Source organism: Pristiophorus japonicus, chromosome 1 (genome assembly GCF_044704955.1).
Source record: "Pristiophorus japonicus isolate sPriJap1 chromosome 1, sPriJap1.hap1, whole genome shotgun sequence".
Taxonomy (NCBI): Eukaryota; Metazoa; Chordata; class Chondrichthyes; family Pristiophoridae; genus Pristiophorus; species Pristiophorus japonicus.
In genome coordinates this window covers 65,527,693-66,045,218 of record NC_091977.1, presented here as the reverse complement: position 1 = coordinate 66,045,218, position 517,526 = coordinate 65,527,693, and the positions used below count along the sequence as shown (strand labels likewise).

General features: G+C 44.0%; 3 protein-coding genes and 1 non-coding gene across 7 annotated transcripts; 3 read left to right on the top strand and 1 right to left on the bottom strand.

Moving 5' to 3' along the window:
• Positions 1-37,341: 37,341 nt before the first annotated feature.
• On the top strand, positions 37,342-362,168 carry zcchc7 (zinc finger, CCHC domain containing 7). The gene is made up of 9 exons (XM_070880618.1): positions 37,342-37,405; positions 46,461-47,149; positions 240,946-240,989; positions 242,989-243,099; positions 257,468-257,638; positions 260,956-260,991; positions 359,204-359,299; positions 359,676-359,793; positions 361,079-362,168. Exons 2-9 carry the CDS (start codon positions 46,480-46,482, stop codon positions 361,645-361,647), a joined length of 1,815 nt encoding a protein of 604 aa, XP_070736719.1. The 5' UTR covers positions 37,342-37,405; positions 46,461-46,479; the 3' UTR covers positions 361,648-362,168.
• Positions 362,169-391,129: 28,961 nt separating this feature from the next.
• LOC139264309 (myoneurin-like) lies at positions 391,130-406,963 on the bottom strand. 3 transcript variants are annotated; one of them, XM_070880571.1, is made up of 6 exons: positions 406,620-406,963; positions 403,974-405,277; positions 401,671-401,840; positions 399,019-399,145; positions 394,680-394,788; positions 391,130-392,764 (listed from the first exon to the last, which is right to left on the bottom strand). In XM_070880571.1, the coding sequence occupies exons 2-6, from the start codon at positions 405,080-405,082 to the stop codon at positions 392,270-392,272; spliced, it is 2,010 nt and encodes a 669-aa protein (XP_070736672.1). In that variant the 5' UTR covers positions 405,083-405,277; positions 406,620-406,963; the 3' UTR covers positions 391,130-392,269. The 3 variants fall into 3 exon arrangements, with proteins under 3 accessions (XP_070736672.1, XP_070736687.1, XP_070736680.1); XM_070880586.1 differs by lacking the exon at positions 406,620-406,963 and adding an exon at positions 406,160-406,328; XM_070880579.1 differs by lacking the exon at positions 406,620-406,963 and adding an exon at positions 405,388-406,140.
• Positions 406,813-517,103, top strand: LOC139264324 (glyoxylate reductase/hydroxypyruvate reductase-like). 2 transcript variants are annotated; one of them, XM_070880608.1, is made up of 9 exons: positions 406,813-407,042; positions 468,690-468,820; positions 477,048-477,120; positions 479,629-479,745; positions 490,393-490,481; positions 505,855-505,959; positions 510,931-511,066; positions 516,499-516,629; positions 516,816-517,103. In XM_070880608.1, the coding sequence occupies exons 1-9, from the start codon at positions 407,038-407,040 to the stop codon at positions 516,935-516,937; spliced, it is 909 nt and encodes a 302-aa protein (XP_070736709.1). In that variant the 5' UTR covers positions 406,813-407,037; the 3' UTR covers positions 516,938-517,103. The 2 variants fall into 2 exon arrangements, with proteins under 2 accessions (XP_070736709.1, XP_070736699.1); XM_070880598.1 differs by lacking the exon at positions 406,813-407,042 and adding an exon at positions 456,154-456,219.
• LOC139279987 (U6 spliceosomal RNA) lies at positions 501,051-501,152 on the top strand. The gene has a single exon (XR_011596575.1). It is a non-coding gene; the product is annotated as a U6 spliceosomal RNA (small nuclear RNA).
• Positions 517,104-517,526: the final 423 nt, after the last annotated feature.

Genomic DNA, 517,526 nt, shown 5'->3' with positions numbered 1-517,526 from the left:
TCCCGTTTCCCCGGAGTGCGCTGGCCCCCTGCTCTGTATTCAGTCGCGCTCACTCTCCTCCATAGTGTTTAAATGTGGCTGAACCCGCGGTGATTCGGCGCTGATTCGCCCGAGGCTCAGCCCAGCGGGGATGGCGCACGGCCCCGACCGCTGTCAATCACACCACCACCAACCAATCAAGGAGCAGTCGCTATTGTCGATGACCAATCGCGCCCAGCAACCCAGCGTGCTGACCAATCCCCGAGCAAGCTACTGATTCATTCACCAATGACACCCCCGTCTAAGCGAACAGACCAATCGCAAGGACCTCGTTTTTAACTTTTACCAATTATGTGAAGATCCTTTAGATACAAGAGGCGGTCTCTTTGTTAATTGGTTAGCTTATACTGCATCCTGATTGGCTCACATTTCTAAACCTCGAGGTGGGCTTCTCTATTAAAGGGAATTCATTCACATGTTCAAAAATGAATTTAATTTTTCATTTGAATAACTTTAGACAATAATTTTCCACAGCAAATCCTTTGGCTTTTTTATATACTGCATGAAATTCTTGTTTCTGACTTTAGTACTAATACCAGTTTTATAGAAAGTGATGCATAAATTGACACTAACCAATGAGTAATGTTAGATGGTTAGAAAATACATTGCAATATCATAAAATTAATATATTTTTGGAAATTTTATTTACAAAACAGTTTTTGGGAAGGACTAAATGCAACGCTGTTAATAGTGAAGGGTCGATTTGTATGCCCGTTTCTTTGACTACACATAAAAGTCTTGCGGCTTTTACCTTATTTTAGGCGTGTCCACCTGCAGCGTTTAATAAACATGTAGACTGAGAACGGTCATCTTTTGGCCAGTTAACAGGTGTCATATGTTCACAGCTTGCTGGCCATTACATTTGATTTTAATCTTTAGTTAGCTGAACTGTAGGGGAAAATGCATTAAATAATATGCAAAATATTTTACACTAATTGCACTTAAAATATTTATCGTACTAAGGTACAAAGGGAATATGTTAACATTTCACCCCCGTAGATTAGAAAATAATGGAAAAAGTCTGCCCGCCGCGAGTTAATCTTCTACGCCAATGAATCTCTCCTTTTGAATTTTTCAAAAATCTTAGTGGTCAGTTACACAGGCTTAATTCTAATCGTGGTCAGTCCTATTTTGAAGGGCATGTCGTTTCGCCTCATGTTCATTGCTAAATCTCCACCTACTGTTGGAGACCACCTGGTGCTGAAAATTGTTCTTTTCTGTACGACTTCACAGTATTCGCACACAAATATACACCTGTATTTGCATACACACATATACACCTGAATTTTTACACACGCACGCATATACTTACATTTGCACACACACATAGATGTTTGTTTTTTGCACACATATATTTGCATCGGAACTACTTACCATTTTTTGTGGACAATCGTATTTTAATCAATAACTTCCACGACTACTTAACATTGGATAAGTATTATGTGTTATAGCCAAAATTTCAAATAAGATGACATCAATAACATGTCAATACATAGATAGCATACCGTTTAAATATGTAACTCCAGAATATCTTGCCTCCCAGAATTATAGAAACAAATCGCCTCACTGTTTTAGTCTGAAGATCAGTAAAGAATTGAAAAGGTATTTCAAAGTAAAAGTCACCGAATAGCACACAACACATTTGATATTGCAAATTAGAACTTAATTTGGATTTCAAATGCCACTAATTACAATTATACCTTCCCTTTTGGCGTACAACAGCATTAATACCTATATTGAAACGTCCACAGATACACGTTGATAGAGTTCAGCAATTGCTATATTTTATAAGTACGTTACAATATTAATGTAAGAGAAATAAAATGTTATCGTTATTTATAGTAACCTGTTTGAAATGTACTTTTTTCAATCAAATGTTTTCACCTTTCTAAGAAACCTGGGGTATTTATCTTTATAAACGAAAATCCAAATCCGTATTTTATTATTTCAACGCAAGGCTCGGGTTATAAAAAGTCTTCAAGGGGCAGATACTTGGTCAGAAGGCTGAATTTCGTGGCTTTAAAGTTCGATTTGGATTTTCGAAGCTGGGTGTTGCTGAACTGAGGACAAATGAGAGCTGGCCGCACTTTTTAAAATATGAATAAAATGCTTTTGATGAGATAGTAAGAGCAAGCACTCAGTAACTGCAGCCCTACTGGCACAATTCAGTATCTTTTCCTTACTCTAGCCCAGTTTTCGCGCGCCTAGGTCTTGAGAGATGGCAATACCCTGGTGCCGCCCTCCCCCCATTCCAGTGCTGTCACTGAACCGGGCTGTTTAGTTATCACCCGCGGTTGTGCCTAAATGATTTCCAAGATATGACTTTGTTTTCACATCAGCAAGGTCACAGTTTCCTATCTAGGATCTATCTGACTCTACAGACCATGCATGCGTTGCTGCACGGGGTAAAATATGTTGACAGTCTCTGATCATTTGAACTTCTCTAAAATTATACTATACGAAGGATTGCAGAATTCTTCTCTACCTGTGGGTATAGCTTTATGAAATTAAACAGTTGTTATTTCTAGTTGTGAAATGCGGTGTTCAAGTTCTTCCAACTGGCCCAAAATGGGACTTAAGACTAACTGAGGCTTAAACTGGGGCCTTACCCATTAAGCCAGTTCTTAAATGCACCAGATTGGGACTATTAAAGAGCACCCTTTCCATTTTTCTGACATTTACGTCCCGAGATGTTGCTAATATGTTGCAAACTCTTCATGCAAGGACACCGCAGAGATCTGCTCACTGCGACCCGTTCCTCAATAAAATGTATTCATGCTACAAGCCAAGCAATAGCAATGTATCTCCATCCACAATAAGCGGGCAATGTCTTCTGTAAAATCCTGCGTGGTAGCAAAAGCAAACAAGCAGGGCCTGCCTATTCCCTCCTAAGTTCCTTGGCTGATCGCTCCTACTCCATTGTGTAAAGAGGCAGTTCCTCCATTTCTGACTACACTTCAGCCCACCGCTCATGCTCTTTGGCCAGCCGATGCACAGGGGGTCGGGGCAGGATGGAGGATCTCCTCGAGGGGCTGCCCTTGCGTCTGGCCAAAACCGCCATCCATGTGTCCAGAATGCGTGAGATCCACCGGGAGGGTCGCTCTGACCCTTTGCCTCTTTTCCGCGGTCTTCATAAAATCATAGAAATTTGCCGCACGGAAGGAGACCATTTCGGCCCATCGTGTCCGTGCCGGCCGACAAACAGCTATCCAACCTAATCGCACTTCCCAGCTCTTAGTCCGTAGCCCTGCAGGTTACAGCACTTCAATTGCACATTTCTGCCTCTACCACCCTTTCAGACAGTGAGTTCCAGACCTCCACCACAGTCTGGTGAAGAAATTTCCCCTCATATCTCCTCTAAAATTCTTACAGATTACTTTAAATCTATGCCCCCTGGTTGTTGAACCCTCTGCCAAGGGAAATATGTCCTTCCTATCCACTCTATCCAGGCCTCTCATAATTCTATACACCGCAATAAGGTCACCCCTCAGCCTATTCTGTTCCATGGGGGGGGACAGCCTATTCAATCTTTCCTCATAGCTAAAATTTTCCAGACCAGGCAACATCCTGGTAAATATCCGCTGTACCTTCTCCAGTGCGGTCATATCTTTCCTGCAATGAGATGACCAGAACTGCACGCAGTACTCTAGCTGTGGCTTTAGTATAGATTTGAAGCATAACCTCGCTGCTCTTGTATTCTATGCCTCAACTAATAAAGGCAAGTATTCACTATGCGTTCTTTACCACCTTATCTACCTGGCCTGCTACCTTATGGGATCTGTGATGGCCCTGGAGAGGGACCGTGTGCTGTCAACCAGTAGCTCAAGTGTTTCACGGCCTGTGAGCACCATGGGACGTTAATTGTATAATTGATGGGGCAAACTAAATGATGATTTAGTCTTACTTATTATTTTTATTTCTCAGTTGGAATGGACCATGTGAGGATATTACATTAGTGGGCGATCGCTTTCTGAGGGGACACTTGCAATGATACTGCTGTTTTGATGACTCTGGAAAGTCATTGTCATTCTACTGGTCTATCTCAAAATATTCCTGGGCAGATTTCCTCTTGAAAAAAGGCAAGAACGTCTAAAATAATGTTTTTTTTCCTAAAATTCTTGACATGTTCACGCGTTCGAAAGCCCCTAAACAAATAATTTTCTAAAAATGCCAATTTAGTTAATCGAACTAAACTCCACATTTATTTTAGCAAACTGCCTGAAGTTTAGTTGTGACTCCTCTCACCTATCAAATGTAATGAACGCACCTTCTAAATTATACAGTAGTTATTAGTCAGAAACGCTAACTAAAGACTCAAACCTATAATTTCCGATGTAGAAGCATCTCGAGCAATAAGCCACGGGGTGTTAGATCATTGTGGGGTGCCATGTTTAAAGGCAAGAGATCATTCCACTTTTTATTGACACATCTTAGCCTCAACAGAAGAGAACGCTACTCTCCAACTCGAAGCTATTTGGGTTTTTTTCATCACCCGTCCTAAATCCTAATACAATATCTGACTCACTCTAAAACACGAACATCGCCTTTAATTTCACGAAGATCTTGCACAAAACTTAATTTATCGAAGAATCTTTAACTGCAAGGGACTCTTACCAACGAAACAGCAGCTAACAAGAGGCGTCTGCTGAAGCCGCACCAGCTATGGCGGCAGAAAGCGAGAGGTGGGGGTAATTCACGTGTGCACAAAAATCTGCGGGAGGGCATTTAACCCGCACCAGGCTACCGGTTTTGTGGCAGAATGTTGTGTGTGTGCACGAGATACCGTGAAGGATAGGTAAGAAGAAGTCAGCAGAAAACACAGCCAGGGCTGTCAGTGTAGAAACATTCTGGTCTATAAATATATGTGCTCAGGGCTTGGGATTAGATCTGCTCATGAAAGGTCAACGCATGAACCACATGCTAAGATATCCTTTGCTTTGGGGAAATTAGGTTTTCATTCATTTTCAAGATGTGGATGTTGCTGGCAAGGCCGGAACTTATTGCTCGTCCATAACACATGAGGGGCTTGCTAGGCCACTTCAGAGAGCAATTAAGAGTCAACCATGTTGGTGTGGGCCTGGAGTCACATATAGGCCTTACGGGTAAGGACGGTAAGTTTCTTTCTTTAAAGGACACTGGTGAACCAGTTGGGATTTTATGACAATCCGACAGCTTCTTGATCACTTTTACTGATTTTTATTTCCCGATGTTTTTTTAAACTGAATTCAAACTCTCAACTGCCATGGTTTCTGGATGATTAGTTCAGGCCTCTAGTTTACTAGTCCAGCAGCAGAACCACTACACTATCTACCCATAAACCCATTGCAACTCTTAACACTCACCATCAAAGGCTGCATTTATACAGTGCCTAACTAAAAATGTGTTTTTTTATGGTTTGGGCCCACAAATGTGGCAGTATAACTCAAAAAGCCAGCCCCAAAGAGACGGCGTCAGACCTTTGAGCTCCCAATGGTGCAGTATAAATTCAGCCGAGAGTTATTCTACTCTGCACAATTAACTGTGTTGGTTTAAGAAATGAATGGAACTATTTCAGTCAACTTGTACCTTAATGTCGTTCCATAGACGACTTAGTGCACGGACATCATCAGGTTAAAAATGAAATCGGAAGAATCCAAGGCCACAGTTATACTATCACTTTAGCATTGGCTGGAATGTTGTGTCAAATGTGCCTGGCATTAAAGTGTAGGATAATTCAGAAGTCAGATCAACAATCTGACTCCCAAAGGCACTACAGCAAGAGTTGCGAGACCCACTCAAGCAGATTAGGCACAGGGGAAGTATAACTTCAAGCCACATTTTAAAAGTGCTTGCGGTCAATTGGAGTCACTATGAACTGTACAAACTTATCATTGGCTTTTAGTGTTGCCATTCCCACGTTCTCTCTCGTGATATTAAAATGAGCTCCCTGGGGAGCAAAGACCAATGTATGTGTCCAAATACCCATAAACAGAGGCTCTCTGTTGCTAAACTCACCACCAGGAGCAGTGTGCAGTATAACTGGGGTCTGCCATCTGGAAATTGTAATGTAAACATACCGGTCTGCGAAGGTAGTATAACTGCAACCTCAAATTACACCGATTATAATCCATGCCATATAAACAGAATTTCTATGTGCGGGGCTTTAGAAACTTGTCCCAGTGTAGAAGGGAATTGCAGCCACTGCCCCCACTGAACTGGACCGGTTGCAGTCTAAGTGCACAGACGGTGTGGATGTGGCCATTGCACTAGTCTACAGAATGAGAGAGACAGTTCTTGCGCCACTTCCGCTTCCAGCTTGGATCCACGGATCGAACGGGTCTTCTTGGATTTTCCTTTAAAATCCCGCTTAATCGTCCACACTGGGGGAGGGAGCAGATCGTTGTGAAGATTAAAGCGTTTGTGCAGAGCTGTACATTGGAACCTTCGACAGAGGGCACCAACTCTCACCAACTACTGCTTGTCACTTTCTCCTTCTCCAGCACAATTTCCCCATCTCCCTGTTCCCCTGGACACCTCTCTATTCTTCGGAATGTAATCTCAACTAGTTTACTATTTCCATTTGCCTATTGTTTGTATAATTTCACATTTCCCCAATATATTCATCACCTCGCCTTTAAAAGTTGCTTTCATTAAATTTGCTTTTACTGTTTGTCTTTGAAATGTTGCTCGGCCGCGTTATTATATTGTGGCTGGCTTCTGAGCCCCTAATGAAGCAAAGCAATCGCTTCTTCCGCCTTCACTTTCCGGTCCGAGAATTGCTAACGGTAAAACTAGGACTAAATGGTCATAGCTGATGCCAACTGAATAGAAAAGCGATAATTTTGAAACAATTTACGTGTAAGAAAATGTTTAAATCCAATGATTGGGACGATTAGTAATCAAATGTAAATGCTAAATTTTTAAGTAATATATTACATTTCGTCAACTGATGTTGCTATATTCATTATTCACATAACCATCTAATGTCAACTGCTAAGTTTTAAGTGTAATGCCTGTTGTCATTTCTATATCAGCACATAGTGACACTGTAATCTAACCAGACTGTTTCACTAGTGTAATTCACCTTGCGGGTCGGACTGAGTCTCACTGGTCAATATGAGCAATACTGTTCATTGAGTGTGTGGCCTTCCTCCCTAAATTCTCCTTAACATTTTCTGTGAAATTAATCGAGAGGCTATATTTTCACTCAAAGAATCCCAATGTCAAAGTAGGGATCGACAGCTGCCGGTACAATCTACGCCAAAATAAAGCCGCTCTCGTAATCAGGTATTGCTGGCAATTCCAGAACTCGGGTCGGGGTTTGGACGATGCCGGTGAACATTGTTTTCACTTGTTATTTGTTTTCTGACACAATATTGTCTCCGAACAGACTCACAATGTTGCGTTGTAACGGGATCATCTTTAAGTAGTAAGTCTTCCAACTTTACCAGTGAAAATGACAAAAGTCCTTTTGTGAGTGACCGGTCACTCAGCTCTGACAGTGCAACTTAGCCCAGTAGTCCTATAACTCACTCAAATCTACACGAGATGCAAGAAGGGCAGGTTGTATCAATCACCAATGTGTATCTTTACATGTCGCTATAGGCACTGTACTATATGGGTCTGATGTTAGATCTCTGATCTACTGTGGTGTCAGCCACCCAGTATTTACAATATTTTATATTGGGATTCAGTGGAACGGTTACAGAGGATGAATTATGGAAAGAATTGTGACGGAAGATAATACATCTATCGATTCTCCCTGTATAATATACAGCGCACTTCCAAAGGTCTGGCTTACCCTCGTGTTTTCCTGCAGTCTGACAGGTGACTGACACTTGCGACCTGGCAAATCTAATCGTTCTACATCAAGAAACATATGAGGCCATTGATTTAAGGGAGACATTTTAGAAGGCGCTCGAAATTATCTGTGAGTGTGAAGGTGGATAAAAATGTGATTGTTGTCAAGTCAGGAAGAGCAGGGAGGCTGGGCTGTGCTGGAAACCCCAATTCCAACACTCAACACTATTGTCCATTCCACAAATCTGACTTTATCTTCTCACCTTCCCTCACCACAGTTCGTAATGTCTGAATCTTCCTATGATTAAAATTTAAATTAAAATGATAGAGAACAATTCATAATTTGCAGAATTTCCCCTCCCTTCCTCCCTCCGCCCTGCTTTGTGGTCTTATCTGTACAGGTACAGCACGTGAAATTGTGCTCTTCGATGGAGCGAGGGGTAGTTCGGTGCGCTTCTATCTTAAGCAACTGCTGCTAATTCCTTTGCTACTTTTTGGGGGGTTCCTGTGCGAGGCGGGCTGCACTTCGGTGAATGGCTTTTCTCCTTACAGCCCCTGGAGGAGATTCCTGCTGCAGATTTTCTGAACCGGAAACGTGCCAGTCGGAAGCCCAGTGAGTCTAGTCTGACAGAGATGTGAGGTGTGTGTTTTATTTCCCCAACCCCTCTATTAGGAATTGATCTCGAATGTGTCATGTGGGACTCTCAATCACACTTGTCCAGCATATTTAAAATGCATCATTGTAAAACGAGACTGGGTCCATTCAAAAGGCATTTGTCCTGTTAAGTGGACACTTTCAACAGCTGCTCCACCGGCGTGATTACAGCGTGTGTATTTATTTTTCAAAAAGGTCCTAAACGTTTTAAGTAAAGACCAGAATCCACCACCGGAATGCAATGACTGTACATTGTAACTATGCTAAATTGCTTTCAAAAGCTTTTACCTTTGGCCCAGGCAGTGCTGCTCTTGCTAATGTCTGCACCGTTTAAACAGTGTATGTGTGTGTAAATAGTGCGTGGCACATAGTCGGGAAGGCTTATTTAACACGAATATACACGCAGATGATGTAAAGTTCATCACCAGAAGGGCAACTAATTAACAAAGAGGCAGCATCTTAAAACAGGCCCGACCGTACCGAACAAGCGTGGCTCGCACGTGCTGATACAAAGGATTTCGACACTGTCATCTGTCAGCTCGGAAGCTGAAAGTAAACAATGATATAGATTATTTCACGGGTCACAGACAGGAAAAGCAGTTAATGTCCCAGAATGGCACAAATTCATTCTTGTGTCAAGCTCGGCAACTGGAGCCCTTTATGATCAATAACTGGGCAGGATCCTTTCGAAAGTTGAACTGGGGAAGGGTGGAGGGGTCAGTTAATCTGTCAGGGAGTGAAGAGCAGAAGAACCCACACCCTGTCTCTTTGTTTTCAGCGATTCCACGTGAACTATGTAACGGATTTCAAATTAATACGCTGAAGAATACTGGAGGCCAATATGCGGGATGTTTTTTCTTAAACTAAAACCGTTTGAGATCCTATTCTGAAAATCGTTTTTATGTTTCTTTTTATGTTTAACACGTTGTCATTGAAATGGACAACAAAACGCCCTGTTAAAAGAGCGCCCGGTAAAAACAACCGGGCTGCGGACGGTTTTCGGACGCTTGGGATTGAGTTTCATTGAATTATAAACCATTATCTATAGCCGGATTTAATTTTTAAAAGAGGTGGTGGGGTGGGAGGGGAGTGGGGAGAGAGTAGTGAGTAAGAAACGTTAAGGATAGTCCGCCGGTCTGAACCATGACAAGAGAAGCAACGGGCTTTTTAATTGGTATTGGTGTGCAGACTGCTGAACAGACCTGTTGAATTAATTTTTAAATAAGAAAATAACAGGCCCTTGAATTTCTCAGACAACACATGACATCCCCTGATATTCGCCATTCACTGTGCAACCTGTTTCTCTCCTGTTCTCAAAAGCAACATCTTAGCGCCTGGTTCCACCGTGTTCGGTGTATCACGGCGATTGGTGTGGTACAGTTTAAAATGGGCCGACGCTAATCAATGGAGATTGTGGGTGATTTTATAATCAGTTGGGTCCACAGGTAGACGATTGTGATTTGAAATGCAGGAGGATATAAAACAAAATGGAGCTACATTTCACACTGTAAGCACAGAAGGAAGAAATCACAATAAAAGTTTCTTATTTCATATTTTCAGACCTATGTCCCAGTCCTGAGACTATATCCGGACACCAGAGATTTGAAAAAGTACTTTGAAATCGCGCCCTACAAACCCATAGTGCGTCACCATTGCCTGTTGAATTCCATTTTTAATCTGAAATATCGACAAGCAAAATCGTGTGGATTTATGGGCGGGGGGGTGTTGACAAACTGATCAGAGGACCGTTCAGGAGCGTGTCTTGCTCCGTAGGTTCAGTGCATGTTGGTGTTGTGCCGAAAGTTAGCGACAAACCCAGCAGGAGACATTTCTGTTGCAGTTTAAAACACGGTTAAAAAAACCCGCGCTCACATCTACATTCAACTCGTATTCACAAATAAGTATGTGTAAAAATTGTTTCAACTTGCCGACGAAACGTGTTGTTCAATTATTTTATTGTCAGAATTAGTCAAACAGCAGGCGTTTACCAAAGAGAGTAAGGTCAAGTGAAAATGCAAAAGAGGTTTTAACTCAGTTCGATTTGACTACAGCGGCACTTGTCCCCTACAAAAAGGGCATAAAACGAAATGGTCAAAGTTTTTTTTAGCACTGTGTTCAGAGGAGCAGGGTCAACAGATCCCCAGAGCAGTCTGTAGAATCTGTAGGGTTTTTTTTTACTACTTCCCCTTTGTTTTTGCTTTTGAAGCTTCATTTGCAAGTTTGATATCAATGTTTATCAATAAAATTGAAGAGGGTGGATTAATTCCGGTCGTTACAGAGGCCCCAGGCCCTGATTTCACATTTAGTGTTTCAGAAGTAGCGGGAGACGGTTATTTTAAAACAGTTCTGGGGGAGTGGGGGAGATGTTCACCAACAGGTTAATCAGAGAAATTTTCTAATAATCTTCCAATCTGAGAACAGAATGCGCAGTGTCCAATATCGCCCATTCCTGCAGCGCGTTTATCGAAGTGCATACTTAAAAACCATTCGAGATGCACAAATAAATAAGTTACAGAGCACCGAAATCAGCCATTATACACATTTAGCTATTTTTATATTGTAAAACAGCAAAAAAATACAACCCTATAAACACCCCAATCAACTCACACACAAACACAACCAGGAACGATAATCAGCTTCACCACCTCGCACCTGAAAACGGGGGTTTGCGGAGAACTGCAGGTTTTTGCCGCCCCCTCCCCCCCACCCCCGCCCCAACACTTTCAGCTACAGACCTGATTTCAATAGTTTCCCGTTGTACAGTGTGACAAACGTCACGTTGTAAATATTAAATGGAAACCAAACGACTTTTGAACTTAAACATGAAATAATTGTACTTTTTAAATTATTTAACCGATTGAACCTCAGAAGTGCCAATTGATCCATCTTATAGGTCAGTGATCGCCAGCGGCGTTTTACTGCAATCGGAATTCGCCACAAAGTATGGAAAAGTTACCACGCTCAGTTCTGAGGGGGAAACTACACTGAAATCAACCAATCTATCAATCTGTTCATTTCAGGCAGGGCAAGCACCGAAATTCACGCACGGAGATACATTTCCGCTTTGTTTGTCTACGCTCAATATTCATATTAAGTTTACAAAGTGCATTACATTCGCTTTTTAATATTTCCCAAGACTTGAACAGCCATTACACTCCACTTGGTTATTTTAAATATCTTGTTTTTTAAACAAATTATCTGAACTCTTGATGGATTTTTACACTATTGAATACTATTTAATTCTACAAATAAACACGAGGCTGTCACCAATGCAGCCGCTTCATGCTTTCTGATTACTTGTATTTTTTTGCACAGAAATGTTTTTTAAACCTACCTGATCGGACACTCCTGAGCGCGCTGCCGTTTTTTTCCATAGCAGTTCTGGGATTTCGAGTCCTTTGTGAAAAAGATTGGAAGAAAAGTTTCCCTTTTTCGATGTGTGTGTGTCTGACTGTGTGTGTGTGTTTGTCGGCTCCGGATAATTTGACTCTTCCGCTACCCCGTCGCGTCTTTGGTGCTGCCCATTGATCCGAAACTAAACGTTTTAGGTGGAGAAAAGGCTCTGAACAAACCGTGAAATGATTAAGGAACTAAAAGAGCTCGCTACATGTGAGATCATGTCCTGTTCGTTTTTTTAAAATTCGCCAAGTCCCTCGACACAGCGAAAAGAAAGTAAAACTCTCACATCTGCCGGACAAATCACTCCCACCTATGGCTGGTGCTAACTTTGGCGTTGTCTCTCTCGTCTCCGATCCTCCTAATTCCAGCCTGTGAATCTGGCTGTTTACAATGCCTGGCATCTGCAAACACTTGCACCATAGGCTCAGTGTGAGGTTGGAGATTCTGAAACACTGCATCACACGCCGATCAAAGCATTGCCCTCTAACATTCTGAATAATTAAAGCCTTTTCTCATCGTTTCACTCTTTGTCCGCCCCACTCTCATCAATTTGCCTCAAGAAATGTACCAAATAGGTTTACCTACAGCCCAGGGGCAGTAATGGAAAACAAGGCAGCCCCCTCCCCGAAACCAGGAAGTTCGATGCACTTTTTGTCAGCTTTCGGTTTATTCCTTAAACACAGCGCGAAGGTTATTTACAAATCGTATCGAATTGCTCAACCCCTTTCTCACACAAATAGTGAAATATGAAAATCAGATACTTTTTAATATAAAATAATTCTTGTTCTGATCACATCCTATAAGAAACTGCTGACTGATTACTGTACCTACAGATAACAAGATAATTCATTTGCGGAGCAGGGGGAATCAGCCGTACTTCTGTCTTCAACCCTTTCAACGCTTTCTGAAATTGTGTCAATATTGGGGTACGGGGGATGTAAGAGTCTTGCAGTAGTTGCTCGTACAGGTAATTGCACTTATTCCACAGGCAGTTCGGATGTACAGCTCCCGCCGCACTTGACCGTTAACCGGTGACCGCCGTTCAACTTTAAGGAAGTTTTAAATACGAATGCATTCGAGTCAATGGGACGGTTTCAATACAACTCAAATACCAACAACAGTCCGTGCATTTTTACATATCCCCGTCTCTCGCTTATATAATAAATCTGGGTTTATTTGGGTATGTTTACATCGCCCTACAAAAGTACAAATGCCACTGGTCTGAGTTAAATATAAACTGAAGTTACTGATACCTGGATCACATTGACAGCGCTCGCTGTTTCCCTGTGTTTACTATATTTTACCTATTTAACCTCATACAACAACGCAAAAGCAAACTCACAATATACAGACAATAATCTCTGGGTATAATCTCCTGAGCAAGCTCAAAGCACGTTTTATAGGATAAATCCATACAACTTCGATTCATATTGCTCTGACAGTTTATCTCTACATTGTTTACTTTATGTTAAAAAGGCCAGACAACTCGCTAGGAATGTTTACGAACAAAAACGTTTATTTTTAAGTACACAAACCTAAAGGACTGTAGTTCATAGCATGGAATGTCCGTTTTGCAAAGATTTGCGGGTAGTCTATATCATCGATTCAACGAGTCTCTGAAGTGCAATCGGTTTACAGGTGAAATGTCAGGGACCCGCTCTGAAATTGCCTAGATCAAGAGTAACCTATAGAAAGGACCGTGTCGCCTACATTCGGTGTTTTATATATTATTATTCTAGCCTAAAATGCTTTCGTTGATGCGTCTTAATTGTGAATTTAAATGTTTGTATTCATCAGTAAACTGAAACAGTTGGGGTTAGACAGGATCGACGCTTAAATCCCGATCACCTAAAAAAACACTTTTTTGTTTAATTTACAGAAAATTATTACACTTAATCGAATAATCAAAAACTATTTTTAGACACTTATCACACAATCACAATGCTTAAAAGTTCGTGAAAAAATTAGATATTAACTGTAAAACATACATAACAGACCAAACCAAACACACAGATTCCGGTCACTGGTTGTTTTATAACAAGCAGTGATCAGGAAATGCTGTCAAATGAGAAGTGTGGCTAAACTTTATTAAACTGACGCTGTTAAAAGTTGAAAATAATCCTTCCTAAAAGATTTAAAAGGAGTTACATGCCCTTTGTTTTGAGGTCATTCACGTTTACCCAATGCTATTAATATTATAAAATCTGCATCACTGCTGAGTACAGTCGAGAGTTTACTTCCGGACAAGTGAAGAGGCGGTTTAAAGAAGGGAAAAAATAAAGTTGACGTACAAGTTGTATTGGAACCTTCGAAGCTAGCTCCCAACACAAGAAATAAACAATTATGCATGATGCCATTTTATCTAGCAATCAACTACAAATTGTTTCTCCACAGTTTGACATTCTCACAGAGTTCAGATCCTGGTCCCGAACGGCTTCTAGATTTTGGGTTCTACCCAAGATCCCAAAATACGGAAATTCACTCAATCAAGTGAACACATAGGAGATCTCTTTTAAAAAAAAACACAAGTCGTGTGAATATAGTTAATATTAGGGCTTTTAAAAGTTACTCAACTCCAAGATCTTCACAGTTAATTTGTATTTTGATATTCAATGAGCGAGTGCAATGTCTCCCACTATAAACTGTGATCACCTGTTTTAAACAAGTATTCAAAAATATATAATTGCTTTGTAATTATCTAGAATATGATTAGTAGTGAGTTGCGCATCATTAGCCCACACCACATTAAAATGTATTTGTGTTTACTTTCCTCACTCATATCAGCCCACAGTAATTACATGAACCCACTGCCCTCGCTGCTCATTTTTATTCATCAACAACAGGCAGTTGTATGAAGCGGGACAAAAGGGTCAACACACTTTTCTGTACCCAGAACTAATCTTTGCAATCATTATTTATCAGTGTATCAATGACACTTGAGTAAATCACACGTTGTCTCTGTCTCGCGTACCAGGTGTTCCGTTATCGATATATAAAAAAGACACTTTTTCTGCTTTTACTGAGCAGTGTTTCTCCTAAGCACCTCACGGTTTACAGCTTTCATACCCTTAAGGGTTTATTCAAAACTCTAAACGAGCATCGCTGAAAACAATGATCCAACTCACAACTTGGCTATATTAGAATTTTCACAAGTGGCCATATGATAATTATCATTTTCAATAAGCTGTTTAAATTTGTGAAGAACTTGGCACCCGTCAGGCCGTCGGTATTTATCAGCTGTCCAGGTTCTACTCTCAGTTCTGTGACCTTGGTCATTAGTTCCTCTATAATACCCCAGCTAACAGTACAGGGATATGGAAATGCACTTATCTGTCATTCCTTTTAAAAAGGTGGGTGTACTCACATTTTGCCCGTTGTGCAGTTGATAAAATTAAAGCCGAAATGTCAGCCCAAGTGTCACCAAATTTCACATTTAACCTGATGGAGTTCGTTGATTCCAAATGCTGACGATTGAATGGTCTCGTTGGGAGGTTTGGAAAAGCTAAGCGGAACTGAAAAATATCAGAACTGTTGGTCTAGATCCTAAGGGGCAATTGAAGGGGACATGTGGCCGATTTGTGCGAATTCACGAAGTACTAAATTTAAGAGTTGACATCCGATGAGGTTCACTTGGACTGTAACTGTCCCATTTGCCTCGAATGCGCACCTATCACCCAAACCTTCAGCTGTTTTCACAAGACTGCACCGATCTCTATCCCGCTAGCTTTGGTAGAGTTTCAGGAGAAAACTCCATTTATTAAAAAAATAACTGGACCACTGATTTAGGCGCTAATGTGACTTTTGATCTGCTGCCGTGTTTCCATCGGGGGTTTTCTTGACGGGGGACTAAGAACAGAACCAGAGGTGATGATGAGAAGTAAAATATATAGATTTACTTCGCCCTGCAAAAGAAGAGTAATGAACCGGAGTCACCTGGAGAGCACAGCTGGAATAACCTCTTGCACCTAGTCAATAAACAGCAAGGGAAACATGGCAATCGCATTCTTAATGGTGATTTGCAGTAAATGTAAGTGTAAAGGCAAAACTGCCGGGATACCCTGCTCAGTTTGTTTTCATGTCAGCACCCTACATTTGGAATGTCTCCATTTTACACTGTGAGCAAGTAGAGCAAAAAGGTGATATTTACAGACCTTAACGTTTCATTATCTTTGATTCACAATGAAATATATAGACACAACGAATATTAATAAATATGCAGCTGATGGGTTACATATTTTATTATGATGTGAAATATGTTAAAATCAATTTTCGCCATATGATGCATGGAACTTTACTTTCCGACAATATTTTCACCCACACTAAATGTTTCGGTGTGGTTACATCTCTACAGTAAGCGATGTTTCATTATGATCAGAACATTGGCCTGCGTCCTCTTTTGGACCAGAATTGAAACGGAGTTCTAAGACTAACAATATCTCTGTATTAAGCTCAGAACATCTCAGTGCTCTCTAATAAGCAGTAGGTCCACGATCAATTATAAATATTTATGATTTCATCAGCAGATGAATATATTTTCCAAAATAGAAAGTAAAATTATATTTTTTAAACTTTGGCCCTGTAGACATATTTTAAGTTACGTTCTCTCTATATCAAAATAGAGGCCATTTAGAAACCCCTGGCCTCTGGTGGTGAAGCTCTGGAGATGGCTTCGAGGAGATATACATCCTTCAGTTGGCCTAGCTGATGCTAATAATTCGGTACGTGGAAGTCAATAGAGAAGAGTCAAATCACATGTTTATGTTTGAATTCGTTGCTTTTCCATTATAACATTAATTAACACACATACAGCGACTAGCCACTGATTTGGTAGACATATCATGATGTAACAGTATGAAAGAGTGAAATGACCTTCCATAAATGGCTCTGAAATCTTGCACTCTGTAGTGAGACAACAAATGAAACTAATTTGTTCTCTGACAAGAACTATTAATTCAGATTTAAATACAATGTGTTTAAAAAAGATTTTGCCTGTCCATCACAATCAAAAAACAAAGCTACCTGACAGATCAAATATGCAAGAAACATAATTGTAGAATAAAATGTAGGGTAAAGGTCATTCACTCTTAGATGACATTTCTTCAAAAAATTAAAGGAAATGCCATATAGATAAATTTGATGGACAAATAATAAAATTAAACATAAATGTTAAATAAACAGACTAGCACAAGAACATTCAAATTAAGATTTTGGACGAGGAAATTACCCAGCAACTATGAAGGAACATAATGCCATAGAATAGAAAGAAAAACACGGCTTAGAAACATTAGATAGGATGATGGAAAATAAGTTGTAATTTTGTGATTTAAATCTGTGCATAGGAAAATGGACCTATCTAGTCAAAACATCAAGAAAAACATGAACACAAGAGGTTGAATCCCCCATCACTGTGGAAAGTAAGTCCATACCAAGGAGTTAACTGAAACTATCCTAAGGTGATCTTTTCTTTTATTTCCTCTCTCCTTATGCAGAATCAACTGACCTCTGCTTAGTATATTTTTGCAGTGGCATGGCTAAGATCAAGAATTCATTGTGAGAGCAAGCATGGGCTCTTCTCCCATTTCTGCAAGAGAAATGCAATAGGTATACAATCAAAACATCCTAAACCACTAATAGTCTTTTTCATTCTTGCTTTACTGACTGGGTTTCATAATGTGAGTCCCTGAAACTTTCTCTCTTGGAATGATCACCTTCCTGCTGAATTTATGATCATATCTATTAGATGTCCAGGTAATTCTGACATTACAGAAAAAGGTGCAAGATCTGGAAGTTGAAATAAACAGAGAACATAAGTTTGATCATTGTATAAAGCACACTGATTTTATTAGTCTTTCTTAGACACTATGGGCTAGAAATTGCATAGAGTCACACCTGAGATGCTAACTTTTCAGGGACCACAAAAGTATCGCCGGGCGAAAAAGATTTGCTGTTACTGGGAACTTCCGCTTTAGCACTTCAAGAGGGAAGTTGAGCACTAAATCAAGTGCTACTAGTTCCCTTAGTGCGCTAAAGTGTGTCAGAGGAGCGGTATCGGAAAAGTGCTGAGCAATGTTCCATGCAGCGCTGCCGTCTTTGGAGGCTCTTCCCTCGCTTAAACGGAAGGGCCAATGTTGGTTTGAATCAATCCTCATGCTGTCTGTGTTGGGCCACGGCACCTACGCTACGTGCATAGCAGCCCGAAGCACACTGAGAGTGTAGAGCTGAGCAATCGTGGGGGCAAAACCAATTAGGAGGAACCAGAATGGGGAGATAAATTAATTTTGCCCCACCTGACCGCCACTTCCTTTAAATATCGCACCCAAGCAGCCAGCCAAGGTGACAACGCCTCCTGAAGCTGCCATTGTTGACGCCCGGTGATGCTGCAGGAGGCGTGAGCAAATATTACATCCGGGGCGATAACAGAGTGCTGCGCATTGAATGACATCATCATTTACGGGGACGCAAGAGAGTGAATCAGTAAGTGTTAGCGCCAGCGCAAAACTGCCAGGGAAGTTGGCAGACGTCAGGGATTTTGCCGTGTCTGGTTGGTTACCCCCTTAGCACCCCTTTACCAACCTCCGCCCCCCCACCCCCGCAGGCGTTAAGAGGAGGCGTAAAGCAGGCCAATTTTTCCCCCTTAGTCTAAATTATATGTAATCAGCAATTTGTTGGAAAAATTACCAGTACAACATACAGTAATTCCTCACTAGAACAGTTTCTGATGTACATGATGATAAACACTGATGTAGAACAAAAGTTTATGGCTGCATCAGTAGCAAAAAAAAATTCATACAGTGCACCTTTACTATAACGTATTTTGTATAGATTCGCTGCACTATTAACGAGATGATGTATGCTGCACACAAGAACAGTATAAGGTTCACTATATCTATTATTTGATAATGGAGTCCATGTTTTTCAATTATTTTCTCTCCTTCCATGATTTCCTAACCAACCCATGGCTAAAAGGATGGGTAGGCAATTCGCTTTCTGGCAAATGCCAGTGTCATTCTGAACCAGCCACTAGGAGTTGGACAAGACTACCCAAAGTTGACTTTCCTCTGATTTCTCTCTCTTTTCATGTGTGGAAGTGCCTACCATCTCCAGTCTGTTGTGGCAAGTCAATGCATTGGTCTCAGACTGACAGACCACCACTTCATAGCATCGGCATTGGTGCTGCCTGCAGTTTCAGTATGATAACATCTTAATAAAAATTGTAACGTTAAATGGACAAAGGTAACATTTTCTTGAGTTCAGCAGTAAAGTCGTTAATATTCGCACATGTACGCACAAGATCATCCTGTATGACCAGTGTCTCTGCTCTTTACAAAAAGTCCAATAAATAAACATTTTGAAATCTTACCGACCAAGGAATTTCAGTGGAGTGTGCTATGAATTCATCCCAAGCCTATAAGCTTCAATGAGCACAGAAAGTATATTTCACAAATATTTATTATGTAACCAATTTGAATTTATTTTGGGGAAAAATATTTTGTTAAGTTCACAGCATATTCTGTACACGATTTGGTTTATGTCGCAATTGGCTGGAAAACTAAATCAAAATAGTTCCAGTGGTTGACTTTTGACCTGTGAGTGAAACACGTTTTTTTGCACTATACAGACAGCCATTTAAAAAACCTAATAGAAATATAACACTTCATTACTATTGACTGTTAACCAAATTGCCAACTAAGGATGATCATCCCTATTTTGAACATTGGAAGACAAGGAACAATTGATACCTGGTATGAAAAGAATGGAGTAATCTTATCAAAGGGGTTCATGTTGTTGTTTTCATATCTTCACACTCTTTCCTTGGAGAATAGAGTGATGCTGTGGAAGGATTCACAGGATGATTAACAGTCTGACAGGCCGCGACATGAATGCTCGTTTCATGGCCGTAACCATCTTTATACCAGTCAAGAGGTTGGTTAGTCCTATACGTGAGGAGGGTTGTATGGGCTCTCACAACACAATCAATGAAAGAAAGAAAAGAAAGACTTGTATTTATATAGCGCCTTTCATGACCACCGGATGTCCCATAGCGCTTTACAGCCAATAAAGTACTTTGTGAAATGTAGTCACTGAGGGTGGCCACCCACGCCTACCGGACACAAGTATCCCACCGGATGTCAATCCAGAATTCAGAGCCGGTGCTCCAGTCTCTGCTTATCGGGACTGTCTGCACCTTCTGACTCAGGGCAGAAATGGTACCACTAAGCTAAAAGGTCACTCCAGGGATCAGTTGATGTCACAAATAACAACAGCCAAGTTTTGAGCAGTTTACAAACACCATTTGTCACCTAAGGTGAGGTTGCATCCTTAAAATAGCTCTTGTGTATCCATTTTTAAATAATTATATACTGTGGGGTTAGTGGAGGAAGCTTTATTTAATTTTTGTTCCTTCATTGTTGATGATGAGGAACATGTGAGATGTTGTTGACCACAGAGTTCCATACAGTTCCATGAAGACATCTTCAATGAAGGATGAATAGCTGTAATATTATCCTCGCAAAGTTTGTCAAAGTACAACCCAGCTTCTAAGTATGGTAGAATTTATTATAGAAATTGGAGCCAAACATGAACACTTAATGTTAACTCTGCTGCCCGTATCCTAACTCACACCAATTTCCATCACTCCTATGCTCACTGACCTACATTGGCTCCCTGTCCAGCAGCCAGCCAGCACAGATTGGCAAAAAAAGTTGACAAATTTATTGGATTAAAAACAGAAAATGCTGGAAACAGTTAGCAGGTCAGGCAGCATTTGTGGAGCGTGAAACAGTTAACATTCCAGGACGATGGCCTTTCATCAAAACCCAAATTTATTGGAGTCCATTGAGGAAATAATGGAGTCTATTGATAAAGGAAATTAAGTTAAGGCTGTGCATATGGATTTTCAAAAGGCAGTTGATAAAGTGCCTTGTGGGAGACTTGTTGATAACATTAGGCACATGGTATTAAAGGGAATAAGACATCATATATTGGAAGTTGGCTAAAGGACAGAAAATAGAGAGTAGTCACTAATGGATGCATTTTGGACAGGATGGATGTAAACAATGGTGTCCTTTATAAATAGGGGCATGAAGAGGAACAGTAGAGTTAATGCAAAACCTAATATAAATCAATGCTTAGACCACAGATTTTTTAAAAATCATTCTTGGAACATGGGCATCAATAGCAAGGCCAGCATTTATTGGCCATCTCTAATTGTTCTTAACTGAGTGGCCTGCTAGCACACTTTAAAGAGAAGTTAGGAGTCAACCACATTGCTGTGGGTCTGGAGTCAATATAAGCCAGACCAGGTAAGGATGGTCGGCTTCCTTCCCCAAAGGATATTAATAAACCAGCTGTATTTTATGAAAATCTGACAGCTTCGATAAGGTTCCATATAAGAGACTGTTACCAAAAATGAGAGTACATAGAATTGGAGGCAACCTATTGACATGGGTAGGGATTTGGTTAGGAGGTAAGAGACAGAGGGTATGGATAATAGATATGTACTTAAGTTGGCAGGATGTGACTAGTGGTGTCGTCCACCAGGGATCTGTACTGGGGCCTCAGCTTTTCACTATATTTATAAATTACTTTGATAAAGGAATAGAGAACCGCATATCCAAGTTTACTGCCAACACTAAGTTAGATGTCACAGTTAGTAGTGCAGATGGGAGCAGAAAGTTGCAAAGGGACATTGATAGATTAAGTGAGTGGGCAAAACTGTGGCAGATGGAATTTAATGTGGGGAAGTGTGATGTCATCCACTTTGGGCCTAAGAAAGATAGATCAGAATAAATGGTGAGAAGCTAGCAACTGTGGAGGAGCTGAGACATTTAGAGGTCCAAGTCGAGAAATCACTAAAAGCAGGTACAAAAAATAATTTAAAAGGCTAATGGAATGTTGGCCTTTATCTCAAGGGGGCTGGAATACAAAGGGGGAAGTTATGTTACATTTATATAAATCCCACTTAGTGTTGTACGTTCAGTTCTGGGAACTATACCTCAGGAAGGATATATTGGCCTTGGAGAGGATGCAGCGCAGATTCATTAGAGTGATACCGGGGCTAAAAGTATTAAATTATGAGGACAGATTGCATAGACAAAGCTTGTATTCCCTTGACGTATAGCAAATTAAGGGGTGATCTATTGAGGTGTTTAAGTTTAAAGGAATTGATAGAGAGAAACTATTTCCGCTAGTGGGGGAGCCCAGAACAAAGGGGCATAATCTTAAAATTAGAGGTGGGCCATTCAGGCTTGATATCAGGAAGAACTTTTTTACATAAAGGGTAGCGGAAATATGGAACTCTCTCCCCCATAAAGCTGTTGAGGCTAGGTCAATTGAAAATTTCAAAACTGAGATTGATAGATTTTTGTTAGGCAAGGGTATTAAGCGTTACAAAACTAAAGCAGGTTGATGGAGTTAAGATACAGATCAGTCATGATCAAATTGAATGGCGGAACAAGTTCAAGGGGCTGAATGGCCTACTCCTGTTTCCTTGTTCATGGTCACTTTTATTGGTACCAGAATTTTAAAAAAACGGTATTCAATTTTAAAATTGCCATTGGTGGGATTTAAACTCACATTCACTGGATTACTTGCCCAATAACATAACCACTATGCTACCGTACCCATTGTAGTTGGAAAAGTGTGTCCAGTTTTGGGTGCCCTACTTTAGAAAGGATGCTAAGGACACGAGAGGGGGTAAAGAGATTTACTTACGCCCCAGCTGGAGTAGTGTGTCCAATTCTGGGCACCACAGTTTTGGAAGGATGTCAAGGCCTTAGAGAGTGTGCAGAAAAGATTTACTAGAATGGCACCAGAGATACAGGACTTCAGTTACATGGAGAGACTAGGGAAGTTGGGGTTGTTCTCCTTAGAAGAGAGAAGGTTAAAAGGAGATTTAATCGAGGTGTTCAAAATCAAGAACGGCCTGGATAGAGTAAATAAGGAGAAATTGCATCCAGTGGCAGAAGAACCAGTAATCAGAGTACACAGATTTACGGTAATTGGCAAAAGAACCAGAGGTGAGATGAGGAGAAACTTTCAAAAGGGAATTGGATAAATATTTTGAAGGGGAAAAATTTGCTGGGCTATTGGGGAAAGGGCAGGGCAATGGGACTAATTGGATAGCTCTTTCAAAAAGCTGGCACAGGCATGATGGACTGAATGACCTCCTTCAGTGCTGTATCATTCTATGATTCTATGGCCGCAAGGATGAAAAGCTTCAGTTATGAACATAGAGAAACTGGGGTTCTTATTACTAGACAGATGTTGGTGTAGAGGAAATTTACTAGAATGGTACCAGAGATGTGGGGTCAGCCATTTAGAATTGAGATGAGGAGCATTTTCTTCACTCAGAGGTTTGTGAATCTTTGGAATTCTCTACTCTAGAGGATTGTGCATGCTCAGTCTTTGAGTATATTCAAAGCTGAGCCGATAGATTTTTAGACTCTAAGGAAATCAAGAGATATGGGGATTGGACAGGAAAGTGGAGTTGAGGTCAAGGATCAACCATGACCTTATTGTATGGCGGAGTATGCTCAAGGGGCCGTATGCGCTATTCCTGCTCCCATTTCTTATGTTCTTATGTGTCAGCTGTGATGCAGTTGGTAGCACCTCTGAGTCAGAAATTTGTGGGTTCAAGTCCCACTTCAGAGACTTGAGCACAAAAATCTAAGTAGACACTCCAGTACAGTATGGAGGGACTGCTGCATTATTGGAGGTGCCGTCTTTCGGATGAGACATTAAACCAAGGCCACATCTGTTCTCTCAGGTGGATGTAAAAGATCCTATAACACGATTTCAAAGAAAAGCAGAGGAATTATCCTTGATGTCCTAGCTAATATTTACCCCTCAATCAACATAACAAAAAAAACCAGATTATCTGGTCATTATCTGTTTGTGGGAGCTTGCTGTGTGCAAGCTGGCTGTTGCATTTTCTATATTACAACAGTGACTGTACTTCAAAAAGTACTTAATTGGCTGTAAAGTGCTTGGGGATGTCCGGTGGTTGTGAAAGGCACTATATAAATTCAAGTCTCTCTCTCTTGTGCTTTTACAAGGAATTCTCTTTAACAGGATAGCGCTATTCAAAATTATGAGGGGCGGTGGGGGGGTTGCTGATAAAGTAAATAGGGAAAACTCTTTCAAAATTTGGTGAGTCAGTAATTAGGGTTAACACCAAAAGAAAGAAGAAATTTGTAGAATTTAATTTTTACAGGTGGTTGTTAGGCCATGGGGTGGGGTGAAATTGCCCCTTTTTAAAGACCCCGTCAGCGCCTCCAGTGATTACATCATCACCGTGTGTGCCGACGTCATCACCGTGCGCGTCGACCCCTCATCGCCCCGCACCAACCAGTTTATGCCCCACGGGGGAAATTGTCCCGTGGGCCATGAGGCTGGCGCGGAAGGATGTCAACGCCACCGGACGCCCCTTAAAGAGGAGGGCTTTTGCACCCCAGGCAGCCATCTTTATTTGTTGGCTAACTCTTGGGTCGGCCCGACAATGGCAGCCCTCGCGTCGTCCTGGACGCCATCGTGCAGCCCGGCACTCCGTTTTGGTTGCCAGGCTGCTGGCCCAGTGGCGGCCACCAAAGGGCCTGCACAGTGCGCAGCGGCCCTCCCCTTTAATGGAAGCGGTGACAACGCTCCGTTCCCTTTGAGGGGCATACGGCTCAATTCCGCATTGGGGTTGGGACTTCCCGGAAATCCCGGCCCCAGAAGGTTACCACTCTTAATCGGGGCGAGGGACAATTTCTAGCTCGGAATATCTTACCAGAACCAATGGTGGAATCAAAATCCATAATAATATGTTAAAATCCATAATAACTTTTAAAAAGAAAGTGGCTAAATACTTGAAAAATATTTTTTTTAAGTGTTTGAGGAAAGAACAGAGTTGATAGCTCTTTCAGAGAGGCAACATGGGTTGGATGGCCTCCTTCTGTGCCGTAAAATTCTGTGATCTTACATAGTGCCACTCATGGACGTCCCCTGACAACACAATGTGTTTCCGCTATTGGGAATCGGTACAAGGTTTCCTTAATGTTATTTTTGCTAATTTGTTATGACTGCCAATTAATAGTAATCCGAGTAGCATTTGATGGCCAGTTGCAAGCCTGTTGAGGACGATCAGAGCAGTATAAGTACCAGAATAATTTTTAAGTCTTTGCTGTTACCATGGCAATCGAACCGAATTGATTAAAATCAAAGACGGTGGTGAAAATACAAGGTCAGTACGACCTTTACAGTAAAAAAATTTTTCCAAGTGTTTTAGAAGTACAATCTTCTGATAAATTGAATCAATTATGACAGTTCCTACAAATTTGGGTCTGACAGTTTTGAACAACTTTTTACCTTGCTTCCTTCATACTCACTAGATTTAATCATAGAAACATAGAATCATAGAATAGTTACAGCACAGAAGGAGACCTTTGGGCCCGTCGAATCCGTGCCGACTCTTTGCAAGAGCACTTCAGCTAGTCTCACTCCCCCGCCCTTTCCCCATACGCCTGCAAATGATTTCCTTCAGGTACTTATACAAATTCCCATTTGAAAGCCAAAATTGAGTCTACCTCCACCACTCTTTCAGGAAGTGCATTCCAGATCCTAACCACTCGCTGCGTAAAAAGGTTTTTCCTCATGTCGCCTTTGGCTTTTGTCAATCATCTAAAATCTGTATCCTCTGATTCTCGACCCTTCCGCCAATGGGAAATGTTTCTCTCTATGTACTCTGTCCAGTGTGTGCGTGTGTGTGTCCCGTTAGTAGCAAAAAAACTGAAGTAAAAGTTATTTTTAGCGCTGCGCTAACCAGGGCAAGTTCTGGGGGTGGAGCTTGTAGTGTGTGCTGAAAAATCACTGCGCATGCACTGGAAAAAAAATCACTTACTTCGCATGCGTTGGGGAAAAAAAATCACTTTCTGCACATGACAGGTCTGCCTGGTCTGGATCACCAGTGAGAACCCATTGGTAGCAGAGGTGGATTTGCAGATTGAAAATACAGCTTCAAACAAAAGGTGGATGCAAGGGAAGGGGAAGAGACCAGTAAGGGGAAGGGGAAGCTGTAAGGGCCAAGAGATTTCTCACAGCAGAAATTGAGCCCCTGGTAGACATAATTGAGAGGAGATGGGATGTGCTTGAAAACAAAGGGAGGATGGGCCAAAAGAAACTTAAACCCTCTGAACTCACAAAAGTTTGGGACCAAGTTGCAGTAGAGTTTAATGCATTGTCCATTACCCCGAGAAGTGGCGCACAGCTCAAAAAGAAGTGGCAGGACCTCGGACAAGCAGTGACTGTAAGTAATATTTTGATTTAAATTTATTTAAATTTATATTTATATTTATCTTTATGCACTGCAATTACATTTGTAAATGTGACTAATGTGTGTGTGTGTGTGTGTGTGTGTGCAGAAGGTCCCTCTCTTAAAAAGTTCTATTTTCATCTTTGCAGAAAATGATGTCACAGATCAACCGAGAATGGTCAAAAACTGGAGGAGGTCCGGCAAGTAGGCTGCAACTAACAGCCGTGGAACAGAGGAGAGCTGATATGATTAAATCTCACAGGAGAAGATCAACCACCAATGTGAAAGCTGGGCCCAGTTTACCAAGAGAGGGTAAGCCCTGCAAATTGCACAGTCTAGGTAGGCTAAATGTTAAGTACTGCGTTTGCTGCTACGCTTCCTCTTTCTCACAGCTGCTAACCAAGCATCCCTGTTATGTTTTGCAGATGTTGCACATCAGGAAGAGACAGGCGATGCACCTGAAGTAGAAGAAGAGCATGTTCAGGAAGCTGTCAGTACAGATATTGTTCATCTACATCAGGAGAATGAAGGGCAGCAGGAAGACCCCGATACTGAGATGGTTATACTGGAATTGGAGATGGTGAACCCCTCAAGGATTCCAAGCCCTTTCCTGAGCGAATCAACCGATGCGAAATTTCAAGGTATGCGGCTGCGGGTCCCAGTGTGTCGCAGCAAGCCACACCTGGGAGATGGCAGTGGAGGATGGGAGGGAGAGCTGAACCAGAAACACAGAATGCAGTGAACATAGGACAGCTCGTGGGGAGAGCATCCAGCTAACAAGATCGCTCCTGGAAACCTTGGGTGGGGTGAGGGTAGAATTAGTTGAAGTAGCAACACTGGCTAGAGGAATGGGTGAGGTGAGGGGAGAAATTGCGGGACTGTCATTAGAGGTAGCAACACTGTCGGGACAGATGAGGGAGGGGATGTCAAAGGTAGTATCAGCAATAAGGGGGCATACCCAGGCTGCCATTGCTGCCACTAATATTCTAACCCCCAGACCAAAGTCAGGGGTTGATCCACAGGCTGAAGAAGAGTCCGACGATGAACTCAGGCCTTCCACAATTACGTCTCCTAGCTCTGTCCCTGTCAGAACCCACCAACAACAAACGCGCCGTCGGAAAGAAAACAGAAAAAACCTTGGGGGTGGGAGGGCGAGGAAGCAGAAGTCTGCAACAACGGGCACGGATAGGGGGAGAGGCAGCAACAGGGGCAGGAGTGGTACACAGCGCTAAGGGGGAGGAGAGATGGCTTGTTTGTTTGTTTGTTTTTTAATTGAAAAGTTTGATACAAAATTTGTTAAAGTTGTTAAAGTTATTAAAGTTAAAAGTTAAGTTAAGTACAACTGTATTGTACAAATGTTTAATAAACATATTTATTTTTTACATTTAACCAGAATCCTGCACATTAATTTTTGAATCCAGCACTAGAAAATCTTTCTAGATGATGTCATGGATTCGACAGGCCAAATGGCCTCCTTCTGTGTTACCAAACTGGGTAAATTCAGAAAACCAGTTCATGAACTTGAAAGTACGAGCACTAATGTTATGCCTTCATATAAAAAATTTAATAAAGGCATTAAAATACATAAAAGTTAATCCAGTGAATGCTGTTAACTTGATTATAAAATATGCAGTTTAAAAAAAAGTTTAAATGAAACAGGGGCAGGTTCTATAAGCTGTGATCTGCTCTGGTAGGTGACTCCTTTGGGGCAATGTTGAAAATTGCCCCCATCAGTCTTGCTTGTAAAATGAAGGCTCTTCTGCAAGACTATTTTTCAATGTGCCTGGAGTTTGTCGTTCAGTCTGGATGGAGGACCTTTGGCCAGGGATTGCAGCGGGTTGGGTGCGTGCAAAAGGCTCTTCTGGAAGTTTATTTTTCAATGTGCCTGGAGTTTGTTGTTCAGTCTGGTGTGGAGGACCTTCGGCCAAGGGATTGCAGCAAGCCAGCACTGATTTCATTAACTTAATGTAAGCTTTTTTTAAAACGAGATCTATGGTTGCTCTGCACCATTTTGAAAAAAATCGGTGCTGGGGAAAATGGCCTCAATGGGCAGAAACGGTGTATAATCACTTTACAAAGTAGACCAGCACCAAAATATCTGGCGGCAAAACCTCTGTGGTTGATAATCGGCGCCAGCGCCAAAACTTTGAGAAAAATTTAAACTGACCCATTACACTAAAAAAAAATCACCAGGCGCCAAAAAAAGGCTGCCCAATGATGGCGAAAATAGGGGCTATAGATACGCTAATTGAGTGGGCAAAAATTTTGCAGATGGAGTATAATGTGGGAAAATGTGAGGTTATCCACTTTAGTAGGAAAAATAAAAAAGCTAATTATTATGTAAATGGGAGAGATTACAAAATGCTGTGTTACAGAGAGATCAGGGGTCCTTGTACATGAAACACAAAAAGTTAAAATGAAGGCTATAGGGTCGAAATTCAGTACTGCCGTTTTTGAGGTGGTGGCAACATCTGAGTGCTGATTTTACCGTCAGGTGTTAGGTGCAAGCTCCAACTGCAAATTCAGTTTTTATGTCCAAAGATGAGAGAGCAGTGCTAAAAAGTGGCGTTGCACATTCATCCTTGGGCGGGAGCTCAGGATGCCCACTGAATTTCGCATCGGGAAGGTACCGCCATGCTAGCTGGATAACGGGAAGAAAAGGGAAGAACAAAAAGAAAACTCAAAACTGTCGAAGGTAGGCCTTTGCCTCCCGTTTTCCACCTCCCGTGTGTGGTAACAGCCGGCGTCCACAACCAAATTTTGACCCTATGACTATTAATTCATCAATGCTTTACAACACTCACTAAGGCTTTTTTCTCAAAGGAATTACAACTGATCCAGGTATCGTCAAATAACTACTAGTCAAATGTAGGATGAACATTTTAGAGGTATCTCTTACTCTGCCATAAAGCAGCAACCATAAGGTCACTGATAGAGGGGCACATTGCCTTCTATTGTGATTGGGTAATGCAATGCACTCTGTATGAATATTATACTCTATTTATTTATCGTGTATGGGAGGCGGCAAATGGGCGGCAAAGGCCTACCATCGACGGTAAGCAGCGTCGACGCCCCAGCTAAAATTCAGTAGGCTCTTTGGTATGAATGACGTCATCCAGCACACAACGCCTCTGTTGCAATATTTGCTTTGCCGTACCAACAGGTTGCCATACAGCCTGAAAAAAGTGGTGAGTGGAACTCGGGCAGAATCGGCCAGAGAGCAAGGTAAGCTTTTTTCTTTCTTTATTTCTTGACTTTTTCTTTCTTTATTTCTTCATTTTTTCTTTCTTTATTTCTTCATTTATTCATTAGTTGTTACAGTAGGAAAGTTTGTGTGTGGGTCGGAGAAGTTTGAGTTTTTTTTTCTTTCTTCACTTTTCTTCCCATTATCCAGCTAGCATGGCGGTAGTCTTCTAATGCAAAATTCAGTAGGCCTCCTGAGCTCCCGCCCGAGAATGAGTGTGCAATGCCACTTTTTAGTGCTACTCTCTCATCTTTGGATGTAAAAACTGAACTTGGCAGTTGGAGCCTGCACCTAACGCCTGGTGATAAAATTCAAATGGCCTGGCAACATTTTTCGCAATATTAGTAAATTAATTACTAATTTCAAATGCCAGTTAAAAGGAAGAACAAAGGGTCAGATCTTGAGGCAAAAATCCCTTCAGTTATATGGCATTAGGCCACAGATCAGCCATGATCTCACTGAATGGCGGAACAGGCTCGAGGGGCTAAATGGCCTACTCATGCTCCTATGTTATCTACATACAGTGGGTTGAGGCTACCACTCCAATTTGCACATTTCTTCTGCTATGTGACAATTTGAAAAATGATTTAACAGGTTTTCAGCCATAGCTTTGTGTAATGGAGTTGTCCGATTAATAGTGGGAAAGGCTGAGCCATACAAGAACCAATATCACCATACTTATTTATCTCTGTGTTGCCCATATGTAGGGGGAGAAATTCGGCTGCTTTGTGCCTCCCGTTAGTGCCTGCAGGCGGCGGTAATGGGGCACGAAGGGGTTACCAACTGGCTGCAGCAAATTCACCGACACTCGTGAACTTCCCTGCTGGTTTTGCGCTGGCGCTAACACTTACCACCCTTGTCTTTTGCGCCCCATAGATCATGACGTCATCCGGTGCGCAGTGCCCTGTTGCTGCTCCAGAAGTGATATTTGCTACCTCCTCCTGCTGCTTCGCCAGGCATCAACAGCAGCAGCAACAGGAGGCGTTGTTGCCTTGGCCGGCTGCTTGTGGAGCGATATTTAAAGGTAGTGGTAGAGTAGGGCAAGCTTTATTCTTTGCACCTGCTGATTGTTTTTGATGGCGCATTGCTGCGCAATTCCTCAGCCCTCCACTCTCTTAGAGTGCTTGGGGCTGTAATAGAAATCGCGCAGGCCCCATGGCCCCACAGACATAATAGGAAGAGTCTTGCAACCCAGCATTGGCCCTTCCCTTTAAGTGAGGGAAGAAGCCTGAAATGCCGGCAACACTGCACTGAACATTCTTCAGCACTCTGCCGCTACCACCCCCTCACACACTTGATTTAGTGCTCTACTTCCCTCTTGGAGTGCGAAAGCTGAAGGATGAAAAAAGAATTATCGCCTGCCGATACTTTTCTCACTTCTCAAAAGTTATCGCCCCAAATGGGGCGCAACAAAATTTCTAGCCTGTAGAGTTTTAACCAATTTTTTTCTCTCTTTAGCTCTTCTTCACACATTGTAAGAGCACCTTCAGCACATGGACTGAAGCAGTTCAAAAAGACCCACCACCATCTTCTCAAGGGCAACTAGGGATGGGCAATAAATGCCAACCTTGCTCGCGATACCCACATCCTGGGAATGAATTAAAAAAAACATGACTTCTTGGCCAACAGTACAGAGAGGACAAACTCTTTTAAGCCTTTGTCAATGCTGCTCTTGAGTTACTTGCTGGTAGATGTAGCAGAACTGTTCCTGATGGTTCCTTATACCATCAAGAAACAAGAATTTTTTTTTCCAAACAAGGTGGCTTTATTCATAATGGTGACCCTTGCTCTGACCAAGGTGCCAGCTGTGGCTCAGTGGTAGCACTCTAATTTATGAGTAAAGCCCCACTCCAGCACATAATCAAGGCTGATACTTCAGTGCAGTACTGAAAGTGTGTTGTACTGATTGGAGATGCCATCTTTCAGATGAGACATTAAACCAAGGCCTCTCTGCCAATGTTCCCTTTTTTGGGGGGGGGGGGGGGGTGCGGCCTCTTTAAGGGGCTGCCCGGCCCATTCACAGTTCTCAACACTGACAAAGCCAGTCTCAGGCTGCGCATGACTGGTAGAGAGCGGCGCAGCTTATAGGGAATGTTGCTGTCTGCCCTCTCAGATGGACATAAAGCATTCCATCGCAAAATTCGAAGAGGACTTATCCCTGGTGTCCTGTCAATATTTATCCCTCAAACAATACCACTAAAACAAATGTTCTGGTCATTTCTCTCATTGCTGTTTGTGGACCCTTGCAGTCTGCAAATTGGCTGCTACATTTCCCAACATTTCATAAGAACATACGATAAGAACATAAGAATTGGGAGCAGGAGTAGGCCATGCGGCCCCTCAAGCTTGCTCTGTCATTCAATAACATCATGGCTGATCTTCAACCTCAACTCCAGTTTCCCGCCTGATCTCCATATCCCTTGATTCTCCTAGAGTTCAAAAATCTATCTATCTCAGCTTTGAATATACTCAACGATCTAGCATCCATAACCCTTTGTAGTAGAGGATTCCAAATATTCACAACCCTTCTCATCTCAGTCTTAAATGGCCGATCCCTTATCCTGAGACTATCCCCTCTAGTCCTAGACTCTCCAGCCAGGGGAAACAACCACTCAGCATCTACCCTGTCAATCCCCCTCAAAATCTTGTATGTTTTAATGAGATCAACCCTCATTCTTCTAAACTCTGAAGAGTATAGGCCCAATCTACTCAACAGTGACTACTTCAAAACTACTTCATTAGCTCTAAAATGCTTTGCGACGTCCTGAGGTCTTGAAAGACAAGATCCGACTTTCTTATTCAAGAATGTATAAATGCAAGTCTTTCTTCTGATTTTCCCCTTTTGTTGCAGGGGAAGTGGCTGACCTTGCGGTAACTCATCCCGTGACTGACCAACTCTGCGCCCTCACTTTTACTATTTCACAAATTTATATTGTGATTTATCTTGCATTCATTTTTGATTTTCAAGTCATTTTAAGGCCATCATCAACAGATGCTCCTTAAAACCTACCTCTTTTACCAAGCTTTTGGGCATCCATCCTAATATCTCATTATGTGGCTTGGTGTCAAATTTTGTTTGATTATGCTCCTGTGAAGAGCCTTGGGATCTTTATATGTTAAACATTATATCAAGTTGTTGTTGTTGTGACTGGACTTGGGGAGAGAGTGACAGAGACTGGGGTTCATAGAAACATAGAAAATAGGTGCAGCAGTAGTCCATTCGGCCTTCGAGCCTGCACCACCATTCAATGAGATCATGGCTGATCATTCCTTCAGTACCCCTTTCCTGCTTTCTCTCTATATCCCTTGATCCCTTTAGCCGTAAGGGCCATATCTAACTCCCTCTTGAATATATCCAATGAACTAGCATCAACAACTCTCTGTGGCAGGGAATTCCACAGGTTAACAACTCTCTGAGTGAAGAAGTTTCTCCTCATCTCAGTCCTAAATGGCCTGCCCCTTATCCTAAGACTGTGTCCCCTGGTTCTGGACTTCCCCAACATCGGGAACATTCTTCCCGCATCCAACCTGTCCAGTCCCGTCAGAATCTTATATGTTTCTATGAGATCCCCTCTCATCCTTCTAAACTCCAGTGTATAAAGGCCCAGTTGATCCAGTCTCTCCTCATATGTCAGTCCAGCCATCCCTGGAATCAGTCTGGTGAACCTCCGCTGCACTCCCTCAATAACAAGAACATCGTTCCTCAGATTAGGAGACCAAAACTGAACACAATATTCCAGGTGAGGCCTCACCAAAGCCCTGTACAACTGCAGTAAGACTTCCCTGCTCCTATACTCAAATCCCCTTGCTATGAAGGCCAACATACTATTTGCTTTCTTCACCGCCCGCTGTACCTGCATGCCAACTTTCAATTACTGATGAACCATGACACCCAGGTTTCGCTGCACCTCCCCTTTTCCTAATCTGCTGCCATTCAGATAATATTCTGCCTTCGTGTTTTTGCCCCCAAAGTGGATAACCTCACATTTATCCACATTATACTGCATCTGCCATGTATTTGCCCACTTGCCGAACTTGTCCAAGTCACCCTGCAGCCTCTTAGCGTCCTCCTCACAGCTCACACCGCCACCCAGTTTAGTGTCATCTGCAAACTGGGAGATATTACACTCAATTCCATCATCTAAATCATTAATGTATATTGTAAAGAGCTGGGGTCCCAGCACTGAGCCCTGCGGCACTCCACTAGTCACTGCCTGCATTTATGAAAAGGACCCGTTTATCCCGACTCTCTGCTTCCTGTCTGCCAACCAATTCTCTATCGACGTCAGTACGTTACCCCCAATACCATGTGCTTTGATTTTGCACACCAATCTCTTGTGGGGGACCTTGTCAAAAGCCTTTGAAAGTCCAAATACACCACATCCACTGCTTCTCCCTTGTCCACTCCACTGGTTACATCCTCAAAAAATTCCAGAAGATTTGTCAAGCATGATTTCCCTTTCATAAATCCATGCTGACTTGGACCAATCCTGTCACTGCTTTCCAAATGCGCTGCTATTTCATCCTTAATGATTGATTCGAACATTTTCCCCCACTACTGATGTCAGGCTAACCGGTCTATAATTACCCGTTTTCTCTCTCCCTCCTTTTTTAAAAAGTGGTGCTACATTAGCTACCCTCCAGTCCATAGGAACTGATCCAGAGTCGATAGACTGTTGGAAAAGGATCACCAATGCATCCACTATTTCTAGGGCCACTTCCGTAAGTACTCTGGGATGTAGACTATCAGGCCCCAGGGATTTATCGGCCTTCAATCCCATCAATTTCCCTAACACAATTTCCCGCCTAATAAGGATATCCTTCAGTTCCTCCTTCTCATTAGATCCTCGATCCCCTAGTACATCCGGAAGGTTATTTGCATCCTCCTTCGTGAAGACAGAACCAAAGTATTTGTTCAATTGGTTTGCCATTTCTTTGTTTCCCATTATAAATTCACCCGAATCCCACTGCAAGGGACCTATGTTTGTCTTCACTAATCTTTTTCTCTTCATATATCTATAGAAGCTTTTGCAGTCAGTTTTTATGTTTCCGGCAAGCTTCCTCTCGTATTCTATTTTTCCCCTCTTAATTAAACCCTTTGCCCTCCTCTGCTGAATTCTAAATTTCTCCCAGTCCTCAGGTTTGCTGCTTTTTCTGGCTAATTTATATGCCTTTTCCTTGGATTTAACACTATCCTTAATTTCCCTTGCTAGCCACGGTTGAGCCACCTTCCCCGTTTTATTTTTACTCCAGACAGGGATGTACAAGTGTTGAAGTTCATCCATATGATCTTTAAAGGTTTGCCATTGCCTATCCACTGTCAACCCTTTAAGTATCATTTGCCAGTCTAATTTAGCCAATTCGCGCCTCATACCGTCAAAGTTACCTTTCCTTAAGTTCAGGACCCTAGTTTCTGAATTAACTTTGTCACTCTCCATCTTAATAAAGAATTCTACCATGTTATGGTCACTCTTCCCCAAGGGGCCTCGCACAACAAGTTGCTAATTAGTCCCTTCTCATTACACATCACCCACGGAGATGTAGGCTCAGTGGGAGGGAGAGAGTTTAAGGAATGGCTGTTGGGAGATCAGGGTGATTGGGGCTTGGGTGATTGAGGGGTATGGGGTGGGGTAGGTGTGGGGCATTTCCTGCGGAGTCAGGAGCAGCAGCAGCAGGTTGTGAATGGGAGCAGTGTAAGAGTGGAGCAGCCAGTAAAGGAGTGAGTGAAACCTGTGTATCTTATTGTAGGTAAATAGTGAAAGATTGATTCCACTGGTGGGCAAATGGCGAACAAGGGTATGGAGACTGAGGATTCTCACTGCATGCAGGGAGCTGGATGCCCTGATTTTACATGGCAAGCTCCAATGCATGAGGTCACCATCATCATAGGCGGTCCCTCGATGATTACTTGCTTCCATGCCAAAAAGGGATGAGTTCACAGGTGTTTCAATGAAGGACCTAATATTCCAGATCCCATATTGAAGGTGGAAGATGCCTGTGCGTGGATTTTTTTAACATGTGGTGCCTGTTGCACACCAGCCACCACACAGGTTTGACAGAGCTAGGTCTTGGTCCAGTGTCAAGGATTAACCAAGACTGGAGACCAGCTCTGCTGCACGGACCTAGTGCGCAGACATATTGCAGTGTGGGCTGGCCCATGCTGCCCCTGGGCCCACGCCTCTCCTGGGCCCCGATCACGTCCCTCTACGGACTCTCACCGCTCCTTCGCCCCAACCTTGCTGCTCCTGCTGTAGCTGCCCCCGCTCCGAATCAGCGACGTCAAATCCAGTCACCCTCTTCACAGCTGTCGCCCTCCTGCAGCAGCACGCGCTGCTCCCTGCAGTGGTATGTCGCCACATGTTGCTCCCTCTAATGGCCCCGGCCTGCTGAGCAACGTGCAGTGGCCCGGCCTGGAAATCGGCATGGTCCAGGCCTGCAAGACCATCAGTAAAAAGCACTTGCCTTCTCGAGCCCGCACTTCCCACCTCCCTTTCGCTGCTGGGTTTTCTGAGGCCCAGAAAACCCAGCCGGCAGCTCTTAAATGTAAATCAGGCTCCCAACTGCACTGTCAGAGCCTGATTTAAATATGACAATAAAGTGACCTGCCTCTCCAAGATTGGACACATGAATGCCTTGAAACCAATCAAATAACTACATTATATAACTTACATTACTTGAAGGGTAATAGATGAATCTTTCAACCCCCCTCATCAATTATAAGATTTTTACATTTACAATTTAGGGTTTCATGATGTCTAAATTATGCCACTTCAAATTGTCCTCTATAACATAAAGTGTTGAATATTGATTATATGTCAACACGATTACAACACTGAGTGAAGTGCAAATTATTTTTTTACCTGCTAGAGGCATCAAAGACTAAATCAGACACTTAGATGTCATACTAACACTAATTTATTTGACTACGACAATTGTAATATGATTAGCACCATCACAAAGTTCAGTGATGACGATTACAGTACAAGTAAACTGATAATCAAGGCCTCGCTATTAAGCCCTTCACGACAGGCAGAAGGGAGTCAGGTGGGGTTAAACCCTAAAAAATGAGGAATGCGCCCCCACACTGTACATTGCCACCTTTACGCTGATGGAATGCATAAGGTGTACGAACGCTGACTACGTGCTGGTACAATCCCACACTACTGTTGTGGGACTGGTGTGGAACCGCTCCCTACCATTTCTTCAGCAGCCTCCAGTGGTCCCTTTAAGGACTGATTTTAGGCCGCTGTAGAACTGGAAAAACTATTTGGAGCTTGCATGACACATGCTCCACCTTGTTTTAAACCCATTTTACAGAAAGGTCCTGAAACAGGTGCAAGGCCCTATTTTCTATATTTAAATTGATCCAATACTGATTTCAGGCAGCCTAAAAACAGTGAGGACCAATATATTTTTGTGCAAATGGAATTTAATTTGCTGCTGCACAGATTAGGTGCAGCACCTCGTGCCCAGAAATTGCTATACATTGTGCCCAAGAAAATGGGCAAAACAGATACTAATTTCTACCCCAGTATGTCCAAATAACATGCTGAATGTGACCTTTGCCAAGTGCCAAGATGTGGGGTCAGCCCCACCATGTAAATTGAGTTTGGCAATCCTGGTTAGATTATGCGCCTCTGGAGTGGAATTTGTACCCACAACCTACCGGCTCAGAGGTGATAATTCAAAAATGCCCTGTCGATTTGATACTTAAAAATAATTGAGATTTTGTCCTTTTCTAACCAGACGAAATAAAAAAATAATGTGCCACAGGGTAATTACACGTTTGAATTACAATATCGTTGTGTCACTGCCAGTTATTTTCATTAATATTTAATGCAGGGAACGTTCATAGTCGGCCAGTTACAGTAAAGGGTGGCGGAAGCTGTTTTTGCCGGCACAAACGCCGGGGAGGCCGCTGCTAGTTCTGGTCGGCCAGCTGTGATGGAAGAGTGAGTGACGGCAGAGCTGCTGAGACGCTTGTTCCCGGTGTAAACAGGTTGGTGTCTGCGGTATAAAACTCTCCTTTAACAAGCTTCGAAACACCGGAAACTCTTCGCCGAAGGCCGGAGTGACAACGCTGGATAAGATACGCGCGTGTCCTGGGTGCCGGGCCGCGTGTGGAGTCGGCACCGACATTGGCGTCCTGGGGCCTGGCGCCTACCTCAACTTTTTCAAACCCCCTGCCCGTCTCGAGGCGAACAGCGGCGCACGTGTTGACCGGCCGCGCGCGTGCGCGCACACGCACGTCGGCAGGCGCGCGGGAAGACCACCTGGGGAGTGCGGGAGACAATGGGCTGGTCACGTGCCGCTGAGTTGGCACTAATCCTGGAGTTGCTGTAACTCACAAATGGGTCCAGGTTAATGTCTACCTGGTCCAGTCACTGATCAGTTTTACCCAGAGGACTGGTTAGTTGGGCGTTTACTTTTCCCTGGCTCAACAGGGTGGACCACGAATACTTATTCAGGACTTTGCAGGCATTCCGGTCCCAGTTGCATTTTGTCATCCAGATCTGACCCTGTACGTTGCCGATCGCTGTCCGATTAAGGTTTAACAGATCTTTCGCTTTGGAAGAGGAGTGCGTTAGGGATGCCCTATGTTCGGTCAATTATATACCATTTGCGTGGAGTCTTTCCTGCACCTCTTGCGAAAGAGGTTGATGGGACTGGCTTTGCTGTGAGCCAGATGTGAAGGCCGTCCTTTTGGCTTATGCCAATGGGCTCCTCATGGCTCTGGATCCAATGGACTTGGGGAGGATGGGCGAGTGCCAGCAAGTTTACTCTGCCGCATCCTCTGTGAGGATCAATTCGGAAAAATGTTCTGGTCTCTTGATAGGTCAATGCTGGTTGGAACTTCTGCTGGAGGAGCACTGACCTTTTGCCTGGAGCACTAGCCACCTCCGGTACTTGGGAGTCTATCTCGGCCCCGCTGAGGAAACCTGGTCGGTGAACTGGGAAGATCTCGACACCAAAGTCACGGTTCGCATCGGGCGCTGGACAGGACTGCTCTGAGTGCTGTCCAACAGGGGTCGAATACCGGTCATGAACCAACTGGTGGTGGCTGTGCTACAGTACCGGTTGGCCACTTTGATTCCACCCTGATTTTTGTCACCAAAACTTGGAGGAAACTCGTTGACTTCTGGGACAAAAGGAAGCATTGGGTTTCTGCTGCAATTCTGAGTCTACCACTTAGGTAGGCGGCTTGTAGACGCTGGTGTGGCTTTACACCCAGACTGTGACTTTCTGCCTTCAGACCTGTACGTTGCGGAGCCTCCAGAATAGTGTGCTCTAGCCACTCTGCAATCAATACCTCTGCGTGGCTGGCTTGGGTGACAGGTGGCTGATGGAACGAGGGCCCAGGCTGTGAAGTTACCCAGCATCAGATGTACTAAATGGCGGCGAAGTGGGTTGGGTGTTGCCGGAGGCGTTGACGTGTCAGTTGTTCTGGGGTTGCGGCCAAAGCCATCCAGGCTTTGAAAATCACGCTTGGACCTGATGCCGTTTGGTGTATCATGGAGGTTTAGGCATATGGAGAGATCCCGTCTCATCTTTACCCCCATTTGAGTGGCATTTCTTATCCAAGTGAGGTCCTGAAACCTCCCTCAGGGACCTGCGGCTCACAACTTGAACCATCTCAAGGAAATTCCTTCTGTGATATTCCACACTGTGTGGTGGGGTTTCTTGTACAGGCTGTTCCTGCACACTCTCCACTTCCTCGCCCACGTCTCCCTTCCAGGGACCCTGGTGTGTCATCTTGCCATCCAGCGGAGGTGGGGGGCCCCAATGATTGGCTCTCTATGCGAGAGTCCTTCCCAGCATCATTGGGGATCTGGGATGGAGCGTGTTGCATGGAGCAATAATGTGCAACAGTTTTTTTTTTAAACACTTTCAACGACTCCCAGGCCGCATAAGGATTTTGCAGCTTAGAGAAGTCCATGGCCCATGTATATATTCAGTGAGAGAGGCTGCAGCCCCTGTATAGGTACTTGAAGGGCTGCTCTTGAACTTCAGCCCCCCTACGCTTCTGATCTTTGGCTGTCTGCTGCGGGGGGATGTGTGTAAGTCAGTGGAGCTTCTGGTGAGTGCATCTGGGCCTGGCTAAAGCAATTTGTGGGTCCAGAACGGCATGGGCCTTGGTGGGCATTTCTTCGGCTGCCTGACTGTCTTCCACAGTCTTGTCCGTGCCCAGGCGACCCTGGAGAGGGAGCTATATTAGATGCTTTGCACAATTGATGGGCACTGCAGGTTATACTCTGTCTTGTAAATGCTGATAACATTCTGATTTAGTTGGGAAGGTTTCTTTTGCCTTTGTTGGTACTTGTTTCTTATGTTGAGCTTATTTTAGTTTGACTGGACCATGTGTCTTTCCTATATTAGTGGGGCCCTAAAAAGGGAACCTATTGTGCTGATTCTTGTTTGGTGACCCCGGGGCAACCCAGTGTCATCCTTATTAGTCCATCAAAAGAGGCCCAGGTGGGTGCATTTTTATTTGGAAGGAATTAGGGAGAGAGGGGAAAAGGGGTTTTAAAGCCTCCACATCTCTGTTGGCCAATGCCACCAGAACAGGTATCTCTGCAAGTGTCTGATTCCCAAGTTTAGGCCATCGCTAAAACAAAAAAATTGATCCAGTGAACTAAAATATTATTCTCTCCCATTAGACGAGCCGCATCCTGCGATGTTGAGCTGGTGGGTCACCGTGTGATCATGCTCCCTGTCCTGTGTGAGAGCACCACCGCAGGTTGGGGCTGTAAATCGAGCTGGAGGGCCGGGCCCTGGAACATCGTGGGTGAATGGGGGTACGGGGCCCAGAAGAGCCGAGGGTCCAGAGGCAGCACGGGCCTGCCCACACTGCGATATGTGTGCGCACTAGGTCCGTGCAGCAGAGCAGGTCTCCAGTTGTCTTAGTTCAACCCTTGCCACTGGATAAAGGCCTAGCTCTGTCGGGCTCGTGTGGTGACTGATGTGCACGTTAAAAAAATCCATGCACAGGCATCTTCCACCCCCTCAATTGGAGTTCAGAACTGGAACATTGGGTCCTTCATTGAAACGTCTGTGAACTCTTGTGGAAGCAAGTCATCCTTGTTCGAGGGACCACCTATGATGATGATGATGCTCCACGATCACCTGGGTGGCTACTATGGCTTTGAAAAATGGCCAAGAACCTATCATTATAAAACAGCAATAAAAACAGAAAATGCTGGAAATCTCCGGGTCAGGCAGCATCTGTGGAGAGAAACAGAGTTAACTGACGAAGGGTCATCGACCTGAAACGTTAACTCTGTTTCTCTCCACAGATGCTGCCTGACCTGCTTGATTTCCAGCATTTTCTGTTTTTATTTCAGATTCTAGCATCTGCAGTATTTTGCTTTTGTATTATAAAACAGCATATCGGTCAGTTTATTGTGAGTAATGCCATAGGAGGCTCACTGATGTGTGTGTTTCTTGTGAATGTACGTATTTATATATGTTTCTCTATTTATTATTTCTGTGGCGTTCATGATGAGTTCTCTCTGTTTCTCATTCTGTTGCCCTGATCTGTGTCTCCCTCTTTTTTGATCTCTTTTTCTGTTACTCAATGTTTGTATCTCTTCTCCCTTCATGACTTTGTCCCATTTGATGTCTGCCACCCTGACTCCCTACCTGCTCATCTTTCTACTCTTCGGTTTGTGTCTTTTGCCCTGATCTATCCATTCCCCAGGCTTTTTTCCTCTATCTGTGAACTCCTCATCTTTGATTCTCCATTTTCTAGATGTCCTCTTTTTCTCTCTGCCCTGTTCTGTCTCTGTTCTCCGACCTCCATCTCTTTCTGGTGTGATGTGTGTCTCTTTTCCCTGTTCTGTCATTGTACCCCAGATTTCGCCTTATCTGTTGATGACTCTTTCCAATGTCTTGTCACCATCTTTTTCTCATCATCCTTCTGCTAGCAGAGCTTCCCACCCCGGGTCAGTCCCAACCTGCTCCTTTCTATCTCTCTCTATGCCACCTGAACTGTTCACTCCATGTCTCTCTCTGTCATCTCCAATGTTTCTCTTTGCTGACAGCAAGTGCTATAAGATGTAGTGGGGGATGGAGTCCCAAAAGCAAGAAAGCAGGGCCATGATGTTGCTGGGAAGGCTGCAAAGAAAGGTACTGGTTAAGGAGCAGCTATGGCAGTTACATAGAAAATAGGTGCAGGAGTAGGCCATTCGGCCCTTCGAGCTCGCACCACCATTCAATAAGATCATGGCTGATCATTCACCTCCGTACCCCTTTCCTGCTTTCTCTCCATACCCCTTGATCCCTTTAGCCTTAAGGGCCATATCTAACTCTCTTGAATATATCCAATGAACTGGCATCAACAACTCTCTGCGGAAGGGAATTCCACAGGTTAACAACTCTCTGAGTGAAGAAGTTTCTCCTCATCTCAGTCCTAAATGGCTTACCCCTTATCCTTAGACTATGTCCCCTGGTTCTGGACTTCCCCAACATCGGGAACATTCTTCCTGCATCTAACCTGTCCAGTCCCGTCAGAATTTTATATGTTTCTATGAGATCCCCTCTCATCCTTCTAAACTCCAGTGAATACAGGCCCAGTCAATCCAGTCTCTCCTCATATGACAGTCCTGCCATCCCGGGAATCAATCTGGTGAACCTTCGCTGCACTCTCTCAATAGCAAGAACATCCTTCCTCAGATTAGAAGACCAAAACTGAACACAATATTCCAGGTGAGGCCTCACCAAAGCCCTGTACAACTGCAGTAAGACCTCCCTGCTCCTATACTCAAATCCCCTAGCTATGAAGGCCAACATATCATTTGCCTTCTTCACCGCCTGCTGTACCTGCATGACAACTTTCAAGGACTGACGTACCATGACACCCAGCTCTCGTTGCACCTCCCCTTTTCCTAATCTGCCGCCAATCAGATAATATTCTGCCTTTGTGTTTTTGCCACTAAAGTGGATAACCTCACACTTATCCACATTATACTGCATCTGCCATGCGGTTGCCCACTCACCTAACCTATCCAAGTCACCCTGCAGCCTCTTAGCGTCCTCCTCACAGCTCACACCGCCACCCAGTTTAGTGTCATCTGCAAACTTGGAGATATTACACTCAATTCCTTCATCTAAATCATTAATGTATATTGTAAATAGCTGGGGTCCCAGCACTGAGCCCTGCGGCACCCCACTAGTCATTGCCTGCCATTCTGAAAAGGACCCGTTTATCCTGACTCTCTGCTTCCTGTCTGCCAACCAGTTCTCTATCCACGTCAGTACATTACTCCCAATACCATGTGCTTTAATTTTGCACACCAATCTCTTGTGTGGGACCTTGTCAAAAGCCTTTTGAAAGTCCAACTACACCACATCCACTGGTTCTCCCTTGTCCACTCTACCAGTTGCATCCTCAAAATTCTAGAAGATTTGTCAAGCATGATTTTCCTTTCATAAATCCATGCTGACTTGGACCGATCCTGTCACCGCTTTCCAAGTGCGCTGCTATTTCATCTTTAACAATTGATTCCAACATTTTCCCCACTACTGATGTCAGGCTAACCAGTCTATAATTACCTGTTTTCTCTCTCCCTCCTTTCTTAAAAAGTGGTGTTACACTAGCTACCCTCCAGTCCATAGGAACTGATCCAGAGTCTATAGACTGTTGGAAAATGATCACCAATGCACCCACTATTTCTAGGGCCACTTCCTTAAGTACCCTGGGATGCAGAATACCAGGCTCCGGGGACTTATCGGCCTTCAATCCCATCAATTTCCCGCCTAATAAGGATTTCCTTCAGTTCCTCATCCTCACTAGACCCTCGGTCCCCTCGTATTTCTGGAAGGTTATTTGTGTCTTCCTTTGTGAAGACAGAACCAAAGTATTTGTTCAACTGGTCTGCCATTTCTTTGTTCCCCATTATAAATACACCCTAAGAAAGAGCAGCAGGAAGCCAGAAGCAGCTGAGCAGGGAGGAAGGCAGGACGAGGAAAACTTGGAGGCCAGGATCAAACAAGTCTTGACTGTTGAAGATGCCTTGGGTGTACAAAATTTAAAAATAGCGGGACCAGGAAGAAGAAAATCTTTGTCCACGATTTTTTTCTCAGTAACTGAAATTTCTAATGTTCAAAATAAGGTGTTAAGCAAAATAAAAACACAATAATAGCCTATTTTGCAATAACATAGCATTTGTGTCTTTTAATTTCTGTTAACTTTTACTTAGAAGCTTCAGCCTCTCCCAAGAATCTGGGCTTGGACTTAATACCTGTACCAACAGAACTATAACTCTTGGCTGAAGACTAATTTCCTCAGTTTAGTAAGCCGAATGAATGCAAGGCTCCCAAGTTTTGTTGCTTCAAAATTATTTGAACAAAGCCTATTAGACAAATTTCAAAAGCTTTATTAAGTGAATTTTATTTGAATGTTTTCTAAAACAGAGAAGATGTGTGTGTGAGAGAGAGAGATTGGAAGAGACGAAAGAAGCCTTATTTCAAAGGCTACTGATTACAACATACCTGTCATTGGTTTATGTTTGAATTATAAACATTTTTATTTTTCTCTCTGAGGCAAGCATGCAGGAGCTCCCCAACTTTATCTTGGAGTGGAGTGGAATTCAGTTGGCAAATTTAATTGGCTAAAAATAATTTTATTTCATCACACTATGGGCCCAAGTTTCCACATGATTTGCACCTGATTTTTAGGAGCAACTGGTGGAGAACGGACTATCTTAGAAATCGCAATTCTCCACATTTTTTTTTCTGCAGTTCTAGTCAGGTAGAACAGTTCTACTTTGGAACAGAATTTTTTCTTCAAAAGGGGGCGTGTCCGGCCACTGACGCCTGATTTGAAAGTTTCCACAGTGAAAACATACTCCAAACTAAAGTAGAATGGAGCAAGTGAAGATTTTTGTAGAATTGAAAAAACCTGTTCTACACATTAAAAAATCAGGCGCAGGTTACAAATTAGGCGTCCAGAACGAGGTGGGGGGGAAGGGAAGTCATTAAATTCTATAATAAATCCTTATTTATACTTGTACAAATATTATACAAATAAATCCAACCTGAATAAACATTTATAAGCAAAGAAAAGATTAAATAAACCATCTTCCTACCTGTGTGAAAGTGCTTCAGGCAGGCCTTTCGGGACTGAAGGCTGAACCGGCCGGCCCGAGACTTCGGGCAGGGCCCGTCCCCAGCACCAGATTTACAGGTAGGTGGTGTTGGGTTGGGGAGGGGAGGTTCGGGGGGGGGGGGGGGGGGGGGGCGGGGAGGGAGGTCAGGTCGGATCCAGTCCGGGAGCGGGAGTCGGGTCGGATCCAGTGGGGGTGGGGGGTCGGGAGCGCGGTCAGGTCGAGTCGGGGCGGGGAGCGGGAACAGGAGCGCGGGGGGGGCGGGGAGCGGGAACAGGAGCACGGGTCGGGTCCAGTCGGGGAGGCGGGGAGCGGGAACAGGAGCGCGGGTCGGATCGGGTCCAGGCGGGGAGCGGGAACAGGAGGGCGAGTCGGGTCCAGTTGGGGGGGGGCGGGGAGCGGGAACAGGAGCACGGGTCGGGTCGGGTTCAGTCGGGGGGGGGCGGGCGCGGAGCGGGAACAGGAGCTCGGGTCGGGGAGCGGGAACAGGAGCGCGGGTCGGGTCCAGTCAGGGGGGGGAAAGGGGGGTTGGGGAGTGGGTGTCGGGTCTGGTCGGGGGTGGGGGGGGAAGCAAGAGCTGGCCGTGGGAGGAGCCTTATTCACGCAGCCCCAGTGAGGCCATAGGGCCAGGGGCTGCGTGTTATGGGCCCCTCCCACACAGTTCGGCACCTGGAGCTACTGCACTTGCGTGCCCACTGTAGCGCGCATCCCGGCACTGTTTTCAGCGCAGGGACCTGGCTCCGCCCCCCTACAGCTCGTGCTGCGCTGTGCCGAGGGCCAGAGGACCTGCAGGGAGGTGGAGAATACGGAGGATTTTTTTAGGCGCACTTTGTGGCACGAAAAACGGGCGCCCAGGTCGGGACTGCGCCGTTCTAGGCGCGTGTGGAAACTTGGGCCCTATAGGTGGACAGATGTCTTGCAGAGAAATGTAGCAGACCGTGACAACTCAGCATACTGACAAACTCAAACAGTATAAAGATAAAGCAGAAAATATTTTTATATCTGGACCTTTTCTAAAATTTATTTTTAACAATTGAACATGATCAAAGTAAAACAGGTTTTTATTTGCTTAAGATGAACTGACCTTGCAAAAGATTGAAAACAAGTCAGCCTTCCTCATTCATTCATCCTTCCTTATACAAATGAAAACATGGTAATTCAGAATAGGGGTCAGAACGATGGGGTTTCTATTTTAAAAGTTAGGCCAATTGTCGAGCTATGTTGCACCTGTCTTTCTTCACCCTTGCTTCACTCCTCACCCTTGTTTCTCACAGGCTTTTGTTTTGTGTGTATACATCAGTTATTTTTCTACCAGTATCTGCAACAGTTGTGGCCATAAAACCAGACAACTATCCAGACCTGGATGGTTTCCACCTAAGAGTATTAACTGAAATAGGTGCAGAAATTGGGAATGCATTGGTTATGATCTTCCAAAACTCACTATAGTTGTGGATAGTACTAGCAGATTGGAAGTAGGAAATGTTATGCCATTTTTCAAAAACAAGGCAGGATAAACCAGCGAACTACAGGCCAGAGCTTAATGCCAGTAGTGGGAAAATTTATGTGAACATTTGGAAAAGTACATGATTAGGAAGAGTCGGCTTGCTTTGTGAAGAGTAGGTTGTGCCGAACTAACCTAACAGAACAAAATCACTGAAGTGTTGCATCAGGAACTTATGAAGTTTCATGTTCAACATTTGCAACTGCAGTTTTAATTTTACCACTGCTAATTGCTGAAAGTAGGATAACAAATTTGCATTAGCATTTTTTGGAACAGCTCTTTTAAATTGAGATTATGGAAAGGTACTGCGGGTTAACTAAGGTAATTAAAAAAATCTTAAACTACAATATATTCTGAAAATTTTGCTGCCAAATGTGTGGTGAATTCAACCAGTCTTTTAATATTAAAATAATACTATTTGTTTAAAAATGTTTTATCTTTTTTTACAGGGTATTTTATTCTTTCACAATGTTTGGTGGTTATGAAGATCTCGAGGCTTATGAAGATGAGCTGTATCGTGAAGAGTCTTCCAGCGAGGCAGAGATAGATAGCGATGTGGAGTTCCAGTTATACAGTCAAGTGCACTATGCAAACAAGCTCGCTGATTTGAAGATGGGCAGAGAGAAGGGCCCAGCTGCTGTGTATCAAGAAACTGCTTCAGTTGAAGACAATGTAAAAAAGGCAGGAAGAACAGAAAAAACAGTTGTTACTTCTGATTGTGATGTCATTGTCATTTCTGATAGTCCTGATGTCATTATTTTGTCAGACACTGCAGATGACGATAGTGTATATACCTGCAAGGGTATAAAACCTTCTGAATGGGAGGTCAGTGAAAGAAAAGATCAATACATAGGGGAACTTGCACCAGGATCAGACAGACATACCCATCGTTCGGCACCAAGTGTGGGCAGACTGGCTGAACTGCGGAAGTTGTCTCAGTGTATGGGCACCTCCAGTCTGAGCAGAAAGTCTCCACAAATCCAAGGGACAATGATGATAAAAGAGAGTGTGAGTTCAGGAGCAGAGGAGGATGATAAAATAGAGAGTTGGATGATGCTGGGACACGATCAGGAAGAAGAAAATGATGACAACATCCAGCTCAACGTTGTCGGTTGTGGAACGTTGAGAAACCAAGAAGGTAGGAGTTTTGACAGTGTATTGGAATATATACCATAGTGTAACTATGAGAAATATTTCTGCATGGTGAAATAAGGTAACATTTCTCTGGTTTGACAAACCTAAAATCTCTTCTTCAGATGATAAGATGTTGGTAGATGAACTCTGTTGTCTGTTTGATTATCCCAAAACGCTGACTCCAGCCAGTTATACAATGAAGGCTGCAAATTACCTGCTCCATTTGCCAGAAAAAAGAATATAATGTTTTGCAGGTTCTAACAATAAGAAGTCAACAGCATTGAATGACAATTACAAATTAAATATAATGGGAAAACCCTAAGAATTTAAACTGTCTTCAAATCTGACATTTCAGAATAGATAAAGTCAACTACAATAAGCACATGAAATGTACAGGCTACAAAATATATTAAATGATCAAGAGGATTACTTGAGGTAACTGTTAATGCATTAAGTTGGACAATTCCATTAAAGATCATGTTTGTTGGTTCAATTGAGGTAATCAGCAGAGTGTATTTCTAATATGTTGATGTGTTGGTATTAGTTAAAAGCCCATTTTATTCACATGCACTAGATTTGAAAATGCCTCAACAAATTAAAATATTTGACACCTGGATACAGAGAGAAAATATTTCACACTCACCGGAGCCTTGGCTTAGTGTTATCCCTCTTGCCTCTGAACTAGAAGGTCATGGGGTCAAGCCCTACTCGAGGACTTGAGTATATAATATTGGCTAACATTTCAGTGCTTTACTGAAGGAATGCTTGCATTGTTAGGAGTACGGTAGTGCAGTGATTATGTTAATGGACTAGTAATCCAGAGGTCTGGACTAATCCAGTTTGAGAATTTGAATTCAGTTGTTTTTAAAAATCTGGAAATAAAAAACTGGGATAAGTAAAAGTGACCAGGAAGCTGTTGGATTGTCGTAAAATTCCAACTTTTTCACTAATATTCTATAGGGAAAGAAACCTGCTGTCCTTACTCAATCTGGTCTATATGATTCCAGTCCCTGGCTAGCGTGGCTGATTCTTAACTGCCCTCTGAAGTGGACCAGCAAGCCATTCAGTTGTATCAAACTACTATCAATGTTTCAAAAAGAAGGCCCATTACCACCTTCACAGGGCAACTAGGGGTGGGTAATAAATGTCCCGGCCTTGTCAGCGTTGCCCATAACCCAAGAATTACAAAAAAACACTTGCATCAGACATTAAAGAACAATATACATTTAATACTGCCGTTACACAACAACTGTAATGTCAGTATGAAATTATTTCATTTTGTACCAATGCTAAGAATTGTAGTACAGCTACCACAACTGTAGCATCAATGAGAAACTACTTTGCTACAGTTGTGCTATAAATGCAGCCTAAGAGTGATTAGAAGACATAAATCTCATTTGGTCTCTTCAGATGATGGAAGATAAATATTAATATGTATTTGTAGAAACTTTACATATGCTTGCACTTCACATCTGTCCAACTCTGACTCTGGCATCATATTTCCTATATCACATTTTTGCGCCACATCTGTATTATTCCAATTGGTATGTTACAAGTACCAAATTTTTTTCCAACTCAATTTAAATCTTCTGCTGGATTGGATAATCATATTTATTAATGGGTAATCATATTTATTAATAGGTAATCATAGTTATCACTTGGAGTAAAGCCATGTGCAGTTTTCTCAAAGGAAAAAGTAAACCAAAATGAACCAATCAAATTGCTCAAAATACATTTTGAAAAATAAATTCCTCCATCAGTCTGCTAACTTCAGGGCTCAAATAAAGTTTCAAATATGATAAATATTTTTAAAATTACTTATTTCACAATGATATTACACTTACCTATAAAATTGACTTGTGTTTTTAAATGCTTTTTTATGATTTTTACTTGAAGACATTCACTTCTCAGAAGCCGCCTTCTGTTCCTCCTTCTCACTAGAACCTCGGTCCCCTGGTACTTCCGGAAGGTTATTTGTGTCTTCCTTCGTGAAGACAGAACCAAAGTATTTGTTCAATTGGTCTGCCATTTCTTTGTTCCCCATTATAAATTCACCTGAATCCGACTGCAAGGGACCTACGTTTGTCTTTACTAATCTTTTTCTCTTCACATATCTATAAAAGCTTTTGCAGACAATTTTTATGTTCCTGGCAAGCTTCCTCTCGTACTCTCTTTTCCCCTCTTAATTAAACCCTTTGTCCTCCTCTGCTGAATTCTAAATTTCTCCCAGTCCTCAGGTTTGCTGCTTTTTCTGGTCATCACACGTTTTTTAAATAAAATCTAAGCACAGGCATCTTCCACCCTTCAAGATTTAGTTCAGACCTGGAATTTTAGGTCCATCATTGAAACACCTGTGAACTTTTTGATGTGGAAGCAAGTCATCCTCGATTCGAGGGACTGCCGATAATGATGATAAGACATGAGTGGATTACAATAGACAGACAAAAGGACGGTTGCATGTTTTTGATTGTTTGTTTATATATCAAACTGTAAAATAGCGACTTTTTAATATATATACATTTTTTTTTCCTCAGGGAAAAGTCAAATATGCCTTTGCTTATTGCTTCAGTTCGATTTCCCAAATGATTTTAAACTGGAAGGTGAATTTAAATTATTGTGTTGGACTTTGCTCACTGTTCTTTCTGTACATTTCTTTATCCTGACTGGCCCATGTTCATATCAATCATAATATACCTTACTATTCTTCTTTTTGCCTCAAAATAAATTCCAATGAATATTCACAGTACGAGCACTTGATGTTTATAAACCCTGTCCTCTTACAGTTGAATGAAAAATCTGGAAATGTGTGCAGTAACTGAATTTTTGTTTGAATGGATACCTAAAAACATCAACCATAAACTTTAGAACTCTTATCCAAGGTAAATTATTTTTTTCTGAGGTAAAATTTAGAAAAATTATGACTTGCACCAAGACTGTCCATTTACAGAGGACTTCCTGTTTATAAGTCAGCCCCAATCATTTTCCAAGTGATGCAAACATTGTTGGCTCGATAAAGTATTTTTGGGGCTTGAAAATAGAAATTTGAGATCATATGATCACTCATTGTAATCATGGGTAGTCCCTCGAAATCGAGGAAGACTTGCTTCCAGGTGACAGCCCAATGCGGGAATTACAGTCTCTGCCATAGGAGGGACAAACAGTTGTTGGAAGAAAGGGTGGGTAGGGAGCCTGGTTTGCCGCACGCGCCTTCCACTGTCTGCACTTGGTTTCTGCATGCTCTCGGCGACAAGACTCATGGTGCTCAGCGCCCTCCCCGGATGCTCTTCCTCCACTTTGGGTGGTCTTAGGCCAGGGATTCCCAGGTGCCGGTGGGGATGTTGCACTTTATCAAGGAGGCTTTGAGGGTGTCCTTGAAATGTTTCCTCTGCCCACCTGGGGCTCACTTGATGCGTAGGAGTTCCGAATAGAGCACTTACTTTGGGACTCACTGTCAACCGTGAGGGTCTATGGAGCGTCCTCCTCCGTTTCGGATGTCCCCAAAAGTTTGTCAACATCCTTCGCCTGCTTCACGATGACATGCAGGCCGTGATCCTTGCCAATGGATCCATTACAGACCCAATCCACGTCCGGATTCGGGTCAAACAGGGCTGCGTCATCACTCCAACCCTCTTCTCAATCTCCTCGCCTCCATGCTCCACCTCACTGGAGTGGAACTTAATTATAGAACCAATGTGAAGCTGTTTAACCTATGCCGCCTCTAGGCCAGGTCCAAGATCACCCCAACCTCTGTTGTTCAGTTGCAGTATGCAGACGACGCCTGCGTCTGCGCACATTCAGAGAGGCTGAACTCCAGGATATAGTCAATGTATTCACTGAGGCATATGAAAGCATGGATCTTACGCTTAACATCCGTAAGACAAAGGTCCTCCACCAGCCTGTCACCGCTGCTCAGCACTGCCTTCCAATCATCAAGATCCACGGTGCGGCCCTGGACAACGTGGACCATTTCCCATATCTCGGGAGCCTCTTATCAACAAAGGCAGACATTGGTGTGGAGATTCAACATCGCCGCCAGTGCAACGTTCGGCTGCCTGAGGAAAAGAGTGTTTGAAGACCAGGCCCTCAAATCTACCATCAAGATCATGGTCTACAGGGCGGTAGTAATACCCGCCCTCCTGTATGGATCTGAGGCATGGACAATGTATGGAAGGCACCTCAAGTCGCTGGAGATATATCACCAACGATGTCTCCGCAAGATCCTGCAAATCCCTGGGAGGACAGGTGCATCAACATCATTGTCCTCAACCAGGCTAACATCCCCAGTATTGAAGCACTGACCGCACTTGATCAGCTTCACTGGGCAGGCCACATAGTTCGCATGCCAGATACGAGACTTCCTAAGCAAATGCTTTATGCAGAGCTCCTTCATGGTAAACGAGCCAAAGGAGGACAGCGGAAACGTTATAAGGGCACCCTCAAAGCCTCCCTGGTAAAGTGCGACATCACCACTGACACCTGGGAGACCCTGGCCGAAGTCCGCCCGAGGTGGAGAAAGTCCATCCGGGAGGGCGTCGAGCTCTTCGAGTCCCAACGCAAAGAGCATGAAGAGGCCAAGCGGAAGGAGCGCGGGGCAAACCAGCCCCACCAACCCCTTCCCCCGACGAATGTCTGTCCCACTTGTAACAGGGTCTGTGGCTCTCGTATCGGACTGTTCAGCCATCAAAGGACTCACTTTGGGAGTGGAAGCAAGCCTTCCTTGATTCCGAGGGACTGCCTATGATGATGATGATGATGCTTAGGGAGTCTCGTGTTGGGGATGTGGCATGCCCAATGGAGCTGGTTGAGTGTGGTCAGTGCTTTGATGCTGGGAATGTTGGCCTGAGCGAGACCACTGACGTTGGTGCGTCTATCCTTCGTGGATTTGCAGAATCTTGCGGCGGCACTAGTAGGCTGAGGACGGTAACTTTTTTTTAAAAAAAGAGTCGCCAGGCCTGGGAGCACTAGTAAGAAGTGGCCAGCAAAATCAAGTGTTTGCCACTATCTTTAGGGAATTATTCAAAACGGGAATAGTGCCTGAGGAAGCTAAAAATCTGAGCTTTTAAGTGTGGGTAAAGTATAAGAAGGCATCCTGAAAGAGGGGATACCGAAACACCTAGACTGGTATGTTATAGTAGGAAGATGTTGGCATTGGTTTATGGGAAGGAGATTTTGTCTAACAAATTTATTGGCGTTTTAATAATAACTTTTATTTATATAGTGCCTTTAACGTAAAACGTCCCATTTTTATTTTATTTTATTTTACAATGAAATGTCTGCTCTCATCCACAATATGGATGTGATATATTTAGATTTCACATGGTAGGGAAGCAAGCCTCCAAGATGGATTGAAAATTGGTTAAACCAGCAAAGGCAGAGAGTAGTTGTGAATGGAACTATGTGGACATGGCAAGGCTGGTGCCACAGATCAGTGCTGGGGCCATTACTATTCACTGTGTAAATGATTTGGAGCTGAGGACAAAAAAACAAATTTGTCTATGTTTGCGGATAAATTGTTGGAGTTGTGGTTCAAACAAAAGTGATTAAGCAAACCAAATACAAAAGGAGCTGAATAGGTTGGCTGATGAATGGCAAATTATATTTAATGCGGATAAATGCAAGGTAATGAGACTAGGGAGTGGAAATAAACAGTGGGAATATAAACTATAATGGTTCTGGAGGTATTGGTGGATTTTGGGATATTACGAAGTATCTTACTGAAAACCAACAATTTGGCAGCAGTAAGAAAAGTTATACAGATCTTGGGATGTGTAGCCAGAGGGACGGAAATCAAAGTCCAGGAGGATATAAAGAATACCGACAAGGCATTGATTTGTACGGCCACCCCAGACCCCAGAGTACAGTGTAGATTTCTTTTTGCTGTAAAACAAGACATTGGAGGTACTGCAGAAAAGGACCACCAAACTGATTCCTAGATTAAGGCTCCTAAGCTAAGAGGAGAACATGAAGAGCCTGGGATTGTTTCCTCTGGAGTAGAAGGCTCAAGGGAGGTACTTAAGGGAAGCAATACATTGAACCCTGATCAATATTCTCAGGATTGCTGCAAACTCTTGAACCGATGGCCAGGCTGAAGCTTAGAAGAGCAAAGGTGTCCAGACAGTGTAGGTTTAACTTCCTCACACAAGTGGTGGTGAAAATGTGGAATGACTTAACAGGGAGGCAGTCACTGTTAAAATTGAATGGAGATTGGGCAGATATTTGAAGGCGGGGTGACTGGGGCGTTTTGGCTTTTGGGGCTGGCTAGATGCAGTCTTTTCAGAGAGTTTTTCATTTATGCAATTTGTTTATTAAAGGAGTCATGTATTTATTTACTGTTCCAAGGGCAGAGACAGAGTGGAAACGGTCTCTATATTTGTTCATCTTTTATCTCCTCCAAGTGCTGCCAGATGGGGACATCAGCGAATTGCCTATGGCCAGGAGTGACTGAGTACGAGGCCAAGAAGCATTGCAAAGTGTATCCCCTATTATTTTTTTATTCACGGGATGTAGGCATTGCTGGCAAGGCCAGCATTTATTTCCCATCCCTAATTGCCCTTGAGAAGGTGGTGGTGGCTTCTTGAACTTCTGTTTGTTGAAGGTACTTTCACAGTGCTGTTAGGGAGGGAGCTTCAGGATTTTGACCCAGTGACGATGAAGAGACGGCGATATATTTCCAAGTCAGTATGATGTCTGACTTTGAGGGGAACATGCAGGTGGTGGTGTTCCCATGCGCCTGATGTCCTTGTCCTAGATGGTAGAGGTCGTGGGTTTGAGAGGTGCTGTTGAAAGAGCCTTGGCGAGTTGCTGCAATGCAGTTTGTAGATGGTACGTACACACTGCAGCCACGGTGCGACAGTGGTGGAGGGAGTGAATGTTTAAGGTGGTGGATGGTGTGCCAGTCAAGCGAGCTGCTTTGTCCTGGATGGTGTCGAGCTTCTTGAGTGCTGTTGGAGATGCACTCATCCAGGCAAGTGGAGAGTATTCGTAGTACCATTGAATTTTTTCCTGCAGAATTAGGACTGAGCAATCTGGTTGGAGCTGGAGAAACGAGAAATATATTATGCTGTTGCAATAAACTTCTTAAATAATACAGAAATCTCACAGAAGGAGAAAAAGTGTCAGACTTCTATTAACCATGAAGTTTACTGTAAAAGCCATTTTATTTCTTGCACCTCTCTACTGCCATGCCTGACTACCACTGTTCTTGCTACTAAAATCAAGTGGACCTGATCTCCCTCCCTACCTTCTGCTGGTTATCTTGCTGGCTGGCTTCTAGTAATTCACTGGCTTTGGCTGGTTGCTGGATTTGTAAGGGCAGAAGGATTTCGAGATTTGGGAGCATTGGAAAGGTGGTCCTGGGATTTGGCAGACTGCAGGGATGTTTCTGGGTTTAGTAGCACTGGGAGTGGAATATAGGTTTTGATAGAACTTGGGGAGGAGTCCAGGGGGTTGGCACAATTGAGAAGGAGGGCCAGGGCCAGACAACACTACTGGAGGGAGGGGTCGAGTGCCAGACAACACAGGAAGAGGAGCAGCTCAGCCAGAGGGGTGTCGACACGTTGGAGCAGTCACTGCTACAATGGCAGCATTAAAAGTGATTAGAGTAAAAGTGCAAGAGTAGGTGTAGAAGAGAAATTGGATAGGTTAAAATAGATAAAGCAGAGGCACTTAAAAGATTGGCAGTCCTCAAAGTAGAAAAGTGGGATGTATCCTGGGTTGCTGAAGGAAGTAAGGGTGGAACTAGTGCTTTGGCCACAATCTTTCAATTGTCCTTGATATGGGAGGACTGGAGGATTGCAAATGTTACACCCCTGTTCAGAAAAGAGGAGAGACATAAACCAGGTAACTACAGGCCAGTCAGCCGAACATCGCTGGTGGTGACTCTTCTAGAGACAATAATCTGGGACAAAATTAATTGTCACTTAGAAAAACATGGATTAATAAATGACAACCAATGTGGATTTATTAAAGGCAAATTATGTCTGACAAGCTTTGACTGAGTTCTTTGATGAAGTAACAGAGAGGGTTGATGAGGGTAGTGCGGTGATGTTGTGCATATGGACGTTCAAAATGCATTTGATAAAGTACCACATAATAATTAGTAAGTTACTAGATTATTAGTAAGAAAATAGTGCTGGAGAAACTAGTGGGATTGAAGGCCGATAAATTCCCAGTGCCTGATGATCTACATCCCAGAGTACTAAAAGAGGTAGCCATGGAAATAGTAGATGCATTGGTTGTCATCTTCCAAAATTCTATAGATTATGGAACAGTTCCTGCAGATTGGAGGGTAGCAAATGTAACCCCACTATTTAAAAAAAAAAAGGAGCGAGAGAGAAAATGGGGAACTACAGACTGGTTAGTCTAACATCAGTAGTAGGGAAAATGCTGGAGTCTATTATAAAGGATGTGATAATGGCACATTTGGATAATATCAACGGATTAAACAAAGCCAACATGGATTTATGAAAGGAAAATCATGTTTGACAAACCCACTGGAGTTTTTTGAGGATGTAACTGATAGAATAGATAAGGGAGAACCAGTGGATGTAATGTATTTGGATTTCCAGAAGGTCTTTGATAAAGTCCCACAAGAGGTTAGTGTGCAAAATTAAAGCACATGGGATTGGGGGTAATGTATTGGCATGGATTGAAAATTGGTTAACTGACAGGAAACAGAGAGAAGGAATAAATGGGTCTTTTTCGGGTGGCGGGCAGTGACTAGTGGGGTACAACAGGGATCACTGCTTGGGCCCCAGCTATTCACTATATATAAAAATATATATATATAAATATATAAATGATTTGGATGAGGGAACCAAATGTAATATTTCCAAGTTTGCTGACGACACAAACTAGGTGGGGTTGTGAGGAAGATGCAAAGATGCTGCAAGGCGATTTAGATAGGTTGAGCGAGTGGGCAAACACATGGCAGGTGCAGTATAACGTGGATAAATGTGAAGTTATCCACTTTGGTAGGAAAAACATAAGGACAAAGTATTATTTAAATGGTGATGGCTTGGGAAGTGTCGCTGTACAGAGGGACCTGGGTATCCTAGTTCACCAGTCATTGAAAGCAAACATGCAGGTGGAGCAAGCAGTTAGGAAGGCAAATGGTATGTTGACCTCCATTGCAAGAGAATTTGAGTACAGGAGCAAGGAGCCTTACTACAGTTATACAAGGCCTTGGTGAGACCGCACCTGGAATATTGTGTGCAGTTTTGGTCTCCTTGCTATAGAGGGAGTGTAGCGAAGGTTCACCAGACTGATTCCTGGGATGGCAGGACTGTCGTATGAGGAGAGACTGGATCGACTAGGCCTGTATTCACTAGAGTTTAGAAGAATGAGAGGGGATCTCATTGAAATGTATAAAATTCTGACTGGTTTGGATAGACTGGATACAGGGAGGATGTTTCCCCTGGCTGGGAAGTCTAGAACAAGAGGTCACAGTCTCAGGATACGGGGTAGGAAATTTAGGATCAAGATGAGAAATTTTTTCACTGAGGCTGGTGTACCTGTGGAATTCTCTACCATAGAAGGCCGTGGAGGTCAAGTCACTGAATATATTTAAGAGGGAGATAGATAAATTTCTAGAAACAAAAGGGATATGGGAAAAAAGCAGGGATATGGGGAAAAAGCAGGAATATGGGGTTGAGATAGAGGATCAGCCATGATCATATTGCATGGCAGTGCGGACTTGAGGAGCTGAATGGCCTACTACTGCTCCTATTTTCTATGTTTCTATAGACTTGTTAGCAAAATTGAAGACAGTGGGATTAAAGGGGCAGTGGCAGCGTGGATATAAAATTTACGAAGAGACAGAAAGCAGAGAGAAGTGGTGAAAGGTTGTTTATCAGACTGGAACGAAGTATACAGTGGTTGGTATTAGGGCCGCAGCTCTTTTTGATATATATGAATGACCTGTACTTGGGTATAGGTGGCATAATTTCAAAGTTTGCAGTTGGCACGAAACTCGGAAATGTAGTGAGGAAAATAGTAACAGACTTCAGGAAGACATAGACAAACTGGTGAAATGGGCAGACACATGGCAGATGAAATTTAATGCAGAGAAGTGTGAATGATGCATTTTGGGAAGAAGAATGAGGAGGTGCAATTTTAAAGGAGTACAGGAACAGAGACCTCTGGGTGTACGTAAACAAGTATTTGTGTCAGGACAAGTTGATGAATCTGTTTAAATAAAAACATATGGGATCCTTGGCTTTATAAATAGAGACATAGAGTACAAAAGCAAGGAAGTGATGCTAAACCTTTATAAATCACTGGTTAAGCCTCAGCTGGAGTATTGTGCCCAATTCTGGGCACCAAACTTTAGGAAGGATGTCAAGGCATTGGCAAAGGTGCAGAAGAGATTTGCTGGAACGGTACCAGGGATAAGAGACTTTAGTTATGTGGAGAGATTAGACAAGCTGGGGTTGTTCTTCTTCGAGCAGAGAAAGTTAAGTAGAGATTTAATAGAGGTGTTCAAAATTATGAAGGGTTTTTGTCATGTATGTAACCACAATGTAACACCACTGTATTACTGTATACACTCAATCTCGATGCACACCTTGACCACAAGGGGTGAACTTGTGGGAGACACTCCTTACTTGATCACACAGGTATAAAAAGGGAGGTCCCACGCAGGGTCATCGTCTTTGGAGTCCTGTAAATAAAGAGTTAAGGCCACCGAGTGACCTTGTCCTCAGAATGTGCCCCGTGTGGTTTCATACTGTAGAGTAACGACTTTACAGTTTTGATTGCAGGGCTATGGGAAAGAGCAGGGGAGTGAGACTAATTGGAACTGGCAGAGACACGATGGGCTGAATGGCCTCCTTCTGTGCTGTATAGTTCTATTCTATGATTAAACACACTAGAAAAAGTTAGGACTTGTCCATTCAAATGTAAGTGAATTTCTAACTGCGTGATAAGTCTTAATTACTGCCAAACAACCTCTGGCACTGAAAATTAAGTTTTACAAGTGTGGAGTCTCATTCCTTCAGATTTTAATTATTGTTGGAGATTTTAAAATAATGTAAAAATTAAAATAAAACTTTCATTACTTTTTCTATCTGTCTCCCTTACCTCTCTCTTAATCCCATCTTTCCTTCCCTCTCTTTTGCTTTAATTACATGACTTTACATTGAATTAAATATTCTAATTTGCACTTCCTAGTTTAGACGCTGCGTGTCTTAGTGAGGATTCTTCAATCTGATTGATTGAGGTGACATGCCTTTGCTTGCTCTATTCACCCAGGCTCTAGATCCCCTGAAGATCATGGTTGATCTACCTCAACTCCACTTTCCTGCACTATCCCCATATCCCTTGATTCCCTTTATTCTAAAAATCTGTCGATCTTTGTCTTGAATATACTCAAAAGACTGAGCCTCCACAGCCCTCTGAGTGAAGATGTTTCTCCTTTTCTCAGTCCCAAATGACCGACCCCTTATTCTGAAACTGTGACCCCTGGTTCTAGATTCCCCAGCGAGAGTAAACATCGTCCCTGCATCTACCCTGTCAAACCCTGTAGGAATTTTGTATGTTTCAATGAGATCACCTCTCATGTTTCTAAACTCTAGAGAATATAGGCCTAGAGAATGAATGACGAACGCCGTTCCTTCGCCACCGACCACAAAATCCGGGCCAATATGTTTTGCTGCTGAGCACTATAAATATTTGGTCTGATTATTAGATTGTAACCTGTCTTCTAGCTGTTGTGAAAAGTCATTTTGCAGAGATACAAATAAATTTGCATGGTGCCAGCAGGTAGAAAGCTAAAGTCCAATTATGATGCAGGAACAGTATGTGTAAGAATAAAATTATATTCAGTCAACTATTGTGTAGATTATTAAAATAAAAATGCAGCAAACCATTTTAATTGTCAAAACTTCTATTTTGTAGAATGCAAAAGCTTTGAGATTGTGTATCTGTATATGTTTAACTTTATATATTGAGCTTTCTTTGTGCTCATCTAGGTCAGAGATGTTAGTACTGGCAAACAGTACACTTTCTGTTGGATATCCAGTGTCAGCATTTAACATTCCAAGATCAGATGTAAATTGGTCAGAGGCAATATGAAGCACTGTCTGCTTCCCTGAATAATTTACCTGACCCTGGAAGAGTATTCCCTTTTGCATCAGTATGAAATTTTGACTTCCTCCAGTAGCCATCTTCTTGGCCTTTCTTGCATGAGATTGCTCATTAAGTGCCAAATTAGAGCCATTTTGGCAATGTGGCCTGAACTTACTGGGTATCATAATTTTATGTATAAGACTTGGAGCTGACCGGGGAGACTAATTTGTCTGAGCATAAATTGGAACCCTGCGCTAAAGCTGAAGCTGGTTATGGTATAACCAATTGTCCAATCCATTTCCTCTATCCTGCAGAGTTATTTACATCACTCTGAATTGCCTGCTAGGTAGCTAAGATCGGCAAGTGTACTCATTTTGTAGTCACTACCTCATAGTTGCTAAATGTTCAAACATCAGTGTTTCCAGTCTCCGTTCGCATTGTCACTCTAAGAACAACTGCTTTAGGGATCACTTGAGTCACTATTTTCGACCATGATTCATCCTGATGTCCTTTCTATGGAGGGGCTGGCAAGATAGTTAGGTACGGGTGCAAGATGGACAGCTGTAACAAGGAGGTGCAGCTCCAGTGTCCATTTAGAATCATAAAATGGTGACAGCACAGAAGGAGGCCATTCAGCCTATCGAGCCTGTGCCGACTCTCTGCAATTTGTGAATTTTGTTTTCTCTTGTAAATTTATGCTGTTCGTCCAAGATGAATAGCTTATTTACTTCTGCCTCATTTATACATTTCATTATTTTGAAGACCTATATCATACATCCCAAGACCATGGCACCACGGGTGGCTCAGCTGTACAGGGGGGAGGAAGAAGATGGAAGAGTTATAGTGGTAGGGGAGCAGACAGGCGTTTCTGCAGCCGCAGACGTGACTCCAGGATGGTATGTTGCCTCCCTGATGCCAGGATCAAGGATGTCACTGAGCGGCTGCGGGGCATTCTGGGGGGAGAGGGTGAACAGCCAGAGGTCGTGGTCCATATCCGGACCAATGACCTAGGTAGAAAGAGGGATGAGGTCCTGCAGGCAGAGTTTAGGGAGTCGGGGAAGAGATTAAAAAGCAGGACCTCAAAGGTAGTAATCTCCGGATTACTCCCGGTACCACGAGCTAGTGAGTACAGAAATAGGAGGATTGAACAGATGAATGCGTGGCTGGAGGGATGGTGCAGGAGGCATTGGGACCGCTTCTAGGGGAGGTGGGATCTGTAGAAGTTAGACGGATTGCACCTCAACAGAGCCGGGACCAATATCCTCATGGGGGGGTTTGCTAGTGCTGTTGGGGAGGGTATAAACTAGCTTGGCAGGGGGATGGGAACCTGAGAATAGATTCAGTAGGGAGGGGAGTAAAACTGGAATTAGAAAGCAAAAAGGTAGAAAGTGAGTTTGAAGGACAGACTTGCAATATTGGTGAGGCCACACGTGGAATACTGCGTGCAGTTTTGGTTTCTATGGGCCCAAGTTTCGGGTGGAGTTGCTCCTAGTTTTTTGGAACAACTAGTTTAGTTTGGAGTATGTTAGAAATTGCAATTCTCGGATATTAGTTTGCTCCAGTTCTAGTGAGTTAATTTAGGTTGGCTTTAGGCAAGGTACTTTTATTTCAAAAGGGGGTGTGTCCAGCCACTCAGGCCTGTTTTGCAAGTTTCGGCAGTGAAAATTTACTACAAACTAACTTAGGATGGAGTAAGTGTCCACTTTTGTAAGTTCTGAAAAACCTTACCTAGAGTTAAGTTTAGTGCAGGCACAGCCAGAGACGGCGGGTGGGAAGCATTAAACACAAAGGACACATCAACATCACAACAGCGGGGGGTAAGGGAAGTGAGAGGATTTTCCATAAACACCTTCACAACAACATTAAAGAAGCAAAGTATATTTAAAGCACTAAGCACTAAACAAAGCAGTACATTTAAAGCACCAAGCACTAAATGAAGCACAAAAAGTAGTAAGCAATTAATTAATAAAAAATAGAAGGAACCCTGCACCTAAAGCACCAAGACCAAAGTAATAAATAATCAAACAATAAAAAATAGAAGTACTACCTTTATGTGAAAGGAAGGTGTCTCTGTCAGAGCCTCTCTCTGTAGTGTCTCTCTCTCTCTCTCCTATCTGACAGGGAGGGGTGCGGGTGTGTGTGTGTGTGGGAGTGGGGGGGGAGTGTGAGGCGGTGGGGGCGGTGGGCGGGGGGCGGAGTGGGCGGGGGGGCGGTGTGTGGGAGTGGGCGGGCGGTATGTGGGAGTGGGGGGGGCGGTGTGTGTGGGAGTGGGGAGGGGGCAGTGTGTGGGAGCGGTGTGGGAGTGGGCGGGGGGCGGTGTGTGGGAGTGGGGGGGCGGTGTGGGAGTGGGGGGGTGTTTGGGAGTGGGGGGGGTGTGGGAGTGGGGGAGGTGGGAGTCGGGGGGGGGGTGTGTGGGAGTGGGGGGGTGTGTGTGGGAGTGGGTGGGGGGTGTGTGTGGGAGTGGGTGGGGGGTGTGTGTGGGAGTGGGTGGGGGGTGTGTGTGGGAGTGGGTGGGGGGTGTGTGCGGGGGTGGGTGGGGGGTGTGTGCGGGGGTGGGTGGGGGTGCGTGTGGGAGTGGGTGGGGGGTGCGTGTGGGAGTGGGTGGGGGGTGTGTGTGGGAGTGGGTGGGGGGTGTGTGTGGGAGTGGGTGGGGGGTGTGTGTGGGAGTGGGTGGGGGGTGTGTGTGGGAGTGGGTGGGGGGTGTGTGTGGGAGTGGGTGGGGGGTGTGTGTGGGAGTGGGTGGGGGGTGTGTGTGGGAGTGGGTGGGGGGTGTGTGTGGGAGTGGGTGGGGGGTGTGTGTGGGAGTGGGTGGGGGGTGTGTGTGGGAGTGGGTGGGGGGTGTGTGTGGGAGTGGGTGGGGGGTGTGTGTGGGAGTGGGTGGGGGGTGTGTGTGGGAGTGGGTGGGGGGTGTGTGTGGGAGTGGGTGGGGGGTGTGTGTGGGAGTGGGTGGGGGGTGTGTGTGGGAGTGGGTGGGGGGTGTGTGTGGGAGTGGGTGGGGGGTGTGTGTGGGAGTGGGTGGGGGGTGTGTGTGGGAGTGGGTGGGGGGTGTGTGTGGGAGTGGGGGGGGTAGTGGGGGGGGGTGTGTGTGGGAGTGGGGGGGGGTGTGTGTGGGAGTGGGGGGGGGTGTGTGTGGGAGTGGGGGGGGGTGTGTGTGGGAGTGGGGGGGGGCGTGTGTGTGGGAGTGGGGGGGGGTGTGTGTGGGAGTGGGGGGGGGTGTGTGTGGGAGTGGGGGGGGTTGTGTGTGGGAGTGGGGGGGGGTGTGTGTGGGAGTGGGGGGGGGGTGTGTGTGGGAGTGGGAGGGGTGTGTGGGAGTGGGAGGGGTGTGTGTGTGTGTGAGTGGGGGGGGGTGTGTGGGAGTGGGGGGGGGTGTGTGGGAGTGCGGGGGGGGTGTGTGGGAGTGGGGGGAGTGTGTGGGAGTGTGGGGGGGGTGTGTGGGAGTGTGGGGGGTGTGTGTGGGAGTGGAGGGGGTGTGTGTGGGGGGGTGTGTGGGAGTGGGGGGGGGGTGTGTGGGAGTGGGGGGTTGGGGGGGTGTGTGGGAGTGGGGGGTGTGTGTGGGAGTGGGGGGGGGTGGGGGGTGTGTGGGGGGTGTGTGTGGGAGTGGGGGGAGTGGGGTGTGTGTGGGAGGGGGGTGTGTGGGGGGGGTGTGTGTGTGGGAGTAGCGTGGGGTGTGTGGGAGTGGGGGGGGGTGTGTGTGGGAGTGGGTGGGGGGGTGTGTGTGGGAGTGGGTGGGGGGGTGTGTGTGGGAGTGGGTGGGGGGTGTGGTGGGAGTGGGTGGGGGGTGTGTGTTGGAGTGGGTGGGGGGTGTGTGTGGGAATGGGTGGGGGGTGTGTGTGGGAGTGGGTGGGGGGTGTGTGTGGGAGTGGGTGGGGGGTATGTGTGGGAGTGGGTGGGGGGTATGTGTGGGAGTGGGTGGGGGGTGTGTGTGGGAGTGGGTGGGGGGTGTGTGTGTGGGAGTGGGTGGGGGGTGTGTGTGGGAGTGGGTGGGGGGTGTGTGTGGGAGTGGGTGGGGGGTGTGTGTGGGAGTGGGTGGGGGGTGTGTGTGGGAGTGGGTGGGGGGTGGGAGTGGGTGGGGGGTGTGTGTGTGTGGGAGTGGATGGGTGTGTGTGTGGGAGTGGGGGGGGGGTGCGTGTGTGGGAGTGGGGGGGGTGTGCGTGTGTGGGAGTGGGGGGGGTGTGTGTGGGAGTGGGGGGGGGGGTGTATGTGGGAGTGGGGGGTGTGTGTGTGGGAGTGGGGGGGGGTGTGTGTGGGAGTGGGGGGGGGTGTGTGTGGGAGTGGGGGGGGTGTGTGTGGGAGTGGGGGGGGTGTGTGTGGGAGTGGGGGGGGGGTGTGTGTGGGAGTGGGGGGGGGGTGTGTGTGGGAGTGGGGGGGGGGTGTGTGTGGGAGTGGGGGGGGGGGTGTGTGTGGGAGTGGGGGGGGGTGTGTGTGGGAGTGGGGGGGGGGGGTGTGTGTGGGAGTGGGGGGGGGGTGTGTGTGGGAGTGGGGGGGGGGTGTGTGTGGGAGTGGGGGGGGGGTGTGTGTGGGAGTGGGGGGGGGTGTGTGGGAGTGGGGGGGGTGTGTGTGGGAGTGGGGGGGGGGGGTGTGTGTGGGAGTGGGAGGGGTGTGTGTGGGAGTGGGGGGTGTGTGTGTGTGTGTGAGTGTGTGGGAGTGGGGGGGGGTGTGTGTGGGGGGGTGTGTGGGAGTGGGGGGTTGGGGGGGTGTGTGTGGGGGATGTGTGGGAGTGGGGTGTGTGTGTGGGAGTGGGGTGTGTGTGTGGGAGTGGGGGGGGGGGTGGGGGGTGTGTGTGGGAGTGGGGGGTGTGTGGGGGGGGGGTGTGTGTGGGAGTAGCGTGGTGTGTGTGGGAGTGGGGGGGGGTGTGGGAGAGGGGGGGGGTGTGTGGGAGTGGGGGGGGGTGTGGGAGTGGAGGGGGGTGCGGGAGGGAGTGTGTGTGTGTGGGGGGGGTGGGGGTTGTGTGGTGGGTGTGTGGGTGTGGGGGTGTGTGGGAGTGGGGGGGGGGATGTGTGGGAGTGGGGGGGGGGATGTGTGGGAGTGGGGGGGGGGGATGTGTGGGAGTGGGGGGGGGGGATGTGTGGGAGTGGGGGGGGGGATGTGTGGGAGTGGGGGGGGGATGTGTGGGAGTGGGGGGGGGATGTGTGGGAGTGGGGGGGGGGATGTGTGGGAGTGGGGGGGGGGATGTGTGGGAGTGGGGGGGGGGATGTGTGGGAGTGGGGGGGGGATGTGTGGGAGTGGGGGGGGTATGTGTGGGATTGGGGGGGGATGGGTGGGGGGATGTGGGGGTGTGTGGTAGTGGGGGGGTGGTGGTGTGTGGGAGTGGGAGGGTGGTGGTGTGGGGGGGTGGTGGTGGTGTGTGGGAGTGGGGGGGTGGTGGTGGTGTGTGGGAGTGGGGGGGTGGTGGTGGTGTGTGGGAGTGTTGGGGTGGTGGTGGTGTGTGGGAGTGGGGGGGTGGTGGTGTGGGGGGGTGGTGGTGTGTGTGAGTGGGGGGGTGGGGGTGTGGGGGTGTGGGAGTGGGGGGGTGTGTGGGAGTGGGAGGGCTGGGAGTAGGGGGGGTTGTGTGTGTGAGGGGGTGGGAGGGTTTGTGTGTGTGTGTGTGGGGGATGGGGGGGGGTGAGAGGGGGGGGGCGTTGTGGGAGGGGGGATGGGAGGGGGGGTGTGGGTGGGGTTAGTGGGGTGTGGCGGAGAGGCTGGAAGGAGGCACCCCTGCTGTTAGATCTCTTAATTTCCAATGAAATACGAACTCCGATGGTAGTTTTAACTTTTTAATACTGGCAGAGAGTAACAAACTGCTGGCTGATTGCCAGTTTCTTTGTCTTACTGAGACACATGGTCAAAATGGCTGTACTTTATACCTGGATCTATTTACAGAAAAGAACTTGCCTTCTTTGACCTTATTGGCTCAATTGAAAGTCTTTTAACGTTTTATTGGCTCGCTACCCAAGGTCCAAAAATGTTAAGTTGATTGATGAGTTAATGCAACATGCTGAGCAGCACATAGCAGCCTTGACTTGTGGGTCTGTGAATTTTCACAGTCTGTCTAAATGAGCCTGTTTGAATACTCTTATCAATCCCCCCTTTGATTCTTTCACAAACTGAATCATAAAACATCAGGTATCACTGGTTAAACATTCTACAAAATAATTTCATACATGTTAATAGAGTTTCCTTCTAAAATTTGTTGATGTGTTTCGCCACATGTCCGGACTAGTAGCTTCCACACAAATTTACACCAACCCGAGTTCCATCGTGGCCACAATGGAAGTCTGGTTTGAATAGGTTAATTAACCTTATTCCAATTTAATCCAAATCAATATCTTAATTCAACCAGTAAACCACCTATCCTTAAGCATAACATACCCCTGTGCCATGTACAGACGGTCTGCTGGGACCTGCAAGGTGTCTCACCTGCGGGACAGCAGCTACAGTCGCCTGGTCGCAACAACATTTAATCAACATAAACAAACAATATAAAAGTAAAAGGTATTTACATGTAATTCCCTTGGTACTCTACTATTTCCCTTTGGTGCAGAGGGTCGGCTCGTAAGAAGTAGGCCTAGGATTGTAGAATACCTACAATCAATACTACAGTAAATTTATACATTTTCGCAAAAAGTAATTGTCCTTATTAGATTTCAGCTTCAGTTACGGGTGCTCGTTTAACGTGTGAAGCGTGGATCCAAGCTTTCTTTCCTTGGACTTTAATAGCTGCCTGGGTGGTCAATAACACTTGATAAGGTCACTCCCACTTGGCACCCAAAGGTTCTTTATGCAACTTTTTCACATACACCCAGACTCCCGGGATGATGTCGTGTCCTCCTTCGGGTGGATTACCCCAAGCTGCCGATACCTGTCGGGAAACAGAACTAATAGCATTGGTTAAACTCTGACAGTATGATAACAAAGTGTCACTCATTAAGTGAACATCAGCTTTCCGTAAATCGATAGTTCCTGGCAGCGACATGGGTCTTCCTGTTATAATTTCAAATGGGCTTAGACCTGTAGTTTTGTTTGGGGTTGCCCTAATGCTGCACAGCACTATTGGTAGTGCCTGGGGCCATGGTGTTCCTTCTTGGTGATATTTGGCAAGCCGTTGTTTCAGAGTTCGATTCATTCGTTCTACTTGTCCTGATGATTGTGGATGATAAGGACAGCGTAAATCCCACGTAATGTTCAGTAACCTACAGACTTCTTGGCAGACAGCACCTGTGAAGTGTGTTCCCTGATCTGAGTCAATGCTACTCGGAACTCCCCATCAGGGAATGTAATCCTTACACAAGACCTTTGCAGTGTGATTGGCTGTGGCTCTTTTTGTTGGGACAGCTTCTACCCATCTAGAGAATCTGTCGACCATGAAAAGAATGTTAGTGTATCCTTGGCATGAAGGAAGAGATATATAATCAACCTGCAGATGCCGAAATGGTCCGACAGGGGCAGGGGGCCTCAGTTGGGGCATTACCGTGATGGGTCCAGAATTATTTTTCTGGCAGACCACACAGCGGTCTGTTACCAGCTGGGCATGTTTTTTAAATCCCCGACCCCACCAGCTTTTCTAGAACCGTGCCGTCATCTGTTGTGAGGCCAAGTGTTCCCACGAGTGGATCTGTTGGGCTAAAAAAGGCATAAGCGCTTGTGGTGCGACTGGCTTGTCGGTAACTCTTTGTCTCCAGACACCATCTTTGCATAGCTTAATTCCTGCCTCAATCCATGTCCATTTTTCCTCTCTGGAGCACTCGCCTTGCATTGTTTGAAGGTCTCGTGTCAGAGTCCTGAGTGCTTTCAATCTGCACATCTGTGTTGGTTCTTCTGGAGGAACGCCCTGTGAGGCGGCATCTTTAGCTGCCTGGTCGGCTAGGGCATTTCCCTGTGCTTCTGTGGTATTTTCCTTGGTATGGGCCTTACACTTCAGGATGGACACTTCCTGAGGTAATTGTATGGCCTCCAGTAAGTCTCGGACTTCTTTTCCATTTCGGATAGGTGTATCAGCAGCAGTGAGGAATCCTCTTTTCCGCCATAACATACCAAAGTCGTGAGCGACTCCAAAAGCATAAAGCGAATCTGTGTAGACATTAGCTGTCTGTCCTTCTGCTATTCGACATGCTTCTGACAGGGCCCGTAACTCGGCCTGTTGTGCTGACGTTCCTGAGGGTAAACATCCTTTTGCCACTACCTCATATAAGGTTGTAACTGCCCATCCTGCTTTTCTGGTACCATTGTCAACAAAGGAGGAACCATCTGTAAACAGGATGAGGTCTGGGTTGTGCAGAGGCTCCTCTGCTGCTAAGGCTGCTTCTTCTGTTTCTTTTAAAATCTCCACGCAGTCATGCTCTTCACATTCTCCCCCCTCTTGCTCCCTCGATTCTGACATCGGGAGCATAGTTGCGGGATTAACCGGGCTGGCCCAGACGATATGGAGATTAGGAGCTTCCAAAACTGCTGTCCAGCGGGTCCATCTTGCTGCTTTCACCTGAGACATTCTATTCATAGACAGCAAAGCATGTACGGTGTGGGGACACTTGACAATCAGCTTTTGGTCAAGGACTAGACCCGCAGTGATCATTACCGCTTGACATGTAGCTTCCATGGGCCTTAGGCAACTTCCCCATCCGAGGGCTACCGCATCCAGTTTTGCCGAATAATAACCAATAGGTCTTTGCCGATCCCCATGTTCTTGTGTCAGTATAGCTGTCATATATCCTTCTTTCTCATGAACAAACAGGGTAAATGGCTTACCACTGTCGGGGATTCCCAGAGCTGGTGCTGAACACAAAACCTTTTTCAAACTCAGGAAGGCCTCTTGCTGTTCTTTAGTGAGGGTGATGGCTTCTTTAGAGGCACGTTTCCCCTTTAAAATATCATTCAGTGGCTGAGCAAGCTGTGTGAAGGAGTCAATCCAATTTCTGTTAAAGTTACACAATCCCAAAAAAGACCTTAGTTCCTGAATAGTGGTGGGTTTTTTAGCAGCCCGAATGGCTGCAGTTCTATCCTGGGTAAGTTCTCTCTTTCCTTGTGAAATCTTTTGTCCCAGGTATACAACCTCTTCTTGGGATATTTGTGCTTTGTCGATGCTGGCTTTATGTCCTTTCAGCCGAAGGTGATCCAGCAAAGCTCGTAAATCTTGTTCATGCTGTTCTTCCGTGTTTGAAGCTAGCAGGATATCGTCTACATATTGGATGACTGTGGATGACAGGGGAGGTAATTCTCGCAAATGGCTTTGTAAAGCCATGTGGAATACCGTAGGGCTGTTGTGGAAACCCTGCGGTAACCGGGTCCAAGTATACTGTTGTCCTTGGACAGTGAAAGCAAACCACTGTCGAACCTCCGGTGCCAGAGGCACCGACCAAAATCCGTTGGCCATATCTATAACCGAGCAATATTTATGTTCCGGTTTGAGGGCATTAAAAATGGTGGAGGGATCTGCGACCAAAGGAGCTTTTTGATCAATACACTGGTTAGCTTTCCTATAATCGACAGTCAAACGCCAAGTCTCATTAGATTTCTGTACCGGCCACACGGGGCTATTGGAGGAGCTATGCGTTTTAATAAGCACCCGTTGTTTCTCCAATTGCTGAATAACCGGTAAGATTCCCACGATGGCAGTTGGACTGATGGGATACTGTTTAGTGCATGGAGGCTTGGTCCCTGTAAATGACGCAGGCTCCATCTGGAGTAGGCCACAATCGTTCTTATCTTTAGCCCATATCGGATGTTCCTTCAATTCTTCTTTCTTCAAAGTTCTAATTGACCATGTCACCCGACCATCCTCGAAATGCAACGATGAATCTATTTGGATTAGAAAGTCCATTCCCAAAAGGGGTTGATCTACTGGGCCTATCCAGACCGGCGTGGTTAGTTCATGTGGACCCAGCCCTATAAGTACCGGTGTTGTCCTTTTAATTTCCATTTTATGGCCCCCAACTCCATAGGCTGTACGTGCCCTACCATCCAACGGCAAAAAGTCTCCATATTGTAGGGGTAAGCATGTTAATTCCGCCCCTGTGTCTAAAAGACAGTCCACATCCTTATTGCCCACCCTCACAGTTATATATAGCCCATCTCCCCTTTGTTGTATTAGTGCGATGAGGGGGGCCAGGGTGGGCTCTAATCGTTTTTTGCTATCCCAAGTAACTCCTTCTGTTGTATTTTCAGTCGCTTAAATGCTTCTATGAGGTCGTTATCTTGTGACAAGCCTGGCTTGTTGGCTGAATTGTATCCCTGGCTGCGTCCTCTTCCCCAGCCACGACCTTTCTGTTTGGCCCTGCACGTCTTGGCCCAGTGACCACCTTTCCCACAATAATGTTATTTTCCGGGTAATTTTCCTAATGACTGTTTATCGGAATCCTGGAATTTCCATCCCATAGCCTGTACAGCTCGGACTTTAGCTCCCATATCCCAATCTAATTGGTTACATCGATCCACCAATGCTGCAAAGGTAGTTCCTCTACCTTCCCAGTCCGGTAACACTACCTTAAGCATTTTGGACAGTTCTGGCTTTAGACCTGCCACGAAAGCTGCTTTCAGGGGTCCAAACTCTTGTACATCCATTTCCTCATCCGTATTATTCATACCCGAATGTTCTAGCCACGTGCATCTAAACCGCTCGTTATACTCCAGGACCTCCTCTGTTCCTTTCTGTTGGCAGGCTGCAATTTTTCCCCAGTCTGTCTTAGCTGGACTGAAGGCTTGCAGCCAGTGTTTAATCGCCTCCCATCCTGCGTCTAATTCTTGCTCATTCTGCCCCAAAGCTTCATCTACCTTGTCGTGCAATTTTCTTCCCTGTGTTTTTGGCACCATTATGGTCAAAATTTGCACTCCGTCCCAGGGATGAAGTTGATATATATTTCTTAAGCGGTCCAATTGGTCCCACGTTTTTACTCCCCCTTTCTTTGGATTGGGCAATTCCTTGGACCATTTATCAATTTTCTCTGGGTCTGCCGGAACATGAACTAAGTATTCTGCATACACCCTTCTCTTTGTTTTTTTGGTTCCGCCCTCATCCGCAGTCTCTTCTGATTTGACTACAACTCGTCTTTTTTTAAAATGGGGCAAAGCGCACCCCTAATTCTTCATCATCCTCCGACACTGTATTGTCGGAGGATTCAGAAACCGTATCTATTCCTCGGTCGTGTCTTCGGGTTTGCGCTTTTAATTTATCCAAACATGGGTACCCTGGGAATTGATCAATACATTTTCCTTTTCCTATTACTGTCTCTTGACCTAATGATTTTTTCCATTCTTTAATTTCACCTTTAAGATCTTGAACTTCCGCTTCCAACTTTTCAAGTTCAAGCTTTTTCTGTGGCAGCTGTGCACAAACTGCTTGCAATTGATCCTTTGTACTGGTCAGTTCTCGATCATGTTGGGAACACATTATAATTTAATTCCAGTTTCGGATCTGGCCCATAACCGCTAGGGACCATCTAGTTCGCTCTTTATTTTTCATACGGGTCATTTTTCCCTAGACCCTTTTAATCTCGTCCAAGGACCATTGTCCTTTGGAGGTTCCGTACTTTTGTTCGATCTTAATACAGGTTTTAGATAAGTTGAATTGTTGCTCTATGTATTCTTTCAACTGTTCGAGAATTAAATCTAGTGAAACTTGAGGTGGTGCCTGCCCACCTTTAACAGTTGTAGACAATTCTTTGTTCTTGTCTCCTGCTGCCATTTCTTTACTGGGGTCTCGAGTCGTAGGCCTGCTAGCCGATCAATAGGTCGGTGATTAATTAACTAACACACCGCCAAAGTTTAGACATCTATGGGACCTCGAGCCGACTACCAACCGGAGGGTTCGCAAACCGGAGGCTTTCGGAATCGCGTAGAAGGAGAGGCGAATTTAGACTTTTGACTGAGGACTTTTTTTTAAAAAGAGGAGTCCTTACCTCAATATGTAGGTCCGATGTCCAAAATTCAGTTTCTTTCCTCAGCAATCCTGTTCGCAGCGCCAAAATTGTTAGATCTCTTAATTTCCAATGAAATACGAACTCCGATGGTAGTTTTAACTTTTTAATACTGGCAGAGAGTAACAAACTGCTGGCTGATTGCCAGTTTCTTTGTCTTACTGAGACACATGGTCAAAATGGCTGTACTTTATACCTGGATCAATTTACAGAAAAGAACTCGCCTTCTTTGACCTTATTGGCTCAATTGAAAGTCTTTTAACGTTTTATTGGCTCGCTACCCAAGGTCTGAAAATGTCAAGTTGATTGATGAGTTAATGCAACATGCTGAGCAGCACGTAGCAGCCTTGACTTGTGGGTCTGTGAATTTTCACAGTCTGTCTAAATGAGCCTGTTTGAATACTCTATCACCTGCTCTCCTCCGGCCCTTCGATTATTGAGTGCCCCCCAACCCACGCTCCTCCATCCCTTGGCACGCTCCCGCCTCCATACCTATTGCCCCCCCCCCCGGTTGCCACGCCCCCCCCCCCCCCCCGTTGCCACGCTCCCTTGCTCCGCCCCCCCCCCCACCCCCGGGTACCCACGCTCTCCTGAGCCATTGCGCAGGCGCGCATGCTCCAGCGCGCCTGCGCAACGCTGCCGGCTCTGTGAAGAAGGCATGATCCCTAGCCCCGCCCCCCTGCAGGCAGTCTCCTCCCCAGGAAGACTGCGCTGCGCCACGCCACTCCACGCCATGGTCCAGGAGGACCGGAGAATTGCAGCAGAATATTCCGTGCCCAGGCAGGTCACGTAAGTCTCGGATATGCGCCGTTTTCACCAGATGCCGAAACTTGGGCCCTATATTTAGGAAAGGATATACTTGCTTTGGAGGCTCACTAAGTTGATTCTGGGGATGAGGGGATTGACTTATGAGGAAAGGTTGAATTGGGCCTCGACTCATTCGAATTTAGAAGAATGAGAGGTTATCTTATCGAAATGTATAAGTTTATGAGGGGACTTGACAAGGTGGATGCAGAGAGGATGTTTCCACTGATAGGGGAGACTAGAACTAGAGGGCATGATCTTAGAATAAGGGGCCGCCCATTTAAAACAGAGATGAGGAGAAATTTCTTCTGAGGGTTGTAAATCTGTGGAATTCGCTTCCTCAGAGAGCTGTGGAAGCTGAGACATTGAATAAATTTAAGACAGAAATAGTCAGTTTCTTAAACGATAAGGGGATAAAGAGTAATGGGGAGCGGGCAGGGAAGTGGAGCTGAGTCGATGATCAGATCAACCATGATCTTATTGAATGGCGGAGCAGGCTCGAGGGGCCATATGGCCTACTCCAGTTCCTATTTCTTATATTCTTATGAAACAAGCGTGAAAAAAGGGTAAACAAACAAATTTAAAAGCTCTTTGTCTAAATGCACATAGCATTCATAACAAAATAGATGAGTTGACGGCACAAATAGATACAAATGGGTATGATCTGATAGCCATTACAGAGACTTGGTTGTAAGGTGACCAGGACTGGGAACTAAATATTCAGGGCTATTTGACAATTCGGAAGGAGACAGAAAGGAAAAGGAGGTGGTGTAACACTGTTAATAAAGGATGGGATCAGTGCATTAGTATATTGGCTCAGAGGATCAAGATGTTGAATCAATTTGGGTAGGGATAAGGGATAATAAAGGGAAAAAGTCGCTGGTAGGCGTAGTCAATAGGCCCCTTAACAGTAGCTACGCTGTTGGACGGAGTAGAAATCAAGAAATAATGGGGGCTTGTAATAGAGGAATGGCAATAATCATGGGTGATTTTAACCTTCATATTGATTGGATGAAGCAAATTGGCCAGGGTAGCTTTGAGGAGGAGTTCATAGAGTGTATCCGGGATTGTGTCCTTGAACAGTATGTTGCGGAACAGGTTATCTTGGATCTAGTACTGTTTAATGAGGCAGGATTAATAAATGATCTCGTAGTAAAAGATCCTCTAGGAATGAGTGACCATAATATGGTTGAATTTCAAATTCAGTTGGAGGGTGAGAAAGTTGGTTCCCAAACCAAGGTCCTAAGCTTAAATAAAGGAGACTACAAAGGTATGAGGGCAGAGTTGGCTAAAGTGGACTGGGAAAGTGGACTAAAGAATGGGACGGTTGATGAGCAGTGGCAGACATTTAAGGAGATATTTCATAACTCAACAAAAATATATCCAAATGAGAAGGAACGACTAAGAGAAGGGATAACCATTTGTGGCTAACTAAGGAAATAAGGGAGGGTATCAAATTGAGAACAAAGGCATACAATGTGGCCAAGACTAGTGGGAGGTCAGAGGATTCGGAAATTTTTAAAAGCCAGCAGAGAACGACTAAAAAAAATGATTGAGAGGGAAGATAGATTATGAAAGTAAACTAGCATGAAATATAGAAACAGATAGTAAGTGTTTCTACAGGTACATAAAAAGGAAAAGAGTGGCTAAAGTAAATGTTGGTTCCCTGGAGGATGAGACTGGGGAATTAATAATGGAGAACAGGGAAATGGCAGAGACGTTGAACAAATATTTTGTATCGGTCTTCATGGTAGAAGACACTAAAAACATTCCAATAGTGGATAATCAAGGGGCTATAGGTAGGGAGGAACTTAATACAATCACTATCACTAATGAGGAAATACTAGGTAAAATAATGGGACTAAAGGTGGACAAGTCCCCTGGACCTGATGGCTTACATCCTAGAGTCTTAAGAGAAGTGGCTGCAGAGATAGTGGACGCATTGGTTTTAATCTACCAAAATTCCCTGGATTCTGGGGCGGTCCCAGTGGATTTGAAAACCGTAAATGTAACGCCACTATTTAAAAAAGGAGGAAGACAAAAAGCAGGAAACTATAGACCAGTTAGCCTAACATCTGTCGTTGGGAAAATGCTGGAATCTATTATTTAGGAAGCAGTAGCGGGACATTTGGAAAAGCATAATTCAATCAAGCAGAGTCAGCATGGTTTTATGAAAGGGAAATCATGTTTGCCAAATTTGCTGGAGTTCTTTGAGGATGAAACGAGCAGGGGAACCAGTGGATGTGGTGTATTTGGACTTCCAGAAGGCATTTGATAAGGTGCCACAAGAGGTTACTGCACAAGATAAAAACTCACGCAGTTGGGGCTACTATATTAGCGTGGATAAAGGATTGGCTAACTAACAGGAAACAGAGAGTCGGGATAAATAGGTCATTTTCCAGTTGGCAAACTGACTAGTGGGGTGCCGCAGGGATCGGTGCTGGGTCCTCAACTATTTACAATCTATATTAATGACTTGGATGAAGGGACAGAGTGCAATGTAGCCAAGTTTGCCAATGATACAAAGATGGGTGGGAAAGCATTTAGTGATGAGGATACAAAAAAATGTGCAAAGGGATATAGACGGGCAAAAATTTGGCAGATGGAGTATATTTTGCAGAAATGATAGAAAAGCAAATTATAATTTAAATGGAGAAAAATTGCAAAGTGCTGCAGTACAGAGAGACCTGGGGGTCCTTGTGCATGAAACACAAAACGTTAGTATGCAGGTACAGCAAGTAATCAAGAAGGCAAATGGAATGTTGGCCTGTATTGCAACGGGGATGGAGTATAAAAGCAGAGAAGTCCTGCTACAACTGTACAGGGTATTGCCTGAAGTACTACGTGCAGTTTTGGTTTCCATATTTACGAAAGGATATACTTGCTTCGGAGGCAGTTCAGAGAAGGTTCACTAGGTTGATTTTGGAGATGAGGGGGTTGACTTATGAGGTAAGGTTGAGGAGGTTGGGCCTCTACTTATTGGAATTCAGAAGAATGAGAGGTGATCTTATCGAAACGTATAAGATTATGAGGGGGCTTGACAAGGTGGATGCAGAGAGGATGTTTCCACTGATGGGGGAGACTAGAACTTGGGGTATAATCTTAGAATAAGGGGCCGCCCATTTAAAACTGAGATGAGGAGGAATTTCTTCTCTGAGGGTTGTAAATCTGGAATTCGCTGCCTCAGAGAATTGTGGAAGCTGGGACATTGAATAAATTTAAGACGGAGATTGACAGTTTCTTAACCGATAAGGGGTTATGGGGAGCGGGCAGGGAAGTGGACCTGAGTCCATGATCGGATCAGCCATGATCTTATTGAATGGCGGAGCAGGCTCGAGGGGCCGTTTGGCCTACTCCTGCTCCTATTTCTTATGTTCTTATGTCGGACACCAGGAATAACTCCCCTGCTCTTTTTCGAAATAGTGCTGTGGGATCATATACGTCTACCTGAGAGAACAGACGGGAGCCTCGTTTTAATGTCCCATCCAAAAGACGACACCCCTGACAGTGCAGCACTTCCTCAGCACTGCAGTGGAGTGTCCTGAAGTCTCTGGCATGGGACTTGAACTCGCAAACTTCTGACTCAGGCTAGAGTGCAACCACTGAGCCAAGGTGAACACAGAGCGTTAGAGTGAACATGCTGGAATGACATAGACCAAGAAATTGATCTTGTAGCACAACTGTGTTGAATATTTACTGTATTGTAGCAAATATTCAATGGAGACTGAAAACAAACCGAATTGTACTGACACGAGTGCTCAAAACCAGATCCATGTGGATCCTGTTGGTTTATGTTGCATGTTAACCATTGAAAGGATATACATTATTGCATGGAGGAGTTCAGTAGATTAATTTATTTAATGTAATATATATCTTTTTATATCATAAAACGACTTGCCGCCTAGTCTAACATTGCCCTTAAATGAATTAAAAATGCCACGTTGAATAATGGGAAAAGAAAAATTGCAGTTGGCATTTGTCAAAGAGGTTAGATGGAAGAAATTATGGTGTGATGGACAATGGAGAGCTTTTTCAAATTAACACACCTTGTTTTTAAAATATTTGCATTGGTTTACAAGCCATTTACATGATTGTGCAGCCTCTGCATAAAACACCCTGAAGTTTCATATATGTAGGAATGCATGGCTTAAGGTCCGACTCACCTGTTTCGTCCTTTTCTATTTTAAAAAGTGGTGGAGGAGGAAGAGAAGGGAGCTTCGTATAGTGGATGAAGTGATGAAAATCGTTTCCATCAGGAAGAGATTCTTGGCTCGATGTAACAGCATTGTTGGTTTCTGTTGACCTGGTTGAACTGATCACAGATTCCCATTTGAAGTCGTTTCAACATACAAATTATGGAAAAGAAACAAATATGAGTGAATTACAAATTGACCTCTAGTTCCTCTAGTAAAATGTACATTAATAGGAATTGTGTTTATTGAGTATTTGACATCAGGAGTATAGCTACCTAGAAAACAAAATGTTGCCTGCTGCTGCTGTCCCCCTCCCATTGGGGAATTGCTGGTTTATTAATTCTGCAGATGTTGTATGGAGTATATTACAAATTGGAGAGGTGTCTCCACCCCATCGAAAATCACTTTAAATAATTCTCTGATTGGATAAGAAAGGCACTCCACCTTTTGTAGATTATTAAGTTCCAACTCTTTAATTGCTATTAATTAATATCGATAGCCATCCAAAAATCAATTAATCCTCTGCGTAGCTTCTGATGATGTCAAATTCGCAGATAGCACTTTAACCACACAACGTTTAATGTGCAACCAGCAGGATTGCTGAGGTTACAGGCTGGTGAGCGAGGAGCTGGCACAAAGCAGTCAATTGATCAATGAGGCTGATCTACCAGCTAGATTGCCTGAGGCACACCATGTTCTGCCGAAGGGTCAACATTTGAAATATTAACTTGTCTATTCACGACACAGATGCTGACTGACCTGCTGAGTGTTTGAAACATTTTATGTTTGTTACACCTTTGGTGCCACTTCTGTTCCACAGGGTGGACCTTCCCACGAATGCATCTGTTGTAGAATACCAATCTACAGCATGATATAGGTCTTGTTTGGCAAACAGATTGAAACAAAAAAATAATTGTCATCAAATCAATAGAAATCCATACATTGGTCAAAATTTATATCCATCATCATCATAGGCAGTCCCTTGGAATCGAGGAAGACTTGCTTCCATTCTTAAAATGAGTCCTTAGGTGGCTGAACAGTCCAATACGAGAGCCACAGTCCCTGTCACAGGTGGAACAGATAGCCGGTGATCGAAGGGGTGGGTGGGACAGGTTTGCCGCACGCTCTTCCCGCTGCCTGCGCTTGATTTCTGCATGCTCTCGGCAATGAGACTCGAGGTGCTCAGCGCCCTCCCGGCCGCAAAATTTATATGTACAACAAGCCACTGATCGAAAACCTACTTAAATCTGCGTTTATACACTTCTTGTAAGAAGAAATGGAACATTTTAGAATGCTCATGCCAGTACGTAAATGTTTACAAAATTAAATTTAAATTCCTTAACAAGAAAGGTAGCAAATTCTTAGGTTGTTGAAAATATTGATAAAATTTGATTTGTAAAGGCAGTTTTTTTTCTCAAAATGGGGATCTAGTATTCGGGAGGGTAAATGAGGAATTCAGTTCCTTATTTGCAAGGTAGCTACATATTGTATTTGCTAATCATTTTATAAATATATTAATGTAGAAAGGAAAAAGCTTCCAGCTTATGTGTTTGGTAACTGCCTTCATGATTGAACCTAATTTTCTGTGCTACATGCAGAAGTAGTACCAGACCTGCCTTCATAACTATCTGCCTGCAGCAAAATACTATCCACAGGAGAAACAAACAGAATAATTTGCACATAAATGTAACACACAGACAAAAAGTGACTCCAGCTAATCAGGATTCTGCTGCGTTCGTGCTACTGCAAGGAACTTCCGGAATGTACAGAAGAACATTTACACGCTTGGCCAGATATACAAAAGAGACACAATGCAACTGAACAAAAAGAGGAAATTATATTTTTCAGGGTTTAAAATGATTTGTAAATCTGATAAATATACTGTTAGCATGTTGGAAGGCTTGTTGGGACAGTTGTCACAAGCTGACATAACTGAAGTATTTTGGCTAAAGCTTTTTAAGAGGCGGTTGTCAGTAGCTGCTGCAATAGTACAGTTATTCTGCTATAAATCATTGTAGATCACAGGAGTTTTTCAAAGATAACACTGTAGATGAAAATAATTGAATTATGAATTCATATGCACAAGTGTCTCAGCAGCTTCATGTGTTAAAAAAAACATTGCAACTTCTGTTTTTAAAAAGTACATTTATGACTGCAATGTTAGTACCTTCAGTATGTACAATCCAGTCACATGGATACAAATACATTATCAGATTACAACAATGATTTTTCTGTCTCCACAAAGACGGATAGTTTACTGTTTTAAACGTACCAAAAAAATCTGCTGTGAATCCCTATATACTGTGACTCGTGGTCTATAAACAGTCATTTCTGTGTTAATTTAATAACTTTTGTAGTAAGAAAACTTCTAATATTGTATATTAAATTCTGGATTCTTGTTCATAGTGTAAAGCAACACTCTTTAATGTGAATATTTCAGTGACTACTGTCAACTGTATGAATGGCTGGTAATGCTCACATTAACATTGCAAGCACTAACTGTATAATCCCAACGCACTCACTGATGCTGTTACTTGTTAACACATCTCTGCATATTAAAACATATGGCAAAGTCTTCTCTGCAGCACAAATAAACTATAGGACAAGGATTAATTTTTAAATTGAATAGCTTATTGAAACAATTAATTGTACATTCCGAACAGGGTTTTTTGTTCAGCATAACGTTAGTCGTTTGCCGTGTAAGAGCATGAACCACTAGAATGGCAATCCTGGCTCCTCTTGGTTACACTTTTCAGCAAGTATATATTCCAGCTGCACAGTTAAAGAATAAATTCAGATTATTTCACTTATAATTATTATTGAGTTATTACAAGTCTTTTCTCTGGTGTTTGGTTTGAACAGTCTTGAATAAGTGAAATAATACAAGTAATGCTACATCTGTCAATGTTCAACATTCAGTTCACTGAGGAATTCGCTCTCAGCCAGACAGAAACTGTACGTTGTGCCACCACCAGGCGTTTTATTCTCAAATGCTACAGGGAGGGTGCAAAAAGTGACTAAAACCCACTGGCTTTGCTTGATTCGTGCCTCCTGCTGTCTGATTGTTATCGAGGCATGGAGAATTCAGCAGTCCAGACTGGTCCCACCTCCTGGTTGAAAGAGGATACATGGCAACAAGAGGTGCAGTGAAGGTTAACAGGGAAGAAAGGGTAATCAATGCAAAATGTCCTAGGATGTACCACTGTGGACTTTGAAGTGAGAATTTTACTGTAGTATGTGATCACACCATCGGTTAATTACATTAGTATTCAGATCTAGACAGTAATATAAAAATTGTTTTTTAATGGTAGTGTATTGATGCACACATTGAAGCTTGTACTCTTAATAAATTGTTTATTTCCTAGAGGAAAATAACCAAACTTTTTTATGCGACTTGTAAGTCACTAAACTTGCATTGATTACATCACAGCAGTTAACCTTTCAGTGAGGACATCACACATCAATTGCACAGAGTATTCTGGCTGTTGATATCTACGTAAACTGCCACAGCAGCCAGCAAAGCCAGGCAAAAATCAAACACTCTTACTTTCAAATATATATGTTGTTAAATTTTAAAACACAGTCACCTGGGGATGACATCACATGTTTTGTGATGTCATCTACACCATTTGATAAGATTACTCTTTTGTCATCACTCTAAGATATTCATTTGCTATTTAGCTGTTTGCAAACCATAATTGCAGACAAATTGATGATTTGAAAACTTGAAAATAGACTAGAATTTTTTTCTTAACCTTTCTCATTCATCCAAAATAATGTTAAATAGCAAATCTCTGTGGTATGTATTTAAAGAGTAAACTCGTAAACTGAGCTTCACCCCTATTAAATAGTTTTGATAAATTATTAATAAAGTCCCTTGGCAATTGTGGAAGAAATGCCCAAGATTTGGCTCAAACCTGCAGCTTCAGCAGCCTCTTTCATCTTTTTAAGATTCTTCAGCCCTTTGTGGAGTGGGTTTCTGTAATTAAATTCCCAATGGCTTTAGTTTGCCGACTAGTTTTCTGCAAGATTGCCCATGTTTACAAGGTCATATATGCTGTTTGGCTACTTGCATTCTTTTTCCCCTTTCTTGCTTTATTATCAGTGAGGGATTACAAAAGTTTTACTTGTTGCTGTTACATATGTCCGTGAAATTCAAGTAACCAGAAGCACATTTCCACACACATTTTGTGTTCCTTCTAACTAAAGTAAGGCTTTCTTGCAGTTTAATGTTATAATATGCAATCACTTCAAGATCTCTTATTCTGAAATCAAAAATGTGATTCTTTATTCAATTGCCAAGAAACTTTATGGTTAAGTTGGCATGGGAGGAGGGTCATCAGGTGAGCATAAAATTAGCATTCCCTTGATTACCCATCTGACATGTAAGGTGGTTAGCTCATTGCCACTGGTCCATTACATTGGCGCATTCACAATGACCCCTTTAAGTGTTACTGATAGCATCTGAGAGAAAATCTAAATTCCTTGCAGTTGTTTGAAACTGTTCTTTAAAAGATTGGCTCATTTATTTAGCTCAATAATAAAAGTTTTCAGTGTTCATAAAACCTGAAGAACACTTCAGAAAGTTAAAACAAACTAAACTGCTAATAAGGAACATAAATGGCTGTACTTCCTGACTTAGTGCACATGGACAATCATTTTGTTGTGGCAGATGTTTGAACATTGTGACAAAAAGCCCAATTTCACATGTAATATATAATGTTTTGTGCCTTCATTTGTGCTTTTTTTGTTTAAAAATAATTCCATCAACATAATGAGATTTGCTAATTTAGTTGAAAGTTAATTATTGACAGCTTAATGTATGGTTGTTGATTAGATTTTTCTTTTGGGGAAAAAAGATACTTTATGCTGATGTAATCCTTGCTGTTGCTCCCCCCCCCCGCCCTCGGCTCAAAGTTTCTTTCAAGTTTAGCTCACTGAAGTGAGCAGTGATTATGGATGAGTGTTCTCACTCTTTGCAGGGTGTTCTCAGCCAACTGTAAAACGCAAGTCATGACAACCACTTGGGTTTTTTTTGGGGGTCTGTCTTGAAAAACCTAAAGCTTCACCCAGATATTAATTAAGCGAGTGAGTCCTAAACCTCCTATTAGTTTCCTGACTTTTAATTGTATCCATTTCAGTTATCAAGGAGTGCTGTAAAGGTAAGGCACAAAAGTTTGCACAGATTGCTTCCACTGATTCAAGACAGTTCTGCTTAGTTTTATTAGTTGCCTTTTATTTCTTAACACTGGCGTGACCAATGCGAATGTCTTGAGATGGAACTGCTTGCCAGATTTCATGCAATTCTAGTCTAAGCTTAATTAAAATCCAAAGTTATATTAATAAATACTAATGTGATTTAAATGGCTGTATCTAAAACATAGTATCACATTGCTGTATATTGAGAAAAATTAACATACATGTTTTGTTGGACTGGTTTTTTCCCCTTTACCCTAAGCTTTGCTGGATGTTGCTGAATTCTGCATCAAATCGGCACTGATTATATTAGTACGCTCTCAATTTTTTTTTTGTTGCATTTTGTGCACTTCATTATATCTTTTCATATATTTCCTTTTAAAATGCAGTCCTGCAGAACAATTAAACATTTATTCAGTTCATGTCTTTGCCGAGCACCCTTATTGTCAAATGCAAACAACTTCTATAACATTGCATCTCATTTCCAAGCTATTTTTGTGTATAAGCCGCTCAGGAAGGTGAAGTGTGTTTTTTATAGGTTCAAATGTAAGATTGTAACTTGGTGTTCTGAATGTTTCTGCAAGTATGGGGGCGAGATGCGGAAAGATGCATTTCAGACATCTGTTCATCTTCAGTTATGCTCACTTATTTTTCTGATTTTCCAGATGTTGAAATGTGTTTATTTGAATTCCTTTTGGATGGAAATTTTCAAAGTACTATTTGTCCTCTTATTTGTCCTCTTAACCATTCTATGTTAAGCCACTGAAAGTTATATTTCAATTTTATTATTTAAACTTGATCTTGTTTAGGTTTGTAAAGTTGGCGGGGGGTGGGGGGCGGGCGGTGTTGGTGGGTGAGAGGTCTCGTTTTTGTTACTGTCACATTGTTACAATGTTATTTTAAGTGAATGGACACTTGATATGTGTTCAGTAGATTATTTTTTATTATTCCCTACAATTATCTGGATTGGCATTAAAACCTTCGAATAGCGGTAACATAATTGTACATAAAAAGTGTGCTGGTCTGCTTTTGACTGAAAGATTCCATATTTTATAAGACGTTTAAAAATCTTATTTTATTTTCAAAGACAGACCATAACTGTTGCAGAGAACTAACCAAATGTCTTAGATTGAGGAAATTGTTAAAATATGAAATGATTGCTGTTTCACGTGGTATAAAATGTCTCTTCAGTTTCAGATTTCAGGAATTTAAAATGGTACATTACCATTAATGTTTACATCTCTAATCAAAATTGACTGTTAATAGCTTTCTCAATTCAATAGTAATTTTTTTTGGCAGCAGAGTTGAGAAATTGTTTTAAAACCAAATTTCTTAAATGTAAGCCTTCCTTATTTTTTTTGATTTAGTGAAAAGCATTTGATTGGTAGCAGATGAGTATTAACTCTTAAGGAACTTTTAGTAAGCACTGTTCACAGAACAAAGCCTAATTCTACATGGATGTAGGATTAGTATGAGTTGTAGATGCACTTATTTTGAGAGTATTTTTAATGCAAGCTGTGGTGTGCACTACTGAAAATTAAAAAAGTTAATTTGCAGCTTAAGAAATGAACACCCAGTTTGTGGTAGAGTGTATATTATCAATCATAAATGTTATGTAGAATTCAGGAAACATTTTAATTTATTCCCCAGAGCATGGGCAAGCAACTATAAGCGTTGTTGATTCTGCTCTGTAGCTAGCTGGTAGGGTCATGTAACCAATTTTTTTTGGCCTACCCATCATCTAGGCACCTTGACTGTCCAGTTTTAAGATTGTCCGCTTCCTGTCCGCTGGCAGTTATAGACATTTTTCTGGTCTAAGCTTCTCATACAATTATTATTTTTTATTTGATTTTTTTCTATCCACTGACTGTAAAGAGAAAACTTTGAGACAGAGTTTAAAAGAAAATAATATAAATGGTATCCATTTAAAAAAATGTGGTTTTAAGAAATTGACACTGATAATAGGAGTGTGATATATTCTCCACCTTATCTAATAAATGGAAAACTGGACATACTGTACTGAATTAACAAAGAAAGTGTTTATAATCAGATCCATATTTAATGCAGTCTTAATTAAAATGGAGGGTGCAAAGGTACAGACAAGATTTATAATTTATTGAACCTTTGATTCATGGAAACAATACTGTAGCATTTTTATTCAGTTTTTAATAAACCCAACCTAAAAAAGTCATCTTTTAGAAAAATATTTAGAACAATGCAATTGACAAAAGGTTATGTGTATTAGTTCCTTTCATACTCAGACATTGTAACAGTTGTGCAAAATTAATGTTTTCACTTAGGTAAAACTCCTGTGACGGGATTTTTACAGGTAAAATTTATGCAGCTGGAGGATTATTTTGAGTAAAGTAGCTAGCAGTGTTGAGCATAAATGATTTCTGAGCCATATAAGTAAGATTATATGAAGAGAGATCAGGTCAGGTGAACTGGTTGCCATGTTTGAATCTGTCTTAATTTAGATTATGAAGGATAGGGGAAAAAAGAAAGATGTGTATTTATATAGTGTTTTTCATGATCACAGGATGTCACAAAGCGCATTACAACCAATAAAGTACTTTTGAAGTGTAGTCACTGTTGTAATGTAGCAAGCGTGGCAGCCAATTTGCGCACAAGCAAGCTCCTACAAACAGCAGTGTGATAATAACCAGATAATCTCTTTTTTGATATGTTGATTGAGGGATAAATATTGACCAGGACACCGGGGATATATAACTCCGCTGCTCTTCTTCGAAATAGTGCCATGGGATTTTTTACATCCACCTGAGAGCAGACGGGACCTCGGTTTATTGTCTCATTCGAAAGACAGCACCTCCGACAGTGCAGCGCTCCCTCAGCACTGCACTGGAGCGTCACCTAGATTTTTTTGTGCTCAAGTCCCTAGAATCCGCAACCTTCTGACTCCGAGGCTACCCACTGAGCCACAGCTGACACTGTTATTTCCTTTTTCTTTTTAGTTCAGATGACTTCAACAGAAGAAAAAAATACAATGTGTATAAATAATGGAAATTCGAAATATCAGATTGCGGCTAGAAAAGATGCTCAATAAGCAATAAAATCATTAAATCATCCATCATCATAAGCAGTCCCTCGAAATCAAGGAAGACTTGCTTCCACTCTAAAAGTGAATTCTCGGGTGACTGTACAGTCCAATGCGGGAATTACAGTCTCTGTCACGGGTGGGGCAGACAGTGGTTGAAGGAAAGGGTGAGTGAGGAGCCTGGTTTGCCGCACGCTCCTTCCGCTGTCTGCGCTTGATTTCTGCATGCTCTTGGCGACGAGACTCGAGGTGCTCAGCGCCCTCCCGGATGCTATTCATTAAAAATCATTAAAACCAAGCAAATTGCAGCAGAGAGGAGGAAGATACTCGGCCCCTTGTGCCGTATGCTGGTGTCGGCTCCAAAATTGTAGCTGACCTCTCTGATTCCCCATCTCTGTAACTTTTTATATTCATCCTTTTCAAATACTTAACCAGTTCCATTTTAAATAAAATTCTGGCACTGCCACAATAGCCACTGTGGTAAGGAATCCCACGTTCTTAAAAACCTGTGGGGAGGAAACAAATGGTCTTCTAACTTCCAGTCGGTGGATACTTAGAGATACCAGATATTTACAGTCACTGTAGGCTGTTCCAGAGAGAAAAGCATTCTATAGTAAAAAGGAAACATTTTAAAAAGTAGTAAAGATTTCAGCCAGACTTGTATTGAGAAAGAAACTCTTAAGAATAGTTTTGAGTAGAAGCTCTCTTGAAGGATTCCACATTGCCTCATCTTTGCTGGCTGTAGGAAGAGTTTTAACAAAATTGAATTGTTGCCAACAATAAAAATACCGATACAGTACTTTCAAACATACCCGGCAACAACATTTAAATAGTTTCTTACATTTCAGTCTAAATTGACATGTATTTACAAAACAAAAAATCAAACAATGCAGAGCAACATTCAAGCTGGTCTTTTAATGATACTTATTTCCAAGCCACTGCAAACCACAAATGCATAAAATTGAAATTTTGTTCATTTTAGATTTTAAAAAAAATCAAAACAATTTTTTTCTCGTCTTTGCTTCATGATTTTACCTGGAGAAGTAAATTAGAACAGTTAAATTCCACTGTTCAGTATTCTTATTTGCCACTTAGCTGCGTTCTATAGTCTGAGATATTTTGAGTAAATGGAATTATAGTTCTACCAGCAGTGCAAATATCAAAACCGGGCAGAATTTAAAAAAAAATAGTATTAAAATGAGTTCTCACAGCCTTACAAGATGCTTCTTCCAGCTACCACCCAAATGGCACATTTTAAGCCAACAGGGAGAGACGTTCATGCTGATCCCATTTTTTATGTTTTGCTTCATTTTCAAACCATGACCTCATTAAGTTGCAGTTATGTTCAGCGTTTTGACAGATTTTTCAGAAAGTTTCATTTCTTTTGTCTAGTTTGCTTCATGATTTCTCTTAAATCAGTAATGCTAGAAATTAAGCGATGCTGTAGTATGGAGAACAGTGATGCTTAGTGCTGGTAATGTTGATAGTAAATATAAGTTATAACACCTGTGGGTACAGTGCTACTGATTGTAATTCATGACTGTTAAAGAGGAATGTGACTGTCAACAACGTAATGAATTACTCATCCCTTTCAGTCAAGTTAATCAAGACCAATAATTTACCATGATGGGACCAATGTTGTTTTTATTCCATAGTTTCTGATTGCATTCCCATTTCCAGATTTATTGTTAAGTCAGCAAGGCACAGTATTTGCTTATTTTTGATAAAGCTGCAAGCCTATTTTTGCAGAGGAACTAATGGAAATTGTTCTGGAATTTACTGTGTAATTCTATCAGGTAGCTGATAAATTAGTTTACCTGTAGGCAGCTAACATGCAGTTGAGCAATGTAAATAGCACTACCACCTGTTCAATAAAGAATAAACAACAGTTGGCGCTAATTTACCACAAAATAAACTATCCTATAATATTTGAGCTGTAATTTTGTAGGTCACAAATTTGGTTGAACTAATTTTTGCAGTCGTTTAATGATATGGCATGGAATCCCATCCTTTTCTCTCAAGTCTTGTTTGCTCTCTCCATTGTATACTGTTTTTGACTGAAGGGAGACATTGCCAACTTGTGCTATAGCCTCTCCCTTTGATTTTGACATTTGAACCAGACACCAAGGGGCATGTAAAAGCACTGGGTAACAATGTTCCTCAAATCTCTCCTTTCCTTGTGAGGCATTGTTTTAGGACCTCTCAATAGCAGCATACTGAGATCAAAAATTCAGCAGGGGTTGCCACTGATGTGGTGCTGGATTGACTTTTGCAAGTTGTTAATTTGTTTATATTTGCATCTTGGTCTGGCAGATGGAGAAGTTGCTTGAGGAAGATACTAGTTGTGGGGAAAAGACAGGAGAAGACAGATACTCAATAATTACTCCAGCATGAAAGTGAGGAGAGTCAGTAGCCATAGATAATCGTGGCAAAGAGGTAAAGAATAGATATTATCTATAGAGGGGCAAAGAACAAACCTGCAATTCAGAGTGGTGTGAAAGGATGAGCTGGTACGTTGAACGGAGACTTATGTGAAAAGTGAAGCAATATTGAATGACAAGAGATTTTGAGCAGAATAATGAGGGAGAGTTAGCTGAAAGGAAGCCTGAGGTTGTGCAAGGTGCTTGGATTTTCCTTGGGTAATGTGCACAGGTGATCAGATATTAGTTCATATGGAAAAATAATCACTGCCCACATTTCTGTTCAAAATGACCATTATCATCATTATTTCCAGACTGGTCTGTTAGGCCCAGTGTTCATCACTTTCCGACCCCTGCACTTTAATCAGAACTTGCTCTGACTGCCTGGCCCTCTGCTGTAAATGTGCCAGTACAAGCAACATAATACTAATTTTATGATTCTTCTGAGGTGATTGCTCCTTTAATCCATTCGTGACAAAGTTATGAGTTGTATTGGTCTTCACGTTAGTGATGTACATGAATTAGTGTTGCATCTATTCAAATATCATCACGTTTTATTTTGTAGCACAGAATTATTTTACAATATTTTGTACGGTGTCACTGTTTTAAGGAAAAAGCAGGAGATTTCACCAATTAACCTGTAGTTTGATGATTATACCTGTATTTCCCTCAAATTTTAGCCAGTGAAAACATGTCGTTTAACTGACTTGACAACTCATTATTTATGACAAGAACTTGATATTTTGATCTATGATCTAAGCATTTTGCTTTCTCTCTAGTATTTTCAAATAATGAGGAAATTATAACCAAAATTAAAATAGTGCTCATAAAAGATCTTTATCAAAATAACTGAAAATAATTCAATGTAGATAATGTTTATACATACCCCGATAATCTTATGTCCCAGTTATACCATTACTACTGTCCAACTCTATTTTAATGGCAATGCAAGCATGCCATAGTTGAAATGTCACTTGTACTGTTGACTGGGAGAAGCTCCACTTACTGAAATGTATTCATGGTGTGCTGATTACTGGAGTTCAGCAGGATAGGCAACTCTTGTTGTTTAAAAATGAGCAGTATAGCTGAGTCTTTAAACTCTTAAAAGTTAATTTTAAGGAATAAACTTTCTGCTGGTTACAGAATAACTGCAGCTAATGCACGGTGCTAACACTGCTGGGTCACATTTTTCAGGCGGGCTTGCTACCAGGCCAGAATTTTATGAAATTGACGTACTGCATATTTTTTTTACTAGCGTAGCATAAAAGATCACAGCACATTGATGCTAATCATGAAGAATATAGAGGACATTAGGTCTTTGCAGAACAGTCACTTAGCTTTTTATCCACTTAGTTGGCCGCAACTCTGACATCCCATCTAGTGATACTGTACATTGTTATTGACTGAACAAAGCTGCTTCTTGGTTCTAATGGCTGTTCAGAAAGGCATAATTGGTGAATAATGAAATAACCGTGCCTTATTGCATATGGAAAGATGCCCATACTATAACAATCTACCTCTGATTCCGAACATGGTGCTAACCTTTCAAATTCAGCTTTCCAGGAAGTATTTTCTGTTTTTAACAGTATAACTGTAAATTAATATTCACATGTAACAGCACAATAAGTTACATTAGAATTGTTGTTCTTTGCAAATATTGAGATTTTTATTCAAGATGTAATGCTGTGTTAACTGTAGTATTAGCTACTCAGAATAGCAAAAAATATGAACATCTCAACGATCTTAGGTTGACTATTTTAAACAATCTCATCCTTTTTGATGGCCCTGCCCTAGATTAACTTAAAAAAACACAATTATTTTAATACATGTATTTCAGCCTTCATTTTAAACCTATGTGAAATTAAATCTAACTTGGTGACAACAGGTGGCGGGGGGGGGGGGGAAATAAACAGCCATAATTTTATTTAAAGATCCCTGTGTTTGTAATGCGGTGTGGAATGTTTTGTGGGAATTTCTTCCTTCCCACTCTTTTTGTCTTCCCCCCCCCCCCCCCCCCCCCCCCCACCACCCGCACGAGGAAAAGCTGGTGCCCTGGTGTTAATGAGGGCCGTTCGATGCGTCAGATTAATGTTTTGTTGGGCTGGAGCATTGAACGGATGCTGAACAGTCTGTGATTCCCCGCAGAGAGGGAAAGTCAATGAGCAAGTCAGCATGGCCGAGTTTTGTGCCCCTTCCAGTGTCTTGTCTTAAGCATTCATTGGCAGAGGCCAGGTAACAGGTCCTGTCTGCCCTGTTGGAAGGGGAATGGTATAGATGGAAACAAGGATATATATATTCTTTTAAAAATAACTGTTATTCGTAAAAAGCCTAGTTTGAACTGTTGATTTTTTTTAAAGTGAGTGCTGCGGACACTGCCTGAATGAAGTATCTCTGAAAGAGATCTTTTTGTAGACCAAGTATGTTTGTTTTTCCACAGTATAACAGCAAGCAGAAATTCGGAAAGAGAAGCGAGCATGCAAGTGAATTGCTGAGTTTAAAAAAAAATAGTAAATGTCGTGTTCGGTAACATTCAAATTTTCCAGCAAAATTTCTTGTCAATAAAATTATTTTAAATCAATGTTTTAAACAATATTTGGGCATTTGTTTTTTATCTTGCTGTTTATCACTATTTCCCAATGTTCGAAGTAAAAACGGTGAATCAGCTGAAAATCTTGGTTCATACTGGGAGAGGCATGGGGGGAAAAGGGCCAGATTTCTTCTTAGAACTAATTATTGTAATTTTAGTTACCCCAACATTTAGTTACCCAAACATAGCTTAGAATATTTATCTATGTTTAGAATGATTGGCCCCAAGTTTCCACATGATTTGCTCCTGATTTTTAGGAGCAACTGGTGTAGAACGGAGTATCTTAGAAATCGGAATTCTCCACATTTAGTTTGCTCCAGTTCTAGTCAGTTAGAACAGTTTCACTTTGGAACAGAATTTTGTTTTCAAAAGGGGGCGTGTCCGGCCACTTACGCCTGATTTCAAAGTTTCGTGAGTGAAAACTTACTCCAAACTAACTTAGAATGGAGTAAGTGAAGATTTTTGTACACTCGAAAAAACCTTGTCTACACTTTAGAAAATCAGGCATAGGTTACAAATTAGGCATAGGGAACGAGGTGGGGGGGAAGGGAAGTCATTAAATTCTACAATCAATCCTTAGTTATACTTATACAAATATTATACAAATAAATCCAACCTGAATAAAAATTTATAAGCAAAGAAAAGATTAAATAAACAATGTTCCTACCTGTGTGAAAGTGCTTCAGGCAGGCCTTTCATGTTGGAGACAGGCAGCGGTGTGGCGTCAGTGTCTCGACGGCAGCGGCAGCAAGCTTCGAGCTGAGCTGCAGTGCTTGTGGCAGGCCTTCATTCTCTTCGTGGCTGGCCGCGAAGAAGCAGCACCGGACGGACCCGAGGCCATTCGGCCATGAGATGTCAGTGGCTGGCCGGCAGCCGAAGAATCAACGCAGGACACACGCAGCTCATTATGGTGCTTGAGGCCATTCGGCCACGCTTTAGGGGCGGCGTCAGTGGCTCGACGGCAGCCGAAGATACAGCAGCAGCCTTCGAGCTGTGAGGGGGACTGAGGCCATTTGGACAGGGAGAGGCAGCCACATCGACAGTTTTATATTTAAATTTGCAGAATGGGTGCTGCATTGTCAACACCACGTATTATGCAATGGTTTGCCATCTTTGTTCTTGGTGGACGTTGATCCATTGCAAAGTTGAATTGGCACTCTTATTTCTCCAAACACACAGTCCTTAATTTGCATGCACCAATGCAGCACCGGTTCTGCAAGTTTAGCAGTGAAAAGCTGAACTCACTGATTCAGCAGGTGATTTATTCAGCAGTGCTGCTAAAAGCACTCCCTCACACACAGAAATATAAAAAAAAATTAAATTACAAGCCTTTGCAGGGGTCCAAGAAACAAATCTTCACTTTTTCTACAGTATTTTTAAAAATGGCCGAGTGCCAATGTTTGTGTGAGACTGCGCGCACGCTCCAACGCGCACGGGCAGGGTTGCCGGCACCACGAAGGCTAATTTAAATTGGACCCGCCCCCTGCTACTTAGAAAATCGGCGCGATTGTTAGGCTCCGCCCCCTGCTGCGAAGAGCGCGCCCGCGCCAAGCAGACATCGAGCTCCAAGGAGCTCGAGAATATCGGACTTTTTTTTAGGTGCAGTTTTCGGCGCGAAAAGCAGGCGCCCAGCTCGGAGGTGCGCCGTTTTCGCCGCGGCACGAAACTTGGGGCCAATGTTTCTATTGCAATTGGTGAATTATGATTTTATATTTATTCCAGGTAATCATGAGTAGGATTAAAACTCCCCCTAGGACAATTCGAAGACAAATTGAGGAGAATGCTACATTGTATATTTTATTTTTGAAAGATGCTGTTTGTTACCCTTGGCTCACCTCAGCTATACATTATATAACAGGTAGTTCTGGAGTTGTAGAATTCACCCAGAAATTGGAAGCATGGGATTCCAACAATTTACAACATGGCCATGTGTATGGAGAAGGCGTTGTAGTGTTAGAAATTCAAGCAGGAAAGACTGAAGTATCCTGGCCCACTGAGCTTGAATTTGCTTCTGGAGAACTGATATAATTAGGTGTTAGTGTGGTCAGAGTGGTGGATTGTGTACATTATATAGCGCAAACTGCAATAATTGTGTAAGTTTAATGATTCTTTCAATTTGTACTTTGCCATTGTGTGTTCATGAACAAAACACATTGCGAAACAATGCAGTGACAATTTCCTCATGTCAGTTTTTAATACATTTTTTGAATTGTGGTTATTGGGGATGTGAATGCTTTATTAATTGGCCAGACATTTATACTGCCCGTTAAATATTCGTGAAAAAAGTGTATTATGAGATTTCTATTTTTCACTATATGGAAACTAAAGCACTCGTGATCTTTCTGAAAGGCCAAAATAAAATAATTTAATTTTTCCCATTATTTTGGCAAAGAAGCTTAATTTTCAGCAAAGATCAAGATTAATGTACAAAAGCAAAATACAGCAGATGCTGGAATCATGATTAACGATGTGCATTCTGTTATATAAAGACCACAGATAGTGAGTTTATAAAAGTTGTTATATTGTGAGTTTTTTAAAGTTATAATGTATCTACTTGTTAAGTGGCTCCTGCAATCATTTTGAAAAACGGCATGCTGGGAGCTAGGAATTGATCTGCTATCTGTAAGTGAATGCCACCGTGTCACCTTGGTAACTCCAAAATGCTTTCTTTTGATTTTCACTGAACTTGATGGGCAACTTCCTTTCTTTCGACTTGAGTTGCTTTTGAAAATGGACATGCTGGGAACTGCCAGTCTGTCCAGCTAATCCATGAATAATAATTTATTACCTCAAAAAAATTCCCTTATTGCCAAGGCATTCTGTCTGGCTACCTGAGTGCTAAGTGGAGACTTACAAAGCCTTTTGGCTAGATCGGGTTAAAGTAGTTCCTTTTTTACAAATCTAACGATAAGCTTTGAATATGGGAAAAAATATTGTGCAAGATATTTGCACTTGAAAATTGCGTATTTAAAAAAAAATAGTTAAACTGATAAATCTATTGTATGTGTCCATAAATTGACCTGAATAATAAAATTATATTTGATTTGGACTGCTATCAGTACTTCATGATACAATGACCCAGAATTTGCTGGACTGCGGCATCCTGTGGTGATTGTCGTGAGTTGAATTTTTTTCCTCACCCTTCAGCTCCAATTATTTTTGCACTGGAAATGTGAATTGATAACGGTCAAAGGGACATCTGGGACCTTGGTGACGACGGGACAAATAGTCTATCTCTTTAACCAAAGGAAATTTAACCACAGAGAAAGAAACAGAGTGAACAACGGAGAAGGAACTAGGGTGAATTAGAGTAAAGTTAGATACAGAAAGAGAAGTACAAAGAAAGAAGACACGGTTGGATTAAGAGAGAGAGATAAAAGAGACAGAAAGAAAAAGTAAGAAAAATTGTTAAACTTTAAAACCCTTTAGGAACAATTTACCACCTGCAGGAGTGGAACTCTCAGTGAAAAGAAAAATAATTTAAATAAAATTAAATCTCTTGAACCTGAAACGATAATCGGTATGTAATTTTCTCATAGACCTCAAAATGCAATTACATTTTCTCTGATCTCTATGTTTAGTACAAATTACTTTTTTCAAGAAGCCTGCCTGTGTACAGGTTGCTTATTCAGTAATGGTTCCCAATCTTCAGCCAAACTTTGGAAAACTGGTGAACATGTACCTGAAGCTGTTTTGTGATTTAAAAAAAAATCATTGTCAGTATGTGGGTGTTGCTGGCAAGGCCATTATTTATTGGGCAATTCTTGTTGCCCTGATTTGATACAACTGAATGGCATGCGAGGCCCCTTCAGAAGGCAGTTAAGTCAACAATGTTGTGTGGGACTGGAATCGTATAGAGCCCTGATTGGGTAAGTACGGCAGATTTTCTTCCGTAAAGGGCATTAGTGACTCAGTTTGATTTTTACGACAATCCAACTGTCGTAATTCAATTCATGGTCATGGTTACAGATACCAGCTTTTTATTTCCAGATTTTTAAAAACTGAATTCAAATTCTCAAAGTGGTAGGATTTTAACTTGCATTCTCTGTATTATCAGTCCAGGCCTCTGGATTACTAGTTCAGTAACATTATCACTATACCCACAATAACACAATTATTATTTCCACTGGTTGATTGGTCTGTGTAAACAATCACAGTGCTGAAAATTTCCATTATGCAACAGTTGACACAACAGCTGATGGTTTGAAATTTGCAGTATTTAGGCGTACCATATGGAAACAGTTAATATCGTGACAAATTTTTAATTCCAATGAAGATGTGAAAGAGCAAAGAGGTGAACCTGTTAAGAAACCTGACTTTCACTTTTATTTTGGCTAATGAATTTCAGTGAATGGTGGAAATGTGATTGAGAGCAATGAACTGCTCCATAGTCATGGTGGAATGCAGGTTCGATTTACCTTACCCTGCTGAGTTGATGGGGTTCAGCTGTGTCACTGTAGAGGCTGTTGAATGGAAGCCAGGAGACTCCCCCGATGGTGGGAGAAGTGAAATTGGAAGGAAAGTCATCCCAAGTATTTTGAGTAGCATTTCAGAAGTCTGGAAGAAGATTGCCCTTTTGGCTGCAAATCATGCTTATCTTCGGGGAAGTGAGGAGAAAATAAAATGTTCGGGGGGGGTGGGGGGGGAAACAATTTCAGTTGGTGTGTATGTGTATTGTAAGTTTTTTTTTTTGGTAAAATTTTTGATCATCTAGATGATGTATTTCAGTACTGTGTTATGGAAATCATGGTATTGACATGTCAGGATTAAGCACTCCCACGGCCAGAGGAAGAATACAGCTCCCTCCCAACAGTATACCCAGAAGGATGTTACATTTGAGTATTCATGTTAAAAGTACACTAGTAAAAAAAATTTTTGAAATAAGCATAATTTAAAAAAAAAATTAACATGAAGCAGCTCTCCTCCTGATTGAGGCCACCATCTTTGTGTTGTTTCCAAGATTGTGTGTCAAAACTTAATGATCATTTAGTTGAAACTTAATTTGCCTCCAGTCATTGTTTTTAAGAAACAGGGAGTAAAATCTATATCAGCAAGGAAAAGCGACATTCTTTGTGCTCAAAGTGGATCTGTGGGTCCTCATGACAGTATTGGTAACACTGACCACTTCACAGTTCTCGTGGAGACAGGAAGTCCCGTCTTCACATTGAGGACACATTCCATCGTGTTGTGTGGCACTACCACCATGCTAAATGGGATAGATTCAGAACGGGTCCAGCAGCTCAAAACTGGGCCATCCATAAGGCGCTGTGGGCCATCAGCAGAAATATATTCCACCACAATCTAACCCCATGGCCTGAAATATCATCACACTACCATTAACATCCAGCCAGGGGACCAACCCTGGTTCAATGAAGAGTGTAGATGAACATGCCATGAATAGCACCAGGTGTATCTACAAATCAGGTACCAACCTGGTGAAGTTACAACACAGAATTACATGCAAGCTAAACAGTGAAAGCAGCATGCTATAGACTGAGCTAAGCAATCCCACTATCAATGGATCAGATCAAAGCTCTCCAGCCCTGCCACATCCAGTCGTGAATGGTGGTGGACAATTAAACAACTAACGGAAAGAGGAGGCTCCATCCCCATACTCAGTGATGGCGGAGCCCAGCACGTGAGTGCAAAAGACAAGGCTGAATCATTTGTAACGATCTTCAGCCAGAAGTGTCGAATGGATGATCCATCTCTGCCTATTCCTGGGGTCCCCACAATCACATAAGCCAGTTTTCAGCCAATTTGTTTCACTTCACGTGATGTCAAGAAAGGACTGAGCGCACTGGATACAGACAAAGGTTATGGGTCCCGACAACATTCCGGATGCAGTGCTGAAGACTTGTGCTCCAGAACTAGCTGCACCTTTATCCAAGCTATTCCAGTACAGCTACAACAGTGACATTTACCTGATCAAGTGGAAAATTGCCCAGGTATATCATGTCCACAAAGCAGGACAAATCCAATCCGGCTAATTACTGCCCAGCGGCTTACTCCCCTTCCATCACTTTGCTGATCATTGAATCGTTGACTGCTATTAGTCGGTACTTGCTCATCGATGCTCATATTGGGTTCCGCCTGGACCACTCTACTCCCGACCTCATTACAGCCTTGGCCCAAACATGGACAAAAGAGCTGAATTGTAGAGGTGTGAGGCAAAAGCTTCTACAGATACGTGAAGAGAAAAAGATTAGTGAAGAACATGTAGGTCCCTTACAGTCAGAATCAGGTGATGTGATAATGGGGAACAAAGAAATGGCAGACCAATTGAACAAATGCTTTGGTTCTGTCTTCACTAAGGAAGACACAAATAACCTTCTGGAAATACTAGGGGAACGAGGGTCTAGCGAGAAGGAGGAACTAAAGGAAATCCTTATTCGTCAGCAAATTGTGTTAGGGAAATTGATGGGATTGAAGGCCGATAAATCCCCAGGGCCTGATAGTCTGCATCCCAGAGTACTTCAGGAAGTGGCCCGAGAAATAGTGGATACATTGGTGGTCATTTTCCAACATTCGATTGACTCTGGATCAGTTCCTATGGACTGGAGGGTAGCTAATGTAACCCCACTTTTTAAAAAAGGAGGGAGAGAGAAAACAGGGAATTATAGACCAGTCAGCCTGACATCGGTGGTGGGGAAAATGTAGGAATTAATTATTAAAGATGTAATAGCAGCGCATTTGGAAAGCAGTGACAGGATCGGTCCAAGTCAGCATGAATGTATGAAAGGGAAATCATGCTTGACAAATCTTCTAGAATTTTTTGAGGATGTAACTAGTAGAGTGGACAAGGGGGAGCCAGTGGATGTGGTGTATTTAGACTTTCAAAAGGCTTTTGACAAGGTCCCACATAAGAGATTGGTGTGCAAAATTAAAGCACATGGTACTGGGAGTAATGTATTGACGTGGATAGAGAACTGGTTGGCAGACACGAAGCAGAGTGGGAATAAACAGGTCCTTTTCAGAATGGCAGGCAGTGACTAGTGGGGTACTGCAAGGTTCAGTGCTGGGACCCCAGCTATTTACAATATACATTAATGATTTAGACGAAGGAATTGAATGTAATATCTCCAAGTTTGCAGATGGCAGTGTGAGCTGTGAGGAGGATGCTAAGAGGCTGCAGGGTGACTTGGACAGTTTCAGTGAGTAGGCAAATACATGGCAGATGCGTTATAATGTGGATAAATATGAGGTTATCCACTTTGGTGGTGAAAAACAGGAGGGCCGATTATTATCTGAATGGTGACAGATTGGTAAAGGGGGAGGTGCAACGAGACCTGGGTGTCATGGTACATCACTCATTGAAGGTTGGTATTCAGGTGCAGCAGGCGGTGAAGAAGGCAAATGGCATGTTGGTCTTCATAGCGAGAGGATTCGAGTATAGGAGCAGGGAGGTCTTACTACAGTTGTACAGGGCCTTGGTAAGGCCACACCTTGAATATTATGTACAGTTTTGGTCTCCTAATCTGAGGAAGGATATTCTTGCTATTGAGGGAGTGCAGCGAAGGTTCGCCAGACTGATTCCCGGGATGACAGGACTGACATGTAAAGAAAGACTGTATCGACTAGGCTTTTATTCAATGGAATTTAGAAGAATGAGAGGGGATCTCATAGAAACATATAAAATTCTGACGGGATTGGATAGGTTAGATGCAGGAAGAATGTTCCTGATGTTGGGGAAGTCCAGAACCAGGGGTCACAGTCTAAGGATAAGGGGTAAGCCATTTAGGACCGAGATGAGGAGAAACTTCTTCACTGAGTTGTGGGCATGTGGAATTCTCTACCAAGTTGTTGGGGCCAGTTCGTTAGAGATATTCAACATAGAAACATAGAAAATAGGTGCAGGAGCAGGCCATTCAGCCCTTCTAGCCTGCACCGCCATTCAATGAGTTCATGGCTGAACATGAAACTTCAGTACCCCCTTCCTGCTTTCTCGCCATAACCCTTGATCCCCCGAGTAGTAAGGACTTCATCTAACTCCCTTTTGAATATATTTAGTGAATTGGCCTCAACTACTTTCTGTTGTAGAGAATTCCACAGGTTCACCACTCTCTGGGTTAAGAAGTTTCTCCTCATCTCGGTCCTAAATGGCTTACCCCTTATCCTTAGACTGTGACCCCTGGTTCTGGACTTCCCCAACATTGGGAACATTCTTCCTGCATCTAACCTGTCTAAACCCGTCAGAATTTTAAATGTTTCTATGAGGTCCCCTCTCATTCTTCTGAACTCCAGTGAATACAAGCCCAGTTGATCCAGTCTTTCTTGATAGGTCAGTCCCACCATCCCGGGAATCAGTCTGGTGAATCTTTGCTGCACTCCCTCAATAGCAAGAATGTCCTTCCTCAAGTTAGGAGACCAAAACTGTACACAATACTCAAGGTGTGGCCTCACCAAGGCCCTGTACAACTGTAGCAACACCTCCCTGCCCCTGTACTCAAATCCCCTCGCTATGAAGGCCAACATGCCATTTGCTTTCTTAACCGCCTGCTGTACCTGCATGCCAACCTTCAATGACTGATGTACCATGACACCCAGGTCTCGTTGCACCTTCCCTTTTCCTAATCTGTCACCTAATAGTCTGTCTCTCTGTTTTTACCACCAAAGTGGATAACCTCGCATTTATCCACATTATACTTCATCTGCCATGCATTTGCCCACTCACCTAACCTATCCAAGTCACTCTGCAACCTCATAGCATCCTCCTCGCAGCTCACACTGCCACCCAACTTAGTGTCATCCGCAAATTTGGAGATACTACATTTAATCCCCTCGTCTAAATCATTAATGTACAATGTAAACAGCTGGGGCCCCAGCACAGAACCTTACGGTACCCCACTAGTCACTGCCTGCCATTCTGAAAAGTACCCATTTACTCCTACTCTTTGCTTCCTGTCTGACAACCAGTTCTCAATCCACGTCAGCACACTACCCCCAATGCCATGTGCTTTAACTTTGCACATTAATCTCTTGTGTGGGACCTTGTCGAAAGCCTTCTGAAAGTCCAAATATACCACATCAACTGGTTCTCCTTTGTCCACTTTACTGGAAACACCCTCAAAAAAATTCCAGAAGATTTGTCAAGCATGATTTCCCTTTCACAAATCCATGCTGACTTGGACCTATCATGTCACCATTTTCCAAATGCGCTGCTATGACATCCTTAACAATTGATTCCATCATTTTACCCACTACTGAGGTCAGGCTGACCGGTCAATAATTCCCTGTTTTCTCTCCCTCCTTTTTTAAAAAGTGGGGTTACATTGGCTACCCTCCACTCGATAGGAACTGATACAGAGTCAATGGAATGTTGGAAAATGACTGTCAATGCATCCGCTATTTCCAAGGCCACCTCCTTAAGTTCTCTGGGATGCAGTCCATCAGGCCCTGGGGATTTATCGGCCTTCAATCTCATCAATTTCCCCAACACAATTTCCCGACTAATAAAGATTTCCCTCAGTTCCTCCTCCTTACTCAACCCTCTGACCCCTTTTATATCCGGAAGGTTGTTTGTGTCCTCCTTAGTGAATACCGAACCAAAGTACTTGTTCAATTGGTCTGCCATTTCTTTGTTCCCCGTTATGACTTCCCCTGATTCTGACTGCAGGGGACCTACGTTTGTCTTTACTAACCTTTTTCTCTTTACATACCTATAGAAACTTTTGCAATCTGCCTTAATGTTCCCTGCAAGCTGCTTCTCGTACTCCATTTTCCCTGCCCTAATCAAACCCTTTGTCCTCCTCTGCTGAGTTCTAAATTTCTCCCAGTCCCCGGGTTCGCTGCTATTTCTGGCCAATTTGTATGCCACTTCCTTGGCTTTAATACTATCCTTGATTTCCCTAGATAGCCACGGTTGAGCCACCTTCCCTTTTTTATTTTTACGCCAGACAGGAATGTACAATTGTTGTAATTCATCCATGCGGTCTCTAAATATCTGCCATTGCCCATCCACAGTCAACCCCTTCAGTATCATTCGCCAATCTATCCTAGCCAATTCACGCCTCATACCTTCAAAGTTAGCCTTCTTTAAGTTCTGGACCATGGTCTCTGAATTAACTGTTTCATTCTCCATCCTAATGCAGAATTCCACCATATTATGGTCACTCTTCCCCAAAGGGCCTCGCACAATGAGATTGCTAATTAATCCTCTCTCATTACACAACACCCAGTCTAAGATGGCCTCCCCTCTAGTTGGTTCCTCGACATATTGGTCTAAAAAACCATCCCTTATGCACTCCAGGAAATCCTCCTCCACCGTATTCCAGTTTGGCTAGCCCAATCTATGTGCATATTAAAGTCACCCATTATAACTGCTGCACCTTTATTGCATGCACCCCTAATTTCCTGTTTGATGCCCTCCCCAACATCACTACTACTGTTTGGAGGTCTGTACACAACTCCCACTAATGTTTTTTGCCCTTTGGTGTTGTGCAGCTCTACCCATATAGATTCCACATCATCCAAGCTAATGTCTTTCCTAACTATTGCATTAATCTCCTCTTTAACCAGCAATGCTTCCCCACCTCCTTTTCCTTTTATTCTATCCTTCCTGAATGTTGAATACCCCTGGATGTTGAGTTTCCAGCCCTGATCATCCTGGAGCCACGTCTCTGTAATCCCAATCACATCATATTTGTTAACATCTATTTGCACAGTTAATACATCCACCTTATTGCGGATACTCCTTGCATTAAGACACAAAGCCTTCAGGCTTGTTTTTTTAACACCCTTTGTCCTTTTAGAATTTTGCTGTACAGTGGCCCTTTTTGTTCTTTGCCTTGGGTTTCTCTGCCCTCCACTTTTCCTCATCTCCTTTCTGTCTTTTGCTTTTGCCTCCTTTTTGTCTCCCTGCATTGGGAGTTAGATGTGGCCCTTACAGCTAAAGGGATCACGGGGTATGGAGAGGAAGCAGGAATGGGGTACTGAAATGCATGAACTCCCTCTTGAATATATCCAATGAACTGGCATCAACAACTCTGCGGCAGGGAATTCCACAGGTTAACAACTCTCTGAGTGAAGAAGTTTCTCCTCATCTCAGTCCTAAATGGTTTACCCCTTATCCAAAGACTGTGTCCCCTGGTTCTGGACTTCCCCAACATCGGGAACAATCTACCCGCATCTAACCTGTCCCGTCCCGTCAGAATCTTGTATGTTTCTATGAGATCCCCTCTCATCTAAACTCCAATGTATAAAGGCCCAGTTGATCCAGTCTCTCCTCATATGTCAGTCCAGCCATCCCGGGAATCAGTCTGGTGAACCTTCGCTGCACTCCCTCAATAGCAAGAACGTCATCTTCAGATTAGGAGACCAAAACTAACACAATATTCCAGGTGAGGCCTCACCAGGTCCCTGTACAATTGCAGTAAGACCTCCCTGCTCCTATACTCAAATCCCCTAGCTATTAAGGCCAACATACAATTTAGATTCTTTACCATCTGTTGTACCTGTATGCCAACTTTCAATGACCAATGAACCATGACACCCAGGTCTCGTTGCACCTCCCCTTTTCCTAATCTGCCACCATTCAGATAATATTCTGTCTTTGCGTTTTTGCCCCCAAAGTGGATAACCTCTCAATTATCCACATTATACTGCATCTGCCATGCACTTGCCTACTCACCTAATCTGTCTAAGTCACCCTGCAGCCTCTTAGCGTCGCCCTCACAGCTCACACCGCCACCCAGTTTAGTGTCAACTGCAAACTTGGAGATATTACACTCAATTCCTTCATTCAAATCATTGATGTATATTGTGAAGAGCTGGGGTCCTAGCACTGAGCCCTGCTGCACTCCACTAGTCACTGCCTGCCATTCTGAAAAGGACCCGTTTATCCCGACTCTCTGCTTCCTGTCTGCCAACCAGTTCTCTATCCACGTCTGTATATTACCCCCAATACCATAAGCTTTGATTTTGCACACCAATCTCTTGTGTGGGACCTTGTCAAAAGCCTTTTGAAAGTTCAAATACACCACATCCACTGGTTCTCCCTTGTCCACTCTATTAGTTACATCTTCAAAAATTTCCAGATTTGTCAGGCATGATTTCCCCTTTATAAATCCGCGCTGATTTGGACGGATCCTGCCACTGCTTTCCAAATGCGCTGCTATTTCATCCTTAATAATTGATTCGAACATTTTCCCTACTACTGATGTCAGGCTAACCGGTCTATAATTGCCCGTTTTCTCTCTTTCTCGCCCTTTTTAAAAAGTGGTGTTACATTAGCTACCCTCCAGTCCATAGGAACTGATCACGAGTCGATAGACTGTTGGAAAATGATCACCAATGCATCCACTATTTCTAGGGCCAGTTCCTTAAGTACTCTGGGATGCAGACTATCAGGCCCCGGGGATTTATCGGCCTTCAATCCCATCAATTTCCCGCACACAGTTTCCCACCTAATAAGGATATCCTTCAGTTCCTCCTTCTCACTAGACCCTCTGTCCCCTAGTACTTCCGGAAGCTTATTTGTGTCTTCCTTCGTGAAGACAGAACCAAAGTATTTGTTCAATTGGTCTGCCATTTCTTTGTTCCCATTAAAAATTCACCTGAATCCGACGTTTGTCTTCACTGATCTTTTTCTCTTCACATATCTATAGAAGCTTTTGCAGTCAGTTTTTATGTTCCCGGCAAGCTTCTTCTCGTACTCTATTTTCCCCCTCTTAATTAAACCCTTTGTCCTCCTCTGCTAAATTCTAAATTTCTCCCAGTCCTCAGGTCTGCTACTTTTTCTGGCCAATTTATATGCATCTTCCTTAATTTCCCTTGTTAGCCACGGTTGAGCCACCTTCCCCGTTTTATTTTTACTCCAGACAGGGATGTACAATTGCTGGAGTTCATCCATGTGATCTTTAAATGTTTGCCATTGCCTATCCACCGTCAGCCCTTTAAATATAATTTGCCAGTCTATTCTAGCCAATTCACGCCTCAAACCATCGAAGTTACCTTTCCTTAAGTTCAGGACCCTAGTTTCTGAATTAACTTTGTCACTCTCCACCCTAATAAAGAATTCTACCATATTATAGTCACTCTTCCCCAAGAGGTCTCGCACAACAAGATTGCTAATTAGTCCTTTCTCATTACACATCACCCAGTGTAGGATGGCCAGCTCCCTGGTTGGTTCCTCAACATATTGGTCTAGAAAACCATCCCTAATACACTTCAGAAAATCCTCCTCCATCGCATTGCTACCAGTTTGGTTAGCCCAATCAATATGTAGATTAAAGTCACCCATGATAACTGCTGTACCTTTATTGCGTGCATCCCTAATTTCTTGTTTGCTGCTATTCCCAACCTTACTACTACTGTTTGGTGGTCTGTACACAACTCCCACTAGCGTTTTCTGCCCCTTGGTATTCCGCAGCTCCACCCATACCGATCCCACATCATCCAAGCTAATGTCCTTTCTTACTATTGCATTAATTTCCTCCTTAACCAGCAATGCCACCCCACCTTCTTTTCCTCTCTGCCTATCCTTCCTAAATGTTGAATACCCCTGGATGTTGAGTTCCCAGCCTTGGTCACCCTGGAGCCATGTCTCTGTGATGCCAATTACATCATACCCGTTAACTGCTATCTGCACAGTTAATTCGTCCACCTTATTCCGAATACACCTCGCATTGAGGCACAGAGCCTTCAGGCTTGTCTTTCTAACACACTTTGCCCCTTTAGAGTTTTGCTGCAATGTGGCCCTTTTTGCTTTTTGCCTTGGGTTTCTCTGCCCTCCACTTTTACTTTTCTTCTTTCTATCTTTTGCTTCTGCCCCCATTCTACTTCCTTCTGTCTCCCTGCATAGGTTCCCATCTCCCTGCCATATTAGTTTAACTCCTCCCCAACAGCACTAGCAAACACTCCCCCTAGGACATTGGTTCCGGTCCTGCCTAGGTGCAGACCGTCTGGTTTGTACTGATCCCACCTCCCCCAGAACCGGTTCCAATGTCCCAGGAATTTGAATCCCTCCCTGCTGCACCACTCCTCAAGCCACGTATTCATCTGAGCTATACTGCGATTCCTACTCTGACTAGCACGTGGCACTGGCAGCAATCCTGAGATTACTACTGTTGAGGTCCTACTTTTTAAATTTAGCTCCTAGCTCCCTAAATTCATCTTGTAGGACCTCATCCTTTTTTTTTTTACCTATATCGTTGGTACCTCTATGCACCACGACAACTGGCTGTTCACCCGCCCTTTTCAGAATGCCCTGCACCCGCTCCGAGATGTCCTTGACCCTTGCACCAGGGAGGCAACATACCATCCTGGAGTCTTGGTTGCGGCCGCAGAAATGCCTATCTATTCCCCTTACAATTGAATCCCCTATCACTATAGCTCTCCCACTCTTTCCTGCCCTCCTGTGCAGCAGAGCCACCCATGGACTTGGCTGCTGCTGCCCTCCCCTGATGATTCATCCCCCTCAACAGGACCCAAAGCGGTGTATCTGTTTTGCAGGGGGATGACCGCAGGGGACCCCTGCACTACCTTCCTTGTACTGCTCTTCCTGTTGGTCATCTATTCCCTATCTGACCCTGTACCCTTTTCCTGCGGTAAGACCAACTCACTAAATGTGCTATTCACGTCATTCTCAGCATCGTGGATGCTCCAGAGTGAATCCACCCACAGCTCCAGTGCCACAATGCGGTCCGTCAGGAGCTGCATCCGGACACACTCCCCGCACACTTAGTCGTCAGGGACACTGGAAGCGTCCCTGACTTCCCACATAGTACAGGAGGAGCATAACATGTGTCCGAGCTCTCCTGCCATGACTTAACCCCTAGATTAACTTAATTTGGCAACAACAATGCTAAAAGGTTGCTTACTGATAAAGAACCTCCCAAACCTGCAATCTCTACCACTTGGAAGGACAAGGATAGCAGGCACATGGGAACACCACCACCTGGAAGTTCTCCTCCAAGTCACACACCATTCTGACTTAGAAATATATCGCCATTCCTTCTTCGTCGCTGGGTAGCAATCATGATACTCCCTCCATAATAGCACTATGGGAGTACCTTCACCACAAGGACTGCAGCGGTTTAAGGAGGCAGCTCACCACCACCTTCTCTAGGGTAATTGGGAATGGGCAATAAATGCTGGCCTTGCCTGCGACGCCCACATCCCATGAATGAATTTTAAAAACTGCTATTATTGGTGACGGCATTTGTCTGGACTGTTCTCCGTGAAGATTACATTAGTCAATTCGGTTTGTGGTGAACAAAACAGTATAATTAAAGGAACACCTCATCAAGGTATAAAATAGTTGTGAGAGAACTGAAGGCTCTTTAGTTGTGTGTATGCTACAGAGAACGTTTTCAGAAGTTGAGATATTGAAACAGTTGCAAGGACTTGTTGATATTTGAGATGTTTACTTAAATCTAGGCCAATCATCAGCAGTTTATTTGTTGGTAGTGTTTTTGAGTTGATTCACTGGTCAAAACAGATGTTAAGCAATATAAATCAATATTTTTGCAAGAGCTATTTAGTAACAGTATTCTTTGAAGGTAAGAAATATCTACCCAAAATATTTGAAAAAGTTCAATAGAATACATGAGGCTAGAACTTGATCGGCCTGCCGCCGTTTCAGCGGTATTTCCTTGTTTTGGGCGGTCTTTCATTCATTGGGAATTTCATCAGGGCCTTACGCCAGCAATTTTGAAATACCGCTGGGGAGCGGACTGCTGGCGTGCAACACTGGGAAAACCGCTCCCGCCCGAGTTTGGTGTTAGCAGTGATCCATACTTCTGCAAAAATAACGCCCAGTAGGAGCAGCCTTTCGATGGACGGTAGGTATGAAACCCTGCAAAAAAAAAAGCTAAGTGAATGGAATGTTTTTCTTTAAATTTTTTTGCAGCGATTCAGTTAAAAAGGCTCCTTTGAATATTTTCCGATGTTTTATTTTTTATTTTTTGAAAAAGATATTTTTCGTGTTTTCCCCCCCTCCCTAGGCCGACTCTAGCCTCAGATTTAATTTGACCAGGCCCGTCGAGAATCCACATGCAATGCCCATTTTTCCCGCCAGGTGTTTTTTCCCCCTATGTTTTGATCAATTTTCCGCCGGCGTTAATTGCAGAATCTTAGCAGTTTTTTGGGCATTAAACGGGCGGTGGCGGCCTTTGATCAATTTGTAGCCCGAAGAGATTACAACACAGGGAACAGCAATCTATTTTTAAATGTTGACACGATCTCTGCTTCAATCACTAACTCTGATCGTATATCCCACAATCACGAAAGTTTCTCCTGCTCTCTGTCCTTAACCTCTTGCAAATAATCTTCTTATCAAATAATCTACCCCCCCCCTTCTTGACCCCTCAACCTGACTGACTTGACAGTTCCCCATGCCAAGTGAGAAAGCTAGGTATTAAACACTGTTTGTTTAATCGATAAAAAAGTATCTGGAATAGCAATATCTGAATTGTAATTGGTGCCAATCTTCTAATCCCTACTGATTTGCAACTCATTAATCTGTACATATTTAACAACTTTACAAACTAACTGCAAGTCTACTAAATTCTGCAAGTGTTCATAGTTGTGGAATCGCAAAATGTTGGAAGCTCTTAATAAAACGGAGGGATTAAGTTGAATTTACCATGAAATCTAAGCAATTCGTTTCACTATGAATTTTTCCACTATTTTAAAAACATTTTTTTTAAAAGAAAACAAAAAGTCGCTTCTGTTTAGTTTGGGGACATGAAATATATTTAGAGATGCACTCCACTATGGATTTTCTGGTATCTGCCTTTTATTGTTTGTATCTTGAATTTTAGTTCAAAGAAGTTGAATTTGATTGTTCACGACTTACCATGCCATGCCATAAGATAGACTCACGGGTAATGATCGTGAAATGGTAGAAATATTGAACAGTTACTTTGCCTCAGTTTTTACCAAGGAGACTAACGAGGTAGACATGACATTAATGGAACAAATCAAAAAGAATATCAAGACATTTAAGATGGGTGGGAGGGAGATAATTGATAAATTAGGCAAATTTAGGGAGGATAAAACCCAAGGTTTTCCAGATGGATTGCATCCGCGCTTACTCAAAAATAAACTAAGCACAATCTATGTTTCCTTCATTACGAACAAAAATGTTTTGAATGAAGTATATTTGTTATAATAGGCAGATGTCTTGGTCACCGGAGCTCATACGTGGCAACTGTAAATGTTAATATCTGGTGTGTTTACTTGTCAGCATTTGTTGTTGAAAATCGAAGCAAGATTTAAAAGCCCCATGCAGCCGCTCCCTTGCTCAAGGTCATCCCAGGATGCACCAGTACAGAACTTGTTTGCATATGTGACCAACTAATCAGTTGTCTTCCGTGTTAACAATGAAGGATGCATGGCACATACTTCAAACCTTTGGATAATTGTGTAAATTGTACTGGCAGGGATAATCAATGTAAATGTTATCCGGGAGATACAAAGCTAAGATTGATATCAAATATACTGGAGAGAGTGATGTAAAATGTAGTCAGGGAGACGATGCATACATGTGAACAATTAGCATTGACTGTTGCTGGAGATGAGAGAACAAGGGGATAACATTTTTCAACTGTTGACTCACCCTGGTGCTGCCTTTTCTGAGGTTAGTGACTAGAATTCTATGTGAAGCATGCATACTCTTAGGGCTAGACTTTTGGTATTTCATCACCCATTTAGCGCCCATATAAGCACTGAGATGCAGGCTATCGCCCATATTTGGTAAAAAGTGGAAACTAGCACCCGATTATAGCCCATTTATCGCCGGCGCAACTTTCAGCACACATGAATGAACTGCATCGCCCGGCCTATTTAAAAAAAAAAAAAATAAAATATGACGTCATCCCCATGCAAGACCGAGAATAGTGTTTATAATGGAAACTAGCACCCGATTATGGCCCAGATTATCGTTGAGCACTACTTTCGGTATTTCGCCCATAATTCGCCCAAATGATCGCTGGCCCAAAAGACCCTGAAGAAAAGCTGCCCTCACCTGACCTTAATTTGGCACTAAGGACACCATTTTGTAACTCTGAGGATCTTTAATAAAAGGCTGTTTGAAGTGCTTGTCAGGAGGAGCAATTTGAGAGTGATTTTAAGGGCCTTTTTGACTCTTGCCAATCATCTAATCACATTTGTATTTGTTGAGGACAAATTAAGGGCATTTATAGTGATGGGGCCTGTAATTTCTCAACCAGTATTGATGACTAATTACATGCTGCAGAATAGAGATGAGAGAAGGTATATTGAAGAGCATTATGTGCCCAAAGAGGTGGCAGACTGCTGGGGAGGAGGAGATGTTACACCCAATGCATTTACAGGGATAAGCAATCGTACCTGGACTTGTCCGATAACACATGCTTTAGAAGGCTGTGCTTCCGAAAGGAGGTCATTCCGAAAGGAGATATGCTAGCTAATTAAGGGAGATCTGCAGCTGACCAGCACCATCAGGACCGCACTGCCCATTGAGGCTAAGGTTATTGCGGCACTTTCTTCTACGCATTGGGCTCCTTTCAGGCCTCAGTTGGCGACATTTGCGGAATCTCTCAGCACGCCACACATTGATGCATTTGACAGGTGACTGAAGCCCTTTACGCACGCAGGATGGACTTTATAAACTTCCCTATGATCAGGGAGGTACAGATTTGGAGGACTTTGGGTTTCTTGAGAATAGCAAACTTCCCCAAGGTGCAGGGAGCAATAGATTGTACGCACATTGCCCTGCGAGCACCTTTACAGGATGCAGAGGTGTTTCGGAACCGAAAGGGATTGCACTCCCTGAATGTACAGTTCGTTGCAGTAAATGCAAATTTTCCAGGGAGCATCTATGATGCCACATCTTGCGTGAGAGCACTGTCTCTGGCCTGTTTAAGAGTCAGCCACAAGGTCACGGTTGGATGCTGGGGGATAAAGGATATGCCCTTGCCAGCTGGCTCATAACCCCCTGTGTAAGCCCCAGACGGAAGCGGAGAAGTGCTACAACGAAAGCCAAAATAGCAATATCGTTGAGCGTTGGAATGCTTAAGCAGCGCTTCAGATGCCTGGACTATTCAGGAGGCAACCTACAATACCACCCTGAGCAGGTCGCTGAGTTCATTGTGGTGTGCTGCATGTTGCATAACGTAGCTATCCGGAGAGAGGGGAGGCGGAGGAGGAGGACGAGGATCTCTGGGAGGACAATCAGCCTGATGATGAACCCATGCTACCAACCGCCCCCTCCCCCCCCCCCCCCCACACACACACACACACACACACACACACACACACACACACACACACACACCACAGGAGAAGCCCCGTGGTAGTTATCCAGCTGCAAAACTCTTGCGTCAGCAGCTCATAAATGAATGCTTTGCGTGAAGCTACACTTGCGATACGTTTCATCCTTGCCTGGCGTGGGCCATTGTTTCCAACCATTGTATTGATGTTTAACCTTATGTTATTGGAAGACACTTCGCAACAATTGTAAACTTAAATAAAAATGTTTAATAATTGAACACGTCACTTTTTAATTTTTTTTAAACAAACATATATAACACCCCAACAGGCAACAACATTTTTAACAGAACAATATAACACCTTATCACCATCCCCAACAGTGAACATTCAACAACATTTTTTTATAACGATAACAATATACACCACCCCACCCTCCCTACCTGTGGCCACGCTTCCCTCCTGCAGCTTGACTCCCTCTTGTCGTAACCCCCCGTTTCCCATGAATTCCTTGCGTAATGGGACCAAGATGTCTTGCAGCAGAGCACCTCGAGACCTGCTGCTGTGTGGTGTGGTGTGGGGGGGGGGTGGTGACGTTGGCAGAATGACCTCGGTGGCTGGAGGAGAAGACGTTTGCGAAGAAACGCCTTCCGAGTCAGAAGGAAGTTCTTCCTCCTGTCTCGCATCTGTCGTGGTGATTGGTGGTACGGCACCTTAGGGTGCAGTGCCGTCTCCTGAAACTATCACATGCCACAAGGCATCGACAGAGTCAGTCGTTCACCCCATTGCCGCAACTATCCGCTCCGTGCCCTCCGTTATTTCCGCGGACAGTGTGGCAATGTTGCCGGTCAACCCATCAAGCGCCTGGAGGAGCTCTCGACCGATGTCGATGCTCGCCCTTGACAGTGAGACCATGTCCTCATTTGCATCTGCCCAGCGCAGCGCGTGCCTAACTCGCCGACTGAACCTCCGCAGGGTCGACATGGGCATCTGTTGAGGATGACGTGGCCGCAGGTACTGCAGATGACAACTCTGGCTCATCTTCCTCCTCCTCAGATCCTCTTTGTCACCCATTGTGATGACGACCTGCAGCAGTAAATGTGTTGGTGCAGGGACCTCCCTTTGCACCTGGGGAGCTGCAAAACATAATTGAGGTTATTAGAAGAGAAGGGTAGACATGAGAATGCTTGCACTGCGCAGGAATATGTATGAGAAGCAACACTACTGCAATAAATGTGAACAAGAGACGTTACATATGATTAACATGAGAGTACAGAAGCTGCATGCATAACATTACATCATTCATATATTATAATGAAATGCCATTAAATGACTTTAAATTACCACAGATGTACCACTGCTCTATACATTACTCATGTGGCGCAACAACGGAAACTGCACCACCATGGGTGACAGAACGATTGTGGGTGCCCACTAGTGCTGTGGCACGTTCTTCTAAGTCGGTGAGCGGGTGGAGCACAGTAGGCACTCCTCTGATCAGCCTCTGCTCGGCGTGATTCTTGGATAGCTTCCTCTGCAAACGTGACAAGAGCATGGCATAAGCTAATTGACTAGGTACTATTACGGAAACACAACAGATATTGTAATCCAGAATTAGTCACCCCACATTCTAGTCATCCATATCTTTAACATTATATGCTAATACGGTTTGTATCCACAATGCATGCATGGTTATAACATCTACGTTCAGAGAAAATATTTAATAAGATCGTGTTTATGAACTAATGTTTGACACCAAACATCTCGCGTACAATCTCCAGGAAAGACCCCATCCATGGGCCGTTGCATTCGACGCCTGAGGGGAGGTAGGTAGTTTATTTGAATCGATGGAGGTCCCCCAGGGGGGGAGAATCGGGACCGCTAGTGAGCTCGGCAATGATGACTGTAATGGGAGGGGGCACCCTGTCCATGGGCTGCGCTCCGAGACCTCCGTGTGACTGGAGCTAATGTCCCAAAGTGTTCCAGGGCAGTCAGTGAGCCAGGGCAGCTCTCCCCCAGTCCAGGCTGGGTCACTGTGTGAGTGACAGCAGCCGGAGAGACACAGTCTGGGTAAAGGTGACCGGACCCCTCAGTGCTCAGTCGTGCCCCATCCACCAACGTAACCAAAAAGGAGACAGTGCCCAAGTTAAAGACTTGCTCACAGCACACAAAAATTCTCCTAAACTAAAGTGGTAGAAATGCCGAATGTTTGCGGTCTGTCTGTTTCCAGTCATTACTTTAAATAATAATAATTAATACTGTTGATTAAATGTCAGACTTAAAGGGCGCAGGTTCTGACCCCAGTCCAAATCTTAGCAGGGAAGCTACCCAAGATTACCCAGCTTAATTACAATCTGGCAGATTTACATTCTAATTAATTCAGTGCATCATTACAATTTAAAGTGTAATAATTTAATACGTACTCTTGCCGAAGCAACCAGGCTGTTCCACCTCTTGTGGCATTGGTCTGCCTCACACCTATCGTGTGCCACAGATGATCCAACGGCGGTGATAACGCCCCATATTTTTTGATATGTCAGGGGGGGAGGTTCCCCACGCCCACCCCGGGTTAATTGGCCCCACCTATTCTCCACCTCATTAGCGAGGGCCTCATTGGCTTCATTGGAGAAGGCTTTTCGCCCTCCTTCTCCCTGTCCGCTCCTGCTGCATACTACTATCACTAGACATGTTTCAACCCGAACAGACAGCTTCCCTTCTCTCTCCTCCTCTCTCTCCCTCTCTTTCACTCTTCTGAGCATGCGCAGATGACCCCTGAACTCCTGAATCGCAGGGAAACGTCTTTGCTAAAAAAAAACGCGCATGCGCAGAACAGTCGTTGCTATGGACGCCAGCCTTGCACGACTGAATACATCGCTAAGGCCCATTTCACATCGCTAAGGCTATCGCCCAAATGAAAAAGGCGAAACTCGCAGTTTTTAAAATGGGCGATATTCCAGCGATCTGAAAAATAAAAAAAGCACTAAGGCTGGAATTATCGCCCATTTTTGGACGATAGCGATCATAGTGGAAAGTGTAGCCCTTAGTGTTTCAGATTGAAGTTGTTTCTATCCACAAAACTACATAATGTTGGAAGATGCACCAAAAAAGTGTTAAAATTAAAATTTCCAGAGGGATGGACATGCCTCCATGGCACCCTAGAAAATAAATCTCCCGCCTTCAGTGCTCACATCACCCTTCAGAAGTTTCTAAATGCATATTTGTGTACTTAGTTTTCTATGCAGTACAAGAGAGAGAATATTGAATATGCCTGCAGGTTATGACACAACAAGCTAATATCCCACTGCATTTTCAGTTTGGCTACTTGTTTTCACATGTCAGGGGCAAGGCCATTGGGTTGTAATTTTTCACAGAAAAAGGGAATGAGTTATAGAATGTGATCCCAGAAACACAGGGAGGAATCTTAGAATCCCAGATATAATGCAAATTCCTTCCTTTAACTGCTCATCAGCTTTTCATAGTTTTCCAGGTTGGCATGAATGGGAGCTGTACTACAAAGTGTTCGTCAACTAGTGCAGGGTATCTATATCTGATTTACTAAAGGAATTTGATGCATTACTCAGTGTGTGTATGAAATCATGGACGCAGACTTGAAGCCTGCTGTTTTCATTTTTGCCTTTTGGTTTAATAGTATTGTGAGGTTTCTACAGTAATGCCTTTGGCAACTGAGCATGCCACTGATTTACAAATGAAATGACAGGAGTGATTTATTTATAAAGAACGTTAGAGAATAAAAGGAACAAGATGTTTCATCACGAAGAGAGAACATGCATATAACTCAATTCCAAGGCATTGTCCAACAATATTAAGGTTCAGTAATCAATTCTATGTAGTGATATATTGGTACATAGCTAATGTAAGTATTACTGCAGCTGGTATTGGACCTGAGCTAGCTCAACCCAGATATTATTGATCTGAATTCCATGGTGTGTAATAGTATTGAGATTTTCATTCAGGGTGTCAAGATTGTGTAAAATGTTTGATTGAAAGGGCCAGGTCAGTGAATTGTTATAACAGTCTAACCTTAGTCATAAGGTTGTGAAATATGATTTCCCGTATCTTATTTTTCTTGCCTGTGCAACGTATTGTTCCCGGCTGAAGACCTACTTCTCGGCTTGCCAATACTGCTGTAAAGCCATCCACCAGAAAGTCAGAGCTGTGTGAAATGATAGGTTTGCTGGTACTTGCTCTGTCTGTTGGGAAATAACTGGTCTTCATTCTTTATACTGGAAAAGTTTTTGCTAGAAAGCTCACCATATGGGGCATCTTAGACAAGAACCTGAGTCCAACGCTCTGTGTTTTATAATTGTATGTTGTACTATAAAAGGAAGTGTTGCAAAGAGCTCCATCAGTGTGTATGTGTGTGTATATATATATATATATATATATATATATATATATGCAAAGTTTATTATCTCCCTTTATTTTCTGAAATGGTATCAATGTAAACTACAGTGTGCAGGTTATTTTATTGTAATTTTGTACCTGTAACATGCCAACTGATTTTCATCACTGATGATCTCCTCATGATTTTTTACAAATAGAAACTAGTATCTTTTTTGTTCCTTGAAATGAAAGAATGATCAAGCATTAATTTATGATGCATAAGAGGGTCTTGTTGGCTTCTCATTGGTATGTAACTTCTTTATGGACTTGTTGCATCATTACTTATAGTTGTGTCAACACGCACACACATTTGTAATTCACCCTACCCATATTACGTTGCAGGTAGGGAGCAATGAAAGGCTATAATCCAATATCTGACCATGAGCTTTTCTTTCATGATTTAGGATGCCCTCTGAACCCTTCAATTGGATTACAACCTTGTAATTCCCTCCCCAATAGTCTATCTTATATGTACAGTATAATTGTACAATTTCCTACAACAAAACATCAGATTCCATCCCTTGTGGTGTCTGTACTTAAATCCTGTCCTTCCCAGTCGGTCCAAAAGCAAACAAGCAGTGTTTAAGCTTGCTGTACCCTACAGACACATTTATTCTGCTAAAATATTCTGACAGTACTTAACACTTGAATACATTTCCGTTCTCCTAAGCTCCTTTTGAAGATGCCCTTTTTAAACAAAAACAACTGTATCGGTCTTTTTCAGTGTGCATTGAAAATACAACCAGACCTAAGGAGGCCCATCAGTCAAGATGACTGACCCACGATTCATGCCTGCTCGAGTACGTTTGCCAGCTGTTTTCTTAATTTACAAAGTTAAGTGTTTGATCCCATTGTTATTCATTTTGTTGAGTTTTGGCACACGCTAAAAAGTTTTTTTAAAATCACATTACTGGAAGAAATTTGAACGGGTGTACATGTAATACTATATTGTGTGATTGTGACATACAGCAATGTAGAACTTGTTACAGTATTTTAATTTTACTGAATGTTATTTTGTTTTCCAAAGACTGAAAGGTGCAGGTTCTTTGCAGATAATTGAAGGAGAATATTGCTGTAGGAAAGCAGTTACTCATGCAAAGTTCCTCCAATGACTTCCCACCGACCCACCGACCCCCCCCCCCCCCCCCCACCTCCTATGGACTTCTATTTTTAACCTGGTTGTAATGAATAATCCTGTATGAAATGCCCGCTCTCCAGCTGCTGCAGGACCAATAATTTGAGCAGATGCACACTTACTGCTGGTGCCAGCAGCAGCCCCTGATGGGCAGCTCATTCACAGACCAGTGGAATTCCATGTCGTTTTCATTTCTCCATTCTGTTTGGGAGCTGCACTTCACTCTCTCTTCATAAAGTCAACTGCAAAACATGACATGTAATAGGTTAGTTGAGAACAAAGCAAAACCTATCCAGCACAATGTTTATTTTTAGCTCCCAAACTATACATAAGACTGAAAACTATGGTGAACTCCATTTTTCTTCCCAGGGGTTTATTGGTAAGGTAAGCAGAGCACATACTCTTGCTGAAAGGACTGTAGACCTGCTAATCACTATAGACCCGTTGTTTGGTACAAGAATATCCTCGGCAGCCAAAGGATTGATGGAACGTACAGAAAAGATGTTGACGTATTACATTGATAGCACACCTGTTGTTAAGGCTTTTAAAAAAAAAAGTTTTGAAATTCAGCAGAAAAGTTTGTATAAATTAGTTCATTCTAAAACGATTGAGCATTGTCAATGAGAAACACATTCTGCAAAGAATGGAGTACATGCAAAATGTTTTTGTTAATTATGCTTGCTCATGGATTATACTTTTGATGGGGGTGGTTGATAAAAAGTTTTAAGAACAACTTTGATGGAAGATTGGGTTTTGCAGTTTGGATATGTAGTAAACTTAGTTGAAATTGACATTTGAAATGCTGTGTCCCTTATTTTGTCATTATGCACCAGTATGGTAGAGAATCGAGCGATGAACTCGAACAATCTCGCATTGTAACTTTGTGGAGTTGGCTGAGAACCTGGAGCCCTCAACCATTCTCGCATCCCTGGTTTGGGTGGTGGTATTGGGGAATTATTCTCCCTCCTGAAGTAAACTCAGTTTGGATAGAGAAATCAGGAAATCTCTCCAATAACTTTATCTAGTATAGTTGCAACTGCCAAAATTTCACTCCCGTTTTTATATCCTTCCCATGTGGTTGGAGGTGTCAGAAATTCTACCTTCTAGTGATCGGTGAGGATCAACTTGTTGATGTGAGCTTAATATGCAGATATGAGTGCAGTAGAGCAGTAAACATAAGAGTTTTTCAGGAACTTTAAAAGGCTGTGTGCTGAAATATGGGGTCAGATTTTGCTGTAGCAGGATATCCAATGGCATCTGCTGTTAGTTCGACTTGCTCCTGCCCCTTCAGCTCAAAAAGATATTGTGCATAAAAGTTGCTAAAATGCAAGCTTATAATGGCGCTGTGAGGGATACGGTAGAAACCTGAATGAACCGGGGTAACCAAATGAGATTGAAGGATTGGGAAATAAACAGCAGAAGAACTGAGAAAGAAGGTAAATTAAAGGGGGTGAAGTCAAAGTCAAATCAGTTACAGAAAGAGAAATAAAAAGGAAAAAAATACTGGATTAAGAGAGCAAAATAAAGAAAGGACCTGTTGTTAAAAAAAAAATTAAATTTGACATTTAAAAAATTTCCAACAAGAATTCATACCTGAAGGAATGAGATGCCACTCTTGTAATGGTTAATTTTCAATGCCAGAGAGGTTGATTGTCAGTATAACAATTATCATGTTGTTAAAAGGGTACTTATACTTGTAATGGTGGGTCGTAACTATCTGTGGCGAGTTTAGTTCGTATTTATCGTGAAAATACAGCAACTTCATGATATTGAATGCAGAACAATGGTGAGGCAGAAAGCAAAATGCCTTTTTCGCAACTCAGACAGCAACTTTTGGATATTTGTATTTAACTGCACATCTGCTCACCTGAAGTTGCATAAAGGCGCATACCATTAGCCTCACTTTTTTATTTTGCCTGTCTCCCTCCCTTCAGCATTGTGACTTTCAGTGAAGCAGTGGAAATGTTGTGACTGGCTGAACATTTCAGTGCCCATCCTTGGAAATGGCTTATAAAATAGTGCCGTAAAATATTGCCCTGATTTGAACTGCAGCCAGCAAATGATGAAATTCAAAATAATTTTCCTTACATTAAAACAATGACTGCACCGCAAAAAAAAGTATATAGTTGGTTTAAAAGTGTTTTGGGACATCCCAAGGTTCTGAAAGGTACTATATAAATGTAAGTTCTTTCTCTAGCTTCTTAAAATTAAAACCTAGAAATGAAAACAAAAATTGGAGTAGCAAGGTGTTCATTTCAAGACAGCTCCTCGAGGATACCCGTTTGTAAGGCTTTACCCTGGAATATATTTCTTTCAATTCTGAATTTAGAACAGAGATCATTTTTGTAGAAAATATGTGTGGAATATGCACTAAATTTTGGAAAATATCATCTTGGGCCCAATTTAAATTTAAATGTAATTTTAAGGAATTTAGGCACAGCAGGCTCCAGAAAATGTGCCATTTTGTATTGCCGTTTGGTGTTTTTTTTAAACTGCTTTTTTTTGGATTCTCTGGTTCACTTGGTATTTCATGGGTGGTCCAGTAGCTTGTTCCAACTAAAGTATCAATAACGTTCTGGAGCTGTCTGCTAGGGAGTGCACAAGAGGGCCGTAGGTTGATTTAGTCTTGTATCTTGCACTGTGACGAAACTGCTTCCATAGACGGTCTGGCTGAGGCAGGAGCCGGCATTCTGCTGTATATGGTATATCAGTGTGTCAGGTTGTTGGTGCCTTTTTTATAGATAGTTTCTAATAAGTATTGAAAACCAATTATTAGTGAACACTTTGAAATACCATGTAAGACTCCATTTAAAAAAAATATTTAAAATAATTGGATCTGATGTTGAGTTCCACTAGTTTCACAATTAACTGCAAAATTATATTCCATCTGTGGGTATAAGAGCGCAGTTCTTAAAACTGAACTCCTGCTTTGGGGTTTTTTTAAGTTGTAAGCACCACTGGAAAAAAAAGTGATGGAATTCAAGTCCCCTCCATTCTTGTATGTTCTCTTCTCCCCCCCCCCCCCCCCCCCCATACTAAATGAAAACCATTTGTAAAGTGTATTACAACTATATATATATAAAACGCGATTTGAGTGGCATAAATGTTTTGGTTAACTAGAACATCTTTTTTTAATTTGTGCTCTTGAAAGTCCCACCATTTTGAGAAAGGTGCTGTTCCAAGGTGTCCATTGAGTAATCTTCATTTAAAAGTGAAATTGGCTTGAATTGGAGATTATCTCATGATTAGAAATAATAATAATATTTTTTAAAAGTGCTCTTAAATGGTTCAATTTGAGTTCAAAATATCCTTTGGAGTAATGACAAAAGCCATTCCCGACTGAATTTTATGTATATATTTAAAGAAATCATTTTGCAAAGCATTCTAAACAACATATAACAGGAAAAAGGAGGAAAGAATCTTGCCATCCATATTTTAATTAGAGTCTAGAAATTTATGCTATTCTTGGATCCTTAAGCCCATTTGCAGAGCCTCTCAAGTGCCGGGTTGTATCTTTCAGCTGCCGTCCAGTTGACTAACAAAAAGGTCCCTGCGGGATTAGAGGAGGAAACCGTAGCAGATGAATTTATCAACTGTGTAGGTGGTAGATGAAAAGTACTTGATTACCTACAGCAAAAATATTGACAGAGCATGGTGGCAGTGGGTGCCTCCAGTTAGAGAGTGTATGTTTGTGTATGGGAACATCTCTTGTGTTACAAAAGATGCTGCTTCAGATCTAACAACTATTGTTTGTTTTTATATGTGGGATATGTTACTCGGGAGTATTTCTTCAAGTAAAATTGAACAAAGAAAAAATTTCAATAAATACCTTCAAAAATGGTTTTGAACTATGATTTTTGCACCCGCTGAATCGACAATATGAATCTTAAGTTCAAAGCAGGGGGTTTATTAGTTTACAGTCAGTGGGAAGAACCAGTACGATTTCTTTCGCGGATATATAGAATCACTGGACCACTACGGAAATGGGTGGATCATACGGACAGCCCTGTAGACGTCCAGGAAAATGATGGTTAACCTCCCCCCACCTCCTGTCTGGCTGAGAATGGAAAGACAGTCTGGCCATATAGTGTAGTTGTGAAAATCAGATGAATGGGAAGCACAAATACAAGATATAAATAAAATGAAAGAACTACTTGCATAACCTTTAATCCCTTCCAGCAGCCAGTATAATAAGCCTACAAAACATGGATACACACAAATGTTTGCTGTGTTTATAAATGATGCACAAAATGGACAATAAACAGGAACCTGACCCACTGTGCATGGATGGCACCACTTTCTTAAAGGAAAAGCCTCGTGAGAATTGGACCAAATTTCATTCTCAAATAAATTTGAACCTTTTTTTTTCAACTAACTTTATTTGTCATTGAATTTAACAAAAAGTTGAAACATCTTAATTTGAGTGAATTCAGATACATATTGATATATGAAAAAGCATCTTTCATTATAGATGCTTCAACTGTCAGGAAGCACAATCTTCAGCACATAGTGCATATCAGATATTATGAAGCCTGCTGGTTGTGTTGCTGTATTATATCCATCTGAATCCATATGTCCACAAATATTTATTTTTGATCAATGTATCACTACAGATTTTGTCTGAAAGCCTAAGTGAAAATAATTAAAAGCCATGAAACAGATGTCTAATGATAATGTTTGAAATGTGGGTTAAAGATGGTCGCTACAACAGTAACGTTCTGTTTAAGTTCTGATGACAGATGTTCTCACTGAGGGGCTTTTGCCAGGAAGTAAGAGTGTGTTCATAAATAGCCACTCGTTTGCATGCTGGAAAACTGTTACATTCATACACAATTAACAGGTAATATTTTTGCAGAACTACTATAAATAGAAATTGAATAACAATTATTTCAAAAAGGCTGTTGCTAACAGTGTTTGGGCAACAGCAGAGCAGTAACAGTTTGATTTCAGTAGATTCTCACATGCACATTATTTTGCTAAGGAAAACTTCCAAACTGTATGATAGTTTGACTAATCTTTCAGCTATTTTACATTTGAACAGAACAAAGGGTACAGGCAGTAGTCAATGCCTAAAAAGAGACTAAACTATCACAATTGTGATGAGTGCCAGTAACTTCATTGGTATGAGGAGTTATGTACCTACTATTTTGGCGTTGCCAGTACAGTACTAGCTCCATATGTATTGCTGTGCTAGTTAGGAATGCTGCTCAACTATTTGGTGGGAAGGACTGGCCGACTATTTTATCCCTGAATTTATATTCATTCTTATACTACTACTTTCTTCTTTTCTGACTTAATAGAGCTGCAGTGACTATTGGCCCCAGATGGCATTACTTCTGAATCCCAAAAGTGAATAGGTTGTTAAGCTGAGAATTTCCTCTTAAAATGAAGGAGTTTTTTCAACTCATTACAAAGGTGCAAGATCTTGCTAGTCATATGGTTGGACTGAAAATCCATCAAATGTCTGGTGTCTCCAATCTGTGAATATGTGTATGTGTGGAGAGAGGGCTGCCAAGTTATCCACAATTGATTCCACACTGACACTGATCGCAACGCTTAACGTCAGTACCTGTTGGTTTGAAGAGGTGCTGAAAATTGTTCAGCAAGCTTGGGATGGGTACTTCAAAAGGACATGAGGAGATATACAAGTTACCCTCAACTGTAGTGTATTTCATTTGATCAGATTCTAAATTAGGCTGTTGCGTCTGAGGATCTGAGAGACTCTATTAGTCTGATGGATTCACCACCTACTTCCAGTTTTTTATGGTTTGTTCTCCCATCTCTGAACGCCATGAAGCAAATTATGCAGAATCTAGATCAAGTTTTCTTGGCTGCAGCTAGGGCTGAAAAATTGTAGAGTCAATGTAGCCATGGAGGGAATGCTATTTGCTTCACCTGTTGTAGAATTCGTCAGATTTTCCATGTATAGCCAAGTGATGACCTATTGCCTGTTCATGGCAACCCCAATACCTCATTTTCATCTCGGTTACAGGCATCGTCAATTTCAGGTTGCAGGTTACAAGAATGTAGAATTAAAAGCCTGGCTTAAAAAAAATGTTCTGTATCTGCAAAAAAAAGCATGATAGTCACATGCTAGTTACAAGCCTGTCTTTGTCTCTTTCTCAATCTATAATAAAAAAAACCATTAAGCTCCTCCTGTTATCATGTTTTTGTTACTTTTTTTGTCAACTTTTCTCTTCAGAAATTCCTATATTGACATTTATAATGAAATATGCCTAAGTAAATTTGTCACTCTTGCAATCAGACCACTGGTTACCACAATTCTCTCGAAATGCTTTCACTGCCATTTTTCTCTCATTAACTAAATTTGCTAATGTCCAAAATAAAAGAAACAATGTATATTTCACAATAACATCATTAAATTTGTATATTAAGTTATCTTTTGTATCTTTTAATGTCTCTGTTAACGTTTTTACTTGAAGGCTTCAGGGCTTGTAATTGCTAGTTGTGGCACAGCTGAACTTGGATTGTGCAGTCTGAGCATCTGCAGTGTAGCTTATTCACTAGGATGCGTCAGCCAAATGGAGGAATATCTTTTTCTTTAACTTCAAAATTATTTGAAGAAACGATAGAGGGCAAATTTTTTGAAGTTGTGGTGAGGTACCATGTGAGGTCTTTTTACTGATCTTTACTTGAATTTTACTGACCTTGAAATTTTTTGTCTCCAGCATGAATGTCCTCGGGCTCCTGAATCTGGCCAGTGAAACGGAGCCAAGATTTTGCTGCAGTTCTTGTGGGTATTTTAAAGTAGTGATTGTCCCATCAGAATAAAAGCTCAGTTATTACAGCTAATGTCTCCGTTCCCTTTGGCAAATATTTGGCATAGATTTTTTGTGTTGATGAAGCTTTTTCAAAACTTTGGAGCCTTTCAAACTGGGAGGTGCGTTGGATGTATTTGACAGCACATCAGAAGAGGAAGACCATCACCATCCACGGCAGCGAAGATGTGGTGTGGTGGGATCAGGAGGTGCACAGGAGAGCTGTCTAGGTTGCAGGAAGCACTACCCATGTAATGGGTAATGGTGCACAGACAGAGGCTCAGTTTCTTTGATCTCTCAGAAGAACAGTGGTGTTGTAGGCTGAGGTTGTCACGTCTGCAGCCTCATATAAGACGACCTGCTGAACCTGGTGTCTATGCATTACCTTTGGCTCTGAAAGTCACCACGGTCCTCAATTTCTTTGCCTCTGATTCCTTCCAGGGTGACACTGGCGATATATCCAGGGTCTCTCAGACTGCTGCACATAAATGCATAAGGCAGATGACCAATGGTTTGTTTGCCAGGGCTGGGAGCAATGTTTCCTCTAAGCTTCGTGGTCGCGCAGTAATTGCAGAGGTCCCACGCAGGCCGCTCACCGGCAAACTAATGGGACTAAAGGTGGACAAGTCCCCTGAACCTGATGGCCTGCATCCTAGGGTCTTAAACGAGGGGGCTGCAGAGATCGTGGATGCATTGGTTGTTATCTACCAAAATTCCCTGGATTCTGGAGAGGTCCTAGCTGATTGGAAAACTGCAAATGTAACCCCCCTGTTTAAGAAAGGAGGGAGACAGAAAGCAGGAAACTATAGACCAGTTAACCTAACATCTGTCATTGGGAAAATGCTGGAGTCCATTATTAAAGAAGTAGTTGCAGGTCATTTAGAAAATCATAATACAGTCAAGCAGAGTCAGCATGGTTTTATGAAAGGGAAATCATGTTTGACAAATTTGCTAGAGTTCTTTGAGGATGTAACAAGCAGGGTCGATAAAAGTAGATGTCGTGTATTTGGATTACCAGAAGGTATTTGATAAGGTGCTACATAAAAGGTTACTGCACAAGGTAAAAGCTCACGGGGTTGGGGGTAATATATTAGCATGGATAGAGGATTGGCTAACTAACAGAAAACAGAGAGTTGGGATAAATGGGTCATTTTCAGGTTGGCAAACTGTAACTAGTGAGATGCCACAGAGGTCCGTGCTGGGGCCTCAACTATTTACAATCTATATTAATGACTTGGATGATGGGACAGAGTAATGTAGCCAAATTTGCTGATGTGAAAATAGGTGGGAAAGCAAGTTGTGAGGAGGAATGTTGGCCTTTATTGCAAGGGGGATGGAGTATAAAAGTAGGGAAGACCTGCTACAACTGTACAGGGCATTGGTGAGATTACACCTGGAGTACTACATACAGTTTTGGTCTCTGTATTTAAGGAAGGATATACTTGCATTGGAGGCTATTCAGAGAAGGTTCACGAGGTTGATTCCTGAGATGAAGGGGTTGTCTTATGAAGAAAGGTTGAGGAGGTTGGGCCTATACTCATTGGAGTTTAGAAGAATGAGAGGTGATCTTATTGAAACGTATCGGATTCTGAGGGGGCTTGACAGGCTAGATGCAGAGAGGATGTTTCCCTTCGGGGAATCTAGAACGAGGGGGCATAGTTTTAGAATAAGGGGTCACCCATTTAATACAGAAATGAGAAGGAATTTCCTCTCTGAAGGTCATGAATCTTTGGAATTGTGGAGGCTGGGTCATTGAATATATTTAAGGTAGAGATAGACAGATTTTGGAGTCGAGGGTTATGGGGAACAGGCAGGGAAGTGGAGTTGAGGCCAAGATCAGATCAGCCATAAAATGGTGTTAGGGAAATTGAAGGGACTGAAGGCTGATAAATCCCCAGGGCCTGACAGACTGCATCCCAGAGTACTTAAGGAAGTGGCCCTAGAAATAGTAGATGCATTAGTGATCATTTTCCGACATTCCATGGACTCTGGTTCAGGTCCTTTGCATCGGAGGGTAGCTAATGTAACCCCACTTTTTAAAAGAGGGAGAGAAAACCGGGAATTATACCTGACATCGGTGGTGGGGGAAATGCTGGAATCAATTATTAAAGATGTAATAACAGCGCATTTGGAAAGCAGTGATAGGATCGGTCCAAGTCAGCATGGATTAATGAAAGGGAAATCATGCTTGACAAATCTTCTAGAATTTTTTGAGGATGTAACTAGTTGAGTGGATAAGGGAGAACCAATGGATGTGGTGCACTTGGACTTTCAAAAGGCTTTTGATAAGGTTCCACACAGGAAATTAGTGTGCAAAATTAAGGCACATGGTATTGGGGGTAATGTATTGACGTGGATAGAGAACTGGTTGGCAGACAGGAAGCCAAGAGTAGGAATAAATGGGTCCTTTTCAGAATGGCAGGCAGTGACTCGTGGGCTTCAGTGCTGAGTCCCCAGCTTATTTACAATATACATTAATGATTTAGACGAAGGAATTGAATGTAATATCTCCGAGTTTGCAGATGACACTAAGCTGGGTGGCGGTGTGAGCTGCGAGGAGGATGCTAGGAGGCTGCAGGGGGACTTGGACAGGTTAGGAGAATGAGCAAATGCATGGCAGATGCAGTATAATGCGGATAAGTGTGAGGTTATCCACTTTGGTGGCAAAAACAGGAAGGCAGAATATTATCTGAATGGTGACAGAACAGGAAAAGGGGAGGTGCAACGAGACCTGGGTATCATGGTACATCAGTTATTGAAAGTTGGCATGCAGGTACAACAGGCGGTGCAGAAGGCAAATGGTATGTTGGCCTTCATAGCTAGAGGATTTGAGTATAGGAGCAAGGAGGTCTTACTGCAGTTGTACAGAGCCTTCGTGAGGCCACACCTTGACTATTGTGTGCAGTTTTGGTCTCCTAATCAGAGGAAGGACATTCTTGCTATTGAGGGAGTGCAGCGAAGGTTCATAAGACTGATTCCCGGGATGGCAGGACTTGACATATGAAGAAAGACTGGATCGACTAGGCTTATATTCACTGGAATTTAGAAGAATGAGAGGGTATCTCATAGAAACATATAAAATTCTGACGGGATTGGACAGGTTAGATGCAGGAAGAATGTCCCGATGTTGTGGAAGTCCAGAACCAGGGGTCACTGTCTAAGGATAAGGGGTAAGCCATTTAGGACTGAGATGAGGAGAAACTTCTTCACTCAGAGAGTGGTGAACCTGTGGAATTCTCTACCACAGAAAGATGTTGAGGCCAGCTCGTTAGATACATTCAAAAGGGAGTTAGATGTGGCCCTTACAGCTAAAGGGATCAAGGGGTATGGAGAGAAAGCAGGAATGGGGTACTGAAGTTGCATGATCAGCCATGATCTTATTGAATGGTGGTGCAGGCTCGAAGGGCCGAATGGCCTACTCCTGCACCTATTTTCTATGTTTCTATAAGAGTGGGGATTGCGTCATCTGTGTACGCATCATGCCCGTTGTGCAGCTTGGAGCCGTGAAACCTGGAAGTCAAAATTTATTGCTTCAATTCATATGCGATTGCAGATTCCGACCCGCTGACTTTACTTCCGGGTTTCGCCCATTCAGTTCCAGTCCCGCTCCGCTCGGAAGCCGCTTCCAGATTCGTCTTTGTGTCTGTGTGAGAGAGAGACCGAGAAATGTTGTGTTCTATCGACTTTAGAAAGTGAAAGAAAGAGATGGGGGTGTAGGTGTGTGTTGCTGGAGGTTGGGGGATGTAATATTACTTAAATCTTCAAATTTAATTTTGAAACCAGCTGATTACCTCATCTGTGTTTTGTTGAGGTCAGAAAAGGTCAATGCTAATGGTGTATACCTGTGAGACGAAGAAAGAGACTTGAGAGTAAGACGCCAATAGAGAGAAAGGAAGGTGGGCAGTTTATTTACTCATTTTAATCTTACTACTTTAATAAACATTTTTGAAAGCAATAAAAGCCTCTTTGAGACAAACAGATACGAAGATAGGGTGATGCAGGGGAATGAAGGAGGGAAACTGGTGGTGAGCACCCTTACTGCACCAGTTTGTCACATTTCTGTGGAAGTTTTAAGTGAGATTACAATTGCAGCCCATGTAACTTCTGTTGCAGCCTGAGCCGCAAGCCTACCATTTCACCCATTGGACTACTATTGCTCCTGCTTGAAATTCACGATTTCCTTCCTGCATTTCAGCAATAAATTCTGGCATTGTGGCATTTACTTTCCCTGGCTGGAGAGGAAGAGAAAGCTACAGGGCACATCAGCATTCATAGCGACAGTGGAAGTCCCTTATCAAATCATAGGCCTATAGATTTAATAGAGGAGTTTCATGAGAACTATGGATTCTGGGAGTGTCCCATCTCCATAGTTTTTTTTCCAGCAAAATAATAGCACGTGTACAAGCAAGCAGGGTTCAAGGAAAAATACTAATGCATAAAAAGATTAAGATCAAAAGTTCAAAATGAGACAAAAATATGACAAAGACAGAGAAAAATAAAAATGGAGAGAAAAGAAAAAAGAATAGGATAAGAAAGAAAAAATTATAATGCCACATTTATGCTACAGCTCTTTTGTAGTGCAAGACTATTCTAAATGATTTTTGTTCAGTGATTACTAGAAAACAATTCTTTCTATAGTTACTGGAATATAAGATCTAGTTAATTGAATAATATCAGTGTCTTAGAACAGTTGAAAAAGAGACTGCAAAATACTTAATGTGCCCAATTTTGAAAGTGACTTATTCAGTAATGGGTGGTCCTAAGAACATAAGAATTAGGAGCAGGAGTAGGCCTATGGCCCCTTAAGCTTACTCTACCAATCAATAAGATCATGGTTGATCTTCAACCTCAACTCTACTTTCCTGTCCTATTTCCATATCCCTTAATTCCCCTAGAATCCAAAAATCTTATCTATCTCAGCCTTGAATATGATTGAGCATCCATAGTACTTTGGAGCAGAGAATTCCAAAGATTCACAACCCTCTGAGTGAAGAAATTCCTCCTCATCTCAGTCTTGGAATGCCGGCCCATATACTGAGACTATGCCCCCTAGTTCTGGACACTCCAGCCAGGGGAAACGATCCCTCAGCATCTACACAGACAATCTCCCTCAGAATCTTATGTTTCATTGGAGATCACCTCTCATTCTTCTGAACTCCAAAAAGTGTAACAACAACAACTTGCATTTATATCTTCTTCTTCTTAGGCAGTCCCCTGGAGTCGAGGATGACTTGCTTACTGTCCTGAGACCCCTGGGTTAGAGAGAGGGTAAATCAGCCAGGGTTCCTGCATCTGATCACTGCCCAGTGACCCCTGGGTTAGAGAGAGAAGAAATCAGCCAGAGTTCCTGCTCCTGATCACTGTCCAGTGACCCCTGGGTTACAGAGGGGATATCAGCCAGATATCAGTTGAGTGCGGGGGGAGTTTTCCCGGTGTTGGGTGGGTCCGGAGCCGGGGGGGTGGCGGGGGGGGGCAAGGTCTTGGGATGGGGGGTGGGCTATTTGGGGCTGGGATGGGGAGAGACTTCTTCACTCGGGGAGTTGTTGGCCTGTGGGGTTCCCTGCCGCGGAGAGTTGTTGTTGCCAGTTCATTGGATGTGTTCGGGAGGGAGTTGGATGTGGTCCTTGCGGCTGCGGGAGTCGGGGGTGTGGGGGAGGGGTGTGCTGGGGTGGGTGATCAACCATGATCTTGTTGAATGGCGGTGCAGGCTCGAAGGGCCGAATGGCCTTCTCCTGCACCTATTTTCTATATTTCTATGTTTCCACACTAAAATGAGTTCTAAGGTGACTGATGAGACCAATGCGGGATCTACAGCCTCTGTCACAGGTGGGGCAGACCGTGGTTGGAGGGACGGGTAGATGGGGTGCTTGATTTGTCGTACACTCCTTTTGCTGTTTGTACTTGGCTTCCGCGTGCTTCACGCGAAGAGGCTCAAAGTGGAGGAGGTGCATCCGAGAAGGCACAGCAGTGTTCTGTGCGTTCTCAGATGCACCTCCTCCACTTTGAGCGGTCTTGGGCCAGGGATTCCCAAGAGTTGGTGGGGATGTTGCATTTTTGTCAAGGAGGCTTTGAGGGTGCCTTTGAAGTGTTTTCTCTGCCCTCCTGGGGTTCGCCTGCTGTGACGCAGCTCAGAGTAGAGTGCTTGTTTTGGGAGTCTAGCATCGCGCATGCGGACAATGTGGCCAGCCCATCGCAGCTGATCGAGCGTGGTCAATGCCTCGATGCTGGGGATGTTGGCCTGAGAGAGAACACTGACGTTGGTGCGCCTATCCTGCCAATGAATTTGCAGAATTTTGTGGAGGCAGTGTTGGTGGTATTTCTCCAGTGCTTTGAGGTGTCTACTGTACATAGTCCATGTCTTTGAAGCATATAGGAAGGCGGGTATCACTATTGCCCTGTAGACCATGAGCTTGGTGCCGGGTTTTAGATCCTGGTTTTCGAACACACTTTTCCTCAGGCGGCTAAAGGCTGCATTAGCACACTGATGGTGGTGTTGGACTTCGTCATTGATGTCTGCCCTTGCTGATAGGCTCCCAAGATATGGGAAGTGGTCCACATTGTCCAAGGTTTCATTGTGGATCTTGATAACCGGAGAGCAGTACTGTGTGGCGGGGGCTGGTTGGTGGAGAACCTTTGTCTTAATGATGTTTAATGTGAGGCCCAGACCCTCGTACGCTTCAGTGAAGGTGTTAACAATGGTTTGGAGTTCGGACTCCGAGTGTACACAAACGCAAGCATCACCTGCATATTGTAATTCAATGACCGAGGTTGGAGCAACCTTGGATCTGGATTGGAAATGTCGGAGGTTGAACAATTTCCCGCTTGTCCTGTAGGTTAGCTCCACTCCAGCGGGGAGTTTAAGGGTGAGATGAAGTATTGCAACGAAGAAAATTGAGCAGAGTGTTGGTGTGATGACACAGCCTTACTTAATCCTGATCTGCACTTGTATTGGGTCTGTGGTGGATCCGTTGGTAAGAATCATGGCTTGCATGTCATTGTGAAGCAGGCGGCGGATGGTGCCGAATTTTTGAGGACAGTCGAATTTGAGAAGGACACTCCATAATCCCTCACGGTTAATAGAGTCGAAGGACTTTGTGAGGTCAAAGAAAGCCATGTTCACAGGTTGATGCTGCTGACTACATTTTTCTTGGATTTGTCGAGCAGTGAAGATCATTTGCATTGTACCCCAGAGTGGGCGGAATCCGCATTGCGACTCTGGGAGGAGCTCTTCAGCCACTGGGAAAATGTGAGTGAGGAGGATTCTTGCGATGATTTTCACTGCTGAAGACAGCAGAGAAATTCCTGTAATTACTGCAGTCGGATTTGTCCCCTTTCTTGAAGATGATCATGATTACGGTTTCTCTGAGATCCCTGGCATGCTCGCCTCGTTCCAGTTAAGAGAGATGAGGTCATGGATTTGCACCAAGAGTACTTCTCCGCCATGCTTTAGTACTTCTGCGGGGATTTCATCTGCTCCTGAGGCCTTGTTGTTTATCAGTTGTCGGATGGCCTCCCCTTTTCAACCTCATATCAGGCTAGGATTGTGCCGAGGTGGTGGCAGGTAGCATGCTATGGGATGGAGTCAAGGACACTCATGTCAAAGACAGAGTCTTGGTTGAGGAGAACCTCAGTGCTCCTTCCAGCGGGCACTGACTGCCTCTCTGTCCTTGATGAGCACCTCTCCATTCTTGGCTCTCGGTGGAATAGGACCTTGAATGCTTGGGCGGTAGGTGGACTAAAAAATCCACGCACTCCGAGCGATGGACTGCAAGGACGTCTGCATCACTCGTGCCATGACAGGAGCTGACGACTGCTGGACTGACCACCGTCTAATGACCTCCTTCTGTGCTGTAACCATTCTATAATTCTATGATTTAAATGGGAAAACTATATTATTTACCAGTTTAGTAATGCTGCGGTAAAAATTATAATCATTTTTAAAGTCACTGGAATAAATAAACACTACGAGAGAAATTGGGCCTTGTAGTGCCCGTTCTTTAGAAGCTACACGGCCTCCTATGCTGAAATGGCATCTGAGCTGCACACGCACACTTCCGGTGGGAAGAGTGCCAGACACTATCTTGAGATTTGCACCGAATGACTTTCAGCAGCATGGCGATTATGACCTCAATCAGTGTGCAACACTGTTTTGACACCAGCGCTGCCATTTTCGAACATCATGCTCCAGCCTACGCCCTGTCTCAACCTCGCACAGCTGAACATGACATTAAACAGCATGACGTTCTCCCCCCACCAATGCTACTTAAAGTGATCATGAACAATTTGTAGGTTAGTTGCTGGATTATTTTCTTCTGGTTGCTGGTGCAATTCTACATATTTTTGGAGCTTTCCTATACTTACCTAAAGTTTGAATAGTCTACAGGGAGCGGTCTGGCTGGTGCTAAAGTACCTTTCGGTTAACTTAAGAGCTTGTACTGAAACATGTTGCTTCCAGACATGGATGGCCTGGTAGGCCTTCCTCTTGGAATTGAGCATGACTGGGAGAATGAAGAGAGGCCACGCAGAGCAGGACATTGCCTTGCGTGCACCTTATGTGAACTCTGCCAGTTTCATGAACCGAAAGGGATTCCAGTCCCTCAATGTGCAGTTGGTGTGCGACCACAGACAGTGCATCATACAGGTGGATGCTCGTTATCCTGGCAGTAGTCACGATTCCTTCATTCTGTGGCAGTCCTCTGTTCTGCCTATATTAGAACTACCATGGCAAGTCAAAGGCTTATGACATGGCTCATGACTCCGGTCTGGAACCCACGCGCACAGCAGGCCTACAATGAGAGCCACGCTGCCACATTGAACATAGAAACATAGAAAATAGTTGCAGGAGTAGGCCATTCAGCCCTTCGAGCCTGCACCACCGTTCAGTAAGATCATGGCTGATCATTCCCCTCAGTACCCCTTTCCTGCTTTCTCTCCATACCCCTTGATCCCTTTAGGGCCATATCTAACTCCCTCTTGAATATATCCAATGAACTGGCATCAACAACTGTCTGCGGCAGGGAATTCCACAGGTTAACAACTCTCTGAATGAAGAAGTTTCTCCTCATCTCAGTCCACATGGCTTACCCCTTATCCTTAGACTGTGTCCCCTGCTTCTAGACTTCCCCAACATCGGGAACATTCTTCCTGCATCGAATCTGTCCAGTCCCGTCAGAATTTTATATGTTTCTATGAGATCCCCTCTCATCCTTCTAAACTCCAGTGAATACAGGCCCAGTCGATCCAGTCTCTCCTCATATGTCAGTCCAGCCATCCCGAATCAGTCTGGTGAACCTTCGCTGCACTCCCTCAATAGCAAGAACGTCCTTCCTCAGATTAGGAGACCAAAACTGAACACACTATTCCAGGTGAGGCCTCACCAAGGCTCTGTACAACTGCAGTAAGACCTCCCTGCTCCTATACTCAAATCCTCTAGCTATGAAGGCCAACATACCATTTGCCTTCTTCACCGCCTGCTGTACCTGCATGCCAACTTTCAATGACTAATGTACCATGACACCCAGGTCTCGTTGCACCTTCCCTTTTCCTAATCTGCCGCCATTCAGATAATCTGCCTTCGTGTTTTTGCCACCAAAGTGGATAACCTCACATTTATCTACATTATACTGCATCTGCCATGCATTTGCCCACTCACCTAACCTGTCCAAGTCAGCCTGCAGCCTCTTAGTATCCTCCTCACAGCTCACACTGCCACCCAGCTTAGTGTCATCTGCAAACTTGGAGATATTACATCCAATTCCTTCATCTAAATCATTGACATATGTTGTAAATAGCTGGGGTCCCAGCACTGAGCCCTGCGGCACCCCACTCGTCACTGCTTGCCATTCTGAAAAGGACCCGTTTATCCTGACTTTCTGCTTCCTGTCTGCCAACCAGTTCTCTATCCACGTCAGTACATTACCCCCAATACCATGTGTTTTAATTTTGCACACCAATTTCTTGTGTGGGACCTTGTCAAAAGTCTTTTGAAAGTCCAAATACACTACATCCACTGCTTCTCCCTTGTCCACTCTACTAGTTACATCCTCAAAAAATTCTAGAAGATTTGTCAAGCATGATTTCCCTTTCATAAATCAATGCTGACTCAGTCAGATCCTGTCACTGCTTTCCAAATGCGCTGCGATTTCATCTTTAATAATTGATTCCAACATTTTCCCCACTACTGATGTCAGGCTAACCGGTCTATAATTACCCGTTTTCTCTCTCCCTCCTTTTTTAAAAAGTGGTGTTACATTAGCTACCCTCCAGTCCATAGGAACTGATCCAGAGTTGATAGACTGTTGGAAAATGATCACCAATGCATCCACTATTTCTAGGGCCACTTCATTAAGTACTCTGGGATACAGACTATCAGGCCCTGGAGATTTATCGGCCTTCAATCCCATCAATTTCCCTAACACAATTTCCCGCCTAATAAGGATTTCCTTCAGTTCCTCCTTCTCACTAGACCCTCAGTCCCCTAGTAGTTCCGGAAGGTTATTTGTGTCTTCCTTCGTGAAGACAGAATCAAAGTATTTGTTCAACTGGTCTGCCATTTCTTTGTTCCCCATTATTAATTCACCTGATTCTGACTGCAAGGGACCTACGTTTGTCTTCACTAATCTTTTTCTCTTCACATTATCTATAGAAGCTTTTGCAGTCAGTTTTTATGTTCCCAGCAAGCTTCCTCTCATACTCTATTTTCCCCCTCCTAATTAAACCCTTTGTCCTCCTCTGCCGAATTCTAAATTTCTCCCAGTCCTCAGGCTTGCTGCTTTTTCTGGCCAATTTTATGCCTCTTCCTTGGATTTAACACTATTCTTAATTTCCCTTGTTCGCCACGGTTGAGCCAACTTCCCTGTTTTATTTTTACTCCAGACAGGGATGTACAATTGTTGAAGTTCATCCATGTGATCTTTAACTGTTTGCCGTTGCCTATCCACCGTCAACCCTTTAAGTATCATTCGCCAGTCTATTCTAGCCAATTCACGTCTCATACCATCGAAGTTACCTTTACTTAAGTTCAGGACCCTAGTCTCTGAATTAACTATGTCACTCTCCATCTTAATAAAGAATTCTACCATATTATGGGCACTCTTCCTCAAGGGGCCTCGCACAATAAGATTGTTAATTAGTCCTTTCTCATTGCACATCACCCAGTCTAGGATGGCCAGCCCTCTAGTTGGTTCCTCGACACATTGGTCTCGAAAACCATCCCTAATACACTCCAGGAAATCCTCCTCCTACCGTACTGCTACCAGTTTGGTTAGCCCAATCTGTATGTAGATTAAAGTCGCCCATGATAACTGCACACCATTAGTATCCTCAAGCAATGCTTCAGCTGCCTGGACCACTCTGGAGGAGCCCTGCAGTACTCAGCTGAGCGGCTATCAAGATTTGTGGTAGTATGCCGCACAATCCGACCATGAAGAGGGAACAGTCCTTTCCACCACCTATCGGGCGAGAAGCTGAGGCGGAAGAGGAGAGGAGAAAATACAACAACAACTTGTGTATATATATTACGCCGTTAACGTAGTAAAACATTCAAAGACGCTTCACAGGAATATTATGAGATACAAGTTTTGACACCGAGCCACATAAGGAGAAATTAGGGCAGGTGACCAAAAGCTTGGTCAAAGAGATAGGTTTTAAGGAACGATTTAAAGGAGGATAGAGAGATGGAGAGGTTTAGGCAGGGAATTCCAGAGCTTAGGGCATAGACAACAGAAGGCATGGCCACCAATGGTTGATAGATTATAATTAGGAATGCTCAAGAGGCCAGATTTAGAGGAGCATAGATATCTCGGGTGGGGGGGAGGTGCGGTGGTTTGTGAGGCCGAAGGATATTAGAGATAGGGAGGGGCGAGGCTATGGAGGGATTTGAAAACAAGGATGAAAATTTTAAAGTCGAAGCGTAGGTCAGCGAGCACAGGAGTGATGGGTGAGTGGGCCTTGGTGCTAGTTAGGATAGGGGTAGCTGAGTTTTGGATCACCAAGTTTACATAGGGTAGAATGTGGGAGGTCAGCCAGGAGTGCGTTGGAATAGTCCAGTCTAGAGGTAACAAAAGCATGTATGAGAGTTTCAGCAGCAGATGAGCTGAGGTAAGGGTGGAGGCGGGCGATGTTACGGAGGTGGAAATAAGCGATCTTAGTTATGCTGCGGAGATGTGGTTGAAAGCTCATTTCAGGGTCACATATGACACCAAGGTCGCGAACATTCTGGTTCAGCCTCAGACAGAAGTTGGGGAGAGGGATGGAGTCAGTGGCTAGGGAATGGAGTTTGTGGCGGGGACTGAAAACAATAACTTTGGTCTTCCCAATATTTAGTTGGAGAAAATTTCTGCTCATCCAGAACTGAATGTTGGACAAACAGTCTGACGATTTAGAGACCGTGGAGAGAAGTGGTGGTGAGGTAGAGCTGGGTGTCCTCAATGTAAATGTGGAAACTGACAGTGTTTTCGGATGATGTCAACAAGGGGCAGCATTTAGATGAGAAATAGAAGGGGGGGGGCTAAGGATAGATCCTTGGGGGACACCAAAGGTAATGATGCGAGAGGCGAAGCTGTTGCAGGTGAGTGGAAGAAGACGGAGGGAGGCTGCAACGTAGACAGCCCCTTTCTGCCCAGGCTGTACATCACCTCGTGAAGCAGTGGAAGGATTCAGATTCGCAGGCTGATTAACAGTCTGAATGGTCATGTTAATGCTTGTTTCATGGCCGTAACCGTCTTTATGCCAGCCAATAGGATGGTTAGTCCTATAAAGTGGGAGGATTTTATGGGCTCCCACAATGCATATGACGAGGGGCAGCCACCCACACCCACCGGATGCGAGTATCCCGCTGGATGTCCGCCCAGAATTTAAAGCCGGAGCTCCAACTCCACTTGTTGGGACAATCTGGAGTGGGGCTTGAACCCTGCACCTTCTAGCCCAGAGGCAGGAATGCTACCACTACACCAAAGGCTCACTCCAGGCTCTATATGATGAAATAATTAATGAGCGATTCCAGTAACTTCAAGCACACCTCCCCATTCACCAACAGTTCCATGGTCCTTACCTTTCCTATAGCACTGACCATCACATTTTCCTCTTTCTGACAAAACAAGAATTAAAACCACCAGTAAATGCACATTTCAATCCAAATTTATAAATTCAATAATGACATAATGCATACAAAAATAAACTCATCACCCTTGTGCATTCCCTTAGAGCCCATGTCCCTTTGCCTCTCCTAGTGCTCCTACGAGATGCTTCCCCAGTGGGTGCAGCACAGGTGGTTGAAGGCTTCTGATGGCCAATTGAGGAGATTGCAGATGGCCATGGAGGACGTCCTCGAGCAGCTCTGGGCCTAGAGGGCTTGGCTTCAGACTATTGCAGTCTGGGCTGGCTGGTTGAAGGGCAACAGCAAGGAAACTGGCGGAGTGGCAGGGGTGGGAGTATAAATGCTGTCATCCTGAGAGAGGAAAGCAGGTTTGTGCTGCATGGAGCCACTGCCACTTTCCCGGGGAGGTGCCACAGCAATCTTACTGATCTGTTGGAAAACAGCTTGATGGACTGCTGTGATGTCGTGGCAGCCTCATTGAACAGTGGTATCCAGAGCCATGGTGGCAGCAGTTTGAGCTTGCAAGTCAGCAGTCTGAGCTTCCACTGCAGCACTCCAACCTTTGATGGAAGCTGTTTGTGATGCAGTGGAAACTGTGATATCAGCCTTAGGATGCTACATCATGGTGGGTTTGAAAGATGTGCTGATGGAGGTGATCACTCATTTCATGATGGAAAAGGTGGGCACCAAGCTCTATGCAAAGCCCTGTGCCAAGTTGATGCTCTACTCCTCCATGCTCCTTCACATTGAGCGCAGGCTTTCCATTGCACCAAGTTCTTGGTTATGTACATCCATCATCTTTCTTCTGTAGCCTGGCTCATCGAAGTCCTCATCTGAGTCCCTGCAGCAGAAATAGTGCGTTACCTCGTCTTGTCCCCACCCCCCCCCACTTTGGCTCCTGAGCACTTGTGCCCTGGTGTCTCATCATGTGCAGATCCCTCCTCTATCATAGCCTCTAAAATAAGCGTAGTGTCAGTACCTAAGCTGGCGGCTGTGATTGTAAAATCGTGTGACAGTGTCTCTTCATCTGCACTGTCGTCGCCTTCATTCTGAACTGATTAGGAAGGCTCCAGTTTTTGGATATCTGAAATGAAAAAGGGACAAGGGTTGGGATGTGGTGAGGGAAGAGGAGAAAGTAACAAATGCGTGCTTACACCATCTGCAGCTTCTAAGTCAGAAGGGATTGTGAGATGAGGAAGAAGTGGGATGAGAGAAGGAGGATTAGGTATGAAGATACCTTCCCTTCCCCACCCCTCCCCATCATCGATCACTTCAGCTTCACCAGTTGGCCACGCCCTCAGCCTTCCCATGATGGCCAGCACTGTCTCCTCCATGGAGGTTAAAACACGCTGGCATGCTTGTCCTCCAGTTCTTTGCTGCTGACCACCTTTTCTTACAAGAAAGAGGGAAGTGTGTCAGTGAGTGTCCTGCAATATGTTTGGGTGATGTGGCTGTCATAGTTGAATAGCTGCCACTTTGTGTGAGCTGAGAGTTGTGGGTATGAGGCTGTGCAACAATGCTATGTGTGCATGGGTGAGTTTGAGCACTGATTGATAGAGATTGTTGCTAGAGATTGATGGGGATGTAGTAAATTGAGCAGTGGATGAGACTAGTGGTGCAGTTGGTGGGATGTGCCATTTGAAGATGAACTCACCTTGTCAACTTGTGTGAGATGTTTAATCTTCTCCCTGCACTGCATCCATGTTCTTGAAGCAACACTCCTGGCATTGACCTTCGCCGCTACTACTTCCCACTGGCTCCTGAATATATGGCTGAAGGGTCTCCTGCTCCGCTGCGGATACAGGAACACTTTCCTTCTTTCCACCTTTGCCACCAAGACCTCCAGTGCAGTGTCTGAAAACCTTGTTGGACGCTTTCTCGCATGTTCAGCCATTGCTCAAAGTATCAGAGCGCAGATTCACTTTCCAAATGACCCCCACCACTTCTTGCAGCCTCACAGCACCTCCCCTTTCAGAGATGCAGGCTGCTTTTTAAGTAGCACTACCCACTCGCGATACAGGCTCCCTGCTGATCTATGTAGTCAATTAATAACACTGGCTGCAAGCAGCAATCATGTAAAGCAGCAGGCAGCACGAATTTATCCTTCTGCCTGCAACGCAGTGAACGGGCGCAGATCAATCGCGTACTGCGATCCCAAGCCTGTTTTTGGGGTTAGCCAATTTCTCCCACACTATCTCCAATTTGGGAAACTACAAACCCTATTTATAAAAGGGCCTTTGAATAATGTGATTTGATTTATAATGCTACTTTTAATGGCTTATGTTTTCAAAAGTAGCATTGTATATAGGATTATATAGTGAACTGATCCCACTCTTCTCAGTTGTCGGTCTGTGATTGTATTGGATGGTACTGTAGCTTATTCTGGAGAAGCATAGTCACCTGCTCCTGGTTCATTTCCACTGCTCTCTATGTTCTGGATTCCCCCATACTGAGTTCCTGTTTTCCACCTCTTTTTCTGAGTCCTGATCTTGCATCATAGGTTGTGCTGATGGACAGCAGTGGCTGCACCTGGAAATTTGAGTACGAAACTGGAAGCTGAGAGAGGAGAACAGGAGATTGGAGCTGGAGAGACCAGATGAGGAGGACTGGGTCAGGAGCAGCTGATTTCACTTTTCCAGAGTAAGCTACAGTATCATCCATTGCAGTAGTAGAGCACAAGTCACCAATTTTGAGGGACGGTATTGAGACCACAGGGGCTGAACACTGGACACGAGTAGGGAGACCGAGGGGTCGAAAATCAGGTGCACCAGAAAGCTGGCGCACCTTTGATTTTTAGGGTGGTACTTACCACTAGAACTCTTGGTGCGGTAAGTAGCTCCATTTGCAGGACTTTGACATTTTTTTAACGTCCTACAGGAAATAGATTATCATAGGAGAGGGCCTTAGACTCAAAGCCAGGTTGACTGACTGAAAATGGGTCGATCGGGGCCTCCATCGCTGACAATCAGTGGTGGAGTCGTGGTGACGTCACAGCTCATGTGCGTCACCACGCTCTCTCCTCTCCGTTAAAGGGGAGAGATTCTTTTTTAACTTTGGCCACTGGACCACTAGGGAGGGTTTCGGCCGGGTCAGTGGCCTGGCACCCAAGAGGGGGTGCCAGGCTGCCTATTGGCGGCCTGGCCGAACCTGGGGGCAGTTTTTGCCGGCCGATCGGCAAGTCGGCCGGCAAAAAAAATTTCTATTGTGGCTACGGCAGTGGGCCTTCCCCTTTAAGAGCAGCCGTGCTGCTGGGCCGCACTCAGTGCAGAGATGGTGCACCGGCAGAAAAACCTGTCAGGGGCACTGCGTGGCAGGGAATCAACGGATTCAGGTGAGAATCGATGGGTAAGTATTTTTATTGCTTTTTTATTGTTTTCATTGGCGGTGCCACCACTCTGGTGGGATGGGGTTCAGGCCGAAAAATCCCTGACCTGAATTTAGTTTGGGTCGGCCTGTTGACTCCAAAGCGGCGGCCATTCAATTTTTAAGAATGGCCGCTGCAAACGGGCATTAACGGGCCTTTCGGCCCCAGAGTCTTGAGCAAAGCCATGATTGAGAATTGAGATGGGGCGAGTGGGAGACAGTGCTGGACCAGATGACCAATTTGGATTGCTGTAATGTGCTAATATCTCCAGTGTTTGTGCCACAGGTAAGGATTATAAAGGGGGTGTACTTTAATGATCGTCTTGATATTATCTACATGGTACAGTTAAATGTGTGTTATGATCCTGAGTGAGCCACACCAATGCAATCTTCCCTGTTTGGTACAGTAAATTTATTTAAGATGTCATTTTAAAAATCAAACTTTTTTTTGAAAAAGACCGTTTTTGTAACTCTTGATCATATTGGTTCTGGTGATATTTTCCTGTCAGCTCAGTAAATTAGAGCTTGTATCTTTGATAACTATATCAGGAGTTAATTATCTGAAGATTCAAAATAAAAGCCCTATGCTGACATTTTAAGATGCTATCTGTTTAAATTGATAATTAAACTTTCTGTTTTAACAATAAATTTATGTATTTTGGTCACCGAGGTGAGGGATTTTACTAAGTCATAGATAGATATCTTCACTTGTAATTTCTTAAAGAAAATCTCTTTTGACAAGGGATGATGAGTAAATAAATCCCCATATTAGAAAATAAAGCCACTCTTGTCACCCGTACAAAAATAACTAAGTGCATATAATAATGGCAATGCTGCACAGTTTATTAACGAGATGAAAAGGATTTTGGAGTAGCTTTATCCACAATATCTGCATTCTATTACACAAGTGAATCAAGGAAACTTTAACATATATGTTAGTACCTTTTTGTTAACATTATCTTGGATATAATTTGCAGATGAAATAGGATTTCCGACACTACAGTACATTTGCATGTTAAGCACTTTAAATATACATTCATGAAGTGCATTTTTGTTCAGTCTTTAAGAATTTGGTGTGCTTTTCTTTTTCTGAGTGGCATGTATTTCAAATCAGTGAGTTATTCCGAATAAGTCCTGGAGACATTCTTTCCAAGGATGTCGATTATTTTCTAGGGTCCATCGGTCCAGAGATGAAGATTCAGTATCTGAGCTATAATTTGCATGTTTACTGTATCCTGATATTCCTTTTCATAATCATTACAACTTGTGTTCCCAAATCATGATTGACGTTTCCAGTACACTTCTACAGCAACAGATTTTATGTACTTTGTATGAATTAAGGTTTGGGCTGGATTGTTGTAAGGACTTTTAGCACATTTTAGAGGTTCTCAGGATGATATTAGATCCTTACTAATGTATTTTCTGTAACTGTTGTATATTTTACTATCATTACAATTTATAGAGTGAGGTGCAGTCTGACAGCATAGTGTGAGGTAACGGAAATTATTTGAACAGTGCTGCAATGTTTCACATTTAAACTCCTGCAATTTAACTGTCAAGATGGTTGGGAGTATGTTGCATTTATTTTCTGAAAACCCATCTTAATATTTTTGGCTGAAATAATTTTGTTTGTAATGTTGCAAATTTGATAAGTTAGTTTAATTTTTACAAATTGATTCATAACAAAACCTGATGGTCCAGTCTTTAAATGAACCGCATTGATTTGGACATTGTACCTTATGGCCTGTTGGCTCTCAAAGGCACAGAGTGACAGAGTTGGTAGACTTTTTTATTACTTCATTAATCCAGGCAGAATACCCAGCCTCTGACCTGTTGTAGCAGCCATACATTTATGTAGCTGGTCTAGTTGTGATAATGGTCAATGATGATCCCCAGGATGGTGATGGTGGGGGATTCGGCGATGGTAATGCCATTCAATATCATGGGGAGGTAGTTAGTCTCTCTTATTAGAGATGGTCATTGCTTGCCGCTTGTGTGGCATGAATGTTACTTGACCAATAATGCACAGAGATGCAAACAAACTTTTACAATTATAACATTTTAAAATCCCTCAAAGAAAGTAATGAAGTTGTTATCAACAATATAAATCAGTACATCTGATAAGACAGAAGTTCCAGGAACAGCTGAATATTACTGGGTTACCTTTGAACTAGTCAGTGCTTCCTTGAATCCAACCGTGTTGCCCCTACCCCTAGAATTAACTAACTTCTGAGTTTACCCACCCCCAGGAACATTGGACCAGGAGTAGGCCATTCAGCCCCTCAAACATGTTCCAACATTCAGTCAGATCATAGTTGATCTGTACCTAAACTCCATTTACGCACCTTTGCCCCATATCCCTAATACCCTTCCTTACTTGATAAAAATGTGTCGATGTCAGTCTTGAAAATTTCAATTGTCCCAGCATCCACAGCCTTCGTTAGAAAATTCCAAATTTCTACCACCCTTTGTGTAAAAAATGTGCTTCCAGATTTCCCTCCTGTATGCCTTTGCTCTAATTTTATGATCATGTTCACTTGTTCTGGATTCACCCACCAAAGGAAATAATTTCTCTGGGCTCAAAATTGGCCCATCCCTTTTTTCGGCACACTCACCGGAGATGCGCTGCTTTTCTGCGTTGAAAAGTGCTCCGAAAAAATCGCTCCCCACTTTGGCCACTGTCTGGCCTCTCCCGGGACTTCGGCAGCGTGGCCAGTTGGGTCGGGGGCGGAGCCAGCGTCCCGCGCTGAAAGCAGTGCCGGGACGTCTGCACATGCGCGTTGGAGTGTGCGTGCATGCGCAGTAGTTCCTCGCCCCCAGCCCCTCAGTGTGTTGCTGCAGCGTGGGACCCAATCATCACCATCATCATCATCATTATCTTCATCATCATCATACTGGTTACTGGTGCGTCCCATCCCTATCCCAGGCCTACCGCATAGGCCGGCCCGCTGTCTTCCCGGGCTGAAGATGAAGGTAGGGTAGGACTGACTTCTATTTTTTATTTGGATATTTTGAAAAAATTATGTAAACATGTTTTGTCTGTTGTGAATAGTGGTGACCATTTGTCAAGCCTATTCACCTGGTGCTATTGTGAAAGAAGAACATAAGTGATGGAGGAACACTGAGAGAATATCTTATTTATTAAAGTAGACTTTATTTAGATAATATGGGCTCATTTTTTGGCCTAGTATAAACAAATAGTTGTTTAAATTAGTTGAGAGATTAGGGCAATTTAATTCAACTATTTTTTACTATTATTTTTGTAGTTTAAGCTTCCATGAATGCTTCTGTTGAAGAGTAAATTAACTTTGCGAAGTTTGTCATATGATGTCCTGTATAGCTGTTTGACCCTATTCACATTCTTTAGTCAAGTCATTAAGTTCTGCTGGCCTCCGATGTACCTACCTGCGCTGATTTCTTAACTCTCCAAGGGTTTTCTGAAGTGGCCACATCCGCTGGCCTAAGTAGATTTGGAGTAACTATTAGCTGGCCAAAGTGGCCTAAATGGCCAAAACTGGCATAGGTGGCTGGTAACACCCCCTTTTGAGAAAAACTAAACTAAACTAAAAAAAATCATAACTAACTCACTTACACTGGCGAAATTGAATGTGCAAAATGGGGATTTTTAAGTTGCTCCAAAAAAAACGGAGCAACTCCTGGCCAATTTTGAGCCCTCAGTATCTACCCTATCAAATCCTCAATTAAATCACCCCTCAATCTTCTTCACTCAAGAAAATACAAGCCAAGTTTAGTAACCTGTCCTCATAATTTAACCCTTTAAGCCCCGGTCTCATTCTGGTGAATCTGTACTATTCCCCCTTCAATGGGTGCCCAAAACTGAATGCAGTGCTCCAGGTGGGGTCTGGCCAAGGCTCTAACCAACTGAAGCATAACCTTTCCTTTGTATTCCAATCTCCTTGAGATAAACAGCAACATTCCATTAGCCTTTTTGATTGCTTTTTGTACCTGTCCACTAGCTTTTAGTGATTTCTGTACATGAACACCCAATTCTCTTTGCTCCTCCACAACTCTTTCTCACCATTTAGAAGATACTCCAATTTCTTCGATCCCACCTCCAGAAAGTGACTCTCTTTATTAACACTCCTACGGTGTAAATTGAATAGACATCAGGTATCCATTGAATATTATAAGGAGCAACCCAAGTCCCTTCAACTTGTATCAAGTTTATTTCTACTGATTATTTATTTTGTGATGGCATATAGAACAAAATCTATTGCATAAACAAGATGGAATTTTAAATTCTTGGAACAAATCAGGAAATTAAATATTTACATTGACAATCCATACTTGTAAGCATCATTCCAAAAAGTAAAAATTGCAAACCTTTATCAGTTGACATTCTTTGTTAAAAATACAAAATTATAAATAGCTGCCACCCTGTGATATGTTTGTAGTCCAGGTGGCTGCTGAAGTCCTATGGGAACTAATGTCCTGGAAAGAGCCTCTTATCTTTCAAGAACTGGTTGCTGTAAATGGACATCATAACAAGATGCATATGGGATTTTAGTTTCACTTCCTTTAAAACTGAGAAAGGGGAAGTCATTTTTGAAAAGTACAAAAATGTACTAACACCATGTAGTTATGCAGTTACTTGGGGCTCAATTTTTCCCAATGTCGTCTTTTGGCGTATTTCGAGAGTTACGCACGTTTTTTTTTTGGCCCCGGCGACTACAAAAAAAAACTTGAAAGTTTCCCCATTCTAATTTTTTGAATTGGCGCCGCGCAGCTTGTCCTTTAGCTTCGGGAGGTGGAGCCTAATGTTTGCGCCGAAAAAAGAATGCCCCCCCACCCCTGCGCATGAGCGGGGAAAAATACATTTTTTACGTGACTGCTATGGGCGCGCATGTCTAGTACACCTTCCGGTCTGCATTCGGCCAATTTTAAAGAGCCAGTTGTGTGTGAGAACTTTAATTCTCAGTGGAAAAAATCTGAGCTGCAATATGCAACGCGGCTCAAGGACCAAGAATTTCTCACGGGACGAAGTGGAGGCACTGGTTACTGTAATTGAGGCCAAATGGCACGAGCTGGACACCAGCAGAGGTCACATAAAAGTTTCACCCAAAGAAATGAAGAAATGCTAGAACCAACTTGCAGAAGATTACTGTGCAATGGTGACCACCACGAGATCTGGAGGCCAGTGTAAAAAGAAGTGGCAGGATCTTGGTCAAGTAGTTAGTGTAAGTAATATTTTCATTTATTCATTGGAATTGCAATTGTAAATATGACCATCTGTGTATCCCACCCAGCAGAAAGACACCCTCTCTTAAACAGTTATATTTTCATCTTTGCAGAGGAAGGTGGCACACAACAAAAGAGAGAGAACTCAAACAGGAGGAGGCCCGGCAAATCTTCACCCACTGGCACACTTGGAAGACAGGGTCGCTGCTTTGATGGGTCCTGCCTGGAGAAAAGCAACCACTACTGCACAAGCTGGGCCCACACTCGAGGGAAAGGTTAAGTCCTGCAGATTCCACATTCTGGCTTTGCTAAAAGTTAAGTACTGCGTGGGCTAGCCATGCTTCAGTTCATGGGGATGTCTCCTTCAGCTATGCTTCGGTTGATGCAATGTGCTATCATTCATCATGGTCCTTCAGATGAGCCTGCTGCTTGCGCTGTGTGAACCTACTCATACCACCCACCCTGACCCTCCTCTGCTGCTAACCATTTGTCTGTTCTGTTATATTTTGCAGAACTTGAGGCCAACACTCACGACGCTGAAGCTGATGCAGAAGAAGATTCAGATGTGGACGAGCCTGAAGAGGACAACGTCTTCCAATCCCACCTTCCAGACCAAGAGCATGGAGATGAGGGGGAGGATGCAGCCCCCAATGTTGTACTCGCTCTGGAGGAGGTGCTGGTGCCGCCCATTGAGGTGCCAGCCCCTTTCCTGAGTGGTACGAGTGTTGGAACATTCCATGGTTTCTCACAATCTGAGGCTGCGGGTCCCATGGGATGCAGCGAGCCATACCCAGGGTGAGGAGGGGAAGGAGAGCTCGACAGCACTCTCCTGGAGTGCAGGATGTAACAGATGTGGTTCAGATGATGGCAATGAGAGCAGAGAGCATTGACCTTATGCGATCACTCCTGGACACCATCAGTGGGGTGGGTGATGAGGTATCGGGACTGCTGGGAGAAGTAACAACACACTCACGAGAAATGGGAATACTGTCGGGGCACATTAGGGATGGAATGTCGCAGGGAGCTGATACACTATCGGTGAACATGAGGGAGGGAATGTCGCAGGTAGTTGAGATGCTGTCGGGGCACATGAGGGAGAGAATGTCGGAGGTAACTGCTGCAATAAGGGGACACGTCCAGACCCCACGGCCATTGACGGAATCAACTGCCACTCCCACTCCAATCCCCAGACCAGCCTCTAAAGAGGGCCAAGCCTGGCCTTCCTCATTACCACCTGCCCACGTCCCCCCATCAAGAAGTGTGCATGACCCAAATAAGCTTGGTACCAACCCAAGAAACGCTGTGCCACTGCCTATGGGCAGGGGTGGAGTCAACAAGACCAAGCACAGTGGGCGGTCTTAGAATAAGGTGGAGGAGAGATGGGTGCAGCCTTTCTTTGCTGCTGCTGTTGTTGTTATTATTGTTACTGTTGTAACTGTTGTCAAAGTAAAAGTTTTTTGTAAGTGATGTAAATTTGCAAGTTTAAAAGTTTGTAAGTGATTGTAACTGAAAACTTTAATACAAGAATATTTTTATTAAAGTTAAGTACAAACAAGTGTTAACCTTTTGAATAAAATATATCTTAAATTATAACTGAATCATTTCCATTATTAACACAACGTTTTGAAGTAAAGAAGAATCATTTCCATTATTTGTTCCATGAACACAACACAACATTACGGAACAGGTCCAAACAGTAGACATGGTCCATTTGGAATAGTTGCTGCTGAGTCTTCAGGCAGCAAAGCGATCACCGATGAGCTGCTGGTGCAAGGCTCGAACAATCGCTAAAGGGGCACGATGGCTCGCCCTCCTCCGCCGTTGTGCTCCGGCTTCAGGTAGTTGCACGGCTTTCTCATGCTCCTCCTCCTCCTCCTCCTCCTCATCATCTGCATCTTCCTCCTCATCAACAGCCACTCTCACTTCAGGTTGGTCTTCTACTACCAGCTGCCGCTGCCTCATGATGGCTAAGTTGTGCAGCATGCAGCAGACAACAGTGAACTGACCGACAATCTCGGGAGTATTGCAAGTAGCCTCCGGAATGGTCCAGGCATTAGAAACATTGCTTCAAGATGCCAATGGTCCTCTCTATTATGCTGCACGTCGCAATGTGCGACATGTTGTATTCCCGGTCAGCTTCTGTCTGGCTTACGCGTGGGGGTGTCATGAGCCAGGTGCCCTTCTGGCTGCTGCTGAAACATGGCAGATATAGCGCGCTCGTGTAGGATGAACGCATCATGGGTGCTCCCAGGGTCTATCGCATCAACTAACATGATGCGATGCATGTCGTCATAGATGAGCTGCACATTCATGGAGTGGAAGCCTTTTCTGTTCCTGTACATCTCAGAATCCTCCAAAGATGCTCGCAATGCGATATGGGTACAATCAATGCAGCCCTGTACCTTTGGGAAGCCAGCAATCCTGGAGAAGCTCACAGCCCTGTCATGCATTACCTGGGCGGTCATGAGGAACTTTATGTAGTCATTCCTCTGTGCATATAGTGCAGCAGTCACCTGCCGAATGCAGATATGTGTTGCATGTTGAGAAATGGCACACACATCCCCAGTTGTGGCCTGGAATGATCCAGGTGCATAAAATGAAAGTGCAACTGTAATCTTTGTCTCAACTGACAAAGCAGTCCTCCTGACACTTCTAGGGTGCAGGTCTGCTTTTATTAACTCCTAGATCTCAATGACAACTTATTTGCGGAAACGCAGCCTTCTGACACAGTTTGAATCACTTAGATGCAGGTATGAACGCCTGTCTTGATATACCCAATGTAGGTAAGGCCTCCTGCCCATCATCCTACGTGCTCTGAGGTTCCTCAGGTGATGATATCTAATCAATCGTCCTCCGCAGCACAATCATGCAGAAGCCTTGCAAGAGGTATGGCATGGTCAATATTGCCCCCATAATTTAATTGTAGCTTTGCAAGAAGCTCAAAACAGCAGGACAAAGCACTCTCGCCTTCTTTCCAGGGCTTGGTGTCCTGTCCCCCAGGACTTCTTTTGAAACCGAGCCCGTGTCCGAACAAGGGAGCGATTCTGACGGCCGACCCTCGAGCCCGGTGAGGAGACGTTCAGTGGTGGCGTGGTCCTTTGAAAAAAATTCAAGAATTGCATTATACTTCCATTTTCTCCCTTTTGACTTTGGAAAAAATTAAGCTTCATGATGCATATTCTTTGCCTTCTTGACTCTCTCCAAAACTTCGCCTAAAAACAATGGCGTCTTTCTGCGCTGATTTTTTAATGTGCGCTGGTTTTTCTTAAGTGACCAGAAGGTTTTTTGGGAGTGCTCACATACGCCGTCCTAGAAAAAATGTAAGTTGACCAAACTTGCTTAAATGTGAAAAACTGGCGCAGACATTAGGTTACGTCCCGTATGACGCAACAAAATCCTAACCTAAAAAAATTGTAACTAGCTGAATTACACTGGCGCAGAAATTTTGGGGAAACTTGGAGATTTACAATTACTCCAAAAAAATGGCGCAGATAACTAGAGAAAATTGAGCCATTAATTATTCAAAGTTAACTTTATTTGAAATGATATTTCCTAAAGGTAAATTGTTGTTGATCACATTTGCTCTGGGGCTTAATGCCGAAGTAGTAATAAACATCACCAACTTCTTTTTCTGTTGCACATATCAACATTAAAGATTTTGATGGTTGCTATAAATAACTTCCTCATGACTATTTATAACACAAGTTTAATTCTGCATGAAAAGAACTAATTTTACTCACTACACCTCAAAAGCAAAAGAGAACTTTCATTTATATAGCATGATATCACATTCTCAGTGCATTCCAAATTGCTTTACAACCAATGGACATTTGAAATTTGTACTCAGGATGTGGGCATCGCTGCCAAGGCCAGCATTTATTGCCCTTCCCTAGTAACCCTGATTTGATACAACTCAGTACCCACTTCAGAGGGTAGTTAAGAGTCAGCTACATTGGTATGGAACTGGAGTCACACAAATTGTGAATTTCAAACTGCTGCATAAGGTATTGAATGTATAGTATTAATCTGTTGCGGCCAGTGCTGTGGAATAAGGCCTACCCTGTAAATAGGGCAGATTCCTCTGCACCAGTAAGTCCTGGGTATTGTCAGGGTATTGTATGTGCTGTGGCTCAGTGGGTAGCACACTCTCCTCTGAGTCAGAAGGTTGTGGATTCAACACCCACTCCAGGGACTTGAGCACATATATCTAAGTTGACAGTGCTGAGGGTGTGCTACACTGTCGGAGGTGCCGTCTTTCGGATGAGACGTTAAATCGAGGCTCCGTCTGCTCTCTCGGGTGGATGTAAAAGATCCCATGGCACCATTTCAGAAAAAGAGTAGGGGAGTTCTCCCCAGTGTCCTGGCCAATATTTATCTCTCAATCAACATAACAAAAACAGATTACCTGGTCATTATCACATTGCTGTTTGTGGGAGCTTGCTGTGCACAAATTGGCTGGCACGTTTCCCACATTACAAAAGTGACTACACTCTAAAAGTACTTCATTGGCTGTAATGCATTTTGAGACATCCGGTGGTCATGAAAGGCGCTATATAAATGCAAGTTTTTTTGTTATTGCACAACTGTTCACAATTTATATTAATGATTTAGACTTTAGAATCAAAAACACAATTTCTAAATTTGCCGACGACACCAAATTGGCAGGGATAGTCAACACTGAGGTGGACTGCAACAAAGTTCAAGCAGACATTAATAAATTTGAAGAATAGGCATATAATTGGCCAATGAATTTCAGCATATATAAGTGTGAGGTAATACATTTTGGTAGGAAAGTAAGGAGGTCACAGATTATTTGGAAAGTAAGAATCTAAATAGGGTAGAGGAGCAAAGGGATCTGGGAGTACGAATACACAAATCACTAAAAGTTGTGACGCAGGTCAATAAGACCATAACAAAAGCAAATCAAGCACTAGGGTTTATTTCTAGCGGGATCAAATTTTAAAAAAAATATTCATTCCTGACGTGGGCATCACTGGCAAGACCTGCATTTATTGCTCATCCTAATTGCCCCTGAGAAGGTGGTGGTGAACCGCTGCAGTCCTTCTGGTGAAGGTACTCCCATAGTACTGTTGGGAAGGGAGTGCCAAGATTTTGATCCAGCAATGATGAAGGAACCGTGATATATTTCCATGTCAGGATGGTGTGTGACTTGGAGGGAAACTTGGAAGTAATGGTGTTCCTATGCGCTTGCTGCCCTTGGCATTCTAGATGGTAGAGTTTGCGGGCTTGGGAGGTGCTGTCGAAGAAGCCTTGGCGAGTTACCTGCAGATGGTATGCACTGCAGCCATGGTATGCCGATGGTGGAGGGAATAAATATTTAAGGTGGTGGATGGGAGCCAACAAAGCGGGCTGCTTTGTCCTGGATGGTGTCGAGCTTCTTAAGGATTGTTGGAGCTGCTTTCATCCAGGCAAGCGGAGAGTATTCCATCACATTCCTGACGTGCTTTGTAGATGGTGGAAAGGCTTTGGGGAGTCGGGAGGTGAGACTGCCCCCTGCTCCAGACTGAAAGGATCCCAACGCAAAGAAATTCAGGGTCATGTCAGCTTCACAGCTACTGGCTGCGCTGTCCTTGCCCTGCTATGAGGCTGTAAGTCTGGTTGCAACAGGTGGCAGAGCTCTGTGAGCACCTACTTCGTAAAGTGCAGATACCTCACACACTTCAACTAGTACAGAAATAAATACCGGTAGGTGCATTGTGCATCAAAGAGTGGATCGGGATGAACCAATATATATTCTTAAAAAATGAAAAATATGAGGATGCAACGATTATCATCTCCAAAACAGAAGAAACGGGTTAAGATTTTGTAAAGCATGCTCCTGGTGTCTGCAGTCCAGAGTGCATCACCTATGCTGAGACCAAATAGATCCTATTCATGCAGCAAATAGTTCATCTTGTTATGACTTTTGACTAGCAATGGATTAGGTATGTCTGTGTATCTCTCTCTGTCTGTCTGTCTCCCATTATATATTATATAGTATATTAAATTTAGTAAAAGGAACACATGTTTAATTGGAAACTCAAATTGAAACCTTGATCCAATGGATAGTACCAGTTATGCCAATAGATGGCTCTATGATGGGAGTTTTCAATGTTAAAGGGTATCGGTCACACATTCACCCATACTTGGTGTCACATGTAAGTGCTGCATGATACTGAGAAAACTTTATTTTATTCATTAGTAACTTGTAAAGAAATTTTCAAAATTAATTAAAAGTTTTTCCCCCTCCCCGAGGCCTCCTGGCCCCATTTTTCATCACCCTTCTGCCTCCCTCCTACCTCTGGACACTCGGGATATGTTGCAGTTAATGATTATTATTAAATGTTACATTTGTTTTATCTAACCTTTGGGCCTTTCTGCTCCCGATCCTCTGCCCCTCCCCATCCACCCTAAGAATATACCCAGTGTGCAACATCACAGGAGATCAGCTAGTGCTATAACAAAATCCATGAAGAAACAAAGGCATTCACTTGACACAAGTGCCAGAATCTCTGTAACCTTTGAGTGATTTTACACGTTATCTTTTTTTTTTAAAAAGAGAAAGGAAAGGTGGAGTTTTAACCTTAAGCTTTAATAACAATTAAACTTTGATCTCACCAAGTAGATGGAGAGCAACGTCCCCATCTCAATATGACTTGTGGATATTTACTTATCTAACTGCGGTATGTATTTTTTCTACCTGCAGTGGTTAGATTAGAATTATCCCCGCCCTCAGTAATCAATCCAAAAAGACACGGTTCTTTGTCTATGGGTGATCTCTTACGAACATCTATCTGAATTCTTTCACTGGATATTTTTACTCCTTTCACTTCTACATCCCAGTAATCATTTTGCAATGTCTGCCATGGCAGCTGTTTCACTTTCAATTTCCAATTCTTCACCCTTTCCACATATATTAATACCCTCACTTCCCAGGTAAATATCTTAACTATCTTGTAAACTCCTCTATTGATTTTGCATCCATGACCCTTTGAGGCAGTGCTTTCACAACTCTTTCTATGAAGATTTTTTTCTGGATTCGCTTTTAACTGGCTTAATTCAAATTTTAAGTGTATGTTTGTTATCCTGGATTCCCTTTCGAGTAGAATGAGTCACTTCCCACCTATCCTGGAATTCCCTTCATTATTTTAAACATTTCAATCAGATCACCCTTTAACTATTTATCTCCAGGGAATATAATTTTAGTTTACTTGGTCTCTCATTGTCCTTTCATCCCAGTGACCATCATGATGAATAGGCATTGGACTTTCTCCAAAGTCAATATATATTTTCCAAGATGAGTATCAAAAACTCAGTGTAATCTTCCAAATTAGATTTTACCAGCACTCTGTATAACTGCAGTACTACTTCCTTGTTTTTATATTTATGCCTCTTTTGATGAAGTCTAGCATCCCAATTTCCTTTTTGTTTGTTTTTTGTACCTGTAGCTTTCAAGGACCTGTACCTGGATACTTTTGTTAATTTATCCCCGTTTCCCCATTAACTATATTTCCCATCTTCCATTCTTGCATCACAGTTTTCTATTTAAAACTGCTTTTGTCATTATTTAGCCCATTTACTTAATCTAAGAAGGCAGAAATGTTCAAAAGGATATGGCTCGATAAATATGATCTGCAAATTTAGATCCAAAAGTTCATTTATTTAGAGAATGTAGAGCTGCAGCCTAGCACAGATTCATCAGAATGATACTGGGGCTAAAAGGGTTCAATTATGAGGACTGGTTGCCTAGACTAGTCTTGTATTCCCTTGCGTATGGAAGATTAAGGGTTGATCTAATTAAGGTGTTTAAGATGTTTAAAGGATTTGATAGGTAGATAGAGAGAAACTGGTTTCTCTGGCGGGGGAGTCCAGAACAAGGGGGCATAACCTTAAAATTAGAGTTCTGACGAAAGGTCATCGACCTGAAACATTAACTCTGTGTTCTCTCCACAAATGCTGCCTGACCTGAGTATTTACAGCATTTTCTGTTTTTATTATCTTAAAGTTAGAGCTAGGCCATTCGAGGTGATGTCAGGAATCGCTTAAATATGCAGCGGGTACTGGAAATGGCCTCCTTCCATGCTATAAATTTCTATGATTCTAAAAAGCTGTTGAGGTTAGGTCAATTGAAATTTTTAAAACTAAGATTGCTAGATTTTTGTAGGGTAACGATATTAAGGGGTATGAAACCAAGGCGGGTAAATGTAGTTAAGCTACAGATCAGCCATGAACTATTGAATGGCGGAACAGGCTCGAGGGGCTGAATGGCCTACTCTTGCTCCTATTTTTCTATGTTCCACAGATCCCTTGGGCACGCTACTTGTCACTGGCCACCAATCAAAGAATATCACTAGATCTGGAACGGTCCCAGTGGATTGGAAGGTAGTAAATATAACACTGTTATTCAAGAAAGGAGCGAGAGGAAAAAAACGAGAACTACAGGCCAGTTAGCCTAACATCAATCGTCAGGAAAATGCTGGAATCCATTATTAAGGAAGTGATAACAGGGCACTTAGAAAATCGTAATATGATTAGGCAGAGTCAACAAGGTTTAATGAAAGGGAAATCGTGTTTGACAAATTTATTAAAGTTTTTTGAGGATGTAACTAGCAAGATAGATAAAGGGAAACCAGTGGATGTAGTATATTTGGATTTCCAAAAGGCATTTGATAAGGTGCCACATAAAAGATTGTTAAGCAAGATAAGGGGACATGAGGTTTGGGGGTAAGACGTTAGTATGGATAAAGGTTTGGTTCGCTGTCAGAAAACAGAGAGTAGGGATAAATGGGTCATTTTCAGATTGGTAGGCTGTAACTAGTGGGGTGTCGCAAGGATCAGTGCTTGGGCCTCCACTATTTACAATCGATATTAATGACTTAGATGAAGGGACTGAGTGTAATGTATCCAAATTTGCTGACGATACAAAGCTAGGTGGGAAAGTAAGCTGTGAGGAGGATGCAAAGAGCCTACAAAGGGATGCAGATAGGTTAAGTGAGTGGGCAATAAGGTAACAGAAGGAATATAATGTGGGGAAATGTGAGGTCTTTGGTAGGGAGAATAGAAAAACAGAATTATTTTTAAATGGTGTGAAACTATTAAATGTTGATGTTCAGAGAGCTTTAGGTGTCCTCGTACAGGAAACACAGAGAATTAGCATGCAGCAAGCAATTAGGAAGGCAAATGGCATGTTTGCCTTTATTGCAAATGGATTGGAGTACAGGAGTAAGTAAGTCTTGCTACAATTGTACAGAGACTGCATCTGGAGTACTGTGCACAGTTTTGATCTCCTTATCTGAGGAAGGATATACTTGCTTTAGAGGCCGTGCAATGATTGATTCCTGGGATGAGAGGGCTGTCCTATGAGGAGAGATTGAGAAGATTGGGCCTATACTCTGGAGTTTAGAATGACAGGTGGTATCATTGAAACATAAGATTCTGAGGGGGTTTGACATGGTTGATGCTGAGAAGTTGTTTTTCCTGGCTAAGGAGTCCACAACTAGGGGGCATAGTCTTGGGATAAGGGTCAGGCATTTAAGATTGAGATGAGGAAGTATTTCTTCACTCAGAAGGTTGTGAATCTTTGGCATTCTCTACCCTGAAGTTCTGTGGATGCTGAATCATTGAGTATGTTCAAGGCTGAGCTAGATAGATTTTTTTTACTCTAGGGGAATCGAGGGATATGGAGATTGGGAGCGAAAGTGGAGTTCAGGTTAAAGATCAGCCATGAATGGCGGAGCAGGCTCAAGGGGCCATATGGCCTACTCCTGCTCCTCATTCTTATGTTCTTATGTCACTTTTATCCCAACTCTTTGCCTCCTGTATCCTTGTCAATTCTTTTATCGATGCCATGGGATTGCCTCCAATTCCAGGCACCTAATTTTTAATTAGTAATCTCTTGTGCAGAACCTTATTAAATACCTTCTGAAAGTCCATGTAAATGGTATCCATTGATCCGTCTCTATCCACCACTTCTGTTACTCCATCGAAGAACTCTTTATTAGGTTATTAAACGTGACCTAAAATCATGCCGACTGTCCAATCTGTTTACACTTTTCTATATGCTCACTGATGATGAATTTTGGCAATTTTTCCCCTGACCTATTTAATTATGTCTCTGAAGCACATTGGCATGTTTTTGTGTGTTGAGGAGTTACATCAATGCAAGTTGCTAATATTAGCTTTAAGAGGTTTGCAGAACTTTAGAAGTTTACAGCATAGAAAAGCGGCCATTTGCCCCATCACAAGATCATGGCTGATCTTCTATATCAACTCCACTTCTACTCCACTCCATTGAACATGGACTCTTTCATTTTCATTTTCATTTTCTATTTTCACATTGAATTTAATTACGTTGTAGTTTTTTTCCCCCCAATTGCTGTCTGTCTTCTCACATCAGTTATTTGTCCCTCTTCATTTCTCAGAACTAAATTGAGCAATGCTACTTTTCTTGTTGGACTAGAAATATACTGAACAAGTTCCGAATGCATTTAAGAAGCGATTCCCACTTTGACCGCATGCATTATCTTTATCCAAATCTATGTTAAGACAGTCAAAATCATCCAATCTTACTGCCCATTTGTTCCAACGTATCACTCTAAACTGTCTGCACATCTTCCCCTCTAACTCATTTCTGCTGTTTGATGGCCTTAATGGACACTGAGAATTGTATTACAGTATTTCCTTCCTACTGCTTAACCCTATCCATATGGATTATGTTGCAATGCAACCCTGTAGATTTAATTTAATCCAAGAGAATGAAAAATAATAGTAAACAAGTGCACTCCAAGTTAGGAGTCAGATTTGCAGCCATTAAAGTCTAATTTTGGGATAATTAGACCCCTTAACATTTCATATAAAATGGACTATCTGCTGGTCTGTTTTTGAAGCTGCTTCTATAGATGTGGACCCGAGTATTTGAAAAAGATTTATAATGCAAGGACGGATATTTATCTTAAGGACATTTGCTTTGCTCAACAACACTGAGGAAAGAAGAGCATAGAAGCACTGTGCTCGAGGGTAATGCAGAATAAAGGCATCATAACAGAGCAACAGACTACAACTCATCTGCCCCCCACTATATTTGAGACTGGAATTAATCCAATTAAACTGAAGAATTGGACAATTTTTCTGTTCTTCAGAGTTTACAGTGGCAGAGAACGGAATAGCTTTCCATTTTCTGCACTTGCTACACGTATAAAGCACTTCCGGGTCAGGAATGAGTACAAAGTAAATAGAGAATATATTAGGATGCACAGTATAAGATTGAATAGTTTACCATCAGATGCATATTGGGTCAACCACTCAGGAGTGACCTCTAGTGGTATATAAATCATAATTGTATCCCACAAATCTTTACAAAATATTTCTTTAACTTATAAAGATGTTCTTCAAAAAAACTGTAGTGTACTAGATTTTGATTCTATCATGCTGGTTTAAGGATGTTTTTTTGCCAAAAAGCCCTGCAAAGAGATGAGGATTTAAAAAAAATCCTTTAATTGACTTCCAGATTAGAATGACATTTGTGTGTTCTTTTTCTCTTCTTCATATTTGGATGGCTTGTTGAATGATTTTAGAAATCTAATTGGGTAAGTACTCAGTGGGTGGCATTTGTGTGTTTCTCAATGTTCACTTTTCTTCCTGTGGTTTTCAACCTTATTAACGGCATCAAGTTGAAAGAGCAACAACACATTAGTTGCCCAGTGTAGTACTTGGCAATCGACTGAAGCTGCGACAGTAATACATAAGAACATAAGAACATAAGAAATAAGAACATGAGTAGGCCATACAGCCCCTCGAGCCTGATCCGCCATTCAGTGAGATCATGGCTGATCTGATCATGGGCTCAGCCCCACTTCCCCGCCCGCTCCCCATAACCCCTTATTCCCTTATCATTTAAGTAACTGCCTATTTCTGTCTTAAATGTATTCAATGTCCCAGCTACCACAGCTCTCTGAGGCAGCGAATTCTACGGATTTACAACCCTCCGAGAGAAGAAATTTCTCCTCATCTCTGTTTTAAATGGGCGGCTCCTTATTCTAAGATCATGCCCTCTAGTTCTAGTCTCCCCCATCAGTGGAAACATCCTCTCTGCATCCACCTTGTCAAGCCCCCTCATAATCTTACACGTTTCGATAAGATCACACCTCATTCTTCTGAACTCCAATGAGTAGAGGCCCACCCTACTCAACCTTTCCTCATAAGTCAACCCCCTCATCCTAGTGAACCTTCTCTGAACTCACTCCAAAACAAGTATATCCTTTCATAAATGTGGAAACCAAAATTGCACACAGTATTCCAGGTGTGGCCTCACCAATACCTTATATAGCTGTAGCAAGACTTCCCTGTTTTTGTACTCCATCCCCTTTGCAATAAAGGCCAAGATACCATAGGCCTTCCTGATCACTTGCTGTACCTGCATACTATCCTTTTGTGTTTCATGCACAAGTACCCCCAGGTCCTGCTGTACTGCAGCACTTTGCAATTTTTCTCCATTTAAATAATAACTTGCTCTTTGATTTTTTTTTTATGCCAAAGTGCATGACCTCACACATTCCGACATTATACTCCATCTGCCAAATTATTGCCCAATCACTTAGCCGGTCTCTGTCCTTTTGCAGATTTTTTGTGTCCTCCTCACACATTGCTTTTCCTCCCATCTTTCGTCAGCAAACTTACGCATTACACTCGGTCCCTTCTTCCAAGTCATTAATATAAATTGTAAATAGTTGGGGTGCCAGCACTGATCCCTGCGGCACCCCACTAGTTACTGGTTGCCAACCAGAGAATGAACCATTTATTCCGACTCTGTTCTCTGTTAGTTAGCCAATCCTCTATCCATGCTAATATATTACCCCTAACCCCGTGAACTTTTATCTTGTGCAGTAACGTTTTATGTGGCACCTTATCAGATGCCTTCTGGAAGTCCAAATACACCACATCCACCGGTTCCCCTTTATCCACCCTGTTCGTTACATCCTCAAAGAACTCCAGCAAATTTGTCAAACATAACTTCCCCTTCATAAATCCATGCTGACTCTGCCTGACCGAATTTTGTTTTTCCAAATGTCCTGCTACTGCTTCTTTAATAATGGACTCCAACATTTTCCCAACCACAGATGTTAGGCTAACTGGTCTATAGTTTCCTGCTTTTAGTTTGCCTCCTTTTTTAAATAGGAGCGTTACATTTGCAGTTTTTCAATCTGCTGGGACCTCCCCAGAATCCAAGGAATTTTGGTAAATTACAACCAATGCATCCACAATCCCTGCCGCTACTTCTCTTAAGACCTTAGGATGCAAGCCATCAGGTCCAGGAGATTTATCTGCCTTTAGTCCCATTATCTTACCGAGTACCACTTCCTTAGTGATTGTGATTGTGTTAAGTTCCTTCCCCCCCCCCTCCCCATAGCCCCTTGACTATCCACTGTTGGAATATTGTTAGTGTCCTCTACCGTAAAGACTGATACAAAATATTTGTTCAGAGTTTCTGCCATCTCCCATGTTTCCCCATTACTAATTCCCCGGTCTCGTCCTCTAAGGGACCAACATTTACTTTAGCCACTCTTTTCCTTTTTATATACCTATAGAAACTCGTGCTATCTGTTTTTATATTTTGCGCAAGTTAACTTTCATAGTCTATCTTCCCTTTCTTAATCAATTTTTAGTTCTTTGCTGACTTTTAAAAACTTCCCAATCTTCTGTCCTTCCACCAGTTTTGGCCACTTTGTATGCCCTTGTTTTTAATTGGATACCATCCAATGGGCCCAAGTTTTGGGTGAAGTTGCTCCAATTTTCTTGGAGCAACTAGTTTAGTTTGGAGTATCTTAGAAATCGCAATTCTCAGCACTTAGTTTGCTCCAGTTCTAGTGAGTTAGTTTAGGTTCATTTTAGTTGAGGTATTTATTTTCAAAAAGGGGTGTATCCAGCCACTTAGGCCTGTTTTGCAAGTTTCGGCAGCGAAAACTTACTCCAAACTAACTTAGAATGGAGTAAGTGTCCACTTTTGTAAGTTCTGAAAAACCTTACCTAGAGTTAAGTTTAGTGCAGGCACAGCCAGAGACGGAGGGGTGGGAAGCATTAAACACAAAGGACACATCAACATCACAACAGGGGGTGGGGAAGGGAAGTTAGAGGATTTTCCATAAACACCTTTACAACAACATTAAAGAAGCAAAGTACATTTAAAGCAGTAAGCACAAAACAAAGCAGTACATTTAAAGCACCAAGCACTAAACTAAGCACAAAAAGTAATCAGCAACTAATTAATTAAAAAAATAGAAGGAACCCTGCACCTAAAGCACCAAGGCCAAAGTAATAAGCAACCAATCAATAAAAAAAATATAGAAGTCCTTTCTTTATGTGAAGGGAAGGTGTCTCTGTCAGTGTCTCTCTCTCTCTCTCTCTCTGTATCTGACAAAGAGTGTTGGGGGTGGGTGTGTGGGGGGGGGGGGGGGTGTTGCGGGTGTGTGTGGAGGTGTGCACGTGTGTGGGGGTGTGCGCATGTGGGGTGGGGGTGGGTGCGTGCGTGTGCGTGTGCTGGGGGGGTGGGGAGAGGGTGGACGGAGGCACCCCTGCTCTCTCCCCTGGCCCTTCGATCATTTCGAGTGCCCCCCAACTCACGCTGCTCCGTCCCTTGCCACGCTGCTCCATCCCTTGCCATGCTTCTCCTCCACCGATCACCTCCCCAGTGCGCCCTTCCCTCGCTCCTCCATCCCTCCCCGGTACCCAAACACAGACTGGGGGGAAAAAGGCCCTGCTGAGCCATTGCGCAGCGCATGCTCTAACGCGCCTGTGCAACGTTGCCGGCACTCAGTAGAACGCTGATCCCTAGCCCCGCCCCCCTGCTGGCTGTGATTGGCTTGCTCCGCCCTAAGGAGACTCCGCTGCGCCACGCCACGCTCCAGGACGACCGGAGAATTCCCCGGTAAGATTTTGGCGCACTTTTTTTCCCAGACAGGTTACTTAAATCACGGAGGTGCACCGTTTTCAGCAGTATCGGAAACTTGGGCCCTTTATTTCTTTAGTTACACCCTTTCCTCCTCACTGGAATATATTTTTCTTGAGAGTTGTGAAATAGCTCCTTAAATGTACACCACTGTTCATCAACCGTCTTACACTTTAATCTATTTTCCCAGTCCACTTTACCCAACTCTGCCCTCATGCCGCCATAGTCTCCTTTATTTATGCTTAGTACGCTGGTTAGAGATCCAACTTTCTCATCCTCCATCTGAATTTGAAATTCAATCAGGCTATGATGACTCATTCCGAGGGGATTCTTCAGTAGGAGATTGTTTATTAATCCTGTCTCATTACACAGGACCAGATCTAAGATAGCCTGCCCTCTGGTTGGTTCCATTACATACTGCTCAAGGAGTACACTCTTGGAGAATACTTCAACTAGGTAAATCCATATTGGTTCTTGAGGCCAACATTTGAATGAACAACTGGGGTATTTAAGATTCAACTTCATACCACCACAACCCTACATACCACCCCAATAAACCTATAGTCTATAAAACCACCTCCTGAGCACTCATGAAAATGTCGTCTGAGGTTACAAGTAGGAATTGCTGCATTTGGCCTCGCATTGCTGCCACATGTAAGACTCCAGGACCTCTTCCATTATACGAGTTCACTTTTCCCCAGCTAAAGGTTATCTGTTCTGTGTCAGACCTCACATTGCTAGAGCTTTTCTATAGAGTTTAGTTACATTGGACAATCATTAGCATATCAAACATTCTGTTAACTTTTCTAGTCTGCCTGGGTTTATTTGGGCTTCTGTGTAACCTAAGTTGGCAGCAGTGGGTGATAAAGCTCTATGAAATATTCTGTGTTTTTCAGGACAAACATAAATGAAGAAAAGCGCTCTCTGTTTTAAATCATATAACACTCATGACCAATCTTAAGATAAAATTAGTGTCCAATCCTATGATAATGCTGGTGCACAATCCAATAACACTAGTGACCAATGCATCATATGCTTCCCTGCTGTTGCTGGGACATGGTCATGCACTGACCCAATCAATACATGGTCTGCATCAGTACCTCCATGGCTGTGTCATTATATCTGCTCCAACAACTGCATAACTACAGTAGTTATATAAATGTTGATGCCTTTGACTTGGCAAACTTGTGGTAGATTCTCAAAATATACCTATAAGGAATAACTGCATTATGTTTTCCACATTATTCAAATAGAGATGGATGAGACCAATAAGGCACTGATTAGTAACTGGAAAATTCCAGTTGCAAAGATAAAGATGATTTGAGTTGACCTGAGGACTCATTGGCACCCTTCCGTGCTGAAAGTTTTCTGCCTTCCTAAGAATGTTGTCATTAACTCCCACCAACCGTAAATCTATGCAAATCATAATCAGGTAACAGTCAGTTTCCCCAAGGAGGTAACAATCGCTCCAGCAGACATGGGACTCTCTTCAGACAGGGATCCCTCAGATCAAAGTTACTGGCACCGTGTACCATTTGAGCCACTCTCCCTTAGCCAGACAAAGGGACTTTGGCAGGCTTGTCAAACCATAACTCGATACAGTATCTCTAAGTGAATTTGGCTTTGTATCGTTTCCTACTATGAAGATGGGTAACCCACCCCTGTCCACACAGCTATGGACCCCATCTGCAGCATTTTCATTCAGGGATGCTCCCTCTGGGGCATTAAAGACAGCTTCTGTGGCCAAAGAGTGACTCTAGGAAACAGATATGGCATCTTCTCCAGGACAAGAGCCGCAAGGCTGATTATCCTCCCTGAACAAAACCATCGGCAAACTGACAATCATTAAGAGCTGTGCTCCCTATCAGAACATTCTTAAGATAGAAAATAAAACACAGCCTGTGGCGACCCACAGGCCTGGTTTAGAATATCTACATCTAACTGAACACGCTAAAATAGACTGAGTGGACAGAGTTCACCAAAACTCAGCAGAAAACTTGTATAGTACACCTGTGACACACTTGATGCATGTGTATATAAAATTGCATTTTCTTATTAGTACGAATTCCTGGCATCTGGCATGGGAAACCACTTTGCAGGGCATAATTTCTGAGCTTCCTGTCTTACAGTCTGAGCAAATGGCCAACCATTTTACTAAGAAGAATCCAATCAGGATAGAATGATATGTCACAAGAATCACTGGGTAGGATTTGTCCGCCCAAGTACCAGGCTGTTGCTAATCAGATCGGGACATTTTCTGTACTCAGTTGGTGCTCTTCATCATCGATTAAATGCAGATGGCTGAATTGCAATGGAAAGCAACGGTTCACACCATTGTCTCAAGGATGAGATCCATGGCTGTTAGTATTACTGTGCAGATTGGCATGCCTGCATTTACCTATAAGCTACAGCTTTAGCCATTACAACTACACTTCGATGATTATTTTTGAGGGCCAAGTAGAGGAACTGCTTGAATATTTGGAAGAAAAAACAGTAATTGCATGCCAAGACAGGGATGACTGTGAAAAGCAGGATTGGGGTTGCAGTAAAAGCAAGCTCATCTGCAGTCTTTCCCATGGCACTATGAAAAGTCCCTGTGTGTCAGACCTTTACTTTGGGGCAACCTCCACATATAGGGGCTCCTGCTGGAGATCTCAGCCATCTTAGGCTTCAAAATAATGATGACTTAGTGGCTATTCTCCTCCCATCTGGGATGCCTGCAGGAATTTGTAACTGTATGGGAAAGTATTATGGATGCCAATTGTCAGTGTTACCTGCTTCATTTCACATGCACACTTCCAGGACTTCGGGGTGAACAGAGCGGAACGCCTGCAGAACCTTATCAAGGTAGCAGTAGTTGCAGCCAAGATATACAAACTGCTAGATTCATAGCAATAGACAGAATTCACCCCAATCGCAGCAGAGCAGGTGTTTTATAGTTGCACAGAAGGATTAGTAGACACAGCCCTATATTAGACCTTTTGTTCACAAAATCTGAAATCTGATGTAAAATCTGATTTGAAGTGGAACTGCAGTAAATAACATAATGTGAACTTTGAGCTGGTAACTAGTATGCCTTTCCATTGACTGGCAGAATCTAGGTTAATTTAATGAGTAGCCACTAATTGACATGACTATTTAGATTTTTAGACTGTTGTCCTGATGTTGCTTGATGTAAAAAAAAACAATTTCTGCTTGTGAGTGATTCCTTCTGAGGTTATATTATTTTCATGGGATCTGATTCTTTACCGGTGCAAATTTTGTTTGATGCAAATATTTAACATGCTATTGGTAAAAATAAATCCTAATCTGAAATAGTGGCAGCTGGTGGTGTAGAGTTAAGTTTTAAGCTTCAGCGAGGACTGTCGGTAGGACAGATACATGTCTTGATATTTATTACTTCCTGTGGCACCGAGGTCAGAGTATAAGAAGGTATAGCTGTGGTTGTTAAAGATTCTGTCAGGCAGAAGTTGAAAAATAATTGAAGGAGGGGAAGCATTAATGTTACAAAACATGCTATATTAGCTCTATTTTAAACATTGTCTAGCAAATAATTATTTTGAACTGCTGCCGAATTTAGATCTATTTGCACCACATAAAGAACAGCAAAATGCTGTATCCTGTGCTAGAGATTCCCAGGGGATCTGATCATGGTATAAAATCAAAAGTTTATTTCTATATTGCTCAATGCATCCCCATTGCTATTCAATGAGTAAACTAGGTTCAATATTGTGTTCAGTGGTTTGCATTCAGGTAGATTTGGTTGGAAAATGAATTGTATGTTTTTTAACAGCACTTTTGCATTTGACCTATCTGGGTAAATCTAGATTACCAGCAGTAAGAATTTGATGACTGCCAAGAAACAAATGTTTTTTTTTACATGGCTCGGTGTGGGGGAGCGGTGGAAATCACATTTATAGCATAATAAAGTGATTGACATCTCGGTTAACTTTGCACTTCTCTGCATCTGTGTTCTTGAACTAACTATGTGGAAGATAATTTTTGAAGAATTAAGAACCTGTAAGAGAGGTAATGTTTGCACTGTTTCCCAGTTTTAAAAATTTGTTTCAAAAGAGTGGCAGTAGTGGCACTTACCTTTTTCACAAGCAGCAGGAATATTTTGTAAGTTGTTTTCTCATGGTGTTATGATCAGTTAGACGTTGTGCCATTCCGAGGGGGAAGTGCAGAGCTGGAATATGGAAGTATCAGAGGCTTTTGCATATCGAGTGAAATAATTTCTTAAGTTTGTAAGAGATCTGCTCAGTGACATTGAAACAAGTGTTTTTTGATTGGTTCCTAGAAAATTAGATAGTAATATTTGTATTCCATTATGCAACATAATACATAATCTATTATTCTGTTAAATCGTAGGATTTACATTCTATTATGGCTACAATGTTTAATCTAGTTTGCTATCCTCACCCTAATTCCATACCCCTCAATTTTCTCTAATAATCTCTCATCTGGTACCGTAATAAAGATTTGTCTACAGTCCATATACTCTATATCCATTGCATTTCACCCATCTACATGTCTCTTACTTTCTATTAGGTTTGTAAAGCACACATTCGTCCCTTTTGAAATCTGTGCTGGCTACTTCCAACTATTTTCTCTCTATCTAGATTTGTGGTAATTTCATCTTTAATTAAAGACTCTAAAAATGTTCCTGACCACAGATGTTAAACTAACTGGCTTGTAATTACTCAAGGGATGCCATGGGAGATGTTAATATATGTAAATAAAAATCTCGCATCTAACGCATGTCCATCATGCCTCAGAGTCGTATTTCAAAGCTTAACACTTGAAATTGTGTACAGCACTCTTGCATCCGATTAGCTTAAATGTTCACAAAACACCAAAGCAAAATCACAATTGAAGAAGTTCAAAATTTACCAATCAGAATCAACAGTCAGCAAACAGCTATCAATCTAAGGGGGTCAGACCAATGAAATCACTCAAAATAGTTTTTCAAATCCTTTTGGCCACTCTTGTTTTCTCAATAAGTAGGGATGCAGTGTGGAGGCGTAGAATTTTAGAGCAGAGATGGCCCATTTGCCCCATTACCTCAACCTAGTGTTTTTCTCCACATAAGCCACATTGTCTAATCTCACTCTCCTGTTCGCTGCCCATTACCTTTTAATAATCTGTTTTTTTCAAGTACCTAGCCAATTCTTTTTTATATGATATTTTAGTATCTGCCTCAATAGCAGTTTGTGATAATAAAAATTCTGGCCGCGAAATTCAGCACCTTAACACTGTTAAGGCTGGTTTAATTTATTTTTAAAAAGCATCCTCCTCGCTTCTGCCCACTTCCGGCGCAGCCTGCATTGTTCTACATCTTGTTGAGGGCAATAGCATAGGCTGGACGTGCGTGCACTGGCAGAATGCAGAGTAGGCAGACCGGCATGGGCTCAACAGGCCGAATGGCCGCCTTCCGTGCTGTAACCATTCTATGATTCTATTGTGACATCAGTCAGCATGTGACCCATGACCTGCCATTTTTGTCGTCGCTGTTCCATTCAACACCCCCTTCTAAACACTTACAGCTGAATGTGTGTTCATCTGCACGAGGGACCCCCTACCATGCTATTTAAAGGGAACCATCCAACTTGCAGGTAAGTTGATTGTTTCTCTTGTACTGGCTCTTGCAGAGTTTGTATGCATACTGGGTTGCTGTTAAAAAGTTGTTAAACTGTGCAGGGAGTGCTGCTGGACATTGGGAAGTCTTTGGCCGTTACTGGAAGACCTCAGAGTATACCACTCACTCGCAGTCATGGGGGCTCTAGTTGCAGTCCTCCTTGCGCTGCAGCATGACCGGGACATGGAGCAGAGGTAGCAAAAAAAGACAAGCTGCTCTCAGAGGAAGAGGAGGAGGACTTTCAGCAGGAGTTCTCACCTACCTAGGAGCAGTGTGTCCATTGGCTCCACTTCAGCTCTGTGACCACTTGGAATCAGACCTGCAGCCTCAGAGCAAGGTGATGGCAGTTCTCCCAGTGGCCCGCAAGGTGACCGTGGCCCTGATTTTTTTGCCAGTGGATCCTTCCAGGCTGGAACTGGCGACATAGCGAACATCTTGCAGTTTGCCGTCCATCGCTGCAACCGGGAGGTCAGAGGCTCTGTACTCGAGGAGATGGGACCTCATTATCTTCTCTCAAAACAGAGAGAAGCAGGAGCAGCGCATTCGTGTCTTTGCCAGGATATCGTGCCGCCTTGAACTGCTGCAGTCCTTGTACTCCCATAGTGCTGTTAGGGAGAGAGTTCCAGGATTTTGACCCAGTGACGATGAAGGAACAGCATTATATTTCCAAGTCAGGATGGTGCATAACTTGGAGGTGATAGTGTCCCCATGCACATGCTGCCTTTGTCCTTCTAAGTAATGGAGGTCATGAGTTTGGGAGGTGCTGTCGAATAAGTCTTGATGAGTTGCTGCAGTGCATCTTGTAGATGGTACACACTGCAGCCACAGTGCGCCGCCGGTGGTGGAGGGAGTGAATGTTTAAGGTGGTGGATGGGCTGCCAATCAAGCAAACTGCTTTGTCCTGGATGGTATCAAGCTTACTTGAGTGTTGTTGGAGCTGCACTCATCCAGGAAAATGGAGAGTATTCCATCACACTCCTGACTTGCGACTTGTAGATTATGGAAAGGCTTTGGGGAGTCATCAGATGAGACACTTGCTGCAGAATACCCAGCCTCTGACCTCTTCTAGCTACAGTATTTATGTGGCTGGTCCAGTTATATTTCTGGTCAATGGTGACCCACAGAATGTTGATGTTGGGGGATTTGGCGATAGTACTGCCGTTGAATATCAAGGGGCGGTGGTTAGATGCTCTCTTGTTGGAGATAGTCATTGCCTGACACTTGTATAGTGTAAATATTACTTGCCACTTATCAGCCCAAGCCTGAATGTCGGCGAGGTCTTGCTGTATGTGGGCATAGACGGCTTTATTATCTGGCAAGTTGTGAATGGAACTGAACACTGTGCAATCATCAGCGAACATCCACATTTCTGACTTCATGATGGAGAGAAGGTCATTAATGAAGCAACTGAAGATGATTGGGCCTAGGACACTGCCATGAGGAACTCCTGCAGCGATGTCCTGAGGCTGAGCTGATTGGTCTCCAACAACCACAACAATCTTCTTTTCTGCTTGGTATGACTCCAGCCAGTGGAGAGTGTCTCCCTGATTCCCGTTGACTTCAATTTTACTAAGACTATTGATGCCTTACTCGGCTAAATGCTGCCTTTATGTCAAGAGCAGTCACTCTTGTCTCACCTCTGGAAATCAGCTCTTTTGTCCATGTTTGGACCAAGGCTGAAATGAAGTCTGGAGCCGAGTGAGCATTTATGAGCAGGTTACTGGTGAGCACTGTCGACGACACCTTCCATCATCATCATCATAGGCAGTCCCTCGGAATCGAGGTAGACTTGATTCCACTCTTAAAAATGAGTCCTTAGGTGGCTGAGCAGTCCAATACGAGAACCACAGTCCCTGTCACAGATGGGATAGACAATCATTGAGAGAAGGGGTGGGTGGGACTGGTTTGCCGCACACTCTTTCCGCTGCCTGCACTTGATTTCTGCATGCTCTCAGCGATGAGACTCAAGGTGCTTGGCACCCTCCCGGATGCACTTCCTCCATTTAGGGTGGTCTTTGGCCAGGGGTCAGTGGGGATGTTGCACTTTTTCAGGGAGGCTTTCAGGGTATCCCTATAACATTTCCTCTGCCCACCTTTGGCTTTTTTACCGTGAAGGAGTTCCGAGTAGAGCACTTGCTTTGGGCGTCTCGTGTCTGGCATGCGAATGATGTGGCTTGCCCAGCGGAGCTGATCAAGTGTGGTCAGTGCTTCAATGCTGGGGATGTTGGCCTGGCCGAGGACGCCAATGTTGGTGTGTCTGTCCTCCCAGGGAATTTGTAGGATCTTGCAGAGGCATCGTTAGTAGTTTTTTTCCAGCGACTTGGTGTATACAGTACATGGTCCATGTCTCTGAGCCATACAGGAGGGCAGGTATTACTACAGCCCTGCAGACCATGAGCTTGGCGGCAGTTTTGAGGGCCTGGTCTTCAAACACACTTTTCCTCAGGCAGCCGAAGGCTGCATTGGTGCACTGGAGGCAGTGTTGAATCTCGTCGTCAAAGTCTGCTCTTGTTAATAAGAGGCTCCCGAGGTATGGGAAATGGTCCATGTTGTCCAGGGCAGTGCCGTGGATCTTGATGACTGGGGGGCAGTGCTTTGTGGCGAGGACAGGCTGGTGGAGGGCCTTTGTCTTATGGATGTTTAGCGTAAGGCCCATGCTTTCGTATGCCTCAGTAAATACGTCGACTGTGTCCTGGAGTTCAGCCTCTATGTGCGCAGACGCAGGCGTCGTCCGCGTACTGTAGCTCGACGACAGAGGTTGTGGTGGTCTTGGACCTGGCCTAGAGACGGCGAAGTTTGAACAGGTTTCCACTGGTTCTGTAGTTTAGTTCCACTCCAGCGGGGAGCTTGTTGACTGTGAGGTGGAGCATGGCAGCGAGGACGATTGAGAAGAGGGTTGGGGCGATGACACAGCCCTGTTTGATCCCGGTCCGGACGTGGATTGGGTCTGTAATGGATCCGTTGGTAAGGATCACAGCCTGCATGTCGTTGTGGGGCAGGTGGAGGAGAGTGACGAACTTTTGGGGGCATCCGAAACTGAGGAGGACGCTCCATAGACTCTTGCGATTGACAGTGTCAAAGGCCTTTGTAAGGTTTGCTGATGATTGAGAGTAGACTGATGGGACCGTAATTGGCTGGATTGGATTTGTTCTGTTTTTTTATGGACAGGACATACCCGGGCAGTTTTCCATATTGTCGGGTAGTATTAGTGTTGTATTAGAAAAGCCTGGCTAGAGGCACGGCTCATAGAAACATAGAAACATAGAAAATAGGTGCAGGAGTAGGCCATTCGGCCCTTCTAGCCTGCACCGCCATTCAATGAGTTCATGGCTGAACATTCAACTTCAGTACCCCATTCCTGCTTTCTCGCCATACCCCTTGATCCCCCTAGTAGTAAGGACCTCATCTAACTCCTTTTTGAATATATTTAGTGAATTGGCCTCAACAACTTTCTGTGGTAGAGAATTCCACAGGTTCACCACTCTCTGGGTGAAGAAGTTCCTCCGCATCTCGGTCCTAAATGGCTTACCCCTTATCCTTAGACTGTGACCTCTGGTTCTGGACTTCCCCAACATTGGGAACATTCTTCCTGCATCTAACCTGTCTAACCCCGTCAGAATTTTAAATGTTTCTATGAGGTCCTGGAGCATAAGTCTTCAGCACGACAGCCGGGATGTTGTTGGGGCCCATAGTCTTTGCTGTATCAAGTGCACTCAGCCATTTCTTGATATCATGTGGAGTGAATTGAATTGGCTGAAGACTGACTGCTGTGATGGTGGGGACCTCAGGAGGAGGCTGATAAGGATCTTCCACTCGGCATTCTGGCTGAAGATGGTTGCAAACGCTTCAGCCTTGTCGTTTGCACTCGTGCGCTGTACGCAGATATCATTGAGGATGGGGATCTTCATGGAGCCTCCTGCTCCCGTTGTTTAATGGTCCACCGCCATTCACGACTAGATGTAGCAGGACTGCAGAGCTTTGATCTGATCCGTTGGTGTGGGGTCGCTCAGCTCGGTCTATAGCATGCTGCTTCTGTTGTTTAGCATGTACATAGTTCTGTACTGCAGCCTCCCCAGGTTGGTACCTCATTTTTAGGTACAACTCGTGCTGTTCCTGACATGCTCTTTTACACTCCTCATTGACCCTCTGTGGCTTGATGCTAATGGTAGAGTGAGGGATATGCCATACTCTGCCCTGGGCATGTCCTGCCAGTTCATCCATCATAGGCGGTCCCTCGAATGAGGATGACTTGCTTCCACAAGAGTTCACAGATGTTTCAATGAAGGACCCGATGTTCCAGTCCTGAACTCCAATTGAAAGGGTGGAAGATGCCTGTGCGTGGATTTTTTTAACGTGTGGTGACCGTTGCACACCAGTCACCACACGAGCTCGACAGAGTTAGGCCTTTATCCAGTGGCAAGGGTTGAACCAGGACGACTGGAGACCTGCTCTGTTGCACGGACCTACTGCGCACACATATCGCAGTGTGGGCTGGCCCGTGCTGCCCCTGGGCCTTCGGCTCTTCAGGGCCCTGTACCCTCGTTCAGGGCCCGTTACCCACGATGCTCAGGACCAGGTGCTCCAGCTCTGTTTATAGCCCCGACCTGCGATGGTGTTCTCACACGGATTGGGGCGGCCCATCGAAGCAACTGACCACGCTCAATCAGTAAAGCACTGACTCAGCCTCCGATGAACAAGCCACCTTTTCCGCATGCCCAATACTAGATCTCCGAAACAAGCACTCTACTCCCGAGCTACGTCACGGCAGGCGAGCCCCAGGAGGACAGAGAAAACGCTTTAAGGACACCCTCAAAGCCTCCTTCGAAAAAAATGTAACATCCCCACCCTTGGGAATCCCTGGTCCAAGACCGCTCAAAGTGGAGGGGAAGCATTCGAGAAGACACCGAACACCTAGAGTCTCTTCGCCGGGAGCGCGCGGAAGTCAAGTACAAACCACGGAAGGAGCGCATGGCAACCCAAGCACCGTCTGTCCCACCTGTGGCAGAGTTTGTCGATCCCCCATCATAAGAAATAGGAGCAGGAGTCGGCCATTTGGCCCCTCGAGTCTGCTCCGCCATTCAATACGATCATGGCTGATCTGATTTTGGAGTCGGCTCCACTTCCCTGCCTGTTCCCCATAACCCTTTACTCCCTTATCATTCAAAAATCTGTCTGTCTCCGCCTTAAATATATTCAAAGACTCAGCCTCCACCACTCTGTGGGGTAGAGAATTCCACAGATTTACAACCCTCTGAGAGAAGAAATTCCTCCTCATCTCAGTTTTAAATGTGTGACCCCTTATTATGAAACTCTGCCCCCTAGTTTTAGATTCCCCCACGAGGGGAAACATCCTCTCTGCATCTATCCTGTCAAGCCCTCTCATCTTTTATGTTTCAATAGGATCACCCCTCATTCTCCTAAACTCCAATGTCTACAGGCCCAACCTTTCCTCATAAAATAACCCCTTCATCTCAGGAATCAACCTCGTGAACCTTCTCTGAACAGCCTCCAATGCAAGTATATCCTTCCTTAAATAAGGAGACCAAAACTGTACGCAGTACTCCAGGTGTGGCCTCACCAGTACGCTGTACAGTTGTAGCAGGTCTTCACTGCTTTTATACTCTCTTCCCCCTTGCAATAAAGGCCGACTTCATTTGCCTTCCTGATTACTTGCTGTACTTGTATCAGTGTGGAAGCAAGTCATCCTCGACTCCGGGGGACTGCCTAAGAACACAGACCCGCCCCCCCCACCCTCTGACCTCTCACCTGTCCATTGCAGTCAACCTACCGGAGGAGTTTTAGGAAGTGAGGAACTTGCCGACAGTCTCGATGGCTCCCTCGATCTTCACTGCGAAGGTGAGCGCGTCCTTCAGGTACTGGACCAGAACCACCTACTTGGCCTGCTCGGATGGCCCCGGCGCGTTCTTGGCTGGCTCGGGAGGGTGGCAGGGGGGTCCTTGGCCGATGCCTCGCTGGGCTCGGCAGCCTGGGCCACCTCCTGGGCTCTGGGTTCAGATTCCGCCTCCTCTCCATCTTTGAAGCATGTTCAACAGGGATGGTGACTGGGACATTGGCTGAAAGGTATGATTCTGTGAGTATGACTGTGACAGGCTGTTGCTTGACTAGTCTGTGGGATAGCTCTCCCAATTTTGGCACATGTCCCCAGATGTTAGCGAGGAGAACTTTGCAAGGTCAACTGGGCCGGGTGTGCTGCTGTCGTGTCCAAAGCCGGTGCCGAGGTGATCCGTCTGTTTTTTTAATTCTTATTACAACTGAGTGGCTTGCTAGGCCAGTTCAGAGGGCAGTTAAGAGTCAACCACATTGCTGTGGGTCTGGAGTCACGTATAGGCCAAACCAGGTAAGGACGGCAAATTTGTGAATCAGATTATTAGTGAATCAGATTATTTTTTTACGACAATTTCATGGTTGCCATTACTGATACTAACTTTTTATTCCAGATTAACTTAATTAACTGAATTAAAATTCCCCCGCTGCTATGGTAGGATTTGAACTTCACGTCTCCGGATTATTAGGTCTCTGAATTACTAGTCCAGTAACATAACCATTGTGCTACCGTATCAATGGTGAGATATTTCATAACCACAAAGGTGATCACTCATTTAATGTGCAGTTTGTGTGCGACCAACCTCAGCACATTGGGCCCAAGTTTCGGCTGTCCCGCAGAACGGCGCAGCTCCGAGAGGCCCGTCTATTTTCTAGAATTAAAAGCGCGCCTAAAACTTGTCTCGCAATTCTCGGTGTTCAGCAGGCCTGTTCAGCAGTCGGTGCGGCGCAGCACAAGCATCTGGGGGTGGAGCTACAGCACTGCGCCGAAAGGAGTGCCGGCAACTGCGCGCGTGCACAGTAGCTCCTGGTCCTCCCAGCGCGTAACGTCTCCGGGAGACTCTATCCCTGGCTGAGGCGACGTCGCAATGTTCGCCGCCCCTATCCCGGGCCGAGTGGCCTGCCTGCCTCACCGTCCCTCGCCTCGTCGCCACTGCCCTTTCCTGGAGGCCTTCTCGCCGGTCCACTCGACCACCTCCCCGGTGGCGGGCCCCGCCCGACCAGCAGCTCTTCAGTGGTGGGGCCCACCTGACCAGCTCTTCGGCGGGCCCCACCCGACCACCGCCTCGGTGGCGGGTCCCGCTCAAACTCCTCCCCGGCGGCGGGTCCCACTCGAACTCTTCCCTGGCGGTGGGTCCCGCCTGATCACCTCCTCAGCAGTGGGGCCCGCCTGACCAGTTTTTCGGCAGGCAGGGCTGCTTGTGCTGTTGGTGCTCTGAAAGGATAGGTGCTGCAGTAGGTGAGTAGAAACTTTAAATTTTTTATTTATTGATTTGATTTTTTTATATTTTTTGATTTATTGGTTGATTTATTGATTTATTTATTATTGATCATGACTCTTTTTATTGTTAAAAGTGAAGTGTTTAATGCTTTGAAAAATCCCTTAACTTCCCTCTAACTTTCCTGCCCCCCCCCCCCCAAAAAACTCTGGCTACCTGTGCCTAATTTCTAAAGTGTACGCAAGGTTTTTCTGAGCGTACAAAAGTCGACACTTACTCCGTTCTAAGATAGTTTGGAGTAACCTTTCGCTGCCTAAATTTGCAAAACAGGCATAAGGGTAACGCCCCCTTTTGGGGGAAAAAAACTGAACTAAAGCAAAACTAAACTTACTCACTAGAACTGAAGCAAACTAAATGCCGATAATTGCGATTTCTAAGATATCTCAAACTAAACTAGTTGCTCCAAAAAAATAGGAGCAACTCCAGCCGAAACTTGGGGCCATTAAGATGGTGAATGCTCGGTATCCTGGCAGCAGTCATGATAAGAACATAACATAAGAAATAGGAGCAGCAGTAGGCCATTTGGCCCCTTGAGCCTGCTCTGCCATTTAATAAGATCATGGCTGATCTGATCATGGACTCGGCTCCACTTCCCTGCCCGCTCCCCATAACCCTTTATTCCCTCATCGCTCAAAAATCTGTCTATCTCCGCCTTAAATATATTCCATGACACAGCCTCCACAGCTCTCTGGGGCAGAGAATTCCACAGATCTACAATCCTTTGGAAGAAATTCCTCCTCATCTCAGTTTTAAATGGGCGGCCCTTTATTCTGAGACTATGCCCCCTAGTTTTAGTTTCCTCTATGAGTAGAAATATCCTCTCTGCATCCACCTTGTCGAGCTCCCTCATTACCTTATGTTTCGATAAGATCACCTCTCATTCTTCTGAACTCCAATGAGTATAGGCCCAACCTACTCAACCTATCTTCATAAGTCAACCTCCTCATCTCTGGAATCAACCAAGTGAACCTTCTTTGAACAGCCTCCAATGCAAGTACATCCTTCCTTAAATACGGAGACCAAAACTGTATGCATTACTCTAGGCCTCACCAATACCCTGTACAGTTGTAGCAGGACTTCTCTGCTTTTATACTCCATCCCCCTTGCAATAAAGACCAACATTCCATTTGCTTTCCTGATTACTTGCTGTACCTGCATACTCACTTTTTGTATTTCATGCACAAGGACCCCCCAGGTCTCTCTGTACTGCAATCTTTCCCCATTTAAATAATAATTTGCTTTTTTATTTTTCCTACCAAAGTGGATAACCTCACATTTTCCCACATTATACTCTATCTGCCAAATTTTTGCCCATTCACTTAGCCTGTCTATATCCCTTTGCAGATTATTTGCGCCCTCCTCACAATTTGCTTTCCAACCATCTTTGTATCATCAGCAAACTTGGCTACATTACACTCGGTCCCTTCATCTAAGTCATTAATATAGATTGTAAATAGTTGAGGCCCCAGCACCGATCCCTGCGGGACCGCACTAGTCACTGTTTGCCTTCATCCTGCACCAGACCGCTGTGCCAGCAATCTTCCAGCCACCGTATCGAATCCGAGAGTGGCTGCTAGGCGACAAGTTCTATGCGCTCTACACCTGACTGATGGCTTCCTTCCGTAACCCCACCACCTATGGCCAGCAAACATATGATGCCACGAGGATCGTCATCGAGCAGACCATTGGGATGCTGAAGCAATGGTTCCGCTGCCTTGACCACTCAGGAGGAGCCCCCCAGTACTCGCTGGAGCGGGTGTTCCAATTTGTGGTGGTCTGCTGCATGCTTCACATTTGGCCATCATTTGGGCGCAGTCATTGCCGCCATGGGTTACACGACCACCTTAGGAGGAAGGGAGAGGGCAGCTTGCAAATCCATGTTCTGGACGGGCTGTCCGTGAGCGCATTATCAGACTCAACTTCCCACGAATGAATCCCTAGATCCCCATTGCTCAACACTTCCCCGCCTTACCATCCCTCTGACAATGAACATCACAGCGTCCTCTTGGCCGCAATTCTGAAATGAAAGCCACCACAAAACAAACATTCCAAACATAATTTATAAATGATTCGTTCCAAAACAACGTAACAAAGTCAATTAATCACCTTTGTGCATTCCCTTAGTGCCTGTCTTTCACTGCGGGTAGAGGACCTGTCTCCTTTTTTCGACCCCCTGCTCTAAGGCTCCAGTTCTGTGTCTGAGAACCTAGTTGCCCTTTCTCTGTCCTTTCCTTTGCAACAATTACAATGAGATCCACTTTCCTTTGTAACAATTACAAATGAGGTGCTTTCCTCCAAGAAGTGTAAACTGCATTTCACACTGCAGGCTAGCTTTAAATAGAGATTACTTTCCAATCAAAAAACTCTCATTTTGCCGTGTCTGAGCACATCTCTCATAAAGGTGTTTCTGAATTCTTTCAGTGGCTGCATGCACCTCTAATTCACTCCAATACCTGCTTCTTCCCCCATGGGCAGAACTGCTGGTTCACTGTCAGTAACACCATAGGAGAGCCACTAATAGTTTTTTTTTAAATAAACCATGCCTTCTACCCATTCTGCAAGAGTTGATGAGGTAGAGGTACAAATTAAGTTCATCATAACATTTTCAGGCTAGTTTTGACTGCAGCATTGATGGTGTAAAGCTGCATGCTTTGTTAAATTTATTGATCTGCTTATGTAGTTAAAAATTAAAGGTATGCCGGTTTCCTTTGTAGCTTAAGCAGCAAGCACAGTAGTCTGCTCACTATATGCAAAAGAAACATTTGACATGCCAAGTGTGAGAGCATCAGAGATGCCGAATCAAACATTGCAACCTCATCTTTTATTAAGGATTAGAAAATTCTTTTTTTCAAAAAGCTTATGCAAGTTAGTCAAAGTTTCTTTCAGAATCCACTTCTATTGATCGTGTGCACATGAATTAATGCAGAAAGTCCAATCGTATTGAACTTTCAAAAATGTAATTAAACCTTTTTTTTGAAGTGTTGCGTCCGTTTTTTTGGGGCCCAAGTATGCCAAAAAAATGTTCTAAATTTCCCCGTTTGATTTTTTCATTTTGGCGCAGCCTAACCTGTCCTTTAGTTTTGGAGGTGGAGCCTTGATCTGCGCCAAAAAGATCGGATTGCCACGGTAACCAGGGACACAATGTGGGCTGAGGCTGGAAAGTGAAACATACAGCCAGCTCGCAGCAACCTGCACAAGCACCTTAAAAATACATTGCAGCAACTTAGCTCCATTAACTTATTAAAGTTCTCCTCCTCCGATGCCGATCCGCTCCCCCACTCCCATCCCAGGCTGAATGGCCTCCCTCCCTGTCCCTGCACCTAACTATACCTGAAAGGCTTCCCCCCCCCCACATCCCCCTCTCTCTTACCTCTCCTGCTGCTGCTGTCCGGGCATCTGCTGCACTTACCTGTGCCGATTTCTTTACCTGCGCCAATTTCATTAACTCTCCAGAAGATTTTTCTGCAGAGGCCACATACGCTGGCCTAAGAAGAACTGGAATAACTCCGAAATGGCCAGAATGGGCTCAGGTAGCAGCTTATGCCCCCTTTGGCAGCAACCTACCTCCATTAAATTATTAAAGTTCTCTTTTCCCCCCCCCCCCCCGATGCCCTCATCTCGATACTTACCTAAAAAAATTGTAACCAACTGAGTTACACTGGTGCAAATTGATCGGGGAAACACTTTTTTAAACCAAAAAAATGGCGCAAATCACGGGAAAATTGAGGCCATTGAGCTGATGTCAATGCTTTGCCCCTCATTGAGGTCTCTTGAGAGTTTTATTTATCTGTAGAAATTGCTTGGGAGCTCTAGGCATTTCTAGTTGTGTCCATTTCTGTAATTCATCAGTATTTACTTTTTTAATGGAGAATCATATCAATGTGACATGGTGACAGATTAGGAAAAGGGGAGGTGCAACGAGACCTGGGTGTCATGGTACATCAGTCATTGAAGGTAGGCATGTAGGTACAGCAGGCGGTGAAGAAGGCAAATGACATGTTGGCCTTCATAGCGAGAGGAATTGAGTATAGAAGCAGGGAGGTCTTACTGTAGTTGTACAGGGTCTTGGTGAGGCCACACCTTGACTATTGTGTATAGTTTTGGTTTCCTAATCTGAGGAAGGACATTCTTGCTATTGAGGGAGTGCAGCGAAGGTTCACCAGACTGATTCCCGGGATGGCAGGACTGACATATGAAGAAAGCCTGGATCGACTAGGCTTATATTCACTGGAATTTAGAAGGATGAGAGGGGATCTCATAGAAACATATAAAATTCTGATGGGATTGGACAGGTTAAATGCAGGAAGAATTTAACGATGCTGGGGAAGTCCAGAACCAGTGGTCACAGTCTAAGGATAAGGGGTAAGCCATTTAGGACCGAGATGAGGAGAAACTTCTTCACTCAAGAGAATTGTGAACCTGTGGAATTCTCTACCACAGAAAGTTGTTGAGGCTAGTTCGTTAGATATTCAAAAGGGAGTTAGAAACATAGAAACATAGAAAATAGGTGCAGGAGCAGGCCATTCGGCCCTTTGAGCCTGCACCGCCATTCAATGAGTTCATGGCTGAACATGCAACTTCAGTACCCCATTCCTGCTTTCTCGCCATACCCTTTGATCCCCCTAGTAGTAAGGACTACATCTAACTCCTTTTTGAATATATTTAGTGAATTGGCCTCAACAACTTTCTGTGGTAGAGAATTCCACAGGTTCACCACCCTCACCAAGGCCCTGTACAACTGTAGTAATACCTCCCTGCCCCTGTACTCAAATCCCCTCGCTATGAAGGCCAACATGCCATTTGCTTTCTTAACCGCCTGCTGTACCTGCATGCCAACCTTCAATGACTGATGTATCATGACACCCAGGTCTCGTTGCACCTCCCCTTTTCCTAATCTGTCACCATTCAGATAATAGTCTGTCTCTCTGTTTTTACCACCAAAGTGGATAACCTCACATTTATCCACATTATACTTCATCTGCCATGCATTTGCCCACTCACCTAACCTATCCAAGTCACTCTGCAGCCTCATAGCATCCTCCTCGCAGCTCACACTGCCACCCAACTTAGTGTCATCCGCAAATTTGGAGATACTACATTTAATCCCCTCGTCTAAATCATTAATGTACAATGTAAACAGCTGGGGCCCCAGCACAGAACCTTGCGGTTCCCCACTAGTCACTGCCTGCCATTCTGAAAAGTCCCCATTTACTCCTACTCTTTGCTTCCTGTCTGACAACCAGTTCTCAATCCACGCCAGCACACTACCCCCAATCCCATGTGCTTTAACTTTGCACATTAATCTCTTGTGTGGGACCTTGTCGAAAGCCTTCTGAAAGTCCAAATACACCACATCAACTGGTTCTCCCTTGTCCACTCTACTGGAAACATCCTCAAAAAATTCCAGAAGATTTGTCAAGCATGATTTCCCTTTCACAACTCCATGCTGACTTGGACCTATCATGTCACCTCTTTCCAAATGCGCTGCTATGACATCCTTAATAATTGATTCCATCATTTTACCCACTACCGATGTCAGGCTGACCGGTCTATAATTCCCTGTTTTCTCTCTCCCTCCTTTTTTAAAAAGTGGGGTTACATTGGCTAACCTCCACTCCATAGGAACTGATCCAGAGTCTATGGAATGTTGGAAAATGACTGTCAATGCATCCGCTATTTCCAAGGCCACCTCCTTAAGTACTCTGGGATGCAGTCCATCAGGCCCTGGGGATTTATCGGCCTTCAATCCCATCAATTTCCCCAACACAATTTCCCGACTAATAAGGATTTCCCTCAGTTCCTCCTTACTAGACCCTCTGACCCCTTTTATATCCGGAAGGTTGTTTGTGTCCTCCTTAGTGAATACCAAACCAAAGTACTTGTTCAATTGGTCTGCCATTTCTTTGTTCCCCGTTATGACTTCCCCTTATTCTGACTGCAGAGGACCTATGTTTGTCTTTACTAACCTTTTTCTCTTTACATATCTATAGAAACTTTTGCAGTCCGTCTTAATGTTCCCTGCAAGCTTCCTCTCGTACTCTATTTTCCCTGCCCTAATCAAACCCTTTGTCCTCCTCTGCTGAGTTCTAAATTTCTCCCAGTCCCTGGGTTCACTGCTATTTCTGGCCAATTTGTGTGCCACTTCCTTGGCTTTAATACTATCCCTGATTTCCCTTGATAGCCACAATTAAGCCACCTTCCCTTTTTTGTTTTTACGCCAGACAGGGATGCACAATTGTTGTAGTTCATCCATGCGGTCTCTAAATGTCTGCCATTGCCCATCCACTGTCAACGTAGCCCTTATGGCTAAAGGCATCAAGGGGTATGGAGAGAAAGCAGGAATGGGGTACTGAAGTTGCATGATTAGCCATGATCATATTGGATGGTGGTGCAGGCTCGAAGGGCCGAATGGCCTACTCCTGCACCTATTTTCTATGTTTCTATGAATTGCTGAATATTGTAAATATTCTAAAAGGAGATACCTGCTCATTTGTTGTTAGTCTTTCATTATTCCCATTTCTCTGCTTTAAAACCACTGATCAGAGACATTTGTTTAGAATGTATTGTGCGGTGCCAGAATTGGCATGTACTGTTTAGAATTGTAGATTGATACTAATATATTGATCACTAATTCTGGATCAAGTGATGAAATTCTATGAGCAATGTCATTGTTTGAAATAACAGCACTGGGCAAGCTCGGTTATGTGAGTTTTGCTTAAACACCCCATGGAATTTAATTATGTTTTAGAATTTTATGCATTATGTCAACAAAGGCAGCACCCAAAGATGCTTGGAAATGGTGATCTGAGATGCTTCAATCAGCAATCTAAAATATATTCAAATAAATCTACATCCAAATACTGTTCCTTCTCAAACTCATCATGTACTGATGATGAAATTAAAGGCAAAGTGTCTATTCTTTGATATCTCTGACCAGCAGTTTTTTACAGCATAAAATAAGAACTTGGGATTGAGACTCTCAAAGGTGTACAGATACCTATCATACTTCGGGAGCACTTTACTCCCGGAGGTGCTAACGAGGAGGGGGGCGCTACCACCTCCCGGGAAATTGCCCAGGAATTTGCGGAGATGCTGCCACAGCATCGGCGCGCCCCAGGCCACTGCGCAACTGGCAGTTAAGTCATCGTCGTGCGCGGTGACCTCGTAACGACACCACCCCACCCCGCAGGGGAAATTGCCCCGCGGGCCACGAACTTGACGGACATCCCCTCTCGGGACGCTCCTTAAAGGGGACGCCGCCATCATTTTTTTGTCTGTCGACTCTCTGGTTGGCTCAACGACGACGGCCCTAGAGGCCTTGCAGAGTGCACAGTGGCCCTCCCCTTTAATCGAAGAGGAGTGGCATTGAAGCGCGTCAGCGCTAGGCAGAGCATCTACGTAGCACTTCCTTCAGCGCCCCAGTTACCGCCCCCCCAGAGGAAGTGGAGCGCGCGAGATTGCACTCCACTTCCTTTGAGGAATGATAAGGGCAGTTCTGTAGTGGGGGCGGGATTTCTGCGCCGTGCGCAGAATGTCCCGACCCCAGAAGGTTACCGCCCCTAATCGGGGAACAGGGCAATTATATAACCCTGAGGGCTAGAAATTCAATATCAATTAAAGATGGAAAAAAAATTCTGTACTGCAACAAATAAATAAAAGCTGAAAAAGTGAAATTTCTGCACTTGCCTTGCACTCTGGACGATATCGCCCTGGGATCGTTGCTGGACTGACTGCTTTCCCCAGTTGGTTTTGGCGCCAGGCGCTACGGCAGGCAGAAGACTGAATTTCGCAAATGTGGTTTTACGGGGGCATTGCATACTCAGTAACGTCATCGAGTGGGCAGCGCTAGAGAGCGCAGCGTAAACTGTCAGCACCACCGCTAAACCTTCACTGAAGTTCACGGCAGGCACTTGGACAGGAGGTGCTCTCTGAGGCATTAACGAGTGGCACTAACCAACCAAATTTCTAGCCCTCCGGTGTTTTCTGAGAATTCAGATGAACACATTTTCCTTTTAAGTGGCTAAATGGAAACATAGAGTGCAGGATACAGTAAATGATTGGTAGATTATGTATTTGTTACTGTTTGATAATAAATTGAAAGCACACAAACATTATACAGGTTGAACCTCCCTTATCCGGCACACTCGGGACCTGGCATGTGCCGAATGAGGGATTTTGTCGGATAAAGGGAGGTCAGCCCGATGGGGGCAGGGGGGTGGTGGGGAGGAGGTTGGTGCCCCGGGCGGACCTAGTATCCGCGGGCCCCTGGCGGGCCGAGTGTTGGCCCAAAGTCAGGGTGGAGGTTGGCCACGTTCTGCGCATGCGCCTCTGGCCACCAGAATCATGCAGGTGGTGCCGGATAAGGGAGTCCCGGATATGGGAGATCCAACCTGTATTACTATTTCTAACCAAAGTAGAGTCTCGGGGTTGGATTTTTGGCTCCCTTGCGCCTCTGGTAGCGTCCCAGAAGGCCGGTAAAGGATGTATTTAGGCATAACGGCGGATGACCAGCTTTTAGCGCCCGGTCAGCAAATTCGGCTCCGAAGTCTTTGCGCCGCCGCAAATGAACGCCCCGCCCTCTAGCTTCACTGAGATCGTGGCGTCAATTGTCCTGCAATGCTCTGCTAGCGTCCCAGATGCAAAATTAGGCCCTAAAGCACCATTATACGCCCACCCCAGGAAACGCCTGAAAAACCATGCATTCCTCGGGTGCAGCAGGTGGTATTGGCGGCATATTTAAAATGAAGGCAGGGTGATCCTACATCGCCGGTCACATTGACTGCAGCGGTTGAGCACAGCACGCTGCGTGAAGCTCTGACTTGAAAGCGGCAGTTTTATCTGCCATTACAGTGACCTTACAGCTTCAGTGAGATATTGCTAGGCGACATCAAAATAGAAGAAGGGCTCTTGGCCATGTCTCGCCACGGATGAGGAGAGGCCGAAGACATCTAGGGAGGAGGGCTTACCCCCCCCCCCCCCCCCTCCACGGGTTTATAACCACCAACGCTCATACCTCCTGCTCTCTCAGGAGCAGTGTGTGAGAAGACTCCGCTTCCGAAAGGATCATGGAACCTCATTTTTTTGCCGAATTTTGCACACGAGGATGAAAACCTTATCCAGGCGGTATCAGAACCACCCCGCCACCATTACCGCCCCAATATCTCAAAAGCCGAAAATCCAGCCCTGGGTAGCAGGTTACAGATTCAAGCTTGAATTTTCAACATCATTTATGGAGTATCGAGTGCAGGTGGGATGCTTTCTTGGAGTGGGATGAAGAAGGAGAATTGGAGGATAAGTCAACTCGCACCTTTCAGATGTTTCTAACACAGTGGCCTGGAAATCCCGGCCTCCTCGGGTCCGTACTGAGTGTATACGGACCCGGGAAGGAATCACAAAAGCTGGTTTTCAGCGCACAATGCGCATGCACTGAAAACCAGCTTTCCCGATCTGTCAAGCCATCCTTCGTATCTTGGGAGCGAGGACATTTGCATGGGCAAGTTTGCGGTATTTACCCATACCTTGCCCAGCAAATGTCCTCAAAACTCTTGTGCCTGATAAAAGCAGGCATAAGTGTTTTAAAACATACAAAAACGTAATAAACTAAAATTTAAAAAGCACATTTTATTGTTAAAAACCCTGCCCACTACGGTAAGTAAAAACCCTGCCCACTACGGTAAGTTTATTTCAAACCATAATTAAAAAAACTTTTTTAAAAATCGGAATTTTTTTCTAAGACATTTATTAACTTTAATTTCAATTAATTTTAATTGTGAGGTGTGTTATTTTTTATTGTGTTTAGAATGTTTGTTTTTTCTCAATAGCAATGAGAATTTGTAGATACGGAGTTCTCATTGCTAGTAATGAGAATGCTGTGGAATACTGTACCTGATTGGTTGCGCATTCACACGTGACTGCACCTTCTGCGTCCGAACCTGGAGGACGGGAGCGCGCTTCGCAACACGGGAAGAGAAGGCCTCCCCACCGGAATCCCAGGCTCCTCCGGGACCACCAGGTAAATACGTAAAAATTCTCCGGTCGGAGGCATTCGTTCGAAAGAAGTCTCCCACTGGAATTTCAGGGCAATTATTAGCCGCACAAAAACAGGAAGTTCGTCCCAACAGGTCCATGCCTGTTTTAATGCTCCACATAAGCCTCCTCCCACCCTTCTTCATTTCACCCCATCAACATATCTTTCTATTCCTTTCTCCCTCATGTGATTACCTAGCTTCCCCTTAAATGCATCTATGCTAGTCGCCTGAACTACTCTGTTGGGGGTAATATATTAGCATGGATAGAGGATTGGCTAACGAACAGAAAACAGAAAGTCGGGATAAATGGTTCATTTTCGGGTTGGCAATCAGTAACTAGTGTGGTGCCGCAGGGATCAGTGTTGGGACCCCAACTATTTACAATCTTTATTAACGTCTTGGCAGAAGGGACCGAGTGTAACGTAGCCAAGTTTGCTGATGATACAAAGAATGGAGGAAAAGCAATGTGTGAGGAGGACACAAAAAAATCTGCAAAAGGACATAGACAGGCTAAGTGAGTGGGCAAAAAATGGCAGAGTATACTGTTGGAAAGTGTGAGGTCATGCACTTTGGCAGAAAAAAATCAAAGAGCAAGTTATTATTTAAATGGAGAAAGATTGCAAAGTGCTGCAGTACAGTCGGACCTGGGGCACAAAAGGTTAGTATGCAGGTACTGCAAGTGATCAGGAAGGCCAATGGAATCTTGGCCTTGATTGCAAAGGGGATGGAGTATAAAAGCAGAGAAATCTTGCTACAGTTATACAGGGTATTGATGAGGCCACACCTGGAATACTGCGTGCAGTTTTGGTTTCCATATTTACGAAAGGATATACTTGCTTTGGAGACAGTTCAGAGAAGGTTCACTAGGTTGATTCTGGAGATGAGGGGGTTGACTTATGAGGAAAGGTTGAGTAGGTTGGGCCTCTACTCATTGGAATTCAGAAGATTGAAAGGTGATCTTATCGAAACGTATAAGATTATGAGGGGGCTTGACAAGGTGGATGCAGAGAGGATGTTTCCACTGATGGGGGAGACAAGAACTAGAGGGCCATAATCTTAGAATAAGGGGCCGCCCATTTAAAACTGAGATGAGGAGAAATTTCTTTTCTCAGAAGGATGTAAATCTGTGGAATTCGCTGCCTCAGAGAGCTGTGGAAGCTGGGACATTGTCTATCTCTGTCTTAAATTTATTCAGTTTCTTAACCGATTAGGGATTGAGGGGAGCGGGCGGGAAAGTGGACCTGAGTCCATGGTCGGATCAGCCAAAATCGTATTAAATGGCGGAGCAGGCTCGAGGGGTTGTATGGCCTACTCCTGCTCCTATTTCTTGTGTTCTTATGTTCCGTGTGGTAGCGAATTCCACATTCTAACCACTCTATGGATAAAGAAATTTCTCCTGAATTCCCTATTGGATTTATTAGTGATTATCTTACATCTATGGCCCCTAGTTCTGGTCTCCCCTGTAAGTGGAAATATCTTCTCTGCATCTACCCTATCAAACTCTTTCATAATCTTAAAGACCTCTATCATGTCCCTCACTCTTCTCTTCTGGAAAGAAGAGCCCCAGCCTGTTCAGTTTTTCTGAATGGGCATAAACTTTCAGTTCTGGTATCATTCCAGTAAATCTTTTTTGCACTTTTTCCAGTGCTTCTATATCCTTTTTATAGTATTAGGCAGCCCCTCGCATTGAGGATGACTTGCTTCCACACTGAAAAGGGATGCGTTCACAGGTGTTTCAATGAGGGACCTGATATTCCAGGTCCCGAACTAAATATGGAAGGATGGAAGATGCCTGTGCGTGGATTCTTTTAACGTGTGGTGGCCGTTGCACACCAGGCACCACACGGGCTTGACAGAGCTAGGTCTTGGTCCAGTGGCAAGGGTTAACCAAGCTTTGCTGCACAGACCTGGCCCGTACACATACTCCTACTGTCCATAGATCGCAGTGTGGGCTGGCCCGTGCTGCCCTTGGGCCCACGCCTCTTCCGGGCCCCGAACTCTTGCCTCTCCTGTGCCCCGATCTCTCGCCGCTCCTCTCTTGCTGTACCTGAGCCGCTCTGATGGCCCTGCCCACGCTCCAATTGGCGACCTAGATTCTGGTGACGTCAATCCAGTCACCCTCCTCGAAGCCGTTACACTCCTGGACTAGCTCCAGCACCTCCTCTTATAGCCCAGACCTGAGGCGATGGTGCTCCCTCACAGGTCAGGGGCCACGCTGTTTCCTTTTTATAATATGGAGATCAGAACTGTACACAGTACACCAAGTGTAATCTAACCAGGTTCTATACAAGTTTGACATACTGCTTTTCAATTCTATCCTTCTAGAAATGAACCTCAGTGCTTGGTTTGCTTTTTTATGGCCTTATTAACCTCTGTCACTACTTTTAATGATTTGTGTATCTGTACCATCAAATTCCTTTGTTCCTCTACCCTATTTGGACACTTATTTTCCAAGGAGTTTATGGCTCCTTATTCTTCCTATCAAAATGTGCCACCTCACGTTTATCTTTATTGAAGTTAATTTTCCAATTACACACCCATTCTTCAAGTTTATTAATGTCTTCCTGTATTTTGTTGCAGTCCTCCTCTGTGTTAACTTTACCCCCCCCAATTTGGTGTTGTCTGCAAATGTAGAAATTGTACTTCTGATTCCCAAGTCCAATTTGTTTATGCATGCTAATTGAAAGCAGGGTATAAGGCACAGGACTATCCCTTCAGTCAGGGAATGACGCATGATGGAGGAGAGAAGGAATTTTACTAATGCTCCATTTACAGTTACATACTAGTTTGTAGGTTCAGATTAAATCCATTGAAGAAACAGCATGAATGTACTGGGCATTAACTGTTTCTCTCACCACGGATGCTGCCTGGCCTGCTGAGTGTTTCCAGCATTTTCTGGTTTTGTTTTGGATTCCAGGATCCGCAGTACTTTGCTATTGTGTTGGGCATTGGAGTGAGTAATCCAATCACTTTGTAACTTCTGTCCAAATTTAAACATTAACCATTCTTAAAAAGAATTTGAATATGACATTGACCCTTTCAGCATGTTTTGTACACCTGATTTAATTGGGCCTCATTCCTGGCTACCAGAATGAAACACACTGGAAGCTTCATGATTATATTACTATTAATAGTAATATAATTATCAAGGAACCTATTAGAAAACATTGAACCCTATCTTATTCAAATTAATATGGGGCGCCCGTTTTTCGCGCCTAAAACGGCGCCGGAAAAAAAACTCGCAATTCTGGAGAGCCCTGCAGCTCCTTGTCTGTTTGGCGCGGCGCCCAGGGGGGCGGAGCCTACACTCGCGCCGATTTTGTAAGTGGGAGGGGGCGGGTACTATTTAAATTAGTTTTTTTTTCCTGCCGGCAACCCTGCGCATGCGCGTTGGAGCGTTCGCGCACGCGCAGTGTGAAGGAAACATTGGCACTCGGCCATTTTTGTAGTTCTTTGTAGCTGTTTAATTTTTGAACATTTTTTAATAAAAGCACATTGCCATCAGCACTGAGGCTTCCTACAGCCTTCTCACTGTCTCCTTCCTGCCCGCCGTCTGGAACGGCTTCCTCCTCCTCCCCCCCCCCCCCCCCCCCCGCTGCATTCGGGCGGGCGGGCCCGCACTCCCTCCCTCCCGCCGCCGGGAACATCTTCCTCCCCCCCCCCCCCCCTCGCTGCGTTCGGGCGGGCGGGCCCGCACTCCCTCCCTCCCGCCGTCGGGAACGGCTTCCTCCAACCCCCCTGCCGTCGGGAACGAACGAACGAACTTGTGAGGCTGGCTGAAGCACTTTCACACAGGTAGGAAGATGGTTTATTTAATCTTTTCTTTGTTTATAAATGTTTATTCAGGTTGGATTTATTTGTATAATATTTGTATAAGATAAATAAGGATTTATTGTAGAATTTAATGACTTCCCCCCCCGCCCCCCCCCCCCACCTCGTTCTGGACGCCTAATTTGTAACCTGCGCCTGATTTTTTAATGTGTAGAACAGGTTTTTTCAGTTCTACAAAAATCTTCACTTGCTCCATTCTAAGTTAGTTTGGAGTACGTTTTCACTGTGAAAACTTTGAAATCAGGCGTCAATGGCCGGACATGCCCCCTTTTGAAGAAAAAATTCTGTTCCAAAGTAGAACTGTTCTACCTGACTAGAACTGCAGGAAAAAAAATGTGGAGAATTGCGATTTCTAAGATAGTCCGTTCTCCACCAGTTGCTCCTAAAAATCAGGCGCAAATCATGTGGAAACTTGGGCCCATAATGTTGGATTCTAAGAGGAACACAATTAAACCTGTCTTCTTCTTCTCAAGCCTGCAGACTAAAGGAGCTGAACCTGAGGTTTGGAGGTCCAAGGTTGTATATTTTGCTCTTCACATAGATAGCACTTTCCATGAGGTCAAATATCCACTAAAGAAACTAAACCATATTTTTTTAACATAAGAATGTGAGTTCCACAATTTCTTTAGACTGCTTGAGCTGCTGTTCATGTTAACGTCAACAGGATGCTCTTTTTAATACTAAATGTAATTGGGGTAGCTATAGAAAAAAGAAACCGATCCCTTTGAACTTGCATTTGATCGTTGATGAGCCAACTGTCTGATAGCCACATTGACATACCTTTTGAAGGGTTGTAACAGTTGAATAAGCTTGCCTGCAATGAGACTGTTTTCAATGAGGAATGCTATCTTTTAGTACCCACTTTCCCACACAAATCAGAAGGCCAAAGTTCGGTAATCTATGTAAAGCAGGGTGGTCATTAAATGGTACCTCACTGCAGTTATAATTTTTGTTACTGCATGTGTGATTAGGAAATTTATGGAATTTATAAATTCAATTCATGATTTGATTTTAGAAACTAGAAATTTGCTAATCTAGCTTAGATCTTGTAAATATTTCTACTACTACTCATATCTCACTTGTAACTTGGTCTCTTGTCAGCTTCACTTGATATATCATTAGTGGCTGTGCCACATCCTCTCTCTACTTTCACTGCCCAGAAAAGGATAACCAACGCTCATAATCTAGAATACTAGATACTTGGAAGCAATTATAAGGCAGCTATTTGAGCAAGGAACTTCGATTATATAAATTTTAGGTGCAAACCCTGAGCATTTTATAACCATCACTGGAATCTTGAGATTTGACAACCTTGAAATTTCTCCCCGGTATCGGTTGTTTATGTCTGTAAACTATTTTAATTTTAGGTGGTCCATTATATTTCTGGTTAGCTTTTGTGCAGCTGTGACTGTCAGTGCTCTCTGTTCCCTCGACAAGTGGCGATGATCACACAAAGGATTAATGATTACAGTGTCATTACTGCAGATTAATTGAGAAATTATCTGTCGTTGATTAGCTGGACATTCTGTAGTCAATATTTATTAACTGAGCCCTTTCATGTTTTTCAATTTTGTTTTGCTCCTTTTATGTTTTTACTAACTGATTTTAAAATGTATCCTGAAAACAAAGCTGTCAAAGCACAGAAAATGCTCAGTACCTCTTATTCCACGTAATCCGCGGAATTGAGGCTTTTAGGCACCCGAAACAGCTAACTTTTGATGTTTTAAGCATTGGATTTCAGCAGCTCGAGATGTCCCTACAAATGTGAGGGAAGAAAATGCATTTTAGAAATGTTATATAAAATCATTCAAGTGTTCATTTTTTTCATAATATCAAACCTAAATTTTGGTATAAAAATACTTTTCACTTGTGCCTTATATTAGCCTTAATGATATTAAAAGTTCTTTGTATACTTGGTCAGAACAAAGATCGTCACGTTCTGTTACACCATTTCTGAAGTGAGAGTTTAGCATGTGCTAGTGATTTGGAGTTTTGCATGGAGTAATTTGTCTGTTTTATCTGCTTGTATGAATGTTTACTCAATATTCTATTGAAGCAATTTTGTTTAGTATATTGTTACTGTTTATTGTTTTGCATACTTTTCACACATGGGTACTTACTACAACTTCAACTGGATTTGAGCAGGTTAAATATGTGATACTACAAACAAAGCAAAAATAGTCTTGTAGATTCTGGCTGTATTGGTTTCTCAGTCATTCAAAAAAAAACTTTACTGTTAAGTTATTTTATTATTATGAACGTCTCATTCAGGTTTTAATGAAAAGAGGAAAATGCTAAATTAAAACTTTAAATACCATCATTTAATTACCCAAATGGCTTCAAGTCTTGCGAAAAGTCGCCTGGATTATTCTATTTTTCAATTTGTTAACTCTGCCATGGTAAAAGCTGATGGATTCCCAGTCCTATTGCTGTCACTGATAAATTATATAAAGATAAATGACATGGTAAATTCTACTTAATGACAAATTTTTAATTTTCAGAACACGGTCATCTCTTGGTGGTGAATAAAGAGCTAATTACATGAAGATCTGCACAAAAATAACTCCTCATTTTGAAAGATAATAGAAAAGAAATGTTGCAGATTAATGACGCTATTTATCTTTAAAAAATTTCTATCTTTCTTTGTGATAGCAGTGCTCCCCAAGGAAAATATTCATAAAATGAAATTGAAGTTGCAACTTAATAGGTTATTAAAATTGTTGAGTGCATATTGCTTTGGTTTGCTCTAACTGTAAATTTAAATTGAAGGTTTGCAGTGTTTCTGAGCAGTGCATGTGGTTTTATGATGTTGAAATTGAGAGTGCACGTACATCTTTGTCAAAAGATAATTTTGAAATTGACTCTGATGGTGGTATTAAAAAGAATGAGATGAAAGGAGAGCGTTGACAGCAGACGCAGCATGTTTGCTCATTCTCATTAGAGTAGAGCTGTTCACAAGGTTCTCCTTTTGTCAAACCTCTGGCTACTTTGTTGTAATTCTTTTGGTCTGTGCCCTACAGTGATTCTTTGTTGACTTGTGCATCCGTATGATGGACCCTGGTGACCCTCACTTTCAGCCTCGTGGCATTAATTCAAATTTATGAAACCATAGTCTGGTGGTCTTTCCTGCCCATTTTTATCGAACAGTTCTTCAGAAAACAGGACCAAAACTATGCTGACTGCAAACTTTTTCTTTGTAAAGGTTTCCTATCTGCACTTTTTTGCCCTGCTTGAAGATAGTTTCTTTTAATGGTGAAAATTGAGAATTTTAAGCTATTGTTTTTAATAAGCATCTAAGTGGACTGCTAGTTTTTAAAAAATTGTTATTAGTTCTATAGCAAACCTGGTCTGGTTGCTGTGATAATTGCAGTCCAAATGGAATGAGAACAAGTGGCATCTTCAACAATATAAATTAGCAAATTAATCTGAAAAAATAGTTATTACATGTTGAAACTATGATCTGAATCAAGTGCACTGTAAATAACATTTAATCATTTGCTTATCAGCAGTTTGTTCTGGCTGTTTGGTCCTATTTGTTCCATTTTAGTAATGGTATAATGCAACATTTATTTTGAAACTTTTAGGAGAATGCATAACTAGAAGAAAGATGAACAGAAATTCAGCCACCTTTTTTAGGGTGACCACACACATAGCTAAGCAGCCTAGCAGATTTTTTTAGGGCACCTCCTAATTTTCTCAAGTCCTTAGCATTCACAAATGTCCAAAAATATTAGTTCAGTAAATGGTGAACCTTTGACTCAGTATTAATGTACAAAATTTGACCTTTATTTTATTAATACCTTTTGAAATACTTACTTATGCATTCAGATGGATTTGGACCTTATCTTTGTCACTCAACTCACGTATTGTGCTGAGACAGGAGGGCTGCAACAGCTACACACAAAGTGGAAGGGAACCGCTGGTGTTTGGAGTTTAATGAAGGGGCATTTACTAGTGTGATTTAAAATATCTATATACACCATTCTATTGCAGATACATCCTTAAATTTATAGTGGTTATATTCAGATCTTAAAAAAGAATGTCATATATATGGCAAGTCTGAATTCTATAAAGCTATTCAATCAGTAAGCATTAGTCGAATAGAATAGCCTCCTTCTGATACCTTCTATTTTGTATTTTTTCTTTTGGAAAAACATCTGGACGTTTTAGAAATAACCCTTGCTCATGGTAATCTGTAATCTGTCTCTTCTGGCAGTGCGTTTCCCATTAGTGATCTTCATCAGGGTTCACTAGTGGAGGTAAACCTGGAGCAGTACACTCTTTCCTGCTTTAGTGCTGGTCTGATTGCAGTTAACATGGTCTTGTACAACCCAGTCTAAATGCAGCATTAACTAATTACAGTATCCATAGTGTTGTTAGCTAACTTTGTTTCCTTGTCTGCTCTACTACATTTTGCGAGTGAACTTCCGTGGATCCCAAAATAATGAATTATCCATCAGTGTGATTCAAACACACATCTAACAATTCAAACGGGTGTTTTAGAGTTACTAATTACTGTTGTTTAGGATCATTTGGATGAAATCCATAGCAGATATTGCAGGGATTTAGCAAAATTAGATAGCGGCATAATTTGTTAATTTTCCTAGTGTTTGCATGTCCTCAAAATACCTATTTGCCTTAAAATATATGGATGCATTTTATATGTTCAATATGATTGTCTGTAGTTAAGTTTTTGGACCATCACCAGCCTTGAAATTGAGATTGTATTTTCTTCTACTGAAATGTGTAGTTCTCAAGCAAGTATTGTCCCTGATCCAAACTATTTAGTAAAGCTAAGCATATCTTGTGCTGACAAGCTCCCAGTATAACGATTGTTGATTCTAAGCTTATTCCTTTTCTAAATTCTTTAAATATTGTTTAAAAAAAAACTTATCTTGCAAATATAATTTTTTTTTAAACAAAGAGTTAAATTTGTAAGTGAGGTGATAAATTGATCTCTACTAGTGGATAATTATGTTGCTGTCTGGTACCCAGTCATATTAAAAGTTATGATACATTACTTGATCAGTCCAACTCTCTGCTGTACCATTAAAGGAAAATATAATTATGCTTACAGTAAGGATTTCAGCAATGTTAAGAGTCAGTTGTGCAGCTCTACAAATGAAGCTACTGCCATTATGAGAGCTGAAATTAAGCTATAGTACTATTTAATGTTATTTTACATTGTCATTCTTCATATTCAATTGTAGTATTTAAATATCTCCTAAGATGCTTCCAGAGGATTGGGTGGCAGTGTATTAGAGTACTCTTTCCACCTAGATTGTGGATTTGAATCCAGTCTAGACAGATGGGATAAGATGGGTCTGTTCTATCTGATGACAATTTGAAATAAATGTAAGCAGTCTCTGTTCAATTCCCAGTAGAATTTCTGCATGGACAAATTGACTCCAAATGCAGTGCAGTGTTACAGAAAATGGTGAAGTATGATCATTTCAATGTCTAAGTTGGGATTCAAAGCAACTTCTTAAAATCACTATTTATTTGTTGCCATTGTAGACTCCTGACCTGTTTGTCATTGCTTTACTTATTTCCCTTGGAGAGACTTAAAGTTAGTGTGGATATGAATACCCCAGTGGTGCAGCCCTAGGTGCTCCCCTGTAGTTAGTGATGAGGTATGTAATTGGCAGGTTATTGTAGGAGCTATACACTGAAACTGGCTCATGTTTGAGAGAACTTGGTTGATCTTGATCTTTGCACAGTGGAGAAGAGTTTCATTTTCTTGGATTGTCACTGCCGCCCCCCCCCCCCCCCCCCCATGATGAGATTGTCCCCCAACAACATTTTTTAAAGCATGTGTATTGTAAACCCATTTGAAGAATCTGTTCTCTTCATTATCTTCTCACCACTTTTCTCACCCGTGTAAAATCTAACCTGTGAATGAAATGGTTATCTATTTAGTTGGTCACACATATCAAGAGTGGAAGCCCTTTTTGTTGGGTCTAAGACTTGATTTGATGAAACAATAGGTGGCAATTTTCTTGGAGCTTCTCTCGATCTGCTGCTGTAACTTTGGTGCGGGAGAAGCTTGAAGGACGTTCACCTACCAATAAGGTTCTTGGGCATTTGCTAAAGGTTGGTGTAGCAATGCAATGCTGCAGTACAGGCCTCCTGGTGTTGGAGGCCCCCAGCAAGCTACTTAAATGGTACACTCCCTCTAGTGACAAAAAAATTGCATTTCATTTTAGTCAGCTCGTCTGGCTTTTGCATTAATATTTACATTCCTATAGCACACACACATCTCAATATTTCAAAGCGGGTCATACAACAAATTATCTTTGAAGCTCAGTGGCCATTGTCAATTATTCTGTACCAGCAATAAACAACAACGAGATGAATAAGCAACTGATCACTTTTTTATTGTAATGGTTGAAGAGGGATGTTGACAAGGACACTAAGAGAACTCCCTGCTCCTATTCAGATAGTTCCATGGAGCATTTAGCTTCCATCAGAATGGACAGCAGGACTTCTATTTTAATATCTCATCTGAAAGGCAACACCTTCACAATTCTTCGGCCCCTTAGCATTGCACTGGAATGCAAGCTCTGGTATGATGCTTGAACCCACAAACTTCTGACCCAGAGGCAGGATTGCTAACAACAGAATCCCCATCACACTAATATATTCTGTAGGTCCCAGGCTCAATATGTTTTGAATTTAACTGTTCTGCATTGTACCACAATCGTATGATCATGTTGATTTCCTTATTGAAAACGTGACTCTTTCATTTGCTCCATTCTGCTCATCGTTTTTAATGACTACATTTTGCTGTTGAATATGCACATAGCAATAGATTTTAATGAAATGTATATAAGTAGTTTATGAACCGAGAACCTGGTCCTTTGTTTGTATATTTTGCCTTCATGAGAAATTAAAAGTTGTTGATCTTATTTTGAATTTTGATCCGGTTATTTTATGTGGCAGGTTTATGATAACAATCTTTAAACATTTAGGAAATCATTGAGAGCATTCTGTATAAGCAAGTAGCAAAAAACCTTACTTAAACAAAAAAAATAAAGGAATTAATACTGGTATACCTTGTGCTTCAAATTTAAAATATCAATACGCACACTTCAGTGAACATTTGAAGAATTTAATGCCTCTATTCTCAAGGGTTAGTAGTAATTGAAAATTCTATTCAGTTTACTAAATGTTTCATTCTTGGAAGTGTTGGTCACCCCATTTGTTGTATTAGGTGTTTGGAGTTTATTCTGCAGGCAGGATAACTGCTAAAAAGTAGCCTAGTGCCCTTGAAGTGAAAGCAGTGATTCAAAATAGGGTAAAATTTATGATGGATTTTTAAAAGCTGCTTTAGGTAAACGCAATAATATGTAACGGTTTCTTGGCAGGGCAATTTGTAGAGTGCAATAACAGTTTATGCACTACTTGTTACAGAATTATTAAAAAAGGAAATTAAACAACTAAAGTGAAGACACATAAGAGCATTGAAACATCGAGTTTTTACTTTTATTTTTTCTATTCTGTTTAGCTTTTGTCTTGTTACTTTCTTGGCTTTTTCATTACTTTTTTCAAATAGTTCTGGAATCAACAGTGTGGAGCCCATTACTAAAGCAAAATACTGCGCATGCTGGAAATCTGAAATAAAAACACAAAATGCTAGAAATACTCAGCAGGTCAGGTAGCATCTGTGGAGAGAGAAACAGAGTTAACGTTTCAGGTTGATCCTGAAACATTAACTGTTTGTCTCTCCATAGATGGTGTCTGACCTGCTGAGTATTTCAAGCAATTTCTGTATATAACCCATTGTTAAAGTTTCTCTTGAATACTGTTGACACATTGCATTGTTTCTTCCTTGTTTTTGAAATTGTTTACTGCTTTTAACTTCTGCTTGCTGTGAAGTGGGGTTTAATAATTATACTTATTTTTAGTATAGGTCCTTCAGAAATTGGAGACATTAGTGCTCTGTTGGACCAATTTCCTTGGAGCTGCGTACATCTATATAGCATGTTTCATGGAGTGCTGGAGAGCATACTTCAGATCAAAGAAATATGATTTGTTAGAATATAGTTGCTACTAATATCTCCAATATTGACAGTTGGATCTTGTCCATTAACGGTAACCTCAATACTGACACTAGTAAAAGTGTTGGTACTCCCAAAACCAGTACGGCAAATAGATTTACAAGCATGGATTCCTGCAATGCAGAAATTACCATTGAATTCAGAATATACTTCCTGCATCATCTCTATTTGTCATTTTTAAATGAGTACGTATTATTCTTCCTTATTCATTCAGCATCACGTAAAAATTAATACAACATCATCCCACAGGATCTGGCCACAGGATTTAGGCTCACTGCCATACATGGATCCTTGGTCAACAGCAGTAGTTATGTTCATGATACTAGATGGAAGACTAGTTAATAGACCATTCCAACTAAATCTCCTTACACAATGATTCCTAAGGCACATGTTGGTGTACCACAAATTGAAACAAAAGAAAGAACTTGCATTTATATACAGCTGTAATGCCTTTCAAGACCTCAGGATGTCCAAACTCACTTCACAGCTGATGAAGTACCTTAATAAATCAAGAGTCAGATAGTTCTATGATAGTGGTCTCGAGTGACAAATGAGCCTATTGCTCTGTATGCTATATGAGCTCTGTTCTGATGAAAGGTCTGCGACCTGAAACGTTAACTCTGTTTCTCTCTCCACAGATGCTGCCTGACCAGCTGAGTAGCTTATTGTTGTTCCAAGCTCCGTAGTTGGCTCTCACTCCGTGACTAATTCTTCCATCATAGGGCAGCCATCTTCAGTGAGAATGTGCTTAAGGTGTGGACTCAACCATTAGTGGGCTTGAGTTTAGATAGCTCTACTTTTCAAAGAACAAGTCTGCAAAATGTTAGGATAGTCTGAATGCCTCCGTAGTGAAGTATATGAACAACAAGGGACTCATTGTTGACTCCGGTGCCTCAACATCTTGTAGTTTATGCTATGATTGTCATAGAAACATAGAAAATAGGTGCAGGAGTAGGCCATTCGGCCCTTCGAGCCTGCACCACCATTCAATAAAATCATGGATGATCATTCACTTCAGTACCCCTTTCTTGCTTTCTTGATCCCTTTAGCCGTCAGGGCCATATCTAACGCCCTCTTAAATACATCTAGCGAACTGGCATCAACAACTCTCTGCGGTAGAGAATTCCACATGTTCACAACTCTCCGAGTGAATCGTTCTTTCTGCTCAACACCTCACAGTAGGACAGAATGTTGCAGAGAACTCTTGACCACAAGAATAACTCTAAATCTCGATATGAACCTGATTCTCAATAGGTGAGGCTACTTGTTGATGGACTTCAAAGCAGTTTTTCAAAGAAAACAATTGCTGGAGGAACTAAGCTTTAGCATTGGATAGTTTGTCAATCTACTGGACAGTTTCTCTAAACTTTTTCACTTTTTATTAGTACCCAAGGTTACTCACCAGATCCAATTGGAGGAGGTGCCCGTAATCCTGCCAATACCATGTCAGCTGGAATGGAACCGAATATTGACTGACATTCAGCAAGGATTTGTTTTTGAAGATGGGGAGTCTAGTATAGGTATCAGTGCTTCTCAAGTGACTTAGCTCAAATTAGAGGGCTAGCTTAACTGCAAGAATTTCCCCCTACATTTGTTCATATTTTATTGGCATTCCAGGAAGCTTTAGAGGTAAAAGCTTAGCCGTGTCAGTGAAAAAGAGCATATCTGTTGGTGCGAGGCAAATGATTATAACCCTTGGGGCATAAAGTTCTGACCATCCTTGCTTATTTTTAGTGTTTATTAACTTGAGGTTTCTCACTTAGGTTGCAATGGCAGTCATGTTCGAAGGGGAAAGGCACATAAAGAACATTCATTGATATTCAGCTTTGTGAAATAATTGTGAAAAGTTAAACCTTTAATACGACCAGTAACACTTACTCGGGTTGAAAATTGTTTTGCATAAAGATCTATCGAGAAAAATGTAGTCGCAATTGTACCTGTTGACCCTGAAAATATGTGGCCATTCTGGCATACTCTTGTTGTAACTTCAGCGGGAGTCTGCCAGAACAACTGGAAACTAAGTCAGAACCCAGATAGCCCATGTCCTTGCCTAGTGCTGAAGTATCTCAATGATCATGTTGGTGGGGGAAGCTTCTGTCGCCTCAGCAATGCTATAAGGGGCATTGGCTGGGTGGGGACGCCCTACATCAGAGGTTCCCACATCCCGGGGCCTCGAAGGGATCAGATGTATGGTCAGCTGAAGAATACCGATGAGGTCTACCTCCAGACAGGGAAGGAATTGAGAACCACCTTGCGGCCAAGTCAGGATTCAAGAACTCATGAAGAGAAAAATGTCTTTTTAAACCATGTGGAATAACTGTTCTTTCCACGTGGGAATGGGGAAGGGTTGACACTGTTCCAAGCTGGGCCTTTCCAGCATGCTTCTGATGAGTGCCTTGGATGCATTGTTAGTGGCAGGGTCAGCGACGGAGATCTCTGGAAAAGGGTATCTCGGGGCTTAACCAAGATGCGACCCCACCATGGATTTTAGAGGCTGTTTATTACCTTTAAAAAAGAAACGTGAAATTTTCCGACTGATTGTGAACTGCCATTTTGAGACTCAATCGCTGCTTTTCTGACATCACTGGTGAAAATGCATCACTTTGCCCCAGAGTGATTCTGCTCATTTCTACAAAAGTATCAATGCAAGACTGGCCTGGAGCAAAATTTGGCTAAAATACATTAAATAAAGAATGATTTACATTTATATTTGCCTTTTGTGTCTCCTGCAGAGCTTTGCAGCCAATTCATTACTTTTGAAGTGTAGTTACTGTTCTTTTCTAAGCAGTTCGCATACAGCAAGGTCACACATCAGAAAAGCTATTAACGTAGAAACATAGGCCCCAAGTTTCACCATGATTTGCTCCTGATTTTTAGGAGCAACTGGTGTAGAACGGAGTATCCTAGAAATCGGAATTCTCGCTATTTAGTTTGCTCCAGATCTAGTCAGTTAGAACAGTTTCACTTTGGAACAGAATTTTTTTTTCAAAAGGGGGCATGTCCGGCCACTTATGCCTGTTTTCAAAGTTTCGTCAGTGAAAACTTACTCCAAGCTAACTTAGAATGGAATAAGTGAAGATTTTTGTACGCTCGAAAAAACCTTGTCTACACTTTAGAAAATCAGGCGTAGGTTACAAATTAGGCGTAGGGAACGAGGTGGGGGGGTGGAGGGGGGGAAGGGAAGTCATTAAATTCTACAATCAATCCTTAGTTATACTTATACAAATATTATACAAATAAATCAAACCTAAATAAAAATGAATAAGCAAAGAAAATATTAAATAAACCATCTTCCTACCTGTGTGAAACAGCAGCAGCATTCGAGCTGCTGTGCTTCAGGCAGGCCTTTCATGTTGGAGACAGGCAGGGGTGTGGCGTCAGTGTCTCGATGGCAGCGGTAGGCGGGAAGCAGCCTTCGAGCTGAGCTGCGGTGCTTGAGGCAGGCCTTCATTCCCCATGAAGATGCAGCACCCGGACGGACTTGAGGCCATTCAGCCATGGGATTGCAGCGGCGTCAGTGGCTGGCCAGGAGCCGAAGAATGAACACAGGACACACGCAGCTGATTTAAGATTCTTTAGGCCGTTCAGCCACGCTTATGGGACGGCGACAGTGGCTCGAAGGCAGCCGAAGAATCAGGAGCGGAAGGACCGATGTGAGGCCATTCGGCCATGAGATAGCAGCGGTGTCAGTGGCTGGCCAGGAGCCGAAGAAAGAACACAGGATACACGCAGCTGATTAAGATTCTTTAGGCCGTTCGGCCACGCTTATGGGGCAGCATCAGTGGGTCCAAGAAACAAATCTTCACTTTTTCTGCAGTCCTTTTAAAAATGGCCGAGTGCCAATGTTTTTTTGAGACTGCGCATGCGCGCACGCTCCAACGCACACGCGCAGGATTGCCGGCACCACGAAGGCTAATTTAAATTGTACCCGCCCCCTGCTACTTAGAAAATTGGCTCAAGTGTTAGGCTCCGCCATCTGCTGCAAAGAGCGCGCCGCGCCAAGCAGACATCGAGCTCCAAGAAGCTCGAGAATATCGGACTTTTCTTTTTTAAAGCGCAGTTTTCGGTGCGAAAAACAGGCGCCCAGCTCGGAGGTGCGCCGTTTTCGCCGTGGGACGAAACTTGGGGCCATAGAAATTTACAGCGCAGAAGGAGGCCATTTCGGCCCACTGTGCCCACGCCACACAGCCCTTGGTCAGCAGCTCTGAAGGTTACATATAAACCTATGAACAATGGCAGACAGGTAAAAAGCATACGGCCCAACCTGTCCGCCCCACACAACCACGATACCCCATGTATTGCAACATTTTACACTCCACCCCAACCGGAGCTGTGCGATCTGGGAGAGGCAAAAAAACATAAAAACCCAGGCCAATTGGGGAAAAAATCTGGGGAAATTCCTCTCCAATCCATCCAGGTGATCAAAACTAGTCCAGGAGATCACTCTGACCGTATTAGATTCCTTGAAGTACTTAACTGATTTAATCTGTTTTGTGATTTTGGTTGTGGGCTGAATGTTTTCTAGGACGCTCTTTGTTTTTAAAAATTGTTATGGGATCTTTTATATAAAATCAAAATACTGCGGATGCTGGAAATCTGAAATAAAAACAGAAAATGCTGGAAATACTCAGCAGGTCAGGCAGCATCTGTGGAGAGAGAAACAATTAATGTTTCAGGTCAATGACTTTTCAGCATAATTGGAAAAAGTTACAGATGTTACAGGCTTTAAGCAAGTGCAGGGGCAGGGATAGTGGGGAGGGATGGAAAGAATCAAAGGGAAGGTCTGTGATAGGGTGGAAGGCAGAAGTGATTAAATGAACAAAGGTGTGATAGTACAAAGCAAAGAGAGGTAGTAATGGGACAAGTAAAGAAACAAAAGATGGGTCTATAAGAGGTGTAAATGGGAATGACAGAATCATCAACAGCTGCCATATGAAAAAATAGGGGCAGCTGTTTGGACCTGCAATTGTTGAACTTGATGTTGAGTCCAGAAGGCTGTAAAGTGCTGAATCGAAAGATGAAGTGCTGTTCCTCAAGCTTGTGTTGAGCTTCGTTGGAACAGTGTAAGAGGCTGAAAACAGAGGTCAATGGGAGTGGAGCGGAGAATTAAAGTGACAGACGACCAGAAGCACGGGGTCAAGCTTACGGACTGAACAGAGGTGTTTCGTAAAGCGGTCACCCAATCTGCGTTTGCTCTCCCCAATGTAGAGGAGGTCGCATTGTGAGCAGCAAATACAGATTGCTAAATCGTAAAAAGTAAATCGCTGTTTCACTGGAAGGAGTGTTTGGGGCCCTGGACAGTGGGAAGGGAGGAGGTAAAAGGGCAGGTGTTGCATCTTCTGCGCTTGCGCGGGAAGGTGCGATGGGGAGGGGGTGTTGGGGATGATTTTGAAGAGTGGACCAGGGTGTCGCGGAGGGAGCGGTCCCTTTGGAATGCTGAGAGAGGAGGGAAGGGGAAGATGTGATTGGTGGTGAGATTACGCTGGAGGTGGCGGAAATGATGGAGAATGACCTATTGAATGTGGAGGCTGGTGGGGTGAAAGTTGAGGGCAAGGGGAACTCTATTGTGGTTCTGGGAGGGAGGGGAAAGGGTAAGAGCAGAAGTGCGGGAAATGGAACGGACGTGTTTGAGGGCCATGTTAACCACGACAGTGAGGAATTCTCGGTTGTGGATAAAGGAAGACATATGAGAAGCACTAGTATAGAAGGTGGCAACGTCAAAGCCGATGCGATGGGGACGGAAACTGGGAGAATGGAAAGTCTTTATAGAAAGCGGGATGGGAGGAAGTGTAGTCCAGGTAGCTGTGGGAGTCAATGGGTGTATGGGTACTTTTACGTCTACCTGAACAGGCACATAGGATGTATGTAATTCATAAATTGCTAGTGTCCTCGTGATTTTTCTCTCCTCCATTTGGATGGCAACCTGCTCATAGTTATGTGGAAGTTGAAAAATGTTCAAACTATCAGGACACAATTTGAATGGTTGTTAATCTAATATTCTGTATTGTGCAATGTGCTTAAAAAAACTGCGGCATATTATCTCATAACATTGAGCAGGTGATCCAAGCAGTCTCTTTATTTTCGCTCTTAAAATTTCTGTCAGTTTTTAGCCCATAAAGGGTGAGAGGAGAGATAATCTCTCTGAAATATGAATAAATTCCTTTATTCTCTTATTAAGGAAGTTGAAGGGAAAGAGACCAGCTTGCAACTTCCAGGAGGAATGCTTCTTACCTGTCAAAATACTATCTTTTTCCTCACCGTGTTGTCTTTACAAAATGCCCAACTGTGACAGCTGTGTAGCCAAGACTTCAAGATTTACAAGTTCACCCCAGTAATTGATATATTTAAACTAAACATGAGCTGATCTGCAAGGTGACTTGTCAAACTATGTGACTTGTCAGTTACCAAGAGTCCTAAGGAATGAGAGAGTTCATAACTGCTCTCTGTTATGCAGCCAGAATCCAAAACAAGATCAAGAAGAATCATCCTCCCAGAGGATGAATTGTAACATCTCGCAAAATTATTGAGTCTTCATATCAAGCAGCAGAGCACCGAGAACCTACCTCAGAAGTCAGAAACTGATAGTAGTAACCATGTTTATTATTCTCAATGACACATGATTTACATGATCCCCTGCAGCCTAACACAGTGGTGTCTGAAACACTCACTGTTGCACCACATCACCTGAACAAATGTGGTTGTTGTTAACACAAGCATCCTGCTAGTGAGGAATAGGAGGAACTTTGTAGCTGATGTACAGCTGGATTACCCTTATCCATTTCTATTACTCTCACAACTAATTGGTAAGGGTTGCCTATGTGGATGATGTATGGGACAAGAGATTTAGCCATTATATCAATCTGACTTGAATGTGAACAGATTGAATTTGAAAGTAGATTTTCTATAATTACAGCTTTGAAAGTCCTCCATTCCATTGTCTCCAAATTGTCAATTTTGATAGACAAACCTCAATATAGTCCAATTCCTTAATAAACAAGAAGTGCCGAGTGGATGATCCATATCTGCCTCCTCCTGAGGTCTCCACCATCACAGAAGCCAGTCTTCAGCCAGTTCAACTTACTCCATGTGATATGAAGAAACGGCTGAGCGCACTGGATACAGCAAAGGCTAAGGGTCCCGACAACATCCCGGCTGTCGTGCTGAAGACTTGTGCTCCAGAACTAGCTGTGCTTCTAGCCAACCTGTTCCAGTACTGCTACAACACTGGCATCTACCTGACAATGTGGAAAACTGCCCAGGTATGTCCTGTCCACAAAAAGCAGGATAAATCCAATCCGGCCAATTACCGCTCATCAGTCACGGCAATGTCCTAGGCCCAACCACCTTCAGCTGTTACATCAATGATCTTCCCTTCATCATACGGTCAGAAGTGGGGATGTTCGCTGATGATTGCACAGTGTTCAGTTCCATTTGTACTCCTCCAAAAATGAAGCAATCCATGCCCGCATGCAGCAAGACCTGGATAACTTTCTGACTTGGGCTTATAAATGGCAAGTAACATTCACGCCACACAAGTGCCAGGCAATGACCATCTCTAACAAGCGAGAGTATTCAACAGGATTAGCATCGCCGAATCCCCCACCATCATCATCCTGGGGTCACCATTGATCAGAAACTTAACTGGACCAGCCACATAAATACTGTGGCAACAAGAGGGGGTCAGAAGCTGGGTATTCTGCAGCGAGTGTCTCGCCTCCTGACTCCCCAAAGCCTTTACACCATCTACAAGGCACAAGTTAGGAGTGTGATGGAATACTCTCCACTTGCCTGGATGAGTACAACTCCAACAGCTCTCAAAAAGCTCGACACCATCCAGGACAAGGCAGTCTGCTTGATTGGCACCCCATCTACCACCTGGTCCATCTGAAGCTAGCTGCCTGAGTTTTGAATAGGGAGATAGTGTAGTAAAACGTTAAAATTAAAGATACTATATCTGAATGCATGAAACATTATAATAAAAGAGATGAATTAGTGGGATAAATAGGGTTTGATCTAGTAGCCATTAATGAGATGTGGTTGCAAGGTGACCAAGATTGGGAACTAAATATTTCAGGGTATTTGGCTTTTAGAAAAGATAGGCAAAATGGGAAAGGAGGTGGAGTAGCCCCGATAATAAAGGATGAGATAAAGCAATAGTGAGAAAAGATCGTAGCCCAGAAAATCAGGATGTAAACTTGGTAGAGTGGGTGGAGCTAAGAAATAACAAAGGGCCGGAAACACTGGTGGGAGTTGTTTATAGATCCTCTTACAGTAGCTATAGTGTTGTACAGAATATAAATTAGGAGCATGTAACAAGGGTAATTCAATAATTGTAGGGGAATTTAATCTTCAGAGACTGGGCAAACCAAATTGGCAAAAGTAGCTTGGAGGACCAGTTCATGGAATGCATTCAAGACAGTTTTCTAGAACAATATGTTAAGGAATCAACTAGGGAACAGGCTATTTTAGATCCAGTATTGTTCAATGAGGCAGGGTTAATTAGAAATCTTATAGTAAAGGATCCACTGGGGAAGAGTGACCATAATATGATAGAATTTCATATTGAGTTTGGGAGTGCTCTGGTTAAGTGCGAAACTAGGATCTTAAATTTAAACAAAGTCAATGATGGCGGTATGAGGGGCGAGTTGGCTAAGGTAGATAGGGAAATTAGATTTTAAAAAATGATAGTTAAGGAATGGCAAACATTTAAAAAAAAAATTCATAATTTTCAAAAAATATACATTCCCTTGAGGAATAAAATCTCCACTGGAAAAGTGGTACAACCATGGCTAACTAAAGAAGTTAAGGATAATATTAGATTAAAGGAAGGAGCTTACAATGTTGGCAATAAGCAGAGTAAGGCTGAAGATTGAGAGGGTTTTAAAAATCATTAAAGGACCACCCAGGAATTAATAAAGAGGGACAAAATAGAATATGAGAGTAAAATAGCAAGAATTATAAAAACAAATTGGAAGAGCTTTTGCAAGTATGTAAAAAGGAAGAAATTAGCAAAAGTAAACATGGGTCCCTTAGAGGCAGAGATAGGAGAAATTATGATGAGGAATAAGGAAATGGCAGAGACGTTAAATAAATATTTTGTATCTGTCTTCACAGTAGAAGACACAAAGAACGTACCAAAAATAGCGGGGAACTAAGTGTCTACTGAGAGTGAGGAACTTAAAATAATTAATATTAGCGAAGAAAAAGTTCAGGAGAAACTAATGGAACTAAAAACCAACAAATCCCCTGGACCTGGTAGCCTACATCCAAGGATTTTAAAAGAGGTGGCTGCAGAGATAGTAGCTGCATTGGTTTTAATTTTCCAGAATTCCCGAGATTCAAGAACAGTCCCTGTGGTTTGGAAGGTAGCAAATGTAATCCCGCTGTTCAAGAAGCTACAGGCCAGGTAGACTGACATTAGTGGTAGGGAATGCTAGAATCTATTACTAAGTACATGGTCATCGGGCACTTGGAAAATCACAATATGATTAGGCAGAGTCAACATGGTTTTATGGTAACTAGCAATGTAGATAAGGAGGAACTTGTGGAGGCAGTATACTGGATTTTCAGAAGGCATTCGATAAGGTGCCACAGAAGAGGTTGTTACACAAATTAGGGCTCATGGAATTGGCATAATATATTAGCATGGATTGAGGATTGGTTAAAGGACAGAAAGCAGGCCGTAGAAATAAACGCGTCATTTTTTGGAATGGCAGGGTTTAACTAGTGGAGTGCCGTAGGGATCAGTGTGCTTGGGCCTCAAATATTTACAATCTATGTTAATGACTTCGATGAGGAGATCCAGTGTAAAATATCCAAGTTTGCTGATGATACAAAACTAGGTGGGAAAGTAAGCTGTGAGGAGGACGCAAAGAGGCTGCAGAGAGATATAGATCAGTTAAGTGATGGGACAAGAAGATGGCAGAAGGAGTATAATGTGGGAAATTATCCACTTTGGTAGGAAGAATAGAAAAGCTGAATTTTTTTTAAAGGTGAGAGACTAGTAAGTGTTGGTAACCTTCTACCACTGGAAACAGTTCCTCCTTATTTACTCTATCAAAACCCTTCATGATGTGTAGAAGTTAGAGGGAAGCAGCTGATGAGAATATATACCAGTGTTATGATCCAACAGCTCAACTACTTGTAAACCCTGTAATAAATAGAATGGGATATATATTTCACTGACTTGGTGATTCCAGCATACCTCACTTTTCTGTAGAGCCTAAAGGAATCTGTATATAGATATTACAGGTAACCTGCAAGCAGTTCCTGTATTGCCACTAGTCTGCACCGAAAAGAGATCACCTGAATTTATTAACCAGTGTATAATTGCAAACAAACACTGGCAGACAGGAATTTATTTGTGGTTATACTGGGCTCAAATTTCCCCAACCCCTTTTTCTGGCACCCTCACCCGAGGTGCGCCGCTTTTGTCCGCCTCCAAGCGTGCCGAAAATCTTCCTCCCGATTCTGGCCGCTCCCCAGTCTCTCCTCAGTGATGGCGTAGCGTGGCCCAGTGGGTTGGGGGCGGAGCTAGGTCCCGGTGCTGAAAATAGTGCCGGGACCTCTGCACGTGCGCGCTAGAGTCTGCGCGCATGTGCAGTAGCTCCTGGCAGGCTGAATCTGTGAGTGCGCGCTGCAGGCTGTGTGAGAGGGGCCTGACGCACGCCGTCCCTAGCCCTGGCCGAATGGGCTAACTCATCGGCAGCCCGTTGCGTTCCCTAAGGTAGGACTTCTATTTTTTATTTGTTAATTAATTGCTTATTACTTTTTGTGCTTGGTGCAAATGTACTGCTTTGTTTAGTGCTTGGTGCTTTAAATGTATTTATGCTTCTTTAATGTTGTTGTGAAGGTGTTTAGTGCTTTGCAAGGTCCCCTCCCCCCACCCCTCGCTGCCTGTGCTGATTTCTTAAGTCACCGCATGGTTTTTCTGAACGTACAAGAGTGTCCACTTATGCTGGCCTAAGTTAGTTTGGAGTAACTTTTAGCTGGCTAAATTTGCTTAAATGGCTAAACCAGGTGTAAGTGGCTGGTAACGCCCCCTTTTAGAAAAAAAAACTAAACTTAAAAAAAAAACCTAACTAACTCACTTACACTGGCGCAAATTAAATGGCCAGATTTGCAATTAAAAAGACACTCCAGAAAAATCAAGTTGCTCCAAAAAAAACAGAGCAGCTCCTGGGGAAATTTGAGCCCACTGTGTGTATTTAATTTCTTTGTAATTTTTGATTCTGAAATACACAGTAAATCCTAATATCAAGTATAGAAAATTCCAGTAGTTGGTGGCTGGGCAACAGTGCAGTTAAATATACAACACTCCTCTTGATTTAGAATCGTTTACTCCAAATGATCTCATAATTCTGTTTTTTAGTGCTAAATTCCTACTTTGTTGTGTTATTTACATAGTTTTAATTAAGCAATAATTTCATTTAAGCAATGTTCTAATTTCATTTGTTCCTAAAATAAAGTGTAAACTTTTAAATATGCAGAGTTACAACTTCAGTATTGCATTTGGAGCATTCATGTATTTTGTTACTTGATGTTTAACAATAACTTGCATTTATATAGCACCTTTAACATAGTAAAACATTCCAAGGTGCTTTAAAGGAGCATCATGAAACAAAATTTGACACCGAGCCACATAAGGAGATATTAGGACAGAAGACCAAAAGCTTGGTCAAAGAGGTAGATTTTAAGGATTGTCTTAAAGGAAGAAGGAGAGGCAGAGAGTTTTAGGGAGGGAATTCGAGAGCTTGGGGCCTAGGCAGCTGATGCACGATTGCCAATGGTAGAGCAATGAAAATCAAGGATGTCTAAGAAGCCAGCCAATGGAGGAGTGCAAAGATCTTGGAGGGTTGATTGGCTGGTGGAGATTACAGAACTGGGTGGGGGGTGGGGCGCTGGTGGTGGTGGGGAGGCGAGGCCATGGAGGAATTTGAAAACAAGGATGAGCATTTTAAAATTGAGGCGTTGCCAGGTCTTCAAGTTAAGTTCAGGACCTCGGCTGCAGTTTTTTATGTTTACCCTATTCTCGCTGCAACCCAGAAGCAACAGTAGTTCACACATTGCTGTAATATAGCAAATTTACTGAAGCAGTGTATCACGATTGATGAGCTAAAGATAATCCACATCTTCCTGGTACTGAAGGGTACTGGGCCTCTCAGATATATTTGCAATGCTATTTACCTATCGCTTTATAAAATGTACTGAAGGTTCAATCAACTTTGGTTTGGAGTGAAAGAACATTCAATTCTTTGTTCTACCTCCCACAGTGCATTTGTGGCATTTGTCACAATAAGATTCAAATACTTAATTTGTTTATTCTTCCCTGCTCAAACCGTCTGTCTTTTTCTCATTTATTTGCCATAACCCAGATTTTCCTGTCAAACTAACGGTGAGGCTAACATTACTCACTGTTACTTTATGCGCAAATCGCACAACAACTTCAGACGAGAGCAGATGCGCAGTTAAACTTGAAAATCTATAAGTTCTTGTCAAAAATGCGCTGTTCTGCCATTAACTTCGCATAAATGGCATCTGGCTGTCTGACTCACTATTCAAATGCATTTAACATCGTGAAGTTCCTGTACATGTGTGGTAGATACGAACTAAACTCGCCGCATAGAGCTTGTCCATTTCAGTCATTGACATTGAATTCAATATTCTAACTTACACTTCCTGGTTCAGACCCTGTGCTGTATATTTAACAATCCTTCAATCTGTTTAACGAAATACACAGATTTTTGCCCCGTTCATGCAGATGCCAGATGTCCTGTAGGGGCCACCACACTTTTTCCATCTCCCACTTACAGCAACTCCCAGTGTAAGATTGCATGGAAATTAAATGGGTAAGGGCAAATCTAATTAATGGCGGATGCTCTTCATTCACCAGCTACAGTAAATTCAGGTGCAATGTCGTTGAAACGGATTCGACATTCTCAACTCGCTAATGGGTGCTTATTTGCCATGGTCCAGTACTGACTGACTAACTGACTGACTCTGGCTACCATGTCCATTGTCAGCAGCAAAATAGCTCATAAACATTCCTCTGTGACCTTGGCACAAGCATTTCTCCTCCTCAGCAATGCAAAAAAAAATGTGAAGTCCTGATGTGTGAAGAACGACAACAGCAGCAACAACTGTACATTTATATAATGCCTTTAATGTAGAAAAACATCCAAAAGGAGTAAAAATGGACACCAAACATAAGTTTGGGATGTTAGGAAAGGTGATCAAAGACATCATCAAATAAGTAGCTTTAAAAAAGTGTTAAAACATGAGGAAAGTACAAACTTGTTGCAAAGGTTTGGGAATGCGCTGGAAATTCTAGGTTGAGATGGCTAAAAGCTTTGCCACCTAATTTGGAATGGAGGGAGGTAGGACAGAGATAGCTGTAGAGTCGAAGAAAGTAGTGGAGATGTAGAATTTGGTGTCAAGAGCATACATATTAGATGAGATAAATATAGTGAGACAGGAAGTATTAAGGGGCTTAGCAGCTTTGAAAGTGGATAAATCCCCAGGCTCGGATGAAATGTATCCCAGGCTGTTAAGAGAAGCGAAAGAGGAAATAGCAGAGACTCTGACCATCATTTTCCAATCCTCTCTGGCTACAGGTGCGGTGCCAGAGGACTGGAGGACTGCTAATGTTGTACCTTTGTTTAAAAAGGGAGAAAGGGATAACGAGTAATTACAGGCCAGTCAGCCTAACCTCGGTGGTGGAAAAATTATTGGAAGAAATCTTGAGGGACAGGATAAATCTTCATTTGGGAAGACATGATTAATCCAGGACAGTTAGCATTGATTTGTCATGGGAAGGTTGTGTCTGACTAACTTGATTGAATTTTTCGAGGAGGTAACCAGGAGGATCGATTAGGGCAGTGCGTATGATGTAGTGTGCATGGATTTTAGCAAAGCTTATGATAAGGTCCCACATGGGAGACTGGTCACGAAAGTAATAGCCCATGGGATCCAGGGCAAAGTGACAAGTTGGATCCAAAATTGGCTCGGAGGCAGGAAGCAAAGGGTAATGGTTGATGGGTGTTTTTGTGACTGGAAGGCTGTATCCAGTGGGGTTCCGCAGGGCTCAGTGCTGGGTCCCTTGGACTTAAATGTTACGGATTTGATTAAGAGGTTTGCAGAGGACGCTAAACTAGGCTGTGTGGTTGATAATGAAGAAGAAAGCTGCAGACTGCAGGAAGATATCAATGTACTGGTCAGGTGGGCAGAACATTGGCAAATGGAATTCAATCCGGATAAGTGTGAGATAATGCATTTGAGGAGGTCTAACAAGGCAAGGGAATACACATTAAATGGTAGACACTGAAAAGTGTAGAGGAACAAAGGGACTTTGGAGTGCAGGTCCACAGATCCCTGAAGGTAGCAGACCAGTTGGATAAACGGCTAAGAAGGCATATGGAATACTTGCCTTTATAAGTCGAGGCATGGAATACAAGAGCAAGGAGGTTATGCTTGAACTGTATAAAACACTGGTTAGGCTGCAGCTGGAGTACTGTGTGCAGTTCTGGTCACCAAATCACAGGAAAGATGTGATTGCACTGGAAAGGGTATAGAAGAGATTTACAAGAATGTTGCCTGGACTGGAAAATTTTGGCTATGAGGAAAGGTTGGAAATGCTGGGTCTGTTTTCTTTGGAACAGAGGAGGCTTAAGGGGAGACCTTATTGAGGTGTATAAAATTGTGAGGTGCCTGGATAGAGTGGATAGGAAGGACCTGTTTCCCTTGGCAGAGAGGTCAACAACCAGGGGGCAAAGATTTAAAGCAATTAGGGGAAGGTTTAGAGGAGATATGAGGGGAAATTTCTTCACCCAGAGGGTGGTGGGGGTCTGGAACACACTGCCTGAAAGAATGGTAGAGGCAGAAACCCTCACCACATTTAAAAAATACTTGGATGTGCAGTTAAAGTGCCGTAACCTACAGAGCTATGGACCAAGAGCTGGAAAGTGGGTTTAGCCTGGATAGCTCTTGGTCGGCCAGTGAGGACACGATGGGCCAAAATGGCCTCCTTCCGTGTTGTAAATTTCTATGATTCTATATGGAAACTGACCCTACCTATGGATGATGTGGCTGAGGGAAACATGTAAATGTGGAAAAGAGGTCACTGAGTAACTTTTGGGTACACCAGAAGTGCCGAATGGCACTCGAAGGGCCGAATGGCCTACTCCTGCACCTATTTTCTATGACCATATGGAGCTGGAAGGAGAAGCCGTTGTTGATGTGCTGGCTGTCTTCGGACAGATAGGATTGGAGCCACAAGGACAGTGCCATGGAAGTGGACCTTGGAGCAGAGGTGGTGGAGGAAGAGGATGGTGTGATCAACACGGTTGAATGCCAAGTCGTGATTAAGGAGAATTTTGCATTACTGTCACAATTGCACAGATTAGAGACTTTATATAAGGCCATAAGAAATAGAAGCAGGAGTAGGCCATACAGCCCTCGAGTGATCAATAAGATCATGGCTGATCTTCAACTTTAACTCCACTTTTTCTCTCCCAATCCCCATATCCCTTCATTTCTTAGAGTTCAAAAATCTATCGATCGCCACCTTGAATATACTCAATAACTAAACATCTATGGCCATCTGGGGTAGAGAATTCAAAGATTCACAACGCTCTGAGCAATGTTTCCTGTAAGCTGCGCGGTCCCTTTACATTTATGTGCCTGCACGATACTTACAAGGGAAAAGCCGGTGAGCGGCCTGCGTGGCACCTTTCAGATTATTGCACAGCCGCACAGCTTAGAGTGAACATTGCCTCAGTAAAGACATTTCTCCTCCTCCTCAGTCTTAAATGGCCCACACCTTATCCTGAGATAACTATGCCCCCTAGTTCTAGACTGTCCAGCCAGGGAAAACAACTTCTCAGCATCTATCCTGGCAAACCCCCTCAGAATCTTATTTAGTTTAATGAGATCACCTCTCATTCTTTTAAACTCCAGAGAATATAGGCCCATTCTACTCAACGTCTCCTCATAGGACAACTCTCTCATCCCAGGAACCTTTGCAACCACTCTAAGGCAAGTATATCCTTCCTTGGATAAGGAGACCAAAACTGTACACCAGTGTTTTCTTGAAACTGCCGGGAAGGTATTGCGTAGGCGGCTCACAAGCTGTTCGCATTCAAGGTGCCACGTGTGCGTCGTCCTGCAGCAAATTTAAAGGTACCAGGCACAGAAACATTTAGATGGCACATTGCACATTACTCCAGGTGTGGTCTCACCAAAGCCCTGAACAATGGCAGTAAGACTTCCTTACTCTTGTATCCAACCCTTTGCAATAGAGGCCAACATGGCATTTGCCTTCCTAATTGTTTGCTGTACCTGCATGTTACCTTTCTGTGTTTCGTGTATAAGGATACCCAAATCCCTCTGAACACTCACATATAATATTTTTTAAATGGTGAAAGAAATGGTAAGTTTTTCTATTCTTCCTACCAAAGTGAATAACCTCAGATTTCCCCACATTATATTCTATCTCCCAGCTTCTTGCCCACGCTCTTAAAATGCCTATATCCCTTTGCAGACTCTTTGGGGGCAAAATGCCCCTTTTTATAGCCCCACTAGCGTCCCCCTTTTTGCCCAAGGAAGGGGGCACTACCGCCACCCGGTTAATTGCCCAGGACTCTGTGGAGGCGTGCCATGGGCGTGATGCGGCCCGTGGTTAGCACCTCGGACCACCGCACAACCACCGATGACATCATCACCATGCACGGCTGATCCCTTAACAGGCTGCGAGGCTGGTGCAAGTGGATGTCAACACCAGCTTCGCGGGTCGTGAAGCTGGCAGACATTTGCTTTCGGGGCACTCCGTAAAGGGGAGGGCCCCGGGCTGCCATCTTTTTTTGTCAGCTGACTCTCTGGTCAGCTCAATGATGGCGGCCCGAGCATGGCCCGGGCCACCATCTTGCAACCCGGCATTCCGTCTTTGGTACCGGGCTGCAGGCCCTGTCGCACTCTGCCCTGGTGGCCTAGTGGAGGCCATCAGAGGCATTGCAGAGTGCACAGCGGCCCTCCACTTTAATCGAAGGAGAGGGGCGTTGAAGCGCGTCAGTGCTGTGCGGAGCATGCTTCCTTCAAGGCCCTAGTAGCGCCCCAGTTACCGCCCCCAAAGCACGTGAGTGCGCGCTCCGCTTCCTTTGAGAGGTGGTAAGGGCAATTCTGCGGCGGGGCGGGACTTCTGCACTGAGCACTAAAATTCCTAGCCTCAGAAGGTTACCACCCCCAATCAGGGCGCAGGGCAATTTTTCCCGCTTTGTGTCTTCCTCACAGCTTACTTCCTCTAGCTTTGTATTATCAGCAAACATAGATGTATTACACTCTGGCCCTTCATCTAAGTTATTAATATAGATTGTAACTAGGTGAGGCCCCAGCACTGATCCTTGCGGCACCCAGCATAACAAAAACAGATTATCTCGTCATTATCACATTGCTGTCTATGGGAGTTTGCTGTGCGCAAGTTAGCCGTGTTGCTCACATTACAACACTACATGCCAAAAGTACAAAATTGGCTGTAAAGTGCTTTGAGACGTCTGGTGGTCGTGAAAGGCAGTATATAAATGCAAGTCTTTCTTTACCCCACTCGTAACAGCCTGCCAACCTAAAAATGATCCATTTATTCCTACTCTCTGTTTTCTGTCCTTTAACCAACCCTTTATCCATGGTGATATAGTATCCCCAATGTCATGTGCCCTTGTCTTGTGCAACAATCTTTCATGTCGCACCTTATTGAAAGCCTTTTGAAAATTACTTTTGGAAGGGAAGGAAGGAAAGAAGGTGGGGTGGCAGTATTGGTTAAGGAGACTGTTACAGTGCTGGAGAGAGAGGAAATCCTGGAGGGGTCAAGGACAGAATCTATTTGGTTAGTTAAGAAATAATAGAGGTACCATTACAATGCTATGTGTATTTTATAGGCTACCAACTAGTGGGAAGGATATACAGCAGCAAATTTCAGGGAAATTATAGGGAAAAAAGAAAGACTTGTATTTATATAGCGCATTTCATGGCCACTTGACGTCTCAGAGCACATTGCAGCCAATGAGAGATGCAAGAACTATAGAGGAGTGATAATGGAGGACTTCAACTATCCTAATATAGTCTCAGATAGTAATAGTGTAAAGGGCAGAGAGGGGGAAGAATTTCTGAATTTCTTAAGAGAACTTTCTTGATCAATATGTTTTCAGCCTAACGAGGAAGGAGGCATTGCTGGATCTGGTTCTGGGGAATGAGATGAAGCAAGTGTCAGTCGGGAACATTTAGGGAATAGTGATCATAGTATCATACAATTTAGATTACCTATGGATAAGGACAAGGAGCAATTTAAATTAAAAATATTTAATTGGAGGAAGGCCAATTTCATTGGGTTGAGAACGGATCTGGCTCAGGTAAATTGGAGTTGAAGATTGGCAGGCAAAACTGTAATTGAAAAATAGGCCGCCTTTAAAGAGGAGATGGTTCGGGTACAGTTGAGGTACATTCCCACGAGGGGAAAAGGCAGGGCAACCAAAGTCAGAGCTCCCTGGATGATGAAAGAGATAGAGCGTAAGATGAAGCAGAAAAAGAGCGCGTATGACAGATGTCAGGTTGAGAATACAAGTGAGAATCAGGCCAAATATAGAATTTTCAGAGGGGAAGTTAAAAAGAAAATAAGAGGGGCAAAGTGGAGAGTATGAGAATAGATTGGCAGCTAACATAAAAGGGAATTCAAAAGTCTTCCATCATACGGGTAGTAAGAGGATTGGTGAGGCCAATTAACGACCTAAAAGGAGACCTAGACCTAGACCTAGAGGCAGAGGGCATGGCTGAGGTACTAAATGAGTACTTTGCATTCATCAAGAAAGAAGATACTGCTAAAGTCATAATGAAAGAGGAAGTAATGGAGATACTGGATGGGAGAAAAATTGATAAAGCAAAGGTACTAGAAAGGCTGGCTGTACTTAAAGTAAATAAGTCACCAGGACTGGATAGGATGCATCCTAGGATGCTGAGGGAAATAAAGGTGGAAATCATGGAAGTATTGACCACAATCTCCCAATCCTCCTTAGATACAGGAGTGGTGCCAGAGGACTGGAGAATTGCAAATGTTACACACCTTTGTTCACAAAAGGGTGGAAGGATAAACTCAGCACAGACAGGCCAGTCAGTTTAACCTCGGTAGTGGGGAGGCTTTTAGAAACAGTAATCGGGGAGAAAATTAACAGTCACTTGGATAGGGGTGGATTAATTAAGGAAAGGCAGCACGGATTTGTTAAAGGCAAATCGTGTTTAGCCAACTTGAGCTTTTTGATGAGGTAGCAGAAAGGGTTGATGCGGGCAATGTGGTTGAAATGGTACACACGAGCATACAGAATGCTTGCCTTTATTAGCTGAGACATAGACTATAAGAGCAGGGAGGTTATGCTTAAATTGTAAATACTTTGGTTAGGCCACAGCTGGTGGAGTACTGCGTGCAGTTCTGGTCGCCGTATTATAGGAAGAACATGATTGCACTAGAGAGGGTGCAGAGGAGATTCATTGGGATGCTGCCTGGAATGGAGAATCTTAGTTATGAGGACAGATTGGATAGGCTTTGTTTGTTCTCATTGGAACAGAGGAGGTTAAGAGGAGACCTCATTGAGGTGTACAAAATATTGAGGGGCCTGGACATAGTGGATAGCAAGGGCCTATTTCCATTGGTGGAGGGGTCTATTATGAGGGGGCATAGTTTTAAGGTGGTTGGTGGAAGGTTTAGAGGGCATTTGAGGGGGGAGCTTCTTTACGCAGAGGGTTGTGAGGATCTGGAACTCGCTGCTTGGAAGAGTGGTGGATGCAGAAACCCTCGCCACTTTTCAGAGATGGTTGGATGGGCACTTAAAGTGCCGTAACTGCAGAGTTACTGACCTAGAGCTGGTAATTGGGATTAGACTAGATAACCTTTTGTTGGCCGTCGCAGATATAATGGTAAGTACTGCAGGGAATCGAATACAGCCAGGATGATGATCTGGACTAGTTTCGATCACTTGATGGGTCGCAAAGGAATTTCCCCAAATTTGTTTCTCCCTAAATTGGCCTGGGTTTTTATCTAGTTTATGCCTCTCCCAGGAGATCACATGGCTCCAGTTGGGGTGGATTGTAGAAGGTTTCAGTATAAGGGGTGTCACAATTGTGTGAGGTGGAATGGTTGGGCTGGGTGATCTTTGCCTTTCCACCATTGTTCATTGTTCGTAGGTTTATATGTAACCTTCAGGGCTGCTGACTGAGGGCAGTGCGACTGTTTGTCGGCCGGCGTGGACACGATGGGCCGAAATGGCCTCCTTCTGCGCTGTAAATTTCTATGGTTCTATGTTTCAAAATGGTTCGATAAAATGCCACATAATAGGCTTGTCAGCAAATTTGACGCCCATGGAAAAAAAGGGACAGTGGCCGAATGGATACGAAATTGGCTAAGTGACAAGAAACAGAGGGTGTGAAATTGTCATTCGCCCCGATTGGGAGGCGCGAAAGTCCCGCCCTGGCCGCTGAATTGGGCTTACCACCCCTCAAAGGATGTGGAGTGAATTTCGCGCAATTTCAGCACTCCACTTCCTTTCAGGGTGATTCCAGCAGCGTTTATAGGGCGAGTTGTGCAGCGCTACACGGATGCTCCCCATCACACTCTGCAAGGCCTCTGATGGCATCCGCTGGACCACCAGTGCAGCGTGGTACTGGACTTGCAGCCCAGCACCAAAATGGAGTGCCAGGCTGCATGATGGCGACCCGTACCACACAAAAAAAAGCTAAGTGAGCCGACCCTTTAGCCCTTTTAGCACCACCCGGAGGCGCTAACGGACCTCTCAAAAAGGGGCAATTTCGCCACCACAGAGTATAGGTGAATGCTTGTTTTTCGGACTGGAAGTAGGTGTACAGTGGTGTTCCCGAGGAGTCAGTACTAGGACCAGTACTGAACTTGATATAAAAGAATGACTTGGACTTGGGTGTACAGGGCACAATTTTAAAATTTGCAGATGACACAAAACTTGGAAGTATAGTGAACAGTGAGGAGGATAGTGATCGACTTCAAGAAGAAATGGGCATGCACGTGGCAGATGAAACTTAATGCATAAAAGAACGAAGTGATAAATTTTGGTAGGAAGAACAACGGGAGGCAATATAAATTAAAGGGTACAATTCTAAAGCGGGTACGTGAACAGAGAGATCTTAGGGGTATATGTGCACAAAGCGTTGAAGGTGCAGGGCAGGTTGAGAAAGCGTTTTTTTTTAAAAGCATACGGGATCCTGGGCTTCATAAATAGAGGCATAGAGTACAAAAGTAAGCAAACACTGGTTCAGCCTTAACTGGAGTATTATGTCCAATTCTGGACACTTTAGGAAGGATGTGAAGGCCTTCGAGAGGGTGTAGAAAAGATTGATGAGAATGGTTCCAGGGATGAGGGATAGACTAGAGAAGCTGGGATTGTTCTCCTTCGAGCAGAGAAGGTTTAGAGGAAATTTGATGGAGGTGTTCAATATCATGAGGGGTCTAGACAGAGTAGATAAAGACAAACTGTTCCCATTGGCAGAAGGGTCAAAAACCAGAGGACACAGATTTTGGGCGATTAGCAAAAGAACCAAAGGCGACATGAGAAAAAACATTTTTATGTAACGAGTGGTTAGGATCTGGAATGGGAATTGGATAAGTACCTGAAGGAAAAAAAATTGCAGGGCTACAGGGAAAGGGCAGGGGAGTGGGACTAGCTGAAGTGCTCTTGCAGAGAGCCAGCACGGGCCGAAAGGCCTCCTTCTGTGCTGTAACCATTCTTTGATTCTATCATGGCTGACCTGTGCCTCAACTCTATTACTTGCCTTTACTCAAGCAGAGTCAGCATGGTTTTATGACAAATTTGCTGGAGTTCTTTGAGGATGTAATGAGCAGGGTGGATAAGGGGGGACCAGTGGATGTGGTGTATTTGGATTTCCAGAAGGCGTTCGATAAGGTGCCACATAAAAGATTACTACATGAGATAAAAGTTCACGGTGTTGGGGGTAATATATTAGCATGGATAGTTGATTGGCTAACTAACAGAAAACAGAGTCGGGATAAACGGGTCATTTTCCAGTTGGCAAATAGTAACTAGTGGAGTGTTGCAGGGGTCGGTGCTGGGCCTCAACTACTTACAATCTTGGATGAAGGGGCCAAGTGTAATGTAGCCAAGCTTGCTGATGCAAAGATGGGTGGGAAAGCAAATTCTGAGGAGGATGCAAAAAATCTGCAAAGGGATAGAGACAGGCTAAGTGAGTGGGCAAAAATTTGGCAGATGGAGTATAATGTGGGAAAATGTGAAGTTAATCCTCTTTGGCAGAAAAAATCAAAAAGCAAATTACAATTTAAATGGAGAAAAATTGCAAAGTGCTGCAGTACAGAGGGACCTGGGTGTCCTTGTGCATGAAACACAAAAAAGTTAATATGCAGGTGCAGCAAGTAATCAGGAAGGCAAATGGAATGTTGGCCTTTATTGCAAGGGGGATAGAGTATAAAAGCAGAGAAGTCCTGTTACAACTGTACAGGGTATTGGTGAGGCCACACCTAGAGTACTGCATACAGTTTTGGTCTCCATATTTAAGGAAGGATGTATTTGCATTGAAGGCTGTTCATATAAGGTTCACGAGGTTGATTCTGGAGATGAGAGGGTTGACTTATGAAAAAAGGTTGAGTAGGTTGGGCTTGTATTCATTGGAATTCAGAAGAATGAGAGGTAATCTTATCGAAACATATGATAATGAGGGGGCTTAACAAGGTGGATGCAGAGAGGATATTTCCACTCATAGGGGAAACTAAAACAAGGGAGCATAGTCTCAGAATAAGGGGCCGCCCATTTAAAGCTGAGATGAGGAGGAATTTCTTCTCTCGGAGAGTTGTAAATCTGTGGAATTCTCTGCCCCAGAGAGCTCTGGAGGCTGGGTCATTGAATATATTTAAGGCGGAGATAGACATATTTTTGAGTGATAAGGGAATAAAGAGTTATGAGGAGCAGGCAGGGAAGTGGAGCTGAGTCCATGATCAGATCAGCCATGATCTTATTAAATGGCGGAGCAGGCTCGAGGGTTCAAATAGCCTATTCCTGCTCCTATTTCTTATGTTCTTACTCCATATCCTTTGATACCCTTATGTAACAAAATCTATCGATTTCAGTCTTGAATATTTCAGTAGACCCAGCATTCACAGCCGTTTGGGGGAGAGAATTCAACAGGCCGAATGGCCGCCTTCTGTGCTGTAACCATTCTGTGATTCTACAGTTGTATCCAAATATACTGCATCCACTGGTTCCCTTCATGTACACTGCTATTTGCATCCTCAAAAACTCAGTAAATTTGTAAAACATAATTTCCCTTTCCAAAAACCATGCTGACTCTGCCTAATCATATTATGATTTTCTAAGTGCCCAGTTACTACTTTACTATTAATGGATTCCAGCATTTTCTCGATGACTGATGTCAGTCTAACTGGCGTGTGGTCCTCTGTTTTCTCCCTCCCTTTTTTCTTGAATAGTGGTGCTAGATTTGCTACCTTCCAATCCACTGGGACTGTTCCAGAATCTAGGGAATTTTGGAAGATCACAACCAATGCATTGACTATCTCTGCAGCCATATCTTTTAGAATCCTAGGATGTAGGCCATCGGGTCATGGGGACTTGTCAGCTTTTAGTCCCATTAATTCAGCTTTTAGTCCCATTAACTTTGACCAGGGCTGCCTCAGAGCTGTAGGTGCGTCAAAAATGGACTAAAAGGAGTTCAACATGGAGCTGTAGGAGAGAGGAGCCTGGAGTTGGGAGGCAATAACACATTCAAGGACATTAGAGCGGAGATGGAGGCGAGGCTGCAGTCAGAGAGGACAAAAGGGTGGACATTTGAGTGGGGGTAATGCTTCAGATATGAAGAGATAGGGAATTGGTGTGAATTACGGGAGTTAGTTGCAAAACTTTTAATTATGTAGATTATTATTTAACCCGAATTTTAAAGTGAACATTCGGTTCTGTTGGTACACTGTGCTCAAAGGACTTTTTCAGTTAAAGCGCTACTTATTATTGAAGATGGTATTTTTAGAAAATTTAAAAATTACTATAATCTTTGAGATATAAATAAATGTCTACTTGTTTAATAAATATTTTAGGTTCGATTGGGATTTAAACCCCTTTTGGGGAGCTTCAATAATAAAATCCATCGGGGAGTGTGAGGGCTGTCTTTAAATATCTCCTTTTTTTTGCTTCTCAGGTCTCTAAGCTAAAAAATTGAGTGTGATTTTCTGTTTTCGACACTCCTGTTTCCTTTGGTCCAACACTCATCACCCAGTGCTGGTTTTTTTCTCCAACTGATTTCAGTCCAGCTGCAGTTTTGATCTTGAGCCATGGCTGATACTGTGAAGTTCCACTGTCTAATGCAGATGCAAAGCTTTGAAGTTGGGGGAAAACCACTTTGTTACAACCACCACCTCATTGCTCCCTCTGCCCCCAACCACATGCACATGCAGATACACACATAGAAACAGGCACTTCCAATGGAACATCCAGAAATATTTTGGGGGTGGGAGCGAGGGAAATAAAGGCAAAGTATCTTTACAATTTATTTAATCTTAACAGCATGCATTTAAAAAAATTAATTCAAGGGATGTGGATGTCACTGGCAAGTTCAGTATTTATTGTCCATTACTAATTTCCCTTGAGAAGATGATGGTGAGCTGCCTTCTTGAACTGCTGTAGTCCGAGTGGTGAAGATACTCCAACAGTACTGTTAGGTAGGGAGTTCCAGGATTTTGAGCCAGTGACAGTGAAGAAATAAGAACATAAGACAAGAACATAAGATAAGAACATAAGAAATAGGAACAGGAGTAGGCCATACGGCCCCTCGAGCCTGCTCTGCCATTCAATAAGATCAAGACTGATCTGATCATGGACTCGGCTCCACTTCCCTGCCTGCTCCCCATAACCCCTTATTCCCTTATCGTTTAAGAAACTATCTATTTCTGTCTTAAATTTATTCAATGTCCCAGCTTCCACAGCTCTCTGAGGCAGTGAATTCCACAGATTTACAACCCTCAGAGAAGAAATTTCTCCTCATCTCAGTTTTAAATGGGCGGCCCCTTATTCTAAGATCATGTCCTCTAGTTCTAGTCTCCCCCACCAGTGGAAACATCCTCCCTGCATCCACCTTGTCAAGCCCCCTCATAATCTTATACGTTTCGATAAGATCACCTCTCCTTCTTCTGAATTCCAATGAGTAGAGGCCCAACCTACTCAACCGTTCCTCATAAATCAACCCCTCATCCCCTAAATCAACCAAGTGAACCTTCTCTGAACTGCCTCCAAAACAACATTATCCTTTCGTAAATATGGAAACCAAAACTGCACGCAGTATTCCAGGTGTGGCCTCACCAGTGCCCTGTATAACTGTAGCAAGACTTCCCTGCTTTTATACTCCATCCCCTTTGCAACAAAGGCCAAGATTCCATTGACCTTCCTGATCACTTGCTGTACCTGCAAACTATCCTTTTGTACTTCATGCACAAGTACCCCCAGGTCCCGCTGTACTGCAGCACATTGTAATCTTTCTCCATTTAAATAATAACTTGCTCTTTGATTTTTTTTCTGCCAAAGTGCATGACTTCACACTTACCAACATTATACTCCAGGTGCCAAATATTTGCCCACTCACTTAGCCTGTCTATGTCCTCTTGCAAGTTTTTTGTGTCCTCCTCACACACTGCTTTTCCTCCTATCTTTGAATGATATACTTCCAAGTCAGGATAGTGTGTGACTTGGAGGTGATGGTGCTCCCTTTGTCCTTCTAGGTGGTAGAGGTCGCGGGTTTGGGAGGTGGTGTCGAAGAAGCCTTGACGAGTTGCTGCAGTGTATCCTGTCGATGGTACACACTGCAGCCATGGTACGGTGGTGATGGAGGGAGTGAATGTTTACGGTGGTGATAGGGTGCCAATCAAGTGGGCTGTTTTTTTCTTGATGGTGTCGAGCTTTTTTATTGTTTTTGGAGCAGAGAGTATTCCATAATGTGTATCTGTAAAGCATGCACTCCCATGTTCCGCCACCAGGAGTGCATCCCCTGAAGTCCAAAGGGATCCCAGCATCCCTTGGGAGCACTGTATATAAGCCGGCCCTTAAGGCCTGTTCCTCACTCTGGAATGTCTTAATAAAGACTGAGGTCACTGTTACTTTAACCTCCCTGTGTGCAGTCTCATCTGTGTTAGGAACACAATAACTGGCGACGAGTATACGAATCCAACACAAAGATGCAGCAAACTGTGGGCATCCTGGAGAAGTTCTTGGAGGGTGAGGACTGGGACACCTATGTCGAACGGCTAGAGCACTACTTTGTAGCAAACGAGTTGGATGGAAAAGGAAGTGCTGCAAAAAGGAGAGCGGTCCTCCTCATGTCTGCGGACCTACAGCCTCATGAAGAATCTTCTGGCTCCGGTAAAACCCACAGATAAGTCGTATGAGGAGCTGTGTCCACTGGTTCGGGAGAATCTTAACTCGAGGGAGAGCGTGCTGATGGCGAGATATCGGTTCTACAAGTGCCAGCGATCTGAAGGTCAGGAAGTGGCGAGCTACATCGCCAAGCTAAGGCAACTTGCAGGACAATGTGTGTTTGATGGCTATCTGTAGCAAATGCTCAGAGACTTTTTTTGTACTGGGCATTGGCCACAAGACCATCCCATGAAAACTTTTGACTGTAGAGACACCGACCCTCAGTAAGGCCATTGCGATAGCACAGGCGTTTATGTCCACCAGTGATAACACCAAACAAATCTCTCAGCACACAAGTGCTAGCAATGTTCATAAATTAACTGGAACTGTGTTTGCGAGCAGAAATGTACAGGGCAGAAGCCACGAGTCTGCAACTGCCAGCAGGCCTCAGGTGACTCCGAGTCCGCAACAAAGGATGAATGCAAGGCAATTCACACCTTGTTGGCGTTGTGGAGGCTTCCATTCAGCCGATTCATGCCGCTTCAACGGGTATGTTTGTAAGAGCTGTGGAACAATGGAGCACCTCCAACGAGCTTGCAAAACCTGCTAACCACCACGTGGCAGAGGAAGATCGGTCCATGGTGGATCAAAGCAACTTTGAGCCTCAGAGAGAGGAGGCAGATGCTGAAGTACACGGGGTGCACACATTTTCAACGAAATATCCACCTATAATGCTAAATGTAAAATTGAATGGCTTACCCGTAGCCATCGAACTGGACACTGGTGCTAGCCAATCCATCATGAGTAAAAAGATGTTTGAGAGACTGTGATGCAACAAGGCACTCAGACCAGGCCTGAGCCCCATCCACACGAAACTGAGAACGTACACCAAAGAGCTTATCACTGTCGTGGGCAGCGCCATGTTCAAGGTCACATATGAGGGCACAGTGCACAAACTGCCACTCTGGATTGTCCCGGGCGATGGCCCCACACTGCTTGGAAGGAGCTGGCTGGGCAAAATCGGCTGGAACTGGGATGACATCCGAGCGCTATCACATGTCGATGAGACCTCATGTACCCAGGTTCTTAACAAATTTCCTTCCCTTTTTGAGCCAGGCATTGGAAACTTTTTCGGGGCGAAGGTGCGGATCCACTTGGTCCCAGAGGCAAGACCCATTCACCACAAGGCGCGAGCGGTACCTCACATGATGAGGGAGAGAGTGGAAATCGAGCTGGACAGGCTGCAACGTGAAGGCATCATCTCCCCAGTGCAATTCAGCGAGTAGGCCAGCCCGATTGTTCCAGTACTCAAAAGTGATGGCACGGTCAGGATTTGCGGCGATTATAAAGTAACTATTAAATCGCTTCTCGCTACAAGACTAATACCCGCTACCTAAGGCAGATGACCTATTTGCAACACTGGCAGGAGGCAAGACGTTCACCAAGCTCGACCTGACTTCGGCCTACATGACGCAGGAGCTCGAGGAGCCTTCGAAGGGCCTCACCTGCATCAACACGCACAAGGGACTATTCATCTACAACACTGAGAACTGTGCGGATGCTCTCAGTCGGCTACCATTGCCCACCACAGGGGTGGAAATGGCGCAGCCTGCAAACTTGTTGATGGTGGCGCAGCCCGCAGACTTGTTGATGGTCATGGAAGCGTTTGAAAATGATAAATCACCTGTCACAGCCCGCCAGATTAGGACTTCGACCAGCCAAGATCCTCTGCTGTCCCTAGTAAAAAACTGTACTGCATGGGAGCTGGGCCAGCATCCCCGTTGAAATGCAAGAGCTAATCAAGCCGCTCCAGTGGCGAAAGGACGAGCTGTCCATTCAGGCAGACTGCATGTTGTGAGGTAACCGCGTAGTGCTACCCAAAAAGGACAGGGAGACGTTCATCTCGGATCTCCACAGCACACACCCGGGTATAGTAATGATGAAAGCGATAGCCAGATCTCACGTGTGGTGGCCCGGTATCGACTCTGACTTAGAGTCCTGTGTACGGCAATGCAGCGTGTGTGCTCAGTTGAGCAACGCGCCCAGAGAGGCACCACTAAGTTTGTGGTCCTGGCCCTCCAGACCATGGTCAAGGATCCATGTCGACTATGTGGGCCCGTTTCTCGGTAAAATGTTCCTGGTGGTGGTGGATGCTTTTTCAAAATGGATTGAATGTGAAATAATGTTGGGAAGCACTGCCACCGCAGCCATTGAAAGCCTGAGGGTCATATTTGCCACCCATGGCCTGCCTGACATATTGATCAGTGACAACGGGCCATGTTTCACCAGTGCCGAATTTAAAGAATTCATGACCCGCAATGGGATCAAACATGTCACCTCGGCCCCGTTTAAACCAGCCTCCAATGGGCAGGCAGAGCGGGCAGTACAAACCATCAAACAGAGCCTTAAACGAATCACAGAAGGCTCACTCCAAACCCGCCTGTCCCGAGTACTGCTCAGCTACCGCACGAGACCCCACTCGCTCACAGGGGTGCCCCCGGCTGAGCTACTCATGAAAAGGACACTTAAAAGCAGACTCTCGCTGGTTCACCCCAACCTGCATGATCAGGTAGAGAGCAGGCGGCAGCAACAAAATATAAACGATGGTCGTGCCACTGTGTCACGGGAAACTGATCTGAATGACCCTGTGTATGTGCTAAACTATGGACATGGTCCCAAATGGATCGTGGGCACGGTGGTAGCTAAAGAAGGGAATAGGGTGTTTGTAGTCAAACTAGACAATGGACAAATTTGCAGAAAGCACCTGGACCAAACGAGGCTGCGGTTCACAGACTGCCCTAAACAACCCACAACACACACCCAAAGGATCAACGACACCACTCCGGACCAGGAAATCGAACCCATCACGCCCAACAGCCCAGCAAGGCCAGGCTCACCCAGCAGCCCTGCAGGGCCAACAACACACCAGCCCAGCGGGGGCACAGCCAACACACCAGAACAGACATTTGTACCGAGGCAGTCCACCAGGGAAAGAAAGGCTCCCAACAGCCTCACCTTGTAAATAGTTTTCACTTTGACTTTGGATTGGGGTGGGGAGTGATGTGTATCTGTAAAGCATGCACTCCCATGTTTCGTCACCAGGGAGCGCATCCCCTGAAGTCGCATCCCTTGGGAGCACTGTATATAAGCCGGCCCCTAAGGTCTGTTACTCACTCTGGAGTGTCTTAAAGACTGAGGTCACTGTTACTTCAACCTCCCTGTGTGCAGTCTTGTCTGTGTTCGGAACACAATACATCACACCTCTGACTTATGTCTTGTAGATGGTGGAAAGGCTTTGGGGAGTCAGGAGGTGAATCACTTGCACAAAATTTGCAGCCTCTGACCTCTTGTAGCCACAGTATTTGTGTGGCTGGTCCAGTTAAGTTTCTGGTCAATGTTGATGCTCGGGATGTGTTGATGATCGGGAAATTTAACGATGGTAATGCTGTTGAATGTCAAGGGGATGTGGTTAAACTCTCTCTTGTTGGAGATGATCATTGCCTGGCATTTGTATGACGTGAATGTTATTGCCGCTTATCAACCCAAGCCTGAATATTGTCCAGGTCTTGCTGCATGTGGGCATGGACTGCTCCATTATGTGAGGAGTTGTGAATGGAACTGAACACTGCAATCATCAGCAAACATCACCACTTCTGACTTTGTGATGGAGGAAAAGTCATTGATGAAGCAGCTAAAGATGGTTGGACCTAGGAAACTGCAGCGATTTCCTGGGGCTGAGATGATGAGTCTATCATCTTTCTTTGTGCTAGGTATGACTGCAACCAGAGGCGAATTTTCCCCCGATTCCTATTGACTTCAATTTCACTAGGGCTCCTTGATGCCACATTCAGTCAAATGCTGCCTTGATATCAAGAGCAGTCACTCTCACCTCACCTCTGGAATTAAGCTTTTTTGTCCATTTTGGACCAAGGCTGTAATGAGATCTAGAGCCAAGTGGTCCTGGCGTATCCAAACTGAGCATTGGTGAGCAGGTTATGGGTGAGTAAATGGCACTTGATAGCACTGTCGACGACAGCTTCCATCATTTTGCTGATGATTGGGAGTAGACTGATGGGCATAATTGGCTGGATTAGATTATTCCTGCTTTTTGTGGTCAGGACATACCTGGGCAATTTTGGCACTTTGTCGGATTGATGACAGTGTTGTAGCTGTACTGGATCAGCTTGGCTAGAGGTGCAGCTAGTTCTGGAGAACAAGGCATCAACACTACAGCCGGGATGTTGTCGGGGCCCATAGCCTTTGCTGTATCCAGTGCGCTAGATATTTTCTATATATCACGTAGAGTGAATCAAATTGGCTGAAGACTAGCTTCTGTGATTGTGGGGACCTCCAGAGGAGGCCAAGATGGTCATCCACTCGGCACTTCTGGCTGAAGATGGTTGAAAACGCTTTAGCCTTGTCTCTTGCATTAGCGTTCTGTGCTTTGCCATCATTGAGCATGGGGAGCTTCATGGAAGATCCTGCTCCCGTTAGTTCTTTAATTATCCACCACCATTCACGACTGGATGTGGCAGCACTGCAGAGCTTTGATCTGATCCGTTGGTTGTGGGATTACTTAGCTCTGTCTATAACATGCTGCTTCCGCTGTGTAGCATGCATGTAGTCCTGTGCTGTAGCTTCACCAGGTTGGCTCCTCAATTTTAGGTATGCCTGGTGTTGATCCTGGCATGCTCTTCTCTACTCCTCATTGAACTAGGGTTAGTCCACTGGCTTGATTCTAATGGTCGGGTGAGCAATGTGCCGAAACATGAGGTTGCAGATTGTGATGGAATACAATTCTGCTGCTGCTGATGGCCCACAGCGCCTTATGGATGCTCAGTTTTGAGCTGCAAGATCTGATCTGAATCTATCCCATTTAGCATGGTGATAGTGCCTCACGATGGTGTATCCTCAGTGTGAAGACAGGAATTGTCTCCACAAGGACTGTGGTGGTCACTCCTACAAATCCTATCATGGACAAATGCATCTGTGACCTGTAGATTGGTGAGGACGAGGTCAAGTAGGTTTTTCCCTCGTGTTAGTTCTCTCACCACCTGCTGCAAGTCCAGTCCTTTAGGACTAGGCCAGCTCGGTCAGTAGTGGTGCTATCAAGCCACTCTTGGCGATGGACATTGAAGTCCTCCACCCAGAGTACATTCTGTGTTCTTGCTGCCGTGTGAAGTCCAGGATCGGTCCAAGTCAGTATGGATTTATGAAAGGGAAATCATGCTTGACAAATCTTCTGGAATTTTTTGAGAAGTAACTAGCAGAGTTGACGAGGGAGAACCAGTGGATGTGGTGTATTTGGACTTTCAAAAGGCTTTTGACAAGGTCCCACACGAGAGATTGGTGTGCAAAATTAAAGCACGTGGTATTGGGGGTAATGTACTGACGTGGATAGAGAACTGGTTGGCAGACTGGAAGCAGAGTCGGGATAAACGGGTCCTTTTCAGAATGGCAGGCAGTGACTAGTGGAGTGCCGCAGGGCTCAGTGCTGGGACCCCAGCTATTTACAATATACAATTAATGATTTAGATGAAGGAATTGAGTGTAATATCTCCAAGTTTGCAGTTGACACTAAGCTGGGTGGTGGTGTGAGCTGTGAGGAGGACGTTAAGAGGCTGCAGGGTGACTTGGACAGGTTAGGTGAGTGGGCAAATGCATGGCAGATGCAGTATAATGTGGATAAATGTGAGGTTATCCACTTTGGTGGCAAAAACAGGAAGGCAGATTATCTGAATGGCGGCAGATTAGGAAAAGGGGGGATGCAACGAGACCTGGGTGTCATGGTACATCAGTCATTGAAAGTTGGCATGCAGGTACAGCAGGCGGTGAAGAAGGCAAATGGTATGTTGGCCTTCATAGCTAGGGGATTTGAGTATAGGAGCAGGGAGGTCTTACTGCAGTTGTACAGGGCCTTGGTGAGGCCTCACCTGGAATATTGTGTTCAGTTTTGGTCTCCTAATCTGAGGAAGAACGTTCTTGCTATTGAGGGAGTGCAGCGAAAGTTCACCAGACTGATTCCTGGGATGGCAGGACTGACATATGAGGAGAGACTGGATCAGCTGGGCCTATATTCCCAGGAGATTAGAAGGATGAGAGGGGATCTCATAGAAACATATAAAATTCTGACGGGACTGGGCAGGTTAGATGTGGGAAGAATGTTCCCGATGTTGGGGAAGTCCAGAACCAGGGGACACAGTCTAAGAATAAGGGATAAGCCATTTAGGACCGAGATGAGGAGAAACTTCTTCACAGAGAGTTGTTAACCTGTGGAATTCCCTACCGCAGAGAGTTGTTGATGCCAGTTCATTGGATATATTCAAGAGGGAGTTAGACATGGTCCTTACGCTAACGGGATCAAGGGGTATGGAGAGTAAGCAGGAAAAGGGTACTGAGGTGAATGATCAGCCATGATCTTATTGAATGGTGGTACAGGCTTGAAGGGCCGAATGGCCTACTCCTGCACTTATTTTCTCTGTTTCTATGTTTCTAAACTTCCTCCTGCACTAGGTGTGAGCACAGTGCTGCCTGATATGTGGTGTACCACCTGCCTCGGCAGACTTGTGGCGAAGGCCTCCTGCCAGTTGGTACAGGTATGCCCGCCTTCTCTCCACCGTTAAAACCAGTGGCTCGAAAGCTTCCTCGGAAACCCCCCTGGGCTCTCTCCCTGTGGCAATGATTTACCTTTAGCATTTGTAAATAAGTGCTCCTTTTCTTTGTCCTTCTTCTGGTTATTGAGGCAGCTATACACCCAACAATGCTGGGAATGAGGTGATGTAGCATCAATGGAACACCTCTTTAAACTGTGTAAAAAGCCGCATGGCAATCATTACTTGCATTTAGACGATACCCGGTATTGGTCCATCTGTTCAGTGTAACACCAATGAACTTGGGTTTTTGGACTAGATTTATAGCTCCAATCATTTTAATAGGGAGTGAGGACGAATTTTGCATGCAGTCTAGATGCGCTAATTCACCATTTTTAGTCTAAACACAGCCCATTCCTTGGCTATGATGAATTTCTAGCCCCATAGATTCTAATAGTTGAATTACTGTTCCAAATCACCAGGTGCAATTGACACTACACATGGATACCTTAAAGAAAAATTATAAACTTCAACAATGTATTATTTAGCCACTTTGCCTGCAGGTGCTGACTGAAGATCAGTCTTGTATATTATACAAGCTACAAATAATTGTCTTCATTTTTAAACAATTCAAAATTAATGGCCCAGATTTTACAGTCAACGGTGAAGTAACGGCGCTCGCCACTGACCTCTAAGTAAGCTGCACACAAAGATCTAGTAATGTCTGTCGCGTGGATTGCACCTTTCCTGATAATTTCATTCAGGCGTCGCCTATAGGGGATCTTCAGTGTCCAGCAACAGTGATGTCATCGAGCAGGCTAAGCAGCCAAGCACATTGAAGAATTCCCACAGACAACAAGCCAAGAAGTAAAAAGCACTGATTATCCTTCACTTTTTAATAATTTTACAAAGAGCGAAATAAAGATTGGGACATATACATAGGATTAAGACAGAAGCTGAAATATCATAAACAAACTAAAAAAAATTTTTTTTTAATTATTTAAAAAATCTTTGCATTTTTATCATAATGGAGAAATTTGACATTGCATTCATATAAAATTATTTTTTCAGTGCCAGAGAGATTATTCAGCAGTAATTATGATTTAGTACACTTAAAAACTCAATTACACCTCATTCAGAAAGGCATAACTTTTTTAAGGGTTTTTACAATGTGCAAGAAATGGAAGTACAAGTCAATTCAGTCCATCTGCGAGGACTGCAACAGCACACCGTGTGGAGGAGTAGGGTATCACTGATAGCAATTTCAGGATTTCCGTGTGCGCATGTGCAGACTCCAGAAGTTGTTGTCAGTTTCACAGAGTAATGACGGCAGGCATTGACAGTTTCACCGTCATTACAACCGCAAATTCCGGGCCAGTAGGTTTTATATCACATTGCTTATATGTTCAGAATTTTTTGATTGCTAAAATCACTCTACAGTTTGCAAAGTTGTACATTTTATTGAAGCTTAAAGGTTCCTGGGATTCATTTTTGGGGAGAAATTATTTCAACAGGAACAATAATTAAATATGACACTAATAAAAGTAATCTTAACCTTTTCAGTAAGAGTAATCTCAATCCGGGTAATGTTGAGAGCCTTCATTGACCTCGGTTCATTTGAACTGGAAAAAAGTGAGCCAAGGTTCTCATTCCTCATTATTCTCACTCCTCCTTGCCTGACCAGTGGAGTTGGTGGCTAGGGAACGGAGTTTGTGGTAGGGAACAAAGACAGTGGTTGGAATCTTTATTTCGAGTGAGATCGTGTGCATGCGGGCTGCGTAGTGGGTTGGGAACTCATATTTGAACACGGCGTTTCTGCACTGTACTCAATAGCCCCAATTAAAACAGTCATGTGCGTTTCCTGGCCCAATTAAATGGAGCAGGTCTGATTACATCACTGATGACTCGTTTTCAGCGTGAATATTTAAAGCAGCCTTGCACACATCTCATTTGAAGGTTGATGTGGGAGTGTAGAAGGTGCCAAAAGGGCATGGCTACAGATCGCAGAGGAGGTCAGTAGCAGGGATGTAGTTCTCTCAGTGCTGCACGAGATTCAATTATCTCATGTGGTCAGGAAAGGTGAGTGCAATGCCACACTCGCCTACATCCTGATGTGCCTGTCACCCCAACTCCATCACAGTGCCTTCCTAAGTCTACTCCTGCACATCACTCCTCACACCAGCCTACCTTGCAGGTCCAACTATCCCTCTCTGTCTATGTACCTCTATTTATGTGTCAGCTGTGGCTCAATGGGCAGCACACTCGCCTCTCAGTCAGAAGGTTGTAGGTCAAGTCTCACTCCAGGGACTTCAATACAAAAAAATCTAGGCTGATACTCCAGTGTAGTGCTGAAGAAACGCAGAACTGTCGGAGGTGTCGTCTTTTGGATGAGATGTTAAACCGAGGTCCTGTCTGCTCTCTCAAGTGGAGGTACAAAATCCCATGGCACTATTTTGAAGAAGAGTAGGGGAGTTATCCCCGGTGTCCTGGCCAATATTTATTCCTCAATCAACATAACAAAAAACAGATTATCTGGTCATTATCACATTGCTGTTTGTGGGAGTTTGCTGTGCGCAAGTTGGTTGCCGCGTCTCCCACATTACAACGGTGACTATACTCCAAAAATACTTCATTGGCTGTAAGACGCTTTGAGATGTCCGGTGGTCATGAAATGCACTATATAAATGCAAGTCTTTCTTTCTTTATCTCGTGACCTCTGTTAGAAAGCATGCATATGTTGAAATTGGGGTGAAGGCTGGATTAGATTCAGCTGCAATAGTCCCCACAGTCAAATATGGTGCCACTTTTTAAAAAAAAATATGGTGCCACTTGATGTCTAAGCTCATGTATGAAGAAAGTTCACTTTGGCAAGAGACTAAAGGTTCCTTTGAAGTCATACCTGATCTTCAGTTAGCACCTGCAGCAGAGGTTTAGAATTTTTCTTCGAATTATCCATGTGTAGTGCCAATTGCACCTGGTGATCTGTAACAGTAATTTAACTATTGGAGTCCATGAGCTGAAATTTTTGTTAGTCTTAATTTGCTTAATTTTTTTCAAAAATCCAGTTGTTTCTTACACTTGTGCATGGCCACACTGATGCACAGTGCTGCTGTAAGTAAAAAATGGTACAATCCGAAATCCAGTGAAACCAAAGCGGTCAATCGATTGTGACTGGAATAAATAACAATCTAAAACAACATGAGATCTTATCATTGTTATCCTTTATGATGGATGGAAACAAGAATGAACTTTTAAAAAGTTGGTTAAAGCAATTATCATATTCAACCATGTAATTTCAGGTTTTGAATATACACAATTATGTCACCCAGGAATGTTTATTTAGAACTAATTGCAGAAAGAATCAGCATTTATATAGTGCTTTTCACATCCATAAGCATTTCACAGCCAGTGAATCACTTTCAAAGTGTAATCATTGTTATTCTGTAGGTAACCCCAGCAGCCAATTTTCACATAACTAGGCCCTGTAAACAGCAAAAAAGATAAATGACCAGTTAACCCGTATTCCTAGTTTTACTTGAGGGATGAATGTTGACCAGGACACCTGTTCTTTTGAATAGTGCCACTGAATCTTTTACATCCATCTCAACAGACAGATGGGACCTCAGTTTAACATTGCATCCAAAAGACAGCACCTTTGACATGTCCTGGATTGGGGCTTGGACTCACAAGCTTCTGACTCAGACATGAAAGTGCTACAACTGAGCCAAGCTGACAATTACTTTTGGAATATGCTAGTGAAAGGTCACATTGATCAGATGTGAGATTGATACTTTGAAACTGGATCTAGTGAAGTTCGTGTATAGCTGCAGCTAGTCCCCCATTCCACATACCCCCCCCCCACCAACCCCCCAAAAATATCCTTAATGGCTTGCAAAAAATGTCTGAGCTTATTATCCTAAAGCACTTGTTTCTTTCTTTGAAGAATTACTGCCTAGTTGACTGTTTGAAACAGGTACACATTGTATTCTTGAAAGATCTGACTAAAACAATATTTTTCTATGCCACTGCATTTTCCTTCACTATCTTTTGTTATGTATTGGCTTGCTAATCCTTGTGTTCAGATGTATCAGACACCACCTTTCTTGGGTGCAGTTAGCCCACTCTTCCGCTTTCTTTGTCAAAGGGTTGCCTTAATAGGAGAAGTCAACAGGGAGGACAAAAATGGATTGAAAGTTCCATTTAGTCGGGGTCAGAGAGGTGGTGTTCGGAGTGACAGGCCCACAGGCAGGCCGTTCTTTGAAGCATGCCGACGCAGATGGTCCCCAAGCGTTTAGCTAACTGAAGAGAAAGCAGCCCAGCGAAAGCTATTGTACGGCAGCATTGTTACAGTTGAGGAAGGTTGCCAGGGGTAACTGTAGTGTATCAGTATTGTGTGATCACTAGTGTGTACCATCCCAAAAGCCTGGATTTTGGAGTGTATTGCATTGTTTTCATTTTTCCATGTAAAACAAAAAGCAAAACTGCTTTTTTTTTGTGTGTGTGTACTCTATCTGCATAATATATAAATGGGCTTCTGGAATCTATATAAATCACATTTTTAAGAATGTACAAGCTCAAGTACTTGATTAAGATTTGAATGAATATAATTTGTAGTGTACGCCACACGAAATTTGCCCTTTACTTAACCTCATGGTAGAACGCAAACAAAATACAACAAAAACACAATACAGGCGCTAATTTAATTTTGACATTCTACGTTAGATTTTATTGAAACAAGGATGTGTATTATAACACAATTCTGTAGATATACACATGTAAACCTATGCTTAATGAAGATAGTGAAACAGTGTAGTATACTTTTTGCTTTGTTAATTTACTTTAGTGAAGTAATTATCTTTTCTTCTTGCAAGTTTTCTCCACTCTTGAAGTCGTTGACTCCTTGATTGGGTACAGTTCCACAAGCACTCTTCCTTCGAGCACCTCACTCAAGTGGCATTGACAATGAATGTTGCCTCCTGTTTGATTATGTGAGGCGGGTGCAAGCTACATCACAGCTCAGCCTGATCCTGATCCTGTCGATATCCAATGGTAACGAGATTAGGAGCAGGTAGTCTGGCTGAATCTTTTTCTCACCCCTAGCCTATGGGCGTTGAAGACACATGTGGCATCCCTACCATTGTGCTAGTTGAAATCGAAGCAGACTGCAAATCGTGCCTGGTTCTTCCTAGTCTATGACTCAGCTACTCACTGAATAACTTCTCTAAACCATTGATAGAATTGTCATCAATTTTATATATTTTAAACTACAGCATGTAAACACAAAGTGTAAAAAGCTGTACTTTTATGATCAGTATGTTGCATAGACTGTTTAAACTTAGACCATCTGTAGTAGGAGGTTCAAATGGCTAGAGTTTTACATTCAGTTGGGTACCTCTCATCTCCCTCAAACATGTCCCCCGCCCCACCACACCACCTAATATCAGTGTTTTAACGCAGGTCTTGGCTTTTCCTTATTGCGATCAATTCCAGCTCATATTTAATTTGAAACAATTATTTTGTTCTTGCTTTCTAATAATTTGGAGATCCATTTGTAGAATCGTAGAATTTGCAGTACAGAAGGAGGCTGTTTGGCCCATCGCATCTTTGCAGAAGCTGCTATGCTGGCGCTCTAATCCCATTAATCCCACTTATTGCCTGTTCCCCATTTCTATTCTACCTTTTTAAATAATTATACAATTCTATTTTAAATGATGTTATAGTCTCTACCTTAATAGCCACGTTTGTTGAAGCATTCTATATTCTAATGACCCTCCTGCATGGGATAAAAAAAACTTACTTCCCCCTTCATTCTTCTACTGTTAATCCAAAGTCTGTGCTTCCTTATTACTGATTCACCAGCCAATCTAAAACCTGTTTATCCTCTCAAAACCTTTAAAATTAAGAAAACCTGCATTAGATTCCCCCTCAACCGTCTCTGTTCCAGTGAAAGAAACCCAATTTACGCTGCGTTGATGTACTAAATGATAACATTACTTATTTAGATAGTTGGCAAAATGTTAAAATCTTAGTGCTTTAAATTAAGACCTGCGTCGTTCTTCTAGATTAAATAATTTTCATTGTAACAACCTTTCTCATAATTTTTATCTGTCATCCTGATTATAAGATCGCCAAGCTAGTCAAGTAGCAAATTATATAGAAACACCCGTTTAAATATAATACATGCAAGTCGAGTTCACAATAATTAGCAGTTTGGAGCAGTTTTGTGTGTATAAATCATAGATCTGTGGGCACTTCTGGACAACTTTGTCCATTATAAGTTCCATTGTCCACATTTATAATGGAAATTGCCCATGTAAACTTGTCACGATGCAATTACACAGTCTTGTCAAGGACGTGTTACAGCGCCACTGCTGGTGAGAGAGTGTACTTATAGGACAATACATTGGCTTATTTACATAAGCAATTTCTATTATAGGAACTTATAATGGAAATATACAAGAACAAGGACAGAATGCTTACTTAAAGATGGGAACTGAATTACATCTGTGCATATTTGTACAATAATCTCCAGTTCTATAACCCCACTTCACTTAAAGACTACTTTTGTTTTTTATTCCCTGTACAAAACCATGGTAGATAGATATGTGTATGTAATATATGTATCTATATAGTCTATGTGACAACTTGCATTCTTGCTAGTCAGTTTGTCTTCCTACTGCTTTTACCTGAATGATTCAGCAGCTCTGAATGAGATCCCACGTTAAAACTAAGAGTGACATGAGCTATTTAAAGAATTCCCATGTCTACGTGGGTGGACTGACCATTCCACATAACTAACTGTTCCTTTGGTCTCCAAAGTAGTGATGTGCAGTGAAGAAGATGCTTTGTTCTTTAAATGTAACACTGATCTTTGAGACCAAGGCCACCCTGTCATGTTGCTCTGATTCTGAAATGATCAGACTACGTGGACATGACTCTGGGATTTTGACACCAAGGGTCAATGATGTTTTGAAAGAGTGACATGGAAAGTGGGGAATACATACTGGTGGTCCTTTTCAATCCCTCTCCAAACTATAAAAACAGATATGGAGAGTCTTTCAGTTTAGTCATGTATTATAGATTTTGTTGCTAAAAGCGGTGGTATATTTTAAGACAGAGATTTAAATTGTACTGCTGCTTGTTTCTAACATATGTAAAATTAGGCAGTTTACACTGGGTCCTTCGCCTCACTTTTTACAATTTAAAAACTCTGAGAGAAAGCCAAATCCTTTCACTTCCGTTCTAACCAGAGTGCTAAGTAGATCTCCATGGTTTATGGGAGTATCAAATGTCAGTAATATGTTCCGATACAAGTTCTTTTCTCAACACACTTTTTAAGGGAAGGCAAAATGTTACTTTTATAAATATATTGAAGACTGACAGGCTTAATATTCCAGCATTTAGAGAGTCTGAATCAACAACATCCACATCTAGATGGTACTGGAAAATGTTTCATTCTGTACTAATTTATGTGGGTCCAAAGTGAACATTGTCCCTGTTTACACAGTGCACTACATTGTCTTTTACACAGAGTCAGTGAATTGAATCAAATCCAACCAGTGTGACCCTGACTCAGGAAGTTACCCATGTGCATGTGTCATTCAGGAGTGCTAGGGGATTACTGCATTGTACCAGGAGGGTGGTATCGTCTTCATCTTTTTTTAACGGAGCCTCCTGTAAAGGAGCTCATTTATATGATTGTCAGGTGTGGATGTGAGTGGACAGACCCATTCCCGTTAACAGAATTGTAGAAAAATGGATCATCGGGGCAACCTGTAGTGTAACGATGAGGTAGGTACTGGGACATACACAATCTGATTTTTGAAAATGAGTGTAATTTGGCTAAGTTTTTTTTGTGAAGGTAAGTGTTTTTCCCCATATTTTTTGTGCGATTTTGTGGAGTACCAGAGCTGTTGAGAATTGAGCAGTGCACATGCAAAAAAAATCTCTCAAATCCATTAGCTGCTGTGTTTATCTACATGGAATTGTAATGTTGTGTGCAGTGTGCCCCTAAATGACAGAACTTGGATAAGACCACCACTGAGTGAGGAATGGGCCTCGTTGGTCAGGAGTTTTTATTTTGTTGAATGAGTTACACTGAAGGCAACTTGTTATCTTTTTTAGCTTGATATCAAAGTGGAGGAGAAAGAGGTTGACAGAGAGAAAAGGAAAATTCACTACATACATAGTTAGCTGATCCATTGGCTGGATCGCTCATTTTGATTCTCTTATTTCATCACCCTTCACTTTTCATAATTTAAATTCATTTTTTAGGGGGGGGGAAATACTTTTGTGTCAACAGAGCATTGAATATGAGCAGAATTAAATGTATGGAGCTGCAAAAGATGTTTTCACTTGTACCAATCTTCTTCTAAGCTACGCAGCCAATTATGCTTTGGGGTGGTAATACTCATTTTTGGACATGATATTTCTCACTTGGTAAGTTCCTCATTTCAGCCGGAACCTTTTGCGAAGGGGCTGAGTAAAGGCAAGGTTCATGTGGGAGAACGTACGTGTTAAGAGTTGACTTGCATGCAATCCATACATGTCTCACCAAGTGAGATGCATGACCTGAAAACATGAAGGTGGGTACATGTCACAGGGGAATATACAAGAAAGAAAAATGCATGATACATGGAGCCACATTTGTCTATAGCATTAATTGTGATGCTTAAATCTGAACAGTAGCTAAAAGGTTAATGAAAATAATCCAATAACGAAAACTAGTTTTGTAAAATCTAATACAACTGTCTTCCAGTAACTATGTACTTCATTATAATTGCACATATAATACTTGGTGATGGGTAATATAAACTATTGTTAAAGCCACTTATAATGGAATCATACATAAGAATAGAAAGCCTTTTGGTTTTAAAAACGCTAATGCAAATGTTTGCTCCATACAGTAATTAGTGCTATTAAAACCAAGGGCTAAAATGAGTGGAAACAAGTGGCATATAGAAGTTTTTTTTACTTACTACTCACTAAACGTGATATTGTACTGTGTACTGTAATCTGATGTGCAGATTTAGTGCAGTTAATATTATTTACTCGTTTTATTGAACTACAAATGGGTAATTATTAGTTTTGGAATTTTAGATAGTTAGCTGTTCGCAATTTGGGGAAAAAGACTGACGGCTAACTCTAATCTTTGTGTAATGGTCAGGCCATTGCAACAAAGATTGAATTTGTTAACTTCTAAATATGCAGTTGTTTTTGATGGCTGATTTTGCCTGCTTCATAAAGAAAGGATTAATTGTGTAAATGGCATTTACACAAAGCAGGCATATTAGAAATTTGAAATGCAAGCACAAGATTTTCCGACCATAAGCGGCTGGCACCTAAATTTCCGATACACACAAGGCTCTCTGCCAGCAACGCAAATTTGTAAAATGACCCCATGTCGATGTAGGTGTACTTGGTCTTCTGAGAGTGTCACTTCAGGGTTAAAAGGATGGTCCAAAGCAAGCCCTGTGCCGTGCACTTCCATGGACTGGCCCAGGTCAAATGTAAAGCTGTTATTTAAAAAAAAAATACCAAAACATTAATTTATTGAATCTTTGTTGAAAATCTAAATTATTTGAGCTCTTTACTCTAAAAATCAATGTTTACTGTATAAAAATAAAAATTAAAAATAAGAGCTGAAAATGATGGATTATACATAGCTCAGTCAGTGATCGGTCTTTTTTCTTCACAGATGCTGGCAGATTAGCTGTGTATTTCTAATATTCCCAGTTTCACCTCCGATTTCCAGTATTTACATTTTTTTCTCTCTTTAATCTCTACATATATATATGTTAAGTGGTCTCACAGTAACTCGTCAATTTTAATTTAGTGCTTTTGCTGTTTTGATCTGCATTGTTGGTGGCTGTGCCAATTTTTTGCAGTTAGTGTTTGATTTATACTTGCATCGCATAAGACGATGTCTTCGTCAATTAAAACTCTTAAAGTGGTCAGCCGACTTACCACTGGTATTTTGCCGCACTAACCAATTAAAACCAAAAAGGACTCATGACCTGATGCCCAGTAACCGACCAAAGACTGCAGTTGTTTCATCTGTCAAAGTTGCATTCTGAAAGCTCCTTAAAGAGACACCTGGCATAATGACCTTGTTGAATTTGATTTATATACCTTTCTTTTGGAGAAAACGGCTCCTATACAGAAAAGAACTTGGCAATCTCAGTTGCACTGCAACTTTATGGTATGCTGATGCATGTAATCTAAATCTTCGTGGATATTTTGAAAAATATTTATCCATGTAAACACCGTGGATCTACCCAAGGTTCTTCTAGTCATTATGGATGTTGCAAGGCCATAGTTTCTAATACAGTGAAATGGTGGCCCTAGTGCAGTTTCCATAAATACAATTCTCCTGGACCTCACTAGTGTTAAACAAGTTCTTTCATTTGAAGAAACTGGGTAAACTATTTCTATTTGGGAGCTTTTGCTTGGATACTTTCTTCAATATGATTTAGAATGGTTTAAATTTATCCTGCTGTGCAGAAAATCAAATCATTTTTCAACTTTTAGAAAATTCCATTCAGAAAATTGGATCAAAGTGTCACCATAGTCTTCCCAAAATTGTTTAAGCTGACATCAAAAGAAGCATTAGGTGGATAACCATGATATATATCAATTCCATTTGGCTTAATAAAGAGCAAAGCATAATGCACAGCAACTGTAAAACATACTGTGACCAACCAGATTTAAACCTTAAAATCAAACTTAGCTAGTCATCAGTATTGGCAGTTTTCTGCAACACATAAAGATACATAATCGTTCTGAGGGTTTCAGTTTGAAGTACCGAATTTAATCCATCAGGGAAGTGCTGTAGCATTTTTCCATTATACCAAAATTAGAATTAAGATCATAGGTTTCAGGCCAATAGAAAGTTATGATAATATAAAGACTAAAATTGCAGAGAAGCTTTGCAGAATCATGTGATTTTATAATTAGTGACCATTGAGGTGCTGCTCTTATTTAAAAAAAAATCCTGAAAATAGTTTGGAATCAGCAAATAGGGTAATTGAAGGTATGTTTTTAATTAGAATTTAGTTTTTTGTGCAAAGAATTTACATTAAAGTAAATTAAATAAAATCCTGGAAAAAAAAAGTAACAAAAAATTGTATTACTTCCATTTTGGAGTAGTTTAAAAAGAGCAAATTTTAAGTGACTCAGTATGGGTTTTCCAAAGTTTTTAAAGAGACATGCTCCACATGTCTAACACCTTCTCCCCACTCTGGTATAATGTAGGATCCATTGAATACAATAGAATTTTTAATGTAAAAATGTTTCCAGTGGGAGTCTGTCAGTTAAATTAATCCTTTACTTTCCTGGTGGGTAGCCAAGAGCCATAGCGATGTTTTAGTCATAACTCATCATTTCATCAAACTGCAGTTTTCTTATTTTATGAGTAACACTTTTGTCTGGTTGTTAATGTTTAGAAATTTGGCACGTTCAAGGTAAACTTACTCAGCAACCACTTATTGCAGCCTAGTTTTAAACATTTTGCATGACAAATATGCAGGAGGAAAAGAAATGTAGGGTGATATAAATGTACATATGCGTTTGCTGTGTTGCTTTCTGTTACGGTGCAATAAGAATCATTTAACATTAGTTTAGCATTTTCTGAATGAATATAATAAAAATAGCCTTGAAACAGATCTTGACAACAGCCATAGAAAACTTTTGAACAAATGCAAGAAATCAGGATGTAGGTGAGACTCCAAGATGAATTTTTTAATATCCAGGGAAAATCAGGATTGTATAAGGATCAAAATGTCCTAAAATATTTGGGTCATTCAGCATTGAAGGTAATGTTCTGTACTGTGGAGCTGGTATGATTGGCAGAAGACATTGTGCAGTACTTACACATTCAGAAGGGCTGGACACAGACTGCTAGTTAGTGAGGGCAAGGCTCATTTTGCTGCATGCTTCATTACAGATGCAGTAAATTACAGCAATTGGAGATCTGCCTACATATTAACTGCATTTAATGAACATATAATAATGGTATCGGGCGGGACTGCTGAAAAAATTTGTCACTGCAAAGATGAATAGGACTCTTGAAAGTATTTATCAACAACACAGGTGTGCGCCTTGTCCATATAAAATGAAATGTTTTCATACCTGAAAACATACAGCATATGAGCCAGCAATCATTCTGACACAGATTGTCCTCCCTTTTGGTCACACCATTCTCACCTCTCCACCTGTGACTGAGAGATCGGCCAGGTGCCCCATTCCCCAACCTCAGCCTATGCTGCTCTTGAGCTGATGCCCGAGAAGAACAGAAAAGTGCTCAGTGATGATTCTCTGCTTCTACCCTATATAAGGAGCTGGCTCCACTTAGCAAGGTGGCAAAGATCAGGAACTTGGGAGAGCCTTGCCCTCACTAACTAGCAGTTTGTGTCCATCATTTAATTGTAAAACACATTCCTTCCCCATTTCTGCCCGCTTTTTGTTGTGAATTTTTATTGGTGGTTGTGCGATTTATTTACACACTTTGCATGGCCTGGAAATTACAATTTTAATTCGGGTGACGCTGCACATTTTTGAAATATTTTTCATAATTTTTTTAAAAATTGTTGCATTTTGAAGGCATTCTTAATCATTTAGTTTAAGGCCATTACTAATTAAATTATCAACTATATAGTGACAAAGGTGCCATCCAGATAGGCAGCATGGTGCCCTCATAACAGATGTAATGATATAATGTCAAAGTTGCAAATATGTGCCTCATACATAGTGCAGGCTCTGCAGAAATCATGAGGAGTGACAGAGCAGCCGCCCTTTGAGGCCTCCTCACGATGAATATTTGCCCACTAGACCAGAGAAACAGTTGAACGCAGAACTTCTTTGTCTCCTTTTTATTCACGATTATTCTAATAATACAGAGTGAACATTGTATACCAAGTGTAGAGGGCTAGCAATTTCAATGTGTGAATGATCAAAATTAAAACCTTCCAATACAAGATTAACCCTATGCAGCTCAACAGTCAAGAATGTCAATAATAAAAAGCAAACGGAGGAAAGGGAGGAGGCCACCCCTAATAAGAGCGTTCAGAAGATTCATCTAGCAAGGTTTTAGAAAACTCAGCTAAAAGAGGGGCATGAACAAGGAGAAAAGCTCAGGGTCTCCTTAGATGCAAGACACATGAAATGGAATGAATTGGAGGAAAATGAATCACTATTTGTGAAAATGTTAATTTATATGATAATACAAAATATGGGTCTCGGAACATATTTGGTTTATGGTAGTTTGATGCTACCATTTACTGTGTTTTGGAAATATGAGAGCTTCCTGTGGGATAATAATTGAAAATGTTACATTAAAGTGTTCAAAGCTGCCTCTATTTTCTGTCTTGAAGTAACAAAGTGTCAATCAAAAACATTTCCAGGAATTAAAAAAATTAAAAAAGACATTAGAAACTACTCCAAAATGTATTTTATTTTGTAAATCTTTATTAATTGCATCCAGCAATCGCATAGACATTTTGCCTATTCTCTTATCTTGCTTCGAGGGCAGAACCTAAAGCATTGTTGAATATCACAGTGTGAGAAAGGCAGTCACCTTTGCATTTCAGTGATGTCCTGTGAGATGAGGCTGAAATATTGTTTGCCCATCAAAGTAGCATTTACTTTTGAAGTCACTATGTTGAAATACTGCTTCCCTTCCCTATTTTGGTGGTCAGTAGTGAAAACATACTTATTACTACTCTCTTTAATTATTTTCTTTTTGGCAAAACTACTTTTGAAAAAAAATGAAATACATGGAGATGTTTGATATTTTATTTTAATCAACCAATTTTAATAGAAACTGGACTAATGCCAGGCCACACTCAGGGTCTCCATTTTTTTCTCTTTTTGTTCATGAAAATTTAAAATGATAGTGAATTGGGTTGAAAACTAGAGGATTGTGCTGTTGCCAAAGAAAGTGGTGAAAGAGCTAGATGAATACGTAAGAGCTTAATTGTAAATATGTGGAAATTTTTATAACAAATGTAGCACTATATTCAAAAAAGCGATCTGCTTTTTAAAAAAGAATGATTGCTGTTTATTTGAGGAGACCTAATCCATGGCATCTTTTAAATGTTAATGGTCATCTTTCTGTTGAGGTGGGGAAATATATCAAATGCGTGTAAAAAAAAAAGTAGAAATTCATTTGTGAGAGAATTTCAGAGATCCAGGATACATCGACTGATTTTGTGCACCCTTGTGTCGGCAGTGACAAAATATGTCTTTCCTCCCCCCGCGCCCTCTTTTCCCCCACCCCCATTGTGGCAAACTGTTTGGCGTCAAACATGTGATTAGCAGTGGCCAGTTTTATTACATGTCACATTTTCTGTGTTGTTGATAAATTTTCAATATTATTGACAATGGGTCAATGAGACAATACTGAAATAAATTCCTGTTTGTAACAATAATTTAGCTTCATTGACTCCTAGTTGCAGCTAGATCTCATCTACAGTAATTTATGACACCACCAGACATGATATATATTTAATCTGTTTACATATATCGGGGTGCTGTGCTCCCCAGGGATTCTTACAGTTTTGTAAATGCAAAATACTATAAATTCTGACAGTAAAGATCACTTTCTGGCTTCGCTTTAGTCAAACTCGTTCATTTCAAGATTTTCTACGGCACCCTGGATTTATTTTGATTTTTCTATTAATACTTGAGCTCCCAAAGTATGACACAAATATGGAGCTAATCCTGATATGAAGACCAGAAAACAATCTTGTTTCAGTACTTACTGTTCAGTAGTCTAATCCAGAGAGTTAGTTTGTCACTGCTTTTTGTGCATCATTTATGCTCATGTGTATTTTTTATGAATTAATTTATTTAGTTAAGTATGTATACTACAAAACCAGCAGTTTGACAGCAGTAGTAATTATAATGCATTATATAGTATTCCTCGGGGTAGATTTGGGCATATTGGGCATAAGAGGATTTATACACACAAACTGTTCACAGTTTTTAAAGAACATGCATATTAAAATATTCCTCCCTGATTTTTGTAAATTTTCACTTTGAAATGGAAAGCAATCAAAATTGTCAATTGCCTTTGTTTTGCATCGTTCTCTCATTCCTTTGTGGAATGTCTCTAATTATCTTAATTCTGTCATCTGTACTTTCATTTAAAATCTGTCAGCTTTTGTTTATCTCGTAAATTGAAATACCTGTGTATTTATCTTTTGGGAACACAGACTGACAGTAATGCAGCTCTGTGGTCAAGATTGCCCGATGAACTGGTTTTGCAATTTAAAAATAAGCTATTTTGAAAGGTGACTTGCAAGTTTGAACTTTTAATATTGTGTGCATAAAAATACTTCACTATGAAATCAGTACCATAATTTATTTGCAAATGCCTGCTGCCTCTATGAAGCTAAATGTTGCCGGCTTCAGTGAGTATTGTTATACCCTGTATTAAAAATCACTTTATTTTCCAAGTTTGATATTGAATATGGCATTCTTATTACGATGAATCCTACCAATTTTTAAAATTAAATTGTGGACTTAATTTTACTGAGTGATCATTTTTATTTTTAGGTGACCTTCACACGCAGTGGTCCATCTGCGAAAAAGACCTAGAGGTAAGATACACCACAATGAACACAATAAGGAATGCAGTGACCATTTCCTGTTTAATGAAGCGCTTTATAAGATTTGCTAGATTTTTTATTTGTAATAAAACACTAACTCTATCAACCTGGCCTCTATTCCTGTATTGTCTCCTGTGAGGTCTGGTACTTGCTGGATTTGACCAGTATCGAATGCAAAGCTGTGATGTACTAAGATTCTAGTTTGACAATTAACTAGTTAGAAAATGTAAAGTCTTCAATATTCTTATTAATGAATGGCTGAACTGTAGTTTTTTTTAATGTTTTGATTGGATTTTTACTAAATTTAAAGATGCTGTTTCAAAAAATAGTAATTTTGGTAAAATAATATGCAGATAATGACTAGTTTTCAGTCTGTGGCAATAAATATTAACTTACGGTTTACAAAAGTGACTTTCTTCCACGCTGAAGGATTCTCCAGTAAAATTCCAGTTAAATTTTATTTTAATATCTGTTGCCTCAGGATTATTTAACATTTTAGAGTAACTTATTTCAAAATAAAAGAATCTTTTTGAGTGATCAATGTGAATTCTGTCCACTGATAATTTATGGCACATATTAGACATAACCCAGAAAAGGTACTGTACTTTACAATAAAACATTAAATAAATGGATTTCCGCTGGTGTTTGTTTTCTTCAAATCTAACCTTTACCCCAGCTCTGCGCGCTCTCTCTCTCTCTCTCTCATGCACGACTTCTTTATTTTTGCTGGGTTTTTTGCTTGTTTTTTCTCATGTTTATTATCAATCTTGGGTATTTTCCATCACTCTCCAAAATTATTTTTATCTTTTATATTTTCCAGTTCTTTTTATTTTCTAGTAGTTTTATTTTCTGATTTCCTTTCTATTTCTCTTCCATTTTTAAAAATCCTTTGTATGTTTTATTTCACTGATGGACGAAAGCAAGAACAGTCGCAACGGATGGAAGAACTGATAGTAGGGAAGTAACTATTTAATAAAAATAGTGGGACGGGGGAATAAAAGACAGGAAACTGGACGCCATTGGCAACAGAGGAGGAAACGGACAAAAGAAGTGAGACGCAACAGCAAGAGGAAAAGAAAAGAGAGCCCACAATTAAACAGATACAAACTTAAAACAGGCACAGACAGCTGAATACAGGATTAGTAAATCCTGAAAATGGCCAGAGAGAGCACACATCTATACTGACAGGTGCTGAAAAGAATCCACATTCTGGTCATCCTTACTCCTAAGCAACAATTTAGAGGTGGGATTACCCTCCAAGTTTAATAAGGAAATTTGTGCAATATTTCAGTAGATGCTTAATGTGCAGTAGCGCCCAAATGACAAGGTACTCTTAACATCACTTAATAGGCAGTGGTGGAAACATTCTTCACACAATGTTTCACTGAATTATGTTCGATGTGTTAGTCTATGGCTGAAATTATCTATAATGTGAGATCAGGCCTATATGTTTGGTTGAATGTTGTATATATTGAATTATATTTGATACTTTAGCTCCCCCGATGGCCTAGTGGATTAAGGCACCACTCAGTGTGGTGTTAAATCATATACGCCAGAAAGATGGTAAGTTAAATTCCCAATAAGTGCTGAGTTAACTGATCTCAGCCAGGGCAACACTTGGATCATTACTGTTAGCCTCCGTACAGCTGGATTAGGAAGAGGATGCATCACCCCAAGTTCATGTTCCTGATTCCTAAACAGTGGCTGCTTCTGTAAAGTGCTTATCTATCGACATTAGATGAGAGCCATTGGGCTCTACTGTGGTGACCTTCATGGTTAAGTCGCCTACTGACACTCACTGTCTAGGCTCACAGGTAAAGAATAACCAATTTGGGACCACAATCCTGTAAGAATAAGGACTTGAGGGGAGAAGAGGGAAAAATAGAAAGGCTCCCTGAGTGTAATTGTGTAAAGAAATTAAATGTTAGCATGATTTTTTTTTAAACAGTGTTTCATGTCAGATTATCAATTATTATTTGATTCTTTCTAGAAACCATTTGGAAGGTACCACAGTCGCTACTATGCACCAACTAACAAAAACGTTGACTGTAGGAACTGTGGCAAACTGGGGCACCTGTCCAAAAACTGCCCATCTCCTAAGGTAATGTACTGGAGTTTGAAACCGAATTTACTTTATATTGACGTTTTACAAAAGAACGCTCAAAAAATTATTTCTAATAAATAATTCTCTTTGCTTGTTCCAGTAAAGTATATGACTTTAAAGTATATGACTCAATATCCTTTCACTCTTTATATGTTTATAAAATACTTTAGTGTTCCCTTTTATGTTACCCACTAATCCACATTTCTCTTAGCCCCTTATTTCATTTTTTCATTTCTCCTCTGCACTTTCTGTATTCTGCTTGATTCTCTACTGTATTACGAACCTGACCGTTATCATAAGCCTCTTTTTTCTGTTTCATTTTAATCACAATTTCTTTAGCCAACCAGGGAATTCTAGTTTTGGATGCCTTTCCTTTCTCCCTGATAGGAATGTGCTTAGTCTGTACCCAAACTATTCCTATCTCCTCCTTGAAGACCTCATTTACTATTTTACCTGCCAGTCTACCTGGGCCAGATCCCTTTTCAACTCGCAGAAATTAGCCCTTCTCCAATTGAGTATCATCACCTTTGATTGTTCTTTGTCCTTTTCCATAACAACTCTAAACCTAATATTTTGATCACTGTTTCCCAAATGCTCTCTAATTGAACCATGTTTCACTTGCCCAACTTCATTCCCCAGAACTAGATCGAGGCTAGAAACATATTGATCAAGAAAGTTCTCTTGCACATTCAAGCTTTCCTTCCCTTCCTTGTTCTTTACACCTTAGTCATTACTTTCTCTCCACAATGAGTGTTTAGCCAGTTCTTGGTAGGGCAGATAGATGGAATACTTTATGAGTGAGGAGTGTACAGTCTTGAATAGACATTATCATTGGGTAGAACCAGCTCTGTCCTTCAGAAACTTATCCCCATGTCAACTGGCCATGGTGTAACAATCCAGATGGACACACAGCTCAGACTTGATGCGTGAGAGAGGAAAGATACTGGCAGTGAATAAAAGACATTGTATAGGGATCCCCTGATGGCTGAGCAAATTTTTCTAGGAGGGTCCTAGATTTGGTCTTTGTCTGTGCTGAGTTAACTGATCTCAGCTTTGCCAGTGTCAGGAGCATTGCAATTAACATCAGCATTTCTGGATTACATAGGGGGAAATCACCCACCATTCCAGTGACCATTGCTAAAGGTGTGTACACGTGGACGTCGGTTAAGAGCAAGATTGCGTTTGGCTGTGATGTCTCTCTAGTTGAATAGCCTGCTAACATTCACTGTTGAGACACATATATAAATAATGTGAGTGACTGGAGTACTGAAGGACAACATTTTCCTGGTTGAACCATACCCCATCAAGGAGTTAATACCTTGAAGGGACAGATTGCCACAGGAAATCTAGGTACAGATAGATTTATACAGAATATCAAACTTCTATACATACATATTTATTTTTGTTTAAAAACTAGTTCTAAGAACATAATGAGAAAAATATTGTCGTATGGTGCTTTGACCATGAAAGCAGCAAGAATCAAAAATAACTTGTTTGCACATCTCTAAACTTTCTAGCCACTTGAAAAGTGTTTGATAGTTTCATCCTTATCTATTTATGTTCATAGTGCCTTCACATCCTGTTACAAAATCATCAAACTCAACCCCACCTAAAAATTTATGCCTCGTCTCAGCTGCTTCCTCACTGGTTGAAGCAGGCCTGTGTAATTCAGCAAATCCTGAGACATTACTCACTTAACAAACATCACTGTAATTACCAGCAGAGTGTTGCCCGAGTAACTGGGAGTGCAAAACCTCCATTATATCTAGAGTGAACTTCAATATAGATAAGTGTGAGGTGGTACATTTTGGTAGGAAGAATAAGGAGGCCACATACTCCTTGAAAAATAAGTGTCTAAATGGGGTAGAGAAACAGAGGGATTTGAAAGTACAGATACACAGAACACTAAAAATAACGATGCAGGTTAAATAAGGCCATTAAAAAAAGCAGACAAAGCACTTGGGTTCATTTCTGGAGGGATAGAATTGAAAAGCAGTGGGGTTATTTAAACTTATATAGAACCTTGGTGAGCCCACACTTGGAATAATCTGAACACTTCTGGTCTCCATATTATAAAATGGATATAGAAACACTGGAGAAGGTGCAAAAAAGATCTGCTAGAATGATACCAGAACTGAAAGGTTATATCTATCAGGAAATATTGAGCAGGCTGGGGCACATTTTGCTAGAAAAGAAAAGATGGGGGGATGACGTGATAGAGATCTTTAAGATCATGAAAGGATTTGATAGAGTAGACGTAAAGAAGGTGTAGGCAAGACCAGAACCAGGGGCCATAAATAAATCCAATAGGGAATTCAGGAGCAACTTCTTTATCCAGAGAGTGGTTAGAATGTGGAACTCGCTTTAAGGGGAAGCTCGATAAACACATGAAGGAGAAAGGATAAGAAGGATACATTGATGGTGTTAGATGAAGACGGGTGGGAGGAGGCTCGTTCACAGCATAAATACCAGCATGGATCTGTTGGGCCGAATGGCCTGTTTCTGTGCGGTAAATACTATCTATTTTATAGGTGGAGGTTTGATACAGGGAATAATTAATTTTATAATGACTATAACTTATAGTATAAGCTACAGTATATAATTTATACTGTAAGTTATAAGTACAAAATCTCCTGTCCTTGCACCTACCCAAAAAAATCACCAGATTATGGCATTAGTTTAAAAAGTAAACTTGTATTCGTAGGTTCTAGTAAATTGTGAAATAAAACTGTAAACAAATTTTAGTAATCAATAATAGTCTCCAAATGTAACTTTATATATTTGATGTGATGACCTTTTTAATTATATTAACACTAATAAGCCAAAACTGAAGTACCAATGTTAATCAGTGTTAAGACTGTCATGGAGGGTTTTACCAGGTTCACATCAAAGGAATTCACCTACAGTACCTGTGAACAACCAGTAAAAGCCTCTGAGTACTGCTGAGCAGCACCAGTTCATGAATTAAATAATTATGCTGATAGTAAAAAGTTAAATATCACATTGATCACTCACCATAAAGTTATGGATTAGGTTAATTTATTAAGCTTTTTGAACTTCAGAATTAAAACAGAGTTACGGCTGTCAGTGATTCCTGCGTTAAGCTCATCTCCTGGAATGTGCAGGGAATCCAAAATCCAGTCAAGCGCTTAAAAATTCTGCAGGATTTAAGTCGATTAAGACTGGAGTTACCATTTTTACAGGATACCGATTTAGAGGAGAAAGTGTCCTTAAAGTTTAAGAAATTACATTTGGTGAAAATATACCCTACTTTTAATGGAAGAAAATGGGTCGGTAATGCTGGTTCATGAATCTGTTTCATTCACAGTGGAACTGTGTGAAGGACCCAGAGAGGAGAGATATATCATGGTTCCTTTGACATGATTAGGGTTACTGTGAGTAACCTGTATGCACATAATACAGGTTGAGTGTCCAAAATCCAGAATCCGGAATGTTCCAGAATCCGGACTCCAGACCGATTGGTGGCAGGGTCGTCCGGAATCCGTAAAATGTTCCGGAATTTGGACCAGCAACCCGGTCGACCTTGGGGCCCCGTCGTTGCCCGACCTCGGGCTTCGCCTCCATTCACCTCGCCGCCACTGCCCTTACCTCGGGGCCCCGCCGCTGCCCGACCTCGGGCCTCACCTTGCCACCGCTGACCTTGCCCCGCTGCCGCTCACCTCACCCCGCCCGCTGCCGCTGCCCTTACCTCGGGGCCTCCTCACCGGCCTGCCCCAACACCACCTCTGCAATGGGGCCCGCCAGTCCGAACACCTCGATGGTGGCGGCCCGTCCGAACACCTCCTCGGCGGCGGGCCCCGCCTAACAACCTCCTGGACGGGGCCAGCGACCAGACCAGCTCTTCAGAGAGCAACCGCCTTCTCCCCCTACCTTTCTGACGTTCCTAAATCCAGAAATACCCAAACCTGGGCTCGGGTGTTTCCGGATTTGTGACGTCAGAAAGACGTTCCAAAGTCCGGAAAAACACAAAATCCGGAATGGCCTCTGCCCCGAGGATTTCCATATTTTGGACACTGCACCTGTACAGGTTCTTATCTAATGTTAAAGAAGTAGCTAAACTTCAATACATTATAGATAGGGACTTCAGTCTTGTTGCAGGTCAAACTTTTCTTTAAGAAAATGTAACAACATTGTGGGAGGTTAGGGTGGTCTTTGAGTTACATAAGAACATAAGAAATAGGAGCAGGGTTAGGCCATTTGGCCCCTTGAGCCTGCTCCGCCATTTAATAAGATCATGGCTGATCTGAAAGTTAAGCAGAGAGATGGACCTAATAAATATATGGTGGTTATATTACCTTGCCATTTTACTACTTATTCTCCATGGCTGACCAATCATCCTGAATTGACAGTTTTTAGATGCAGCAGGAGAAGATGAGAATATGATTAGGTACAAGTACTGAGCAAATGGTGATCCCAGCTCACAATGGTCTCCCACACATTCAATCCTCTTTCTGAATAAAATAAATCTAGCCAGCTGAGAATGAACAATAATTTGCTGTTTGGCATCCCCCTCCACCTTAAAACAAAGACTAGAAACAGTAAGAGTGACCTGCAGACAAATAGCTTTTCAGTGACTTCTGGGACATTCAATGGGAAGGCCTAAAGACAGTTATAAGGACACTTTGTAAACACTGCTGTGGCCAAAATTCAAGGTCCACTTGCTGGAGATTTGACACAAAACTTCCCATTCAGAAGAAACACTCAGAAATAATAAAGGCTAAATGTAATCTTGCCCTCTGCTAACAGAATTCTTACTGTTGGACAACACAATGGTTCTTTGGTGGGGAGCAGAAAATTTACTAATTAGGCAGATAAAACAAACTGAAGCAACTGCAGCAGTCCCATTGATTAGGACCAGGGGAAGGGTGATGCAGACAAACCCCATTAAAATTGAACAGTAGGTCTATGAATGTTGCACGCTTCTGTACCAAGCAGAATATCAGGGAGGAGCTGCTGGGTACAATAGGTTCTTTACAGCTCAAAAGATTCCAATGCTGGACGAATCTCTAATCAATTGGAGCACCTCAATTGGTGCAAAGGGCAAGAAGAAACATGCAAAGGGGTAAGTATCCAGCTCATATGGGTCCAATAGAATTTGAAAAAAAGTTCCTACTAAGAGACTTTCAACTCCATATGACACCCAGGAACACTTTTATTTCAAAAAAATCTTGTTTGCAAAGTACTGCCAACGATACTGGAGCATTGAATGGAATTAGTGCTTCCAAATGTTATTTGGTGCAAAAGACCATTGTAAAGGTCAGTTACTTCTCTGACAGCCTAAGGAAGCTTGCACAACACACACCATCAGATTTTTTACACAAGTTTTCCACCATGACACAGAAGATGTTTTGATATAGCCAATGGAAGCACCAGTGTAGTCTGATGAAATTTGGTTTCAACCCTGGTTTCGTGAGATAAGAGCTCTGTACAAGGCTCTTCTAGCTTCAATTGCATTGTGTGGTACTATTTGTTCTTTGTTTAAGTTGGCTATAAGAACACATGGCAAGGATACCTATTTTCCTCTGTTACTATTTGTAGTGACTTTGGAATACCTAGCAGTTAGCACATGGATAGATCTCTTTATCCAAAACATATGGTTAAGATGTAAAGAGTATGAAATATTCCTGTATGTGGATGCAGCAGTGCAGTTACAGACCTCTAACCTTAACCTTACCTCTCCCACCTGATGGGTTTCAGTTGGGATTATGAAAATCAGAGGCAATTCTGCAAAATAGGAGGTGCTTGCAGAGTGCAGCTGTGGGATATGATCCAACTTATCATCTTCAGAAGGGATAATTCCTAGCACACATTTCTTGTTAGATGTTAACAGTTCCTAATTATGGCAAACAGCAAGAAAGACCTGAGAGGTAGAAAGTGCAATCCCTCCCATTGGTGATTTGTGCACTCTCAAGATGAACATAATACACAGGCTTAAGTGCATTGATTGTCTTGGCAATGCAAGCAGACGAGTTATGGAAAACCAAGCAGACATTCTTGAACTTCCCATGGGAGGGGAAGCCCCCCCCCCCCCCCCCAGATTACTCTTAAACTGCTGCAAAGGAATAAAACCAAGGAGTATTGTGCCTACCCTATCCCTATATTATACCAAGGAGTATTGTGCCTACCCTATCGCTACATTATACCAAAGAGTATTGTGCCTACCCTATCCCTATATTATACCAAGGAGTATTGTGCCTACCGTATAATTTAAATGGAGAAAAATTGCAAAGTGCTGCAGTACAAAGGGACCTGGGGGTCCTTGTGCATGAAACACAAAAAGTTAGTATGCAGGAAGGCAAATGGAATGTTGGCCTTTATTGCAAGGGGGATAGAGTATAAAAGCAGAGAAGTCCTGCTACAACTGTACAGGGTATTGGTGAGGCCACACCAAGAGAACTGTGTTCAGTTTTGGTCTCCGTATTTAAGGAAGGATATACCGGTACTTGCATTGGAGGCTGTTCAGAGAAGGTTCACTAGGTTGATTCCGGAGATGAGGGGTTTGACTTATGAAGATAGGTTGAGTAGGTTGGGCCTATACACATTGGAGTTCAGAAGAATGAGAAGTGATCTTATCAAAACATATAAGATAATGAGGGGGCTCGCCAAGGTGGATGCAGAGAGGATATTTCCACTCATAGGGGAAACTAAAACTAAAGGGCATAGTCTCAGAATAAGGGGCCGCCCATTTAAAACTGAGATAAGGAGGAATTTCTTCTCTGAGGGTTATAAATCTGTGGAATTCTCTGCCTCAGAGAGTTGTGGAGGCTGGGTCATTGAATATATTTAAGGCAGAGATAGACAGATTTTTGAGCAATAAGGGAATAAAGAGTTATGGGAAGTGGGCAGAGAAGTGGAGCTGAGTCCATGATCAGATCAGCCATGATCTTATTAAATGGCGGAGCAGGCTCGAGGGGTCAAATGGCCTATTCCTGCTCCTGCTCCTGTTTCTTATGTTCATATCCCCATGTGTCTACAACATCTCCAATATGTATCAAGAAATATTGTGCTTACCACATCCCCAAACTATACCAAGCAGTATGGTGGCTACTAGATCTCCAAGTGATACCAAGGCAAAAAACAAAAAGGGCCACATTACAGCAAAATTCTAAAGAGGCAAAGTGTGTTTAAAAAGAGAAGCCTGAAGGCTCTGTGCCTCTATGCGAGGAATATTCGGAATAAGGTGGACGAATTAACTGCGCAGACAGCAGTTAATGGATATGATGTAATTGGCATCACGGAGACATGGCTCCAGGGTGACCAAGGCTGGGAATTCAACATCCAGGGGTATTCAACATTTAGGAAGGATAGGCAGAGAGGAAAAGGAGGTGGGGTGGCGTTGCTGGTTAAAGAGGAAATTAATGCAATAGTAAGGAGGGACATCAGCTTGGATGATGTGGAATCGGTATGGGTGGAGCTGCGGAATACCAAAGGGCAGAAAACGCTAGTGGGAGTTGTGTACAGACCACCAAACAGTAGTAGTGAGGTTGGGGACAGCATCAAACAAGAAATAAGGGATGTGTGCAATAAAGGTACAGCAGTTATCATAGGCGACTTTAATCTACATATTGATTGGGCTAACCAAACTGGTAGCAATGTGGTGGAGGAGAATTTCCTGGAGTGTATTAGGGATGGTTTTCTAGAGCAACATGTCGAGGAACCAACTAGAGAGCTGGCGATCCTAGACTGGATGATATATAATGAGAAGGGACTAATTAGCAATCTTGTTGTGCGAGGCCTCTTGGCCATAATATGGTAGAATTCTTTATTAAGATGGAGAGTGACACAGTTAATTTGGAAACTAGGGTCCTGAACTTAAGGAAAGGTAACTTCGACGGAATGAGATGTGAATTGGCTAGAATAGACTGGCAAAGGATACTTAAAGGGTTGACGGTGGATAAGCAATGGCAAACATTTAAAGATCACATGGATGAACTTCAGCAATTGTACATCCCTGTCTGGTGTAAAAATAAAACGGGGAAGGTGGCTCAACTGTGGCTAACAAGGGAAATTAAGGATAGTGTTAAAAGCAAGGAAGAGGCATATAAATTGGCTAGAAAAAGCAACAAACCTGAGGACTGGGAGAAATTTAGAATTCAACAGAGGAGGACTAAGGGTTTAATTAAGAGGGGGAAAATAGAGTACGAGAGGAAGCTTGCAGGGAACATAAAAACTGACTGCAAAAGCTTCTATAAATATGTGAAGAGAAAAATATTAATGAAGACAAACATAGGTCCCTTGTAGTCGGATTCAGATGAATTTATAATGGGGAACAAAGAAATGGCAGACCAATTGAACAAATACTTCGGTTCTGTCTTCACGAAGGAAGACACAAATAACCTTCCGAATGTACTAGGGGTCAGTGGGTCTTGTGAGAAGGAGGAACTGAAGGATATCCTTATTAGGCGGGAAATTGTGTTAGGGAAATTGATGGGTTTGAAGGCCGATCAATCCCCGGGGCCTGATAGTCTGCATCCCAGAATACTTAAGGAAGTGGCCCTAGAAATAGTGGATGCATTGGTGATCATTTTCCAACAGTATCGACTCTGGATCAGTTCCTATGGACTGGAGGGTATCTAATGTAACACCACTTTTTAAAAAAGCAGGGAGAGAGAAACGGGTAATTATAGACCAGTTAGCCTGACCTCAGTAGTGGGGAAAATGTTGGAATCAATCATTAAGGATGAAATAGCAGCGCATTTGGAAAGCAGTGACAGGATCGGTCTAAGTCAGCATGGATTTATGAAAGGGAAATCATGCTTGACCAATCTTCTGGAATTTTTTGAGGATTGAACTAGCAGAGTGGATAAGGGAGAACCAGTGGATGTGGTGTATTTGGACTTTCAAAAGACTTTTGACAAGGTCCCGCACAAGAGATTGGTGTGCAAAATCAAAGCGCATGGTATTGGGGGCAATGTCCTTTGCAGAATGGCAGGCAGTGACTAGTGGAATGCCACAGGGCTCCGTGCTGGGAACCCAGCTCTTTACAATATACATTAACGATTTAGATGAAGGAATTGAGTGTCATATCTCCAAGTTTGCAGATGACACTAAACTGGGTGGCGGTGTGAGCTGTGAGGAGGACGCTAAGAGGCTGCAGGGTGACTTGGACAGGTTAGGTGAGTGGGAATGTATGACAGATGCAGTATAATGTGGATAAATGTGTGGTTATCCATTTTGGGGGCAAAAACACGAAGGCAGAATACTATCTGAATGGTGGCAGATTAGGAAAAGGGGAGGTGCAACAAAAGACCTGGGTGTCCTGGTTCATCAGTCATTGAAAGTTGGCAAGCAGGTACAGCAGGCGGCGAAGAAGGCAAATGGTATGTTGGCCTTCATAGCTAGGGGATTTGAGTATAGGAGCAGGGAGGTCTTACTGCAGTTGTACAGGGCCTTAGTGAGGCCTCACCTGGAATATTGTGTTCAGTTTTGGTCTCCTAATCCGAGGAAGGACGTTCTTGCTATTGAGAGAGTGCAGCGAAGGTTCACCAGACTGATTTCTGGGATGGCTGGACTGACATATGAGGAGAGACTGCATCAACTGGGCCTTTATTCACTGGAGTTTAGAAGGATGAGAGGGACGTATAAGATTCTCATAGAAACGTATAAGATTCTGACGGGACTGGATAGGTTAGATGCGGGAAGAATGTTCCCGATGTTGGGGAAGTCCAGAACCAGGGGACATTCTCTTAGGATAAGGGGTAGGCCACTTAGGACTGAGATGAGGAGAAACTTCTTCACTCAGAGAGTTGTTGACCTGTGGAATTCCCTGCCGCAGAGAGTTGTTGATACCAGTGCATTGGCTATATTCAAGAGGGAGTTAGATATGGCCCTTACGGCTAAGGGGATCAAGGGGTATGGAGAGAAAGCAGGAAAGGGGTACTAAAGTGCATGATCAGCCATGATCTTATTGAATGGCGGTGCAGGCTCGAAGGGCCGAATGGCCTTCTCCTGCACCTATTTTCTATGTTAATATTGTGCCTACCAGAACCCCAAGCTATAAGACTGGTCATTCAATTTTGACACCTGACACAATGAATTTCCCCCTGCTAGAGGGTTCAGGTTGGATGGAGTGAAGACAGTTATGGTATCCAAAACCACGTCTAGAAATAATTTATTTTACATCCCTAGGATAGGTTAAAATCTCAAAAATAAATTATGTTCTTCTCTTGCAACTATTTACTTGCATGCAACATCTGGTTTGAGACTGATTTGTCTTTGTGCTGCCTCCCTAATGGGGAAACTCTTTAATATTATAGATTGTCAGCCAGTAATGTTCCACAATTAGGCAATGGCTGGAGTCGGCTATTTAAGGACTTTAATGAAGGAGGGCTTCTCAAATAATTTCCAACAAACAAGCAGTTCAAGGCTCCCATCAGTAATTCTCCAAGCTCTTGGAATTTGGAGGAGCGTTGGCCACTTCTGAGTTGATTGGCTGCCACTGAATCTCTGAGCTTGGAAAGTTTATCTGGCAAGGAACTTGCATTCAAGTGTAGGAAACCGTGGGGTAAATTTTATTTTTCACTGCCTGGGTGGATTGGATTGCTTGCCTGTTAGAAAATCCACGTGATTTTCATTACATTGAAATCAACGGGATGAAAATTGAGCAGCTGATCCGCTCTGCCAGATTACCACCCAGCTGCTGAAGACAAAACTTTACCCCAGTATAATTAACTAAGCAGGAAAGCTCTGGGAGATGCATCTTGCACTTGCATTCATTTCAACAAAAGCAAAATACTGCAGATGCTGGAAATCTGAAATAGAAACAGAAAATGCTGGAAATACTCAGCAGGTCAGGCAGCATCTGTGGAGAGAGAAAAAGAGTTAACGTTTCAGGTCGATGACCTTTCGTCAGTTCTGTTTCTCTCGCTCCACAAATGCTGCTTGACCTGTGAGTATTTCCAGCTTTTTCTGTTCTTACTATCAATTTGTTTAAGTCCTTGCTTGGCACCCAGCAGGGTACACATTAAATTAATTAACATTGAAATAACATTCCCGTTAAGCTGCAACAGTGTGGAGATTCCGCGCAGGCAGCTCACCAGAGAAAGCACGCATGCCCGAAAATGTGAATGGGCCGTGCAGCCAGTTAAAGGGACCGTGCACGAAAAAAATAAATTAGAGGAAACATTGCCTTGAAGACCTTCCACCAATTCACCTACACTCCACATAGAAAGGCTAAACTGGGCTACTTGCCTAAGAATTGATGATGTCTTTGTGGCCCAGAAGAAAGTCCTCCCCTTCACATACTGTGGTACTGTCCTGAAATTTCTGCCTTTGACCAGCAGTAATATATGCCGTAGCCAAGGCAGCTTGGGTAGTCATTGATCCTTAATTATATGCACTAAAATTACTGCTGGTGATTAAACTCCATCAGTGGCATAAAAGCTTATTTTCCTGGTGTACTGATTAAGGGAACCACCTTTATACTCTTACAAAAGCAAAATACTGCAGATGCTGGAATCTGGAAAAAAACAGAAAATGCTGGAAATCTCAGCAGGTCAGGCAGCATCTGTGGAGAGAAATAGAGTTAACGTTTCGGGTCGATGACCCATCGTCCGAACTGGAGAGTGTTTGGAAAGAACAGATTCTTAACAAGCACTGAAAGTGGGAGGGGAAGAAGGAACAAAAGGGAAGATCCGTGATAGGTTGGAAGACAGGAAAGATTAGAGAGACAAGGGTACCACCTTTATACTCTTACAAAAGCAAAATACAGCAGATGCTGGAATCTGGAATGAAAACTAAAAATGCTCGAAATCACAGCGGGTAGGCAGTGTTAGTGTCGGATGGCAATCAATTTAAAGATGCAAAACTATTTTGACACTCAAATACAAATTAGATTTTTTTTTAAAAGCAGCATTTTGGTATACTGTACACGACTAATTTAAGCCATGCTGTGGCAAGTGTTGCATGCTTGGCAGTAAAACAGTGTCTTTGCACCTATAGTTCCCAAAGCTCTTCGCCACTGGGGTTTTTCCTAGTGTCATTTCTGGGTCTGTTGTAGACTAATTGATAGAGATTAATAGCTATGATTAGCCAACAACTCCATTATCATGGTATCATGTGACTACCAAGGTGGTAGAAAGTGAACGAGATGGACTCTGGCCTAGCAATTTCCCTTCTCCTATGAAAACAGTTTAACTGTTCCTGATCATGATGGATAAGTGGTTCTGTACTTCACAGGTCAAGGATTTTTGTACATTTCGCACACTTACCCTGCCATTCACTCATTAACTTTTCAAGGACCAATGCAATAATTTCCAAACTTAATTGGGTTACACTATTCTCTTCTTCTGCTTGAACTTTTGAATGATTTTCTTTCTTTTCCTTTCTCTTTTTCTAGCTCTCTCAATTCATTCTTTCCTTCTCTATTTCTCTTTCTATATCTAATTTGAATCGAATTCTCATCCTATTTCCATCTCCGTCATTCACTCTGTTCCGTTCTCTAATCTTTTCTTTTATTGGTTAAGGAGATGGACCATTTGGCTGGATGCTCAGGAGGTCCCAGACTGACGTCGCTGTGCCATTATCGCTTCAATGTTCCAGCAATTTAGGAACGATTCCAAAGATTTTTTTCAAACCATCTTGATTTGAGGCAGCCCAGTTTACATCTGTCTAAATTACATTTATAACATAAACCCATTTAAAGAAAATTAAGGCGGTGGGAGGGGGAAGATTTGCTGATGGGAAACCCGGTAGTAAGGATTTCCCGCACATCCTGCCAAATTTAATTGCAGGGTGTCTTTTACATTTTTTCAATGGGTTTTTCACCCAGCATTAGTCCAGATTGACAGGCATTCTGTTCATTGGGCTGGAAATCAGCCCGGGAGTGGAGGTTGGGTAAATCTGACTTCGCGCGATGGTCAGTCTTGTGAGGGGGGAGATACGGACATCGCAGAGCGAGATAAGGACATCATGGGGCGAGGATACAGACGTAGTTGAGGGTGGGGGGGGGGAAGTATGGACCTCGCCGGCGGGTGGGGTGGGGGGGATACGGACATCACGGGGAAATAAGGACATCGTGGGGGTAAGATACAGGCATCGCCGGGTGTGAGCGTTGGACCTCGTGGGAAGATACGGACATTACAGGGGAATGGTGGGGACGTCTGACATCATGGGGGGAAATATGGACATCGGGGAGGTTGAAATGGAAGTTGTTGAATTCTATATCGCGGGGGGTGAATATGACGTCGCTGGGGCTCGACCGATTGTGTGGAGGTAAGCTTGCTGGGCCTGGGGGAAACACGCCTGCTTATCTTGGCCCACAAGCAGTCCAATAAAGAGACTTACCTCATGAAAATGAAGTTAACATGGAGGCACACAGCTTCCTTAAAAGATCTTAGTGACTGACCCCCCTTCTGAGAGCAGGTTGGTCGCCCCACCCCGACCCACCTTCGTTAAAACCATCCTTTGGAGTGCAAATCCCCTCCTGCAAATGTCACAACAAAAGGAGTAGATTTATTCATGTAAAAGTGTTTTCTGTAGGAGCTTGTTTGATGAAATGGGCTTTGTTTTTATATTTTTTATTGATTTTTACAAACTTACAATATGACAGATAAGACCAACTGGTTCTTATATTTGTTCGCCACTTATTTCTGCAGCTTTATTGGCCAATGTATCTCAATTTTGCTTCTGTACATTTTCAAGGTTTTATTCAGAATGCCTCAGTTTTCCTCTGATTTTTAGTTCAATATATTTTGCCTGGCTTAAATTATTTGCCACTTAATTCCACAGCTTTTTCCAACTGAGGTGCCTCATTTTTGTTTCTGAGCTGTCTTTCTTTTGAAAATCAGGGCGATTGCACATGCACCGCAGGGTCTGTTTTCCTCCGATTTTTAAAAAATTCAATGTATTTTTCCTGGTAGTATAATATATAGATTATTATAGAATGGCATATCCTTTGGCTCACTATGAGCAACACCATTGGAGATCCACCAGTTTCAGAATATATTTATCTGTCATGTGTATTATGATACAAGATAACATGCAGATCAACAGCAGAACTTAATCCCATCAGTTGCAAGTTTGTCAGAACCTGAAACAATGGACGATACTGGTGAAATGGTGAGCACCAAAATCAAACGAACAAATGAAAAACATTAAAGGAACCTGTATTTTAAATTGAAAAATTCTAAAATTATAATTATAAAAGCACAATGCATATAAATTATTTTGATATCTTTGACTCTTCCATCATGCTTGAATTTTCATGATCAGTCCCCAAATAATTGGAACAAAAGCTGGAGGAAACCAAAGCTGAATCGCAGTTCTCTCTTATTGTATCTGTTACAAGGCAATATTCTATAATCGGCAGAGTTTGTTAAAAATGTTAAATGCTCTTTCCTTGCAGAAATTGCTAGCCTGTTGTTTGTGTGGGGTTAGAGGTCACCTTCAGAGAGGCTGCCCGGAGAGATATTGTACAAACTGTAACATGCCTGGGCACTGGTTTCAGAACTGCATTGAAAGGGCATATTGGAAAAAACAGTGTCATCGCTGTCAAATGACCGGGCACTACGCTGATGTGAGTATTCTATTCATTAAAGAAACAAAGAATATCAATGGCATGCCTGCTATTAAATTGAGACTGGCGAATACACTGTCAACTCCCAAAATACTATCACTAAGAAATCAATTTGCACATATTCCTTTGTGTTTATAGCTGTAATTCTTTTGTAATTGCAATATTTGTGAATTTTGACCTGCCATTGATGTAGAATGCTTTGTTACATTGAAATTTATTCTTTCATCTTGAGACACATTTTAAAATGTAAACACTGGTCACATCTCAAAACATTTTTAAAGATATTTAGATTTTAAGGATTTAGATTGATTTGATGTATGACTGCACTGAAGTGTAAAACAAATTCACCGTTTCCCATAAAGCGACTTCCAGAGGGCCTGACCTTGCTGTGTTGAGCTGACTTACAGCATGCAGCAGGGCATCCTTAACAAAAACCAAGCTGACAAAACACCAGAGATTGCAGTAAAAATAGAAATGTAAGTTGTCTACAGTGATTGTAGTTCTGGTGCCAGGCCACAGATCAGTTAGTGCTGCAAGACTTTTTCTGAGTGGAACGGATGTAGCAGCAGGGTCCCAAGTCTCCTGGGCAAGCCGCTCACTCATTAGGACCTGCCATTACCAGTACCAATGTTATGCATGTATGTGACGTGCATTCTGTTATTGTATGCTCTGCTTGTCAGTGTGCAGTTTCCTGACACTCACTTATGTCACTCTTTATTCAGAAAGGAAGAAGCTTTTGATAATTTGACAAGACAAGCTCTTAAACGATCTAGGTCATGGCCTTCACTGTCTGTGATTGTGAACATATTTTCTGAAAGCCCTGTCAGTCATCACAGCTACATTTTCTCCCAGAGACCTCCTGGCAGAGTAGAATTTTTGCTAATTTATCCATTTGTGGTTACATATACATACGGAGTGTGAGGATGTATATACATTTTGGGATTTTTTTCTGCAAGTCGTTAAACCATAGGTTAAAATTTCCTGTGTTCTATTCCCAGCAGGATTTTGTATAAAGGCTCTCTAGTACAAGACAGACAACTGTCTAAGGATAGCTGAAAGAAGGAAAGGCCGTTTAGTGGTGTTTTGTGTTTGTTCATTGTTGTGGAAATATGAGAACTGGTGGCAAGGGCCCTGTCTATTGAGCACTCAAGTCTCTGTCAGCTGTCGGGGCCTGTTAAAAATTGAGTGTTTTATTTTCTTTGATGTTCACATTTGAGAATAGGGAAGTAGGAATTAAACAGCAGATGCACAAAACTGTATTTTATTTTCCAAAACTGTAATTTACACCTGATAAATTATACAGAGATCGCCGCATGAGCTGAGGCAGCACCGTGACTGTTGAAAATACGTTTTTTGCGTAGAACTGTTGAAAGCTGAGATGTGCACTTCCTGCCAAAGTTACAGAAATAAGTTTTTTGCACACAAATAAAATAGAAAATGCAAATTTAAAGAACACAAAGAAGTTTAACTTTTGGGAAAGTAAAATTAAAATATAAAAGCGTATCAACAAATCGATTTCCATTTCTTGTATATTTAAAAAAAGTACTTTAGATAGAGTACAAAGAGATGCGCCACTTACTCATGCCACCTGGATCATTCCAACTATGATGTTCAGTCATCACTATACAGGAAGAGAATGGAAAGACAATTTTGTTAGTGACTCAAGTGTTATATCGATACACATTGAGATGAACCCTCAGCAGGTATAAGGAAATTAATCAGCTTCCCAAAATATATGTTAGCAGCAATTTCAGCGCACAATCTGTTAACACGCCAATGCTAATGTACGAACAGCCCGAGGCCATTTTAACCTGTATATCTTCTGAAGAGTTGCCCTGCAACAACAAACACTTGTACATAAGTGTACAGAAGGCGAACCCATCATGCTCCATGCTGTTGCTGTGTTTTTACAAAGGTTTCATTTTATGGGGTCCACCTACAAAGAGGAGAACATTAAGTATTTTCTGTATATTTAAAAGAAAAGGTCAATGCAGCAGATTTGGGTGTTGGTTGCCCAAAGTGCACTAAATGGAAGATTTTCTTTATTTATATTTAAAATCCTAATTATTTCATCTAGAAGGACTGCCAGTAAACAAAAATGGAGGAAAAGTCAAACAGCATTGCCTTTGGTGCTTATAAGAGAACTCTAAAATCTTAATATGTTTCTTTATTCATTTCTAATATTTTCTATTTTATTTTTATAAAGGACATCAGATCGATATGTAAAATCACAAAGCATATTTTTATTTACAATGGTTGAGTCAATATCAAAAATCTTGTGTTTCTATTGTGTTTGATTGGGGTGCAGAAATTCTCCCGCTGGCTTATGTTTTCTTAAATATTGTTGCTTTTAAAAGCCTAACAAAATAATAATTGAAATCTTGATCTAAGAAATTTAAAATTAATTTTTACCAACGAGTTGTTGCTAAAGGACTTAATTTAATATAAATATTTCCATAAATATTCAACATACAGTACAGCAAATGGATACTGCTTAGGTCATTCCATGGCTAAAAATGAATTGCTTGAAATAATCCCTGGCATTGCTACACTCAATAATTTTGCATGAATACCTAAAACAGTTGTTTTACACAAAAAAATCTTAAATAATAGGCAAACATCTGCTCAATTTTTGTCCCATTTCAATGCTGTCAGAATTTGCAAAATTTGATGGTTCATTTTATTTGGGTGGGGTGTGGGTACTTGATACCTGGACAAAAAACAACCTTGGTTGTAGCAATTCTTAATCAAAAATTGGGAATAGTAAACCTGATGGTTTCAAGAGATCATCGCACTGGTTTGAAAATAGAGAAACTAAACTCTTTTATAGATGTACTGTTTTGAAATTTTTCTGCAAAAAACATTCATTTGAACTTTTTCTGAAGAGTGTCCATACTTTTGTTGCCGTTTGTTCTTTGAAAAGGTCTGAGAATCTCTTTATTGGAGTTTATCAGTCTACTTGGTCAAGTTCAGGGAAAATTTCAACTACATGAATTGGTATTGTCTGCATTCAATAGTCGGTTGACCAATAACAATTTTGCTGTCTGTCCAAATTCCAAACACTCCCCTGAATGTTTTAAAGCACTTTTATTAATTTCAATTTAGATCCTCCATTTATTTATGATGCGACTGAAATGCTATTAAACTGTCGACCAGACAAGGAAAGTTTGCATTTCTAAAGCTTTAATGAAATCCTTTTTGGTCTAACCTTTTTTCAAACAAAGATCAGTGGCTGTTTATTAGACCAAAACATCCGTACTGTTAAGCTGGTGTATCACTTGCCCTGAGCTGATTGTCTTTCTTTTCCTCTCTTATAGGATTGTCCTGAAATATGGAGACAGTACCATTTAACGGTAACTAATACATTTCTTTTTACTAAAACTTCATTTTAATTTTACTGTAGCAGAATTTGTCTGTTACAGTTTTTCAATGTACCATTGCAAACAAGTCAGTCATTTTATTTTTATATGCTATGATTTGGTGTAGCTACAATGGTGTATCAAACAGTGGCACTATATAGGTAGAGCAGCAATCACTGTATCATGTTACTCATTTTTGTATGTTTTTTCGGGCAGAATGTCGATTCAGGTAGAATCCACTGAATAAAATGGACATCTGTCAGCACTGCTGGTTACATAGCAAGCTAGCATATGTGTCTGTTACAAATAGATAGAGGTCTGTTCTTTTTGTGATTGAATTCATTTCATTTTTTTGTTAAGAAAAAGGGCACTGTAGTCCTGAGCACGATCTCCATTGTCTTCGAGCAGTTCATTTCATTCAGAATATTTGAGGAGAACTCAATTTCCTTCTGTGATTCTGTAGCCATGTTAGATTACACAACTCGAGTCATACTCCTGCTGTTTTCTGTCCTCACATTTTATCCAAGAATATCTTAAATTGTATGGCCCACATTTGAGTTCATTCTGATTACCATGCTAAAAAGTTAAAGGAAAGACGCAAGAGTCGGTGGAATTATGTATATTCTATGGCTGTGTTAAATTTTAGTGCCAGTGTTCTGAATGTCTCTCTGTCCCCCTGTGGCTGACTGATTTAATTGTTGTAACTGCTAGATTTCGCAAGTGACTAACTAAAGTCCTGGTCATTGATGTCAGGCCTTTGTCAAAAGAGCAATATCCCAAAATGAAGTAAACTCTACAGAAAAGTTGCTTAGCAAAATCATCAGTGTCTTCCATCAAGGCAGTCAAATCTTATTTAAATGACCAGTGATCTCCTACATGTACAGTTCATGCACCATTTGAAGTAATGCTTTTGATTTTTAAATTAAGCATACTTTCTTTAATCACTGTGGTAATTAGATTTTTTTTTATTTCAACTGCGTGCAGAATGGGCACAGACCTCAAAGCAGCATGATCCCCCCCCCCCCCTCCTTTTTTAATTTTAATTTTAGTATAGGTCTTCTCAAAGAATTTCCTGAATATTAACTTGGTTTAATTAGTTCTAATGGTATGAGATTTAAAATAATGAAACCCAATTGTTTGTATTTATCGATTGGCTGACTATGCAGGAAAGCACACCTTTATACCAGAAATCCTAGATCAATAAAACTGATGTAAGGTTTAACTTTCTTTATTTTGACTCTGGGTGGCATGCATGATTAATTGATCCATAAATAAAAAGTGATCCAAGTTTTATTATTTTTATACCTTAATTTGTATCTTTTTTTATTAAAAAAGCCCTCCTCTAATTCCCATTGCTTTGATTTATTTTTGAATTAAGAGTAGTTTGTACAACTTTAATGTGCATGAGGAGACAATATGAATAATGAATTGCATGCTCTTTTAGTTTGCAATAGCGGAGTATGAGCTGTTGATCACATCCTCTACATGTCGTCCTCGATGCCTCAGTGACACGAAACTCAACTGTGTCAGATACATTTGTAAATCCCATCAGCAAAAATAAAGTGTATTCAAATAATATCCGAACAACACATGATGTTTTGAAATTGTTAGATTCTTCTTTGTGAATGGATCTGTTGCAGCAATTTCTGTGATCTGTTTACCCCAGGATATGTCTGCATTCTTACAGCAGCAAGTTAAAAGGCCCTCAAATAAGCCCCAGGACTTACTTAAAAATAGCAATTTAAATGAATAGTGTGTAAATAAAAATAAAATTGAGAGCCTGCAGTATATTAGATAAAAAGGAATGACATGGTTAAGCTGTCATAATAAGAACAATCCCCCTACAGGACATGTTTACATTAGTGTCGCTTTCTAAAAAGGCAGTGTCTGAATTAACATTCTGAGGACTCGCACAGCTCCTGATAAATCTGTTTTTCTATCAGATTTTCTGTAATTGTATCTTCTGGAAAAAAAATTGAATTGTTTAGTAGAATTCAGAATTCCAGATCACATGAACAGGCACTGGAAAAAAATAAAAAGTACTGATTTTTGGATATGGTGCAAAAATGTCACTGACTTTCAGTGGGCTCCATTATTTTGTTATTTTTTTTCTTTGTTCAAACACTGGGATACAACTTATATTTGAATGTTCCAAATGAATATTTTACTCTCTAAACTACATTAAAATGAATGAAAATATTTGAATACATATTTTCCTTTACACAATTCATTAACAATTAATGTTAAATACTACAAGTGTATGTTTTCTGTGTGCAATGTGAAACAGCGTGACTCTGATTCTCTACCTTTCTTTAAGTTAAGCATTCAGCCAGAAAAATCGTTCAGCTGTTTATTTTGAAACATCACTGTGGTACCAGTAATTAGACAATAATATGCATTAACATTGCTTATATGTTCATGAGCTATGTTCTGATTTGCACCAAACATGCAATATATAGTTGTAATTCAATGCAGTTAAAGGCTGTACACTGTTCAGATTTTTAAGAGTACTGTGACTCTCCTGCTGCCTTAACTCTAGCCAATTATTACAAAGCAACTGAAAACAAATACAATTAAAACTTCTATAAAAGTTAAAATGGATATAAAGTATATGCAGGTTTGATATGCAGTGTAGAGCCATATTTTAACTTGTGTGGCAGAGTATTCTGTGCAGCATTATGGTTTGCATGAGAAACACACTTCATTGAACTCTGGTAATGGAATATCTTCACTATAACAGGAATCCTCATGATCATTTACTGCAACATTCTATAGCAGTTGTTAATTCCTGCCTATCAAGTTAGATTATCCAGTTTACACCAATATGTCTTGTCCACATAAACACAATACTGCGATGTTCAGGCAAAATACAATAAAATTGCAGCAGAAGCATCTTGCCCCTCTAATATACATAATACAGACTTTCACCTGCTGAGATTCAGTCACATCAGGATAAAACCAGGCAAATATATTATACAGATTTTATATGCTGGTATGTATGTGGACAGAAATGATTTGCTGCCTCAGAGAGCTGTGGAAGCTGGACATTGAATAAATTTAAGACAAAAATAGGCTGTTTCTTAAACGAAAAGGAAATAAGGGGTTACGGGAAGCAGGCAGGGAAGTGGACCAGAGTCCATGACCGGATCAGCCATGATCGTATTAAATGGCGGAGCAGGCTCGAGGGGCCGTATGGCCTACTCCTGCTCCTATTTCTTATGTTCTTATGATACAGCAATGTGAATGCTTAAGCACATAGGAATGGGAGTAGGCCGTTCAGCCACTCAAGCCTGTTCTGCCTTTCAATTAGATCAGCGGAGAAAAGAGAGATTATGAGAATAGATTGGCAATTAATATAAAAAGGAATCCGAAAGTCTTCTGTCGGCACATAAATAGTAAATGGGTAGTAAGAGGAGGGGTGGGGCCATTTAGGGACCAAAAAAGAGACCTACGCATGGAGGCAGAGGGCATGGCTGAGGTACTAAATGAGTACTTTACATCTGTCTTCACCAAGGAAGAAGATACTGCCAAAGTCATAGTGAAAAAGGAGGTAGTTGAGAAAGGAGTTGCCTAGCCCAGCAGTCTGTGCGAGCACCATTGGAGCAGGCCGGGGAGCGGAAGGAGCAGCGTGGCGGCCTAGCCCAACAGTCTGTGCGGCCCCCGGCTTGCGAGCACCATTGGAGCAGGCCGGGGAGTGGAAGGAGCAGCGTGGCGGCCTAGCCCAACAGTCTGTGCGGCCCCCGGCTTGCGAGCACCATTGGAGCAGGCCGGGGAGTGGAAGGAGCAGGAGAGCAACAGCAGTGAAGAGTGACGTCACCAAGATCCAGGTCGGTGAGTGGAGCGTGGGCAGGTACAGCAGGAGCGGAGAGGTAAGGGCGAAGGAGGGGCGAGAGATTGTAGAGGGACGTGATCGGGGCCCAGGAGAGACGTGAGTTCGGGACCTAGAAGGGGCGAGGGTCCAGCCCACACTGCGATATGTGTGCACACTAGGTCCGTGCAGCAGAGCTGGTCTCCAATCGTCCTGGTTAATCCTTGCTACTGGACCAAGACCTAGCTCTGTCAAACCCATGTGGTGGCTGGTGTGCAACGGTCACCACACGTTAAAAAAAAATCCAAGCACAGGCATCTTCCACCCTTCAAGATTTAGTTCGGAGCTGGAATTTTTAGGTCCATCATTGAAACACCTGTGAACTTTTTGACGTGGAAGCAAGTCATCCTCGATTCGAGGGACTGTCTATGATGATGAGTTGAGGTACAGGATGGGATATAATTTGATAGAGGAGGTACTAGAAAGATTAGCTGTACTTAAAGTTGATAAGTCACCAGGATCGGATGGTATGCATCCTAGGATGCTGAGGGAAGTAAAGATGGAAATTGTGGAGGTACTGGCCATAATCTTCCAATCCTCCTTGGATACGGGGGTGGTGCTAGAGGACTAGAGAATTGCAAATGTTACACCCTTGTTCAAAAAAAGGTGAAAGGATAAAACCAGCAACTACAAGTCAGTCAGTTTAACCTTGGTATTGGGAAAGCTTTTATAAAAGATAATCCGGGACAAAATTAACAGTCACTTGGACAAGTGTGGTTTAATTAAGGAAAGCCAGCACAGATTTGTTAAAGACAAATCGTATTTAACTAACTTGATTGAGTTTTTTGATGAGGTAACAGCGAGGGTTGATGAGGGCAGTGTGGTTGTTGGGGTGTACATGAACTTCCAAAATGTGTTTGATAAAGTGCCAGATAATGGGATTTCCAGCAAAGTTGAAGCCCATGGAATAAAAGGGACAGTGACAGCATGGGTACGAAATTGGCTAAGTGACAGTAAACAGAGAGTAGTGGTGAACAGTTGTTTATTGGATTGGAGCAAGGTATACATTGGTGATCCCGAGCGATCGGTACTAGGACCACTGCTTTTCTTGAAATATATTAATGACTTGGACTTGGGTGTACATAAGAAATAGGAGCAGGAGTAGACCATTTGGCTCCTCGAGCCTGCTCCGCCATTCAAAAGATCATGGCTGATCTAATCTTGGCCTCAACTCCACTTCCCTCTCCCCGTAACCAAAACCATTCAAAAATCTGTCTATCTCCAACTTAAATATATTCAATGACGCAGCCTCTACAGTTCTCTGGGGTAGAGAATTCTAAAGATCCACGACCCTCTGAGAGAAGAAATTCCTCCTCATTTCCATTTTAAATGGGCGACCCCTTATTCTGAAACTATGCCCCCTAGTTCTAGATTCCCCCATGAGGGGGAACATCCTCTCTGCATCTACCCTGTCAAGCTCGCTCAGTATCTTATACGTTTCAATAAGAATACCTCTCATTCTTCTAAACTCCAATGAGTATAGGCCCAACCAGCTCAACCTTTCTTTATAAGACATCCCCTTCATCTCAGGAATCAACCTCGTGAACCTTCTCTAAACAGCCTCCAACACAAGTATATCCCTCCTTAAATAAGAAGACCAAAACTATACAAAATATTCCAGGTGTGGTCACACCAACGCCCTGTACAGTTGTAGCAGGACTTCCCTATTTTTATACTCCATCCCCCTTGTAATAAAGGCCAACATTACATTTGCCTTCCTAATTACTTGCTGTACCTGCATGCTAACTTTTGTGTTTCATGTACAAGGACCCCAGATCCCTCTGTACCACAGCATTTTGTAATCTCTATTTAAATAATGTTCTTTTTTATTTTTCCTACCAAAGTGGATAACCTCACATTTTCACACATTATACTCCTATCTGCCAAATTTTTGCCCACTCACTTAACCAATCTATATCACTTTGCAGATTCTTTGTATCCGCCTCACAACTTGCTTTCCCTCCTATCTTTGTATCGTCAGCAAATTTGGCTACAATACACTTCATCCAAGTCATTAATATAAATTGTAAATAGTTGAGGCTCCAGCATGAGTGGCATTCCACTAGTTACAGTTTGCCAATCTGAAAATGACCCATTTATCCCGACTCTCTGTTTTCTGTTCGTTAGCCAATCATCTATCCATGCTAATATGTTACCCCCAACCCTGTGAGCTCTTATCTTGTGCAGTAACCTTTTATGTGGCACCTTATTGAATGCCTTCTGGAAATTAAAATACACGACATTTACTGGTTCTCCTTTATCCACCCTGCTCGTTACATCCTCAAAGACCTCCAGCAAATTTGTTAAACATGATTTCCCTTTCATAAAACCATGCTGACTCTGCTTGACTATTATGATTTTCCAAATGTCCTGCTACTTCTTCCTTAATAATGAACTCCAGCATTTTCCCAATGACAGACGTTAGGGTAACTAGTCTATAGTTTCCTGCTTTCTGTCTCCCTCCTTTCTTAAATAGGGGCGATACATTTGCAGTTTTCCAATCCGCTGGGACTTCTCCAGAATCCAGGGAATTTTGGTAGATTACAACCAATACATCCACTATCTCTGTAGCCATTTATTTTAAGACCCTAGAATGCAGGCCATCAGGTCGAGGGGCCTTGTCCACCTTTAGTCCCATTAGTTTGCCTATTACTTTTTCTCTAGTGATCGTGATTGTTTCAAGTTCGCCCCTCCCAATAGCCCTTGATTATCCACGATTGGGATGCTTTTAGTGTCTTCTACCGTGAAGACCGAAACAAAATATTTGTTCAAAGTCTCTGCCATTTCCCTGTTTTCCATTAATAATTCCCCAGTCTCATCCTCTAAGGTACCAACATTTACTTTAGCTACTCTCTTCCTTTTTTATATACCTGTAGAAGCTCTTACTGTCTGTTTTTATATTTCTTGCTAGTTTACTCTCATAAGCTATCTTCTCTCGCTTTTATTTTTTTTAGTCGTCCTTTGCTGGTTTCTAAAAATTTCCCAATCTACTGGCCTTCCACTATTCTTTGCAACATTATATGCCTTTGTTTTCAATTTGATACCATCCTTTACTTCCTTACAGGGCACAATTTCAAAATTTGCAGACGACACTAAACTTGGAAGTATAGTGATAGACTTCAAGAGGAGATAGACAGCTGGTGGAATGGGCGGACATAGAAACATAGAAAATAGGTGCAGGAGTAGGCCATCCGGCCCTTCGAGCCTGCACCACCATTCAATAAGATCATGGCTGATCATTCCTTCAGTTCCTGCTTTCTCTCCATATCCCTTGATCCCTTTAGCCACAAGGGCCATATCTAACTCCCTCTTGAATATATCCAATGAACTGGCATCAATAACTCTCTGCGGTAGGGAATTCCATAGGTTAACAACTCTCTGAATGAAGAAGTTCCTCCTCATCTCAGTCCTAAATGGCTTACCCCTTATCCTAAGACTATGTCCCCTGGTTCTGGACTTCCCCAACATCGGGAACATTCTTCCTGCATCTAAGCTGTCCAGTCCCATCAGAATTTTATATGTTTCTATGAGATCCCCTCTCATCCTTCTAAACTCCAGTGAATACAGGCCCAGTTGATCCAGTCTCTCCTCATATGTCAGTCCTGCCATCCCAGGAATCAGTCTGGTGAACCTCCGCTGCACTCCCTCAATAGCAAGAACGTCCTTCCTCAGATTCGGGGACTAAAACTGAACACAATATTCCAGGTGGGGCCTCAGCAAGGCCCTGTACAACTGCAGTAAGACTTCCCTGCTTCTATACTCAAATCCCCTTGCTATGAAGGCCAACATACCATTTGCCGCCTTCACCGCCTGCTGTACCTGCATGCCAACCTTCAGTGACTGATGTACCATGACACCCAGGTCTCGCTGCACCTCCCCTTTTCCTAATCTGCCGCCATTCAGATAATATTCTGCCTTCGTGTTTTTGCCCCCAAAGTGGATAACCTCACATTTATCCAATTTATACTGCATCTGCCATGTACTTGCCCACTCGCCTAACCTGTCCAAAGCACCCTGCAGCCGTGGCAGATGAAATTTAACACAGAAAAATGTGAAGTGATACATTTTGGTTGGAAGAATGAGGAGAAGAAATATAAACTAAATGGTACAATTCTAAAGGGGGTGCATTAATAGAAACCTGGGAGTGCCTTATGATGATAGATTGAGTAGACTGGGTCTTTACTCGTTGGAGTTCAGAAGAAAGAGGGGTGATCTTATAGAAACATTTAAAATAATGAAAGGGATAGACAAGATAGAGGCGGAGAGGTTGTTTCCACTGGTCGGGGAGACTAGAACTAGGGGGCACAGCCTCAAAATACGGGGGAGCCAATTAAAAACCGAGTTGAGAAGGAATCTCTTCTCCCAGAGGGTTGTGAATCTGTGGAATTCTCTGCCCAAGGAAGCAGTTGAGGCTAGCTCATTGAATGTATTCAAGTCACAGATAGATAGATTTTTAACCAGTAAGGGAATTGAGGGTTATGGGGAGCGGGCGGGTAAGTGGAGCTGAGTCCACGGCCAGATCAGCCATGATCTTATTGAATGGCGGAGCAGGCTCGAGGGGCTAGATGGCCTACTCCTGTTCCTAATTCTTATGAGTATATGTGCACAAATCGTTGAAGGTGGCAAGGCAGGTTGAGAAGCGGCTAAAAATGCATATGGGATCCTGGACTTCATCACCTAGAGGCGTAGAGTATAAAAGCAAGGAAGGTATGATGAATTTCTATAAAACACTGGTTCGACTTCAACTGGAGTATTGTGTCCAATTCTGGGCAATGTACTTTCGGAAGGATGTGAAGGCTTTAGAGAGGCTGGAGGAAAGATTTATGAGAATAATTGCAGGGATGAGGACTTCAGTTACTTGCATAAACTGGAGAAGCTGGGGTTGTTCTCCTTAGAACAGAGAAGGTTGAGAGGAGATTTGAAGGAGGTGTTCAAAATCATGAGAGGTCTAGACAGAGTAGCTAGAGAGAAACTGTTCTCATTGGTGGAAGGGTCGAGAACCAGAGGACATAGATTTAAGGTGGTTGGCAAAAGAACCAAAAGCAACATGAGGAAAAACATTTTTACGCAACAAGTGGTTAGGATCCGGAATGCACTGCCTGAAAGGGTGGTGGAGGCAGATTCAATCATGGCTTTCAAAAGGGAATTGGATAAGCACCTGAAGGAAACAAATGTGCAAGGCCTCGGGCAAAGGACGGGGGAGTGAGACTAGCTGAAGTGCTCTTGCAGAGAGCTGGCATGGGCTCGACAGGTCGAATGGCCTCCTTCTGTGCTGTAACCATTCTTTGATTCTATCATGGCTGATCTGTGCCTCAACTCTATTTAGCTGCCTTTGCTCCATACCCGTTGATACCCTTACCCAACAAAATCTAGCGATTTCAGTCTTGAATATTTCAACAGCATCCACAGCCGTTTGGGGGAGAGCTCCCCAGACTTCCATTACCCTTTGTATGTAAAACGGCTTTCTGATTTCACTGCTAACTGGCCTAGCTTTGATTCTAAGACTATGCCCTGTTTTCTGCATTCCCTCAGAGGAAATAGTTTATCTGCATCTATCCTCCCAACTCCTTTTATCATTTTAAACACCTCAATTAGATCACCCCAACACCTTCTAAACTCAAGGGAATACAAGCCATGTTTATGCAACCTGTCCTCATAATTTAACCCTTGAAGCCCTGGTAAAATTCTGGTGAATTTGCACTGTACGACATCCAAGACCAAAAAAGCTTTTCTGAGCTTCGGTGCCCAAAACTGAATGTAGTGCTCCAGATGGGATATGACCAAGACGCTGTACAACTAAAGCATTACTTCCTCACTTTTGAATTCCAATCCTCTTAAGTATACTATAAATGGCACGATTTTAAACAGTGCAGATGAGCAGAGCGACCTTGGTGTCCATATACACTAATCCTTAAAGGTGGATAAGGTGGTTAACAAATCATATGGGTTGTGTGGGTTTATAAATAGAGGAATAGAATATAAAAGCAAAGAGATCATGCTAGAATGTTATAGAAACATAGAAAATAGATGCAGGAGTAGGCCATTTGGCCCTTCGAGCCTGCACCGCCATTCAATGAGTTCATGGCTGAACATGCAACCTCAGTACCCCATTCCTGCTTTCTCGCCATACCCCTTGATCCCCCTAGTAGTAAGGACTACATCTAACTCCTTTTTGAATATATTTAGTGAATTGGCCTCAACAACTTTCTGTGGTAGAGAATTCCACAGGTTCACCACTCTCTGGGTGAAGAAGTTTCTCCTCATCTCGGTCCTAAATGGCTTACCCCTTATCCTTAGACTGTGACCCCTGGTTCTGGACTTCCCCAACATTGGGAACATTCTTCCTGCATCTAACCTGTCTAAACCCGTCAGAATTTTAAACGTTTCTATGAGATCCCCTCTCATTTTTCTGAACTCCAGTGAATACAAGCCCAGTTGATCCAGTCTTTCTTGATAGGTCAGTCCCGCCATCCCGGGAATCAGTCTGGTGAACCTTCGCTGCACTCCCTCAATAGCAAGAATGTCCTTCCTCAAGTTAGGAGACCAAAACTGTACACAATACTCCAGGTGTGGCCTCACCAAGGCCCTGTACAACTGTAGCAACACCTCCCTGCCCTTGTACTCAAATCCCCTCGCTATGAAGGCCAACATGCCATTTGCTTTCTTAACCGCCTGCTGTACCTGCATGAAAACCTTCAATGACTGATGTACCATGACACCCAGGTCTTGTTGCACCTCCCCTTTTCCTAATCTGTCACCATTCAGATAATAGTCTGTCTCTCTGTTTTTACCACCAAAGTGGATAACCTCACATTTATCCACATTATACTTCATTTGCCCACTCACCTAACCTATCCAAGTCACTCTGCAGCCTCATAGCATCCTCCTCGCAGCTCACACTGCCACCCAACTTAGTGTCATCCGCAAATTTGGAGATACTACATTTAATCCCCTCGTCTAAATCATTAATGTACAATGTAAACAGCTGGGGCCCCAGCACAGAACCTTGCGGTACCCCACTAGTCACTGCCTGCCATTCTGAAAAGTCCCCATTTACTCCTACTCTTTGCTTCCTGTCTGACAACCAGTTCTCAATCCATGTCAGCACACTACCCCCAATGCCATGTGCTTTAACTTTGCACATTAATCTCTTGTGTGGGACCTTGTCGAAAGCCTTCTGAAAGTCCAAATATACCACATCTACTGGAAACATCCTCAAAAAATTCCAGACGATTTGTCAAGCATGATTTCCCTTTCACAAATTCATGCTGACTTGGACCTATCATGTCACCTCTTTCCAAATGTGCTGCTATGATATCCTTAATAATTGATTCCATCATTTTACCCACTACTGATGTCAGGCTGACCGGTCTATAATTCCCTGTTTTCTCTCTCCCTCCTTTTTTAAAAAGTGGGGTTACATTGGCTACCCTCCACTCGATAGAAACTGATCCAGAGTCTATGGAATGTTGGAAAATGACTGTCAATGCATCCGCTATTTCCAAGGCCACCTCCTTAAGTACTCTGGGATGCAGTCCATCAGGCCCTGGGGATTTATCAGCCTTTAATCCATCAATTTCCCCAACACAATTTCCCGACTAATAAGGATTTCCCTCAGTTCCTCCTTCTTACTAGACCCTCTGACCCCTTTTATATCCGGAAGGTTGTTTGTGTCCTCCTTAGTGAATATCGAACCAAAGTACTTGTTCAATTGGTCTGCCATTTCTTTGTTCCCCATTATGACTTCCCCTGATTCTGACTGCAGGGGACCTACAGTTTGTCTTTACTAACCTTTTTCTCTCTACATATCTATAAATCACTGGTTAAGCCTCAGCAGGAGTATTGTGGACAATCTTGGGCACCACATTTCAGAAAAGATGCCAAGGCCTTAGAAAGGATACAGAGGAGGTTTACCAGGATATTACCAAGGATGAGGGATTTCAGTTATGAGGAGAGGTCGAAAGTGAAGATTGTTCTCCTTGGAACAGAGAAGGTGACCTAATAGAGATTTTCAAGATAAGTTTTGATAGAGTCCATCATCATCATCATAGGCAGTCCCTCGGAATCGAGGAAGACTGGCTTCCACTCTTAGCATGAGTTCTTAGGTGGCTGTACAGTCTCTGTCACAGGTGGGACAGACAGTGGTTGAAGGAAAGGGTGGGCGGGAAGTCTGGTTTGCAGCACACTCCTTCTGCTGCCTATGCTTGATTTCTGCATGCTCTCGGCGACGAGACTCGAGGTGCTCAACGCCCTCCCAGCTGCACTTCCTCCACTTAGGGTGGTCTTTGGCCAAGGACTCCCAGGTGTCAGTGGGGATGTCGCACTTTTTCTGGGAGGCTTTGAGGGTGTCCTTGTAACGTTTCCTCTGCCTGGCTTTGGCTCGTTTGCCGTGGACGCGTTCAGAGTAGACCGCTTGCTTTGGGAGTCTCGTGTCTGGCATGCGAACTATGTGGCCTGCCCAGTGAAGCTGATCAAGTGAGGTCAGTGCTTCAATGCTGGGGATGTTGGCCTGTACTAGGACACTAATGTTGGTGCAACTGTCCTCCCAGGGGATTTGTAGCATCGTTGGTGGTATTTCTCCAGTGACTTGAGGTGTCTACTGTACATGGTCCACGTCTCTGAGCTATACAGGAGGGCGGGTATTACTACAGTCCTGTAGACCATGAGCTTGGTTGAAGTTTTGAGGGCCTGGTCTTCAAACACACTTTTCCTCAGGCGGCCGAAGGCTGCTCTGGCACACTGGAGGTGGTGTTGGATCTCGTCGTCAATGCCTGCTCTGGTTGAGAGGAGGCTACCGAGATAAGGGACGTGCTCCACGTTGTCCAGGGCTGCGCTGTGGATCTTGATGTCTGGAAGGCAGTGCTGTGCGGCGAGAGCAGGCTGGTGGAGGACCGTTGTCTTACAGATGTTTAGCGTAAGGCCCATGCTTTTGTATGCCTCAGTAAATACGTCGACTATGTCCTAGAGTTCAGCCTTTATGTGTGCACACTCGCAGGCGTTGCCCGCGTACTGTAGCTCGACGACAGAGGTTGGGGTGGTCTTCGACCTGGCCTGGAGACGGCGAAGTTTGAACAGGTTCCTACTGGTTCTGTAGTTTAGTTCCACTCCAACGGGGAGCTTGTCAACTGTGAGGTGGAGCAATGCAGCGAGGAAAATTGAGAAGAGGGTTGGGGCGATGACGCAGCCCTGCTTGACCCCGGTCCGGACATGGATTGGGTCTATGATGGATCCATTGGTAAGGATCATGGCCTGCATGTCGTCGTGGAGCAGGCTGAGGATGGTGACGTACTTTTGGGGGCATCCGAAAAGGAGGAGGACGCTCCATAGACCCTCGTAGTTGACAGTATCAAAGGCCTTTGTAAGGTCGAAGAAGGCCATGTATAAGGGCTGGTGCTGTTCCCTGCATTTTTCCTGCAACTGTCGCGCTGCAAAAATCATGTCTGTTGTGCCCCGTAGGGGACAAAATCCACACTGCGACTCCGGGAGGACCTCCTCGGCCACAGGGAGAAGACGGTTGAGGAGGACTCTAGCGACGACTTTCCCAGTGGCTGATAGCAGGGAGATTCCTCTGTAGTTCCTCTGTAGATGAGAGAGATGAGGTCATGTATTCGCAATAGCAGTGCCTCTCCACCATACTTAAGTGCCTCAGCAGGGATTCCATCCGCTCCCGTAGCCTTGTTGTTTATTAGCTGTCTTATGGCTTTTTCTACCTTGTGCAGTGTTGGGGTCTCAATGAGGTGGTGGCAGGTAGCATGCTGCGGAATGGAGTCGAGAACATTCAAGCCAAAGACAGAGTCTCGATAGATTATAGAATCATTGAATGGTTAAAGAAAGTCTTGGATTTATATAGCTCCTTTCACAACCACCGGACATCTCAAAGCACTTAACAGCCAATGAAGTACTTTTGGAGTGTAGTCACTGTTGTAATGTTATAGCAGAGAAGGAGGCCATTCGACCCATCCAGCCCATGCCAGCTCTTTATAAGTGAATCTAAGCTAGTCCCACTCCCCCACCCTTTCCCCGTAGCTCTGCAGTAGTTAGAGAAAAATGATTCCCTCTGGTGAATAGGTCAATAACTAGAGGTCATAGATTCAAAATTATTGGCAAACGGTTTAAATGGGAGATGAGACATGTTTTCACTTGGAGAGTTGTCGGGATCTGGAATGCTGTACCTGAAAAGATGGCGGAAGCTGATTTCATAAATAATTTTAAAAGGAAGTTGGACAGGTACTTGAGGATAAGAAACTTAGAGTTACGGCCAAAAAGTGGGGATGTGGGATGAAGCACAACTGCTCTTTCAAAGAACCAGCACAGACATGATGGGCCGAACGGCCTCCTTCCGTTCTGTAAGTTTCTATGAAGATAAAGGCCAACATTCCATTAGACTTTTATCTTACATTTTGAACCTGTGCACTAGCTTTTAGTGATGTGTGTACATGGACACTCAAATCCCTTTGCTCCTTCACACCTCCTAACCTCGCCCTTTAATGAAATATTCCAGTTTGTCTTTCTCAGATCCAAATGGATGACCTCACATTTCCCACGTTGAATTCCGTTGGTCATTGTTTTGTCCACTCATTTAGTCTGACTATGTCCCATTGTAAGTTCCTGCTTCCATCTACACAACTTACTGTGCCTCCTAACTTTGACCGAGATTCTGCTCACCTCAGCGGGTCCAGTGCAACCGGTGTCAGTGGCACATTGTGGTCCCGCTGCTGGCTCCATCCCGCTGCCTTAAATGAACTTACTTCAATGGGGCTTGTTAAGTCCGCCCAGTGCGTTCCCCGGTCCACTTAGATGGAGCGTATCTGGTGACGTCATTGATGATGTATCTTGAGCCGGTTTCCATAAAGGGACCATGAACACCTTACTTTTGAAATTTGTGCTGTCAGTATTCTACAGCATTGAAATGCTGCAAACACTGAGAATCACTGCACAGAGGTGCATGGCTGCACCCAGGTTCTCCCATGACTCGCTCCATGCAGGGAGGTCCTTTTCCCTTCCAATAGGCAGAAGGAGACCTCCCCAGAAGACCAAGACAGCCTAGTTGCCAATTGCAGAGGAGGTCACAAGTAGGGATGTCATCAGGAGAACCTGGGTGCAGTGATGCAAACCTTTTAATGACCTCATTAGATCAAAAAATGCGAGTAAAAAGCCACACTCGCCTTCATCCTGCTGTGCCTCTCATAACATCGCATCACTCTGCTTTCCCTATCCTAGTCCTGCACATCCTTACTCACACCAACTTGCCTTGCACCACCACCTATCCCTCTCTCTATCTACATTGTCACATCCCCATCTCACTAGCCACCCCTCACACTCACCCTCATCCTAGTGCAATCATACTAACTAACAACACACAAGGGTAGACACTAGGATGTTTTATCCAATGTTCCAGTAAAGTTTCTGTTAATGTGCTGTCAAGCATTGAAATCTTTATTTTCAATACTTTGTGTTCTTGGACAGATTTGTGTACACCTTTGGAACTGGCTTAGTGAGTTGCAGTGAATAGTGAGATATAATAGTACCCCAGCAATGATGCTGAGTGTGAAAGGAATTGTAGGGATGCTTTATGGTATTGGTGTGCAGTGATGCCAACTTGATGCATCATGTGACAGCCAGGGTCAAGTGAAGTAAATCTGACCATGGTGAGGCCTTCCCTGGCCTCCCGGGCAGCAATGTGCTCAGGAGCTGCTGTCGTATGTGCTATGCAGCATCAGGTGATTGCGGAAAAGATTGTGTTGGTGCTACTGGTGTGCCTGGTGCTGCTGGTGTTGGGGCTGATCATGGTCAGATTCTGAGGACCAAGCTGAAATAGTATAAACGGTATCCATGCTGATGGAATAGATGGCAGGTGAAGTTGAGATGTCAATGGAGAGAGAGATTGATTCAATGAGGTGACACTGGATGGAGAGTTTGCTTATAGGCTACATAAAGCTCAATCTGTGTTCTAGCAGCTCAAAACTGGCCATCCATGAAGCGCTGTAGGCCATCAGCAGCAGCAGAATTGTATTCCACCACAATCTGTAACCTCATGGCCCAGCAAATCCCTCACCCTACCATTGCCATCAAGCCAGGGAACCAACCCTGATTTAATAAGGAGTGCAGAAGAGCATGCCAGGAGCAGCACCAGGCATAGCTAAAAATGAGGTATCAACATAGGACTACTGCCTGCTAAACAGCAGGAGCAGCATGCTATAGACAGAACTAAGCGATCCCACAATCAACGGATCAGATTAAAGCTCTGCAGTCCTACCACATCCAGTCGTGAATGGTGGTGGACAATTAAACAACTAACGGGAGGACGATGCTCCATGAATATCCCATCATCATCATCATAGGCAGTCCCTCGAAAGGATGACTTGCTTCCACACCAACAAAGGATGAGTTCACAGGTGTTTCAATGAAGGACCTAATATTCCAGATTCTGAACTACATCCTGAAGGGTGGAAGATGCCTGTGCGTGGGTTTTTTTAACGTGGGGTCACCGTTGCACACGAGCCACCACACGAGCTTGACAGAGCAAGGTCTTGGTCCAGTGGCAAGGATTAACCAGGACAACTGGAGACCTGCTCTGCTGTCTCCCTCAGTACTGCACTGGGCGTGACGGCCTGGAATGTGTGCTCAAGTCTCTGGAGTGAGTCTTGAACCCATGATGTTCTGCCCCACCGTGCCACGACAGACACCTAAAGCAGCTGTTAGAGTCCTCAGTCCTGAACCCTAGCCTTCCCCAGTTTGAGCTTTGCTCCCAAGCTGCATATCCCAAGATGAATATCCACGTCCTTAATGATGGCGGAGCCCAGCATATGAGTGCATTTGCAACCATCTTCACCTCGAAGTGCTGAGTGGATGATCCATATCGGCCTCCTCCTGAGGTCCCCATCATCATAGAAGTCAGTCTTCAGCCAATTCTATTCACACCACATGATATCAACAAACAACTGAGCACACTTGATACAGAAAAGGCTATGGTACCTGACAACATCCTGAAGACTTGTGCTCCAGAGCCAGCCGTACCTCTAGCCAAGCTGTTTTAGTACAGCTACAACACTGGCATCTATCTGATAATGTGGAAAACTGCCCAGGTATGTCCTGTCCACAAAAAAACAGGGCAAATCCAATCCGTCCAATTACCGCCCCATCCGTCTACTCTAAATCATCAGCAAGGTGATGGAAGGTGTCGTTGACAGTGGTAACCAGCACCACTTACTCACCAATAACCTGCTCACCAGTTTGGGTTCCCCCAGGACCACTCTGCCCTAGACCTCATTACAGCCTTGGTCCAAACATGGACAAAAGAGTTGAATTCCAGAGGTGAGGTGAGAATTATTGCCCTTGACATCAAGGGAGCATTTGACAGTGTGGCATCAAGGAGCCCGAGTAAAACTGAAGTCAACGGGAATCGGGGGGAAAACTCTCCACTGGTTGGAGTCATACCTAGTACAATGTAAGGTGGTTGTGGTTGTTCGAGGTCAATCATCCCAGCCCCAGAACATTTCTGCAGGAGTTCCTCAGGGCAATGTCCTAGGCCCAACCATCTTCAGCTGCTTCATCAATGACCTTCCCTCCATCATGAGGTCAGAAGTGAGGATGTTCGCTGATGACTGCACAGTGTTCACTACCATTCGTAACTCCTCAGATAATGGAGCAATCCATGCCCGCATGCAGCAAGACTTGGATGACATTCAGGCTTTGGCTGATAAGTGGCAAGTAACATTCGTGCCTCACAAGTGCCGTGCAATGACTATCTCCAGCAAGTGAGAGTCTAACCACCGTCCCTTGACATTCAACGGCATTACTATCACCAAATCCTCCACCATCAACATCTTGGGGGTCATCATTGATCAGAAACTGGACCAGCTACATAAACACTGTGGCAACAAGAGCAGGTCAGAGGTTGGGTATTCTGCAGTGAGTGTCTCACCACCTGATTCCCCAAAGCCTTTCCACTATGTACAAGGCACAAGTCAGGAGTACGATGGAATACTCACCACTTGCCTGGATGAGTGCAGCTCCAGTAACACTCGAGAGGAAATAGCAGAAGCTCTGACCATTTTCCAGTCCTCTCAGCAGGTATGGTGCCAGAGGACTGAAGGACTGCTAATGTTGTACCTTTGTTTAAAAACAACTTGCCAAGGCTTCTTCGGCAACACCTCCCAAATCTGCGACCTCTACCACCTAGAAGGACAAGGGCAACAGGTGCATGGGAACACCATCACCTGCAAGTTCCCCTCCAAGTTGCACACCATCCTGACTTGGAAATATATTGCCGTTCCTTCATCGTCACTGGGTCAAAATCCTGGAACTCCCTCCCTAACAGCACTGTGGGAGTACCTTCACCGCATGGACTGCAGCGGTTCAAGAAGATGGCTCACCACCACCTTATCAAAGGCAATTAGGGATGGTCAATAAATGCTGGTCTTTGCAAGCGATGCCCACATCCCATGAACAAATTTTTTTAAATGGAGTAAGCAACAGCTTCTGCGCTTGGAAAGTGAACAACTGTGAGGTGGAAGCTTTTATTGCACATTTCAAGCCGTCAGCAAATCAGCTGATATAATGGCCATTCAACTCCCACCTCATGTTAACAGACGTGGTCCACGAGCAGCGTGGACCTCGTGGGCGAGTAGTTAAAAAGGTACGGTTAAAACCAATATTAACGATCTGTTGTCAAGCCAATAATTGCTTTTAATTGGGTTGCCTGCCTCTGGGTTGGGTTCAATCCGAGATCACAGACACGCCAATGGGAAAGGTGCGTTGTGGTGGGATTAATGCGGTTTCCTGACTCGCTGTCAAAAAAAATCAAATTTCCCACCCAACCCGACACCGATTCCGCCCGCTGACCCCCCAGAAAATATTGGCCTTACTGTCATCTGCAAACTTGGATATACAGCTCTCCATTCCTTCCTCCAAGTCATTAATATATATGGTGAAAACATGAGGCCCCAGTACAGATCCCAGGGGAACACCATGTGTCATATTCCACAATCAAGGGTACGTGCCCTTTACCCCAACTCTTTGTCCTACCTCCCAACCCATGACACAAGGTTATATCCAATTTTGTGAGATTTCATTTTTGCTAACCTCTTGTGCGGAACCTTATCAAATGACTGCTGGAAGTCCATATAGATAACGTCCATAGACTCTCTTCTATCCACCATGCCAATGATCACCTCAAAAAATTCAACTAGACTAGTTAGACATGACCTACCCTTCACAAATCCATGCTGCCTCTCTTTGATTAGCTTGTCCAACTACTCGGTCACTGTCTCTGATGATCGATTCCAGTAACTTCACCACAACTGATGTTGCAGTGTTTTCTGGTTTCTCCCATCCTCGTTAAAGAATGGGTGACATTTGCAATTTCAATCCATTGGCACAATTCCTGGATGTAGAGAGCTTTGGAAAATGATAGCTAAATTGCACCTGCAATTTCCTCTCCTATTTTTTTATTATGTTTTTAATCCAGTCCTGGAGATTTGTTCATCTTGAGTCCCATTATTTTCTCCATGACTATTTTTCCACATAATAATTCCATTAAGTTACTCCTCATGACTTATTTTTAGATAGTGTTGCACCAATGGCATTTTGTCCTCTTCCTCCACAGTGAAAATGGATGGAAAGCATTCATTTACCAATTCTGCCATTTCCTTATTGTCCATTATAGTCTCACCTGCATCTATCTTTAATGGGCTCGCAGTCCTCTTTACCTCTCTTCTCTTAATATATTTATTTTAAAAATTGCTGTTAGCTTTGATATTGCAGTAAGGGCACACAAAATGCTGAAATTGTGAGAGCATCAACTAAGATAGACCTAATATACTTAGCTGTGTTGTTGAACAAAAAAGCTATGCAATAGTGTTCTGTAAAAACACTCGACATCTACGTAAATGAGTGGTTCATAATTAAGATCCACACTGCCATCTACTGGGGAAAAGATTCCTTGCGCCTTGGCAGAGAATTTCAAGGCTATATTGACTTGTGTTTTGGTTTGCGAGGGCCACATTCTAAATATGTGTTCAATGATAGGCTTGTCCTTTGGTTCATGTAACAATTAGAGTATACACAGCTAAATATCACATGAATGGAAAACATAGGAACTATATTGGACTATAATTCCATTGCGGTCATGTAATATTAAAAAAAATATAAGGCTTGAACATTTATGTAATGCTTTAGTTTCTGTTTTATAGGAATTAGTATCACTTTTGATATGCTGAAGCTTGTATATGCTTTTTGCCTTGCCTGTTTAATTTTGAAGATAACTTTCATCTTGTATCTTACAGTGGATGTGGATTAAATTTGTGTTTTATGACTTCTGGAGATTAGACTGAATGCATTGGAGCTCAGTCATTCACAAGTAGATGCTTGTCCTCAGTGAGAAGTGACCTTTTTCACTGGTCCTGGATGTGGAATTTGTTTTAATTTCTGTTTTATGAAAGTAACGTGAAACAGTCAGTATGACGCCAGTAGAAAGTTAGATACACTTTTTCGTGGAGCTTCCTGTGTGTGTGTTATTGTGTATATGATATACGGACAAATTACTTTTGAACTGTCGACACTAATGTAATATAGGAAAGGGTAGAAGCTAGTTTGCACACAAACAGCAATAACGAGATAATAATCCCAATTTTAACAGAGCAGGGATCGAGGCGAGCACCAAACTCCCCTGACCTTAGCAGTGTGAGGCCCGGGTGATTTTAACATGTCCTGGGCAGTTTCCTGCCTGGAAGTGGCAGTCAGCCAGCAGGTTGGAATGTAATTTTAGGCAGCAGGCTACCGGCCGGGACTGTAGGAACAGTCACCGGCATTCAATAAATTTGTGGAGAGGGGATTTTGGGCACACCTCGCGATTAGGAAGGGGGGAAGCCTGGGGCAGGGGAGGCCTAAACTTTCCTAGTAGGCCCAGAGTAGTACTACTATGTGCTCCTCATGGCCCAACAAGGAAGGTAACACAAACTTATTTGTTTGGCTCTGGCTTCCTACTTTCGTTACCTGCAAGAAAGCCACACAACAGCTTCCCGCTCAGACCACAGTTAAAACAGCAGTTAGGACCCGATCTGCAGATCTAAATAAGGACCCCATTGGTTTCAGGCTCGCTTGCCCAGTTTCTGCCAAGCGGATAGGGATAAAATCACCGCAAAACTGTTATCACTGCTCTTGATCGAACGATAAATGTTAGCCAGGACCCCCAGGAGACCTCCCTCACCCCTGCTCTTCTTCAAAATAGTGCCAATGGATACTTTACCACCTGGGAGGGCAGATGGACCTTGATTTAGCATTTCGTCCAAAAAATGATGCCTCCTATATTGTGCACTCAAGTCTCTGGAGTAGGCCTTCAACCCACTATCTTTTAACTCTGAGGTGCGAGTGCTAAGCCTCTTTTCACTTTTCTCTTCCCTTTTTAAAAGCCTCCTCACTTCTTCAACTGAGCTTTTGGTCTTTCCTTCTTGGCTTAGTATCCATTTTCCTGAAGCCTCTTTGGGATGTTCTTAACTTTAAAGGCGCAAGTTTTTGTGGTTGTTATTTATGAAAAGATACACGGCAGGCTGTAGTGACTTGAATTGATCCAGTTGTTAAGCTGATCTACTTGAAGCCATGATTTTGTGCATATCATTTGTAGATTCACAGTAAAATTAAGAGTTTGGGTTTCAGGAGATTTGAGTATAGGCTGTCAACCTGGCTCAGTTGTTACCATTCTTGTATCTGAGTCGGAGGTTGTGGGTTCAAGTTCCAGTCCAGGCCTTGAGCATATAATCTAGGCTGACATTTCAGCGCAGTACTGAGGGAGTGTTGCACTGTTGGCGGTACTGTCCTTGAGATAAGAAATTAAACCATTCTAGTGGTTTGGGTGGATATAGAAGATCCCATGCCATCATCGAAGAAGAGTAGGAATTTCTCCCGATGCCTTGGTCGACATTCCTCCCTTGGCCATCTGCACATTTATTCGTCTCATTGCTGTTGGTGGGACCTTGTGTGGAAGGCTTGGATATGCTTTTCAGCGATGTGATGAGGCATTTTTTCTTTAAAATGGTAATATTTAATAGTGTAAAATTGGATTGTGTCTCTTCATGTAATTATCTCTGCTTATCTCCTGCTCTTAGTTCTTTCAGTGTCCCTCTGTTTCTGTTTGACTTGCAGTTTCCATCTCCTTGTTTCTCTGTGTGGCTCACACACTTTCACTGTCTTCATTACCATCCTGGGCAGCATTCTCTGGTCCCACCTCCAGCACCAACTGACCAGTCTTTTGAGACCATTTTCTTGGAAAGTTTGCGAGAAGCTGAGGGAGAGCCTATGCCTATCCTGCTGCTGGTCATCCCAACGCTTCCTTCACTTGCCTGCTCAAAGGAAGTTTGCAACACCACAAAATTAATAGAAAATGACAGCCACTATCTCACCCACCTGCTGGAACACATGCAGATGGTAGAGCAACCAGACATCTCAGGCAGGGATGCAGAGATGGCTGGGGCTAGGAAGAAGCAAGAGTGTTCAGGTTGAGCGGGAATGAAGATTGGCATAGAGGCATGGGATGGGCGGTGAGTGTGAGTGGGGAGTTCGGGGGGGGGGGGGGTGGTGGTGGGTAGAGTTCCTGAGAGCCCTTGGGGTGAGAATGATTGGGTGTTGAAGATTCTGATCAGAGTGGGTAATACTAGGGGACCGAGGGTCTAGCGAGAAGGAGGAACTGAAGGAAATCCTTATTAGTCAGGAAATTGTGATAGGGAAATTGATGGGATTGAAGACCGATAAATCCCCAGGGCCTGATAGTCTGCATCCCAGACTAATTAGGGAAGTGGCCCTAGAAATAGTGGATGCATTGGTGATCATTTTCCAAGAGTCTATCGACTCTGGATCAGTTCCTATGGACTGGAGCGTAGCTAATGTTACACCACTTTTTAAAAAAGGAGGGAGAGAGAAAACGGGGAATTATAGACCGGTTAGCCTGACATCAGTGGTGGGGAAAATGTTGGAATCGATTATTAAAGATGAAATAGCAGCGCATTTGGAAAGCAGTGACAGGATCGGTCCAAGTCAGCATGGATTTATGAAAGGGAAATCATGCTTGACAAATCTTCTAGAATTTTTTGAGGATGTAACTAGTCGAGTGGACATGGGAGAACCAGTGGATGTGGTGTATTTGGACTTTCAAAAGGCTTTTGACAAGGTCCCACACAAGAGATTGGTGTGCAAAATTAAAGCACATGGTACTGGGGGTAATGTATTGATGTGGATCGAGAACTGGTTGGTAGACAGGAAGCAGAGAGTCGGGATAAACGGGTCCTTTGCAGAATAGCGGGCAGTGACTAGTGGGGTGCTGCAGGGCACAGTGCTGGGACCCCAGCTATTTACAATATACATCAATGATTTAGATGAAGGAATTGAGTGTAATATCTCCAAGTTTGCAAATGACACTAAGCTGGGTGGTGGTGTGAGCTGTGAGGAGGATGCTAAGAGGCTGCAGCGTTACTTGGACAGGTTAGGTGAGTGGGCAAATGCATGGCAGATGCAGTATAATGTGGATAAATGTGAGGTTATCCACTTTGGTGGCAAAAACATGAAAGCAGAATATTATCTGAATGGCGGCAGATTAGGAAAAGGGGAGGTGCAACGAGACCTGGGTGTCATGGTACATCAGTCATTGAAGGTAGGCATGCAGGTGCAGCAGGCAGTGAAGAAGGCAAATGGCATGTTGGCCTTCATAGCTAGGGATTTGAGTATAGGAGTAGGGAGATCTTACTGCAGTTGTACAGAGCCTTGGTGAGGCCTCACCTGGAATATTGTGTTCAGTTTTGGTCTCCTAATCTGAGGAAGGACGTTCTTGCTATTGAGGGAGTGCAGCGAAGGTTCACCAGACTGATTCCCGGAATGGCAGGACTGACATATGAGGAGAGACTGGATCGACTGGGCCTGTATTCACTGGAGTTTAGAAGAATGAGAGGGGATCTCATAGAAACATATCAAATTCTGACGGGACTGGACAGGTTAGATGCAGGAATAATGTTCCCGATGTTGGGGGAGTCCAAAACCAGGGGTCACAGTCTAAGGATAAGGGGTAGGCCATTTAGGACCGAGATGAGGAGAAACTTCTTCACTCAGAGTTGTTAACCTGTGGAATTCTCTACCGCAAAGAGTTGTTGATGCCAGTTCGTTAAATATATTCAAAAGGGAGTTAGATATGGGATCAAGGGGTATGGAGAGAAAGCAGGAAAGGGGTACTGAGGTGAATGATCAGCCATGATCTTATTGGATGGTGGTGCAGGCTCGAAGGGCCGAATGGCCTACTCCTGCACCTATTTTCTATGTTTCTATGGACCGCCCATTTAAAACTGAGATGAGGAGGAATTTCTTCTTTGACGGTTGTAAAGCTGTGGAATTCGCTGCCTCAGAGAACTGTGGAAGCCGGGACATTGAATAGATTTAAAACCGAGATAGACAGCTTCTTAACCAATAAGGGATTAAGGGGTTATGGGGAGCGGGCAGGGAAGTGGACCTGAGTCCATGATCGGATCAGCCATGATCGTATTAAATGGCAGAACAGACTCGAGGGACTGAATGGCCTACTCCTGCTCCTATTTCTTATGTTCTCTTCTCAACTCATCATCTTTCCTGCCTGCATGCAGGGTTTGAGAACCGATCGCTCAGTGAAATCTGAGGAGAGAACCCGTGACCCGTTTCTCCATGACCCATGTTTTGACGCATGTATCCACCGTGCCACCAGGCTGCAAATGTTACCATTTTTAACTAAACTGAGGTGTTTGTTCTGCTTCTGTCTTATTATGGTAAGTGTCAGTCGTGGCTCAGTTGGCAGCACCCTTGCCTCTGAGTCGGAAGATTGTGGGTTCAAGTCTCGCTCCATAAACTCGGTTGGAGGTGCCGTCTTTCGGATGAGACATTAAACCGAGGTCCCGTCTGCTCTCACAGGTGGATGTAAAAGATCCTATATCACTAAAACAGATTATCTGGTCATTATCACATTGCTGTTCGTGGGAGCATGCCGTGTGAAAATTGGCTGCCACGTTTCCTGCACTACAACAATGACCACAATTCAAAAAGTATTTTACTGGCTATAGAGCGCTTTGGGACGTCCGGTGGTCGCGAAAGGCACTATATCAATGCAAGTCTTTCAGTGGAGAGTTGTCTTACCTTTGAGTCAGAAGGTTGTAGGTTCAAGACCCAGACCAAAGACCTGAGCATATAATCTATGCTGACACTCCAGTACTGCACTGTCAGAGGTGCCCTGTTTCAGATGAGATTTTAAACCGAGGCCCCATCTGCACTCTCAAAACGTAAAAGATCCCATGGAAGTATTTCGAAGTGGAGCAATGGAGTCCACAGTGACCTGGTCAATACTTATCCCTGAAACAACATCATCAAAATCAGATTATCTGGCCGTTATCACATTGCTGTTTGTGAGACCTTGCTGTACGCAATTGGCTGCTGCATTTCCTACATCTCAACAGTGACTACACTTCAAAAATACTGAATTGGCTGTAAAGCACTTTGGGATGTCCTGAGGTGGTGAAAGGCGCTTTATAAATGCAAATCTTTCTTTATTGAAATGTTGTACTAATATAAGCCACTATATTGCATTATTTGTATAGTTTATGGTTTAAAGTACAATCAAAGGGCATTTCCACTCCCTGTTGCCCAACTCCAGTGGACCCACCATTAAGTTGCATCACATGATGGCATTAACTTATATTTTAAGGAAGTTTTGAATGAGTGAATACTCAAACGTATGGGCCTTGAAATTCGATGATGCTGCGCCCGTTTTACAGGCGTCCAATTTGGTGGGAGGTGGGGGCCAGAAGCCACTGCAGGCCACCACCAAAAAGGTAAGTTTAAAAAATATATTTACCTGAATGTGGAGCCGGGACATTAAAACCACAGACTGCTACTGGCTACTAGTCTTTAGAAAACGCAGTGCTTATTCCACACAACATCATCATCATCATCATCATCATCATAAGCAGTCCCTCGAAATGGAGGAAGACTTGCCTCCACTCAAAGTGAGTTCTCAGGTGACTGAACAGTCCAATACGGGAATTACAGTCTCTGTCACAGGTGGGACAGACAGTCATTGGAGGAGTGTGCTGTCGTGGATTGAGAACTGGTTGGCAGACAGGAAGCAAAGAGTAGGAGTAAATGGTTACTTTTCAGAGTGGCAGGCAGTGATTAGTGGGATACCGCAAGGTTCTGTGCTGGGGCCCCAGCTGTTTACATTGTATATTAATGATTTAGACGAGGGGATTAAATGTAGTATCTCCAGATTTGCGGATGACACTAAGTTGGGTGGCAGTGTGAGCTGCGAGGAGGATGCTATGAGGCTGCAGAGTGACTTGGATAGGTTAGGTGAGTGGGCAAATGCATGGCAGATGAAGTATAATGTGGATAAATGTGAGGTTATCCACTTTGGTGGTAAAAACAGAGAGACAGACTATTATCTGAATGGTGACAGATTAGGAAAAGGGGAGGTGCAACGAGACCTGGGTGTCAAGGTCCTTCAGTCATTGAAGGTTGGCATGCAGGTACGGCAGGCGGTTAAGAAAGCAAATGGCATGTTGGCCTTCATAGCGAGGGGATTTGAGTACAGGGGCAGGGAGGTGTTACTACAGTTGTACAGGGCCTTGGTGAGGCCACACCTGGAGTATTGTGTACAATTTTGGTCTCCTAACTTGAGGAAGGACATTCTTGCTATTGAGGGAGTGCAGCGAAGGTTCACCAGACTGATTCCCAGGATGGCGGGACTGACATATCAAGAAAGACTGGATCAACTGGGCTTGTATTCACTGGAGTTCAGAAGAATGAGAGGGGATCGCATAGAAACGTTTAAAATTCTGATGGGTTTAGACAGGTTAGATGCAGAAAGAATGTTCCCAATGTTGGGCAAGTCCAGAACCAGGGGTCACAGTCTAAGGATAAGGGGTAAGCCATTTAGGACCAAGATGAGGAGAAACTTCTTCACCCAGAGAGTGGTGAACCTGTGGAATTCTCTACCACAGGAAGTTGTTGAGGCCAATTCACTAAATATATTCAAAAAGGAGTTAGATGTAGTCCTTACTACTAGGGGGATCAAGGGGTATGGCGAGAAAACAGGAATGGGGTACTGAAGTTGCATGTTTAGCCATGATCTCATTGAATGGTGGTGCAGGCTTGAAGGACCGAATGGCCTACTCCTGCACCTATTTTCTATGTTTCTATGAAAGGGTGGGTGGGACTGGTTTGCCACACGCTCCTTCCGCTGCATACACTTGTTTACTGCATGCTCTCGGCGACGAGACTCGAGGTGCACAGCGCACTCCCGGATGCTCTTCCTCCACTTAGGGCGGTCTTTGGCCAGGGATTTCCCAGATGTCGGTGGGGATATTGCATTTTATCAAAGAGGCTTTGAGGGTGTCCTTGAAACATTTCCTTGCTTGCCATGTCGGAGTTCCGAGTCGAGTGCTTGCTTTGGGAGTCTCGTGTCGAGCATGCGAACACTGTGGCCCGCCCACCGGAGCTGGTCCAGTGTGGTCAGTGCTTCGATGCTGGGGATGTTGGCCTAATCGAGAACACTAACGTTGGTGCATCTGTCCTCGCAGGGGATTTGCAGGATCTTGCGGATCCACATATCTCCACATATGAAGGAAACTGCACAACTCACACGATGTGAGTTACACAGGTCTGATAAGTGAAGATTAACTTCAGATGTTGTATTTTATTTATACGATGCATGTGTGTTAACTCATTTGGTATAATTAAGTTAAAAAGAAGCTTGTGTTTTGTGAGTGGAAATTTGACCCAGTATGGCAGTCTGTTATGTTTTATGCATATGAAGCTGTTTATGGGGCCACTTCAGAGTGTTTGGGGCAGTTACCATCATGGTGCTTGTGTTCAGTCTGTATTTGGGTGTTGCAGAGGGTGTAATGATTGTATCACTGTATGTATACTGATAATGACTCTGCACATGCTGATAATTATACATATGTTGATAATTGAACGCATGTTGATAACGTTTGTATGCATGCTGAGAATCAGTGTATACGTGCTAATAATAATTGTTTGTACAATGTACTGATAATCATTGTATGCGTGCTGCTAAACAAGATTTGATAATGGCGGGTACTTTGTTCTCTTCCCTTTTATTCATGTAAATGCTTGTTCAGATTTGTTTTGTAACACCAGTGAGGTTGCCTATTTTTTTCTGCTATGAATCCCACAATGCTTAACAACAGTTATGTGGAGACTGGCCATGTTACAGCGTGTGCTGGTTGACGGTGAGAGCTTTCTGATTCATATTTATATCTCCAGTGACTTGCAAGAAACTAATTGTGGTTGAGAGATTTTGTGTACCAGTAATAAATTCCTTATTTTATATGCAAGATATTGTAAGTGCTCACATGCTGTTCTTGACCACGTGCATTGTATGCTGGAAGCGCTTGTCCTAAGGTGAAGGATGAAAGCTGCTGTCTTTAACTGCGAGAATATTCAGGGGAAGAGAAAAGTACCGGCAGCTCACAGCATCTGACACAGTACAACACTCTAACATTCAGTACTATAGTGAATAACAAAGTAGCCGTTGGCAACAAGGGTCTTGACATCTCATGCTGCTAAATTTCTGATTTCTGATTTCAATTGCAGTGCTGTGAGGGGGCACCAAGCAGATTCCCTGGTTCCTAGACTACTGTTGAGCCTAGACTACTGTTGTGCAACTCCTAGTTAGGGGCAGCTGGGTTGCAAGCCATCTCAGTGAAGGAGGTGGGAAAGATGCATGCACTCTGGAGGTTAATTGAGTAGCTCACAAACAATGAAGTAACAAATCCATTATGGTCAGTCTTAAGAGTTAAGATGTTTAAAAATCTTCCCCGCTTCCACCACCTGGAAAAATTATGGATTGAAGAATATGTGAGATAGCTAGATGCACGTTTGATCTATGAAAAGGCTTGTTTGGTCTAACTAGACCTCTTCCTGTTTCCGAAAATCCTGAAGTTCTGCATTTTAACATCCCGACTGAGATCTGGATTGTACTGTGTAAAAGAAATAATAAATGCAAGCACCCAGTCTATAAGCAACAGCAACATCTAAACATAGAACACAGAAACAAGTCATAAAATCGCTGTTGGTGTTTATCCTCTACACGAGCAGTAGTCCTAATCACATGTGCCTACCCTGTTCCCATATCGCTTTATTCTGTTTTTTCAGCCATCTATCTAATCTGTTCTTAAATGTTGACATGGTCTCTGCTTCAATCACGAACTCCACTAGTACATTCCACAATGTTGCAACCTTCTGTGTAACCGTTTCTCCTGCTCTCTCTCCTAAATCTCTTGCATTTCATTTTATACCTATGCTCTCTCATTCTAGACCCCCTCAATCACTGTTGGAAAGGTAAACAACAGAAAGCTGAAACTTGGTTGACTTGCATCACTGACATTTTAAAAAATGTATTGCACTCGCCTGAGAATTCAATATGACCTGCCATTTTCATTGTGTCCATGCTGACACACTGCCTGTGCCAGTCCTCCTGCATTGGGTCAAGCAGTCAACCCACTGCAGTTGGTTATCTGCCCTTGAACCCACCGTGCCCCATAGGCAGCAAAAAGTATTTTTTCTCCGTAAAATCCTTTTTCCTAGTGCTAAGACATGTAGACAGAAAGCAGTATTCATTTTAGTGTATTTTGTGGCATTTATTGTTAGCTTGTGACCACTAATTCATGACAAAATGTAATTTTCATAAATTGAAAAATGCCAATTTTTTAAAAACTTGGATAATTGTGCACTTTACTGCTGCCTGACTGCAGAACTAGAAACGAGCACTGTGAATACTGAAGTGGGAGGACCCTTGAGCCAGCCTCATATTGCTTCTCATTAATGTTTGGCTACCTTCCAGCCATTCTAGTCCTTGATTAAATACAATAGGGAGGGGGGAGCTCCATAAAATCAAATCTGGTAAACTTATAAAGAATGTAAACACATCGGTGTGCAATGCACTGCTGGGACACTATTTCAGAAGGACTTGTTTTTTGAAATCAATCAATCCTTGTGCCAAATTATAACTCATCATTTAATTTGAGTTTTGCTTCTCTTTAATTATATGGTCTCTCCAGCCACTTGTAAAAGATCCCATGTCACTGTTCAAAAAGGAGCAGGAATTGGCCAATGTAACTTCCTCAATCAACACCACCAAAAACAGATCATCTGGTCATTCACCCATTTTCTGTTTGTGGGATCTTGCTGTGTACAAATTTGCTGCTGTGTTTGAACATAAGAAATAGAAACAGAAGTAGGCCGTACAGCCCCTCAAGTCTGCTCCGCCATTCAATAAGCTTATGTCTGAACTTCTACATCAACTGGGGAAGTGAAAAAGGACATAAGAGGGGCAAAGAGAGAGTATGCGAATAGATTGGCAGCTAATGTAAAAGGGAATCCAAAAGGCATATAAATAGTAAATGGATAGTAAGAGAACGGGTAGGGCCAATTAGGGACCAAAAAGGAGACCTACGCATAGAGGCAGAGGGCATGGCTGAGGTACTAAATTAGTACTTTGCATCTGTCTTTACCAAGGAAGAAGATGCTGTCAAAGTCATAGTGAAAGAGGAGATAGTTGAGCTACTGGATGGGATAAAAATTGATAAAGAGGAGGTATTAGAAAGGCTGGCTATACTTAAAGTTGATAAGTCACCAGGACCAGATGGGATGCATCCTAGGATGCTGAGGGAAATAGAGGTGGAAATTGTGGAGGTACTGGCCATAATCTTCCAATCCTCCTTAGATACGGGGGTGGTGCCAGAGAACTAGAGAATTGCAAATGTTACATCCTTGTTCAAAAAGGGGTGTAAGGATCAATCCAACAACTGCAGGTCAGTCAGTTTAACCTTGGTAGTGGAGAAGCTTTTAGAAACGATAATGCTGGACAAAATTAACAGAAACTTGGCCAAGTGTGGATTAATTAAGGAAAGCCAGCACAGATTTGTTAACGGCAAATCATGTTTAACCAACTTGATTGAGTTTTTTGATGAGATAACAGAGAGGATTGATGAGGGCAATGCAGTTGATGTGGTGTACATGGATTTCCAAAAGATGTTTGGTAAAGTACCAGATAATAGGGTTGACAGAAAAGTTGAAACCCATGGAATAAAAGGGACAGTGGCAGCATGGATACGAAATGACTAAGTGACAGGAAACCGAGAGTAGTGGTGAAGAGTTCTTTATCAGACTGGAGGAAGGTACACAGTGGTGTTCCCCAGGGAAATTTCAAAATTTGCAGATGACACAAAACTTGGAAATATAATGAACAGTGAGGAGGGTAGTGATGGACTTCATGAGAACATAGACAGGCTGATGGAATAGGCAGACAAGTGGCAGATGAAATGTAACGCAGGAAAGTGCAAACTTTGGTTGGAAAAACGAGGCAATATAAATTAAAGGGTACAATTCTAAAGGGGGTGCATGAACAGAGAGACCTGGGGTATATGTGCACAAATCGTTGAAAGTGGAGGGGCAGGTTGAGAAAGCGACTAAAAATGATCCTGGACTTCATAAATAGAGGCATAGAGTACAAAAACAAGGAAGTCATGGTGAACCTTTATAAAACACTGATTCGCCCGCAACTGGAGTAGGCCAGGGTCAAGGGACTTCAGTTATGTGGATAGCCTGGAGAAGCTGGGGTTGTTCTCCTTAGAGCAGAGAAGGTTGAGAGGAGATTTGATGGAGATGTTCAAAATCATGAAGGGTCTAGACAGAGTAGATAGAGAGAAACTGTTCCCATTGGCAGAAAGGTCGAGAACCAGAGGACACAGATTTAAGGTGATTGACAGAAGAACCAAAGGCGATGTGAGGAAAAATCTTTTTACGCAGAGAGTAGTTGGGATCTGGAATGCACTGCCTGAAAGGGTGGTGGGGGCAGATTCAATCATGGCTTTCAAAAGGGAATTGGATAAGTACCTGAAGGAAACAAATGTGCAGGGCTATAGGGAAAGGGCAGGGGTGGTGGGACTAGCTGAAGTGCTCTTGCAGAGAGCCGGCATGGGCTCGATGGGCCGAATAGCAGCCTACTGTGCTGTAACCATTCTATGATTCTAACTGCACTTTCCTATAAGAACATAAGAATTAGGAACAGGAGTAGGCCATCTAGCCCCTCGAGCCTGCTCCGCCATTCAATAAGATCATGGCTGATCTGGTCGTGGACTCAGCTCCACTTACCCGCCCTCTCCCCATAACCCTTAATTCCCTTATTGGTTAAAAATCTATCTATCTTTGACTTGAAAACATTCAATGAGCTAGCCTCAACTGCTTCCTTGGGCAGAGAATTCCACAGATTCACAACCCTCTGGGAGAAGAAATTCTTTCTCAACTCGGTTTTAAATTGGCTCCTCCGTATTTTGAAGCTGTTCCCCTAGTTCTAGTCTCCCCTACCAATGGAAACAACCTCTCTGCCTCTATCTTGTCTATCCCTTTCATGATTTTAAATGTTTCTATAAGATCACCCCTCATCCTTCTGAACTCCAAGGAGTAAAGACCCAGTCTACTCAATCTATCATCATAAGGTAACCCCCTCATTTCTGGAATCAGCCTAGTGAATCGTCTCTCTACCCCTTCCAAAGATAGTATATCCTTCCTTAAGTAAGGTGACCAAAACTGCACGCAGTACTCCAGGTGCGGCCTTACCACTACCTTATACAGTTGCAGCAAGACCTCCCTGCTTTTGTACTCCATCCCTCTCGCAATGAAGGCCAACATTCCATTTGCCTTCCTGATTACCTGCTGCACTTGCAAACTAACCTTTTGGGATTCATGCACAAGGACCCCCAGGTCCCTCTGCACCACAGCATGTTGTAATTTCTCCCCATTCAAATAATATTCCCTTTTACTGTTTTTTTTCCCAAGGTGGATGACCTCACACTTTCCGACATTGTATTCCATCTGCCAAACCTTAGCCCATTCGCTTAACCTATCCAAATCTCCTTGCAGCCTCTCTGTGTCCTCTACACAACCCGCTTTCCCACTAATCTTAGTGTCATCTGCAAATTTTGTTGCACTACACTCTGTCCGCTCTTCTAGGTCATCTATGTATATTGTAAACAGTTGTGGTCCCAGCACTGATCCCTGTGGCACACCACTAACCACTGATTTCCAACCGGAAAAGGACCCATTTATCCCGACTCTCTGCTTTCTGTTCGCCAGTCAATTCTCTATCCATGCTAATACATTTCCTCTGACTCCGCGTACCTTTATCTTCTGCAGTAACCTTTTGTGTGGAACCTTATCGAATGCCTTTTGGAAATCTAAATACACCACATCCATCGTACACCTCTATCCACCATGCTCATTATATCCTCAAAGAATTCCAGTAAGTTAGTTAAACATGATTTCCCTTTCATGAATCCATGCTGCGTCTGCTTGATTGCACTATTCCTATCTAGATGTCCCGCTATTTCTTCCTTAATGATAGTTTCAAGCATTTTCCTCACTACAGATGTTAAACTAACCAGCCTATAGTTACCTGCCTTTTGCCTGCCCTTGATTCCCTTAGTGCCCAAAAATCTATTGATTTCAATCTTGGATGCTCATCGGCTGAGCATCCACAGCCCTCTGGGATACCGAATTGCAAAGATTCACAACCCTTTGAAAAGAAATTTCTCCTCATCCCTATCCTAAATGGCCGACCCCTTATCCTAGTTCTCGACTTTCCAGCCAGGACAAACAACCTCCCGGCATCTACTCTGTCAAGTCCTCTAAGAATTTTATATGTTTCAAAGAGATCACCTCTCATTCTTCTAAACTCCAGAGACTATAGGCCCATTCTTCTTAATCTCTCATTGTAGGACAGCCCTCTCATCCCAGAAATCAATCTAGTTAAAACAAAGTATATCCTTAGGTAAGGAGACCAAAACTGTACACAGTACTCCAAGTGTGGTCTCTCCAAAGCCTTATATAATTGCAGCAGGACTTCCTTACTCTTATACCGTAACCCCCTTGCAATAAAGGTTAACATACCATTTGCCTCCCTAATTGCTTGCTGTAACTGCATGTTAACTTTCTGTGGTTTGTGTATAAGGACACTCAAATCCCTCTGAATGCCAACAATTACCTTTTTAAAAAATATTTTGCTTTTCTATTCTTCCAACCAAAGTTCCTCACTGTTATTGGACCCTTGGTTCCCCACAATTATTTGTCTACAAAATAAACGTGACTGCATATGAAAAATAATCTATCGGTTGTGAAGTACTGTGGGGCACGCTGAAGACGTGAGACAATGCTATATAAATGCAATTTCTTGCTTCCTTTATTTCCATCTGCTGTGGCCCATTGGCAGTAAAATAATTGTTCTCATGAAACCAGACTGTACATCATCAAGCAGGTTTTTCTTAAGTACTTAATTTTCCCCCTTCAAAAAATAACGTGTTTAGTAAATATGAATGAGACCTGTCCTGTTGGTTGTTTCAGTAATATGCTACATGATGACTCCAGCACATCCTTGACTGATGGCTATTTCTCCGTTAATGTTTTCTAGCAGGAAAAATAGTGCAAGATTATTTTCATGCTAAATTTGTTAGGAATAGCTGTTGGATGAATTTGTTTTAAAGGAATAATGGCCTCGAACCTGGTGGAAGCTAAGTTCTGCCCAAGTGCCTCCCAAAGGACTGCTGAGATCCTGGTGGCATTTTAGGGCGGAAGTTTCTTGAAAAAGTCCTGGAAAGACCGCCTGTCGGCAAAAAAGCAACTTACGCCCTGAATATGGGCGGCAGCGGGCGGGAGCTCCCTATCTCGGTGGCAAATGCAATCCTCGGCAAAGTATCAGGGAGGGGGGGAACAGATAAAAATTAAAATTTCCAAAAAATAAAAAAAATCACTGGAAAACCTTCAGGGAACCCCATGCACCTGAATCGCTGGGAAAAAGAATTAAGAAAAGAAGTTTGCTGACCTTTTTTTGCAGGTGGTCTTAATTACCGTTGAGGTTAGACCTGCCTTCACGTGGCGGTCTTTTCCCTGCTGCAGCGGACTCCCGCCCGGCAGGAGGACACTTACCCGCGTTGCACATCAGCGGGCGGTCCCCAGCGCTTTTCCCTCCCCACCAGCTCGAGACCTCCACCAAACTCGCTTGGCGGGGAGACCGCCCAGATGCAACGGGCAACATCGAGCGGTGAGTCCACCAAGTTCGGCCCCAATGTCTTTCATGAGTATATTCAAATGTTCATTATTTTCTACCTCCTTGTATACTGCTCTTTGCACTTCCTGCAGCTAAGAGAGGATGCTGTGTCAAGCCACTTACTCTGCAGTTGATAACATTGCCTGTTCAGCCAGTAGGAAGCTAGATCCAGTCTCAATTTTGCCACCAGTGTGGGATTGAATTTTTAAGTTGACACTTGTTGCAGTTAGCTGCTTCCAGGCAGAATTATCAACTTTAGGTGGCAGAAATGTGTTGATTCTTTAAAATAAGCAGAACTCACAATCGTTGATTTATTTCACATAATGCAATGCAATGCGGCCATTGAAATTCTAGTTTGGTTGTTGTGATAAGAACATAAGAAATAGGAGCAGGAGTAGGCCATTTGACCCCTCGATTCTGCTCCATCATTTAATAAGGTCATGGCTGATCTTCTACCTCAACTCTACTTTCCTGCACTATCCCCATTCCCTTGTGGTTGGCCATGGGAAATTTGTTCAGATGACAAATCAATTTAATTGGAGATCCCGGGCCACTGACAGACGATGCAAGTTATTTCCTTCTTGCTCCATTGGAAAAAACATGAAATGCCTTGAGCTTGATCTAGCAATCTTTTTAATAGATAGTTTTACATGACCTATCTCAAACTAAAGATTGTAGTGTAGACTTGCTCAAGCAAAATTATAACTCACACTTGCATCAGCTTTATATAAATCTTGTGTATATACAACATCTATGAATATATATAATATCATTATTATAAAATAAGTTATTAGTTTGGATATATTTCATGTATATATTTCCTACAGAGAATTTCTTCCAACCTCTGAATGCTAATTACATTTATGGAACATTGGTGTGAAAGTTAAAATAAAAATAAAACGATACAAATATTGGAAGCCAGTGTTCGGGACTGAAACACTTTTTCTGTGTCAGAAAATGATGCACCGACTTCCTCCCATCTAGTATACTTTATTCCCTGCTCACAATGCAGTCTTCTCTATATTGGGGAGACTAAACATACTGGCGCTACTTTGTAAAACCACTCCATTCTATCTACAAGCCTGGCCCTTACCTTCCTGCTTTCCTCATTTTGGCCCTCCTCTTCCCCCTAATTCAATCTGACCTCCTGCATTGTGCCAACCAAGCTCTCTCAGGCTTCAGAGATAGCATCTCATTTTCCACCTGGGCACTATGCCACTCTCTGGCCTAAACAATGATTTTAACATTGTTTTTGACACTTCACTGTAGTACTGAGGGAGTGTTGCACTGTTGGAGGTGCCACCTTTTGGATGAGAGTTTAAACCGAGGCCCGAAGGCAGATGTAAAAGGTGCAATGGCACTATTTTGAAGCTGAGCAGTGGCGTGCTCCCAGTATCCTGGCCAACAGTTATTCCTCCATCAACACCTGTAAACAGATGATCTGGTCATTTACTTTATTGCTGTGTATGGGATCTTGCTGTGCTCAAATTGGCTGCCACATTTCCTACATTACAACAGTGACTACACTTCAAAAAAGTACTTCATTGGTTGTAAAGCACTTTGGGACATCCTAAGGTCATGAAAGCATATAAAGGCACATTTTTTCTTTCTTTAACAACTTCAGGCTTTACACGTCTCTCCCCTTTCCAGTTACACCTATTCAGATTCCAATTTTCTCCCTTCTATTTTAGAGCTGTTTACTCACCTTTTATCTGTCCAACACTTTTCACAGGCGTTCTTTGTGTATGATGAAATAGTTTACAACACTTCAAACAAAAAAAAATATGTTTACGTTCATTAGTGGTACTTTGTACGAGAAGTCAGCATATTTACCTTGTGATCTTTACCTGGTGTACCTTCCCATCTTCGATTTGGTCAGTTCTTTAAAGGGGAAGCACATTTTCCTGTTTAAGTTCTGAAGTAGGGTCTGTACCTGAAACATTAACCTTCTCACATGTTGATGGACATGCTGAGTATTTCAACAACAATATAGCGTCTTTAACGTGGAGAAGCATTCTAAGGTGCTCGGAAAAGATGAACAACAAGCCAAAAAAAGAATTTTAGGAGGTGTGACCAAAAACTTGATCAAAGAGATGAGTTTTAAGAAGGGTCTTAAAGATGGAGAGAAGGCCGGAGAGGTAGAGAGGTTTAAGGAGGAGATTCAAGAGCATGCAGTTGAGCCAGCTGAATGGGGGTGGGGTGAAAGGTGTAGGGTTGCACAAGAGGCCAGAGTCAGGAACAGTGGGTTTGAAGGTGAGATGGTGTAGGGTTGGAGGAGGTTAAAGAAATAGGATGGGGTGGAGCCCATGAAGGAAGTGAATTTTAAATTTGTGGCATTTGGTGATTGAGAGCCTATGTAGATCAGTAAGGTCAGAGGTGAGGGACGAGCAGGATGGTGCGGGATAGGATATGGACAGCACAGTTTTGGATGTTGAAGTTTGTGGTGCATGGGAGGCTGGCCAGGAGAGCATTGGAATAGTCAAATCTGGAGGTGACTAAGGCATGGACGAGGAATTCTGTTTTTTATTACTGGACGAATAGTTTTTGTAAAGTTTTATTGCAAGTACTTCACACTGCCAAATTTATACTTGCATGTCTGAGGCAAAATCTGGAAACTAAAGAACCTCCTTACTTTAACTGGATGAGTTCTGAGTTGGAAGTAGCCCTAGGCCTTGAGCTGACAACTATCTGGTTGTCATGTGTTTAAAATGTAAAGTTGTGGTCAGTTTGCTACTGCATCATAAGATGGAAAGTAACCCACTGAATACATAGCGATTTGCCCCACTGAGGGGAAAAAAATAAATCTCACATTATCACATCAGAATTAGTGATCCCACCACCAAGCATATCATCCCACCACAAAGGTTTCCTCGGAATTGCTCCCTCTACCACGTCCTCATTCTCTCTACAATATCCTCATTTATTCTTACATCGCCTCTGTTTCCAACAGCTCTTTCCAGGAATTTTTCTAAGGAGCCATAACAGATACACCTGTTCATTTGCTTCTTTCCACATTACTGATGTTCCATCTGAGACAAAGAAGGAAGAGAAGAAAGAACTTGGCCGTGAAATTGGGACTTTTAGCTCCGGCCGTTATGGCCGGTCTTGCAGAAAAAATGATGGCACAGAATGTGACGGCCACTATTTTGGGCAGTTCAGCAGTGCTGCCATTGCCTGCGCTTGCTGCACATATTTAAATGATGCAGATCATGATGTCAATCAGCATACAACACCTGAATTGACTCATGATCTATGATTTGCAACATTACCGTTCTTGATACCGTCCTCTCCAAACCACACACTGAAGAATAAGCGTGCAGTAGTACAACAGAGACGCTGTCAGCGCTTCTTAAAGGGACACACTCAACTTTCAGGTAATTTTTGATTTTTCTTTGGGCTTTTTTTAACATTTTATTGGGGTAGTGGCTTGGTGCAATACATTTTTTACGTTGTTAGAGTGCAGGGAGTGCTCCTGGATGTTTGCAAGGCTTTGGCAGTTAAAGGAAGACCTCAGAAGACCACTTGGTCCCAGTCTTGGAGGCTCTAGTTGCAGTGCCCCTTGGGCTGCAGCGTCACATGAAGATGGAGCAAAGGGGACAAGCTGTTCAGAGGGAGGAAGAAGCAGAAGGAAGACAGCACCCCAGACGGCCCCTTTCTGGCTGGGATATCCGGGATCGAATCATCAGGCTATGGTACCAGTGAACACAATACCAATTCCCCTTTTAACATTTGGCCCACAACTTACTTTCCCTCTTGACCACAATGCTGAAATAAAAGTCACTACAAAGCAAAGTTCCCAATCCAATTTTATCCATATATGCATCCAATATTACATCAAAAACTCATCACCATTGCATATTCCCTTAGTGATTGACTTGTGTGTGCCTTTGCCTATCCTAGTGATGTCATGTAGTGCTACCCCAGTGGCTGCAGCATGGTTGGTGGAAGGCTGCTGACTTTCAGTGGGGGACACTGCAGATGGCATTGCAGGACAATCTCGAGGAACTGGTGGCTGCGAGTGTCAAATCAAGTGATAGTGTTTCTCCTTCTTCACTCTCCTCTCCCTCTGCTTGGTCAACCACTGGTTGGGCAGGCTGGATTTCTTGGGTGTCTGAAATGAGGAAGGCACAAAGGTAGGGTCGTGGTGAGGAGAGGGGTGTAAAGCAAGAGGTGCATGCTTACACCATGTGCAGCTTGTAAAACATAAGAGATTGTGAGATGAGGGGGGAAGTGGGATATAAGGAGGATAACGTATGAGGATTATTGGTAGTTGAGTGATGGGGGTAAGTTTGTGCACTGAGCAGTGTGTGAGGTTAGTGGTGCAGTTGGTAGGAGATAGCTTTTGAAGATGCAGTCACTGACTGTGACCACTCATCTGAGGTCATGAATCTTCTTTGGGCATTGGAGCCAGGTCCTGGGAGTGACACTGCTGGCAGTGACTGCCTTGGCAATCTAGTCTCACATCCTTCTTTCTGGAGAGCCTCCTAGCCCCTGGTGAGTAGAGGACCTCTCTTCCAGTGTTCACCCTCTGCACAAAGCTGGAGTCCTGCATCAGAGACTCTGGGTATCCATTCCCTAGCCTGTTGAGCCATTTGTGGTAGTGCTGAAGCACTTTTGTCATTTTATTAATGTGCAGGAGGCGGAGGCAGCTCAGCTTTAAGAACTGCAGACTGCCTAATGCTGAAGGATTTTAAATTTTTTTTGTTTAAAAGGCAGTTCAGCTTTAAGAGCTGTAGACTACCTTGAAGAGGAGCAGGCTAGCTTTAAGTATAGCTAGCCTCACTCCAGCGACGCAAACCTCGGACCCCTGCTGAGCGCACAACCACAGTATGGCCCATGCTAGGCAGTGCACTTCTATCATGTTAATTAGTCAGAAAGTGCAGGCAGCACGTTAATTTGGTGCTGCCTGCACTTTCTGAACGGGCGTGGGCATATCTCGTATCACGGTGTCCACACCCTTTTTTGCGCCCCCCCCTTTACAAAGCACTTATCACGTCCTCCAAATGTCCTAAAGCACTGGACGGCCAATGAATTCCTTTGAAGTGTAGTCACTGCTGTTTTGTAGGCAAACACAGCAACTATTGGAATACAGCAAGCCACACAAGCAATGAGATAAATGACCAGTTAATCTGATTTGGTGATGCTGATTGATAAATGTTGGTCAGGACACCAAAAGAACACCCCTGCTGTTCTTCGACTAGTATCATGTACCATGGGATCTTTTATATCCACCTAAACAGGCAGATGGGTCCTTGGTTTAACAGCTCATCTGAAAGATGGCATATGCAACAGTGCAGCACTCCCTCCGTACTGCACTGAAATGTCAGCTTAAATGATGTACTCCTGTCTCTGGAGTGGGGCTTGAACCCTCCTGAGTCAGAGGCGAGAGTGCCAACTGAGCCACCGCTCACACTCTAATTTGCGTGTACAACTTCCAGTGGGGCAGGCTGCATTCACAGCTAATGGAATGGTCTCCACTACATGAGGCAATCGAGTATAGATTGGTTACCCACTTATCCGCTTATGTGCTGGGTTAGCTAATCACAGGTAGAGTGTTGTTAGAGGGGCCACAGCATTACTGGATTAGGGATGGGAAAATCAGCCAGGGATCCCACTCCTAACCTCTCCAGGAATCCATGCTGGAGAGGTGCATATCAGAGCATCCAGTCAGGCTAGAATCAGGCTCAAATTGAATCTTCCCACTTAGTTGAACAGCCTGCCAACACTGTTTAAGTTTTGCCTATGAATAATTGCCAATAGTTATTTGGACAAGGTACTGTAGGCCCGCCAGCACCTGGGGAACCTTATGCCAATAAGGATCGACCACCTGGGGTGAGGAGTGACACTATTGGTAAAATAAGATTAGGGAAAATAAGTTCAGATGCAGAGTTGATCATCACTTGCTGAACATTACAACAGTGTCTACACTTCAAAAGTACTTCATTGGCTGTAAAGCGCTTGGGATGTCGTGAGGTTGTGAAAGACGCTATATAAATGCAAGTCTTACTTTGTTTTTTTTAAATCAGGGTTGCTGGAGCATGCAGTAGGAATGGTAAATCTGTGTTGGATATGTCCGTGCGATTTTTCAAGCACCAAGGTCAAATTCTTGAGACCTCTGTCTTTGTTACAGTAATCCCTGGCTTAATTTAGTGTTCTATAGAACGACAACAATAAAACAGATGAATAGAATCCACTGCCAATACAAACTTCTCATTATATATTTTTTCAAGAAAATAATAGAACAACAGTACGGACTGGTTTCAAGTCTGTAATCTAATCTCAGAGCTTGTTATAACCACTCTTGCTTCACTCTCAGACTTCATTATATCTGAACCATTTAGTTTATTGACTTATAATCAGTTACATATATCTATTATTCTCTATTAGTTGAGATATATTTCAAGAAATTCAATCTATTATGTTTTTCATAATTTTTAATGCCAATTTTTATTACAGAATGATGTATTCAATAGCTACAAAGTCAGTACGTGCCAAAGAAATGTCTGCTTAACCTTCAGTCATTTCCTATAGAGTTATTTAAGAATTTTGCCTTCATCTTTAAATTTATCTTTTTGCGATATTAGACCACTTTGTTCATTTGAAGCACAAAGTCAACCTCCTGCTACTTATTGCAAGTGAATTCTGTCAGAGCCAGCCCATTTGTCCATCATTGTTTGTGGTCAAAACGGTGAAAAATATTCTGTCAGTGATCCAGAGCGTTTGAATGACTGTTCCTTCCTGGACAATCAGCAGAGGTGCTGAGAAATATTCCTGAGAGGATTATTTAACCTTTCAATTTAGAGGGCACAAAGCCACAGTGATTAATGAACTTTCTGATTGCTGCTGATAAGAGGATCTATTTCTTTATTTCCTACAAAAGGATTCCTTCCACTCTCTGATATTACTATAATCTTAAACATAAAATGTGGCAAACAGATTAAAAAACAGCACTAAAGAGTTTATCTCGCCAGCAAACTGAAGCAGCAAATTAAAATTGGTAATGAAAGCAGCCTTGAAAGTGGCTGAGCTGCTGTATGTGGTTTTAAATGCATCCTGTATTTGAAGAGACTTATTTCTCCTCTGCCTGGTAATGACTGCTTTGGTGCACGGTCAGACTGGGCTTCTGTTATCCAAAAATTAGTTGTGTTATCTGGATGACTGCAGACACATATGCATTCCCTTTTCTTACTGCATGGGCAGACAAGGTCGATAGCATTACAAGGTATTTGTGGCAATGCTTGTTTCAGTTTTCATAGCTGCCAGTTTCTGGCCAGATTTGAATTACAAAGGAAGAAGCTGGCATGGAAATTGAAGGGGGTTATCGGCCAGTCTGTAGCCTCAGAGCACTCTGCTTATTTATGCAGTCCATCTGCTCCTGTAAGTGTGAAAAGAAATCACAAGCTCAATATAAGGCCACAAAGACCAAGATGTGTTTAAGATGATAAATCTTTTTAATATATAAAAGCAGCATTTTTTTAACCTATTTAACAGTATCCCTGAAAAGTTTTTTTATTTTACTATGTTTTCTCTTTTTTTTTTAAAAAGTATGTGGTTTTTAATTGAAAATTACAACAGAGGTCTGTACACTGCAATTATCCCTTCAGAGCTGGATACATTTCTTGTGTAGGGATCATTCGTAACTTCAGATTCATGAACTGTTTGCAAAGTAAATGATTGAATGTGTCAGCTTAAGTTACATAAATTAAATGATTGAATGTGGCCATTAATTTGCATATTTTTTAAGATGTATTTGTACCATATCTTGCTTGTTAGGATAACTGTTATCTAGAGGGGCACCAGGCTCTTCACTTGATAGACCCTAGAGTTCAGTATTCAGGTCATTCACCCTGTTGATGTCAGCGCTTACTGTATATTAGAACATATGTCATTGTGGTAATGTTATTGCCCTCGCGTGACTCCTACAGTAGTACTTAAGTATTTCAATCAGGTCACCACCTTTTTAAACCCTTAAAGGACTGCAGCATTTAGTTTCTTTGAGACCACACTTTAATGTGCTCTTATACGTTTCTTTTGCAGTAAAATTATTAGACACCATGGGGCCAAAATTGCCCACCGCCGGAAACGCGGCACGCCTACGCTGTTTAAGCTGTTTTCACCTCTGCAATGGATACGGTGGCCTCTTGAGCAAAATTCCACTCTTTGGCTTTTGTTTTCCAGCAGCCTGGAAGTCGGTCAGAAGTGCGGCGGAGAGCGGAAGCTTGCACACTGGAGGGGCGGAAGTGGGGGGCGGGCAGTCTGTCCGCCACTGTCACTCATCAGCGTAGTGCTGATGACGTCATCGCGCTGATGCATCACCACGTTCGCTGCGAACTCTGCGTTTATTTTAGTTAGGTCCACTCGGCCACCAGCAAGGGTTTTGGCTGGGCCAGCGGCCCAAGAGGGGGTGCCAGGCTGCCTGTTGGCGGCCCGGCCGAACCCGGGGCCATAATTGGCGCCCCGACCTGGAAAGTTGGCTGACCAAAAAAAATAAGATCACGGCCATGGCAGTAATTGCGGCTTTAATTGCAGCTGCACCGTTATTTTACAAACAATGCATCGGCAGAAAAAGCTGTTGGTGGCACTGAACGGCGGCAGCAACATTTTCTCCGCGGAATTTCGCGTGCGGGGTGGGGGGAGGGGGGGTGGAGATCATCGGCCTGATGACGCACTTAGGACGGATCGGCAGCAGCGGAGAGGAGCGGGTCACCGCCGGGATACCGCAGGATGGCAATTTTCAAAATAGCAGCCATTCCACGAAACATGGCCGGCCATTCCACACTCAAATTCGTATTTAAGGTACAAACCACCCACTTCAGTAAACTTCATGGACCATCCATCTTGCCTACATCATGGGGCCTCAGTACCATTATGTGGAACACTTGTTAGAAAATGGAGCTGCCCTGTGATGGAGAGGGATAGAAATGGATGCGTGATGTTCCATTTCACAGTGGGGTTTCCCTGCTGATAGATGAACAAAGTGGCATCGATGGAGTTGAAGGGAATTCTAATGTAAAGTGAGAATCTAATTTTTAAAATTTTTGGCGGAGGCCATACCTGCTTACAAAACTAGGCGATCTCCCATCGCACTACACACGGTGAGTCTAAGGATGCACAGTACACAGAAGTGTAATACCAGATAATGTGCAATACATAATACAATAGAGTAACCTAACATCACCTTATCTTGGAATTCAGCTTTTCCTCCTCAAAATATAAAAAGAAAACACATTTTTTCACAGTGCAAAATTGTACTTTATTAAAATCAGCAAAAAAAAGTCCCTGCGCTCATCAAGAACTCAAAAAGGCAGATCGGCAGCATATTTTACTGATTGAAGAATATTGATCTTTTTTAGAGGAAATAAAAATTCTAAATGTTTGAATTAAAAAGTCCAACTGCACTTTCCGGGAAGGTTTAGAACATGCTGAAATCTGGGGACATTGATGCCTGGTTTAAAATCTCACAATAATTAATGATTTTAATTTAATGTTGATGCTTGGCACACCCCATTTACAATTCTGTCAATGCACACACACACATACAAATCCATATACATACATGCACACACACACTAATTCACCCACTCACACATACTCTCTAACTCACACACACACTCATTTACAAACACCACCGTTTGCAGAATACACATGCACAGAATTAAAGCCAGCTTAGCTTTCCCTTCTTCAGCTGAAATCTTAAGACCCAGTCAAAAGCCTAAGCTCCCACACTTACTTTCTTGTAGTTTTTACCGTGTAAGATCTCATCCCAGAAAACTGGCTCGTAATGTTAGAAGACTATAGGAGCCTGAAGTTGGAGTCTCCACCTCTCTTGCATATTGGTCTGCTTATGCTCACTATCTAAATAACAACATAAAACTTTATTGGGCCAAAAATTGGGGCGGATGCCTCCGACCAAAATTTTTTTAACGAAAATACCTGGTGGTCCTGGAGGAACAAACACTTGCGTTCCAAGGCCTCGAAGCGCAGCCCAGAGCAGAGACCCACGTATTCCAGGAGTGTATGCGTGTCCTGGGATCACGTGGGCCTGGACACCAATCACAGTGCAATATTCTCATTCATATAATGGGAGCTCGGAGTTCCCATTACAATCAATGGGCCCAAATTTCCCCAGGAGTTGCTCCGTTTGTTTTGGAGCAACTTGATTATCCTGGAGTATCTTTTTAATTGCAATTCTGGCCATTTAATTTGCGCCAATGTAAGTGAGTGAGGTTTTTTTCCTTCAGTTTTTTTTTTCAAAAGGGGACGTTCCCAACCACTTACACCTGTTTTAGGTGTTTGGCCAGCAAATAGTTGCTCCAAACTAACTTAGGCCGGCGAATGTTGCCAGTTCTGTCTGCACAGAAAAATCTTACCTAGAGTTAAGGAATTGGTGCAAGTAACCACATTTAAAGCACCACCAAGCACCAAACAAAGCACAAAAAGTAATAAGCATTCAATAAAAAATAAAGAACTGAAGTAAATAATTAAATTAACAAATAAAGAACTGAAGTAAATCCTACCTTCAACTAAACTCAGCAGCGACTGGCCATGCGGGAGTCCGTTCGGCCTGGGAGAGGGGAGGGAGAACGTGGCTGCCGCCCCACCGACTTTCAACCCTTTTTGGGCGGGAATTTTTTCTCTTTTTGCCCATTTTTCGGGTTTTTGGTTGGGCTTTAAAAACAACAGCCTGAAGCCTGACAGAGACATGGGGCTTCGGCTCCCTCGCGTGTGGGACCGCAGACAACTCCATTTAGCCCCAAAAGGCGTTCAGAGATCGGCCGACGCGCCCAAGTCCAACTCTGGGGTCGTAGGTTGTAGGCAGAAACTTATTTTGTCGGCGCTGGCCGGCATCTCCAGCACAACAACAACAACACACACTGCTGTCCTCAAGACCAACCCGGGTGGACTAGTACAGGCGGACGGACGGGGGGTGGGTGCACGAGTGCACTGGAGCCTGGGCTCAGCTCACACCATTCTGGGGTCCAGATTCAGAGAGAAAGGGAGAGAGAGCGCCAGAGGGACAGGCGACATCTGAGGGAGAGGGAGAGAGAGAGAGAGAGAGATAAAAAGCAGTGGCTGGGCAGCGTGGAGTGTCGGAGGATAAAAGCAGGCAGCAGTGACGGCATCAAGACGTACGGGGACTGACTTGGGCGCATGCACAGCGGTCGGCAAGTGTGCTAGAGCCAGGCGGGCCACGTGTGGAAGGACATCGAGGTCCAGCGCAACACACGGCACTGCAGAGACTCTTTGGCAAACCGCCACCCAACCAAACGAGTGCAAAGTCAGCCCAGCATGGCAAGCGACGTCACTACACGACAAGCTATCCTCGGTCCAAACCACTAGACTGCAGCCAAAAACGACAAACCTCTCCTCCTCTCTCTCGCCCCGATCAATACTCAGTCGCACCGACCTGTTTCTTGCAGCCCTCAGCGGCCGGCCTGTGCGGTCTGGGATAGGGGCGGGTCGCGTTCTGCAGGCATCATCATCGCAATCATGGGAAGGATCAACTGCGCATGCGCGACCGCTCTACTGCGCATGCGCGCAGCTACCGGCACTGTTTACAGCGCAGGGCTGTAGCTCCGCCCTCAACTCCATGAGGAGCGCCGCGCCAGGAGCCGGGACACACAGCAGAGCGGACAGAATCGCGAGTACGTTTTTTGGCACCGTTTCCAGCGCACAAAGTTGCCGCATCTCGGGAGAGTGCGCCGAAAAAAGGGGTTGGGGAAATTTGAGCCCAATGGGAGTACAACCTCTGAAATCTGGAAAACTCGGGACCGAGACCATTCCGGTTTTCGGGTTTTTCCGGATCCGGAAACCCCTGGGCCGAGTATGAGGTTATAAGAAGGTTGGAGTGGGGAGGGTTGGGAAGGAGAAAGATTGATTTTGCTTTAACAATGGATACTTACAATCGATACTATGGGCTGGAAATTCACCAACCTTGCGCCATTTTTCGATGATATTTAGTCGCTTTTGTTAAAAATCGGTGATCCGCTAGTTTCGCCAAAGTTTTGGCCAGTGGTTTTTAAATACCGCTGAAAAGCGGACTGCTGACGTGCAATACTGGAAATAGCGCTTTCGCCTTCATTTTGACTTTTGATGCACCCATATTCTGGGCGAAAAAGAACGTCGGTGAGAAACCTGCGTTGTAGCCCCAATAACAGCGGTAGGTATGAAGACCTGCAAAAAAGGTAAGTTAAAGTTTTTATTTGTTAATTATTTTTCAGCGATTCAATAGTTAAGTGCCTTGTGAATGTTTTGTGCATTTTTTATTTTTTGTTTTTTGGAATTTTTTGTGTGTTTTTCCCCCTTCCAAGGCCTATCTCTCAACGGTAATCAGCCTCAGACTAAAGTTTCCCCCGCGAATCCTCGTGCAACGCCAATTTTTACCGCTGGATGCATTTTCTGACCAAATTTAGGCCTTTTAAAAAAAATAAGGGAGTGATTAGCGGTATTTTTGGTGAAAAATGCTGAAAAGATACCGTTACAGGTTGAGTGTCCAAAATCCGGAATTACGAAACTTGGAATATTCTGGAATCCGGACACCGGGCCAATTGGTGGCGGGGTCGTCCGGAAACTGGAAAATGTTCTGAAATCCGGCCTTGGCGGCCCGGCCTGGCCCTCGGCAACCCGACCCCCCCCCACCACTTACCTCGCTGGTCCGACCTTGCCCCCTTACCTCGCCGGTCCAACCTCGCCCCCTTACATCGGCGCCCCAGCCCTCAACGACCTTACCTCGGTGCCCCGACCTCGCCCCCAGCCCTTGGCGGCCCGACCTCGCTCCCTTACCTCGGCGGCCCGACCTCGCCCCGGCACTCGACGGCCCAACCTCACCTCCTCCCCCCGCCCCCCCTTTACCTTAGCCGTGAGACCCAACCTACCTCAACCCAGGCAAAGATGTTCCAAAATCCAGAAATAACCCGGAACGGCCTCGGTCCCGAGGTTTCCGGATTTCGGACATTACACCTGTATCACCAAAAAACGAATTTCCAGTCCTTTGAGTGCAATAAGTGTTCGTATGCAAACTTCACTGATGGGCACTTGTACCCTCAGATTATCTAGTCAAGTTCCTTTTTTTGTGTAGGGGACTGACAAGTTGAAACACCTCTAAAATAGGTGGACTGCAGTCTCAATTTTAGTGACAGTATCGTGTGTTTCTGGCCAATAACCAGCTCCTCAACACCTCTGGAACCATGCCTCAGGAAAGATCAGCACTTTTGGACGTCTTGAGGTCATGAAAGCTGCAATATAAATGCAAGTATTTCTTTCTCTTCAGGAGGATGGGAAAAGATTTGGGATGGTGGGGGGGAAATGGGGACAGTAATTGTACAGTATTGTGTAAGAGTTCTGGTTGAGTTTAAGTGAGTTTAATTTAATCAAGAGAAATTTGACTATATTGGTGTGGACTGATTATACAGAGAGGCGCCGCTAAAAAAAAAAAAAAAAAAATTCCTAATTTTGGAACATATTTCCGGATTTCAATCGCCCCCCGGATTTCGGAACATTCCGTTTTTTGGAACTCTGGATTTGGGAGGTTGCACATGTACCCCTAAAAACAAATAAAACACACTTCATTTTTAAAAAATGTATAGAAATTGCATTAAATTAAATGTTTGATAAAAAAATTATTTTTTAGATTTTTTTTTAATGTTTTAATAGTGTTGCCCTCATAGGGGTTTTAATATTTAAATAACTAATAAAATTAATTTTTTCTATCTATTAAAACTCTTATGCTGGTAAAAGCAGACCTTTACGCCCCCTTTTTAACAGGCGTAAGAGTTTGAAGGACATTAGCTGGGCAACTAGCCCAAATCTCCACCTGTGAAGGCCCTTAAAGACATTTTAACAGATCGCAAGTGGTAGGTTCAGGCGCATGCCGTTCGCGTGCCTAAACCCGGAACTTGTGGGGCTCCTTCGGGCACGGGCGCACATCCAGAAAGGCCGGAATTTCAGGGCCATTGTTACACAGCTACAGTTCTGAAAGATGCATACCGAACAGCTGGCCCAGTGAGGACTCTGCACAATCACATGTTTCGCAAAGTTTTTCAAAAAGATAAATCTTGCTTTTTATATGGCATCACATTGTCATGACATCCCAAAGCACTTCACAGCCCATGAATTACTTTTGATGTGCATTCAATGTTGTGTAGGCAAATGTAGCAACCAACTTGCACATAGCAATGTCCCATAAAGCATACACAAGATGAATGACCAATTCAGCTGTTTTTTGGCTGTGTTGTTTGAGAGAAGAATGTTGCCAGGACACCAGAATTTCATGCTTTTTTTTATCTTCACCTAAACAGGTAGACGGGGCCATAGTTTAACATCTTATCTAAAACACAGCACCTCCAACAGTACAGCACTCCTTCAGTACTGGACTGATGTGTCAGTCTGGATTAGGAGTGGGACTTGAACCCACAACTTTCTAACTTGGAGACATTGTAGTTTCCTGTTGGATTGGAACCTCATTCAATTCAAATTTATGCTATGAGCTATATGGACCCACTGGAAAGTGGCAGTGATATTAAACATGTGCAGAAGTCTAAAAAATATCGCAGGGGAAGGCCCAGTGGAAGAAAGCAGGCTCCAGGAGAGGAGCCAAACTTACACCCAGGCCCTCGAGAGGGAGAAACGTTTACTCGTCAGCTATCCAACAGGAACTGAGCAACTTCATGGGCAGGGTAAAATATTTTTTATGAGTTATTTAAGCTTCTACGTGTTCGTTATGTTTAATTTTTAGGGCTATTACCTAAGAGTATTGAGAAACCAAGATGGTCACAGAAAGTAGTTTCAGAATATGTTTCGCCAACTGCATTGGTTTTGTGGCACTTGCTGGTTGTTCTTTGGTACCCTTGTTCATTGTCACCATTTCATGTGCTCTTTGTTCATTTGCTTATCTCTTCTTTATCTTTCTCTCTGTCTCTGGCTGTCACACATCATGTCTGTGTCTCTCTGTATTTTACTTGCTTTCTTCTGGGCCTTCCCTCCTGATGTTTTGGGGCTTTTGTATATGCTTAATATCAGTGGCACATTCCAGTGGGTCATTCTACCTCTCAACTTGAATTGAGTGGGGTTCTATTATGGTAGGAAACTGCAAATGTCTCTGAGCCAAAAGGTTGTGGGTTCAAGTTGTTTTCTTCTTGTCTTTGTCTCATTGTTTCCCTAAATGTATCCTCTTCCTGAATGTTCCTGTTGGCTCTCTCACATGTTACTATACTAATTTATTCGATACCTATGTCCAGAGTTATGAAGCAAGGTGGAAAACAGCATGTGCAGGGTTGGAGGTGCATTCTAGGATCAGGACAGGGAGGAAGGGAGAGGCTGCCTGAAAGGTATTGCAGTATGAGACTGGGGGGGACTTGGGAGTTTGGGGGCCTGGGAGAACTTGGAGGAGACACTGAGGTTGATAACCTTCTCTTCTTTTTAGGCAGTCCCTCGGAGTCGAGGATGACTTGCTTCCATACTAAAAATAAGTTCTCAGGTGACTGAAGAGTCCAGTGCGGGACCTACAGTCTCTGTCACAGGTGGGGCAGACAGTGGTTGAAAGAACAGGTGGGTGGGGTGCCTGGGTTGCCGCACGCACCTTCCGCTGTCTATGCTTGGTTTCAGCTTGCTTTCGGCGATGAGACTCGGGGTGTTTAGTGCCTTCCCGAATGGTTTTCTTCCACTTTGGGCGGTCTTGGGCCAGGGATTCCCAAATGTCGGTGGGGATGTTGCACTTTTTCAAGGAGTTTTTGAGGGTGTCCTTGAAGTGTTTCCTCTGCCCACCTGGGACTCGCTTGCCGTGTCGAAGTTCTGAGTAGAGCGCTTGTTTTGGGAGTCTCGTGTCAGGCACACGGACGATATGGCCCGTCCAATGGAGCTGATCAAGTGTGGTCAGTGCTTCGATGCTGGGGATGTTGGTCTGAGCGAGAACACTGATGTTGGTGTACCTGATGGATTTGCAGGATCTTGCGGAGGTAAGTAAGGTAAGGTACCAGTTAGGTAAGGGGATGGGGAGACTTCACGTGCTTGTGTTTGGACACACTGGGATGTTTGGGTTATGGGAACACTGTGGGGAGAGATGTGCATTGTGAGGGGCAGGTGACATCTCTAAACAAGGAGATGGGCCCTGGGGATAGATGAGCACTGGTGGCATTGAGAGGGCAGATAGGCTCTGGGGCCACTGAGGGGGATTGATGTGGACTGGGACTACTGAGGGAATATGAGCACTGGCAGGGGGATAGTTGCATTTGAGAGAGAGAGATGATGTATGAGAGCACTGAAGGGGAAATAGGGGTTACATAAAATGTACAGTACAGAAACAAGCCATTTGGCCCAACTAGTCTGTGCTGGTGTTTATATTCCCCAGGAGTCTCCTCCCATTCCATCTACCTCATCTCAGCCTTTCAGTTTATCTTTTTATTCCTTTTTCTCTTGTGCACTTGTTAGTTTCCTTTTCAAAGCATCCAAGCTATTTGTCTCAACCACTTCCTGTAGTAGTGAATTTTTCATTCTCACCACTCTCTGAGTAAAATAATTTCTCCTTATTTCCCTATTGAATTTATTAGTAATTGTATTTATGGCCCTAGTTTTGAATTCTCACAAGTGGAAACATTCTCACCACATCTACGCTGTCCAACCCATTTATAATTTAAAGACACTTCGAAGGTCACCTCCAAATCTCTCTTTGAAAGAAAAAAGCCCCAACCTGTTCAATCTTTCCTGATAGCTGTAATCTCTCAGTTCTGGTACCAGCCCTGTAAATCCTTTTTGAACTTTCTCCAATGCTTCTAAGTCCTTTTTATAGTATGGAGACTAGAAACTGCACAGCACGCTAAGTGTGGCCTGACCTGGGTCCTATACAAGTTTAACATAACTTCACTACTTTTGAATCCTATACCCCTGGAAATAAATCCTTTTGCTTTCTTAGCATATTTAATTGCATTACTGACCTGCAATACTGCTTTTAATTTTTTATTCTCCTGTATCCCTAGATCCCTTTGCTCTTCTACCCCATTCAGTTTCTTATTTTCTAAGGTGTAGGTAATGTTTCTATTTTTCCTACCAAAGTGCATCACTTCACATTTATCTGTGTTAAAGTTAATTTGCCACTTAACTGCGCAGTCTCCAAGTTTTCTCATGTCTTCTTGCATTATGTTGCATTCTTCCTCCATGTTACCTATACCTCCCAGTTTAGTATTATCTGCAAATTTTGATATTGAGTTACTTGTTCCTAAGGGGTTGGAGGGGCAGGGGTGTAGGCAAATCACAGATGAGAAACAGCATGATTAAATTGCGGTCTCTGGGGGGAGGAATGAATTAGCAGGTGCATGATGGCCCACAAATATCCAGAGGGAAGTCCAGGAAAGGAAGAACATTCAAATCCTAGATTCCTGAGAGAGTATAGGTGGCCAGGAATAAAAGTTATCGAATGTATTTCCAACATATTTGGGCATTCTTATAGGTAAGTTTAAATATCTTTTGCTAATTATTTAATGTATGTAAATGGCTATCTGCCTTTTCTACATGGCCACTAAAAGAAATCGAAAAAATATTTTCAACAATTTGCCACGTTTTATGGCAGTTGTGGGTTATTAATTGATAGCTTTGAAGAAAAATTAACCAACCATTGGTGCTGTGTGGGTGATTGGTAGCTTTCCACATCTTTCTATATTTTAGCAAATCAGCATGGTTGACTTTACAGATAATGGTTATTTGAGTCAGACACACTGGATGGGCACTATGAAGACTTTTAATCATATCTGTCACATGAATTTGAATTTATGATGTATGGTCATTTTAAAAATCATTTATCGTCGCAGAATACAGAAAGATCAAATAAATATTTTGACATGCCTCTGTCCAAAATACATTTTTATATCATATATTTTATAAGTAGGTACTAAATTTCTTTAATTTTTAAAAATACGGCTAATGTAGCCTGGCGTAGAACTGCTTTGCTAGTCTTATCCGGGGTTTCTTTGCTCAGGTTTGAATACTTATTGCAGCATCACTCTTAAGAGCAGATTGCTGAAAAATCTAGTTTTTTCCTGCTTTTGATTGCTGTTTTGACAGCAATGGGCATTTCATGTGAATTATAATAGGTGAGGAAAAACTTCATTCATTAGAACAACTTATCATAGCCGCAGAATATCGCAAAGCACTCCACGTCCAATGAATTACTCTTGAAGTGCAAGTCAATTTTGTTATGCAGGCAAATGTAGCAACCAGTTGTACACAGCAAGATCCCACAAACTGCAAAATGGGTGAATGCCCAGTTAATCTGTTTTGGTGGTTAAGGGATAAATATTGGCCAGGGCACCAGTAGACCCCCCCCCCCCCCCAACACACTTTTTTTCAAATAGTGCCGTGGGATCTTTTACATCTGTCTGTCCAGACAAATTGGGCCTCCGTTTGACAGCTCATCCAAATGACAGCACTCCTTCAGGACTGCACTGGAGTGTCAGCTTGAATTATGTGCTTAAGTCCGCAGTAAGATTTGAACCCACAAACTTATGACTCAGGTGAGAGGGCTACCACTGAGCCAAGTTGACATAAAAATGTGTTTAACATGATGCTGTAAGACCTACTTCATTACAAGCAGGCCCTTGTAATTTGGTTTCTGCCTTTGTTGAACTTTTAGATACCAGTAGTAAGAAAGGGATTTCAGTCAGGAAAACTGGTTCATGCCTGTCCCTTTAAGATGCTTTCCTGTTGGAACCTATTTTTCTTTACTTCTCTGTCTTAGAAGGACTTCGGGCATCATATTTGATTTGTACTGAAGCCTCCCACAAGTCAGTCGGAGTCAAAATTCTGTGCTCCTTTTCTGGAACAAACAGTTAAATCTACAATAAAAAAACCTTGACAGTTTTTTGTTTTGTAAAAGTTTACTCCAAAACTTTTCCATTTTTTCTGATTTATTTTACATAAGCTTCTATTTTCATACACTTGGTGTGATTAATTAGTTGTTGTAATATTTGTCTTCTACTTCACTCGAATGTAATCGACTGTGAGTTCATCCAGCCCTTTTAAAAAAGGACAAAAGGCTTCAGGGACCAAATGAAGCTTTTAAAGCTAATACAGCTAATATCGGCTTTGGACCAAAGAAACAAAAGGCAGACAATAAGGGCAAAGATCCCGGCTTTCTTCATGCAAATGCCAATCATGCACAGAAACAAATACAACTAATTCAAGTCTTTAACATCCGTTAAGGGTTTGCAAGAACTTCCCGAAGGCTGAAGCAATAGCTTCACTATTCATTGAGCCAAGAACTAAATGTATTTCCAGAGCAATTTACCACCGTGCAAATATTTAATGTGTCTCAGAAAAGCTGTTTGTTACTAATGATACATTAATAAGGTACTTGGGCTTGTGGCAGTGCTGACATTTCAGCACTCCAAGCCCATAGTGCAGTAACTTGATAGTGAGAAAAATAACTTTTGGGGGATGTGGAACAAGTTATTTCGACAGTTCCACTAGAACTAGCAAGCAATTAAGATGACCCTTGTGAAGGGCACTATATAACTGCAAGTCTTTCTTGCTTACTGGGAGAGTGGAGTAGCGTACAACTAAGTGATGGGGAAAGGTGGATTCATTGTTTTTTGAGATAGTGGTCATCAACAAGGGCAGAGTAATATTTAGTCCACACTCAAACTCAAACAGTCACATCTGAATTCTGTCTGGCTCGGGAAGTCAAAGTAGCAAATTTTTTACGTTGTACTAAACTCTCGAATGGAATACAGGTTCCGTCACGTTGTCAGGGTTTTACTTGAAAATTAAGCAGACACAGTGACTGTCTAGCAGGAGGGGGAGGGGAGAAATGGAGAGGATTAGAATATAACATAAGAACATAAGAAATAGGAGCAGGAGTAGGCCAATTGGCCCCTCGACCCTGCTCCGCCATTCAATAAGATCACTCAGCTCCACATCCCTGCCTGCTCTCCATAACCCTTGATGCCCTTATTGTTCAGAAATGTGTCTATCTCCATTTTAAATATATTCAGTGACCCAGCCTCCACAGCTCTCTGGGGTAGGGAATGCCAAAGATTCACAGCATTCTGAGAGAAGAAATTTCTCCTCATTTCCGTTTTAAATGGGCGACCCCTTATTCTGAAACTATGCCCCCTAGTTCTAGATGCCCCCTAGTTCTAGATTCCCCCACAAGGGGAAACATCCTCTCTGCATCTACTCTGTCAAGCTCCGTCAGAATCTTATATGTTTCAATAAGATCACCTCTCATTCTCCTAAACTCCAATGTGTATAGGCCCAACCTGCTCAACCTTTCTTCATAAGACAACCCCTTCACCTCAGGAATCAATCTTGTGAACCGTCTCTGAACTGCCTGCAATGCAGGTATATCTCACCAATGTCCTGTACATTTGTAACAGGACTTCTCTGCATTTATACTCCATCCCCCGTGCAATAAAGGCCAACATTCCATTTGCCTTCCTAATTACTTGCTGTAACTGCATGCTAACTTTTGTGTTTCATGTAAAAGGACCCAGATCCCTTGGCACCGCAGCATTTTGTAATCTCTCCCCATTTAAATAATAATTTGCTTTTTTATTTTTCCTACCAAAGTGGATAACCTCACATTTTCCCACATTATGGGCCCAAGTTTCGAGCCGCGCCTAGAATGGCGCAGTCCCGACCTGGACGCCCGTTTTTCGCGCCACAAAGTGCGCCTAAAAAAAACCTCCGTATTCTCCACCTCCCTGCAGGTTCTCTGGCCCTCGGCGCAGCGCAGCAGGAGTTGTAGGGGCGGAGCCAGGTCCCTGTGCTGAAAACAGTGCCGGGACCTCTGCACATGCGCGCTACAGTGGGCACGCAAGTGCAGTAGCTCCAGGCGCCCGAAACTGTGTGGGAGGGACCCGAAGCACACAGCCCCTAGCCCTGGCCGAATGGCCTCACTGGGGCTGCGTGAATAAGGCTTCTCCCACGGCGCAGTTCCTGCTTCCTCCCGACCCGACTCGACTCCCGTTTCCCGCTTCCGGACCCGACACCGACCTGACTCCCGCTCCCCGCCCACCCCCCCCCCCCCACTCCGCCCCGGACCCGACCCGACTCCCGCTCCCCCCCACCCCCCGGACTGGATCCGACCTGACCTCCCTCTCCCCGACCTGACCTCCCTCTCCCTCCCCCCGACCTGAACCGAACCGACCTCCCTCCCACCACCCCCCTGACCCGACCCAACGCCACCTACCTGTCTCGGGCCTGGCCCGTTCAGCCTCCCTCCCCCTTCTCCTCCCCCCCCCCCCCCCCCCAATCTTCTTTCCCCCCCCAATCTTCTTTCCCCCCCCAATCTCCTTCTCCCCCCCCCAATCTCCTTCTCCCCCCCCCAATCTCCTTCTCCCCCCCCCCAATCTCCTTCTCCCCCCCAATCTTCTTCTCCCCCCATCTCCTTCTCCCCCCCATCTCCTTCTCCCCCCCTATCTCGTTCTCCCCCGCATCTCGTTCTCTCCCCCCCCATCTCGTTCTCTCCCCCCCCATCTCGTTCTCTCCCCCCCCGTATCGTTCTCTCCCCCCCCGTCTCGTTCTCTCCCCCCCCGTCTCGTTCTCTCCCCCCCCGTCTCCTTCTCCCCCCCACCCGTCTCCTCCTCCCCCCCCCGTCTCCTTCTCCCCCCCCGTCTCCTTCCCCCCCCGTCTCCTTCTCCCCCCCGTCTCCTTCTCCCCCCCCATCTCCTTCTCCCCCCCCCATCTCCTTCTCCCCCCCCATCTCCTTCTCCCCCCCCATCTCCTTCTCCCCCCCCCATCTCCTTCTCCCCCCCCCCATCTCCTTCTCCCCCCCCATCTCCTTCTCCCCCCCCATCTCCTTCTCCCCCCCCATCTCCTTCTCCCCCCCCCATCTCCTTCTCCCCCCCCATCTCCTTCTCCCCCCCATCTCCTTCTCCCCCCCCATCTCCTTCTCCCCCCCATCTCCTTCTCCCCCCCCATCTCCTTCTCCCCCCATCTCCTTCTCCCCCCCCCATCTCCTTCTCCCCCCCCCATCTCCTTCTCCCCCCCCATCTCCTTCTCCCCCCCATCTCCTTTTCCCCCCATCTCCTTCTCCCCCCCCCCCATCTCCTTCTCCCCCCCCCATCTCCTTCTCCCCCCCCATCTCCTTCTCCCCCCCCATCTCCTTCTCCCCCCCATCTCCTTCTCCCCCCCATCTCCTTCTCCCCCCCCCATCTCCTTCTCCCCCCCCCATCTCCTTCTCCCCCCCCATCTCCTTCTCCCCCCCCCCATCTCCTTCTCCCCCCCCCCATCTCCTTCTCCCCCCCCATCTCCTTCTCCCCCCCCATCTCCTTCTCCCCCCCCATCTCCTTCTCCCCCCCCATCTCCTTCTCCCCCCCATCTCCTTCTCCCCCCCATCTCCTTCTCCCCCCCATCTCCTTCTCCCCCCCATCTCCTTCTCCCCCCATCTCCTTCTCCCCCCATCTCCTTCTTCCCCATCTCCTTCTTCCCCCCCCATCTCCTTCCCCCCATCTCCTTTCCCCCATCTCATTTTCCCCCCATCTCCCCTTTATCCCCTTCTCCCCCATCCCTCCCCCCTCTCCCCCATCCCTCCCTCTGCTCCCCCCCTCTCTCCCTCTACCCCCCTCCTCCCCCTCCCCTCGCTGTCAGAAACACAGACACTGACAGACAGAGAATGAGAGACACACACAGACAGACAGAGAGATAGAGACACTGACAGAGACACACGGGGGGGGGGGGGCATCCCAGCACGCTGTTGGAGGGCTCCCGGTGCTGCAGTCGGTAAGTAGAAAATGTTTTATTTATCAATTTTTAAAAAAAAATTATTTCTTATTAATTTTTTTTGATTGATTTATTGGTTGATTTATTGATGTATTTATCATTTATTATTGATGATGGCTCTTTATTTGTAAAACTGAAGTGTTTAATGTTTGTAAACTTCCCTTTAAACCCCCCCCCCCCCCCCATCATTCCCTACGCCTGATTTGTAACCTACGCCTGATTTTCTAAAGTGTGGACAAGGTTTTTTCGAGCGTACAAAAATCTTCACTTACTCCATTCTAAGTTAGTTTGGAGTAAGTTTTCACTGACGAAATTTTGAAAACAGGCGTAGGTGGCCGGACACGCCCCCTTTTGAAAAATAAATTCTGTTCCAAAGTGAAACTGTTCTAACTGACTAGAACTGGAGCAAACTAAATGACGAGAATTCCGATTTCTAAGATACTCCGTTCTACACCAGTTGCTCCTAAAAATCAGGAGCAAATCATGTGGAAACTTGGGACCTATACTCCCATCTGCCAAATTTGTGCCCACTCACTTAGCCTATCTATATCCCTTTGCAGATTCTTTATGTCCTCCTCGCAACTTGCTTTCCCACCTATCTTTGTATCATCAGCAAATTTTGCTACATTACACTTAGTCCCTTCATCCAAGTCATTAATATAGATTGTAAATAGTTGAGGCCTGTGGCACCCCACTAGTCACTGTTTGCCAACCTGAAAATGACCCATTTATCCCGACTCTCTGTTTTCTGTTAGTTAACCAATCCTCTATCTATGCTAATATATTACCCCCAACTCCTTGAGCTCTTATCTTGTGCAGTAACCTTTTATGTGGCACCTTATCGAATGCCTTCTGGAAATCCAAATACACGTCATCTACTGGTTCCCCCTTATCCACCCTGCTCGGTTACATCCTGAAAGAACTCCAGCAAATTTGTCAAACGTGATTTCCCTTTCATAAAACCATGCTGATTCTGCTTGACTGTATTATGATTTTCTAAATGTCCTGCTACTACTTCCTTAATAATCGAATCCAGCATTTTCCCAATGATGGATGTTTGACTAACTGGGCTATAGTTTCCTGCTTTCTGTCTCCCTTAAATAGGGGCATTACATTTGCAGTTTTCCAATCCGCTGGGACCTCTCCAGAATCCAGAGAATTTTGGTAGATTATAACCAAAGCATCCAGGGTAGGGGAGGGGACCAAAAGCATTGTCAAAGTTTGGGGATAAATGGAGAGGATCAGAGTAGGGAACCCAAAGCACAGTCATAAAGTTTTGAGAAGAATTTTGAAAACGGGAAATGAGGTGACAAGGTGGAGGGAACTAGGCTGTGAGTTCCAAAGAGCAGCAATATAGTAGCTGAAGTAGTAGTCATCAGTGTTGGGTTGGGTCACAAGGAGAAGATTGTTGTTTGAGGAGCAGAGGATGGGTGCAGGATGGGCAAGACTGGTAAGATTTGAAAGCAAGAATGAGCATTTTGATGACAACCTGTCTGGGCCACAAGTATTCATGGAGCTCAGAGAGGGCCAGGTTGGTTGGTTGGTGGCGGGGGTGGGCTATGCAGGTGAAAATGCAGGCTGTGGAACTTTGGATGAGCTGAGGCCTGTGGAGAGTTGAAGCAGGGTACTGGCGAGAAGAGTGTTGGGAGAAGTTCAAGCCTCAAGGTAATGAGTTGGAGTTGGTTTTCATCAGATGGGTGAGATAGTGTCGCAGTAGGGGTGGTAGTAAATGATCTTGGTAATGAAGTGGATATAGAGAGGAAGCTAAGCTCTGGTTTGAGCAGTATGCCAAGATTCTGCACCTCCTGACAACTTAATGTGGGAGCCATGGTGATTGTGGAGTCAGAAATGCATGTTGCTAGCAAAAACAAAAGAAAATCAATTTTGCTGACAGTAAGCTGAAGGAACCTTGAAGGTTCATCCAGGTTTCAATGTTGGAGAAGGTAGAAACAAGCTTTGCATCAATCGAGCTAACTCTTCCAGCATACATGAGAAAGCTTACGCCATGTTTCCGGATTATATCGTCAAACAGAGCCTGTTAATGGTGAACAGGAAGGCTTGAACTGACGTGACCATGAGGCAACAGAGGAGGTGCTGTTGGAGCCAGTGTAGTGCCTGTGGCACAACAAGTATGAGTGGAACCAGGCAAGATCAGTGCCATGTAGCTAATGTGCAGAGGAGAGACATTGGAGGTTAGAATGGTTAACGGTGTCATAGGCAATAGAGAGGTCTACTGTGCTGTCGACAAGTAGATTGAAGATTAAGGGGGGGGCTTGACAAGGTGGATGCAGAGAGGATGTTTCCACTGATGGGGGAGACTAGAACTAGAGGACATGATCTTAGAATAAGGAGCCGCCCATTTAAAACTGAGATGAGTAGAAATTTCTTCTGAGGGTTGTAAATCTGTGGAATTCGCTGCCTGAGAGAGCTGTGGAAGCTGGGACATTGAATAAATTTAAGACAGAAATAGACAGTTTCTTAAATGACAAGGGAATAAGGGGTTATGGGGAGCGGGCAGGGAGGTGGAGCTGAGTCCAAGATCAGATCAACCATGATCTTATTGAATGGCGGAGCAGGCTCGAGGGGCCATATGGCCTACTCCTGTTCCTATTTTTTATGTAAAGTGGGAGTCTTGAATAGATGGGTGATAACAGCAGCCTTGGAGGTTGCAACAGTGACAGAGGAGACAGACATGCTGATGATGCTAACTTGCATGGGGACAAGAAATTAAATGGGGAGGCCAGGAATTAGGCAGAAGGGGCTTCATGAATGAAATTAGTGCTGGGGAGGTAATGGAGGGAGAAACAGCAGTTGAGGAAAGGAGGGAGAGGTAAGGGCAGTCAGAGGATTCAGCGACAGTAATGCACTGGCCTTGATTTGCACACATAACAGGTATGGTAATGTAGTGATTATTTTACTTGACTAGAAATCCAGAGATCTGGACTAATAATCCAGAGAACATGAGTTCAAATCCCCATCAAAGCAGTTTGAGAATTTTAATTTTGCAGTCCCACACCGTGATTGACCTTTAACTGCTCACTGATGTGATCTGGCCAGTCAGTTATGAAACCTCTTCAAAGAATACAACACAGACTGCAGTGGTTCAAGAAGGTGGTCCAGCACTACCTGCTGAGGGCAACTAAGGATGGGCAATAAATGCCGGTCTTGCCAACAATGCCCACATCCTGAGAAGGAATAAATAAAAAAAAGAAATGTATCAATCCCTCACGTTTAGAGTTTGAGGTGACGAGGGACTGATGAGGTACTCTTACGTTGAGGAGTTTGGAGTTATATTTGCTTTCTAGAATTATCTTAGAGTAATAATCAGTTTTGCTCAAGGAGAGGGAGCCATGGTACAGCTGAACATGATCCAGTTAGATTGGTGGTATATAGCCAAGCCTGTCGATCCCCAAGTATATTCAAGCTTGAGAGTTTGTTAGGGGAATTTTATCCCGGGCCGGAAATAAGCAATGGAGAAATTTATGACACTGAGGGGAATGAGTAGGAGTGTGGAGATAGAAATTAATTGGAGAGACCTGTTATATATGTAAACTTGTATTTACTCTGCACAGCCACCAGAGGGCTCATCCCCTGGAGTCCCAAGGGATCCCATAATTCCTTGGGAACAGTTATTTAAGGAGGCTTCACAGGTTGGAGAGGCACTCTGGAGACCTGCAATAAAAGACGGTGACACTTTACTTTGAGCTCACATTGTTCAGTCTGACACTTTCTCCATACACAACAACTGGCGACGAGATACAGATAGCGAACCCAAAGATGCAGAGAACAGTGGGCATCCTGGAGAAATTCTCACAGGGAGATGATTGGGAAACTTTTGTGGAGCGACTCGACCAATATTTCGTGGTCAACGAGCTAGATGGGGAAGAGAGTCAAACGAAGGGCGATCCCCCTCACCGTCTGTGGGTCACCAACATATGGCTTCATGAAGAATCTGCTCACTCCAGCGAAACCCATGGAGAAAGCGTGCGACGATTTGTGCACACTGGTCTGAGAGCATTTGAACCCGAAAGAAAGCGTTCTGATGGCGAGGTATCGGTTCTACACCTACAAGAGGTCTGAAGGCCAGGAAGTGGCAAGTTATGTCGCCGAGCTAAGATGCCTTGCACATTGCGAATTTGAAGGACATTTGGAGCACATGCTCAGAGACTTTTTCGTACTTGGCATTGGCCACGAAACCACACTTCGCAAACTTTTGACTGTAGTGACCCCAACCTTGACTAAGCCCATAGCGATAGCCCAAGCGTTCATTGCCACCAGTGACAATGCAAAGCAAATCTCTCAGCACACAAGTGCTGCTACAAGTACTGTGAACAAAGTGATGTTATTTTCAAATCGTAACGTACAGGGCAGGTCACACATACCTGCAGCTACACGTCTGCAGATGTCTGAGTCCACCATCAAGGGTGATGAATGCAAGGCCATTAACACCTCTTGTTGGCGTTGCGAGGGCGATCATCGTTTCCATTCATGCCGATTCAAAGAGTACGTTTGCAAGGGCTGTGGAACAATGGGACACCTCTAACGAGTGTGCAGGCGAGCTGCAAATCCTGTTAAACCTGCAAACCACCATGTTGCAGAGGAGGACAGATCCACGGAGGATCACGACGAACCAGAGCCTCAGATAGAGGAGGCAGAGGTACATGGGGTGCACACATTCACCACGAATTGTCCCCCGGTAATGCTGAATGTTGAACTAAACGGACTCCCTGTGTCAATGGAGCTGGTCACGGGCGCGAGTCAGTCCATCATGGGCAAAAAGACTTTCGAAAGGTTGTGGTGCAACAAGGCCTCAAGGCCAGTCTTACCTCCAGTTCGCACGAAACTAAGAACTTATACGAAAGAACTGATACCTATAATCGGCAGTGCTACTGTAAAGGTCTCCTACGATGGAGTGGTGCATAAGCTACCACTCTGGGTGGTACTGGGCGATGGTCCCACGCTGCTCGGCAGGAGCTGGCTGGGAAAGATACGCTGAAACTGGGATGACATCCGAGTGCGACTTCATGTGCCCAGGTCTTAAACAAATTTTCTTCACTGTTCGAACCAGGCATCGGGAAATTCCAAGGAGCAAAAGTGCAAATCCACCCAATTCCAGGGGCGCGACCCATCCATCACAAGGTGAGAGCAGTACTGTACATGAAGAGAGAAAGGGTGGAGATCGAGCTAGACCGGCTGCAAAGAGAGGGCATCATTTCTTCGATTGAGTTAAACGAGTGGGCCAGCCCTATCGTCCCAATCCTCAAGGGAGATGGCATCATCAGAATCTGTGGCGATTACAAAGTAACTATCAATCATTTCTCCCTGCAGGACCAATACCCACTACCAAAGGCCAACGACCTCTTTGCAATGCTGGCGGGAGGAAAGACGTTCACGAAGCTGGATCTGACTTCAGCCTACATTATGCAGGAACTGGAGGAATCATCGAAGGCCCTCACCTGCATCAACACGCACAAAGGTCTTTTTGTTTATAGCAGATGCCCGTTTGGAATCTGATCGGCTGCGGCGATATTCCAGAAAAACATGGAAAGCTTACTGAAGTAGGTCCCGCACACCGTGGTCTTCCAGGATGACATCTTGGTCACAGGTCAGAACACAGTCGAGCATCTTCAGAACCTGGAGGAGGTTCTTAGTCGACTCACCCACGTGGGACTCAGATTAAAATGCTCAAAGTGCGTTTTCCTGGCGCCTGAAGTGGAGTTCCTGGGAAGGAGAATTGCGGCGGATGACATCAGGCCCACCAACGCAAAGATGGAGGCAATCGAGAACGTACTGAGGCCACAGAACGTGATGGAGCTGCGGTCGTTTCTGGGACTCCTGAACTACTTTGGTAACTTCTTACCGGGTCTCAGCACACTTTTAGAACTACTGCATGTCTTACTACGAAAAGGAGACGAATGGGTTTGGGGCAAAAGCCAAGAAAATGCCTTTGTAAAAGCGAGAAAATTGTTATGCTCAAACAAATTGCTTGTGTTGTATGATCCATGTAAGCATTTGGTACTAGCATGTGATGCGTCGTCATATGCCGTCGGGTGTGTATTGCAACAAGTTAATGATTTCGGGAAATTGCAACCGGTTGCCTATGCATCCAGGAGTCTGTCTAAGGCTGAAAAACCTACAGCATGATTGAGAAAGAAGTGTTAGCGTGTGTTTATAGGGTAAAGAAAATGCATCAATACCTGTTTGGGCTAAAATTCGAATTGGAAACTGACCATAAGCCACTTATATCCCTGTTCTCCGAGAGTAAAGGGATAAATATCAACGCATCGGCCCGCATCAAGAGATGGGCGCTCACGTTGTCCGCATACAACTACACCACAGGCCAGGCACAGAAAACTGCACCAATGCTCTCTCAGTAGGCTGCCATTGCCCACCACGGGGGTGGAAATGGCGCAGCCCACAGATCTAGCCATGGTTATGGAAGCATTTGAGAGTGAGCAATCACCCGTCACTGCCCGGCAGATCAAAACCTGAACAAGCCAGAACCCCTTATCATCTCTAGTCAAAAGCTGTGTGCTTCATCGGAGCTGGTCCAGTGTCCCAGTGGAAATGCAGGAAGAGATAAAGCCGTTCCAGTGGCGCAAAGATGAAATGTCTATACAAGCAGACTGCCTTCTGTGGGGCAATCGAGTAGTGGTCCCAAGAAAGGCAGAGACACCTTCATCAATGACCTCCACAGTATCCATCCAGGCATCGTAATGATGAAAGCGATAGCCAGATCCCACGTGTGGTGGCCCGGTATCGATGCAGACTTAGAGTCCTGCGTTCACAGATGTAATACATGCTCGCAGTTAAGCAATGTACCCAGGGAGGTGCCGCTAAGTTTATGGTCTTGGCCCTCCAAACCGTAGTCTTAGGGTACATGTCGACTATGCAGGCCCATTCTTGGGTAAAATATTCCTCGTGGTTGTAGACGTACTCCAAGTGGATTGAATGTGAGATAATGTCGACTAGCATATCCGCTGCCACTACTGAAATCCTGCAGGCCATGTTTGCCACACACGGCCTACCCGATGTTCTGGTGAGTGACAACGGGCCATGTTTTACCAGTGCAGAGTTCAAAGAATTTATGACCCGTAACAGGATCAAGCATGTCACATCTGCCCCGTTTAAACCAGCGTCCAATGGTCAGGCAGAGAGAGCAATGCAAACCATCAAGCAAGGCTTGAAGAGGGTAACTGAAGGCTCACTGCAGACTCACCTATCCCGAGTTCTGCTTAGCTACCGCATGAGACTCCACTCACTCACTGAGATCCCACCTGCTGAACTGCTCATGAAAAGAGCACTTAAGACGAGGCTCTCATTCGTTCACCCTGATCTACATGAACAGGTAGAGAGCAGGCGGCTTCAACAAAGTGCATACCATGATAGAGCAAATGTGCCACGCGAGATTGAAGTCAATTATCCTGTATTTGTATTAAATTATGGACAAGGTCCCAAGTGGCTTCCCGGCACTGTCGTGGCCAAAGAGGGGAGCAGGGTGTTTTGGATCAAACTTTCAAATGGACTCACTCACCGGAAACACTTGGACCAAATCAAACTCCGATTCACGGACTATCCTGAGCAATCCACCTTGGACCCTACCTTTTTTGATCCCCCAACACACACACCAGTGGCAACCGGCACCACGGTTGACCATGAAACAGAACCCATCATCCACAGCAGCCCAACAGGGCCCAACACACCAGGCAGCCCAGCAAGGCCAGCTGCACAGCAGCCCAGCGAGGGCCCAACAAATGATTCAACACCAGCTTTCACACCGAGACGATCAACCAGGGCAAGAAGGGCCCCAGATCGACTCACATTGTAAATAGTTACACTATTGAGTTTGAGGGGGGGGGGGGGGGGAAGAGGCAGAGTTTTATATATGTAAACGTGTATTTACTCTGTACATCCACCAGAGAGCTCATCCCCGGAGTCCCAAGGGATCCCATAATCCCTTGGGAGCACAGGAATTTAAGGAGGCTTCACAGGTTGGAGAGCCACTCTGGAGACCTGCAATAAATGACTACAGTCACACTTTACTTTGAGCTCACAGTGTTCAGTCTGACTCTCTCTCCATACACAAGACCCTTCTCAACAACAGATCTGTGAGGTATCCAGGCCACAGGAGATGATGAGATTAAGGGGATGGCTATGTGTACATGGGGGAGTTGATGAGAATGAGGTTTGGGACGGAAAGCTAGGCAGGGAAATGAGTGGAAGCAGGAGAGGATCAGTTCAAGTAACGATTAAAATCACACAGAATGCAGAGACTGAGATTAGACTAAAGGGTGGAGATTTCTGTGAAATTTCCTGGGGACCTAGGAATGGCAGTAAATGTGAACATTTTTAAAGGAGATGGTGGGGTTAGTAGAGGGCGATATGTTCGAATGTACAGAAGGAGCAATAGAAGGATAGGTCAAGATGGAATCACAAGATGAATGCCACGCCACCACCGCAATGATTTTGGAAGGGTCCATAAAGCCAGGCAAAGCAGTTTTGTTGAGGGAAATGGTCTTCCTATTGCAGTTGTTTCTGAGTCATCTCATACCTGTGTTGCATTGCTTCTTGATAAATAGTTTTTGGTCACAGTTTACTCTTTTAATAATGTGATCAGAGTTTTTCCAACTCCAGGGGCTCAATTTTCCCCCGTTATCTGTTCCGTTTTTTGGGTGGGTACCTCTTTTTTTTGGCCTAAATTAAAATATCTAAGTTTCCCCAAAGATCAGTTAGTTACGATTTTTTTAGGTTCGTTTTTTTGCGTCATTGGGCGTGTAACCTGCCAGCCGCGCCAATTCTGGCCACTTAAGTAAGTTTGGCCAGCTCCGACTTATTCCAAATTTCTTAGGACGGTGTACTCTGGAAAAACCTGGGCAGTTAAGAAAATAAGCGCAGCAGATGCAGTTTCACGGCCCGGATAGCAGCAGCAAAGAGGGAGAGTGGGGGAGGGCAAGAGGAGAGGAGGGGGTAGGCCTTTCGGCCAGGGTTAGGAGCGGCATTCGGCATCCGGAGGGGGAGGCCCTTCGACCAGGGCTAGCAACGGTAACCGGCATCGGGAGGAGGGAGGTTGTTCGACCAGGGCTAGGAGCGGCAACCGGCACCAGGAGGGGAGGGAGGCCTTTTCAGCCAAGGCTAGCAGCGGTAACCGGCACCGAGTGGAGAAGGCCCTTCGGCCAGGGCTAGCAGCAGTAATCGGGAAAAGGGAGGCCCTTCGGCCAGGCCTAGCAGCGGCACCGGGAAGGGGGGTGGGGTGCAGGGGGGGGCGATAATCTTTTGGCATAAACACTTTAATAATTTAATGATGGAATGCTGCTGCAAGGTGCTTGTGCAGGTGTGTTGTATGTTTCACTTTCCAGCCTCAGACGGAGTGTGTCCCTCATTACCCTGGCTTTGGGGGAAATTGAGCCCTGGATACTTTGCATGCCTATTTGTGCAGGTACGCTTCAGGTTACCAGTATATTCGCTGTCTTCTTTCAAGGTGCTCTTTACTCATTCTGTAGCTTTTCATTAACTTCTGTCATTGGTCAGCAGAATCTATCCTACACAGCATTTCCAGTAGGGGCATTCAGGCTTCACCCCATCCCCCAGAAAACCATCAAAAATGTTTCATGTGAAATGCAGCAATGTCTGTCCACTTTGTTCACCTTTATGTGAATCACACAAAGTACACCAAGTATGGAATACCCTTATCCCCCACCACAAATTACCAAAATTCAGCCTTGCCTAACCTGATCATTGTTGAACAGAATGTAGTCAAATTAGAATCATGTTAAACATAATCTGCTCTGAAATACTGGGACTTACAAAAGCTATGACTGGTTCTTATAAACCCTTCTGTTCCAGAGGTGGGTTAGGGTGTTTGCAGCATGAGATGCCCTATAAGGAGACCAATTTCTTTTGCTATGGTGCAGTATGGCTACTTGCTAAACATACAATCATAGAACTTTATGGTACAGAAGCAGGCCATTCGACGCATCGTGTCTCTACCGGCTGAAAAGAGCTATCCAGCTTAATCCCACTTTCCAGCTCTTGCACCGTAACATAGAAACATCAAAAATAGGTGCAGGAGTAGGCCATTCGGCCCTTCTAGCCTGCACTGCCATTCAATGAGTTCATGGCTGAACATGCAACTTCAGTACCCCATTCCTGCTTTCTCGCCATACCCCTTGATTCCCCCTAGTAGTTAGGACTACATCTAACTCCTTTTTGAATATATTTAGTGAATTGGCCTCAACAACTTTCTGTGGTAGAGAATTCCACAGGTTCACCACTCTCTGGGTGAAGAAGTTTCTCCTCATCTCGGTCCTAAATGGTTTACCCCTTATCCTTAGACTGTGACCCCTGGTTCTGGACTTCCCCAACATTGGGAACATTCTTTCTGCATCTAACCTGTCTAAACCCGTCAGAATTTTAAACGTTTCTATGCGATCCCCTCTCATTCTTCTGAACTCCAGTGAATACAAGCCCAGTTGATCCAGTCTTTCTTCATTATGTCAGTCCCGCCATCCCGGGAATCAGTCTGGTGAACCTTCGCTGCACTCCCTCAATAGCAAGAATGTCCTTCCTCAAGTTAGGAGACCAAAACTGTACACAATACTCCAGGTGTGACCTCATCAAGGCCCTGTACAACTGTAGTAACACCTCCCTGCCCCTGTACTCAAATCCCCTCGCTATGAAGGCCAACATGCCATTTGCTTTCTTAACCGCCTGCTGTACCTGCATGCCAACCTTCAATGACTGATGTACCATGACACCCAGGTCTCGTTGCACCTCCCCTTTTCCTAATCTGTCACCATTCAGATAATAGTCTGTCTCTCTGTTTTTACCACCAAAGTAGATAACCTCACATTTATCCACATTATACTTCATCTGCCATGCATTTGCCCACTCACCTAACCTATCCAAGTCACTCTGCAGCCTCATAGCATCCTCCTCGCAGCTCACACTGCCACCTTAGTGTCATCCGCAAATTTGGAGATACTACATTTAATCCCCTCATCTAAATCATTAATGTACAGTGTAAACAGCTGGGGCCCCAGCACAGAACCTTGCGGTACCCCACTAGTCACTGCCTGCCATTCTGAAAAGTACCCACTTACTCCTACTCTTTGCTTCCTGTCTGACAACCAGTTCTCAATCCACGTCAGCACACTACCCCCAATCCCATGTGCTTTAACTTTGCACATTAATCTCTTGTGTGGGACCTTGTCGAAAGCCTTCTGAAAGTCCAAATACACCACATCAACTGGTTCTCCCTTGTAGGCTACAGTGTTTCTATCTCTACCACCCTTTCAGGCAATGAGTTCCAACCCCATCATCCTATGGTTAAAAAAAAGTTCTCCTCAACTCCACTCTAATCATTTACTTTAAATCTATGCCCCCTGGTTATTAACCACTCTGCTCGGGGAAATAGGTCATTCCTATCCACTCTATATAGGCCCCTCATAATTTTATACGCCTCAATCAAGGCTCCTCTCAGCCTCCTCTGTTTCAAAGAAAACAATCCCAGCCTATCCAATCTTTCCTCAGCTAAAATTCTCCAGTCCTGGCAGCATCCTCGTAAATCTCTGTATCCTCTCTAGTGCAATCGCATCTTTCCTGTAATGTGATGACCAGAACCGCACACAGAACTCTAGCTGTGGCCTAACTAGTGTTTTATACAGTTCAAGCATAACCTCCCTACTCTTATTTTCTATGCCTCGGCTAACAAACGTCGTATGCCTTCTTAACCACCTTCTCTACCTTCAGGAGTCTGTGGACATGCACTTCAAGGTCCCTTTGTTCCGCTACACTTCTCAGTATCCTACCATTTATTGTGTATTCCCTTGCCTTGTTAGCTCTCCTCAAATACCTCACTCTTCTCCGGATTGAATTCCATTTGCCACTTTTCTGCCCATCTGACCCATTGATAGCTTGCTGCAGTCGACAATTTTTTTTCCCTCACTATCAATCACACGGCCATTTTTTGTATCCTCTACAAACTTCTTAATCACGCCACCTACATTGAAGTCTAAATCATTGTAATATATCACAAAAGCAAGAAGCCTAGTACTGAGCCCTGCGGAGCCCCACTGGAAACAGCCTTCCAGTCACAAAAACAATCGTCGACCTGTCACTGAGCCAATTTGGATCAAACTTGCCACTTTCCCTTGGATCCCACGGGCTTTAATTTTTTTGACCAGCCTGCCATGTGAGACCTTGTCAAAAGCCTTGCTAAAATCCATGTAGACTACATCAAACGCATTACCTTCATCAACCCTCTTTTTACCTCCTTAAAAAATTGAATCAAGTTAGTCAGACACAACCATGCAACAAATCCATGCTGACTGTCCTTGATTAATCCGGGCCTTTCTAAATGACGATTAATACTGTCCCTCAGGATTTTTTCCAACAATTTGCCCACCACTGAAGTTAGCCTGTAATTACTTGGTCTATCCTTTTCTTGCTTTTTAAACAACGGTACATTAGCAGTCCTCCGGCACCACACCTGTACCCAGAGAGGATTGAAACATGATGGTCAAAGCCACCGCTATTTCCTCCCTTTTAACAGCCTGGGATACATTTAATCCGGGTCTGGCAATTTATTTATTTTCAAAGATGCTAAACCCCTTAATACTTCCTCTCTCATTATGTTTATCTCATCTAATATTGCACACTCTTCTTTAACTACAATGTCAGCATCACACCTCTCTTTTGTGAAGACAGAGGCAAAGTATTCATTGAGAACCATACCCATGTCTTCTGCCTCCACACACAGGTTACCTTATTGTCGCTAATAGGCCCTACTTTTTCTTTAGTTATCAACTTGCTCTTTATGTATTTATAAAACATCTTTGGGTTTTCCTTGATTTTTACTTGCGAGTATTTTTGCATGCTCTTTCTTTGCTTTCCTAATTTCCTTCTTAATTTCACATATGGGAATCAAATTTCTTTGTCACCTGGTTCACATAGACCACATCTCCAATAGTGCTAGTCAACAATAACAACAACTTGTATTTCTATAGCGTCTTTAACATAGTGAAATGTCCCAAGCCGCTTTACAAGTGTATTATGCGATAAGAATTTGACACCGAGCCGTATAAGTAGAAATTAGCACAGGTGACCAAAAGCTTGGTCAGAGGTATGTTTTAAGGAGGGTCTTGAAGCAGGAAAGAGAGGTGGAGAGGTTTAGGCAGGGAGCTCCAGATCTTGGGACCTAGGCAACAGAAGGCAATAATTGAGCAATTACAATCAGGGATACTTAAGAGGGCAGAATTAGAGGAGCGCAAACATCTTGGGAGTGTGGGGGGTGGGGGGGGGGGGGGGGGGCGGCTGGAGGAGATTACAGCGATAGGGAGGGGCGAGGCCATGAAGGGATTTGAAAATAAGGATGAGAATTTTGAAATGGAGGCGTTGCTTAACCAGAAACCAATGTAGGTCAGTGAGCACAGGGGTGATGGGTGAGCGGGACTTGGTGTGAGTTAGGACACGGGCAGCCGAGTTTTGGATCACCTCTAGATTACATTGGGTAGAATGTGGGAGGCCAGCCAGGAGTGCGTTGGAATAGTCAAGTCTAGAGGCAACAAAGGCATGGATGAGGGCTTCAGCAGGGGACATGGATTTAAAGTAATTGGGGGGAGGTTTAGTGGCAATATGAGGGGAAATTTCTTCACCCAGAGGTTAGTGGGTGGTAGAGGCAGAAATCTTCACAACCTTTAAAAACTACTTGGATGTGCACTTAAAAGTGCCGTAACCTACAGGGCTATGGACCAAGAGCTGGAAAGTAGGATTAGGCTGGATAATTCTTGGTCGGCTGGCGCGGACATGATGGGCCGAAATGGCCTCCTTCCGTGCTATAAATTTCTATGATTCTATGAGCTGAGGCAAGGGCGGGGACGGGCACTGTTACGGAGATGACGGGCAATATTACGGAGGTGGAAATACGCAGTCTTTTAGTTATGCTGCAGATATGTGGTCGAAAGCTCATTTCAGGGTCAAATATCACAGTCAGTTCTGTTATGATTCTACTGTGTTCATCTGGCCAGTTGTACAATTATAATCAAATCCACGTAACACTCAAACCAGGTGAATACTTGACACGCAATCTAAAGGCTTACTTTCTGCTGCAATTTATTCTGTCCCTTTCTACTCTAAGCGTAAGAAAAAATCTAAGATCGTTTTCTCCACAGATGTTTATCATACCTATGTGTAAATTAGCTATTTTCTTTTCACTGTGTAAAGCAATATGTATTGTGGTTTGAGTGTAACTCAAAGCCTGACTGATATCACCAAAGTACCTCCCCCAAAAAGATGCTCTTTCCTCCTTGAGAAATTTTACATTGTCAGAGCTGCAATGGTATATGTGGAGGATATTGTAGAATTATTCATCAAATTAAGTTATTCACATGCCAAAATCTCAGCTTTAGCTATTGTAGACCTTCATCTGTAAACACATTGTTAAAATTGGATTTCCTTAACTTTTCTGAGAATACATACCCTGGTGTGAAGGCCCATGCCTGCTGTTTTTCTTGATTTTTCTCCCATGATTCGTGTCCCAGAGGCACAGACCTCCAGCACGTGCATAAAGCCTATTCTCCCTCTCCCCATTAAATTTTAAATGAGAGGTTCTTCCATCCCTTGTTTTTATTGGTTCCTAAGCCTACTGGTATAAGAGGACATTTAAAACAACCAGGGGATTGGAATTATAACCGATTGTTTAAAGACTTGCTCATCAATTTGGTACCTTAATAAACTACAAGTGGCATTCAGTTGGACATGTATCGCTGTTCCTTCATCCTGGATCAAAATCCTGGAATTCCCTTCCTCGCACCATCATGGCATACTATCACCATAAGGATGACAATGGCTCAAGAAGAAGACCCAGCACCACTTCTTCAAGGAAACTAGCAGTGGCCCAGAAATGTGACCTTGCCGATGACGTTCACATCTTAAGAACAAAAAATACATAACCACAACTGCGTCACAAAAATGTTCATGTCACCACCAATAGTTCTACCCCTCCATTACCTCTCTTGATCTCTCCATGTACATTGGTAAGACCAGAGCCATCTTCTTTGGTTCCCGCCACAAACTACACTTGCCCCACCCCGCTTTATTCTTGTCCCTGACCACTGCCTTGAGCTGAACTAAACTATTCACAACCTTGCATTCCTAATCAACTTCGAGCTGAGCTTTCAAGCATGAATATTCTCTGTTCCAAAGATCCCTTTTTGCCATTGTCACCTCCAGGATCTTTAATTCCAGTGTTCTTTTGGCTAGCCTCCCATCCTCTACCCTTTGTAATCTTCAACTTATCCAAAGCCTGCTGCCTGTATCCTATCTCGCCTATCTCTCCTGTTCTGGCTCACCTACTTAGCTCCGATTCCCCAAAGACTCCAATTTAAAATTCTCATCCTGTCAATTCTTTTAAATTCCTGTGTGCACATTTATAGTGGAAACTGCCTACGTAAACTTGTCACTGCAGCGCCACAATTGGTGGGAGAGTATAATTATAGTATGATAAATTTACATAAACAGTTTCTATTGTAGATGTGGGTATAGGAATTTAGAAAGGAAATATAAAAATAAGGACAGAATATATGACTTTAAAATGGGGATTGAGTTACATTCGCAAGCAGGTCTAATTATACCTGACCTCTAATTCTGCTTCACTTGAAGAATACAGTTAGTGTTGTTTCCCTGTGTGCCACAGGAGATCATATATAGATACATTTATGAAAGATGTAGTTCTTGGAGAGCAAGCACTATTGTGAGTACATATTGCAAATTGTTTGAGAGTGATAGTCTCCATTGTAACCATGGGCATACATTTGTGGTGATGAAGACAAATTACATGTTTGTCTTGTGATTTAATAATCCACCTTAAATATGGAAAGTATTGTTGTATGCAAGTTTGTTCAGCCACATATGCAAATTATACACTGGAGAATGCACCAGTCAGTAAGTTGCCTGGCAGTTGTTGGTTCTTGGAAATGTTTTCCTAACTTCCACCTGGATCCAAATAATTACAGTAAAATGTTTGTCTGCATATTAAATGTGCACAGTTTAGACCATGGTACCCATGGGTTGAGTTTCCTGGATTCAGTATCCAGTTTGCAATTGGAACAGCGAGAGCTGAGCAGGAGGAGTTAACTGTTTCATTTTCCTTGCCTTTAGATACTAACAATATGCATGTGTATCACCTGCGCATACAGGTGCAGTACAAGGCCACAAATTGAGGTAAATTATAGACAAAAACAGTTGCAGAGGTAAAGTAATACTTCCAGAGATATCAATCCTTAAATGGAAGTAGATTGCTAGTTTAAACAGAGAATACTAGAAACAAACAGCAGGTCAGTCAGTATCTGTAAAGAGAAAATACAGGTTATGACATTATGACATTTAGGGCGTGTACTCTTCATCAGAAGTGTCTTTCCTCTTCACAAATGCTGACTGGCTTGCTGTATGTTTTATTTCAGATTTTGCAGACTTTTTAGAAGGTTACTAGTTTGTCTTCCTAGTATGCAGTTCAGCAAAGGTATCTGGCAGAGTTTGGCCCTGCTGAAGGTGGGTTTGTCTGTGCCCATTCCCATGCTCAAGCAAAAATTCATCCCTCTAATTTTAGAATATACATTATTCATACAGTAAACCAAATGGTGACTGCAGTTTCCTTGTTCCAGCTCTTACTGGTTCCTCTTCAGATTGTATTGGTTTTAGACTGTAATTGTTGGCTAAAGTATTAACAAAGTATTCCTGCAGCAGTACACCAATATGATGTAAGAGTTCAAAGTTCAGTTGTTTATGAAATTGTTTATTAAACAGTGTTCCAATAAGAATTCTCTCTTTACTCAATCTAGGAGATAAAAATTTTTGGTCTCAAGAATGACGGAGCTTGGTCAGATGCACCTTGACTGATGCCAAAACAGATTCTGTATAAAATGATTATCCCTGTGTGATACTGTGCATATTATATGCCTGTTGTCAAAGGTACATGCGTGCACATCCAATCATGAGTTTTATTTGAAGAGAACGCTTATCGGATTGAAGTCAGTTTTGATATGAACAGCTCAAGGTCACCCAGCGAACTACCCGACAAGTGCATTTACATAAAAAATTACTTGCGAAGATGGGTTGCCCAGACAGCCCATGCATTTTGTCCCCTGGTTCTTTGTCATGGAGATTCCAATGTGAGAGAGGGAGGGAGGCTAGTGTCGCAAGATAATGATTAACTGTTTTAATGACATTCATTCATTCCGTAGTAACTACTCATGCAGAAAAAGGGTTATGTAAAATGACATTAGGAGAAAATCATTTGTAATCGCATCGGGCTGCACTTTCAGGAGACATTAGGAGCAAATCCATGGCGTAGTTGGCTTACGCTTTATCTTCTGATATTTACTGAGTTTACTGGTGCATGAAAAGCTTTCACCAAGGATAGCAGATGGGATGAATCGTTCATAGGTATTGCTATCTGCTGACTTATTACTTTTATATTTTGATAGTGTGGTAATCTGCAAGATATCAGTCTGCAAGTACAGATTATTTAAATGTTTGTTAAAATTGTAACATGGAGGCTTTTCCACCAATAGATCCTTTTACCTTGTTCTATCTGTGCCTGTAGATAAATTCTGGAATACACTGTTCTTCAATGAGCAGCAGAAAGCAGATAATTTAATTTTATTAATATTTTGTCATGGATGAGTTGAACGTGGACACATGTAAATTTGCAATTTGCATGGTGCAGTGTATTTGGTCATTTTATTGTATTTTCATGTAATGTTGCTAGTGTTTTTAAAAGAAAGACCTGCATTTACATAGCACCTTTCACAACCTCGGAACGTCCCAAAATGCTTTGAAAGTGTAGTCACTGTTATAATGTAGGAAAAGAGCCAGCCAAATTGCACACAGCAAGGATAATCTGTTTTTTGTGGTGTTCATTGAGGGATAAATATTTGACAGGACACCAGGGAGAACACCTCTGCTGTTCTTCGAAATAGTGCCATGGAATATTTTACGTCCACCTGACACAGCTGACGGGCCTCGGTTTAACGTCTCATCCGAAAGATGGCACCTCCGACAATGCAGCGCTGCCTCAGTACGACATTAGATAGTCAGCCTAGATTATGTGCTCAAGTCTCAAGTGGTACTTGAACCTACAACCTACTGACTCAAGAGGCGAGAGTGATACCCACTGAGCCACAACTGGCACAATGGTGCATTGAGAGCTTGTCACATGACATTTTTACCCAAAGTTGTCCTGCAAAATTGCAAGATAAAAACAGATGTAGGTATTGTTTCCATCATCCTGCAATGAAATGTTTTAAAAGCTGACTTTTTTTAAATGGACAGTGCTTTAGCTTCAGTAAAACAGCAAGAATTTTACCTACAGAAGAGTACACTGTATTATATCTCAGCATGAAAAATCCTTCAATTGTAGCACAAGCGGGAAATGAAGCTCTTTATACCATTCTAGTTCTTTCTGCCCCAGGATCAATAGTGTCAAAACTATGTTATGACCTTTGGAGCTCTTCTCATTAGCAATTGGGTTTCTTTGAAAAATAAATATACTCGTCATCATCCCTATATCCTATTTCTGCATCTATATACACTATGTTATCTCAATAACGTTTTACTGGATTGTCATCAAATGTTTATTGGTTTGGATGTTCTCAGTCTGGGGTCCCTTGAAGAATGGGCTTCTTGGCAATTATTAGTGCAGCAGACCATATGTCTGTGAGCAGTGAGCTTAACTCAGTTGATAACACTCTCGTCTCTGAGGCAGAAGGTCATAGGTTCAAACCCTACTCCAGTGACTTGAGCATATAATCTCGGCTGACACTTCTGTGCAGTACTGAAGGAATGCTGCATTATCAGAGGTGCTGTCTTTCAAAATGAAATGTTAAAATAAGGTCCCAGCTGTTTGTTCAGGTGATGTAAAAGATCCCATGGTACTATTTTACTAAAATCATGATATTCTCCCTATGTCCTGACCAACATTCATCCCTCAAGCAACATTCTTAAAACAGATGAATTGGTCATTTATCTCATTTGCTGTTTGTAGGACTTTGTTATGTGCATAGGAACAGGAGTAGGCCATTCATCCTCTCAGCTTGTTCCACCATTCAATTAAATCATGTCTGATCTGTACCTCAACTCGCTTTCTTTACCTTTGCTCCATATCTCTTGTACCCTTCCACAATAAAAATCTATCAACAATTTTGAAAAAATTAAATTGAACTCTCTAAGTTTTTGGGAGGAATTGTTCCAGATTTCCACTACTCCTTGTGTGATAAAGAGCATCCTGATTTCGCTCCTGAATGGTCTAGCTCTAATTTTAAGATTGTGTCCGCTTCTTCTGGCTTCCCCCACCAGATGAATTAGTTTCTATGTTTCTAGCCTTTTGAATGTCTTTTCATTTTAACGATCTCAATTTGATCATAATTTGACCCTTTTAGCATTCTAGTGAATCTGTGCTGTACCCCACCAAGGCCAAATATATCCTTCCTGAGGTGTGGTGGCTAAAACTCAACGCGTTACTCCAGTTGGTGCTCTGACCTAGGCTCTGTACACCTGAAACTGCTACAAAACTTACTGTGTTCCGCAAACTTGGTTATAGAACTCTTTATTCCTTCATCCCACTCATTGATCTACATGGCGAAAAGCTGAAGTCCCTGGGGAACATCACTTGTCATATCTTGCCAATTGGAGTACATTCCCCTTATCCCTACTCTCTGCTTCCTACCTCCCAACAAATTACGAACCAATCATATTACAGTCACTATTCGCAAGATGTTCCCTTACTGTCAGAATCTGTTCTGCTTCTCCCAGTCTATGTGACAATTAAAATCTCCCATTATAACCACATTGTTTCTGCTACATGCTTCTCTGATCTCTGCATTTATACATTCATCCACTACATCACAACTGTCAGGAGGTCTGTAGACAACTCCCATCAGAGACTTGCATCCTTTGCTGTCCCTTAGTTCTACCCATAGTGTTTCCACTACTTGATTACCCTTACTGAAATACTTTCTTTCTACTGCTGTAATTGTGTCAAAAATGCTGCTCCTCCTATGTTCCCAATTTCCCTGTCCTATTAAAAGATCCTATAATCTGCAATATTTAGCTCCCAGTCATGCCCAGCTTGTAGCCAGGTCACTGTAAGGCTGCTGCATCATACCCTTTAAGAAAATTGGCTGTCGCATTTGCTCACATGACAACAAAGACCATGTCAAAAAAAAAATTAACTGTGAAATATGTTGCCATGAATGTAAATTCATTCTTAATTGCAAAAAACCCTTTGCTGTACCACAAGTTTGGTCAGAATTTCCAGTGAGGGACAAAAGGTCCTGATATAGAACAACGGTTCCAAACAAAATGACCAATTTTACATGCAGATAAGAAGCATAACCATTACCGTCTAAAAACCATTCATCCTCACCCAATTCATGGTACAAATCTTCCTCAAGACAATGTAGGTATATTGCCTTATCCATCCCTTTAAATGATTATGAACAACTAAACCAAGTACCTTTTAAACAAAATACTAGTATCAGATTATGGTCTTCTAATCAGCAATTATTTTCCAAACCAGGTTATCCCAGAATTTTAGGAACAATTCATTGAGTTTTACTCTAAAGAGTGAGGAAGTATCTTTTTCTTATTTCTATTTCTATATCTCCTATGGTCATCATCCCTTGATCGTTTTGGCATTGTTGTGCTTGTCTCAGTTTATCTGCACCCCATAGCTCCCTGCTTTCCCTGTCTACTGTTTTTAGAAAAGGCTTTGGTGAACAACTTACTTTTTGATTTCCATATTTTTGTTCTAGTCACTTCCAGATATTCAGTAAGAGGTAATAAACTGGAGTTCGGATGGCATCACAGACATCATTCATCCATTTCGATTTCCAAAGTTGTATACTCGACCAATTATTTCCAGAATAATAACTTTAGTTTTAATCTCCTCCTTTTATTTCAGATTTTAATCTTACATTTTTTATTAAACCTAAAACTAACAATTAATTTTAGTCAATGCCTATTTTCCTTCTAATTTGAGTTCCTGATAATCTATGTGCTCTGTCATTCTATCTCGTCACTTTTCTAATGCATTTGGAATGATTTCCATAACCACTTTGAAAAGCATTCTTCGAAATTGAATTTTAGCAGAGCTTGTTTTTTCAGTTGTCAAATGTTTTGATTTAGAGTAAACTTAATTAATTTTTGTTTATTTTCAATGTTCCCTCATAGTTTTCTCTTTTTCAAAATAGTGCTCTGCACTGTAAGAGCAGTGGCCTCGAATGGCCTCCTTCTGTGCTGTAAATTTCTATGATTCGACAAAGAGCTGCAGTTATCTCCCCTGTGTTCCCAAGGAAGGGTAAAATAATTGTTAGTGCTATTAATATCAACAAGTTGACTGAAAAATTTCATAATTCCATTAGGGAGCAATATTTTGAGAATGAACTGAAAATACTTGACTCTTTGACGCAAGAGGTAACATTAAGATTTGAGTAGGAAGCAATGTGTGCTGTTTCAAGTAGAAAGTAAATGATGACTTTGTGCTTTATTGGCAGGAAATTGCTTTTCCTTCCCCAGTGTAGTGATGCATCTCAAGTGCACAGGATATTACAAGAGATTATGAATTTATGAAGTCTTTAAGATCTATCCACTTAATTTGGTCCTTATTAAATGTTTAAATGTTGTCTACACTTACTCCCACTCCCAGATATGATCATACTCTTATTTTGGTATGGTGATGCATGCGCGGTTTGGAAAATGCCGCTGGCTCTGTGGTCATCTAGGGTTCGTTATGATGACAGATGATAATGAACCTATCAAATCTGTCCTTTCACCATGTGCTACTATGGAGACTGGGTCAGGCTTCAGGGAATCGGGACGATGCTGCTGAATGAACTGGTGTAATTCAAAAATACAGTGACTGAGGCAGCTCAATAAAATTGGGACATTTTAGATATATTTGTTGATCATTTTGAACTTTTATATTGCTTGAACGGGATCTAGTGTATCTGCAAGTACACAGAAATACCACCTATATAAACCCATTAATGGAGGGATGTGGTTTTATATGTAAATGGTGGCATAACAGTAAGCTGGTTATCTCTCCAAATTGATTGGTGAGTGCAAAGAGCACAGAAAGACTTGGAGCAATTACGCTGGTTTACAAATAAACAGCATATAGCTCGTGGCATAAAGTCAGGAAGTGATGTGCTTGTTGATATTAAACTTATCTGTTCAAGGAGCAACATTGCAAGTGATGACTGGCTAGGCTGGTTCCACAGGCAGAGGTAGTACAACCCTGAACTCTTTCTCTAGTTTCTCTCCCAATTCCCCTCATGTCCTCTCCAAGCTCATCATGTCCATGAGACCCACCTCCTGCTCTCGTGACCTGAATCCCAGTAAACTGCTGGCAACCCAATTTCTCTTCCTGGTCCCCAGCAAAAGATAGAAAGAAGAAAAGTAAAAGTGGAGGGCAGAGAAACCTAAGGCAAAAAACAAAAAGGGCCATATTACAGCAAAATTCAAAACATAGAAACATAGAAAATAGGTGCAGGAGTAGGCCATTCGGTCCTTCGAGTCTGCACCGCCATTCAATAAGATCATGGCTGGCTGATCATTCCTTCAGTACCCCTTTCCTGCTTTCTCTCCATACCCTTGATCCCCTTGACCGTAAGGGCCATATCTAACTCCCTCTTGAATATATCCAATGAACTGGCATCAACAACTCTCTGCGGCAGGGAATTCCACAGGTCAACAACTCTGAGTGAAGAAGTTTCTCCTCATCTCAGTCCTAAATGGCCTACCCCTTATCCTAAGACTATGTCCCCTGGTTCTGGACTTCCCAACATCGAGAACATTCTTCCCGCATCTAACCTGTCCAGTCCCGTCAGAATCTTCTATGTTTCTATGAGATCCCCTCTCATCCTTCTAAATGCCAGTGAATAAAGGCCCAGTTGATCCAGTCTCTCCTCATGTGACAGCCCAGCCATCCCTGGAATCAGTCTGTTGAACCTTCGCTGCACTCCCTCAATAGCAAGAACGTCCTTCCTCAGACTAGGAGACCAAAACTGAACACAATATTCCAGGTGAGGCCTCACTAAGGCCCTGTACAACTGCAGTAAGACCTCCCTGCTCCTATATTCAAATCCCCTAGCTATGAAGGCCAACATACCATTTGCCTTCTTTACCGCCTGCTGTACCTGCGTGCCCACTTTCAGTGACTGATGAACCATGGCACCCAGGTCTTGTTGCACCTCCCCTTTTTCTAGTCTGCCGCCATTCAGATAATATTCTGCCTTCGTGTTTTTGCCCCCAAAATGGATAACCTCACATTTATCCACATTATACTGCATCTGCCATGTATTTGCCCAATCACCTAACTTGTCCAAGTCACCCTGCAGCCTCTTAGCGTCCTCCTCACAGCTCAAAATGCCACCCAGTTTAGTGTCATCTGCAAACTTGGAGATCTGACACTCAATTCCTTCATTCAAATCGTTAATGTATATTGTAAAGAGCTGGGGTCCCAGCACTGAGCCCTGTGGCACCCCACTAATAACTGCCTGCCATTCTGAAAAGGACCCGCTTATCCCGACTCTCTGCTTCCTGTCTGCCAACCAGTTTTCTATCCATGTCAGTACATTACCCCCAATACCATGCGCTTTGATTTTGTATACCAATCTCTTGTGCGGGACCTTGTCAAAAGCCTTTTGAAAGTCGAAATACACCACATCCACTGGTTCTCCCTTGTCCACTCTACTAGTTACATCCTCAAAAAAAACTCCAGAAGATTCGTCAAGCATGATTTCACTTTCATAAATCCATGCTGACTCAGTCAAATCCTGTCACTGCTTTCCAAATGGGCTGCTATTTCATCCTTAATGATTGATTCCAACATTTTCCCCACTACTGATGTCAGGCTAACCGGTCTATAATTACCCGCTTTCTCTCTCCCTCCTTTTTTAAAGGGACAAAGTGTGTTAGAAAGACAAGCCTGAAGGCTCTGTGCCTCAATGCGTGGAGTATTCAGAATAAGGTGGACGACTTAACTGCAGGTAGCAGTTAATGGGTATGATGTAATTGGCATCACGGAGACATGGCTCCAGGGTGACCAAGGCTGGGAACTCAACATCCAGGGGTATTCAACTTTTAGGAAGGATAGACAGAAAGGAAAAGGAGGCGGAATGGCATTGCTGGTTAAAGAGGAAATTAATGCAATAGTAAGGAAGGACATTAGCTTGGATGATGTGGAATCAGTATGGGTGGAGCTGCGGAATACCAAAGGGCAGAAAACGCTCGTGGGAGTTGTGTACAGACCACCAAACAGTAGTAGTAAGGTTGGGGACAGCATCAAACAAGAAATAAGGGATGCATGCAATAAAGGTACAGCAGTTATCATGGGTGACTTTAATCTACATATTGATTGGGCTAACCTAACTGGTAGCAATACAGTGGAGGATGATTTCCTGGAGTGTATTAGGAATGGTTTTCTAGACCAATATGTCGAGGAACCAACCAGGGAGCTGGCCATCCTAGACTGGGTGATGTGTAATGAGAAAGGACTAATTAGCAATCTTGTGCACGACCCCTTGGGGAAGAGCGATTATAACATGGTAGAATTCTTTATTAGGATGGAGAGTGACACAGTTAATTCAGAAACTCGCGTCTTGAACTTAAGGAAAGGTAACTTCGATGGTTTGAGGCGTGAATTGGCTAGAATAGACTGGCAAATGATACTTAAAGGGTTGATAGTGGATAGGCAATGGCAAACATTTAAAGATCACATGGATGAACTTCAGCAATTGTACATTCCCTGTCTGGAGTAAAAATAAAACGGGGAAGGTGGCTCAACCGTGGCTAACAAGGGAAATTAAGGATAGTATTAAATCCAAGGAAGAGGCATATAAATTGGCCAGAAAAAGCAGCATACCTGAGGACTGGGAGAAATTTAGAATTCAGCAAAGGAGGAGAAAGGGTTTAATTAAGAGGAGGAAAATAGAGTACGAGAAGAAGCTTGCCGGGAACATAAAAACTGACTGCAAAAACTTCTATAGCTATGTGAAGAGAAAAAGATTAGAGAAGACAAACGTAGGTCCCTTGCAGTCGGATTCAGGTGAATTTATAATGGGGAAAAAAGAAACGGCAGACCAATTGAACAAATACTTTGGTTCTGTCTTCACGAAGGAAGACACAAATAACCTTTCAAAAGTACTAGGGGACTGAGGGTCTAGTGAGAAGGAGGAACTGAAGGATATCCTTATTAGGCGGGAAACTGTGTTAGGGAAATTGATGGAATTGAAGGCTGATAAATCCCTCGGGGCCTGATAGTCTGCATCCCAGAGTACTTAAGGAAGTGGCCCTAGAAATAGTGGATGCATTGGTGATCCTTTTCCAACAGTCTATCGACTCGGGATCAGTTCCTATGGACTGGAGGGTAGCTAATGTAACACCACTTTTTAAAAAGGGAGGGAGAGAGAAAGTGGGTAATTATAGACCGGTTAGCCTGATATCAGTGGTGGGAAAAATGTTGGAATCAATTATTAAGGATGAAATAGTGCATTTGGAAAGCAGCAACAGGATCGGTCCAAGTTAGCATGGATTTATGGGGAAATCATGCTTGACAAATCTTCTTGAATTTTTTGAGGATGTAACTAGTAGAGTGGATAAGGGAGAACCAGTGGATGTGGTGTATTTGGACTTTCAAAAGGCTTTTGACAAGGTCCCACACAAGAGATTGGTGTGCAAAATCAAAGCACATGGTATTGGGGGTAATATACTGACGTGGATAGAGAACTGGTTGGCAGACAGGAAGCAGAGAGTCGGGATAAACGGGTCCTTTTCAGAATGGCAGTCAGTGACTAGTGGAGTGCCGCAGGGCTCAGTGCTGGGACCCCAGCTCTTTACAATATACATCAATGATTTGGATGAGGGAATTGAGTGTAATATCACCAAGTTTGCAGATGGCACTAAACTGGGTGGCGGTGTGAGCTGTGAGGGGGATGCTAAGAGGCTGCAGGGTGACTTAGACAGGTTAGGTGAATGGGCAAATGCATGGCAGATGCAGTATAATGTGGATAAATGTGAGGTTATCCATTTTGGTGGCAAAAACGCGAAGACAGAATATTATCTGAATGGTGGCAGATTAGGAAAAGGGGAGGTGCAACAAGACCTGGGTGTCATGGTTCATCAGTCACTGAAAGTTGACATACAGGTGCAGCAGGCGGTAAAGAAGGCAAATGGTATGTTGGCCTTCATAGCGAGAGGATCTGAGTATAGGATCAGGGAGGTCTTACTGCAGTTGTACAGGGCCTTGGTGAGACCTCACCTGGAATATTGTGTTCAATTTTGGTCTCCTAATCTGAGGAAGGACATTCTTGCTATTGAGGGAGTGCAGCGAAGGTTCACCAGACTGATTCCCGGGATGGCCGGACTGACATATGAGGAGAGACTGGATCAACTGGGCCTTTATAAATTGGAGTTTAGAAGGATGAGAGAGGATCTCATCGAAACATACAAGATTCTGACGGGACGGGACAGGTTCGATGCAGGTCGATTGTTCCCGATGTTGGGGAAGTCCACAACCAGGGGACACAGTCTTAGGATAAGGGGTAGGCCATTTAGGACTGAGATGAGGAGAAACTTCTTCACTCAGAGAGTTGTTAATCTGTGGAATTCTCTACCGCAGAGAGTTGTTGATGCCAGTTCATTGGATATATTCAAGAGGAGGTTAGATGTGGCCCTTATGGCTAAGGGGATCAAGGGGTATGGAGAGAAAGCAGGAAAGGGGTACTGAGGGAATGATCAGCCATGATCTTATCGAATGTTGGTGAACATAAGAAGAACATAAGAACATAAGAATTAGGAACAGGAGTAGGCCATCTAGCCCCTCGAGCCTGCTCCGCCATTCAACAAGATCATGGCTGATCTGGCCGTGGACTCAGCTCCACTTACCTGCCCGCTCCCCGTAACCCTTAATTCCCTTATTGGTTAAAAATCTATCTATCTGTGACTTGAATACATTCAATGAGCTAGCCTCAACTGCTTCCTTGGGCAGAGAATTCCACAGATTCACAACCCTCTGGGAGAAGAAATTCCTTCTCAACTCGGTTTTAAATTGGCTCCCCCGTATTTTGAGGTTGTGCCCCCTAATTCTAGTCTCCCTGACCAGTGGAAACAACCTCTTTGCCTCTATCTTGTCTATCCCTTTCATTATTTTAAATGTTTCTGTAAGATCACCCCTCATCCTTCTGAACTCCAACGAGTAAAGACCCAGTCTACTCAATCTATCATCATAAGGTAACCCTCTCATCTCCGGAATCAGCCTCGTGAATCGTCTCTGCACCCGCTCCAAAGCTAGTATATCCTTCCTTAAGTAAGGTGACCAAAACTGCACGCAGTACTCCAGGTACGGCCTCACCAATACCCTATACAGTTGCAGCAGGACCTCCCTGCTTTTGTACTCCATCCCTCTCGCAATGAAGGCCAACATTCCATTCGTCTTCATGATTACCTGCTGCACCTGCAAACTAACCTTTTGGGATTCATGCACAAGGACCCGCAGGTCCCTCTGCACCACAGCATGTTGTAATTTCTCCCCATTCAAATAATATTCCCTTTTACTGTTTTTTTTTCCCAAGGTGGATGACCTCACACTTTCCGACATTGTATTCCATCTGCCAAACCTTCGCCCATTCGCTTAACCTATCTAAATCTCTTTGCAGCCTTTCTGTGTCCTCTACACAACCCGCTTTCCCACTAATCTTAGTGTCATCTGCAAATTTTGTTATACTACACTCTGTCCCCTCTTCCAGGTCATCTATGTATATTGTAAACAGTTGTGGTCCCAGCACCGATCCCTGTGGCACACCACTAACCACCGATTTCCAACCCAAAAAGGACCATTTATCCCGACTCTCTGCCAGCCAATTCTCTATCCATGCTAATACATTTCCTCTTGACTCCGCTTACCTTTATCTTCTGCAGTAACCTTTTGTGTGGCACCTTATCGAATGCCTTTTAGAAATCTAAATACACCACATCCATCGGTACACCTCAATCCACCATGCTCATTATATCCTCAAAGAATTCCAGTAAACTAGTTAAACATGATTTCCCCTTCATGAATCCATGCTGCGTCTGCTTGATTGCACTATTCCTATCTAGATGTCCCGCTATTTCTTCCTTAATGATAGTTTCAAGCATTTTCCCCACTACAGATGTTAAACTAACCTGCCTTTTGTCTGCCCCCTTTTTTAAACAGAGGTGTTACATTAGCTGCTTTCCAATCCGCTGGTACCTCCCCAGAGTCCAGACACTTTTGGTAGATTATAACAAATGCATCTGCTATAACTTCCGCCATCTCTTTTAATACCCTGGGGTGCATTTCATCAGGACCAGGGGACTTGTCTACCTTGAGTCCCATTAGCCTGTCCAGCACTACCCCCCTAGTGATAATGATTGTCTCAAGGTCCTCCCTTCCCACATTCCTGTGACCAGCAATTTTTGGCATGGTTTTTGTGTCTTCCATTGTGAAGACCGAAGCAAAGTAATTGTTTAAGGTCTCAGCCATTTCCACATTTCCCATTATTAAATCCCCCTTCTCATCTTCTAAGGGACCAACATTTACTTTTGTCACTCTTTTCCGTTTTAAATATCTGTAAAAGCTTTTACTATCCGTTTTTATATTTTGCGCAAGTTTACCTTCGTAATCTATCTTTCCTTTCTTTATTGCTTTCTTAATCATTCTTTGCTGTCGTTTAAAATGTTCCCAATCTTCTATTTTCCCACTAACCTTGGCCACTTTATACGCATTGGTTTTTAATTTGATACTCTCCTTTATTTCCTTGGTTATCCACGGCTGGTTATCCCTTCTTTTACCGCCCTTTTTCACTGGAATATATTTTGTTGAGCACTGTGAAAGAGCTCCTTAAAAGTCCTCCACTGTTCCCCAATTGTGCCACCGTTTAGTCTGTGTTTCCAGTCTACTTTAGCCAACTCTGCCTTCATCCCACTGTAGTCCCCCTTTGTTTAAGCATAGTACGCTCGTTTGAGACACTACTTCCTCATCCTCGATCTGTATTACAAATTCAACCATACTGTGATCACTCATTCAAAGAGGATCTTTTACTAGGAGATCGTTTATTATTCCTGCCTCATTACACAGGACCAGATCTAAGATAGCTTGCTCCCTTGTAGGTTCTGTAACATACTGTTCTAAAACAATCCCGTATGCATTCTATGAATTCTTCCTCCAGGCTACCCTGTGCGATTTGATTTGACCAATCGATATGTAGGTTAAAATCCCCCATGATTACTGCCGTTCCTTTTTCACATGCCTCCATTATTCCCTTGATTATTGCCCTCCCCACCGCGAAGTTATTATTTGGGGGCCGATAAACTACACTCACAAGTGACTTTTTCCCCTTACTATCTCTAATCTCCACCCACAATGATTCAACATTTTGTTCATTAGAGCCAATATCGTCTCTCACAACTGCCCTGATATCATCCTTTATTAACAGAGCTACCCCACATCCTTTCCCTTCTTGTCTATCTTTCCGAATCGTCAGATACCCCTGTATGTTTAATTCCCAGTCTTGGTCACCCTGCAACCACGTTTCTGTAATGGCCACCAAATCATACCCATTTGTAATGATTTGTGCCGTCAACTCATTTACTTTATTTCGAATGCTGCGTGCATTTGGGTAGAGTGTTTTAATACTAGTTTTTAAATCATGATTTTAGTTTTGACCCCTCCTGCAGCCCCTTTATATTCGGTGGCCCTTTTTGTTTTTTGCCTTGGGTTTCTCTGCCCTCCACTTTTACTTATCTCCTTTCTGTCTTTTGCTTTTGTCTCCTTTTTGTTTCCCTCTGTCTCCCTGCATTGGTTCCCATCCCCCTGCCATATTAGTTTAACTCCTCCCCAACAGCACTAGCAAACACTCCCCCTAGGACATTGGTTCCGGTCCTGCCTAGGTGCAGACCGTCCAGTTTGTACTGGTCCCACCTCCCCCAGAACCGGTTCCAATGCCCCAGGAATTTGAATCCCTTCCTGTTGCACCACTGCTCAAGCCACGTAGTCATCTGAGCTATCCTGCGATTCCTACTCTGACTAGCACGTGGCACTGGTAGCAATCCTGAGATTACTACTTTTGAGGTCCTACATTTTAATTTAGCTCCTAGCTCCTTAAATTCGTTTTGTAGGACCTCATCCCTTTTTTTACCTATATCGTTGGTACCAATGTGCACCACGACAACTGGCTGTTCACCCTCCCTTTTCAGAATGTCCTGCACCCGCTCCGAGACATCCTTGACCCTTGCACCAGGGAGGCAACATACCATCCTGGAGTCTCAGTTGCGGCCGCAGAAACGCCTATCTATTCCCCTTACAATCGAATCCCCTATCACTATCGCTCTCCCACTGTTTTTCCTGCCCTCCTGTGTAGCAGAGCTAGCCACAGTGCCATGAACTTGGCTACTGCTGCCCTCCCCTGATGAGTCATCCCCCTCAACAATACTCAAAACGGTGTATCTGTTTTGCAGGGGGATGACCGCAGGGGACCCCTGCACTACCTTCCTTGCACTGCTCGTCCTGCTGGTCTTCCATTCCAGAGCTGGCTGTGGACCTTTCATTTGTGGTAAGACCAGCTCGCTACACGCGCTACTCACGTCATTCTCAGCATCGTGGATGCTCCAGAGTGAATCCACCCTCAGCTCCAATTCCGCAACGCGGACCGTCAGGAGCTGGAGGCGGACACAGTTCCCGCACACGTAGTTGTCAGGGACACCGGAAGTGTCCCCGAGTTCCCACATGGTACAGGAGGAGCATATCACATGACCGAGCTCTCCTGCCATGACTTAAACCTTAGATACACTTAAATTGGCAACAACAATGTTAAAGTTTACTCACTATTATAGAAGAGAAAAAAGAAAAACTACTCACCAATCATTTACCCCCTTGGCTGTGACGTCACCTTTCTGTTTCTTTCTGCTTTTTTGCCTTCTCCCTGTAGCTGCACAAGTACGCCTCTCCACGCACCTCTCGCCGATGCTGGGCCCCGGACTCCCTGCTGTGCCTTTTATAGGCCTCTCCAACGAACTCCCGACTGCCTCTCCTCGCACCTCTCGCCGACGCAGGCTCGAAGAGCCGAATGGCCTACTCCTGCACCTATTTTCTATGTTTCTATGTCCCCATGCTAACTTATATTGTTAACGTTTCACTCTCCTCTGGTACTGTCACATTCCCTTTTAGATCTGTCGTCATCAACTCCCCAACCCCCCCCCCCCCTCAAAAAAAGCCACCCTCAAGTCCTCTGCCATTGCAAACTACCACCCCATCTCCAATCTCCCTTCCCTCTGCATTAGTCCTTGAAGGAGTTCTCTGCCCAGCTTTCCCACAGCTCAATGTTTGAACCTCTTTAATCAGGTTTCTACCCATGCCACAGCACTGAAACAGCCCTTATCCAAATCACAAGCGACAGTCTGTGGTGCACTATCCCTTCTCATCATTCTCGACCTATCTGTAGCCTAAGATAGGTGATCACACTATCCCATCACGGGCTGCGGCCTCTGCTGCAGCATTTCCCGCCCGACAGGGAGCCAAGCTTGTCAATCAGGCTGGCTTCGGGGCGGGGATCCTGTTTTTTTTTAAAAAGCACACACGCTGTGAAGTCAAAACATAGTAAATATCGGGGCCATTGTATTCAGATACCACCACAAACTCCATTCCCAACGTATCAATTCCATCTCCCTCCCTGCCATTGTCCGATGCTGGTTCATAACCTCAGCATCCTATTTGACCCTGATCTGGACATCCGACCCCATATCCTCTCCATCACAAACACCACCTACTAACACCTCTGTAATATAGCCCCTCTCCACCCATGCCTCAGCTCATCTGCTGTTGAAACCCTCAGCAATGCTTTTGTTTGTCCAGGCTCGACTATTCCAATGCTCTTCTGACTGGCCTCCCATTTCGCACCTTCAGCTGATCCAAAACTCTGTGGCCTATGTCCTAACTCTCATTGAGTCCCGTTCACCCCTCGCCCCTGTGCACACTGACCTACTTTGGCTCCCAGTACAGTATCACCTTGAATTTAAATTCCTCCTCCTTTTGTTCAAATCCCTCCATGGCCTCGACCCTCCCTATCTCTGTAACCTCCTCTTGCTCTATAACCCTCCAAGATCTCTATGTTCCTCCAATTCTGGCCTCTTGCACAATCTCCGATTTTAATCGCTCCACCATTGGTGGCCATGCTTAAACTGCCTAGGCCCTAAGCTCTTTAACCTCCTCCAGTCCTACAACAACAACTTGCATTTATATAGTGCCTTTAACTTAGTAAAATATTCCAAGGCGCTCCACAAGAGCAGTATACTTAGCCGCATGAGATGTTCGGACAGGTGACCAAAAACTTGGTTGAAGAGCTAGGTTTTAAGGAGCTTCTTAAAGAAGAGAGGTAGTGAGACGAAGAGGCTTAAGGAGGGAATTCCAGAGCCTCAGGTCCAGACAGCTGAAGACATGGCTGTTAATATTGGAGCAATTTAAATCAGGAATGCACAAGACCAGAATTAGAGGAGCACAGAGATCTCGGAGGGTTGTAGGGCTAGAGCAGGTTACAGAGATAGGGAGGGGTGAGGCCATGGAGGGATTTGAAAACAAAGATCGAGACATTGCCGGACCGGGAGCCAATATAGGTCATTGAGCACAGAGGTGATGGGTGAACGGAACTTGGTGCGAGTGAGGACACGAACAACAGAGTTTTTCATGAGTTAAAGTTTATGGAGGGTGGAAGATGGGAGGTAGGCCAGGAGAGCAACCCTCCAAGAACTATGCGTGCTTCTAATTCTTGAGCATTCCCGATTTCCTTCACACAATCATTGGCGACCATGCCTTCAGCTGTCTATGCCCTAAGCTCTGGAATTCCCTCCCAAAACCTTTCTACCGCTCCTCCTTTAAGATGCTCCTTAAAACCTACCTCTTTGACCAAGCATCTGGTCATTTGTCCTAATATTTCCTTATGTGACTTGGTGTCAAATTCTGTCTGATAATGCTCCTGAGAAGCGCCTTGGGACATTTTGCTATGTTAACAGTGGTATATAAATGCAGATTATTGCTTCTGTTGCTTTGATGGCATTCCATGTGGACTATTGAAGTGATGCAGAGTTTTGAACAGCTAAAGCCGCTTTTGTGGTTCTGGCATGAAAAATTGGATCAAACTCAAATTGCAGCAACTCTGTGTGGAGCTGTTCGTCATTACCTTGGAGAGAGTGGACAGACTGGCCACACTGCTTCATCATTATAGAGAATGGACAGACTTTTTTTATATGTTCATGGGATGTGGGCGTTGCTGGTATTTATTTCCCATCCCTAATTAACTTGAACTGCTACAGTCGTGTGGTGAAGGTACTCCACAGTGCTGTTAGAGAGGTAGTTCCAGGATTTTTACCCAGCGACGATCAAGGAATGGCGATATATTTCCAAGTCGGGATGGTGTGTGACTCGGAGAGGAACTTGGATGGTGTTCTCATGCGCCTGCTGCCCTTGTCCTTCTAGGTCATGGGTTTGGGAAATGCTGCAGAAGAAGCCTTGTTGAGTTGCTACAGTGCACCTTATAGACACTGCAGCCACGGTGAGCCGGTGGTGGAGGGATTGCATGTTTAACATAAGAACATAAGAATTAGGACCAGGAGTAGGCTATTCGGCCCTTCGAGCCTGCTCCACCATTCAATAAGATCATGGCTGATCTTCTATCTTAATTCCACTTTCCTGCTCGATGCCCATATCCCTTGATTCCCTTAATATCCAAGGTGGTGGATGGGGTGCCAATCAAGCAGGATGCTTTGCCCTGGATAGTGTCGAGCTTCTTGAGTGTTGTTGGAGCTGCACTTATCCAGGCAAGTGGACAATATTCCATCACACTCCTGACTTGTGTGTTGTAGATAGTGGAAAACCTTGGGGAGTCAGCAGGTGAGACACTCGCTGCAGAATACCCAGCCTGTGACCTGCTCTTGTAACCGCAGTATTTAAGTCCAGTTAAGTTTCTGGTCAATGGTGACGCCAGGATGTTGATGGTGGGGGATTCGACGATGGTAATGCCATTGAATGTCAAGGGACGGTGGTTAGACTCTCATTGGAGATGGTCATTGCTTGTGTGGCATGAATGTTACTTTCCACTTTCCAATATCGTCCAGGTGTTGCTGCATGTGGACACCGACTGCTTAATTATCTGAGGAGTTGCGAATGGAACTGAACACTCTGCAATCAGCAGCATACATCCCCACTTCTGACCTTATGATGCAGGGACGGTCATTGACGAAGCAGCTGAAGATGGTTGGGTCTAGGACAATCACAACCATCTTCCTTTGTGCTAGGTATGACTCGAGTCAGTGGAGAGTTTTCCCCTTGATTCCCATTGACTAGGGCTCCTTGATGCCACACTTGGTCAAATGCTGCCTTGATGTCAAGGGCTGTCACTCTCACCTCACCTCTGGAATTCAGCTCTTTTATTCATGTTTGGACCAAGGCTGTAATGAGGTCTGGAGTTAACTGGTCCTGGCGGAACCCAAACTGAGCAACTGTGAGCAGGGTATTGGTGAGTAAGTGGCGCTTGCTAGCTGTCGACGACACCTTCCATCTCTTTACTGATAATTGAGAGTAGACTGATGGGGCAGTAATTGGCTGGATTTAATTTGTCCTGCTTTTTAAGGGCAGGACATACCTGAACAATTTTCCACTTTGTCAGGGAGATGCCAGAGTTGTAGCTGTATTGGACTGACCACACCACTTCATCACTGTAGAATGGACAGACTGACCACAAAATGTTAGCATGCAGGTACAGCAAATAATTACGAAGGCAAATGGAATGTTGGCCTTTTTTGCAAGGGGGATTGAAGGCTTTGTGTCTTAATGCAAGGAGTATCCGCAATAAGGTGGATGAATTAATTGTGCAAATAGATGTTAACAAATATGATGTGATTGGGATTACGGAGACGTGGCTCCAGGATGATCAGGGCTGGGAACTCAACATTCAGGGGTATTCAACATTCAGGAAGGATAGAATAAAAGGAAAAGGAGGTGGGGTAGCATTGCTGGTTAAAGAGGAGATTAATGCAATAGTTAGGAAAGACATTAGCTTGGATGATGTGGAATCTATATGGGTAGAGCTGCAGAACACCAAAGGGCAAAAAACGTTAGTAGGAGTTGTGTACAGACCTCCAAACAGTAATAGGGATGTTGGGGAGGGCATCAAACAGGAAATTAGGGGTGCATGCAATAAAGGTGCAGCAGTTATAATGGGTGACTTTAATATGCACATAGATTGGGCTAGCCAAACTGGAAGCAATACGGTGGAGGAGGATTTCCTGGAGTGCATAAGGGATGGTTTTCTAGACCAATATGTTGAGGAACCAACTAGGGGGGAGGCCATCTTAGACTGGGTGTTGTGTAATGAGAGAGGATTAATTAGCAATCTCATTGTGCGAGGCCCCTTGGGGAAGAGTGACCATAATATGGTGGAATTCTGCATTAGGATGGAGAATGAAACAGTAATTTCAGAGACCATGGTCCAGAACTTAAAGAAGGGTAACTTTGAAGGTATGAGGCGTGAATTGGCTAGGATAGATTGGCGAATGATACTTAGGGGGTTGACTGTGGATGGGCAATGGCAGACATTTAGAGACCGCATGGATGAAGTACAACAATTGTACATTCCTGTCTGGCGTAAAAATAAAAAGGGGAAGGTGGCTCAACCGTGGCTATCTAGGGAAATCAGGGATAGTATTAAAGCCAAGGAAGTGGCATACAAATTGGCCAGAAATAGCAGCGAACCTGGGGACTGGGAGAAATTTAGAACTCAGCAGAGGAGGACAAAGGGTTTGATTAGGACAGGGAAAATGGAGTACGAGAAGAAGCTTGCAGGGAACATTAAGGCGGATTGCAAAAGTTTCTATAGGTATGTAAAGAGAAAAAGGTTGGTGAAGACAAACGTAGGTCCCCTGCAGTCAGAATCAGGGGAAGTCATAACGGGGAGCAAAGAAATGGCGGATCAATTGAACAAGTACTTTGGTTCGGTATTCACTAAGGAGGATACAAACAACCTTCCGGATATAAAAGGGGTCAGAGGGTCTAGTAAGGAAGAGGAACTGAGGGAAATCTTTATTAGTCGGGAAATTGTGTTGGGGAAATTGATGGGATTGAAGGCCGATAAATCCCCAGGGCCTGATGGACTGCATCCTAGATACTTAAGGACCTTGGAAATAGCGGATGCATTGACAGTCATTTTCCAACATTCCATTGACTCTGGATCAGTTCCTATGGAGTGGAGGGTAGCCAATGTAACCCCACTTTTTAAAAAAGGAGGGAGAGAGAAAACAGGGAATTATAGACCGGTCAGCCTGACCTCAGTAGTGGGTAAAGTGATGGAATCAATTATTAAGGATGTCATAGCAGTGCATCTGGAAAATGGTGACATGATAGGTCCAAGTCAGCATGGATTTGTGAAAGGGAAATCATGCTTGACAAATCTTCTGGAATTTTTTGAGGATGTTTCCAGTAAAGTGGACAAGGGAGAACCAGTTGATGTGGTATATTTGGACTTTCAGAAGGCTTTCGACAAGGTCCCACACAAGAGATTAATGTGCAAAGTTAAAGCACATGGGATTGGGGGTAGTGTGCTGACGTGGATTGAGAACTGGTTGTCAGACAGGAAGCAAAGAGTAGGAGTAAACGGGTACTTTTCAGAATGGCAGGCAGTGACTAGTGGAGTGCCGCAAGGTTCTGTGCTGGGGCCCCAGCTGTTTACATTGTACATTAATGATTTAGACGAGGGGATTAAATGCAGTATCTCCAAATTTGCGGATGATACTAAGTTGGGTGGCAGTGTGAGCTGCGAGGAGGATGCTATTAGGCTGCAGAGTGACTTGGATAGGTTAGGTGAGTGGGCAAATGCATGGCAGATGAAGTATAATGTGGATAAATGTGAGGTTATCCACTTTGGTGGTAAAAACAGAGAGACAGACTATTATCTGAATGGTGACAGATTAGGAAAAGGGAAGGTGCAACGAGACCTGGGTGTCATGGTACATCAGTCATTGAAGGTTGGCATGCAGGTACAGCAGGCGGTTAAGAAAGCAAATGGCATGTTGGCCTTCATAGCGAGGGGATTTGAATACAGGGGCAGGGAGGTGTTGCTACAGTTGTACAGGGCCTTGGTGAGGCCACACCTGGAGTATTGTGTACAGTTTTGGTCTCCTAACTTGAGGAAGGACATTCTTGCTATTGAGGGAGTGCAGCGAAGGTTCACCAGACTGATTCCCGGGATGGCGGGACTGACCTATCAAGAAAGATTGGATCAATTGGGATTGTATTCACTGGAGTTCAGAAGAATGAGAGGGGACCTCATAGAAACGTTTAAAATTCTGACGGGTTTAGACAGGTTAGATGCAGAAAGAATGTTCCCAATGTTGGGGAAGTCCAGAACCAGGGGTCACAGTCTGAGGATAACGGGTAAGCCATTTAGGACCGAGATGAGGAGAAACTTCTTCACCCAGAGAGTGGTGAACCTGTGGAATTCTCTACCACAAAAAGTAGTTGAGGCCAATTCACTAAATATATTCAAAAGGGAGTTAGATGAAGTCCTTACTACTCGGGGGATCAAGGGTTATGGCGAGAAAGCAGGAAGGGGGTACTGAAGTTTCATGTTCAGCCATGAACTCATTGAATGGCGGTGCAGGCTAGAAGGGCTGAATGGCCTGCTCCTGCACCTATTTTCTATGTTTCTATGTTTCTATAAATGTAGGGAAGTCCTGCTACAACTGTAAGACCACATTTGAAGTACTGTGTACAGTTTTGGTCTCCTTATTTAAGGAAGGATATGCTTGCTTTGGAGGTAGTTCAGAGAGGGTTCACGAGGTTGATTCCGGAGATGAAGGGGTTGTCATGAAGAAATGTTGAGCAGGTTGGGACTATACTCATTGGAGTTCAGAAGAATGAGAGGTGATCTTATCGAAACATATAAGATAATTAGAGGGCACCACAAGTTGAATGCAGAGAGGATATTTCCACTCATTGGGGAAACTAAAACTAGGAGACATCATCTCAGAATAAGGGGCCGCCCATTTAAAACTGAGATGAGGAGAAATTTTTTCTCAGAGGGTTGTAAATCTGTGGAATTCTCTGCCCCAGAGAGCTGTGAAGGCTGGGTCATTGAATACATTTAAGGCGGAGATAGACATATTTTTGAGCGATAAAAGAATAAAGGGTTATGGGGAGCGGGCAGAGAAGTGGAGCTAAGTCCATGATCAGATCAGCCATGATCTTATTAAATGGCGGAGCAGGCTCGAGGAGCCAAATGGCCTACTGCTGCTCCTATTTCTTGTGTCATTAGAGCCAATGTTTTTCATTGGTTAAGCTTTTGAAGCAGATGTTTAACTGTCTTGTGTGTGATGTTGATTCAGCCAGTTGTGTGAGTACTCTTTAGGGACAGATCTTGGATTTCAATTGACTTTTTGGCGTTTTGTGTTGAGTTATTTTGCTTCATCTACAACAGACTTGGTTCATGTTAATGAGAGACAATGGGATTAGACCTAATGTTGAACACTGATTTCCACCTTTCCTTCAAATATACCTGATAATTGTACAGTTTGGATGGGTTCTCAACCTTGTATTTCTAACAAACAAATGACCAGGTTTTTCTAATTGGGATTTGATAGAGATGTCCTTTTGGTTACCTCATGGCCCAATCTGCCAAAGCCTATCTCTTTGCTTAATGCTGAGGAACATCTTTCATTGGATCAGTGGTGTAAGTGAATAATAGTGTGCATCTGAAAGAAAGGAAGACTTGCATTTATATAGCGCATTTATATATGACAACCCCTTCATCTCCGGAATCAACCTCGTGAACCCTCTCTGAACTACCTCCAAAGCAAGCATATCTTTCCTTAAATAAGGAGACCAAAACTGTACCACCGGACATCCCAAAACTCTTTACAACCAATGAAGTACTTTTGAAGTGTAGTCGCTGTTGCAATGTAGGAAATGCGGCAGCCAATTTGCACACAGCAAGCTCCCACAAACAGCAATGTGATAATGAGCAGATAATCTGTTTTTTAGTGATGTTGATTGAGGGATAAATACTGGCTTGGACACCAGGGATAACTCCCCTGCTCTTCTTCAACTCCCTCAGTACTGCACTGGAGTGTCAGCCTAGATTTTTGTGCTCAAGTCTCTGGAGTGGGATTTGAACCCACAACATTCTGACTTAGAAACGAGAGTGCTACCAACTGAGCCACTAGCTGATGTCTAATCTGAATGGATGGGAAATGGTGCTGTGCAGCATTATGTATGAGCTACTTTATTTGGGCCCTGGTGAAGTATAGATTCTTTACAAGTCCACGATGGCAAAGATTTGGAGATTGGTCCTTTTTGACCAGTAATGCAGTCAAAACTCTTTTCGAGATGTCAATTGCTTGGATGGTGTGGCAAAGTGTGACTACTGGTGCTTTGAGTGTTTTACCGCTGATTATGCAGAATTGTCGGTGCTAAATTTAAAGAGAGGTTGCAATCTCATTGCTAGAGCATATGTCAAATAAATCACCAACTCTGTCACAGACCCACTGAAAGAAATCAAGTAAGGGATGGATACAGGTTTGTTCACTACCTGTTCATTAAGAAAAGTTCAAAGAGAACTATTTTTTCTATGTAATTACTCCTGTACAAATACTAGTAATGGTACACATGTCCAAGGTTTTTCTGGATTCGTAGATAAGAAAAGTAATTGTTACATCTGCTGTATTCAAGTAATTCAAAGCAACAGAAGCACCAGTGACATAACACAGCATAACATAACCTTTTTATGTTGGACGAGGTGCTCAGTATCTGCCAGAATTTGCTATGCTCTTATTACTGAAAAAGTCCTGACATTTTAACAACAATTTTTTTGTGGGAGATAATTCAATATTTTAACTTGTCTCTGTAGTTAAGGTCCCTTTTAAAAATAAACATAAGAACTATTAAAGTTTATAGCACAGGGGGAAGGCATTCAGTCCATCAGGTGTGTGCTGGCTCTTTGCTAGAGCAATCAAAACAAATCCCACTGCCCTATGGTCTCCTCATAGCCCTGTATCATCATCTACTTCAAATATTTATCCAATTTTCTTTTTAAAAACACAACACAGAACTGCCTACTGTGTTGACAGTAAGCTATCAGTCAGACAATAAAGCAGTGTGTTTCGTGAAATTGGTTTCAAGATTGGGGTTAAGGCACACTGCTGTGGTACAGTTAAGGGCGTTTTACTTTGTATCTGACCATGATGATATTGGCTGACCAAAATGGAAAAGTAGTTCTCATGTAGATGAGTCCAAAAATTTAATTATTTCACAGTGACAGTATTTCACTTGTTTAAATACCTTTTAGTTTCAGATATTTCAGTTGGTAGTGTTTCTGAATGATTCTTCAGACTGTTATAAATATATAAATACAAGTTGTGTTAGTAAAATGTCGCATTCCATGTTGCAGACCAACCGAGGACCAATTGTAAATGGATATTCCCAGCCAATTGAGAAGAGATCTGTGTATTGCTACAATTGCGCAAAGAGAGGACATTATGGCTACGTAAGCTTCAAACATTGAATTTTATACAATCATAATTTGAGTACTTCAATTGTACTGCATTTTTATAAAATGTAATTAAAACAAACCCAATGACTGTAAAATTGCATTTGATGTTTGCCAGAAATATGGTGAATTCAGAAAGTACAATCTGAAATGTTACTGTTTTTAAAGAGTTCAAAATGTATTTACTCTGATGTTGCTGCCCGTTTGCACCAAGGTGCCAATTACTGATGACTTCCAATTCACTGACACCTGGTGGGTGGGAAGAGAGATGGGGAAATTTGCATAAACAATCAACTATTTTCTAGTCCCCTAAATTGGGTATGGAATTCATGTTTATCTTTATACTAAAGAACAATGTTTTGGTGATTTGCAGGAATGTTCAAGCAAATGGATGAATAATCATACCTTGCCTACATCACCATTTGTGTATTACTATGATACAGAGCATGACATAAAAAAGAGAGAGTGGAGGTTACAGAGGAGGGTTGAAGGTTAGTCCTTTTTAATGTTGGACATATAACTGGTATCAATCTCTGAAGCGAAACTGGTCAGTCGTGAATTATTGATTTGTAATGCGTGTTGCAACCAATATTCCCTTTAATTTTTTGGGTGCATGGCTCCTTTAATGGGCTGTGCAGCCCATTCAAAATACCGCGCATGCGCGGATTTTCCTGTTTAAAAGCCAGTGAGCCAGCTGCATGGGAACTGCAGACGCTGAACAACTGCACAGCTTAAAAGGAACATTGGTTGCAACATAGAGCGCTGTGGAATGGAGGCATACAGGTTCAATCCCTAATCTCAACTGTGCTGCTGTATGGAAGATAATCTGCTGAGCAACAACAGCAGGCTACTGTTACAGGACTGTAAACGACCAGCTGAAATGACCAGTGGCATCAATAGAGCCCAGGGAAAAGAAGTGCATGAACCAGGGCGACCACTGATACCCTTGCCTAACAAAAATCTATCGATCTCAGTATTGAAAATTGCAATTGAACCAGTATCCACAGCCTTTTGGGGGAGAGAGTGTTCCAGATGTCAACTATCCCTTGTGTGGAAAAAGTGCTTTCTGATATCACTCCTGAATGGCCTAGCTCTAAGTTTAAGATCATGTCCGCTTGTTCTGGATTCCCCCATCAGAGGAAATCGTTTCTCTGCATCTACCCTATTGAATCCCTTTATCATTTTTAACAGCTCAATTATATTGCCTTTTAACCTTCTAAACCAAGTTTCTGCAACTTAGCAGTACTAGTATTGATAATACATTAGCCTACTGGTTATTGAACTTGACTTGCAACCTAGAGGTCGTGAGTTCAAATCCCACTATGGCAAATTGTGAAACTGAGTTCAATAAATCTGATATTCTGTGGACAGGCACCAGAAAATTATCATGAAGCTATTCGATTGTTGTAAAAGCCCAACTGGTTCATTTATGTTCGTTAGGGAAGGGAATCTGTCACTTGCACCTGGTCTGGCTCCAGTTTCACACTGTGGTTAACTCTTAATGCCCTCAGGGAAACTAGGGATGGGTCATGATCGTCAGTGTCGCCCCCGTCCCAAGAACAAATTTTTTTAAATAATGACACTATACATATAAACTGCATTTATTAGAGTAAATGTTCTTCAACTAGTTTGAATGCAGCAAAGAAAATGTGACAATTGCAGTCAATAGCTGGAACCTTTACTTTCCAATTTGCATTTTTGACATGATCTCAGCACATACGAAAAGTAATGAAACTCAAGTTTCTTGCGCGCTAATTTTGACTGTTTCTCCTCCAGAACTTCAAGATGCTGGGCTTCTGGAAACTAGCTGTCCAACTAAGAGATGGCACAGGGAGGCTGCAAGTGAGGATTTGCTTTCCAAGAAAACAAAGAAAAAAAGGAAGCGAGAGCTGCTGAAGAAAAAAAGGCTAGAACAAGATGGAAGAGAGGTCACGAGAAAAAGTTGGTCGGCGAGACGTCGCCATAAGACCTTCCACTTTCCCAGAAGTTTCAGTGAAGGTCTTGAGGATTTTCCAAGAGAATTTGCAGCGCAGTCAGTAGCAATTAATGGCCCACAGCACAATACCCACCAGAGCCCTCTGTTGTTTATGCGCAGTAATATCACACAAACTGAGCGACATCTGAGTCCAACAAGGAAAAAGAGGAACAAGACAAGGAAAAAGAAAAAGCACACAAAAGGAGAGACAATAGAGCTGGCAAAGAAAAGGAGGAAAAGGGCTAAGAAAGCAAGAATACATGTGGAAGAAGGAATGCTGTTAGTCCCAAATGATGCTTTAATAATAAAACAGAAACAAAAGAAGCGCAAGAAACATTCTAAAATTAAAGCTCAGGAATCTGTAGACTAATACGAAATAGTGAATAGTTGCATTATGTTTCTGGGAGCACAACAGCTACACAGCAACAATTAAATACTTGTTTTTAACATAAAATCATGGTACTAATTCACTGTGACACAGAGTTGATGGTTTCACACCCATTAGAGTTCTAGATGTCACCAGGCTATTAGATGATGCTGAGCAAAAGTTAGGTTTCTCCCAGGGGAAGGGTGGGTAAATTTTGAGAGTGATTCACCCTGGGCTGCTTCTGCACACTCTGGGGGGAGAGAGGCACCGAAGCCTGAGTGCAGGCCGTCTGTACAGCTTCCATGCCAAGGCCTGATGTACAGTGTAATGTAAAGGAGCAAGTTACCATTTTTTCATGCAGATTAATAATTTTGTTTGCCGTTTAGATAAATGTTCATGTTTGTTGCACGCTATGGTTAGATTCTAGTTTATTTTGGTTACCTATAATCAGTAAAATGATTGCTTTGACTTGTATTATTGCTTGTACTCTCAGTTTACAAGTTATTAAATATTTCTATCATTCATTTATGCATAGCAAATTTGTTCAAGCAATATATAGGGGTAGAATTTTCATCTTTACAACACGGCCAGTAATCTGGCGATGTGATGTTGCCTGCACGTTATATTTTGCTATCTTGTTCTGTTTAATCCTGAGATCATTATTTAAAGAGCATGGGCTTAAAATTTGGTTACGTAGCAATAGTTGATCGGCCGCTAAGGATGCTATTTTGGGTCAAAAATGGCACCAGCCAATTCTGGTGCCATCTTGGTGAAGGCATTAACGTTCGCGCTGGGAGTTGATTTGACACCAGTGTTGCCTTTTACATCCTCAACACTGGAAGTAACGCCCTGTGTTAACCTCGCACAGCTGAACATGTGTTCAGCAGCTGCAAGGACCCCCATCAGTGATATTTAAAGGGATCATCAACCATTCTCAGATCAGTTGCTGATTAATTTCTACTGGCTCTGTGTAAATTTGTGAAAATGTTTTCAGCTTTCTAGAGTTGTTTAAAGTTGGGGTAATGACGGGGCTTGGTGCTGCAAGTGGAGAAGGCCTTGCTTCTGACTTCATGGCTTCTGGTCAGACGACTTGCTCCAAGTCATGGATGCTCTAGTTGTTATCCCACTTGGCCTGCAGCATGACAGAGAGATGAAGCAGAGACAGCAAAGAAGAGGACCAGCTGCTCGCAGAGGGAGAAGGAGGAGGGGAGACCTTACCCATCTCGGGTCTTCCGAGAGCAATTCTGTTATCTCAGACTGAGCCAGGAGCAGTGTGTGAGGCGTCAGCACATTACGAAGGAGGTACTCACAGAACTCTGCCACCTCTTGCAACCAGACCTGTAGCCTCACACCAGAGCAAAGACAGAGCTGCCATTGGCTGTGAAGGTGGCTATGGCCTTGAATTATTTTGCGTTGAGATCCTTCCAGACTGGAGCAGGCGACATCTGTAACATCTCCCAGTTCACCGTCCACTGCTGCATGAGAGAGGTGACAGGTGCTCCATATGCCAGGAGAGGGGACTTCATTGTCTTCTCTCTGACCAACAAAAAGCAGGCAGAGCATGCACGTGGCTTTGCCAGGTTAGCTTACTTCCCCATGGTGCAGGGTGCCATTGACTGCACGCACACGACTTTGTTGACACCGCATCTAAATGCTGAGATGTATCACAACGGCAAAAATTATCACTCACTGAATGTGCAGTTGGTGTGCAACCATGCTCAGCACATCATGATGGTGAATGCCCGGTATCCTGGCACCAGTCATGATGCTTTAATTCTGCGCTCAGTCTTTGAGCCACCATGACAAACCAAAGGGTAGTTACTGGGTGACTAGGGCTATCTGCTGACCACCTTGCTCATGATTCCGCTCCACAAACCAACCACACAGGCAACATGCGTACAATGAGAGCCACGCTGCCACACGGAATCTGATAGATAAGACCATTGGCATCCTTAAAAACACTTCACTACATGGACCACTCTGGAGGAGCAATGCAGTACTCACCAGAACATATCTCAAGATTCATTGTGGTCGGCTGCATGCTGCACAATCTCGTCATCAGAAGGTCACAGTCCTTGTCATTAGGTATACAGTGAAGCTGAGGAGGAGGAGGAAAAGGAATAGGAGGAGATAACCCTTACAGCCACTTTCTGCCCGGGGTGTCTGTGATCGACTCATCCGACTGCGGTACAAGTGAACGCAACTCCAATTCCCCATTCAACAATAGTCCCACATCTTACCTTCCTGCTTGTTACTGACCATCACAGCCACTATGCTAAAATAAAAGCCAGCACAAAAGAAACAGTCCAATCCAATTGTATCGAACAATCCATCCTATATACACCCCTTGTGCATTCCCATAGTGCTTGTCTGCAGTGTGCCTTTGCCTGTCCTAGTGCTCCTACGAAGTGCTACCCAAGGAGCTGCAGCATGGCTAGTGGAAGGCTACTGACTTTCAATGGGGGAAATTGTAGATGGCCTTGCAGGACGACCTCAAGCAGCTCTGAGCCTAGAAGACCCGACTGTGGACTGCACCACCTCAGCATAGGCAGCAGTCTGGGCTGGCTGATTAACCAGCAACAGCAAGGGCACTAGCAGAATGGCAGTGGTGGGAGGACGAATGCTGTCATCCTGAGAGTGGACAGCAGGTTCATCCTTCATGGACCCACTGCCATTCCCCCTTTCCACAATGGTAAACCCAGCCACGATGGCAGCAGTCTGAGTTTGCATGGCAGCAAGCTGAGCCTGCATGAGAGCAGTCTGAGCTTGCATGACTTCAGTCTGAGCTTCCAGTGCAGCACTCAAGCATAGGGTGGTTTGTGCTGCAATGGAAGCTGAGACATCAGTCATCAGACACTGCATGATGGTTAGGTCCACAAGTGCGCTAATGGATGTGCCCACCTCTTCTATGCTGGAAAGGATGTGCTCCAAGCTCTACGCAAAGCACTGTGCAAGATTGGTGCAAGACACCTCTATGCTCCTTGACATTGCACTCGGGCTCTCTGGCAGGACAGCCAATGCAGCATTTCGTTGTGCATACCATCAGCGTTCTTCTGTGTCCCGTCCTATCGAAGTCCTCACCTGAGTCCTCTGCAGCAGAACTTTTGTGCGACCTCGCCCTTCGGGAAGCTGGCACCTGAGCTACCCTTTCCACTGCCTTGGCTGTAGCCCACACATGCCCGGTGACTCACCACATGCAGAACCTGCCTCTAAGTTACGCTCTAAACACTGCGGAGTACCAGCATCTGAGCTGGTTCCTGTGACTGTCAGATCAAGCAACTCTGTTTCTTTTTCATCAGTCTCCTCTCCCTCTTTTACAAGCGCTGGCTGGGCAGGTTGGATTTCTTGAGTATCTGAAATGAGAACGACACATGGGTAAGGTTGAGGTGAATGGAGAGGGGGAAAGCAAGAGGTGCATGCTTACACCCTATGCAGAGTGTAAATCAGAAGAGATTGTGGGATGAGGGAGAAGTGGGATGTGAAAAAGAGGATAACATATGAGAATACCAATATCTTGTATTCTTTCAGCCCTGCCACTGGCCATGGGTTCAGCCTTGCTCCTCCCAAGAATGGCCAGCACCGTCTCCTCCATGGGAGTGAGGTGATGCAGGTGAGCTTGTTCCCCACCAATTAGGTTCTGCTGGATCCAGTTGTGCACCACATTTTCCTGCAAGAGAAAGGGTGTGTCATTGAGTGTGATACAATGTATTTGGGTGATGTGCCTGTCATGGTTGAATAGCTGACACTGTATGCAAGCTGTAAGATGCTTGCAGTGCTTAGTGTGTGAGGGTGAAATAGTTCATGTGAATGTGAGGTATGAGTTGTGGAAATTGTTGGTAGTTGAATGAAGGGGGTGTGGTCTATTGAGCAGTGTGTGAGGCTAGTGGTGCAGATGCTGGGATAGGGCATTTGAAGATGAATTCATTGACCTTGACCACTCATGTGAGATCATTAAACTTCTTCCTGCACTGTGTTCAGGTCCTCAGGGGTTTCACCACAGTGGCTATTTGCTCTCACTGCACTTTGGTCTGTTGCCTGGAGGGTCTTCTGGACCTCTCTCCTCCTATTGACCTCCTGCACCAAGGCCTCCAATGCTGCATCGGAGAACTTTGATGCATGCTCTCTCCCTTGTGACATCATTAATTAATTTTTTTCCCTACTGCCTTCCTCAGCCAATTGAATGATGATCTGCAGGCAGAATGCACCTCCCCTTTAAGAGGTGCAGACTGCCTTTAAGAAGTACAGGCTAGCTTTAATTGATGCTAGCCTCACACAAACTTAGGCTCCCTGCTGAGCATTCAGCCACTCAGCAGTGCGTTCAGCACTGGGCTGAACGTCACATTCATGCAAATAAGCAGGTAACACGAAGTCCTGCCTGCAGTCCTCCAAATGGGCCAGGGTTGCGAGCACATCACAATCCCCGTGCCCATTTTCAGGAGCAAACAAATTCCTCAACCCTGCTTTTTCAATTACCTCCTAATTCCTGGAACTCTTTTTGCGTGACATGAACCACAACCTCTGGTGGATCCTCCACCTTCCCTGAGGAACTCTGTAGCCACTTCATTTATGTTCCCAACCCTGGCACCTGGGAGACCACACACAATCCAGGAACTCCACATTCACAAGATTCACACAAACAGCATGGATTTATGAAAGAGAAATCATGCTTGACAAATCTAGAATTTTTTGAGGATGTAACTAGTAGAGTGGATAAGGGAGAACCAGTAGATGTGGTGTATTTGGACTTTCAAAAGGCTTTTGACAAGGTCCCACACAAGAGATTAGTGTGCAAAATTAAGGCACATGGTATTGGGGGTAATGTGGATAGAGAACTGGTTGACAGACAGGAAGCAAAGAGTGGGAATAAACTGGTCCTTTTCAGAATGGCAGGCAGTGACTAGTGGGGTACCGCAAGGTTCAATGCTGGGACCCCAGCTATTTACAATATATATTAATGATTTAGACGAAGGAATTGAATGTAATATCTCCAAGTTTGCAGATAACACTAAGCTGGGTGACAGTGTGAGCTGTGAGGAGGATGCTAAGAGGCTGCAGGGTGACTTGGACAGGTTAGGTGAGTGGGCAAATGCATGGCAGATGCAGTGTAATGTGGATAAGTGTGCGGTTATCCACTTTGATGACAAAAACAGGAAGGCAGATTATTATCTGAATGGTGACATATTAGTAAAAGGGGAGGTGCAACGAGACCTGGGAGTCATGGTACATCAGTCATTGAAAGTAGGCATGCAGGTACAGCAGGCAGTAAATAAAGCAAATGGCATGTTGGCCTTCATAGCGAGAGGATTTGAGTATAGGAGCAGGGAGGTCTTGCTGCAGTTGTACACAGGGCCTTGTTGAGACCACACCTTGAATATTGTGTACAGTTTTGGTCTCCTAATCTGAGGAAGGACATTCTTGCTATTGAGGGAGTGCAGCAAAGGTTCACCAGACTGATTCCTGGGATGGCAGGAGTGACATATGAAGAAAGACTAGATTGACTAGGCTTATATTCACTGGAATTTCGAAGAATGAGAGGGGATCTCATAGAAGCATATAAAATTCTAACTGGATTGAACAGGATTGGTGCAGGAAGAATGTTCCCAATGTTGGGGAAGTCCAGAACCAGGGGTCACAGTCTAAAGATAAGGGGTAAGCCATCTAGGACCGAGATGAGGAGAAACTTTTTCACCGAGAATTGTGAACCTATGGAATTCTCCACCACAGAAAGTTGTTGAGTCCAATTCGTTGGATATATTCAAAAGGGAGTTAGATGTGGTTCTTATGGCTAAAGGGATCAGGAGCTATGGAGAGAAGGCAGGAGTGGGGTACTGAGATGAATGATCAGCCATGATCATATTGAATGATGGTGCAGGCTCGCAGCCTCCTGCATCTATTTTCTATGTTTCTATGAAACTGTCCTACCACTATAACCCTTTCAAGCTTTATCTAACGCGTGCAATACAAAATATAAAAATTTAAGCTTATGTGATATAAAAATCTGAATAGTGGGCCCAGCTGTTTATACTATGGACTGGATATTCGGCTTGTTGTCTCTGTTTTCGCCCCGGAGCGACAGCAATGGCGGCGGTGAGCTCTTCTGGACGGGCCCAGCTGCCAGTGCTCCGCTGGGGTTTTCGGGGCTGGTTTCGGCTATGCGCAAATGAGCAATTCAGGGAGAATTCTCTGCGTTCACCTAACCTCCTGCTGTCAAGCACAACTGGCCTTGTATTAAAAATCCTGTTTATCATCCCTGCATACTTAATTGTAGATATGCTTGAATTCGGGTCCCAGTGCAAGTCGACAGATCCCTTGAGTAGGACTCAATGGGAGTGGACAGATTCCTTGTATAGAGTCCCAGTAGGAGTTTGAGAATCTCTTATATAACAACTTTCATTTATATAGCGCTTTTAACATAGTAAAACGTTCCAAGGCACTTCACACGAGTATTATCAAACAAAATTTAACACCAAGCCACATAAGGAGATATTAGGACAGAAAGATAGGTTTTATGGAGTGTCTTAAAGGAGGAAAGAGAAGTGGAGAGGTCTAGGGATGGAATTCAAGGGCTTAGCCAGCTTGAGGGCATAGCTGCCAATGGTGGAGCAATTATAATCAGGGGTTGCGCAAGAGGGCAAAAGTGGAAGAGTGCAGATATTTTGGAGGGCTGTAGAGCTGGAGGAGGTTACAGAGATAGGGAGGGGCGAGGCCATGGAGCGATTTGAAAACAGGGATGAGAATTTTTAAATTGAGGTGTTGCTGGTCTGGGAGCCAAGGTAGGCCAGTGAGCACAAGGATAATGGGTGAACGGTGCGAGTTAGGATACAAGCAGCAGAGTTTTGGATGAACTCAAGTTTATGGCGGGTGAAAGATAGGAGGCCGGCCAGGGGAGCATTGGAATAGTCGGAAGTCTAAAGGCAGCAAAAGCATGGATGAGGGTTTCAGCAGCAGATGAGCTAAGTCGGGCAATGTTACAGAAATGGAAGTAGGCCATCTTAGTGATGGAATGGATATGTAGTCAGAAGCTCATCTCGGGGTCAAATACAACACCAAGGTTGCGAACGGTCTGGTTCAGCCTCAGATAGGAAGAGGGAGGGAGTCGGTGGCTAAGGAATGGGGATCTTGTATAGGATTTAGCGGGAGTCAACCGATCCCTTGTATCGGACCCCAGTTGGAGTCGATAGAACTTTTGCATTGGAAACGGTAGCATAGTGGTTATGTTACTGGACTAGTAATCCAGAGGAATAAAAACAGAAAATGCTGGAAATCTCAGTGGGTCAGGCGGCATCTGTGGAGTGAAAGTAGAGTTAACGTTTCGGGTTGACGACCCTTCGTCAGAATTCATCCTTCCAGATTCAAGCATCCACAGTATTATGCTTTTGTATTAGTAATCCAGAGGAATGGACTAATGATCCAGACACACGAGTTCAAATCTCGCTACTGCAGCTGGGGAATTTATATTCCATTAATTAAAAAGCTAGTATCAGTAAGGCTTTGTCATAAAAACCCTTCTGGTTCACTAATGTCCTTTACGGGAGGAAATCTGCCATCCTTACCTGATCTGGCCTATATGTGACTCCAGACTCAGACCAATGTGGTTGACTCTTAACTGCCCTCTGAAGTAGCCTAGCAAGCCACTCAGTTGTACCAAACCACTACAAAGAAGAATCATCATCATCATCTTCATAGGCAGTCGCTCGAAACGAGGATGACTTGCTTCCACGCCAAAAAAGGATGAGTTTGCAGGTGTTTCAATGAAGGACCTAATATTCCAGGTCCTGAACTACATCCTGAAGGGTGGAAGATGCCTGTGCATGGATTTTTTTAACGTCTGGTGGCCGTTGCATACCAGCCACCACACGGGCTTGACAGAGCTAGGTCTTGGTCCAGTGGCAAGGGTTAACCAAGACGACTGGAGACCTGCTCTGCTGCACGGACCCAGAGTGCACACATATCGCAGTGTGGGCAGTATCACCACACGAACTGCAGCGGTTCAAGGGCAAGTAGAGATGGGCAATAAATGCTGGCCCAAATCCTGTGAACGAATAAGAAAAAATAAGACCCCAGTGGAAGTCAACATATTCCTTGTAAAAGATCCCAGTGTGAATTGACAGAACCCTTGTCTGCATGGCCCCCAGCTGCAAGCACCGTTGGAGCAGGCTGGGGAGTGGAAGGAGCAGCATGGTGGCCTGGCCCAACAGTCTGCGTGGCCACTGGCCTGTGAGCACCATCGGAGCAGGCCGGGGAGTGGAAGGAGCAGCATGGTGGCCTGGCCCAACAGTCTGCGTGGCCACTGGCCTGTGAGCACCATCGGAGCAGGCCGGGGAGCGGAAGGAGCAGCATGGTGGCCTGGCCCAACAGTCTGCGTGGCCACTGGCCTGTGAGCACCATCGGAGCAGGCCGTGGAGCGGAAGGAGCAGCGTGGTGGCCTGGCCCAACAGTCTGCGTGGCCACTGGCCTGCGAGCACCATCGGAGCAGGCCGGGGAGTGGAAGGAGCAGCATGGTGGCATACCACTCCAGGGAGCAGCACATGCTGGAGCAGGAGAGTGATGGCAGCGAAGAGGGCGACTGGATTGGATGTCACCAAGGTCCCGGTCACTGATTGGAGCGTGGGCCGGTACAGCAGGAGTGGCGAGAGATTGTAGAGGGACATGATCGAGGCCCAGGAGAGGCGATAGTCCAGGGGCAGCACAGGCCAGCCCACACTGCGATATGTGTGCGCACTAGGTCCGTGCAGCAGAGCTGGTCTCCAGTCGTCTTGGTTAATCTTTGCCACTGGACCAAGACCTAGCTCTGTCAAGCCCGTGTGGTGGCTGGTGTGCAACAGCCACCACAAGTTAAAAAAAATCCACGCACAGGCATCTTCCACCCTGCATGATTTAGTTCGGGATCTGGAATATTAGGTCCTTCATTGAAACACCTGTGAACTTTTTGGCATGGAAGCAAATCATCCTAATTCAAGGGACTGCCTATGATGATGATGTATAGGATCTCTCTGGTAGTCAGCTAAACTCTTGTATAGGGCACTTGTTGCACTTTTAGCAGTCATGCTCCAAATTATTTCTTAGCAATTGGTATTTCCCCGTGCAGGATGTTAATCCTGGCCCCTCTGACTGTTTATTCACAATTGTTTATGCAGGCTCAGCTGGTTGGTTTACTAGAGAGCCAAGCTATTGACAGCCACTAAAACAGACCACGATCCATTTTGCAGTTGAGGCCTGTGCTCTCTGGTGCGTGTTGAACCCTTTACACCTGATGCTATATATTTTTTGGTCTCAGTGGCGAATGCTGCTATCTATCATATCTGGATCCTCTTAGTGGATTCAACTGGTTACCCTTCAAAACCTTGGGGTGGTGGGTGCTCATGAAGTGACATACTTACACTTGTGGGTATAGAGGTGTGATGATCACAGTTGTTTTGGGAAGACTTTTAGAGCAGAGGTTAGGGCAACGTACTAACAGTATTTGCCCACATTTTGGACTGTTATAAGCTTTCTATGGCTTTCTCCAAAGGCTATGTGGAAATAAGACGCTTGAGGTCAATAGTTTGCCTACATAGCCAACTGGCAGAGCTCACTGCCTGAATCATATCCTGTTGGCAACTTCTTATAGAAACATAGAAAATAGGTGCAGGAGTAGGCCATTCAGCCCTTCGAGCCTGCACCACCATTCAATAAGATCATGGCTGATCATTCACCTCAGTACCCCTTTCCTGCTTTCTCTCCATACCCTTTGATCCTTTTAGCCGTAAGGGCCATATCTAACTCCCTCTTGAATATATCCAATGAACTGGCATCAACAACTCTCTGCGGTAAGGAATTCCACAGGTTAACAACTCTCTGAGTGAAGAAATTTCTCCTCATCTCAGTCCTAAATGGCTTACCCCTTAAACTTAGACTGTGTCCCCTGGTTCTGGACTTCCCCGACATCGGGAACATTCTTCCTGCATCTAACCTGTCCAGTCCCGTCAGAATTTTATATGTTTCTATGAGATCCCCTCTCATCCTTCTAAACTCCAGTGAATACAGGCCCAAAGCAAGCGCTCTGCTCGGAACTCCTTCACGGCAAACGAGCCAACGGTGGGCAGAGGAAACATTACCAGGACACCCTCAAAGCCTCCCTGATAAAGTGTAACACTGCTTCAGGACACAGACCAGGAACCAACTATGAAGCTTTGAATGTTCGGGGACCTTTTATTTTCTGTCAAAATTAATTGTCCTGTATAAGGCAAAGCGGGCTGTATATTCAGAGGATTTTTTCCCATACAAGATCAGCTGTAAGGAAATCCTTTGTTACTCTATCTCAGTACTGTCCAATATAAATCACTGACTAGCCACAGGTGAGGCTAGGGAGATACCATTTTAGCCACATGCGCTAATTTTAGTAAAATATGTACCTTATACACACAATACAGGTAGATGTACTTCACACGTGTATATTTACTTACCAAATAACTACCACCATTCAGTAACCAAAGAAGTAACGCGCTAACAATGATCGAAAACACTCGCACACTCTGCTTTTCGTCTTACCATTTTACCAACAAACGCACAAAAAGGTTAAAGTTCACATGCATTCACCATGCAAATATGCGTTTTGCGATTACGTGCCCAACAATTGTCTATTACTCATTTTTTATTTATTAATCAGAAATGCAATTAGCCAATCTGGAGTCCCAGTTAGTCACATGTGACTAGTGGCCAATTAATTGGATAACCTTGATATAAATTGTTCCTTTCTTTGAAATTGTTTGACAGGGAGCTGCAGAGAGGAGCCCTGCAAACAAGATTACTGCAATAAACCAACAACTCTATAAAACTAAACAGCTGTCATTTAGATGGGGTTAATCATAGAAAATTACGACACAGGAGGAGGCCATTCGGCCCATCGTGTCTGTGCCGGTCGAAAAACAGTTACCCAGCCTAATCCCACGTTCCAGCACTAGGTCCGTAGCCCTGTAGGTTACGGCTCTTTAAGTGCACATCCAAGTACCTTTTAAATGTGATGAGGGTTTCTGCCTCTACCACCCTTTCTGGCAGTGAGTTCCAGACTCCCCCCACCCTCTGGGTGAAGAAATGTTTCCTCATCTTCCTCTAATCCTTCTACCAACTACTTTAAATCTATGCCCCCTGGTTATTGACCCCTCTGCCAAGGGAAATAGGTCCTTCCTATCCACTTTATTTGGGCCCCTCATAATTGTATACACCTCAATTAAATCTCCCCTCAGCCTCCTCTGTTCCAAGGAAAACAATGGCATTCTTTCCAATCTTTCCTCGTAGCTATAGTTTTCCAGTCCTGGCAACATCCTCGTAAATTTCCTCTGCACCCTTTCTTGTGCAATTACATCCTTCCTGTAATGTGGTGACCAGAACTGCATGCAGTACTCCAGCTGTGGCCTAACTAATGATGTCTGCAATTCAAGCATAACTTCTTTGCTCTTGTATTCTATGCCTTGGCTAATAAAAGAAAGCATTCCGTATGCCTTTTTAACCTACCTTATCAACCTGACCTGCTATCTTTAAGGACATATATTCCAAGGTCCCTCTGTTCCTCCATACCTCTCAGTATCCTCCCATTTATTGTGTATTCCCTTGCTCCTCCCCAAATGCATTACCTCACACTTTTCCGGATTGAATTCCATTTGCCACTTTTCTGCCCAACTGACAAGTTCATCGATATCTTCCTGCAGTTTGGAGCTTTCATCCTCACTGTCAATATCACGCTTGATGTTTGTATCATTTGCAAATTTCTTTATCATGCCCCCTACATTTAAGTCCAAATCATTAATATATACTACAAAAAGTAAGGGGCCGAGTATTGAGCCCTGTGGAACCCCACTGAAAACAGCCTTCCAGTCACAAAAGCTCCCCTCAACCATTACCATTTGTTTTCTGCCACTGAGCCAATTTTGGATCCAATTTGCCACTCTCCTTTGGATCCCTTGGGCTTTTACTTTCTTGATCAGCCTACCATGTGGGACCTTGTCAAAAGCCTTGCTAAAATCCATGTAAACTACATCAAACGCACTGCCCTTATTGACCCTCCTTGTTACCTCCTCAAAAAACTCAATCAAGTTAGTCAGAGATGACCTTCCCTTAACAAATCTGTGCTGACTGACCTTGATGAATCTATGTCTTTCTAAATGAAGGTTTATACTGACCCTCAGAATTGATTCCAGTAATTTGCTCACCACTGAGGTTAAACTAACTGGCCTGTAATTGCTCGGTTTATCCCTTCCTCCCTTTTTAAACAATGGTACAATGTTAGCTGTTCTCCAATCCTGTGGCACAACTCCTGTAGCTCAGGAGGATTGAAAAATGATAGTTAGAGCCCCCGCAATTTCCTCCATTGCTTCTTTTAGTAGCCTCGGATATATTTCATCCAGTCCTGGCGATTTATCTACTTTCAAGGATGCTAAACCCCTTAATACTTCCTCTCTTACTGTTTATACCGTCCAATATTTCACTCTCTTCCTCCTTAACTAACGTTGGCATCGTCCCCCTCTTTTGTGAAGACAGTCGCAAAGTATTCATTTAGTACCTTACCCACATCCTCCGCCTCCACATATAGATCACCATTTTGACCACTAATAGACCCTACTCTTTCCTTTGTTATCCTCTTGCTCTTTATGTAATTGTAAAACATGTTTGAGTTTTCTTTGATTCTACTTGCCAGTATTTTTTCATGCCCTCTTTTTGCTTTCCTAATTTCCTTCTTAATTTCACCCCTGCACTTTCTATACTCTTCTAGGCTTTCTGCAGTATTGAGCTCACGATATTCGATATAGGCTTTCCTTTTTTGCCTTATCTTACCCTGTATGCATCTTGTCATCCAGGGGGCTCTACATTTGGCAGTTCTACACTTTTTCTTTGTGGGAATATGTTTACCCTGAACTCCGTGTACCTCCCTCTTGAATGCCTCCCCAATGCTCTGGCACTGATTTACCTTCAAATAACTGTTTCCAGTCCACTTTTGCTCAATCACTTCTCAGCCTAGTAACATTCATCTTCCCCCAATTTAGAACCCTTACTCCTGTTTTTTCTTTGTCCTTATCCATAATTATGCTAAAACTAACTGAATTATAATCACTACCTCAAAAATGCTCTCCCACTGCTGCTCCTTCCACCTTCCCATCTTCATTTCCTAACACTAAATCAGAACTGCCCCCCTCCTCCGCGACACCCCCCCCCCCCCCGCCCTGTTGGTCTTGCTACATATTAGCTAAAAAAAAGTTCTCCAGAATGCAATTTAGGAATTCCTTGCCCTTTGTACCTTTTACATTGATAGTATTCCAGTTGGCATGCAGGTACAGCAGGCGGTGTAGAAGGCAAATGGTATGTTGGTCTTCATAGCTAGGGGATTTGAGTATAGGAGCAGGGAGGTCTTACTGCAGTTGTACAAGACCTTGGTGAGGCTCACCTGGAATATTGTGTTCAGTTTTGGTCTCCTAATCTGAGGAAGGATGCTCTTGCTATTGAGGGAGTGCAGCGAAGGTTCACCAGACTGATTCCAGGGATGGCTGGACTGTCATATGACGAGAGACTGGATCAACTGGGCCTTTATTCACTGGAGTTTAGAAGGATGGGAGGGGATCTCATAGAAATGTACAAGATTCTGACGGGACTGGACAGGTTAGATGCGGGAAGAATGTTTCCGATGTTGGGGACCAGGGGACATAGTCTTAGGATAAGGGGTAGGCCATTTAGAACTGAAATGAGGAGAAACTGCTACACTCAGAGAGTTGTTAACCTGTAGAATTCCCTGCCGCAGAGAGTTGTTGATGCCAGTCCATTGGATATATTCAAGAGGGAGTTAGATATGGCCCTTACGACTAAGGGGATCAAGGGGTGTGGAGAGAAAGCAGGAAAGGGGTACTGAGGGAGTGATCAGCCATGATCTTATTGAATGGCGATGCAGGCTCAAAGGGTCGAATGGCCTACTCCTGCACCTATTTTCTATGTTTCTATGTTTCTAATATTAGGGTGATTGGAATCCCCCATTATTACTGCACTATTGTTTTTGCACTTGTCAGTAATTTGCCTACAAATTTGCTCTTCTATCGCCCTTGAACTGCTTGGTGGTCTATAGTATACTCCCAGCAGAGTGATTACCCCTTTGTTCTTTAGTTCCACCCATATGGGCCTCATTTAATGATCCTTCTACCATATCATCCCTCATCAGAGCTGTAACTGTTTAATGAATCAATACTGCGACTCCCCCCCCCTTCTTTTTTAACCCCTTCTCTATCGCGCCTGAAAACCCTGCAACCAGGAATGTTGAGCTGCTATTCCTGTCCTTTCAGCCATGTCTCAGTAATGGCTATAATATAATAATCCCACGTGTCTATCTATGTCCTTAGCTCATCTGCCTTATTTCCTAGACTCCTTGCATTAAAGTATATACCATTTAACATTGCCAAACTGCCTTGTTGTCCATTTTCTAGCTTTTGTTTCCTCTGTCTTCCAAATTCACTTACAAATTTTCTGCCTTCCATTTCCAGCTTGGCTTGTCTCCCTTCTGCCAATGCTCTCAGGTTCCCATCCCCCTGTCAATCTAGTTTAAACCCTCCCCAACAACACTAGCAAACCCCCACGTGAGGATATTGGTCCCGGCTCTGTTGAGGTGTAACCCATCTGGCTTATACAGGTCCCATCTCCCCAGAAACGGTCCCAAAGCCTCAGGAATCTAAAGCCCTCCCTCCTGCACCATCTCTCCAGCCACGCATTCATCCCTTCTATCCTCCTATTCCTGTACTAGCACGTGGCACCGGGAGTAATTCTGAGATTATTATCTTTTGGGTCCTGCTTTTTAACCTCCTAGCTTCCTAAAATCTGCCTGCAGGACCTCATCCCTCTTCCTATGTCATTGGTGCTAATATGGACCACGACCTTTGGCTGTAGACCCTCCCCCCTCAGAATGTCCTGCAGCCACTCCGTGACATCCTTGACCCTGGCACCAGGGAGGCAACATACCATCCTGGAGTCATGTCTGCCGGCACAGAAACGCCTGTCTGCTCCCCTGACTATCAAATCCCCTACCACTGTTGCTCTTCCACTCATCTTCCTCCCCCCTCTCCCCGCAGCTAAACCACCCATGGTGCCATGGACTTTGCTCTGGCTGCACTCCCCAGAGGAACCATCATCCCCACCTGTACGTGGAACAGAATACTGCTTACGATTTCTAGTACCTACACTGTAATTCACTTTTAATAACACAAAATTGAAGAAATACACAAAAACCATAAAACATTTGCTAATGCACATGTATGAAAAATCTAATCTTGTTATAATATTTATTACTGTAATACAGTTCAGTCCTCAAAAGTTTAACCACTTTCCCAATGAAATTGTCACCAGGACAATGAAAATCAATAAAACTTTCCATTTAGAAAATCTTGGATATTTATAGGATGCTGTGCTTGCTAGTAATTAATGATTAACCTTTATCGTCACTGAGCTACTTTTCACTGAAAACACCATTGCTATGTGGAACTGTAGTATGAGATGATTTGAGGGGGGAAAGGCCAAAACCCAGATTATATCCTAAATCCTGAACTCTTATCAATCTTTAACAAGTCTGTACATGTCTTGGTTTTATTTTATTAAATAAATTGGCCATCCATAATTGTTAGTTTTCACAAAGATGGGAGTAATTAGCATTCCACTTTATGCTCATTATATATACATTTATTTCATTTTCAGACACAAAGGAGGTCATTTCGACTTTGGGTGATATTGAATCAGCTGCCCGTTATACATCTCTCCCGATTTTCATTTCCATTGAAGTCAGTGGGAGAGATGTGTAACAGGCGGCTGATCTGACATCGCCTATTTTACATTATCGCCCAAAGTCAAAATTATGCCCGGACTGATGGGACAAGCAACTGTTTGTCATCAAAGATGAGAATTCTTTTTTTAACACTGATCATTCTGCAAAACAGAAAATCCTGTGTCTGTGAAATCAACATCTACACACATTTGGTTGAATAGGACCTGATAAAAATAGAACCTGTAATTAATCATCTAGATGCATGGATTTTCACCCAAAACAAAGCTACGAGCATGTCTGATAAGCAGAGATGGCACTGCTTCTGTTTCCCTGTGGTAAACAAGCTTCTCAACAATTGAAATTTGTATCCAAGTCATTCCCCATTGTTTGATGTACACGGAGCTTGCATGGGATGTAAGAAAGAACTTACATTTATATAGTGCAATCCACATCCTTAGGGCAGCTGCTGAAGTATTTTTGAAGCGTAATCACTGTAGGAAACACGTAGTTATTTTGTGCACAGCAAGGACCCAAAGACAGCAATGTGATAAATTATCAACTCTGTTTTAGTGATGTTGGTTATGTCTTTAATACGTTTATGAATGATTCCACGAGGTCTAATATTGTACTTGAGCTGTTGTGACCTTAATCCCATTTATTGTAACTCCAGAGTGAGGCACAAGCATGGTGGGCAGCCTTTTATACTGGGCCCTGCACACCTATGCAGGTGACCCACCGCCGTATCCTCTGGTGGCACACCTTATGTGACTATACAGTTAGTATACATGGTCTACATACATGATATCACTTCCCCCTAAGTCTTTCATGCAAATTGACTCGTACATTGACAGTGACCTGGGCTTTGCTCTTCCTGCTTGACCATTGGATGCTCGCTTCTAGCTTCGGTGGGTTGGTAGTGAGATTTGTTGCCAGTGGAAGTCCCAGTGATTTCTGGTTGTGAGTCCATGACTACTCCATTCTTCCCCTCCCCCCCGCCCACACACACACACACACACAGATCATGCTAATGGCCCGTTACATGCAAGTTGCATTCAAGTTCATCACATGGGTTTTACATTTATATCTGGGTGGATTACAGTTGCATTTCTTTTTGTGTAGTACATTTACATGATCAGTACAGGTATATCAGTTCAGGTACACAAGGACAGGCTAGTTCTAGTACGGCCGGATGAGATCTGGGTCGTCTGGTGGCGGCGCAGTGCCCCATGCTAGTGGGTCTGTGGGCGAAGTGAGCTCATTTTGCTTGAGTTGCCGAAGCTCAGGGCTCTTGCCGTTACTCCTAGTGTCATGCAGGCCCACAGACAGCTGATGTATCCGTGACCTCCTTGTCCTTTTCGTTTGCACAGTGTCGCTGCTGCTCCCTGGGAAGCGGTCTGAGTGAGTGAGCATTTCGTCGAAGCGACGGTGGGGCTGCCTCGCCTTGTCGAGCAGTTCGCAGGGGACTCACTTTCCTTGAGGGCACCGTTGTGAGCACTCTCTAGTTTGGGATCCTGGCTGGTCCAGGTCCCATTCAGAGGAGCCGTTGCGGGTGAGCCTTCGCTCTTGGGCATTGCCGTGGTGGCGAGTGGGTTTGTGGGCTGCGCCTTTTCCACCTGGGTGGTGGGCGACGGTAGCTGACTGCGAGCATAGGCGCAGTTTACTGTTTCTGGCCCGTGACGGTTCATGCCATCTGGTGCCTGCAATGTTAAACTGATTTGAGGCAGGGTATCGCTACCGGTGCCTCTGCTCTCCGGGGATCGTTTACTCTGTGGCTTGTCTACTTCTGTCAGCTGTGATGACACTTTATGATACATTGTTCTGGTCCCGGGGTCGCAGGCTATAGCATTGGGTAGCCCACTGGACCTGTATACAACTGTTAGGTGTTCGCCCGCTACATTGGCTGATTGCAATTTGCACCCGACATCGCTCAACAACATTTTGCTCGGTACAGCTGGACTTTTACATTGGTTACCAATTTCAAGCAGTTCATTCAAAAATGGCGGGTTGCTGGCCTCCTTTTAAAATGGCCTTACTGCTTTTACCCCAATCATCTTCCTTGCATGGAACCATGTGTCGTTGCTCCATTAGCGCTGCACCTCGTGGTTTGGACCCCATCTTTTCCCTGTCCATGAAGTCAACTGCCGCAGTCTTTCTCCTCAGTAGTCCTGCCGCTGAAACCGGGAAGGTGCTTTCGGGCCGTCTCGGCCGGATCATCGCCTGGGACTGAGCTGCCTCTCTAGCCATCTCCTCATAATCCACGCTGGATTCACAGCCATCTGCTGACTCCTCTTCCACGTGGTGAGTCACACTCTTTTGCTGGAGGTGGCCCTTTGTGCTGCAACCTTTGCACACATAATCTCTGAACCGACACTGATGAGCCCTGTGATTACTTCCGCAATGTCAGCATGATGCTACTCGACTTACGTTTGCACCCCTTAGCGGACTCTGAGTTAAAGGACTCTAGGGCCTGTCCGCTCTGCCCTGGGCAGATTCACATTCAACAGTTCTGCCTGTGAAAGATGCCTGTGCAAGTATTTATAGTACTTGCCGGGTTTGAGTCCTAAGAGTGAGTCATCATCTGCTTGGAGCTGCAGCTTGAGGTCATGAACGCCTGGCTGATGCTGATGGCCTTCTGCAGAGTGACGGTGGTTTCGGCAGACAGTAGCCTGTGAAGGAGGGCCTCATGACCAATGCCAATTACGAAGACGTTCCGCAAAGCATCGGTGAGGGATGCACCGAATTCACATGGTACTGCCAGCCTCCTGAGGTCGGCAGCATACTTCGCGATTTCCTGGCCCTCAGGGCGGTGGTGTATATAAAATCGGTACCTGGCCATGAGGATGTTCTCCTTCGGTTTGAGTTGGTCCCGAATTAGCACTTTCAGCTCCTCGTCTGACTTGGTCGTTGTTTTCTCTGGTGAAAGCAAGTCCCTGACGAGACCGTAGACCACGGGCCCACAACTGGTCAACAGGATAGCTCTGCGCTTATCTGCCAGCGTGGCCGGATCATCGCCTACCAGGTCGTTTGCTACGAAATATTGGTCGAACCGCTCAGTAAAGGCTTCCCAATCTTCACCCCATCAGAACTTTTCTAATGCACCAACATTAGTCATTTTTGCGTGAAAGTTCATAATCTCGTTGCCAGTTGTTATGTCTTTAATGCTCTTATGAATGACTCCATGAGGTCTAGTATTGTACTTGAGCTATTGTGACCTTAATCCCATTTATTGTAACTCCAGAGTGAGGCACAAGCATGATGGGCAGTCTTTTATACTGGGCCCTGCACACCTACGCAAGTGACTCTCAGGTCTCTCACCGCAGTGCCCTCTGGTGGCACACCTTATATGACTATACAGTTAGTATACATGGTCTACATACAGGTTGAGGGTTAAATATTGGTCAGGACACCAGAGCGAACTCTCCGCTCCCCTTCAGATAGTGCCATGGGATCCTTTACACCCTCCTGAGAGAGCAAACGTCTCATCCGAAAGATGGGAACTCGGACAGTACAGCACTCCCTCAGTCCTGCACTGATGGGGCCAGCCTAGATTTTGTGCTTAAGTCGCTGGAGTGTTGCTTGACCTCACAACCTTCTGATTCAGAGGTGAGTGCTACCACCGAGCCATGATTGACACCTAAGGTAAAGGTTCTTTGAACAGATGAGTTACTCCCTGGAAGAGCATCGATTAACAAGGCTTTTTTACTGATGATGATGATTTTGGTGCAGAGACCTTGTAGAAATAGCAGGGCTGATTCTCCTGACCCGAGAGCCCACAGATTGGGGGAGACCTACAGCCCATGGACCTCCTGCCATTAGGGCTGAGGGGCCCCTGGCCAAAGTGCTACACTTCAGGCTGAGGCACTGTTGCAAATGTTCTATCATGTTTTACGATATGACTGGAAGCTGCGACCCGATTTACGGGTGTAGCGCCGGCCGCAGGCTGTGGGTAAGCAGCTCCCAGGAAAAGGGGGCTCTGTGAAAAGAGTTCGAGCTGTCCGAGCGCTGCAGATTTGGTAAAGACAGTAACCTGACATGCTCCTGAAAGAAGCGTGCGCTTGTAGCGATTTGATCTGCTGTTTGTGGCTACGGGGAGGTAAACCAGAGCAGGGTGAGGGTTACCCTTTGAGATATGTTAGGTGGAGCAGGGGGGAGAATCACTGCTGGAGATGAGGAAGGCAGTGCTGACACTGGGGCGCCCCTCGAGTAGGTGTACACCGAAAGTGGGCACTCCTGGGCCTCTGCTGGAGCCCCCAGCTCTGTCTCCTGCAGGAAGAAGACATGTCGTCACAACCCCGAGCCAAACAAATCTTCCTGTGGTAGTGAAAATTACAGTGGCATTCAACATTTACACGGCTAGAAACTTCCAGGGGGCGACTGGAGACATTGGGATAGATTTCCGTCTTTATTGCCTGCACGTTAAGCACCATACAATCCTCCCCGCAGACTTTCCTCTGCAGACAAACTTTCCTTAGGGGCCAGTTGCTAGGAGACCTTGGCTACTGCTTGTTACTATGGCTCCCAACTCTCCTGTGATCGTAATCTCCAGCAGCACAGCAGCGGTGTAATGAGGCTCACACCTTCGCCAGAGTCACCCCACGGCCCGGATCGTTCAGGGGAGGCCTGCGGTACAATGCCGTCAGTGATCTCCAAGATCAGTGTGGCTAACTGTTCTTCGGAACCTGGTTAGTGACACAAGGTTAGAGACACCTGGAGCCAGCAGAACTAGAGCTGGCTGAGGAAGAACTGTATGACGGGGAGCCAGATGAGGGGGAACCAGATGAGTGAGTCGGATGAGGAGTGAGTCAGACGAGAGGGATCCGGATGAGGAGTGAGTTGGATGAGGGGGAGCCAGATGAGGAGTGAGTCGGATGAGGAGGTGCCGGATGTGGAGTGAGTTGGATGAAGGAGAGCCAGCCGAGGTGAAGTGGGTCAGGTGGCAGGTAGAGCAGAAGCAGTGAACGTCATTCTGTAGAGCCACCTGGGGAAACCTTATAACGGAGACATTCTGCTGACCATTTCTGCCCTATAACCGTCCCTTCCCTCCCACCTAACCATAAAAGTATCCCTCAGGTTCCAGCCCATCATCCATTTGTAAAGCATCTTAACATCTCACAGAATGCAGGAAGTTTACTTCCCTCAATGAACTCTGCACAAAACATCATCCAGACCAATACATTTATTTCATCCGGCTCACAATCTCTTTTTACCAAGGTGCTTCTCCTTTTTAACTGTGAGTACCCTATGTGTCTGGCTAGCTGATCCAGTGCTTGGTCTAAAGGATGCGCTTATTTGTACTGCAAAAATGGCCAACATGCTCCACCCTTTGTTTCTGATTGGTCCCCTTGGAGGATAAGCCACACCCTGACTTTGCAAATTGTAACTCGATCCACTTTGATTTCCTGAAGCCAGAGGACAGAGCTCCCCAAAAGACAGCAAGGGCCAGCCAAAGCATATCCCTCCCCCAGCAAAAGTGCCTTACCCCAGTCCTACTTCCCTCCCCCAGCCGAAGTGCCTTACCCCAGTCCAAGTGCATCCCTCCCCCAGCCGAAGTGCCTTACCCCAGTCCAAGTGCATCCCTCCCCCAGCCGAAGTGCCTTACCCCAGTCCAAGTATATCCCTCCCCCAGCAAAAGTGCCTTACCCCAGTCCAAGTACTTCCCTCCCCCAGCCGAAGTGCCTTACCCCAGTCCAAGTGCCTTACCCCAGTCCAAGTTCTTCCCTCTCCCAGCCGCAGTGCCTTACCTCAGCCCATGCATGCCTCTCCCAGCCGCAGTGCCTTACCCCAGTCCAAGTGCATCCCTCCCCCAGCCGAAGTGCCTTATCCCAATCCAAGTACATCCCTCCCCCAGCCGAAGTGCCTTATCCCAGCGCAAGTGCACCATAGATGGGGCAGGCATTGTGTACAGGTTCATTGGGTATGAAGTGAATAGTGACACTGTCGTGACTTTTGGATATCATCCACTCCAACGGGAGTTGGAAGAACGTGATCCGTCTCCCCGCCCCCGTCTCTCTCTCTCCCTCCCCCACCGCCATCATTGGGATCAGGGCCGCCGCTATCGGGCCGACGCCGGTGGGGACGGAGAGTCGGAGCCTCAGGTCCTGCTTCTCGGCACCACGTTCATGGAATGATTCGGCTGGGAGGGGAGCGGAGCTCGACAGACACCTATCTGTCAAAAAAAAGTGCAGTACAAATAGTTACATCGTTGTGGAAATGGCTCTTCCGAGGCAGGAGGGCTGGCAGCTGTGTGACTGTCGGGCTCCAGGACCTGAGCTGGCAGTCCATCTCTGGGAGGTCGTGTCCCACTCGGGCTTCGGGCTGCAGCTCATCCATTGCTGTGGAGCTTTCAGCCTCCAGTATCATCGTGCGGTGGGGGAAACAGACTGATTCCGGAGAGTCTGTTCCAAACTTCCCCTTCACTTGGCTACTCTGCCTTTGGTTTCAAGCTTAGAAGGGTACACACCATTTCTATCTTTGAGCTCCCTTTTCTGCAAGCCTGTCCATGGGGATTGCCACAGTTGCGGCCGAGAGCCTGGACTGCAGCAGCCTCGGGATCCGTAAGAGAACACGACGGGCAAGAAATCCTCAGATGTGAGAAGGTGCGCAGACGGTGGTCCCGAAACTGCCACTCACTCCAAGGATCACTGGATGCACAGCATCTCACCTATGCAGGATGTGGGCACCTCCACACCCATCAACATGACACAGAAGCTACTGGCACATCAGCCAGTGACTGCATCACTCTGTTGTGCTTTGAAAACCTCCTTCTTTTGCACGCAGGGCCTCAGATATCCGAGTCCACTTCCTGTGCAGTTGCTGGAGGAGGCGTTCTCTTCCTCTGACCGGGAGCTCCCGCACCCTGTTCTCTATTGTTCAGTGATTGTCCCTTCAGTGCTCTCCTCACACTATCTATAATCCCCTGGAGTGGATGTAGCTGAGCTGCTGCATGGCACAGCTTGGAATTGTCACAGCTGCCCAGCCAGCTGTTTCTTGGAGGTGTTGTGGCTCAAGAGTGGATGTGAATGGGCCACAGTTACATTCACATCCATTCCTGAGCTGGGCATCACCACTGTCAACAGCATGGAAAGGTCCTGAAAGTTGACATTTTCAGCCACACTGACCAGGAGGGAAGGAAATAAATCAAACCCGTGTGGAAACATGCCCTCTCGCTTCACCATCTCCTGCCACCTCTCTCAAGTTGCCTTGCTAAAGATCTAATGCACTTGCCTCAAATAGGGTGACTTCCTGAACTATAGCAGGCCATCATCCTGTCACGTGGCATGCCTTGTGTTAAATATTGCCTTCTTCCACAGAGAAACATTGCACCTTCGAGAATATCTGCCACAGGATTAATTTCTTGATCAGTAGGTTTCCAGCCCAATGAGGAAGGAGGCATTGCTGGATCTGGTTCTGGGGAATGAGGTAGGTCAACTGGAACAAGTGTCAGTAGGTAAACATTTAGGGAACAGTGATCATAGTATCATAAGGTTTAGGTTAGCTATGGAAGTGGACAGGGAGCAATCTAAAGTAAAAATACTTAATTGGAGGAAGGCCAATTTCAGTGGGATGAGAACAGCTCTGGCCCGGGTAAATTGGAATCAAAGATTGGCAGGCAAAACTGTAATGGAACAATGGGCTGCCTTTAAAGAGGAAAAAGTTCGGGTACAGCCAAGGTGCATTCCCACTAGGGGGAAAAGGTAGGGTAACTAAAGCCAGAGCTCCCTGGAAGAAAGAAATAGAGGGCAAGGTGAAGCAGAAAAAGAGCACGTATAACAGATGTCAGATCGAGAATACATCTAACAATCAGGCAAATTATAGAAAGTTCAGAGGAGAAGTGAAGAAACTATGAGGGACAAAAAGAGGGTATGAGAATAGAATAGTAGCTAACATAAAATGTAATCCAAAAGTCTTTTATAGGCATATAAATAGTAAATGGGTAGTAAGAGGAGGGGTGGGGCTGATTAGGGACAAAAATGGAGATCGACGCATGGAGTCAGAGGGTGTGGCTGAGGTGCTAAATGAGTACATTGCATCTGTCTTCACCAAGGAAGAAGATGCTACCCTAGTCATAGGGGAGGAGGTAGAGTGGCTATTGGATGGGATAAAAATTGATAAAGAGGAGGTACTAGAAAGGCTGGCAGTACTTAAAAGTAGATAAGTCACCAGGACCAGATGGGATGCATCCTAGGATGCTGAAGGAAGAGATCACGGAGTAACTGGTCATAATCTTCCAGTCCTCCTTAGAAACAGGGGTGGTACCAGAGGACTTGAGAATTGCAAATGTTACACCCTTGTTCAAAAAAAGGGTGTGAAGATAAACCCAGCAACTACAGGCCAGTCAGTTTAACATCAGTAGTGGGAAGCTTTTAGAAATAATAATCAGGGACAAAATTAACAGTCAATTGGACAAGTGTGGGTTAATTATGAAAAGCCAGCACGGATTTGTTAAAAGCAAATCATGTTTAACCAACTGGATTGAGTTTTTTGATTAGGTAACAGAGGATTGATGAGGGCAATGTGGTTGACGTGGTGTACATGGGACAAAGTGTCACATAATAGGCTTGCCAGCAAACTTGAAGCCCATGGAATAAAAGGGACATTGGCAGCATGGATACGAAATTGGCTAAGTGACAGGGTAGTGGTGAACAGTTGTTTTTCGGATTGGAGGAAGGTTTACAGTGGTGTTCCCCAGGGGTTGGTACTAGGATCACTGCTTTTCTTGATATATATTAATGACTTGGATGTGGGTGTACAAGGCACAATTTCAAAATTTGCACACGACACTATACTTGGAAGTATAGTGAACTGTGAGGAGGATAGTGATAGACTTCAAGAGGACATAGACAGGCTGGTGGAATGGGCGGACACGTGACAGATGAAATTTAACAGAAAAGTGCGGTGTTACATTTTGATAGAAAGAGAGGAAATATAAACTAAATAGTACTATCCTAAAGGGGGTGCATAAACAGAGAGATCTAGGGCTATATGTGCACAAATTGTTGAAGGTGGCAGGGTAGATTGACAAAGCAGTTTAAAAAGCTTATGGGATCCTGGGCTTTATGAATAGAGGTATAGGAGTACAAAACGTGGAAGTGATGATGAACCTGTAGAAAACACTATTTTGGCCTCAACTAGAGTATTGTGTCCAATTCTGGGCACCGCACTTTAGGAAGCAATAAAGAAAGGAAAGATAGATTACGAAAGTAAACTTGCGCAAAACATAAAAACAGATAGTAAAAGCTTTTACCGATATATAAAACAGAAAAGAGTGACTAAAGTAAATGTTGGTCCCTTAGAAGATGAGAAGGGGGATTTAATAATGGGAAATGTGGAAATGGCTGAGACCTTAAACAATTATTTTGCTTCGGTCTTCACAGTGGAAGACACAAAAACCATGCCAAAAATTGCTGGTCACGGGAATGTGGGAAGGGAGGACCTTGAGATAATCACTATCACTAGGGGGGTAGTGCTGGACAGGCTAATGGGACTCAAGGTAGACAAGTCCCCTGGTCCTGATGAAATGCATCCCAGGGTATTAAAAGAGATGGCGGAAGTTAAAGCAGATGCATTCGTTATAATCTACCAAAATTCTCTGGACTCTGGGGAGGTACCAGTGGATTGGAAAGTAGCTAATGTAACGCCTCTGTCTAAAAAAGGGGGCAGACAAAAGGCAGGTAACTATAGGCCGGTTAGTTTAACATCTGTAGTGGGGCAAATGCTTGAAGCTATCATTAAGGAAGAAATAGCGGGACATCTAGATAGGAATAGTGCAATCAAGCAGACGCAACATGGATTCATGAAGGGGAAATCATGTTTAACTAATTTACTGGAATTCTTTGAGGATATAACGAGCATGGTGGATTGAGATGTACCGATGGATGTGGTGTATTTAGATTTCTAAAAGGCATTCGATAAGGTGCCACACAAAAGGTTACTGCAGAAGATAAAGGTACGCGGAGTCAAAGGAAATGTATTAGCATGGATAGAGAATTGGCTGGCTAACAGAAAGCAGAGAGTCGGGATAAATGGGTCCTTTTCGGGTTGGAAATCGGTGGTTAGTGGTGTGCCACAGGGATCGGTGCTGGGACCACAACTGTTTACAATATACATAGATGACCTGGAAGAGGGGACAGAGTGTACTGTAACAAAATTTGCAGATGACACAAAGATTAGTGGGAAATCAGGTTGTGTAGAGGACACAGAGAGGCTGCAAAGAGATTTAGATAGGTTAAGCGAATGGGCGAAGGTTTGGCAGATGGAATACAATGTCGGAAAATGTGAGGTCATCCACCTTGGGGAAAAAAACCAGTAAAAGGGAATATTATTTGAATGGGGAGAAATTACAACATGCTGCGGTGCAGAGGGACCTGGGGGTCCTTGTGCATGAAACTCTTTTGAGTTTATCTGTGAAAACATAAAACATTAAACGGTGCCACCCGACCTGGGTGACACTCCAGACATTTACAAGGCCCTTTTTTTTTTTTCCCCCTTTTTTGTGTTTTTTTTTTGTGTTTTTTCTGGGGCACTAAAATCACAATTTTTCCCCAGTGCCCCCTATAAAAGGGAAGGGGATCCTTGTGCATGAATCCCAAAAAGTTAGTTTGCAGGTGCAGCAGGTAATCAGGTAATCAGGAAGGCGAATGGAACGTTGGCCTTCATTGCGAGAGGGATGGAGTACAAAAGCAGGAAGGTCCTGCTGCAACTGTATAGGGTATTGGTGAGGCCGCAGCTGGAGTACTGCGTGCAGTTTTGGTCACCTTACTTAAGGAAGGATATACTAGCTTTGGAGGGGGTAGAAAGACGATTCACTAGGCTGATTCCGGAGATGAGAGGGTTACCTTATGATGATAGATTGAGTAGACTGGGTCTTTACTCGTTGGGAGTTCAGAAGGATGAGGGGTGATCTTATAGAAACATTTAAAATAATGAAAGGGATAGACAAGATAGAGGCAGAGAGGTTGTTTCTATTGGTCGGGGAGACTAGAACTAGGGGGCACAGCCTCAAAAAACGGGAGAGCCAATTTAAAACCGAGTTGAGAAGGAATTTCTTCTCCCAGAGGGTTGTGAATCTGTGGAATTCTCTGCCCAAGGAAGCAGTTGAGGCTAGCTCATTGAATGTATTCAAATCACAGATAAATAGATTTTTAACCAATAAGGGAATTAAGGGTTATGGGGAGCGGGTGGATAAGTGGAGCTGAGTCCATGGCCAGATCAGCCATGATCTTGTTGAATGGCGGAGCAGGCTCGAGGGGCTAAATGGCCTACTCCTGTTCCTAATTCTTATATTATGTTCTTATGTAAGGATGTGAAGGCCTTAGAGAGGGTGCAGAAAAGATTTATGAGAATGATTCCAGGGACTTCAGTTAAGTGAATAGACTGGAGAAGCTGGGGTTGTTCCCCTTAGAGCAGAGAAGATTGAGATGAGATTTGATCGAAGTATCTAAAATCTTGGAGTCTGGACAGAGCAGAGAGAAACTGTTCCCATTGGCAGAAATGTCAAGAACCAGAGGATACAGATTTAAGGTGATTGGCAAAAGAAGCAAAGACGACATGAGGAAAACCTTTTTTATGCAGCGAGTGGTTAGGATCTGGAATGCACTGCCTGAAAGGGTGGTGGAGACAGACTCAATCGTGGCTTTCAAAAGAGAGTTGGGTAAATACCTGAAGGAAAAAACAATTGCAGGGCTATGGGGAAAGGGCGGGGGGAGTGGGACTAGCTCAAGTGCTCTTGCAGAGCCAGCACTGGCTCGACGGGCTGTGCTGTTACCATTCAATGATTCTATGAGGACAACAGATCCTTTTCCCCTTTGCATTCGGAGTGGCTGTGATTGGGAGTCTGGTGCTGACTTGCTTGTCTTTCATCCATTAGATCCTTACATTGACTACTTTCTAAGCCTTGTGACTGAAGAGTGTTTTCCTGGTGGGCATAAGACAGTACCAGGATGACAAAATGTTACATGACTGAGCAATAAACAGTGACACTGGAAGTATTTGGAACACACATGGAAAATAGAATATAATGTGGAGAAATGTGAAGTTTTCCACTTTGGTAGGAAAAATAGAAAAGCAGGGTATTTTTTAAAATGGTGAGAGACTGCCTAATGTTGAGGTTCAGAGTGACTTGGGTGTCCTTGTACATGAATCACTGAAAGTTAATATGCAGGTACAGCAAGCAATTAAGAAAGCAAATGGTATGTTGGCCTTTATTACAAGAGAATTTGAGTATAAGAGTAAAAACATCTTATTGCAATTATATAGGGCCCTGGTGAGACTGCACTTGGTATTGTGTACAGTTTTGGTCTCCTTACTTAAAGGATTATACTTGCCATAGAAGGTTCACCAAACTGATTCCTGGGATGGGGGGATTGTCCTATGAGGAGAAATTGAAGTAGACTAGGCCTATATTCTCTAGAGTTTAGAAGAATGAGAGATGATCTCATTGAAACATACAAAATTCTTACAGGGTAGATGCAGAGAGGATGTTTCCTCTGGCCGGTGAGTCTAGAACCAGGGGCCAGTCTCAGAATAAGGGGTCAACCCGGCCATTTTAGGATTGAGATGAGGAGAAACTTCTTCATTCGGAGGGTGGTGAATCTTTGGAATTCTGTACCCCAGAGGGTTGTGGAGGTACTTGAGTATATTCAAGACAGAGATCGATAGATTTTTGAATATTAAGGGAAACAAGGGATATGGGGAAAGTGCAAGAAAGTGTTGAGGTAGAAGATCAGCCATGATCTCATTGAATGGTGGAGCAGGCTCGAGGGGCCGAATGGCCTACTCCTGTTCCTAATTCTTGCGTTCTTACACAAAACAGCCCAACAAGCTAATTCATTTTGGAGATGCTCGCTCTGTCTAGCAGTGATATTCATCTCGTGTTCCATCAGCCTTTAACCTTGTAGATGGTGGGTAGGATTTAGGTCTATAAAAAGGGACAGATAGCCTGTAGGCAAATGCCTTTGGCCAATCTGAAAAGGAAGTGGCGTTTAAGCTTGGCCAGAGTGGTGGGCTCTGGGTCATGACGTGGTTCAACCAGCATATTGGTGGATAATGGACATTCCACATGTAAAACATCTTAGCCATATGTCCCAATGCAAGTTACAGTTGATGGAAGTCATGCTGTTTGTGCTTAATGATGACTTTCATTTGAAGAAGCTTTCACCAAATCCCAACCTTCGAAGTACAATGAAAAGGGCCAGTGCCTTCTCAGTATCAAGAAGACATACAACTGTGAGATATCTTGCACCTGAGCTTTGCGGATGGCATTGAACAAATGGTGCACATCGCCCAGTGAATTGCATCTGCAAAGGATACACTAGTTCAGGCACTCAAAAACTGTAGCTCATACTTGCACCTGGATCTTAGAATCATAGCTCCAAATCGTATTCAAGTGATGTTAGTAAAAGTATTTGAGAAAAGGTACAATTGAGTGATTCCCCACCCCTGCTCTCCAGGGAAAGGGTCTTCCCCCATCATTGAACTCTTAACAACATTTATCTCTTTGAACAAGCTTTTGGTCACCTGTTCCAATATCTCATGTGGCTCGGTGTCAAATTTTGTTTGATAACACTGGGATGTTTTACTATGTTCAAGGTGCTATAGAAATGAAAGTAGTTGTTGTCATTATAGAAGCCTTCACTGCAATTTAAGACTCACAGACAAGAGTTTTTATTAAAAATGTAAATATTTTACTTTTAAAAGACAGTAATATTGGTTTTGAACTTTCCAATAATCTGGCAGTATTAGCTATGAAGCAGTATATCTATTGTGATAACTTAATCAGCCTTTCTTAGCTCACTACTGGACTAAACAAAAAAACATTGTAGTATTGTGTTTCTATCACTGAAATATGTTTGCCAATTTTTTTCCCCAAAATGAACTAGAGATAACAACTTAAAATTTACTAAGAGTAACTTCACGCCTGTGGTATTTCCTATGTGACTTTAAAAACAAATTACACTTAATCAAAAAAGCCCCTTTAAAACTGCAGGTAACAGCACTGCCCCCACCATACAGGAGGGAGGCATTCACTGTATATTAACACAATTTCTGGCAATAAAGGCACATCAGTTTGTTTAGGGCAGTGGGGAATTAAGGTCAACTATCAGCATTAACCCGCAACAGTAAAACACCTGCATTTTAAAATCCAACAGGGCGGAGAGGGGGCGTGAACTGAGGCAGTTTTATTAAAAAGTTTGAGTTTTAGTGTTCTTGGCTCACATAATATACACTTTAGCTGCTAGTACCCCTGACTCATTAGAGTGGCTGATGACAGTTAAGGACAGAAAACATAATAACCGCACCATCATAGCTCTTCCAAAAACATTGAGCAGTTTCCAGAGAAATACATATTTTAACCGCTTCACTCAGCTTGTGAGCATGTGTTTTCTGGAATACAGTGGGGCACTTTTTCCATGTCACCTCAGAGTTTTACACTTGAGAATACCATGTTCCATTGAATCGTAGCAACATAACTTCACCAACATTCCTTACGGAGGGGGAGAAAGTCAGGCGACAAAGTTGATTAGTAAATCCACATCTGTTCTCTTCTCCTGTTTCCTCGATGGAGTTCTGCTTCAGCAGCAGCTCAACAAATTCACACATAATGTAACAGGTCCCTTAGACCCATGTGGGGGAAAGAACGTCTTAGCAAGCTGTTGCCAGTAACATTTAAAACAGAAAATATAATGCAGCAGGTCCATTTGAAAAGAAGACTGCAACAATCTTCCCAACTGTTCCATCAATTTGCAGGCCGCAGTTTGCCCATCAACAATACAAAGGACAATATGTTGGCGAGTGCAGAGCTGCTGGATAACTTCACCTTGTGCATTGTGTTTTCCCCAGTTTGTTGATCAATGTCCAAAGTTACTGGAGCTTCTGCTCCAAGGCTGCTGCCTGGTGAAAGGGATTCTGCAACATATCCACATGGGGGCTGGTAAGGAGGGACTTGAAAGATGGGAGAGGACTGGACATCTTATTGTGGTGCCGTTCTAAAGCAGCAGAGACAGTTGTGTATAGAGGTGGGATGACAGCATTAGAATCAACAGGAGCGGTGCAGAGCACATGCGAGATGCTAGGCACTGCACCATGGATTGCTACGGCAGTTGTGAAAGAGGGTATCGTAGAAGGGGCTGATGCACCCAACTGAACGTCAGATTGAGTCATGTCCAGAAAGCTGCCGTTCCCCATTTCAAGGTTTCCCATGATCAGGCCGTCACTCTCCATCTCTCGAGGTAGAAAGTCCTTCAGAAGCTTCGGGGAAGCGTGCTCCTTGTCGATTTGCACTCGTATCTCCTCTTTGTGAACTGTTCTAATGTGCTTCTTTAGGTTACTGGGATGACGGCAGCGCTTTCCACATACCTAGTGTGCAACCAGAATACTGCCGGTGAATGCAAGGTTACTGTAGGGGAATACTGGAATGCTGCAGGGAGTACAGGAATCTAGATTTACTGCAGGCGAACAGGAGATCAGCGCCGGGATGGGGGGGGGAGGTGGGGGGGAAAACAGGGCGGGATCACTGCAGGGGAATGTAAAAAATAAATAAAACAAATATTCTTAATTCATAATTTTATTAATATTTCAGTTCTTATCTCTACCATAATCGGTAACTTTATCAACATTTTCCTTTCCTCTTTCCTGGTGGAAATAAAGACCCACCAACCATTCTCTGGTCAGCTGGGGACAGTACATGTCTTTGCACATCTCCAAATTGAAACTTAAGCTTTTTAAATTTTTCTGCACCACAGCTGAGTTTTGATGAAATTGTTCTACTTTTTAGGGGGATCTCACCCTTGGCGGGGGTGACTAGAGGGACAGCATCCTTGGGCTTGGGAGATTGGTGGGGAGTTGTGGGGGTGGGGCAATGTACCCTCTAATTCTTTTTGGCACATACAGCCCCTCACAGGTCATTCAGAATTCCATTAATGCGTGTTTTTTCTATTAAAAGCTGTGCGGGACCTGCAGAGCACCGCACCGGACCTGTGGAGCATTAGGGTGGGGAGAAGAGAAGGAGTTCCTGCGCTTGGCTGCTATCCAGCTTTCAACCCCCCTCCTCCCCAACCACCTTATGGGCCCGGAGTTTTTTCCTGATATTTTTTGCCCCTCCCCGGAGATTACATGGTTGTGATGGGGTACCAAGTGTCTCGTCATGATGCTCCTGCATCATTTAGTGTAAACCTACAGCACAGCTATTAAGGATGACAGGTCTTCTGCTACCAAACATAAGCACTGTAGATGCAAAAAGAGGAAAAGATACTTAAGAAATACAGGTGACATTTTAAAAATCCCATCTACATGGCTCCTCCAAAAACTCAATGAGCTGACCCAGCACGTACCTGAGCCATACAGACCAAGGGGACTGAGTTTTGGGGACTTGGGGGCCAGAGACAATTTGCTGGATTTTCGGTTGTCTAATGTTAGCGTTAATGGGAGCCCAAGAGGTTACCAACTGGGAGTGCAGCTTTTAGCACCCCGACTGAAAATTCATTAGAGGCTCACCGGGGGCGCAAACCATTAGCGCCTGGCTGCTGACGATTATTCCGATCGTGACGCATTCCTGGTGCAGCGCGCACGCTTGGGCCCTGGTCGGTAAATTCAGTACATGCGCCTCATTGAGCACCCACCAATAACAACGCCTGGAAAAACAGTCAGTTCAGGCTTGCAGAGTCATTAACTGGTGGCTACTTAAAGGGATGAGAAAGTGCTTCCCTCAGAGGTCACAAGCAGTGCAACGTTTACACACAGCACAGTGCGTAGGCCTCTGAGTTTGCAGCGGCAGACATATATAATAGTACAGCTTGAAAAGAAGTGATTTTGAAAACTTTAATGGGGGTGCATTACTATGCCACGCCTTTAAGACTCGGCTTTTCCCTGGATCTGATTTGGAGTTCTGCGCATGTGCAATGGGTCTGCAAAATGTACCGACCAAACTTTTGTTATCGCCCTCCCCCCGCCCACCCAGCCCTGGTGTGCAACGGCTGATTTATCGCCACTGTCAGCTCTTCGACCGATTCTGACAAATTTCTGGGCACAAGGCGCAAACTTTTTCAAGGCACTAAAAGTACTGCTCCGCCTGGATTAACACCACAACAGAGGCGCGATCGAATTTCTCCCACAGTGACCTTTCGCTTCTGGGGCTCTGGGTTCAAGCTCAGCTCAGACAGAAAGTCTCCTCAGATCCAAATACAATGTCATTGGGACAGATCACCTTTACACAAACCCCACCTGCAGTAGACCATCACCTTTATGCAGCTGTCTGGTTACAACAAGCACTTACCCGGCACTGATAAGGCAGCTCCCCTGTGTGGGTCCACGTGTGCCTTTTCAACTCAGACAAGCGATAGAATGCCTGCAGACAGAACTTGCACTGGAACTTCTTAATGCCACTGTAAACAAAAGGGGAGGAAAGAAATGGTAGCAATTAAATTAAATAACCCAACTCTCTTCTGCATTGTAATTTCACAGATGTAAAATAACCCCAAGAAAGCATTAGGAATAGGAGTGGGCCATTTAGCCCCTCGAGCCTTTTTGGCCATTCAATTAGGTGATCTGTACCTCAATTCAATTTACCCATCTTTTTTCCATCCCTTGATACATTGACCCAACATCCATCAATGTCTTTATTGAAAATTTCAATTGACCCAGTATCCCAGCGCTTTGAGGGAAGTGAGTTCCAGATTTCCACATCCCTTTGTGTGAAAAAGGCTTCCTGATTTCATTCCTAAACGCCTGAGCTCTAATTTTAACTTTGTGCCCCCTTGTTCTGGATTCCCCCACCAGAGGAAATTGTTTCTTTGGGCCCAAGTTTCCACATGATTTGCGCCTGATTTTTAGGAGCAACTGGTGGAGAACGGACTATCTTAGAAATTGCAATTCTCCACATTTTTTTTCTGCAGTTCTAGTGAGGTAGAACAGTTCTACTTTAGAACAGAATTTTTTCTTCAAAAGGGGGCGTGTCCGGCCACTGACGCCTGATTTGAAAGTTTCCACAGTGAAAACGTACTCCAAACTAAAGTAGAATGGAGCAAGTGAAGATTTTTGTAGAACTGAAAAAACCTGTTCTACACATTAAAAAATCAGGCGCAGGTTACAAATTAGGCGTCCAGAACAAGGTGGGAGGGGAGGGGGGGGGGGAGAAGGGAACTCATTAAATTCTACAATAAATCCTTATTTATACTTCTACAAATATGATACAAATAAATCCAACCTGAATAAACATTTATAAGCAAAGAAAAGATTAAATAAACCATCTTCCTACCTGTGTGAAAGTGCTTCAGCCATCGTTCGAAGGAAACCGTCGTTTGTTGCCGCGGAGGGGAGGGAGGGGAAGGAGACAGCAGCTTGTTGCCGTGGAGGGAGGGGAGGGAGGGGAAGGAGACAGCGGCTTGTTGCCATGGTGGGAGGGGAATGAGACAGCGGCTTGTTGCCGCGGAGGGAAGGGAGGAGACAGCAGCTTGTTGCCGTGGAGGGAGGGGAGTGAAGGGAAGGAGACAGCGGCTTGTTGCCGTGGAGGGAGGGGAAGGAGACAGTGAGAAGGGATGCCTCAGTGCTGATGGCAATGTGGTTTTATTAAAAAATGTTCAAAAATTAAACAGCTACAAAGAACTACAAAAATGGCCGAGTGCCAATGTTTTTTTTCACACTGAGCATGCGCGAACGCTCCAACGCGCATGCGCAGCGTTGCCGGCAGGAAAAAAACTAATTTAAATAGTACCCGCCCCCTCCCACTTACAAAATCGGCGCGAGTGTAGGCTCCGCCCCCCTGGGCGCCGCGCCAGGCAGACAAGGAGCTGCAGAACGCTCCAGAATCGCGATTTTTTTTTTAGGCGCCGTTGTAGGCGCGAAAAACGGGCGCCCAGCTCGGAGGGGCGCCCGTTTTCTTTCGTGTGGAAACTTGGGCCCTTTGTATCTAAACTTTCGATTATATATCATTTTCTAGACGTTGATTAGATCACCCTGAACCTTCGAAACTCAAGGGAATATAACCCAGGTTTCATAGAATGGTTACAGCACAGAGGGAGGCCATTCGGCCCGTCGAGCCTGTGCCGGCTCTCTGCAAGACCGCCGCCCTTTCCCCGTAGCCCAAATTTTTTTTCTTTCAGGTACATATCCAATTCCCTTTTCAAAGCCACGATTGAGTCTGCCTCCACCACCCTTTCAGGCAGTGCATTCCAGATCCTAACCACTCGCTGCATAAGAACATTTTTATGTCGCCTTTGGTTCTTTTGCCAATCACCTTAAATCTGTGTTCTCTGCCAATAGGAACAGTTTCTTGCTATCTACTCTGTCCAGACCCCTCATGATTTTGAACACCTCTATCAAATCTCCTCTCACTCTTCTCTGAGGAGAACACCAGCTTCTCCAGTCTATCCAAGTAACTGAAGTCCCTTGTCCCTGGAATCATTCTCGTAAATCTATTCTGCACTCTCTCCAAGGCCTTCACATCCTTCCTAAAGTGCAGTGCCCAGAATTGGACACAATACTTCAAGTTGAGGCCGAACCAGTGGAGCAGGCTCGAGGGGCTGTATGGCCTACTCCTGTTCCTATTTCTTATGTTCTTATCATAATTTACACGTTTTTGTACTCTATACCTCTATTCATGAAGCCCAGGATCCTGTAAGCTTTTTTAAAAACTGCTTTCTCAACCTGCCATGCCCCCTTCAACGATTGTGCATAAAAACCCTTAGGTCGCTCTGTTTATGCACCCACTTTAGGATTGTACTATTTAGTTTCTATTTCCTCTCCTCATTCTTTCTACCAAAATGTATCACCGCACTTTTCTGTTAAATTTCATCTGTCACTTGTCCGCCCATTCCACCAGCCTGTCAATGTCCTCTTGAAGTCTATTACTATCCTCCTCACTGTTCACTATACTTCCAAGTTTTGTATCATCTGCAAATTTTGAAGTTGTGCCCTGTACACCCACATCCAAGTCATTAATATACATCAAGAAAAGCAGTAGTCCTAGTACTGACCCCTGGGGAATCCTCCAATCCAAAAAATAACCGTTCACCTGTTTCCTGTCCCTTAGCCAATTTCGTATCCATACTGCCACTGTCCCTTTTATTCCATGGGCTTCAACTTTGCTGGCAAGCCTATTATGTGGCACTTTGTCAAACGCCTTTTGGAAATCCATGTACACCACATCAACTGCATTGCCCTCATCAACCCTCTCTGTTACCTCATCAAAAAACTCAATCAAGTTGGTTAAACACAATTTGCATTTAACAAATCCATGCTGGCTTTCCTTAATTAATCCACACTTGTCTAAGTGACTGTTAATTTTGTCCCTGATTATTGTTTCTAAAAGTGTCCCCATTACCGAGGTTAAACTGACTGGCCTGTAGTTGCTGGGGTTTATCTTCACACCCTTTTTTGAAGAAGGGTGTAACATTTACAATTCTCCAGTCCTCTGGCACCACCCCCGTTTCAAAGGAGGATTGGAAGATTATGGCCAGTACCTCCGCGATTTCTTCCTCAGCGTCCTAGGATGCATCCTATCCGGTCCTGGTGACTTATTTACTTTAAGTACAGCCAGCCTTTCTAGTACCTCGTCTTTATCAATTCTTATCCCATACAGTATCTCCTCTACCTGCTCCTTTACTATGTCTATGGTAGCATTTTCTTCCCTGGTGAAGACAGATGCAAAGTAGTAATTTAGTATCTCAGCCATATCCTCTGTCTCCATGCATAGCTCTCCTTTTTGTCCTTAAATCAGCCCCACATCTCTCTTACTACCCGTTTATTATTTATATGCCTATTGAAGACTTTTGGATTATCTTTTATGTTAGCTGCCCTCTCTTTGCCCTTCTTATTTTCTAACTCACTTCTCTGAACTTTCTATATTTAGCCAGATTCTCAGATGTATTGTTGACTTGACATCTGTCATTCACACTCTTTTGCTGCTTCATCTTACTCTCTATCTCTTTTGTCATCGAGGGAGCTCTGACTTTAGTTGCCCAACCTTTCCCCTAGTGGGAATGTACCTCGACTGTACCCAAACTATTTCCTCTTTAAAGGCAGCCTATTGTTCCACTACAGTTTTGCCTGCCAATCTTTGATTCCAATTTACCTGGATTCCAATCCATTCTCATCCCACTGAAATGGTTTATGCAACCAGTCCTCATAATTTAACAGATTTGAACACAAAATCTAGGCTGACACTCCAGTGCAGTACTGAGGGAGTGCTGCACTGTCAGAGATGCCATCTTTCAGATGAGACGTTAAACCGAGAGTCCCAACTGCCCTCTCAGGTGGAAGTAAAAGATCCCATGGGATTATTTCGAAGAAGAGGAGCAGCGGAGTTATCCCGGTGTCATCCCGGTGTCCTGGTCAATATTTATCCCTCAACCAATACCACTAAAGAAACAGATTATTTGGTAATTTATCATATTGCTGTTTGTGGGATCTCACTGTATGCAAATTAGCTGCTGTGTTTCCTACATTACAACAGTGACTATACTTCAAAAGTGCTTTATTGGCTGTAGAGTACTTTGGGACGTCCCGAGGTCGTGAAAGTCTTCCTTTCTTATCTTTCTTGGATTTTACCGAGCCTAAAGCTGGCTGCAAGTCAGCCACCCATTGCCCAGGAACCCTACTACTTCATTGTTTTTTACCTGCAGAAAATCTTGTGGCTCTTGTAGTGTTTCACAGCCTGCCCGCAGAATTCACACAGCTGTACCAGGGGTGGTTTCCCCTTTGATGCTTCCATGTGCTTCACACGTATGTGTTGGGTTAGGTCATCTGAAAAGATATTTTAAACTCGTTAACTAAGTATGATGAGGCCATTTAGATTTCGGTGCATTTCTAGTGCAAAATACACACACACACACACACACAAACTTTGGAACCAGTTGTCACCATCTCTTGCACGTTCTTTGCACAACACTAATCCTCTTGCACTCGGTGTTGTTTGCTGGGGTATTGTTTCAAGAATGCTAGCAGCCCTCCATTACCTCAAGCAAGAGCCATTTTTCATGTGTGAACTGAGACAGTGAACGCTGGCATGCTATTCCACTAGGGAAAGGGGCATCACAGCAGAGGGTTATCATGTCTTCACAAAAATCCACATAGGATTTTTTTTTTTTTTTTTTAAATGATTCATTCTGGAAATGTGGGATGGAGCTTTGAGGCCAGAAAATTTTAATTCTCATTTAGATGTCAGCCATGGATCAGTGGTAGCACGCTCACCTCCGAGAAAGACCCAAAGCCCCGCCCCAGGGACTTGAGCACATAATCTAGGCTGGCATTTCAGTGCAATACTGAGGGAACGCTGCACAGTTGGAGGTGCCGTCTTTTGGATGAGAGGTTAAACCGAGGCCTGCCTGTCTGACTCAGGTGGATGTAAACAACCCTACGGCAATTTTTAACGAAGAGCAGGGACGTATTCCACAGTGCCGTGGACAGTATTTATCACTCAACTAACATCGCCAAAACAGATTATGTGGTCATTTATCTTATTGCTGTTTGTGGGACCTTCCTGTGCACAAATTAGCTACTGCGTTTGCTATATTACAATAGTGATTACACTTCAAAAGCACTGTGAGGTGCTTTGGGACATCCTGAGGATGAGATGCACTCTAAAATGCAAGTTCTCTCTATATGTGCAGGTGTCTCGAGTTGCTGACACTAACAGATCTCAAAGTTCCGATTTAGAATTTATCCATCAATGAGGCATCCGTGATAAAAATAGCCCTTTCCAAACATCCAGGCCCACAAAATTCAAACTGCACCTGATGTGTTTGGGTCAGAACCTGGTTAAATGCCACAGTTTAGAGACAGAAGTGTATAAAAGAACGATTTAAGAGAAAGATTGCAGACAATGAGTGTTGTCAGCTGTGGCTCAGCGGGTAGCACTCTCGTCTCCGACTCAGGAGGATTGTGGATTCAAGTCCCACTCCAGGGACTTGGGCACAAAAATCTAGGCTGCATTCCAGTGCAGCACTGAGAAAGTGCTACCCTGTCGGAGATGCGGTCCTTCGGATGAGACATTAAACTGAGGTCCCGTCTACTTTCTCAGTGGACATAAAAGATCCTGTAGCACTATTTCGAAGTAGAGCAGGGCAGTTATCTCCCAAGTCCTGGCCAATATTTATCCCTCAATCAACATAACAAAAAGAGATTATCTGGTCATTATCACATTGCTGTTTGTGGGAGCTTGCTTGTGTGCAAATTGGATGCCGCATTTCCTACATTACAAAAAGAACTACAATCAAAAAGTACTTAATTGGCTGTAAAGCGCTTTGAGATGTCTGGTGGTCGTGAAAGGCGCTATATAAATGCACATCTTTCTTTCTGTTGCCAGTTAGTCTATGATGAGAAATCTCACATCTCCTGAGGCAGAAAAAAAAACACAAAAAAAATGAATGAACAACAAACATCTGCCCTACCTAATAATGGAAGCTTGAAACTTGATCATATAATCTAGTCCGACACACGAGTGCAGTACCGAAGAAATACTGCAAGGTTAGAGGTCCCATCTTGCGGACGAAATGTTACCACAAGGCCTCGTCTGCCCTCTCAGGTGGACGTAAAAGTTCCCACGGCACTATTTCAAAGAAATGCAGGGAGCTCTCCCAGTGCCCTGGCCAATATTTAAACCTCAACCAACATCACTACAAAAAAAAGAGATTAGCCACACCATCCATTTTAGATTTTGCAAACAAAAAGTTTAGTAGCATAAATTTATTGAACTTTATTTCTGGTGCCAGAGAGCCATTAGTTTGCCATCTTGTAACACTCAGTGTCTACAAAAAGCAGAACGTACGTCGTTATGTGGCCGCATTTCAGTCACAGATCTGTGGAATTTTTTAGTCCAAGTCTATGCTGATGTGTATTCAGGAGCGCCATTGCACAGGTCTGTGTTGAGTCTTTTAAGTCTTGAATTGCACAGGTGGACTCAGAAAAAGTTTTACAGCACAGTTACATCAAAAATCATCTGCAAAAAGAGGCAGGGGAGGTGGTGAAATTCAACTTCAGCAGCGGCATAAAATGATCGGTAATGAATTGGCCACTGGCTATTCAACCTGCTCAATCTTCTAATCTACTGAAGTCAATAGAAAGGAAAATCAGGCACGTAAATGATGGCCAATCCATCCATGACCACCCGTTTTGTACCCCGCTGATGTTGAATTTCACCTCCCAAGGTATTTAGGTGGATTTTCATTACAGTGGTGTACGGAATTAGGAAATATAATTGTTGGTCTACCAGACAGTCATAGAACACATTTAGCTGACAGATATTCGAGCTGCCGGCCACTCATACTTACTTTTTACCTTGTACGCCTTGTCACACAGATTGCACTGATGGGGCCTGGCATCTCCATGGTACGCCACGTGGTCACGCAGCTTCTCCATGGATTTGAGCTGTTTTCCGCACTGGTCACACTGATACAACTTCTTGTTGTGGTGAGTTTTCTGGTGCTGGCTTAGCTGGCAACTAGAGAAATAGTCAGTTCCAATCAGCCACTTTGTTAACCTCTAGAACGTCTTCTGGCAAAAAAACATCACAGGTGCTCAAGGCAGCCAGGTAACTTTAGCATGGCCGTGCAAAGTCAACTGCTCTTTAATGAATCAGAGAGACAGGCAACGGAGGTGCACATGGAGGGAGGGAGGGAGGGAGGGAGGGAGGGAGGAGGTTTGCTCTCAAAATCGCCACGAAGCTGACTGGAACAGAGTTTTCTCTGCTCAGTATCTGAGACTGGAAAGCAGTCTACCAACTCTGCACCCCCCTGGACCCAACATTGAGGTTAAATGGTTCTATGACAAGTCAGTGTCAGGTTGCCAGAGGGATTTAAATCAGTCTATGATTCAAGAGCCTTTTTTTAAATAATCCCCCAGTTTAATTTTCTTTTGGGACAGAAACAAAAGTTGCAAAAGAGAATATTTTGGACCATGCATTGCCACTCCTCCCCTTATTTACCTTGTTTCTAGTCATGTTAAAAAGTCCGGAAATATTGCAATCGACCAATTCACATTTGTTACTGAACAGTTTTATCTGTTCACCACTTAACATTTTTTTTTTTAAATAACTTATTTAAACAGCAACGTTAACCTAAAAATGTGCAGGTCAGAAAAGTTGGGTGTGAGGGTGAGTGGGACTTGATGCAGAATAGGATACGGGCAACAGAGTTTTGGTCGAGCAGAAGTTTACATAGGGTGGAGGATTGGAAGCTGGCCAGAACATTGGAATAGTTGAGGCTGAAGGTGACCAACGCACGGATGAAGGCTTCGACGGCAGATGAGCTGAAGCAGGGGCGGAGATGGGCAATGCTGCAGAGGTGGATGGAGAGGATATAGGGTCGGAAGCTCGGTTTAAGGTCGAGCAGGACGCAGACGTTCCAGTCAGTCTGATTCAGGCCAAGATGATGGCCGGAGAAGGGGACAGCATTTGTGGCAGGGACTAGATGTTGACTTTGGTCTTTCCAATGTTTAGCTGGAGTTAACTGCAGCTTATCCAAGACTGATGTCAGACAAGTAGTCTGGTCAACACAGACAGTGAGTGGCACAGAATAGTGGAGGGGGTTCAGAGAGGTGGTGGTGAGGTAGAGTTGGGTGTCGTCAGCATACATGTGGAACCTAACTCCATGTCTTCAGATATCGCCAAGAGGTAGCATATAGATAAGAAAGAGGAAGGGTACTCCCATGGTGACAGTGCAGGGGTGAAAAGAGAAGCCATTGCTGGAGGTGCTCTGGCTCTGATCATATAGGTACAAGTCAAACCAAGTGAGGGCAATCCCAACGAACTGGACAATGACAGGAAGGTATTGGAGAAGGATGGTGTGGCCAACTGTATGAAAGGCTGCAGAGAAGTTGATGAGGAGATATAATACAACACAGTCAGTTACAGAGGATCTCATTCGTAACTTTGGTTAGACCTGTTTTAGTGCTGTAGGAGGAATGTGGGAGAGGCGACACCTGTGTCTGTGCGTGTGTGCGTGACTGTGGCGACTGTGCGTGACTGTGGCGACTGTGTGCGAGTCTATGCATACCCCATGCCAGTATTCCCTTCCTCTTTTCTTAAAAAATATAGGGTTCAAAAGGATATATCCAAGATGCAGACAAGAATTAAATAGGAAAATGCGGGGTACACTAATGCAGCAAGCGACAGCTATCACAGTAATGTAGTGAATTGTGTTACTGGACTAATAATTCAAAGAATGGAAGTTAAAACTCCATCATGGCAGTTTGAGAATCTGAAATCAGTTTTTTTTTTAAACCTGTAAAAACGCTGGTGTCTGTAAAAGTGACCATGAAGCTGTCGGATGGTTGTAATAACCTATCTGGTTTACTAATGTCCTTTAGCGAAGGAAACTGGTCGTCCTTACTCAGTCTGTCCTATACGTGACTGCAGTCCCACACCAACGTGGCTGAATTAACTGTCCTTTGCAGTCACTCAGTTGTAAGAAACCACTTCAAGAAGGTGATCCACCACCACGTTGGCAATAAATGCCAGTGACGCCCACATTCCAAGCATGAATTTTTTTTAAACTGGCTGCACAATACATGTTACAGGTGGAGCACCAGGTACAGTGCTGCGATGACCCAGGATTTTGTATAGGCAGTAACTCACCTATAACTGAACAATTTCTCACAGATGTCACACCTGAAGGACTCCTCGCCGGTGGAAACCTGATGGGAAAGGTAGTGAGTATACGTCAGCAGCTTCTTACAACCTTCGCATCTCACTCGTTTCCTTTCCAGAATGTTATCTACATCTCCTGAAAGGCCCTCGGTTATTAATACAGAGGTCTTCCCTGGCTTCATCCTCGATCTTTTTGGCCTGCTACGCTGTGTTACTGGTGAACGTTCTGCATTCAAAGACGGCAAAACACTGGTGCTATTTCTGGCGTTTTCGTGAATTTCACAGCTCGAGTCCATCCCCTCCAGAGAGATATTCAGTGCTCCAGGCACAGCTTTTCTCTGGGACCCACTTATTCTAACTTTAGTCCACTGACACGGAACCGTAGAATTCTCTGATTTTGCAACAATCTCTTGCTTCTCCTTCCTCCCATTCACATGAATTAGTCTGGTCTGAGGATGCGCTGATTTTCTACTAGAAGCAATTGCTCTAGCTAACCTGGCAGTCTGCAATCGAGTTTTGATTTTAGCCAGGCACGCACGGTGCACCTTTCTGCTCACAACTGATCCATTGCTCACATCAGCTTTACCCTGCGGACTTACCGTCTGTGCAGGATTCTCCTTCTTCATTCTCGTAAGCAACTCCAGGTCTTCTAAATCTAACTCCACCTCCTGGTTTCTTACAAGAACATTCTGTACTTTACAGACCTCTTCACCTAACTCTAGGCCATTCCTGTTTAATCCACTGTTCTCTATGTGAAGCTTTGCTGGTACACAAACATTCAGACTCTGAGCAGCTGAAAGGAAGTCGCTCATGTGACAACCTGGAACCTGAGAAGTATAAAAAAACTCTAACAGATGGCTAAAACCCTCCAAGCTGACCGTATCCAGAACAACTGTGCACTCCTGGTTATTCTTGCTCAGGGTTGTGTAGAAGTAGCTGCTGCATGCAGACAGGATGTTCTTGTGAGCATGAAAAGTCTTTCCCTCTACCACAACTGCGATATCACAAAACAAGCCCATAGTTCGCTGTTCGTAAAGTTTCTGAAGAATTGCTTGACAGTGATTGTAACAATCCTTAATACAGGAAGGATTATCCATTTTCCCCAAAAGATTCAACAGATTTGCACTTGCATCCAAGATTTAAAAGGATACACCACCAAAGTTAGACTAAAGATTATGCTCAAGTCAAGCACCGTGAACATTTAACACTTGAAAAGTCTGAGTTTCATTGTAATCCATGGTCCGATGTGTACCCAGTTCCTCGGAAAATGCTTCTTGTCTTCAACCTGCGTTCTGAAAACAAACCATTTAAAATAGTCACTAAAAATTATAAGCAGGAGTCATTACTTTAAATTCACCTGGGAAGACACCTGACCTCACTATAGGGTTATGCTTGTACCTACCTGCACCTTCACAGGAGTTCCTCATAACTACAATAGTTCTGGCACAAAGGGGTTCAGGCAGAGAGGCAAGTTCAACCACCTGTTGGCAAGTATTTCTTGAACCTGAATCCCAAAGCATTAAGATAGTGAATAAAACACACACTGGTTGAGAATGCACATTCCACTCACTTCTCCCTCAAAAAACAGCACATCTTCTGAAGTCTGGAAACTGCACTCCCAATTGGGCAGGAATACCAAAAGAGATTTCTAAAGCCAGATTTGGGTGTCGGTGCCATTCCAATAGTTCCCAGAAACTCCATCATTAAAGTGACTTGGGCAGAATGCAGAACTACTATCGAACCAGCTATTATATTTTCCTTTAAGGAGCAATTGTGAAATTGGTGCTTGCACAGAGTTCACGTGAAGAAACCATGTGCACGCAGCCCAGGGTCATCCCTCCTATAGTCCAATAGTTTTATTTTTCCTTTCAAATCGAAAAGGCATTGGATCATGCAAGTTTCAAACTTTAATAATTCCTCCGCAGTGAGAAAAATATTTTAATAATTTACAGTCAGCTGCTCTTATCTCTCTAATTATTACAGGAGTACAAGCTTCTCAATCCCTCAGGCTCATGTAAAATACAAGTTTTACTCAGCAGAATGTGACTCCCTCATTTGTTTTAAACAGACTAATTTTGACATTCGTCACTCCTCAAAAGTCAAGACCTTCACTCATTTAAATGGGCATTCAGTGTCTGGTTCTATTTTGTTCTGATCTGCAGCTAATTCCTCACATTTTCCTTGACGTTGACAGTTACTCTGAGGAATAACAGAAATGAACGGATCCTTTCGGCTGCAGCCACGTCTCGCCTGAATTCCGAGCGCTTTCAGATGCGCATCGACTCGAAAGTGGCAGCAAAACTCCAGCCAGGGTGGGCTGATCCCGGGAGACACCGAAGCCCAGCGGCCTCCTGGGACTTAGCGCCGTCCGCAATATAACTGCGGCGCAGCGTGAAGCCAGGTTATAGGGGGAGCAGTGACTCCCACCCACTCACTGCCGACAGGAAGGCAGAGATAAAACCCCGCTGCGCCTCGGGGTGCAGCCTGACTGCGGCCTTGGCCCCCCTCCCTACAAGCACACTCAAAAAAACACGCAGGGCCCTGAAGCAGGCCGGGGGCGGTGCAGACACCCTCACCGGGGAGCGGAGCACCCCTCCTCCCTTAGGGCCGGCCCTGCGCCAGTCCCGGACTCACATCCTGAGGGCCCGCTCCCCCCTGGAGCAGTTCGCCGCTTTTCTCCCGCTCTCGCTCGCTCCTCGACCGGCCGCAGGCTCCAACATCTGACCCCGGCTTCGCGGAGGCCGGCGGCCCTGGGAGAGGACAGGACCCGGCGGGGGGTTGGTTGCTAGGTGACTGGTTCCCTAGAGACCACTTCACAGCAGGCTCCTCACCACTGAGGACACGGTTCCTGCAGCTCCACTCAGTCCAGGGCATTTTTGGAGAGACAGTGATGGGACCATGTAGGGACATAGCAATTGCTAAATATTAAAAAAAAAACGCTCTAACTAGATCGTCTTCTGCCATCCTGGTCGGCTCACGATACAACGATATTGGAGTTGCTGACTAGTCATAGCAATCAATCTCTTTCAATTAGTCTACAACAAACCCAGACATGAGGTGAGGAAAACCCCAGTGGTGGAGAGATACACTTACCACATGTCATGTCTCAAATGAAAAGTGAGACAGGTTGTAAACTCATATTTGTAGCTATGGAACTGTGCTCAGATATAATATTTAAGATCAACACACAAAGAAGGGAGGACTTGCATTTATATTGCGCCTTTCACCACCTCATGATGACCTGAAGTGTACAATTATGTATTTTTGAATTGTGTTCATTGTTGAAATGTAGGAAACATGGCAGCCAATTTACGCACAGCAATTAAATAATCTGTTTTAGTGATGTTGGTTGAGGGATAAATGTTGATCAGGAGAACTTTTCCTCTAATAGTGCCATGGGATATTTTACAGCCCCCTGAAAGGGCAGACAAGGCCTCAGTTTAATGTCTCTTACAAAAGGCAGCACTCCCTCTCTCAGTACTGCACTGAAGTGTCAGCCTGGCTTAAGTGCTCAAATCTCTGAAAGAGAGGAGTTTGAACCCATGACCTGCAGACTCAGAGGGAAGAGTGTTACTAACTGAGCCAAGCTAACACTTAAAGAACGACAAGCTATAAGGAAGGACTAGGTCGCCAGCAGCAAGTGCCATGCAAAACTAGCCCTTGTATGTTTTTATTTAAATGTATAGTTTGGCACAGGCACTGGAATATTTATAAATGTTTGTTTATAATTATTTTCTCCTTGCTTGAGAGCCAACAGACAAAACAAAATATACACCTGTTTGAAAGCATTGCATATACACAAACGCGTTTCTGTTAATTACTTTCTGTTGTTTTTGCGAGGAGGAGGCAAATGTGTAATCCCTGTCCAAAGTAATGCTAGCTTCTGAGAAAATACCAAGCCTCCATTTATTAGTTCTTTAGTTTACTTGGAAATTGTACATAGAAACATAGAAAATAGGTGCAGGAGTAGGCCATTCGGCCCTTCGAGCCTGCACCGCCATTCAATGAGTTCATGGCTGAACATGCAACTTCAGTACCCCATTCCTGCTTTCTCGCCATACCGCTTGATCCCCCTAGTAATAAGGACTACACCTAACTTCTTTTTGAATATATTTAGTGAATTGGCCTCAACAACTTTCTGTGGTAGAGAATTCCACAGGTTCATCACTCTCTGGGTGAAGAAGTTTCTCCTCATCTCGGTCCTAAATGGCTTACCCCTTATCCTTAGACGGTGACCCCTGGTTCTGGACTTCCCCAACATTGGGAACATTCTTCCTGCATCTAACCTGTCTAAACCCATCAGCAATTTAAACGTTTCTATGAGATCCCCTCTCATTCTTCTGACCTCCAGTGAATACAAGCTCAGTTGATCCAGTCTTTCTTGATATGTCAGTCCCGCCATCCCGGGAATCAGTCTGGTGAACCTTCGCTGCACTCCCTCAATAGCAAGAATGTTCTTCCTCAAGTTAGGAGAACAAAACTGTACACAATACTTCAGGTGTGGCCTCATCAAGGCCCTGTACAACTGTAGTAACACCTCCCTGCCCCTGTACTCAAATCCCCTCGCTATGAAGGCCAACATGCCATTTGCTTTCTTAACCACCTGCTGTACCTGCATGCCAATCTTCAATGACTGACGTACCATGACACCCAGGTCTCGTTGCACCTCCCCTTTTCCTAATCTGTCACCATTCAGATAATAGTCTGTCTCTCTGTTTTTACCACCAAAGTGGATAACCTCACATTATACTTCATCTGCCATGCATTTGCCCACTCACCTAACCTATCCAAGTCACTCTGCAACCTCACAGCATCCTCCTCGCAGCTCACACTGCTACCCAACTTAGTGTCATCTGCAAATTTGGAGATACTACATTTAATCCCCTCGTCTAAATCATTAATGTACAATGTAAACAGCTGGGGCCCCAGCACAGAACCTTGCGGTACCCCACTGGTCACTGCCTGCCATTCTGAAAAGTACCCATTTACTCCTACTCTTTGCTTCCTGTCTGACAACCAGTTCTCAATCCACGTCAGCACACTACCCCCAATCACATGTGCTTGAACTTTGCACATTAATCACTTGTGTGGGACCTTGTCGAAAGTCTTCTGAAAGTCCAAATGCACCACATCAACTGGTTCTCCCTTGTCCACTCTACTGGAAACATCCTCAAAAAATTCCAGAAGATTTGTCAAGCATGAGTTCCCTTTCACAAATCCATGCTGACTTGGACCTATCATGTCACCTCTTTCTAAATGCGCTGCTATGACATCCTTAATAATTGATTCCATCATTTTACCCACTACCGATGTCAGGCTGACCGGTCTATAATTCCCTGTTTTCTCTCTCCCTCCAGTCCAGGTCACTGCAGCAAGCAGGGACTTCATGACACCTACATTCTATGTTCTGCTCATCTGAAACTCTAAGATTAAGGACTCCAAGTATACTGAAACAGTGTGGAAATTGAAATGTCGCATTAATATTTCTATCTGGTGATTTAACTTGCGTGTATGTTTTCTTTTACTAAACAATGAATGGTTCTAATATGAGCTGCATAGTTTGTCACTGTGGGTTTTTTCACTTACCAGTGATATCAGTTGGTATACACTGGCATTCAGTGTTGTTTCTGGTCTATAACCCAGTGGTACAAGACAGGGATGTACAACCTGCAGCCCGAGAGGCATGTGTGGCCTGGCAATCCAGCTCTTGAAGCCCAGGCAACTCATTCTTATGGCCATTTATATTTCTCACTTACTGATTTGACCTGTCCTTTGTGGGCCTGCGGGTTTGGAAAGGGCTGTTAGTGCTGTTGCCTCATTAATTGATAAATCCTCAATCAAAACGCCAAAAACTGTTAGTATTCCGAACTTGAAGTATTTTCACATTAATCAGGGCTGGGAATTAAACTGTGCATGTGGCCCCTGAGGCTCCATAGTATGGCCCAAGCAGATAAAAGTTTGGACACCCTGGTATTAAAGGTAGATTATTCACCCTCATTGTGCTATCCCGATAAGGGAATAAGAGGTTATGGGGAGCGGGCAGGGAAGTGGATCTGAGTCCACGATCGTATTAAATGGCGAAGCAGGCTCGAGTGGCCGTATGGCCTACTCCTGCTCCTATTTCTTATGTTCTAGCCCACATAAAACAACAACTTGTCTTTATAAAATACCTTTAATGTAGAAAAAATTCTAAGGCGCTTTAAGGCATAATCAGTCAAAAATGGACAGCAAGCCAAAGATGGCGGATGACCAAAACCTTTGTCAAAGGGGTGGGTTTTAAGGAACATCTAAACGAGAGTGAAGTTGAGAGGCAGAGGGAATTTCAGAGCATAGGGCCTAGATGGCTGAAGGCACAGCCAACAATGTTGGGGTGAAAGGATATAAATAAAAGGCCTGAGTAGGAGGAGTAAACAGTTTGGAGGGGGCATTGTAGGGCTGGAGGAGGTTACAGGGACAGTAAGGGATGAGACCATTGAGTGGATTTAAACACAAGGATGAGAAATTTAAATTAGAGGCATATGGGGAGCAGGAGCAAATGTAGGTAATTGAGAACAGAGATACTGGATGAGTGGGATGGTGCAGGTTAGGATACGGGCAGCAGAGATTTGGGCGATCAGAAGTTTATGGAAGATGTGAGGCCACCCAGAAGAGCATTGGAATAGTCGAGTCTGGTAACAAAGGGATAGATGAGGGTTTTGGCAGCAGGTGGCCGATGTGTAGGTGACCTTTGTGATGAAGAGAATATGGGGTTGGAAGCTCAGCTAAGGTTCAAAAATAATGCCAAGGTTACGAAGAGCTCGGTTCAGCCTGAGATGGTTACCAGGAAGAGGAGATGGAATTGGTAGTTTGTGGCAGGGACCAAAGACAATGGATTCGGCCTTCCTAATGATTAATTAGAGAAAATTATAGCTCATCCAGGACTGGATATGAGACAAGTAATCTGACAACAAAGAGGTGGAGGGATCACGAGAGGCCATTGTGAGGTAGAGCTGGGTGTTGTCAGCATACATGTGGAAGCTGACCCATGTCTTTGGATGATGTTGCCAAAGGGATTTTGGAGATGACAAGACATTCAAGGACCTTGGAGAGGAAAGGGAATTTGAAGATAGGGTGGTAGTTTGCAAAGACAGAAGGGTTGGAGGCTGTTTTTTTGAAGAGTGGGCTGATGACAAGAGGTTTTGATAAGGAGTAGACCGTATTTGAGGAGAGGGAACGATTTACAAAGTCAGCTAGCATGATGCCAGGAAGAGAGATTGGGTGGTCAGCAATTTAGTGGGAATGGGGTTCAGGTAGCAAGATGTGGATCTCATGGACAACATGAGTTTTGGAGAGGTCATGAACAATGTTCCCTCCAAGCTGCGCAGCCTGGGACTGGTTTTTCCAATGTTTTGTGCATGCGCAGAACTGTGAATGGGTCAGGCAGCCCCTTAAAGGGGCCATGCACCCAAAAAAACCTTGGTCATGAGGGTTGATAGAGAAGCTATAGAATGACAAGTTCAGGTCTGGGGCAAACCATGGGGGAAGCTTGAGGGGCGATGCGGCAGAGGCAGCTGAACAGAGTCTCGATCTTAGTGACAAACACAAGAACATAAGTAATAGGAACAGGAGTCGGCCATACAGCCTGCTTCGCCATTTAATATGATCATGACTGATCCGATCATGGACTCAGGTCTACTTCCCTGCCTGCTCCCCATAACCCTTTATTCCCTTATCGGTTAAGAAACTGTCTATCTCTGTCTTAAATTTATTCAATGACCCAGCTTCCACAGCTCTCTAAGGCAGCGAATTCCACAGATTTACAACCCTCTGAGATAAGAAATTCCTCCTCATCTCAGTTTTAAATGGGCGGCCACATATTCTAAGATTATGCCCTCTAGTTCTAGTCTCCCCTATCAGTGGAAACATCCTCTCTGCATCCACCTTGTCAAGCCCCCTCATAATCTTATACATTTCGATAAGATCACCTCTAATTCTTCTGAATTCCAATGAGTAGAGGCCCAACCTACTCAACCTTTCCTCATAAGTCAATCCCCTCATCTCCAGAATCAACCTAGTGAACTTTCTCTGAACTGCCTCCATAGCAAGTATATCCTTTCATAAGAACATAAGAACATAAGAATTAGGAACAGGAGTAGGCCATCTAGCCCCTCGAGCCTGCTCCGCCATTCAAAAAGATCATGGCTGATCTGGTCGTGGACTCAGCTCCACTTTCGTAAATATGGAAACCAAAACTGTTTGCAGTATTCCAGGTGTGGTCTCACCAATAACCTCTAATAACTGTAGCAAAACTTCCTTGCTTTTATACTCCATCCCCTTTGCAATAAAGGCCAAGATTCCATTGGCCTTCCTGATCATTTGCTGTCCCTGCATATTAACCTTTTGTGTTTCATGCACGTACCCCCAGGTCCCGCTGTACTGCAGCACTTTGCAGTTTTTCTCCATTTAAATAATAACTTGCTCTTTGATTTTTTTTGCCAAAATACATAACCTCATACTTTCAATATTATATTCCATCTGCCAAATTTTTGCCCACTCAATTAGCCTGTCTATGTCCTTTTGCAGATTTTTTGTGTCCTCCTCACACATTGCTTTCCCTCCCACCTTTGTATCGTCAGCAAACTTGGCTATGTTACATTCGGTCCCTTCTTCCAAGTCATTAATATAGATTGTAAATAGTTGGGGTCCCAGCACTGATCCCTGCAGCACCCACTAGTTACTGATTGCCAATCCCCAGTTACTGATTGCTAACAAAGTAGTCCACAGACTCCTCGCACTTCTTGTTGGAGGTGACGGTGGAGGGGGTAGATGAGAGGAGTTTAAGGAGATGTTTGGTAGTGGAGAAAAGATGCAGGGGCTATCTTTGCTATCCAGGATAAACCCAGAGTAGTGGGTGCTTTTGGCAGAGAAGAGTGTAGCCCGATAGCAGTTGACTTGGTCCATCCAGATCTGGTTGTGGATGGCTAAACCAATTGTGCCAGATATGCTGAAGTCTGCACCTCTTGGATTTGAGGGATTGAAGATGGGGGCTATACCAGGAGGAAATGACCAGGCTTATGAAGTGATACATTTTGGTAGAAAGAATGAGGAAAAGCAATATAAACTAAAATTGTACAATTTTAAAGAGGGTGCAGGAACAAAGAGACCTGGGGGTTTATGTACACAAGTCTTTGAAGATGGCAGAACAAGTTGAGAAGGCTGTTGAAGAAGCATATGGAATCCATAGCATTATAAATAGAGGCATAGAGTACGAAAACAAGGAAGTTATACTAAACCTTTATAAAACACTGATTAGGCCCCAGCTGGAGTATTGTGGCCAATTCTAGACACTACACTTTAGGAAAGATGTGAAGGCCATCAAAGAGAGAGTGCAGAGGAGATTTATTAGAATGGTATAATTACATGGAGAGACTAGAGAAGCTGGGGTTGTTCTCCTTTGAGCAGAGAAGGTTAAGGGAAGATTTGATAGAGATGTTCAAAATCATGAAGCCCATAGAATAAAAGGAACAGTGGAAGCATGGTTATGAAATTGGCAAAATGACAGGAAACAGAGAGTAGCAGTGAACAGTTGTTTTTCCGACTGGAGGAAGGTATACTGTGGTGGTCCCCAGGGATTGGTACTAGCGCCACTGCTTTTCTCGATGTATATTAATGACTTGGATGTGGGTGTACAATGCACAATTTCCAAATTTGCAGATGACACAAAACTTGGAAGTATACTGAACAGTGAGAAGAATAGTGATAGACTTCAAGACGACATAGACAGGCTGGTGGAACGGGTGGACACGTGGCAGATGAAATTTAACACAGAGAAGTGTGAAATGATACATTTTGGTGGAACGAATGGAGGAGAGGAAATATCAACTAAAGTGTACAATCCTAAAAGGGGTGCATGAACAGAGAGGGGTGTATGTGCTCAAATCGTTGAGAAAGCGGTTAAAAAAGCTTACGGGATCCTGGGTGTCATGAATAGAGGTATAGAGTACAAAAGCATGGAAATTATGATGAACCTGTATAAACACTGGTTCGGCCTCACTTTAGGAAGGACGTGAAGGCTTAGAGAGGGTGCAGAAAAGATTTATGAGAATGATTCCAGGGATGAGGGACTTCAGTTACATGTATAGACTGGAGAAGCTGGTGGCGATCTCCATAGAGCAGAAAAGATTGAGAGGAGATTTGATAGAGGTGTTCAAAATCATGAAGAGTCTGGACAGAGTAAATAGAGGGAAACTGTTTCCATTTGCAGAAGGGTCACGAACTAGAGGACACAGAGTTAAGGTAGTTGGCCAAAAAACCAAAGGCGACGTAAGAAAAAACATTTTACACAGCGAGTGATTAGGATCTGGAATGCAATGCCTAAAATGGTGGTGGAGGCAGACTCAATCATGGCTTTCAAAAGGGAGTTGGATAAGTACCTGAATGAAAAGAATTTGCAGGGCTATGGGGAAAGGGCAGGGGAGTGGGACTAGCTGAGGTGCTCTTGCAGAGAGCCGGCATAGGCTCAACAGGCCAAATGGCCTTCTTCTGTGCTGTAATCATTCTATGATTCTATGAAGAGTTTTGATAGAGTAAATAAGGAGAAACAGCTTCTAATGGCAGAAGGGTTGGTAATCAGAGGGCACAGATTTAAGGTGTATGGCAAAAGTACCAGAGGCAACATGAGGAACCTTGTTTTTAATGCCTGGTTATGACCTGGAATGCATTTCCTGAAAGGGTGGTGGAAGCAGATTCAATAGTAACTTTCAAAAGGGAATTGGACAAATACTTGGAGGGAAAAAAATTGCAGGAGAGTGGGACTAATTGGATAGCTCTTTCAAAGAGCCAGCACTGGCACGATGGGCCAAATGTCCCCCTTCTGTGCTGTGTCGTTCTTTGATTCTATGATGGGAGGGACTAAATGCTATGTTGAAGATAAGGGCATCAAATTTGGAGGTGATTGAGGGGTTGATCAGATTGATGGCTGCAGAAGTATTGTGAATGAAGGACCAAAGGCTAGACAACTGGCAGTTTGAAAATACACTTGTAATTGACTTGGGGAGAGTTTTTCTAGGTTCAATACATGGTTGGAAGAGGGCAGGGGTGTAAGGGTGGTGAGGAATACAAGAAATCAAATATGGCATCATCTGTAATCAAGACTATAGGAGTAGAGAGGCCATATGAGGTGGCAAGTCAAGGGGGTGCCCGTGTTTATGGGCTCGAGAGTGGGAGAAGGCTCCTGTGCAGTGTAAACACCAGCATAGACAAGTTGTTGTACTGTATTCTATATAGTTCCATGACTTTTTCCAGAAAAGATTACACGGTCATTTGGTACTGCACCCATACTTTTTGCTGTACACAATAACAGTGTAAGCATGCATGAGAGCTTTAGCAGAGCTAATAAACATCCAATAGATACTGTAACAGTATCTATTAATATTTTCTGTATAAGGTCTTTATTTGTTTCTCTCTATTTGGCTTGGAACAAGTCACAGACGTAGACTTTTTTAACCGACCTGTGACAAATATCATGTTTGTTTTCTTCGAGTTGTCTTGGTTCCTGATGTGGAGAGAGGTGGTCTAATTGAAAATGTTAAAGCATCTTCTGCTCTGATAATTGTTCCCATTAAAACTTATACACAATTAAAAACACATTAAAATTATTTCATAATTACACTTATTATGTACGGGACAGTGCTGAGCTAAGATAAGGGTAATGATTGTGCAGAAATTTATTGTGTTTCACTATTGCCCAGGAGATATCATCTTATGTCTTGGAGGATAGAAATGATCAATGGCAGTGACTCTTTAATTCACAGTTGTTGGGAAATAAACTTTTGAAAACAAAAGTCACTTTTGATTTCAGTGCCAGAAATACTATAGTAGCTCTGAGAGGATTAATGGTTGCTGAGTTTTTCGGTCCCATGTCTTGAATATGTGTGCGATATTTGGAAGAGGAATTAAGCTTTGGAAGTCTTGTTGCACTCGTAACAATAGAATAGGGGTGGCCCCATAACTCAAGCAGTTAAGTGCTTGACTCACAACTAAAAGATTGTCAGCCCAATTCTCGGGGCTGCCTGTCATTCACACTGATCTGCCACGGTATCGTCAGATTGTTAGCTTGAGCCTGGGGCACCAGTGAAATGTTCGATTTAAAGAGAAGGAAAAAGGGACGCTGTTCAGCTCGTCACACTTCAATTGCACCTCCAGCAAGCTGGTCATAAGCATCACTAATGAGGATTACGATGAAGTCTGTGCCCTGGAAGTTTCTGACCATGTCTACACACCACATTTAAGGAGCAAGAAGAGAACATACAGAAAAAGGACACGGAGATAAAAGAGCACTTAGACTAAATCTGTTAAATGTCCAAAGTGCATTTTAAATATTCTGTGCATTGCAGCCAAACCGTTAGCAGAACAGGAAGCCAACGCTCTATTTACAATAAAGTTACTGATTAAACAGTGAAATTTGAAAATACTGCATTTCTACACAATCTGTGGCAATCTCATGGGTATGTAGGAGGACAGCAGGACAGTACGATGCAACCAAGGACAGGCATCTGATTGGAGGATCTAATCTGTATTTTGTACCTCAATCAAGCTGGCTGCTGCTAGCTTAAACCTACTATTTACTGCTATTTGATTATCTATATATTCTTTCAGAGTATCGAATGTTATAAGGCACAGACTCAAAGGGGGAAATTTTGACTCTAAAAAACAGGTGGGTTTGTGCTGGGTGGGATGTTAAATCTGGGACTAACAGGGATCAGGTGACAAGAAAAGCAGATTTCACCAAAGCAAAATACATTATACCAATTAGGCAACTCTGCATGGTCGTAAACAGCAGCTTTGCAAATGCTGTGAGATTTTTTTCAGTATGAAAACAGGTGATATACATTATTTTAACAGCTGAGAAACTGGAAGCATACAGAACCTTATTATCCTACCACTGACCTCACTGCGATACAACAACAACAACTTGCATTTATACAGTGTTTTTAATGTAGTAAAACGTCCCAAAGTGCTTCACAGGAGCGTTATCAAACATCATTTGACACCAAGCCACATAAGGTGATGCTGGGGCAGATGACCAAAAGCTTGGTCAAAGAGTTAGGTTTTTAAAAGCATCTTAAAGGAGGAAAGAGATGTAGCAAGGTGGAGAGGTTTAGGGAAGTAATTCCAGAGCTGAGAGTCAAAGCAGCTGAAGGCATGGTGGAGTGATTAAAATCGGGGATGTGCAAGAGGCCAGAATTGGAGGAGTGTAGATATCCCGGAGGGTTGTAGGGCTGGAGAAGATTAAACAGATAGGGAGAGGCGAGGTCATGGAGGGATTTGAAAACAAGGATGTGAATTTTAAAATCAAGGTGTTGCTCAACCGAGAGCCAATGTAGGTCAGCGAGCACAGGAGTGATGGGTGAACGTGACTTGATGCGAGTTAAGAAACAGGCAGCGGAGTTTTGGATGACCTCAAGTTTATGGAGGCTGGAAGATGGGAGGCCAGCCAGGAGTGTGTTGGAATAGTCAAGTCCAGAGTGGGGGAGGAGCGGCGAGGCCTATAAAAGGCCCAGCAGCAGCGAGGAGCAGCGGCAGTTGGGAAGGAGCGGCGAGGCCTATAAAAGGCCCAGCAGCAGCGAGGAGCAGCAGCAGTTGGGAAGGAGCGGCAACGCATATAAAAGGCCCAGCAGCAGCGAGGAGCAGCGGCAGTCGGGGAGGAGCCATCTGCTGCAGTAGGGTCAAAAGTTTAAAAAAAGAAGGAAAAAGAAATCGGAGTGTGACGTCACAGCCAAGAGGGTAAGTGATTGGCTGGTTGATTGATGAGTAGTTTTTCTTTTTTTTTAATCTTTTTTCTTTTTCTTATCAGTAAGAAACCTTTGGCATTGTTGCCCAATTAAGTTAATTTCAAGGTTAAGTCATGGCAGGAGAGCCCAGACCCGTGTCATGCTCCTCCTGTGCTATGCAAAATCAGGGACACTTCCAGTGTCCCTGACTACTATATGTGCCGGAAGTGTATCCAGCTGCAGCTCCTGTCAGACCGCATGATGGCACTGGAGCTGCGCATGGATTCACTCTGGAGCATCCGCGATGCTGAGGATGTCGTGAATAGCATGTTTAGTGAGTTGGTCACACCGCAGATAAGGGTTACAAAGGCAGATAGGGGATGGGTGACCATCAGGCAGAGCAGGAGTAGGAAGGTAGTGCAGGAATCCCCTGCAGTCATCTACCTCCAAAACAGATATACCGCTTTGGATACTGTTGGGGGAGATGGCTCATCAGGGGAAGGCAGCAGCAGCTGGGGATGGCACCATGGGTGGCTCTGCTGCATGAGAGGGCAGGAAAAAGAGTGGGGGAGCTATAGTGGTTGGGGATTCTATTGTAAGAGGAATAGATAGGCGTTTCTGCGGCCACAATCGAGACTCCAGGATGGTATGTTGCCTGCTTGGTGCAAGGATCAAGGATGTCTCAGAGCGGCTGCAGGGCATTTTGGAGGGGGAGGGTGAACAGCCAGTTGTCGTGGTGCATATAGATACCAACGATATAGATAAAAAATGGGATGAAGTCTTACAGGCTGAATTTAGGAAGCTAGGAGTTAAATTAAAAAGTAGGACCTCAAAGGTAGTAATCTCAGGATTGTTACCAGTGCCACATGCTAGTCAGAATAGAAATAGCAGGATAGTTAAGATGAATACATGGCTTGAGGAATGGTGTAAGAGGGAGGGATTCAAATTCGTGGGACATTGGAACCGGTTCTGGGGAGATGGGACCAGTACAAACCAGACAGTCTGCACCTGGGCAGGATTGGAACCGATGTCCTAGGGGAATGTTTGCTAGTGCTGTTGGGGAGGGTTTAAACTAATATGGCAGTGGGATGAGAATCTATGCAGGGAGACAGAGGGAAGTAAAATGGGCACAGAAGCAAAAGGTAGAAAGGAGATAAGTAAAAGTGGAGGGCAGAGAAATCAAAGGCAAAAATCAAAAAGGGCCACATTACAACATAATTCGAAAAGGACAAAGAGTGTTAAAAAAAAAAAGCCTGAAGGCTATGTGTCTCAACGCGAGAAGCTTTCGTAATAAGGTGAATGAATTAACTGCGCAGACAGCTGTTAACGGATATGATGTAATTGGGATTACAGAGACATGGCTCCAGGGTGACCAAGGCTGAGAACTCAATATCCAGGGGTATTCAATATTCAGGAAGGATAGACAGAAAGGAAAATGAGGTGGGATAGCGTTGCTGGTTAAAGAGGAGATTAACGCAATAGTAAGGAAGGACATTAGCTTGGATGATGTGGAAGCTGTATGGGTAGAGCTGCGGAACACCAAAGGGCAGAAAACGCTAGTGGGAGTTTGTGTACGGACCAACAAACAGTAGTAGTGAGGTTGGGGATGGCATCAAACAAGAAATTAGGGATGCGTGCAATAAAGGTACAGCAGTTATCATGGGTGACTTTAATCTACATATAGATTGGGCTAACCAAACTGGTAGCAATACGGTGGAGGAGGATTTCCTGGAGTGTACAAGAGATGGTTTTCTAGACCAATATGTCGAGGAACCAACCTGAGAGCTGGCCATCCTAGACTGGGTGTTGTGTAATGAGAGAGGATTAATTAGCAATCTTGTTGTGCGAGGCCCCTTGGGGAAGAGTGACCATAATATGGTAGAATTCTTCATTAAGATGGAGAGTGACACAGTTAATTCAGAACTTAAAGAAAGGTATCTTCGATGGTATGAGACGTGAATTGGCTAGGATAGACTGGCGAATGATACTTAAAGGGTTGAGGGTGGATAGGCAATGGCAAACATTTAAAGATCACATGGATGAACTTCAACAATTGTACATCCCTGTCTGGCGTAAAAATAAAACGGGGAAGGTAACTCAACCGTGGCTAACAAGGGAAATTAAGAAGAGTGTTAAATCCAAGGACGAGGCATATAAATTGGCTAGAAAAAGCAGCAAACTTGAGGACTGGGAGAAATTTAGAATTCAGCAGAGGAGGACAAAGGGGTTAATTAGGAGGGGGAAAATAGAGTATGAAAGTAAGCTTGCAGAGAACATAAAAACTGACTGCAAAACCTTCTATAGATGTGTGAAGAGAAAAAGATTAGTGAAGACAAATGTAGGTCCCTTGCAGTCAGAAAAGGTGAATTTAAAATGGGGAACAAAGAAATGGCAGACCATTTGAACAAATACTTTGGTTCTGTCTTCACTAAGGAAGACACGAATAACCTTCCGTAAATACTAGGGGACTGAGGGTCTAGAAGAAGGAGGAACTGAAGGAAATCCTTATTAGTCAGGAAATTGTGTTAGGGAAATTGATGGGATTGAAGGCCGATAAATCCCCAGGGCCTGATAGTCTGCATCCCAGAATACTTAAGGAAGTGGCCTTAGAAATAGTGGATGCATTGGTGGTCATTTTCCAACATTCTATAGACTCTGTATCAGTTCCTATGGATTGGAGGGTAGCTAATGTAACCCCACCTTTTAAAAAAGGAGGGAGAGAGAAAACAGGGAATTATGAACCGGTTAGCCTGACATCGGTAGTGGGGAAAATGTTGGAATCAATTATTAAAGATGTAATAGCAGCAAATTTGAAAAGCAGTGACAGGATCGGTCCAAATCCGCATGGAGTTATGAAAGGGAAATCATGCTAGAATTTTTTGAGGTTGTAACTAGTAGAGTGGACAAGGGAGAATCAGTGGATGTGGTGTATTTGGACTTTCAAAAGGCTTTTGACAAGGTCCCACACAAGAGATTAGTATGCAAAATTAAAGCACATGGTATTGGTGGTAATGTATTGAGAACTGGTGGATAGAGAACTGGTTGGCAGACAGGAAGCAACGGGTCCTTTTCAGAATGGCAGGCAGTGACTAGTGGGGTACCTCAAGGTTCAGTGCTGGGACCCCAGCTATTTACAATATACATTAATGATTTGGACAAAGGAATTGAATGTAATACCTCCAAGTTTGCAGATGACACTAAGCCGGGTGGCATTGGGAGCTGTGAGGAGGATGCTAAGAGGCTGCAGGGTGACTTGGACAGGTTAGGTGAGTGGGGAAAATGCATGGCAGGTGCAGTATAATGTGGATAAATGTGAGGTTATCCACTTTGGTGGCAAAAACAGGAAGGCAGAATATTATCTGAATGGTGACAGATTAGGAAAAGGGGAGGTGCAACGAGACCTGGGTGTCTTGGTACATCGGTCATTGATAGTTGGCATGCAAGTACAGCAGGCGGTGAAGAAGGCAAATGGCATGTTGGCCTTCATAGCGCGAGGAATTGAGTATAGGAGCAGGGAGGTCTTACTGCAGTTGTACAGGGCCTTGGTGAGGCCACACCTTGAATATTGTGTACAGTTTTGGTCTCCTAATCTGAGGAAGGACATTCTTGCTATTGAGGGAGTGCAGCAAATGTTCACCAGACTGATTCCCGGGATGGCAGGACTGACATATGAAGAAAGACTGGATCGACTAGTTAGAAGAATGAGAGAGGATCTCAGAAACATATAAAATTCTGACGGGATTTGACAGGTTAGATGCAGGAAGAATGTGCCCGATGTTGGGGAAGTCCAGAACCAAAGGTCACAGTCTAAGGATAAGGGGTAAGACATTTAGGACCGAGATGAGTAGAAACTTCTTCACTCAGAGAATTGTGAACCTGTGGAATTCTCTACCACAGAAAGTTGTTGAGGCCAGTTTGTTAGATATATTCAAAAGGGAGTTAAATGTGGCCCTTACGGCTAAAGGGATCAAGGGGTATGAGGAGAAAGCAGGATTGGGGTACTGAAGTTGCATGATCAGCCATGATCATATTGAATGGTGGTGCAGGCTTGAAGGGCCGAATGGCCTACTCCACCAATTTTCTATGTTTCTATGAATATGCTTCACAACCTAATGTTCCATTGAATAACTTCAGTACCCAAAATAAAAACAGAAAATGCTGTAAGTACTCAGCAAGTCAGGCAACATCTGTGGAGAAAGAAAGAGAGTTAACGTTTCAGGTCGATGACCTTTCCACAGGTTCTGAAAGATAAATGTTTTACTTCCCTTTTGAGGGTGCCAGGAGGAGCAGGAGTGCTTCTCTGGGACCCCAAAAGTAATGTTTAAACCTCCTCTTCCCCGGACTCATCCTCCCCATTCCCTACCATGAGACCTGTCCCGTTCCCCACACATGGCGGTGGGCGGCCACAGGCCTCAAGTTTCAGGAGGCTAGCTGTCGCTTCCTGCTCGTTCCAGACAGGAAGTGGCCATTGATATGGTAACTATCAATATGGTTAAAATCTCAGTGTCCTCATGCTGCTGCCAGGCGGGTCAGAAGCAAAATGACACCCCCTGGTTTACCGCCAGAAATGCGCAGCATGTTAAAATTGACCCCGTGTTCCTAGAGCACTGAAGACTTGTGAGAGTAAATCCGTTTTTACTAAAATTGGGGAACTCCAGAAATCAGTAAATGATTTGAGGAAAGGATTTGGTTCCATCCTGTAGTATCTGTCAGAACTCTCCCCTCAATGCTTTTAGTTTTTAATAGTAAATGGTCATGAATAGCTCAGTGTCCATGGGCCTGGTTTTCAATCATTTTGGAACAGGGCAAAAAAAACATTTGTGATGCTTTGAATATGTTGCACATCAGCCAGGAAACAACGTGATTGTCAATGGGCAGGTAGTCTTATTTCAAAGTCACAGCTTCAAAATAGCTGCTGTGAGGTATTAGTGGGCTTCTGGACAAAAATCTGATAAAGTCCAATGTGGACAGCTCCAGTCTTTATTGCAGATAAATAAGGAAGAATTTGCATTGATAAGGCTGGGAAGAAATCATTGGCAAACCACCCCAAGGGCACCCACCAGGGCTCTGCAGTGATCCAGTGCCATCTGCTACTATTTTGAACGACTTTTTTATTTGTCGCTAAACTTTCCTGAATTCCCAGTGCCCTTGCATGCATTGACGTGGGTGCCATGTCATGGTTACCTAAATGCACACACGTGCTAATTATCTCAACGGTGACACAGACATTGAAAATGACAGACCTGAACAGTATCTGTCACAGCGTGAAGGGCGTGCATCAGAGTTTTTCAATTCAGCTGCAAAATTGACTAAAGGTCTGTAGAAAATAAGAAACTTGTAAAAATATATTTTGTACTGGAATTTGTACAGAATTACTTCCAAACAACTTTACAAATTGGTCAAAACATTACTATAGTAAAAGAACTTGGAAAAATACCATCACACTTTGTAGCTCAACTGGAGATGTGACAGTAAACAGCAAAGTTTTTAAACATGGAGGCTGAGCTCACCAGTAGATCTGATTTCACAAACGGCTTAAGAAAATAAACTTATAAGATAATGAGGGGGCTCGACAAGGTGGATGCGGAAAGGATATTTCCACTCATAGGGGAAACTAAAACCAGGGGACAGAGCCTTAGAATAAAGGGCCGCCCATTTAAAACTGAGATGAGGAGACATTTCTTCTCTGAGGGTTGTAATTCTGTGGAATTCTCTGCCCCGGAGAGCTATGGAGGCTGGGTCACTGAATATATTTAAGGCGGAGATAGACAGATTTTTGAGCGATCAGGGAGTAAAGGGTTATGGGGAGAGGACAGGGAAGTGGAGCTGAGTCCATGATCTTATTAAATGGCGGAGCAAGCTCGAGGGGCCTACTCCTGCTCCTATTTCTTATGTTCTTATATAGAATTGCTCCATCCAAAACAAAACAGAAATTTGACTTGCAATCCCTTAGAAAAAGACTTGCATTTATATAGGACCTTTAACAAAACTCCCTCAGCACTGCACTGAGCCAAGACTCATACCTCATTGCGGTTTCGGGGACAGAAGTGAGCGAGAAAGTGACATGACAGGGGTGAAACTGAATGTTAAAGAAAATCGGGCTCGGCCATTCACTATGAACCCATTTCCCGCTACCAGGGAAGATAATTTTCACCCCTGATGTGTTTCACCTCACACTGCGTGTAAACCAATTAGTTAAACGTTTATTTATCAAACACTTTCTACAGAATTAATAACGCTAAATGAATTTTTGAGGGTTCTAGCCAGGAACACCAGCGCCCCCCGACAAGGCTACCTATACAAAGCTGGCCCCTCTCCAGTAAGTATCCAATGATGGCCCGGGCTAAGTCAAACATTGGTCAGATTGGGAGCCTCCCCTTGTTTGAATAAACTCAACAATCCCTGGGAAGGACAGGGGGACGCATCTCAAAGTCCCTGTTTGCATTTGAGCTGGCAGCATGTGGCTGAGGAGTTTAAGCCGCGGCGTGCTGACAGAGCTGAGTCGAGCTGCAACCAGTGAAGCAGGACAAGCCATGCAGGGGAGTGGGCAACTGGCGCGGGTCTATGTGAGCCGGCGGATCCCGCAGGAAGGGCTGCGCTTGCTTCGGGACTCAGGCATGTGAGTAAGAAAAAGGGAATCAGGGGACAGGTGAGCGGGCCAGTGTCTTCATTCCTACTGCATTCCCGTTGCAGAAAAATATTTAAAAGCCACTGACTGTTGATACTTTTTCTAAACTTCACTTGCCGAAATTAACCCGTCATTCGCCAAGAATAAACTTTAGGCTATGAAACTTGAAGTACTTTAAAATACAGGCAACTCACCACCTTGGTACTGGAGATGTGTTGATCAGTAGAATAAGAGATTGAGACAAGTTCCAGTTAACCAGGCTCAGCAAGCAAAAATAGCTGGAGATACCATGAGGGAGAACGAAAAACTCATCATGTTCATAAGATCTTTAATAATAAGTTGCATTTGCTTTCCCATGAAAGGAATTCAGGCGATTTCTTTAAATGTTCTTCCCTTTTGATACTGCTCACCCTCCTGGGGATTGTCCTTTGCTGTCCTCCCTGTCCCTGCTCCCTGGGGATTGTCCTTTGCTATCCTCCCTGTCCCTGCTCCCTGGGGATTGTCCTTTGCTCTCCTCCCTGTCCCTGCTCCCTGGGGATTGTCCTTTGCTATCCTCCCTGTCCCTGCTCCCTGGGGATTGTCCTTTGCTATCCTCCCTGTCCCTGCTCCCTGGGGATTGTCCTTTGCTATCCTCCCTGTCCCTGCTCCCTGGGGATTGTCCTTTGCTCTCCTCCCTGTCCCTGCTTCCTGGGGATTGTCCTTTGCTCTCCTCTCTGTCCCTGCTCCCTGGGGATTGTCCTTTGCTGTCCCTGCTCCCTGGGGGATTGTCCTTTGCTCTCCTCTCTGTCCCTGCTCCCTGGGGGATTGTCCTTTGCTCTCCCCTCTGTCCCTGCTCCCTGGGGGATTGTCCTTTGCTCTCCTCTCTGTCCCTGCTCCCTGGGGATTGTCCTTTGCTCTCCTCTCTGTCCCTGCTCCCTGGGAATTGTCCTTTGCTGTCCTCTCTGTCCCTGCTCCCTGGGGGATTGTCCTTTGCTCTCCGCTCTGTCCCTGCTCCTTGGGGATTGTCCTTTGCTCTCCTCTCTGTCCCTGCTCCCTGGGGGATTGTCCTTTGCTGTCCTCTCTGTCCCTGCTCCCTGGGGGATTGTCCTTTGCTCTCCTCTCTGTCCCTGATCCCTGGGGATTGTCCTTTGCTGTCTATGCTCCCTGGGGATTGTCCTTTGCTCTCCTCCCGGTTCCTGCTCCCTGGAAAGTACTGACTCATTAGAATCCAATCTTACATGTACTGGCTGTTCTGCTGTTAACTGGGGAAAAGAAGAACAGCAAATTCTTTAAATACACAGCAGGTCAGTTAGCATCTGAAAGGGAAAAGATCGGTTATGACAGTTAGGGTCAGTAATCTCTTGCAGTACCTCAGTCAAGTGACCTCATGCAGCCTTGAGAGGAGTGTCGGCAGAGCATAGGGGCATTATGGCTGAGTCCTATCTACATGCAGACACACACAGACATACATATGGACTCTTACTTTCCTGGGGAGGGGGACGCTAAGGCTAGTTACAATCCATTGGGTACCTGAGCCATACAGACTGGTCAGATGGTAAGATGGGTGCAATTGGCCTCAGCACCACTGTATTAGAGAGGAGAAAATCAGCCAGGGCTCCTACTCCTGATCACTATCCAGGGACCCCTGCTGGAAGTGGACGTGTGTGAACATGGGGTGAGCTTGGCTGTGATGTCCCTGATATGAAATAGTCTGCTGACAGTCACTGTCCAGGTTGACACATGACCAATGGCCTGTTCAGCAGATGCCAGAGAGCTGTCAGTGACTGTAGACCCATATCCAGAGAGGAGTCATTGCCTTCAGCAAAGGGAGGGAGGGTCACAAATCTTTTGAGACCATAAAATATGAAGAAAAGTAGGAGCTGGTGATGATGTGCTGCACAGTGTCAGTTCTCCAGTCATGCCCATGCTCTAGTCTGTAAGGGGTGGAGGGAAATGAGAAAAGGCTGTTTGGCTACTTCTATGGGCCAATTCGATTTATCCTACCCAACTGGTTTAATCTTCCAATGGCAAGTTCTGCAAAGATATTCACTGATCCCCAAAATACCAGAATATTAATTCACACATTTTCAATATTTAAACTTGGCCTCCTGCCTTTCATAGACAACATGACACCAGCAGCAAAGTGCCAGGCGCACCATGAAGTATTTGATTATCTCCATCCATGTGTATTGCTACTTTGACTGCACTTCAAAGTATTTCATTGGTGCTTTGGGGTGTTTCCGAGCGATGTGAGTAGGTGCTATATAAAAGCAAGTTCAAACTTTGAAGGAAAAAATAATCAATCCCTGTGTAAATGAGCAGGTTCTGTTAAGTCCAGAGATCTAGATCTTTAAAAATACGTACATAAAAAAAATTCAGGGTGGCCTCGATCTGGTTACTGAAGCTGTTTTAAGGTAGGGTGACTATATTTTCTAAACTGAATCTGGGGACACACAGGGTGGGAGCACAGCAAAGTAACCAGGAAGGTAAATGTAGATTGCGCAGTGTAGCGAAGCAACATTTTTTAGCAGCCTATATTTTAACAATTGCTCATATACACTACAAATGCAAAAGAAATATGCATATAATTATGGTGGATGTGACATCACACTATTAGACAGGATTAATAAACAATCTCCAAGTAAAGGATCTATTGTGTTCCTAACACAGATGAGGCTGCACACAGGGAGGTTATAGTAACAGTGACCTCAGTCTTTAATAAGACACTCCAGAGTGAGGAACAGGCCTTAGGGGCCGGCTTATATACAGCGCTCCCAAGGGATGCTGGGGGTCCCTTGGGACTTCAGCGGATGAGCTCCCTGATGGTGGAACATGGGAGTGCATGCTTTACAGATACACAACATCACTCTTCCCCCCCCCCCCCCCCACAAAGTCAAAGTGAAAACTATTTACAAGGCGAGGCGGTCGGGAGCCTTTCTTTCCCTGGTGGACCGCCTCGGTACAAATGTCTGTTCTGGTGTGTTGGCTGTGCCCTCGCTGGGCTGGCGTGTTGTTGGCTCTGCAGGGCTGATAGGTGAGCCTGGCCTTGCTGGGCTGTTGGGCATGATGGGTTCGATTTCCTGGTCCGGCGTGGTGTCGTTGATCCTTTGGGTGTGTGTTGTTGGCTCAAAAAAGGTAGCGTCTGCTGTGGGTTGTTCAGGGCAGTCTGTGAACCACAGCCTCGTTTCGTCCAGGTGCTTTCTGCAAATTTGTCCATTGTCTAGTTTGACTACAAACACGCTATTCCCTTCTTTAGCTATCACCGTGCCCGCGATCCACTTGGGACCATGTCCATAGTTTAGCACATACACAGGGTCATTCAGATCAATTTCCCGTGATACAGTGGCGCGACCATCGTTTACATTTTGTTGCTGCCGCCTGCTCTCTACCTGATCATGCAGGTTGGGGTGAACCAGCGAGAGTCTGGTTTTAAGTGTCCTTTTCATGAGTAGCTCAGCTGGGGTACCCCTGTGAGCGAGTGGGATCTCGTGCGGTAGCTGAGCAGTTCTCGGGACAGGCGGGTTTGGAGTGAGCCTTCTGTGACTCGTTTAAGGCTCTGTTTGATGGTTTGTACTGCCCGCTCTGCCTGCCCATTGGAGGCTGGTTTAAATGGGGCCAACGTGACATGTTTGATCCCATTGCGCGTCATGAATTCTTTAAATTCGGCACTGGTGAAACATGGCCCGTTGTTACTGACCAGTATGTCAGGCAGGCTGTGGGTGGCAAACATGGCCCTCAGGCTTTCAATGGTGGCAGTGGCTGTGCTTCCCGACATTATTTCACATTCAATCCATTTTGAAAAAGCGTCCACCACCACCAGGAACATTTTACAGAGAAACAGGCCCGCATAGTCAACATGGATCCTCGACCATGGTCTGGAGGGCCAGGACCACAAACGTAGTGGTGCCTCTCTGGGCGCGTTGCTCAACTGAGCACATACGCTGCATTGCCGTAAACAGGACTCTAAGTCAGAGTCGATACCGGGCCACCACACGTGGGACCTGGCTATCGCTTTCATCATCACTACACCCGGGTGTGTGCTGTGGAGATCCGAGATGAACGTCTCCCTGCCCTTTTTTGGCTAGCACTATGCAGTTACCCCACAACAGCTGCCTGAATGGACAGCTCGTCCTTTCGCCGCTGGAACAGCTTGATTGGCTCTTGCATTTCAACGGGGATGCTGGCCCAGCTCCCATGCAGTACACACTTTTTTACGACGGACAGCAGAGGATCTTGACTGGTCCAAGTCCTAATCTGGCGGGCCGTGACAGGTGATTTATCATTTTCAAACGCTTCCATGACCATCAACAAGTCTGCGGGCTGCGCTACCATCAACAAGTTTGCAGGCTGCACTATTTCCACCACTGTGGTGGGCAATGGTAGCCGACTGAGAGAATCCGCACAGTTCTCGGTGCCTGGCCTGTGGCGGATGGTATAGTTATATGCTGATAGCGCGAGTGCCCACCTTTGTATGCGGGCTGAGGCATTAGTATTTATCCCCTTGTTTTCAGCGAACAGGAATGTGAGGGGCTTGTGATTGGTTTCCAGCTCAAATTTGAGGCCAAACAGGTACTGATGCATTTTCTTTACCCCAAACACACACGCTAATGCCTCTTTCTCAATCATGCTGTAGGCCCTCTCGGCCTTAGACAAGCTCCTGGAAGCATAGGCGACAAGTTTCAACTTCCCCGCAACGTTAGCTTATTGTAATACACACCCGACTCCATACGACGAGTCACATGCTAGCACAAATCTGTTACACGGGTTATACAATACAAGCAGCTTGTTGGAGCATAAAATGTTTCTGGCTTTCTCAAAAGCAATTACTTGGTTTTTTTCCCCAAACCCAGTTCTCACCTTTGTGCAATAACACATGTAGGGGCTCTAAAAGAGTGCTTAACCCCGATAGGAAGTTACCAAAACAGTTGAGGAGTCCCAGGAACGACCGCAGCTCCGTGACGTTCTGTGGCTTGGGTGCGTTCCTGATAGCCTCTGTCTTCGCGTCTGTGGGCCGAATGCCATCCGCCGCGATCTTTCTCCCCAAAAACTCCACTTCTGTTGCCATGAAGACACATTTCGACCTCTTCAACCGCTGCCCTATGTGATCCAGTCGCTGGAGGACCTCCTCCAGGTTTTGTAGGTGCTCGGCGGTGTCCTGACCCGTGACCAATATGTCGTCCTGAAAAACCACCGTGCGTGGTACCGACTTGAGTAGGCTTTCCATGTTTCTCTGGAAGATCTCTGCAGCCGACCGAATTCCAAACGGACATCTGTTGTAGATGAACAGTCCCTTGTGCGTGTTGATGCAGGTGAGGCCCTTCGAAGACTCCTCCAGCTCCTGCGTCATGTAGGCCGAAGTCAGGTCGAGCATGGTGAACGTCTTGCCTCCTGCCAGCGTCACAAATAGGTCGTCTGCCTTAGGTAGCGGGTATTGGTCCTGTAGCGAGAAACAATTAATAGATACTTTATAATTGCCGCAAATCCTGACCGTGCCATACTTTTGAGTACTAGAACAATCGGGCTGGCCCACTCGCTGAATTCCACTGGGGAGATGATGCTCTCGTGTTGCAGCCTGTCCAGCTCGATTTCCACTCTCTCCCTCATCATGTGAGGTACCGCTCGCGCCTTGTGGTGAATGGGTTGTGCCTCTGGCCCCGGAAAAGTTTCCAATGCCTGGCTCAAAAAGGGAAGGAAATTTGTTAAGAACCTAGTTACATGAGGCCTCATCGACATGTGATAGCGCTTGGATGTCATCCCAGTTCCACCGGATTTTGCCCAGCCAGCTCCTTCCATGCAGTGTGGGGCCATCGCCCGGGACAATTCAGAGTGGCAGTTCGTGCACTGTGCCCTCGTAGGTGACCTTGACCATGGCGCTGCCCAGGACAGTGATAAGCTCTTGGTGTACGTTCTCAGTTTCGTGTGGATGGGGCTCAGGGCTGGTCTGAATGCCTAGTTGCACCACAGTTTTTCAAACATCTTTTTACTCATGATGGATTGGCTAGCGCCAGTGTCCAGTTCCATGGCTACGGGTAAGCCATTCAATTTTACATTTAGCATTATAGGTGGACATTTCATCGAAAATGTGTGCACCCCATGTACTTCAACATCTGTCTCCTCTCTCTGAGGCTCGAAATTGCTTTGGTCCACCATGGACTGATCTTCCTCTGCCACGTGGTGGTTAGCAGGTTTTGCAGAGCTTGCAGCTCGTTTGCAAGCTCGTTGGAGGTGCCCCATTGTTCCATAGCTCTTGCAAACATACCCTTTGAAGCGGCTGAATGGAAGCCTCCACAACGCCAACAAGGTGTGAATTGCCTTGCATTTATCCTTGGTTGGGGACTCTGAGTCATCTGGGTCACCTGAGGCCTGCTGGCAGTTGCAGACTTGTGGGTTCTGCCTTGTACATTTCTGCTCAGTTAATTTATGAACATTGCTAGCACTTGTGTGCTGAGAGATTTGTTTGGTGTTATCACTGGTGGACATAAACGCCTGTGCTATCGCAATGGCCTTACTGAGGGTCGGTGTCTCTACAGTCAAAAGTTTTCGTAGGATGGTCTCATGGCCAATGCCCAGTACAAAAAAGTCTCTGAGCATTTGCTCCAGGTAGCCATCAAACTCACATTGTCCTTAGCTCGGCGACGTAGCTCGTCACTTCCTGACCTTCATATCGCTGGCTCGTGTAGAACCGATACCTCGCCATATATACAGTGCTCCCAAGGGATGCTGAGATCCCTTGAGACTTCAGGGGATGAGCTCCCTGGTGCCGGAACATGGGAGTGCATGCTTTGCAGATACACAACAGGATCCCCTCGGAATGAGTGATCATAGCATGATTGAATTTCAAATTCAGATGGAGGGTGAGAAATTTGGATCTCTAACCAGCGTACTAAGCTTAAATAAAGGAGACTATGAAGGTATGAGGGCAGAGTTGGCTAAAGTGGACTGGGAAAATAGATTAATGTGTAGGACGGTTGATGAACAGTGGTGTACATTTAAGGAGAAATTTCACAACTCTCTTCCAGTGAGGAGGAAAGGGTGTAAGAGAAAAGATAGCCATCAGTGGCTAACTAAAGAAATAAAGGACGGTATCCAATTAAAAACAAGGGCATACAAAATGGCCAAAACTAGTGGGAGGACAGAAGACTGGAAAACTTTTAAAAGCCAGCAAAGAACGATGAAAAAAATGATTAAGAAAGAGAAGGTAGACTATGAAAGGAAACTAGCACAAAATATAAAAACACATAGCAAGAGTTTCTATAGTTATATAAAGAGAAAAGAGTGGATAAGTAAATGTTGGTCCCTTAGAGGACGAGACCGGGAAACTAGTAATGGGGAACATGGAGATGGCAGAAACTCTAAGGAAACTAGCACAAAATATAAAAACACAAAGCAAGAGTTTCTATAGTTATATAAAGAGAAAAGAGTGGATAAGTAAATGTTGGTCCCTTAGAGGACGAGACCAGGAAACTAGTAATGGGGAACATGGAGATGGCAGAAACTCTGAACAAATATTTTGTATCAGTCTTTATGGTAGAGGACACTAACAATATTCTAACAGTGGATAGTCAAGGGCTATGGGGGGCAGGGGGGCGGGCGGGGGGGATGCGGGGGCTGCTGAGGATCTTAACAATCACAATCACTAAGGAGGTGATACTCAGTAAGATAATGGGACTAAAGGTAGATAAATTCCCTGGACCTCATGGCTTGCATCCTAGGATCTTAAGAGAAGTAGTGACAGGGATTGTGGATGCATTGGTTGTAATTTACCAAAATTCCCTGGATTCTCGGGAGGTCCCAGCAGATTGGAAAACTGCAAATGTAACGCCCCTATTTAAAAAAGGAGGCAGACAAAAAGCAGGAAACTATAGATCAATTAGCCTAACATCTGTGGTTGGGAAAATGTTGGAGTCCATTATTAAAGAAGCAGTAGCAGGATAAGAAAATTCGGTCAGGCAGAGTCAGCATGGATTTATGAAGGGAAAGTCATGTTTGACAAATTTGCTGCAGTTCTTTGAGGATGTTATGAACAGGGTGGATAACGGGGAACCGGTGGATGTGTATTTTGACTTCCAGAAGGCATTTGACAAGGTGCCACATAAAAGATTACTGCACAAGATAAAAGTTCACAGGGTTGGGAGTAATATATTAGCATGGGTAGAGAATTGGCTAACTAATAGAAAACATAGAGACGGGATAAATGGTTCATTCTCTGGTTGGCAACCAGTAACTAGTGGGGTGCCGCAGGGATCAGTGCTGGGACCCCAACTATTTACAATCTATATTAATGACTTGGAAGAAGGGACTGAGTGTAACGTAGCCAAGTTTGTTGACGATACAAAGATGGGAGGAAAAGCAATGTATGAGGTGGACACAAAAAATCTGCAAAAGGGACATAGACAGGCTAAGTGTGTGGGCAAAAATTTGGCAGAGATTATGTCCTCTAGTTTTTGTTTTCCCTATGAGTGGAAATATCCTCTCTGCTCCACCGTGTCGAGCCCCCTCATTATCTTATATCTTTCGATAAGATCACCACTCATTCTTCTGAACTCTAATGTGTATAGGTCCAACCTACTCAACCTTTCCTCATAAGTCAACCCTCTCATCCCCAGAATCAACCGAGTGAACCTTATCCGAACTGCCTCCAAGTAAGTATATCCTTCCTTAAATATGGAAACCAAAACAGCATGCAGTATTCCAGGTGTGACCTCACCAATACTTTGTATAGCTGTAGCAAAACATCCCTGCTTTTATACTCCATCCACTTTGCAATAAAGGCCTGCATTCCATTTGCCTTCCTGCTTACTTGCTGTACCTGCATACTAACCTTTTGTGTTTCATGCACAAGGACCCCCAGGTCCCTCTGTACTGCAGCACTTTGTAATTCTTCTCCATTTAAATTATAATCTGCTTTTCTATTTTTTCTGCCAAAGTGGATAACCTCACATTTTCCCACTTTACACTGCATCTGCCAAATTTTTGTCCACTCATTTAGCCTGTCTATATCCCTTTGCAGATTTTTTGTGTCCTCCTCACAATTTGCTTTCCCACCTATCTTTGTATCATCAGCAAACTTGGCTACATTACACTCGGTCCCTTCATCTAAGTCATTAATATAGATTGTAAATAGTTTAGGACCCAGCAATGATCCCTGTGGCACCCCAACCGGAAAATGACCCATTTATATCGACTCTCTATTTTCTGTTAGTTAGCCAATCCTCTATCCATGCTAATATATTACCCTCAACCCTGTTAACTTTTATCTTGTGCAGTAACCTTTTATGTGGCACCTTATCAAATGCCTTCTGTAATATGTCTTTACTATACAGTACAAATGCACACGAGGCCCATACTTGAGAGAAGGTCACTCTGTGACCAGTAACCTTTATTAGCCAGCACTGAAGTGGAAGAAGGTGGGTGGAGCTTCCCCTTTTATACCGGAAAGTCCAGCTTAGGATTGTCTCCCACAAGTTCACCACCTAGTGGTCAGTGTTCTCACGGTGTACAACTTAGGTCAGTTTATACATGGGTTACAATGACAGTTGAATACATGACATCACCTCCCCCGACCAAAGTCTTATTGGGATCACAGGTTAAGTCTCTCTGGTGGTTTACGCTCCGTTGTAGAGCGCCTGAGTTGGGGCTCCGGTTGTTGGGCACTGAGTGTCTGCTGTTTGCGGTGCCTCAGGCCTGTCTGGACTGCCCACTGTGACTGGGCTCTCCTCCACTTGGTTCCGATGTTCGGTCACCTGTGGTGGAGTGAACTCTACATCGTGTTCTTCCTCTACTTCTTCTATGGGGTTGCTGAACCTCCTTTTTGTTTGATCCACGTGTTTGCGGCAGATTTGTCCATTGGTGAGTTTAACTACCAGAATCCTATTACCCTCTTTGGCAATCACAGTGCCTGCGAGCCATTTGGGCCCTGCAGCGTAGTTGAGGACAAAGACAGGGTCATTGACATCAATAAATTGCACCCTTGCATTCCTGTCATGGTAGTCACATTGTGACTGACGCTTGCTCTCAACAATTTCTTTCATCGTGGTTTGTATAAGGGATAACCTGGTTTTGAGCATCCTTTTCATTAGCAGCTCAGCGGGTGGAAACCCTGTGAGCGAGTGTGGTTGGGATCTATTGGCCAACAGGAGGCGTGATAAGCGGCTTTATAGGGAACCCCCTTGGATTCTGAGCATCCCCTGTTTGATTATCTGCACTGCTCGTTCTGCCTGGCCGTTTGAGGCCGGTTTGAACGGTGCCGTTCTGACATGGGTGATAACATTTCCTGCCATGAAGTCCTGGAATTCAATGCTTGTAAAGCATGGGCCATTGCCGCTGACCAAGACGTCCGGTAGACCATGGGCGGCGAACATTGCCCGTAGACTTTCAACCATGGCAGAGGATGTGCTTGAATTGAGAATATCACACTCGATCCATTTGGATTAGACCTCAACTACAACCAAAAACATTTTTCCCATCAAAGGACCTGTGTAGTCCACATGGATGCGTGACCATGGCTTGGTGGGCCAAGACCAGGGGCTAAGGGGGGCTTCCCTGGGCGCATTGTCCAGCTGGGCACACGTGTTGCACCTGCGAACACAAAGTTCCAGGTCTGCATTTATCCCTGGCCACCAAACGTGTGACCTGGCAATTGCCTTCATCATGACAATGCCCGGGTGCTCATTGAGGAGTTCTCGGATGAACACCTCTCTGCCCATCTGGGGCATGACTACTCGGTTTCTCCACAGTAGGCAATCGGTCTGAATCTAGAGTTCATCCTTGCGCCTGTGAAATGGTTTAAATTCCTCAGGGAATGCCCTGTACGTGGCTGCCCAGTCCTCATTCAGGAAACATTTCTTGACTAAAGACAGTAGCGGGTCTCTATTTGTCCAGACTTTGATCTGACAGGTTGTCACGGGTGAGGCTTCGCTTTCGAAAGCTTCAACAGCCATGACCATCTCAGCAGCATGCACGGTTGCTCCCTCAGTGGTGGCTAGTGGGAGCCTGCTGAGTGCATCGGCGCAGTTTTCAGTGCCCGGTCTGTGCCGGATTGTATAGTCATAGGCGGCTAACGTGAGCGCCCACCTCTGTATGCGGGCCGACGCATTTGCACTTATGGCCTTGTTGTTGGCCAAAAGCGACGTTAGGGATTTGTGATCTATCTCCAGCTCAAATTTCCTGCCAAACAGTTACGGGTGCATTTTTTTTACTGCATATACACATGCAAGCACTTCCTTTTCTATAATCCCGTAGCCCCTTTCTGCCTGGGACAGACTTCTGGAGGCATAAGCTACCGGCTGTAACTGACCCTTGGCATTAACATGCTGCAACACACACCCGACCCCATAGGACGATGCATCGCACATTAAAACAAGTTTCTTACATGGGTCATATAGCGTTAACAGATTGTTGGTGCAAAACAAATTGTGTGCTCTATCAAAAGCCTTTCCTGGCTGTCCCCCCAGACCCATTCGCGACCTTTGCATAGGAGCACTTGTAGCGGCTCTAACAACGTGCTCAATTTGGGAAGAAAGTTACCAAAATAGTTCAGGGGCCCCAGGAATGAATGCAGCTCCGTCGTGTCACGGGGTCTGGGTGCTCTCTGGATTGCTTCCGTTTTGGATGCAGTAGGTCTGATCCCGTCTGCTGCCACCCTTATCCCCAGGAATTCTACCCCTGGAGCTTGGAAGACGCACATCGCCTTTTTCAGTCGCAGATCTATCCGGTCCAGTCTGCGTAGCACCTCCTCCAGGTTGTGGAGGTGTTCTTCAGTATCGCAACCCGTGATGAGAATGTCGTCTTGAAAAACCACCGTCCTTGGAATCGACTTGAGGAGGCTTTTCATGTTTCGTTGAAAGATCGTGGCAGCTGAGCGAATCCCGAACGGATATCTGTTGTACTCCAACAATGCCTTGTGTGTCGTGATGGTGGTCAGCTTCTTCGACTCACTCGCCAGCTCCTGGGTCATGTAAGCTGAGGTCAGGTCCAATTTTGAAAAAAGCTTGCCTCCGGATAGAGTCGCAAAGAGGTCCTCCGCTCTCGGTAGCGGGTACTGGTCTTGGATTAACACCCGATTGATGGTGGCCTTATAATCACCACATATCCTGACCGACCCATCCGCCTTGAGCACTGGCACAATCGGGCTCGCCCAGTCACTGAATTCAACTGGCGAGATGATGCCTTCCCTCAGCAGGCGGTCCAATTCACCTTCTATGTTTTCCTGCATCACGTACGACACCGCTCTGGCCTTGTGGTGTACTGGCCTGGCGTCCAGGTTTATGTGAATCACTACCTTGGTCCCCATGAAAGTGCCAATGCAATAGTTGGAATAGTGAGTCAAATTTGTCCAGGACCTGTGAGCATGATATTCGCTCCACAGAAGAAATTGCATTGACATCGCCCCATTTCCAGTTCATGACAGCAAGCCAACTGCTCCCCAGCAGTGCGGGACCGTCCTCCGGGACAATCCAGAGTGGCAACCTGTTCTCCGAATCTATGTGGGTCACGACGACCGTGGCGCTGCCTAGCACCGGAATGATCTCCTTTGTATTTGTCCGTAGCTGTGCGTCAATCGGCACTAATTTTGGCCTCCTGGCCTTGGACGCCTACTACTTGTCGAACTGTTTGATACTCATCAGGGACTGGCTGGCCCCCATGTCTAGGTCCATTGATACTGGGATGCCATTGAGGAGCACTTTCATCATTTTCGGTGGCGTCCTGTTGTATGAACTGTATATATGCTCCACATGAACTCGCTGCACTTCAGCTTCCAGCGATTTCCCCCAATGTCCATTTGGCCTCATAGGGTTTACATTGGGCCCGTCCTCTTCGTACATCAACCTGGCTGCAGGCTTCCTGCACATACGCGCCAAGTGACCGCTGACGTTGCATTTTCTGCAGGTATATTGCTGATACCTGCAAGCTCTGGCTGTGTGTTTGCCTCCACACCTCCAATATGAGCTGTTGTTGGAAACAAAAGGTCTATTACTAGTCGATCGTCTCTGACTGTCTCTGTAACTGTCCTTAAGCGCACCATTGACCGATGTTGATGGCCCCATTACTGGCCGCATTGTCCATTGTGATGGCATGAATCACCGTTCAGCTAGCCATTGTCTCTGTTGAATTCCCCCTTTGTATTCGACTACATGCTTGGGCATATCCGATTGCCCCTGTCTGCCTGGAGAACTGTGTGCCGTGTTAACAATGTTGACTCCCTGTCCATTTGCTGCATTTAAACCAAGATTTTTGTCAAACGTCATTCTGGTCTCTTCCTCACCTGAGATAAATGTCTGGGCCATCAAAGCCGCCATTTCCAGGATTAAGTCTTTGGTGTCAATCAGTTTCCTTAAAACCCCAGCGTGCCCGATGCCCTCAATAAAAAAGTCTTGCAGCATCTGCGCTCTGGATGTATCTGGGAACTTACATAGGCTCGCCAGTCGCCGGAGGTCTGCCACGAAGTCTGGAACGCTTTGCCCTTCTCGCCGCCGGTGCGTGTAAAACCGGTGTCTCGCCATATGCATGCTGCTCGCTGGTTTAAAGTGTTCCCCGATCAAATTACTGAGCTCGTCAAAAATCTTGTCCGCCGGCTTCTCTGGCGCTAGAGTACGTCCTGGATCCACAAACCGTCAGGAGATGAGCCCTGCGTTCGTCGGCCGAATCCTGTCCCAGCCATTCCTTAGTGATGAAACTTTGCTGTAGTCTCTCAATAAAATCGTCCCAATCATCACCAACACAGTACCTCTCATCTGTGCTGCTAGTGGCCATGCTCGCGTGGTTTAAATCCCAGTTTCTCGTCGCCAATAATATGTCCTTACTGTACAGTACAAATCCACATGAGGCCCATACTAGAGAGAAGGTCACTCTGTGACCAGTAAACTTTATTAGCCAGCACTGAAGTGAAGAATGTGGGTGGAGCTTCCCCTTTAATAACTGAAAGTCCAGGTTCGGAGTGTCTCCCACAAGTTCACCACCTAGTGGTCAGTGTTCTCACGGTGTACAACTTAGGTCAGTTTTCCATGGGTTACAATGACAGTTGAATACATGACATTCTGGAAATCCAAATCCACAACTTCCACTGGTTACCCATTCTCCACCCTGATCGTTACATCCTCAAAGAACTCCAGCAAATTTGTCAAACATGATTTCCCTTTCATAAAACCATGCTGACTCTGCTTGATTGAATGATGCTTTTCCAAATGTCCCACTACTGCTTCTTTAATAATGGACTCCAGCATTTTCCCAATGACAGATGTTAGGCAAACTGGTCTATAGTTTTCTGCTTTTTGTCTACCTCCTTTTTTAAATAATGGCGTTACATTTGTGGTTTTCAAATCCACTGAGACCACCCCAGAATCCAGGGAATTTTCGTAGATTACAACCAATGCATTCACTATCTCTGCACCCACTTCTTTTAAGACCCTAGGATGTAAGCCATCAGGTCCAGGGGCTTGTCTGTCTTTCGTCCCATTATTTTTCCAAGTACTACTTCATTAGTGATAGTGATTGTATTAAGTTCCTCCCTCCCTATAGCCCCTTGATTATCCACTATTGGGATGTTTTTAGTGTCTTCTACCATGAAGACCGATACAAAATATTTGTTCAATGTCTCTGACATTTCCCTGATCTGCATTATTAATTCCCCAGTCTCATCCTCTAGGGGACCAACATTTACTTTAAGCCACTCTTTTCCTCTTGAAGCACATTCAGACACTATTCCTAAATAATACAATAACACTGTTCAGGAATTTCAGCTTTTCGTACCCACTATCTACACGGCCTATTTAGAAAATCTCTTTCTTCACATTACTGCCCAGATCATTTACTTTTCACAGATTTATTACTGGTTGCTGTGCTATCTGCACATTTTAAGAAAACCGGCATGAAGACTTTGTTGCTTCTGTTCGTGGAATATGCGTAGAGATTAACCTCGATCAACCATCACACAGTCAACCATAATATGGATATGTGGAATAGGTGCACTGCTGTATGCTAGTTCCAGGATACGAAAGATTACACAGGAGGGTCACTGACAGTTTACCCATGTTCCTATCTTTAGTTTGCACGCTGACCATAAAGTACAACCGAATAGCGTCCACCTGTTAGATCCAAGATTTATTTATACAGACTGACACCCAGCTCTACCTCGCCAACATCTCTCAACATTTCCACTGCCATTGTGTTGTCAGATTGCTCGCCTGACATTCAATTTTGGATAAGCCAAAAATTCCTCCAGTTAAACATTGGGAACACCTAAGCCATTGTTGTCAGCCCCACCACAAACTCTGTTCCTTGGCCATTGATTCCTTCTCTGATCCCTGGACACTATCTCAGGTTGAACCAAATGGTTTGTCACTGCAGTGTCCCTGAACTGAGCTTCAAACTCCATAATCCTCTCCATCAGATAGACCGCCCACTTCCACTTCTGTAACATTGCCCATCTCTGCCCCTGCTTCAGCCCACCTTTCCTCTTATAGCAGAATTTCTTTATAAAAACAGCTTTCAGAATTTTCTTCAGTGTATGTATTATGAAAATTCCAATGCTCTTGTCAACAACACGTGGCAGGAGCTCACAAACTTGTTTGTCATGAAGATTAAGACCATCTGTTCATTTGCCTCTGCCACACATCCCAATCCCCTTGTCCACCAAGCCAAACCTCTCCCAAGGCTCCCAGTGCCCTAGCCCTGAACCCTATATCTCCCTTACCTCCTTCACTTTCTCTGAATGAGACCCACTTCCTGTCTTGCTTGACTTGACCCCATTCCCACAAAACTACTGCCCATCAACATATTACTTGTATTTATTTCAGTATCACCGCACACAAGCTAAAAACAAAGACGAAATTGCCTATAAAATGAAACTGTAGGCGGTAAAGATTGATTAGATAAGATTTTTAAAAATGACATGCTAAAAATGTGAAAAAACAAACAAACCGCTCAGTCAGCGCCTATGGAAATAAATAACATTTTGGGGACCAGAGTTCTTTAGAACTAGGGGTTGGATAAAGCACCTCAATTAGTAAGTAACACAACATATCCAAGTACTTAAAGATTCTGGTTAAATAAACTTGCCTTCTTAAATTTGGCGCGGTGCCTTTGTTCCATTCTTATTCTGCTCTTTCACAAATACACCACCCACATGCCCTCTGTCTTTCACTGGATAATCCCACCCCTGCCTGCACTTCATTCGTCTAATTTATTTATGGTGTAGATGCAGCTTACTTTCCCCTGCTTTGATTGATCAGTTCCGCCATCAATCATTAGTCACCTCAGTTTGACGACATGGTTGGCAGCGCCTCCAGCACATCACAACCAAGGTTGTTGAAACATCAGTCATACCTTCGATAACTAATTATAGTATACTGTCTTTGGATGCAACTAATTGGGGGATGAAATTTTAAATTTATTTTCCTAACCGTGTAGGCCAGAGTTCTTGATTATTGCCTGAAGCTATATTACATTTAATCACTGAATTAATGAGGAAGCCAAGGTGAAGTCCCAAGGCTTGGCTTGAAAAGAATGAAATAGAAGGTGAGGTAAATCAGGAAGAGGTGATGGCAAGTTTGGGTTTTAAAAGCCTGAAGATTGTAGGAAGAAGGAAAGAGTGAATAAGAGTAGGAGATAGTGTGACTGGTGGTTTCAACACAATAGGGAGCAGAGAGAAGGTGTGGGGCAGCATATTTGGAGATGGGTTCAAACTTTGCTCTCTTCTGGTAAAGTAAATGATTCCTACAAAACATTCACCAGAAACAGATTAAAAATCTGGCCATGATAAGATAATCGAGATCCAGAAACCTTTTAGGTGAAGGCCATCTCAAAACCTTTCATGGCATGCAAATGAATTTTAATAGAAAGATGCCCTTATTTGTTATCTCCAAACACTTATCAACCCTTTGGTAACTAGCAGTCTACAGAGTTGACCCCCATCCCCCACTCCACCTAAACCCACATTGTAATCTCAAATCCGAACTCAGGCACCGCTTATCTGTTTCAATTGCACAACTACAGAAAATTCCAGAATCAAATGCACACTCTTCACTGCCCAAAGACTGGAGAGGATCTGTCACCACCTGTGACAGAATGTCATTTGAAGACCGCATTCCCCCTACTCCACTCCCTCAGTACTGCACGGAAGTTCCAGCTGAATTATGTGCTCAGGTCTCTAGAGAGGGGCTTGAACTCATGACCTCTGACTCAGAGGTGAGAGTGCAACCACTGAGCTGTGGCTGACCCAGTGGAAGCTGGATGATGGTAGGGAAACAAAGACTTCGGTCTTGTGAAGGACTTTGTCCGTGAGGGACTTTGTGAGGGTGTGGATGGGAGAACAAGAAGGTGTGGAGTGATTTTATTTGATGAGTCAACCTTTATTTATTGAAAGTTCTGGGCTCCCAGTTGTGCTCTCCTTGCTCTGGCTGCTGGCTTTCCACCATGCCTATAGTCTGCTCAGTTACACCTGTTGTAGTTGCAGGGACCTCTTAAATCAGTTCTGGCCATCTGTCTATGGATGCCTCACTGGGGTCATCAGCCATGAGTAGAGGGGGTAGCCTTGGTCACTAACTAACTACCCTGAGACATGGCCTTGAGTTATTAGGGCTGGAATGGTGGATTGTTTTATGAGGAATGAGTCATGGTAACTCCCGAGGTATCTGGCACTGACATATGGGATCAGATGATTAGCATCGCATACTAGCTGCACATTGCTGGGATGGAAACCTTTTCTGTTCATAAAGTAGAGGGGGTTTTCATAGGGGCTTTGAGCGGCACATGAGTTCCATTTTTTGCACCCTGTAGCCGTGGTAAGCCAACCGTCTATCAAACTGGAGAGCTCGCTCTTTGCTTCCCTGGTTCCATTGGGAAGAAAATTAATCAGTAGCTTTCTTGATGCAGCAGTGAGCTGCTGACTGGTTAATGAGGCACAGGTCACTGGATGTTGCTTGGAAAAATCCAGGTGCAAAGACAGTGGTGATTTTGAGTAGTACAGACGATGCTGTTCTACTGGTGGAAGAGGAGTGTGGATCTTCAGCTGGCAGTTAACGTGTTTCCTCAATAGCCTGCACGGTGAAGCACATCCTTCTCACTGATGTTCGGGGAAGTCTAAGCAAGACCTTCTAGGTGTCAGTGTACACATGTAATGAAGAGATGTCCGACTCTAAGAGCCTCCAATCTGGCCTCTTGCTTGTCCTAATCCTCTTCAAAGGTATCCCTATAGGGAAACCAATGCCTAGAGTGTTGAGCAGCACTTTGAGAAGAGTTGAGTAAAAGTTACAGCAAAAAGACCTCAAAGTACTTTAACGAACTCTATGTAGACGAGGCAACACCAGTTGTGTGGAGGATGCGAAGAATCTGCAAATGGATATAGATAGACTAAGTGAATCGGCCAAAAATTGGCAGATGGAGTATAATGTGCGAATGTGAGGTTATCCACTTTGGTAGGAAAAATAAAAATGCAAATTATTATTTAAATGAGGAGAGATTACAAAATGCTGTGGTACAGAGGGAGCTGGGGGTTGTTGCACATGAAACACGAAAAGTTAGTATGCAGGTACAGCAAGTAATTAGGAAGGCAAATGGAATGTTGGCCTTTATTGCAAGGGGTGTGGAGTATAAAAATAGGGAAGTCCTGCTACAACTGTACAGGGCATTTGTGAGACTACACCTGGAGTACTGCATACAGTTTTGGTCTTATTTAAGGAGGGATATACTTGCATTGGAGGCAGTTCAGAGAAGGTTCATGAGGTTGATTTCTGAGATGAAGGGGTTGCCTTATGAAGAAAGGTTGAACCAGGTTGGGCCTGCACTCATTGGAGTTTAGAAGAATGAGAGGTGATCTTATTGAAAGGTATAAGATTCTGAGAGGGCTTGACAGGGTAGCTGCAGAGAGGATGTTTCCCCTCGTGGGGGAATCTAGAACTAGGGGCATAGTTTCAGAATAAGGGGTCATCTATTTAAAACAGAAATGAGGAGGAATTTCTTTTCTCAGATGGTCATGAATCTTTGGAATTCTGTACCCCAGAGAGCTGTGGAGGCTGGGTTATTGAATATATTTAAAGTGGAGATCGACAGATTTTTGAACGATAAGGGAAGGGAGTCAAGTGTTATGGGGAGTGGGCAGAGAAGTGGAGTTGAGGCCAAGATTAGATCAGCCATGATCTTCTTAAATGGCGGAGAAGGCTCGAGGGGCTAAATAGCCTGCTCCTGCTCCTATTTCTTATGTTCTTCAGTATGAGCACACAAAATACCTTCCTCCAAGCTGCATCTGCCTCAGAGATTTCTGCTGCAGCCTTTACCACCACATTTTGTGGCGTTAATCATTTGGCGTGGAAATGGAGGGGAATGGGTTGGAGGGGACCTGGCCACACTATCGTAATTCATGGATTATAATCCTGAAGTGTGATGGCAATGGGGTGAGTTAAAATGGTAGTCAACAACTTACCACAGCATTATGCCCACCGCCATTTTAATCCCTTCCCTCTAGTATGGGCCTCGTGTGCATTTGTACTGTATAGTAAGGACATATCATTGGCGACGAGAAACTAGGATTTAAACCACGCGAGCATGGCCACTAGCAGCACAGATGAGAGGTACTGTGTTGGTGATGATTGGGACGATTTTATTGAGAGACTACAGCAAAGTTTCATCACTAAGGAATGGCTGGGACAGGATTCTGCCGACAAATGCAGGGATCATCTACTGACGGTTTGTGGATCCAAGACTTACTCCCTGATGAAGGACCTTCTAGCGCCAGAGAAGCCGGCGGACAAGACTTTTGAAGAGCTCAGTAAGTTGATCGGGGAACACTTCAAACTGGCGAGCAGCATGCACATGGCGAGACACAGGTTTTACATGCACTGGCGGCGAGAAGGGCAAAGCGTTCCAGACTTCGTGGCAGACCTCCGGCGACTGGCGAGTCTATGTAAATTCCCAGATGCATACAGAGCGGAGATGCTGCAAGACTTTTTTATTGAGGGCATTGGGCAAGCTGGGGTTTCAGGAAACTGATTGAGACCAAAGACTTGATCCTGGAAACGGTGGCTTTGATGGCCCAGACATTTATCTCAGGGAAGGAAGAGACCAGAATGATATTTGACAAAAATCTTGGTTTAAATGCAGCAAATGGACAGGGAGTCAACATTGTTAACGTGGCACACAGTTCTCCAGGCAGACAGGGGCAATCGGACATGCCCGTGCCTGTAGTCGAACCCAAAGGGGGTATTCAACAGAGACAATGGCTAGCTGAACGGCGATTCATGCCATCACAATGGACAATGCGGCCAGTAATGGGGCCATCAACACTTGTCAATGGTGCATTTAAGGACGGTTACAGAGACAGTCAGAAACGATCGACTGGTAATGGACCTTTTGTTTCTAACAACGGCTCATGTTGGAGGTGTGAAGGCAAACACACAGCTAGAGCTTGCAGGTATCAGCAATATATCTGCAGAAATTGCAACGTCAGCAGTCACTTGGCGATATGTGCAGGAAGTCTGCAGCCAGATTGATGTACGTGGAGGATGGGCCTGATGTAAGCCCTACGAGGCCAAATGGACACTGGGGGAAATCGCTGGAAGCTGAAGTTCAGCGAGTTCATGTGGAGCATATATACAGTTCATACACCAGGACGCCACCGATAATTATGAAAATGCTCCTCAATGGCATCCCAGTATTAATGGAGCTAGACACGGGGGCCAGCCAGTCCCTGATATGTATCAAACAGTTCGACAAGTTGTGGATGTCCAAGGCCAGGAGGCCAAAATTCGTGCCGATTGACGCACAGCTACGGTCATATACAAAGGAGATCATTCCGGTGCTTGGCAGCGCTACGGTAGTCATGACCCACAAAGATTCGGAGAACAGGTTGCCAGTCTGGATTGTCTCGGGGGACGGTCCCGCACTGCTGGGGAGGAGTTGGCTTGCTGTCATGAACTGGAAATGGGGCGATGTCAATGCAATTTCTTCTGTGGAGCGAATATCATGCTCACAGGTCCTGGACAAATTTGACTCACTATTCCAACCCGGCATTGGCACTTTCATGTGGACCAAGGTCGTGATTCACATAAACCCGGATGCCAGGCCAGTATACCACAAGGCCAGAGCGGTGCCGTACGTGATGCGGGAAAAGATAGAAGGCGAATTGGACCGTCTGATGTGGGAAGATATCATCTCGCCAGTCGAATTCAGTGACTGGGCGAGCCCGATTGTGCCGGTGCTCAAGGTGGATGGGTCGGTCAGGATATGTGGTGATTATAAGGCCACCATCAATCTGGTGTCACTCCATGACCAGTACCCACTACCGAGAGTGGAGGACCTCTTTGCGACGCTATCCGGTGGCAAACTTTTTTCAAAATTGGACCTGACCTCAGCTTACATGACCCAGGAGCTGGTGAGTGAGTCGAAGAAGCTGACCACCAGCACAACACACAAGGGGATGTTTGAGTACAACAGATGTCCGTTCGGGATTCGCTCGGCCGCCACGATCTTTCAACGAAATATGGAAAGCCTCCTCAAGTCGATTCCAAGGACGGTTGTTTTTCAAGACAACATCCTCATCACGGGTTACGATACTGAAGAACACCTCCACAACCTGGAGGAGGTGCTACGCAGACTGGACCGGGTAGGTCTGTGACTGAAAAAGGCGAAGTGCGTCTTCCGAGCTCCAGAGGCAGAATTCCTGGGGATGAGGATAACAGCAGACGGGATCAGACCTACTGCGTCCAAAACGGAAGCGATCCAGAAAGCACCCAGACCCCGTAACACGACGGAGCTGCGTTCGTTCCTGGGGCTCCTGAACTATTTTGGTAATTTTCTTCCCAAATTGAGCACGCTGTTAGAGCCGCTACATGTGCTCCTGCACAAAGGTCGCGAATGAGTCTGGGCGGACAGCCAGGAAATGGCTTTTGATAGAGCACGCAATTTGTTATGCTCCAACAATTTATTAACGCTATATGACCCATGTAAGAAACTTGTTTTAACATGCGATGCCTCGTCCTATGGGGTCGGGTGTGTGTTGCAGCATGTTAATGCCAAGGGTCAGTTACAGCCGGTAGCTTATGCCTCCAGAAGTCTGTCCCAGGCAGAAAGAGGCTACGGGATGGTAGAAAAGGAAGCGCTTGCATGTGTATATGCAGTAAAAAAGATGCACCAGTACCTGTTTGGCAGGAAATTTGAGCTGGAGACAGATCACAAACTCCTAACGTCCCCTTTGGTCGACAACAAGGCCATAAATGCAAATGCGTCGGCCCGCATACAGAGGTGAGCACTCATGTTAGCCGCCTATGACTATACAATTCGGCACAGACTGGGCACTGAAAACTGCGCCGATGCACTCAGCAGGCTCCCACTAGCCACCACCGAGGTGACAACCGAGCATGCTACTGAGATAGTCATGGCTGTTGAAGCTTTTGAAAGCGAAGGCTCACCCGTGACAGCCCGTCAGATCAAAGTCTGGACAAATAGAGACCCGCTAATGTCTTTAGTCAAGAAATGTTTCCTGAATGGCGACTGGGCAGCCACGTACGGGGCATGCCCCAAAGAATTTAAACTATTTCACAGGCGCAAGGATGAACTCTCGATTCAGACCAATTGCCTTCTATGGGGAAACCGAGAAGTCATGCCCCAGATGGGCAGAGAGGCGTTCATCCGAGAACTCCACAATGAGCACCCGGGCATTGTCATGATGAAGGCAATTGTCAGGTCACACGTTTGGTGACCAGGGATAGATGCAGACTTGGAACTTTGTGTCCAGGGAAACCCCCCTTAGCCCCTGGTCCTGGCCCACCAAGCCATGGTCACGCATCCATATGGACTACGCAGGTCTTTTCATGGGAAAAATGTTTTTGGTTGTAATAGAGGCCTACTCCAAATGGATCGAGTGTGACATTCTCAATTCAAGCACATCCTCTGCCACGGTAGAAAGTCTACAGGCAATGTTCGCCGCCCATGGTCTACCGGACGTCTTGGTCAGCGACAATGGCCCATGCTTTACAAGCATTGAATTCCAGGACATCATGGCAGGAAATGATATCAACCATGTCAGAACGGCACCGTTCAAGCCGGCCTCAAACGACCTGGCAGAACGAGCAATGCAGATAATCAAACAGGACATGCTCAGAATCCAAGGGGGTTCCCTACAAAGCCGCTTATCACGCCTCCTGTTGGCCAATACATCCTGACCACACTCGCTCACAGGGTTTCCACCCGCAGAGCTGCTAATGAAAAGGACGCTCAAAACCAGGTTATCCCTTATACACCCCACCATGAAAGAAATTGTTGAGAGCAGGCGCCGGTCACAATGTGACTACAATGACGGGAATGCGAGGGCGCAATGTATTGATGTCAATGACCCTGCCTTTGTCCTCAACTACACTGCAGGGCCCAAATGGCTCACAGGCACTGTGATTACCAAAGAGGGGAATAAGATTCTGGTAGTTAAACTTACCAATGGACAAATCTGCCGCAAACACGTGGATCAAACAAAAAGGAGGCTCAGCAACCCCATAGAAGAAGCAGAGGAAGAACACGATGTAGAGTTTACTCCACCACAGGTGACCGAACACCGAAACCAAGTGGAGCAGAGCCCGGTCACTGTGGGCAGTCTGGACAGACCTGAGGCACCGCAAACAGCAGACACTCAGGCCAGCGACCAACGACCGGAGCCCCAACTCAGGCGCTCTACAAGGGAGTGTAAACCACCAGAGAGACTCAACCTGTGATCCCAATAAGACTTTGGCAGGGAGCTGATGTCATGTATTCAACTGTCATTGTAATCCATGTATAAACTGACCTAAGTTGTACACCGTGAGAACATTGACCACTAGGTGGTGAACTTGTGGGAGACACTCCTAACCTGGACTCTCAGGTATAAAAGGGGAAGCTCCACCCATCTTCTCCACTTCAGTGCTGGAATAAAGGTTGCTGGTCACAGAGTGACCTTCTCTCTAGTATGGGCCTCGTGTGCATTTGTACTGTATAGTAAGGACATATCACTTATTACCAAGACTCGTTGCAAAAAAGCTTTATTCTCAGCACTGAGATCCCTCACCTTGATGAACATAAATACAATAATAAAATAATGTAAAATAGACAAATACATCTCCATATTTCCATATATTAAAATTCTACAGGGAAGATGTAAAAGTCCATGTAAAATTTATGAAGTCTGTGTTTAATATATGTATATAATACCCAGATATTCACGTTCACTCAACTCTATCCATTAAATAAGTCCCAGAATACGACTTACTAATAGATCAGACACAGGACCTTTATGAAATGTCAACTAAAGGTTGCAGGCGTCGAAAAAATTATTTATTTTATTGGAAGGATGATTCCCAAATGTATTATACAAAATACAAGGTCACTCTTTGAATACACCTTGGGTTGACTTTGTTTACAGGATAAACCAATATTTTCACCCCAAAAACCTTTTAATTTGCACCAGGGGGTTAACAGCTGTGGTATGGTATTGACTATTAAATCCAACATGTCTGTGTTTTACTGCAATCTTGTTCCTGCAAAAAAGAGATGTTTAGCTGTAATGTACAATGAGACATGGGCAACGTGCTACATTGGACTATCCCTCTGCTGCCAGTCTTGTCTCAGTGGTAGCACTCTTGCCTCTAAGTCAAAAGGTTATGGGTTCAATAATTAAGCATAAAAATTGGTAGACAGCGTGCCTGTTTTACAAAGCCATGCATTCCTGCAATTTTATTAGTGGGTTGGCACGTTATGTGGAAAATGGCCATTCTCCCATTTTTCATAAGGAACATTTCACCCTCATTATTCACCACAGTTAATCAGTGACACAGTTCTGTTAACAGGTTATCCAGTTGCTTCAGTTCAAAGTGCATTGGGCAAACTATGATCTTCTTCCTGAAGTGGAATTTTCTGCTGATTGAAACATAACAGATTTAATTTTCCACCTTTTGGCTGAGACGTTAAAACTTTCGGGTAGACATAAACTAGTGCTGTCCCATTTGTTAGCCACCAGACACGTGGTTAATTGCATTTCTGATTAATAAATAAAAAATGAGTAATAAATGCTGTCGTTGGGCATGTGATCTCAATACTCATTCACACAGAGTATGCATGTGAACTTTAGCCTTTTTGTGCATTTGTTGGTAAAGTGCTAATATGAAAAGCAGAGTGTGCGTTTTTTGATTGCTGTGAGCACTGAACTTCCTTGGTTACTAAATGATGGTAGATATTTATTAAGTAAATAGACATATATGCATTTACTTGTATTGTGTGTAAGGTATTTTATTTGAGTAAAATTATTGCATGTGGCTAAAACAGTATCACCCTTGCCTTACCTGTTGCTAGTCAGTGATTTTTACTGGACCACACTGACTCCCAAACCCGTGATATCTACCACCTAGAAGGATAAGGGCAGCAGGCGCATGGGAAAACCAAGTTACACACCATCCTGACTTAGAAATATATCACCGTTCCTTCATCGTCACTGGGTTAAAATCCTGAAACTCACTCCCTAACAACACTGCGTGAGTTCCCTCATCACACGGACTGCAGTGATTCAATAAGGTGGCTTAACACTGCCTTCTCAAGGACAATTCGGGATGGGCAATAAATGCTGTCCTTGCCAGTGATGCCGACATTCCGTGAATTAATTTTTTTTAAAGATCCCACGGCACTATTCAAAGAGCAGCACATGAATTCTCCCCGGTATCCTGGCCAATGTTTATCCCTCAACCAACATCACTAAAACAGATTATCTGGTCATTATCTCATTGCTGGTGTGAGAACTTGCTGTGTACAAATTGGCTGTAGTGTTTCCCTACATTACAACAGTGACCGCACTTCAAAAAAAGTACTTCATTGGCTGTGAAGCACTTTGGGACGCTCTGGAGTCGTGAAAGATACTATGGGGCCAAAATTCAGTGCAGTCAGAAACCTGGTGGTGTTAAGGCCTTTTTGCCCCAATTAGCACCGCAAGCCATTGGATCCAAATTCAGGTTTTTGACCACAAAAAAGTGTTCCAGTTTTATTGGCAACACAAAGCTGAAATTTGCAGTCTTAATTGGGTCGTCCGAGAGGCGGGAGTGCGTGGTGTCAGGAGGCTTATAAAGGCCCAGCAGCAGCGAGAGGCGGCGGCAGTCCGAGAGGCGGGAGTGCATGGTGTCAGGAGGCTTATAAAGGCCCAGCGGCAGCGAGAGGCAGCGGCAGTCTGAGAGGCAGGAGTATGTGATGTCGGGAGGCCTATAAAGGCCCAGCGGCAGCGGCAGTCTGAGAGGCGGGAGTGCATGGTGTCGGGAGGCCTATAAAGGCCCAGCAGCAGCGAGAGGCGGTGACAGTCCGAGAGGCGGGAGTGCGTGGTGTCGGGAGGCGTATAAAGGCCCAGCAGCAGCGAGAGGCGGTGGCAGTCCGAGAGGCGGTTGTGCGTGGTGTCGGGAAGCCTATAAAAGCCAGCTTGTGTAGCTGCAGCGGGGAGAGAAGGCAAAAAAGAAGTAGAAAGAAATTGAAAGGTGACGTCACAGCCAAGGGGGTAAGTGATTGGCTGGTAATTGGTAAGTAGCTTTTCTTTTTTCTTTTCTAAATCAGTAAGTAACCTTTAGCCATGTTTTTGCCACATTACGTTTATCTAAGGGTTAAGTCAATGGCAGGACAGCTCGGAGACGTGTTATGCTCCGCCTGTACTATGTGGGAAGTCAGGGACGCTTCCGGTGTCCCTGATGACTGCGTGTGCGGGAAGTGCATCCGCCTGCAGCTCCTGATGGACCGCATTGCGACACTGGAGCTGCGGGTGGATTTACTCTGGAGCATTCACGATGCTGAGAACGACATGAATAGCACGTTTAGTGAGTTGGTCTAACCGCAGGAGAAGGGTACACGGCCAGATAGTAAATGGGTGACCAACAGGAAGAGCAGTGCAAAGAAGGTAGTGCAGGGGTCCTCTGCGGTCATCCCCCTGCAAAACAGATACACCGCTTTGGGTACTGTTGAGGGGGATGACTCATCAGGGGAGAGCAGCAGCAGCCAAGTCCATGGCACCGTGGGTAGCCCTGCTGCACAGGAGGGCACGAAAAAGAGTAGGAGAGCTATAGTGATAGGGGATTTAATTGTAAGGGGAATAGATATGCGTTTCTGCGGCCGCAACCGAGACTCCAGGATGGTATGTTGCCTCCCTAGTGCAAGGGTCAAGGATGTCTCTGAGCAGGTGCAGGACATTCTGAAAAGGGAGGGTGAACAGCCAGTTGTCGTGGTACATATAGGTGCCAACGATATAGGTAAAAAATGGGATGAGGTCCTACGAGACGAATTTAGGGAGCTAGGAGTTAAATTAAAATGCAGGACCTCAAAGGTAGTAATCTCAGGATTGCTACCAGTGCCACGTGCTAGACAGAGTAAGAATCGCAGGATAGCTCAGATGAATAAGTGGCTTGAGCAGTGGTGCAGAAGGGAGGGATTCAAATTCCTGGGGCATTGGAACCGGTTCTGGGGGAGGCGGGACCAGTACAAATCGGATGGTCTGCACCGAGACAGGTCCGGAACCAATGCCCTAGGGGGAGTGTTTGCTAGTGCTGTTCGGGAGGAGTTAAACTAATATGGCAGGAGGATGGGAACCTATGCAGGGAGACAGAGGTTAAAGAGGAAATTAATGCAATAGTAAGGAAGGTCATTAGCTTGGATGAAGTGGAATCGGTATGGGTGGAGCTACGGAATACCAAAGGGCAGAAAACGCTAGTGGGAGTTGTGTACAGGCCACTAAATAGTAATCGTGAGGTTGGGGACAGCATCAAACAAGAAATAAGGGATGTGTGCAATAAAGGTACAGCAGTAATCATGGGCGACTTTAATCTACATATTGATTGGGCTAACCTAACTAGTAGCAATGCGGTGGAGGAGGATTTCTTGGAGTATATTAGGGATGGTTTTCTAGACCAATATGTCGAGGAACCAACCAGAGAGCTGGCGATCCTAGACTGGGTGATGTGTATGAGAAGGCACTAATTAGCAATCTTGTTGTGCGAGGCCCCTTGGGGAAGAGTGACCATAATATGGTAGAATTCCTTATTAAGATGGAGAGTGACAAAGTTAATTCAGAAACTAGGGCCCTGAACTTAAGGAAAGGTAACTTTGATGGTATGAGGCGCGAATTGGCTAGATTAGACTGGCAAATGATACTTAAAGGGTTGACGGTGGATAGGCAATGGAAAACCTTTAAAGATCATATGGACGAACTTCAGCAATTGTATATCCCTGTCTGGAGTAAAAATAAAACGGGGAAGGTTCTTCAACCGTGGCTAACAAAGGAAATTAAGGATAATATTAATTCCAAAGAAGAGGCATACAAGTTATCTAGAAAAAGCAGCGAACTGGAGGACTGGAAGAATTTTAGAATTGAGCAGAGGAGGACAAAGGGTTTAATTAAGAGGGGGAAAATAGAGTATGAGAGGAAGCTTGCCGGAAAAATAAAATCTGACTGCAAAAGCTTCCATAGATATGTGAAGAGAAAAAGATTAGTGAAGATAAATGTAGGTCCCTTGCAGTCAGATTCAGGTGAATTTATAATGGTGAACAAAGAAATGGCAGACCAATTGAACACATACTTTGGTTCTTTCTTCACAAAGGAAGACACAAATAACCTTCCAGATGTACGAGGGGACCGACGGTCTAGTGAGAAGGAGAAACTGAAGGATATCCTTATTAGGCGGGAAATTGTGTTAGGGAAATTGACGGGATTGAAGGCCGATAAATCCCCAGGGCCTGATAATCTGCATCCCAGAGTACTTAAGGAAGTGGCCCTAGAAATAGTGGATGCATCGACTCTGGATCAGTTCCTATGGACTGGAGGGTTGCTAATGTAACACCACTTTTTAAAAAAGGAGGGAGAGGCAAAACGGGTAATTATAGACTGGTTAGCCTGACATCGGTGGTGGGGAAAATGTTGGAATCAATCATTAAGGATGAAATAGCAGCACGTTTGGAAAGCAGTGATAGAATTGGTCCAAGTCAGCATGGATTTATGAAAGGGAAATCATGCTTGACAAATCTTCTGGAATTTTTTGAGGATGTAACCAGTAGAGTGGACAAGGGAGAACCAGTGGATGTGGTGTATTTGGACTTTCAAAAGGCTTTTGACAAGGTCCCACACAGGAGATTGGTGTGCAAAATCAAAGCACATGATATTGGGGGTAATGTACTGACGTGGATAGAGAACTGGTTGGCAGACAGGAAGCAGAGAGTCGGGATTAACGAGTCCTTTTCAGAATGGCAGGCAGTGACTAGTGGAGTGCCACAGGGCTCAGTGCTGGGACCCCAGCTCTTTACAATATATATTAATGATTTAGATGATGGAATTGAGTGTAATATCTCCAAGTTTGCAGATGACACTAAACTGGGTGGCGGTGTGAGCTGTGAGGAGGACGCTAAGAGGCTGCAGGGTGACTTGGACAGGTTAGGCGAGTGGGCAAATACATGGCAGATGCAGTATAATGTGGATAAATGTGAGGTTATCCACTTTGGGGGCAAAAACACGAAGGCAGAATATTATCTGAATGGCGGCAGATTAGGAAAAGGGGAGGTGCAGCGAGACCTGGGTGTCATGGTTCATCAGTAATTGAAAGTTGGCATGCAGGTACAGCAGGCGGTGAAGAAGGAAATGGTATGTTGGCCTTCATAGCAAGGGGATTTGAGTATAGGAGCAGGGAAGTCTTGCTGCAGTTGTACAGGGCCTTGGTGATGCTCCACCTGGAATATTGTGTTCAGTTTTGGTCTTCTAATCTGAGGAAGGACGTTCTTGCTATTGAGGGAGTGCAGCGAAGGTTCACCAGACTGATTCCAGGGATGGCTGGACTGACATATGAGGAGAGACTGGATCAACTGGGCCTTTATACATTGGAGTTTAGAAGGATGAGAGGGGATCTCATAGAAACATGTAAGATTCTGACTGGACTGGACAGGCTAGATGCAGGAAGAATGTTCCCGATGTTGGGGAAGTCCAGAACGAGGGGACACAGTCTTAGGATAAGAGGGAGGCCATTTAGGACTGAGATAAGGAGAAACCTCTTCACTCAGAGAGTTGTTAACCTGTGGAATTCCCTAACGCAGAGAATTGTTGATACCAGTTCAGTGGATATATTCAAGAGGGAGTTAGATATGGCCCTTATGGCTTAAGGGATCAAGGGGTATGGAGAGAAAGCAGGAAAGGGGTACTGAAGGAATGATCAGCCATGATATTGAATGGTGGTGCAGGCTCGAAGGGCCGAATGGCCTACTCCTGCACCTATTTTCTATGTATTTCTATGTTTCTATGTTATTCCCACGGGAAATTCACCCTTGGGGTGATGTGGCAGCTGCCATTGCAACACAGGGACGGGGGAACGAGCGTGTCGGTGCTGCTTTGAAGAGGATGGCTGCGGCTCTGTAAGAGTCGATGGAGCGTCTAAGTGCTGTCATATCTGGTGTCTTTCAGACTCTGGCTGCTCGCATGCAGTCTCAGCTGGATGCCCCCCGAGACACCAGTGTTGCTTTCACGGCTGTGTCCACCACGTGCCACAGGGGACCTTCTGGTGTTGCGCCACAGCACCGACCTGAGCTCCCTCAGATTGGTGGTGGTGGTATTGTGCTGCCCCTGGTGAATTACTCAGGCTCCTTGGGCCAGGATATGGATGTTGCGCTCCCTCCGGATCACAGCATTCCCGGCCCCAGACCTGTCATACCGCCAGTGCCTCCACACATGGCCTCGCCTGAGCCAAGCCAGACTGAACCGTCTCAAGAGAGTGTTGACCAATCTCCAGCCGGCCCTTCCAGGCCCAAAGTTGCTCGAGGTGTTCCATCTGCAGCTTCCACACAGGGAAGACAGCAGCCTTCCCAGACCCATGAGTCAGCCACAGGGGAGACACTGAGGCGAAGTCGCAGGTTAGGCACGCGTAAGAGGGGTTATAAGGAAATGCACAAGGGTGGTAAATGATGTTTATATGTTATTTTTCGGCACTGTTTATTGTTCCGGTAGTTGTTTGTAGCTATATTGATTATGTATTAAATCTTTATTTTTGCACCTTTATCTGGGCTGCTGTAGGTGAGGTGAGCATCATCATCATAGGCAGTCCCTCGGAGTCGAGGATGACTTGCTTCCACTCAAAGTGAGTTTTCAGGTGACTGAAGAGTTCAATGCAGGACTTACAGTCTCTGTCATAGGTGAGGCAAACAGTAGTTGAAGGAAAGAGTGGGTGGGAAGCCTGGGTTGACGCATGCTCCTTTCACTGTCTACACTTGGTATCTGGTTGCTCTCGGCGATGAGACTCGATTTGCTTAGCACCCTCCCGGATGCTCTTCCTCCATTTTTGGAGGTCTTGGGCCAGGGATTCCCAGGAGTTGGTGGGGATGTTGCACTTTATCAAGGAGGCTTTGAGGGTGTCCTTGAAGCGTTTCCTCTGCCCACCTGGGGCTTGCTTGCAGTGTCGAGGCTCCGAGAAGAGCACTTGCTTTGGGAGTCTCGTGTCGGGCATGTGGGCGATGTGGTCCACCCAACGGAGCTGGTCGAGTGTGGTCAGTGCTTCGATGCTGGAGATATTGGCCTGGGCGAGAACACTGACATTGATGTGTCTGTCCTCCCAATGAATTTGCAGGATCTTGTGGAGGCAGTGTTGAGGTGTGTGCTGTATATAGTCCACGTCTCTGAGCCATATAGGAGGGTGGGTATCACTACTGCCCTGTAGACCATAAGCTTGGTGCCAGATTTGAGATCTTGGTCTTCAAACATTCTCTTCCTCAGGTGACTGAAGGCTGCACTGGCACACTGAAGGCGGTTTGGACCTCGTCATCGATGCCTGCCCTTGCTGATAGTAGGCTCCAAGGTATGGAAAATGGTCCACGTTGTCCAAGTCCTCACCGTGGATTTTGATAACCGAGGGGCAATGCTGTTTGGCAGGGACAGGTTGGTAGAAGACCTTTGTCTTATGGATGTTTAGTGTAAGGCCTATGCTTTCATATGCCTTGGTGAAGGTGTTGACTGTAATGTCTGTAGCTCCACACTGTGGACGTATTGTGTTACTGCACCAGAGTGTATAATAAACAGTCAGGTCACCTGACAAGAAGCAGGCTTCCACAGACTACTAGAGAGTTCCGGGAGCTGCTGCCATATTAAAGACTTGTGTGTAGTGTGTGCTCTGTGAACCTATTACAAATGGCGACGAGGGTGGGATATTTCAGATAATATAAAGCTGAAAATTTTGTTGGTGAAGGATGCAACCAGCTGACAGAGAGACTGAGAGCTTCTCTGTTTTGATTACAGCTACAAATTCAAGGTAAATTACGAGCACACTGTTGAACTGCCAGAGTCAAAATGGCTGCACCTATGGGAGTGATGGGGCATTTAAGGGAATATAAACGTGACCAGAAAAGGTTCAAAGTGTATGTGGATCGGCTAGAAATGTATTTCACTGCAAATAACATAATCGAAGTCCTAGAGAATGCAGACCAGAAGCGGTGTTGGAATGAAAAAGAACGATTTTCTTAACTGAAGCTGGGCCTGAGTTGCATGAAACGCTAATAAATTTGCCAAAGAGCACAATGCTTAAGGAGATTTTAACTAAGCTGGAACAGCACTGCAACCCCGTACCCTTGGAAATTGCTGAAAGCTATCGTTTTGGTATACGAAATCAGAAGGCCAATGAAAATATCAGTGAGTACATTACAGCATTAAAAAAGCTATCTATTCACTATAATTTCGGAAACTTTCAGAACCGAGCATTGTGGGACCATTTTGTTTGTGGGATGAAAAATGATGCGATCAGAAGAAAGTTATTGCCAACGCCTGACTTGCTTTTTGATATAGCTTGTCAGACAGCTAGGTCGATGAGCATGGCCGACCAATATTCGTGAGAATTTCATACTATTTTCAGTCGTCAGACAACCGAGGTGAATCGCCTGCAGGTTCAAAGTAAAATGTGATGGGGGCCCAAAGTCTCAGAAGCTGGAAATTGTAACAGCATTGAAGTCATGCTATCTGTGTTTAGGACAACACATTGCTCAAAGTTGTCCATATGTGAAGGCAGAGTGTTTCTTCTGCAGGCAAACTGGACATCTTGCGAAAGCATGCCGACTGAAGAGTAAACCAGCTTTCAAAGCTATGAGTCCAGTTTTCAAAGCTATGAGTAGAAATCCCAAGAGACTACATAGCATGGAAGAACAACAACAGGACAAGGAGATGTTAGAGTTAAATATCATCAGGAGCATGAGCGATTCGAAAAGCATCATAATCCACATAGATGTTGCGAGATTCAAGATACCCATGGAAGTCGACATGGGTGCATCCATGAGTGTAGTACCGGAGTCGTGGCAACACCCTCGCTCCAAACACTGGCACCTGCTTGACTATGTCATCATCCGAGCCAGGAATCGCAAGGATGTGCGCATCACCCGCACCATGACAGAAGCTGACGACTGCTAGACGGACCACCGCCTAATCCGATCCATCATCAACATTAACATTGCCCCAAAACAGAGGGGACAGTAGAAGCAGTTCCACAAAAAAGTTAATGCCGGGGTTAGAGACCCAGCTAAGAGAGCCCTATACAGCCAGCGCCTCACAGCCAATCTGGCGTGCCTTGATGACCCTGAGATGCTGAATGTCCACAGTGCTTGGTCTCCCCTCCAGGCCTCTATAACCAGTGCCTGTGAAGAGACACTTGGTCACTCAACCAGAAAACATCAGGACTAGTTTGATGAAAATGATCAGGAGATCAAAGAACTAATAGATCGCAAGTGCAAAGCATTTCTGAACCTCAAGCAACAACCCAATTCGGGAGCTGCAAAACAGCATTACAGATGGCTCAAGGCTCAGGTCCAACAAAAAACCCAGGACCTAAAGAACAGATGGTTGGTGGAAAAAGCACAGGAGATACAAAGACTGGCCGACAGCCACGATATGCGAGGATTCTTCACTGCAGTCAAGGCCACCGACGGTCCAAACTCCCAAGGCCCCACCCCCACTCCTGGCCAAGAACGGGGACCGAGGCTGTCAGGGCTCGCTGGAAGGAGCACTTTGAAGATCTCCTCAATCGAGACTCTGCCTTTGACTCGAGTGTTCTCAACTTCATCCCGCAGCATGCGACCCGCCACCAACTCAGTGAAACTCCAACGTTGCACAAGGTGGGCAACGCCATAAAACAGCTGAAGAATAACAAGGCTACGGGTGCGGATGGAATCCCTGCTGAGGCGCTAAAGTATGGCGGAGAGGCGCTGTTGGCTTGGATATATGACCTCATCTCTCTCATCTGGAGGGAGGAGAGCAGGCTGGGAGATCTCAGACGCAGTGATTGTGACTTTTTTAAAAAGGGGACAAGTCCGACTGCGGCAATTACAGGGGAATCTCCCTGCTATCAGCCACTGGGAAAGTTGTCATAGAAACATAGAAAATAGGTGCAGGAGTAGGCCATTCGGCCCTTCGAGCCTCCACCGCCATTCAATGAGTTCATGGCTGAACATGCAACTTCAGTACCCCATTCCTGCTTTCTTGCCATTCCCCTTGATCCCCCGAATAGTAAGGACTACATCTAACTCCTTTTTGAATATATTTAGTGAATTGGCTTCAACAACTTCACTCTCTGGGTGAAGAAGTTTCTCCTCATCTCGGTCCTTAATGGCTTACCCCTTATCCTTAGACTGTGACCCCTGGTTCTGGACTTCCCCAAAATTGGGAACATTCTTCCTGCATCTAACCTGTCTAAACCCGTCAGAATCCTCAGTCGACTTCTCCCTGTGACCAAGGAGCTCCTCCCGGAATCACAATGCAGATTTCGTCCCCTCCGGGGCACAACGAACATGATCTTTGCAGTGCGACAGCTGCAGGAAAAGTGCAGGGAGCAGCGCCAGACCTTATACATGGCCTTTTTCGATCTTACAAAGGCCTTTGACACTGTCAACCGTGAGGGTCTCTGGAGCGTCCTCCTCCATTTCGGATGCCCCCAAAAGTTTGTCAACATCCTTCACCTGCTTCACGATGACATGCAGGCCGTGATCCTTGCCAACGGATCCATTACAGACCCAATTCACGTCCAGACCGGGGTCAAACAGGGCTGCATCATCGCTCCAACCCTCTTCTCAATCTTCCTCGCCGCCATGCTCCACCTCACAATCAACAAGCTTCCCGCTGGAGTGGAACTAAACTACAGAACCAGTGGGAAGCTGTTTAACCTAAGCTGCCTCCAGGCCAGGTCCAAGATCACCCCAACCTCTGTCGTTGAGCTGCAGTATGCGGACGACGCCTGCGTCTGCGCACATTCAGAGGCTGAACTCCAGGATATAGTCAATGTAGTCACTGAGGCATATGAAAGCATGGGCCTTACTCTTAACATCCGTAAGACAGAGGTGGAGAAAGTGCATCCGGGAAGGTGTTGAGCTGTTTGAGTCTCAACGCAAAGACCGTGAAGAGGCCAAGCGCAGGCAACGAAAGGAGCGCGCGGCAAACCAGCCCCACCGATCCCTTCCCTCGACGAATGTCTGTCCCACCTGTAACAGGGTCTGTGGCTCTCGTATCGGACTGTTCAGCCATCAAAGAACTCACTTAGGGAACGGAAGCAAGTACTCCTCGATTCCGAGGGACTGCCTATGATGATGATGAACGGAATCGCTATACCTCGACAAATTGCATGATTTCCCATTGGGGAAATCCAAGATAGAGCTGCGAGGTACTTGGGAGAGAACATTCCTGTGGTAGGTCGTATCACCGTCCCGGTGAAATACAAGGATCAAGTTCAGAGCTTGCCTCTAATAGTAGTGACAGGAGACAAGCCTGCCTTACTAGGATTGGAGTGAGATTTTCCGTGTTGAAGCGAGATTTGCATCAACGGATGATGTTATCAAGAATTATCCGAAGGTGTTCTGCGAAACGGGCAGTACGATCCAAGGCTTGAAGGCGAGTGTCAGGGTACAGAAGGACGCTAGATCGGTTTACTGCAAGCCATGTTCCATACCATATGCACTCAAGGAGAAAGTTGAGCAAGAAATCAAAAGACTAGAGACTGAGAACATTATTTCTAAGATAGATCGATGTAATTGGGCTACACCCGTTGTTGCTGTAATTAAGTCCGATGGTAAGGTAAGATTGTGTGGTGATTATAAAGTAACCGTAAACCAGGTTCTAGAGGGTAATGTCCCCAATACATTGCCGAATATGGAAGATTTGTTCACAACACTGACAGGTGGTCAGATCTTCTCAAAATGAGATCTTACGAATGCCTACTTACAGCTTGAACGAGATGAGAAGTCCAAGTCATGCTTGACTATAAATACACATCTAGGCCTATACCAATTTAATAGGCTACCATTTGGAGTGTCTTCCGCCCCTGCCATATTCCAAGGTATTGAAGGAGTAGTATGTTATTTAGATGACATACTAATTTCAGCACCAAATAGACAAATTCATAACAACATATTGAATGAAATCTTCAAATGGCTAGAGAAGCACCGAGTACGAGTGTCTGCTCGTAAATGTGAGTTATTTCAAAACTCAGTGGAGTACTTAGGATACAGAGTAGACAAAGATGGTTTACATCCAACCAGGGGAAAGCTGGATGCAATCAGAAATGCACCCACTCCCAAGAATGTCACTGAACTTCGATCATTTTTGGGTCTTTTGAACTATTATGGGAAATTCCTACCAAATTTGGCTACAGTATTACATCCACTGAATGAACTATTGAAAAAACAGGTCCATTGGAGTTGGTCAAAAGAATGTGATACAGCATTCAAGGAGTGTAAAAGTGAATTGGTAGAGGGCACCATGTTAGTACACTATGACATATCTAAAGAGATCAGGCTAGCATGTGATGCCTCTCCGTATGGATTTGGGGCAGTGATCTCTCATGTATCACGTAGTGGGGAAGAGAGACCAATTGCTTTTGTTTCACGCACTCTCAGTGCCAGTGAGAGTAATTATGCGCAAATCGAAAGGGAAGCTTTGGCATTAATTTTTCGGGTCAAGAAGTTCCACAAATACTTGTATGGTTGTAAGTTTACCATCGTTACATAAGCCCCTGACGGCAATCCTCCATCCAAAGTCCCCAGTTCCAACATTAGCTGCAGCCCGAATGTAGAGATGGGCTTTGATTTTGTCAGCATATACATGTGATATTGAATACAGGCGATCAGCTGATCACAGTAATGCTGATGCTATGTCTAGATTACCTTCCCCATCACAAGTTACACCCGATAGGGAAGAAGTGTTCTATTTTTCATACATTGATGATCTGCCAGTCACAGCTGAAGAGATTAATTGAGCAACCAAACGTGACCCAGTGATGTCAAAGGTGTTTGATTATATTGCAAATGGATGGCCAAACCAGGTAACAGACAAAGATATTCATCCATTCTTCATTCGTAGGAATGAATTATCAGTCGATAAAGATTGTATCATGTGGGGTGCAAGAGTGGTTAGACCAAATAAATTCAGGTCCAAATTATTTGGAGACCTCCATGATCAGCACCTGGGAATGTGCTTGACCAAGAGTTTTGCATGTAGTTACTTATGGTGGCCAGGTCTTGATAAAGATATAGAGTACATCGTGAGTCAGTGTATGGCATGTCAATCGGTAAGCAAGCAACCACCATCAGTACCATTACAGCCATGGAAATGGCCTCCCAGGGTGTGGCAAAGGCTACATATTGATTTTGCTGAGCTAGAAGGACAACAATTGTTCATTGTGATTGATAGCCATTCGAAGTGGGTCGAGGTGTTTCCAATGGGGAAAATAATAACAAGTAAAACAGCAAACATTTTGCAAAATTTATTTTCTTCAGAAGAAATTGTTTCTGATAATGGACCACAATTTCATTCAGAAGAATTTGCACAGTTCATGAGCAAAAATGGTGTGAAACATACCAAGGTTCCACCGTACCACCCTGCTTCGAATGGCGCAGCAGAGCGCACTGCACAAATTGTAAAACGTGCCCTCATCAAACAAATGTTGGATCCAAATCCAAAAAAGCGACAGTTCTCATTGGATCACAAATTGGCTAATTACGTATCGTAATACTTCTCATACAACTACTGGTAGAACACCAGCAGCGTTGTTTCTCAAACGACAGCCATGAACCAGATTCTCGTTGTTAAAACCGAACTTGGCACAGTCCGTAGAAGAGACACAATTAAGACAGAAAGAGAATCATGATAGAGGTAGAGTAAAAGAGAGAAGTGTAAAATTAAATCAGAAGGTGAGAGTGAAGTACCATCACCATAAATGGTTAAAGTGGTTACTAGGAAGAATGGCGAAGATATGTGGTCCTCGCACATATTTGGTCAAGATGTTTGATCATGAACAGGTTAGGTTTGTTTACATTGATCATATTTTATCTACAGACATGGAAGGAGTTGGAAATGGGAATGATTCAATTATTTCTGACTCACCAGATAGTTTTGATACACCAGTAGCATATCCTACATCCAATGTACTGGAAACAAATCCAAGAGAAAATCAGAATTTAAGTCTGAGTCTGAGTCTGGAAAACAAACAGTCGAAGTTAGAGTGAGTTCAAATGGAAATCAAGGACATCCCTTGGAGGAAAACTTTCCTCAGGATCAGCCTCAAATGAGTTTAAATTTGATACCATGTTTGGAAGGTTCTGTTCGAGAGAAAATGTATCCTCTTCGAAACAGAAAACAAGTGGTTAAGCTAAATTTATAAATATGGGAAAATAAGTCCATATCCTTTGGTATGTATAACTATGCAAGCTATGTATGATGATTGTTTGTTATAATAACTTCTTCATTAAGGAGGGAGAAGTGTAATGTCTGAGGCTCCACACTGGACGTATTGTGTTACTGCACCAGAGTGTTTAATAACAGTCAGGTCACCTGACAAGAAGCAGGCTTCCACAGACTTCGAGAGAGTTCCGTGAGCTGCTGCCATATTAAAGACTTGTGTGTAGTGTGTGCTCTGTGAATCTATCACATTGACAATGGCTTGACGCTTGGCCTCCAAGAGTGCGCAGACGCAAGCGTCGTCTGCATACTGTAGTTTGATGACAGAGGATGGGACAACCTTGGATCTAACCTGAAGGTGGCGGAGATGGAACAGATTCCCATTTGTTACCGCGCGGAATGCTGAGCTGGGGCGACGTTTCCAGTCTGAACCCCTGGATTGAGATTTCCGTTTTCTCTGTGAATCTCAGGATCTCTATTTCTCTCTCTCTCTCTCTCTAGTTTTTTCCCTCTTTTCTCTTCCTCTATTCCTATTTCTCTATCTCCCAATCAAATTTTCTCTTTCTGTTTCTCATTCCCTTTCTTCACTTCTATCATCCTTTCTCTTTTGCTCCTTTTCCTCTCTCTCTCTCTCTCTCTCTCTCTCTCTTTCACCCTCTCTCTTTCCCTCTTCCTCTCTCCGTCCCCTTGAGTTCAGATTCTTGCTGAACTCCTCCAGTCCATTGAAGAGGCTCCTGGACTTGTTGCTGAGCAATGCGGAGCTGGCTTCGGGATCTCGCCCCCGTCCGGAGCTCGCTGATCTCCCCCCCCCCCCCCCCCCACGGGGCTCGCTGATCTCCCCCGGCCCAGAGCTCGCTGATCTCCCCCACCGTCCGGAGCTCGCTGATCTCCCCCACCATCCGGAGCTCGCTGATCTCCCTCCGCCCGGAGCTTGCTGATCTCCCCCCCCACCCCGCCCGGAGCTCGCTGATCCCCCCCCCGCCCGGAGCTCGCTGATCTCCCCCCGTGCGGGACTCGCTGATCTCCCCCCCCCATCCGGGGCTCGCTGATCTCCCCCCCCCATCCGGAGCTCGCTGATCTCCCCCCGCCCGGAGCTCGCTGATCTCCCCCCCTCCGCCCGGAGCTTGCTGATTTCCCCCCCCCACCCCGCCCGGAGCTCGCTGATCCCCCCCCCGCCCGGAGCTCGCTGATCTCCCCCCGTGCGGGACTCGCTGATCTCCCCCCCCCATCCGGGGCTCGCTGATCTCCCCCCCCATCCGGAGCTCGCTGATCTCCCCCCGCCCGGAGCTCGCTGATCTCCCCCCCTCCGCCCGGAGCTTGCTGATCTCCCCCCCCCACCCCGCCCGGAGCTCGCTGATCTCCCCCCGTGCGGGACTCGCTGATCTCCCCCCCCACATCCGGGGCTCGCTGATCTCCCCCCCCATCCGGGGTTCGCTGATCTCCCCCTCGATGATCTACCAGACTTCTCGGTGAGACCGACTCAGCTGCTATTACTTCGAGGACTCCGGGGAGCTTCCGACCCATCCTCAGGTTTGGATCTTACCTTCTTGTTTCTCTCCGCTCCCATGGCTCCGAGATCTCTGCCACTCTGCACCGGCCCTAAAAGCTGGCGGGGGCACCGTCAGCTAAAGGGCCGGCTTCTTAACGCTGAAAATGGGTCCGGGGGCGGTGCAGCAGCGGTGCGTAATTTTATCGCGTCACTCCTGCCGCAAGTCCTACAGCACCACAGCAGTCAGTCGATCGCGGCGGTGGCCCACAATGCTGCAAAACCTCCCAGGCCGAATTTATGTTGGGGTGGCCAGTTGAGCCCAAAGCGGCGATTTTGACGAATGGCTGCCGCAAAAGGGTAGTAACGGTCCTTCTCAGGACTGTGAATTTCGGGGCCTATATAAATAGAAGTTTGTTCTTCGCCTTTTTTCTGATGACTGATGTAGTGCCATGGTTTATGTAACGCAGCTTTCTTTTGAAAAGCTGAAAAATCCTTCAGATTGGTATGGCCAGTTGGGTAGTACACTGTGCTGGGTGACAGGATCGGTTTCCATTTTGAACCACAGATTCCGTATTTCAAGATTGTTGTGGTTGAGGTGATTTTCTTTTTGTAAGAAAAAGAGTTAAGATGGAAATCTTGTGTATCCCTTATTAGCTAGTTGGAGAGAAGCATCAGTAAGGTGATATAACTTGTTTTTAATGTGGTTGTTCAATTTCAATCTACTCCATACGTTGTTTAATGGTTTACAGCATATACGGTACATTGTGAGTCTGTTGGCCCTCTCAGCATTTACTCACCCATAGCAGGGGCTTACACTGGAACCAGGAGGCAGAACCAGGAGAGCTATGCTCCCCATCCTGATGGGAAGGCCTGAGTTCCATATGTTGTTCTAGGGAAGAGAATTTTCTACCATTGATCATCAGCTGCTCCCAAGACTTCTGAAGACCCTTTAGTCCTGGCACCAGCTTCCTGCTTGGTCTGCAGTGTTCCAGTTGGCCTGTGCCTACCCCAGGCTCAGCCCAGTCTGCTCCACTTTGGAAACCGCCAGCATCACAGAGCATGCAGAAGTCGAAGCAACCGATCGGGAGAACCCCCAAAGAAATTCTGACCAAGACTTCGTGCAGTGGCATGTGAGGGAATACTTGTTGTACAGCCACCATCCAGCAGAGGGAGACAAACTTAAATGCAGCAGCAAATAGATGGATAACTAAAACGGTTAGTTTTTCCAATTAAGTTGCTGGAAATACACTGCAGGGCTGTCTACATTTATAAAGAGAAAACACAGGGTCAAATTCCAGCTGTGGAGCCTTCATCAGAACTGTTGGATGAGCTTAAACCCCTCAGCAGAATAGAATAATACAAAAGGGCAGAAGTTGAGGGAACAGATGACCGTCAGGAATGCTGACTCCTGTCACAGAAAGAGAGGTAAATGAGCCAAATGAGTACTTTGCATCTGTCTTCACTAAAGAAGAGGATGCTGCCAATGTCACACCAAAGGAGGAGCTAGTAGAGAAATTGAATAGAATAAAAATTGCTAAAGGGTGGAAATTGTGGTGCCTCTAGCCACAATCTTCCAATCCTCCTTAGATATGGGAGTGGTCCCAGAAGACTGAAGGATTGCAAATGTTATACCCCTGTTCAAAAAAGGGAAATAAAATCGGCAACTACAGGCCAGTCAGCCTGACTTTTAAGGAGGCATTTAGAGAGAATAATCTGGGACAAAATTAATTGGCACTTGAAAAAATGTGAGTTAGTTAATGAAAGTCAGCACAGATTTGTTGAAGGTCAATCAAGTTTGACTAAGTTCATTGAGTTCTTTGAAGAAATAAAGGGGGTTGATGAGGGTAGTGTGGTTGATGTGTACATGGACTTTCAAAAGGCGTTTGATAAAGTACCACATAATAGACTTGTTAGCAAAATTGAAGCCCGTGTGATTAAAGGGACGGTGGCAGCATGGTTATGAAATTGGCTAAGGGACAGAAAGCAGAGAGTAGCGGTGAATGGTTGTTTTTCAGACTGGAGGGAAGTGTACTGTGGTGTTCCCCAGGGATTGGAATTGGGACCACTGCTCTTTTTAATATATATATTGACCTGGACTTAGGTATACAGGGCATAATTTTAAAGTTTACAGATGATACGAAACTTGCAAAAGTAGTAAACAGTGAGGAGGATAATAATAGACTTTAGGAGGACATAGACTGGTGAAAAGGGCAGACACGTGGCAGCTGAAATTTAACACCGAGAAGTGTGAAGTGATGTATTCTGATGTGAAGAATGAAGAGAGGCAATATAAAATAAATGGTACAATTTTACAGTGATTACAGGAACAGAGAGACCTGGAGGTGTACATACACAAGTCTTTGAATATGGCAGAACAAGTCTAGAAGGGTGTTTAAAAGGCTTACGGGATACTTGGATTTATAAATAGTGGCATAGAGTACAAAAGCAAGGTATTTCTGCTAAACCTTTATAAAACACTGGTTAGGCCCTGTTATTTTAAACAATCTACCGTTCTTCACTTGAATAGTAACAAATTCAGTCTTATGGTTATAATCACTTTGTTTCTGTTAAAGTAGAAAAAATAATCTAAAAGCAGAATATAATTTCTTCAGAGTATAATGCAATTTCCAAGCAGAGTTTTGACAGCAGATTTGAATGTATGTTTCTCTCTTCTAAAACTTAACACAAAAGCTGCTTTTTTTATACACTGTTTTTCTCCTGATCAAACTGGAACTGGCATTGCCTTATATGGTAATCCCTGTGAATGCAGAGTCCTTCCGCTGATTCCTATGCACACAAGTTTACATACGTACATTGACAGCCTTTCATGTAAGTTGCAGTGTCTTGTTATTGTGACCGTTAACAGCTATAATCTCAACATTCTATTATGGCACTACTATAACCATACTAAGGCCTTCCTTCAATCTTGAACACTGGCCATTGCTAGGGTGATCTGTAATTCACTCTCTCTTGACTGTTGCTAGGGTAGGGCATCTCTCTCTCCCTCATGTACCAACATGCCCTAGCTGGAGTATTATGTCCAATGCTGGGCACAACACTCTAGGAAGGATGTCCAGGCCTTAGAGGGTGCAGAGGAGCTTTACTAGAATGGTACCAAGGATGAGGGACTTCTGTTATATGGAGAGACTGGGAAAGTGGAGTTGTTCTTCTTAGAACAAACAAGGTTAAAAGGAGATTAGATAGAGGTGTTCAAAATCATGAAGTGTTTTGATAGAGTAAATAAGGAGAAACTGTTTCCAATGGCAGAAAGGTCAGTAAACAGAAGCAAAAGAACCAGAGGCAACATAAGGGGCGAGTTGTTATGATGTGGAATACACTGGCTGAATGGATGGAAGCAGATTCAACAATAACTTTCAAACGGAATTGGATAAATACTTGAAGGAGAAACATTTTCAGGGCTTTGGGGAAAGAGCAGGGGAATAAGATTAATTAATTAATGATCATGATGGGCTGAATGGCCTCCTTCTGTGCTGTATCATCCTATGATTCTATGGAAAGGACGTGGAAACAGTTAAAGAGGGCAGTGAAAAATGCAGGAGGCAGGACACTCACACATGCAATAGTAAAGAAATAGGAGGGATAAATAGAAAGAAAACTGCAAGTGCAGGAAATCTGAAATAAAAACTGAAAATGCTGGAAACTTGCGGTTCTGTTAACACCTGTCAGCTGCAACCCTCAGGCACTCACCCCTCCCAGAGTCGTTCTCCGGCAGTGTTAGCTTTTCATTAAGACAGCATCTTTCACAACCTTAGAATGTCCCAAAGTACTTCACAGTCAATGAAGTATTTTTGAAATGTAACCACTGTTGTACTGTAGAAAACAATTTGCGCACCGCAAGCTCCCACAAATAACCACAAGATAATGACCAAATAATTTTTTTTGGTGTTAGTTGAGGGATAAATACTGGCTGGGACACCAGGGAGAACTCCTCTGCTCCTCTTCGAAATAGTGCCATGGGATCTTTTATGTCTGCCTGAGAGGGCAGATGGCATCTCAGTTTAACATCTCATCCAAGCCACCTCTGACAATGCAGCACTCCCTCAGTACTGCACTGAAGTGTCAGTATAGATTATGTGCTCAAGTCTCTGGAGTGGGACTTGAAGACATAACCTTCTGACTCAAAGGTGAGAGAGCTATCGCTGAGCCACAGCTGACGCCTAATGGATTAATTTTGGTCTTTTTACTTGTGTTTCAGCTGTGATGTTGAGCATTGGGATTCTGATGACCCCGTCCCTCGTTCAACACTGCTCAAAGGAGTTGCTGGAGCACATGGATTGTACTGTTTATTGACCGAGAAAATAGACAAGGAACTTTTAGATGCCGCAGGTATGATTATACAACCTCTGTATTGAGGTGATTTGTGGTTGTTAAAATTTCAAAACCTGAGATGTGTAATGATGTCTTTTATTCATAGCACGCTCAGTGAGTCATTTCCTGCTCAGTATCTTCATTTGTCAATACATTTTCACAAGACATTAAGGTTTATGGTGACCGAATGGGTCAAATTCAGTTTTTATTTCAAGCGATCCTGGGATTTTCCGCAGTGTTTTGGGATTCTGGGATTTTTCATCATTGCCACAAACCAATGGTTCCATGATTCATCCAATTGTATTTTTTAAAAAATTTTTCTTGGAATGTGAGCAACACTGAATTATTTTTTTACATTTTAAATGAATTCTCAGGATGTGGGCATCACTGGCATGTGATCATTATTGCCTATCCCAAGTTGCCGTTGAGAAGGTGATGCGGTTTGAGACAATGGAGTGGCTTGCTAGGGTATTTTAGAGTTCAGTTAAGAGTCAACCATGTTAGTGTGGGTATGGAGTCACATATAGGCCAGACCGAATTAGGACGGCATGTTCTCTTCTCTGAAAGGCAATTAATTTTGACGACATTCCTACAACTTCGTGGTCACATTTACTGATGCCAGATTTTCATTCCAGATTTTAAAACTGAATTCAAATTCTCACGGCTATGGGGTAAGAGTGGCAGAGAGGGACTAATTGGCTAGCTCTTTCAAAGAGCTGACACAGACACAATAGGCTGAATGGCCTCCTTCCAAAGATTCTATGATTCTAACATGGTGGAATTTGAACTTGCACTCTCTGGATTACAAGTCCAATAACAGAACTACAATGATACAATGCAGTATTTATTGCCCATTGAATAAACCACATAGTAGGACTGGATTCACATATATTGGACCAGAACCATTGGGGTGGCAGGTTCCTTTACTGAACCAATTGGGATTTTACAATAATTTGATAGCTTCCACGGTCATTATTTCTGGTGTCATCCAACAGATTACCACATTTATTGAATCTAATTTCACAACTTGCTATGGGTTGCTAGCAATGTTCTCTCTAAGGGAAAGTCCTGTGCAGGCCGCCCATTGTAAATACTGTAAATACTGCACATGCGCAGAAATTTAAAAGGACCGCTCATTAAACAAAACAGGCCACGCAGAACAAAATGCAGCTTACAGGGAACATTGATTGCTAGTTCAGTACCATAACCTCTCGGCTACTTTATCCTTGGTGACTGTGACAAAGGTAAACTATCCTTCCTCGTCCTCCTGGACCTGTCTGCAGCCTTTGACACAGTTGACCACACCATCCTCCTCCAACGCCTCGCCACCATCGCCCAGCTGGGTGGGACTGCAATTGGGGCTGGTTCCATTCTTATCTATCTAAATATTGGCTAGAAAATCTCCTGCAAAGGCTTCTCTTCCCACTCCTGCATCGTTGCCTCCTTGGCCCCCTCCTATTTCTCACCTGTGCGCTGCCCCTTAGCGATATCATCCGAAAACACGGCATCAGTTTCCACATGTACTCTGACGACACCCAGCTCCACCTCACTTACCACTTCTCTCGACCCCTCTATGGTCTCTAAGTTGTCAGACTGCTTGTCTGACATCCAGTTTTGGATGAGCAGAAATTTTCTCCAGTTATATATTGGGAAGAGCAAAGTCTTTGTGTTTGATCTCCGCCACAAACTGCGCTCCCTAGCGACTGACTCCATCTCTATCACTAACATCTATCTGAGGCTAAACCAGACTGTTCACAACCTAGGAGTCATATTTGACCCTGAAATGAGCGTCTGGCCACATATCCGTGGCATAACTAAAACCGCCTATTTCCACCTCCGTAACATCGCCCGTCTCATCCCCGCCTCAGCTCATCTGCTACTGAAACCCTCATCCATGCCTTTGTTACCTCTAGACCTGATTACTCCAATGCACTCTTGGTTGGCCTCCCACATTCTACCCTACGTAAACTTGAGGTCATCCAAAACTTGGCAGCCCGTGTCCTAACTCGCACCATCACCCCTGTGATGGCTGACCTACACAGTTAAGCAACACCTCGATTTCAAAATTTTCATCCTTGTTTACAAATCCCTCCATGGCCTCGCCCTTCCCTATCTCTGTAATCTCTTTCAGCCTCACAACCCCATGAGATGTCTGCACTCCTCAAATTCTGCTGTCTTGAGTGTTATATATGTGAACTTGTATTTACTTCGTACAGCCACTAGAGAGCTCATCCCCTGGAGTCCCAAAGGATCCCATAATCCCTTGGGAGCACAGGTATTTAAGGAGGCCTCACAGGTTGGAGAGGCACTCTGGAGACCTGCAATAAAAGACTACGGTCACAATTTACTTTGAGCTCACAGTGTTCAGTCTGACTCTTTCTCCATACACAACAACTGGCGACGAGATACAGATAGTAACCCCAAAGATGCAGAGAACAGTGGGCATCCTGGAGAAATTCTCGGAGGGAGATGATTGGGAAACTTTTGTGGAGTGACTCGACCAATACTTTGTAGCCAACGAGCTAGATGGGGAAGAGAACGCTGCCAAACGGGCGATCCTCCTCACCGTCTGTGGGGCACCAACATATGGCCTCATGAAGAATCTGCTCTCTCCAACGAAACCCACGGAGAAATCGTACAACGATTTGTGCACAGTGGTCCGAGAGCATTTGAACCCGAAGGAAAGCGTTCTGATGGCGAGGTACCGGTTCTACACCTACAAAAGGTCTGAAGGCTAGGAAGTGGTGAGTTATGTCGCCGAGCTAAGACGCCTTGCAGGACATTGTGAATTTGAAGGACATTTGGAGCACATGCTCAGAGACATTTTCGTACTTGGCATTGGCCACAAAACCATACTTTGTAAACTTTTGACTGTAGAGACCCCAACCTTGAGTAAGGCCATAGTGATAGCCCAGGCATTCATTGCCACCAGTGACAATACGAAGCAAATCTCCCAGCACGCAAGTGCTGCTACAAGTACTGTGAACAAAGTGATGTTGTTTTCGAATTGTAACGTACAGGGCAGGACTCACATACCTGCAGCTGCACGTCCGCAGATGTCTCAGAGTCCACCATCAAGGGTGATGAATGCAAGGCCATTAACACCTTGTTGGCGCTGCGGGGGTGATCATCGTTTCCATTCATGCCGATTCAAAGGGAAAGTTTGCAAGGGCTGTGGAACAATGGAACACCTCCAACGAGTGTGCAGGCGAGCTGCAAATCCTGTTAAACGTGCAAACCACCATGTTGCAGAGGAGGACAGATCCACGGAGGATCACGACGAACCAGAGCCTCCGACCGAGGAGGCAGAGATGCACACATTCACCACGAATTGTCCCCCGATAATGCTGAATGTTGAACTAAATGGACTCCCGGTGTCAATGGAGCTGGATACGGGTGCGAGCCAGTCATCATGGGCAGAAAGACTTTTGAAATATTGTGGTGCAACAAGGCCTCAAGGCCAGTCTAACTCCAGTTCGCATGAAATTAAGAACTTACACGAAAGAACTGATTCCTGTAATCGGCAGTGCTACCATTAAGGTCTCCTATGATGGAGCGGTGCACAAGCTATCACTCTGGGTGGTACCGGGCGATGGTCCCACGCTGCTCAGCAGGAGCTGGCTGGGAAAGACACGCTGGAACTGGGATGACGTCCGAGCGCTATTGCCCATTGACGACACTTCGTGTGCCCAGGTCTTAAACAAATTTCCTTCGCTGTTCGAACCAGGCATCGGGAAATTCCAAGGAGCAAAAGTGCAGAGCCACCTAATTCCGGGGGCGCGACCCATCCATCACAAGGCGAGAGCAGTACCGTACATGATGAGAGAAAGGGTAGAGATCGAGATAGACCGGCTGCAAAGAGAGGGCATCATTTCAACGAGTTCAACGAGTGGACCAGTCCAATCATTCCTGTCCTCAAGGGAGATGGCACCGTCAGAATCTGTGGTGATTACAAAGTAACTATCAATCATTTCTCCCTGCAGGACCAATACCCACTGCCAAAAGCCGACGACCTCTTTGCAACGCTGGTGGGAGGAAAGACGTTCACGAAGCTGGATCTGACTTCAGCCTACATGACGCAGGAACTGGAGGAATCATCGAAGGCCCTCACCTGCATCAACATGCACAAAGATCTTTTTGTTTATAACAGAGGCCCGTTTGAAACCCAATCAGCGGTGGCGATATTCCAGAGAAACATGGAAAGCTTACTGAAGTCGGTCCCGCACACCGTGGTCTTCCAGGACAATATCTTGGTCACAGGTCGGAACACAGTCGAGCATCTGCAGCACCCGGAGGAGGTTCTTAGTCGATTCAACCGCGTGGGGCTCAGGTTAAAACGCTCGAAATGCGTTTTCCTGGCGCCTGAAGTGGAGTTCTTGGAAAGGAGGATTGCAGCAGACGGCATTAGGCCCATCAACGCGAAGATGGAGGCAATCGAGAACGCACCGAGGCCACAGAATGTGATGGAGCTGCGGTCGTTTCTGAGACTCCTGAACTACTTTGGTAACTTCTTACTGGGTTTCAGCACACTGTTAGAACCACTACATGTTTTACTATGAAAAGGGGATGAATGGGTTTGGGGCAAAGGCCAAGAAAATGCCTTTGTAAAAGCGAGAAAATTGTGTTATGCTCAAACAAATTGCTTGTGTTGTATGATCCATGTAAGCATTTGGTACTAGCATGTGATGTGTCGTCATATGGCATCGGGTGTATATTGCAACAAGCTAATGATTCTGGGAAACTGCAACCGGTTGCTTATGCATCCAGGAGTCTGTCTAAGGCTGAGAGAGCCTACAGCATGATTGAGAAAGAAGCGTTAGCGTGTGTTTATGGGGTAAAGAAAATGCATCAATACCTGTTTGGGCTAAAATTCGAATTGGAAACTGACCATAAGCCACTTATATTCCTGTTTCCTGAGAGTAAAGGGATAAATACCAACGCATCGGCCCGCATCCAGAGTTGGGCACCCACGTTGTGCGCATACAGCTACACCATCCGCCACAGGCCAGGCACAGAAAACTGCGTCGATGCTCTCAGTAGGCTGCCATTGCCCACCACGGGGGTGAAAATGGCGCAGCCCGCAGATCTAGCCATGGTTATGGAAGCATTTGAGAGTGAGCAATCACCCGTCACTGCCTGGCAGATCAAAACCTGAACAAGCCAGGACCCCTTATTATCTCTAGTCAAAAGCTGTGTGAATCACGGGAGCTGGTCTCGTGTCCCAGTGGAAATGCAGGAAGAGATTAAGCCGTTCCAGCAGCGCTAAGATGAAATGTCTATACAAGCAGACTGCCTTCTGTGGGGCAATCGAGTAGTGGTCTCCAAGAAGGGCAGAGACAGCTTCATCAATGACCTCCACAGTACCCACCCAGGCATAGTAATGATGAAAGTGATAGCCAGATCCCACATGTGGTGGCCCGTTATTGATGCGGACTTCGAGTCCTGCGTTCACAGATGTAATACATGCTCGCAGTTAAGCAATGTACCCAGGGAGGCGCCGCTAAGTTTATGGTCTTGGCCCTCCAAACCGTGGTCTAGGGTACACGTCGACTATGCAGGCCCGTTCTTGGGTAAAATGTTCCTTGTGGTTGTAGACACGTATTCCAAGTGGATTGAATGTGAGACAATGTCAGCTAGCACGTCCGCTGCCACTACTGAAAGCCTGCAGGCCATGTTTGCCACTCATGGCTTACCCGATGTCCTGGTGAGTGACAAGGGGCCATGTTTTACCAGTGCTGAGTTCAAAGAATTCATGACTCGTAATGGGATCAAATATGTCACATCTCCCCTGTTTAAACCAGCGTCCAATGGTCAGGCAGAGAGAGCAGTGCAAACCATCAAGCAAGGCTTGAAGAGGGTAACTGAAGGCTCGCTGCAGACTCGCCTATCCCGAGTCCTGCTTAGCTACCACACGAGACCCCACTCGCTCACTGGGATCCCACCTGCTGAACTGCTCTTGAAAAGAGCACTTAAGACAAGACTCTCGTTAATTCACCCTGATCTACATGAGCAGGTCGTGAGCAGGCGGCTTCAACAAAGCACATACCATGATAGCGCAAATGCATCACGCGAGATCGAAATCAATGATCCTGTATTTGTATTGAATTATGGACAAAGTCCCAAGTGGCTTTCCGGCACTGTCGTGGCCAAAGAGGGGAGCAGGGTATTTCGGGTCAAACTTTCAAATGGACTCATTCACTGGAAACACTTAGACCAAATCAAACTCAGATTTATGGACTATCCTGAGCAACCCACCTTGGCCCCTACCTTTTTTGATCCCCCAACAAACACACCAATGACAACCGGCGCCACGATTGACCACGAAGCAGAACCCATTATCCACAGCAGCCCAGCAGGACCCAACACACCAAGCAACCCAGCAAGGCCAGCTGCACAGCAGCCCAGCGAGGGCCCAACAAATGATTCAACAATACCAGCTTTCACACCGAGACGATCAACCCGGGCAAGAAGGGCCCCAGATCGACTCACATTGTAAATAGCTACACTATTGACTTTGGGGAAGGGGGAGTGTCGTTATATATGTGAACTTGTATTTACTCTGTATAGCCACCAGAGGGCTCATTCCATGGAGTCCCAAGGGATCCCATAATCCCTTGGGAGCACAAGTATTTAAGGAGGCCTCACAGGTTGGAGAGGCACTCTGGAGACCTGCAATAAAAGACAAAGGTCACCCTTTACTTTGAGCTCACAGTGTTCAGTCTGACTCTTTCTCCATACACAACATTGAGCATCCCTGATTATAACTGCTCAACCATCGGTGGCCGTGTCTTCAGCTGCTTGGGCCCTAAGCTCTGGAACTCGCTCACTAAACCTCTCCGCCTCTCTATCTCTCTTTCCTCCTTTAAGACGCTCCTTAAAACCTACCTCTTTTCATCTGCCGTAATTTCTTCTTCTGTGGCTATGTCAAATTTATCTCTTCTGTCTTATAACACTGCTGTGAAGCGCCTTGAGACGTTTCACTACATTAAATACGCTATATAAATAAAAGTTGTAATTAGAACCATTGCTTTATGGTGATTGAATTATGGTAAATTCTGTCTTTAATACACGGGTGTATGGAAATTTGCAAGATTTTTATTATAGTTTGGAGTATCACATTCCATGATTCCGCCCACTTTTCTATGAAAACCCAATACACCATATGTAGAATTGGTTCAAATCAGTTTGTGTATTTAACATGCGGCTGACCTAACTAAAACATTGTTGCTGTTGCATTGTGTTTACTGGTGATCTGGCCAGAAGCGACTTCATCACCAAACCTATCACAGCCCATTGCTCTTAAATATCAGGTACTAGTAGGATTTAAAAAAAAATCAAATCTTAAATTCACAGGTTATTGAATTTATTCACTAGGACATTGGTCACCCTCCAATAACTTGTACAAGTGGCCATTCAACATAAGTGGACAATGCAGCTGAGCCAGATCCTGTCCTGTCCTTGCCTATTGGCCACACCATTTGGAATTTCCAGTGCATCTCACTGGATGGTGATCAGCAGCTGATTTTCCCCTACCTAGTCCATGGGGGACTGAGGCCAATTGCAGGGCGCCTACATATCATTGCCAAATTGAGATTAGCTAACTGGGGATCAAACCTGAAACCATTTGGGTCTGTATGACTCAGTTACCAACACTGGCTTCACCAATTGGGGGTAGCTGGTTTTTGTTATTAATAAGGCTGTACACACTGTGATTGTAGCTGACTGTTGCCATCAAAATGGGATGATACTGGTCAGATCTGACCTTGCTGTCTTTTGGTGGTTCTTCTCTTCCTCTTTGTCTTATAGCACATGAGGCAAGCCATTTTCTCCACTTTTACATCCATCAGATTGTGCTCTGGGTTGTTTCCGTAATAAGATTGACTCTCAACTCCCTACCAGGAGAACTGGCTAGTGGGGGTATCACCACTCCACTCTGATCTGATACGAGTACCCCGCTGGATATCAACCCAGTATTTAGAGACTAGAATGCTCATCTCCAGGACTGTCTGGAGTGGATCTCGAACCCTAAAACTCCCAACTCCGAGGTGGAAATTCTGCCACTGAGCCAAGGCTCACTGTCTGTCCTTCAGTTAGAGACTTGAATTTTAATAACAAATCCCATCATTTGTAATAGAATTCTATCAAGTAGAAGTTGAAAACTTTTAATTCTGAGGTTAAGTTTAATTAAACATTGTGCAGAAATCCAAAGTAACTTGGTTTCATTTTGAGGTTGTTCCTGATACAGGGCCCAACCTGAAAGTTATCAGCACCATGTCTGTGGGGTTTGATCATCTCTCTCTAGAAGAAATCAAAAAAAGGTAAAATGTTTTTAAATAAAATTTCAGTGTTATTGATTTCATACACAAAGAGTCCCTGAGGTACTATGTTAAACCCTCACTAACCAAAATAATTGTTGCAGAGTTTAATATCTAACAAACTATGCTGCCATGTGCAATGCTTATTGTCTGAAGACAATTTTCCTTATTTGGAAGTATTGTTATCTAATATGTACACTCTTAACAAATATAATTTTGAACTGAGTGACACAGTGGATTAGACCCTAGCCATTCACCTCTGGGACCTGGGTTCAAATTCAGCCTAAACCCATGGGAAGAAAATCTCCCTGCCTGCTGGCCATAAGAGCTTTATGTGAAATGAGTTGCGCAGTCACAATCCAGTTCCTTGTGGGCATAGGAACTGATTGACAATGTCACTTAGAAGCCACAAGATGGCTGGTGTGGGAAATGGAAAACTGTCAAACTGGTGCAGTAGGTGATGCTCTTCTGAGGTTGGGACTGAGGCATGTTGTTAGGATAGTGTACAAGGAGCTTTACTCTGTATCCAACACGTGATGTACCTGCCCTGGGAATGTTTGATGGGACAGTGTAGAGGGAGCTTTACTCTGTATCTATCATGTGAAGTACCCTGCGAATGTGTGATGCTGACACTGGGTGCCTGAAATGGGAAGATATGCCTGCCCCCACCCCCGCCTCTCCTGCCCAGCACAAATCTCCTTCTTGTTGATGAACGTAATCAATTAATAAAAAAACATCTAATTTTACATGATTCAGATTCACCAGAGTGATGTTTGGTATACTTTTCATCTCATGCACTGTTGTTCAATAACATAATCTTGAAGGACTCTTTCCATCATAAGCCCATTTAAAAATTAAGGTGTTACAAAGTATTGTAATTTTGTTTTTCCTTTTGCTCTCTCTCATTTGTCTTTTACTGAATATCCTTGCGTTAGTGGACAGCTCTGATGCATGAGGTCTGGAGCTGCAGAACCTGGCAGTGTATGGGAGCCAAATTAAAATGAGTTGCAGTCATCAAACAAGGAGTGTTCAGTGATCTTCATCAAACATGGGATCTTCAGTGATCTTCATCAAACATGGGATGTTCAGTCATCTTGTAATTTATTTCATTCTTGCTGTCAGGATCAGTCACTTCTCCATGTTCAGACAAAACCAATAAAATTTGATGGGAATTAAACAAAAAAGTAACCAGAACTTCACATTTGTTTTTTGTTCTTGAAAGTTTAAGAAGTAATTTTAAATGAATATTAAGAGGAAAATTCCCTCTAAGTAGCAAAATATAAACAGGATTTTTACACAGATAAGTAAGCCTTACAGCTAACATGTGAAGGGTTTGGGGTACTTTTAATGAGGTGTCCTCACAATATCGCTGTACTCTTTACATCCTCTGCATCTTCTCAGATTTCTGTTTCTGCAGAAAACCCATACCCTTAAGACTTCTAAGTTCTTGATTTGCCAGTGCCAATTGTACTTTTGCTTCACTCCTAGTTGTTCCATACAACACTAATACCAACACCGCACATTCGAGTAAATTTGAACAAACTAAAGCACATATAGCATGGCACAATTCTATATAATGACTACTAAATGCCTTCACCTGAGATGATGCACTCTGCCCTTTCAGCAGTATGTGGCCTTTTGCATTACAAACCTGTCCCTCATTTATGACAGATCCCAGAGAATCTCCATCATGCCGCCTTTTTTTTCTTGCTCACTCTAGTAGCTTCCCAACCACCCCTGTTATATATCGTTTTACTCTTTGATTTGTCCAGATGTCACTGTGAATTCAATTCAGATGAATAACTGTGAATCTGTCTTTCAGTGTCTTATTTACTCATCTGTCTCTCTGTTAATGTTAGCTCGAAGACTTGGCCCTGTTATATATGCAGACTATAGATATACTTTCTGTGTTGTCACTGTATAGTTGCATAAGATGGAGACTTGTTACCTGATGTACTATCAATAAGGTTTACACTGTGTATATACTATGCTGGCACCACTAGAGGGTGCAACTGGAGGAGACCTAGGTTTCCTGTCCCTATGGCAGAGGCTGTCCACCAGAGGGCACTGCGGTGGGAGACCTGAGGGTCACCTGCATAGGTGTGCAGGGCCCAGTATAAAAGGCTGCCCACCATGCTTGTGCCTCACTCTGGAGTTACGAATAAAGGACCAAGGTCACGACAGTTTGAGTACAACACATTGCCTCGTGAAGTCATTCATAAGTGCATTACAGACATAACAGGCCCAGAATAGATGTTGCTCGCAGCTCAGGAACGGGGTCTGCTTGACGTGAAAGCAGTCTGAGGATAAAGAACAAAGGACACTTCCTGCAGTGCTGATTGGTTGTTGTCTGGTGGCCACCTTGCGTTTCCAAGCACGAGACATATCCTTCCTGAGCTTTAAGTTTATACATAAAATATATACAAGACAAGTTTTAAATGTATACAGTGGCAGGACCACTGAGCATGTTGCAATGTGGAATACTAATTTCCACATTTCCTGTGTTTGAAGGGGAATCCGAGTGGGCTACACCCCTGACGTCCTGACCAACGCCACTGCCGAACTCACCGTGGCCTTGCTCCTGGCAACGGCTCGCCGACTGATGGAGGCAGTAGCCGAAGCCAAAAAGTAAGTGTGCTTTTGTTTTATTGTCCTTTTTTAGAATTGGCATTTCTTGAAATTTATCACTTAATATTTAAAGCAAGGATTCAGTCGTGTGCAGTTACCAAATCAGCTGTATCGAAGATAACATGTATCCACTTCAGAAAAGAGATTTACTTTTTTCTGTCTTTCAGTGTATTATAGTTTTTAGAGGGAAATGCATTGAATTATCTCCAGTATTACAATTTTCTACTTTTGCAATACATGAAGGCTCGAGTGTATTAAATATACACTCTTGCTTGACAAATCTTCTGGAATTTTTTGAGGATGTTTCCAGTAGAGTGGACAAGGGAGAACCAGTTGATGTGGTGTATTTGAACTTTCAGAAGGCTTTCGACAAGGTCCCACACAAGAGATTAATGTGCAAAGTTAAAGTACATGGGATTGGGGGTAGTGTGCTGACGTGGATTGAGAACTGGTTGGCAGACAGGAAGCAAAGAATAGGAGTAAATGGGTACTTTTCAGAAAGGCAGGCAGTGACTAGTGAGGTACCGCAAAGTTCTGTGCTGGGGCTCCAGCTGTTTACACTGTACATTAATGATTTAGATGAGGGGATTAAATGTAGTATCTCCAAATTTGCGGATAACACTAAGTTGGGTGGCAGTGTGAGCTGCAAGGAGAATGCTATGAGGCTGCAGAGTGACTTGGATAGGTTAGGTGAGTGGGCAAATGCATGGCAGATGAAGTATAATGGGGATAAATGTGAGGTTATCCACTTTGGTTGTAATAACAGAGAGACAGACTATTATCTGAATGGTGACAGATTAGGAAAAGGGGAGGTGCAACGAGACCTGGGTGTCATGGTACATCAGTCATTGAAGGTTGGCATGCAGGTACAGCAGGCGGTTAAGAAGGCAAATGGCATGTTGGCTTTCATAGCGAGGGGATTTGAGTACAGGGGCAGGGAGGTGTTACTACAGTTGTACAGGGCCTTGATGAGGCCACACCTGGAGTATTGTGTACAGTTTTGGTCTCCTAACTTGAGGAAGGACATTCTTGCTATTGAGGGAGTGCAGCGAAGGTTCACCAGACTGGTTCCCGGGATGGTGGGACTGACATATCAAGAACGACTGGATCAACTGGGCTTTATTCACTGGAGTTCAGAAGAATGAGAGGGGATCTCATAGAAACGTTTAAAATCTGACGGGTTTAGACAGGTTAGATGCAGGAAGAATGTTCCCAATGTTGGGGAAGTCCAGAACCAGGGATCACAGTCTAAGGATAAGGGGTAAGCCATTTAGGACTGAGATGAGGAGAAACTTCTTCACCCAGAGAGTGGTGAACCTGTGAAATTCTCTACCACAGAAAGTTGTTGAGGCCAATTCACTAAATATATTCAAAAAGGAGTTAGATGTAGTCCTTACTACTAGGGGGAATCAAGGGGTATGGCGAGAAAGCAGGAATGGGGTACTGAAGTTGCATGTTCAGCCATGAACTCATTGAATGGTGGTGCATGCTCGAAGGGCCGAATGGCCTACTCCTGCACCTATTTTCTATGTTTCTATGTTTCTATGTTACCTTTTATGAAACAGATTTGCATTAATTTCAGACTCTTCATCCGAGTGTTCCTCTCCGAATAATATATACACTTTTCAAGTCTTGTGAAAGCAAAATCTAATTTGGACATATATCGCTGTTCCTTCTTTGTCACTGTCATGTATCTTACATTATTATATATAACTGTATCCTAACATGCTATACATGACTGTAATAAGATATGACCTGTAATCACCAGCATACCTTACCACCAGGGGTGCACTTGCAAGAGACAGGTATATAAGGACAGGTCTCAGGCAAGTGCAGCATTCCAGAGCTGTGAAATAAAGGTGCAGGTCCAGAGTGACCTTGACTTCACTACATGCCTCCTGTGAATCTGTACTGAGGGGACAGGACCTTACAGTGGCGACGGGTTACGGGATTACAGAATCCACAGAATGGCGAACAACGGATCAGATGAAAAATACAATGCGGGAGACAATTGGGAGGACTTTATAGAAAGGTTCCAGCAAAGCTTTGTAACCAAAGACTGGTTAGGCGACGATAAGGCAGACAAGAGAAGAGCCCATCTCTTGACCAGCTGTGGCTCGAAAACATACGCTTTAATGAAGAATCTGTTGGCACCCGAGAAACCAGCAAGCAAGTCGTTTGAAGAATTGAGCACACTAGTAAGAGACCACCTGAAGCCAGCGAGCAGCCTACACATGGCCAGACACAGGTTCTACAACTACAGACGCTGTGTGGGCCAGAGCATACCCGACTTCGTGGCGGAACTTCGGAGGTTGGCTAGTTTATGTGAGTTCTCCGATGAACTGAGGAGAGAAATGCTGAGAGACTTTTTCATTGAAGGAATAGGCCACACAGGCATATTCCGAAAGCTCATAGAGACCAAGAACCTGACCTTAGAGGCAGCAGCACTGGTTGCACAGACATTCTTGGTCGGGGAAGAAGAAACGAGGTTGATTTACAATGCAGGTACGACAACTAACGAAATATCGGAAGAAGAAGTTCACAGCACTAAACAAGCTGCTACCCCCACACACAGACAAAATCGGGAGAACAGGCTCTCGGCTGCAGGCAGAAGCCATCAAGGGCCACAGGAACAGCTGTTCACACCTCATCAACCCACAATGCGAGTAATTAACTACAAACTGAGAGGAGCTCAAGAGAGATCAGCCAGACGCAGCTCATTCTTTGGGAACTCTGAACAATGGAACAGGTCTGTGCTGGAGGTGTGGGGGTGGGCACTCATCAAGGGGATGTCGATTTCAGCAGGCTGTTTGCAGAAATTGTGAAATATACAGGGCATTTGGCCCGCATGTGCAAAAAAACGGCAGCTCAGCTGGTATACGAATCGGATGGGTCGGAAAGCGGACCAGAAGATGGTGGGGACAGTACCCGGGACACCGGTGTACAGCGGGTCAACACGATCAATGGCCGCTGCTCCTACAAGAGGACGTCTCCTATAATGATGAGGGTCCTACTCAACGGGATATCTGTCAACATGGAGCTGGATACGGGAGCGAGTCAATCTCTCATGGGCGCTCAATAATTTGAACAACTGTGGCCGCATAAAAGAGACAGACCAAAACTCACAAGGGTCGACACCACACTAAGAACCTATACCAAAGAAATCGTACCAGTCCTCGGCAGCGCCATGCTCTCTGTCACACACAAAGGGACAGTGAACCGACTTCCCCTGTGGATTGTCCCCGGAGACCCCCCAGCACTGATGGGGAGAAGCTGGCTGGTAAAACTAAACTGGAAATGGGATGATGTCCATGCCATGTCATTAGAGGAACGGACCTCCTGCTCAACAGTTATAAAGCGATTTGAACATCTCTTTCAGCCAGGTGTGGGCACTTTTAAAGGGACCAAAGTCAAAATCTACATCACACAAGATGCTAGACCGGTCCATCTCAAGGCCAGAGCTGTACCCTATGTGATGAGAGAAAAGATTGAACACGAACTAGACAGGCTTCTGCGGGAAGGCATTATATCACCTGTGGAATTTAGCGACTGGGCAATTCCCATCGTCCCAGTCATGAAGCCTGATGGATCCGTACGAATCTGTGGGGACTACAAATCTACCATAACCAGAGTCTCCCTACAGGACCAGTACCCGCTGCCCAGAGCGGAGGACTTATTTGCCACATTGGCTGGAGGTAAACTTTTCTCAAAATTAGACCTCACATCTGCGTATATGACGCAAGAATTGACCGAGGAATCCAAGCTACTCACTACCATCAACACACATCGAGGCCTTTTCATGTACAATCGATGCCCATTCGGCATCAGGTCGGCAGCTGCCATATTCCAGCGCAACATGGAGAGTCTGCTCAAGTCCATCCCGGGGACGGTTGTATTTCAAGACGACATACTTATCACGGGCAGGGACACCGACTCCCATCTCCGTAATTTGGAGGAAGTACTAAAGCGTTTGGATCGGGTAGGCCTACGAGTCAAGAAATCCAAGTGCCTGTTTCTCGGACCCGAGGTTGAATTTTTGGGCAGAAGGATTGCCGCTGATGGAATCCGCCCATCAGAGTCCAAAACAGAAGCAATTCGCCTGGCACCCAGGCCCCGGAATGTCTCAGAACTGCGCGCCTTTCTCGGGCTACTCAAATACTTTGGGAACTTTATGCAGAACTTAAGCATGCTGCTGGAGCCTCTCCACGTGCTACTCAGGAAGGGGTGTGATTGGTTTTGGGGGGAAGCCCAGGAACGCGACTTCAATAAGGCACGCAACCTTCTGTGTTCCAATAGTGTTTTGACTTTCTTTGACCCAGGTAAAAACTAGTTCTCACATGCGATGCGTCAGCATATGGGGTTGGGTGCATTTTGCAACATGTCAATAGTGCGGGCAAATTACAACCCATAGCTTATGCCTCCAGGTCACTTTCGCGGGCGGAGCGCGGGTACGGAATGGTAGAGAAGGAGGCGCTCGCGGTGCGTGTACGGTGTCAAAAAGATGCAATAATATCTTTTCGGGGCCAAGTTCGCGTTAGAAACCGACCACAAGCCCCTCACGTCCCTCCTATCTGAGAGCAACACCCCGGCGCGAATTCAACGGTGGGCACTCATGCTGGCGTCCTATGACTACACAATAAGGCACAGGCCAGGCACAGACAACTGTGCTGACGCACTCAGCAGGCTACCCCTGGCGACCACGGAAGGGTCTGACGAACAGGACTGTGAGATTGTCATGGCAATCAATGTCTTTGAGTCCACAGGTTCGCCCATGACGGCTCGCCAAATCAGAGCCTGGATGGCCAGCGACCCCACATTCTCCTTAGTAAAAAGATGTGTCCTAACCGGTGACTGGGCAGAGGCTCGCGATGCTTGCCCCGAGGAATTAAAACCCTTTCACAAGCGCATGCATGAGCTATCACTACAAGCAGACTGGGGCAGCCGAGTAGTCATGCCTCTGCGAGGCAAAGAGGCATTTGTCCGGGAGCTCCACCACGAGCACCCGGGGATCATTCTCATGAAGGCCATAGCCAGATCCCACGTGTGGTGGCCTGGTATTGACGCGGACTTGGAGCTCTGCGTCTAAAGGTGCACCATTTGTGCGCAACTCAGCAATGCCCCCAGGGAGGCTCCATTGAGCCCCTGGCCCTGGCCTACCAAACCGTGGTCGCGGGTGCACGTAGACTATGCGGGCCCATTCATGGGCAAAATGTTCCTCGTAGTTGTAGATGCATTTTCAAAGTGGATCGAATGCACCATTTTAAACTCGAGCACAACCTCCACCACTGTGGAGAGCCTCGCAACCATGTTTGCAATGCACTGAATCCCTGACGCATTGGTCAGTGACAATGGTCCGTGCTTCACCAGTGCAGAATTCCAAGACTTTATAATTGACCACGGCATAAATCACGTCAAGACGGCACCGTTCAAGCCGGCTTCCAACGGCCAGGCGGAGAGAGCAGTGCAAATCATTAAACAAGGCATGCTTAAAATCCAAGGTCCCACGCTGCAGGGTCGCCTGTCATGACTGCTGCTGACATACAGATCTCGTCCGCACTCACTGACTGGGATCCATCCCCGCGCAACTGTTGATGAAAAGGACTTTAAAAACAAGGCTCTCATTAATCCTCCCAGACATGCACAAAATCGTTGAGGCAAAGCGCCGTAAGCTGACTGAGTACCATGACAGAAATTCGAGGGGGAGATGGAATGAGATAGGGGACAAAATGTTTGTACTAAACTATGGCAGGGGCCCCAAATGGCTTGCAGGGGCAGTAACGGGCAAGGAAGGAAACAGGCTACTGATAGTACAAATGGACAATAGCAAAACCTGCCGGAGGCATGTAGACCAAGTCGAAAGCAGATTTACCAACAACACTGCGGAACCAGAGGCAATTACAATGTGGAACTCGCACCACACCTGGTAGCCAGACAGAGGGAACAACCTGAGGAAAGGGCAATCCCAACAGACAGCCCAGGCGAGTCAACAACAATCACACCAATCGAAACAGACAGCCCAGGCGAGATACCAGCAACCACACCCAAAGAAAAACAGACACCAAGGCAAACAACTGAACCACAACTCAAATGCTCCACGCGAGAGCGTAGACCACCTGAGAGACTGAACCTACAAAGACAATAAGACCTTGGGGGAGGGTGATGTCATGTATTTTACATTATTATATATAACTGTATCTTAACATGCTATACATGACTGTAATAAGATATGACATGTAACCATCAGCATACCTTACCACCAGGGGTGCACTTGCAAGAGACAGGTATATAAGGACAGGTCTCAGGCAAGTGCAGCATTCCAGAGCTGTGAAATAAAGGTGCAGGTCCAGAGTGATCTTGACTTCACTACATGCCTCATGTGAATCTGTACTGAGGGGACAGGACTTTTACAGTCACTGGGTCAAAACTTTGCAACTCCCTCCCTAGCAGCTCTGCAAGAACCTTCACCACACAGTCTGCAGCGGTTCAAGAAGAAGTCCCACCACTTTCTCAGGGCAACTAGGGATGGGCAATTGTCAGCAATGCCCACATCTCGAGAATGAATATAAAATATACAATACATAGACTTGCCATCATTTATTTTTTCACCTGATTGATTTTGTAAGTCTTGTAAGTCTTTGGCCAACTTCAAACAGATGTTTGTAGATGTGTTAAAATGAGATACTTCCCAATTCCCTGTCAGTTAAAGTAGTCTCCACCTCCTCTTGGATAACAGAGAAAGATTGGAGTATATTTAGTTACAAGACCAACCTCTGTTCACTGGTATATTCCTGTTATGATAGCCTGCCTGAGCTTCTATTCCAGAACAAAGCAAGCAGCCAGATACTTTCTCTGGGACCTCTCTGTGGTCAATGCTTTTGAGTTATGTTTAAAGATGTAGGTAGTTTAGTATCCCCTCTTTCTTTGGCCCTCCCTTTCTACCTGTCTACATGTATTTTTCACTCCTTTTTGGTTATTTCCATTTTATGCACCAATCTCCTACGAGATGGAGCTCTGACCAAGGGTCAGCCAGATGATACAATTGCCTTGGAACTGCATAGCTCTGTAGGAGAATATTGCATCTTTATAACCTCAGTGTCGAGGATAATGTGACTAAAAAGAGCTTTTATTTCTTGTCCCAGAACACTGAGGAATTCGGTGTGATTCCGGTTGGGACCAATAACTTTAGGAAGGTGTTCTATCAAATCTGGAGTTACCAAACTTAGTTACTGGGACTCTGCTACAGCAAGCAAAACAGAATGACATTTGCAAACACAGTTACAGTAGCTGTCACTTGACATCTTAAGTCTGGCTAAGTACATGGGAGGAGTATTTTTACTTGTAGCTTCCTAAATTATTCTGCAGTAATGATGTATGATGTGTCAAAACATGTATAAGAGGAAAATGGTGTGATATTAAAAATCTTTACAAATTGAATGGTGGTTTAATCTGTGGGACTAAAGATCAGGGCTTGACGACAGAAATACATTGAAGTTACAACACGGAAACAGGCCATTCGGCCCAACCAGTCCATGTCGTTGTTTACACTGCCTGCAAGCAAATAGTCGAATCACATTTACCCACCCAGTTCCCTGTGATTGTTGATTCTATAACCTGCCTCGCTTCAGGAGAAGCAGAGCTGTACTGCTGTCAACCTGGGCTAACAAAAAGAGGGAAAACAAACAGTTGAAATAAACAGCTAACTGAGTTGTGTAAAGATCATTTGCAGTTTCCTTCCTCTGCAAACCTATCTCCTCCCTCCATGTCACAGAGAAGCAGAACATCTCGTGCCACTGGTATCCTTTTAAACTCAACGGAGGTGTTCTGGTGGACATTGAATAGTGAGCGAGGCCCTAGGGTGGATCTTAACCCGTTTACGGCCTGAGAATGGCTTACCACCCCGTGTACGTTAGAGCTCCAGCCCAAAAGGACCTTCCACTAGGCAGCCAAAGCATCTGCCTGTTTTAGGCAATAGCCTGCTTTCGAATATGCAAATCACAGACGAACCAACGTTAGCGTCCTCGACCAGGCCAACATCCCCAGCATTGAAGCACTGACCACACTTGATCAGCTCTGCTGGGCAGTCCACATTGTTCGAATGCCAGACACAAGACTCCCAAAGCAAGCCCTCTTCTCGGAACTCTTTCACGGCAAACGAGTCAAAGGTGGGTAGAGGAAACGTTTCAAGGACACCTTCAAAGCCTCCTTGATAAAGTCCCCACTGATACCTGGGAGTCCCTGGCCAAAGACCACCCTAAGAGAAGGAAGTGCATCTGGGAGGGCGCTGAGCACCTCGAGTTTCATCACTGAGAGCATGCAGAAATCAAGCACAGGCAGCGGAAAGAGCCTGCGGCTCACCCACCCCTTCCCTCAACGACTATTTGTCCCACCTGTGACAAAGACTGTGGTTCTCGTATTGGACTGTTCAGCCACCTATGACAGGAAGCAAAGAGTAGGAGTAAATGGGTACTTTTCAGAATGGCAGGCAGTGACTAGAGGGGTATCGCAAGGTTCTGTGCTGGGGCCCCAGCTGTTTACATTGTACATTAATGATTTAGACGAGGGGATTAAATGTAGTATCTCCAAATTTGCGGATGACACTAAGTTGGGTGGCAGTGTGAGCTGCGAGGCAGATGCTATGAGGCTGCAGAGTGACTTGGATAGGTTAGGTGAGTGGGCAAATGCATGGCAAATGAAGTATAATGTGGATAAATGTGAGGTTATCCACTTTGGTGGTAAAAACAGAGAGACAGACAACTATTTGAATGGTGACAGATTAGGAAAAGGGGAGGTGCAACGAGATCTGGATGTCATGGTACGTCAGTCATTGAAGGTTGGCATGCAGGTACAGCAGGCAGTTAAGAAAGCAAATGGCATGTTGGCCTTCATAGCGAGTGGATTTGAGTACAGGGGCAGGGAGGTGTTGCTACAGTTGTACAGGGCCTTGGTGAGGCCACACCTGGAGTATTGTGTACAGTTTTGGTCTCCTAACCTGAGGAAGGACATTCTTGCTATTGAGGGAGTGCAGCGAAGGTTCACTAGACTGATTCCCGGGATGGCGGGACTGACATATCAAGAAAGACTGGATCAACTGGGCTTGTATTCACTGGAGTTCAGAAGAATGAGAGGGGATCTCATAAAAACGTTTAAAATTCTGACAGGTTTAGACAGGTTAGATGCAGGAAGAATGTTCCCAATATTGGGGAAGTCCAGAACCAGGGGTCACAGTCTAAGGATAAGGGTTAAGCCATTTAGGACCGAGATGAGGAGAAACTTCTTCACCCAGAGAGTGGTGAACCTGTGGAATTCTCTACCACAGAAAGTTGTTGAGGCCAATTCACTAAATATATTCAAAAAGGAGTTAGATATAGTCCTTACTACTAGGGGGATCAAGGGGTATGGCGAGAAAGCAGGAATGGGGTACTGAAGTTGCATGTTCAGTCATGAACTCATTGAATGGTGGTGCAAGCTCGAAGGACCGAATGGCCTACTCCTGCACCTATTTTCTATGTTTCTATATTTCTATTTTTAAGAGTGGAAGCAAGTCTTCCTCGATTCCGAGGGACTGTCTATGATGATGATGATGATGATGCAAATCGAGGTCCAAAAACATTCCTAAGACCCCAGTTGCTATTTTGACAGACAGCTGGGTTGAGTATGTGGCATGGAGTCCCCGCCCAGTTTTAACCTGGCAGTGAGGCCCCGGGAAGGTACTTTAAAAAATATTCCTGTGGAGTCAGGAGGAGCAGGCGTGATTCTCCAGTCTTCAGGAAAGTAATGTGGGCTGCTGCCACCCCGGGCCCACCGCAGATCGCACTGCCCCCGCCCGTGCTGACTGGACCTAGCTGGGCCCGTCTCCGCATTATCTGATATTGTGCCGTCCCAAAGCCGCCAAGCTGCAGCGTGGCACCCAGTTGGTGCCCACAGCTCGGCAGCAGGTTGATAATGAAGCCCAGCTCCTGAATGGTCCACGCCTCCCACTGCAGGTTCAGGCGGCTGATAGTGTTTCTCCTTCAGTTGCTATTCACCTGAAGGGTAATCCTGCATTAATGGATGGGCTTCTGGCTGGAAAGTATCAAGATCAATATGTATAGATATATGGACCTGTATATTGGAAACACTGGCGCACTGAACTATATACAAACAATATAGGTAGAAATTCAGCCTTATTGTGCCCATTTTGTCAAATGCCTGTTTTTTAAATTAGACTCTGCTCCCCTCTGCTAAATTAGATATCACGGAGCAGGAATTGAGGCTGTACTATCTGAGTTTAAAATAAAAAGTTGCTCTGAACCACAAGGAGCCAGGCGTGCTCCACAGTACTCCTGATCGGGCCCTCATGTTGCTGTTCCACACTCCCCAGTCCATACCGGAAATTACCTTGGGGCCACTGCCAATGAGGCAAGCGCCTGATATTCAGCAGTTCAATAATGTAATTGAGGCCTGAGGCCCAATCTCGGGCTGGCCTACCAGTTGAGTCGTGCAGTGCCTACGATCAAAAGTGGGCTATAACCAATTTCTTGGCCTGTGTGTTTTTTAGAGCTCAGCAGGTTTATGTTAGAATGGTTCTTTAATCTTTGTTTCAAAATGTTCGATTCTAAAACTGGTCCAAGCTCTGATATTCTTGTAACTGAAACCTTTCTATTCCAGTGGTGGCTGGGGCACATGGAAACCCCTGTGGCTTTGTGGCTATGGACTGTCTGACAGCACTGTGGGGATCTTGGGACTGGGAAGAATAGGTGAGTCATTGGGCTAGGTCACAAGATAATTGTGGACAAGAAAGGCCACTCAGCCTATCTTGATCCATCCACACACACATCCTCGCTGAGAGGGAGAGTCACCTTAAGCTTTTTTCATGCTTCTATTGGTTGATTGCTGGAAGGATGAGCACAGGTCTCCTTATCACTCTGGGCAAAGCATGGTGGATGGCACAGGGAGGAAACACAAATACCCTTTGAAGAGTGAGTCTCAAGCTCAAAACAAAACATTTAATTGGGACAAAATAACCAATTTCAACTGGAGATTCAATATAGCATACCGCATTTGCAGTTTTTTAAAAGAAATATATAATTAAATTGGCAAAGAAGATATTGTGAATGTCTTGGAGAATTGTTGATTTCACAGAACCTTGGAGGTGGAAAAAAGGGTGCATTTAAAATTTAAAAAAATCTTTGTTTACAAAGTAAGTGTGTTGTTACCTCACTGTACATGGGCTCACTGAAAAATTCCATAAAGAAATATATAAAACCTCCAGGAAGGTGCCTTGGTGCAGCTGATATCACTTAAGAACCAGAGTTTCAGGTGCAATGTGTGGGCTGCACTCCTCTCAAACTCAAATCCCATCTTGTCTGCACTTTCACTAAGATGTCTCCACATTCAAATGAATGTATTAACACAGTTGATTGTCAGATCTGCAGATAGTCTTGGTTTATACTCCATTCACTGGTACTTTCAAGAACTATGCTGAGACTGAGGCTGTATTTTGTGCCAATAAGATGCTGACGGATTTTCAGATCTGGATGCTTTTACTGCTTGATTTTAATAGTGGAGGGGGGCTAAATGGTGCTGTGCAGAGCCCGTTTGTTAGGTGCAACGCAGCTGCCTAAATCTCGAAAATGGAGTCCGAAATGCACGCGCACACAGACGGAAAGTGCACAGGGAGCATTTGGTACATAAGAACATAAGAAATAGGAGCAGGAGTAGACCATTTGGCCCTTCGAGCCTGCTCCGCCACTCAACAAGATCATGGCTGATCTCATCTTGGCCTCCACTCCACTTTCCTGCCCACTCCCCATAACCCTTGACTCCCCGATTGTTCAAAAATCCGTCTGCTCCGCCTTGAACATATTCAATGACCCAGCCTCCACTGCTCTCCGGGGTAGAGAATTCCAAAGATTCACGACCCTCTGAGAGAAGAAATTCCTCCTCCACTCCGTTTAAAATGGGTAACCACTTATTCTGAAACTATGCCTTTAGTTCTAGATCCCCCCACAAAGGGAAACATTTTCTCTGCATCTACCCTGTCCAGCCCACGAAGAATCTTATATGTTTTAATAAGATCACCGTTCATTCTTCTAAACTCCAATGAGTATAGGCCCAACCTGCTCAACCTTTCTTCATAAGACAATCCCTTCATCTCAGGAATCAGCCTCCAATGCAATCCCTCCTTAAATAAGGAAACCAAAACTGTATGCAGTACTCCAGGTGTGGTCTCACCAACGCCCTGTACATTTGGAGCAAGACTTCCCTACTTTTGTACTACATCCCCCCTGCAATAAAGGACAACATTCCATTTGCCTTCCGAATTATTTGCTGTACCTGCATGCTAACTTTTTGTCTTTCATGTATAAGCACCCCCAGGTCCCTCTGTACTGCAGCATTTTGTAGTCTCTCACCATTTAAATAATAATTTGCTTTTTTATTTTTCCTACCAAAGTGGATAACCTCACATTTTCCAACATTATACTCCATCTACCAAATGTTTGCCCGCTCACTTAACCTGTCTATATCCCTTTGCAGATTCTTTGTGTCCTCTTCACAACATGCTTTCCCACCTCTCTTTGTATTATCAGCAAATTTGGTTACATTACACTCGGTCACTTCACCCATGTCATTAATATAGATTGAAATAGTTGTGGCCCCAGCACTGATCCCTGTGGTACTCACCTAGTTGCAATTTGCCAACCAGAGAATGAACCATTTATCCCGACTCTCTGTTTTCTGTTAGTTAGCCGATCCTCTATCCATGCTAATATATTATCCACAACCCCGTGAGCTCTTATCTTGTGCATAGAAACATAGAAAATAGGTGCAGGATTAGGCCATTCGGCCCTTCGATCCTGCACCACCATTCAATAAGATCATGGCTGATCATTCCTTCAGTACCCCTTTCCTGCTTTCTATCCATACCTCTTGATCCCTTTAGCCGTAAGGGCCATATCTAACTCCCTCTTGAATATATCCAATGAACTGGCATCAACAACTCTCTGCGGCAGGGAATTCCACAGATTAACAACTCTCTGAGTGAAGAAGTTTCTCCTTATCTCAGTCCTAAATGGCCTGCCCCTTATCCTAAGACTGTGTCCCCTCGTTCTGGACTTCCCCAACATCGGGAACATTCTTCCCGCATCTAACATGTCCCGTCCCGTCAGAATCTTATATGTTTCTCTGAGATCCCCTCTCATCCTTCTAAACTCCAGTGTATAAAGGTTCAGTTGATCCAGTCTCTCCTCATATGTCAGTCCAGCCATCCGTGGAATCAGTCTGGTGAACCTTCGCTGTATTCCCTCAATAGCAAGAACGTCCTTCCTCAGATTAGGAGACCAAAACTGCACACAATATTCCAGGTGGGGCCTCACCAAGGCCCTGTACAACTGCAGTAAGACTTCCCTCCTCCTATACTCAAATCCCCTTGCTATGAAGGCCAACATACCATTTGCCGCCTTCACCGCCTGCTGTACCTGCATGCCAACTTTCAAGGACTGATGAACCATGACACCCAGGTCTCGCTGCACCTCCCCTTTTCCTAATCTGCCGCCATTCAGATAATATTCTGCCTTCGTGTTTTTGCCCCCAAAGTGGATAACCTCACATTTATCCACATTATACTGCATCTGCCATGTATTTGCCCATTCACCTAATCTGTCCAAGTCACCCTGCAGCCTCTTAGCGTCCTCCTCACAGTTCACACCGCCACCCAGTTTAGTGTCATCTGCAAACTTGGATATATTACACTCAATTCCATCATCTAAATCATTAATGTATATTGTAAAGAGCTGGGGTCCCAGCACTGAGCCCTGCGGCACTCCACTAGTCACTGCCTGCCATTCTGAAAAGGACCCGTTTATCCCGACTCTCTGCTTCCTGTCTGCCAGCCAGTTCTCTATCCACATCAGTACATTACCCCCAATACCATGTGCTTTGATTTTGCACACCAATCTCTTGTGTGGGACCTTGTCAAAAGCCTTTTCAAAGTCCAAATACACCACATCCACTGGTTCTTCCTTGTCCACTCTACTTGTTACATCCTCAAAAAATTCCAGAAGATTTGTCAAGCATGATTTCCCTTTCATAAATCCATGCTGACTTGGACCAATCCTATCACTGCTTTCCAAATGTGCTGCTATTTCATCCTTAATGATTGATTCCAACATTTTCCACACTACTGCTGTCAGGCTAACTGGTCTATAATTACCTGTTTTCTCTCTCCATCCTTTTTTAAAAAATGGTATTACATTAGCTCCCCTCCAGTCCATAGGAACTGATCCAGAGTCGATAGACTGCTGGAAAATTATCACCAATGCATCCACTATTTCTAGGGCCACTCCTTAAGTACTCTGGGATGTAGACTATCAGGCCCTGGGTATTTATCGGCCTTCAATCCCGTCAATTTCCCTAACACAATTTCCCTGACTAATAAGGATTTCCTTCGGGTCCTCCTTCTCACTAGACCCTCGGTCCCCTAGTACATCCGGAAGGTTATTGTGTCTTCCTTTGTGAAGACAGAAGCAAAGTATTTGTTGAATTCGTCTGCCATTTCTTTGTTCCCCATTATAAATTCACCCGAATCCGACTGCAAGTGACCTACGTTTGTCTTCACTAATCTTTTTCTCTTCACATATCTATAGAAGCTTTTGCAGTCAATTTTTATGTTTCCGGCAAGCTTCCTCTCGTACTCTATTTTCCCCTTCTTAATTAAACCCTTTGTCCTCCTCTGCTGAATTCTAAATTTCTACCAGGCCTCCAGTTTGCTGCATTTTCTGTCTAATTTGTATGCCTCTTCCTTGGATTTAACATTATCCTTAATTTCCCATGTTAGCCACAGTTGAGCCAACTTCCCCGTTTTATTTTTACTTCAGATAGGGATGTACAATTGTTGAAGTTCGTCCATATGATCTTTAAAGGTTTGCCATTGCCTATCCACCGTCAACCCTTTAAGTATCATTTGCCAGTCTAATCAAGCCAATTCGCGCCTCATACCATCAAAGTTACCTTTCCTTAAGTTCAGGACCCTTGTTACTGAATTAACTTTGTCATTCTCCATCTTAATAAAGAATTCTACCATATTATGGTCACTCTTCCCCAAGGGGCCTCGCACAACAAGATTGCTAATTAATCCCTTCTCATTACACATCACCCAGTCTAGGATGACCAGCTCTCTGGTTGGTTCCTCGACATATTGGTCTAGAAAACCATCCCTAATACACTCCAGGAAATCCTCCTCCACCGCATTGCTACCAGTTAGGTTAGCCCAATCAGTATGTAGATTAAAGTCGCCCATGATTACTGCTGTACTTCTATTGCACACATCCCTTATGTCTTGTTTGATGCTGTCTCCAACCTCACTACTACTATTTGGTGATATGTACACAACTCCCACTAGCGTTTTCTGCCCTTTGGTATTCCGTAACTCCACCCATACCGATTCCACATCATCCAAGCTAATGTCCTTCCTTACAATTGCATTAATTTCCTCTTTAACCAGCAACGCCACCCCGCCTCCTTTTCCTTTCTGTCTATCCTTCTTAAATGCTGAATACCCTTGGATGTTGAGTTCCCAGCCTTGATCACCCTGGAGCCATGTCTCCGTGATGCCAATCACATCGTATCCGTTAACTGCTATCTGCGCAGTTAATTTGTCCACCTTATTCCGAATACTCCTCGCATTGAGGCACAGAGCCTTCAGGCTTGTCTTTTTAACACACTTTGACCCTTTGGAATTTTGCTGTAAAGTGGCCCTTTTCATTTTTTGCCTTGGGTTTCTCTGCCGTCCACTTTTACTTTTCTCCTTTATAGCTTTTGCTTCTGTCTCCATTTTGTTTCCCTCTGTCTCCCTGCATAGGTTCCCATCCCCCTGCCATATTAGTTTAACTCCTCCCAAACAGCACTAGCAAACACTCCCCCTTGTACATTGGTTCCGGTCCTGCCCAGGTGCAGACCATCTGGTTTGTACTAGTCCCACCTCCCCCAGAACCGGTTCCAATGCCCCAGGAATTTGAATCCCTCCCTGTTGCACCACTGCTCAAGCCACGTATTCATCTGAGCTATCCTGCGATTCCTACTCTGACTAGCACGTGGCACTGGTAGCAATCCTGAGATTACTACTTTTGAGATCCTATTTTTTAATTTAGCTCCTAGCTCCCTAAATTCGTTTCGAAGGACCTCATCCCGTTTTTTACCTATGTCGTTGGTACCTATATGTACCACGACAACTGGCTGTTCACCCTCCCTTTTTAGAATGTCCTGCACCCGCTCCGAGACATCCTTGATCCTTGCACCAGGGAGGCAACATACCATCCTGGAGTCTCGGTTGCAGCCGCAGAAATGTCTATCTATTCCCCTTACAATTGAATCCCCTATCACTATCGCTCTCCCACTTTTTCCTGCCCTCCTGTGCAGCAGAGCCACCCACGGTGCCATGGACTTGGCTGCTGCTCTCCCCTGATGAGTTATCCACCTCAACAGTACCCAAAGTGGTGTATCTGTTTTGCAGGGGGATGACCACAGGGGACCCCTGCACTACCTTCCTTCGACTGCTCTTCCTGTTGATCTTCCATTCCCTAACTGGCTGTGTACCCTTTTCCTGCGGTAAGACCAACTCGCTAAACGTGCTATTCACGTCATTCTCAGCATCGTGGATGCTCCAGAGTGAATCCACCTGCAGCTCCAGTGCTGCAATGCGGTCTGTTAGGATCTGCAGGTAGATACAGTTCCTGCAGACGTAGTCGTCAGGGACACCGGAAGCGTCCCTGACTTCCCACATAGTACAGGAGGAGCATAACACGTGTCCGAGCTGTCCTGCCATTGACTTAACCCTTAGATAAACTTAATTTGGCAACAACAGTGCTAAAGGTTACTTACTGATAAAGAAAAGAAAAAGAAAAACTACTTACCAATCACCAGCCAATCACTTACCCCCTTGGCGGTGACGTCACCTTTCGATTTCTTTCTACTTTTTGCCTCCCTGCTGCAGCTGCACAAGCACACCTTTATAGGCCTCTCGACTCTCTGCCACCGGAACTCCCACCTCTCCGACTCCCCGAGCTCCTGGTCTCACTGGCCTTTATAGGCCTCTCGACTCTCTGCCGCCGGAACTCCCGCCTCTCCGACTCCCCGAGCTCTTGGTCTCACTGGCCTTTATAGACCTCTCGACTCTCTGCCGCCGGAACTCCCGCCTCTCCGACTCCCCGAGCTCCTGGTCTCACTGGCCTTTATAGGCCTCTCGACTCTGCCGCCAGAACTCCCGCCTCTCCGACTCCCCGAGCTCCTGGTCTCACTGGCCTTTATAGACCTCTTGACTCTGCCGCCGGAACTCCCGCCTCTCCGACTCCCCGAGCTCCTGGTCTCACTGGCCTTTATAGGCCTCTCGACTCTGCCGCCAGAACTCCCGCCTCTCCGACTCCCCGAGCTCCTGGTCTCACTGGCCTTTATAGACCTCTTGACTCTGCCGCCGGAACTCCCGCCTCTCCAACTCCCCGAGCTCCTGGTCTCATTGGCCTTTATAGGTCTCTCGACTCTCTGCCGCCGGAACTCCCGCCTCTCCGCAGTAACCTTTTATGTGGCACCTTATCGAACGCCTTCTGGAAATCCAAATACACTACATCTACTGATTCCCCTTTATTCACCCTGCTCATTACATCCACAAAGAACTCTAGCAAATTTGTCAAACATGATTTCCCTTTCATAAAACCATGCTGACTCTGCTTGTCTGTATTATGATTTTCTAAATGTCTTGCTACTACTTCCTTAATAATGGACTCCAGCATTTTCCCAATGACGGATGTTAGGCTAACTGGTCTATAGTTTCCTGCTTTCTGTCTCCCTCCTTTCTTGAATAGAGGCATTACATTTGCGGTTTTCCAATCTGCTGGGACCTCTCCAGAATCCAGGGAATTTTGGTAGATTACAACCAATGCATCCACTATCTCTGCAGCCACTTCTTTTAAAACCCTAGGATGCAAACCATTGGGTCCAGGGGACTTGTCCATCTTTGTCCCATTAGTTTGCCTAGTACTTTTTCTCTAGTGATAGTGATTGTTTACGTTCCCCCTTCCCTATAGCCCCTTGATTATCTAGTATTATTGGGATGCTTTTAGTGTCTTCTACCGTGAAGACTGATACAAAATATTTGTTCAAAGTCTCTGCCATTTCTCTTTTTCCCATTATTAAATCCCCTGTCTCATCCACTAAGGGACCAACGTTTACTTTAGTTAATCTCTTCACTTTTATTTACCTGTAAAAGTTTTTAACTGTCTGTTTTTATATTTCTTGCTAGTTTAGTCTCATAATCTATCTTTTCTCTCATTATTTTTTTAACTTGTCCTTTGCTGGTTTATAATAATTTCCAAATCCTCTGGCCTTGCACTAATCTTTGCAACATTGTATGCCTTTGTTTTTAATTTGATACCATCCTTAACTTCCTCAGTTAGCCACGGATGGTTCATCCTTCTCTGAGAATCGTTCTTTATCACTGGAATATATCTTTACCAAGAGTGCCTGCCACTGCTCATCTACTTTCTTACCCTTTAATATATTTTCCCAGTCCACTTTAGATAACTCAGAACCAGAACCAAAATAGCCTGTTCCTTGGTTGTTTCCACAATGTATTGTTCTAAGAAACCATCCCGAATACACTCTATGAACTCGTCTTGAGGACTACCTTTAACAATTTGATTTGTCCAATCTATATGAAGATTAAAATTGCCCATGATTATTGCCATACCTTTCTTACAAGCCTCCATTATTTCTTGATTTATGCTCTGTCCTACAGTGTTGTGACTGTTAGGGGGCCTATAGACTACCCACACCAGTGATTTATTTCCCTTAATATTTCTTATCTCCACCCAAACTGATTTTACATCTTGATCTTCTTGCCAATATTATTTCTCACTACTGCACTGATCTCATCCTTTATTAACAGAGCTACCCCACCTCCTTTTCCTTTCCGAAATGTCAAATACCGCTGAATATTCAGTTCCCAGCCTTGGTCACTTTGCAACCACGTCTCTGTAATGGCTATCAGATCATACCCATTTATGTTTATTTGTGCCGGCAACTCATCTACAGTGTGCATTCAGATAAAGAGCTTTTAATGTTGTCTTTTTATCATTTTTCCCTACTCTGACTCTACTTCCTGATGCACTCTTATGTTTATACGCTTTGTCCCTTCCTGTCACACTCTGGTTATCATTTCCCCTATCGCTACCATGCACTATTGCCTTCTCCTTTCTCTTTAACTTTTAAAATTTCCCCTCACCTGAACACCCCCACCCCCCCCCCCCCGCCCCAATATTTAGTTTAAAGCCCTCTCTACAGCCCTAGTTATCCGATTTGCGAGGACATTTGTCCCAGCATAGTTCAAGTGAAGCCCGTCATGACGGAATAGCTCCCTCTTTCCCCAGTACTGGTGCCAGTGCCCCATGAATCGAAACCCATTTCGCCCACACCCTTCTTTGAGCCACACATTCATCTCTCTGATCTTATTGACCCTATGCCAATTTGCTTGTGGCTCGGGTAGTAATCCAGAGATTATTACCTTTGTGGTTCTGCTTTTTAATTTAGTCCCTAGCTGCTCATACTCCCTCGCCAGAACCTTTTTATTTGTCCTATCTATGTCGTTGGTACCTATGTGTACTATAACAACTGGATCTCTCCCCTCCCACTCCAAGTTCATTTCCAGCCCAAAGGAGATGTCCTTAACCGGGCAACACAGCCGTCAGGACTCACGCTCTCGCCTGCAGAGAACAATATCTATCCCCCTAACTATACTGTCCCTGACCACTCCCACAACTTGAATGGTCCCCTGCACCACAGTGCTGTGGCTAGTTTGTTCATCTTCCCTGCAGTCCCTGCTCTCGTCCACACAGGGAGTAAAAACCTCTTACGTGTTGGACAAGTGCAAGGGCTGAGGCTCCTCCAATGCTACCTTTTGGATCCCCATACCTCACTCGTAGTTGCAACCTCCTGTCCCTGACCACGGACCAAATTTAAAGTATTTAACCTAAGGGGTGTGACTGCCTCCTGGAACATAGCATCCAGGTAACTCTTCCCCCCCTCCCTGATGTATCGCAGTGTCTGAAGTTCGGACTGCAGCTCATCAACTCTGAGCTGAAGTTCCTCGAGCCGCCAACACTTACTGGAGATGTGATCGCCGTGGATTACACTGGTGTCCACCAGCTCCCACATGCTGCAGCTGCAACACATCGCCTGCCCTGCCATCTTTATTGTATTTTATTTAACTAATTAGGTTTTCAAGTGTTGAAATATCAAATTATCTATGTATAGTTTTTAATCTATAATCACGGCTCTTAATTTAAACCGATGCCCAAGTTTAGGGAAAAAAAAGAGAAATACTCACCAATCAATCACTTACCTGCTTTCCTGTGACGTCACACTTTGATTTTTTTTTTCTCCCCTCACAGGTCTGTTCGCGCTGCTCCCAGCTCCCGCTCTCAGGGCTGGTCTCGGGTACTGCCTTTTATCTCCCAGCCACTGCTCCCATTCTCGCTGGTCTCTTTTTATCTTCCCCGCTGCTCCTGTTCTAAAAAAAGGGTTTGTGCGTAAACATGCAGCATGCAGAGCAGGCAGATTGTGATGTCAATCTGTGTGCAACGCTGATTTGATGCCAGCACTGCCATTTTCGAATGCCATGCTCACGCCTATCCTAACCTCGCATAACTGACCATGACATTAAACTGAATGAACGACCCCCCCCCCCGCCCCCCGCCCCCCACCTCACAAGCGCAATTTAAGGGGATTAGAAGCTATTTACAGATTAGTTGGTGGATTATTTCTTATGGCTGCTGGTGCAATTGTACGTGCCTTTGGAGATTTCCTACACTTGGCTAGACTACAGGGTGCAGTCTGGCTGGTGCTGAAGTACTTTTCTGTGCATTTAAAAGCTTGTGCTGAAACAAGTTGCTTCCAGACATGGGTGGCCTGGTAGGGCTTCCTCTGGGAATTGAGCATGTTTAGGAGAATGAAGAGAGGCCATGAAGAGCAGGACAAACTGCTAGAAGAGGGAGGAGGGGGAGAAGGCCACTCAGCAGGAGTCCAGAGGGAGCAATATTTTACCTCAATTTTAGCGAGGACCAATGCAAGAGATGTCTTTGTTTCACAAAAGAGGTTGTGACTGAAATCTACTAACTATTGCAATCACAACTGTAACCGCACAGCAGGGCAAGGACATGATTGTCTGTGGTTGTCATGGTAACTGTGGCTTTTAACTTCTATGTATCTGGCTCTTTCCAGGCTGCAAATATTAAGCAACATCTTGCTGTTTGCAGTATACTGCTGCATAAGGGAGGTCCCTGAAGCACTCCATACATAGACAGTTAGGAACATTAGAGAGTAGATTAGCATGGCCCCTGTGCAAGGATGACTTGCAAATTCATTAAATGTTCCCTTGCAGAGCTATGGGGAAAGGGCGGGGTAGTGGGATTAGCTGAAGTGCTCTTGCAAAGAGCCGGCACTGGCTTAACGGGCCGAATAGCTTTCTTCCGTGCTCATATAATCATAGAAATTTACAGCACAGAAAGAGGCTATTTGGCCAATTGTGTCCGTGCTGGCCGACAAATAGCTAAGGTTAATTGCGCTTTCTAGCTCTTGGCCCGTAGCCTTGTAGGTTACGGCACTTCATGTGCATATTTAAGTACTTTTTAAATGCTATGAGGATTTCTGCCTCTACCACCCTTTCAGGCAGTGAGTTCCAGACCCCCAACATCCTCTGGGTGATAACAATTCTCCTCAGATCCCCTCTAACCCTCCTACCAATTACTTTAAATCTATGCCCCCCTGGTTATTGACCCTTCTACTAATGGGAATAGGTACTTCCTATCCACTCTATCTAGGCCCCTTATAATTTTATACACCTCAATTAGGTCTCCCCTCAGCCTCTTCTGTTCCGAAGAAAACAAACACAGCCTATCTAATCTTTCCTCATAGCTAAAATTCTCCAGTCCAGGCAACATCCTCATAAATTTTCTCTGTACCCTCTCTAGTGCAATCACCTTTCCTGTAATGTGGTGACCAGAACTGCATGCAAGCTGTGGCCTAACTAGTGTTTTATACAATTCAAGCATAACCTCCTTGCTCTTATATTCTATGCCTCGGCTAATAGAAACATAGAAACATAGAAAATAGGTGATTGAGTAGGCCATTTGGCCCTTCTAGCCTGCACCGCCATTCAATGAGTTCATGGCTGAAAATGCAACTTCAGTACCCCATTCCTGCTTTCTCGCCATACCCCTTGATCCCCCTAGTAGTAAGGACTTCATCTAACTCCTTTTTGAATATATTTAGTGACTTGGCCTCAACAACTTTCTGTGGTAGAGAATTCCACAGATTCACCACTCTCTGGGTGAAGAAGTTTCTCCTCATCTCGGTCCTAAATGGCTTACCCCTTATCCTTAGACTGTGACCCCCTGGTTCTGGACTTCCCCAACATTGGGAACATTCTTCCTGCATCTAACCTGTCTGAACCCATCAGAATTTTAAACGTTTCTATGAGGTCCCCTCTCATTCTTCTGAACTCCAGTGAATACAAGCCCAGTTGATCCAGTCTTTCTTGATAGATCAGTCCTGCCATCCCGGGAATCAGTCTGGTGAACCTTCGCTGCACTCCCTCAATAGCAAGAATGTCCTTCCTCAAGTTAGGAGACCAAAACTGTACACAATACTCCAGGTGTGGCCTCACCAAGGCCCTGTACAACTGTAGCAACACCTCCCTGCCCCTGTACTCAAATCCTCGCACTATGAAGGCCAACATGCCATTTGTTTTCTTAACCGCCTGCTGTACCTGCATGCCAACCTTCAATGACTGATGTACCATGACACCCACGTCTTGTTGCACCTCCCCCTTTCCTAATCTGTAATAAAGCAAGTATCACGTATGCCTTCTTAACCACCTTATCTACCTGTCCTGCTACCTTCATAAATCTGTGGACATGCACTCTAAGGTTCCTCAGTTCCTCTACACTTCCCAGTGTTCTACCATTTAATGTGTATTCCCTATTCTTGTTAGCCCTCCCCAAATGCATTATCTCACATTTCTCAGGATTGAATTCCATTTGCCACTGTTCTGCCCACCTGACCAGTCCATTGATATCTTCCTGCAGTCTACAGCTTTCTTCTTCATTACCAACTACATGGCCAAAATTTGTATCATCTGAAAACTTCTTAATCATACTCCCTACATTCAAGTCTTAATCATTGATATGTACCACAAAAAGCAAGGCACCCACTACTGAGCCCTGTGGAACCCCACTGGAAAAAACACCCATCAATCATTACTCTTTGCTTCCTGCCTCTGAGCCAATTTTAGATCTAACTTTCCTTGGATTCCAGGTTACTTTCGTGACCAGTCTTCTATGTGGGATCTTACCAAAAGCCTTGCTGAAATCCATATACACTACATCAAATGCACTGCCCTCATCGACCCTTCTTGTTACCTCCTCAAAATTTTCAATCAAGTTAGTCAGACACAACCTTCCCTAAACAAATCCATGCTGACTGTCCTTGATTAATCCGTGTATTTCTAAATGAAGATTTATCCAGTCCATCAGAAATTTTTCCAATAATTTTCCCACCACCGAGGTTAGGCTGACTGGCCTGTAATTACTGGGTCTATCCCTTTCTCTCTTTTTAAACAACAGTACGTTAGCAGTCCTCTAGTGCTCTGGCACCCCACCTGAAGCCAGAGAGGATTGGAAATTATGGTCAGAGTGATGCTGTAACCATTCGATGATTCTATGATTCAGTTTAATCTCATTCCCTCTTGTTAGAGGCAAGCAGGTGGCGTGTGCACAAGGGTTTGCAGATTGCAGGCTTCCCCATGGTGCAGGGTGCCATTGACTGCATGCACATTGCCCTCGAAGCCCCCTTTGAGCAGTGGTATTCAGAGCCACGATGGCAGCAGTCTGAGCTTGCAAGGCAGCAGTATGAGCTTCCACTACAACACGCAGACCTTTGATGGCAGCTGTTTGTGCAGCAATGCAAGCTGTGACATCGGCCTTCAGCACTGCATCATGTTGGGTTCCACAGGCGCGCCAATGGCGGTGACATGGATTTTTGTTTTCCTTTCCAACATGGAATGGATGGGCTCCAGGCTCTGTGCAAAGCCCTCTGCCAAATTGGTGCTGGACTCCTCCATGCTCCTTGGCATTGTGCACAGGCTTTCTGGCAGGCTTTCTAGTGTAACAAGTATTTGGTTATTTACACCCATCAGCCTTCTTCTGTAGCCTTACCCATTGAAGTCCTAGAACTAGAGTGTGACCTTGCCCTTCCAGCGAGCTGGTACCTGTGCTATCCTTTTTTCCCCGCCTCGCCTGCCCTGGCTCCGGCATATGTGCCTAGTGTCTGACCAGGTGCAGATCCCTCCTCGAACTCTAAAATATGCACAGTGTCAGTCTCTGAGCTGGTGATTGCAAGAGTAAGATCGAGTGACGGTGTCTCTTCATCTTTATTGTAATCTTCCTCTTCCTCCTCTGACTGGGTAGGTTCCAGTGTTTGGGTATCTGAAATGAAAAAGAGACAAGGGTTGGGTTGGGGTGAAGGGAGAGGTCAAAGTAAAGAGTGCGTGCTTACACCATCTGCAGCTTGTCAGTCAGAAGAGATCATTGGATGAGGGAGAACTGGGATGAGAAGAGGATTAGGTAAGCAAATACCCTCGCCATCGATCCCTTCAGCCCCACCAGTGGCCACGGCCTCAACGATGCCTCTTCCAAAGATGGCCAGCACTGTCTCCTCCATGGAGGTTAAAACATGCAGGTGTGCTTGTCCTTCTCCAGTTTTTTACTGCTGCCCCTGGTAATGCGCCACCTTCTCCTGCAAGAGCTAAGTGTGACAATGAGTGTCCTGCAATATTTTTGGGTGATGTGGCTGTCATGGTTAGATAGCTGGTAGTGTGTGAGAGCTGTGAGTTGTGGGTGCGAGGCTTGCAACAGTGTACGAGGGTGAGGTAAAGCATATGAATTGTGGAGTTGAGTACTGATACAGATTGTTGGTAGGTTGGTGATAGGGCTGTAGTGAATTGAGCATTGGATGAGGCCAGTGGTGTAGTTGGTAGGATATGCCATTTGAGGATTGAACTCACTCACCTTGACAACTCGTGTCAGATCGTTAAACTTCTTTCTGCATTGGATCCATGTTCTTTCCTGGTATTGACCTCCGCCATTACTTCTTCCCACTGCCTCCTGTCTGGAGGGCCTCCTGCTCCCCTCCGGATACAGGACATTCCTCCTCTTCCACCAAGACCTCCAGTGCAGTGTCTGTAAGCTTGAGTACTCACTCTCTTACCTGTTCAGCCATTGCTCAAAGTATCAGAGCACAAATTCACTTTTGGAAAAAACTCCTACTTATTGCTGCCACACTGCACCTGCCCTGTAAGAGGTGTAGGCTGCCTTTAAGTAGCATTAGCCAATAGCAATATTGGGCCCCCTGCTGATGGGTGCAGCCAATGAACAGCACAGGCTGCAACTCTTTTGATCGGAGACAAAATTAACCAGTTAAATCAAGTGCCCCCCAATCTGGGGGACACTCCAAACATTTTTCAAGGGCTGTTTTTTTGTTGTTGTATTTTTTGTAGTTTTTTTTTGGGCACTAAAATCATCATTGTTTTACAAGTGCCCCCTATAAAAGGGGAGGGAGAGCACAGGCTGCATGTAGAAATCATTTAAAAACAGCAGGCAGCACCAATTAACATGCTGCCTACATCGCAATGAATGGGCGTGGGTTAATCAGGTACCATGATCCCCACGCCTGTTTTTGGAGGTTAGTCGATTTAAACCCCAATGATCTACAACATAGACTCTCAGCAAACAGAATTATTTGTGGGCTCGCTGTAATCTAAAGTCTGTCACACATCCAATAGGGTTCTCACATGTGCATTTTCAAAGTACTAAAATAAAGGTAAATGGCCTGACTTTGAAATAGGGAACTGAATTATATTTGTACACGCTGGTCCAATGATCTCCCAGCTCTCTAACCCTACTTCACCTGAAGACTCCACATTGTCTCGACTCCCCCTGTGTGCAATGCTATGGGAGGACAGCCCATATTTAAGAGTTTTAATGGAAGCATGGGTTGATGTTTATGTTTATTTTGTCTCTCTTAAAGGTTTAGCCGTTGCACAGCGCTTGAAGCCATTTGGTGTGAAGAAGTTTCTGTACACAGATTTTGAGCCAAAGCCGGAGATCGCTGCCCAGATACAGGCCGAATATGGTGAGGACTAGTGGTGGCTGGGTATATGGTTATAACCGGGAAAATGTTTGTGGACATCAGTGATAACTTGTGAATTTATGTATCCGATTACAGCGATCACAAAGGCTGTTGGATTGTCTTAAAAATCGAACTGATTCACTAATGTTCTTTAGGGAAACAAATTGGCTATCATTACCCAGTCTAGCCTATATGTGACTCCAGTCCCACATAAATGCCCTCTGAAGTGCCCCAGCAAGCCAATCCGTTGCATCAAAGAATTGCAGTTGAAGAAGGCGGCCCACCACCACCTTCTCAACTTGGAATGGGCAATAACTACCGGCCTTACCAGCAATGGCCACATCTCACAATGTTTAAAAAAAAATTCATTCTCAACAGTTTCAGGCAGGAGAAGATCTTTAATGCCCCTAGCCCACCTATGCATCCTTGGATTTTTTAATAACCCTAAATCTCAGGAATGACTTGCCAGCAACACCCACATCCCAGGAACTAATTTAAAAACAATTGTTGACAAGATCCTGTCTAATTCCTAATTGAAACTCATTTAAGGTTACTTGTTCAACAACCCATGCTAGTAATCTATTCTAGTAATTACAACTATCATTTAGATATTAATTAAAATAAAATCATCTTATTTTTGGCCATGTTTGATTTTCCATCAAATCCCACCGTTCCCTTTTATGCTGTTTTCTCCTGATGCCACTGACTTGATGCTTTGGAAAAGGTTTCACAGACAGCAGCCATCCTCCACTACCTTGCTTAAGTGACGATTCTTGTGTGAGTCTGGGCCATGAGTGCCAGCCAGTTTTTCAACCAAAGGGAGCCATCATAGCCATTACCAATCCTGCCCTCAGCCAACATCTGCCCACCGGCACTTTCTAATGGGATCATTGGACTAGCATCAGGAGCAGGGTCCTTGACTGATTTTCCTCTCCTTGGCCCTAAGGCCTAATACCAAGTATAGCATCCCTACAGCTATATCCTGGCTGGGAACCGTTAAGTCAGCACAGACCTGGGATCTTCCTGATCTATAAGATTCAGTATCACCCTACCAAATCATCACATCGCATTTAATTTGAATCAAGAATTTCCCAATCTTATTATTTTAAAATAAATTCCCCTCCTTTAATTGTCATGAATTGTGCCTCGCTCGTCAACAGCGGGCAGGAAGGTGCCCTGCAATATGTTATTCATTTTTAAATTTTGCTATTTGTGATGTTGCTAGGCAACAATGTAAACATCTTTTTGTAATTTTATATATATTAACTTCTCAATTTTGTAATCTTTCCTGCGTCAATAAGTCTAATTATGCAGGGGACCTTTCTGATCCAGCCACACTGAGGTGCCTGAGTGTCAATTGTGGCTCAGTGGGTAGCACACTCGCCTCTGAGTCAGAAGGTTGTGGGTTCAAGTGGGACTTGAGTGCATAAATCTAGGCTGACACTCCAGTGCACTGCTGAGTGAGTGCTGCACTGTCGGCGGTGCTGTCTTACGGATGAGACGTTAAACCGAGGCCCCATCTGCTCTCTCAGGTGGACGTAAAAGATCCCATAACATTATTTCGAAGAAGAGCAGGGGAGTTATCCCCAGTGTCCTGGCCAATATTTATCCCTCAATCAACATAATAAAAAAAACAGAATATCTGGTCATTATCACATTGTTTATGGGAGCTTGCGTGTGTGCAAATTGGCTGCCGCACTTCCCACATTACAACAATGACTACACTCCAAAAGTTTTTTATTGGCTGTAAAGCGTTTTGAGATTTACGGTGGTCATGAAAGGCACTATATAAATGCAAGTCTTTTTTTCTTATGTCTGTCTTTCCCCCCCCTCCCCTTCCTGTGATGAACGTGGCTGAGATCAGGAACTCTCTATATGGGTAGCCAGCGTCCTGCACTCCATTTTTTAATTGAAGATGAAATATTTTGGGATTATTATCCTTTTCTCCCATTTATCCACATCTAACTTTTCCTCATAATGTTGGATTCTTAGTAAATGTTGTGAGCAGATGTTCTGCGTAAGGAATGGAGAAACCATACATCTGTGCACTATGTGAAAGTTTTGTGTCTAGTACGTGTTAATCAGATGCCAGACACCACACTTTGTACATGTGTAAAACAATCTAGTTAGGGGAAAAAAAGAATGAAAGCCAGTCACTGACCTGCAGCCTGAAACTTATGACCAGTCAAAACTACTGTCTGATTGACCTCGGTAATTTAGAAGTAGCTACAATGAATCAAATTCTTTTATTAAAAGTTGTGGCCCAAAAGACCCTGAGGCCAGAGTAGCAGCTAAGTATCACAACTATGCTCCACGTAGAAGACTAATCTGACCACTGCCATAGGAATGGGAGTTTTACCCAATGGCTGAAGGGTCGATATACAGATTTAAGGTGATTGGCAACCGAAACATAGGCGACATGAGGAAAAACGGTTTTATGCAGAGGATTTGGAATGCACTGCCTGTTAAGGTGGTGGATACAGATTCAATAGTAGCCTTCAAAAGGGAATTGGATAAATACTTAAAGAAGAAAAAATTGCAGGGATACAGGGAAAAAGTGGGGAAGTGGGACTAACCAGATTGCTCTTCAAGAGAGCCGGCACAGATGCAATGAACCTTCTGTGTTGTACTATTCTATGATTCTATAAATGTTCCATATCCTTCAACCAATTTTTTTTGTGGATATTTTTAAACACACTTATCGACCCTTCAGCCATTGGAAACAGTTTCTCTTTATTTGCTCTATCTAAACCCTTTGTGATTTTAAACATCTCTATCAAATCTCCTCAGCCTTCTCTGCTCTAAGGAGAACAATCCCAGCTCCTCCAGTCTATCCACACAACTGGAACCATTCTAGTAAATCTCTTCTGTACCCCCTCCAAAGCCTTCACATTCTTCCTAAAGTTTGGTGCCCAGAAGTGGGCACAATACTCCAGCTGGGGCCGAACCAGTGTTTTATATAGGTTTAGCATAATTAATTGTAAATGGGTTAAAAAAAAAATCTCTTGTAAGGTATGTCACCATATCCTAAAACCCCCACTTATTATAGTAAGAATTAAAATATTAGAATATTTAGTTCTTTCTTCAATGTGAGTAAAGAGAGTATGTCCACATTTATAATTGAAACTGCCATATGTAAACTTGTCACACTCCCATCAGTGGAGGTGCTACAGCATTGCCACTGGAGGAAGCACGTAATTACAGCATGCTCAGTTTACATAGGCAGTCTCTGATTTAAACATGAGTGTAAGAATTTATAATGTATTTAATAGAAAAATAAAATAGAAATAAGGGCAGAAGGTACAACTTTAAAATGGGGACTGAATTATAATCTGCAACCCTGGTCTAATTATCCCCATCCTCTAACCACGCTTCACCTAAAGATTACACTTTGGTATGGGGGAGGGTGTATTTCCTCGGGATTCTCCCACTCCGCTGCCTAACTTCAGTGGAAAACCCACTTACATACGTAAACGGGGTTTCCATTGAACTTCAAGCAAAGTTACGGCAGCAGACCAGGAGAAGCCCCTGAGGAACATCGCCTCCTTGGTCCCAACTCCCCGTGTATAATGCCATGGGAGATTGACTAGTTCTGTATTATAATGTGGTGTAATTAATCTCGTTGCCAACATAAACCACTAATAGGGAAAAGCCCGTGTCTGCATTGATACTGAACTATGAATCCATTGTGTCCTTCTCTGTGAAGCTAGATGCACAGAAAATTGAAGATCAAGTTGAAGAGATTAACTGACATACTGCTGACATATGGTACTGGTTCATCTCTCCCACAAGTCACTGTGACAGCTACTGGTCCTCTCCCCTCCAAATGGTGTGGTATAATCAGGATAAATTACTTTTGGGGATTGGTTTAAATAACCATCTCTCGTGAGAACTCATTGGACTCGAGGGATATGGGGATAGGGTAGGAAAGTGAAGCTGAGGTTGATCTTATTAAATGGCGGAGTAGGCTCGAGGGGCTGTATGACCTACCCCTGCTTCTAATTATGTTCTTATGAGAAGATCACAAGTTGCTTGAGGATGAGAGGCCATTCGGTTCAACTTATTTCATCCAGCTAGTGCAACCCTACACTCCCACACCCCTCACAGTGCTGCATGTTCTTATTCCTTGCATGATTCTACGCTTTTCACCTCCAGCTATGCTTCCAGCACTCAAATGTTTCTTTGTTTCTCACTGGCTAGAACAGGACACAGTTGACCAGAAACCTGTATAACCTTTTTTTATGTATTCATTCTTGTGATGTGGGCATTGCTGGCAACACCGACATTTCTTGCCTGTCCCTAGATGCCGTTGAGAAGGTGGTGATGATCCACTACAGTCCGTGTGGTGAAGGTGTTCCCACAATGCTGTTAGATAGGGAATTTCAGGATTTTAACCCAGCGATATATCACTTAATGATAATTGGGAGTAGGCTGATGGAGTTGTAATTGGCCAGGTTGGATTTGTCCTACTTTTTGTGGACTGAACATACAAGGACAATTTTCCACAAAGATGTCCTGGTGTACTGGCATGGTGAGACATTTTGGCACTGTAGCTATGCCCCTCTGATTTCTCACAGGACAGCCTTAGCAAGGTCTGATAGGTGAGGGACCTTTTCAAATGCATGGAGTGAAGTTTTGAAGGTGGTCAACCCAAGCAACACTCCAGTGCTAGTTACATTCTGACATTGGAAAGCCCATCACTGAATGAGATATTTGTCTCACTCTGGGGAAAGGAAACGCTGAAAAAGGGGCATTCCACAGTTTAAGGCTTGTGCAATGGCTTTTTCTGGAAGATATGTAAATCACTTAAATGGTAACTGATGGATAAAGCCTTATTCAGACAGCTATACAACCACTGGACTTAAAGGTGAGGTAAAGAGTTGTTCATTCCATAAATCAGACTAAAGGTATTGAAAATGGAAAGTTCAGTTGTTTAGGACAATAAAATTACTGATGTCGGTTCTTCCAATGCAGTGCCTCTGGATAAACTGGCGGAGCAATCGGACTTTGTGACAGTGCACTGTGCCTTGACCCCTGAGACAAACGGCTTGTGCAACAAACATTTGTTTTCAAAAATGAAAAGCACGGCAGTATTTATCAACACGAGCAGGTGAGTCATGGACGCAGCGGTTTACTGAGGTGTTTCCAGGTGGGATTTTTTTTAGCCTTGTGTACCGAGTACAACTATATTAGTTGAACCTGTAAATCAAATGCCCCCTTATTAAAGGGGGCACCAAAACCGACAAATGAACAAATTAAACTTTGGACATTAAACAGATCAAATTAAAATTTGGTTGTCAGGGGTGATGATGCACTCCAGTCCCTCCGGTGCCCACCTCTCGCGGAAGGCTGCGAGCGTACCGGTGGACACCGCATGCACCATCTCCAGGGACACCCTGTCTTACTCGTGGAAGAGGGGCAGGCAGTCGGGCTGAACGACCCCCTCGACCGCTCACTGCCTGGACTGGTTAATGGCCACCTTGGCCATGTACCGAGTACAGGACTGGCTGAACATTTACCTTCATACACATTTTTAAAAAGACTTCTATGTTTTGTAAGGGATGGTTTTCAGGGGGTCAGTTTTCCCTTCTGACCTTAGATGAGCAGTTCCGAATCGCTCCCACACCCTTGGTTCTAGACACTGGAATTATGAAGGGACTGTGACAGACTTGGACAGGCAATCGGTTTCAAGGTAGGAAGCAGGTATGGCTTTATTGTGTTTAAAAAGAAGTAAAAAGGCACACCTTTAATAACAATATTAATACCAGCACCCTGAGGGGTACAACACATTGAATAAAGTGTCAAATTACAGCCTGTGGGGAAAAGAATACAGCTTAAACTCTAAATGGGGTAAAGAGGAGAATGCAGATACATTACACAAGTTATCCCAGCCTCCCCCCTCCCAATTCCCTTAACTAACTAAGTTATAGCTCTGGGGGTTCAGGGGCTATGCTCACCAATCCCTTTAGACAGTTGCCGGTGAATCTAGGTTTAGGGGTTCGCTGCACTTGGCGAGCCGCACCCCGGACGGAGGAGAGGACTTCGGACTGCATAGTTTTCAGTTGGGGTGCATCCGTTGATGCGGTAAGTTGTGTTTTGGATGTATGGGATAAGTACCCACTTTCTTTGGTTAGGAATAGTTTTAGTTAGTCCTTTTTGGTCATTTCTCAACCGTTGGGTCGTTCAGAAGTAGATTGTAGAATGGAAATAAATGTCGATTCTTCGGTTTTTGCTGAGTTGGTTTCAGTTGGTCGTTTTGCTGGTTGTGGTAGCCCGGGTTTGTCAATTTGGTTGCTGACAACCTTCCGTTTCGTGGGCCTCGTGCTCGGTCGGTCCTTGACGATTTCTTGTAGTTTCCTTCACGACTCCATTTCTTCACTCCGGCTGCTTGTGTCTCTGTCTGTGTTCGAGTCTGTGTCCTGTAAGTTTGTGTTCTGTAAGTTTGTGTTCTGTTCGAGTCTGTCTTCTATTAGTTTTTCCTTGTAAAACTGGGGGATAGATATACCCCAAAAAGGCTTTCTTATCTCCCCCCCCCAAATCCTGCCCAGCTCTTTGTTTCGATTGTGCAGCCCAGCTAACTGAAACTTGATTAAGTGGTTTTAATCTGGCGTTAATAGGCTTTTCGAAGTTGATAAGCTCTCGTCCATTGTGCTAGTCTGGCCTGAGCAAGATATTTCTATGCCTGTTGAAAAGATGTTGGAATATGTATGTGACATTTGGATCCTCTGTGGGGGATGATACTGTTTCTTCCATGGTCAATTGTTTGAATGCTAATGTTTTCTAGGGGCATGTTTTCGAGAGCAAACAGTTCCCAGACAATTTGATTAGCTCCAATGTCCAACCTGGCCCTTTAGAGATGGACCCCACCCCTTTTCTTGCCGACCCAACTTTCATCTTTTAAAAATCCCAAATTTGATTAAAGTTCGTAGTTTCTTCCATGTGCACTTTAGGATTTCAAACTTTCTGGTAGATAGTTCCAAATTAAATTCCCTTTCCTATGAGTCCAAACACTGGGGGGGGGGGGGTCTCCATGAATGCATCCCCTTTTTTCCCCTGCAGGCTTTGTCTCCCCATTTAAACTCATTTTAAAAGTCCAGAAAGGGGTTCTTCTCCTCTGCAGGGGAAAGGTACCAGGAATCTTTGCGAAATATTGGTAAATTCTATATTTTCTAAGCATTTACTGTAGTACTTCTTACCAATTAGGAGTGACTATCCACATTCCCTATAAATGTAGCCTGTCCTTCAAATCTATTGATAAAATATATATTGGTATTGCGGGGTACTTGATTCTATATGTGAGACTGCTGTCACTTTGATCCAATGTAATGCACATGTCTATTTTTGTATTCTATATATGTAAAACATATTCAGGCTTTATGTAGGCCCAACAGTGGGTGATTTTTGCACCATCAATGTGTGGGATCTGGGGTTGATAAATGCAACACTTCCCTACTTATTTTTCCACTCTGTGTCAGTAATGAGCATCCAAGATCACTTACAGCTCAGTCCAATACAGTGTAAAGCTTCTCCTACTCTAGATCAACAACACGTCTTCATCTTCCCCCTCCCCACTTCCTACAACAGTCATCCTTATGAAATGATTGAGTTATGCTCTCTGATATTTGAGTTGAGACACCTTTATTCAAAGGAAGGGAAGGCTAGACCAGGTGACTAAAGAGCAGTGTTGCCCGATAGTTGGCCACTAACCACAACTCGTTTGGTTGGATACCAATAAAACAGTTAAGTCAAGTTTCCTCCAATCTGGGGGACACTCCAAACATTTTTCAAGGCCCTTTTTCCCTTTTTTGGGTTTTTTTTTGGGGGGGGGGGGTTGTGTTTTTTTGGGGCTTTAAAATCATAAATTTTACAAGTGCCCCCTATAAAAGGGGAGGGGGACACTAAAAACCCAGCAATTAAAACAAATTAAACTTTAAAACATATAAAATCAAATAAAAATTTGGTTGCCGGGGGTGATGATGCACTCCAGTCCCTCCGGCGCCCACCTCTCGCGGAAGGCCGCGAGCGTACCGGTGGACACCACGTGCTCTATCTCTAGGGACACCCTGGCCCGGATGTAAGCACAGGAGAGAGGCAGGCAGTCAGGCTGAACGACCCCCTCAACCGCCCGCTGCCTGGACCGGCTGATGGCACCCTTGGCCGTGCCCAGGAGTAGTCCTATGAGGAGGCCCTCGGACCTACCCGCTCCCCTCCGCACAGGGTGCCCAAAGATCAGGAGTGTGGGACTGAAGTGCAGCCAGAAATTGAGGAGCAGCCCCTTTAAATAATGGGCCACTAACCACAACTCTTTTGGGGGGGGGAACAAAATAAACATTAGATCAAGTGCCCCCTATCTGGGGGACACTCCAGACACTTTTAACTGCCCCTTTATTTTTTTTTAAAGTTTTTTGTGTTTTTTTGTGGGGTTTTTTTGTGGGGTTTTTTGTGATTGTTTTTTGGGGGCATTAAAACCATATAGTTTACAAGTGCCCCCTATAAAACGGGAGGGGGACACTAAAACCGGCAATTAAAACAAATTAAACTTTAAAACATATAAAATCAAATTAAAATTTGGTTGCCGGGGGTAATGATGCAATCCAGTCCCTCCGGCGCCCACCTCTCGCGGAAGGCCGCGAGCGTACCGGTGGACACCGCGTGCTCCATCTCTAGGGACACCCTGGACCGGATGTACGCGCGGAAGTGAGGCAGGCAGTCAGGCTGAACGACCCCCTCGACCGCCCGCTGCCTGGACCGGCTGATGGCACCCTTCGCCATGCCCAGGAGCAGTCCAGGGCCACTAACCACAACTCTTTTGAGGGGGGACAAAATAAACATTAGATCATGTGCCCCCCGATCTGGGGAACACTCCAGACACTTTTAACTGCCCTCTTTTTATTTATTTATTTATTTTTGGGGTTTTTTTTGTGGGGGGGTTTTTTGGGCATTAAAATCATATAATTTACAAGTGCCCCCTATAAAAGGGGAGGGGGACACTAAAACCCGGCAATTAAAACAAATTAAACCTTAAAACATATAAAGTCAAATTAAAATTTGGTTGCCGGGGGTGACAATGCACTCCAGTCCCTCCGACGCCCACCTCTCGCAGAAGGCCGCGAGCGTACTGGTGGACACCACGTGCTCCATCTCTAAGGACATCCTGGCCCGGATGTAAGCACGGAAGAGAGGCAGGCAGTCGGGCTGAACGACCCCCTCGACCGCCCGCTGCCTGGACCGGCTGATGGCACCCTTGGCCATGCCCAGGAGCAGTCCAAGGCCACTAACCAGATGTGACTAATTGGAAATCCAGCTGTGACTAATTTCATTTCTGATGAGTACTAGACACCGTTGTTGGACATGTGATCTCAATGTTCATTGCACAGCATATGAACTTTGACTTTTTATGTGCAATTGTTGGTAAAATGGTAAGATAAAAAACAGTGTGTGCAAGTGTTTTTTGATCATTGTGAGCACTTTACTTCCTTGGTTATTGAATGGTGGAAGATATTGTATATAAATATACATGTGAAGTACATTTACCTGTATTGTATGTAAGGCATTTTATACTAAAATTAGTGCATGTGGCTAAAATTTCGATTGGGCAACATGGCTATAGATCAGTTAGTTAGTTGTGGGCAAACTCTTAGAATCCATAATATAAGATAAGATTAGTTAGCATTTAGAAATGCATGGGTTAATCAACAACAACCAGCATGTATTTGTTAAAGGCAAGTTATAGAGTTTTTTTTGCAGAAGTAACTGATTGATTGGATAGATAAGGGAATGCAGTTGATGTTGTTTATATGGATTTTTAGAATGATTCGCTAAGGTGTCTCACAAGAGGTTTGTTAGAAAAATTAAGGTATGTGTTATAAGAGCAGCATGGATAGACAGTTGGTTGAGGGCTAGAGTAGATGGCTGTTGCTGGGATCGGAGAAGGGTTGGAAGTAGTGTAACCCAGGGTTCAACCTTTATTCTTGGTATATATAGATGATTTGGACTTGAGTATAGGAGACACAACATCAAAGTTTGCTATAGGCACAGAAGTATGGGGATTAGCCAACAGTGAGCAGGACTGTAAAACTTCAGACAGATGTATACAGGTTAGCAGAATGGGCAGATGCAATTTAATGTGGATAAATGGGAGGTAAACAGATTGTGAGGAAAAAATGGAATGGGAGTATTCAATTGATGGAAAGATGCCGAAGGGTGTCGATGAACAGAGTGATCTAGTGATTGACATACATAATTCTTTGAAAGTGTAAATAAAGTCATAAAAAAGGCCAACAGTATTTTGAGTTTTATAAATAATGGGGAAATCACAGGCTAGTGAGAACACTGGTGGTAAATCCTGGTCTGCTTCTGAGCAGCGGCTAACCACCAAATAAGCTCAAAACAAGTCTGGCACTGTCTCCGCAGCAGCCTCATTTTAACCCTGCAGATCGTGGAATGAGAGAATGATCAGTTTTCTAATTCAGGTCATGCTTGCAGTATTCAGGGAAACATCTCCGATCTGCTGAATGTTCAGGGTCTTCTTGTCTTCCACAGAGGAGCTGTGGTGAACCAGGATAACCTTTATCAGGCTCTGACTACTGGTCAGATCGCTGCAGCGGGATTGGATGTCACAGTTCCTGAGCCATTACCCACCGACCACCCTCTCTTTGCACTGAAAAACTGTGGTAAGTTACAAAATTGGAAAAACTTGTTATTCTTTAATACATTGTGTAATTTTGATTTTGCTGTGTTGCAACATAAAATATATACAATATTAAAACCCATTTCTCTCTGCTGCTCAATTTATAAATGCTTGAAGTGAGTCATGGCCCATGCCTAAGAAAAGGTTTATTTTTCATTTGTATTTCCAGTTATTCTGCCACATGTCGCAAGTGCCACCATCGCCACTCGCACCGCCATGGCTCAGCTGACTGTCAATAACCTCATAGCAGGCCTCAAAGATGAACCGATGCCAAAGGAGCTGACCCTGTGAGGTGGGAGGTTATGTCGTTGCTGCGAGGGGTACCTCTGTCGCAGAGCCTGTGACTTGAATCTCGGTGCGACTCTGATTAGTTATATGATTATAATAGTGGGATGTCTTGTTCAACTGTTTCGTAGAAATGAACCTTGCATCTAATAAAGTTGGAAGTGCTCATAAACCCTAAAGTGAGTTATTTATCTCAGCAGAATCATTACTAAAATTCACATTTTAAGGAAAATCTAGTTCTTTTTCCATATATTTTAAGGGGGAAGTTGAATATCCTGAAGCAGGCATTGAGACTTACCTACGCCTTGCATCTTTGCATCCTGATTCTATAGTTGCCAAGTTAAATGTCACACATGTGCAAAACTCTGAAGGTGTCATGCACCCCCAATAAATTAGGAAGTACATTGCTCAGTACTGCACTGGAGTTTCAGCTTAGATTTTGTGCTCTGGAGTGGGACTTGAACCCACAACATTCTGACTCTGAGGGGTGAGTGCTCCACTGAGCCACAGCTGATACTAATTTTGATTTGACGTACACAATTTTCGTCTCCCACCACTTGTCTACTCTTTAGATTCACCCAAATCCATCCCTAAT

Excerpts from the sequence above, each read along its gene's own strand:
- zcchc7 (XM_070880618.1), top strand. The coding sequence starts at position 46,480 with ATGTTTGGTGGTTATGAAGATCTCGAGGCTTATGAAGATGAGCTGTAT. Across the intron at positions 260,992-359,203 it reads GGAGACAGTACCATTTAACG|ACCAACCGAGGACCAATTGT; the intron begins GTAACTAATACA and ends TCCATGTTGCAG. Across the intron at positions 359,794-361,078 it reads GTTACAGAGGAGGGTTGAAG|AACTTCAAGATGCTGGGCTT; the intron begins GTTAGTCCTTTT and ends TTTCTCCTCCAG.
- LOC139264309 (XM_070880571.1), bottom strand. The coding sequence starts at position 405,082 with ATGGATAATCCTTCCTGTATTAAGGATTGTTACAATCACTGTCAAGCA. Across the intron at positions 399,146-401,670 it reads CAAGGCGTACAAGGTAAAAA|ATGACCTAACCCAACACATA; the intron begins GTAAGTATGAGT and ends ATATCTTTTCAG. Across the intron at positions 392,765-394,679 it reads AGCTGCCTTATCAGTGCCGG|GTATGTGGAAAGCGCTGCCG; the intron begins GTAAGTGCTTGT and ends GTTGCACACTAG.
- LOC139264324 (XM_070880598.1), top strand. The coding sequence starts at position 456,200 with ATGCTGTTTGGCAGGGACAG. Across the intron at positions 456,220-468,689 it reads ATGCTGTTTGGCAGGGACAG|CTGTGATGTTGAGCATTGGG; the intron begins GTTGGTAGAAGA and ends CTTGTGTTTCAG. Across the intron at positions 477,121-479,628 it reads CTAGAAGAAATCAAAAAAAG|GGGAATCCGAGTGGGCTACA; the intron begins GTAAAATGTTTT and ends CTGTGTTTGAAG.